Raw genomic sequence first — 525,592 nt, 5'->3', positions numbered from 1 at the left:
ACAGTTAATATGTACCGAGGGCAAATTTTTGTTCCAATTATTCCCAATTACTTTTTCATTGAAGTGATTGAAATCCAAGTGAAATTTAAATGGCATCATAAAAAGAAAACCTCCGGAATGGATGATATTCATTACGTGGTTGGGTGGGGTCAGTATCAGCACAATTACTATATTAAACATTGAATCTTCAGATATCCTGGTTCAAGCTAAAACTAAAGACAAATAATAATCTCCTCACAAATTCCTCTGCAAGTATCTTTGTCACTCCTTTAATATATGCCCCTTCTTTGAACAAGCTCTTAACTGTCGTATCTGAATAAATTTCCATCTGATTACACTCCATGAGGATGTTCATCTACATGTTCAATTAATAAAACAACAAGATAGGGGACATTTCTATTCAACCTGTCAAAATAATTGGAGGGGGGGGGGGGTTTAGAAATAGTCAGTGAGGTAAACAAACATAATAGTTGAGTGGCAAATGACAATAGTGCTACCTTCCCAATATTTAACTGAAGGAAATAATGGGTTATTGGGGCTGTATGTTGTGACAGACAGCCTGACAGCTTGCATGTCATTTTAATATTACACTTATCCCATCCCCCTGGATATTCTGGATTAATAAATTAAGGTTTTGTCAACTAATTACAAATCAGGCTAATTACAAATCAATATCATTAGCCAACTCCGAAACATGAAGCACTGAGCATTGGGATCCAGACATCACGGACAACTGGCCTCAGTTCCCCGCTCACATCTGGCAGTGTTCTCCATCTGAACCAGGGGCCGCGGAGCGTTTTTGAAAGTGGGGAGGCTGAGCGATCACTGATCTCTGGCCTTGGGGGAACCCCGTGAGGGAGTGGAGCAACCGAGTGGGGAGAGGGTGTGGAAGGGGGGATCCCCCCTCCCATGGTAGGGACTTTTTGAAATTTGATGTATTAAAATCACGTTTTAGTGCATTGTAGAAGTATGATTTCAATTTTTTTGTGTGAAATATTTTTAAGAGGTAACTTTTTAAGGGGTAACTTCCGCACAAAGGGTGGTGGATGTATGGAACAAGCTGCCAGAGGAGGTAGTTGAGGCAGGGACCATCCCAACATTTAAGAAACAGTTAGACTGATACATGGATAGGACAGGTTTGGAGGTGTAGACCAAACGCAGGTCGTGTAGCTGGGACATATTGGCAGGTGTGGGCAAGTTGCGCCGAAGGGCCTGTTTTCACACTGTATCACTCTATGACTACATGATACCTCCATCATGTTTGAATGCTTCAAAATCAAGTGATCAAGTTTTGTTGCCATATACTCAAGCATAGAAACATAGAAAATAGGTGCAGGAAAAGGCCATTCAATATGATCATGGCTGTTCATCTAAAATCAGTACCTCTTTCCTGTTTTTTCCCCATACCCCTTGATGTCGTTAGCCCCAAGAACTAAATGTAACTCTTTCTTGAAAACATCCAGTGAATTGGCCTGCACTGCCTTCTGTGGTAGAGAATTCCACAGATTCACAACTCTCTGCGTGAAGAAAGTTTGTCCTCTTCTCAGTGCTAACTGGCCTACCCTTTATTCTTAAACTGTGACCCCTGGTTCTGAACTCCCCCAACAGCGGGAAAATTTTTCCTGCAGTTACAGTAAGTGAAAATCTAGCAGGCAAGCAGGATGCTTTCTCCAGTCACTCCCATCTGAAGTCCACTATCTTCCACCGTTTATACCCAGTGCTTGGTACTTACATCCAGCAGCTACTGGTTGTCCTCCAGGATGTACCGAGTCGCTGCTGATACATGCCGGTCAGCTGGGCGAATTCGGCACAGAGACTATCACGGCAGCGGCGCAACGCTTCCGATGCCTCCGACGGCCCGGGGCTCTTGCACTGAGGCTGCTCCATGGCTGGACCTGCAGTAAGCGACTCGCCAGCCCGGCAAACACTCGCCAGCCCCGTTCCCCGTCCGCATCTGACCGAGCGTGAAAAATTTGTGATCAGCGTGAGAATTTTGGCAAAATGGTTGATTCTAACGCTCAATGCATGAGAGTTGGTAGCCCTGCCTCTCTCTCCCCCTCCTCTCTCTCCCCCCTCTCTCTCTCCCTCTCTCTCTCTCTCTCTCTCTCCCTCTCTCTCTCTCTCTCTATCCCCCCCCTCTGTCTCTCTCTCTGTCCAGGAGAGAGAGAGAGAGAGAGAGAGAGAGAGTGTGTGTATGCGTGTCTCTCTCTCTCTCTAATCTCTCTCCCTTCTCACTCTCCCTCTCTCTCTCTCACCCCCCCCCGTCTCTCTCTCTCCCTCTCTCTCCCGCTCTTCCTCCCCTCACCCTCTCTCTCCCTCCTCTCCTCTCTCCCTCTCCCCCTCTCCCTCCTCGCGACCCTCTCTCCCCCTCTCTCTCCCCTCTCTCTCTCTCCTCTCTCCCCCCCTCTCTCTCTCTCCCCCTCTCTCTTCTCTCTCCCCCCATCCTTCCTGTCTTCCTCTCTCTCTCTCTCCCCATCTCTCTCTCCCTCTCCCCCTCTCTCCCCCCCCCCCCCCCCTCTCCCCCCTCTCCCCCTCTCTCTCCCTCCCCTCTGTCTCTCTCTCTCCCCCCCTTTCTCCCCGAACCTCTCTCTCTCCCCCCCCTCTCTCTCTCTCTCTAGCCCCCTCTCTCTCTCTCCCCCTCCTTCCCTCTCTCCCCCTCTCTCTCTCCGTCTCTCTCTCCCTCTCTCTCTCTCTCCCTCTCTCTCTCCCTCCCTCTCTCCCCCTCTCCCTATCTCCTCTCTCGCCCTCTTTCTCTCCCTCTCTCTCTCTCTCTCTCTCCCCCCTCTCTCTCTCTCCCCCCATCTCTCCCTCCCACCTCACTCTCCCCCTTGCTCTCTCTACCCTTGGTTAGCGTTATGAGCCGCTAAGAGACGTCCCGGTCTCCGACGTACCCTCTATGTACATTCTACGTGCTTTACCACGAGTTTGATTTTTTTTTTAAACTCGGGAGAGCTCTTGAATTACCTCGTACAATGGGAAGGGCCCTTAACTCTTTCCAACAGCTTTCACTGATGAAAACTGGGATGTGGCCTCCAATTGCCATTTCTGAAGTCAACAATTAGTTCCTTGTCTTGTTAAGGGTGAGTGAGTGATTTGTCGTTGCGTCACCACTCAAACGGATGTTTGAACTCTTTGCTGTACTGTGACTCATCACCACCATGATTCGGCAACCACAGTGATGCCACATGGGCGAATCTATAGATGGCATTATGGCTGTACTTAGACAGAGTCTCAGCTGTAAAGAGAGCAGGGGGTTAAGCACTCATCCTTGAGATTCACCTGTGTTGATGGTCAGTGAGGAGGATATTTAACCAGTCACACTATTTTGCTGATTAGCTATTTTGCATTGGCTTGATATTTTAGTGTTGAATCACATTGGATACTAAGGTGTTTTTAAGTTCATCATCATACTTTTCAACCATTCAGAGTGTTTATGTTGATCATATTTCTTTCTGGTACACTTAACATAATTGAATTAGCAAGGCATTCTTAGGTTACATTATCCCAACTAGTTTGGCATTATTTTCCGTTTTGACCACTTTGTATAATTTTTTTAATCCAGGTCATTTTATAAATTGGAAACTGTGCTGGTTCTAGATAATGCAGGTAAACTGACTCTAAAGTGCCAGTGTATTTTCTTTTCATTGCTTTCCAACTTTCAATTTCTGTCTCGTTTCTTCAGAGATGTTTTGACGTTCCTGTGTTTCAACACCCCCCCCCTCCCTCTCCAGCCTCCACCACATTTTTGCCCTTGACATAGCTGGGACGTGTCCAAGATATTCTGAAATGGGAGGGAGAGGAGCCTGAGGTCGTGGTACATATAGGTACCAATGACATAGGTAGAAAAAGAGAAGAGGTCCTGAAAGGAGAATTTAGGAAGTTAGGAAGAGAGTTAAGGAGAAGGACCGCAAAAGTAACAATCTCAGGATTACTGCCTGTGCCACGTGACAGTGAGAGTAGGAATGGAGTGAGGTGGAGGATAAATGCGTGGCTGAGAGACTGGTGCAGAGGGCAGGGTTTCAAGTTTCTGGATCATTGGGACCTCTTTTCGGGAAAGTGTGACCTGTACAAAAAGGACGGGTTGCACTTGAACCCGAGGGATATCAATATCCTGGCGGGGAGATTTGCAAAGGCTACTGGGGAGACTTTAAACTAGAACGGTTGGGGGGAGGGACTCAAATAGAGAAAGCTAGTAGACAGTGTGTGAGGCAGGAGGCAGAGAAGGGAAGCACTCAGACCCAACATGTAGGGGAGAAAGAAGAAAAATATAATAACCAGAGAATATGAGGGGGTGGGTTTCTTAAATGTGTATATTTTAATGCTAGGAGCATTGTAAGATGAGCTTAGAGCCTGGAAGTATGATGTTGTGGCGATTAGTGAAACATGGTTGCAGGATGGCTGTGATTGGAAACTAAATATTTTTTATATTTATATAAGGATTTCGTTGCTTCAGGTGTGATAGAATTGGAGGGGCAAGAGGTGGAGGTGTTGCATTGCTTGTCAGGGAAGATATTACAGCAGTGCTTTGGCAGGATAGATTAGAGGGCTCGTCTAGGGAGGCTATTTGGGACTGAGAAATGGGAAAGGTGAAGCAACACTTATAGGAGTGTATTATAGACCGCTGAATGGGGAGCGAGAATTGGAAGAGCAAATATGTAAGGAGATAGCAGATATAAGTAGTAAGCACAAGGTGGTGATTGTGGGAGATTTCAATTTTCCACACATAGACTGGGAAACACATTCTGTAAAAGGGCTGGATGGTTTGGAGTTTGTAAAATGTGTGCAGGATAGTTTTTTGCAGCAATACATATATATACATAAAGGTACCTACTAGAGAAGTGGCAGTGCTGGACCTCCTGTTAGGAAATGAGACAGGGCAGGTTGCGGAGGTATGCGTTGGGGAGCACTTCGGGTCCAGTGATCACAATAACATTAGTTTCAATATAATTATGGAGAAGGTCAGAACTGGACCTAGAGTTGAGAGTTTTGATTGGAGAAAGGCTAACTTTGAGGAGATGCGAAAAGATATAAAAGGAGTGAATTAGGACATTTTGTTTTATGGGAAGGATGTAGAAGAGAAATGGAGGACATTTAAAGGTGACATTTTAAGAGTACAGAATATTTATGTCCCTGTTCGGTTGAAAGGAAAGAGTAATAATTGGAAAGAGCCATGGTTTTCAAGGGAAATTGGACACTTGGTTCTGAAAAAGAGAAAGATCTGCAATAATTATAGGCAGCATGAAGTAAATGAGGTGCTTGAGGAGTATAAAGAATATAGAAAGAATCTTAAGAAAGAAATTCGAAAAGCTAAAAGAAGATATGAGGTTGCTTTGGCAAGTAAGGTGAAAGTAAATCCAAAGGGTTTCTACAGCTATATTAATAGCAAATGGATAACGAGGGATAAAATTGGTCCATTAGAGTGTCAGAGTGGACAGCTATCTGCAGAGCCAAAAGAGATGGGGGCGATATTGAACAATTTATTTTCTTCGGTATTCACCAAGGAGAAGGATATTGAATTATGTGAGGTAAGGGAAACAAGTAGCTATGGAAACTATGAGGATCAAAGAAGAGGAAGTACTGACACTTTTAAAAAACATAAAAGTGGATAAGTCTCCAGGTCCTGACAGGATATTCCCTAGGACATTGAGGGAAGTTAGTATAGAAATAGCAGGGGCTATGACAGAAATATTTCAAATGGCATTAGAATGGGAATGGTGCCGGAGGATTGGCGTACTGTGCATGTTGTTCCATTGTTTAAAAAAGTTTCTATTAGTAACACTAGCAATTATAGGCCTGTTAGTTTGACGTCAGTGGTGGGCAAATTAATGGAAAAGATACTTAGAGATAATATATATAATCATCTGGATAAACAGGGTCAGATTAGGAACAGTCAACATGGATTTGTGCCTGGAAGGTCATGTTTGACTAATCTTCTTGAATTTTTTGAAGAGATTGCTAGGGAAATTGATGAGGGTAAAGCAGTGGATGGTGTCTATATGGACTTCAGTAAGGCCTTTGACAAGGATCCACATGGAAGGTTAGTTAGGAAGGTTCAATTGTTGGGTATTAATGGTGGAGTAGCAAGATGGATTCAACAGTGGCTGAATGGGAGAGACCAGACCAGGTGGATTGCTGTTTGTCAGGTTGGAGGCTGGTGACTAATGGGGTGCCTCAGGGATCTGTGTTGGGTCCACTGTTGTTTGTCATATACATCAATAATCTGGATGATGGTGTGGTAAATTGGATTAGTAAGTATGCAGATGATACTAAGATAGGTGGTGTTGTGGATAATGAAGTAGATATTCAAAGTCTACAGAGAGATTTAAGCCATTTGGAAGAGTGGGCTGAAAGATGGCAGATGGAGTTTAATGCTGATAAGTGAGAGGTGCTACATCTTGGCAGGACAAATCAAAATAGGACGTACATGGTAAATGGTAGAGAATTGAGGAATGCAGTTGAACAGAGGGATCTAGGAATAACTGTGCATAGTTCCCTGAAGGTAAAATCTCATGTAGATAGGGTGGTAAAGAAAGCTTTTGGTGTGCTGGCCTTTATAAATCAGAGCATTGAGTATAGAAGTTGGGATGTAATGTTAAAATTGTACAAGGCATTGGTGAGGCCAAGTCTGGAGTATGGTGTACAATTTTGGTCGCCAAATTACAGGAAAATAGAGAGAGTACAGAGGAGATTTACTAGAATGTTGCCTGGGTTTCAGCACCTAAGTTACAGAGAAAGGTTGAACAAGTTAGGTCTTTATTCTTTGGAGCGCAGAAGGTTAAGGGGAGACTTGATAGAGGTCTTTAAAATTATGAGAGGGATAGACAGAGTTGATAAGCTTTTTCCATTAAGAGTAGGGAAGATTCAAACTAGAGGACATGATTTGAGATTTAAGGGACAAAAGTTTAGGGGTAACATCAGGGGGAACTTCTTTGCTCAGAGACTGGTAGCTGTGTGGAATGAGCTTCCAGTGGAAGTGGTGGAGGCAGGTTCGATTTTATCATTTAAAAATAAATTGGATAAGTATATGGACGGGAAAGGATTGGAGGGTTATGGTCTGAGTGCAGGTAGATGGGACTAGGTGAGAGTAAGTGTCCAGCACGGACTAGAAGTGCCGAGATGGCCAGTTTCCGTGCTGTAATTGTTATATGATTATATCGTTATATGAATAGGAAACTAATGACTGTGACCCGTACAGCCAAAATTATGTTTCTAAACACGGTCTCTATTGACAATGCTTTTCCCAGCTAGGACACTTATGTTTTTGCAATGGTCTAATATAAGGGTATTCTAAAGAAGTAGAAGTTCTAAGGAAAACAACCTAGGCCATACTGTCTCTCATCATAATTGAAATGCTCCATAACAACATCTCAGAGAATCTGCTTTGCACCATCTCCAGCGCAATCATATCTTTCTTATAATGTGGTAACCAGAACTTCACACAGTATTGCAGCTATGGTCTATTATTTTTGTATAAAGTATACCATAACTTCCCTGTTATTATTCTTTGCTAATTAAGCGTCCTGCTTCAAAACAGCATATGTTCATTTCCCTCCATTGATACAGCCTGACCCGCAGTCTTCCAGCAATTTGTTTTCTTATGCATGAACCATATGATTTTCATGAAGAAAGTGCTCTTTTTACTGCATCAGATTGCAATAATATACATCCTCTGCTATCAGGACTTACTAGGTAATTGGTAATGGAACAATTGAGAGATGTTTCATGTTGCTGCAAACCTAGTGTGGAGGGCACAGACTCTATGCATCATCCCAAATGTCCACATTTATAGATGGTACAGATGTACAACTCCACACCTCCGTTGTGGATTTGTTGACTTTTCTTTACAGAAGAAAACAGGCAAACAAAGTTCCACTGAGGAGCATCCCAGCCCATCTCCCACCGGCTCAGTTCCATGCAACTCAGTTAGATCTGGTTGGCATGAATGGAGTCCCTCGACAATTTCTGAAATCATGCACCAATCAACTGGCCAATCTTCACTGATATCTTTAACCTCTCTCTTCAACAGTCTACTATCCCATCTGTATCCAGGAAACCTCCAGTCCCCAAGAAAAATAAAGTGACTTGTCTTCCACACAGCAACATAGACCATAATAGAGTGCGATTTAAGATCAGTTGTGACCCACATCTGCCCCAGTCTCTTGGACAAACCAGTCCCTAGACAGTTTGAGCACAGGAAAAAATGAGGTCCATGGAGGACACCATCTCCCTTCCACTATGTTCCACTATCTCTAAGTTTCTGGACCAAGGCCTCGGGGCTCCATCTGTGATTAGCTTCTGAACTTCTTGACCGGCAGATCTCAGTCAGGATTAATCATGCAATCTCCTCTATCCTGACCCTCATGATTGCCGCCCCTCAGGGCTCAGCTCCCTGTACACCCGTGACTTTGTGGCAACAACAACAACAACAACAACCCGATCTTTAAGTTTGTTGATGATTCCACTGTCGTCAGCTGGGTCAATAATGATGATGGGACAAAATATAGGAAAGGGATCGAGAATCTGGTTAAGAACAATAACCTAGCCCGTCGCGTCACCAAGATGAAAGATTTACTTGTTGATCTAAGGAAGATGGGGGGGGGGCATGCATCAGTATTTATATTTCTAGGCATCCGAGAAACATTGGCACGTCTGTAGATGGAAAGAAATCGCATGGATTCTGGAATTCACCTTCAAATCAAATTCCATTTATTACAAGTTGGCCAACCTGGAAGACGTTTGTACTTGGGTAGATGCTCTTTGATCCAATGTTTACATTATTGTTATATTATTCTTTATTTACTTTCTCTTATCTCTCCCTCACATGCACTGTGAATACATAGTGAGGTAAGCTTTTTTTGCCACATTGTGCTCTAGTGTTATATGCCACATAAACCATGTGCAGTCTATTTTTGTATGAACAATAATAATCACTTGCCATGGAGCTTGTGCAGGTTGTTAATACCTATCCTTCATAGCAAAAGGATTTGAGTATTGGAGCAGGGAGGTTCTACTGCAGTTGTACAGGGTCTTGGTGAAACCACACCTGGGGTATTGACTACAGTTTTGGTCTCCTAATCTGAGGAAAGACATTCTTGCCATAGAGGGAGTACAGAGAAGGTTCACCAGACTGATTCCAGGGATGTCAGGACAGACTCGGCTTGTACTCGCTAGAAGAATTTAGAAGATTGAGGGGGGATCTTATGGAAAATTACAAAATTCTTAAGGGGTTGGACTGGCTAGATGCAGGAAGATTGTTCCCGATGTTGGGGAAGTCCAGAACAAGGGGTCACAGTTTAAGGATAAGGGGGAAATCTTGTAGGACCGAGATGAGAAAAACATTTTTCACACAGAGAGTGGTGAATCTCTGGAATACTCTGCCACAGAAAGTAGTTGAGGCCAGTTCATTGGCTATATTTAAGAGGGAGTTAAACGTGGCCCTTGTGGCTAAAGGGATCAGGGGGTTTGGAGAGAAGGCAGGTACAGGATACTGAGTTGGATGATCAGCCATTATCATATTGAATGGCGGTGCAGGCTCGAAGGGCCGAATGGCCTACCCCTGCACCTATTTTCTATGTTTCTAGGTTTCTATGTTAAGCAGCATCAAATCATGCATTTATTATAGTTCAATTCCGCTTGCAGCTTGTGCTTGACGGCAATATTAAACTAGTTCCAACTGGTCTTCCAGTAAGCCTGTATTTCCAGCCTCGTAGTCATCCTGCTATTTGTCTTTACAGTTCCATATTTTAGCCAGTAATTTGAATGACCAGTAATTTGTACTACTTCAAGTTGATCAGGTCTTTGGGAGTATCTCAATATCTATCCAATTCTTCCTTAATTTAAAATTTCTCTAGGACGGTTGACATAGTATAAAGTTCATTTATATACCCCTTGTCTCAATTTCCAAGCTTATTTCAAGTATTCTTTACTTATTCTTTATCAACAATTTATTTCAATAATGATTCTGTTCTATTGTACCTATAACTGCACTATCACCAGAATACAGGATATAATTCTAACCCAGGGTGGATGATGTTTAATCCCCCAGTTCAGGCCTCTTCTAGCATGTTTTTTTCTCATATTATATATTCTCCGCTTCCCTTGCACAATCACACATATCTTTCTTCTCCTCTGACCACTCATGGGTTCACATTCTTTACTAGTGATTTCCAGTCAGCTCACTGTGGTGTCTTCATTATGTACCCACAAATTGCTTTAAAATTTGATTGCTGTCACTTCTCCCAACTATGAAGCATTTTCTTCCAGCTATTTTATCTTTGAAACTGTCAGCCTCCAATAAGAGTTGATATGCAAGCCCTTGAATATCAGTTGAGCATCAGCAGGATGGAGATCAGTCCTCCCATCTATTTCAGTCCTCCCATGTATATCACTAGGCAAATACCTAGCATGGGAAAATGCAACACTTGTGAAAAAGGCAATCGTTTTTTACATCCACCACAAGTCGATAGATCACAGTTTGATTCTATTGTGTTAATAACCTTGCTGAACAAGTCCAGTGTTCCCTGTATTGGTGGCACAGGTGATATCTCACCACTTTGGGTTTTTCATTAATCATTATGTTATGGTCTGTGATGTTATACACCATGATCCAAGCCCTTGTTTATGCTGTTTGACGTCATGTACTTGATATCAAAAGAATGTTTGTTTTGGAACTGAGGGATTTACAAGGTTATTCCAATAATGTATTCTCCTTGAGGTCCTTGACAGACGTGGTGTGATAGTGGGGCACAAAGTGAAGATAGCAAGACCAGTTAAATTCAAAATCACGTGTACATGTCGATAATATGGTAGTAGTGTTTGTAGCGGCCAATTTTTATATAGTTCGAGAAATTAACCCTCTAGCCGCTAAATGGACAAGCATGATTAAGGGGAATGTCTTCGAAATGCATGCGAGCTCACCCACAGAGACCTTCAGAGCTTCTTCACGGATAAGTCTTCAAAACACAGTCTTTTGATGAATAAATGCTTTATTGTTGATAGAAAACAGTAAGATACATCCAAATTTCTTCTGACGTTACCACAATCTTCATCGAATTCCAGCTTATTACTTTAAACATTAGAAAATTTCTCGTGTCTCCATTACACTTCGCATGGTCAAAGGATAAACCTTCTTGCTGCTCCTCCAAACTAAAACTAAAAACTAAGCTTCTGCGCAAGATACATAGACCAAAACACGCCCTAAAACACGTCATAAATCCCACCCACAATATAACGGGCAGTCTAAAATTTAAAGACACATGCCATCATCAATGACACACAAAATAAGCCAATCGGCCACTACTTACTGGCAATTACTAATAAACATCAAAAAAAGTAGCCATGAAGGCTTAACATGTATCAAAAAGCAAAAAATCATGGAATAGAACCCCGTGGCTCCTCGTCGGGAAATTGAACTCCTGTCTACTGCATGACAGGCGGGGATACTAAACACTATACTAACGAAGAAAAAATAGCATGCACTATATATCCGCAATCAGAATTCTTCATTAAAAGTCGTCCCGTGTGCACCAAACCCTTAAAATCAGGCATGATACCCAATATATAGTTCAAAACATAAGTCCAAAGCTTTGATAGCATGAAATGTCTTCCTCCATGTCCGATCAATTCATGAATGTGTTGTAACAGCAATGTTGAAGTGTGAAAATCCTACAAAGGAATAACAGGATTTTAGCAATAAAGTTCACCGTTACATTTGATTTAATGTCCGGATCATGAGCAGAGATTTCAAATCCCAGCTCAAGCTTTGGCCATTCTCTGTCTGGCTTACAGTGAGATTTTAGTTCATTGATCCATCTCTTTTCGCTTAAGAAACGGTTCACTGTCAGTTCTCTGGAAACATCATTCACAGAATTTTCTTCTGTGTTAACATACTTCAGTTATGCAACATTAATAACTCCCAATGCTCTTTCCATTGGCAGATCGTCTTTGTCCAAATCCAACTCTTTAGTTTCTTTGGCTCTATCATCTAGTGGAATGCTTACACAATTGTCACTGTTCCACTTGGAAAGTGTGAATCCTCCCTTTTTGCAAAGAGAAGTCAGATGATCTACTGGTAGAATTGCTTCCTGCTCACTAGACATGGATCTTAAGCAATCATCCTTGTAGAAATTATTCTTCAAAGAGATTCTTATTTCATGAAATTTAGTATTCTCGCCAAATATGCGTTTCAAAGTCTGGGTACGTTGCTCTGCCATACGACGATTATTCGGCAGATTAACACTTTCTTGTTTGAAAGGTAAGCACACAATAGTGTCCGTCAGTTTTCACTGAGTAGTTCATAACATCCATGAACTTCAACTCTTCATTTGACATCTCTTCAGATTCCTTGCTGGTACTTTGATTAAAGTCATGTTGATATTGCTTCATCATCGGCTTTTCTAATTTATCAGTAGATATTTTATTAACAGCAATGGTAGGATAGTTCCACTGATTCCTGTTTTCGTTGTTCCTTTTCAAGGAGCCATAGATAACCCATCCAAGTCGGGTTTTCGTAGCATACGGTCCATCACCTTGGCTCCTAACAATCTGTATAGGTTCCAGCGCCTTTAAAACATTTGTTCCAATAAGTAGATCAACACTAGAATTTATCTCAGATATCTTGACATCCTTCAGGTAAGGCCATTGTTTCAAGTCTTCATGTCTCTGTATATTTTGACGACCAACAGGCATAGTTCTATGTGTAAACACTTCAGATATTGGTATAAAATTATCTTCATCCAAACTGGATATCTCCATACTTGTAATGTAATGACTCCTGCTCTCTTTTTCTTTAGTCATGGTACGTAATCAAATCTTAGTCTCTTCTCCTGTGATGTTCAGTCTTCTCGTCAGGTTTTCTGTGCAAAAGGTAGTCGAACGTCCGTGATCCAGAAAAGCATATGTTTGCAACACTGTATTCGTCTTGCTGTTCCTTACCTGTACTGGTAAGATAGAAAAATTACAAGCTTCAACCCCAGCCCCAATATGAGCAGTTACTTGAGGCGAGGTGATAGCGTCACTAGTAATTGGCTTCTCATTCTGTTCTGTTTGCATTTACTGTTTACTTTGAGCTTCAGGAAAAGTAGGAATTTCATTAGACTCTGGTGTATATGATAATAATCTTATCTGATCTGAGATGCATCAAGTGAGCAGTGAACTTCGATTGCATCAACAATCTCTGATCTGAAGAAGTGAATGCAAGGTTAATGTAGTCTTAAACTAGATGCAAAGGAGCCATTATCCACTCAGCATTCAGCTTGGCAATCAGAGAAAATTATGCCCACATGGTTTATGCAAGACATACCAGAATGAATCACATTTGTAAGTGCAATCATCTGCAGAAGCTGCAAGCAGGAAGATCACCTGATGAAAGATTGCAATTGTCTGTGCAACAAAGGTAAGCCACCCACAGATCGTCTTTTGGTTGAACAGACGTAATAAGAAAGAATTGGTAACATCATCAGAAAGGAAAGCAATGTTCCTCTCCAGCCAAGAATGTGATCAGAAGGAATGGAAGATAGTGAAGAGGGGAAAAAAAGTACCTCCAAAAGCAAAATAACTTCCAATAACTCCAGAAAGGATCAAATGTCCCAGACAGACATCAGTATCTGTTCCTTGTCAAATGACATTGGCGTGCAATCCCATTGGCACCACAAACACAAGAAGTGTAAAGTGAAAGGGTTAGAACAAAGGAAAAAGAGAATACCCATTGTAATGGAAGAAAATAATCAAATGAACCTCCAGCCCAGGAGAAATGCAGCATCCAAAGCCTCCCATTTTATGAGGGTCCAGCAGCTATTTGGCATCCAATTCCTCAAACTCCAAAAGTTCAAGAGTAATGCAACCAAGACGACCAGAAGCAGATGGAGCAGACAACTGTGACCAGGAGCCAAGTCAGCAATGCCATCATTTTACCAGAGCAGAGATAACCACTCTTCCACCAACCCACACCCATATCAAATACCTGGAAGAACATGCCTTGTACCTCAACTCTGTACAAATTCAATATTTTATATACCCTATGCATACTTGGACAGAACAACCAATTGTGCTTATGTGACTTTGGACCTTTAATTGAAAAAAACAATGTGTTTACAGACAGCATCAATTAACATGAACAAATCAAAGAAACTCTGCAATATGCTGCAACCTCAGGATACTTAGCCATGTTAAAGCTAAATTGCAGCTTACTGCATTTAAGTAATGATTGTCAACAGTCATGATGCAGTCCCATGGGGCAATTGATGTTCCCGAGATGGCGGAACTGTCATATGCTGTGAGAATGGAGCAGCTGGGCTTGTTTACTCTGGAATTTAGAAGGATGAAAGGGTATCTTATTGAAACATATAAGATTATTAAGGGTTTGGACATGCTAGAGGCAGGTAACATGTTCCTGATGTTGGGGGAGTCCAGAACCAGGGGCCACAGTTTAAGAATAAGGGGTAAGCCATTTAGAACGGAGACGATGAAACACTTTTTCTCACAGAGTTGTGTCTGTGGAATTCTCTGCCTGGGCAGTGGAGGCTGGTTCTCTGGATACTTTCAAGAGAGAGCTAGATAGGGCATTTGAAGATAGTGGAGTCAGGGGATATGGGGAGAAGGCAGGAACGGGGTACTGATTGTGGATGATCAGCCATGATCACATTGAAGGGCGGTGCTGGCTTGAAGGGCTGAATGGCCTACTCATGCACCTATTGAGCGAGGGCTATATGTATATAGTTTGTTTGTTTATACTATTCTTATAACAAATGTAAAGAACTTTGGCCAACGAGAGTTTTAAATGTGCTATATAAATAAATGTGACGACTATTGTCTATTGTAATCAGAAAGTACTTGCCACATCTTTGCCTCAGATGTGGAATAATAATGATGCACAATATTTACAGGCTATATTCGTTGAACTCCGTGTTTATTATCTCACCAGACCATGGCAAAATATGGAATAAATTTTGCACAGTAATTGACCAGTTCTAGGAAGTTCCTTATCTCGGTTGCATTGTGAGGGTCACATGCATCTGCAACAGCTTTCACTTTGGCCTCACCACCACGCCTTGAATCAGACAGCTTCCTTCTGCAGTCATATCTAACCACTTCTTGGAAGCATCAGACTTGTGGTGCCAATTTCGGGCAGCCTGCTTGAGAACAAAAACACCCAGCACATACAATCAACTCAGCAAATTAAAAAAAAAAACGCAAACCGGAAGAGGACAAGATGAGAATTTTAGTTATAGTATAGATAGAAGAAGTATAGAAGATATAGAAAGACAGAGGATAGATAGATAGATATAAATAGATATAGTTAGATGTGATCGATGGTCGGTGTGAGTTGGATGGGCTGGAGGGCCTGTTTACTTGCTCTATTTCTAAACTAAACTAAAAGATATTCTAAAATGTTTAAAAATAGGACAACTGCTGATGTACATTAATAACTTGGAAGTGGAAAGTTTAATGGAAGAATGAAGAAAGATCATTTTAAATGAAACAATTTACAAAGTCTTTAAAATTATTGACTTTTGTAATTGATAGGATTTTATGAGCTGTTACTTTCACATGTGCAATGTACATGTTTGATTTGTCAGTCTGCTCAAAGTCTCTTGAGATGTTGAGATTTGAGTATAGGAGCACGGAGGTTCTACTGCAGTTGTACAGGGTCTTGGCGAGACCACACCTGGAGTATTGCGTACAGTTTTGGTCTCCTAATCTGAGGAAAGACATTCTTGCCATAGAGGGAGTACAGAGAAGGTTCACCAGACTGATTCCAGGGATGTCAGGACTTTCATATGAAGAAAGACTGGATAGACTCGGTTTGTACTCGCTAGAATTTTAGAAGATTGAGGGGGGATCTTAAAGAAACTTACAACATTCTTAAGGGGTTGGACAGGCTAGATGCAGGACGATTGTTCCCGATGTTGGGGAAGTCCAGACCAAGGTGTCACAGTTTAAGGATAAGGGGGAAATCTTTTAGGACCGAGATGAGGGAAACTTTTTTCACACAGAGAGTGGTGAATCTCTGGAATTCTCTGCCGCAGAAGGTAGTTGAGGCCAGTTCATTGGCTATATTTAAGAGGGAGTTAGATGTGGCCCTTGTGGCTAAAGGGATCAGGGGGTATGGAGAGAAGGCAGGTACAGGATACTGAGTTGGATGATCAGCCATGATCATATTGAATGGCAGTGCAGGCTCGAAGGGCCGAATGGCCTACTCCTGCACCTATTTTCTATGTTTCTATGTTATGTGGAAAAAATGATGTGGCTCTCACATATCTTATGTGGCAAGCTGATGTGATTGATTCCATAGTTGATTACTCTTGGCCATATTCACACATAAGGCTAACCAGTAACTGGTAAGGTTAACACAGTGGCATAGAGGCAGAGTTGCTGCCTTACCAGGGTCCAATCCTAACCATGGATGCTGTCTGTACGGAGTTTGTATGTTCTCCCTGTGACTGCATGGGTTTTGTCCGGGTTGCTCCGGTTTCCTCCCAAACTCCAAAGACGCTCAGGTTTGTAGGTTAATTGGCTTTGGTAAAATTGTAAATTGTCTGTACTGAGTAGCATGGCGCTAGTGCATGGGGTGATCGCTGATCAGCACTGATCCGGTGGGCCGAAGGGCCTGTTTCCACGCTATATCTCTAAAGCCTAGTATTTCAGGAGTAAGTTCCAAAATGATCAATAGCCTGTGCAAATTTCTTGAGGGTTGTTAACTTTCTTCAGGATGTCAAAACCAGAGATATCTGCTGTAAGGTCAGTGATGTTTCACTTGTTCCCCACATTAAATGGATTCCACAGTTTATTCCAGCTGGATAATGCATTCTTGTCACAATTGTTTGCTGACTGCTGTTGCCCAGAATGCTGGGCATGTTGTTAAATGCATTTTGTAATCGTTTTGTTAAGGTCTTTGTAAACACGAGTTGTTAGTATAACCCAAATTTTCTAGCTTGTGGAGAATGTCGGGACCAGTGTGAATGACAGGCAGAGTAAGTGTGGGTAAGCACTGATAGCCACTCATTTGGAATGCACTTCAATAATACAGGCGGCGCAGTACTCCAAGTTTTACAAGTAATCCAGAATCCCAAGTTCAAGTCCCCTCACAATGGTCCTTAGTACTGATGATCGTGAAAACTACGAGACCTTTGAAGAAATTTATCTGGTTCACTCATGGAAATCTGCCAACCTTGGGCTTTCCATTCTAGGTCATCCGAGATGTCCTCGTTCTAAGGGTACACATGCTTCACTCATTCCCTCCCACTCAAACCACCCCTTCTCTACTTTCAGCTGCAACTGCAGGAGATGTAACATCTATCCCTATAACTCCCCCTGTAACCTCCTTTCAAGGACCACAGCAGACCACCCAGCTGAGGGAGAGGTTACATGTGCATCTACTCTAACCTCACCCACTGCATCCAGTGTTCGTGATGTGGTCTCCTGTTCATCAGCGAGACCAAGCATAGATTCCATGACCGTTCTGAGCAGAAGAAAGGAAAATATATTTTATTATACCCTTTACCAGTTCATCCGAGTTTACTGTAAACCAATAATATTAATAATTTTGTACATTTTTCTGAACATCCAACCAAGTGGTTCACAAAAATGAGCAAATGGTTTAACTATTTTCTGGAAAGATGACAGACAGCTGTGGGACATCTCATGATGCGAACCAGACTCTTTGTTTACTGTTTCTGAAGAACTATAACTCCTGTATTCCAAGACTTTGTGTGTCCAACTCAAACTGCCTCAGTGCTGATGTGGAAGCCTAACTGATCAGTTTGGCCTTAGAAATGAAATTTTAGGCCATACTTAGTCAGTTCTCCATTTTGTAATATAATGTGGAGCTTCTTCATTTTGAAACGTATACTTAGACAATACTACTTGTCCAACTGAAGCAATGCTGCTTCGGGTTGACTACCTCAAACAAGAGGGAATGTGGGATGGGATGAAAGCAGTGGTTGGATCTTTTTGAACAAAGGGGAAAGGGAATTGGGAATATTAGAAGGAGTGCACATTAGCATATTGCCATCTTCTATTGTTTTACTGTTGCATGTGGGAATGGATTGGAATTCTTTACAGAATTTGCAGATTTTATTTTGTATTTCCAGCATCTGCAGTTGTTTTGATTTTCACTGGATTAAATCATCTGGTCTTGATCAGGTGCATTGCCACTGTTGCTCCAATTAAGACATGTGCTTCCTTTTCTAGGAAGTGATTTGCCCAAAGCATGCTCATCTTTTCCTGTTCTGCAGAGGCTACCAATGATTATCTGCCACTATGGTGCATAACTCACTACCCGCTTCCCAAATCCATCAGGATCGCTGCAGCTTCAACAAGATTTGAGGCTTCACACAATCCAATTCAAAAGTGCTGCATGGTTGAAACAATCAACCGCCATAAACAGTTATTTTCTTCAGTATCAAAATACATAGGTCCTACGAGCAGTAAATAGGCCATTTGGCCCACCAAATTTGCTCCACCATTCAATCATGGCTGATCTATCTTTCCGTCTAAACCCCATTCTCCATAACCTTTGACACCTTTACTAATCAAGAATCTTTGCCTTAAAAATACTCAATGATTTGGATTCCACAAACACCAGTGTCAATGAATTCCACGGATTCACCACCCCCGGAAGAAAGAAATTCCTCCTCATCTCCTTTCAAAAGGCACGTCCTTTTATTCTGAGATTGTGCCCTCTGGTCCTAGACTCTCCCATCAGTGGAAACATCCTCCCCACATCTACTCTATCCAGGCCTTTCATTATTCATTAAGCTTCAATGAGATCCCACCTCATCCTTCTAAACTCAAGGCTGCTGGACAACATTTTATGTAGCAATCAATCCCACAATTAATGGATCAGATCATAATCTGCAGTCGTGCCACAACTTATGGGGAATGGTTATTGACAATTAACCAGCTAACGTGAGAAGGAAGCTTTATATACATTCCCATCTGCAATGATGGTAAGGCCTAGCATGTGAGAGCTAAATACAAGGCTGATGTGATCATATCTATTTTCAGCCAGAAATGTTGAGTGGATGATCCATCTCTGCTTCATTCTGTTATCCAATTTTTGAGTCCCAAAGTATTCTTAGGAACTGGCTGATAGCACAGATACAGTGAAAACTATATTCCTAAGCAACATCCCCCAAAGATGGTGCTCATCATGCTGAGCTCCTCCAGCATTTTGTTATTTTGTACCGGCATCTGCAAACTCTTGTATCTCTAAACAACATCCCAGATAGAGTACTAACAACTTGTGCATATGTACCAGTGATTTATTTTGCTAAGCTATACTATTAGAATATAAGGTCATAAGGGATAAGAGTAGAATTAGGCCATCCGGCCCATCAAGTCTACTCCGTCATTCAATCATGCTGCTCTGTCCCTCCCTCCTAACCCCATTCTCCTGCCTTCTCCCCAGAACCTCTGACACCTGTACTAATCAATCTATCTATCTCTGCCTTAAAAATATCCACTCATGGCGTCCACAGCCTTCTGACTAAAGAAACATTTCCTCATCTCCTTCCTAGAAGAACGTCCTTTAATTCTGAGGCTATGAGCTCTAGTCCTAGACTCTCCCACTAGTGGAAACATCATCTCCACATCCACTCTATCCAAGCCTTTCACTATTCTACATGTTTCAATGAGTTCCCTCCTCATTCTTCTAAACTCCAGCGAGTATAGGCCTAGTGCAAACGGTCATCATAAGTTAACCTATTCATTCCTGGGATCTTTCTTGTAAACCTCCTCCGGACCCTCTCCAGAGACAGCACATCCTTCCTCAGATATGGTGTCCAAAATTGCTCACAATATTCCAAAGCGGCCTTACCAGTGCCTTATGGAGCCTCAGCATTACAACACTGTTTTTGTATACAAGCCCTCTTGAAATAAATGCTAGCATTGAGTTAGCTTTCTTTAGACAATAGACAATAGACAATACGTGCAGGAGTAGGCTGATTAACTTTTTGGGAATCCTGCACCAGCACTCCTAAGTCCTTTGCACCTCAGATTTCTGGATTCTCTCCCCCTTTATTAAATAATCTACGCCTTTATTCCTACTACCAAAATGCATGACTCCACACTTTGCTACACTATATTCCACCTGCCACTTCCCTGCGCACTCTCCCAACCTGTCCAGAGTCCCTGCTTTCTCTAACTGCCCTTCCACCTATTTTCGTATCATCTGCAAACGACCACAAAGCCTTCAATCCCTTCTTCCAAGTCATTAATATACAACGTGAAGAGTAGTGCCGACCCCTGCGGAACTCTGCTAGCCACTGGCAGCCAACCAGAAAAATCCCCCTTTATTGTCACTATTTGTCTTCTGCCATCCAGCCAACCTGCTATCCATGCTAGTGTCTGCCCTTTGATACCGTGGACTGTCATCTTCTTTAGCAGTCTCATGTGTGGCACCGTATAAAATGAAAATCTAAGTAAATAACATCTACTGACTCTGTCTGCCTTGCTATTTACTTCTTCAAACAATTCCAGCAAATTTGGCAAGACCTCCCCTTCACAAAGCCATGCTGACTACGGCATATATTATCGTGAACTTCTAAATACTCTGTAACATCCTTTATAATGGTCTCTATAATCCTACCAACCACCAATATCAGACTAGCAGGCCTATAGTTCCCACTATTCTGCTTTGCTCCCTTCTTGTGCGGTGGGGTAATATTGGCAATTTTTCAATTATCTGGGACCTCTCCTATCTCTAGTGATTATTAAAATATCATTGTCAAGGCCACACAATCTCTAATGCAACCTCATTCAGAACCCTAGGGTTCAGTCCATCTGATCTAGGTTACTTATCCACTTTCAGCCCCGTCAGCTTCCCAAGCACCTTCTCCTAGTAATAACCACTCCACTAACTTTCACCCCCTGACTCTCTTGAATTTCAGGTACATTGCTGGTGTCTTCCACTGTGAAGACTGATACAAAAAAGTTATAAAACTCCTCTGCCATTTCTTTATTCCCATAATCACTTCCCCTGCATTATTCTCCAGTAGCCCAACTTCCACCCTTGCCCCTTTCATAAGGGCCTGTCCCACTTACACGACTTTTCAGCAAACTGTCCGCGACCTTCATGCTCGGGAGCACTCGCCTGAATAACCGCGAGCTGGATCAACCGTCAGCGACACACACACACACACGCACGCACACGACAACGTTTAATAAGCCAGAGATACACAGCTGTGAAGTTCGGCGGGCATTTACCAGTCGGTTTTCCTTGTTTCTGAAAACTTGTGCTCACATTTTTATCCCCCCCAATGAGCCAATTAAAATGCCCGGTCAGCAAAAGAGATTACCTACGGCTACCTTGACTACCTACCATGACATGGCGACCCACTACCACTGCACTACAAGTTCAAAAGTATCGATTTTCTCCATGCTGACCAATTTTTACTCACAGAAAAATATTAGGCTTGTTGAAAATTTTTCCTCGGCCATACTGAGGCCACGAGTAGTAACCACTATGCAGGAACTCCTCTCGACACTTGGTAAACCTTCTGCAGGTCAAACATATCTGATAAATAAAGTCAACTGATCATTATGTGAAATGTCAGGGGTGGGATCCACTGACAAGCTGAAATATCCAGCCTTTTTCAAGTCAGCCAGAATTGCATCCTTTTTTTGCCATGAATCATTTCCTCACATACAGATTTTGACAAATAAGAGGGATTTCCTGATACGGAGTTTCCATACTGATTGATATGAGCCAATAAAAATGGATCATATTTTGCAACTAGCTCTAAAAGACCAAGATAATTGCCCTTATTTGGAGATCCAAATTGTTCATTGCCTCCTCTGAATGGTAAGCCTCGTTCTACAGGAGTGCATATTACAGCAATAATTCTCTCCATGACATGCCGCCAGTACTGTTGTTCTGCTTTTATTTGTCTTCCAGCTTTGGAGTTAACGTTTGCCCTCGCTTTCTTGTTAATCAGCTCAACATGGCATTCATGTGCTTCTCTGCGTTTTCATGAGTTTCGATAAGACCCTTCAGAAGCTAAAGATGTAGCAGAAGATTCAATGTTTGCAAAGAGTGTACAAACAAAGCAATATATCTGGCCTTTTGAGGGAGAATACACAAGCCACTCTCGCCTATATATTTCTCCATTGACTTTTATTGAATAAAAAAGAGCTTTTGTGCAAAATCTAGACTGCTTTTTATACACTAGCTTGGAATTTGAAATTGGTCCACAACGATGCTGAACTTGAGAGGGGCCCCTTTCTACCCAATAGGATACGTCCTCATGTGATAATTCTGTCCACAAACCAACGTCTGTTACAGTAGATCTATGTTTGGCATCATCTATATCCGAGTCTGGAATACCTTGGACTTGGCGTAACTTACCAGGTGCGAGATGAAAATTCTGACTATCCACATTATTTTCTTGTCGCTCTTTAGCCTCTCCCTGTCCATTAAGTGACTCTTGAATTAGTTCTATATTTTCATTTTGAGTTGGCATCATGGCTGCTTTCTCATATTCAGCTCGCTGTTCCACGTCCTGCTTCGCTGTTTCTGTTTCAGGGAGGTTTTCTTCTGGTTGAATGCTAGTAGTTGGCTGGATAGCTCCACCACACTGATTTCCTTGTGTTAGTATCAATGTATCTGCTTCACCGCTAGCACTTGTTGCCTCTGTCAGTGGCTGATCCAAGAAAGCAGTGATTGGTCTTTACTTCTTTACCGTATCATTTTCAAGTCTCTTTCTCTCGAGCTTGCTCGCACCAATTTCAAATCTTTTACACATGCTCAGGATTAGAATCTGAAAATAAAAAGTAAAATTAATCTTCAACAGTTATTAGAAAGGAAAACATGAATGGGCATTCTCACAAAATGGGATCCACTTGAGTGATGACATTTTGTTTCTGTATAATATTTGGGAAATATTTCTTACAAAACGAGTATGCTTTTTCCTATCATTAACAAAGATGCTACAAATAAGCTTAGTTTTATAACTTGACAGTGGCAGACACAGCACTACACAGTAGGTTTCTAGCAACGATTATGAGCTCTACCCCTAGCATTGCTCCTTGCCAACTTCCTAGTTCAAATATCTTTGCACTTTCCTACTTACCCCTGAGCAAGTACTTACCACTTTCCTACTTACCCTTGACTTTTGAAGCCTGCAAGTATCCAAATATGTTCCCTGCACCCGCCATCGCTGCTTACTGGAGCACGTGTGACAGTTTGCCGGACCCCGATGACACCAGATTGACACCGATGTGCAGCCGAGCGTGGCCAACGAGATAAGGGGCTGGAAAGCAGCGCATATTTATTTATTTATTTATTGCCAGTGCTAGTGTCGAGTTGTCGGCTTAAAACTGTATTATTCTGAAATGGAAGGCAAGGAAAATTACTGAAGAGTTGTTTAGAGACTACAGTGCTTTGTGACAGCATATGTAAGAAAGGCCTATGACAGTGTCAAAAATATTATACACCTTGGCCGGCGGCCCCCTAGATTTTGAGGCCGTAGGCTTTAGCATACCAAGCCCACAGGTAAATCCGGCACTGATGCTGTTGACACAGGCGTTGTAGACTGCTATCTTTGACTTCACCATCAGCTTTGGGTTGGTTCTCACTTGAGTTGTGAGGCAAGCGAGAGTTGTGGGTGCCTTGCCAATCCTCTTACCAATCTCTGTGTCCAAGGAGAAGTTGTTGGCGATGGAGGAGACGAGGTACGTGAATTGATGGACAACATCGAGTCCGTAGTTGTCGCTGGTGATGACAGGACGGTGCCTCTGTATCCTGCCCCAGGACGTTCGTCATCTTCAGGCTGATGGTCAGCCGAATGTCAGTGCAAGCCTGATAGAAGCGGTCCATTAGTGACTGTAGTTCCTGCTGGGTGTGGAACATAATTGCTGCATCATTGGCAAACAACATGTCTCTGATGAGAGCTTCACGTACTTTTGTCTTTGCTCTGAGGCGGGTGAGGTTGAAGAGCCTGCCATCTGATCTACTATGCAGGTAGATCCCCTCTGTCACAGTGCCAAAGGCATGTTTCAGGAGCAGAGCAAAGAAAATCCTCAAAAGTGTAGGAGCAAGGTCGCAGCCTAATTTGACACCACTGCGGATTTCGAAGGACTCTGTGAAACTGCCATTGAACTGCACTGACCCCTCCGTGTTGATGTGGAAGGATTCTATCATGCTCTGCAATTTTGGTGGGCAGCCGATCTTTGGCAGAGCCTTAAATAGGCCATCTCTGTTGACGAGGTCGAACGTCTTGGTGAGGCCAATGAAAGCAACATACAGGGTCATCCGCTGTTCTCTGCACTTCTTCTGGAGCTGGCGAATGGAGAAGACCATGTCCATTGTTGACCTTCCAGCTCGGAAACCACACTGTGACTCTGGGTAGACATGTTCTTCCAGCTTCTGCAGGCAGATCAAGATGACCTGAGCAAAGACCTTGCCGACGATGTTGAGGAGGGAGATGCCTCTATAATTGTTGCAGTCCCTTCTCTGGCACTTTTTCTTGTAGAGGGTAATGATCGTGTGTGACATCCCTCATGTCCTGCACTACAGCTCCTTCTTGCCAGCACTGGCAGAGGACTTCATACAAAGGAAGCAGTAAGGTAGTCTTGCAATGCCTGATCAGGTCAGGGGGAATCCCATCGCTGCCTGGGGCCTTGCCGAACTCTTCTACCGTTGGCTCTGTATCTTAAGGGCCTGTCCCACTTACGTGTCCTTGGCACGCAAATTACGCGACCTCATGGTCGCGTTGAGGCGCACGGGCATCGTATGGCCACGCGGGACCGGTCCCACTGAGAAGTGCGGAAGGATATGTAATTGTGCGCGACATCGCGTGGGGCTCCAAAATTTTTGTAGTGAACAAAGTCTTCGCGCGCCAAAGGCCTGTCATGGAACTGACAGCCAAAGTGGGACAGGCCCAAGACCCTGGCGCAACGCAACATCTCACCTCCAACAGCAGCAGAAGCAGGCAAATGATTGCCGAGCTCAGCCTGGGGCTCACGGCCGTTGTGGTCCGGATCCGCCCCCACTTCTACTCCCAGAGCGGGGCCAAGAAAATTGAAGATGGACACAAAATGCAGGAGTAACTCAGCGGGACCAGCAGCATCTCTGGAGAGAAGGAATGGATGACGTTTCGGGTCAAGACCCTTCTTCTGCCAAGGACACGCAAGTGGGACAGGCCCTTAACTCATCTATAGTCGGCAGGCACCCGATTGCATCAAGGGCTGTGGGGGACACAGTGTTCTCTCTCGAGTAGAGGTCGGAGTAGTATTCCACACATCTCTCCATCTGCTGGCATTCATCTGTGATTACTTCCCCAGTGCAGGATTTGAGGGGGGCTGGCTTGCTCTGGACTGGTGCTAGTGCCTTCTTAATGCCATCGTACATTCCCCTGATATTCCCTGTTATGGCGGCTGTCTGGATGTCCTCACTAAGCTGTGTCCAGTAGTCATTGGCGCAACGCCTGGCATTCTGCTGAACCTTGTTCCTGGCAGCCCTGAGGATCTGCAGGTTCTTCTCGTTAGCTGACCGCTTGTACTCGCTAGAGCAGTGCACTTGGCTTTGATGACGGGAGTCATCTCGGTCGGCTTGTCCTCAAACCAGTCGGGTGTCTTCGAGGTCTTCTTCCCAAAGCTAGCCGGTGCATGGTGTCCCGCAGAATTTCCCACTTCTCTGTTGCAGTCACCAGGTCACGAGGTGCCAAGTTCTCTCTCAAAAGCCTCTGCAAACTGTTGCACGAGGTCTGGACAGGGCATCTTGCTGACATTGTTGTGGGGATGGTACGGTAAAACCTCTTTGGTTGTAGCCTGATCTTGCAACACACCAAGGGGTGGTCTGTGTCGCAGTCCGCACTGTGGTAGGAGCGTGTGTGGAGAATGTTCTTGATGGTGGCATGTCTGACTAGGATCAGATCCAGTTGATGGCAATGCTTTGAGCGTGGGTGTCTCCAGGAAACCTTGCCCTAGGGCTTTGTCTGGAAATACGAGTTGGAGATGCACAGGCCAAGCAGTTGCTGTCCGTTCTCATTCATTTTGCCCACACCAAACTGCCCAAGGCACGAAGACCACGATTTGTGGTCTGCACCCACTCTGGTGTTGAAGTCAATAGACAATAGGTGCAGGAGTAGGCCATTCGGCCCTTCGAGCCAGCACCACCATTCAATGTGAACATGGCTGATCAAGTCTCCCAGGAGAACAAGTTCTTCCTTGCTGGAGCTGCTGCTGATGATGGAGGGGAGGTTCTCATAGAACTCGTCCTTTGTGTCTGATGTGGAGGACAGTGTCAGGGCATACACGCTGACAAGAGTGACTGGGCCTGCGGTGGTATTGAGTCGGAGAGTCAGGAGTCGCTCTGAGCCATTGCTGCCTAGTTCCACCGTGTTCAGCAGGCGGTTACACACTGCGAAGCCTATTCCGTGCTCTCTGGGCTTCACAGAGTCTTTTCCCTTCAGTGTGCCCGAGTCTGCCAGCCTTGTTTCCTGAAGGGTGGCTATGACTACGTTGAGTCTCTTGAGCTCGTTGATTATGACCATTTTCCTGGAACCGCTGATGTAGGTTTTCAGAGAGGCCAGTCATCATTGTCCGGACATTCCAAGTTCCCAGTTTTAGAGTTGGTCTCTTTTGATGTGATCTTTTGTTGGTAGGTGCGAAGGTTGCGATCTGCTGTTCGGGTTCCTAATTCCCGTTCACCCAGTGAGGATAGCAGACCGTGGTGGGACAGCACTTTATTGGCTGGGGGCTGCCCAGCTTGAGGCGGGCGGTAGCTGCCCAGTGCGATCCAAAAATCCCTCCCACCGTCGGGAGCAACCCCTGGCACCTCACTTTACGCCAATCTAGAGATGACATAACCGGTAACAGTTGCTCCCCGTGTTGTGTCGACGCCACAGGCGAAGCTGGAGTGTCCTCTCCAGGTTGTAGGTGTAGGTTTGCAGGTGATATGTAGTCGGTTGCAAGCCTGGGCAATGTCATATGGCGGACAGGCTGTTGCCCATGCAGCACATCCCCCCCTCTCCACGTTGCTGACCGATCTAAAGGAATAGCAGGGCCGTTACAGTTTGGCCCCAGCGCCGTCGCAGGAGCTGCCAGAGCGAGGTTGTAGACAACGACGAACTGCCTTCGGGACTCCAATTCCAGCTTTTTCTTGAGGTTTTCTCCTGGAGCCTTCTCCATGACTGGATATGGCCACAAGCCAGTGGAGATTTTGGTACCCGGACATGGCGCCGATGGACGAGAAGCCGAAGCAAAGAAGTCGAAGCCAAAGAACTGAATGGAAACAAGGCCGAAACGGCAATAAACTGAACGAGTACGAAGCCGAAACGCCTACTAACCGAAAGGGTGGGATACCTAAAAGCAAACTAACCGAAAGGGTGGGACACCTAAAAGCAAACTAACCGAAAGGGTGGGACACCTAAAAGCAAACTTACCGAATGGTCGCTCCGTCTAAACGCCACCTACCTGAAAGGCGCCGTCACCTACGAGGCAACAGGCAGACTGCCGCGCAACAGAAAATTCCAATAACGGACATGACGTTGCCGGGGGTCGGGACTTGACAGCGATTGGTCCAGACCCCCGCGTCCATCACATCACTGTGGAGGGATGAACATTGTCCCACACCTCCGCTCCACCAGGCCCGCAGAGGGTGGCCGTGGGAGAGTGGGGGCTGTCCCGAGGGATGCACACCTTCGGCCGCTTTCAACTTGGTGCTTGGGTTCAGATTGCCCAGTCACCTATGGCTTGTGTGGGAAAAGAACCTCCAGGCTCCTGTCTCCCCCTTCTCTCTCCCCCCTCTCTCTCTCTCCCCCTTCTCTCTCTCCAGTCTTCTCTCTTCCCTCTCTCTACCCTCTTTTCTCTCTCTCTCTCTCTCTCCCTTCTCTCTCTCTCTCTCTCTCTCACCCTTCCTTCTCTCTCTCCACCTCTCTCTCTCTCTCTCTCTCTCTCTCTCTCCCTCTCTCTCTCTCTCTCCTCTCTCTCTCTCTCTCTCTCTCCCTCTCTCCCCCCCCTCTCTCTCCCCCCCCCCCTCTCTCTCTCTCCCCCTCTCTCTCCCTCTCCTCCCCCCCCTCTCTCTCTCTCTGTGAGGGAGAGAGAGAGAGAGAGAGAGAGAGAGAGAGAGAGAGAGAGAGAGAGAGAGAGAGAGGGGGGGGGGGGGGGGGGGGAGAGAGGGGGAGGGGGGGAGGGGGGGGGGGAGGGAGAGGGGGGGGAGGAGAGAGGGGGGGAGAGAGGGGGGGAGAGAGAGAGAGAGAGAGAGGAGAGAGAGAGAGAGAGAGAAAGAGGAGAGAGAGAATGAGGGGAGAGAGGATGAGAGAGAGGGAGGGGAGATAGAGAAGGGGGAGAGAGAGAAGGGAGAGAGAGAGAAGAGGGGAGAGAGAAGGGGTCCTTTCCCCACACAAGCCATAGGTGACTGGGCAATCTGAACCCAAGCACCAAGTTGAAAGCGGCCGAAGGTGCGCATCCCTCGGGACAGCCCCCACTCTCCCACGGCCACCCTCCACGGGCTGCGGGCCTGGTGGAACGGAGGTGTGGGACAATGTTCACCCCTTCACAGTGATGTGATGGACGCGGGGGTCTGGACCAATCGCTGACAAGTCCCGCCCCCCCGGCAACATCATGTCCGTTATTGGACTTTTTTGTTGAGTGGCAGTCGGTCCATTGGCCTGTAGGAGGCGCCGCCTTTCGGGTAGGTGGCATTTTGTCAGAGCGGCCATTCAATGAGTTTGCTTTTAGGCAACGCAGCTTTTCGATTCATTGGCTTTTAGGCGTCCCGTCCTTTCTGTTAGTTTGCATTTAGGCATCCCATCCTTTCGGTTAGTAGGCGTTTCGTCTTCGTACTATTTCAGTTTATTGGCGTTTCGGCCTCGTTTCCATTTGGTTCTTCGGCTTTGACTTCTTTGCTTTGGCCTCTCGTCCGTCAGCGCCACGTCCGCACACGGGAGGTTATAAATCAGTTTTCCCGCTCCTAGATGGACTGCTTTCCCAGGCCGACAAGCCCCATCTGCCCGAGACTCGGGGGGTCAGGAGCGTCTACCTTCCCATGCAGGTTTATAGCTGGTGGGACATACCTTTGGTTATTCTGGCTGTAACGGGTATAGCTTGGACCCAATAGCAGCACAGAATCAGGCAGGTATAATTGGTCATGAACTTTATTACGATACTGTAACACAGAGTAGTAACACAGGAATGGGTACACCATACTCACACAGTGGCTCAGGATTGAGCGAGGGTTCCGAAGAGGGGCAGGCAGGAGATGTAGTTGGGGTAGCGGAAGGTCCGGTAACCAGAAGATCCAACACACGATGCAAACAAACCAGCGAGGGACAGACAAGAGGAGAGTCGAAGCCATGCAGGAAGTCGAGGAGCCGTTGCAGGGATACACCAAACAGCCCAGGAGAGAGGCAGACAGAAACCAGGAGGTACGGGACGAAGGCCGTGGTCGGGGACAGAAGGCTGAGGTGATATCCGGGAAGATGACAGGACGGAATGGTCAGGGGCAGGCAGGTTCGAATCCGTGTAGTCAGTCGGGAAATCGCTGGAGAGTCTCGCATGACGCTGAGAACAATCTGGCACTGTGTGAACGGTGAGGAGTGGCTATATACCGGGTTAATTGGTGATCAGAGGCAACTGAGTGCAACAGGTGAGGAGAGTTGGGCTGATGAGAGGGGAGTAGCAGGCAGGCGAGGAGAAGGAGGGACCGGTGGAAAAGTACTGGGAGGTGAAGTGGATGAGAATGAGGAGAGGGCAGACTGTGACACTGGCTGCTTTTCTGAAGCAGTGTGAAGTTTAGATCCAATACAATCCAATCCAACTTTGTTAAACACTTTAAAACAGCCAATGTTGACCAAAGTGCTGTACAGAAGAATAAACAAGACATCATAAACAGACACCATAACAGCTCACATGAGGCGCAAAAATTACATATGAAATACAACAATAAATTAAAAGACATAAAACATGAGTAAAAATAATAGCCACGGAATAAATCAAAAAATAAGAAATTAAATCAAGTAAATAAATAAAGTCGACATCTTACTGGGTATCAAAGGCCACGGAGAAGAGATGGGTTTTAAGAAGTGATTTAAAAACAGACAGAGAAGAGGCCTGTTTAATGTGGAGAGGCAGATCGTTCCATAATTTGGGTGCTGACACAGCAAAGGCACGGTCCCCTCTGAGCTTCAGCTTAGTTTTAGGCCCACTCAGGAGCAGCTGATTATCTGACCTGAGAGAGCGGGCGGGTGTATAAGGGTGTAGAAGCTCAGATAGGTAGGGCGGGGCAAGACCATTCAGGGATTTAAAAGCAAATAAAATAATTTTAAAATGGATCCTAAACTGAATAGGCAACCAGTGGAGTGAGGCTAAAATGTGCAAAATGTGCTCATGTTTACATGTGCCAGTTAAAAGACGTACAGCTGCATTCTGTACCATCTGGAGACGGGCGATGGAGGACCCACTAACCCCCACATACAGTGCATTGCAGTAATCCAGCCGAGTGGTAACAAAGGCGTGGATTACCGTCTCAAAGTGCTGCCTTGACAGAATTGGCTTTATTTTTGGTCAATGGTGGCGAGTCTGGTCTGTGTGATGGACCCAGCGACATCCACAATGAATGATTGAAGGAATGCTTTATTCGATTGTAACAAGTCACAGTGAAATTCTTCGCCTGCATACCCAAGGTAGCGGCGTCCTCACTCCACATGGTCGGGAGGTGTCTGCCGTAGCGTCTGCCACAGCGGCCCTCGGCTATTTTTTATGGTCTTGGGCAGAGGTTGTTCCCAAATCATGCTGCAATGCAACCCAACAATATACTTTGTATAATGCATCTGTGGAAGTTTGTAAGGGTATTTGAAGTCATGCCAAATTTCTTCAGTCGCCTGAGGAAGTAGAGGTGTTGGTGTGTGTCATCTTGGCTGTTGCTTCAATGTGGTTGGTCCATGACAGATCATGGGTAATATTTATGCCAAGGAATTTGAAGCTCTCACCATTTCTACTTTGACACCATTGAGGCTGATTGGAGCATATACTCCACTGCGCTTCCTGAAGACAACAACTAGCTCCTTTGTGTTGCTGACATCGAGGGAGAAGTTGTTGTCCTAGTACCACAATGGCAAATTCTCTATCTCCCTCAGGTACTCTGTCTCACTATTGTTTGTGAGGGAACTTCCATGAACTGGCCTTTAAATGACTCCCACCACAAGACTGTTTTGAATCTTGCTAGCTTGTCTTTTGTTTTGAATCAGTTGAATAGGATTTAATATCCAGTGCTATTGACCACTTTGTGGGCACTATCTTCCAATAACTGAAAAAGGGAGGGGAGGGAACAAACAGGCGGAAGGAGAAAAAAAACAAAAAAAACAAAGGAGGTACAAAATGGGAGCACACTCAAGTGAGTTACAATTACAAGGATAGAGTCAAATGACGATGCTTATTTTCAGCATCATATGTCCAGCAAGAGTTATAAGAGTCAATCCTAAACTTCATTGTTAGTGCATTTCATTGTGGTTAAATGCCATACCACAAAACATTTTGTTAGTAATATAACATTTAAATGCAGAGAATGGAACTGAATGCTATTTGTATCAAAGACAATAAAATTGAAAGATTTCTTTACAAGCAAGAAATTTAATATTTTGAATTTTCTTTTGAGCCAGCTACAATGTTACACAACAATGGGAGTTAACTTCCAACCGAACAACTACATGTTTTATTGAGGACATTCGAAAGGGGTGAACCAAATGAACAATAGTAGAACAAAAGAGTAAAACACATTGTACCAAGTCTTAGTTTGTATTCATAATTTCAACTTTTTGAGGAGGAATTTCATACTATTAAAATCTTTAGGATTTATGAAGTTTCAATGTTAAACTTCCCTGTGAAACCTCCCTTTCAAATAAACACACAAGGATTAACCATGGGTTGTCAATCAACTCTGTTATTTTATATTATGTTTGAATCCTGCAGAATCAAACTCTGAAGTAACATCATCCAAGAATACAAATGTCAAACTGCAGGTCTTAATGTCGAACTGGGTGCTTAAATCCAGTCATTAGAATGACAAATTACATAATTTAATCTGGAAAGGTGCAATTGTTCCTTGATTTTTAGCTGCCGCGGAAACCCCTCCCAATGCTATTCCCACCTAATCTCCTTGCAGCAGTCGCCTAGATTTCTAAATGCTGCTCTTTGTTTTCTGCAATTTCTTCATATTATCCTTCCCTCTAGCCCCACTATAAATTTTAATTAATTCCCCCTCCCTTCACCCCACTCACCATCAACAACACCACAGTCACATCTTTGGAGTCTTTTAAGTCCCTGGGAACCATCATCTCCAAGGACCTTAAGTGGGGGGCTACCATTGACTCCACAGTCAAAAAGACACAACAGAGGATGTACTTCCTACGGCAGCTGAGGAAGCACAACCTGCTACAGGCAATGATGGTCCAATTCTACACAGCTACCGTAGAGCCTGCCTCACCTTCTCCATCATGGTCTGGTTTGGCTCAGCCACCGAGCACGATACCTGGAGGATGCAGCAAATCGTCCGATCAGCTGAGAAGGTTATTGGCTGTAACCTTCCCTGCATTGGTGAACTGTACACTGCAAGGGCCAGGAAGCGAGCGGGCAAGATCATCTCTGACCCCTCTCAACTCTGGCCACAAACTCTTTGAATCACTTCCCTCTGGAAGGTGACTCCAGACATAAAAACAGCTTTTGTCCATGAGCTCTACTCAACAGCCAAAAATCTGTCGCCTCCCTTTGATCTTGTAATTTGTTGGTTCACATACTTGATCAATGGTGTTTTATCATTAATGTTTTATTATTATTAATGTTTAGTGCTTTCTGAGTCATTCGTAACTGTCACTGTATATCACGTTGTTACTTGTGGGCGGAGCACCAAGGCAAATCCCTTGTGTGTGAATACTTGGCCGATAAACTTAAGCCCTTGGCACGCTAGTTACGCAACCTCGTGGTCGCGTTGATGCGCGACTGTCCCGCGAAGGTCACGTGCAACTTCATGCACTCGCCCAGCCGTCTGGAGCTCGTGATGTCATTTGAAGACGGACACAAAATGCTGGAGTAACTCAGCGGGACCGGCAGCATCTCTGGACAGAAGTAATGGATGATGTTTCGGGTTGAGCCTCTTCCCCAGTCTGAAAGAAGGGTCTTGACCCAAAACGTCATCCATTGCTTCTCTCCAGAGATGCTGCCGGTCCCGTTGAGTTACTCCAGCATTTTGTGAATATCTTCAATTTTCTTGGCCCCGCTCTGGGAGTAGAAGTGGGGGCGGATCCGGACCGCAACGGTCGTGAGCTCCAGGCCAAGCCCGGTGATCGTTTGCCTGCTTCTGCTGCTGTTGGAGGTGAGACGTTGTGTCGCACCAGGGTCTTGGGCCAGTCCCACTTTGGTTGTCAGTTACACGACAGGCCGGTGGCGAGCGCTACAGAATTTCGGAGCGCCGCGTGATACCGTGCACAACTCCATACCCATCCGCGCTTCTCAGTGGGACCAGCCTCGCGCGGCCACATGATGCCCGTGAGCCTCAACGCGACGATGAGGTTGCGTAATTTGCATGCCAAGGACACGTAAGTGGGACAGGGCCTTTTCTTACTTCTGTGGCAGAGAATTCCACAGATTCACAACTCTTTGTGTTAAAAAATTTATCCCCCATCTCAGTCCTAAATAACCTCCCTCTTATTTCTAAACTGTGACCCCTGATTCTGGACTCTCCCAACATTGGGAAAAGAATTCCTGCATCTAGCCTGTCCAATCCTTTAAGAATTTAATGTTTCTAGGAGATCTCCGCTCATCCTTCTAAATTCCAGTGAATATAAGCCCAGTCGACCCATTCTTCCATTATTTGTCAGTCCTGCTATCCCGGGAATTAACCTGGTGAACCTATGCAGCACTCCCTCAATAGCAATAATGTCCTTCCTCAAATTAGGAGACCAAAATTGCACACAATAATCCAGGTGTGGTCTCCTAGGGCTCCTTGCTCCTGAACTCAAATCCTCTCGCAATGAAGGCCAACATGTCCTTAGCCTTCTTCAGTGCCTGCTGTACCTGCATGCTTACTTTCAGTAACATGTACAAATACACCCAAGTCATGTGGCACCTCCCCTTTTCTTTATCTGACACCAATCAAATAATGTGTAAGAAGGAACTGCAGAAGCTGGTTTAAACCAAAGATAGACACAAAAAGCTGGAGTAACTTAGCGGGACAGGCAGCATCTCTGGAGAGAAGGAATGGGAGGAACGCCACCCATTCCTTCTCTCCAGAGATGCTGCCTGTCCCGCTGATTTACTCCAGCGTTTTGTGCCTACCATTCAGATAGTAATCTGGCTTCCTGTTCTTGCCACCAAAGTGGACAACCTAACATTTATCCACATTATACTGCATCTGCCATGCATTTGCCCACTCACACAACCTGTCCAAGTGACCCTCACATTTATCCACATCATACTGCATCTGCCATGCATTTACCCACTCGCCCAACCTGTCCAAGTCACCCTGCATCCTCATAGCATCCTCTTCACAGTTCACACTGCCTCCCAGTTTTGTGTCATCTGCAAATTTGCTAATGTTACTTTTACTTCCTTCATCTAAAGCTTAATGTATATTGCAAATAACTGCAGACCCAGCACCGAGCCTTGTGGCACACCACTAGTCACTGCCTCCCATTCTGAAAGGGAGCTGTTAATCTCTACTATTTGTTTCCTGTCTGCCAACCAATTTTCTGTCCATGTCAATACCTTACCCCCAATACCATGTGCTCTAATTTTACCCACTAATCTCCTCTGTGAGACCTTATCTAATGCTTTCTGAACTGGCCATACTGAATTTGTTGGCTATATCTTTATAAACTGTTTGAACAAAGGTGTAACATTTGCAACTCTTCAGTCCCCAGGCACAACTTTCATACCTTCAGATCTTTAATAGATTGTAAACAATATAAATTCCACCCTTAATCCCCACGCCAACAAGAATGCATCTGGGCAAGTCATTTATTCACTATCTACAGCTTCTTAATTACACCCCTTACCAGTTTCAGTCCATCCAAAATCTCGCCTTCCTTGCCAAAGTTCAAGCTAGAACATTATCCTTGGTAAAAACAAATTTAAAGTGCCTTTAGTATCCCAGCAATGTTCTCTGTGCCCATGAGTTGACCACCTTGATCGCTGATTAGCTTCACTTACTGTTTACAAGTCTATAGTTTTTTTTTTCTCTTGGGGTAACACAGTAGTACAGCTTGCAGTGTTGCCACCTCTCAGCTCCAGTTATCTAGGTTTGATCAGCAAGTAGTCCATGAACACAGAGAGTGCTGAATCTGTGGAATTTTCTGCCACAGAAGGTAGTTGAGGCCAGTTCATTGGCTATATTTAAGAGGGAGTTAGATGTGGCCCTTGTGGCTAAAGAGATCAGGGGGTATGGAGAGAAGGCAGGTATGGGATACTGAGTTGGATGATCAGCCATGATCATATTGAATAGCGGTGCAGGCTCGAAGGGCTGAATGGCCTACTCCTGCACCTATTTTCTATGAACTCAGGGGCCTTTCCATGTTTGTCAATGTGACTCAAAGAGAACACAATAGACTGCTGCAGTATAAAGGTATCAAGAGAGTTGCCTCATCATAAACCATTAACCTGCATGATGCATTGTCTGTGCTCACACTCTATGTGAATGTTGAGAAATTCCATTCTGTTCTAAAACAGGCCTGAATTGAAATGCAGTTCCACAAAGCAATATGTATCCAGTCAGTGGCATTCTGCCCCTTGGGATCCTTAATCATTACAAAGATACACCTGCTGATCCACCCCTTGTTACTGTCAAGTATGAAATCTGACTCTCTGAATAGAGATCCCTAGTGATTTCATATACGCGGCCGTACATAGCCAACTGTATGGTGTTAAAGATACCTTAAACTGCAGCCTGGTAGCACCCAGGTGCACAAAAGTATATGCTACCGTCCAAGTGGTCCTTGGATTGCACCAAGGTTGCTATTGTGGCAGTAACAGGTGACATTTCAGTGAGAGCATTCACAGTAAAGTAAATTTCACACTTCCTCATCAAGGATGAGTTAGAAGAATTGTCTGAACAGAAGTGGCCTCCTGATATAAACTTCTTCCTACTGCACCTCTCTCTCTTCCACCGTGAATTAACAGTGCCTGGAAATATGTGGTGTATTCCAAGGGATACGCCTACAAAAGACTCATCAGGGAGAATTTAGTTCCAACAGAAGCCTTAAAAAAGCAGAATCCTTCAACACTTATCATTCCCCTTGTCTCAATTATTCTACATTTTGAAGGAATTCTATAAACCATAAAAATATGATAGAATAATGCTAGATACCCACTAACCTGCAAACATTGTTCTCTTTAAATTGCTGCTTAAAGCCATGCATTTTTAAGAGAGGGTATAGGCTGAAGTGTTTGTTTCTAAAATGAGAGCAAGGGCATTACATTGCAATCCACACTTTAACAGAATGATGTACCTTCCATTTTTACTTCCAGAAATCATTCAACCAGTACCACTATGGATCCGGTACAACTCTCATCTGCAAAAATATTCACACGCTGTGGTTATCATTAAACACATTTTAGTCTCTAATTTTGACCACATCCTGGAGATTTTGTATTTGCACAACGATCTTTGTACCATTTGTCATTGTATTTGTTTTAACTTATATTGTATTTAGTGTTTACTCTGAGTTTCCGGGAATTTCACTGCATCCAGGTGTAAATAATGATAAACTAATCTGAATGAGAGTAACAAAGCCTCTGTCCCACTTAGGAGACCTAAAACAGCAACCTCTGGTGACCTTGCCCGCCACCCAAGGTTTCCATGAGGTCACCAGAGGTTTTGGTCACTCTCCCTAATGGTCGAAAGTGGTTTCCGCGTGGTCGAGGCGTCATCTAGGTTGCTGCTATTTTTTCATCATGATTAAAACCGGCCTCAACTAAAAATAGGTTGCCGTTTTAAAAATGGATAATTTTTTTGTTGCAGATCTAGTCAAAGCCAGTTTTCTTCATAGTCAGGTCACCTCGACCTTGATTTTTTTTTTGGGTGGCGGGCAAGGTCACCAGAGGTTGCTGTTTATGTCTCCTAAGTGGGGCAGGGGCTTTATGCATGAAAGTACTGCCATCGAGATTTAAGGAAGTTCCTCTTTCCATTTCTCTTCTAATATCCTCTGAATGCATGGTTTTGTTTCTCGAACTTTGTCAATTGGCATTTAGAAAGATAGTACAGAAATCAGGGGGTGGATCAGCAGCTATTTTCCCCTTAATGTAGCTCCAGAGTACTCCGGATTATACTTATTAAAATTACTGTGTCGGCATGGTGGCGCAGCGGTAGAGTTGCTGCCAGAGACCCGGGATCGATCATGACTACGGGTGCTGTCTGTACGGAGTCTGTATGTTCTCCTCATGACGGCATGGATTTTCTCAGAGATCTTCCCTCACTCCAAAGACGTACACGTTTGTAGGTTAATTGGCTTTGTATCAATGTAAATTGTCCCTAGTGTGTGAAGGATAGTGTCAGTGTGCGGGGATCGCTGGTCGGTGCGAACTTGGTAGGCTGAAGAACCTGTTTCCGTGCTGTATCTCTAAACTAAATATAGAACAGGACAGGAACAGTTCCTCCAATCCACAACGATCTAGCCAAATATGATGCCAAGTTAAATTAATCTCTTCTGCTGGCACATGATCTATATCCCTCCATTCCCTGCATAGCCATCTGTCTAACCAAAACCCTCTTAAATACCACTGTCCTATCTCTCTTCACCACCAGCCCTGACATTACATTCCAGGCACCCACCACCACTCTTTATGCAGTTATAAAAAAAACTTGCCCTGCACATCATTTTTCAGTTTAAAGATACAGCGTGGAAACAGGCCCTTTCGGCCCACCGGGTCCATGCCGACCAGCGATCCCCACACATTAACACTATCCTATACCCACTAGAGACAATTTATTTTAACATTTACCAAGCCAATTAACCTACATACCTATATGTCTTTGGAGTGTGGGAGGAAAGCGAAGATCTCGGAGAAGACCCATGCACGTCACGGGGAGAACGTACAGACTCCATATAGACAGCACCCATAGTCGGGACCCCCAATACCTCTACTCTGATCAAGAAGGCTCATCAGCGTCTCTTCTTCCTGAGGAGACTGAAGAAGGTCCATCTGTCTCCTCAGATCCTGGTGAACTTCTACCGCTGCACCATCGAGAGCATCCTTACCAACTGCATCACAGTATGGTATGGCAACTGCTCTGTCTCCGACCAGGAGGCATTGCAGAGGGTGGTGAAAATTGCCCAACGCATCACCTCGCTCCTCGCTCCCCTCCATTGAGTCTGTCCAAAGCAAGCACTGTCTGCGGAGGGCGCTCAGCATCGCCAAGGACTGCTCTCACCCCAACCATGGACTGTTTACCCTCCTACCATCCGGGAGGCGCTACAGGTCTCTCCGTTGCCGAACCAGCAGGTCGAGGAACAGCTTCTTTCCGGCGGCTGTCACTCTACACAACAACGTACCTTGGTGACTGCCAATCACCACCACCCCCCCGGACACTTATTATTATTTATTCAAATCGTTTGCTATGTCGCTCTTCCAGGGAGATGCTAAATGCATTTCGTTGTCTCTGTACTGTACACTGACAATGACAATTAAAATTGAATCTGAATCTGAATCTGATTGAACCCGGGTCTCCGGCGCTGCATTCACTGTAAGGCAGCAACTCTACCGTTGCGCCACCATGGCCCCATCTCCTTTAAATATTGCCCTATAATCATTGGCATTTCCATCATGACATGCCTTTCTGCCCACTATTTTCCCATTAGGAATGTCCTGTAGATTCCATTTCTTAAAAAAAGGATTAAAAAAAAAATAACCTAAGTATCCAAATAACAAACTGATCCCATTCACACAAGAATTCACAATATAACATCATCATTAAATATCACTGTCATAAATGTATATGCCAGATGGAAGGAATTTAATATTTAATTCCCATAAATTAATCAAGAAACATCCACTCAATATAATTAAAATTATAATTTTTTCGCACAATACATGGGACTGAAACTTATATGTAGTATAAAAATATTGACTATGGGTAGACAATAACACAAAATATAGACGATTTAGATGCTCTTATGATATGATTGTCCAAAAACCCCCATTAAAATCATCTTGCGAGTGGGTTTTTCTGGAACGCGATCGATTGGAATGCATTTGCGGTGAATTTGAACCCCATATCGGCAGGAAAAACACTGCTGGTTCGTATGGGGCCCAAATCACACTTTTGAAAATTATCACCAATGCATTCACGATTTCTAGAGCCACTTCCTTAAGTACCCTGGGATGCAGACCATCAGGCCCATGGGATTTGTCAGCCTTCAGTCCCATCAGTCAATTCAACACCATTTCCTGCCTAATGTGGATTTCTTTCAGTTCCTCCGTCACCCCAGATCCACTGGCCACTACTATATCAGGAAGATTGTTTGTGTCCTCCTTAATGAAGACAGATCCAAAGTACCTGTTCAACTCATCTGAAATTCCTTGTTCCCCATAATAAATTCACAATTTTCGGTCTTCAAGGGTTCAACTTTGGTCTTAACTAATTCTTTCCTCTTCACATACCTAAAGAAGCTTTTACTATCCTCCTTTATATTATTGGCTAGCTTACCTTCGTACCTCATCTTTTCTGCCTGTATTGTATTTTTAGTTACCTTCTGTTGTTCTTTAAACATTACCCAATTCTCTTGCTTCCCGCTCATCTTTGCTACATTGTTCATCGCTTTAATTTTTATACTGTTGCCCCTTACACCCTTTGGAATCTTTCTTCCACCTAGGAATGAACTGATCCTGCACCTTCTGTATTATTCCTAGAAACACCTGCCATTTTTGTTCCACTGTCATCCCTGCTACGGTATCTTTCCAGTCAAATTTGACAGCTCCTCTCTCATGGCCCCATGGTCCCCTTTATTCAACTGTAACACTGACACCTCCGATCTACTCTTCTCACTCTCCAATTGTTGATGTAACCTGACCATGTATGGTCACTGCCTCCTAATGGCTCATTAAGCTCGAGGTCCTTTATCAAATCCGGTTCATTACATAACACTAAATCCAGAATTGCCTTCTCCCTGGTAGGCTCCAATACAAGCTGTTCAAAGAATCCATCACGAAGGGACTCTACAAAGTCACTTTCTTGAGGTCCAGTACCAACCTGATTTTCCCAATCTACCTGCATGTTGAAATCTCTCATAACAACCACGGCATTACTTTTGCTACATGCCAATTTTAACTCCTGATTCAACTTGCGCCCTATATCCAGGCTACTGTTTGGGAGCCTGTAGATTAGTCCCATTAGGGTATTTTTACTCTTACAATTCCTTAGTTCTATCCATACTGACTCCACATTTCCTGTTTCAATGTCACCCCTTGCAAGGGACTGAATTTCATTCCTCACCAACAGGGCAACCCCACCCCCTCTGCCCACCTGTCTGTCTTTTCGATAGGAGGTATACCCTTGAATATTCAGTTCCCAGCCCTGGCCCTCTTGCAGTCATGTCCAAAGATCTTATAGCGGAGCAAGATAGGCTACTCCTGCTAACTGCAATGGGCTGACGTGTAGTACGCTATGGAGGGGATCCTGGGCATTTTTCCCCGCCCATTTTAGTAACCTGAGCCTACCTGACCCGACCCGACTCGCAGTGTAATCAATGTTGCGGGGCAACAGTTTGTGTGGGTTAGATTCATAAATCTGTCAGTTCAAACTTCTTGTCAAGAATAAAATTTGACTCTGGTAATTGTCTTTTTTAATGTTTTTTAAATCATTTCTTTTTAAATGGCTCACAAGCAGTGTTTGAGTTGATTTTGTAGTAACCGGAACCGACCCGCCTCGCAGGGGGAACTTTTTGTGTGTGATATAGGGTTAGATTCATAATTCTGTTAGTTCATAATTCTGTTAATTCTTGTTAAAGAATAAAATGTTTATAAACACACATACATGAAAATTATATAAATGTATATAATCATATAACACACACAATTATATTTCTTCTGATCCAATAATGAACTTTATTTCAGACTAGACAAGGGACATTAAATAAGAAACATTGTAAATAAGAAACATTGTAAACCTCCCCGCAACTTCACACACACTAGGCCTTATCCCCCCCCCCCCCGGCACTCCCTCGCCTGCCCCCTCACTACAATGTCTCCCCCCCCTCCTATGCCCCTCTCCCCGCTGCCCCGCACTCCCTCTCCCGCTGCCCCCAGACCGCACACTCCCTCTCCCGCTGCCCCGGACCCCACACTCCCTCTCCCGCTGCCCCGGACCCCACACTCCCTCTCCCGCTGCCCCGGACCCCACACTCCCTCTCCTCACCGTCCCCGGACCCCACACTCCCTCTCCTCGCTGCCCCGGACCCCGCACTCCCTCTCCTCGCTGCCCCGGACCCCACACTCCCTCTCCTCACTGCCCCGGACCCCACACTCCCTCTCCCACTGCCCCGGACCCCACACTCCCTCTCCCGCTGCCCCGGGCCGTGCACTCCCTCTCCTCGCTGCCCCGGGCCACGCACTCCCTCTCCCGCTGCCCCGGACCCCACACTCCCTCTCCCCGCTGCCCCAGGCCGCGCACTCCCTCTCCCCACTGCGGATCCAATCTTTGGCCGGAAGCGAGATGGCTGAGCAAGATGGCGGAACAAGATGGCGGGGGCTGGTTGCTAAAATGAGTCATAAAATCACCCATGAATCCGCCCATGAGCGTACTACACTTTTGCGTGAGAGTAACCCATCTTGCTTCGCTATAAGATCTTTGGTCATGTCTCTGTAATTCCTACATAATACTTGCCAATTTCTACCTGAGCCTCAAGCTCGTCCACTTTATTTTTTATACTTCGCGCATTCATATACAGCACTTTGACCTCTGTATTCACTTCCCCCCTCACACCGTTCGCAATTGGCCCTGACCTTACTCTGTTGTCCCCTCTCAAGCTTTCCTTTCCATTAATTCGAGAATCTGCAAGGCCGTTCTGCTGGATTACTGCAAAAGCCTGTTTTACTATATGCTGACATCTTTGTGATGTATATGTAAATGCCAGTGCCCCTTTAATATAAAGGGCTGTGCCTCGTGATCGAGAGCAGGTGACCTTGGAGAAGGGTCCGTGGGTGGCGCAGAATAAATCATACTTTGATGAACAAAAGAACAACAGGCTCACAATGCTGCCTTTTTATAAACCTGCCTCATTACTCCGAAGTATTCGAAATCTGCCCTGTAATTTCCCAGAGTAATTTTGTACAGTGGCTCTGAATAATTCACAAATGGACAAATAAATCAGGCAATCAATTTAAATGGGAGATGGAAGCATGTTATAATTGATATGAGCAGTTGTTTAAAGTTAAATGACCGAGAAAAAAACAGCAAAGAAATACAAATCTTGATTAGGTCTAAAGGATACAGCATATTTGACAGTTCAAAGAGCAATGCACTGGCAATGTATCCAGCATTACCCAATATTCAAAATTAACACTGTTTTACTATAAAATAAACAGTGACCAATTATAAACAAACCAAGTGGCTAAATAAATACAAGTGCCCAAGTTCAAATTGCTGAGTATCAACCCACCCACACAAAAATATTCACAGAATGCAACATCGTTCTCTGATGCTCTTTTTGTTTCAGCTGCTCTTCTTTCCATTTTTATCTTTGTTTTCTGACATTTTCTTTGCTCGGACTTCTCCCATCAGATCAAAAAATACCTTATCTACATTGGCTCGAGTTTTTGCTGAAGTCTCAACATATTGAACTCCCCACTCATCTGCTTTGCTCCTTGCTTCTTCAACAGAGACTTGCCCCCGATCTTCCAAATCGGACTTATTACCCACTAAAAGTAATGGGATTTTATCTTCCTCTGCTTTCACACGGAGAATTTGTTCCCTAAATTCTACAGTGGCAGTAAATGATTCTTGCTCAGTTATCGAGAAGACACAAAGAAAACCCTCCCCACTACGGAAATAGTTATCCCGAATGGCTGAATAATCCTCCTGCCCAGCAGTATCCAAGATGTCTATCTGCAGCTCCTCGCCATCCAGAACAACTTTTTTCCTGTAACTGTCAGCTTTAGTTGGCTCGTAGTCTTCAACAAACTCGTCATACATGAACTGCAATGTTAGTGCAGACTTGCCTACACCACCACTGCCTACCATAATCACTTTATGCAGAGCCAACAAACTCTGATTCTTATTCGTGTTAGCTGCTGGATTGTCAAGTGGATAACTCGTCCTTGATTTGCACGCTCTGGGAGTGGAAGCTATGTGCGGGCAAACCATGAATGCGGCAAGAGCTCTCTTCAGCCGCTCCTTCACTCCGTGGGGCTGCGCCCGCCGTACGACATACGACCTGCGCACGAAGCAGCTGAGCCATGCCCTGGCAACACGCAGCAGACAAGTGCAAACACTCTCCCACAAGGAGGAACCCCTCACCCAGAAGGAGCTAGTCTCCCAAACTCAAGCGAACTATCACAGGCCGCATCACAAGGGTCTGGGGAGGGGGAATCGGCTCAAAGCGAGCCAAGCCACACTCGCACACAACAGAAATATGACACAGAACGAGTTGGAAAGACGACTTGCACGAGAAGTGGGCGATTGTCAAAACCCCAACTCAACTTGTTATGTAAAATTGTTGGGCAATTTTTTTATAGTTTTGTAGTATGACGAGCACTGTGTTATTTGTGGTACTTTATCCACATTAAATTCATTAAGGTTCAATTTATTAATTTTGACCAACGTTGAAGGTAAGGTAATTTAAGGGAAGGGGGAGAATTGTAATTAAAGTAATAAAGCGGGAGATGTGATGTATATGTAAATGCCAGTGCCCCTTTAATATAACAGTCAAAAGCCCATAACTTTCTTAAAATTAAGAGAACTGAAAGAAATTTCAGTTATTGTAGATTGAAGCATTCTGAAACAAATATGAAACAATCTTACTTAGATGACTTGAAATTAAAGCATATAATTAGTTAGTTAGCTAATTGTAGCTAGTTACAAAATTCAATTACTAGATCTAAACATCTATCCATTTCTTAAGAATAGATGAACATTTTTAAATAGCCTAAGTGTCCAAATAACGTTCACACAAGAATTCACAATATAACATAATTTTTAAATCTCATTGTCATGTGTTTATAGGCCAAATGGAAGGAATATTTAATACCTGAAAGTTTAATACCTGTAAATTAATGGCCATTTAAATCAGCTTGCGAGTGGGTTTTTCTGGAATGCGATTAATTGGAATGTTGCGGTTGCGGTGATTTTGTCCCCCATATCGGCAGTAAAAACACTGCCGGTTCATACGGGGGAAAAAATCACCATTTCGCAACTTAAAATGTGAATTAAATGCATCTTAAGAAACACTTTTACACATAAAAATAAACAACTTTCTTTTACCTGTCCCCTACATAAAATCCGTCCCCGTTGTCGGCGTTGACAGCTTCAGAAGCTGATTTTAAAATCACTCCAGTGATTAACTTGTCGGGCAAATGTTTTTTAAAAAGATATAGAACTGCCGTCGGAACGATTCTTCAGCAAAAGCTTGCTCTCCAACAAAATATAATCCAGGACCAGGTCTGGGAAAACTGCGTTTTAACCCCCCCCCCCAAACGCGCTAAAATCACGCACACGGCCAGTGGCAGAATTGCAGCACAGCTGAAGGTAAGTATTGTAACATACCTAATAATTGAGTACTAAAAATGTATGTTTTTGTGTTGTGTTAATGTCCCTACAAGGCTACGACAAATATGAATTTCATTGTTCCAGTTCATATTCGATGCATATGACAAATAATAACACTTGACAGTTTAAAATTTAGCAAAAAGGGTCCAAGAGATTGATTAAAAGAGCAAAAATAGAATGAGTGTATGCTTGAGGACTGTGAATGTTTATGCACCTATGTAAACAGAAAAAGATTAATCAAGATAAATATAACTCCCTTAAAGTCAAAAACAGGAGTATTTACATGGGGAACAAATACAGGATAAAGTAGTTAAACAAATACTTTAGTACTGCCTTCACAGAAGACAGTACATAATAGGTATAATGCAACTACTCTTATTTCTGTATCTATTTACTCTGTTCTTATGTTATTGCACACTTATTTATCTACTCCAAGCAGCTCATGATGAATGTACACTCCATCTGATATTTTCATTGTAACTCGTAAGGCCACTGACTACTGAACCCGGATTTAACCCTAACCTGGACTATTGTTTATGTGTTTTTTGCATGTTCTTCCTGTGATCACATGGGTTTCCTCTGAGTTCTCCAGTATCCTCCCACGTACCAAAGAAGTGTGGGTTGCTAGGTTTTGTGGCCACTGTAAATTCTCTTGATTGTGTAGATGAGTAGTAGGTTCTGGTGGGTTTTCTGGGATGTGGGGAGAATAAAATGGGTTAGAGTAGAATTAATTTAAAAAAGAGTGCAAGTTTACTGGGCGATAAGGCCCTTTTCTGAGCTGTATCTCTCTATAACTCAATAACTTCCAAGAAAGTCTGAAGAAGGGTTTCGACCCGGAACGTTGCCTATTTCCTTCGCTCCCTAGATGCTGCCTCACCCGCTGAGTTTCTCCAGCATTTTTGTCTACCTTCGATTTTCCAGCGTCTGCAGTTTCTTCTTGAACAACTTCCCAGAAATACTAGATTACCGAGAGTTTAATGGGAAAGAGAAATTGAAAATAAATTGCTGTTATGAAAAAAAATGCTGGAGATGTTAATGTGACTGAAAGCCAATAAATCTGCAGGACATGATAATCTGTATCCCAAATAACCTAAAAAGATAGCCATGGAAATAACATATCCATTATTTGAGGGGACCGCACTGATGAGTTTAGAGGATTTTTGGAAAACGATATTGATGATGTATTGCGGAGTCTACTGTAAGTTGTCCAGGTCTCAGAATTAAACAGGAGTACAGGAATCACTAGTGCACAATAGAGCACAACCTCTGTGTTAGGTAGAATCATAGTCAAACAGCATGGAAATAGGTCCTTCGGCACAACCTGCCCATGCTGGCACTGGACCCTCAGATACATATTAAATCTTTACATCCATTCTTAAACTTCTGTCCATTGATTTATGATTCCCCTACTCTGAGTAAAAGACTCTGTGCATCTACTCTATCTATTCCCATTATGATTATATACACCTTAGTAAGATCACCCCTCATCTTCCTACGCTCCAAGGAATAAAGCCCTAGCATGCCCAACCTCTCCCTATAACCCAGGCTCTCAAGTCCTGACAATGATCTTTGTAAATCAGCTGAGATTAAACTGTTTTTCACCATAGACCAATGGATGTACTGGTACACTGAAAGTAGATGCCATTGATATCTGTCTTCTTTGAGAGATGGCTTCTAATAAATTTATGCTGAACCTTTATTATTGGAAGGCACATTGGTGCAGCACGGGCAGGTCAGAGGATAACTTTATCTTGTAAACTTTGTGTGTAAGGCCATGTCTTTTACACTTCCACGAAGGAGTCAATTTGAAGTTTGGCTTCTAAGTGTGTGGTTATGCAAGTGTTGTCCGAATACTTCAACTCTGATAATCTGGATTCCAGCATATAGTTGCCATCAACTGAACAGTTTCCCAATAATTCCAAATATTAATTTTGCTCCTGTGGATATTTATTGAAATTGAGTTACAATATTGCAATAAAATTTAGAAAAGTGCAATTATATAATCTTGTTTGTCCTTAGTCTTCACTGAGATTGGTTGTGCTCTGGATGTTGATTAGTATCATGACTTCTATGCTATTGTGTAGAAAGTGTAAAGTGAAGATGAATTTCAGTGAACAGCTGAAGGCTATTCTTCAGTCTCTTCTGAATCATGAAATCTAAGGCTTTACTGAGGTTGAGAAAGCCCATATATAGTGGCAGGTGACATTCCTTGCCTTGCCTATGCTTCGATGAGGTGGACAGCAAAGAGACCCATAGCTACCACAGTCAAATTGTCTCCTTTGTTGAAGATGGTCATGATTATGGTATCTCCAAGGGTCCCCAAAATGTCTTCTACTTCCCAGAGGTGGCAGTGAGATTGTGGATTCCACATCATTCATTTGCCCAACGCCAAACTTCTGATACAGACACACTCTTCCAAGTTCAGTCATTGGAAAATATTGCCAGCAGGATAAAGGTGAAGATTTGGGGATGTGCTCAAAAACTCTCTGAAGAATTACAATGCCCACACAGCCTTCTGAGAGTCTCTGGTCTGAAAGATTGCTCAAAATGAAATGGATTTTCAAACAGGCCACGATGCAACCAGTCAGTATGCTCTGTAGAAGTTCAAGAGAATCCTCTTTGACATACCGAATATCCATAAATGGATTTTCTGACCTTGTTGATGGGAAGGTTGGCCTGAATATGTGTCATGTGAAAGAATCAAAGGTAGTGACATCAAGGACAGTGTTGTAGTTGAATTAGTGTTCAAACTACTCCTTCCAATGTTCATTAATTGCCTTTTGTCCATGATAAATACACCACTATTCTGGGTTCAGTAGGGTTGTACTTTGAGTGTGTGGCTATTACCACACTGAAGAAAATGTGCATGTCATGGATGTCAGTGAGTTGCTGATATCCATGACATGCGTTTACGTTAGTTTATGTTCTTTCTATCCACTGAATGTTCTTTTGTCATTACAAATTTGCCGAAAGGATAAGCAGACCAATGCCAGTGTCCTCGCACAGGCCATCATTCCAGCATTATGGCCTCAATTACACTTAGTTGGAATCTTGGGCAGACCACATCATTCATGCGTCCCAACACCAGACTCCTGAAACAGACACACTCTTCCAAGTTCTGCCATTTCAAAAGAGTACTACCTGGATAAAGGAAAGGATTCAGGGATGTGCTCAAAAACTTCCTGAATAATGACAATGACCACAATTCCTAGTAAGAATCTGGTCAATGACTGCTCAAGATGGAAAAAGAGCATTTAGCATGGAGAAGTGCATCAACTCACAAATCAACCAACCGTGTCTGGCACATGATCCCACAGTTGTCACATTAGCTAGGTTAGAACTGCAATGCTTGAGTGGAGGCAAGAAATACTCCTAATTTGGGGCAAATGTCATTTAACTCCAGATAGATTCCTATCACTTGATCAGTATTTGGAAGACATCTTGTTTGAGTAATCACAATTAATTAATGCAAAGTACTTGTCTAAATGACACAGATCAACAGGAATAACAACCATTCTGATTATCTGAGTGCCAATGCCTAGTAACACTATGTATGCAAATAACAACATAATAATGATTTTATACAATGATAAGTGAACTAAAAGTCACAAGCAGTTCTCACTATAACAATGAGACAGTTATATCAAACAATGTGGAGCTGGGACTACCTTTGGATCCAATTTAATTCCCAGAATGTAATTTTCCAATGGTTGATAACTAATCTTTCTTTTTTTTTCGCACTGTGGCTGATTGTCAAAGCTTTCCAAGGATTTCAGGTAACAAAAGTGGACTAAGTACTGAGACCAAAGGTCTATCCCAACAGCAATATATTAACTCACTAATATAATTTAGCAACTCTTTTACTATTTCAGTGACTTGCTATGTTATGTTCTATACGTGAGTCTTGATTTATTTCATTTACATCTTAATTTATTCATTTGCTCCCCTTAAGAACATAATGTTTTGAAACAAAGACTGAAGAGAGAGGATAAAAAAATATATATTGCAAATTATTGGAGCACTGGTCAACCACATGAGGCAGAGACCATTGGGTTTTTTTGAAGAAAATTTTGAAGCAGAGAAATATGCATTCATAACAAGATTACCATTAATTTTAGATTTTGTAGAAGTAGCCCAATCCAATGCACAAACCAGCCCTTTACCCAATTTACTCCATCTACACACACTGCCTCAAGAAAGCAGGTAACATAATCAGAGACCATTTATACCATGGGCCGCGGAACTGGGGGGGGATCTGGGGAGGGCTACAGCCCCCCCCCCCCACTTTTTTGACTAGACATGTTTCAGCGCTTTGGCTTTGGACGAGGCGCTGCTGTGCTCAAGCAACCTGGTGGTGGGAGTTGGAGAGCCGGGGCGGAGATGAGTGATGGAAGCAGATGCAGTGGCGGGGACAGATGCGGATGGGGAGCCGAAGCTGGCAAGTGTTTACGGGGCTGGCGAGCTGCTCGCTGTAGCTCCGGCCATAGAGCAGCCTCAGTTCAAGAGTCCCGGGCCGTCAGAGGCAGCCAGGCCTAGGGTCGAAGGCGAGGAGGAAGCTTTGAGCCGCTGCCATGACAGTCTCTGCGCCGAATTCGCCCTGGTGACCGACATGGACCAGGCTGTGGCTTGGTGCATCCTGGAGAACAACCAGCGGCTGCTGGAAGTGGGTATCAACCACTGGGTGGAAGCAGTGGAAGATAGTGGCCTTCAAATGGGGGTGGTTGGAGAAAGCATCCTGCTTCCCTGCTAGATTTTCACTCTTACTGTAACTGCAGGGAAAATGGTCCCGATGTTGGAGGAGTCCAGAACCAGGGTGTTGTGACTTGGCTGTACAAATAACTGGTGCCTTACACCATGATAAAGATCGAAAAACTTTATTAACTACACAGCAAGTACGACTTCACGCTTGCACGTCTCTCTAATTCTATGGGAACCAGGCAAGGAGCCGTTACTGTAAAGCCAGTGGGCGTAACTACAAAAACATGACTCATAATATGAGTGACACTGATCTACACCCTCCCTCTTAAAGAATCAACAACAATACAAACCCATAAACTAAGTAAGGCATGTATAGCAATGGATGACAAACTGGAGGGAAGTCAAACATAGTGCTGATACTTCACAACAGGAACCACAAACACGACCAGCACGTGTACGATAGACACTGTCTCCTTTCTTTTTCCCTGGGGGAGAGAGCAGGTGGTTTCACAGGTGAGGGAGACTGGACCAACGTCCCTGGAGTCGAAGCAGGAGACTGTGGTGCACGCGAATACAGGGCAGGCAGAGGAGCCATTGCAGACATAGATTGGTGTGCTGGCAGAAGTATGCGAGTGCACTAGACAGAGACGGAAGTGAACTTGTATGATCTGGATTATACGGAGGAGGAACAGGCAGGATATGTTGTCCTTTACGCCTGTAGGTGCCGCCATCGGCACTGATGATATTTGAGCATGGCTCCGAAGCAATTCCAGAAATTACTCCAATACGGTCGTGGCCTTTGTCAGTCTGTAAGCAGACCACCTGCCCTTTGGTCAATGGTGGCAGTGACCTGCTTGTCTTGTCAAACCATTGTTTTTGAATGTCACGCTTCTGTTGCAACCTGGATTGAACTTCCTCAGGTGGAATCACTTGTGAGATTAATGCCTGATCTGCTACAGGCACTGTGGCACCGGTCTGACTTGACAATAAACGTTCAGCATGTGAACCCAAGATCCAGGAATACGTCAGATTTAGAACATTTCATGAGCTATTTACCATTTTTGACAGCCCGTTCAGCCAACCTGATAGACTGGGGATATTCAGGACTGCTGGTAACGTGGTGAAAATTCCAGTGTCCAGCGAACTCCTTGAATTGTTGGCTGATGAATTGACTGCCGTTGTCAGTTAGCAGTCTGCCCGGAGATCTGTGCACTGAAAAGTGGCGAGATAACTTCGAAATCACTCCGCTGGAAGTGGGGCTGCTAAGAAAATCGATGTCAAACCATCCTGAATGAGAATCAACGAGCACCAGGTATTGTTTGCCATGCCAATCAAATATGTCAGCTGCGACTGTAGACCACGGGAACGCAGGTACAGGATGTGAAAGAAGTGGTTGCTTTTGTTGGTGAGATGCCAAACTGTTGCACACTGGACAGGATGCCACATTCTCGGTGATGTATTCGACCATGCCAGGACAGTAAAACATGCTTCTTGCCCATGAAACAGTAGCTTCAGCACCTGTGTGCCCTGCATGAACAGCATTAAAATACTGGTGGTGCAGCGAAGCAGGAACGACGGCCTTGTGTCCTTTCAAAATAATGCCATCTTGCAGCACTAGCTCATCTCGGACAGCAAAGAAAGGACGGACGGGCAGCGGAACGTTGTAGTGCTTGACTGGCCAGGCAATGACGGAGGCAAGTGTCCATAGAGTACTGTCAGCAGCAGTGTGGGCAACCAAGTCCTCCATACAGGACAAAGGGATAAAAGACACAGTCATCACAATAAAGTCATCATCCGGCGAGGGCGGATCCTCGCAGGTCTTCCGGGGTGCACGTGAAAGAGTGTCGGCCAGGTACATGTCCTTACCGCGTTTGTGGGTCAGAACTATGTCATGTTTTTGAAGTTGCAGTAACATCCGCCGTAGGCATGCTAGAGAGGTGAGGATAGGTTTGTTGAAAATGCTGATCAGAAGTTGGTGGTCAGTTTTAATTGTGACCATGTGACCAAAGATGAAATCGTTGAATTTCTTGCAGGCAAAAACAACCGCTAACAGCTCTTTTTCAATTTGGGCATATCGTTGTTCTGTTTCAGTCATGGGTACGTGAGGCATAGACAACAGGCTTATTGCCATTGTCATCATTCTGAAGGCATGCTGCGCCTAGCCCGTGCTGTGAGGCGTCACAAGTAAGTGTAATCGGCGGTGGTTTAGGATCAAAGTAAGCCAGAGTAGGAGCACCAGGCATCTGCCATTTAAGAGTGTTGAATGCTGTCTCTTGTTGCTCATGCCAAGTCCAAGCAGAGTCTTTGTGTGTCAGTTGGCGCAATGAGGCTGATATTTCACTGAAATCCGGAATGAATTTTCTCAAATAGTTGGCCATGCCAAGGAATCTCTGCAGATTGAGCACGTCTGTGGGTGCTGGAAGCTCATTGATAGCACTAGTTTTCGCTGGATCGGTTTTTAGGCCGTCTTTGGTAAATATAAGGCCTAAGTATTTTACCTCATTCACTCTAAATTTGCATTTTTGAGAATTTAGCTTGAGATGGATTGTCTCGACACGCTTCAATACCTTTGGCATTGTGCTCTTTGACTGTTTTTCCAGCAATGAGGATATCGTCCACTACGATGGAGCATGGGTAGCCTGCAAACAATTGCTCCATAGCTTGTTGAAATACTTCACTGGCAAAACTTATTGCAAAGGGCATACGAAGAAATTTATAACGTTCGAATGGAGTGCTGAAAGTTGTCAACTTGGAGGAGTTATGTTCCAGTAAAATCTGCCAGAATGAACTCTTGGCATCTAGCACCGTGAAAACAGTTGCTTCAGCCATATGCACAGCAACCCATCCACAGTGCGCATGGGATAACATTGTCGTTTAATTGCTGTGTTTAAGTCCTTGGGGTTGATACAAATCCATATCTCGTCTCTGTTCTTCTTAGTAGCGACAACCATTGTGGAGACCCAGTCCGAGGGGTCAGTTACGGGAGTAATCACACCTAGAGCCACCATTCTGTTAAGTTCACTTTGAACATGATCCCGCATAGCGTGGGGAATCTTATGAGCCGGACGAACAATGGAATTGCCTCAGGGTCAATGGTAATCGTGTACCTGACAGGCAACTTGCCCAGCTTATCGCCAAACAAATCTTTGAATTGTGTTAGGATTTGATGTGTAAAATCACAGTATAATCAGAGGACAGACAGAAGGGCTGAAAGTAATGAAACACACGTCGGCACCCAGTAGAGATGGTACATTCTCACGTACCACGTAAAAATCCAGGATGTGGGTACGTCAGTTGAGACATCAATGTAACTCAACTTGGCCGATAGGGTGCACTCGAGTTCCAGCAAATGAGACACGTGATGCAACTGTTGGAGATATTGTTACTGTGTTTTTCAGCTTCTGGAAAACAGCCAAACAAATTACATTACAACGCACCCCCAAATTCACCTTGAGATAAAGGGTTTTGCCATTAATGAGCAAGGCGACCTTGGGATCTAGTTGTTTGTGCACTGAATCAGATAAAGCATGTATATCAATCTCTGTACGTTCGCCAGCTGTTTGTAGATCCATGTAAACTGGTTGTGAAAACTCAGAGATTAAACTTTCATGGCCAAGCGAATTGACAGATTGTTTCGTTTGAAATCTGTTACTGCGTGATTGACAACACTTAATGAAATGGTTTCTTTTGTTGCAGAATCAACATAGTTTCCCATATGCAGGGCAACGGTCATGAACTGCAGCATGTGAACCCCCACTGTTAAAGCAATTATCGATCAGTCTTAGCTTGGTAACCAGCACTTGAGAAAAACGAGGAGAAGTTTGATCAGACATACTGGCAGCATTAACTTCACGAGCAGCAGAGTGTCCCAGAATTTTAATGTGAGCATCAGTCATTTCAGCTATGTGACAACGGTTTTCAGCAGCCACTAAGGTTAGGTCAACTTCCCGCAGTAATTCATCGCGTAATTTATCAGTCAATATACCATGGATGAGACGGTCGCGAACAAGACTGCCATGTATATCTCTGAAATCGCATCGACTTGCTTAAGATATGTTTAAGTGCACTAATGTATAACTCGACAGATTCTCCCTGTTTTTGACACCGTGAAAAAAACAGATGACGTTCAATGCTCACATTGATTCGTAACTCACATAATTATCAGAATTTACGTCGGAGGCATTCAGACACTGATCTACACAGAGGTCACAGTTCAGGAGTCAAGAGTGTTTTATTGTCATACTAGACCAAGTACAGACCCGTTGGGTTTGCTCCCCCAATGGTGTGATCCCCCAACCCAATATTCCACCATGCACCCGTCTCCTCCAACGGAACTGAACCCGTTCCCAAATGTAAGATTCCAGCACTTCCCTGCCTCCCTCAGCAGTGGATTTAAAAAAAATTCCAATTTCACCTCCCCTGCCTGCTGCAGCAGTTCCAATTGCAATACAAATTGGCCCTCCCCCTCCTGTTGAAGCACTTGCTGTGATATCCCATTGAAGTGAAAAGTTCAGAGTGTTCCTGTCTTGCAACTTTGTTTTGAAGTGTGTTGGAAGCTGATAGGAAGGAGCAGCGAATCAAAAGGCAGAAAAGCAGCCGAACGCCAGGCGGCAGGCGGCAGCCACACAGTTTTAATATATAACTAGACCAAGTGCAGACCCACTGGGTCTGCTCCCCCCAACCCAATATTCCACCATGCACCCGTCTCCTCCAACGGAACTGAAGCCGTTCCAAATGTAAGATTCCAGCACTCCCCTGGGTCTGCTCCCCCAATGGTGTGATCCCCCAACCCAATATTCCACCATGCACCCGTCTCCTCCAACGGAACTGAACCTGTTCCCAAATGTAAGATTCCAGCACTCCCCTGCCTCCCTCAGCAGTGAATTGAAAAAAACCCTCCAATTGCACCTCCCCTGCCTGCTGCAGCAGTTCCAATTGCAATACCAATTGGCCCTCCCCCTCCTGTTGAAGCATTTGCTGTGATATCCCATTGAGGTGAAAAGTTCAGAGTGTTCCTGTCTTGCAACTTTGTTTTGAAGTGTTTTGGAAGCTGATAGGAGGAGCAGCGAATCAAAAGGCAGAAAGGCAGCCGGACGCCAGGCGGCAGGCGGCAGCCACACAGTTTTAATATATAATAGATAGATAGATGTCCCAGATAGAACAATGAAATTCTTACTTGCTGCAGCACAACAGAATATGTAATCATAATAAATAATATAACAAAAAACTCATATAAATGAGACCAAAAAATAACAGTGCAATAATAATAATAATAATAATAATAATAATAGTCTATTATAGTTCATAGCTTATGAGGTTGTAGTGTTTAATAGCCTGGTGGCTGTAGGGGAGAAGATGTTCCTGAACCTGAACGTTACAGTTCTCAGGCTCCTGTATGTACCTTCCTCCTGATGGCAGTGGGGAGATGAGTGTGTCGCCAGGATGGTGTGGGTCTTTGATGGTGTTGGGTGCCTTTTTGAGGTAGCGACTACAATAGATCCCTTCGATGGTGTGGAGGTCAGAGGCAGTGATGGACTGGGCAGTGTTTACAACTTTTTGCAATCTTTTCCCCTCCTGGACGTTCAAGTTGCCGAACCAGGCCACGATGCAACTGATCAGCATGCTCTCTACTGTGCACCTGTAGAAGTTCAAGAGAATCCTCTTTGACATACCGAATCTCCGTAATCTTCTCAGGAAGTAGAGGCGCTGATGTGCTTTCTTTATGATTGCATCAGTGTGCTGGGTCCAGGAAATATAATCGGGAAAATACACGCCCAGGAAATTGAAGTTTTTGACTATCTCCACCATCGGTTGATGGAAACAGGATTCCTCAACCTCACTTTTCCAAAGTCCACAATCAGTTCTTTGCATTTGCTGATATTGAGAGCCAGGTTGTTGTGCTGGCGCCATATGGTGAGTCGGTCGATCTCACTTCTATATTCTGACTCATCACCATCTGCAATTCGTCCCGCAATGGTGGTGTCATCAGCGAACTTGAAAATGGAGTTTGCACTATGTCTGGCTACACAGTCATGAGTATAGAGTGAGTAGAGCAGGGGGCTGACCATGCAGCCTTGAGGTGCTTCCGTACTGATTATCACTGAAGTGTTTCTGCCAACTCGAACAGACTGTGGTCTGTGGATGACGAAGTCGAGGATGCAATTGCAGAGGGATGCGCAGAGACCCAGTTCCGTGAGTTTCGTAACCAGCTTTTTTTATAATCAAAAATATTTATTCAAACATTAAAATAGTATTTACAGCACAATCAAACAAAACAAACCCCACCACCATAGAACAAGACAAAACAAATATACCAAGTAAACTACTAAACAACTACATTACAATCCTTGTCCAGGATACACTGAACCCCCCTCGGTGCCCAACAGTCCCGGAAATCCCCCAGGGTGCCCATGGACAGCGCATAATCCCTCTCCAGTACCACCCGGGCGCGGACGTAACCCCCGGAAAAGGGGCAGGCAGTGGCTCGGGCAGGGCCCTCTTCTGCCTGGCACCATGACTCGCGGATGGACAGCTTGGCCAGGCCCAGGACCAACCCTACCAGTACATCTTCAGCCCTACCCTCTCCCCTACGCACAGGGTGTCCAAAGATGAGGATGGTGGGTGAAAAATGCAGCCAGAGATAAGGAGCAGCCCCTTTAGGTATTGGAACAGAAACTGCAGCCTCACACACTCCATATACACGTGGTACACAGACTCTTCCAGCCCGCAAAAGTGGCAGGCATCGTAACCAGCTTTTTTTTTATTTTTTTATTTTTTTATTACAACAAAATTTATTCAATTATTAAAAATAATATTTACACTACAATAAAACAAGCCAGAACCCACCACCATAATACAATGCAAACATGTATCCATAATAAACTACTATACAACTATGATACAATCGTTATTGAGGATACATTCAACACCCTGCGGAGCCCAGCGGTCCCGGAACTCCCTCAGGGTGCCCGTAGACAGGGCGTATTCCCTTTCTAATCCCACCCGGGCACGGACGTAACCCCGGAAAAGGGGCAGGCAGCTGGCTCGGGTAGAGCCCTCCACCGTCTGGCGCCGTGACTCGCGGATGGCCAGCTTGGCCAGGCCCAGGACCAACCCTATCAGTACATCTTCAGCCCTACCCCCTCCCCTACGCACAGGGTGTCCAAAGATGAGGATGGTCGGTGAAAAATGCAGCCAGAGGTAAGGAGCAGCCCCTTTAGGTATTGGAACAGAAACTGCAGCCTCACACACTCCATATACACGTGGTACACAGACTCTTCCAGCCCACAAAAGTGGCAGGCATCGTAACCAGCTTGGAGGGGATGATGGTATTGAACGCCAAGCTGTAGTCTATAAACAACAGCCTGACATAAGTGTTTTTATTGTCCAAGTGGTTCAGTGCGGAGTGGTAGGCTATTTAGGACTGAGATGAGGACAAACTTTCTTCACCAAGAGAGTTGTGAATCTGAGGAATTCTCTGCCACAGAAGGCAGTGGAGGTCAATTCACTGAATGTTTCCAAGAGAGTTACATTTAGCTGTTGGGGCTAGCAAAATCAAGGGATATGGTGAAAAAGCAGGAACAGGGTACTGATTTTAGATGATTAGCCATGATCATATTGAATGGCATTGCTGGCTCGAAGGGCCGAATGGCCTATTCCTGCACCTATTTTCTATGTTTCTATGTAACTTGCTCACGTTTGAGTATCTGGAAATAAATCTCGACCACTTGATTTTGAAGCATTCATGCATGGTGGAGGTATAATATAGTGACAGAATGATGCAGCATGAAAACAGGCCCAGTGGCCCAACTTGCCCACACCCGCCAACATGTCCCAGCTACACTACCTGCTTTTGGTCCAGATACCTCCAAACCTTTCTTATCCATGTATCAATCTAACTGTTTCTTAAATGTTGGGATAGTCCCTGCCTCAACTTCCTCCGCTGGCAGCTTGTGTGGAAAAAGTTACCTCTCAGATTCCTATGAAATCTTTTCCCCTTCACCTTGAATCTGTCCTCTGGACCTCGATTCACCTACTCTGGGCAAGAGACTCGGTGCATTGAAATGTACATTTCTAATGCATTTTAGAATTATGGAAAGTCTTACTTTTAAAATAGTAACGTTTCCACAAACATATACCTCCTTTATTAATGTCATGGTTTGATGATTCTAAATTCAAATCAAAATGAAATATACGTCAAAAGGAGAACGCATACTCTGATTTTTTTCCCTGAGCAAAACATAATTTGTATGACTTTGCAAAATCAGGAAATGTTATGATTATTTCTTGTCCCTTTTTCCAACTACAAACAAAAAAAAGCACTTGAAATTATAACACATTTAAAAGTTTTTTTTGTCAAATTTTGTAACGCTGAAGGCACTGGCGTCGATCCCGGGGGGAGGGGGAGGGGGATATACCCCGCTCCCCCCCATTTTTTGAGGTGGAGGAGGGCCTGTGTTATTATCCCCCAGTTTTTGGAGGTCGAGCAATAACAAAAATAATAATCACCTGCTCCTATCTCTCATGTAGGCCCTACATTATCTTAAATGTTGGGATAGTCCCTGCCTCAACTTCCTTCGCTGACAGCTTGCCACCACCCTTTGTGTGGAAAAAGTTACCTTTCAGATTCCTATGAAATCTTTTCCCCTTCACCTTGACCATTGGGTCTAGGTTAGGTTTTTTCAGGAGGGGCTGGACCATCGCGTGCTTGAAGCAGGTTAGAACAGTGCCAGTGGCCAGAGAACTGTTGATAGAGAGGATGCTGGGACCGGCTATTGCAATGACCTCCTTCAGTAGGGCAGTGGGGCCAACGTCGAGGAGGCAAGTAGCAGGTTTCATGGTGGAGACCAGCTTTACAAGGGAGGGTAGAGTAACAGGTTGGAAACAGTCTAATTTAGAAGAACAGACCAATGAAACAGCTAGGTCACGGATGGGAGGGGAAATATTCATTCTGATGTTCTTAACTTTGCTGGTGAAAAATGTAGTAAATTCTTCGCACTTAGCAGGGGACCCAGTTAAGCTGGTACTGGGGGCAGGACATATGACAGAGGTAATGGTACGAAATAGGACCTTGGAGTTATGGGGGTTTTTGGAAATAAGGTCGGAAAAATATTGTGTTCTCGCAGACTTTACTGCTTCCTGGTATTTGAGGAGATTGTTTCTCAGAGGTTCAAAGGGCTAGTGAGCCCAAGGCAGTGTCGTGGGAGATGTTCCGAAGATGCATTGCTCATATTCCATCAAGAAAGGCATTTTTTAAAACAACATATTTTATAACAATATGAAACTCCAAACACTGTAGAGCCTGGGAAGTATTCTTGAGATGCACTTGCCGCTGCATGTTATGGCAGTAATTCAGCTCGCAGCCCACTCTCCAGCTCCAGAAACAGTCAATGCAGTTACGGTGGCTCCAGTGATCAGGTGCCCATTGCTGAGGTCCCACGGGCAGGCTGCTCGAGCCAAACCCTGCCAACCCAGTGGCACCTACCACATGGCGCGCTGGATCCCGGACATCTGGTTGTGGTCAGCGAGGTGACGGAACATGATCTGGCTGAGGCGCCATCTGCGCTTGACCCCTCGCGGACGCGAGGTGAGGACGCAGCGATTATGGAGCCGGACGGGACAGCTGTCCCTTGGCAGAGCTGCAATCTCCTGGTCGGCAACCTCCTGCAGTTCCTTTGGTAAGATAGTATTTTTCCGAATTGCATTGAGTCGCCGCCTCTCATCTGCAAAGTCAAAAGCCATCTTCCTCCTTTTCACATCCCTCAGCATTCGCCAATCCACATAGTAATTCCGAACCGGTCCCGTGTTTCCTCCGGAAATCAATGCCAACAACTGGCGCCCGGTGCTGTGGATGAGGCCTAGAGCTCGGCTCCACGCCGCCGCCATGTCCGCGTCCGCTGCGCGTCCCCGCTCCAGAGAGCAGAGAAGCCCGCGTTTCAGCGGTGGCAGCAGGATGGGCGATCGTTACGTAGTGCTGGAAATCGCGTCTAAAGACACCCCACCGATGGGCAATGTCCGAGTCGAAGACAAGCACATCGGGCTTGAGGCAAGAGGTAGCCATGGCACGGGAGATAGAACAAGGGATAGGGAACTGGGTCAAACGTAAATAAAAACCGACAAACAGGAGGCGCGGAGGCACGATTGTGACACCATGTAAAGAGGAGTCATGAACACACTGTGTCTTTACTACTTTTTTATTGATATCACATAACCGTTGCTGCCCTAGCTGTACGTGGTCTGTCACCGGAGCTAGAGAGGGATCAATGGGTGGGGAGGTTGCAATTATACTTCTGATATGGGGAGTGGTTAGTAGTGGTGAGGTCACTATATTAAAGGTACATGCACATGTCATCTACACTTCTGTTCTGATTTTCTGCACTCTCTTCTTAGGGCTCTGGTAGTGTCATTGAGCCAAGGGCAACCTTTAGGCTTAGGCTTTTTCATTTTAAGAGGAGCAACAGAATCCAGGATGGAAGAGCAAGTGTTATTGAATAAAGAAATTAGGTCATCAGTGCTGAGATGGAGGGGAGACACCTCGATGGTGCAGATGTCGGGAGCAGCTATGAGAGCCTCAGAGAACTTAATGGCAGTTGAAAAGTTTATGGAATGGTAGTGAACAGGGAGATGGGATTTTGAGGGAGAGAAAGGGAGAGATGCATCAAATATAATTGCGCTATGATCTGACAGACAAACATCAATAATTTCTATATTACAAATTGGGAGACCAGACGATAGCACCAGGTCGAGTGCATGACCAAGCTTGTGCGTGGGTCCATTGGTAAGTAGAGTCAGATTTAAGGACTCAACTAGGTTCACAAGAGGCTTAGTAGGACAGCAGACATGAATGTTAAAATCACCAAGAATCAGGACCCGGTCAAATTTGGGCAACAAGCTAGCGATAAGATCTGCAAATTGTGTGATAAAGTCCTTATGCATTTTTGGTGGGCAATACACAAGAACAATTAAAAGTGGACAGACTATACCAGCTATAATTAGTTGATGTTCGAAGCTGTTCGAAGGAGAATTAAAGTGTCCAGCAACCGGGAGATCAGGTTGGTTCAGGCAGGCTGAGCGAAGATGTTCTGCAAAACAATCGCCCAGTCTGTGTTTGGTCTCGCCGATGTATAAGAGTCCACATCTTGAACAATGGATATAGTAGATGAAGTTGGAGGAGGTGCAAGTGAACCTCTGCCTAACCTGAAAGGACTGTCGGGGTCCCTGGACAGAGTCTTCTGCATCTTCTGCAGTTGCAGGGAAAGATACCTGGGGAGGGGGCGATTTGGGTGAGAAGGGATGAGTTAACCAGGGAATTGCGGAGGGAACAGTCGCTGCGGAAGGCGGAAAGGGGTGGAAATTGGAAAATGTGGCTGTGGTGGGATCCCGTTGGAGGTGGCAGAAGTTTCGGAGGATTATGTGTTGTATGCGACAGCTGATGGGGAGGAAGGACTAGGGGGTCTATCTCTGTTGCGACTGGGGAGGAGGGGGACCGAGGTGACACGAATGTGGGCCTCATCATTCCCTAAAGAAAGAGGACATCTCGGATGTTCTAGTATGGAACATCTCATCTTGGGCGCAGGTGCGGCGTAGACGGAAGAATTGGGAGTAGGGGATAGAGTCTTTGCAGGAAGCAGGGTGAGAAGAAGTGTAGTCCAGATACTTGTATATGGCTTGATTGTACTCGAGTATAATATGATTTGACATGCAAGCAATTTATTTTGCTGTATCGTGATACATGTGACAATAATATACCAATACTAGACTATGCCAATAATAGATCTGCATAGCTAGGAATGGTGAACAGCTATCTTCTTTACAGCAAAATGAGGTGGTTACCTTTTATAATCTTTTCTCAAAGGTTTTCTACAGAATTTGCCATCTTTGGAAAACCATTCTAGCAGTGCCCCCTACAGGATATCTTCAATCAGTAAAAACAAAGCATGCAAATGGTTAGATTTCTCCTTAATCAGAACCTTAAGATAAAAAAAATTGCAAATGCTCAAAACTTGAATGAAACTGGAAAACAATGAACAAACTTGTTTCCTCACTTTTTGCAATTATAATGAGTTATAAAAAAGATGGATATTTTCATTGTTTTAAAGCCACATTAAAGAACTTGGACAACAGGAACTAATCATCTGTTCAGGGGCCAGCACATTGATGAATCGCAAAGAAACTTTACCAATTCCCCTAGTTCCTCAAAGATTTTTGGAAATTTGGCATGTCACCAAATATTCCATTGAACTTCTACAAGTGCATGATGGAGATGAATCTGACTGGTTGCAGGACAGGCAGGTTTGGTACTAAATGAAGCTGCAGAAAGTTATTGCGTTTGCCACTATTATGATTAATGACTTCTTAATCACTGAAGGGATCAACGGGAAGCACTGCTTTCAAGAAGGCAGCTAATATCAAAAGCTCACACCACCCTGAGCACACTTCTAGCTATCATTGGAAAGAGGATACAGGCGTCTGAGAACCATTATCCCCAGGTTCAAGAATGGCTTCCTCCCATTGATCACCGGGCTCTAGAACTACCCAGAGCAACCTAACCACAACCCTGCCTCAGCACCAAATGAAGATGAACTTTGCACTACCAAGGTTGCATTATGTATTATGGCTTTTGCAGTTTCATGGTCTATGTAGATTGATTATGCATGTTAACCAATCACACATAGTTAGCATCACTAACCACACCCCGCTATAACGTTTATATTAACACTTGCTTCTGGCACTACTCAGTTCAAGCAGCAGTTGGCATGTTCTGACATCTAACCATCCTTCATGCTGTTAAAGTTTAAGTGCTGATTAAAGATGATTTTGGATCACATAGCGTGTCTGGAGTTCGTCTACAGTCTAGTTTACCTAGAATAAGTGCCAAACAGATCTAAGCTATATCTATATAACTAAAAGTCTCATCTTGACCACTTCCTCTCTGTGCTGTATATTGATTTTAGAAAAAACGCTACCATATATCGCTATGAGTTTTGGCCATCTTACTCACAGTACTCCTGCACTGAGGCAGCCCTGAGGATTTTTCCAATTGGTGAAAAATAAAAAGGTTATGAGTGTTTAAAATATCTTGAGATCAGCTGATTGGTCCTCCTCCCTCCCTCCCCCCCCTCCCTCCCTCCCTCCCTCCCTCCCTCCCTCCCCCCTCCCTCCCTCCCTCCCTCCCTCCCTCCCCCCTTCCCTCCCTCCCTCCCTCCCCCTCTCTCTCTCCCTTCCCTCCCTTCCCTCTATCCCTCCCTTCCATCTGCGTGAGAGTTGGCAGCCCTGCTATGCCTTAGGTCCAAAAGAGGATAGAAAGAAAATACTTAATGGTCTTTGTAAGAAGATTTTAATAAGCCCTTCTACATTTAAGGTAAATTGACATATTAGAGGCAAAAAGCATCTTCAATATACAGGTCTCTCCACACAACTGAAAACAATTGCACTTAAGTAATACATCATCCATTCTGCAGGCTTGCAGTTATAATCATTTTTTTCTTATTAGTTAATCCCAAATGATATTTTCTGTAATTTCAGATAACATTAAGAGACATAAAGACGCAGTGAGCATGAACAAGAGACACAATAAGAAATAAATTAATAATTCTCATCTTTGACATTTAAATTGTTCTTATATTTTAAGTCAATCACATTAATAAATCCTTTTTCCACTTTTCATGCCTACGTGTTCTTCATCACAATGGGAGCCTAATGGGAACCTAATGGGCAGGAATGGATGCTCTGAGGGAGAGCCACTAAGAGTGCATGGGGGGAGGTTGTGGGGAGATTGACTGAATGCGTGGGGGGAGGGTAATGGCAAGGAGTAGAGTGGGAGGGTGAAGGGAGCAGGGGTGACTGAGTGAACTGCCAGCATACCAGGCGTGAGTGACTGCACTGCCAGCCCACCAGCGGTCAGTGAATGCACTGCCAGCCCACCAGCCGTCAGTGACTGAACTGCCAGCCCACGGGCTGTGAGTAAGTGAACTGCCAGCCCACCAGCCGTAAGTGACAACTGCCAGCCACCAGCCGTAAGTGACTGAACTGCCAGCCCAATAATCCATCTCCCCCTTCTCTGTCACCTGATTTGAGCAGAATTTCTGGCAGTTTCTCAGCTGCCAGCCTGCCAGGTCTGAGTGACTGTACTGCCAGGTCTGTGACTGTACTGCCAGGCCTCAGTGACTGAGCTGCCTGGACTCAGTGACTGAGCTGCCAGCCCAAGAATCCATTCGACCCACAATGTCAATACTAGCCCTCTGGAAACCAGTCCCTTCGGCCCACAACACCCATACTAGTGCAACAGAAGCCCCCCCCACTGGCAAGCAATATTGGAATTGGTGGAGAGGTGGAATATTGCGTTGGGTGACCAGCCCTCCCGTGTGATGCTGGTACCCAACGGGTCCCACAAGTCTAGTTATTGTATATAAGTTGGAAATGTTGTCCTTTGTTTGAAATACGTTGAATTTGACATAACTTTTATTGATTAGCTGATATGCAAAACACTGCAACCCTGTATATGTCGCGCACAAAATGATGTAAATAAAAAGTGTTTTCCTTGTTTATGAAGTTCAATTTAGAGTTATTTGAAATTGTGGGGGTTGGTGCAAACTACTGCTGACCTACAATTGTGTCGTTATGAGACATTCACATTTTAAAGATCCATGTCTCAAAAAAAGCAAGAAGCTCCCCATGTTATTCGAGCAACTTATTGGCTGAATTTAAATATGTAGGTATGTATGCACTAGTTTTGCTCCTAATTCCCTCTTCCAAATCATTAATATATATGGTAAACAGTTGTGGCCCAACACTGAGCCTAGTGGCAAAAAATTCCAGAAGATTAGTCAAGCATAATTTTCCTTTCATAAATCCATGCTGACTTAGACTAATCCTTTTACTGCTATCCAAATGCCCCATTATTACATCTTTAATAATTGACTCCAGCATCTTTCCCACCACCGAAGTCTCTAATTCCCCGTTTTCTCCCTCGCTCCTTTCTTGAAAAGTGGGATAACATTAGCTATCCTCCAATCCACAGAAATTGATCCTGAATCTATTGAACATTGGAAAATGATCATATGTATATGTATATATATATGTATGTATGTGTACATATGCATGTATATGTATGTGTATATATGTATGTATATATGTTTGTGTGTATACGTATATATATGTGTGTATATATATATCTATATATTACTAAAAGTAAGATCTTGACCGCTTTTGACTTACTGTAATGTGATTTCTGAGAGAACGCTGCCACTTACGACCGTCATTTTTGGCCACCTTGCTCAGAGTCCCCCTCCGAACTGGAGGATCTTTCCTATTTTTGAAAAATCAGAGAGATATTAATGTTTTAAAATAATTGCCATTCTCTCTGCTGCCCCCGCTGGCGGCAGGGGGGAGGGATTATAAAACCCGGATGTGTCGTGGCTCACTCAGTCTCTGCCAGACAGTGGAAGCGAGAGGGTCACGCATCTGGCTATGGTGAGTGTGTTTGTTGGATGTTAATTAAAGCACTTTTTTGCTTCACTACAGGAGGCTTTAAACATTTGTTTTACACACTGTATATTCAACACGTTCTGAAGTTACTTGGTCTTTTAGTATTGTGTGTGTGTGTGTGTGTGTGTGTGTGTGTGTGTGTGTGTGTGTGTGTGTGTGTGTGTGTGTGTGTGTGTGTGTGTGTGTGTGTGTGTGTGTGTGTGTGTGTGTGTGTGAATGAGTCTCTGTGTGTGTGTGTGAATAAGTCTGTGTGTGTGTGTGTTTGTGAATGAGTCTGTGTGTGTGTGTGTGTATGTGAATGAGTCTGTGTGTGTGAATGAGTCTGTGTGTGTGGGTGTGAATGTGTCTGTGTGTTTGTGTGAATGAGACTCTGTGTGTGTCTGTGTGGGTGTGAATGAGTCTGTGTGTGTGTGTCTGTGTGTGTGTGTCTGTGTACAGTGGCTTGCAAAAGTATTCATACCCCTTGAACTTTTCCACATTTTGTCACGTTACAACCACAAACGTAAATGTATTTTATTGGGATTTTATGTGATAGACCAACACAAAGTGGCACATAATTGTGAAGTGGAAGGAAAATGATACATGGTTTTCAAATTATTTTACAAATAAAAAACTGAAAAGTGTGGCGTGTAAAAGTATTCAGCCCCCTTTACTCGGATACCCCTAAATAAAATCCAGTGCAACCAATTGCCTCAGAAGTCACCTAATTAGTAAATAGAGTCCACTTGTGTGTAATCTAATCTCAGTATAAATACAGCTGTTCTGTGAAGACCTCAGAGGTTTGTTAGAGAACATTAGTGAACAAGCAGCATCATGAAGCCCAAGGAACACACCAGACAGGTCAGGGATAAAGTTGTGGAGAAGTTCACAGCAGGGTTAGGTTATAAAAAAATATCCCAAGCTTTGAACATCTCACGGAGCACTGTTCAATCCATCATCTGAAAGAGTATGGCACAACTGCAAACCTACCAAGACATGGCTATCCACCTAAACTGACAGGCCGGGCAAGGAGAGCATTGATCAGAGAAGCAGCCAAGAGGCCCATGGTAACTCTGGAGGAGCTGCAGAGATCCACAGCTCAGGTGGGAGAGTCTGTCCACAGGACAACTATTAGTCGTGCACTCCACAAATCGGGCCTTTATGGAAGAGTGGCAAGAAGAAAGCCATTGTCGAAAAAAAGCCATAAGAAGTCTCGTTTGCAGTTTGCCACAAGCCATGTGGGGGACACAGCAAACATGTGGAGGAAGGTGCTCTGGTCAGATGAGACCAAAATTGAAATTTTTGGCCTAAATGCAAAACGCTATGTGTGGCGGAAAACTAACTGCACATCACCCTGAACACACCATCCCCATTGTGAAACATGGTGGTGACAGCATCATGCTGTGGGGATGCTTTTCTTCAGCAGGGACAAGGAAGCTGGTCAGAGTTGATGGGAAGATGGATGGAGCCAAATACAGGGCAATCTTGGAAGAAAACCTGTTAGACTTGAGACTGGGCGGAGGTTCACCTTCCAGCAGGACAACAACCTTAAACATACAGCCAGAGCTACAATGGAATGGTTTAGATCAAAGCATATTCATGTGTTAGAATGGCCCAGTCAAAGTCCAGACCTAAATCCAATTGCGAATCTCTGGCAAGACTTGAAAATTGCTGTTCACAAATGCTCTCCATCCAATCTGACTGAGCTTGAGCTATTTTGCAAAGAAGAATGGGCAAAAAAATCAGTCTCTAGATGTGCAAAGCTGGTAGAGACATACCCCAAAAGACTTGCAGCTGTAATTGCAGTGAAAGGTGGTTCTACAAAGTATTGACTCAGGGGGGCTGAATACTTTTGCACGCCACACTTTTCAGTTTTTTATTTGTTAAAAAATTTGAAAACCATGTATCATTTTCCTTCCACTTCACAAAAAAATCATGCACCACTTTATGTTGGTCTATCACATAAAATCCCAATAAAATACATTTATGTTTGTGGTTGAAACCTGACAAAATGTGGAAAAGTTCAAGGGGTATGAAAACGTTTGCAAGCCACTGTATGTGTGTGCGTGTGTGTGTGAGTCTGTGTGTAAGTGTCTGTGTAAGGTGGAGGGTTTGTGTGATCAACAAATAACAAATAGTACAAACTAGCGCAACAAAGCCCCCCCCCCCCCCCCCCACTGGCCAGCAATATTGGAATTGGTGGCGAGGTGGAATATTGTGTTGGGTGACTAGCCCTCCTGTGTGACGCTGGGACCCTACGGGTCCCACTTAGTCTATTGTGTGTATCTATATCTATCTATATAATATTAAAACTCTGTGGCTGCTGGCTGGCTGTGTTTCAGCCTGACTTGTGGTTGCCAGCCTGTGGGTTCCAGCCTTTGATTCGTTGCTAGGCCAACACCAGACCCACAAACGCCAAGAATTTTTCCATTTCGGTAGAGATTTCACCTTTCATTCCAAGTATCCACTCCTGATTAAATGTCGTCGTGTTTATGTGCACATTTTTAATAAAATCCTTCTTCCCCACCCCCCCCCACTACCCACACTAATTTTGTCGCCTCCTGCTGGCCAGCGACCATAACGGTTGCTGGCGCCCACATCTCGCCACAAAGACGCCATTTAAAAACAGCCGCACTGCTGAGTGCTTGAATCTTCAGTTGGAGGACCACGTCTCCCGTGGGGGCTACGGGTAGGGAACGGCTGCGTTGGGGGAGTTCCCTACTGCACTTGGTCTAGTATATATATATATATGTGTGTATATATATGTATGTACATGTAGGTATGCATATATATATGTATGTATGTGTATATATGTATGTGTGTATATATGTATATATACATATATATATATGCATATATTTATGTATATAATTATATATATAATTGCCTTTATGGTTTACGTACATCATCTGACATATAAGATAAAGAAAGTAAGTGATGCTTTAAATCAAAGTTGCTTCTGATCCATGAGAATGAACTTTATTTATCTCTAACTTGCCTCTCGCACACAAACACACATTCATATAAATATGTTAAATTTAATTTTGTGCAGTGTGTGTTCAAGCAATAGAAGGGAAACTGCACAATACAATGCAAGGATAAACTAAGCAAAGGAGGGGGCTGGGGAGGGAAATGGGGGAAAACATTTACAATAAAATTAACTAAAGTATGTGATGTGATAGATGAGCTATATCAAACACTGATTACCAAAGACTTAAGATATTTTCTGATTACACCAAAGATGATAGAACGGATTACACAGCGGGAAGCGTACCGGAAGTCGCGTTTTGCATTTACAAATGGCGGCCGTGACGTTCCGTTACGTACTACACGTCAGTCCATTGGTTTTCGGAGGTGTGGCCTAACTTGCTCCTCTAGTATCATTGGGCTAAACAGTGAGGGCGGGAACAACGGACGGGCGCGCGGCTTTAGTATATTTGGGTAGAATGGACGGGCGCGCGCCGCAGCTAGGGCGGGAACAACGGACGGGCTCGCGGCGCAGCGAGGGCGGGAACAACGGACGGGCGCGCGGCGAAGCAAGGGCGGGAACAACGGACGGGCGCGCGCCGCAGCTAGGGCGGGAACAACAGACGGGCGCGCGCCGCAGCTAGGGCGGGAACAACGGACGGGCTCGCGGCGCAGCGAGGGCGGGAACAACGGACGGGCGCGCGGCGAAGCAAGGGCGGGTACAACGGACGGAGCAACGGGAGCGCGGCGGGCGCAGTGTGGAAGACGCACGCTGAGTCAGTCGGCTGGTGCAGCACTGTTGCGGCCGGTGTCTGGGTGAGTGAACTTTGCCGCAGCCATGTCGAGCTGGCCCGGCTTTTTCAGCCTGCGGGCTTCCGCTTCCTACATTGCTTTGTTTGCATCAGCCCATCGCCTTTTTGCCATGAAACACGGCCACCTGGCGCAATCTGCAGAGGAGCCGCGGGATAGTCAAAAACGGTAGCTCAGACTGGATGGACGAAGGGTTGAGGGCAGGACCATGGGTGGACAGGGCAGCAGGCGGAGGGTTAGCAGAGGCCAAGGGGCCACGGTGTAATCTAGAGTTGGGGTAGACTTGGCCTCTGGAATGGTTGTAGATGAAAGCTGGAGGGGCTGGGCGTTTGGAATAAGGTGGTGGCGGAGAGGGATGATTAAAAACTCGGGTGACCTGGTTAGGTTTTGGGGCTCGGGGTGGGAGGGACGATTTTGCGTAGGGTGGTGATATAAATGAATGGTGGTTCTAGATTCGTATTAAATTATTACTATCATCTGCATCGAGGTGCAGAGAAAAAGTCTAAAGAAGAGTCCTGGCCTGAAATAACATGTTCTCCAGAGATGCTGCCTGATCCCCTGAGTTATTCCAGCAAATTGCGCTTTTTTGTAAAGCAAGAAGGAACTGCAGATGCTGGAAAATCGAAGGTACACAAAAAAGCTGGAGAAACTCAGCGGGTGCAGCAGCATCTATGGAGCGAAGGAAATAGGCAACGTTTCGGGCCGAAACCCTTCTTCAGACTTCTTGTAGTATCTTGTCTCTGCAATTAAAACCTTTTGTTTGCGTGTTACTCAATTAAATCAGATCATACTATACAGGAGTACAATCAAACCATACACATGTATAACAGGTAGTGCAAAGAGAAAAATACCAGAGTGCATAATATAGTTTTAGACTATCGTAGTATTACAGTTTGAGCAAAAGTCCAGTGTCCACAATGGAGAGTGGGACTATCCCATAAAATATGGAAATACTGATAACAGAGGGGATGAAGCTGTTCCAGTCGAATGGCATGTGTTTTCAATCTTTTGTGTCTTCTGATTGATGGAAGAGGGCAAAGATTGAATGAATGGGTTGAAAAAAGCTCTTGATAATGTTGAAACAAAGAACTGCAGATGCTGGTTAATATACACAAGGATATAAATGCTGGATTAACTCAACAGGGTTGGCAGCATCTCTGCAGAACATGGATAGATGATGTTTCAGGATGAGACGCTTCAGAATGATGGGGGAGGAGAAGAAAGCTGGAAAATGGGAGAGGCAGCAGAAAGCGTGACATAGGAGTAATCTGCAGCTCCTCAAATCTTTCACCTCTTATCTCTGGCCTTTATTCCAATTATCTGTCTATCAAAACCCTCCTTGTCTCTGTCCACCTATTACCAGAGGCTTTGTCTTGCCTCTCCCCTTTTCCAACTTTCTTCTCTGTTGACCTAAAGATGCTGTCTAACCTGCTGAGTTACTCCAGCATGTTGTGCCCCTTGATTATATCGGTGGCTTTCCCAAGGCAGTGTGAAGTGTGTATGGAGTTGATGTTGAGGAATCTGGTATGTATGCTTATCAGGGCTACAGTCACACTCTTTACAATTTCTTGTGGTCTTTGGCAGAGCTCATCCCAAACCAAGCCTGGATGCAACCTTATAGTATGCTTTCTAGAGAGCATCTGTAGAAATTGCAAAGAGTTGTTGGACACATACTGAACTCCCTGGTCCCTTGAGACAGTAGGCATTGGTGTACCTCAATGTGTCAGCTGGAGCACCAGGACAAGGAGGAGGGGGGGGGGGGGGGGGGGGGGGTAGAAGGTAAGGAGTTTGAGGCATTCATTACCTTGAGGGAGTGTGGTAGGATTGGGAGTCAAATTGAGTTATGCTATATTAATTGATGTTCTGGTACTTAAGAAGGTTTTAATTATCTTGAGGATAGAATGTGAGTTGATTATAAATTATTTGATTCAATCTGAAACCAGGATCTCAATAAAGCAAAGTGAAAGGCGTGAAGCCAGTGGTCACTCCTGCCACGGGAATCATATCTACCCCATCTATGTCCCTCACAAATTTATAACCCTCTTAAGATCTCCTCTCAGACACCTTTCCTCCAGTTTTAGCCAATCTTGGATCCAAATGGTTCCCATGCATTCTAACCTTCCAGACCAGCTTGCCACATAGATAATACCCATTGCCCTGCCTTATCAATTCTCTTGGTCATCACTTCAAAATAATAAAATTTGTGAAATATTTTGTGACCATTCTGGGCTCCATCTTTCCTGAGTCATTGATGCAGGCTCTGCAGTACCTTCCCATCCCTCTAGTTTCACCCTCCTTGACTGTCTGATGAAGGATCTCGTCCCGAAACGTCACCTATTCTTTTTCTCCAGAGACACTGCCTGACCTGCTGAGTTACTCCAGCATTTTGTGTGTATCTTTGGTGTAAACTCGCATTTGCAGTTCCTTTTTACACAATTCCAAGTCAAACAGGTACTTTGGGATCTGTCTTCACTAAGGAGGATACAAACAATCTTCCTGATATAGTAGTGGCCAGAGGATTTGGGGTGACAGAGTAACTGATGAAAATCCACATTAGGCAGGAAATGGTATCGGGTAGACTGATGAGACTGAAGGATGATAAATCCCCAGGGCCTGATGGTCTGCATCCCAAGGTACTTGGCTCTAGAAATCGTTGATGCATTGGTGATAATTTTCCAATGTTCTGTAGACTCGGGGTCAGTTCCTGTGGATTGGAGGGTAGCTAATGTTATCCCACTTTTTAAAAAAAGGCGGGAGAGAGAAAACAGGGAATTATAGGCCAGCAGTAACAGGATCGAGCCAGCATGGATTTACAAAGGGAAATCATGCTTGACTAATCTTCTGGAGTTTTTTGAGGATGTAACTAGGAAAATGGACAAGGGAGAGCCAGTGGATGTAGTGTACCTGGAATTAGGGCACATGGTATTGCGGCTAGAGTGCTGATATGGATAGAAAATTGGTTAGCAGACAGGAAACAAAGAGTAGGGATTAACGGGTCCATTTCAGAATGGCAGGCAGTGACTAGTGGGGTACCGCAAGGCTCGGTGCTGGGACCGCAGCTATTTACAATATCCATCAATGATTTGGATGAAGGGATTCAAAGTAACATTAGCAAATTTGCAGATGACACAAAGCTGGGTGGCAGTATGAACTGTGAGGAGGATGCTATGAGAATGCAGGGTAACTTGGACAGGTTGGGGGTGTGGGCAGATGCATGGCAGATTAAGTTCAATGTGGATAAATGTGAGGTTATCCACTTTGGTATCAAAAACAGGAAGGCAAATTATCTAAATGGCGTCAAGTTGGGAAAAGGGGAAGTACAACGGAATCTGGGGGTCCTTGTTCATCAGTCTATGAAAGTAAGCATGCAGGTACAGCAGGCAGTGAAGAAAGCAAATTGCATGCATGTTGGACTTTATAACAAGAGGAGTTCAATATAGGAGCAAAGAGGACCTTCTGCAGTTGTACAGGGCCCTAGTGAGACCACACCTGGAATATTGTGTGCAGTTTTGGTCCCCTAATTTGAGGAAGGACATTCTTGCTATTGAGGGAGTGTAGCGCAGGTTTACAAGGTTAATTCCCAGGATGGTGGGAATATGCTGAGAGAATGAAGCGGCTGGGCTTGTACACTCTGGAGTTTAGAAGGATGAGAGGGAATCTTATTGAAACATATAAGATTGTTAAGGGTTTGGACACGCTAGAGGCAGGAAACGTGTTCCCGATGTTGGGGGTATCCAGAACCAGGGGCCACAGTTTAAGAATAAGGAGTAAGCGATTTAGAACGGAGACTAGGAAGCACTTTTTCACACAGAGTGGTGAGTCTGAGGAATTCTCTGCCTCAGAGGGCAGTGGAGGCCGGTTCTCTGGATACTTTCAAGAGAGAGCTAGATGGGGCTCTTTAAGATAGCAGAGTCAGGGGATATGGGGAGAAGACGGGAACGGGGTACTGATTGGGGATGATCCGCCATGATCACATTGAATGGCGGTGCTGGCCCGATTGGCCTACTCCTGCACCTATTGTCAATCTAAAATTTCTAAGTATACTGTTTCAATTGCTTGTACTCTCACTTAATCTCAACTGCCAATACTTCACAACTGACTCCTTTCTCTTTACTGGACCCTAAATATCCCTAGTCAACAGGGTTCCCTAATCTTGCCAGTTTTGCTCTTCAATCTAATGGGAATGTGCTGGCTCTGAATTTTACCTTTCTCACTTTTAATAGACCCCTGTACATGCAAAGTGTCTCACAGTCGACTTATTAAGAATCCCTGTCTGATGCCAACTGAATTAACTGTTCCTCAATTTAGGACTGTAACCAGAGGACCAATTCTATCTTTTTTCGTGTTATCTTGAATTATGGTTACTGGCCCCAAAGTGCTCCCCCACTGACATATTGACTACTTGACCAACCTCATTTCAAAAGAGGAAGTTGAGTGTACCCTCTTCACTAGTAAGCACATTGCTTCAAAAAATGTTATTGGAAACAGTTAACAGATTCTGTCTCATTTAGTCCCTTTGTACTAAGGCAATCCCAGTCAATTTAAGGGAAGGTAAATTTGTGAAATTGAGTCTGAAGAAGGGTCTCGACCTGAAACATCACCTATTCCTTCTCCAGAGATGCTGCTGCCCTGCTGAGTTACTCCAGCATTTTGTGTCTACCTTAGGGAAGGTAAAGTCACCTATTCCTGCCTATTCTACATTTATCTGAGGATTCCCTACATGTACACTCTAATGTTCATTAACAAAGTTGGGGGTGGGTGCTTTAGTATAATCCTATCAATGCGATTAGTTTTTTTTCCCACTCCATCCCTTTTAAAATTTCTATGTACGATTCGTTTGGCCTCACTAGATGCTTGGCCCAGGATATCCTCTCTAGGTATTGCCATGTTGTTTTCACCAATCAATAGAGCAACTACCCCATCTCTCTTACCTCTACCTCTGTCACACATGAAGCATTAGCATCCTGCAATATGGAGCTTCCGGGGGCAAGCATCTCTTTCTGTAATATTTATAATAACATAGTCCCGTGTGCTGTTCCATGCTCTGCATTTATCTGCCTTGCCTGTCAGGCTTATTGCATTAATGTAAATGCAATGTAGCTTTTCAGGCTTTCCACGCTCCCTGCCTCTGTACTTGTCAGCAAACTGAATTTGCTTGCTTTAGCCTCTATATTTGCTTCATCTTTCTCATCTGATACACTGCGACTATGTCTTGCCCCCTTGTCAGTCTAGTTTAAATCTAGAGTCTTAAAGCTATACAGAATGGAAACGGGCCTGTCAGTCCAACTCGCTCCTGGTGACTAAGTTGCTTAATTAAGCTATTCCCATTTGGTTGTTCCTGGACCATATCCCTCCAAACCTTTCCTATCCATGTGCATAAGTGTAGGAAGGAACCGCAGATGTTGGTCCACAATGAAGATAGACACAAAATGTTGGAGTAACTCAGCGGGATAAGCAGCATCTCTGAAGAGAAGGAATGGGCAAAGTTTCTGGTTGCGATCCTTCTGGCTGAGGACCTAAATAAATGTCTTTGCATTTAATATGGTTCTGTGTGTAGGCTGCTCGGGAAGGTTAGATTGGATGGTATCTTGGGAGAGCTAGTTGACTGGATAAAGAATTGGCCTCATGGAAAGGAAGCAGAGGGTGAAGGTGGAAGATTGTTTTACAGACTGGGGGCCTGTGACTAGTGATGTTCCTCAGGGATCAGTGCTAGGCCCATTGCTGCTTGTAATTTATATCAGTAATTTGGGTGAGTGTAGAAGGCATGATTAAGTTAGCAAATGACACTAAAGTTTGTGGCATCACAGATAGTGAAGAAGATTATCAAAATTTACAGCAGGATCTTGATCAACTGGGCAAATAGACAGGGGAATGGTTAATGGAGTTTAATGCAGATATGTGCGAGTTATTGCATTTTTGGATGTCAAACAAGGGCAGGACCGTCACAGTGAAAGGAAGGGCCATGGGAGTGTTGTAGAGCAGAGGGATCTAGGAGTGCAGGTACATAGTTCTCCGAAAGTGGCATTACAGGTATGTGGGGTGCTCAAGAAGGCATTCATTGAGGAGAGAATTTGGTATGTTGTGTTACTTTTGTACAAGATGTTGGTGAGGCCACATTTGGAGTATTATGTTCAGTTTTGGCCACCCTGCCATCGGAACAATGTCATTTAGCTGGAAAGAGTGCAGAACAGATTTACGAGGATGTAACCAGGACATGAGGTCCAATACTATAAGGAGAGGTTGGGCAGGCTAAGACTTTATTTCTTGGAGCAATTGAGGCTGACGGGTGATCTTATAAGAGTGTATAAAATCATGAGGGGATAGATGGGGTGAATGCACAGTCTTTTACCCAGACTAGTAAAATCAAGAACAGGAGGATGTGTTTTAAGGTGAGAAGGGAAAGATTTAATAGGAAGCTGAGGCAATTTTCTTCACACAGGATGGTGGGTACATGAAATGAGCTGCCATAGGTGGTAATTGAGGCAGGTGCAATTGGAAGGATTTAAAGGGATATGGGCTAAATGCAGACAGTGTAGATGGGGCATCTTGCTCGATATGGGCGTTGGGCTGAAGGGCCTGTTTCCACGCTGCATGACTTTAAATCTGTCTGTCTCGGCTGCTTAATCTGGCAACTCATTTCATGCATCCTCTGTGGAAGACATTGCCCCTCAGATCCCTTTTAAATCTTACCTGCCTCACCTTAAACCTATGCCTTCTAGACTTCCAAACCCTGTGCAAAATGCTGGGTATTAACCTACTCTATGGCCTTCATGATTTGATAAACCTCTATAAGGTCATTAATCAGCTCCTATACACCAGGGGAAAAAGGAACAGTCTCTCCACTCGCCTTTTTGGCCGAGGTGCCAAAAGGACTCTAGATTTTAACTCTTGTGACCCATGTCTGGCATTTACTTGAAATTTGGCACTGATTTAGATAAAACATCATTGATAAGGAATTGCTAAGCTAATTAGAAAACGTAACAGTGCCCTCTTGTGCTCAATAATATATAGCTGTATATGGGAACATTGAATACGGGACTGCCGCAGAGGTCCTGGGTTTCACTGGCTCCTGAACCTGCCTAATTAATGGGTGAGGGCAGATGTGTTCCCCAGTTTACTGAACCGCACTGACTGCCAGTGTGCAGAGTGGGGGGGGGGTCAAGGCCATAGTGGGACAGGGGCAATGCTAGGCTAGGGGCAGGCTAAGGCATCTTCCACTGAGAGGAAAATCCCTAACCCTAAACTCATCCCCCTTCCAGAGCTGCCCACGGCTGGAGCTGGAACTGCTTTGGGTCCAGCTGCGGGCTCCGTACGTGTGGCCGCTCAGTGTGTGTACTTCGGCCAGCATGTCCTTCTGGATCAGCAGCAGCAGCCCTCCCGATGCCACGATTACACTGAATGCCAACATGGTGGGGAGCAGCACTGCCCTGCACACTGCCCAGGATGCCTGCAGCAGCACCCCCATAGCTCTAGCTCCGTCAGCCTGACCGACCCCCTCACAGCACCCACTGGCTGGCCGACAGCCCGACCGACCCCTCGCAGCACCCATCGGCTGGCAGACAGCCCAACCAACCTCTCACAGCACCCGCCGGCCGATGACCCAACCCAATCTCTTCCCCCCCCCCCCCTGCTGTTCAGCTCGGTCCAGGGCCGGCTTCAGCAACCCCATAGTGCCGACTCTGTCACAGAAGTCTCATAGCAGATGCAGTTTAATGTGGATAAATGTGAGGTTATCCACTTTGGTAGCAAAAACAGGAAGGCAGATTATTATCTAAATGGTGTCAAGTTGGGAAAGGGAGAAGTACAACGGTATCTGGGAGTCCTTGTTCATCAGTCAATGAAAGTAAGCATGCAGGTACAGCAGGCAGTGAAGAAAGCGTGTTGGCCTTCATAACAAGAGGGGTTGAGTAAAGGAGCAAAAAGGTCCTTCTGCATTTGTACAGGGCCCTAGTGAGGCTACACCTGGAATATGTGTGCAGTTTTGGTCTCCAAATTTGAGGAAGGACATTCTTGATATTGAGGGAATTGGTTAATTCCCTGGATGGCAGGACTCGTATGCTGAGAGAATGGAGGAGCTGGGCTTCTATACTCTGGAATTTAGAAGGATGAGAGGGAATCTTAATGAAACATATAAGATTATTAAATGGTTTGGACACGTTAGAGGCAGGAAACATGTTCCCGTTGTTGGGGGAGTCCAGAACCAGGGGCTACAGTTTAAGAATAAGGGGTAAGCCATTTAGAACGGAGATGAGGAACCACTTTTTCACACAGTTGTGAGTCTGTGGAATTATCTGCGGCGGTGGAGGCCGGTTTTCTGGATGCTTTCAAGAGAGCTAGATAGGGCTGTTAAAGATAGCAGAGTCAGGGGATATGGGGAGAAGGCAGGAATGGGGGTACTGATTGTGGATGATCCGCAATGATTATATTGAATGGCGGTGCTGGCTTGAAGGACCGAATGGCCTACACCTGCACCTACTGCCTACCGTTTGAGGTCTGCAGCAGTGCCATCATCAATCTTCTTGGGCAGCTTTCAAAAAAATTCAATCACATTGGTGAGCCACCATTTCCCATGTACTAAGCTGGCTATCCCTCATGATTCCTAACATTGCCTATCAGCAAAGACTGGCAACAAACATAATAAAAGATTGTAGGAACTGTTACAACTTAACTTGAGGTTCTGTATATATGTAAAATAGAATTCAGCTAAAATTGATGGAGCAAAAAACATACTGGGGAATTGGAAAAGGCAGATAAACTAATATAAATCATCTGTCTTCTCAGAAGACATGTTAACCCAGTCATAAAAATAGTGGACTACTGAGCTGGAGTGAATGAGAAACTCGATTATCAAGAATGTTTAATTGTCGTATTCACTGGAACACTACTGTTGTTGTTAGGGTTCTGCAGTGTGGTTCAAGAGCTTGATGGTTGCTGGGAAGAAGCTGTTCTACCTTCCCGATGGTAGCAGCAAGATGAGAGCATAGCCAAGGTGGCATGGTCTTTGATCTTAACTGCCTTTTTGAGGGAGTGCTTCCTCCAATGGTGGGTGGGCAATGCCCAGAATAGGCCAGGCAATATCCATGACTTTCTGCAGCCTCCTTTATTCCTGGGCATTTGAGTTACTGAACCAGACTGATGCAACCAGTTGGGTAACCGGCACCTGCAGAAGTTTGATAATTTGGAGACAGACCGAATCTCTCCAATCTTCCAGGAAAGTAGAGGCATTGATGAGCTTTCTCTATAATTGCATCAACGTGTTGAGCCTAGGACAAATCATCAGAGATATGCCAGGTCAGAAACTTGACCCTTTGCATCGCTCCACTGCCGTCCCATTGATGAAGACGGGTTCATGGATCCTTCAGGATTCCCTTTCTGAAGTCAACAATAGTTACTACACCTACCAAACTGGATTTCAACTCGTTGGGTCATGGAGGAACGGCTACTTTATTATTTTATCTTGTAATCTTTCTTTAATTTTCCTCAGGTGAGAAAGTTGTTTGTTCACAATGGCATCGCGTGCTGGTCCTCGTGCAACAGGAACAGATGGTAGTGACTTCCGCCATAGAGAGAAAGTAGCTTCACACTATCAGATGAGGTGACTTTTTAAAATTCTTCTTTTAAATAGATGTAATATAACAAAATTATTTTTTTGTGAATGCTGGAACTACAAAAACAAATGGAAGTAACAATCATTTATTCAGATTCAATTTTAATTGTCAGTGTACAGTACAGAGACAACGAAATGCATTTAGCATCTCCCTGGAAGAGCGACATAGCAAATGATTTGAATAAATAATAATAAGTGTCCGGGGGGGGGGGGGGGGGGTGGTGATTGGCAGTCACCGAGGTACGTTGTTGAATAGAGTGACAGCCGCCGGGAAGAAGCTGTTCCTCGACCTGCTGGTTCGGCAACGGAGAGACCTGTAGAGCCTCCCGGATGGTAGGAGGGTAAACAGTCCATGGTTGGGGTGAGAGCAGTCCTTGGCGATGCTGAGCGCGCTCCGCAGACAACGCTTGCTTTGGACAGACTCAATGCAAGGGAGCGAGGAACCGGTGATGCGTTGGGCAATTTTCACCACCCTCTGCAATGCCTTCCGGTCGGAGACAGAGCAGTTGCCATACCATACTGTGATGCAGTTGGTAAGGATGCTCTCGATGGTGCAGCGGTAGAAGTTCACCAGGATCTGAGGAGACAGATGGACCTTCTTCAGTCTACTCAGGAAGAAGAGACGTTGGTGAGCCTACTTGATCAGAGTTGAGGTATTGTGGGTCCAAGAGAGGTCATCGGAGATGTTGACTCCCAGGAACCTGAAGCTAGAAACACGTTCCACCTCCGTCCCGTTAATGTGGATGGGGGTGTGCGTGCCGCCTCTGGACTTCCTGAAGTCTAGAATGAGCTCCTTGGTCTTCTTGGAGTTAAGGGCCAGGTTGTTGTCAGCGCACCATGCTGCTAAGTGCTGGACCTCCTCCATGTAGGCCAACTCATCGTTGTTGCTGATGAGGCCAATCACCGTTGTATCATCTGCATACTTGATGATGGTGTTAGTACCATGTACAGGTGTGCAGTCATAGGTGAAGAGGGAGTAGAGGAGGGGGCTCAGCACACAGCCCTGTGGAACGCCGGTGTTCAGGTTGAGGGTTGAAGAGGTGTGCTTGTCTAACCTAACAGACTGGGGTCTGTTGGTTAGAAAGTCCAGTATCCAGTTGCAGAGGGAGGGGTCGATGCCCAGGTTACCGAGTTTGGTGATCAGTTTTGATGGTATATTGGTGTTGAATGCTGAGCTGTAATCGATGAACAGCATTCTTACGCAAGTGTCTCTGTTGTCGAGGTGGGAGAGGGCGGAGTGGAGTGCCGTTGAGATGGCATCCTCCGTACTCCTGTTCTTGCGGTAGGCAAACTGTGGACATGGTGGAAGCATTCATTCTTCCCCAGACAAGGAAAAATGAAGAAGCAAGGAACTACAGATACTGGTTGACAAAAAATGACACAACATGCGGGAGTAACTCAGCAGATCGGGCAGTGATCTCAAGAACATTGGTAGATATCTCCCTCTTACAAAATTCTTAAGGGGTTGGACAGACTAGATGCAGGAAGATTGTTTCCGATGTTGGGGAAGTCCAGAACAAGGGGTCACAGTTTAAGAATAAGGGGGAAATCTTTTAGGACCGAGATGAGGAAACCATTTTTCACACAGTGGTGAATCTCTGGAATTCTCTGCCACAGAAGGTAGTTGAGGCCAGTTCATGGCTATATTTAAGAGGGAGTTAGATGTGGCCCTTTTGGCTAAAGGGATCAGGGGGTATGGAGAGAAGGCAGGTGCAGGATACTGAGTTGGATGATCAGCCATGATCATATTGAATGGCAGTGCAGGCTCGAAGGGCCGAATGGCCTACTCCTGCACCTATTTCCCTTTCCCTCTTCTCTCCCCCTTCCTGTTTACCATCTACACCTTGGACTTCAGATATAACTCCGCCTCCTGCCACCTACAGAGGTTTTCAGATGACTCTGCAATTGTGGGCTGCATCAGTGAGTGGAGGGAAGCTGAATACAGAGGTATAGTCAACGACTTTGTTGAGTGGTGTGGGCTGAATTACCTACAGCTCAACACCGTCAAGAGTAAGGAGTTAATGGTGGACTTTAGGAGGAAAGGAACACCCCTGTCTCCATCAATGGTGTGGATATGCAGTTTACCAGGGAGGATAAATACCTGGGAGTGTACCTGGACAGTAAACTGGACTGGTCCAGGAACGCTGAGGTCCCGTACAAGAAGGGACAGAGCAGCCCGTACTTTTTGAGAAAGCTGCGCTCTTTCAACGTCTGCAATCAGATGTTGCAGATGTTCTACTAATTGGTGGTAGCCAGTGCCATCTTCTTTGTTGCCGTGTGCTGAGGCAGCAGGGCAAAGGCTGTGGACGCCAATAGGATCAACAAACTCATCAGGAAGGCTAGCGCCGTCCTGGGGCGGAGTTGGATTCTTGGTAGGTGGTCTTAGAGGGAAGAGTGCTCCTCAAACTGCGGAGCATCCTGGACAATACAGCTCACCCACTCCATGACCCACTGATCAATCTGAGGAATACCTTCAGCAACAGACTGGTTCCACCAAAATGCAGGACAGAATGCCACAGAAGATCCTTCTTCCCTGTAGCTATCAAACTTTACAACTCTCCCTTCTGTGGTGGGGTAGACCGACACTGACACCCCCCCCCTCCCCCACACCACCACCACCTCAAACTTTGCACATTCCCAACTCACTTTATTTTCACGTTTCATGGCCTTTAATTTCCTTCCTGGGATAAATAAAGTTCTATCGTATGAAGTCCGGGTTGGGACCCTTGTTGAAACTAATTGTGATGTGGTATGAAGAAGGGTTCTGAGCTGAAATGTCGCCTATCAATGTTCTCCCAAGGTGTTGCCTGACTGGTTGATTTACTCCTGCACTCTACCTTATAAGAAAAATGTGATTAGTCTTTCAGTGCAGTTAACATAGAAACATAGAAAATAGGTGCAGTAGTAGGCCATTCGGCCCTTTGAGCCTGCACCGTCATTTGATATGTTCATGGTTGATCATCCAACTCAGTATCCCATCCCTGCCTTCTCTCCATACCCCCTGATCCCTTTAGCCACAAGGGCCACATCTAACTCCCTCTTAAATATAGCCAATGAACTGGCCTCAACTGCCTTCTGTGGCAGAGAATTCCACAGATTCACCACTCTGTGTGTAAAAATTGATTTTCTCATCTTGGTCCTAAAAGACTTCCCTCTTATCCTTAAACTGTGACCCCTAGTTCTGGACTTCCCCAATATCGGGAATAATCTTCCTGCATCTAGCCTGTCCAACCCCTTAAGAATTTCTATAAGATCCCCCTTCAATCTAAATTCTAGCGTGTACATGCCAAGATAATCCAGTCTTTCTTCATATGAAAGTCCTGCCATCCCAGGAATCAGTCTGGTGAACCTTCTCTGTACTCCCTCTATGGCAAGAATGTCTTTCCTCAAATTAGGAGACCAAAACTGTACGCAATACTCCAGGTGTGGTCTCACCAACTGCAGTAGAACCTCCCTGCTCTTATACTCAAATCCTTTTGCTCTGAATGCTAACATACCATTTGCTTTCTTCACTGCCTACTGCACCTGCATTCCTACTTTCAATGACTGGTGTACGTTGCATCTCCCCTTTTCCTAATAGGCCACCATTCAGATAATGGTCTACTTTCCTGTTTTTGCCACCAAAGTGGATAACCTCACATTTATCCACATTATACTGCATCTGCCATGCATTTGCCCACTCACCCAACCTATCCAAGTCACCTTGCAGCCTCCTAGCATCCTCCTCATAGCTAACACTGCCCCCCAGCTTCGTGTCATCCGCAAACTTGGAGATGTTGCATTCAATTCCCTCATCCAGATCATTAATATATATTGTAAATAGCTGGGGTCCCAGCACTGAGCCTTGCGGTACCCCACTAGTCACTGCCTGCCATTCCGAAAAGGACCTGTTTACTCCTACTCTTTGCGTCCTGTGCCAGCCAGTTCTCTATCCACATCAATACTGAACCCCCAATACCATGTGCCTTAAGTTTGTGTACTAATCTCTTATGTGGGACCTTGTCGAAAGCCTTCTGAAAGTCCAGATATAACACATCCACTGGTTCTCCCTTATCCACTGTACTAGTTACATCCTTGAAAAATTCTATAAATCATATGGATTTATGAAAGACATGATTTACCTTTCATAAATCCATGCTGACTTTGTCCAATGATTTCACCACTTTACAAATGTGCTGCTATCCCATCCTTAATAACTGACGCCAGAATTTTCCCCACCACCGATGTTAGACTAACTGGTCTGTAATTCCCAGTTTTCTCTCTCCCTCCCTTTTTAAAAAGTGGGGTTACATTAGCTACCCTCCAATCCTCAGGAACTACTCCAGAATCAAAAGAGTTAAACAAAAATTATTACTAATGCATCCACTATTTCTGCGGCTACTTCCTTAAGTACTCTGGGATGCAACTTATCTGGCCCTGGGGATTTATCGGCCTTTAATCCATTCAATTTACCTAACACCACTTCCCGGCTAACCTGGATTTCACTCAGTTCCTCCATCTCATTTAACCCCAGGTCCCTTGCTATTTCTGGCAGATTATTTATGTCATCCTTAGTGAAGACAGAACCAAAGTAGTTATTCAATTGGTCTGCCATGTCCTTGTTCCCCATGATCAATTCACCTGTTTCTGACTGCAAGGGGCCTACATTTGTTTTAACTAATCTTTTCCTCTTCACATATCTATAAAAACTTTTGCGGTCAGTTTTTATGTTCCCTGCCAGTTTTCTTTCATAATCTATTTTCCCTTTCCTAATTAAGCCTTTTGTCCTCCTCTGCTGGACTCTGAATTTCTCCCAGTCCTCTGGTAGGCTGCTTTTTCTGGCTAATTTGTACGCTTTAAGATAAGCTAATAAAATTGCATATCACTGGATGTCTATTGAAGATATTAAGATGCAATCAAGTACTATAAAATTCATCTTAAAGTAGGTATTTACTTAACTTAAAATACTTTGATTTAGTTTCTGTTGCACATTTTTCTCCATGAGATGGCTGCTTTGAGATTCCATTGAGAAGATGGGGAGGTTGGTGCCAAAACTTTATTTATCATTTCATGGGCAGTATGATACCGTTATATTTTAAATTCCGAAGATATTGTATTCTAATGTATCTTGTTTGCAAATGATATAAAGATATTTGTTTTTAAGTATGAAATGTGTATATGTAACAATGAATATTAATTTAGGTTTTTTTTTTCCTTTACAGTGTAACTCTGAAGTCTGAGATCAAGAAGCTGATAATTGCACATTTAGTAATCTGGACACTACTCGCTCTGCAGGTTATTGTCAGCCATTTGAAGTTGGTGTCACATGACCTGATAGCTATGCCATACCAGTGGGAATACCCATATCTGCTGAGCATTATACCATCCATCTTTGGTTTTGTATCGTTCCCTCGTAACAATATAAGTTACCTTGTGCTTTCTATGATTAGCGCAGGCCTCTTCTCCATTGCCCCGATCATTTATGGTAGCATGGAGATGTTCCCCATGGCACAGCAGCTATACCGGCATGGAAAGGCCTACCGATTCATCTTTGGCTTTTCTGCTGTATCTGTCATGTACTTGGTCTTGGTTATTGCAGTGCAAGTGCATGGCTGGCAGATTTATTACAGCAAAAAACTACTGGACTCTTGGTTTACATCCACACAGGAAAAGAAGAAGAAATAGTCTGCAGAAGCAAAGTACAATTTGAAAACTATTAGAAGATTGAGTTAATTTATGAACTATGGTGAATATAATCAGTCCATTAAATATAATACGGGGGTTACATGAAGATAATCTTGAATAGGGTGTTTTTATTTTATCTTTATACCCAAATGTTTGCTTTTCCAAGTAAAGTTAGAATTCTCCCAATATTTCACATTAGTTATTCAAATATGTGTTTGTTAGTTTGATGATTGATGTAGCTTTGAAAATATCATGGTACTGTCACTCAGTAGTTAGATAATGCAGAATATACCGAACTGATGACTTGTCTATTTTTTTTTTGTCCATCTGTATTTCCTCTTGACATATCAACTTGTGATTTTCAAGACGAAAAGCAAATGGATGATTTTGCATATCATGATATTGCTGCAAGATTATGAATTTCTGCATCAGTCTTCTGCGATGAAACTGGATGTGTGGCATGTGGACTAAAGTATTAGAGCTGGGGATTCTACTACCCAAATTGGATTGAATGGTGTTCAGTTCAGAATTTGTCTTCAGTTCTTGCAGATTAGTTCGACTATGTTTTCTTTAAAGATTCCAAAATTATCTTTTTTTTACTAAAGTTAATCATAAATGGAGTATATTAGTTTTAATTTCTCTCATGACCAATGACTTCTGACAGTTACTTTATATGTACTTTTAAAGTTGCAACTCATGAATCTGCATTTTGGATATACCTGCAGCTCATTTAGCAGTTGATGATTAGCCTGATGTATAATTGTGTAGTTATAGATATGTTCGAGTGCTACTCAAGTGTTGTCACACATACAAATTATGATCATGGTCTTAAAATCTTTTTATTTCCATCTCTTAAAATCGATTTCTTAAGTCTCAATACCAATATTTGATTTCTTTATAATCAGCTCTGGTATCGTAGAGGTTAGGTCAGCTGGACATGAGCATGCTATTTACAGTGAGACAGATCTTGTGGTTTATATATGACATTCTTTAGAGAACTTCAAAGGCATCTTGCATTTCCACACTGGCTTCAGAGAGTCTTTAATTGTTTACATAAGAGTAAGATGGGATCAAATCCATGCGCCAAATTGTTTGATTAAATTCTTGTTTTACAATCAAGGTAACCTTTTGGCAGGAACTTCTTCCTATTTATGAGAATGGCAAGAAATTTGTAATTGCTGCAGGGGTCATTAGTAACCATATTTTACTTACATGAAAAATTATACCAATGAATATGTTAATCTAAATTGAATAGTTGTCATATGTGCAAAAGTTAGTCAAATGGATTTCATTTGTTCTTATTTTTACCATTGCAGATTTTATTTACAGCAATGATTGAATTGTTACACCAGACCTGATTTTGTTTTAGTACTGATATAATGTAATATATATGGCCTCAAAATGTAAACTGAAGCATGGTTGAGCCCTATAAGGTATGTGTTTGTTCTTCATGAATAAAATCGAATTGTCACTACTTTTCAGCTGCTTTATGAATCATCTTAGCAAACATTTAATGGTAGAGATGGTTGCTGTGGTCTGAAGAAGGGTCTTGACCTGAAATGTGAGTCTGAAGAAGGGTCTCGACCCGAAATGTCACCCATTCCTTCTCTCCAGCGATGCTGCCTGTCCCGCAGAGTGGCTCCAGCATTTTGTCTCGACCTTGCTGTGGTATAACTGGTTTGTAGCAAAGCTGCTGCCTGTCTTTGTTTTCCTGTCCTCCTTTGGTTCATTTTCAAACAAGCCTGAGTACTTGGATCTCAACAATTGATAACTATGAATTATTTTGCCATCCCTTCACCTGTGACGCATTTTAATGTGATTATACAAAATAATGCTGTTTCTTGGCTGCATTATCTTCTCTAAGATAAATATAACAGGGCTGTAGTTTATCAATATTAATGAATTGTCCATAGGTAATTTATTTGAGTTTTTGTAGTACATGGATTTGACTATGGTCACCTGATACTCAACAGATTAGAGAGTAAAAGATTGGAAGAGGACAAAGAAGATAGAACAGTACAGCACAGGAACATGCTTTTCGTCCCACAATGCTGTGCTGAACAAAATGCCAAGACAAACTCTTATCTGTCTACGTATAATCCATATCCCTCCAATCGAAATAAATGGCATGTGTAGACATACCCAGTTGCACTTTAGGAGGAAGAACTAAAAAAACATCACATCACATGGAACGAATGATATCAATGAACGTATGCACATCAAGTACCAAAATTGAACATCTGCTTTGCAGTTAAGATTACTGGGATCATAACACAGAGTTTGTACGTTCTCCCTGTGACCGTGTGGGTTTTCTCGAGATGCTCTGGTTTCCTCCCACGCTCCAAAGACGTACAGGTTTGTAGGTTAATTGGCTTCAGTAAAATTGTAAATTGTCCCTAGTACAGTGCATTCAGAAAGTATTCAGACCCATTCACTTTTTCCACATTTTGTTACGTACAGCCTTATTTTAAAATGGATTTTAAAATGTTTTATCAACTACTACACACACTACCCCAGAATGAAGAAGCGAAAATGGTTGTTTAGACATTTTTGCAAAGTAATTAAAAATAAATAACTGAAATATCATGTTTACATAAGTATTCAGACCCTTTGCTATGACACAAAATTGGCCGTAGATCTCCGAGACAGGATTGTGTCGAGACTCAGATTTGGGGAAGGGTATAAAACAATTTCTGCAGCATTGCAGGTCCCGAAGAGCACAGTGGCCTCCGTCATTCTTAAATGGAAGAACTTTGGAACCACCAGGACTCTTCATAGAGCTGGCCGCCTGGCCAAACTGAGCAATCGGGGGAGAAGGTGAAGGCCCTTCTCCCCAAGAACCCGATGGTCACTCGGTGACAGAGCTCCAGGGTATCTCTGGAGATGGGAGAACCTTTCAGGACAACTATATCGGAAGCACAACACTAATCAGGCCTTTATGGTACAGTGGCCAGATGGAAGCCACTCCTCAGTAAACGGCACTTGACAGCCCGCTTAGAGTTTGCCAAAAGGCACCTAAAGGATTCAGATCATGACAAACAAGATTCTCTGGTCTGATGAAAGCAAGATTGAACTCTGGCCTGAATACCAAGCACTACATTTGGAGGAAACCAGGCACCACACATCACCTGGCCAATACCAAGTGAAGCATGGTGGTGGCAGCATCATGCTGTGTGGATGTTTTGCAGCGGCAGGAACTGGGAGACTAGTCAGGATCGAGGGAAAGATGAACGGAGCAAAGTACAGAGAGATCCTTGAAGACCTGCTCCAGAGCGTTCTGGACTCCAGACTGGGGCAGAGGTTCACCTTCCATGACATTTAAGTGGATGCAATAAGTCCATGAGAGTAGCTTTAGCTAGTTGTTTGGCATCCCGTGCATTGATTCAGTCATGACACCAAAGTCCCATGAATATATTTTTAAATGTTTGGTATCAATTTTTATTTGATATACACCTGTGAGGAGACATTTTATTATAATGCCGCTACACGAAGACAAGTTATTGAGTTATTGTTGCATTCAGGTAAGGAAGTGTCGTTTCAAAGTTTGAACATGATGCAAAATGTAAGTAATTGTCAGAATAGCAGATTTCAGAACAGCATAGGTGAAATGGGAGACATGGCATACAAATAATAAAGCTGATCTATAAAATAATTCAGTTTGGAGAAATAACATGTATAGTCAATGTAATTGCATAACTATCTCAATGGGGTTATTGGACCCTGTGAGATCTGGGTTTAAAGTGAAAGAGTCTGACCTGAGAAGACTTTCCACAGATAGTGCCTGACCTGCTGTGTATTTCTTACATTTTCTGCTGTTTCAGTTTTCCAGCATCTACAGTTTTTTGATATTCAGTTTTATAGAAATGGTGCCGATCATAGAAACAAATCTGGAAATAGTTGGGGGTGGCAGAGTGGCATAGTGGTAGAGCTGCTGCCTTACAGCGCCAGAGACCCGGGTTCGACCCTGACTGAGTGCTGTCTGTATGTCCTCCCTATGACTTTGGGGTTTCTCTGCTTTCCTCCCACACTCCAAAGACGTACAGGTTTGTAGGTTACATGGGTTTGGTTAAAATAAAACTAATTTGTCCCTAGTGTGTGGAGTAGTACAAGTGTATCGGATGATCGCTGGTCGGCGTGGACTTGGTAGTCCGAAAGGCCTCTTTCTGCGTTATATCTAAAGTGTGAAGTAAAGTCCAAAAGAAGTAAACCGGATAGAATAGTCATTTAAGCTTTGAACTCTTGTGTAATCTGTAAAATAGTCTTCAAATAAGATGAAGCTATGATATAGCATGACAAAATTCCATGAATTGGCAAAACACAAATATTGTTGCTTTTAACGTCTTCTCAGAGAAACCTTACTTCATTATGAAGCAAGAGCTAGGAAGTCTGATTGAACTGGACAAGTCCTTTTAAGATCGATATTTCCAGATTGTTCACAAATCTTTTAGTGCATTTCTTCCTGTCCAAAGCACTTTGCCTTGTCTACTCCCTTCTGTATCATCAAATCATCCTCTCTTCTACAATAAATTGTTTCCAGCTCGGTCTCCCACTTTCACCATTACAAAGCACCCAGACATTTTCAACTATATTAGACAAGCTGTACAAAAGTAAGCTACTATATTATAGCTTTGGGCAAATTCTTTCATTCAAGGAAGGGAAACCTAAAAGCTATTGAGCATTTTTTGTATGTGTTGTTTCCTTTAGCATTACACACTGCCACATATAAACAACCCTGAAACAGAAGTTGCATGTATTTAAAAAAATTGTACTCGATAGATTGGATTGATTTGTGAACTGATAGCTGACCAGGAGCTTAATGACTAGTAGTTTCTGTTTTATAAAGTTTAGTTCATTATGATAACCACTATTTTCATTTACATGAAGATTTAATGCAGAAAAATGTCGAAACAGAAGCAGGCCAAACAGTTCTTTGGCTCTTTTTACAAGGTCAAACGTGATCTTTAGACAAAAATGCCTAAACAAAAACTCATGGGATTCAAGGGCGAGTGGAACAATTAATTCAAAATCGGCTTTGGCAAGAAGCAATTTATGGATGGGTTTGTGACTGGAAGTCCATTATCTATAGAGTTCCACAGGCTTCAATACCTAGTCTTTTTTTAGTAATATATATTAGTGATTTAGATCCAAGTATAGGGACACAATTAAGAAAATTGGAAAATATATAAAAATTGACCAGATGAGTGATGACAAGGGGAAAAGTTTTAGTTTGCAGGAAGTTGTGCACGATAGGACTAATTGGGAAGAAAAGTGTCAAATTGAATTTAATCCTAAATGTCCGGTATTGTATATGGGGAGGAGTAACATGACAAAGGAATAGACAACAAATGGCCGGATATTGAGGGATAAAGGTACCTCGGGGTGCATAAGCACATCCTTTAGGTGCATAAATGGTGTATGGGTAATTTTCTTAAAAGCTGGAGTTAATGCTAAAAAAAAATTTTAAATTTTTATTTGGATATTGGGGTTATCTTTTTGGAACTGAGGCGAGTGAGAGAAGTCATAATCAAAATACATATGTTTATGAGAGGGGACAAATAGGAAGGGACTATTTCCCTAAGCTGGGGGATCAAAATTCAGGGGAATAGATTTTAAGCAGTTGGTTGAAAAATTAGTTGAGGAACATTTTTTGTTTACTTATGATCATGGTAGTGATTTTAAACTGTCTGAAAAGGTGGTAAAGGCATAACTATTTATCCATTTAAAAGGTATTTATCTGTTTAAAAAGTATTTGTATATGCACCAAGAAATGAGACTTGCAAGAGTAGAATTGTGTGCACAAGTGGAATTACTCTGCAGATGCTGGTTTACACTGAAGATAGACACAAAATGCTGGAGTAACTCGGCGGGACAGGCAGCATCACTGGATAGAAGGAATAGGTGATGTTTCTGGTCAAGGCCCTTCTTTAGACTGAATCTACTTTGTGAGATTTATTTTCAATTGCCACAGGTACAATGGACCTAACAGTCTCATCTTGTATTACACATTTTCTATGATTTTGTGAGCCTTCTCTGCCATTCGTAAGATGGCTAAACCAATACCGCACATCTCTTTCTCAATCACCATTTTCTCTGCTCATTTTAGTGTCCAAAAAACAATAAGAGATCATACTTTGCAGGTGAATATACACAGGCCGCTGAAATGGAGAATTCTGAACACTTCGGATTCTAAAGAAATTTCTCATTGACTCGATCTATAATCCTTGTGCTGAGGTGATGCTCTGGTTCTAGGGTATAGAAACATAAAATTAAGTGCAGGAGTAGGCCATTAGGCCCTTCGAGCCTGCACCGCCATTCAATATGATCATGGCTGATCATCCAACTCAGTATCCCGTACCTGCCCTCTCTCCATACCCCCTGATCCCCTTAGCCACAAGGGCCACATCTAACTCCCTCTTAAATATAGCCAATGAACTGGCCTCAACTACCCTCTGTGGCAGAGAGTTCCAGAGATTCACCACTCTCTGTGTGAAAAAAGTTCTTCTCATCTCGGTTTTAAAGGATTTCCCCTTTATCCTTAAGCTGTGACCCCTTGTCCTGGACTTCCCTAACATCGGGAACAATCTTCCTGCATCTAGCCTGTCCAACCCCTTAAGAATTTTGTAAGTTTCTATAAGATCCCCTCTCTCAATCTTCTAAATTCTAGAGAGTATAAACCAAGTCTATCCAGTCTTTCTTCATAAGACAGTCCTGACATCCCAGGAATCAGTCTGGTGAACCGTCTCTGCACTCCCTCTATGGCAATAATGTCCTTCCTCAGATTTGGAGACCAAAACTGTACGCAATACTCCAGGTGTGGTCTCACCAAGACCCTGTACAACTGCAGTAGAACCTCTCTGCTCCTATACTCAAATCCTTTTGCAATGAAAGCTAACATACCATTCGCTTTCTTTACTGCCTGCTGCACCTGCATGCCTACCTTCAATGACTGGTGTACCATGACACCCAGGTCTCGCTGCATCTCCCCCTTTCCCAATCGGCCACCATTTAGATAATAGTCTGCTTTCCTGTTTTTTGCCACCAAAATGGATACCCTCACATTTAGCCACATTATACTGCATCTGCCAAACATTTGCCCCCTCACCCAGCCTATCCAAGTCACCCTGCAGTCTCCTAGCATCCTCCTCACAGCTAACACTGCCCCCCAGCTTAGTGTCATCTGCAAACTTGGAGATATTGCCTTCAATTCCCTCATCCAGATCATTAATATATATTGTAAATAGCTGGGGTCCCAGTACTGAGCCTTGGGGTACCCCACTAGTCACTGCCTGCCATTGTGAAAAGGACTCGTTTACTCCTACTCTTTCCTTCCTGTTTGCCAGCCAGTTCTCTATCCACATCAATACTGAACCCCCAATGCCTTGTGCTTTAAGTTTGTATACTAATCTCTTTTGTGGGACCTTGTCGAAAGCCTTCTGGAAGTCCAGATACACCACATCCACTGGTTCTCCCCTATCCACGCTACTAGTTACATCCTCGAAAAATTCTATAAGATTCGTCAGACATGATTTACCTTTCGTAAATCCATGCTGACTTTGACCAATGATTTCACCGCTTTCCAAATGTGCTGCTATCCCATCTTTAATAACTGACTCTAGCAGTTTCCCCACTACCGATGTTAGACTAACTGGTCTGTAATTCCCCATTTTCTCTCTCCCTCCCTTCTTAAAAAGTGGGGTTACGTTTGCTACCCGCCAATCTTCAGGAACTACTCCAGAATCTAAAGAGTTTTGAAAGATTATTACTAATGCATCCACTATTTCTGGAGCTACTTCCTTAAGTACTCTGGGATGCAGCCTATCTGGCCCTGGAGATTTATCGGCCTTTAATCCATTCAATTTACCCAACACCACTTCCCGGCTAACCTGGATTTCACTCAATTCCTCCAACTCCTTTGACCCGCAGTCCCCTGCTATTTCCGGCAAATGATTTATGTCTTCCTTAGTGAAGACGGAACCAAAGTAGTTATTCAATTGGTCCGCCATATCCTTGTTCCCCATGATCAACTCACCTGTTTCTGACTGCAAGGGACCTACATTTGTTTTAACTAATCTTTCTTTTCACATATCACATAATATCTTTCACATTAATATATATACTATACATTAATTAAATGAAGTCGGTTTTATAATTCCTATAATAGCTAAGGTTATGTTCATCTGATTAAGCAATGGCTCCGTGCATATCTCATTTTCTAACCTGTAAATTTCACATGTTCTAAGAAAGGTGAATGGAACGAGCTGCCAGAGGAAGTAGTTGAGGCAGGGATTATTACAATTGAAGAAACAATTAGACAAGGAGAGGACACTTTTGGAGGATTGTGGGCCAAACGCAGTCAGGTGGGTGGGACTAGTATAGAGGGGACATGTTGGTCAGTTTGGGCAAGTAGGGGCGAAGGGCTTTTTCCACGCTGTGTGACCGATTTCTTCCCTCCACAGTTGATTTCTGGGTTTGAAACGGGTTCCCGACCCATATTTCCCAGAGATGCTGCCTGGCCCACTGAGTGACTCTGGCACTTTACATGGTCATAGGGGAACCGCAGATACTGGTTTACAAAACAAAAAGGGCACCGAGTACTAGAGCAATCCAGTTACTCCAGCACTTTACATCTTTTATTTTAATCATGACTCATCCTCACTGCAGGGCTGGCAGCCCGGGAGGTGAGAGGTGCGCGCGCAGGCGCACTGGCCGCCGTCTGCCACGTCCAGATGAGGTCTGAGAGGAGGGATTTCCCGTCGCCTTGAGAGAAGTCTGGGGCCGGGCCGGGACTGGACTGGTAGCGCAGCCAAGGCAGGTGCCGAGCTCGCTTACATCCTCCATTCCCGCAGGTCTGTATTGCACTTTCTTTCAAAAGTTCACGTAAGCGAGCCTGTGCATTTGATCTACGAGGGGAGAGGGTAATGGCGAGGATAGAAGCCGGGCCGGGCCTGCTCGGTTCTGGTCCGCCCCGGCCTGTCCCGGCGTCTATTACACAATCATTCCATCCAAGCTCAACCTATTCATTTCTCCTGCATGTCTCACATCTATCTCCCTCCCTACCCTACCCCCCCTCCCTCCAGAAGCCCAAGCTTTGCAACGAATTTGACCCTCTTCTGATTAATTGCAATATACCTTCATTTCTATTACGGATTGATTTTTTGCTGTGGATGGTTCGCATTATTGGCAGGAAATCTCTCCGTCGATGCGCAGGCGTGTTGGTAATGTGAATGGGAGTCCTGGTTTTGGGGGATGGGGAGACTTATTGTTGCAAGGAGAGGCTGGGACCCAGGACACTTGCCACTTGATGAATAGGAGGCTTTGTGTTGAACAACAGAAAACAAATCTCTAGCAAACAACTATTTTAAAGATGAAAATTACTCATCACATTGCAAAATGGCAATTCTGTCAAAACTATTTTGTATCTGATGAAGTCTTTTTTTCAGTCAACTTTGTAAAAGTAATGACTTGTAGCTGTTTTGTTTTCTTCGATAAAATTGGATTTAGAGCCAGCATGCCTTGAAATTATATTCCATATTTGTGGTTCCATTGTTATTGAAATGGCGCAATCAAACATGCATTCAAACTGCTGGACATTCTGCATTTTTTCTTTGTAATCATGACATTTGGGTAGTTGAAGGAAGTATTAGAGTATTTGGTAAATTAACTGTAGTTGATTATTATTCATTCAGCCCATATTTTTTGCAAAATGTAACTCCCAAATGTAAAATCAGTAAATATAAATTCTAAGGGTCTCCTGGCTGAGGAATCCAGAACAAGGTCACAGATACAAAAATAAAGACCAACCCATTTAGGATTGAAATGAAGAGAATTATTTTGTCAGAGAATAGAGAATCCTTAGAATGCTGGACGCCGAAGGGATGTGAAGTTGCGATAGATCAAATGTGAAAGAAGTTAAGGAGGCTGTATGGTTTAGTCCTGTTCCTATTTCTTACAATTTTCTACTAGAAATATTCAGCAAGTCAGATAGCAAATGTGGAGAGAGGAGAGTTGATGCTCAGGTTGATTAACGTAATCAAGACTAGTCAAACCTGAGAAGATGTGTTAAAGAAGGAACTGCAGATGCTGGAAGATCGAAGGTACACAAAAATGCTGGAGAAACTCAGCGGGTGCAGCAGCATCTATGGAGTGAAAGAAATAGGTGACGTTTTGGGCCGAAACCCTTCTTCAGACTGACAACCTGAGAAGATGTTGGCTGAAGAGAGATGACTGCAGAAGAACATTTTGGCAAATGCAAAATTGAAAACAATGAATGTGAACAAAAGGATCTATCATCAGAAAGAGGGTTAAACAGGCTTCAGGGTGGCTTTTTCTGCAAGTTTTCACATTTCACAATTACAGAAGAAAAATAATTCAGAGACTGAATATAAATGGAACTTACATAAATATTTAGTCGGTCAGGTGGTGTCTGAGGAGGGGACAGCAGTGTTAATGTTTCGGGTTTCAAAAAAGAGTATAACTCCTAGAACATAATCCCCATTTCAGTATAAAGAAATTATTCTCTGGTAAGACACACATATAGCAAGATAACATTATTTAGTCATTGCCAATTGGTAACAAACTGGACATAATACAGATTAATTTTGTGCAGCAAATTAAATGTGTGACTTGGACTGGAACCTGAAATGTCGAGGTTCCATGTATCTGATCTCCTTTTCTTTCTTGTTGGTTGCAGTTCTAGATTTAGGAGGTGCCTTTGGAGTTATTGGGGTGAGTAATTGTGGTTCCTCTGGTTCCACACGCTAATTAATGTGCAGTGGTAGTTGAAGGGTACCAATTCAATGGGTTGCTTTGTCCAAGATGGTGCTGAAGTTCTTGAGAATTGTTAGCGCTGCACTTATCCAGAAACGTGGAAAGTATTCCATCGAGCTCTCGACTTATGCTTTGTAGATGGCGGAAAGGACATAGAGTGTCAAGAAATGTGTCACCTGCTGCAGGATACCTGGTCACTGACCTGCTCTTGTCAAAATGGGATATGTATGGTTAGTCCAGTTGAGTCTCGGGTCAGTGGTGACACTTTAGCTATTGATGGTACAGTATTTGACAATGGGTAGATGGTTTGATTTTCTTACGTTGGAGATGCTCATTGCCTGGCACTTTAGTTGTGTGAATGTTGCTTTTGTGAGCATAGGCCTGAAAATTTCAGCGGTTTCGCTAAGGAGTTATGAAGTTAATTGTACATTGTATAAGCATTTGTGAACTCACCATATCTGACTTTATGATGAGAGTTAGGCCATTGATGAATCGGGTGAAGATAATTGGACCTAGGACACCACCAAATAAACTCTTGTAAAGATGTCCCGAGGCAGAGATAATTAACTGACAACCACAACCAAAGGGTCATAGAATGATACTGTGTGGAAACGGGCCCTTCGGCCCAACATGCACACGCTGGCCAACATCCCTCTTCATTTTCACGAGTTATAATTCCAACCACTTCCGCACAAAGATAATGACTTGCTGTAATGATGCCCAGGCTTTTGAGCAATGATACTGCATAAACAAAGACTTTCATAATGCGCAGATATAATTTAAAATCAGAATTCCCAAGGATATTTGAAATGCTAATTGTTGATCTTTTTGATTTTTGGATTTATCCTAAAGAAAGGAAAACTATTAGCTATGCAAAATTCAGACCAGCCAGCAAATGATCACAAATTGAATAGAGCAAAACACAAAGTGCTGAAGGAACTCAGCTGATCAGGCAGCATATGTGGAGGGATGGACAGGTGACTTTTTGAGTCGGGAACCTTCTTCAGCCAAGTAGAATTGAGTTGCCTCAATTTTAAAGATTCGGATCATTAGTAAGGAATGGCATGTTAGGAAAGTCATAGAAAATAGGTGCAGGAGTAGGCCATTCGGCCCTTCGAGCCTGCAATGTACTGCAATGTCAATGTACTTTGCATTCTCACATCTTTTCTTTATGTGATGGGTGAAGTTGTTAAGTTTACGTTTATATGTTTAAGCCAGATGGCAGTGCATGTTGGTTTGATACATCGTTATGTCGCTGATACAAAGGGCAAATAGGACAAAGGACAATTTATTGTCACATACACCAACTAGGGCTCTAGGGGTTGGTGGAATCAAGGGATATGGGGAGAAGGCAGGCACGGGTTATTGATTGGGGATGATCAGCCATGATCACAATGAATGGCGGTGCTGGCTCGAAGGGCCGAATGGCCTCCTCCTGCACCTTTTCTATGTTTCTATGGTGCAGTGAATTTTGAGTTACCATGCAGCACACAAATAAGATAAACACAAACTTTAGAATTTAACAAAAAACATATAAAACATCCCCCCAGAGCGGAATCAACGTTTCCCACTGTGAGGGAAGGCATCAAAGTTCAGTCCTCTTCCTCCGTTCACCCGTGGTCAGGACCTATTGAGGCCTCCGCAGTCGCTGCAACGGGGCCCCAATGTTTTAGGCCCTCGAACGGAAGAACACTCTCAGCGGCCCGGAGCCTCCGAATCGGCCACTTCCTACCGGAGACCGAGGCTTCCGAAGTCCACAGGCCGAGCTGGGTGGAGATTCAACGCTGGCGACCTCGGCGAGAGACCCCAGGCTCTGATGTCAGCGCCACCAGTGGCTGGAAGCTCCCGCCGCCCACGGCTGGTAATTCCACATACCACAGCTCCATGGTGTTCAAATTTGGCAGCAAAGTCCCAGCACTCCGGAGCTCCAACAGTGATTCCCGCTCTGCGATGGTCTCCGGCAGGAAAGGCCACGCCAATCCTGATGGTAGGCCGCGAGGAGGGGGTAAAGATGCGGCTCGGAGAATTGTCGCATCCTCGACCAGGAAGTAACTAAGAAAACAGTTACCCCCTCCCCCCCACATAAAAAATACTAAAAGAGCTCCGAAAACAATCTTAAAAACAGACTAAAAATACCAAGAAAGGAATGAAAGGACAGACAGCTGCAGGCGAGGCAGCCACACTCTATGGCGCCACCACTCGGAGAGTGTATCACAATGTCATGAATCACTGAAGTGTTGTAACTATGAAAGTCTGCAATTTGGAGTTGCAGATTTTCATAGTTACACCACTTCAGTAATTGACGACATTGTGATACGTTGCATTGTTGTTTGGTTGTATAAGTTACTGAAAGCTTATTGAGACTGGAAAGGAGCACATCACTTTTTTTCCTCTGGTTCTTCAGGTGTTTCAAACTGTACTTTTCACAGATGGTAGCAAGAAGGTACAGCAAGGCAAAATATAGAAATTGATGTTGAGTAAAATTCCAATACCCCGGCACCCTCGGAGGTTTGATACCAGAATAGCAGTTGTTCTGAGCTGTAGAAACAAGGAACTGCAAATGCTGATTTACAACAGAAAACACAAAGTACTGGAGTAGCTCAGCTGGTCAGGCAGCATCTCTGGGGAATATGGATATGTGATAATTCGGGCCGGGATGCTTCCTCAGATGGATGGGTGTGGGGGGGGGGGGGAGAAGAAGAAGAAGAAGGAGAGTTGGAAGAGAGGAGGGACAGGTCAAACCCTGGTGGGTAATCAGGGCTCTCACTTAACTTCTTTTCCCTGTTGCCAGCCGAGCAACTTGGGCAGCTTTTTAGGTTGCCACATGACAGTTTAGGTGGTCAATTTAATACGGCTTGCATGACGCGTGCGATAATGTGCTCGAACGAAGTGCGTAGTTACCTGTTGGAATTATGCTCAATGAAGCATTTGCATATTATTTCTGCTTCAAATAAAGTCACAAACTAAACATATTCACCAATCAAGACATGATATATACCACAATGGCATGCAGCAAAGTTACAATATAGTATCTCAACTCGTTTTACACATTGCAATTAATGCAATTTCTATTATTTCTTTCCACTTCCCAACAAAAATGTGGTTGGATTATTCAGCGTATGATCAACCTGTGTCAATAAATCCTGGACCATGGTAACATATATGCTTAACCATGCACACTACAGATTGATGCAAGCATGTTTTCTGTGAAGGTCCGAAAATTATCATGACATGGCCATAGTCGTTATTGCTATTGGTACAGAAACACTCTCGCTTCCCACATAATTTATCCACAACAAAAATAGACAGGTTGCAAGGAAATTTCTAAAGGCATTTTATGATAGCTGTTAAAACTGACTTTACCCATCTGACGGGTTAAACATTACACTAACTGATAATAGATGACCAAAGGACATAAATGCAGCAAATGTTCTTTTGGTAATATGTTTAAAGGTGTAAAAATGCCACATAACTGGACATTCAGATTAAATGTATGTGTTGTGAACAGCAATGAAGATACCCAGTTTGAATGCACCAGATTTTTTTAAAATTATTGATAAATGCTGTTTCCATCATTCCCACTTCAGAATTAACGTTAAAATTTCACCTGAAATATCTCCTGACCAAATTTGTGGTGTATATGACCGACTGTAGAAGTAAAACCTGGCTAAATCCAACGTATGGTTGTGAATGTTGTTCATTAAATAACAGTACTGATACTCCACATTAAGAGCATTGATTTGCCGTTAAAATGAATTCTGTAATAATATGTCAACGGTAGCAGTGACAATCGAACACAGCGGTTTTAATGTTTCCCGTGTTCACAATTTAATTAATCCATCTTAATGGATTAAAACAAATAACATTGGATTTTAAAACGCATTTGATTGTATTCCGTTATCAAACATGGTCAATTTTCGCTCTGAAGACTTTTCCAGCACAGTAGCAGGGCTCGAAATTAGGGGTTGCCCGGGGTGCCAATGACCACCTAAAATGCCGCCGGGCAACCTAAACGCTGAGTCATTTTGTCCAGCTTGGCACTGCAGATGCTGGTTTATACCGAAGATAGCTGTGAATCAGTGCGGGATGGATAGATGGCGGGGGGGGGGTGAGAAGGCAAGGTGCGGGATGAATGGATTAAGGCAGGGGAATTAGTGCGTGTTGGTTGGAATAGGTAAAATTGTCAGGGGAGAGCGCGGGGTATGTCAGTGGGGTTGAATGGGGTGGATCAGTACGGGATTGACGGGGGGCATCAGTACAGGATGAATGAGGGGAGGCAGTGCAAGATGGATGGGAAAGGGGGTGGGGGGGGGGGGGAACGGGGCAGGAGAATCAATGCGAGGTGGATAAGGAGATCAATGCAGGATGAATAGGATAAGGGGGGCGTACAAGAGAGAGTGGGGGGGGTAGGGAGGAAGGAAGGTCAGCGCTCATCGGACGGGGACGATATCAGCTGGGATCTCCTCGCCACCGCCTCCCCCTCCTCCTCCAGCCAACAGGTGCGGGGCCGAGCGGTGCAGCTGCTTCAGACGGCGGAAGGGGGCCCCTCGGCGTGCGGGAGGGTTTGTTTTGAAAGGCTTATTGCTGTTGGCGGATTGTCAAGCAGCGGCCACTATCAGGCGGGCGGGGTGCGGGAAAAGGAGGAGATGGAGTCGCGGCCGCTGCTGCTGCTGCTGTGCGGGGCCCGTCATTCGCTCCGACCCTCCGTCACCCCACACCCCATATCTTTGCTCCGCACTACGGCCATCGCCACCGACATGAAACTTCACGTTCCTTTTCTCCAGAAATGCTGCCTGGCCCACCGAGCTACTACAGTTTATTTTGCAGTCCCAAGCCGGGCAAAATGACTCGGCATTTAGGTTGCCCAGCGGCACTTTGGGTAGTCATTGGCAACTGGGCAACCGCTAATTTCGAGCCCCGGTAATAGATTGATCCAGATGAGGAGGGTTTCTTGATAGATAGATGGTTGGACAAAGGCCAGAGAATACCTGCCAGACTTTGTTCTGTCACTACCACATGCACACGCACATGCACACACACGTAGGCACACCCCCCTAGAGGTGCTGCTTGACCCGCTGATGTTCTGATTATTGCATATGGTGGCATTTGATTAATTTGTATGCTCAGACTTTGTGCTGGACAAGCAGACTATACAAAGTTATTCCTATTAATACCCCAACACACCTATATTTCACCTTTCTTAGATATTATACCGTTTTACAATAAAATCTACAGTGATTGTGGTAAGTTTAAATGGAGCACACGTTCACAGTTAATTTCAAGTGAGTGCATGAACCAGGGATTTTGGAAGGTTTATGGAGAGCAGAGGAACTGAATGGAAGTGGAATGCGGCAAACGTTACCTCATGCGCCAGATTTCTGAATAGTCAGACAGTGGATTACAAGGGTCTCAACCTGAAACGTCACCCATTCCTTCTTTCCAGAGATGCTGCCTGTCCTGCTGCGTTACTCCAGCTTTTTGTGTCTATCTTTGGTTGAAACCTGCATCTGCAGTTCCTTCTTACACAGTGGATTATTGGAGTATTGTTGTATTCCTAATAACAGTCCAACATGCTTTTATTGATGTGAGCCAGTAATATGATATATTTTCCAGTAAACCTTTCATGTTAAAAGAGATTGGAAGAAGCAGAGGCCATTGACATTAAAGGCAGTGTGTGAAATGACTCCAGTGAGTTTAAAGGAACCCTGAGAAATGGGACCCTAGTAAATTTAGAAGGAACATGGGGAATAGGGCCCCAGTGAGCTAGATGATGAACCAACAGGATTTCCAAACAATTGAATACTAGATTAATGGTATTACAGTTGTACAATGTGTTTGCAGTATCATCATGGCTAATCTGCCGCAGGCCATTCCTCTTTTATGTCAGTTCTGAAATACTTCCTCTTTAAATAATTCCAATGACGTGACCTTCACAACCTTTCAGGGTAAATAATTCCTGAGATTCACTATTCTCTGTGAGAAGAAATTCCTTTGCACCTCAGTTGGAATTTGCATATCTGTTTGTTGAATAAGAAGCACAATTATCAGTTTATTGACGGGATGCATTTTAGATTAGATATGTGATCATGTAATTAGAGATATTCCAAAATCTTAGTGTTAGGTGGATATTGTTACATACAAAGTGCAATAACATTTGGTAATAGTAAGTTATGATGATCAGTAAGTATAAATTAATTCATATTTGATCACCTTCTGATTTATTCTTTTACCTTTTCCAGAATTCTTTCTGCTTTACACCATTATAACAACCAATCTAGGGTACTTTTATATCCTGCTATTCAAAATTATACAGCGAAAGATCAGTGGGAAAAAAAAGGCTATTTGGCCCATTCTACTTGTGCCAGCTCTTTGAAAATGAACTGGTGAATCTTATTTTCCTGTTCCTCCAGGGCCCTGAAAACTTTTTTTTTTGTGTATTTATCCAGTGAAAGTATGTTTTAAAATCTGCTTCTAGTTCTAAATGTTAAGGGTGTGTGTCTATTGAACAAATGGTTTTCATTTGCTTTTATTGCAGTTATACAATGTAGTGTGAGTAGAAATTTAGCGATTGCATGCAGTTAAATGTAATCATTAAAATGCCTGAGATAATGTTTAATAAGATCATGGATCATCTGACCTTGGCCTCAGCTCCATTCTCCATTGATTTCCTCTGCTCTTGATTCCTTATTGTCCAAAATCTGCTTATATATGCAGTGACTCAGCCTTCATATCTCGACAGGATAGAGAATTCCTAAGAATCACAACAATCTGAGAGAAGAAATATCCCTTGTGCCTCTGCCTTTAATAAGCTATACATTATTCTGAAATAATTACTCCAATTTTTAAATTTCATGTTCAGATTAGGTTATTGTCATGTACACCAAGATGCAATGAAATTCCTCGTTTGCAAAAAGCTTTTTAGTTTAGTTTGATAGAGTACCTGATAGGGTAAACAGCATACACACAGTAATAATATATACGACAATATAGGACAATCACAAATACAAACAATAGAATGGTGCAAAGATTATAGTGTAAATAAAATATGAATTCATTATCAGGATAATTGAATAAAGTGAAGAGTAAAGCCCCTGTCCCACTTAGGAAACCTGAACGGAAACCTCTGGAGACTTTGTGCCCCACCCAAGGTTTCCGTGCGGTTCCTGGGGGTTTTTGTCAGTCTCCCTACCTGCTTCCACTACCTGCAACCTCCGGCAACCACCTGCAACCTCTGGGAACCACATGGAAACCTTGGGTGGGGCGCAAAGTCTTCAGAGGTTTCCGTTCAGGTTTCCTAAGTGGGACAGGGGCATCAGAATATGTAGCAACACCTCAAAGAGATGTGTGCAAGAGATGCTGGTGTTCAAGAGATGATTGCTTCAGGAGTCTGATATTTGTGGGGAAGAAGCTGTTCACAAGTCTGTACATCTGGCAATCAAGATCATGTTCCTTCTCCCAAAAGTAGAAGAGAGAAAAAGGGATTGAACAGTTGGCAGGTGTCCTTGACAATAATTCCAGCCTGTGTAGGAAATAACTGCAGATGCTGGTATAAAATTAAGATAGACACAAAATGCTGGAGTAACTCAGCGGGACAGGCAGCATATCTGGATAGAAGGAATGGGTGACGTTTCGGGTCGAGACCTACTTCAGGACGTTTCAGGTCGAGACCCTGGAATAATTCCAGCCTTCCTGATGCAACAAACAGTAAGTGATGAGCTTGTGATGGACTGGGCTGTGTTCACCACTCTCTGCAGGTTCATTCGGTTATTAGTTGAAATACATCCTGTCATCTGACTTTTTATAGCACAGGTATTAAAGCCTCTGCTTCCTTAACTCAACAAGCAACTCTTTCGTATTGCTGTTGTTTGGGGCTAGGTTGTTGCTCTTGTATAATTTTTTAAGAATCCCGATATCTTTCCTGTACCCTGTCTCATCATTGTTATTGATGCATCCGACAACAATGGTATAATCGGGTGAACTTTAAAAAGATTGAGTTACCGCTGTCCATGTGTGTACAGTGAGTAGAACAGAGGGCTGATCACAATTCTGAGGAGCACTCATGTTGAGGGTCAGGGTGGAGGAACTATTATGATTAATTCTAAGTGACTGAGATCTGCTGAATGGGAAGTCCAGAAGCCAATAGCAGATGGAGGCCCCAAGGACAAGGCTCGGTAGTTTATTGATGATCTTATGTGCTATTATGATGTAGGAGACTGAGTTGTAGTCAATAAATAGCATCCTGACATGATTGTTCTTATTGTCAAGGTGAAACAAAGCTGAATGTAGCGCAAGGAAGAAAGTTCCACTGTAAACCTTTGTTAATGTTCAATTTGCAAGGGATCAAAATTGTCCAGGAGACTGACAGAGAGTTGGGCCATCAGCAATCTTTCGAAGCATTTCATTATGGTCTTTGTTGGAGCTACTGGGCAATTGTCATTGAGATAGATCACTTTACTTGGCTATTGATGGAGTTCCTTGAAGTAGATGAAGACAGTAGACTTGAAGTAGTCAATGGAAACTCTTGCATGATTTCAGAACCCGTCCAGCGACTCCACCTGGGCCGGCTGCTTTCCTAGAGTTTACAATCATGAAAGCAGATCTGACTTCTGCCACCAAGAGGTTTAGGACAAATCTTTGTGTACTTGCTCAATTTGGGTGTAAAAGGCATTAAACACATCTGGTAGTGTTGCATCATTGTCAGAGATCACTCCCTATTTCAGTTTAAATCTCGTGATAGTATTCAGGCCCTGCCACAGACATCTGGCATCTGCCTGATTGAATTGAGCCGCTTGCTTGTTCTGGTATTCTTCCTTGGTGTCACGTAGCTTTACTTCTTAAGTCACCTGCTTGCATTTTTGCTGCTTAACAGCTGAGCTCCAGGCTACAGTTGACTTGTCCATTGAAGTATGCGAAAGCATTAAGCCCCTGTCCCACTTACGTGCCCTTGGCACGATAATTACGCAACCTCGTGGTCGTGTTGAGGTGCGACGGTCCTGCGAAGGTCGCGCGCGACTTAATGCGTCCACACAGCCGTCTGGAGTGCGTGACGTCATTTGAAGATGGACACAAAATGCAGGAGTAACTCAGCAGGACCGGCATCATCTCTGGAGAGAAGCAATGGGTGATGTTTCGGGTCGAGACCCTTCTTCAGCCTGAAAGAAGGGTCTTGACCCAAAACCTCATCCGTTCAACCTTCTCTCCAGAGATGCTGCCGGTCCTGCTGAGTTATTTCAGCATTTTGTGTCTATCTTCAATTTTCGTGGCCCCGCTCTGGGAATAGAAGTGGGGGCGGATCCGGACCGCAATGGCCGTGAGCCCCAGGCCGAGCTCGGCGATCGTTTGCCTGCTTCTGCTGCTGTTGGAGGTGAGACCTTGCGTCGCGCCAGGGTCTTGGGCCTGTCCCACTTTGGCCGTCATTTACGCGACAGGCCGGTGCCGCGCGAAGATTTCGTTCGCTACAAAATTTTGGAGCGCCGCGCGATACCACGCACAACTCCATACCCCTCCGCGCTTCTCAGTGAGACCGGCCCCGCACGGCCACACGATGCCCATGCGCCTCAACGTGTAATTTGCGTACCAAGGACATGTAAGTGGGACTGGGCCTTTACACTTAACATGTGTAAGATCCTCTACCAACCTTTTGCACTACACAAGATAGACACAAAATGCTGGAGTAACTCAGCTGGGCAAGCAGCATCTCTGGAGAGAAGGAATGGGTGTTTTGGGTCGAGACCCTTCTTCAGACTCAGCCTAGCTAAACCAGCATCTGCAGTTCCTTCCCACACTCTTCCATTACACAACAGTGTCCTCCGACTAACATGCTTCATGACAAAACCCTTAAAAACGTACAATTTCCCATACCTTTGAAGTCACCTCTTGGTAAAAGCAGACATTGATGAATGAAATTCACCTCTACCTATTCTGTGCCACACAAGTTTTTGGTTTCTTGAAGAAAAGGACTTTTCAAGATCGTGACCGTCAGACCTGGCACAAAATTCTCTTGGCAGCCTTGATCCCTGATCTCATATAATTTCTGAGAGTAGGATTACCTGCACCAGACATCTTATGAAACTTAAAAGATACAACCAATGCTGAAATTATACTGAAAGGATAAATCTTGCAATGTCACTGCTCATTACCAGGCTAATATTCCTAATTACACTCGATTAGCTTCATTGGGCAGGCCATATCAATATTGTGCACAGTACCAATAAACAGACAATATTTTTCGAAAACTGTCACAAGAAGATGGTGGAAAAGCTCAAAGCCGCTTTGGAAAAATGCGACATACCTGCTGTCATTTTGTAATCTGGAGCCCATAACTGCACAAAGTGGGGCTGAGCATTCAAGGCAATATTGAGAACTTGGAAAACTTGGTCTATACATCAGGGGTGCAGTGAAGCACTGCAAAAGCAGCAGAATGGACACTGCACATCACAATCTCCCCAGTCATTAGCACCGTCAGCTATTCTCTGCTCCGTAAGGGAATGGTCAGTAGTTCCTAAAGTGGCTTCCTCTGTCAGTTCAGAACCCACGAAACCAGGATGAAAACCAGTCACCCTTGTATCCTGCAAAAGAAGAGGCTACACAATCTTAGTACCAATGGAACAATTAGAAAATATACTTGCTTCATGTTGAGAAAGCATTGTACCTTAGAATAAATTTAGCAGCATTTTTGTGATCTTTATTTATTTATTTATTATTTATTTCGGACAGAATTAAAGAATAAAAAGCAAATGTGAAACAGCATACAAAAAACAAAACAAAAATATTTATAAAGTGTCATCAACAATATCTATAAATAAATGAAATCATATGTGTCCGAAAAGGAGCAGGAAGAAGCCAAAGCTTATTAATTCCCACCCCTTTTTTTTGTTTTGGCGAGTAATTAAGGGACTGCACATTAAGTGTTTCCTTAGTAAATTAGAGAGCAATTAAAAGAGATGTTCCAAAGATTTTATAATAGTGGTAGTTATTATTTCAATGTTTGTCTTTGGCGGTTGGTAGTGTATATTTGGGTGGTCTTATGAAATTTATCTGCAAGAAAGAACTGAAGATGCTGGTTTACACGAAAGATGCTGGAGTAACTTAGCGGGTCAGGCAGCGTATCTGGACTGACAAGTCTGATGAAGGCTCTCGACCGGAAACGCCATCTATTCATTTTCTCCAGAGATGCTGCCTGACCTATTGAGTTACTCCAGCATTTTGGCTCTACTATGAAATTTATCCATCTGTTCTGAAAGTTACTTACAAAATTTAACTTACAGGCCTGGAAATTGGACCACTTTGCACACGTTTGTATGTGAAAATTGTGCATAAAAGCTGTTTAGTGCATGTTAGATCCTGATAGCGATCATTTCTGGGACAATTAGCAACCATCAGGAATTTGGCAGAGAAGCGTCTGGGTGTGATTCACTTCAGTGTGGCTGGCATTAGCTGAGCATATTTTGTGCAGTTAATGACCATATTTTGATGAGCATATTTTGTGCAGTTACTGCACAGTATATTTTTCCTCCACTGACTAGAGTTGGAGCTTTTGAGTAAAACTTATTAATTCATGATTAAAAGGAGAGATATCAGAGATTCAGAATGAAGTGGTAATCAAAGGGTCTGCAATGCCACATTAATATCTTGTATACTTTGTTGCCTAACTTGGCTTTTCAATGACCAGCAGAATTTGACATCATTCACTGGTATCTTCAATGATTCCATGCTTTGACACATTGGAGAGGACTTTACTGCCATTATACTCTGTCTGCTGTGTAAAGTTTTTTTTAAAGTTGCTACTTTTGTCAAAGAGCTCAGTAAACAGCTGCTAACTGTACACATACACAAGTCAGCTCTTGTAGCTTATAAATAGAAGCAAAACACGTTAGGGATTTCTTAAATTATGGATGTCTTAGTTTTGGAATTTTTATTTGTGGTGACCTTGATTTGATATTGACAAAATGCTGCATCCATTTAGCACACCAAAAGTGGGTGAAATCTAATTTATCGAATCATCTTACCATCAGAATCTAAAAATTTATTTCACTTTCCCAACATTAATTATTAGTTTTACCCATTTTTAGGTGTACAGCCTGAGAGGAGGCAACAATGAATGGGCAATTGGATCTCAGTGGGAAGCTCATCATTAAAGCTCAGTTAGGTGATGATATACGCAGAATCCCTATCCACAATGAGGATATCACCTACGATGAACTAGTTCTGATGATGCAACGGGTGTTCCGTGGGAAACTTCAGAGTAATGATGAAGTCACAATCAAGTACAAAGATGAGGGTGAGTACTGAATCTATCTTTCTATTGCTATACCCATAAAAGTCTCATTGTGTGTGTGTGTGTGTGTGTTGTATCTTCCTCAAAACGCTACGTGCTAGCTCTTTTTATTACATATTCTAACATATTTTTCCTGTCCACGCTGTACTCAGGCTCACTTAAGATTTCATCCTATATTTCACAAGTTATCAACGATTCAAGTTTTTAAAAAAAAAGGAAAAAAACGGTTCTCACGCACAGCCTCAGTGCCACAATGACATCACAGTGGGGCATTGCCAACGGCAACCGCAGCTTCTCGCAGACAGACTTTTCTCCAGGAGGTTCCACTGATGATGTCACAATACAACTCACAATGCACCAATTACAATGAGCTCTCAAGCTGCCGAGTGCCACAATGGCATCACAATGTGTAGTTTAATGGTGGTTTTATAGTGGTTTCACCCTGTTTGAAATGGTATGGAACTGCATTTGAATTTGGTGGCCTTGCACCCTGCTTGAAATGGTATGAAACTGCACTTGAATTTGGTGGCGTTGCACCCTGCTTGAAGTGGTATGAAATTGCACTTGAATTTGGTGGCCTTGCACCCTGCTTGAAGTGGTACGAAACTGCACTTGAATTAGGTGGCCTTGCACCCTGCTTGAAATGGCATGAAACTGCACTTGAATTTGATGGCCTTGCACCCTGCTTGAAGTAGCATGAAACTGCACTTGAATTTGGTGGCCTTGCACCCTGCTTGAAATGGAATTTCAAGGAATAGCCGTGAGTCAACTGCAAGCCCACCAGCCGTGAGTGAGCTACCAGCACCATCAGGCTTGAGTGACTGAGCTGCCACCCCAAGAATCCATTTGCCCCACAATGTCCATACTAACCCTCTGAAAACCAGTCCCTTCAGCCCACAACACCCATACTAGTGCTTCAGAAAGCCCCCCCCCACCTGACCACCAATATTGGAATTGGTGGAGAGGTGGAATATTGGGTTGGGGGACCTGCCCTCCCCTGTGAACATGGGACGCAACGGGCTCAAATTTTTCAAAAACAGCTTTATTAGCTCCCCAACGCACACCTTTGGGGGAGCAGCTGCATTTAGTCTAGTACTATTTAAAAAACAGGGCTTTTTTATATTTGTTTAAAATAGGGCCATGAAGCCAGCTGACAAATTTAATTTTTAATGTCATCTGCATTCTTATCTAAATCGTTGATATAAAGGACAAACAGCAATGGACCCAGTACCAATCCCCATGGCACATCACTAGTTACAAGCCTCCGGTCTAAAAAACAACCTTCCATCACCACCCTCTTTTCCTTCCATGAAGCCTTTTCTGTGTCCATCCAAATCATTGATATACATCTTCCCCTCCATTATCGGGCTTTTGAACGATCTATCCATAAGCTAGGTTACTGTTTAATTAACCCATACCACATTGAAGACATTTGACTTTGTTGAAGAAACAGATGTGCTATAATACGGAGAACTACACTTTGTATCTTCCCCTTTGATCTATCTATTGTAGTTTAGTTTGAACTGATTGTATAATGTATGGTATATCTGATCTATTTGGATAGCATGCAGAACACAGCTTTTCGCGGAACTTTGGTACATAAGATCATAAGAGATAGGAACAGAATTAGGCCATTAAGCCCATCAAGTCTACTCTGCCATTCAATCATGGCTGATCTATCTCTCCCTCCTAATCCCATTCTCCCCATTACCTCTGACACCCGTACTAGTCAAGAATCTATCTATCTCTGCCTTAAATATATTATTATTAATGGCTATTATTATTGGTACATGGGGGTGGGAGATTGCAACCTTCATGTGGTCCACCCAGTTTCGACGAATGCAATCAACCTGATGTGCACAATCAAATAAGATCAAATAGAACAAGTTGTACTCCAACTTTAGGCTGTGCACGCCTTAAGCAAGAAGAAGAAGAAGATTGGTACATGCGACAATAATACACCTAAACAAACCACAAACAGCAATGGGCACATCACCAATTCCTCACACCAGTAGTCACAGGTCTCCTGTATGAAAAACAACCTTCACCCATCACACTTTGCTTCCTTCCATGAAACCAATTCTCTATCCAGTTGGCTAACTCTCCCTGGATCCCTTGCAATCAAAACTTCCTGGGTAGACAAAAATGCTGGAGAAACTCAGCGGGTGAAGCAGCATCTATGGAGCGAAGGAAATAGGCAACGTTTCAGGTCGAAACCCTTCTTCAGACAGTGAAGGAAATAGGCAAAGTTTCGGGTCAAAATTCTTCTGAATAGACAATAGGCAATAGGTGCAGTAGGCCATTCAGCCCTACGAGCCAGCACCGTCATTCAATATGATCATGGCCGATTATCCCCAATCAGTGCCCCGTTCCTGCCTTCCCCCCCATATCCCCTGACCGCTATTTTTAAGAGGCCTATCTAGCTCTCTCTTGAAAGCATCCAGAGAAGCTGCCTCCGCCGCCCTCTGAAGCAGAATTCCGCAGACTCACCACTCTCTGTGAGAAAAAGTGTTTCCTCATCTCCGTTCTAATTGGCTTATTCCTTATTCTTAAACTGTGGCCCCTGGTTCTGGACTCCCCCAACATCGGGAACATGTTTCCTGCCTCTAGCGGGTCCAAACCCTTAACAATCCCCTCTCATCCTTCTAAACTACAGAGTGTACAAGCCCAGCCGCTCCATTCTCTCAGCATATGACAGTCCCGCCTTCCTGCTCTCATCCTTCTAAACTCCAGAGTGTACAAGCCCAGCCGCTCCATTCTCTCAGCATATGACAGTCCCGCCTTCCCGGGAATTAATCTTGTAAACCTATGCTGCACTCTCTCAATAGCAAGAATGTCCTTCCTCAAATTTGGGGACTAAAACTGCACACAATACTCCAGGTGTGGTCTCACTAGGGCTCTGTACAACTGCAGAAGGACCTCTTTGCTCCTATATTCGATTCCTTATTCTTATAAAGGCCAACATGTCATTTGCTTTCTTCACTGCCTGCTGTACCTGCATGCTTACTTCCATAGACTGATGAACAAGGACCCCCCCAGATCCTGTTGTAATTCCCCTTTTCCCAACTTGAAGCCATTCAGATAGAAATCTGCCTTCCTGTTTTTGCTACCAAAGGGGATAACCTCACTTTATCCGCATTAAACTTAATCTGCCATGCATCTGCCCACTCCCCCAACCTGTCCAAGTTGCCCTGCATTCTCATAGCATCCTCCTCACAGTTCACACTGCCACCCAGCTTTGTGTCATTTGCAAATTTGCTAATGTTACTTTGAATCCCTTCATCCAAATCATTGATGTATATTGTACATAGCTGCGGTCCCAGCATCGAGCCTTGCGGTACCCCACTAGTCACTGCCTGCCATTCTGAAAGGGACCCGTTAATCCCTACTCTTTGTTTCCTGTCTACCAACCACTTCTCTATCCATATCAGCACTCTAATCCCAATACCATGTGCCCTAATTTTGCCCACTAATCTCCTATGTGGGACCTTATCAAATGCTTTCTGAAGGTCCAGTTACACCACATCCACTGGCTCTCCCTTATCCATTTTCCGAGTTACATCTTCAAAAAATTCCAGAAGATTAGTCAAGTATGATTTCCCCTTCGTAAATCCATGCTGACTCGGACCGATCCTGTTACTGCTATCCAAATGTTTGGCTATTTCATCTTTTATACTTGACTCCAGCAACTTCCCCACCACCGATGTCAGGCTAACTGGTCTGAAGAAGGGTCTCGACCTGAAATGTTCGGCCTATTTCCTTCGCTCCATCGGTGCTGCCTCACCCGCTGAGTTTCTCCAGCATTTTTGTTTACCTTCGATTTTTCCAGCATCTGCAGTTCCTTCTTAAACAATCGAAACTTTCTGAGCGGCGTACCATGCGGAACCTTATTAAAAGCTTTGCTGAAGTTCAAACAGAAAACGGATACGGCCTTGCCCTCGCCAACCATTTTTCTTACTTCGTCAAAAAATTAAATCAGATTCGTAAGACTCGATCTCTCACGTCAAAAATGTCTATCCAAATGTATATATATCTTATTCATAAAAATCCTCTCTAGCAATTTGCCCAACACAGATGCTAGGCTCACTGCTCTATAATTCCCATGCTTTTCCTTATAGCCCTTAGGCAATCACCATAGAAACATAGAAAATAGGTGCAGCAGTAGGCCATTCGGCCCTTTGAGCCAGCTTCGCCATTCAATATGATCATGGCTGATCATCTAAAATCACTACCCCGTTCCGACTTGTTCCCCATATCCCTTGATTCCCTTAGCCCAGGTCCACAACTCTATTCCACAACTCTATTCCTCATCTCAGTCCTAAATGGCCTACCCCTTATTCTTAATCTGTGCTCCTCAAAAAAACTCTAGGGATATAGCTAGGGAAAAAATTACAAGAACTCTGGCTGAGATATATGAATCCCAGTTGACTACACCTTTCCCATGTCCCCTTCTTTTTCCTCACCAGAGCCTCAATTTGTCATCAAAGCTTCCTTACTCCCACCTACTTTGCTCTTCACTCTAACACAAACTAAACTCTTATTATCACATTTTTAAAAGCATCCTACAGGCCCGTACGAAGCTTTTCAAAAAGGGGGTTGGCATGACAGGATTACAAAAAACTTAATGTGAAATAATGTGCGCGCTGCACACATCACGAGCGCGAAGCGTGAAGTCCCTCGATGCCGGGATCCAGGGCCTGCTTAAGGGCCCTGGAAGCTCAGGGGTTTTAGATGCTTTCTGATGCATTCTGAGCCTTGTTTTGGAGCATTTTTGCACCAAATCTATGACCAATATTTCAGAAATTAACAGGAATCTGAGTGGTAGCTTTTTCACACAAAGGGTGCTGGGTGTATGTAACGAGCTGCCAGAGGAGGTAGTTAAGACTGGGACTATCCTAATGTTTAAGAGACATTTGGACGTACACGGATAGGACAGATTTAGATGGATATGGGCCAAACGCGTGTGAGTGGGACTAGTGTAGATGGGACATGTCGGTCGGTGTGGGCAAGTTGGGCTGAAGGGCCTGTTTCCACACTGCATCATTCTATGACTAAAAACTGAAGAAGAAAAATGCATGTAGATAAGTAGAGCAGATTTGAAAGGGGAGTGAAATGTAAAGGCAGAGAGAGGTTTATGGGTGGAAAGGAGGGGGGAGAGTGGGCTTGGGTAGATGGGTGAAGGGAAAATAGACACAAAGTGCTGGAGTAACTCAGCGGGTCAGGCAGCATCTGTGGAGAATATGAATAGGCGACGTTTCACAGAATGCTGGAGTAACTCAGCGAGTCAGGCAGCATCTGTGGAGAACATGGATAGGTGACATGTCACAGAGTGCTGGAGTAAGTCAGTGGGTCAGGCAGCATCTCTGGAGAAAAGGTATAGATTATAGTTTGGGTCAAGACCGTTCTTCAGTAATATTCATGATGTGCCATGCATAGACATTCCTGAATGTTACCCAAACCATCGTGAGCTACTTTGTTACAGTGCTTGCCCTCTCCTATAACGTCTCTGCTGCCTTGGGTGATGCAGGACAGGACACAAGCTTTGGGACATGGTGTGAAGTTGTTGCCGTCTGTCCCAGCCTGGTAAAACCCTGGATGGAGTGGATTTGGAGAGGATGGTTCCACTAGTGGGAGAGTCTAGGACCAGTGGCCACAGCCTCAGAATTAAAAGACATTCCTTTAGGAAGGAGATGAGCAGGAATGTCTTAAGTCAGAGGGTGGTGAACTGTGGAATTCATTGCCACAGACAGCTGTGGAGGTGAAGTCAATGGACATTTTTCAGGAGGAGATTGATAGATTCTTGATTGATAGGGGTGTCAGAGGTAATGGGGAGAAGGCAGGAGAATGGGTTTGAGAGGGAAAGATAGAGTCATAGGGTGATACAGTGTGGAAACAGGCCCTTCGACCCAGCATGTCCCATCTGCACTAGTCCCACCTGCCCATGTTTGATCCATATCCCTCCGAACCTGTCCTATCCATGTACCTGTCTAACTGTTCCTTAAATGTTGCGATAGTCCCTGCCACAACTACCTCCTCTGGCAGCTTGTTCCATACACCTACCACCCTTTGTGTGAAAAACATATCCCTCAGATTTCTATTAAATATTTTGCCCTTCACCTTAAATTTATGTCCTCTGCTCCTCGATTCACTTACTCTGGGCAAAAGACTCAACCATATCTATTCAAATCATGATTTTATACACCTCTATTAGATCATCCCTCAGCCTCCTGTGCTCCATGAAATAGAGTCCCAGCCTACTCAACCTCCCCCTATAGCTCTGGCCCTCTAGTCCTGGCAACATCCTCATAAATCTTCACTGTACCCTTTCCATTTTGATGACATTTTTCCTATAACATGGTGCCCAGAACTGAACACAATACTCTGAATGTGGCCTCACCAACTTCTTATGCAACTGCAACATGACCTCCCAACTTCTATACTCGCCCGACCCACTGAGTTACTCCAGCACTCTGAAACGTCACAGAACAGGGCAAGATTAGCAAGTTTGCTGATGATACAGAAGTGAGTGGTTTTGCAGATAGTGAAAATGGTTGTGAAAGATTGCAGCAGGATCTGGATCAATTAGTCAGGTGGACAGAGGAATGGTTGATGGTTGCATGGTTCCTTGAAGGTCGTGTCGCAGGTATATCAGGTGGTCAAAAAGTATTTTGGCACTTTAGCCTTCATCAGTCAGAGTATTGAGTATAGAAGTTGGGAGGTCATGTTGCAGTTATATAAGACGTTGGTGAGACCGCATTTAGAATATTGTCTTCAGTTCTGGGCACCATGTTATAGGAAAGATGTCAAACTGAAAAGAGTACAGAGATCCCCATCCTGGATCAATCCAATCAGGGTTTTGTCATCCACAAACTTGAGAAGCTTGACAGGGGTGGCTGTGGAGGTGCAGTCATTGGATGTGAAGTGGTGATTGGAGTGTAGTGGAGTGGTGATTGGAGTGGGGTGGGTGTTGAAGGGCCCAGTCTTTGCAGACTGAGGTCAGGCTGTGAATGGATGTGAAGTAATGGGTGTGAAGTGTTGGGTGGGGTGGGAAAGGTTCCACTCTTTTCATACTGGAGTCTTGCCTTAAGTAGGTGTGAAGTGGTGAATGGGAAGGAGAGGGTGCCGGGTCCATTCTTTGCAGACTGGGGTCTGGCTGTGTTTGTTGGGGAGGGGGTTTCAGGGTTACGTTTCTGATTTTCAAGCCCGCAGTAATACTCATTCAGGCTTGAAAATTCAGTAATACTCAATTCTATTACCAAAGAATTCCACAGATTCATCACCCTCTGATTAAAGAAATTTCTCCTCATCTCCTTCCTAAAAGAATGTCTTTTAATTATGAGGCTATGATCTCTAGACCTAGACTCTCCCACTAGTGGAAACATCCTCTCCACATCCACTCTATCCAAGCCATTCGCTATTCTGTATGTTTCAATGAGGTCCCCCCTCATTCTTCCAAACTCCAGCGAGTACAGGCCTAGTGCCGACAAACGGTCATCATAGGTTAACCTACTCATTCCTGGGATCATTTTTGTAAACCTCCTTTGCTGCCTGTCCTGCTGAGTTACTCCAGCACTTTGTGTCTATCTTCAAAATATAATGCTGTTGAGGCATGGAACAGTTAATTTCAATTCTTGCAGCTTCTTTCTTTCAGACCAAAATTTTACCTAATTTGAGCATAGAACTGAATTCTATATGGAATAGTTTTGTACATGGAATTTGTATTTAGTTTAATTTCTTGTATTAATAAAACCTTTTTAGTAGCACACTATTTTAATATTTTAGTGCTTGGAGTGTCTTTGTACTTGGCATTACTTTGTTCAGTTAATGAGGATATTTGTGGATAAAGTATTCCAAATAGAGATAGAGATAGAGAGAGATAGCCTTTATTGTCATTCAGACTGAAGTCTGAAATTGCAGCAGTCATACATATAAAACAACAATAAACACATATTAACATCCACCACAGTGAGTCCACCCCCAGCATCTCCTCACTGTGATGGAGGCAAAATACTCATCAAAAAGCAAAAAAACCCTGCAGATTCCATAAATTGAAATGCAAGCATAAAATGCCGGATGTGCTCAACCAAAGAGGTACCATCCATGGAAAGAGAAACAGTTGAAACTTTTCATCATGACCTTTTTTCTCTCCAGTCTTGTTGCCTGCTTGCTGCTTTTATACCACATCCTTCACAATTTGTTTTCAGATCTCCTTTAATGTTTAGATTCATGTCAAAGTGTAACAGTCTGCAATTTGACCTATATCTCTTGCTAAGTATGTTAGAAGCTTCAGCAATTGCATAGTATTTCTTTGGATTACTTTTGATTATATTTAATAATCCACTTTATTAATTGGCAGCTCTTTTTGATCGTGTTCTTTTCTGGGGCACTTTAAATATTGTGGTGAATATTTTTAATTCTGAACATTTCTGGCTCAAACTCTCCTTCAAAATCTTTAGCATGTAACCAAGGCTAACATTTTAATGTGTGCATTGAATGCATATATGCCTGTGTAAACTTTTGGAAGCAATCTTATGGTACATCTGCTTCTCTGAGAACAAATATCATAACGCCTGTTTTCCTTTGAAAACTTAATATATCTTACAAATTTGAATTCTGAAAGTTTAAAATATTAATAAATCTTTAATTGTACACATTCATCGGTTTACATCAAGTATTTTTTGCACATTCTTGCACAAAATTGAGTGGCTTTATTCCATCTTCAATCATTATTTATTTTGTTTTTACAGATGGAGATCTTATAACCATATTTGATAGCTCAGATCTTTCTTTCGCTACCCAATGTAGTAGGATACTTAAGCTTACTTTGTTTGGTGAGTACTTCTTGTAATATATTGTGCATTTAACTATTAAGATATGCTTTTTAATGTTCTTATTAAAATTAAATACCTGATTTGGTGATCCTTCAGATACCAGTGGCTAAATGTGACTTTAATTACAGACTAGACTGTGGGACCCGTTGGGTTCCTGTCACATGGGAGGTCTGGTCCCCCAACCAACCCGTTCCCCCAACGCCCCCACCACTCTTCATCACCCTCCCTCAAATCCCCCCTCCCCTGTCCCCCCTCTCCCTCTACCCCTCCCATCCCCTCCTCCCCCCCTCTCTCCCTCACCCCCCTCTCCCCTTCTCCTCACCCCTCCCTCCCTTCCCACTTTGTCTCTCTCCCTACCCCCTCCCCCCCCCCCGCCCTTCCCTTCCCTTCCCCGTGCTGTGGGCCGGGCTGCGGCACTCCCTCTCTCCATGTAACGGTGTGGTGCGTTAGGGCTGCTCTCGGTGTCCGCTCCCGCCAGGAGCTACCTTCGGCGCTGCCCATCCCAGGACACGCCCTCTCCCTCTTCCCCTCCTCCCCCCCCATCCCCCACCCATCCCCGGCTCCGGACTCACTAGCTCTCCCGTCCCCCTTCCTGTCCCGCTCACCCCTCTCCTCCCGCCACCTTATCCCTCCTCCCACAGCCCCCCCCTCGGCCCCGTCTGGACGGGCTCATGGCTTGGCCAGCTTCCGGGGCTCTCCATGTAAGCGGTTGCCGTTAGGGCTGCTCCGGTGTCCGCGCCCGACGGGCATGGAGCCACTGAGGCGCTGCCCGATCCCATGACCCGCATTTCTTTAAACCTCAGACTCTTTCCCCCCCCCCCCCCCCCCCCTGATCTGGTTCCATCACCGGCTCTGGACTCACTTAGCTGCTCCCGTGGTAACGCAAGGTCGCGCTCACAGCCTCCTAGTGCGAATATAGCCTCCGTCAGCTTTGTTTTCTGGAAGGGGCTCATGGACACGGCCCAGCTTCCGGGGCTTTATTGTCCAGCGGTTGCCGGAAGGGGCGTTACCTTCGTGATGACTGACAGGCGATAAGACCAATCTGCTGATCTCATGATTTTTTTAAACCTACATAACTTTTATAATCTTCCACTGATCTGAGCAAAACTTGGTTGCTTGGAGCAGAGAAGAATGGTAAGTAAGGTGACGAGTGATCCTAGTGATATAGGGTAATGTTTTTGCGCAAAATTAAATGCAATGCCGACCGGATGAGAGTTTTTGTAATAGCATAGATAGACTACAAAATAACATTCAGAATGTTAGAATTAATATGTACCTTGATCATAACTTTTTGTATCAAAATAAGAATATATCTACATTCTATCTGAAATACCTGGTGAAAGTGCTGCTCATTGTTTTTATAGAATACCCACAGGGCATCATACCGTCCTGTAAATACCGAAAGACAAAGTGATGAAATACTCATATGTTGTGGATAGAATTAATATTTTTTTGGGTGGGTAGTCCGTTTGCACCTTGATCAATGGCAAAATTATAGCTGCTCAGTGTTAGCCATCTAGAATTTTATTTTTGCCACAATTTAAATACATTTTACCAGAATGTGCATGTGTTTTTATAATGTACGTAAAGATAATATAATCCAATATTTTTATTTCACTAATATAAATTACCAATACATTTAATTGGCGCTTCAGCAGGGCTATTTAAATTAACTCTGAACCACAAGCTAATAGATTTTTAGCTAATTGATGTGGAAGTACACGGAATGATTACACAAACCTGTATATTTGAATCTTTTAACTGTTCCTGTAATCCAGCTTCCTGCAATCACTTTTTTTTAGCATTCCTAAGTAGCAGCAGAAAGGAAAGGCTGCATTGTGTGGATAAGTAGAATGGTGTATAGTGGTAGGTAAAAATGAAAAGCACAAAATCCCATGTTATTTAAAAAATGTATTTAAAAGTGTTATTGTAACCTTAATGAAACCTTTTGGATTTTTTGGTGCTCTCCACCACGAAACATATTCAACACATTGCAGGAGCCGAAATCATCTTTTTGGTGGCTACATAATACTCTCTACTTATTCATAACAACTTCAGACAGGATTTACTTACCAGTTCTTTTATATTGTAATGTGGAATTGTTTTCCAATGTTTTCTCTTTTTTCTATTCTGTTTTATTTGTATGTTTTATTTTAATCTTTCTATCGCCCAAATGAGTTTGGCCATGTTAGTCTTATTTGAATTTAAACTTTTATGTTAAGCAGAGGAACTGTAGTACAACACATATAAGTTGTGTTTAGGAGGCTATGGAGTGGGTATATCTGAATGAAACTCCTCATCAGTATCTAATTAAAGTGGCTTGGAAATATAGATTTTTTTCATTTGCACCCGCCATGACATAAAATCACCCAGGAAAATAATTTTTGTTGCCTACAATCCATCTCCAACTTTTCATTTCCTTTCAATTGCTTAAACATAGAATAGCTTACAGAATCCATGTTTGAATCCACTTCAAGTTTCTGTTAATGTGCAGGACTTAGTGGACTGATTTCTACTCCAAATTCATATAATCTATGACTTTAACATGATACCTCACTCCTACTCATCCTCAGCAATCTGCTAGTAGGATGCAAAATGCAAAGCTTAGCAACTGATGTCATGGTCTAATTGATCATAGCAAGTAATAAAATTTCAAAATTATTGCTTATGTTCACTGATTATCAAGCTGGAGGAGGTTTTGACTCATCCCTTTAAAAAAAGAGAAAGGACTGGATTTCTGTAGTACTTAACGTATCAGCAGGATTCTCCAAAATATTTTGCAGCCAGTGAATTCCTTATGAAGATATTTTGAGACAAGCATGGTAGCCAATTTATGAACAGTAGGAACCCACTAAAAACAAATGGGCATAAACCTCCAGATAATCTTGCTTGAGTTAACAAAGGTTAAATGATGACCCAGGTACAAGCAAAATTCACTGCATCTATGTAAAAAGTGCCTTGGGATCTTTAATATCCACCGGAAGACCCAATTCTATATAATATATTGGCTGAAACAGTGTATCAAACAAAGTAGCATTCCTCAGAACTGAAGCAGAGGCTACATGGAGAATGTGTCCAATCTCTAACATTGGGTTGCTACCAAGGGGCTAATTTACTAATTATACAACCATCTCAATCCTGATTAATTATAACATTTATAATATAGCATTGTTTGCCCTCTTTCGATTAAATTCGCTGATAAAGGTCATCTTTCATTATCGAGATATCCACCATTTTTGTGTTCTTTTAATACTGCATTAATGAAGATTCAATTTTTTGTTTTCAGTTTAAGTAAGGATTACTACTCAAGCTTTTATAACCTCAGTTTCATGTTCTTGATCAGGAATGGAACGTATTTGTTCAAGAAGGAAGAAGCCTAGCCCCGTCCATTCCTGTTCTTGGTACAGCAAAGCCTTCTCCCACTTTGAAAGTGACCTATCTGATTCATTCTCCACTGGGGTTTACTGACATTGTTGGATTTTTTGTGTAGTGTGGTAGGAACTTGCTACAATTCTCTTGCACTTGCACAACATGATCTGCATAGTGAATCTGTGCCAGGTTAGACTTGGATAAATATTAGGTGTTTTTTAAATGTGGTTACGTTTGCTTTAATGTTTTAATTGCTTTGTTTTAACTTTTCACCTGGTTTTACAATTCATATTTAAAATGAATTATTTCATTGATTTGTAATCTTTTGAAATGGTACGTAGTTTTGTGCAGCAAAGATTCTAGTGAAATTAAAATAAATTAATATTCTTTAACGAGTGAAATATGCAAGTGTATTTATCCTTCTAACTTTTAAATATTGCAGATAAAAGTGATGGGTTGGTTTAAAACATGTAAATAAGATGTGCGTCGGTGTTGATTACAGATTAAAACATTGAAAATAAGCATGTGTGTTCTGTAACTTTTAGCAATGAGTTAAACAGGGATCTTATGATCCTCCCCGATATCTCTACCCAGATTATCTCTTTCTTGTATTCCTTTTTACATGAATTTGTAACAGAGGTGAAAATCAAGTTTAAATAAAAAAATAAAAACAAAATTAAGTTAGGTTCAAGTCCATGAAAATTATATTCAAACAAAATCCAGTTATGTATTGCAAAAACCTTTGAATAGTAGATGGCCAAATCTGCCACAGTTCATACAATTCCACCAGGTGGCACTCGTGTTGCTTTTAATAGATTAATAATAAGGGAGTAAATAGTAGACCCTTTTTGGTGAAAGGAATACATTAGCTCAGAACAGATGTTTTCTAAACATAGTTGGCTGATCAAGTGTAACGTCCATATAAATAGCACTTAGACGTAGATTAAAATTAATATTTGTACGACTTAATACATCACTCCAAACAGTGATTAAGAAATATGTTTAACATTGTGATTTGTGTGCTGTTACCAGAAGAACTTGACTTTTCCTGTCATTAGCATTAGATTTTGATATCAAACTACCGGCAGATGTTTATATTGTGGCAAGAAAGATGTTCTGCAGAAGGAAATTCTGGTCAATCTTATTTTGTTCAACCTCATCTCCTGACAAAACTCGATCATTCTTGCTGTATAGTAGACTTGCTGCGTTTACTATTTTCTAATGGGGAGATAATCTAGAAATCAGAGGTGCAAAGGGACGGAGTTTTAATCTGCAAGTCGAATCGGAGGTAAAGAAAGCAAACGCAATGCTAATATTTATTTCAAGAGGGCTTGAATATAAAACAGGGATGTAATGCTGAGGTTCTTTAAGGCGCTGGTCAGGTCACATTAGGAATATTGTGAGTAATTTTGGGCACCATATCTGACGAAGGATGTGCTGCCTTTGGAGAGGGTCCAGAGGAGGTTTCCAAGAATCATCCCAGAAATTAGTAGGTTAACATATGATGAGTGTTTGATGACACTGAGCCTATACTTTCTGGAGTTTAGAAAAATGAAGGGGGGACCTCATTGAAACATACAGAATAGCGAAAGGTTTGGATAGAGTGGATGTGGAGAGGATGTTTCCACTAGTGGGAGCATCGAGGTCTAGAAGTTATAGCCTCAGAATTCTTATTTTTCTTCTTGCGTATGGCGTGCACAGCCTAAAGTTGTAGGTCAACTGGTTCTTTTTGATCTTTTGTTTGTGCAAGTTGGGTTGATTGCATTAGTCGAAACAGGGTGGACCACGTGAAGTTTGCAATCTCCCACCCCACCCTCAGAATTCAAGGACGTTCTTTTAGGAAGGAAATGAGGAAGAATTTTTTTAGTCAGAGGGTGGTGAATCTGTGGAATTCTTTGCCACAGAAGGCTGTGGAGGCCATCAGTGGATATTTTTAAGGCAGAGATAGATAGATTCTTAATTAGTACAGGTATCAGAGGTTATGGGGAAAAGGTAGGAGAATAGTGTTTGGAGGGAAAGATAGATCAGCCATGATTGAATGGCGGAGTAGACTTGATGGGTCGAATGGCCTAATTCTGCTCCTATCACTTATGGTCTTATGATAGTTTAGTAATATGGCAACTTTATACAAAGTTTTATACTGCTTTGTGCAATAGACCATATTATGTAGATGCAACAAAAGGTATAGTTCTCGCATTAAGATTAGAGAGAGAAAGTGGGAGTTTCGAAAATAAAGCATGGCTTCTTGCAGTTTATGCTGTTTGTTAAATATTTTTCTGCAAATTTCATCTTGAGAATTTTTGATCACAATTTACTGAAAGTGTGAATTGATAAAAACAGTTTGATCTAGGTATATGGAACCAAAATGTATGGTGGGTACAACAATGAGGCTTTTGATCTGATACAGAGGGATGCTAGAGGAAGAGGAAATATAAGTCAGATCAACTATAAAAATGGGAAAGAAAAATTCGCTTAAGAAAAAAAATAAAAAAATTTAAGCCTTGAAGTTAAAATAGAAAGAAAACTTCTGACACCTTGCATGTGCACAAATTGCAGTTAGCAAGGCATTGTGTGAATATTTTGTGGCAATTCCAGCAGGAATCCTGCCATTGGGAAGTTGGCTGATTAATTTTTGTTGCAAGTCAACCATTTCCCTTTGGTCATCAGAATTCATGATGCATGCTTTAGCTCAAAGTAGATCAAAGATCCCAACCTATGACTCAATTTTAATTGCAACAAAACAATGAGCAAACCACACAGAAAATCTGGAACTGTATGCGATTTAAAAGAGACCCACAATAAAACTGATTTTTATTATCATGGTATTTCCATTTAGATTTCTATGCATTGCTGTTTTAAAGTTGGGTAATACTGATGAAGGTTAAAGTATCTGTTTACTTCAGTGGAAGATGTTGTGAGCAGATGATTACAATTGCTTGATTGTACCATGTGGGCCAATTGGGCCATTTATAACATGGGGGACTCCAAATAGACCCAGTAGGACTTTTAACTAATTTCCCCTTGCTTTTCCCCTTTTTTCAAATTTCCAAGGAACCATGGGTTGGAAAGGTGAAGATCTGGTTGGATAGGAAAGGTTTACAGGGATATGGGACATATGCAGGCAGGTAGAACCAGCATAGATAGGGCATTTTAGTCGATATGAACTAGTTGGGCCATAGGGGCTGTGCTGTATGACTATGACTGTAGCCTATTCTCTGATTTCCTCCCCTTTTGATGCTCCCTCTGGTAAAATAGTCCCAAATAATACTGTTATAGTGCTGTTATTCTTGTGCGAGTATAGGATCTGTCTAAATTGGCTGGAGGCAGAGCCAATTTGGAGGATTGTATCAGATGAAGCAGTCAGGATAGAGGGGAATTAGTTTTGTGGTCTGAGAGGTTGTGCGGTTAAAGACCCAGGTAACCGTAAGTTAGAATGGATGTGGGATTCCAAGGCATTGTGGCCTGCCAGGCATGCTCCAAAGATCATATTATCACCAAATTTATATTTGTGAAGCCATTGTTAAAATGTTGTTAAGATAATGCATTGAAGTATGATCATATTAATTATGCACGTTATTGATGATTCACCTGTTATTTAGTATCGTTGTCAATGATACTTGAAAAGTGATTACACAATCCATTGCACTGTTTCATTATAATAATTTGATGAAGAGATCAATTAAGATTTGCATGTTGTTATATATACGTATTTATATAATTTCATTATAATCAATTTTGTGTATTCTTATTTTTTCATAAACTTATTCATATTCATTATATTTATTTTCATCTTTTTCATTTGTTATTATTTTAGACATAATTTCACTGGTGATCATTTTGGCTAACATTGTTAGGCATTGCTGCATAGATGAGCCATAAATTGGAGTAAATTGGTGTTCATTTTCTTAACCTAGTTTCATGACTTTGTCATTTGATAAAGGCTTACAAAACAGTATGATGCACGGCAAAAAGTGAATGCAGAGTTTGCCCAGTGAGCATTTTTCAAAATTGTATCTGATATTATTAGACCTGCAGCAGTTAATATCTTGCAATATTGTATTACATCCAGAGATTGACGGTGATAAAAGCACCAAAATTAGCTGGAGGTTATGACACATTGAAACTGAAAATTGTATACATTTTTCATTCGCAATATGTTCATCACCTGTAATGAATGAAATGTCACCTGGTTTTGGATGTGCATGTTTTGCTTCAAGTCAAATAATTTTGATTAGGTGAAACATTTTCAAATCTGTTGAATAGGACTTCATTGAAAAATCAAATTTAAATTACATTTTAACTGGGATTAATAAAGTATGTTGTATGCACATATAGAACTAATATCAACTATGTAAATGTCTACATCAAATTAATGTATTAAGGTATTTTGGCAGTGCTCATTTATGTTTGACTCTTTTCATTTAAAAAGTATGTTGTTATTGAATATTTGTTGCATTCTTATGGTGATCTTGCACAGTCACTACTGAAGACATTTTGTATGCAAAAAAAATACTTCAACATCAACGAACAACCAGAATCTATTTGTCTACCTTGGCTAATAAATGTTGTAGATCTTGAGCTGTGACATTCATTGGACTTTTACAGAGCAGAGGTGCATGGTAAAAACAGATTATATCTTTCCACACAAACTTAATAATGTGATATCATGCAAAGTCATTTTTATAAGAAATTGGTGTTGATCAAGAAGACAAAATTAGATATATTTGGGAACCGTACGATTTTATTGGAGCACTTAATATGGAAGTTTGTTGGTGGGGGTTGGTGACACATCAGCTATATCGTCACTGGAGGGCAGTATAGTGCAATTAAACTGATTTTAAATGTATAATAATGTGAAGAAAATGAGTGTACCAGTAAATTCTAAGTGGAGATTTTGCTAAAGTAGACGAGACTACCAATATGGAAGGTGAAGTCAACAGACCTTCAATCCTAGAAAATCCAAAGATCTGAACAATAGGTTCTAATAGAGATGTCTATTGTGAATTGTAATTATTCCATATCTTCCATGTTTGCTGCACTGTTTATATTAACCATGAACCAGATAGCTTGACCTGCCCCCACCCTATACGCATCCCATGCTATTACTGCCGAAGCATAATTTTTTAGCTCCATAGGTCAAATTGTCCTGAAGGCCTTGCTACCATGGCAACCCTGCAAGCTAAAGGGGGCATGCATGACAATATAGATAATTCTCAGTGGAACGAAAAGCCATTCCCCACTCAGACCACTCAAATGGCTTATGTCAATGTACTGTTTTTAAATATCTCTGATCAGAGTATGCAAAGCGAAAATGTTTGAATAGTTTAAAAATATTAAAATTACAGTAATTTTACTTTAAACTTGAATATTCATTTTTGTTAAGTGTTTTTAAACTAATTAAAACATGAGATATAATTGAGAATTTATAAATATACCACCAAGTTTTTAATTCAGGTTCCCATTAAAATCAATGGGTGCGTGACCATGCAAGTGAAATGCAATTGGCCCTTCAGTTGAAAAGGTATGTGCAGAGTCCAGTGATTTCAAGCTCATCTTTGACTTCTGTGGTACAATGCACTGAAAATTGGAGGGGACCTAATCTCCAAGGAGAATTGCACTGGTGGTACTGGATAGAACAATTGACAAAGAGTATGTTAGTGTTAGGTGATATTTGAAGTCACATCTCAAACAAAAAGATGGTAAGATTGTTGGAGATCACTCATTTACAGCTCCAGGATACCTAGGGTAGTATCCTTGACCAAATCCTTCAGCTGTTTCATCAGCAACCCCCTTTCCTTCAAAACTGCAGAACTGGAGATATTTGTGGATGATTATCCAATGCTCAGTCCCATTCATAGCTCCTGAAGAAATGAAACCGTTTGTACAGTGCTCTTCTCTGTGCTCCACAATTTGAGATTTGTAACAGAAAAAAATCCCATGTGGTTAAAGTGCACATTGTCAGATTTTAATAAAGGCCATTTTTATACATTTTGGTTTCACCATGTAGTAATTACAGCAGTGTTTATACATAGTCCCCCCCCCATTTCAGGGCATCAATGTTTGGGACACATGGCTTCACGGGTGTTTGTACTTGCTCAGGTGTGTTTAATTGACTGCTTAATGCAGGTATAAGCGAGCTCTCGGCACCTAGTCTTTCCTCCAGTCTTTCCATCACCTTTCGAAACTTTTATTGCTGTTTATCAACAGGAGGACCAAAGTTGTGCCAATGAAAGTCAAATAAGCCATTATAAGACTGAGAAACAAGAATAAAACATCTGCCAAACCTTAGGCTTAGTTTGGAACATCATTAAGAAAAAAGAGAGCACTGGTGAGCTTACAAGATGCTGGAGTCAATTATAAAAGATGAAATAGCGGCACATTTGTTTAGCAGTAACAGAATTGATCCAATTCAGCGTGGATTTACAAAGGGGAAATCATGCTTGACTAATCTGGAATTTTTTGAGGATGTAACTAGTTAAATGGACAAGGGAGAGGCAGTGGATGTAGTGTATCTGGACTTTCAGAAAGCCTTTGATAAGGTCTAACATAGGAGATTAGTGGGCACAATTAGAGCACATTGTGTTAGGGGTAGGGTGCTGACATGGATAGAAAATTGGTTGGCAGACAGGAAACAAAGAGTAGGGATTAACGGGTCCCTTTCAGGCAGTGACCAGTGGGGTACCACAAGGCTCAGTGCTGGGATTGCAGCTATTTACAATATACATTACTGATTTAGATGAATGGAATAAAAGTAACATTAGCAAATTTGCAAATAACACAAAGCTGGTTGGCAGTGTGTACTGTGAGGAGGATGCTATGAGGATGCAGGGTGACTTGGACAGGTTGGGTGAGTGGGCAGATGCAGTTTAATGTGGATAAATGTGAGGTTATCCACTTTGGTGGCAAGAACAGGAAGGCAGATTATTATCTGAATGGTGTCAAGTTAGGAAAAGGGGAAGTACAACGAGATCTGGGTGTCCTTGTTCATCAGTCGCTGAAAGTAGCATGCAGGTACAGTAGGCAGTGAAGAAAGCTAACGGCCTTCATGACAAGAGGAGTTAAGTATAGGAACAAAGAGGTCCTGCAGTTGTACAGGGCCCTAGCGGGACGGCACATGGAGTATTTTGTGCTGTTTTGGTCTCCAAATTTGAGGAAGGACATTCTTGATATTGAGGGAGTGCAGCGTAGGTTCACAAGGTTAATTCCCAAGATGGCGGGACTGTCATATGTTGAAAGAATGGAGCGACTGGGTTTGTATACACTGGAATTTTGAAGGATGAGGGGATCTTATTGAAACGTATAAGATTATTAAGGGATTGGACATGCTAGCGGCATGAAACATGTTGCCGATGTTGGGGGAAGTCCAAAACCAGGGGCCACAATTTAAGAATAAGGGGTAAGCCATTTAGAATGGAGATGAGGAAAAACCTTTTCACACAGAGGTTTGTGAATCTGTGAAATTCTCTGCCTCAGAAAGCATTGGAGGCCAATTCTCTGGATGCTTTCAAGAGAGAGTTAGATAGAGCTCTAAAAGATAACAGAGTTGGGATATGGGGTGAAGGCAGGAACGGGGTACTGATTGTGGATGATCAGCCATGATCACAGTGAATGGTGGTGCTGGCTCGAAGGGCCGAGTGGCATACCTCTGCACTTATTGTCTATTTACCCTTGATGTTTGATAGCATTGCCATGACTGATTATTCCCCCCCCCACAATGTCTTGAGGCATCACCATTGAGAAGAACATAAAGTACTGGTGTAACTCAGTGGGTCAGGCAGCATCTGTAGGACATGCGAGACAATGTTTCAGGTGGGGCCTAGGTCCCAAGCCTTTTTGTTCTACGCAAGATTCCTGCCTCCACAGATTCCCGTGTCACCATTCACAAGAAGCTCAACTGGAAAAGGTGCAGAAAAACCATAGTTGTCAGAGGTTGGGTGTCCTATATAAAATGATAACTGATAGTTTCTCCTCAAAGCCTTTCTACCAACCACAAGGTATGTTTTTCGAGTCCCACTTACCTGAATGAGTGCAGCTCCAAACTAAATAAATGTGTTATCACATAATATAGCCTCATTGACTGGAACCCCATCGAGCAGAGTACGCATTCATTCCCTCTATGGTGAGGCATCATGACAGCATAGTGTACCACCTACAAAATGTTGTACAGTTTGTCACCTAGCTTATCTGACTTCCCATGTCTATGACCTCTACCATCAATAAGGATCAGAGCAGCACTTTCTGACTTGAAAATTAGTAATCGTGCCCTCTTTGTTGCTGGATCTAAGTATTGGAACTTTGCCTAACAATGCTATGGAAATATCTTCACCAGAAGAACTGCAGTGTTTTAAAGACAGTGACTCATTACAGCTGTAGAACACAAAGTGCTGAAGTAACTCAGTGGGTCACGCAGCATGACTGGAGGTCATGAATAGGCTATGCTTCAGGTCTGGATTTCTTTTTCACATTGATTCACTGTCGTACTCCTGTCGATGTGTTTTGCTGTACCCTCAAAGAAAACCTATAAATTAGATTGGCAGCAGCTCTACTTCATGTAGCCGTTAAAAATTCTGAAACCATGCTCCGTTATCTTAACCATAAAATAATGGTTTGAACTATATGCACAAAGGTGTATATGTGGGTACCTTTCTTGTACAGTTTATTTTTTGAAAAGAGAAACTTCTGCCTTTTTCCAGCATCCATTGGTCAGTGATTTCTGGAAAATTTGTTCTAGTTTTTTCTTATGTACTCCTATTCCAGAAGCATTTTAATCAAGTCCTGAAATGGCTTTACTGTACAAGCCGCCAATTGAGTATGTTGTTGGTAGTAGTGCGAATTGTTTCACAACTTACTTCAACATCCAACATGATAAAATTCCAATAATCCACTGACCCATTATTCAGAAATCCTGAGTGTTTGGCATCTGGTTCATTATGACCCACTCCCAGACTTGATTTAAATTCACTCAAACTCCAAACATACTCCCTTTAGATCCCATGTTCCTTTATATTCACCTGGTTCACTAGAACATATATTATTCTACCATGTAACATCTTAAATGGGGACGTAAAAGAGTGTTGGTGCAATATCCAATATTCAGAGAAATCTACCAGTTCAGTAATTTGGAATTAAAATTCCAAGGGTACCAGATTATTGGAGTTGTAAAAATCTTTCCATTTCGATGTTGCCTATTTCTTCTTTATTGAAAACCAAAAAATAGTCAGATCTGTTTTGAGGAGTGTGTAATATCAGGGGTTATGTTCTCACCAGACATGTCTTGCTCTGTCACTTGTTTGGTTTTACTCTGACAGAAATGTTTATGGCTATCCCTGTTTTGCATTCCAAATTTAATTTGAATTTTTATTTCCCATATTGGCTTTCTATTCAAATAATCCTCTCATTCCCTCGGGGATTGAAACCATTTTAATTCTGTTCCATTTCTCCTTTTAATATTCTTTATGGCGATTGAGAACATACCAGAACAATGCAAAGTGAAGGTGCCAAACTTAACGGAATTCCTGCTGTGTTGAATGGCAAAGCAAGGGATTCAAAATCACCGTAATTCCTCCACTTCTCCATAAAACTTGCCAGGAACACTCTGACAAGATTCATCAAATGCATAAAATTTATCCTCTTTAATTTAGCTGGATTATTTGGTTTGTGTAACCTCTCGAGTCCTTGTTTTGACAAATGTTATGGTGTTGGAAAACTAACACATGAAATCTCAACCATATTTGTGTTGGACATTTAATTGTTCCTATTACTCATAATCCAAGTTTATGATGTTTTCTTCCTTTGTTGGCTGTTCATATAGGCTGAGTTATGAAACTCCAGAAATCCTTTCCTTTCAAGTTTGAGCTATTATTGTCCTAGTTAGTTTTGGCAAAAGTTAAAATCTTCCATTATTATAGTGATTGCTTTCTTTATTTCATCCTTCAATTCTAGATTAAGGTTAATGTCTGGGTATGCACCACATTTCAAGTAACGATTTACGTCCTATATCAGCTACTTTTACTTATTGACTGTGTGCCTGCTTCTTTATATGCTTCCAATATTGGATTTTATATATTCTACCTGATATTCTCCAGATGTACGGGGACACATGCGACTGCATATGCTAGTTTACAAAACAACCAAACTGCTGAAGCAACTCAGCAGGTCAGGGAGCATCTCTGGGGAATGTGGATAGGCCCCAACCTGATACATCGCCTATCCATGTCCTCTAGAGATGCTGACAGATCCACTGATTAATTCTAGCACTGTATTTTTTCCCCAGATATATATTCTTTTAAATTTATTTCTTCAAAAATAAACCATTACTTAGAATTATTTCATTGTGTCTGTCACATGCTAATGTTGTCAAATCTATTGTAGACACAAAATGCTGGAGTAACTCAGCGGGACAGGCAGCATCTCTGGAGAGAAGGAATGGGCGATGCCTCGGGTCGAGACCCCTCCTCAGACCTATCGATTCATCTATGTCAAATCTATTAATCGCAATAGTAATGAGATCTAGCACTACACTCTAAATAATGTGAGAACAGCCTACCTACTTGCATGAATAGATAAAGAAAGGTCTCGACCCGAAACATCACCCATTCCTTCTCTCCAGAGATGCTGCTTGTCCCGCTGAGTTACTCCAGCATTTTTTGTCTACCTTCGATTTAAATCAGCATCTGCAGTTCTTTCCTACACATGCATGCATTATTTTATTTGATGGATATTTACACAACAAAATATTATGCTTTAATGGAGTGAAGTGGAATTTTATGTTGTGCACGGTACACCATTTCTAATTGTGTTAATATTTATGAATAAACAGATGCAGCATTTTGCATGAGGTATTCTTACTTTGCTGAAGTATTGAGTACTCGGGGTTTGGTTTTGTAGGCTCTAAAATTCTATTTATTGACTGTTGGTATCGCAGCATATTCCATCTATCTTCACATGCATGCCCTCCCTGCAGATACAGCATAACAATGCACAGTTTCAGAAACTGCTAAATTTCATATTTCTAACCTGGAACTACGCAGACCAATTAACCTGGAGCTACAGAGACCAAAATGAAACTTGTTGCAGGCAAAGGATTGAATGTGAATCTTTATTGAACTCCATGACCTACTTATTATTTGTATAATCTTGCTGAACTTTGGGATTGGGACTCCAATGTACATCTCTTAAGCACAATACTGTTAGAAAACCTGGAAATGAATTATCACTGGCCTGAACTCTAGCTATACTGTTTTGATTGATATTTCCAGAATCATGCCTCATTAGTGGAAAAGGAATTTGCAATTCTTGTTTAACACATCATCGCTCTTGTCTGCACATGAGATTTTCTTGGCTAAATGTGTCACCACTATACCTTTTCATTAATTGTATTAAATTCCCTTTCATTTCAATCTGTCCATTTAAAAAAAAAAAAACTCTATCCATTCTAAGTTAATACTGAAGAAGGGTCTTGCCCTGAAACATTGCCTATCCATGTTCTCCAGAGCTATTGTCTGACTCGCTGAATTACTCTAGCACTTTGTGTCCTTTTTTTGGCTGAATGCATGACTGTTTCTGTTTGATCGTGCCAAATGAGATCTAGTTCAGTTTGTAAATGTAATGCTTAATTTGCTACGAAAAGCAGTATATTGTGTGTTGGTAACATATTTGACAATGATGAATTTAGGTAAGGGAGTCACTGGGGACCATTTTAAGATAAATCAGTGGGAACTATGTGAACCCAGATGGATCATATCTTGGAATATTGGAATCAGCTATTAATTTGTTTTGTGATTCCTGGACTTTTAGCCGAACATGTAAAGACCAGTTGTAGGGACCCACTCTAGTTGGGATTATGCTGAAACATTTAATCTGATCCTTTTCCAGAACAAACCTGACATTGAATCTGAGATCAACCAGAATTCCAGACATTCAGATTGGAAAACTAAGTGGAATATAAATATTTTTAAAATACATGTAGGAAAGAACTGCAGATGCTGGTTTAAATTGAAGGTAGAGAGAAAATGCTGGAGTAAAGTGGGGCAAGCAGCATCTCTGGAGAGAAGGAATGGGTGACAGGTAGAGGCCCTTCTTCAGACTGAAAAAAACATTTTACTTTGGCTCAGTTTCATTTACTTTTAAGTGCATTTGTTTTTTTTATTAACTTTAGATGCTTTTAAAAATAGTTCAATGTTGGCATTTTTTTAGATGTCTGAATGTTTGAGATAATTAAATATTCATAAAAAATAGTTTACAGCTTTTCACAGAAAGCTTTTGGGGCATCCTGGTGGCGCAACGATGAAATTGCTTCCTTACAGTGCCAGAGACCCGGGTTCAATCCTGACTACGGGTGCTATCTGTACGAAGTTTGTACGTTCTTCCCGTGACCTGCGTGGGTTTTCTCCAGGTGCTCCCACATTCCAAAGACGCACAGGTTTGTAGGATAATTGGCTTGGTAAAATTGTAAATTGTCCCTAGTTTGTGCGGCATGTTTTGCCCAAGATGGTGTGGATAGATTGTGGGCCTGGCTGCTGAGTGACCTTTTTCAGTTAGTTTCTTGGGAATGGACATAATGTGGTCAGCATGTGAATACTGAAGTCCATCTGATTCTTATTAAAATATAATTGCTAGTGATCTGATTTACAAGCTATGTAATTGACAACAATTAAGTTAATGGTAATTTTCTCAGCCAATTGTACAGTGCCCCCATGATGTTAAGGACAAAGACCCATCATTTATTTATTTGCCTCTGTACTCCATTTTGCGGGGTGACGCCTATATGGTCGTGAGTAGTGGTCCAAAGAGTCGTACCTTTTTCTGGTGGCTGCTGGTTTTTCAACATTTTGAAAATTTTCACCGACCTGCTACAACTATGACGGGTGCCAGCAAGTCGCCGAAAAAATCGCATAAGTGGGACAGGCCCTGAAGGCTTACCAAAATCAACTGTTTGGAACATCATTAAGAAGAAAGAGAGAACTGGTAAACTTACTAATCGCAAAGAGACTGGCAGGTCAAGGAAGATCTGCGCAGCTGATGACAGAAGAATTCTCTCTATAATAAAGAACAATCCCCAAACACCTGTCCGACACCACTCTTCAGGTGTGGATTTGTCAATGAACACTGTCCGCAGAAGATTTCATGAACCGAAATAGAGAGGCTATACTGCAAGATGCAAACCACTAGTTAGCGTGCAAAAATAGGATGGCCAGGTTACAGCTTGCCAAGAAGTACTTAAAAGAGCAACCACAGTTCTGGAAAAAGGTGGTGGGCAGATGAGACAAAGATTAACATATCAGAGTGATGGCAAGAGCAAAGTATGGAGGAGAGAAGGAACTGCTCAAGATCCAAAGCATACTACCTCATCTGTGAAACACAGTGGTGGGGGATGTTATGGCCTGGGCATGTATGGCTGCGGAAGATACCGGTTTACTTATCTTCATTGATGATACAACTGCTGATGGTAGTAGCATAATGAATTCTGAAGTGTAGACACTTCCTATCTGCTCAATTTCAAACAAATACTTAAAAACTCAATGGCCGGTGGTTCATTCTACAGCAAGACAATGATCCCAAACATACTGCTAAAGCAACAAAGCTAAAAAAAGGTCAATTCTTGAGTGGCCAAGTCAATCACCTGTCCTGAACCCAATTGAGCATGCCTTTTAAATGCTGAAGAGAAAACTGAAGGGGACTTGGCCCCATAAGCTAAAGATGGCTGCAATACAGGCTTGGCAGAACATCACCAGAGAAGACACCCAGCAACTGGGGATGTCCATGAACCAAAGTGGTGAATCTCTGGAATTCTCTGCCACATAATGTAGTTGAGGCCAGTTCATTGGCTATATTTAAGAGGGAGTTAGATGTGGCCCTTGTGGCTAAAGGGATCAAGGGGTACAGAGAGAAAGCAGGTACAGGATACTGAGTTGGATGATCAGCCATGATCATATTGAATGGCGGTGCAGGCTCAAAGTGCTGAATGGCCTATTCCTGCACCTATTTTCTATGTTTACTTATACTTACCGTTACTGTGCCAGCCGTCTTTTACCTTCCTGTTCATAGCGGGATGTGAATTTCTGACAGCACTCCCCCGCTTTCCCTGGCCCCCGCCTTTGCGATATGTGTGTGTATGTGTGCAGACGGTCGATTCAGCTCGCGGTTTCATCGCTGGCGGTTGATCCAGCTCGAGGTTCGCTGTTAAGTCGCTGAAAAGTCGCGTTAGTGGGACAGGCCCTTCAGTGTACTTTATCTGTGTTATCTCCACTGTAAGCATAACCGCATTTAAACATGGAGATGAAAAATGTAGGCAGTACTTCAAGTGCTGTGCCTGTAAGGTTGCATCAAAACTTCTATATTTTAATACTTCAAGCTATTTGTAATAAAGGTCAAGATTGTGCTTATTACTTGTCAACAATATGTGTTTCATGCACTAGGATCTCCAATTTCTTTATACTTTTAACATTTTGTAGTCCCCATTTAATTTTGTTTTATTCTTCCAGTTATATTCTATCTGACAACTTATTTCCCAATCACTTAAACTATCTATGTCCAATTGCAGTGACTCTGTGTCCCCCTCCCAACTTGGTAAGCTATCTATCTTTGTATCATCAGCAGATTTGGCTGAAGTACACTCTGTACCTTCATATGAGTCTTCAGTAATTATCTTCAGATTATAAATATTTGAGACACAAACACTACCTATTGTTGGTCTATCTGAAAATAGTCCATTTATTTAACTGTTTTCTATGTTATCGAAGCTCCTTATCTATGCCAATGTATTTTTCCCAACCCTGTGTACTGTTGTCTTACGCAGTAGACTTATCAGATGCCTTCTGAAAATTCAAGTACACTACATTTAGTGGTTCTTCTTTATCCTATTCATTGCATTCTCAAAGAACTTCTTCAAATATGTCAATGTGGCTGTTTCATAAAAACCATTTTGATTGTCTTATGATTTTCTAATTGCTCTATTGTTATCTCTTTACTAACACATTTCAATAGATTCCCAATGAAGGACAGGCCAATAGCTTCCTGTTGTGTGGTCTTTGTCTCCCTTCTTTCTTGTTATTGGGGTCACCTTCATACCTCTTTCTCCAGCCAGTATTTGTTGGTGATGGCTACATGTGGAAGGTATACTTTTACATAAAGTTTCGGTTGAATGACAGTGGAGAGGCAAGTTAAGCACATGGACAGGGCCTAGAGAAGTTGAAGTGAGGATTTATGCTATACGGCAGAGTTAAGTTGATAGAGTGAGAGGCCCTTAAGGATTAACTTTGATAAAGGATTTCATTAGGTTTGGAAGGGCGCAGTAAAGATTCACCAGGATGTTATTTGGACATGCAGGTTTGAGTTAGAGAGAGAAACTCTATTTGGTGGAACTTTTCCTTTGGAGCTTAGGTAGCTGAGGTGTGACTTTTTTTAGGTGTACAAGTACACGAGGGGCATGGATATAGTCAACACTTAGTCTTTTTCCCAGAGTAGAGGATTCTAAAACTAGAGGGCACAGGGTTAAGGTGAGAGGGAAAGATTTAAGATGAACCTCGGGGGCAACTTTTTCACCATGGGTAGTATGTATCTGGAAGAATCTGGTATAGAAGTGGATACATTTATGACTTTCAAAAGGTCAAGTATATGGATGAGACGGATTTAGAAAAATATGGGCCATATATAGGCAAATGGGACAATTCAAAACGGCAACTTGGACAGCATGGAAAAGGAGGGACAAAGGGCCTGTTTATGGTGTGTAGTTTAAAGACTCCATGACTAACTTATATTGTAAAATTATTATAGTTTGCCTCTAAATCCAATAGACATGCCAGTGTAAAATCAATTTAGATGGATGGAAAATGAAGGCTGATAGTTCTTGTAATTAATTAAGAGACATTTTCCACAATTAAATTATGATTATCTGTTTGTCTCTCCAAACGCGTATAGAAATCTACATAATGTGGCATGTAAGCCAGTTTTCTATATTGCTATGCATGGTACAAATTGTTTGGTATTTCATTTTTTTGTCAGTCGTTAAGTAGTCCAAGATAATTCCCATTTTTCATTCTGTCATCTCTGCATAGTTTGATAATTTAGCTCGATTCTTTTCCATAGGAAAATCCCTTGACCTACATTAATTCTGTAAAGCACTTTTTTTTTAAAAAGTTTTAAGACATTGCTATCAATTCTTTCCAAGAATGTCAACTGAGGAATGTTTCGATCTCAATGCAACTTCTATACATGCAGTAAATGGTTATTTCTGTTCATAAGTAACCTTTGTAATCCAGAAAACCCACCCTCTTGAAGACCAAAGTAGAAAAGCTTAAATTTTAATTCAGATATTTTTCTCTATTAGCTGTGGTATATTACCTCAATCATTTTAAATATTATACATTCTTTGCTTCTTAGGATTTCATAGAGCCACTCCATATTGGAGTATTAAATTTACTACTAAAAATTAAAAATGCTTAGTTGTTTAAAAAAAAAAAAAAGATGTGCTGCTTGATATATAGGAGGTTCTTCAATATGCTTGCATATATATCCTTCAAGAACATCAATTTTCAAACGAGAATAATACATCCCATATTTGTTCTTTGGGAATCTTAACAGTGAAATGTTAAGAGGAAAGATGCATTGAAAAGCATGTGCAATTTCAGATTTCCAGGGAGAGAAATAAGACAAATTATTTAACTTTTTCTTCACAAGCTCTTAACAATGCCCAAAATGAGCAAAGTAATCAAGGTTGTGTTCTGAGCCCCAAACTATACTCCTTATACACTCAGGATTGTGTGGCCAAATTCTGCTTTAACTCCTACAGACACTCCCCGACTTACGGAATGGTCATAGTTGACAGACCAATTTCCCTCCGGGGATGAATAAAGTTTTATCCTATCGTATGTTCCGTAAACCCTTACAGTTTCTGTCATCAGATTCATCATGGGATCTTTCCTAGGTTAAGGATGTAGCACCGATCTCCTAATTTCGCTCATTACAGCCCTTGCACTTTTTATCTAGCACTTTCTCTGTAGTTGTAACACTATATCCTGTATGCCGTTTTCTTTCTCTTTTCGCTCAACCGGTCGGTGTACTGGTGTAAGGTTTGATTATACTTGTGTGTGATATTGTAATAGTGTGATTTGCCTGACCAACACTCAAAACAGTTTTTTGTCTCGTCGTTGTACATGTTAATAATGAACCAATACCAATGCCAGTCTAGCCCAGTAGCCGTTGTTATTTTCCGAGTGGGAATGGGCATGATGCCACTTCAGTATGTCACTCGACCCTTGCATTGTAAACAACCATGACAGGTGCATCTGCTTGGATTGTGCAGGGAGTTGTCAGAAGGTCAGGAGAATGGTGACCACTGCATGCTACTACCAAGGCACCCACCTTCCAACAAGAAAAGCATCTTTGACCTGATAGCTCTGTTTCTCGTCCCACAGCAGCTGCCTGATCCGCTGAGCGTTTCCTGCATTTTCTTTCTCATTTCAGATATTCAAGATCTTCAATTTTTTTAACCAATATTTTACTTAATCATATACCCACTGTTTAGCTTTAATAATGTATGTGGATATTTATAAAATGGTCTTCTGAAGATTCTCAAATTCATTAGTATATGATGCAATGTATTCTCATGTTGAATAGCAAAAGATAATGCTATGCATGGGTATAATGTATGTATTAGAAATGGCTTTCTTTTATTATCATAATGCACAATACCTCTGATAATTAAATGAGTAATCTTTGTTTATTTTTTAAATAGTAAATGGACAGCCGCGGCCATTGGAGTCAAATCAAGTTAAATATCTTCGCCAGGAACTCATAGAACTTCGGAATAAAGTGAACCGACTGCTAGATTGCCTGGAACCACCTAGCGATCCAAGTATTTGTGCCAACATCCCTGAAAATGGTACGTTTGATTATTAAAATGACTTTCCTCCTTCTAAACATTGTTGTGTCATTAGGTCATAGGAGCAGAATTAGGCCATTCGGCCCATCAAGTCAACTCCGCCATTCAATCCTGGCTGATCTAACTCTCCCTCCTAACCCCATTTTCCTGCCTTCTCCCCATAACCCCTGACACCCGTACTAATCAAGAATCTATCTCTGCTTTAAAAATATCCATTGACTTGGCCTCCACAGCCTTCTGTGGCAAAGAGTTCCACAGATTCACTGCCCTCTGACTAAAGAAATTCATCCTCATCTCCTTCCTAGAGGACCATCCTTTATTACTGAGGCTATGACCTCTGGTCCTAGACTCTCCCAGTAGTGGAAACATCCTCTCCACATCCATTCTATCTAAGTCTTTCACAATTCGGTAAAGGGCCTGTCCCACTTGGGCGTCATTTGCGCGTCATTTACGCAACATAATTTACGCGTCACGACGCACACATGGTGTTGGCAGACGCGCGGTCGCGCGTGGCGCCCCAGGATTTTGGGATTCACAAAATCTTTGCGTGCCACCTGCGTGACGCGCAAATGACGCCCAAGTGGGACAGGCCCTAAAGTTTCAATGAGATGCCCCATCATCCTTCTTAACTCGTGTGTCAGTGAGTGTCACTGTCTGTGGATATAAATCAACATATTTCACGAACTCAATCATTTATGGAGTACATTAACACATACTATATGGAAATGTTAAGTATTTTGTGGTTTCACTGCACATTTGCACACTGAATCCCAGATGTACAATTGGTACATGTGTGGTTTTAACATCTTTCTTAATGTAACAGTTTAAGGAAGTATCCTGTTTATGAAAATAATTTTCTATTTCACTTTATTCCAATTTAGTCATATCTGCTAAGTCAAAACTTTAAAACAAAAAATTTACATCTAAAAGTCCTCTAGTGTAATGCTTGTAATTTTACACCTGATAACCTGTGTATTCAAAGTATGTTGAAATTAGATAGATAGATATAGATATGCCATTTATTGTCACTATACATGTACAGTGAAACTGAAAGCTGCTCGTACTCAGTGCATACATACAATTTTACACAAAAAACAAGAAACAGAAAAACAAAACAGAAGGGAGATGGGGGGGGGGGAATAGGTGCACAAATTCTACGGCGCTACATACATATATACAGATGGAAGTCCTGTTGGGCGGTGTAGTCAGTGCATGTGTGGATTTGAATTTTAGCCTCAGCATATCATGCAAATCACAGTTGCCAGTATTGTTACTGTTACCAACCTTTCTAAATCTTGAATCAAAAGCAGTTTTAGACAACACATTGGTATAGCATTTAAAAAGCTACTTGAAATAGTCAGGATTATACTGAAGAAGTAGATTTTTTTTGCTGCAGCTGGGAAATAGTGGGAATTTTAGAACAATGCTCCTCTACCAAAGCAATTTATTTTCAGCAGTTTTCACTGAAAATGTTAGGGTTACCTGATCTGTGATTTTTGTTTCTTAAAAGCACAGACGATAAAATGTATGTAACTAAATTTTACCAGCTTGATTAACTTACTGCAAATGAGGAAGGTGCAGCATGTACAGTTCAACGCTTATCTAAGCTATAATTTTATTACTTTTTTCTCACTTTGTCTTTTTCACTTGCACATTATTGAGGTTATAAAATTGTCCAAGAAAGCTGGTATTGCAGCCTTTGAAGAAAAGGAAGTGTAAAATTTTGGGTAAAAATAGTGTGGTGCATTTGAGTTTCCAAAAGCATTTGCGTAAGAATTTCAAATTCAACAAATGGTTAAAGGACACAATGCACATAATGGGAACAATATTTAATTTTCAGTTTGATTTGCATAGTAGCTGAAGTAACACATTTCAAATCTATTGCCTCACTGTTTTACAAATGTAGAAAGTATTCATGGTTAGGTCAATTCAATATTTAGTTTTGTTAACAAAAACTGAAAAACAGACTGTTTTCATTTGTTATATCTACATCCCCCCATTAGAATAAAGGGTGGTAATGTAATGTTGTGGTTAGTTCTTCTGCCTCCCAGCTTCACGGAGCTGGATTTTAATCTGACATCAGATGCTGTGCTTCCCATGACACACGTGTTTCCTATGGATGTTCTAGTTTATTTCCACTTGCTAAAGTACCGGTAGGTGAATTGCCTGTTGTGAATTACTTAGTAGTGTAGGTTAATGCAAAAAAATAATCTTGGGGAATTGATGGGAAATGTACGAGGGAATGTTTGGGAAAGATGTGGAGGGGATTGGGCATGTATGAGAAATAATCCGTACAGAGAGAAAAGGAGAGGAGGGATGGAAACAAATTGGATTGTCCATCAGGGACCTGCATGAATCTGATGGACTACCAAGTGGAACGCTTTACTGTCATAAGTAGAAGAAAAGAACCTGAAATTTAAATTTGCACAAATGTTCTTGAAATTGAAATTTGAAATTGGATGATTTCTGAGTAATATATGAACATAATGGAACTATTCGTATTCATATGGTAATTGGCGGATTCACTTAATTGCCCTGTTAGTAATGTTACAGGTTACTATGTTGATCACATGTTATTGATGTGTGCAAACAACTGACATGATAGAATAGCAGGAGTACAAAATGACATTTGCTTTAAATTCATACATTAAATATTAACCCTGTCATCCTCTTTCTATTATGTGGGCTAGAAAAAGTGGTAATCGGAAACTGACAAAGTTCCAGGTTCTGCAATTAGCTCCCTAATTCCCTCCACATTTTCCCCATAACCCAGCTGTTCAGCGAAAATTTTGTTTCCACATGTTTTCTTCTCCGTCATCCATTTTGTCTGCTTATATTCCTGTGAAGTCCTTGACTGTGGTATATAAATGGGACGAGTTAAATAACCATTTTACATATGCAAATACTAGAAATGCATATTTATGGATACATAAATTAGAAATACTTCAGCTTTTTACTGACAATAACACAAAGGAGTTATCCAAAAATAATAATACCTTGACTATCCACAGCTTACTAATAAGATTTCAGCATAAAACTGGAATTTGGTGCACAAGGTACTGGTCAAAAATATATGAATTAAGCAAATTGTAATTTTAAGTCTATATAGAGTTATAAAGTGTCATAGTCATAAAGTGTGGAAACAGGCTCTTCGGCCCGACTGGTGCACATTGACCAACATGCCGCATCTACACCAGTCCCACCTGGCAGCATTTGGCCCATATCCCTCTTAACCCATCCTATCCCTGTACCTACCCTAGCTTGCTCAACCTCTCCCTGTAGCTCAGGCCCTCGAGCCCTGACAACATCCTTGTAAATCTTCTCTGCATCCTTTCCAGCTTAACAACATCCTTCCTATAAAAGGGTGACCAAAACTAAACACGACACTCTAAATGTAGCCTCACCAATATCTTGTAGAACTGTATTATAACTTCCCACCATCTATGTCTTGAAATGCTTGGTAAATCACTATTGAGAATTTTCACAGATTTTTAACATTGGTGGGTATCTCCTGTATGTAAATTTGCCTTCCTGAAAGGCAATGTATGGGTGTCTGTGGGAGCAAGATTTGGGGGTTTAATTGCATGGTGCATTTCCAAGGACATCCCACATGATGCCTATATCAACCTTAATTTGTACACCAATATTTTTGTTCTTTCAGGCTAATAAAAACGAATGACTATATGTTTACATTAACTGTACCGTATCTCCATATGGTTAAACCATTTCTTGAAAATGTGCAATGTAGCTGCTTCTTGTAAATTCTTGTAAAAACTATTTTGAACACTGAGTGAAAATCAAGTCAATGAAAAGCAAAACGTTGGCATTTGCTGGAAGTCTGAAATAAAAACAAAAAATGCTGGAGACATTTTGCAGGTCAGGCAGCATCTGAGGAAAGAATACCAGTTAGCATTTCTGGATGAAGATAATTTTAAGTTGTCGGGTTGATCTATGACATGAAAAGTTAACTCAATTTCTCTTTCCACTCATGCTGCCCGCCCTATGAGTGTTTCCAGCATCATCTTATTTTATCTATGATTTCCAGCATCCCCAGTGGATTGATTTTTTCTTACTGCAGCTCTGGTCCTGACAAGATTTATGTCCACATAATTTGCCTCTTTTATTCCAACGGCAATCCTGGCCTTACTATGTGAACAATACCTTCTTTGTCCTGTGCATTCTTCCCCTCCGCTCTGCAACTTCAGACAAGCTTGTTTTATGTCTTTGCCAGTTCTGATGAACGGTCTTCCAACTAAAATGTTATGGAAAACAAATAAGACCTCAGATGCTAGATACTGACCCTAGATATGATCTGCTGACCCGAACATTGACTAGTTTCTCTTTTCCCAAATGCTGCTTGACTGGCTGGGTTCCCTCAACATTTCTGTAACCTAAAAAGTTAACTGTGTTTCTCTTGTTCCCAACATTTTTTAATGAAAATTAATCATGTCGATTAATAATTGTGGATTACTTGGTATTGTACTAAGAAAATTCCAAATTGTGATTAAAATTAATCAAATTAATTTTCTTTGTTTTCCTCAATCATTTTCTTTGTTTTCCTTGAAGCCTTTTGTGGGGGTTGATCATATAAGACAGTTTTAAAGAAATAATGTAAGAAACATTTAGAGCTAGAGAATGAGACGAATGTGGAGTTGAGGCAAATCGTTGCAAGTATGTATTAAATGGCATTGTACAATAATTGTCAGGATCCTTGGGACATTGATGTAAATAAGGATCTAGGTTGCCAGTCCATAGCTCCCTGAAAGTGGTAACACAAGTGGAAGGGTAATTAAGGAGGCATACTTTCTTTAGGTATGTTTGTCTTCATCGGCAAGGTAAAGGTCAGGTAGTCATGTTGCAGTTACAGTGCCCTCCATAATGTTATGGACACAGACCCATCATTTATTTATTTGCCTCTACTCCACAATTTGAGATTTGTAATAGAAAAAATCACATGTGGTTCAATGTGCACATTGTCAGATATTAATAAAGGCCATTTTAACACATTTTGGTTTCATCATGCAGAAATTACAGCAGTGTTTATACAGAGTTCACCCCATTTCAGGGCACCATAATGTTTGGGACACAGCAATGTCACGTAGATGAAAGTAGTCATGCTTAGTATATCATGGTTGCTGGGTGTCTTCTCTGGTGACGCTCGGCCAGGCCTGTGTTGCAGCCATCTTTAGTTTATGCTTGTTTTGGGGGTTTGTCCCCTTCAGTTTTCTTTTCAGCATATAAAAGTGATGATCAATTGGTTTCAGATCGGGTAATTGACTTGGCCACCCAGAATTGACCATTTTTTACCTTTGAAAAACTTCTTTGTTGCTTTAGCAGTATGTTTGGGATCATTGTCTGATCAATGAACTGCCGGCCAATGAGTTTTGAGGCATTTGTTTGAACTTGACCAGATAGGATGTGTCCATACACTTCAGAATTCACTATGCTACAACCATCAGCAGTTGTATCATCAATGAAGATAAGTGAGCCAGTACCTTCAGCGGCGATACATGCCCAGGCCATAACACCCCCACAACCGTGTTTCACAGGTGAGGTGGTATGCTTTGGATCATGAGCAGTTCCTTCTCTCCTCCATACTTTGCTCTTGTCATCACTCTGATATAAGTTAATCTTCGTCTCATCTGTCCACAAGACCTTTTTTCAGAACAGTGGTTGTTCTTTTAATTACTTCTTGGCAAACTGTAACCCCGCCATCCTATTTTTGTGGCTAACCAATGGTTTGCATCTTGCAGTATAGCCTCTGTATTTCTGTTCTTGAAGTCTTCTGCGGACAGTGGTCATTGACAAATCCACACCTGACTCCTGAAGAGAGTTTCTGATCTGTCGGACAGATGTTTGGGGATTTTTCTTTATTATAAGAGAGAATTCTTCTGCCATCAGCTGTGGAGGTCTTCCTTGGCCTACGAGTCCATTTACGATTAGTAAGCTCACCAGTGCTCTCTTTCTTCTTAACGATGTTCCAAATAGTTGATTTTGGTAAGCTGATGTCCCTAATAGTTTTTTTTTCTCAGTCTAATAATAGGTTCTTTGACTTTCATTTGCACCACTTTGCTCCTCATGTTGATAAGCAGGAATAACAGTTTCCAAAGGTGATGGAAAGACTGGAAGAAAGACTAGGTGCTGAGAGCTCTTATACCTGCAATTAAACACACCTGAACAATTACAAACTCCAGTGAAGCAATGTGATCCAAATGGGGGACTATGTATAAACACAGCTGTAATTTCTACATGGTGAAACCAAAATGTATAAGAATGGCCTTTAACAAAATCGGACAATGTGCACTTTAACCACATGAGATATTTTCTATCACAAATCTCAAATTGTGGAATAATTGAGGAATACAGAGGCAAATAAATAAAAGACAGGTCTCTGTCCCAAATATTGTGGAGGGCACTGTATATAATCTGGTTAGGCCCCATTTGGAATATTGTGTACGGTTCCGATTAAGACATCTCCAGAAGGACGTGGAGGCTTTGGAGTGAATGCAGAAGAGGTAGAAGTATATAAAATGATGAGAGACACAGACAGGGTAGATATTCTTCTCAGGGTGGAAATCTAAAATACTAGAAGGTGGAGCTTTAATACGAGAAGGGGAAAATTTAAAGGAGATTTATGACTCGTTTTCTTTTACAGAGCGATAGTTGTCTGGAACATACTGCAAGGAGGAGTGGTAGAAACAGATATGATATGAGTGTTTAAGAGGAATTTAAACAGGCACATGAACAAGTAGGGAATGGAGGGATGCAAATCATGTCCTGGCATATATACAGTTAAATCAACATCATCTTAAGCACAGATTTTGTTAGTCAAAATGCCTTTCCTATGCTGTGCGGTACTGTTCTGTAGCAAAAAAACAAACTGCTGAAAAACTCAGTGGGACGGACGTCACCTGTGGAGGGAAATGGACAGGCGACGTTTCAGGTTGAGATGATTTTTCAGACTGATAAAGGGTACCGACCTGAAATGGTGCTTGTCCATTTCCCCCACAGATACTGCCTAACCCGCTGAGATTTCCAGCAATTTGGTTTATTATTCAAGATTCCAACATCTGCAGTACCTTGTGTCGCCACTATACCGTTCCATGTTCTATATTTAAGGAGAAGCTAGATGGATAAATGAAGGAGTGGTTGAATAAGAGATTATACTAATTGAGTTAGATGAGGAAAAATGAAACGAGGCTTGAGTAAAATATAATTGCTGCTAAGAATAGCCTCTTTGTGTGCTGTATGCTCCGCTTAATTCTATAAAATAGTATTCATTTAATCTTTTAAAAAATGTTTGCACATTGTTGCCTCAGGAACTTGGCGAAGATTTACCTTGGCAAGAACGGATGTGCCTGTCAGTCTTGATGTAACTTTCGGGCTCTGGAACGCTAATTGCATGCTTATAAAACTAGATTTGAATCATGTTTTGTTGTTATAGACTGTTTTAGAAAGCATAGTACAGCCTTGTACTTTTAGTAAAAGATTTGTTTGATGGCTGCATGTACTGTAAAGAAAATAATAGAGTTATTCCATGGAAAGAGATGGTTATGTGTTATTGCCATGTTTTTTTTTAAGGATTGCAATTTAGTCAGTTGGATAAATGTATCCAATAGCATACAGTGACCTCCATAATGTTTGGGACAAAGACTCACCATTTATTTATTTGCCTCAGTACTCCACAATTTGAGATTTGTAATACATCACATGTGGTTAAACTACACAGTATCAGACTTTAATAAAGGGGATTTGTTATACTTTTTGGCTTCACCATGTGGGAATTACAGCAGTGTTTATACATAGTCCCTCACCCCCATTTCAGGGCACCATCATGTTTGGGACACATGGCTTCACAAGTTTTTATAATTGCTCAGGTGTGTTTAAATGCCGCCTTAATGCAGGTATAAGAGAGCTCTCAGCACCTAGTTTTTCCTCTTCCTCTCAATCTTTCCATCACATTTGGAAACTTTTATTGCTGTTTATCAACATGAGGACCAAAGTTGTGCCAATGAAAGTTAAAACAGCCGTTATTTGACTGAGAAACAAGAATCATTGTTAGAGACATCAGCCAAACCTTAGGCTTACAAAAATCAACTGTTTGGAACATCATTAAGAAGAAAGAGAGCACTGGTGAGCTTACTAATCACAAAGGGACTGGCATGCAAAGGAAGATCCCCACAGCTAATGACAGAAGAATTCTCTCTATAATAAAGAAAAATCCCCAAACACCTGTCCGACAGATCAGAAACATTCTTCAGCAGTCGGGTGTGGATTTGTCAATGAACACTGTCCGCAGAAGACTTTATGAACAGAAATACAGAGGTTACACTGCAAGATGCGAACCACTGGTTAGCCGCAAAAATAGGATGGCCAGGTTACAGTTTGTCAAAAAGTACTTAAAAGAGCAACCACAGTTCTGGAAAAAAAGGTCTTGTGGACAGATGAGACGAGGAGGAGAGAAGCTAAAGATGACTGCAATACAGGCCTGGCAGAGCAGCACCAGAAAAGACTCCCAGCAACTGGTGATGTCTATGAATCGCAGACTTCAAGCAGCCATTGCATGCAAAGGATGTGCAACAAAATACTAAACATATCCACTTTAATTTACATGCCATTACTGTGTCCCAAACATTATGGTGCCCTAAAATGGGGGATTATGTATAAACACTGCTGTAAATTCTACATGGTGTAACCAAAATGTATAATAAAGGCCTTTATTAAAATATGACAATGTGCACTCTAACCACATGTAATTTATTTCTATTACAAATTTCAAATTGTGGAGTACAGAGGCAAATATATAAATGATGGGTCTTTGTCCTAACATTATGGAGGGCACTGTATGTTTTAGTCGGGGTCACTTTAGTGCACATGGATTATATCCATGCGCAAGCTGCTAAATTCTTGAAGTAATTTAATTATTTTATGGCCTCAAAATTGGTTATCTTGTGAGATTGAGACATGTTGCATATATAGGTGGATCCTTGGTCTCCTGACAAACAAATATTACCGGCAAATAAGTTGGTTGGGGTTAGTGCATAAAGTTGAAGTACAGCACTCTGAGCAATCTAATCCGGAAAATGTTTAGTTCACCGTGGTTATTTTTGTCCACTCTCTGAAGGAAGGCAGAGCTTACTTGGTCAAAACAAGGAACTGCAGATAGTGATTTAAAGAAAAGGACACCAGGGTCTCTGGAGAACATGGATAGGTGATGTTTTTGGTCAGGACCCTTCTTCAGAGCTTACCTTGATTACTTGTATTTTAGTTTGCACAAGCTAGACTGACACTGTTTGCTTTGTTTCCAATTTTACAATAAAGTGACTTTGACATTGGGATCATATTTCTGTATAAGTCATCAGAATTGCAAAATGTGTGGATCCAGGGAATTCTGTTATCTAATTCTTCATAGCACGCCTGTGTGCCCAACAAAAGGTAGACAGATGCAATAGTGCAGATCTTTTATTTGGAATTGAGAAGAATGAGCGGTGACCTTATTCAAACACACAAATACTGGAGTAGGACACAAGAAACTACAGATGCTGGAATCTTGAGTAACTAAGTTGTTCAGGCAACATCTGTAGTCAAAATTTCAGTCGGGATCCTTCTTTAATCTGTTAGTCTGAAGAAAGGTGCAGACACGAAACATTGCTTAATACTTCCTTCCTCAGATGCTGCTTGACCTGCTATGTTACTTCAGCTCTTCACGTTTTACTCAAGATCTGAAGGGGGCTTGACAGGGTCGAGGTTGGGATGTTTTCACAAGTGGTAGAATCTCAAATAAGGGGCATAACTATAAGGTAAGGGGCCAGTTATTTATATCTGAGGCATGTCGAAATTTATGTTAGAAATTGCAGCTACAATCGTATTAAATGGCAGGGTAGGCTTGAATGGCCTGATCTTCTGGGCTTGTATAACAGGTCACTGGATGATTTCCATTGTTTCTCCAAATAGAATCTTACCTGTTGATAATAATGTAGACATAGCATATCAATACAACTACATGTCTAGTTTAAGATTGGGATTTGGCATCCAACAGTGTACAGATGTACCCAACTGAAGTTGAATGTGTAGCTACATACCCACAACTTTTAAGCAATCTCTTTTCCTTTTCCCACCAAATCATTACTGATTATGTTTGGTTTGTAAAAGGTTGCAGTTATTAACAAAAGCTGCAAAAGAAGCTGGCCATGGTCCTGATATATTTAGATATCTGTACTTTAATAAATAGCCAAGACATGTTTTTAGTTTTGTCCTTTATTACAGATGCTGTTGATGGAAGGGATGGAAAGCCTGTGGCACCAGACTCCACAATTAAGCAGCCTGTTCCTGTTAGTGCTGCCAGTATGTCTGCCTTTGATCCCTTAAAAAATCAAGATGAAATCAACAAGAATGTATTGTCATCATTTGGCCTGACTGAAGACCAGGTTTCTGGTAGGTTACTTGAATCAGACTTATGACAGTGATGAAAAAGAAACGTTTAAATTAAAGAGTTTCTGCAGTTGTAGTTCTGATAATGCCCAAAGCCAGCGAATGCAAATAGTTCGAATCACACAAAAACTATTCCCAAAATTAAGTTTAAAGAGATTGGAGAATATAACAGCAAAACACTGCAGATGCTGAAAACCTGAAATAATAGAACTTGCTGGAAATACAGATCAGCCAACATCCATTTAGAGAGAGAGAGAGTTAATGTTTCGGTCAATGACTTTCACCATTTGATAAGAGGTTTTAAAATGCAGAGAAATAGAAGGAGAGAACAAAATGGATATGTGTGATAGGGTTAGAATGCAGGAAAAGTTGAATTATAAAATAGTGATGGAAATTTGTTAAGAGTAATGGGGCAAGTGAAGAAACAAATTGTTAAAAATGAGGTGTAAAATTGAAAAATAGTATCATTGCTCAAAATGAGAAGTAAAATGATAGAAATCGGAAATCCTCAATTTCTGAAACTTGAATGCATTATTCAGGCTCGAAAAACGTATTATGTCTTGTTTGAAGGTGTGTTGCTCATCTCCAAGCCAAGATTGAATTTTATTGAAATAGTTTTGGGGTCTGAAGGTAGAGCTCAGAGTATGCAGATGTAGAGATAGAACATAGAACAGTCGGACACAGGAACGGTCACTTTGGCTCATAGTTTTTGTGGCGACGATGATGCCAAGTTAAACTGCTTCTGCTTATCTTATGTGCCTATAAAAGCTTTTAAAATGCCACTATCAGATCTACTTCCACCACTAATCCTGGCATCATGTTCTAGACTGACAAGTTTGTCCAATGTAGACGCAAGGACCTGCTAATGCTTGAATCTTGCCTAGAACATAATGCTCGAGTTACCCAGCTGGTCAGGCAGCATATTTGGAGCTCATGGATAGGCGATGTTTCAAGGAGTCTGAAGAAAGGTCCCAATTCTAAACCTCGTTTATCAGTATCGTCCAGAGATGTTGCATGACCAGCTGTGTTATTCCAGCACTTTGTGTTCTACACAAGTTTGTCCAATCACTTCTCTGAGCTAAAATCCTCTAATCCGGGCAGCACTCTTGTAAACCTATTCTGCATCCTCTCCAAACCCTCCACTTCATTCCTGTGCAGGGACACCCAGCACATAATACTCCAAATGTGCCTAACCAATGTTTTAGAAAGCTGCAATATGACTTCCTGACTCTTATACTCAATTTCCAGACCAATGAATGCAAGAATAAGTAAGTAAGTACGTAAGTAAGCTTATTGGCCAAGTATTCGTATACAAGGAATTTTCCTTGGTGCTCTGCCCACAAGTAACAACATGACATACAGTGACAGTTGCGAATGACTCAGAAAACACTAAACATTAATAATAATAAAACATTAATGATAAAACACCATTGATCAAGCATGTGAACCAACAAAATAACAGATCAAAGGGAGGCTACAGATTTTGGGCCGTTGAGTAGAGCAACTACTCGCGGATAAAAACTGTTTTTATGTATGGCTATGGCAGCTTTGACAATCCGGAGTTGCCTTCCAGAGGGAAGTGATTTAAAGAATTTGTGGCCAGGGTCAGAGATTATCTTGCCCGCTCGCTTCCTGGCCCTTGCAGTGTGCAGTTCATCAATGGAGGGAAGGTTGCAGCCAATATCCATAGGCATTCTTTACTATTGTATCTACTTTCTTTGCCACTATCAGGTAGATATGGACTTGGAGCGCAAGATCTCTGTGTACACGGGGATGGATGTAGCAGGAGTACAATAGGGATTTAAAATTACAGACATCTGGAAACTTTGGATCATTTGTTCAGCTTGTGGTCTCCCTGTGTAGAGGAGATTGCATTGCGAAACGTGAATGCAGTATACAAATTTTAAAATAGCGCGGGCAAACTTAGTACATCCGTAAAAAGTACTTTGATAAATGTTGTGGTAGAAAGACAAGTAGTAAAAGACTAGGCATTCCATCATAGGAAGGAAATATCCATGCAGGAATAGATGTTCATTGTGATGGTTGGGTGAATCATTGTGTCAGGAAATAGTCACTTGGGAATGCTGAAAAATGGAGAGCAAGAGAAGATGTGGTGGTTTCATGTTGGACATGTCATAGGGAGATCTGTTGATCATAGAGACTGCTGCGATGATGGTAAAGATAAGGGATCACCGTTGTGGTTCTGGAAGAAAGGAGATGGTGTGCACATACAGTGCCTTCCATAATGTTTGGGACATAGACCCATAATTTATTTATTTGCCTCTTTCCTCCACAATTTGAGATTTGTAATAGAAAAAAATCACATGTGATTAAAGTACCCATTGTCAGATTTTAACAAAGGCCATTTTTATACATTTTGGTTTCACCATGTAAATATTAAAGCAGTGTTTATACATAGTCCCTTCATTTCAGGGCATCATAATGTTTGGGACACAGCAATGTCATGAAAATGAAAGTAGTCATGTTTAGTATTTTGTTGCATATCCTTTGCATGCAATGACTGAAGTCTGATTCATGGACATCACCAGTTGCTGGGTGTCTTCTCTGATGATGCTCTGCCAGGTCTGTATTGCAGCCACCTTTAGCTTATGCTTATTTTGGGGACTAGTCCCCTTCAGTTTTTTCTTCAGCATATGAAAGACATGCTCAATTGGGTTCAGATCGGGTGATTGACTTGGCCACTCAAGAATTGAACATTTTTTAGCTTTGAGAAACTCCTTTGTTTCTTTAGCAGTATGTTTGAGATCATTATCTTGCTGTAGAATGAACCGCCGGCCAATTAGTTTTGAGGCATTTGTTTGAACTTGAGCAGTGAGGATGTGTCTATACACTTCAGAATTCTTTATGCTACTACCATCAACAGTTGTATCATCAATGAAGATAAGTGAGCTAGTTCATTCAGCAGCCATACATGCCCAGGCCATAACACCCCTGCCACCGTGTTTCACAGATGAGGTGGTATGCTTTGGATCATGAACAGTTCCTTCTCTCCTCCATACTTTGCTCTTGTCATTACTCTGATATAAGTTCATCTACATCACATATGTTCACAAGACCTTTTTTCCAGAACTGTGATTGCTCTTTTAAGTACTTCTTGGCAAACTGTAACTTGTCCATCCTATTTTTGCGGCTAACCAGTGATTTGCATCTTGCAGTGTAGCCTCTGTATTTCTGTTCATAAAGTCTTCTGCAGACAGTGGTCATTGACAAATCCACACCTGACTCCTGAATAGTGTTTCTGATATATCGGACAGGTGTTTGGGGATTTCTCTTTATTATAGAGAGAATTCTTCTGTCATCAGCTGTGGAGGTCTTCCTTGGCCTGCCAGTCCCTTTGTGATTAGTAAGCTCGCCAGTGCTCTCTTTTTTCTTAATGAGGTTCCAAACATTTGATTTTGGTAAGCCTAAGGTTTGGCTGATGTCTCTAACAGTTTTATTCTTGTTTCTCAGTCTCATTATGGCTTCTTTGACTTTCATTGGCACAACTTTTGTCCTCATGTTGATAAACAGCAGTAAAAGTTTCCAAAGGTGATGGAAAGACTGGAGGGAAGACCAGGTGCTGAGAGCTCTCTTATACCTGCATTAAAGAGGCAATTCAAGATTCGAGATTCAAGAGAGTTTATTGTCATGTGTCCCAGATAGGACAATGAAACACCTGAGCAATTACAAACACCCGTGAAGCAATGTGTCCAAAACATTATGGTGCCCTGAAATGGGGGGACTTTGTATAATTTCTACATGGTGAAACCAATATGTACAAAAATGACTTTTATTAAAATCTGACAATGTGCACTTTAACCACGCGTGATTTGTTTCTATTACAAATCTCAAATTGTGGAATACAGACGCAAATAAATCAATTCTGGGTCTTTGGCACAAACATTATGGAGGGCACTGTAAATGGTATATGAAATGGAAGTGGTTGCACCCTTGCCAAATGGAAGATATAAAGACATATCAGAAGAACATTAGTAGAGGGTGGTATCGTCAGAACAAATGTGAAGAAGACTAAATATTGGAGAATGGAATTGGGTCCTTCAACAAACAGGGGGAATATGTAATCGAGGTAGTGGGAATAATGAGGGATATTGTGAATTTTGGTTGATAGTCACATGCATACAAAAGAATTAGGCATTCTACCAATGCTATTTAGTCCCTTTTTAAGTTGTTTTTTAAATATCAATCTAACTCGGAATTCAGTTATGTTTTTTCGGATATCATCCAGAGACGACTAGCACTCATGGCCCTAAGTGAAATGTATCACATAAGTAACTGAAAATGTTGCATGTGTTAGTTATGATGCTTAAATTAAACAAACAATTGAAATTGTCTTGTAATGGCAAATTTTTGTGATGGAAAGAAAACTATGAACAGTTTTATTGACTGAACATATGTGAGATTCTGCTGGAGAGGTGAGCCAGATTGACAATTGGGTTGAGCCAGATTTTTAGACTTTGATGCATTATGATTTTACTTTGCTAAAGATTTGCTGAACTTTTTCCAGTGAACCCAATAAGTTTAAAGAGGATGGGTGAGTGTAAAGTGAGTATCAGAAACAGGGCCCCAGTGAATTTAATAGGAGCGTGGGGAAACATTACCCAATGTGTCAGATGCTTATCGATTGGGATAGTAAATTTTCTGAATTTTACCGTACATTAACAATTGATAGCTTGGAGGAGTTAGAACAGGTGGTTGCACTTCCATGGGTAAGTTACCAAGACTGGGTGGGTGTATCATTAGATTTTCTTGCACAGAAGGAAATGGCAGGGGGACTGACCATAACCTTTCACAGCTCTTCGGATTTGGGATAGATGACTGGAAATTAATATACATTTTTCTGTTGTTGGAAAAAGGGAATAATGAGAATCACAGAAACGACAAGCCTTGTGCTGCCTTTGGCATGCCTTTAATATTCCTCTGTAGATGAAATATAGAGGTGGTTACTGTAGAAATGGGCAAGGAAAATAACACATAACTATTATAGTTGAGAAATTAGGTTTGGACAAGATAAATTACGTTAAAGATTGATGTAATCCTGACATATTTGACATGAACTTGGTCTTTGCACAAATAATCATCATATTTTATGTATAGCATAATTAGTAAAATTGTTATGCAATTTCTTGGCACACTAATGACGATTAGCCTTGACTTGCAAACGCTCCCTGCCGCCACCCTTTGCTCTAAAATAGAGGATGTGATCAACATTTTACGAACAAGCTTGCAAATGAACATATGGCATTTAAGGAGAAGCATTGGAAATCTACTAAAATTGTGATTCACTGGAATCCAATTCCATAAAAAACAAAGAGGGGGATCTGGAGAAGAGAACGAATAATTCACTATGTCAGTTTTTTGCCGAAAAATGTAACATCCTTTGGTATGACATCTCTTGACGTGAAGTTATTGTCCGCAGTGGCTCAAGGGACCTGATATGATGTCAGTTGAGTAATTATGTCTGAACAACAGAACTTCAGCTGTGTATGAACAAAAGCAAAAAACGCAGATGCTGGGAATGCAAAAGAATAACAGAATATTCTGGAAATAGCAGCACAAGTAGCACCTGTGCAGAGAACATTTGGATTCAGCTTACACACAAAACATTTAATTCCTCTTTTTTCTTCACAGATGTTGTTCAGTGAGGGTTTCCAACAATTCCTATCTTTGCTTCAGCAGTGCATGTTGTATTGCGCTATATTGCAATGTATTATTTGCAACAGTTTTCTTTTCTTGGGGTGATGATGTTTGCATTTTTGGCTATTTATTAATTCAGCAGGGTGAAAATATTATTGCTGGAGTATTAGCTGGTGACTTAATGCAAAGGAAATTTGAATGGACTTTTATACTTTCAACATGTAGCTATCTGAATGCTGTGAATAAGATTAAACTTCTGAACAGAATAAGCAGTGCTTATTTTGCTAACTATATTGTCCTGGCTTACTAGCTAATCACCAGAATAGAGGTTGAATATTTGACCTTGTGCTGGTTCAGTGATGTAATAAACAAGTTTGGTATTCTGAAACACACAAGGGATCATGGGATTTGTCAAAGGTCATTCACCATAAAGAAAAAGCGAACAAAGCACTGTCTGAAGAAACTGTAGAAATTCTTATCTTTATTCATAATTTATGTGTAAAAATATATTTAATCTGAGGAACGGGGATGCGTGTGATCACATTATAGGAACATTTAGATTGGAACACAATGATAGTTTCTGAGTCGAATTTCACTATTCTGCTAATTTCAAGGCAATGGAATTCTTCAGCCTCATCTATGAATACAAATGAGTAATGAAATTCTCGATTCCATAGAGACTCCCAACATGGTCAACTTCAGATTCAATTTAATTGTCATTGTCAGTGTACAGTACAGAGACAACGAAATGCATTTAAAATGAAACAAGTACATTTGGAAAATGAACTTCCGCCTCCTCTGAACTCCTCATCCCCCCCTCCCCCCAAAGGAATAGGAACAGAGACAGGAACAGAGAGCGGGGTGTAACAGCGAGAGAGAGGGGGCAGATGCGAGTGGAAGACGGGAGTGCGCGCCTCATCCACAGCCAGGATCGAACCCGGGTCCCCAGCGCCGCGAGCGCTGCCGAACTGCCACTGGACTGCTCGCCCCCCCCCCCCCCCCCCCCCCCCAAGTGTCCCATCCCTGCCTAGGGGGGCGGCCGGAGATGTCCAGGGTGACCCCGCGGGGACTGACGATACCAAATACCCCAGAAGAAGAAGCGCCAACCACAGCTCAAATTCAGCTGTCCCGCCAGAGAAGCTCCAACCCCAGCTCAACCGACAGCCCCGGACCGACAACACCAGCGGCCCCAGGCCCACAGCCAGCGCAGAGAAGCTCCAACCCCAGCTCAATTCTGCCTGTCCCGCCGGGCCAACCGACAGCCCTGGACCGACGACACCAGCGGCCCCAGGCCCACAACCAGTGCGGAGAAGAAGCGCCAACTCCAGCCCAACCCCACTGCAACTCCTGATGAACCCGCTCCCCGATGGGCCGTGGACCGATAGCGGCCGCCAGCCAATCCCTCGGTGCCGGCGAAAGCCGAGCTCCAGCCATGAAGGGGGATACACACAAGCGCTGCAGCAACTCATCTGCCTTCTCTGTGCGCCAGCTGCAAGCCCGGCCCGAAACCTCCGGCCGCCCCTGGCTGTCCCCGGACAGGGACAGGACACCCAGGAGGGGAAAGGGACAGCCCAGCAGCAACTCAACAGCGCCCGCAGCACCGGAGACTCATGCCCGACCTCGACCACGGACGAGCACGATCTCGCTCACTCACCAAAGCATAAAGCAAACTTAGCTTTTAACATAGGAACAATAAATACAACTAATTCATAGTTTGAAAGCAGTATTTTCTTACCTAGCAGAATCAAAGCTGGAAAAAACAGAAGAAATGAAGGTGTATATGTACACAGCTCCACTGCTTTCCAGCAATGTTCATGTATAGTGACCTTTGACCTGGGCATGTGCAGTCGGAATACCGAACTCGCTTATTATCCACGGGAAATCTAATGAAAAAATGGCTAGATTTAGAAAAGTTTGATGGTGTGTAAAATGAAATGGTGTGTGATGTTGTTGAAAATATTCCAAATTGAACAGGATACATTAAAATTTTGAATATATAGCTGTAGCAAGAAATTCCAGATTTTTAAGAAAGATGTCATGCATTTGCTGGAGTGAGGAGAGATGAATCCAGTAACATTTAAAATGATATTCAGAATTATTCATATATTATATATATATATATATATATCCCAAGGGTTTGGCTCTTGTTTCTGAGAAATAAAGAATCTATTAACTATTTACAATATGGAGAAATTATGGCCTCAATTTCAATTTATTTAAAATTAATTAGTGATGCTACATCATAGATAAACTCTATTTCAGAAAAAAATGTATGGAAATAATCTGTTAAAAACTTGAAACAAATCACAATCACTTGTTTTTTCTAAGGGAAGATAAATTTTAAATGTTAAATAATATTAAGGTTTCCATTCTGACGTACCTTGAAATAATACAGAATTTTATTTTAAGAAAAGAATGAACTAATTATACTAATTTATATTAATTCTTCAAAGGTTTTGAAGCTGTGAATTTTCCTGAAGGTTTAATGATTATTTTGTGCAAAGATATGCCCTTAATCGTGGGATTTCTTTTGTGCATTTATCATGATTCATCGTCAGATTTAGCAAATAAAGAATGAAGATCGTTAGAGGGAATTTGAGCTGGGTGACATCAGCATATCTATTAAATCTGGCATTTTTGAGATGATATTATCAAGTGATAGCATGTAGATTAAATATAGGGGAAAACTAATGGGCATCAGTTAATGGCACAGATAGGAGATGAGATGCCATTGCAGATGATTCTATGGTTAAGATCAAATGGGTAAATTATTACCAGTAGAGCATGATCCAGGTGGTCAATGGTGAGATATTTATGAGGTTGGCATTATCAGCAGTGGCAAAGCAGCAAATTGTAACTTCAATGTTTGGTAGAATTAATGCTATAAAAATGATCTTTCTTCCGCAATTACTGCATCTCTTTCAATCAATCCCGATATATATCCCCCCAAATTATTTTTTTTAAGTTGATTCTATTGTCACAAGTTTTATTTGGGATTATAAAAATCATAGAATAAGTTAAAAAAAATTATGTAAAACCAAGACGAATGGAGGATTAGCTTTACCAATTTTTTGTTTTACTTCTGGGCAGTTAATATTAAAAATATGAACTTCTGGTTGGAAGATATGGATCAGCAACCAGACTGGTTAAAGATGGAAAAGGAAGACTGTTTGCCTTTTGAAATTGGCTCGATTCTGTTAGCTCCCACAAAACAGAATTAAAAAACCTATAGTGAAAACCCTATAATATATAGTGGTATTTGAATTTGGAAACAATTAAAAAATACTTTAAAATTGGATAATTCATCACTCTTTCTTCCCATTGTAAATAACCCTTCATTTAAACCTTCTGGGTTGGATAAAGGTTTTATACAATGGAAAAATTATGGAATTAAAAAGGTGGGACATCTTTATAGGAAAGGTTTTTTTCTTTCATTTCAGGAGTTACAACAGAATTATGGACTACACTCAAATAACTTTTTTAGATATCTACAACTTTGAGATTATGTTAAATCACATACACAAGAATACAGAACTAGAGAGCCAGAGACTCTTGATGAATGTTTGAATAAACATCCTAATACAGATAAATTAATATCTCACATTTGTAATACTCTTTTAGATAGTGAGGTCCCGTCGACGGAATTATATAGACAAGCATGGGAAAATGAATTAGACCAACCTATAATGAAAGATATTTGGGACGAAAGTCTACAACATATACATCAATGGTCGTTAAATGCCAGATGCTCTTTAATACAAATTAAAGTACTACATAGGCTGCATTACTCTAAAACAAAATTAAATATAATTTTCCCACACATCTCCCCTATCTGTGATAAATGTCAATACTCAGAGGCTAACTCATACTTTTGTAAATTGTACAAAAATCAAAAATCTCTGCCCGAATATTTTTAGAATCATTTCTGAAGTTGTTAATACCCAATTGGATCCCGACTCAAAACTAATAATATTAGGAATATCAGAACAAAGCCTAAACCTTACAACAAGCCAAATAAACTTCCTTGATTATAGTATAATTGGGAAAAAGATTAATATTAAAATTTTGGAAAAATCCAACAACCCCCACAATTAAAATGTGGATTATGGAGATGTCGGAGACCTTGCATTTGGAAAGAACTAGAGTTGGCTTAATTAACAAACAAGAATTATTTGCTAGAATATGGTCTCCATTTATTGATTTTTTGAAAGGGTAAATTGGCCCGGCACGGAGGCCTGACTGAAGCTTGAACTCGGGATTAGATGAATAGTTATGTTTTATAATCTACGGACCTATCTCCAAAGTTGTATTACTGGTAATTGATTCTATTTTTTATCGTTTTTTTTTCATCCTTTCTTCCTATCTATAAAAAAAAATAAACAAATAGAAACAGTGTTAATATGCAATTGATAAATGAGGACCCCCTACTACTTTGATAGCTGGAATCCCATCTATTAACAATATGTAATTGATAAACAAAATGTGTTTTGATTATGATATATATATGCTTCTAATAAAAATATTATTAAACAAAAAAAAAAAAATTGTAACCATGCAGTGATAGGTTTTTTTTTGACATAGACATAGGGTTTGATTTGACCAAATGCATTTATTTGTACTGGGCCTCAGATTGAAACCCGATTGGAGTGATAATATCAGAAGAGAGTGAATAACAAAATCACCAACCATGAAGCATAACTATTGTTGGCATGCTATTTAGTGGCATAAGGCCTGGAATTAACATAAGTTGAACTTTGTGGGTGCAGTTAGATATGTAAAAGTGGATATATAAAATGTTCATGTAGTATTCACTGATTAATTGCAAATTCTATTGAAACGTGATTTTTTTTTCTGGGACGGGCAAAACCATCAAACCCAAGTACAGTTGTTTAGAGGAATGTGGAGGAATAGAATTGACATAATGAATCAAAGTGATAGCAAAAGTAAGGTGTCTGTAAGATCAAAACTTATTACCTGAGATATAACTTTTTCTGTTGCATGCCAACTAATATACTACAAGGCATGTTCTACAGTGTATTGACTAATATTCTAAATAAGCCCAGAACGGCACAATGCTTTTCTCAAGGCATTCATTCTCATTTCTTCAAACATTGAATGTATCATTATGATTGAGCAGGCAGAAATTGGACAAGAGATATGGAAATGTAGGTAAATATGATCAGATTTATTTATCTGTACAAAGGGCATTTAGTTAAGGAGATGCAAGGAAGTGCAGATGCTGGTTTACAAAACGAGACACAGTGCTGGAATAACTCAGAGGATTAGGCAGCATCTCTGAAGTATATGAATAGGTGATGATTCAGGTTGGGACCCTTCAGACTAATTGCAGTGAGGGGGTAAGGAGACAGCTGGAAGAGGGGAGGGGCAGCGCAAAGCCTGATAAATGATAGGGGGTACAGGTAAGGGAGGTTTTGTAGGCAGATAGTTTAGCCCAGTTTCCAAGTTGTATGTGTAGTGTATTTATTTTGTATGTATTTTTAAAATACATTGATAGGTGCATTTGTGTTTTAAATGCTGCCTGAATTGCTGATTACTGTACTGGTAATGAATATATTTTATCCAATGTATTTCAGGTCCTCCAACTGCACCGATTGATGAAAGATCAGGAACACCAGACAGTATTGCCTCTTCTTCATCTGCTGCTCATCAGCCTGGAGCTCCACAGCAGTCCTATACAGCAGTTCAACCTCAGGCTGGCCAGATGGAAGGTAAATTGTCCAATCTCTTTCCAACAAAATCTCGATTGCTACAAAATGACTCCACAAAGCCTTGAACATTTTCAAATTATTTGACCTGTGCATTCAAATTTGAATTTCATAAACAAAATGCTTTTATATATGAGAAAGCAGATAAGAAAACACCATCAAGCCATGGTAGAAGAATTAATCCTAAGAATTTCTGCCTTTTCAGCCATGCTTAGAATTTATTCATCCAGCTTTCATTTTTTTGAGGTAAACGGGGCAAAAGCACAAGATGATAAAACTTCAATTGACATGACCTTATTTAATATGACCTAGATCAGGGGTCCACAACCTACGGCCCACGGGCCGGATCTGGCCCGTAACCCGAAATCATCTGGCCCAGAGGCGTTTTTTTTTTGTCCTGATAACTTCCGTATTCTGTATGCGACACAGCGGCTGATGACACTACGGCTCGAGTTGCTAACCCAGGCTGTGATGCAGCTGGTCAGTGCACTCTTTACCATATACCCACAGCATATCCACAGTATCTCCCGTAATCGTTGAGATATTGATTCTCCTCAATCTCCTTTGGAAGTAGACATGTTGATGCACTTGCTGTATGATACATCAATGAGCTGGTTCCAAGACAGATCTTCAGAAATATGCATACCCAGGAACTTGTAACTGTTGACTCTCTCCACTACTATCTTGTTGATGAAGGCAGGTTCATGGATCCTCAGTGTTTCCCTTTCTGAATCAACAATCAACTCTTTGGATAGACGCAAAATGCTGGAGTAACTGGAGTCAGGCAGCATCTCGAGAGAAAATGGAAAGCTGACATTCTGGGTTGGGACCCTCTGTAGACTGATTGTTGGAAAAAGAAGTATTGAAAGCGAGAAAAGAACTGAGACAAATCAGGGCTGGCAACAGATGAACTCAGGCAAGGAGTTCCCTGATAGACTGATTGTTCACTAGAGATGGTGTGTCAAAGGGTGATACATTGTTGTGAACTGTGGAACTGGATAACGGACTTCTGGTGGAGATGGGGGGGATGTTTGTAGAAATTAACAACAATTGCTAAATTCAACGTTCATACCACTGGGTTGTAAGATACCCAAGTGAAATATGAGGTACTGTTCCTCACTCTGGCCATGGATGTGGCCCGGGACAGAAAGGTAAGTATGGGAATGGGAATGGTAGTTCAAGTGGTTAGCAACCAGGAGATCCAGTAGGCCTTGGCAGACCAAGCATGAGTATTCAACAAAACAGTTGCCAAAGTTTGGTCTACAGTTCTATAAATTACTACCAGTAACTCTTCCATTTGTTGACTTAAAAATTTGCAATGAGTGCCAGAAACTCACTTGATCACAAACTCTCTCCTTTGCCTTGGATCCCTTTCTCAAATCTTGACTAGTTGAGGACATAGGCTTCAAGCTTCGTTTGGCAAGGTTTTCCAATGTTCCAAACTAATAATAGCGGTGATAACAATGATCAGTCCCAGTTTCAAGCTTTGATTGTTTCACTCCTGTGGTAAAGTTGTTAATGTGAATAAAGCTTCACATGTGGAGTTCCAAACAAATAAAACATGGATTTGGGGAATATACAACATGCTCCAGAACTGGGGAGAGGATTACGAGAATTGTGAATTTGTTTTTTTGGGGAGAGATTACTTTTTTTGCAATTTTAAATGGTGGTATCTGAGAAAAGGATGAGATTTACACAGCAGGTGGCATGTGTCAAGGGCAAGAAAATTGCATGATCAAGAGTCAAGAGTGTTTTATTGTCATATGTCTCTGATAGAACAAATACATTCTTGATGATCTATGATTCAGAATGAAAGGGTCCACCAGGAAAACATAAATATGGCATCTGGCATTGGAAGTTTGTCAAAGCATAGGGGTTGGTGAAATGGTGCAATACCAAACCTTTAATAGACTTATTGGAAAAGAACCTGCTATAAAAGGTCATCAGGAGCATATACATTGTTGGCCATCTGGTATAAACAAGCAAATATACAATTGGAATACTGGCATTATAATTAGTTGGTATTATAGAAAAGGTTTGTAAACTTTTATCCTATGAATTAAATTGGGAGACTAATATTTTGATAAAGATCTTTATATTCATTTTTCATAGCAGATTTTAAAAATAATCTTAATGAGTTAAAATGTAAACCAAAGCAGAACAATAAAAGTATTTAATTTGCAATGCATCGGTGTAGTTTTTCATAGATGAGACAGCTTGGTAAACACATTTATATATTTGGCATTTAACAAAAATCCACCCACTAAAATTTGTAGTTTGTGGCATTCTTGGACCAATAGAGAATAGACAATGACAGGCGAATAGGATTTATTTCCACACAAAAGTTTACAACACACGTCTATTTTAAACATGTTTTGGTTTTAATTACTTTAGTTCCATCTTGTAAAATTAATTATGTTCTATCTGGAGGGGGATCAATATCCTTGCAGGGAGGTTTGCTAGTACCACTGGGAGGATTTAAACTGGAGATGGAGAGAGGTGGGGGAACCAGTGTAGTAGGTCAGAAATTGGAAGGAGTGATGGGAAGGTAGAGGTTAGGACCAGTAAGTCTCAAAGAAAGGACAGGCTGGGAGAGGCGAAGGAAAATGGTGATTTTGATGGGTTGAAATGTGTTTATTTCAATGCAAGGATTATTGTGGAGAAATCAGATGTACGTAGAGCCTGGGTCAGTGCCTGAGACTGTGATGTTGTGGCCATTGCAGAGAGGTTACATAGAGGACCACGACTGGCAACTCAATGTTCCAGGGTTTTGATGTTCCAGACATGATCGAGAGGGAGACAAAAGAGATGGAGGAGTTGCTCTTCTAATCAGGGAGATGTTGGCACTCGGAGAGGACATATTGGAGGGTTCATCCACTAAGGCAATATTGGGTAGAGCTTATTGCAAGTGGGAGATAGAGGAATAAATACATAGGCAGATTACTGAAAGATGCCAAAGCAACAATGTTGTTTTAGTGCGTGATTTTAACGTCCCCAATATTGACTGTGACCTGTTCAATGCAAAAATATTCAGATGAGGCAGAATTTGAGAGGTTTATGCAAGAGGATTGCTTGAAACAATATGTGGATAGTCCAACCTGAGAAGAGAACATACTGGACCTTGCGTTGGGAAATGAGCCTGGCCAGGTAACTGGTGTTTCAGTGGAAGAGCATGTTAGAGATAATGATCGCAACATCATAAATTTTAAGATTGTTTTGAATAGAGAGAAGGCTGGAAATTGCTGGAAGCTATTACATTGGTGTAAGGCAAACTACATTGTTATTAGGCAGCAGCTTAGGATGGCAAAGTCAGGGAACTTTTGGATGACCAAAAGGTTGTAAATTTAGATGATCATCGTGAAAAATACTAATATGCAAGGGCAGTTTGAGATAAGGAAGGAGGTGGTGTTGGGGCACTTGAGCCTTATGGAGGATAAATACCCAGGACCTGACGGGATTTTTCCTGGTTATTGAGAGAGGCAAGAGAGGAGATTGCAGGAGCATTAACCAGGATCTTTACGTCTTCTCCAGCCACAGATGAAATACTGGAGAGTGGCTAATGTTCCTTCGTTAAGGTCATGTCATGTGATAGGAGTAGAATTAGGCCATTCGGCCCTTCAAGTCTACTCCACCATTCAATCATGGCTGATCTATCTCTCCCTCCTAACCCCATTCTCCTGTCTTCTCCCCATAACCTATAACACCTGTACTAATCACACAAATTAAGAAGGGAAGTAGAGAGAATCCAGGGAATTATAGACCAGTGAGCCTCATGTCAGTGGTAGAGAAGCTATTGTAGTGGATTCTTCAGGAACGGATTTACTCCCTTTGGAAGATAATGGGTTAATTACTGACAGTCAGCATTGCTTTGTACACAGCAGGTCTTGCTAACTTGATTGCATTTTTTGAGGTGACGAAGTAGATTGATGAGGGTAGGGCGATGGATGTTTTCTACATGGATGATAAGACATTTGCTAAACCCCTCATGGTTGACTGATCTAGAAGAGTAAAATGGATGGGATTAACAGTGACTTGGCTATATGGATTCAGAACTGTCTCACTGATAGAAGACAGGGGTTGTGATTTGAAGGACACTATTCAATCTGGAAGTCTGTGACCAGTGGAGTTCCGCAGGGATCTCTGGAACTTCTGATTGTGATTTATATAAATGAATTGGACATAAACGTAAACGGGTTGGTTAGTAAATTTGTAGAGATAGAGAGGGGGGGGCAGGGGGGTGGAGAGGGAGGTAGGGTAGAGAGGGAGGAGGGTAGAGGGGGGGGGGGGTGGAGAGGGTGGGTGTGAAGGTAGATAGGTATGAGGCATCACTCTCATCTGCCCCTCCCCATCTCCCTCCACACACAGCCCCCCCATCTCCCTCTACCACCCACCTCCCCACCCGATCTCCCATCTCCTCATTTTCCTCATCCTTCTCCCCTCCCATTCCCTGCCCCAGAACCAACCCAGGTCATAGAGCAGCGCCAGGCCTGGAACTCTGCCTGGTTCTCGTACTCGGCCTGGCCCTGGTTGTAGATTCCAGCCATCAGCTCGCCCGCTGCCTGGCTCCACTACAGGCCCCGACTTCATCTCCGGGCTCGTCCCTTACCCCGGACCCAGGCTCGTCCTTGGTTCCAGCGGCAGCTTCTTTCTCGGCCCCGGTTACAGCCCCATCCCAATCCACGGGCTCGGCTCTCACTCCAGCTCGAGCACCAGGCTCGGCTCCAGCCAGGGTCCGTGGCACCACCCTCGCCACAAAGTGTCGGGCGCCGGCAACCACTGCACGAGCGCTGGAATGCCCCTCCCTCCCGGAATGTCCAGTCCTGCCTTGCGAGTGCATTGCAATGTAACTCGGGTGTTTTTCCCGAAATGGATGAGTTTTTGGGGCTGTTTTTTAAATTTAAAGGATTAATATCATCGGAAATTTAGGTGGGTATGTGACGGGAAGATGTTTATCACAACGACGAGAAAAATGTGAGTAGGAAATGTGAAAATGGGAAGGTTGTGACCTAACGTTTGGAAGAAGATAGGGAAAACAGATTGACACATCCTCGGCACAAACATAAACAGTAAGAAGAGTTTTAGTATTATAGAGATCGCTTTAGTGAGAGCTTTAGAGGGAACTTTCTCCTCGCAGCCTGCGCAGCGAGTGAAGTCACGCTCCTCCCACACCCCCTCCCTCCCGCTGCAAACCACTCCTATACTGCTCCTCCCCCCCTGCCTCTCTCCCCCTCTCTCCCTCTCCCCCTCTCTCCCTTCCTCCTCCTCTCTCCCTTCCTCTCCCCCTCTCTCTCTCCATTCCTCTCCCCCTCTCACTCTCGCACTTCCTCTCCCCCTCTTTCTCTCCCTTCCTGAGTCCGGGGTTCGGCCGCGGGCCAGCGGCTGCGTCTGCAGGACTGCTGGGCGGCAGCTTCAACCACCCCGGGCCGCGGTGTTTGAGCCGCGGGACTGTTCTTAACATCGCCCGGGGGGGGGGGGGGGGGGGGGTATCGCCCCAGCGCAGAGGGAGAAGAGGAGGGAAGAGACTGCAGACCAAAGACTTTTGCCTCCATCACAGTGAGGAGATGCTGGGTGGACTCACTGGTGGATGTTAATATGTGTTTATTGTTGTTTTATTGTATGGTATTATATGTATGACTGCTGCAATTTCGTTCAGACTTCGGTCTGAATGACAATAAAAGGCTATCTATCTATCTATCCTCTCCCCCTCTCTCTCTCTCTCTCTCTCCCTTCCTCTCCCCCTCCTCCTCTCTCTCTTCCTCTCCCCCCCCCTCCCACCTCCCTCTCCCTCCCCACACACCCCTCCCTCCCCCTGTGTGTGGGGGGTGGTTAGTGTGTGTGTGACGACGCCCCCCCCCCCCCCCCCCCCCCCCCTCGCAACCGCGCTTTGTGGGGACGGGACCCAACGGGTTCCCCTCGATCTAGTTTATTATGAAGTTCTAAAGTATCTTCTCAAACAACAGTATGATACCACATTAACAGCTTGGTACATTGAACCAATCTTTTAAAGTGTATCCAATCTCCCTGAATTTGTCAGAAATCCCATTATAGAAGTTCGCTTTCCAGCTTTTCTAAATAAGTTTCAGACAATGCTAAATGAAAAATAAATCGGAGGAAAGTCTTGGAACTAATTTTATTTCCTTTTAAGAAATAATTACACACCAAATGTGTGCAAACGTGTTGTCCATTTGGGAAGTTTGGAAATTTGAATGGAACTATTGAACACTTGACAACAGATGGGCGACTGTTTCTTGTTACAAATAATTTTGGATACTTTGGAAGCAATTTTGTCCTGATAGTGTTTGAGATGTTTCCTGCATCCCATTGCCTAGCTGCTGTAGTCTGACGTTCTGGCAATGTTGCCCAATGGAAACAGTTGACGAGGCACAGATGTGTGCAGCAATATTGTTTCAACCATAGATAATGTTTTTTTTTAGAAAAAGTAATATTTACATTTCTATAAATTAATAATCACTGACATTCCGATGTACTTTAGATTTATATGTTTCTGGAGTTTACTATAGGATATGATACACGCAATTTGCATGCAGTAAACTCACATGAAGGAAAATAGCCTTGTTTGCGTTCACATAGTACAGATAAATACACTAGATATCTGCTACCTTCTGGTAATATAAAACATTGTGATGGGCGAAGGGATTATGAAAGGTGGGATTAAATAACAATGGGACATCTTAAAACAATGAAAGATGAGATTTAATGTGGCTAAAAACTAAGTAAGACGCATTGGTAAAGAAACATGACTCAGTAAATAAGATTCACATTAATCTAAAATGGAAGAGGATTGGCTAAAATTGTAGCAAAATGGAATGTTCTGTCTTATTGCATTTAATTCTGGGTCCACTTTTGTTGTTTTTATTCATATGGCTGTATGGTAACTCAAGTCTCACTGTACCACTTGGTGCATGTGACAATAAATGTAACTTGAACTGTGTATAACAGTGGTTAAAATGCATTCCAAACTAGGTATAAGTAAACATAGAAACATAGAAAATAGGTGCAGGAGTAGGCCATTCAGCCCTTCAAGCCTGCACCGCCATTCAATATGATCATGGCTGATCATCCAACAGTATCCTGTACCTGCCTTCTCTCCGTACCCCCTGATGCCTTTAGCTACAAGGGCCACATCTAACTCCCTCTTAAATATAGCCAATCAACTGGCCTCAACTACCTTCTGTGGCAGAGAATTCCACAGATTCTTTACAAGTAACATTATAAGTAACATTACAAATTTCTAATGTACCTATATAGAAGGATCCCGGCTCAAAATGTTAATTCCTCTGCAGTTGTTGTCTGACCCGCTGAGTTTCTCCAGCACATTGTTTTTTTGCTAGAGGGTGTAGTTTGCGAGACCATATGGATAGAGAACTGAGCTAAAAATAAAAATCAATATTTATTGGTGCAGTTTCCAGAAGGATGAAATAACAGCAGCACGGAAGAGAGCCTGGTGAAATGGAAGAGCAGGATATATAGATTGAAATACAGATTTTCAGTTTGTTAATTATACCACCTTGTGTTGAAAAATATGGATAATGGGTAGTTGCATTACTCTGTGCAGTATTATGCTCAAACAAAGAATCTGAGAAAGTAGATAAAATATCGCCTCCAGCATTTAAGAAATCAAGAGACCAGTGATAAAGAAGGTAGTGTAAATAAAATAGGATAGTGATGTAATATGATTTACCTGTGTAAATTGACAATATAAATCGTTGAGATTAGATTGTACAAGAGATTCAAGAGAATTGAATTGAAAGGATATAAGGTAAGGCACAATGTGATTAGGACTGCTTGTGTCAAGGGAAGACACTGGTCTTTCAGCAGTTTATCACTTTGTACAGACTCTTGGCATCCTAAATCACATTTTGTAATTTTAAATTGTTTTATGAAATTATTGTTAATATTAAAATTGGAAGCTCATCATGTTTACATGTCATTTGATTATTGTGTATATTCCAGGAAGGGGGAATATAAAAGATTTGTAATATGCAAATATCTACAAATTCAGCATCAGATATTTAACGTTGCATTTGGATTAAAAAAATTATTTACTCCATGGTAGAGATAACTGATTGTGGTTAAGACTAGGGACTGCTAAAACGAGGAAGATGAAGTCCCAAGAACATCCCCTTCCTCAGTGATGGCAGAGCCTAGCATGTGAGTACTAAAGACCAGGCTGAAGCATTCACAGCCATGTTTAGCCAGAAGTACAGCGTAGATGATTCATCATCTGATTCATCTTCCTTCTGAGATTCCCCACTCTCGCAGAAACTAGTACTGAGTCAATTCTAATTACAGCACATGATATCGAGAAGCAGCTGAATACACTGGATAACATCGATACTACACAGCATCCCAGCTGCAGATCTGAGGTCTGGCTGCTACAAAACAAATTCCGTTTCCAGCCAAGTTATTCCAGTGTGATTGCAATAGTACCAGCCATCTGATGATGTGGAATATTGTTGAGGTATAACGTGTTTGCAAAAAGCAGGATAATTCCAATTTGGCTAATTACCACCCAGTCAGTCTGCTTTCAATTATGAGCAGTGTTATATTGCGTGTCTTTGATTATCCTGTCAAGTAGCACAATCACCAATTAATTATAGGGTTATTAAGGCAGAGCTGCAGGCGTTATACATACAGATTTCAGCAAGACATTTGACAAGTTTCCACATGGTAGGCTGCTCCGGAAGGTTAGATCATATGAGATCTATGTGGAGCTGGCTGTCTGGATAGAAAATAAGCTTCATGGAAGGAGGCAGAGGGTGATGGTGGAAAGTTGTTTTTCGGACTGGAGACATGTGACTAGTGGTGTGCATCAGGGTTCGATGCTGGGCCATTGCTGTTTGTCGACTATATCAATGTTTAAGAATTTAAAAGGTATCATTAGTAAGTTGGCAGAGTAGATGGTATTGTAGATAGAAGATGGTTGTCAGAACTTGCAACAGGATGTTGATTGGTTGGGCAGGCAGGAAGAGGAATAGTTGATTGTTTGATAATGCAAGATGTTGCTTTTCGGCAAGCCTAACCAGAGCAGGATCTTCACAGTGAAGGGCAGTGTTCTGGGGAGTGTTGTAAAGCAGATGAATCTCGGAGTACAGATACATATTTCCTTGATAGTGATAGATAACGTGGTCAAGAAAGCTATTGGCACATTAGCCTTCATCGGTCAGAGTATTGAGTATAGATATTAGAAGGTTATGTTATAGTTATACAAGACATTGGTGAAGCAACATTAGAGTATTGTGTTCAGTTTTTGGTTACCCTGTTATTAGAAATATCTTGGCTGGAAAGGGTGTGGAGAAGATTTATGAGGATGTTGTCAGGACTCAAGGACCTGTGTTTAGGGAGACTGAACAAACTAAGACATTATTCCTTGGAGTGCTGGATGATGATCTTATAGAGATGTATAAGATTATGCGAGGAATAGTTAGGGTAAATGCATGGTGTTTTATCCAGAGTAGCAGAATTGAAGGATGGAGATTTAAAGTGAAGGGGGAAAGTTTTAATAGGAATTTGAAGGACAATTTTTTTTACACGTAGTGGACGGTATGAAGAGCTGTCAGAGGAGTTAGTTGAGACAGGTGCTCCATCCTTTCCTCATAAGACAACTTGCTAATTCTAGTTATTAGACCAGTAAACACTCTTTGAATAGCTTCCAATACCTTAATATCCCAAGGAGACCAATTTGCTCTTGATGTGTCTTATAGTTAAAATAAATGATAGCATTCTCTTAGTTTTCCTGATATATGCACCTGCACACATCTTTTAAGGATCACTGACATCCTGAGCCCTGCTGGAGCTCTGCCATCTGCCTGATGTAAATAATGTGATTTTATGTCTCCGGGCTAAATAGACAGTTTACCATTTTCTCACTTTTTACTCCTATATAATTTATCTATCCGTTCTTTAGTTTAGAGATACAGTGCGGAAACAGACCCTTTGGACCACCGTGTCCACGTTGACCAGTGATCCCTGCATACTATACTATCCTACACACACTAGGGACAATTTACAATTATACCAGGCCAGTTAACCTACAAACCTGTACGTCTTTGGAATGTGGGAGGAAACCAGAGATCCCAGAGAAAAGCCCTGGCGGGTAAATGGGGGGGAAACATACAAACGCCGTACAGACAAGCACCCGTAGTCAGGATCGAACGCTGTCTGGCACTGTAAGGCAGCAACTCTACTACTGTGTCATGGTGCCATCTTGTGAATTTTGTAATCTCCTTGGGTCTTTGTCATTTGATTTACTACCTATCTTTAAAATAACAGCAAATTTAGTCCACGTCTTTGGTGCCATCATCAAGTAATTTATATAAATTGTGAAAAAGTTGTGTTGTAATAGGACTTGCACCGCAGTGTTTAAAGCTGGTGGAAAAACAGAAATTATGCCAACGCTAAACCTCTAACACAGATGTACCAAAAGCTGGAAAAGATCACATTTGGCTGTACTACATTTCACTGGTGTTTTAATTTAACGAACGAGAACATTTCACAATGGGGATTTCAAGACTTGGTGAAACTTCTGGCCTTTGCCTTTTAAATAGTGATTGTATTTTCTGTACAGGACTTATCTTTGAATCAATTAGTCTAACTTGGGAGTCATTTTACTTTGTAAATCATTAACATGGGTGACAAGAAAATGCCACTTGATTTTCTGAGCTGAATCTCTTTGACATTCCATCTAAAATGTAAAATTGCTTGAATAAGATGCGTAATGGACATAGTTTCTTCCATCATCATTCTGTATTTATATATAATTTTATAATGTTGATACATGACTGAAGTCATTGCTTATTTTTGAATAGGTCAAATGTATCCACAGTACCAGCAACCAGGATATACACCTCAGCCACAGCAACCACAGGCTCAGCCACACTATGGAGCACCATACCCAGGTGAGTGGAGCACAATACAAGGATGAAGTCTTCAGCACTGCATTGAATTCTGGACCTTTTTACAGAAGTACTGTCTGATATTTTTGGTAATTTTTGTTGAACATGGAAAGGAAATGGGGTGGATATCCAGTTCTTTTTTAAGCAACTAACTAACATTAAAATAGGATAAATAATGTGCAAAAACATTAATGGTTCCAGGTGATAATCCCATAAAATATTGATATGTGGAAAGAACAGTAGTATTGGCAGTATTGTCACAAATGTCACCTTTAAAAATACAGCAATAGAGAACCCAAATGTTTTTCCCAGATAGGGTGTGTACCTGCATCTGTACCGTTGTGGGTTTGCACCTTTTCCTTCGGTAGTGATTCCAGTGGCTCAATTATATTAAGCAGCGCTGCTTCCAAAATAAAACTGAAAGTCTGATTTTAAGAAGTGGAGATTTCCTATGATAGTTCCAGAGATGAGGGACTTTAATTACCTGGATAGAATAGAGGCGCAAGGTTTATTCTTCTCGGAACACGTTTAATATGGGTCTGATTGAATTATTTAAACCTATGAAGAGTTTTGACAAAGAACATAGCTCAGTACAGCACAGGAACCGGCTCACAATGTGCTGAAAATGATGCCCAGCTGAACTTATTTCACCTGCCTGCACATGATCCATATCCCTCCATATCCTGCACTTCCATGTGCCTATCTAAAGACCTCTTGAATGCCACTTTCATCCACCATCACCCTTTGACAATGCGTTCCAGCACACCCTATGTAAAAGAAAAACTTGCCCCACACTTCTCCATTAAACCTTCCCTTTCTTACCATATGGCTATGACCTCTAGTGTTGGACATTTCCACCCAGGGAAAAATGTTCTAACTACCCTATCTATGCCTCTCGTAATTTTATATACCTCAATCAACTCTCCCCTCAACCTCAATTTTTCCAGAGAAACAATCCAAGTCTATCTAACCTTTTCCTGTAGCTGAAACCCTCTAATTAAAACAGCATTCTGGTAAATCTCCTCTGCACCCTCTCAAGTTTCCATATCTTTCCTGTAATAGGGCAAAAAGAATTGTATGCAGTACTCCAAATGCGACCTAATCAAAGTCCCATAGAGCTTCATTATGACTTCCTGACTCTTCTATTCAATGCCCCTAGCAATAAAGGCAAGCATACCATATTCCAGCTGCTACGGTCAGGCAAACGCCTCCGTTGCCATGCGGTGAGAACGGAGAGGTTGAGAAGGAGTTTCTTCCCAGAGGCCATTCGGACTGTAAACACCTATCTCACCAGGGACTAACTCTACTGAACGTTTTCACTTCCATTATTTATTATGTAAAAGAATATGTGTGTTATGATTGTGTTTATAATTTGTTTGGTTGTTTGTCTTTTGCACAAAAGTCCGCGAGCATTGCCACTTTCATTTCACTGCACATCTCGTATGTGTATGTGACAAATAAACTTGACTTGACTTGACTTGCCTTATGTAAGAAGGAACTGCAGATACTGGTTGACACCGAAGATAAACACAAATTGCTGGAGTAACTCAGTGGGGCAGGCAGCATCTCTGGTTAGAAGGAACGGGTGACGTTTCGAGTTGAGCCCTCTTTGCCATCCTATCTTTGTGTGGCCACCTTTAGTGAGCTATGAACTTGCACTCCAAGATTCCTCTGCATATCAATGCTGTTTAGGATTTTGGCATTAACTGTATGCTCTCTCCTTACATTCAACCTCCAAATGTGCGACACCTCGCACTTGCTCGGGTTAAATTCCGTCTATCGTTTTTCCACCCATTTCTGCTGCTCATCTATATCCCACTGTATCTTATGTCAGACTTCCTCACTGTCTGCAACTTCTTTAATTTTTTTGTCATCAGCAAACTTGCTCACCAACCCATCTAGCTTTATGTCTAGTTCGTTTATATATATCACAAACCTTTTCCTTGATAATAGAGGACGTAGAATGGAGATACCAGGCAAAAGAATGCAAAGTAACGAGAGGAGAAACATTTTTCTGCAGAAAGTGGTTAGAATCTGGTGGGTTGTCAGAAGCTATCATAATGTTTAGTTAAGGCATATTAAATTATGCCTTTCAAGAGCAAACTCGATAAACTTCAACTTGTTGAGATTCTGGTTATATATAGGAAATTGCACCCAAAACTGGGGGAAGCAGCCAACATAATCAAGGACTTTTTTCAACCCCAGTCAATCCTTCTTCTCCTCTCCTGTAGGGAAAAGCACACTAAAGCTTGAAAGCACATATCACATATTCACGGACAGCTTTTCCCCTGCTATTATCAGACTACTGAATGGTTCTCTCGTGAACTAGGGTGTAGTCCTGATCTTATAACCTATCTCATTTTGGCCCTTGCACTTCTTTTAATCTGCACTTTTTCTGTAACTGTAACTCTATAATACAGTCAAGCTATATTCTGCACTCTGGTATTTTTCTCTTTGTACATTCGTTATCCTTGTGTATATTCTTCAACTGAATAGCACGCACAGAGTTTTTCACTGTGGGTCGATACATGCGATAATATTAACCCAATATCAAATGCGGTTGAATTGTTGGTTGAATAGCTGAGGTTACTGCTAAACTAAACTTTGGTATAATCAAAACCATAGGAGGGTAAGGCAGATGAATTTGGCCCATGGATTGTATAGAAAAATGGCTGAGAGAGGATCAGGACTGGCAATTTAATGTTCTTTATGTAGACTAAGTTGAGAGTTGAGATCATTCAGTGAGGTTTATGAGAAACAATCCAGGACATCATCAGAGCAGTGAACATCCAGGAACTTGAAGCAGTTTATTTTGTCCACTTCCATCCCACCGATGAAATCAGCCTTCATTGTTAAATACGCTCTTCCTAATGTTACAAACAAATGTTGGACTGTTTATTCCTGTGTGGATTTTATTGGGTATATTATTGAAAACTGTTGAGAAATCTAACACTTTGCATTTTCTACACTAAGAAAATATCTACTTCTCTGTATTTGATGTCACCTCTAAAATATTTAACTGCACCTCTATTGTAGAGTTTGAATAGCTTTCAGGAAAACAAAATGAAAACAAATTTTAATGAGTGAATTTTTGTCATCCACTTTAGTCAGGAGGCAGACAACATCTGTGGAGGGAATGCATAGGTGACGTTTTGGGTCGGGACTCGTCTTCAGACTGATTGTTGTCGGTCAGGACCTCAAAGGTAGTAATCTCTGGATTACTTCCCGTGCTAGTGAGAGCAGAAATAGAAGGATAAGCCAAATTAATGCCTGGCTGAGGAGCTGGTGCAGGGGATAAGGATTCAGGCTCAATGTTCCAGGGGACAGATAATACAGTAGTTAAACTGGAAGCAGTGCAAAGAAGATTTAGGAGTATTGGCCAGGCGCAGGCAAGTGGGACTCATTTGGTTAGGCAACTTGGTCGGCATGGATGGTTTGAGCCAAAGCCAGTTGATTCACATGGTCTATATGGGCTTTCCTTTTAATTGCACTCACAAAGAGCAGAATATGACATTGGTGCTCTATGTTGCAGTATTTATTTCCTTATTCAAATATTGCTGTGGGTATTTAACGCAGTTGGCTCTTTCAATTTGAATATGTTGCAGGCTTCATGGGATAGAGTGAGGCCCAGTCACTGCAGATGGCTGCACTCTTGTAAAGAACTAATGAATGTGCTAATTGAAATAAATCAATGTTTGTTATTAATCTGCCTTTGAGGAGCAAGGAGTGAATAGGCATCTTGAATTTTATGTTTGAACATGACAATCACCATGGTAAATACTTTACCCTTTAATGTTTTCATTATTACATACAATTTATCATGGCTTTGCTTGTATTTGCATTGTTCTTTTGCTGATAATCATGGTTTTTATGCGTCATTTACAGCAGATGAGGGGATGCATGGCAGATGCAGTATAATGTGGATAAATGTGAGGTTATCCACTTTGGTGGCAAAAACAGGAAAGTAGACTATTATCTGAATGGTGGCCGATTAGGAAAAGGGGAGATGCAGCGAGATCTGGGTGTCATGGTACACCAGTCATTGAAAGTAGGCATGCAGGTGCAGCAGGCAGTGAAGAAAGCGAATGCTATGCTAGCATTCATAGCAAAAGGATTTGAGCATAGGAGCAGGGAGATTCTACTGCAGTTGTACAGGGTCTTGGTGAGACCACACCTGGAGTATTGCGTACAGTTTTGGTCTCCTAATCTGAGGAAAGACATTCTTGCCTTAGAGGGAGTACAGAGAAGATTCACCAGACTGATTCCTGGGATGTCAGTACTTTCATATGAAGAAAGAATGGTGAGACTCGGCTTGTACTTGCTAGAATTTAGAAGATTGAGGGGGGATCTTATAGAAACCTACAAAATTCTTAAGGGGTTGGACAGGCTAGATACAGGAAGATTGTTCCCGATGTTAGGGAAGTCCAGAACAAGGGGTCACAGTTTGAGGATGAGGGGGAAGCCTTTTAGGACCGAGATGAGAAAAACATTTTTCACACAGAGAGTGGTGAATCTCTGGAATTCTCTACCACAGAAGGTAGTTGAGGCCAGTTCATTGGCTATATTTAAGAGGGAGTTAGATGTGGCTAAGGGGATCAGGGGGTATGGAGAGAAGGCAGGTACGGGATACTGAGTTGAATGATCAGCCATGATCATATTGAATGGCGGTGCAGGCTCGAAGGGCCTACTCCTGCACCTATTTTCTATGTTTCTATAAGGCTGATTGAAATTGCACAAACATCACACAAAACTGAAAGCTTTCTAATCTGCTTTCCGGCAATATAAATATCTCAATATAAAGAAAGAGAGTATATGGCCATAGTATTGGAATGTTAAACATGAATTCCTGATTAAATTCAAATCTTTACACATTGTACATCTTGATCACTAAAGTCATTGTAAGCAGGAATTCCTGATGTGCAGTAGAAGTGCACATGAGACATTGTTTTAATAAGTGTTTCATTTTAAATGTTATATAAGTGTTCTTTCTCTATCATTGATTTGAAGCCTCAAAACCTTAAATCGAATGATGAGCCAGCAAAGTGCTGTTTTCAGAGTGCTATCCCAGTGATAGGACTGCACATCTCAAGGCAGTGGCTGAAGAATATTTTTGTGTGAAAATCTCAGCTTCATTACTTTGTGATTGTACTAAATAATACTGAATGCTATCAGCTTTGGAATTAAAGTTCAATGAGTTTGTGCATAGACCTGAACATTCAACAATAGATCTCAATTGAGGAACTCGAACCTTTTGGACATTATGTTACGTACCTAATTTGCGGATTTACTGGTTGATCACTTTATGTTTGGCATGTTGAAGCCATACCATGGAATCTATTTTCCTGTTGTTAAGCTTGCTCATTTTTCTATTTCTGCCTTTACAGCTTACAGCCAACAAGCATCATCCCAGCAACCGGCTCCACAATTTCAAGCTTTCAATCAGCAAGCATCCCAAGCTCCTGCCCCTGGATTCTCCACTCAAGCCCAGCAAGTGCCATCACAGCCTCCCCAGCAGTTCCAAGCAGGTTCCTTCACACCACAGAATTATACAACGCAAGCTTCTCAGCCAGCTAATTACACCATGCCTCCAGGCTCCCAGCCTGGTATAGCTCCAAATCAACCAGGGAGTTACCAGCCAAGGCCAGGATTCACATCTTCCCCAGGTAGCAACGTGACTCCACCACCATCGGGATCAAATCCGTATGCACGTAATCGTCCCGCATTTGCTCAAGGGTACACCCAGCCGGGGCCAGGGTATCGATAAACTGCTGCAGTTGTTCAGAAAGCTGCAAGCAAACCTATTGTCTGAGGTAATCATTTCCATCCATCGCACACCAGGTGCAAACCATTTATTGATTTGGAAACAATTTATAATCTAAAGCTGTGCAAGCCTTCTAGTAACTTCTGAATAATGGATTTTGTTTGCTGAGGAAAGAGACCAAATAGATTTGTTTTCTTATTTTCTGCTTTCAAATTTATCAGCATCATAGCGTAAAATTCTTTTCTTGAGACACTACTTAAACGTGTTGTGATTTTGATCTTGTAGATTGCCTTGGCAAAAGAACAGTAAGTAATAAAATGATAGTTTGTAAGTAGGCCACAAATGCGATTCATTTTTATTGTTAAATGATTAACAAATGTACTAATTGAAGTAAAATTCAAAGTAATATGTACAAAATTAATATTCTCTTGCAAAACTAAATAAAATGATTTAAATCAATAATTGGTTATATTGCAGTCTATTTCTTGTCTGGTCTATAACTTTCCTGTAGTTTGGTTTTAACGTACATTGGATAATTTGTTCATTTTCTTAATTCAAGGCAGAGATAATCATGAGGTTTAGTAACACATATTCGTGCATCTAACTATCTGCACTGCTGCTGGGCTATTCATAAATCTTAGTGCTGAAGCATTGTCCCACTTAAGAGATAAACCAGACGCACTGCATCTGTCCTCAGCTTTATGGCAGGTTAAGCTGGAGTAATAATTCTGACTCTAGATTAATGATGACTGTGTTGCTTCTTTGTAATAAATAGATGAGATTGTTACCAATGTATTGGCAGATCAGCAATATAGGCATTTATTTTGTGCCTGGCCATATCTCTCCATATACATATAAGATGCTTCACGGATGTTTGACTGAAGTCAAACAAGAAGATACCCATACTGACATCCAGTACAATATTGATAAGTGATCTAGTCCTGGCAGTGCCACTGAATGGATGAGACGGTAAACTATGGATCTGTTTGATACATGCAGGGAAGGTAAAAGATACTACGGTACAATTTTGGAGAATTGTTTGTTGCACTGTACTGGCTAATATGTATTCTTAAATTCACGCAACAACTAGATAATCTGTTTTAATAATCATGCTGCCGATTATGGGAGCTTTCGATGTACAAATTGGCTGCTATGCTTCCAGCAACAAAGACTACAATTCAGGAGTTTCCAAACGACTTTTTAAGTTACGAAAAGCATCCTAATAAAGAAGGAATCAGTATTTTTCAAAGATAAAGCAATTATAGTGCAGTGTCTATAAAATTGTGAACTTTTTCATTAATTTCACATATTTGCTAAAGTTGCCTTTTGAATTAGATTCCAGCAAGAATGGATTATATGTGTGCATGTTTATTCAGTCATAACACTATCAGGTAATAAGTTTCACGTTAAATTTTACATTTCAATTATATTTTATTCTCAAGAGTATGACAGCATTAATGACTGCTGCAAGCAGCCTTGCAAAATTTATCAAAAACTCTGCATATGTAAGGCTGCTGACAATCTAAATACAAACTGCAGCCATCATTTCACAAATAAATTTGTTACTAACAATGTCACATGGGGGAAAAAAAACTATATATTAGTATGCATTACTTAACCTATAGTATTCATTTGTGATTGGAATATGAGGCAAAACCCACCACAAATCTTGAATAAATTGCAAGGCCAACAAAGCTAAATGTCTGAGCATTTGTTAATGTTTGGCACCTGAACACCAGTTATGTGGAGAGTTGGTTACAAATTTGTCTGTGCTTTTAGCAATTTGGAGCAGAGGTTGACAATGAACCTTTTTATATGGATTCTTAGAAATGGTGCTTGAGTTTTTTTTTAAGTTGTGGTAATTGAGTATTTTGAAGATTATGTTTGTCTGCTAGTTTGCAATAATGGGGATTCTGTTGGGACCTGGATAAATGCTTTACAACTCTGTTCTACAAAAGCTTGATTAGATACCTCTTAGACGGGCTGGTCGGACAATCTAAAGCTGGCAATTTTAGACTTTTGGTGCTAGATCTTTCCCCCAGTCTACCACAATGAACAGCCATTTGTTATTAACTTTTAAACAGGCATATAGATTTTATGTAGTCTGGTGTTTCCATTAAGTTCTTAGAATACTTGCTACACTGTTTAAAAAATAATGAAACACTTTTGTGATGTGCATGAACAGATGAGCAAACATCTCTTTAAGGAAAGGAGATAAATGTTGATAATTAAGGATTTGGATTTGGATGCATCCAAACATCTGGCAGCTAAGCATCACTGCATGTGCTGAGACATTTGATTGGCGATGTCAACTCACCAGTATGAGCATACTCAGATGTTTGGTGCTGAGCATCTTTGTGAGCTATGCGGGTAATTCAGCCTTAAGCATGTAAAAAATGTGCTCGAGCAAAGCTGCTTACAATGTAAATGCTAATTGCAGACATCTTTAAAAAAAAACTATAGCAATGCCCCTCTCCATTTGTCATAAGAATACAAGGGAATAAAGTATCTGAAACTACTGAAAGAAAACCCGCAAGAGAAACAGTAGTAAGCATCATTAAGTGGATGTGTGTATGTTTGTTAGCCTACAATTTCTGCGAGCACTATTGTAATTGGATGGTTCCAGGGGGTTATTTGTGGATGTACATTCTGGTATGCTCACCATAATGTGGATATATATATACATGCATTACCAAAAAAAAATTACAAATTGGATGTGCAAAACATATCCTGGTTGTAAATGTTTTGTTCAGTACTGAATAGAATAAGGTGGTAATCAGCTTAACGAGCAGAAACAAGGCATGTTCCCACACGTGCCTGCTTTCAATACATCTTTTGAACAATGCAACACATCAACTACATAATTATTTGGGTACATTTGGTACAGGAATCGTCTGCTCTTCAGGGTACACAATGAGAGTAATTTTTCCATTCCATTCCTGAAGCTCACTTGTTACAATACATCTAAATTAAAAAAAACTTCTCCAACAATTTGTGAATAGAACTTACAATTTATGTTCTGTTTTTAAATACATTCCTGATAAATAACATTTAAACAATTATATTCAGAACTGATGGTATAGGGAGCCAGCTTCCCGATATCAAAGATTGTGTTTTCAAAGAAATATTAGGGGGTTTGTTCTGATAAATAAAGCAAACTGAAGGACGTATTGACTAAGTAGCCTGTTAGTTTAAGATTCCAAAATCCTGGGCAGTGCTACAGTTTATTTACAGCACTATGTGCCAATAGTGAGCACTGATTTATTTTAATATATTTAGAAGTTTGTATCACTTTTCCAATGGCCACAACTACTTTGAAAGTAGCACATATTTATATCATCTGGCCTTTTTTAATAAGTGAAAGCTGGTTAGAAAATTGCTTCAATATCTTGTTGATGTCCCTCTTTACTGCCCATCTGTGTGGTTATTTACTTGAAAGGCATTTTGGTGTGGAATAACTTCAATTATGTGCCTTGGAATGGGTACAGTTCACTTTGTACCACATTATTTAAGCGTTTTAATGCGGCTTAAAAATAACACTCCATAAATCACATGGTCTATTTGAATCTTACATTGAATACAAGGAACCATATCAATACAATATAACAACTCAGTTCCTTTGGTCTTTCCTTTTTCTTGATTGCTTGTGTAGCAGTTGATTCACCATTGCCCAGGTATGGCTATGCCACATTCATACCAATGGACGTAGTGGATGTGTGTTTGCCCACCTATTGTGCCAAACATAACTGGCTCCTGGCGAACACTTCGATAAAAACCTAAGGATTGAAAGATTAACAAGTGCCTCAGTAACACGAGTTTAAATGGCAATGAACATTAGGACTGATATTTCCTTCTCAATGTAGCAACGTAGCATGCAACACATAGCCTGTTGCATACCATTCGCAGCAGAATGTATTGTGAAACAACATGTATTCAGGGCGTAATTTTACACAGAAGGTTAAATATAGTATTGATCTGGGGCTCCTTAAATACAGTTTCTGTATCCAGTTGGTGAGTGCTGCAAATTGGAAAATATATTGAAGCATTTCCAAATTCATTTTTCCTAAATGATACAGAACACAGAAACCCCAGAAGAAAAATAAACATGCAAAGCATTAATTATAACACTCAATCCTTCTATAAGAATTTGCCAAAAAATATTAAGCTAATATTGTGTTTCTAGTCAAACTACCCTGTCCAGGTCCTGGATGTTGTGCAGACATGCTGGCAGTTTTGCATGCAACTGCTAGCATTTCATCACAGACATGGGAAGTTTATGATTGTCACCCTTGATCTGCAAATGTGACTGTTCAAAACTAGCAAACAGCAGTTCCCCTGCACGTTCCCAACTGCACCTCAATGTTGGACTCCTCAATTCGCATTAGGCAGGAAATGGTGTTGAGTAGACTGATGGGACTGAAGGCTGATGAATCCCCAGGGCCTGATGGCCTACATCCCAGGGTACTTAAGGAAGTGACTCTAGAAATTGTGGATGCATTGGTGATCATTTTCCAATGTTCTATAGATTCAGGATCAGTTCCTGTGGATTGGAGGGTAGCTAATGTTATCTCACTTTTTAAGAAAGGCAGGAGAGAAAAAAAACGGAATTATAGACCAGTTAGCCTGATATCGGTGGTGGGGAAGATGCTGGAGTCAATTATAAAAGATGAAGAGTAGGGATAAACGAGACCCTTTCAGAATGGCAGGATGTGACTAGTGGGGTACCGTAAGGCTCAGTGCTGGGACCGCAGCTATTTACAATATACATTAATGATTTAGACGACGGGATTTAAAGTAACATTAGCGAATTTGCAGATGACACAAAGCTGGGTAGCAGCGTGAACTGTGAAGGGGATGATATGAGAATGTAGGGTGACTTGGACAGGTTGGGTGAGTGGAAAAATGCATGGCAGATGCAGTTTAATGTGGTTAAATGTGAGGTTATCCACTTTGGTGGCAAAAATAGGAAGGCAAATTATTATCTGAATTGTGTAGTTGGGATAAGGAGAAGTACAACGAGATCTGGGGGTCCTTGTTCATCAGTCACTGAAAATAAGCATGCAGGTACAGCAGGAAATGAAGAAAGCAAATGGCATGTTGGTCTTCATAACAAGAAGAGTTGAGTATAGGAGCAAAGAGGTCCTTCTGCAGTTGTACAGGGTCCTAGTGAGACCACACCTGGAGTGTGGTGTGCAGTTTTTTTCTCCAAATTTGAGGAAGAATATTTTTGCTATTGAGGGAGTGCAGCGTAGGTTCGCGAGGTTAATTCCTGGGATGATAGGACTCATATGTTGATAGAATGGTGTGGCTGGGCTTGTATACTCAAATTTAGAATGATGAGAGGGGATCTTGTTGAAACATATAAGATTAAGGGTTTGAAAAGGCTAGAGGCAGGAAACATGTTTATGATATTGGGGGAGTCCAGAACCAGGGGCCACAGCTTAATTATAAGGGGTATGCCATTTAGAACGGAGATGAGGAAAAACCTTTTCACACAGAGGGTTGTGAATCTGGAATTCTCTGCCTCAGAAGTCAGTAGAGGCCAATTTTCTGGATGCTTTCAAGAGAGAGTTAGATAGAGCTCTTAAAGATGGTGGAGTCAGGGGATATAGCGAGAATACAGGAACAGGGCACTGATTGTGGCTGATCAGCCATGATCATTTTGAATGGCGATGCTGGCTGAAAGGGCCGAATGGCCTACTACTGCACCTATTGTCTATTGAATCTACCATCCAACCTCTAAACTGCAGCAATTCCTTAGCATTTATGAGCGTCAACCGACTTAAAATGCCTGGACCATTGATTTCAATATATGAAAATGGCTGCACGGGATAAAGTAACTTTTTGATATTTTAAATTATTTCTTGTTAATTTGAATGTTTTTGAAAAAGTTTTTGTTATTCACATTATAAAACATAGAAAATAGATGCAAGAGTAGGCCATTCGACCCTTCGAGCCTGCACCGCCATTCAATATGATCATGGCTGATCATCCAACTCAGAAACACATGCATCCACATATACCTACCGAATTGGGTACAAAGACATAGATCTACCTCTTGCAAAGCTCATCTCTGGCTTTGTGCCACACAAAGTCAATGTGTTCAGGCACCCTTCCCTCCCTGCCACAAGCTCAGTCAGCCAGGACTTACGAAAGGAATATCTGACAGCACAGTTTCCAATCTGGCAGCATTTACAAAGCCAAAAAATAGGGAGAGAGTATTCATAAAACAACCTATCATTTTTCCCCAAGGAATATTTTAATTTTGAATATAGTAATGTTGGATGCTGCAGTAGTGGGTGTATATATAGGTTTGAAGTCTCTTCTCTTCCCTTTGAGTAGAACAGTAGCATCTCTTGCAGAGTTCATATCAAATGAAGGGTATATGCACTGCTTCAGCCTGACTAATACTGAAAGTGGTCATTGCCATAACAGCGTTTTCCTTTCTGTTAGATGGTCATGGAGCACAATTTTGAACAAGAGCATAACATTAGGTGACTATAATTACAAAGAATAAGCTCACCTTGTCTGATTGGCAGCTGTTCAGGTTGGAGATGTTCTCCTGTTCTACCATCCAAGAAAGAGTCCACAAACTGACAATGATCTTCCCCATGTCCTGATAGATCTCCTATGTTATAGAAAGTGCCTATTTTTTTTTAAGAAGAAAGAATAGTATTTGATTAAATATTACAGCTGTGTTTTTTGCATCATTAAACTCAACATGAAGCTGTATAATGTATCTATTTCGGTGCAGAATTGGGAAAACACAAATTAAAAAAATTGGAATCACCTCCCCTCAATCTGATGTAAATTGGACATATGGTTCACATTGATCATTATGTGAATTCCACTCAAGTACATTTAGTTTTCATAACATTAAAAACCTAGAAACAATAAACTCTACTGGAAAACAGTTCCATAAATAATGTGATCTGATTTATAACGTGGAAAGTTTGTACCATGTGCAAACACAGTTCTCCATTGCTGTGGTCTCACACACAGTATGCTTCCCAAATGGTCATTATGCTCAGCTATTCAGCTGGATGATGGAACTGGAATAATAAGAAACTGATTACACTTTCGGGTGAGGAAATTGACTAACATTTAGCCAAACAAGCCTAACTAGCCAAACAATGAGTGCACGAGATTTTCTGTTTCATTTACCAAACCATCAGCAGAAGAAATGTTATTTCCATGAATAGTAGCTCTGAGTTTATAGCATTGCATGTGGCATCCAGCCATTGAGCCTTGTTTCCTATTCATCCAATCCCAAATTACTCGTAAAGTGCAGGTGGATCTTTGCACAATATCTTCTGGACGCGTTTTCGTATTGGACACAGTTATACCTTGTGATATTACCAAAATCTCCTTGAACTGTTCAACAGACTTAATGTGGAGATTATTGTCGACTTCAGGCAGACCAGAGGAGGCAGTCATACCGCCATCCATATCAACGGGACTGAGGTGGAGCGCGTCTCCAGCTATAAATTCCTCGGAGTGCATATCTCGGAGGACTTGTCCTGGTCCCTCAACACCTCCAAGCTGATCAAAAAGGCACAGCAGCGCCTTTACTTCCTTAGGAGGCTCAAGAAAGCCCACCTGTCCCCCCAGATCCTGACCAACTTTTACCGCTGTACCATAGAGAGTATCCTGACCACCTGCTTCACGGTATGGTACAGCAGCTGCACTGCTGCGGACAGGAAAGCACTACAACGGGTGGTGAAAACCGCGCAGCACATCATCGGTGCCCCGCTCCCTGCCATGGATGCCCTCCACCGAAAACGGTGTCTGAGACGGGCTGGGAAGATCATCAAAGACCCCTCACACCCCAACCATGGACTGTTTGCCCTCCTCCCATCAGGGAGGCGGTACAGGAGCCTCAGGTCACGTACCAGCAGGATGAGGAAAAGCTTCTATAACAACACAATCACACTGCTGAACTCGGAGTCCCGACGATAGACTTCTCTGGTCCCTCCGTCCCCCTTTGTTTAATCATTCTGTATTTCCTGATTATTCTGTATCTTCTCTCTTTCTATTTTTTTTCTTGTTTTTTCTCTTTATGTACAACTACTACGGTCTGACGCAAAACTGCATTTCGTTGTACTGATACTTGTATTTGTGCGATGACATTAAAGTTGATTGAATTGACTTATCTGAGAATGGTTGTTAAAAGAAGATAAAGCATCGATACATAGAATTCATAACGGTGGCTTAAAACACTTGCTCTGGCAAAGTTACACTTTTTCTTAGAGTATGTCTGTTAACTTGACCTGAAAATAGTTGTCACTCTTGTGATTGTTAAGGATCAATAGCATAAATGACTGAGTAAGTGGAATCTGTAGGCCAGGCTTTGGTGCTTGTAAATTTTGTTGATGGTGACACCATCTATCTACTTTCAAATGCAAAACTTGACCAGTGATTTTGGTAGCTCCAGTTTGGTCGCCCAACTTCCTGGTACTCAGCATGAACCTTGAAACCACCAAAAATGGTGACAATGGTGAATCATATCCATGTGCTGAAATGAAGATTTCAATATGTCTGTCAGCCACACCCTTTTATTCTCTCCTACATATTTTAATGTGCGGACTGACGGTTGAGATGCTTCATTATGGTTTGTTGTTCCTATGACATTCATTACAGGGCAGCTGGTAGTGTTGCTGCCTCACAGCGCCAGAGATCCAAGTTCGATCATGACCTCGGGTACTGTCTGTGCGGAGTTTCCACCTTCTCCTTGTGACCTCATGGGTTTCCTCCGAGTGTTCCTGTTTCCTCCCACATCCAAAAGGCGTGCAGGTTTGCAGGTTGATTGGGCTCTGTAAATTGCCTCTATTGCGAAAGGAATAAGGAAGTGGGATAACATAGACCTAGTGTGAACAGGTGATCGATGGTTGGTGTGGACTCAATGGGTTTCCATGCTGTATCTCTGAGCAATAATCTAAAATATGGAACAGCATTGATAGCTGTCTGGTGCTGTCCCTCAGAATGCCGATTTGTTATGTCGCTCTTGGTTCTACCTTCTGAACACTCATAAATATGCACACGTTTGCGCTTTTAAAAAATGGACACTTTCTCAAGTCTCACACAATTGTGTTGCTTGCTGATCTGTGGGAGGGCTGGGTGAATGGTAGGATGTGGGGCTTAGGAGCTTCGGTCATTTTCACTAAATATCGTTTTTGTTCTGCTCTTTATGCCTCAAAGTATTAAATTCCAATTTACCTTGCCATGACGGTATCCTAAATTGAAATTAATTTCTTGCCAGCAAATAAATAGATTTTAGGCAAATAACGTTTTCTAGGTGTGTATTTTCATTTTCACAGCTGAAATGCTAGTACATGAAATACAGAAATAAAATTGCACCTTGGCAAAGGGGTAGAACCATCATGGCCAATTTCATCTGAAACTGCTGAATGAACATGCCAATGTTACAGATTTATTCTTGGTTCCAACATAGTAACTTTTTCCAACCAGTAATCCAATAACTGATTACATTGCTGCTAGGAGGTATTGGGTATATATTTTTAGTTTAAAAAAAAAAAGAACATACCTGAGAGGGAGTTACTGAGGTAAATCTTGTATCTCAAAGAATTACACAGAACAATGCCAACAAATTTCCTGTAACGTGTCCGTTTAACAAATCGCTTCCCTTGACATTCTGAATATGAATCGAATTTGAATTTGTACTGAGTCCAGATCGCATCTTTCCCTATTAAATAAAGCAAAAACCATCAGAATAAAAATTGTGCTGTATTCTTTAAATAGTTCAACATGTGGAATTATTAATCACTTGCTATGGTCTGCGGTCTATTTGCACAACCGATTATAAGGAATGCTCCAGCTCAAAATCTTCAGCAATAAACTCAGTTATAATACTTTTCTCCCACATAACTAATGACCATCCCTAAATAATCTACCTGTAGGTTGCTAAGACATTCCTACAGCCTCTATCAAATGTTACTTCTTGTGCAGGTGCTAGGATGCATAATTGTAGAGAAATTTTAATTTCACAGTTTTTCTCTTTCTGGGCTCCCCTTTCCCACATTATGTAAAAAGTTGTTAAATGCAGCTGTCAAAACTTAAACCAGCTGTGGACTCTGAAAACACATTAAGCTGATGTTTTAAGAATCATAAAAAAAAATTTTTTTAACTCGTCTCTAAACCCAGACCAATAATAATCATTATTATACATTTTTGCCCCAAACAACAACTTTATTAAGATGGTCCTTTAACATTAGTTTCTAATGTTAAAAAAATTGCGACAGACATAAATGTAAGTGAACGTTAATATTATGTTCACCAAAAGTATGAGGTTTAAGCTACAATTTATGTAGACACACAGGTTGGAGGGTTCAAAATGGTGGCTCATGGCTCATTAAATGGTTGCCTTGCGAAAATTTACTACTCTCAATTGTCCCATGTTACTTCCTTTTTAAAAAACCCCATCAGTTTAGTACAATCTGGCCTTTCCATTACAAATCCTAAATCAACCTTGTTAATGACGATCATTGCTGCCCACAGAATGTTTCCAATAATTTCCCACCACCCATGTCATACAACCATGTTAGACCTATAATTACTTGGCCTGTCCATTATTTAAACAAAAATACCATATGTGTAATCTTCCAGTTGTCCTGGACTGTGCCTGTAGCCAGATGGTTGGAAAATGATAGTCAGGGCATGCACTGTTTCTTCATTTGCTTTCAACAAGAACAAATGGCTCATTTTATCCAAGCTCTGGCAATTCATCACTTTTAAAGTAACCACATTATATTCTCTAATCCTTTTAAACATTTGTCGTAGTTCACACTCTTCCCACTTATGTAATTGTCTGTATTATCCCTATCTTCTGTGATGACAGAATCAAAGCATTCTTTTTGAGCTCTGTATATGACTTTTGACATCATGTTCTCCCCATGGATATTCTCAAGGGGAGGGAGAGAAACCAGAAGTTGTTGCGCATGTTGGTGCTAATGACATATGGAGGAAAATGGATGAGGTTCTACGAAGTGAATACAGAGAGTTAGACAAAAGATTAAAAAGCAAGACCTCCAGGGAAGTGATCTCCGGATTACTCATGGTGCCATGCGGTGGTGAGGGGGGGGGGGGGGGGGGGGGGGGGGTTTCCATGCGGTGGTGAGGGGGGGGGGGGGGGGGGGGGGTGGGGGTTGGGGGTGTGGGGGGGGGGGGGGGGGGGGGGGGGGGGGGGGGGGGGGTGGTGGGGGGGGGGGGGGGGGGGGGGGGGGGGGGTTCCAATGCAGGAATGAGGCAGGTGAGAGGCTGTAAATCGCTATGAGGAGTGATGAATGCAAGTTCAGTGGACAGGATAAGCAAGAGCAGAGCAGGGAGCAAGGAAGGACTGTTGAATTGAATTGCATTTATTTCAATGCGATTGGGATATTGTAATTCTTACTGCAACCTGGCTTAGAGAGGGTCTGGCCGCTTAATGTTCCAGACTACACGTGTTACAGGCAAGATTGTGGCGGTGAAAAAGAGTTGGGGGCGTTGCTTCATTGATTTAATTCAGTGGTAATCTGAAATGATGTTATTGATGGATTGTCCAGATTGTATGGGTGTGGCTGAAAAATAAAAAAGGGCTGACCACCTTGTTGGGAGTATATTACAGGCCCCCCACATGGTCAAAGAGCATTAGAAGTACAAATATGCTAGGAGATTACAGGCAGCTGAGTGACTATTAGGGCTATTTTAACTTTCCCAATATGAACTGGGACTATCAATAGTGCCAAGAGCTTAAACAGGATGGAATATGTCAAATGTGTTCAGGAATGTTTTTTCAGGTAATATGTAGAGGGCTCTATAAGGGAGAGGGCAAAGCTTTATCTACTCTTAGAAAATTGGGAAGGACAATTGACTGTCATTTATGTCAAGTATCATTTATCCATGATTGTTGTGCTGCCAATCCTGCCTACCTTTGAGCCATGTTACTGTAGAGGCCACAATAGACCATTGCTTTTTATTTTCCATAGGAGCACTGCTGAACACCACCCCCCCCCCCCCCCCCCCCCCCCCCCCCCCCCCCCCCCCCCCCCCCCCCCATTATCGTGGTTGTCTCCTCTGCTTGCAGACCCTTTACTTAACCTCTGCTTTTTGCAGCCTGTTAACTATCTCAAGCAATTCCTTTTTGCTCCTTTGCCCCAAATTTCAAACTGAGCTGTATGAGATCATTGTTACCAAAAAAACCGTACATTATGGGCAAGCCTGGACTTCTGATCCTAGATTGTTGAACCAAAACTGCATGGAACAACATTTTAGAAACTCTGTAATTAGGGAAATATTTACTTTAGTCATTATTGTAATCCTGCCTTTATGGCTGTGGCTGACATCATCACAATGAAATGCCGAGGAACAAAAAAACATAACAATTTATAGAGACCGAGGAAAAGGCGAATTAAAAATAAACAGTCACATTTTCATTTAGACAAAATCTCTTTAAAATCCTTGAATCATCTCAATTATACCAAGGAAGACGATATAAATGATTACGTTTGAGCTACAGCTGTCAATAACCAAGAGATAGGAGTAACTTGATTTTGTATAACCTATCACTGCACTGAATAAAACAAATATTGGATTGTTAATGTTTATGTGTTAATGTTCACCTGCCCCTGTGAACTCTCTAAGCTAACTAAGCTAACTACATCTAACCGAACTATAATATTACATGCTGTATACACGCTTGGTTCCACTTTTTTTACTGAACTCAACATAAACATATAACAATGTCATTTATGTTCATCTTCCCCTCTTTCATCAGAGAAACACACTACAAAGGGAACTGGTGTAATTACCTGGTATGTATTCACTTACGCTGGGGTCCGCTAAGAGGCGAGGGGAAAGGAATTAAAAAAAATGTTAGCAAATGAAATTACTACACCTAGGCATTTTAAACAGTGTAAAACAATTTCAATTTTGAAAGTATTAGAATAGCGCCTTTAAATTGCCCAAGTAATATAAAGTGCTGAAGTACTGTAGTAATACCAATTTATATATCAATATTTGATAATAATGATATAGAAATTTGTATTACTACCTATGTGCAGTTAGTGTCATGGTTTTTTTTAATTAAAAATAAAATTGTTGACTTTTCATTTAGTGTTTTTCCCTTCAAATTTACCCTTCCTTGGTAAGGTTTGAGCCAAAATATCACTCTAATGATCTATCCACTCTGGTACTCCAGCTCCCCTACCTCATTTTCATTGCCAATATATATTTTGGTGGGATATTATAGTCTTAATTATTTTTTTAACATCATGTGCACTGGCGGTCAGAGAAATCCAAAGAGTGACTACAGGGATCAGAAGATTGCTTGCAGGATAACTGCACAATGGGCACAATGAAGTTTAGTCTCTGACTTTTAACATGGCGCTATTACACATTTTCTAATTAATTAGCAACTGTTACATTCTTAACAATTTTCTCTAACATTTCTGAGTTCTAGCCAGATTTGGATATTACTAAACTTCAATTGTTAATGGATATTATGTCAAACCAGGGCTGGACTTGCACAGTAAATGACAGAGACCTGGAGAGTATTGTAGAAATGAGAGATGTGGGAGTACAGATGCATGGTTCCCTAAAAGTAGTGAGTCGGCGGACAGTGTGGTGAAGAAGGCATTTGGCAAGCATACCTTGATTGGGAAAGGTATTGTACAAAGATTGAGACATTATGATGGAGTTGCACAAGTTGCTGGCAATACCACACTTGGATTACTGTGTGGAGTTCTGGTCGCCCAGCTATAGGAAGGATGTTGTTAAGTTGGAAAGCAGAAGAGATTCACCGGGATATTGTTACCCGAGTTTGCAGGCTTGAGTTACTGAAAGTGGGTGGATAGACTGGAACTTTTTTCTTTGGAGCGCAGGAGGCTGAGTGGTGGCCTTATTGAGGTTTACAAGATCTTGACAGGGCAAGGATGTGAGCTCTCACAGACTTTTTCTTAGGGTAGCAGAGTCAAAAACTAGGGCATAGGCTAGTGAGAGGGGAGAGATTTAAGAGGGGCAACTTCTTCACTCAGAGGGTAATTTGTGTATGGAATCACCCGCCAGAGGAAGCTATGGAAATGGCCACAATTAAGACATTTAATGGACATTTGGAAGTATATATGGATAGGAATTAGAGGGATGTGGACCAAATGCAGGCTAATGGGTCTAACCCAATATGGTTAGCATCGACAAGGTGAGTTGAAGGGGCCTGTTTTCATGCAGTACAACTCTGAAAATAAATATGAATTGTGCTGTATAACAAATAAAAAGGAGGAGTTATTTAAGAGGGAGTTAGATGTGGCCCTTGTGGCTAAGGGGATCAGGGGGTATGGAGAGAAGGCAGGTACGGGATACTGAGTTGGATGATCAGCCATGATCATATTGAATGGCCTACTCCTGCACCTAATTTCTATGTTTCTATGTTTCTATGAGAACATAAATAGGTAAAAGCACCAATCCTAAGGTGTGGGGACAAGGTTTAAAAGAGATTTGCAAGGCAATTTTATTTTTACACAGAGGGTCGAGAGCGTCTCTAATGCGCTTGCGGGGACAGTGGTGGAGACAGATATATAGGTGGCATTTAAGAGACTTGAATAAGCACATGGATATGCAGGGAATGGAGAGAAATGGATTATGTACAGGCAGATAAGACAGCATGTTTGGCCAAATTTACATGTTGTGCTTTATTGTATGTTCTATAGAATAATCTCTGCAAAAAAAATCAACTGATATAATGTGCCTTTGGCATTATATTATTATTTTTTTAATTATTAACTATCTTTGATTTTCTTCTGGAAATTGCATACTTTCCAAGTACATACCAGAATGAAAGCTAGGAACTAACGTTTTTCATTACAATGTACTTTAAAATCTGTGATGGCATATTTTGCAGAGAATAAACATTGTGTACATTTAGGCTCATATTTAAGATTGATACTATTAAGTCAGCTACTAAAATGGGGTAGAAAGCTTTCTCTTAATCCTATTACCTGTATTTCAAATTGATTTTGCTGCAAAAGGCAGCAAGACAGGATTTAAATATGCAAACTTTGTTCAAATGATTTCACTGGACCTCATTTGATACAGGTTAACAGTGAAGCCATCATGGACATCTTTCCAACAAATACTGGAGGAGCTCAGCGAGTTGAGCAGCACCTGTGGGTGGAAAGGACTGGTCGATGTTTCAGGTGAAAAATCACACCTATGAATGGTCGACCCAAAACATCAACCTTTCCTTCCCACCCACCGATGTTGCTCAGCCCGACGAGTTCCTCCAGCCAGTTGTTTGTTGCTACAGATTCTACCATCTGCAGTTCCAGCTCAATCTGATGTAACATGCATGCTTCTTAATACTCCTGTTTGACCAAGTATTTAGTCTTATCCTCACATGTCCTTTGAATCATGGCTAGCTAGTTTTTTCTTTGAGTGCGCTCGTATGATTTTACTGTGTTAAAGGTGCAAAATAAATATTGATTTAGTTGCTGTTTGTACACTTTGCTAAAGATCACTTGGATGAAGTATTGAAGGGTTGCCAGCAGACATAGAATCAGAAACAATTCAGAAATGGTGCAGACAGAATTAAAAATAAGCGCAGCCCACGTTGAAATATTATCTGTGGTACTTCATAACTCTCACAGTGCAAAGCATTCAGAAATGTTGGAGCAAAAAATCTTTGGTTAAGGATGGTCCTTTTTTATTTCCCACCAATGTTCCATTGTTTAGCTAATAATATCAAAATAAATTCCATGCTGGAAATACTTATGGTTGAAAACGTTTATTGTGGAAGGAAACTATAACAGCATTACAGATGGTTTTAGTTTGGCTGCACTTTATCCAAGTTCCTCAAGATAGATTCCCCCTTCCACTTCCACCATGTCTCCTCTTGTCATTCCCAAAGGCACATTGTCCCCGTGTCTATATACCACTTGCTACATTATTGTAATACAATTAACTATGCAGCATAGATATCATTAAAATTCAGTGGTAAGAAAATAACTTCAATAGGCAAAGGAATATTGATCTGTATCGCAGTAGGACTGGAATGAGTTATAACAATTTATAGCTCTGATCACAACCCATCTGGAATTGCATTCAGTTCTACACAATGCGCATCAATTAGGATACATTGATCTGGGGTGGGGATGTGGGAGAAAGTGGACTGCATCATAGATTTAGAAACATAGAAACATAGAAAATAGGTGCAGGAGTAGGCCATTCGGCCCTTCGAGCCCGCACAACCATTCAATATGATTATTTGCCAGCATCTGATCTAAATTAAATGGATTAATTGTAAGAGGACATTTTAGGATCCAGATTTCTATTTGCTCCATAATAATAAATTAAGTGGTGATAAAATTGACATTGATTATAGAAAGGGGGAAGTCTTTTAGGACCGAGATGAGAAAAACATTTTTCACACAGAGAGTGGTGAATCTCTGGAATTCTCTGCCACAGAAGGTAGTTGAGGCCAATTCATTGGCTATATTTAAGAGGGAGTTAGATGTGGCCCTTGTGGCTAAGGGGATCAGGGGGTATGGAGAGAAGGCAGGTTGGATGATCAGCCATGATCATATTGAATGGCGGTTGCAGGCTCGAAAGGGCGAATGGCCTACTCCTGCACCTATGTTTCTATGTTTCTAAATGATCGTGTCGACAGACAGATGTTATTTCCCATGATGGGTAACTAGAACAAAGGGATCTTAAAATTAGAGCGAAGCCTTTCAAGGGTGCTGCAAAAAATATTTCTTCCCAGGATGAATATAGTAGTCATCTCTCATTCTGCTCCTCCACTGCCCATCCCTGCAACCCAAATCTATCAATTATAGATTTCAGAATCAAAATACATATTTTTCATGAGGGCTGCTAAATAAAAGGTTAAGGAATCAAGAGTTAAGAGACAGATCAGCCATGATCTAACTCAATGATGAACTTGTTCAAGGCATTAAGTGGTCTCTTCAAGCTTCCGAAATATTCACTTACCGGATTCTGTAACAAAAGGAATTGGGTCACTGGGTGGGCCTCTGCCATGCACATTTGTGGGCGTCACGGAAAATGTATAACTGTTAAATATAGTAAGGTCAGCACATAAATTAGCAGGTTTAACAAATAATTAGTTTGTTCTTATTTAAGAGCAACTCTCACTCGACTCAACCTTTCAGAACAACAAAAGTGCATATGGATTTGCCTTCGTTGTATTTTTCAGGCAATTCAGACAGAAAGTTTACATCATAACTCAAATCCAATGCAAAGACAGATAGTCTGTACAAAACTCGAAAACTTGCTTGAAAACATTTCAGCCACATGAGATGATTGTCCACAGGTCAGGCAATTAAACAAAAACCAATGCAATCAAATTTGCTTCAATCTGGCCTGGGTTTGCTGTAAACCGATATTTCTGAAATCAAACAGGTGCCATTGGATTGCTTGAATCATGAAGGATATTTGATTCTACAGCAAACTTATTCAGAAATGGGCTTCTAATTCTATAACTTCCAGCAGAAGCATGCAAGCTGTTGATGTTAAAAGATGCATTGATTTTAATGAGCAAAATACAAGTAACATCTTGAGAACTGGCCTGTTGGTACTGCATTATGAGGTATTCTGGAAAAGACTCGTAGATTCAGTCAGAGCTTTTCATTTGTACCCTATGTTTTTTTTGTATTTTTAAAAACATTTTTAGTGTGTGCTAAAAGTCTGTGTAAATGTTCTCTGGTTTGTTTTATGTGGGTGGAGGGGGATGGGTCGGGGGATTTTTTTTCAGTTTCTTACCTTGCCGGAGATGCGATTAATGTTTGGATCGCATTCTCCGGTTGCTCTGCGGAATACCATCGATGGAGTTGGAGGCCTTCTCGGTCTGACCTTCGGCCCCACCATAGGGCATGGATTTACATTGGAGTTAATCCCTTGCCTGGATTTGCTCCAACCACGGCCCGACTTGGCAAATGAAATTCCTCGTATGTTGTAAAACATACTTGGCTAATAAAATTTATTGTGATTGTGATGACCTAAATCCCATCATTTTAAGATGGAGATTGACAGATTCATGTTTAGTAAGGGCTAGAAGGCAGGATGATGGGGTTGAGAGGGAGCCATGATTGAATGGCAGAGTAGACTTGATGGGCCAAATGGAATTCTGCTCCTTGAATTATTTACAACAATCATTCTTTAATTCTAATATGTAATGCCCATGAGGAAACAAAATAATCACTAGGTTAGTAGAACTGCATTTTGTCTGATTTGTAGAGCTTCCTGTTTAAGAATATTAATTTTCTTGATGCACAATTATGTTCAGACATGGGTACAGCTGGCACCCAGGAAAAACAGAATTCTACCCGCTCAACAATGTTAATCCACTTATTTACCAGCTGTAGGAGCCATTCATGCTTAGACTAGTTACTGTTAACATATTTTATCTGGATATTTCTTGCAGAATTATTTTGAACGCTTGGAGGTGGGCTTTTGATACGTCGATGAACGTTACATATAGCGAAACTACAGGGAGTGGTCAAATCACTGGAGTGGGCACGGGAGAAAGAGTACAGTTTTTTGATCAGATCAGATAGTAACAATGGAAAGCTAAAATTTGTATATGAATAAAGAGTATCTGGTTTGTTCACTGGAAAGAACGCCTAGAGGATTCGTTTTTGTCATCATCTGCGAAAGGTCCTCCCTGCCTGTGTAGTAGCGGCATTGAAAAGTTTGAAATTGCTATTACAGCAGCTGTAAGGCCCAATATTTCCTTGTTTATTAATAATTGTTTTACGTGAAATCTGACATTGAAATATGAAAAATAGTGAGCAATTTAAATCAGCGATCACATAAAAGTTGGGAAGATTTCTTTTTGTAGTTTGCTTAGTAGAGCAAAACTATAAATATATTCTTTTGAACCAAGAAATGACACAGTGCCAAAAGAGCACATTTAACCTACCAAGCTGATTTTTGAAAGAGCTTTCCAATTGAACATACTTCCCTGTGCTTTATAATCCTGTGGATTTATTCAATGAAAGTTATTCAATTCCTCTTTAAATCTTTTGTAATCTACTTCCAGACCATAACTCACTTTTTAAGAAGTCATTCATGTCATCTGCAATTCTTCTATCAAGTAACATAAATCCATTTTCTTTAGTTACTAAACCTTTCACAATGATGTACTTCCCTCGTATTTCGCTTGGATAGCTTACAGCCCAATGGTAGGAACATTGAATTCTCCAATTTCAAGTTATAACCCCCAACCCGCCTCTCTTTCTTTTCTTCCCCCCCCACCCCCCCCACCCCTCCCCCCGTTGGTGGACACTCATTTCTCTCACACACCCCAATCTCCCCATCCCCTGCTCCTTTCCCCCTCCTCTGTACACTCAACTCCCATTCCGAGTCAATTTTCCTTTCACCTTAAGCCTTTGTCACTTGCTCTGCCTGACCCACTGAATTCCTCCAACACTGTGGTTTACTCAAGTACTTCCCTCTGATTGTACTATTAAAATACTTTGTGATTCTGAATAAATTTATCAACATTCCCTAACTTTTCAAAATATAAAATCAAGACCATATAACCATATAACAATTACAGCACGAAAACAGGCCATCTCGGCCCTACAAGTCCGTGCCGAACAACTTTTTTTCCCCTTAGTCCCACCTGCCTGCACTCATACCATAACCCTCCATTCCCTTCTCATCCATATGCCTATACAATTTATTTTTAAATGATACCAATGAACCTGCCTCCACCACTTCCACTGGAAGCTCATTCCACACCGCTACCACTCTCTGAGTAAAGAAGTTCCCCCTCATATATACCCCTAAACTTCTGTCCCTTAATTCTGAAGTCATGTCCTCTTGTTTGAATCTTCCCTATTCTCAAAGGGAAAAAGCTTGTCCACATCAACTCTGTCTATCCCTCTCATCATTTTAAAGACCTCTATCAGGTCCCCCCTTAACCTACTACTGGACAAACTACTGTCACCTTTTCTGCAAGGAACACAAAAGGTACCTTGTTCTGACAAGTGATTTATGAAGTGTGTGCTTCCATTGATAAAGAGCTGTGAAATATATTTGCAATAGACAAAGATTGGATTAATACATGTTAAAACGGTAGAGAAATGGTTTAAGGAACCATCTGCTCCTATGCTATTCTTGGAATGTGTATTTACTAACAGGCCAGTACAGACATGTACACCTGTATTGGTTTAACCTTTTTTCCATAAGGATAGCACACCTTACCTATGTAGCGTCCTGATTTCAAACATTGTCTCATTTTCACAGACTAACCCAACAATCAGAGACTAGTTGATGGGGCAAAAAATGTGTTTACAACTCCAAAAATAATGCTGAGTGTTTAAAGTTACTTTAAAATTAAGTATAGCATTACTGTCTACATTTCTGTGTGTCTCGAACCTATCAGGACATTTCTCTCCTCATGTTTTCAGCAGGAAACCTCTCCCAAGCACTTTATTACAGTCAATTATTATTATTTATTAATTATTGCCAGCAACTAAATGTTAATAGAACACTCCACATGAAATGTAGGAAGCTAAGCCCATAGAATAATATTTACTGCATGTGTAATTATTTCTAATAACTTATTTAATACACCCACAATTACATCAATATACAAAATTTGTGTTGCCATTAAACCTCATCCTCCTTGCTCTGACAAACCAAAACTATTTATGCTATTTAAAGGTCAACACTTAAAAACTGCATTCCCACTAACATATATTTCTCCCAAGGTTGCAAATAGAAGATGAGGTTAGGATGATGGACCTTAACAGTTCCTGGACTCAATTCCATTTCAGGATCTCTGCCACTTTCAGAGTTTGCTGCTTTCTGTCACATTAGGGGTGGTCACCTCAATTCCATTCTCAATTGCTTTTTCTTCAGTCTACAGAAACACAATATATTCCCCTACAAAATAGGTAATCCAATGTGCAGGCATTCAGAGAGCTCGCTGGCAATATTCTATCAGGGAGAAGCTAGCTCTGACCTGGTGTGAATCTGTTGTTTGAAAAATGCCTCCTGAATGGGACTATTCTCCAGCTTGTCCAGAAACCATGACACTTTGTGAAGTACTATTCCACCCCCTTCCCATCATTTCAGCATCCATCCATTCAAAATCATAACTCCGCTTTGCCTGAAGAGTGTTCTAGTACGGTGGAGTGTCCCAAAGACAATTGGCTGCAAAGGAAAACTCCTGATATACTACAGCCTGACAAATATGAAATCTTGCGACACATCAGTTTCAACACAGTGAATAGTGCTGTCCTGTAAATCTTACAAATTAAGTTCTTGCTTTTCATCTGACTTTGGGGCAGTTTGGGCCAGTCTTTAGTTGGTGTGGGCAAGTTGGGCTGATGGGCCTGTTTCTACACTGTATGACATTTTCACAAACAGTGTTAGAAATTATCTGCAACACTGTTTTAATATCAAAAAAGGATGTGGAGCAGATTCTAGGTTAGTATCTCTCTGGAGTTAGATTAGTAGTCTAAATTTACCGATTTTGATTAGTTAATTCTCAGATTTTGTTATATTAGCATCATCGAAGGTGTGCTAACAAGTTCTACAGTGTTTGATCAGCCATGAAGGGCCTGGCTCGAAGGGCCAATTGGCCAACTGCACCTATTGTCTATTGTTTCCAAAACAAAGCGGAAATATGTAAGTGGCTGAGAGATAAAACAAACCCAAATTGTTTAATTATTCTTGAATCCATTTGTGCTTGAATTATATTTGGGTAAAGATAAATGTACTTGTTCACTGATTTATAAAGATTTGCATGCAAAACAAAAATATCCTAAACAATCCTTTAGTTGACAAATGTCAGCACTTTAGATTAAATCTCATGTAAATGACAGATGGCTTGTTTGCATAAATGTTGGAAGAACAAGTCAGCTGCTGAACTACATTGGTAACCAGAATGGTGTGTGGCACATACAGTAAATATTACTCTCAGGACACAGTTTCCTACATGTCATGTGGAATGTGCTATTAATGTCCATAAATTCCTGTTCCTTCTGACACACTCATCAGCAATTTTGTCAAAAATCTATTAGCTACTTATGCTTCCTGTGAAGTTGTAGTCACCTGAAATAAAACATGCCACTGATTGCATATAGGGAATTCAGTGAGGATGTGACAAAATAATAACCCCAATATTTTGCAATAGAACAGCAAATACACCTTAAAAACAAATATTGGCTGTGAAGTACTTTGGGGCTCGCTAAGTGTCTGCTCTGCTCTAATGTAAGATTATTGTCTAATGCCTGTTTCTTTCACCATCGTTACGTTTTTGCATATCATTCATTTGTCTATATTTCTCTATATCATTGTCTATATCTCTCATTTCCCTTTCCCCTGACTAGTCTGAAGAATGGTCTCGATCTAAAACATCACCCATTCCTTCTCTTCAGAGATGCTGCTTGTCCCGCTGAGTTACTCCAGCATTTTGTGTCTGTCTTCAGTTTGAAGCAGCATCTGCAGTTCCTTCCGACACATGATTGTATAATGTTTGATAACAAATACTGTTGAACGTGAATCATGGGGATAATCATCAAATTCGGATGAGTATATTACACTTTCAAATTAAATGGCTGTTTTGTTTTACTTGACATCTAATGCAATGTGAAATTCAACTGGGTTAAATGTGCTTACATTGTGGAAACATTAAAACGTTTAAAACGTTACGGCAGTGAAACATTTGGACTAATGATCCACTGGCTCAAACCTTTTGATTAAATCGTCCGACTGTGAATGGCTGCAGTCGACCCACTACTAATTTAAGTAGTTCCCTTTTTTAGACAATTTTATGTCTAAAATACTTTCACTTTGGCATTGTGCATAACAGCGACCATTTCTACTTGCTCCCAGCAGACCACAATGGGTGGCAAAGCTACTTGAAAAATAAATAAACGGACTTTCTTTCTGAGGCACATAAACTCAGAAACAAACTGCTGTCCTTTTATGGCCACGTTCTTTATTAGCATATAATCAAGGGAGAACTCAGTCTACACCCTAGTCTAGAAAGAGTAATAGCAATTTTGACCCATCAGCAGGTTTTCCTGTTCTCCCTGCAAAAAAGCCAGATAAAGCTAGTTTGGAACCAGTAATGGCAACTATAAAGACTTTGTGGTTGGCCTACTTTTGATTGCTTTCATCACAGACTACATCTGGTAAGACTGGTCCCAATTACTCGTCCATAGGAAAAACCAAATCCAGCGACTGTGTCAATGGAAATGTTGTTCATATGACTGTTTAAATATCGTGTCATCACAAAGGTTCTATTTAATTTTTCCAAAGTGCTGCCAGGATAAAATTATCCTAATCTGAAAAGGATGCAAGTCATTACGAGTTCAAAGGGCAACTGAAGTGTTACCGTGAGGAACCTCATCCAGGAAACGGCCTCAGTGTTGGAAGCCTTCATCGTAACTACCACTGACAGTGATTGGTTTATAAGTCTGTGAGGCCTTCGCATGCTGCGACAGAACGCTGCAAATATTCTATTAAAGAGCAGATATTTTTATCCGGGGTAGATGATTCTGCCAAATGGTTTAGATATACATCTTTTGCAGATTTCTAAGCCAAATCTGCACAGGCAATCCACTAAAGCCACCAAGAAACCATTTTTTTTTTTCAAATCGACTTTATGGCTTGCTCTAAGTCTTTTCTCTTCATATGAAATCTTATGTTTTCAATTGTATCCATATTTTGGGATTCCCTTGCGCTGGAGAAAAATATGAATAACACATTTATTGCAATGGAACATTGGCATTAGAAGAGGGTTTTTTTAACAAGCACAATATGCGTTAACTTATACAGTCAGGTAGTACTTTTGGAACAAACTTAGGTTTAAATCTCAAGTGTACTAAATTTCAATCTTTAATTGATGGTCACTTTTTCATTAATATGGTATTGATGACAGTTGGGATTATTTGTAAGTTTTTTTCTCCAAGTGTGCCTGTCTGAATTACTATTTTGATGGAAACTAGATATCAAGAATTATTTGTTATAAAATTATTAAATACCTGTCCATTTGGCATAAATGAAGTTCATATCAGCAACTTTCTGATATCTGGAGTTTGAAACATTGCAGAGAATTAGCACACCATGAGTAACATTTATATTAAATTTATTTACGTTTACTGAATTAATCATGGATATCACTATCCGGGGCAGCAAATTGAAATATACCTAAATTATGTGTGGTGTGAAAATCATCAAATGATTGTCCGTGATATATTTATATAAAAGGCAAAGGTCAGCAGCAACTAATTTAATGAGCTGAATCTTGCTTACTATTGGAGAAAGTCACTAATGTTCAACTTTATTCATCTAACTCTGAGATGTTGGTAACTTTACTATCAAATGCCTAAGTATGTAAAATTACAAAGGTATTCATAAGACCATATCCATCAGTTTGTTTCACTGCTGAACTTCACAGTCCAGTGGCAGAGGCTAGTTTCGCAGATTCGCTGGGAAGTTCTACAATCCTTTACCAGACCAAAACTGGTGGAGGACTTGAGGCTGCACTGATTTCAATAAGAAGCAAAGGGCAATGATTTAGGAAGCAAGGGAGAAGTTATGTTACTTTTGAATGGCTTAATGTTTATAACATATAATGTTCACAACATTTCTTAAATTACTGACTTCAGTTAAATTGCTTTGTGGCTGGATGGATGAGAAATATATAAATAATTAAAAAAAACAATTACATTTACAGAAGGTAAAGCTCCTCGTCAGCTTTTCCAGCTGACAAGAGTTGTGGAGCAGTTCAGGAGTGAAGCTCTTCACTACATTGTCGATTGATCAGTTACCTCCAACATCATGCCACTGGATTTCAGGATGTGGAGTTTTGGCACTTTGCAACCAAACAAAACAAGTGTGGGCATTGGTCAGTGAATAGGGTGGTAAACCAAGCCAATGAGCCCTGGACCTCTAAAGGTTTTGAATGGAGTTATTACACACGCTTAAAACAGGGTGGACTGATAAAACAAGTCCTTCACTTGTTCAAAGGAAAGCATTTCATTTCATTCTTCACATTTAAATTATAATGTTTTATTCTTTGTTGTTTACTGTATATCGTGTTGGTACTTGCAAGCAAAGCACCAAAGCAAATTCCTTGTATGTATACATACTTGGCTAATGAAATTTATTAAATTCAATAAAATCACTGGTATTTTGGCTCAAACAATGTTTTGGTGTCCAATTACATTTTAGTAACCTTCCTCTCAGCTGTGATCTGCTTTCTATCCAAGAGCTTCTTCCAAATCCATACTTCAACTGATCACCAGGAATGCAATGAAATAATCCATTGATTTGTTTTTCATAGTTGTTGAAAAGCATTTTGCTTCAACTAGGCATACTAACATAGAACATAAAACAGAATAGCACCGCAATATGTCCTTCGACCCACAATGTCTGTGCCAAAATGATGTCAGTTAAACCAAACCTTCTGCCTGCTCATAATCCACATCTTTTCATTCCTTGCTTATCCAAGTGCCAATCTAAAATCCTCTTAAATTACACTGTTATATCTGTCTCCACCATCACCCCTGGCACTCACCATTCTGTGTATAAAACCTGTTTTTAAATGTTGTTCCTGTATGCCCTCTATTCTTTGACATTTCTGCACTTGGAAAATTATTCTGACAGTCTACCCTACCTATGCCTCTCATATAGTTCTATCAGGTCTCCCCTCAACTTCTGAAGTTCCAAAGAAAACAATCCATGTTTGTTCAATCTCTTCTTATAGCCAATACCCTCTTATGCAGGCAGCCAGGGCCGGCCGTAGGAGTTGCGGGGCCCTATTGGGAACAATTTTGGTGAGCCCAGTTTCCCAGCCTAGGTCTGTAGATTCATAGAAATATAATTAAAGTCTATTATAGACTTTATATCTCTAGGTCACATTTGCGCTTAAAAAGTGCCTGCGAGTTAATGGACCAAATAGATCTAATCTTCATTTTAATATAAAATTGCATACATGTAATCCTACAAGTAACAAACAAAATATGTAGATCACCTCTGAAAAGTACATAGTTACAATGCCACTTGTTTTAGTGATAGTGAAATGAAAAAAAAAGTAATTTAATTAAATAGATCCTGGAGAACCAATAACCATTGGTGAAAAACCAGACCAGACTGAGAGGACTCAGAAAAATCTTTCAGGGAAAAATAATAATTTGCATAGCAGTCTGTGACAGCACAACCCTCTTTATCTTAAAGCTGAGCCCGGAAGTTTAATCTTCAACTCTTGTAGATGCCAATTGGGGTCAGAAAGTTGACATAATGAAGTCAGTCAGCCTGATCACCATTTTAGCACAAAACTGCATCATAACCATTTTCAAACTCTATTCTAACAAAATCTATTCTAACAAGATCATCAAAATCTTCAGGAATTTAATGCTGACTAAACCAGCCAACTTAACATTATTTTATATATTTTCCGATCAGCCTAATTTTGCAAAGATCCACTTGCAGCATTGAACATCTGTAACTGTGGAATATGCAGGTTAGAGACAAAGACAATATCTGACACCCAAGCTCTTGTACTCGCTAGAATTTAGAAGATTGAGCGGGGATCTTACATAGAAACATAGAAATTAGGTGCAGGAGTAGGCCATTCGGCCCTTCGAGCCTGCACCGCCATTCAATATGATCATGGCTGATCATCCAACTCAGTATCCCATACCTGCCTTCTCTCCACACCCCCTGATCCCCTTAGCCACAAGGGCCACATCTAACTCCCTCTTAAATATAGCCAATGAACTGGCCTCGACAACCCTCTGCGGCAGAGAGTTCCAGAGATTCACCACTCTCTGTGTAAAAAAAAGTTCTTCTCATCTCGGTTTTAAAGGATTTCCCCCTTATCCTTAAGCTGTGACCCCTTGTCCTGGACTTCCCCAACATCGGGAGCAATCTTCCTGCATCTAGCCTGTCCAACCCCTTAAGAATTTTGTAAGTTTCTATAAGATCCCCTCTCAATCTCCTAAATTCTAGAGAGTATAAACCAAGTCTATCCAGTCTTTCTTCATAAGACAGTCCTGACATCCCAGGAATCAGTCTGGTGAACCTTCTCTGCACTCCCTCTATGGCAATAATGTCCTTCCTCAGATTTGGAGACCAAAACTGTACACAATACTCCAGGTGTGGTCTCACCAAGACCCTGTACAACTGCAGTAGAACCTCCCTGCTCCTATACTCAAATCCTTTTGCTATGAAAGCTAAAATACCGTTATCTTATAAAAAACTTACAAAATTCTTAAGGGGTTGGACAGGCTAGATGCAGGAAGATTATTCCCGATGTTGGGGAAGTCCAGAACAAGGGGTCACAGTTTAAGGATAACGGGGAAATCTTTTAGGACCGAGATGAGAAAATCATTTTTTACACACAGAGTGGTGAATCTGTGGAATTCTCTGCCACAGAAGGTAGTTGAGGACAGTTCATTGGCTATATTTAAGAGGGAGTTAGATGTGGTCCTTGTGGCTAAAGGGATCAGGGGGTATGGAGAGAAGGCAGGTACAGGATACTGAGTTGGATGATCAGCCATGATCATATTTAATGGCGGTGCAGGCTCGAAGGGACGAATGGCCTACTCCTGCACCTATTTTCTATGTTTCTATGAATAGGCCATACCTCACAAAAATACTTCTTAATGGCAAACACAGATCACTATGAAGTCATGCATTATTATTTTTTGCCAGAAGCCTTCATCAGGCTGCATATGCTTCTCACATTAGACAATAGACCATAGGTGCAGGAGTCGGGCCTTCGAGCCAGCACTGCCATTCTCTGTGATCATGGCTGATTATCCACAATCAGTATCCCATTCCATATAACCATATAACAATTTGGTTATATGGAATGGGATACTGATGGGATTCCTGCCTTCTCCCCATATTCCCATGACTCTGCTATCTTTAAGAGCTCTATCTAACTCTCTCTTGAAAGCATACAGAGAATTGGCCTCCACTGCCTTCTGAGGTCGTGAATTCCACAGGTTCACAACCCTCTGTGTGAAAAGATTTTTCCTCATCTCCGTTCTAAATGGCTTACCCTTTATTCTTAAAATGTGGCCCCTGGTACTGGGCTCCCCCAACATCGGGAACATGTTTCCTGCCTCTAACGTGTCCAAACCCTTAATAATCTCATATGTTTCAACAAGATCCCCTCTCATCATTCTAAATTCCAGAGTATACAAGCCCAGCCACTCCATTCTATCAACATATGATAGTCCTGTCATCCCTGGAATTAACCTTGTGAACCTACGCTGCACTCCCTCAATAGCAAGAATGTCCTTCCTCAAATTTGGAGACCAAAACTGCACACAATACTCCAGGTGTGGTCTCACCAGGGCCCTGTACAACTGCAGAAGGACCTGTTTGCTCCTATATTCAACTCCTCTTGTTATGAAGGCCAACATGCCATTCGCTTTCTTCATTGCCTGCTGTACCTGCATGCTTACTTTCAGTGGCTCATGAACAAGGAGCCCCAGATCTCGTTGTAATTCATCTTTTCCCAACGATACCATTCAGATAATAATCTGCCTTCATGCTTTTGCCACCAAAGTGGATAACCTCACATTTATCCACATTATACTGCATCTGCCATGCATCTGCCCACTCACCCAGCTGCATCTTCATAGCATCCCCCTCACAGTTCACACTGCCACCCAGCTTTGTGTCATCTGCAAATTTACTAATGTTACTTTTAATCCCATCATCTAAATCATTAATGTATATTGTAAATAGCTGCGGTCCCAGCACCGAGCTTTGTGTTGCCCCACTAGTCACTGCCTGCCATTCTGAAAGGGACCTGGTAATCCCTACTCTTTGTTTTCTGTCTCCCAATCAATTTTCTATCCATGTCAGCACTCTACCCCAATACCATGTGCTCTAATTTTGCCCACTAATCTCCTATGTGGTACCTTATCAAATGCTTTCTGAAAGTCCAGGTACACTACATCCACTGGCTCTCCTTTATCCATTTTCAAAGTTACATCCTCAAAAATTTCCAGATTGCAATCATTTTTGGTGACTAGATCAATGTGTAGATGAGCTAGATTCCATTTTCATGATGTTGCAAGGTCGGGCAAAGTCATATAACCATGCCACTTCAGTATTAGGTGCACATTAGTTACCATAATGAGGGGAAAATAAACTTAATCTAAAAAATGACCTGTGTAACCTTTCCCCCATATTTAGGGAATCTCAGCTCTGAAGTTCAGATAAGAACAGATCAATGGCTCAGCACATAACATTTTTTTGTGGTAATTCCATCCGTTAAAACATATGTATGTTTACATCTGCTCATGATATTACATTCATTTCTTGATATATATTCTACAACGGGTTGCCAAGTAGGATTCTAAATATTTCTGTACCTTTTGCTTATTATACAGTGCTGCCAGATTTTTGTCAATTTTATGCGCTAAGTGTAAGTGCAATAGGTTCAGATGAACAATGAAACAAGTCAGGGCAGACAATCCTAACCCTCGCCAAATAAATCATAAGTACTATGAGTATGATCATTAGCTTACACTCATGGAGTGGAACAGCAAGGTTTAGTTTAGTTTGGTTTAGTTTAGAGATACAGCGCGGAAACCCCCCCCCCCCCCCCCCCCCCCCCCCCCCCCCCCCCCCCCCCCCCCCCCCCCCCCGAGTCTGCGCCGACCAGCGATCCCTGCACATTAACACTATCCTACACACATTAGGGACAATTTACACTGATACCAAGCCAATTAACCTACAAACATGTACGTCATTGGAGTGTGAGAGGAAATCAAAGATCTCGACGAACAAACAAACTCTGTACAGACAGCACCCGTAGAATTTAGGAGATTGAGGGGGGATCTTATAGAAACTTACAAAATTCTTAAGGGGTTGGACAGGCTAAATGCAGGAAGATTGTTCCCGATGTTGGGGATGTCCAGGACAAGGGGTCACAGCTTAAGGATAGAGGGGAAATCCTTTAAGACCGAGATGAGAAAAACATTTTCTACACAGAGAGTGGTGAATCTCTGGAATTCTCTGCCACAGAATGTAGGTGAGGCCAGTTCATTGGCTATATTTAAGAGGGAGTTAGATGTGGCCCCTGAGGCTAAAGGGATCAGGGGGGATGGAGAGAAGGCAGGTACGGAATACTGAGTTGGATGATCAGCCATGATCATATTGAATGGCGGTGCAGGCTCGAAGGGCCGAATGGCCTACTCCTGCACCTATTTTCTAGGTTTCTATGATTGTGAGGGTAGAGTGGGATGGAGAAGCAAATGACAATGACTGGAAGTTCAGAGTTACACTGGCCAGCCAGTCAAAGAAGTTCTGCAAAATAGACTGGGTGAACAAAGCCATCGATCAGCCTAAAATGTCAACTCTCGCCCTCTTTCTCCTTCTCTCTGCAACTTGCTGAGTATTTGCAGCATTCACTGTTCCCACTCAAGACTCCAAAATAGATATTTTGTGGCTTTACCTTATTCTTCAAGCATGTACTTCTTACAGTAAGTTACATTCGACGAACATTTCTACTTCCATTGAATACGGATCATTCGTGAAAATGTAGGTTTTCACCCTTATTACCTACCAACATTAATAATATCGATAACTGCTGCTGCTTAAAAGAATCTATCCCTGGTCAAAGATGACCAAATATTATATTTGCAGGTCCATTACATGCTGCATTTTGGGGGGAAATGAAATGCAATGTTTTCCCAACTGGCTGTAATATACATAGAATTCTTTGATGCAAAAATGCAGACGGTGGAGAATAAGTTAACAATGCATTACTTGGTACTGTGCAGAATAAAAATATAGTTTTCACCTAGTGTTTGGTTTGAGATTTTCCACCGCAGCGTGGGTTTGATTGGTAACAGTAACAAGTTTCTCTGTTTTGTTGTCTGGACCTTGCATTTGTGATGTAACCTCATACTCTGGAAGATGAAAATGCAAAGACATTTCAGAAGGGGAAAAACAATATAATTATTTTATGTCAAGAGTGAGGAAAATTGAAGATAAAGTTGGTTACAATTAGATTGCCAAAAGATAAGCAAATAAAATACAACATATGATTTTCCCTGAAGATATCTTTCAGTTGAGGTAGTAAAATAATTCAGGATAAGAAATTTTCATGACACCATTGAAGAGCATGCCAATTTCCAATGGGCTATTCTTAACAGGTTCTAAAACTCCATTCAATTCATTCTACTAGGATTGTGTGGCAGCTAAAGAATTTTGGACAACATCCAATTCTCTTTGCAATCTATATTAGACTTCTTTTTGCTTTCCGATCTACGATGGATGAATGGTGGCCTATCCTATGAGATAGATCATGCTATATTATTCATCAAGAACAGCAAAGGAGGGCAGTGATTGTCCAGTGTCAGGGTAGAAAAAGTTAATGACAAATAATCTCCTATTAGTATGTTCCTTTTATATCTGAGATTTATTCCCAGCAAAGTACATTTCTTATTGTGGAATAACTTATCTGCCATCAGTTCCAATTTGACAAAGCTTAGATAGTAACAGAAAAAGTCATAATTGATCAAAACAGTCACATATATCCAGAGAGAGAAAAGCAGAAGTGGAAAGAATATTATAAGTGGATCTCTTACCTGCAGTGTCATTTTCATTGTTCATCCAGTCAACTATGAGAAAGGTAGGACACCCTTCAACGGTCACAAGTGTAACATTTGAAGGTGGATATCGTGGAACATTTAAGAATTTTGCATTTGTATTGTTTTCTTCTGGAAAATGCTTCAGTGATTCAGTAATGGAGCAGGGCATGTTTACCTTTCTCATATATTTCACATGAGTGCCTTTGGAAGAGAGCAGCAGGATAATAACTAGTCAGTAATCTCTATCCAATGGAACATTCTCCACAATTGCCACAACTATATGCCATAAATAGTTAACCACCAAGAGGAACTGTATTTCAAGAATTAGTAACACAAGGTGCTCTGAATAACACATATTTTCCCAACATTCTTCACGATGCAACAGAAAAAATGTCACCAACTTTTTGTAAATGTGGTTTCAGAATATGGAATCCATAAGCATATTTTTGCATATTTCTTATCTAGCCAGAAAGTGATCTGTTTTAATAAAGAAAACAGATGACGTAACATGAGAAAATCATTCATCTCTTCAAATGTATTTTCAATAGACCTCATCTTCAACCCAGCCCAAGCTCATCCAATCTGTTCAAGATGATGGAAGAATTTAAAAATTTAGTAACCCAATCTAATCTGAAATATTTTTCTGCTTCCAAAAGCAATTGTTTATAGCCATAATACCTACCTAACAAAACCTACCACAATAAGTTGATCAAAGTTTTAACAATGCTTCTGTGAACTGTACAAATTAGGGCATTGATCACAATGCACATTGTTTCTGTTTCATCAGAACTTATAGCATTCCAAGAGCTTGTGTATTTGTTAGATGAGCCTTTAAAAATTTCAATCAAATACACTTACTTACCTTTGATTCCTGGTGAAATTGAACGTCATCAATAAAATCATGTTCATTCCCCATTTAATATAGTCAGAAAATCCAAACAGAATTCTAAATTTCTCTCTAACTTTTAAATGTTTGGTTACAGGAGGGCAGGACAAATCTGGTGGAAGCCTTGCCCTGTAAGTATGTGCATTAGGACAACACCATGTCTGCAAACCATTAAATTAACAGACAGAATTCCTTCAATGTCCTGCCTTAATTTTGAGCCCACACAGGCCACTCCCGAATTCCAATTTATGCCATTTCCTTTGAAACCATTACTTATAGCAGGCTAAAAGCCCGACAAATTGTTTCACCACTCATGATTTATCCAGTGCTTAATCCTAGCCACCCGACCCTAAAGGTCTTGATCCTGCAAGTGTTTAAAAATCAATGAATTAAACCCATTAATATACCACCCTCTGAATAAAGACATTTCCTATCTCAGTCCAAAGCTGCCAATCCCTTCTTCTGAGACTATGTCTCCAGTTCTGGATTCTCCATCTTGAAGACAACAACATTTTGACAAACTATTAATCCGACTCAATGCATTGCACTTATCCTGAACCTCTTCAAATATAGGCCAATTCTCACTTTGATAGAAAAGAAAGAAAAACAAAATAATTTAAATTCAGCAATCTCATTCAGAATTAAGACCACCATATCATTTGGCTTCCTAATTGCTTGTTGTACTAGCATGGATATTTTCTGTATGAAGACACAAACAATCTCCCAGAAAAAAATAGGTAATCGAGAATCTAGTGGGAGGGAGGAACTGAAGGGAATCCACATTAGTCGGGAAATGGTGTTAGGTAAACTGTTGGGACTGAAGGCAGATACTGTAAATCCCCAGGGCCTGATGGTCTGCATCCCAGAGTACTCAAGGAGGTGGCCCTACAAATCGTGGATGCATTGGTGATCATTTTTCAATGTTCTCTCGACTCTGGGTCAGTTCCTGTGGACTGGACGGTAGCCAATGTAACTCCACTTTTTAAGAAAGGAGGGAGAGAGAAAACGGGGAATTAGAGACGAGTTAGCCTTACATCGGAAGTGGGGAAGATGCTTGAGTCGATTGTTAAAGATGTTATAGAAGCGCATTTGGAAAGCAATGACAGGATCGGTCAAAGTCAGCATGGATTTATGAAGGGGAAATCATGCTTGACTAATCTTCTGGAATTTTTTGAGGATGTAACATGTAGAATGGATAAGGGTGAGCCAGTGGATGTGGTATCTGGATTTTCAAAAAAAGCCTTTGACAAGGTCCCACACAAGAGATTAGTGTGCAAAATTAGAGCACAGTATTGGGGGTAGGGTATTGACATGGATAGAGAACTGGTTGGCAAACAGAAGCAAAGAGCAGGAATTAACGGGTCCTTTTCAGAATGGCAGGCAGGGACTAGTGGAGTGCCGCAATGCTCTGTGCTGGGACCCCAGTTATTTACAATATATATTAGGATTTAGACGAGGGAATTAAACATGACATCTGCATGTTTGTGGATGATACAAAGCTGGGTGGCAGTGTGAGTTGTGATGAGGATGCTATGAAGCTACAGGGTGACTTGGATAGGTTGGGTGAGTGGGTAGAAGCATGGCAGATGCAGTATAATGTGGATAAATGTGAGGTTATCCACTTTGGTGGCATGAACAGGAAGATAGATTATTATCTGAATGGTGTCAGATTAAGAAAAAGGGCGGTGCAACGAGACCTGGTGTGCTTGTACATGTACAAGATTGTACATGTAAAAAGTAAGCATGCAGGTACAGCAGGCTGTGAAGAAAGCTAATGACATATTGACCTTCATTGTGAGAGGATTTGAGTTTAGGAGCAAGGAAGTCCTACTGCAGTTGTACAGGGCTCTGGTGTAGTGTGTGCAATTTGGTCTCCTAATTTGAGGAAGGACGCTATTGCGTAGGTTCACCAGTTTAATTCCCAGGATGGCGGGACTGACATATGATGAAAGAATAGGTCGACTGGGTTTGTATTCACTGCCATTTAGAAGGATGAGAGGAGATCTCATAGAAACATATAACATTCTTAAAGGATTGGACAAGCCAGATGCAAGAAAAATGTTCCTGATGTTGGGAGAGTCCAGAACCAGGGGTCACAGTTTAAGGATAAGGGGTAGGCCATTTAGGACTGAGATGAGGAAAGACCTTTTCACCCAGAGAGTTGTGAATCTGTGGAATTCTCTGCCACAGAAGGCCAATTCACTGGATATTTTCAAGAGTTAGTTAGATTTAGCTCTCAGGGCTAAAGGAATCAAGGGATATGGGGGGGAAAAAAAGCAGAAATGGGGTACTGATTTTGGATGATTAGCCATGATCATTTTGAATAGCACTGCTGCCTTGAAGGGCCAAAAGGCCTACTGCTGCACCTATTTTTCTATGTTTCTATTTTATGACACCACATGCCAAATTCCCTTTGTACATGAATATTTCAAGTGTTGCACCATTTAAAAATTATTGCTTTTTTTCCTTCCTAACGAAATACACGCACCATATTTACCAGTGGTTAAATAGGCCTTTGGTACATTGGCCTTCATCAGTCAGGGTATCCTGTATAGAAGTTGGGATGTTATGTTAGTTGTACAGGAGGTTGTTAAGGCTGCATTTGGAGTATTGTATTCAGTTTTGATCAGCCTGCTATTGGAAGCTGAAAAGAATGCAGAAAAGATTTACCAGAATCTTGCCAGAGCTCGAGGGTTTGATGTAAAGGGAGAGATTGGGCAAGCTAGGACTTTATTCATTACAGCGCAGGAGGCTAAGGGGTGATCTTATGAAGATGTATACAATCACGAGGGGAATTGTTAGGGTGAATGCATGGAGTATTTTACATGATGCAGGGGAATCAAGAACCAGAGGCCATTGGTTTAAGGTAAGATGGAAAGATTTAATAGGAACCCGAGGGGCAGCTTTTTCACTCAGAGGGTGGTGAGTAAATGGGATGAGCTGCCAGTTGAGGCAGATATAATAACAACATTTCAAAGGCACTTGGGCAGGTGCTTGGATAAGAAAGTTTCAAAGAGATATGGCCCAAATGGTTGCAAATGGGGCTAGCTTAGATGAGGCATCTTGGTTGGCATGGAAGAGTTGGGCTGAAGGGCCTGTTTCCATGCTGTGTGGCTTGATGAATCTCTGACACTGTATAACCTCATACTTTCCCATAAAACTAATGGCTCAATCAAGTTTTAACTATGCTAATGTTACTTGCATCTTTGTGGACTTTATTTTACGGAACAACCTATGGGTGCTCTCTCTTCAAAATCTTTTCAAACATCCAGACATATCACACTCACTGATTCTCTCTGGTCTCCTTAAAGAGAAGGACATCCAAAGCTCAGTCCAGTGGATTCAGTTTGCAAGACGGTTTTTAATCCAGCTGTCTAATTAACCAATAACTGTGAATCTTAAATTACTTGGAACAAATTTTCTCTGAATTCCAGTAAATTTACCCACTGTGTCCTTTTATTTCCAAACTAGTTGTCATTAAATGTACACTAGCGACATTTTATAATATACACGCCCAAAGTACGTTTTCAATTATTCCTGTTTTGAATACTCCATCGGGAAAGCATTCATTACAGGCCAGTCCAGGTACAGCTCTTCAATTTATGTAACTCTCAAAAATATTAACAAGAGTCTCGTCTATTTCCTGGCTGATTTCTTGATGAGTCTGGGGTATATCTTATCCAATGCAAGTGTTCTTCAGTTAATTCTCTGAGTTTCTTTGTAATATATACTTTATTGATCTTTACATGTGTTACAGATTCTAAGCCAAATAACTGCATCTGGATTTTGTTCATGGTTTTCACTTCTGAACACTGATGTGAAAAATACATTTAACATCTGCCATTTCCTGATCCTCTATAATATTTCTATCCAATGTATCCCTCAAAGGAACTACCTGGCCTTTAATACTCAACTTTTTACATAATTCAAACAAATTCCTTGGATACCTTTTGCTTCTGTCGACAATCTGTTTTCCTACTTCACCCTTACTTCTAATATTCATTTTTGGATATATTCAGTTTAGGTTAAAAATGCTGCCAATTAGCTTTCAGTTTAAGGTTACTGCTAGTGATATTAGGAGGCATGTCATGGATTCTAATACTCTTAATTGGAAAGAAAAAAAGAAAAAACAGATGTTGAACACGTCAATACACCAGCCACACATTCTGAAAATTGGGCTCTGCTGAGGTTTCATATTTCTCAAAAGAATTTTTCTAAACAGATTTCTTAGGTCTCACATTATATAGTGTGGATTACCTTAAAATAAATACACGGCTCTTGGAAAATGAATGATTTTTTTTGTTGATCGTCTCAATTATTTTCTATCATAATCTGTCGTCAAGCCACAATAGTGGACAAAGAAGGATGTTTGGACAAAGATAACAATGACACATCATTATTAAAAAAAAAATAGTATGGTTGTCAGGTGGCAAAGGTTGCAGGCTCATATCGAAGGGTGAAAAAGTCCAGAAATTGTAGAGTAAAATGAGGCAATTCTAAAAACACTTTTCACAGAATGATCCACATAAGCTTACTTTTATTGAGCACTTTTAAAGTGTATATACTGTTGTAATATAGCACATGAGTTAACTGTGATTGTGAGGTTATGGGCATAGGAGAAATTCATTTTAAACTGCCTTTGTTAAAGATGTAATGGAATATACTCTGAGCAGTGTACTCTGCTTCCAAACTCAATGAATTTGATTTAACAGGCATATATACACTACCACATGAGAAGACATGTGCTAGCAATTGGAAAAATACGTTTTCTTAAGTTCAAAGTGCAAAACGGAGAATATGAGTTGCTCAATGACAATTAGCAACTGTAAATTTATGCTTCCGTTCAACCAATTTAATTTGTTTTTCTTAATAATTTGCAGTGGATAATTGAAATCAAGCCAGGAATAACAGATTCTTCGTTTGAAGAGATTAAAAAGAAAATGAAGTACATTTACTTTAGGAAAGGGAGAAGGTCCAAGGGATTTTCAAAAGTCAGAGTTTGAGAAAAAAAAAAACGGTGAAAGGTTGTTTCAGATGACTGTTGACTCAATAATATTGAGTCCAGGTTAATGTAACCAAGGTTTTCATTGTAACTGTACCTCACCATACTTGTGCACATGGCAATAATAGACAATAGACAATAGGTGCAGGAGTAGGCCATTTGGCCCTTTGAGCCAGCACCGCCATTCAATGTGATCATGGCTGATCATCCCCAATCAGTACCCCGTTCCTGCCTTCACCCTATATCCCCTGACTCCACTATTTTTAAGAGCCCTATCTAGCTCTCTTAAAAGCATCCAGAGAACCTGCAACCACCGCCCTCTGAGGCAGAGAATAACACAGACTCACCATTCTCTGTGAGAAAAAGTGTTTCCTCGTCTCCATTCTGAATGGCTTATTCTTAAACTGTGGCCCCTGGTTCTGGACTCCCCCAACATCGGGAACACGTTTCCTGCCTCTAGTGAGTCCAAGCCCTTAACAATGATATATGTTTCAAGGAGATACCCTCTCATCCTTCTAAACTCCAGAGTGTACAAGCGCAGCTGCTCTATTCTTTCAGCATATGACAGTCCCGCTATACCGGGAATTAACCTTGTAAACCTACGATGCACTCCATCAATAGCAAGAATGTCCTTCCTCAAATTAGGGGACCAAAACTGCACACAATACTCCAGGTGTGGTCTCACTTGGGCTCTGTACAACTGCAGAAGGGCCTCTGTGCTCCTGTATTCGATTCCTCTTGTTATAAAGGCCAACATGCCATCCACTTTCTTCACTGCCTGTTGTACCTGCATTTTTACTTTCATAGACTGATATACAAGGACCCCCAGATCCCGTTGGACTTCCCCTTTTCCCAACTTGACGCCATTTGAACTCACATTTATCCGCTTTCTCAAACTCTGACTTTTGAAAATCCCTTGGACCTTCTCCCTTTCCTAAAGTAAAATCATCAATAACTTGATGATTTTCACTGAAAGAATGGAGGGTTGAATTAAAAGATTTTTCATATATCACAGATGGTTAGAATAAGGATAATTTAAGGATGAGCTCACACCTGTTCTTTTAGAAATGTTTCAAGAATCTTTGGAAAAAGGTTCATTACCCCCCCCACTTTCACAGGCTTCTATTTCACTTCTTCTTAAAAAAGACAAGGATCCGACTCAATGTGGATCATACCGCCCCATCTCACTTTTGAATGTAGATGTAAAAATTTTGGCGAAGGCGCTGGCTTGCCGTTTAGAATGCCAACTTCACAAAATAATCTCAGAAGATCAAACAGGTTTCATTAAAAATCGTCATTCCTTTTCTAATATCCGCCGATTGGCCAGTGTGGTCTATTCGCCCAGTGCTTCTCCGCGCCCAGAGGCTGTTATCTCTTTGGACGCGGAGAAGGCATTCGATCGAGTGGAGTGGCCATATTTGTTCAGAGTCTTGGAGAGATTTGGATTTGTCAAAATATTTGTAGCCTGGGTTAAGCTATTATATCATTCACCCTTAGAATGTGTACAGACAAATTATTTGCAATCTGATTATTTTCAATTAACCCGTGGCACTCGTCAAGGCTGCCCATTGTCTCCGCTTCTTTTTGCGATTGCAATTGAGCCCCTCTCGATTACACTTAAGTCAACTACATTATTCCAGGACATTAGGAGAGGTAACAGGGAACATCGTGTGTCTCTATATGCCGACGACCTTCTTCTTTATGTGAGTGACCCTACAGCCAGTGGCCCTGCAATTGTGTCCTTGTTGGATCAGTTTGGGACTTTTTCCGGCTATAAACTAAACCTTCAAAAAAGCAAATGCTTTCCCATCAACCTAGCCCTACAGATCCAACAGGAAACCCTGCCCTTTCCCATATCTCAAGAAGGTTTTGTATATTTAGGAATACACATCACCCGCTTTTTCACATCCCTGTTTGCAGCTAACTACATGCCTCAAGTTAGCCAAATGAAGGCTGACTTTGAGAGATGGCGTAGTCTGCCACTCACTATGGCTGGGAGAGTGCAGTCAGTGAAGATGACTGTACTTCCCAGATTTCTTTACTTGTTCCAATGTTTGCTGGTTTTCCTACCCAAGTAATTTTTTAACTCAATTAACCAATCTATAACCTCCTTTATATGGGGTAACAAGGTTCCAAGGGTCAATAAGTGCAGTCTCCAAAGAGATTGTGAAGTAGTTGGACTGGGCCTTCCTAGCTTTATTAATTATTACTGGGCATCCAATATCCAAAAGATATTATTCTGGCTCCACCAACCAGATACAGACAGGTGTCTGCTTGAATCACAATCCTGTTACTCCTCGTCTCTCCCAGCTTTAGTATATTCCTCCCTGCCATTGAAACCCTCTAGATTTACATCCAACCCTGTCGTACTATCCACCATCAACATTTTTAACCAATTTCGTTGCCATTATAAGCTTACATCAGCTTCAGTTCTGGGTCCCATTCATAGTAACCATTTATTCCCCCCCCCCTATACACTTGACTCAACCTTTCGACAGTGGGGTTTGAATGGTCTTATGTGCATTAAGGATTTATACGCTAACAACATATTTGATAGTTTCGACTACCTACACAAAAAACATGGCCTCCCACATAATCATTTCTTTAAATATCTTCAGGTTCGCCACTTTGTCATGAAAAAATGTCCTTCTTTTCCTGATCTCCCTCCTGTCACAGTGTTGGATAAACTCACTCTTACCTTTGCAAATAAAGGACTGATCTCTGCAGTATATTCTCAATTGATGTATTTAGGAAATCAAAACCTGAACAAAGTTAAAGATAGGTGGGAGGATGACCTTGGTATGGGTCTGTCTGAGGAATGCTGGACAGAAGCGCTGAAAAAAGTCCACTCCTCGTCATCATGTGCTAGATTGGGGCTCATACAATTTAAAGTTTTACACAGGGTTCATTTAAGCAAAGCCAGGCTTGCTAACATATATCCAGGGACGGACGCTGGCTGTGACAGGTGCTTGTTCTCTCCAGCCAATCTAGCTCATGCATTCTGGTCTTGCCCCAAACTTGTTAACTACTGGGCAGTGGTTTTTAAAACCATCAGTGAAGTCCTTGGGATGACAGTGAGACCTTGCCCGCTTGTAGCTGTATTTGGTGTAACAGATAAAACCTTGGGTTTAAATACAACCCAGTCTGATATCATTACATTTACATCACTTTTGGCCCGTAGGAGAATCTTGCTGGTCTGGAAATCTACCACTCCTCCATCTGCCGCTGCTTGGCTGGAAGACGTCATGTTTTTTTTAAGGTTAGAAAAGATTAAATTCACATTGAGGGGGTCTGTGAAAAAGTTTTATTTGACATGGGAACCCTTTTTTATCATACTTTGAGGGTATAAAGGAACTACCTATTGACTGAGGGCACTTGACAGTAAGTGGGGATCCGCCTTTATTCTGTTTTGTTACTTTATTATTGTTAAAAAGTGCATTTGATTTTGTGATATATTTGGATTGTGAAAAAAATAAGCTGCCAAGGGGTGTTTAGGGAGGGTGGGTTAGGGTTATTTTGTTTATATTATTATTATTATTATTTATAAAAAACAAAATGGAGGAAAATGTAATGCCATACATCAGATGTACTGTGAATTTTTTTTTTTTTCCCTCCAATAAAAAAACTATTAATTGAAAAGAATAAGGATAATCACTAAGGGAAAACCTGTAACATAATTTTAAGTGGACTTGAAAAGGAAGATTATAACGAGATTGAAAATGAGCAGGGAAATGAGAAGAGCCAGCTCTGGCAAAGCTACAAGGGTCCATGTGTCTCTTTCTATATACAGTATTTTTATGATCTATTTTCTTCCATGAACTGATTTTATGGATTCAAATCAAATGAGAAAAGTTATAAATCTTTTACTTTATGCATACTGTTTTGAAAACATGATGATTTTTGGGCATCAGAATTGCTTTCAGTGGCCCACATATATGAAAATGTTCAATGTTGTCATTGCTTTTGGATCAAATGTTACTTGCTATTTAAAATTTAAATCATTGTAATTTGTCCACTCAAAATAATGTTACAGACTAATTTATATATTTTTAATGGTTTTAATATTATTTCTGTAGTCATCAAAGTAAAGGCTCTTAATCTGTTGATCATACAACAGTGAGATACCCTGCCTCAACTCCTGAACAGACCATCACGATTTTTTCTATTGTACACACCAATCGTACTTATGGTTTATTTAATAAAGTTGTCTATAAAGCAATATAGACAGATTATGAAAAAGCTCTGCATCTCATTAGATCCTGGAACTCAGATTGTTTTACATGATGGAAAAAACATTTTATTGAAACAGTTTACTGGCAGAAATGATATTATTCCATCCTATCCAAGAAATTATCCAGTTTAGGAAATTGCTTTAAATAAATATCTATCAACCATACATTCATACTTTCCAATATGAAACTGAAGATAGAATTAACATGAAATATCACATCTCAATATACCTTATCACATTTCTCAAACATTCTTAAGTACTTCAAACGCAACAGATTAAATTCACTGTTGCTGCATAGGCTTACGCAGACAGACAAAGCTGGCATTTTGCACACATGGTCCCACAAAACAGCGCTGTCGGGAAAGACCAGTCAGTTTGGTTTTATTGAGGGAGGAATGTTGATTAAGACACCGGGAGAACTCCCTGCTCTTCAAGTGTAGTACCATGCTGCTTTTAATATCTACCCAAACCACTGTTGGCAACAGACTGGGCAGCAATTTAATAGTGAATTTGAAGGACTGCATCTCTGATAATGTAACATTCCCTCAACACTGCACTAAAGTGTCAGCATAGATTATGTTCTCAAGTCCTTGGGGTGGGGCTTGAACCCACAACCTTCCGACTCAGAGGCAAGGATGCTCCCATCTGAGCCAAGCTGACAGGAATACTGTACCTCTAAATCTTTCTTGCCCCTGGCCATCAATATTAGATACTGGGGTTGATCTGAAGACAGGCGGTTTGTCTGTAATAAATTTAAAAGAAAGCAATTTTATGGTAACTTTCTGGCTTTGTGTACACAAAACCTAAAAGGAAACATTGAAACTATTGTAAAAATAGTTTGGCCTCATGCAGCAGGTACGTCAAAGACTCAAGTTCACTTGTTTCATCAGAAATTAAAACCAAAAGACAACCACTGAAAGTGTACGAGTAAAGAAATACAAAATCAGTTAAATCACAAAACTAAAAAAAAATAACGAGCATAAGTTCCACAAACTTGCTGAGTATTCATGTGGATTATGTTTACAAAGCTTGGAATGGGACCTTTACATAATATTTTTCCTTAAAACTTATAACCTCTGCTTTTTATTTTAGTTTCAGTTTTTCATTTCTATTTATTCCAATCTTATTAACAGAGTAACTTATCTTTAGGTCTTCAGCTCTGATGAAACATATAGAACAAAAACATTTGCATATACTTTCTCTTTGTGAATGTTGATTTTACTGCTGCACATTTCCAACATTTCCTGTTTTTGCTTCAAATGTTCCTCAGTTTTCTTTGTGATAAATGATCTCAACAAATCATAGCTAACAAATCTTTAATATTCTGTTTCATTGAAATTACTTATAAATCCATTTGGTTTAATTGGACACCTGGCCAGTTGAGGTGCTTCCATAATCTCAGTCCAATGTTTATAACACGCTTGATTCTGTTGTAATTGAAGGAATGAGAATTTTGATGCATTTATTATAAGCCCACCTTAATATTACGCCATTAATAATGCATGCCAGTAAGAGTCCTATCATTTTGCCATTATTTAGAGCCATGGAACTATATCCAGAAAAACTAGGGTTATTCTGTAGCGTTAGTACCAATATTAGCATTGTTCAAGACTAATTCAAATAAGATATTTTGAAATTAAAAAAAGAAAAATACGAATTAAAGGTATAATCCTCGATTAAAATTTGGGCAAAATGCAGCTTTATTGACAATACAATAACATATTATTAGCACATGCTGCACAAGCACTAAATTAGACACTTTTTAATTGCATAACACAAATAATCCATTCACTCCAATTAAACTTAATAAATTACTCAATTGCCATGAATACATGAATAACACTTGCAGAGAATTATGCACGCTTTGAAAGGCAGAATCAATAACACAGTTACACAAGCCCCCACAGCACATGACGGCCGAGTGATCTTGGTCTCTGAGGCCGACGATAAAGAGGGTGAATCAGCGCATCTTTCAGCCCAAATGGCGAACCTCAACGTACCTCAACGTACCTCAACGAGTGCTAAAGCCAAACTGGCTAGAGTAGTCAAGGACATCCTCAACCCCTTGCTCCTCCGACCCGAGATTTCCACCAGCTTCAAAAGGGCAACTATTTGTCTAGGTACCCATGAAGAGTATGGTGAGCCCTCTAAATAACTACTGTCTGGTAATTAAGAGCTTAGAGAGGATGGTTATGGCACGAATATATTTATGCCTCAGAACTGGGTCCACTTAAATATGGCTATGGCCACAACAGCTCAATAGTAGATGCTATCTATTGACTGGTTCTTTTCTCTGCTCTGGACCATCTGGATAGCAGGAATACATACGTCAGCTGGTGTTCATGAACTAAGCTCAGCATTCAATGCCATCTTCCCCTCCAAACTTATCGCCAAGCTCCAAAACCAGGACCTCTATACCACCCTTTGTAACCAGATTCTGTATGTCCTTATCAGCAAACCTCAATCAGTGCAGATTGGCAACAACATCTCCTCCTCACTTAATATTAACATGGGTGCACCTCAAGGCTGTATGATTAGCTCCTGCTCTACTCCATAAGCACAGTTCTAATGCCATGTAAAAAAAATGCCGATGACACCACTGGTGTTGGCAGAATCATGGATGGTAATGGCTCAGAGTAAAGGAAAGAGATAGAACACCTGGTCAACTGGAGGCACAACAACCACTTATCACTCAATGTCAATAAAACCAAAAAACTAATCTATGCCTTCAGAAAGGAAAAGGTGGGAGATTACATGCCAGTTTTCATTGATGGGTCAGCGATGAAGGGAGTTAGTAACTCAAATTACTGGGAATTAATATCTAGGATGACCTGTGCATAGATGGAATCATGGAGAACTACTTCTTAGAAGTTTAAAGAGATTCGGTATTTCACCAAATACTCAAATAAAATTCTACAGGTGCACTTTGGCAAGTTTCTGACCCATTGCATTGTGGCCTGGAGGCTGGGGAAAGTGGTGGACTAAGTCCAGTCCATCACAGGTACAGCCATCCTCACCGTCAATAGCATCTACATGAGATGCTGTCTCAAGAAGGCAGCATCTATCACCAAGGACCCCCACTTCCATCCATGCACACTTCTCCTTGCCACCATTGGGTGAGAAATAAAAAAAGCTTGAAGCCTCACACCACCAGGTTCAGCAACAGCTATTTTCTTACAACTATCAGATTTGTGAATCGATATGCACAACCCTAATTCTACTTTGGCAATGGAGCAGTATGACTGACTCTTGCACTATATTGCAATTGTTCTGTAATTGTGTATTTTTGTACATGTTTTTTTTCCCCACAGTCTTTTGCTTTTCATTGTTTTTAGAATTTCTGTGTAATTTATCTATAATTAATGCTTTTGTGTGTTGTCTGAGTTGATGTGCCTAGGATGCTGCTGCAAGTAATATTTCATTATACCTATACCCCAAGTATTTGTGCATATACCAATACACTGGACTTGACTTGAGAATATTGTTATAATGTTTGCTTTTCAAGTATTGACTACTATAAGAATATAAGAACGGTTTTCTCTGCTGCCAATAAACTTGCCAAAACTGTAAATCACATTAAACCCTCACATTTATTTTTCATTTTAGGGGTAAACAGCACACATTCCAACAGTTGCTACTGAGGATTAATTTCTAATGTTATAATTTACATTTTATGAGCAATCAGTTGCACTAGCAGACATAATTGTCAGGTGCAATGCCCGCACTCACTATTTGAGATAAAAACTCCGTATATACCTAAAATTTGACTATTTGCCTATATCACATGGTACTCGCATTCATTTCCTCATTCATATAAACAACGGCTGGAAAATATATTTAGAATGATCATACATCAGACCCATGAGATTAAAATGCATGCAAGTTGATGCAGATTCCAGGCAACCCCAGTAGATTTCAAAAAATATTCATTGATTTTCGGCCACATTATGTTTTTCGCATTCCATAGGATATCAGACCTGTATTAGTGATAGGAGAAAGTCAGCTTTCTTCCCATAACTTGCACCATGCATAACTCCCTTCAGCCGAAGTTAAATAGAATTGATAGTAGTTAACGTAGTTAGTTTCCCAGCAAAGAGCAATACATTTGAATGGTACACAATATGAAAACACTGAAAGAAATGATGTAACAACGTGGATGTGAAAGTCAGACGTTTGATTAGTATATCTGTCAATGACCACTAAAGTTGATGGTGTTGTGGATAGCGAGTAAGGTTGACTAAGACTGTAGATCGGATGGAAAATTGGGTGTTGGCAGGTAGAATTAAATCCTGATAGTTTAGTTTAGTTTAGAGATACAGCGCGGAACCAGGCCCTTCGGTCCACCGAGTCTGCACCGACCAGTGATCCCCGCACACTTACACTATCCTACAAGGGACAATTTACAATTATACCAAGCCAATTAACCTACAAACCTGTATGTCTTTGAAGTGTGGGAGGAAACCGAAGATCCCGGAGAAAACCAACGCAGGTCACAGAGAGAACTTATGAACTCTGTACAGACAGTACCCATAGTCGGGATCGAACCCGGGTCTCTGGCGCAACTCTACCGCTGCACCACCGTACTGCGCAGGGTGTGAGGTAATGCATTTAGGGAAGTTAAATAAGGGTAGGACATATGCAGCAAATGGTAGGACACTAAGGAATGTTGATGAACAGAGGAACCTTGGGATTCAAGTCCATAGTTCCCTAAAAGTTCCTCCACAGGTAGGTAGTGCAGTAGCATATGGCTTGCCTTCATATTTTTGAGTTTAAACGTTTTTGTGTAGTGTTGCAAATTTCTAAAATGCTGATTAGACAGCCCTTCGATAGTTATGTGCCATTCCGGTTGCCACATTACAGAGAATGCAGAGGATATTCACCAGAGTATCAAAAACAAAAGGGCATTGGTAAGGTGAGAGGAACCAACTTAAAAGGAAAGTTGAGAGGCAAGTCCGTTTTTTTTACACTCAGAGAGTGGTGATTTCTGAAATTCGTTGCCCAAGGAAGTAGTGGTGGTCAGATATAATCACTACATCAAAGTGAGTTACAGGTACGTAAACAGGCTAGGCAAGGAAATATATAGACCTAATGAAGACAGATATGATTAGTGTAGATGGGTAAAAATACTGGTATGGACATGGTGGCCCAAAGGTAGTTTAGTTGCTGCACAGTTAGACTCCATGTATTCAGATTAATGCATTCATTATTTTGAATTTAACATTCAGGCCAAACCCAGCACATTATTTTTGTTTTGTCTAATATAGACTTAAAAGCAAGATTAGATAACAATTTTATACAAGGGCAGCAAAGTAATTTGCATTGCCATCGTAAATAATCATTAATTTGATTTTTTTTTATTGACTTGGCAAATTCACACATTTTGTAGCTCAGGCTGCAAAAACAAAACTCCATAATTACTAAGGATTAGTCAATAACAAAAAACATATGAAGCTTGGACCAAAATGTTAAATGATATTTTCCATATGTATTAATTTGAATTATTTTGTAATTATTATCAGCAGCATGTGTGTGAGTCTAAATTCGTCTCAGTACACATGTTGGATAAGAATCCATTATATACAAGACATTAATTTAGTAGACATCCGTCAATCCCGCCATTGTAAAATTCAAAAGTGAGAAACATAGCCTTTGACAATTGAATACAGCATTCAAAAATAACTAGAATATTTGGATTGAATGCAACAGATATTATACATAACTTGACAGATATCAAGTGGGACAAAACTTTTCAAATCTGCCACCACTTATATAATTTTCCAGTGATCCCAGTAAAGGGCCTGTCTCACTTAAGCAAATTTTTAGGTGACTATAGGCGCCCTTAAAGAGTTACTTTTTTGAAAAAAACGTTATTAGTTCTGTAAATCATTACTTACCTTGCGTTGTGCCAGAATTACTGGAGGACGACTGAATACCAGTTGATGTTGTCTGAGCTCCTGCAGAGGTCAGCAAAATAAAATGAAAAATGATGAAGAGGTTGGACCAGTAGCAGTAAAGCCACATTATGTTTTAATAATCTTACGTCTACTTGACCATCTGTTGTTGCATTTTTATACAATCACGAAAAAGCAATTGGAATCTTAAAATATTGGCGAGAAAAAAATATCTGCATTTGAAATGTCAGACTGTTATATAAAATTTCACATTGTTTTGTTCAACCTAAAGGGGCTGTCCCACTGTGGCGACCTAATTGGCGAGTTTTGAAGAGTTTAGGAGAGTTTGAAAAAGTGGCATTTTGAAGACCTCCTTCGACTATGTAGAAGACCTCCTTTGACCATGTTGAAGACTAGCTTTGACTAGCTTCGGGAAAATTTGCCACCGAATAGTAGTGGAGATCTTTCGATCCCCTTCGACTAGGTTGAAGACTATCTATGACTACCTTCAGTTACTTTCGACTACCCTCGATTACCTATGAATAACATGCCGACCTACTACGACCTACTTCGACTAAACCTACGAGTTTTAAAAAAAATCGTTTTTTTCCACGGCAACCTTTTTTTTACTCGCGGGCAATTTTCAGCAAAAATACGTGGCGACCTAGCTGAGGCCTCGAGTACGCGGGGACTACTCTCGAGCATGAAGAAGAGTTACAAAGACCTCCTAGGACCTCGTGGCGACCATGCTGCGAGTATGTGTCGAGGGCAAACCCTTCTAAATTTGCCAATTAGGTCGCCGCAGTAGGGCAGCCCCTTACAGCTGTCTGAAGATTGCATAGCACTATCACTAAGGGGTAGCACCAAAGAATCCTTAAAAAAGCTCAGACATAAACTATTTTGGAAAATTGGAAAAGATGATGCACTAGATTCAAATAAGCAAGGTACCAAATTTATTTTACCTTCAATTGAACTATTCATTTATTAACTTTTTTTCAAAGCTTGTGAACATAACAAATAGGGATAGATGTAGACCATTTGGCAGCTCATGCCTGCTATTGTTCAATAATAATATAGCTGACCTTTTTACCTGCATTAACTTTATTCCTTGGTACTCCTAATATCTAAAAATCAGTAGCTGTCTTGAGTACACTCAGCATCTGAACTCCACAGTTCTCTAGGCAGAGAATATTGAAGACTCGCTACCCTTTGGTTGTTCTTCTCCCTTCTGTCCTGCGTGGCAAACCCTTTGTTTTGAGATAAAAATCCCTGACTCCAGTGAGCCCAGCCAGGGTAAACATCTAACCTGCCAAATCCGTAAGAATTTTATGCTTCATTGAGATAATCTCTCATTCTACTAAATTCTGGCGAACACAGGCATTCTCTACTTGATCGCTCCAGATATAACAATCCTCGTATCCCAGAAATCAATCAGGTGAACATTTGCTGTACTTCCATTATCACGGAATATCTTTACTTGGCAAGGGAGATCAGACTTGCACACAATTTTCCAAATATAACCTCACTAAAGTTTCATACAACTGATGTGAAGCACATTACTCTGGTACTTACATTTTCTTGCAGTGAAGGCCAACAACCCATTTGCTTTCCTAATTGATGCACACTTTCAAACTTTCATAATTTCAAAAGTACTCTAACATTCTATTTTGTTCAGTATCTGATCTCCCATTTTACACATTATGTTTATCTGCTGAATTACCATGAAGATTAGTTGACTACTAGATTGGTAAAAGCAACAAACAGGATTACATTACATTGAACCTTCCTTCAAATAATTGACAAATTGTGAACACCTTGTGATCCCTGCCATATCGCAGTCTCCTTTTAATCTTATTCTGTTTTCTGTTCTCACCAGAATATTACTTCAAATTTGATCAATAATCTCTTGCTTAGCACCTTATCAAAGGCCTTCTGAAAGACCAAATATACTACATTAATTACGTCACTCTATTCTCTTCTGCTCATTGGTCTATAGCTCCCAGTTTTCTCTCTCCCTCTATTTTAAAATTGTAAGATTAAATATGATGTCTTCCAATTCAGAACCATTACAGAACCAATGCATTCACCATCTTCATGACTACCTCTTCTAAACCATCTTCTAAAACCCCAGGATGCAGATCGTCAACCACCGAGGATTTATTGGTTTTCAGGTCCATTCATTTATGTATCTTGCTAATTTTTGCTCCAAATCTTATACTATTTTATGGATGTTTTCAATGTTTATGAAAGCAGGCCCAAAATAATGGTTTGATTTCATTATTCTACAACATAATTTCTCCTGCCTCTACATAACAGGTCCACATTAACATTTGCTAATCTTTTTCATTTTACACATCTATAATAGCTCTTACAATCTGTTTCTACTTTCCACATAAGCATTGCCTGCTCTCCTTTATCAATGTCTTGCTCTTCTTTTTTTGCATTCTTATATTTTTCACAATCCTCAGGTTTTTTTGGCAATGTTATAAACCTTTTTTTCCCCCGATTTAATAATATCTTTGAATTGTCTTGCTAGCCACAGCTGGGGCATTTTCCCTTTTTTTGGCATTAGAAGAATATATATTACATAAATGATGTATTAATTCTTTAAAATTTAGCCACTGCTGGCGTACGGTCACATCTTTTAATGTTGCTTTCCAATTTACAATGGCCAACTTATGTGTCATGCTTTTCTAGTTTGCTTTATCCTGATTTAAGAGCCTGGTTTCCAATTAAACTAAATCACTTTCAATCTTCTACCACAGTATGATTACTCTTCCCTAAAGCCCCTTTAACTACAAGATTTTCAATTAACACTCTCTTATTAAATCTCAATCATTTTCCAAGCAATTTATAGTGGATTTCTGTGGATCCTACACAAGTACAAAAGAGTTTCAGATTAAGGCAGATAGCTACAATGTATTTATAACTGGAATATATTTTAGAAAATGCAAGCAATCCCCATTAATGATGCGTGTTTTAATTTTAAAAATGCATAGCGGCGTCATCAGGTACCTGGCCTTAATGAATGGAGGAAACTATCTCACCATGCGTGCCTTCTTACCAATACCATTTTGGAACTTAGAAATAAAGAACAGAGAAGGAGAGTAAATAAGAAAGGGGGAATTGAGTAACTTCAAGCAAAGGAACAGAAAAATCAAAGTGACCAAAGTAGATTATGAGAGAAAGAGAGAAATCAAATACAAAGGAGAACAACAGGAAATACAGTTCATAATATAAGATTTATAAAACTTCAAAACAATGGACAGAGAGATGAATTGAACAGATCAATTAGTTAAATTTCTGAGATGACAGGTTGGCATAATCATATTATCACATTAGTAAATTAAGTTTTCAATTACCAGTTTTACCTCTTTTGTGGTAAATGCAGTACATTCTTAAAAATAATGGTGAAGAAATAGGTGAAAAGTTGCAAAGTTAAATGCAACATGAAGTAAATTAACCGATTTTCTGGGGATTCACAATTCTGCCACACTTCATAAACCAAGAGTTTATAACAGTTTTACTCCTGTCAGGAGCACAGGTAAAAACAAACACCTGGGTTCCTTCATATCATCTCACCTCCCTTCAAGCTTGACAGATATTTACCGTGCCAGATTGGAAAATTACACTAAAGTCAACTTTATGCTTTGACTGTTCCGTGTTAACTTGATACAAAAATCCTTTAGTCTTCATCTCTCGGGCCCAATTCCTTTAAGATTCCTATCTCTCAAGGTGAAGGTCTCTTACTCTGCGTTTGCAACATTTAGTGCTTGTAATTGGTTTCCAGCACATTAAGCCTAGACTAATCCATTTTTGCCACCTCCAATGGAGGTGAATTACACAATTTTCTTGGCAATGGGATATCAATTGTTGATAACCCCCGCTGATTCACCACATCTGAGAATAAGCGCTGAGAGTTAATTGCAAAGAGAATGAGTGTCCTGCAACCGTTATATTATTCTTCCCAGTGGTGTAAACTAATGAAGGAACAATCCAGAAGGTCACTGGACCCAGTGACTACTGGGAGGCCATTGATTTTTCTCTAAGGCGTAGGTTTACAAGGTTAATTCCCAGGATGGCGGGACAGTCATATGCTAGGAAAAATGGAGCAGCTGGGCTTGTACACTCTGGAATTTAGAAGGATGAGGGGGAATCTTATTGAAACATATAAAATTATTAAGGGTTTGGACACGGTAGATGCAGGATAGTTGTTCCCGATGTTGGGGGAGTCCAGAACCAGGGGCCACAGTTTAAGAATAAGGGGTAAGCCATTTAGAACGGAGATGAGGAAACACTTTTTCACACAGAGTGTTGTGAGTGGAATTATCTGCCTCAGAGGGTGGTGGAGGCCAGTTCTCTGGATACTTTCAAGAGAGAGCTAGGTAGAGCTCTTAAAGTTAGTGAAGTCAGGGGATATGGGGCGAGGGCAGGAATGGGGTACTGATTGGGGATGATCCGCCATGATCGCATTGAATGGTGGTGCTGGCTCGAAGGGCCAAATGGCCTACTCCTGCACCTAGTGTCTATTGTCTATTGTTACACATTTCTACCTCTTCATCACTATTTGGTGCTCCCTCATATTACCCTCTTAAGCAGTCATGCTAAATGTAATTATTGTTCAGTTCAAAATTTCTGATACACTCCTTGTTAACTCTTGAGCATTATCCTGCATAAAATGCAACTCACTTAAAAATCCACTGTTCACACTTTTTCTCAACGTCATTCTCACCCTGTCCTCAGTGGTCTCTATTTCCCAAAATTTAATTAGTTCAAAATGTTAATATTTACCTTTCGTCAAATGTATCCTACTTTCCCTTTCCCACTACCATTCCTGCAGAGTAGCGTGCATTATTTTGATGCCTTTACTTACTGGCCGTCTTGGAAACCCTTGTAACTTTCTTCAGATTTAGTGGCAGAGCTCTTACCACTGTGGGAATGTTGCAGGAATTCAGTTTATTAAATGTTCAGTGATGTCTGTAAATTAGATATCATTCAATTGCCCTTTAAATATTACCATGAAGCTAATATATCTCCTTTAACCAGAAGCCAACTGCTCTGCTATTTTTAAGAAAATACCAGAAATTATCTGCTCAATAAATAAAGTAAGATCTATCAAAACATTTAGAATTTGTCCATTTTACATCCATCTATTAAATTTACATCGCATATTCTTTCGACATGTTCTTTCGACATGTTCATGCTTGCATATAATGAAGACCAGAGAGCTTGGGGGAAGAAAGAAATCTGAGCAAACTTAAAGACACATGGGAAGTCTGAATACATCAGGCACTCATTTCTGCAATGCATACCTTCAGTACATTTAATACAAACAATTTGATGTTGGCAAGATGATTATTTTACAGTATATTTGCATCTACCAAATGTTGTTTTGTAATTTTTCAATTTGCAATTTTTGCAAATGATTGGAAACCAAAAACCTAAGCAGCAGTCTGAACTGAGTCCTACTATGACATAACCAATAGCCATAGGAATTTGTATGGTTTGGCTTTTGGTGTGATGAAGTAATGGAAGGAGTGGCAGGTTTTCAGCAAGTAATGGAAACAGCTAGCTGGCTCTATGTTAGATTTATTTGACTCTATGTTATTCAAACCAACTAAATCTGATTTTCAGCAACAGTAAAATTAATACTTTATTATGTCAAACATAAAGTTCAATAAATCTATGCAAGAAGCAACACTAACCCTAATGATTTTTTCCTTCTCATTGATTATATATAGAACTAGAAATAGAATAATTTGGCACGGATATGGGTAATATTTCATAATAGTTCAGTATAAATCAAAAAAAGAAACAGATTTTCATCTACAACTATTTCATACCCCGAGTAATTTTTGTTCACCTCTCAGAAATGGACGTCTGCCACCTTTAGCAACAGATTTGTATTAAGCATTCCGGATTTGGATTAAATGCAGACTAAAGTTCTGTCCATATAGCCTTAATAACTAGAAGAACAATCCACAACATTTTTAAAATTGTGTGTTTCTTATACGTGTCAAATTTATAGCCTCCCAAACTAGAGATTGTTTTGTGCAGTAGACCCTTGCCTAACTGATGCAATTGTACAGTTCAAACTGAATGCAGTCACTGTCCCATTTGTGAGATTAAGGATGTCAGAGAGTAATATTCCCATATCAAAAAACAAAATGTTGATGGAACCCACTGGGCCATAAAACATCTATGGAGAGAATGAACAGATGATGTTTTGGGTCGAGACACTCTCTTCTTTTCTAGATACCCATTGATTCTTTTGTCTTTTAAATAATTTGAATAGTATTTTTATAAATTAAACTTTAAAAGTCTCTCCCTGCCTGATATTCCAATTACCCAACCCTAATTGCTATTGAACATCCCATAAGAACACATGCTGGAAAAGTTCTTTGTTGTACAGAAGCAATTAAAATACAAATAACGAGCCAAAGTAAATTAAAATTCACCAGCCAATTTCAACAAATGACAGCTTAGCCCATATCTGGGTGGGAATTTCAGGCATTATCACCAATGTACAAGCCTGAGAAAGATCAGAGCCGGAGTCAAGCAATACAGCTGAGAATGGAGCACAAGTGCAGCCAAGCTGGAAAGTGACAAGGGAGAGATCCACACCAACAGAAAGGAAGGTGGCCGAGAGATTGGCTATATGCCTGGAGGTTACATCGCATTACCTCCTCCAACCAAAAGCCCCCACTCCATGTCTTCCCAAAGGAAACAAAAATGGATGTCAGTTCATATCCTGATTGATAGACACAGTTTATCCAATCAACCATTTATCTGCAATTTTTAATTCTTCCCCCCACCAAAAATATATATTTTGACAATACTACAGGAATATTCTGGGGGGGGGGGGGGGGGGGAGATAACAAGCTAATAAAAACTATACAATGTGTACTGAAGAATTATTTTGTAAAATTCTAATTTACAGCATTAATATAATATTCCCATGAGTAGATAAAATATTTTGTTCAGGCCAGCTTCAGTACATTTTTCAATTTCTTGATGCAGAATAGTTTCAGTATATAGAAGATATCATATATCAATGTAATAATTGAATAAATGTTTTAACATCTTTGTTGCATTCAAAATGTATAAATAGTAATGACTGGATTACAGTGCAAAGTAACTGTTAGTTATGCTGATGTAGATCCAAGTGGACAAGTAATATTGCAAAAAAATGCACGTGAAGTAGTAATGTGGAAGTTGTGCTTCTTGATTTGAAACTTGCACAGGGATAACAGTATGAGGTAGAACCAACAGTATGTGCCAGACCTCCAGGAAGAGGGTTTGAAAGAGGTAATTAGTTCAGGAATGTGATAGCTATGGGGAAGCTGTTCTTAAGACTGGAAGTCTGAGCTTTCAAGCTCTTGTAAATTCTCCCAGAAGGTAGAAGAAAGAAAAGAGATTAGCCAAGGTGGCAGGTATCCCTAATGATACTTCCAGCCTCTTTGATGGACTGGATGGAAGGAAATGATGAGCCTGTGATGGGTTCACACTCTTTGTGGGTTCAGGCGGCCAAGAACAGAGCAGTTACAATACCAGGCTGACATGCATCCCATCAGAATACTGTCAATAGCACATCTGTGAAAGTTTTAGAGAATCCTCATGGACATGCTTTTTCAGAGCCCTAGAAAGTAAATATGCTGGTGCACTTTCCTGGTCACTCCATCAACGTGAAAGGATCAGGTTAGGTTTGTGATGATATGGATGCCTAGGAACTTGAAGCTGATGGCTTTTTCTGAGCAGCTCCATTGATGAAGACTGGGTTTCGTCACCTCACCCCTACACCACCTCTTTTCCAATCCCCAGGTCAACAACTAATTCCTGTCTTACTGACGTTAGTGCTATGCTGTTGGCCAGATGCCATGGCACAAGGTTTCTTGATCTCTTTCCTGTATTCAATACAATACAATACAATATTTATTCATTGTCATTTGAACCTCAAACCGATACTATCTTGTTGTTGCTATGATTTTCCTTAGGAATGACTGGAAGTATTGAACTGTAGGGCTGCATCTGAAATGCTTGGTCATTTCAATTTAAATGAGTTCATATCATAACTTAAAGCAATTTTAATGTATATTCTTGATTTTCTCACAAACAAAATCCAAAGATTAGATGTGAAGTCCAGGATTATTAATTCATTTATTTTGAAGTATGTTAAAGAAGTTGTCAATAAAACAACTGCACGTTGGAACACGTTCATTTAATTCAGCTGGGCATCTACTTTTAGATTCACTCCATTACAGTAGAAAATTATATTCAAATTTTTCAGTTGCATATGCAAATGTGCAAAATCTGAGTATATAATATTTCACACATCAACTTGTTTGCTCTTAGTCATTGGAGAGTAAAAACTGAAAGCAGATACCTTGCATAATCCAAGTAATAGTCTCTGCCTGTCACCTCTGACTTCTAATTCTTAATTGGTTCATTGGCTTTTGGATAAAATGGACTGGCTTGATGGAGGTGGTGTCCATTCTGATAGCAGTGAGCAGGTTTGAGTGCTCATTGCGAAAACAATTTAGAGGCATTACTCCTGCCCGTAGCTTAGAAAACGATTCCTCAACTGAGCTTGTTTGGCTTAGTGACTCACACCAAAGTGTAACAAGATATGTCTTGGCAAATAAAAAAAACCTTTCAAGCTGAAATTACTATTTGATTAATAATTCTTCTGTGAAAAATTGCTGTATTTAATTAATGCGTAACAAAGCAAAAAAAAATTCTGCTTTATATTAAAATTGTTGTCATCTGCATTGCACAGAGAATATATAGTTTACCTCTCTCTAAAATGTGGTCAAATTAATACTTCCATCTATAACGTCCATCTATGATAAATCAGGTACATTGTTTTATAAAGATAGGAACACGATACCACTTAACAATTTGGGATATGGATCATATGCAGACAGAGATTAATTTAATCTGGCATCATGTTTGGCTCAGACACTGTGGGCTGAAGGGCATGCTCCTGGGCTGTACGCTTCTGTGTTCTAACACACTTCATTGTAATTCTTCTCATCAAGTAATAATGTGATAACAATGTGCAGTTCATGGGAAAACTGTCAAACCTGGCCTTTCACGTGATCACGGGAGTGTTTTTGCAGGCTGTTGTATAGCATTCATTCACGCTCCACCCTGTTAGAAGGAGCTTCGTATTTTTGGCTGTTGTAAACGCGTTTGAGTAAATCGCTTTATTGTCATTCAAGATAAAGAATCTTACTTTACTCAATCGACTCGACTCACCAAAGTGGTGACCCCAACAGTCCGATCATTTATTCGGACTTCGATCATGCAAGCCGCCGCTAACTGCGACGCCCAGCTTCCCCAGTAAAATGCCGTCGGCCTGAAACTGCCCGTTTTCTGGGCGGAGCAGCCTCAAGTGTGGATCACCCACATTGAGGCCCAATTCCACCTCAGAAATATCGTCCCGATATTTTAACGTGGTTGGGGCGCTTAGCCAAGGGACGGCCACCCGGTTACTGCCCGACCTGCAGGATCCAGCAATCTGCAAGTACGAGGGCCTCAAGGTCCGCCTGCTCCACACTTTTGGGTTCAGCCGCCGCGATCACGCCGCCCGCCTGCTCCATATGGACGACCTCGGTGATCAGAAGCCATCCGCGTTCATGAGCGAGATGTTCGCTCTGATGGACGGCCACCGACCCTGCCTGCTGTTGGAGCAGGCCTTCCTGGAGCAGATGCCCAGTGACATCCGCCTGCTCCTCACTGGGTCGGATTTCGCCGACCCCCTGCAGCTTGTCGAATGGTCCGACGAACTATGGCTCGCCAAGCAGCAGGACGGCGGGTCCATCAATCGGGTGTCCGCACCCGTGCACCAGCAGCCTCGCAGAGACGTCCAACCCTCCGTAACTGTCGCCGCGCTGCAGCCGGCCGCCAGAGATCGGGGTTAGCGCCAGTGGTGCTACTACCACCAATGCTGGGGTGCATAGGCCCGACGATACAGCGCCCCCCTGCTCGTTTGCGGGAAATGCCTCGGCCCATCATCAGTAGAGGCTATCGCGATCGGCCAGAATTACCGCCTCTAGGTTCGGGACCGCCGTTCCAGACTTCATTTCCACGTGGACTCCGGGCTTTCGTGAGAATCCACCCCCCGACTGGACTGGACACACGTGCCGATAAGCGAGACCCCGTCCTGACCGCCGTCAACAGTAGCACCATCCGCACGTATGGCACGCGAACACTTTCCCTCATCTGTGACTCCCGCCCATATTCCTGGACTTCCTCTGGGCCTTTTCGCTACTGGTGGACGTGCGGGGCAGGCACCTCGTTCCACTGGTGTGCCCCAGGCCAGTGGCCCGCGGAACCTCCCAGCCCGCTGAGCGCGGTAGCCGATGGAGATGGCCCATATGCCGCCCTGCTTGCCGAGTTCCCGGGGCTTCGCACCCCCTCCCCCCGTGACTGTCCTTAAGCATATGTCCTCCCTGGAGGACAAGGGAATCGTGCGGCGCTTTGATAGCCCGTGGGCATCCCCATTGCACATGGTCCCTAAAGCATCTGGGGGGTGGAGACCATGCGGGGATTATCAGCGCCTGAACGCCGTTATGACCGCGGACCGCTACCCGGTCCCACATATCCAGGATTTCACGGCCCATATGGAGGGCGCCACATTTTTTCCAAGGTGGATCTGGCACGGGGCTACCACCAGATTCCCGGTCACCCTGACGACGTGCCTAAGACCACCACCATCACCCCGTTTAGCCTTTTCGAGTGGCTGTGTATGCCGTTCATGGCTTTCACTGACCACAAGCCCCTGACGTTCGCCTTGGCCAAGGTGTTCGACCGCTGGTCTGTCCGGTAGCAGCGGCATCTGGCGTTCGTGTATGAATTCACCACGGACGTTCAGCATGTGGCCGGTAAGCTCGACCTGATTGCCGGTGCTCTGTCCCGCCGTGGCGGGCGTCGATGCGTGGATTATGCGGGGCTAGCTGAGGCACAGTGCATGGGTTATGAGATGGACAGTTACAGGACGGCCACTTTCGGGTTGCGGTTGGCCGACGTCCCTTTCGGCTCAACAGGAGTGTTGGTCCTTTGTGATGTGTTCACTGGGAGACCACGCCCGATTGTCCCTGTGGGTTGGCGATGCCAGGTATTCAAAGCCATCCATGGCCTGGCCCACCCTTCCATCTGGGCGACTTCTGCGCAGGTGTCGGACAAATTCATCTGGCAGGGCCTCCGTAAGCAGGTCGCGGCTTGGGCCAGAGTCTGCATCCCCGGCCAGACGTCGAAGGTCCAGCGTCATGTGCGTGCACCGGTACAAGATTTTGTAGTTCCCTCTGGCCGTTTCCAGATCATCCACGTGGATTTGGTATGTCCACTGCTGCCGTCTCGCGGTGCCACGTATCTACTCACCGTCGTGGATCATTTTACGAGGTAGCCTGAGGCTATTCCGTTGAATGACACCTCCTCTGCGTCTTGTTCTCGGGCTCTCGTAGCACATTGGATTGCTCGTTTTGGGGTGCCCGCGGACATTTCCACCGACCGGGAGCCCAGTTCACTTCCGCTTTGTGGGCGGCTCTGGCGCAGCTGTACGGGGCGCAGTTGCACCACACCACCGTCCATCACGCTCAGGCCAACGGGTTAGTGGAACGTTTCCTCCGGCATCTGTAATCCGCGCTGAAGGCGTGGCTCACTGGTCTGGACTGGGCCGACCTGTTGTCGTGGCTGTTGTTGGGCATCCGTACGGCCCCAAAAATGGACCTGGACACGTCATCCGCTGAGCTGGTGTGTCCCAGGGATTTGCTTCCTGAGGTTCGGGGGCAACTGGAGCCTGCCTTGGCCATTTTGGTGAATCTTCAGGAGCGGCCTGGCTCCTCGCGGCACAGGACATCCGCAGTGTATGTGCCGCCGGACCTTAAGAACTGCCTGTTTGTTTTCCTCCGCAGGGACTCGCACCGGTCACCGCTGCAGTGGATTTATGAGGGTCCTTTACAGGTGTTGCGCCCCGAAATCGCTTCTTTCCTGTTGGATGTTGGGGGCAAGGAGGAGATCGGCTCGGTCGCTCGCCTCAAGCCCCCCCCCCACTTGGATGTTGATAGCCCGGTGGTGGTGGCGGCTCAACCCTGGCTTAGGAGCCGTCCGTTGGCCGTTTCGGTGTTTGGCCTGTTTCCTCTGCACCGTTACCATTTCCTGGCTCTGTTTCACCAGTCCCACTCGGCACCAAATCCCCCCACAACCCCCCCCTCTCCCATATCAACTCCTGTTTGTCAGCTATAAAAACCTGGATGCAACATAACTTCCTCAAACTCAACAGCGATAAGACAGAATTCCTCCTCATAGGCTCCAAAGCCACACTCAGCAAAATCAATAACCCCACTCTCACCATCGACGGCACCACTGTCTCCCCATCTCCCCAGGCCCCCAACCTTGGCGTGATCTTTGATTCCACCCTCTCCCTTGAGCCTCACATCCGCCATGTCATTAAAACCTCCTTCGTTCATCTCCGCAACCCCGCCAAACTCAGACAGACTCATCGATGCCTTCATCTCCTCCCGACTGGACTATTGCAACTCAATTCTCCTTGGCATCAGCTCCACCTACATCAACCGACTCCAACTGGTCCAGAACGCAGCCGCCCGACTCATCACCCACACCAAATCCTGGCATCACATCACTCCAGTCCTCAAACAACTTCACTGGCTTCCCATCTCCCACCGGATCACCTACAAAATCCGGGTCCTCACCTACAAAGCCCTCCGCCATCTGTCCCCCCCCCGCCCCGCCCCCCCATATGCCACTGACCTCCTCTCCCCCTACCAACCCTCACGGTCCCTCAGATCCACATCAGCCGGTCTCCTCTCCATCCACAAGTCCAACCTCTGCAGTTTTGGGGACAGAGCCTTCTCCAGGGCAGCTCCCAGGTTCTGGAACTCCCTCCCCCAACTGATCCGCAATTCCGTGTCCCTCACCATCTTCCAGTCCCGCCTCAAGACCCATCTCTTCACCTCTGCCTATCCTTAGCCCCACGTCCCCCTCCCTTTTCATCTGTGCATTAATTGCCTCATATTGTGTTTTGAATTGAATTCTGTCTTTACTTTGTGTACTAGTCATGTCTCTACTATTTATTTAATTCCCCTTACATGTTTTTCCTCTACCTGCTAAATTTTTGTAAGGTGTCCTTGAGACTCTTGAAAGGCGCCCATAAATAAAATGTATTATTATTATTATTACTTGTATCGCCCATGCCGTCCCTTGTTTCCACTTGGTCCGGTCGCCTTGTCCGACCTCCCGCTCGATTCCGTACCTCGGGTTCTGGGGGGGAGGGGCGCGGTGGGGTCCTGCAGCAGCACCTAGTGGTGGCCTGGGGAATCACAAACCCTCGCTATTGGCTGGCGCGGTTTGTTTTTGGAGTGTTTTGTGCGGGCTTTGAATAGCATTCATTCCAGCTCCAACCTATTAGAAGGAGCTTCGTATTTTTGGCTGTTCTGAACGCGTTTGAGTAAATCTCTTTATTGTCGTTCAAAATAAAGAATCTTACCTTACTCATTCGACTCGACTCGCCAAACTACAAGTGAGTAATAGTTAATGGGTTAGTATTAAAATGCATATATGCTAAACTGCAGAAATACTATTGGGGTTAGTATAGTCCTTGTACTATAATGTCTACATTATCCATATGCTTGAGTGCCAAAACAATCAGGATAATATAGTGGCCAGAAATTACATCACTGATTATTATTCAAAGAGAATGGGACTTTTGGAATGCACTCTGCACCTAGCTGCCCAGATGTCTTCAACTTTACTTATACTGCATAAATGCATACTTTCAAACCAAAAATATAAAGTTGAAATATCAATGCATAAGGCATAGTAAAGAATGATGAGAAAAGTTATTCTTTTTAACGTGGTCCTGTGATTTGTCGCCAATTATGACATTTGGAAATCCAGAATGGCTCATTTCAGATGATGAATGTTAAGTTCAGAACAGCAGGGAGATAGAATTGATTTTTGTGCTATTTGAAATTTTATTTCCATGACTGAAAAGAATAAAGTAACCCAGAAGCAGTCCGGCAGACACAGACACCGCCTGAATTAATGGGCTTCCAAGCATAATTCTCCTTTTTAATCATTGAACCTGGATTTTTGGCACAATTGTTAAGCAAGAGGGAATAAGACTTCTTCCAATTCACTTAATTCAGTAACTACATATTTTAGTGTCACCTTGAATATTCTGTACAGGTTTCTGAGTATGTCAATAGCTCTGGGTCAGCACCTAATAAATGTGAAGGCAGGACGTAGTGTGCTGTCATAGGATTTAGGTCTCTGCTGCAATTTAGTTCCACCAACTTCAATTAAATTAAATTTTAAATTGCACATGTTAGTATGCTGTGAATTTAGCACATGTCAATGAATATCTAACCTTCAAAAATACTCTCATTATGATTGAGTGAGTAGGATGGAACCACGACAGGGAAGTTTCTGGTTGCCAGACAAATGAGTTTGGTTTGGTTAATAATCAAAATTAAATGATATTGCCCTATATACATCTTGATTATGTCATATTAATTATCTGGCTTGTGTAAAAAGCCCTATTGCAAAGAAAGAGTAGATCATTAATGGCATCGAAGATGGAGGAAGATGAATGTTTCAACAGGTTGCCAGCTGTGGCATTACTGCAGACAATCTTGGTCTGAATGCAAAAGAATTGGGAAGATGGGGTGTGTTTTTCCAGATGTGGGTGTAGATTGGGAACTGTTGAAAGGGAGAGGCCAGTTGTATAGTAGAATGAAGAGAAATACTGTCTCAACAATCAAGACCATAGGAATGACAGTCAAATGACAGAAGAGGCGCTGTTGAAGACATTTGGATACATCTTATAGAGAAAACAACACAGCAGACTCAATATACGTGGGATATATTTTGGTTAACTGCTGAATGAGGTAATGATCAAGAGGACTATTTTGTCTTGTTATCTGAGGCTCCCTGTTGTTTATATACTTATACTCATCCAGGCAAACACTGAAGTATTTAATAGTCCCACACAGGATAAGGTCACGCAGGGTCTTTAGCAGAGCAACTAGTTCCACACTTGGCCCTGTCTCCATGGCTTTGCAATTTTTTCCTTGCTGTACATTTATACAATTCCCTATTGAAGGCACACGACAAAAGCTATCCTCAGCACATCTGCAGGTAATTCATTCCAGATTCCAATGCTGCATGAAAAAAAATTTCCACCAGAACACTCATAATTCTCTTCCCCTTTATTTTAAACCTGTGGCCCCTCCTCTTTAACTCATCTACTAAAGGAACCAGGCTTCTACAATCTATACTGTTCATTGTCCTCATTATTTTAAATGTTTCTATCAATGCTCTCAATCTTTGCTTCTGGACAGAACATGGTCCCAGCCCCTCTAATTTATAACTATAGTCTCTCATCTCAGGAACTATGCTCATAATTTTTTTTCTGAATCCTCTCTAAATTTCCAATCACATACTGACCAAAATTGAATGCTATGCTCCAGCTGATGCTAGACCAGTGTTTTATAAAGATTCGACTTGCTTTTCCTGCTTTTCAAGTCTACTAGACCAAGTGGGACCCATTGGGTCCCGTCCCCTCAACGCACGGTTGCGAAGGGAGAGGGCGGCCTGCTGCGTCACACACACTAACCAACCTATCACACACACACATTAACCACCCCTCACACACACACACACTAACCACCCCCATTGATATTATATTAATATTATTCATTCACTCCTTTTACCCCATGCCCCGCCCTATCCACTCACAAATAGCCCCCAACTCACAGGCATGGAGGGGGAGACGGAGGCACAGAGAGGGAGACGGAGACACAGAGGGACACAGGGAGGGTCGCAGGGAGGGTCGTAACTCATGGAAAACAGCAGATGCTTTAATCCAGAGGCAGCGGGGGGGGGGGGGGGGGGGGGGGGGGGGGGGGGGTGGGCAGGAGGCTGGTGGGCCTCGGGCAAGGGCATTGTGACGTCATACAGCTGGGCAGTGGTTTGATTTGAAACAAAGGTCAGATTGGTCAACAATTTCAATAAAAAGTCAGGAAAATAATATACCAAATGTACAGAGGAATGGATTTCTAAATTCACAAGGAAAATCTCTACTGAAATATGTAAAAATTTCCCCTTTCGGCATCTGGTTTTCGAAGAGATACATTTCAAATGCAAAATGACACCCCCCCCCCCTCCCCCACACACACACACACACCCCACACCCCACACACACACCCCACACAGTAGTAATAGATATGTGATATGATATGATGCCTCTATTGATAAAACCTAAAATTATGTCTGTCCAATTAATTGCTTTTGCAGCCTATAATTACCATTTTCAATATAAGACACAAGTGCTGCAATACCTCAGCAGGTCAGATAGCATTTCTGGAAAACATGGATAAGTGACATTTCAAGTTGGGACTCTTCTTCAGTCTGAAGACCTCTTCTTGAATATGAAGAAGGATCCCAACCCGAAACGTTACATATCTATTTCTCCAAAAATTCTGTCTAAGTCATTGAGTTACTCCAGCACTTTGTGTCTTTTTCATAAATCAGCATCTGCAGTTCCTTTCTTCTGCCATTTTCAATGATACATAACACACTTAATTCCAGGACTCCAATATTTTTTATTCTGTTTTAATTCTCCTCATTTTTCCTATCAAAATACATTACCTCACATTTCTCCGAATTGAACTTCATCTGTTTGTTCTACCAGCCGGTCTATATCCTGCTACAGTCTACTAATATCCTCATCAAAACTCATTATACGGCCAAATTTTGCATCATCTACAATCTTACAATTATGGTTTGTATCCTGAAGTCTAGGTCATTAATATATATATATTTTTAATGGCTCGGATGCAGATCCCTGGGGAAGGATACTATTTACCTTCCTCCTGTCTGAATATCAACCATTCACACAACCCTCTCTTGTCTGTTATTTAGCCAATTTCAAATTCCATGCTATTCATATTTCAATGTCAGATGGTTTAACTCCATTCATTCAAAAAATATACTAAATTGGTTAAACAATGCATACTGGCATCCCTTAATTAATCATTTTTCCTCAGGGTGAATATGAATCCTATCTGGGATCTATGTCTCCAAAGATTTTCCCACCATCAAGTTTAAATTGACTGGCTAATAACAGCTGGCTTGCTCCCTTTTTTAAACAGGGGAGAAAGATTTATTCCCCTCTAACCCTCTGGCCTCATTCCATAATCAAAGAACATTGAAATAGTATGATTGGTGCCCCAGCAATCTCTTCATGTATTTCCCTCAAAATTCAATCCAAAGTGCTGTAACATATTTTAGCACATATGTTTGGGAGAAATTATACGCTGGGAAAAGTTTCACTAATCATCATATTCACTCTCTCCAGAGTCAGCATTATAGTCCCTGGCGCATTTGTTGAGCATCCTTCAAGGACACCTGTGCTCTCCACCACCTGAATCACATATTGTAGGAAGGTACTGCAGATGCTGGTTTATACCGAAAGGGTACACAAAGACAAGTAACAGTACATGGATGACAAGCTACAAGGGCAATTATCCCGAGGGGCAAGTTTTTCCACACAGAGGGTGGTAGTTATATGGAACGGTAGTTAAATGGAACTGGCGGAGGAAATGGTAGAGACATATACAATTGCAGGTATTTAGATAAGAAAGGAGTAGAGGAACAAATAGAAGTAAGTGGGATTTGCCGATAGGTATCACTGTTTGCATAAGCAAGTTTGGCCGAAGGTCCCATTTCCTTACTGTGCAACTCAATTACTCTCCATAATTAGTAGCTATTTGTATGTAGTATTGCATGTTTTCATTTACAATCTAGATTTTGAATGTTTATAGGATCATGACTTTTACTTCTACATTGAGACACAGTTTTCAATTGTACGAGACAAAGGAACATAACAAGTGGACGTGTTAAATAGAGAACAGGGTTGCAAATACAGGAATTAATTTCTACATGGATGACTAAGGTAGAAAGAGCTTTTTTATGTTGTATAAGATTGAAATGAATCAAAGCTGCCATGGAATCCAGCAATGCAGCTCAAGAATATCTCTTTTCTGGTGTGGTACCTTTTGCAGTACTCACAAAATAATGAACTGCAACCATGGCATTCCACGTCATGAAGAAGGTAGTAGCTCTTTTTTCCTGCTCATTTCATGCAGGAGTGAATGAAAGGTAGTCCTTTCGCCCAGTCTAGAAAGCTGCCCATGTTAACCTCCCTCTGCATCAGTAGATGGCAAATTGTGAGATGGTGTGAATATCTACAGATACAATCAGCAGAAGTTAATGATTCTATTTTTTTCAGCATGTCTGGCAATGCAATCCTTACCCTTCTCTGAAGTTGCATTGATGGCTATTGCAGATGGCATATTTTAGTGAGGATAAAGGTACAGAGGTCCTTTGGTAAGATAATTGCTCCTTGAACATCTGCTAAATTATGACAACCCTGCTGAGAGCCAGCCTCCCCATTTCTATTAATGTTTCCTGCCTAATTTTTCTCTGGTTAATTACTCAATAATGCCATATTGCAATTATTATTAAAACACAAAGTACCTGCTATAAAACCAGTATGTGCTCAATCAAGAAAACCCAACCCCAAAGCCAAAGCTGTATCGCTTATACACAATTATGCTAAGGACAACAACTCCATTTGCAATAATAAGCTGTCTACATGTTAACAAGTACATAAAAACTAATTGTGTGGATGCAAATATATCATTGGAGTTATCAAGTGGACACCTCCCTTCACTGGCGTTTCGTTGAGTTAGGCCCATGAGACCTCGGGAAGGCTCAATAGCTAATTCTGGCATCCCAGAACAACCCCCCTCAATACCTGCTCTCACCACCTATGCGAACAGTATCTACTAAATAAAGGAAACTACAGACGATTAATTAATTCAAACAAATGATACACACACATACATCCTATCGTACACTTATCCTACCCATCATTAAATAGTCGTAGCTCCTCAAAAAATCTACCCGATATAAAACCGGGATACACTTACACACTTACAAAGAAATACACATACCATGCATTATAAATTTCCTTTCTGCCCCCAGGACTGTTGGGGCACTGTTTATCCCCACCAAATCCACCTACTGCCTTGCTCTGCTGCCTCTGACATCTCCTTTACGGCCTGACGCAAACTCTGCAAATTTCTAGTTCTCCAAATAGCGATGTGGTCGATCACGCTATATAACTTCTACAACCCACCTCAACCGGACGTACTCCTGCTTTCCATCCTCACTGCTCAACTTCTGCTGCCAAATCTACATATCAAAGCTTTTTCCTTTCATAAGCCTCATCCACTAACTTCTCCCAAGGCACTGTCAGTTCTATAACATACATTATCCACTGACTAACTGACCATAACACTATATCTGGCCTCAAACTAGTATTAATTACTTTCTATGGAACAAGCTTTCCTCCAAAATCTTCTTGCCTCTCCCAATCATTGGCTCCCCTTAGTTGGCCTAACTCATACCAGTCTGAAAACTTCCTTCCATTACCTTTCACTCTTTCACGGACAAAATGAATCACTATACTCTCAGTCCAGATGCCTACTGAATTCACCTGTGCTCCAATTCCTGCAGCTATACACTTCAAGACCTGGTTTTGCCGCCAAGTATACCTGACTTGGTATATGCCAAATATGCTACATCCTGACAAAATATGCCTCAACGTTGCCACTTCTGAACACAGCGTGTCCCCACCTACCCATTGTTTCAGGTTCTGCGGTGATATAGGGAAACTTATAAAGACCCACCTCCATGCACCACAGGTCCCTCCAACTAAACTTCATTTTATCTACACTTCACTAATTCATCCACTGTCTGTTAACCTGAGCCACTGTACCTGCTCCACAACCAATTACCTCCTCTCTGTTGGTCCTGCCTTACTCTGGTATCCCTGTGCTAAGCCCGAGGCCTCCTTTCCCTTGCTACACCCTACCAACAATATCCGTATGCCTCAGAGCTGCTTGTGCTTCTTGTACTGCCTGTTTCAAGTTCCACATCTTCCCCCTAGTTACATTTGGCACCAGATTGCTATCCAAGGTTTCTTTGCTCCCAAATAATTGCAACTCGAACTCACCTTAGCACACCTAAACTCCTCTGTTAGGCTAGACAATGGTAAATGAAGAATACTTTCCCCATATAAAGCCACATTACTAAGACACCCTGGAAATCCTAACCGTTTCCTAATACACGGCACGGCACGGACTAGAAGGGTCGAGATGGCCTGTTTCCGTGCTGTAATTGTTATATGGTTATATGAATTAACCAATCTTTCAACCTTTCCCATTCGAAATTGGCACCTCATAACTGTTAATGGCCACATCAATCGAGGGAATAGCCCAAACTACAAAGACCACAACTTCAATTTGCCTGGAAGCCATGTCTTATCTTATCCTTTCTAACCTATCAAAAACATATGTTTCTAAGTAGCTGAACCTGTTCAGTTTCATCCAACTTCCTGATATGCCACCTACTGAAACTATGAACTGGATGCTCCATTATAGACAGAATTTCCTCCTCATTTACATAGAACCTTTTCTCTACTTTCTAGCCAAAGAAATACTTTGTGATTTATTAGGCTTAATCTTCAATCTAGCTCAATTAAGATGTTATTAATGTACCCACTTCTGATAGCAGCTGTTTTTTTTTTTCAGTACTTCCTTTACCCCAGCATTTCTTTACCCTGAAACATCCTCATCCTCCTCGACCTGAGCGCAGCCTTCGATACAGTGAACCATAACATCCTGCTCACCAGACTCAAAGACCTCGGCATTGAAGGCTCTGCACTCAGCTGGCTCCGTTCCTACCTTTCCAACAGATCCCACTTCATCTCTCTCCACAACCACACCTCTGCTACAGCCACAGTCACTCAAGGCGTTCCCCAAGGCTCCGTACTCGGCCCCCCTCCTCTTCATCATCTACATCCTCCCCCTTCGTCAGATACTTCAATCTGGACTTCCACTGTTACGCTGATGACACCCAGATCTACCTTGGCACCAATCCCCCCCCCACCCCCCCCCCCCCCCCCTCTCTCCCATATCAACTCCTGTTTGTCAGCTATAAAAACCTGGATGCAACATAATTTCCTCAAACTCAACAGCGATAAGACAGAATTCCTCCTCATAGACTCCAAAGCCACACTCAAAAAAATCAATAACCCCACTCTCACCATCGACGGCACCACTGTCTCCCCATCTCCCCAGGCCCGCAACCTTGGCGTGATCTTTGATTCTACCCTCTCCCTTGAACCTCACATCCGCCATGTCATTAAAACCTCCTTCTTTCATCTCCGCAACATCGCCAAACTCAGACCCTCTCTCACACCGCCCGCTGCTGAAAGACTCATCCATGCCTTCATCTCCTCCCGACTGGGCTATTGCAACTCACTTCTCCTTGGCATCAGCTCCACCTACATCAACCGACTCCAACTGGTCCAGAACGCAGCCGCCCGACTCATCACCCATACCAAATCCTGGCATCACATCACTCCAGTCCTCAAACAACTTCACTGGCTTCCCATCTCCTACCGGATCACCTACAAAATCCTGATCCTCACCTACAAAGCCCTCCACCATCTGCCCCCCCCCCCATATCTCACTGACCTCCTCTCCCCCTACCAACCCTCACGGTCCCTCAGATCCACATCAGCTGGTCTCCTCTCCATCCACAAGTCCAACCTCCGCAGTTTTGGGGACAGAGCCTTCTCCAGGGCAGCTCCCAGGCTCTGGAACTCCCTCCCCCAACTGATCCGCAATTCCGTGTCCCTCACCATCTTCCAGTCCTGCCCCAAGACCCATCTCTTCACCTCTGCCTATCCTTAGCCCCACGTGCCGTCCCTTTTCATCTGTGCATTAATTGCCTCATACTGTGTTTTGTATTGAATTCTGTATTTACTTTGTGTACTAGTCATGTCTCTACTATTTATTTCATTCCCCTTACATGTTTTTCCTCTACCTGCTAAATTTTTGTAAGGTGTCCTTGAGACTCTTGAAAGGCGCCCATAAATAAAATGTATTATTATTATTATTATGTATTCCATAATCCCCACTGCTAGTAGTAATGTAACTGACCATTACCTGTACGGTCCACTTTGGCATTAGTTTTATGCACTGGAATGGAGGTGATGATGGACGGACTATCCTTTGGAGGATCAGATACTGCAAGAGGTAACAAATAAAAAGAAACAAAATCCGGCAATTAGAAATTCACATCATGAGACCATATAATTTTATCATGGTTCCAGATGGACCTGGTTCAAGTTAAGAGCAAGTTCCAATATGGAAACCCTTTGATTGTTTACGTGCATCAGCAAAGCATTAGGAAATTGCAATGTATTTAATTACCAAGGAAGTTTGTACATCATTTCTGATTATATACAAGGCAATGTACAAAGTATTGAATTAATAATGCATTTCATATCAACACTGATGTGAACATCATTTAGATATTCACTTGAAAAAACTATTATTGCACAAAACATGCAAACCACTATCGATACGTTCAGACTGGCAAAGTGCATGAAATGCAATAAATTATAACATAATTATTTCATATAATTTAAAAGCAAATTGTGAATTTCAAGCAAAGCAGACAGATAAATGGCTAAAGCTCATCTTACACAAATGCAAAGCAAAGTACTGTGCTACGTGTAACAATAAATGGGGCCTAACAGCACAGTATTTATATCTGTCAGCGGTTAGTATAATTTCAGCCAATATCTAATATTTTTGGAAGATCGATTTGAGTGCCATATAAAAATGTCCGATTATAAGCTAAACATTAAATTTAATGCATTTTCTCAGTATAAAATTAAATACAATGCAAAAAAAGTCATCCAAAACCTTAATTATCCTCAAAACATCTTCTACTACTCCATCAGACATTCTGCAATTGTAATTTCTATCTGAACAACAGTGGTTTTCGCCAGAAATTCAGGAAGTAAAGGATAAATGCATAGTAAGTGACGTACAAATTATGAAAACACTAATGCAAAGACTGTTGAGCAACAATGGATGATTAAGAGGTGATTATGAATTTTTTACATAATGTTAAACAGCAATGTTCAAATCCATGCTTTTTTAAAAAATACCTGAGTGATCTTTTTTCCCAGTGCTACGCATTTGAGATACTGGGGTTGGTCTGAACACATTGGGAGTGTCAGAAGAGGAAAACTTATAGTCTGTCAAGGACAAAAGATACTAAATGCAAGCTTCTTCCATCTCTCACCAAATGGCACCAGTACAGTATATCTGAGTTATAGGTTGGTATCATAAAAATATACCAAATACAGGCTTCATTCATTTATTATGTGCTGATTATGCTAATGCATCTCCGTGGTAGAACTTATTTATATCTAATAATAACAATCATAACTGTTGGCAAGACTAAGATCTGAATTGTTAGTTCAGTACCATTCAACGCCTTCCATTCCAGAATTATTGAAATATGAAAAGACATATTCAGTCAAAAACAATATTTAAAAAACAGGTGCACAACCTATTATCCGAAAGCCTTGGGACCAGACACTTGTCGGATTTCGGACATTTTCGGATTTCAGAATGGAAGATTTTTAGCGTAGATTAGGTAGGTAGTGCGGGCGGCTTGAAAAATCTGGAGCAGCTGCCTCCTCCCCGGAGACCGGGAGAATCATTGCATAAATGTTAGTCAGTTAGTTTGGAGGGATTTTATGTGGTGGTGGTGGTGGAGTAGGGGTGAAGGGGGAAACTTTAATTCTTAGTCCCCTACCTGGTCGGCGACTCCCAAACTCGCGGAGCCGGGGGCTCCGTCCGGCCGCGGGCGGCGCCGGTTGTAGCTCCGACCCCGGCAACTCTTCCCCTGGCTGCGAGGCGCTCCAAATCCAGCGCGGCCCGCGGCCGGACGTCCCAGCTCCGGGAATGTCGGGAGTCGGCGGCGTCGCAGCGCTGGGATACCAGCGGGGAGCGGGCAATGCCTTACCGGGTCGCCGTGCGGCAAGCTCCGGAGCGCTGTGGCCGCCTTCTTCCAACATTCGCGGAGCGTCGCTGGATTTGGAGCCGCGGAGCTGGGGGCTCCGTCCGGCCGCGGGCGGCGCCGGTTGGAGCTCCGACCCCGGCAACTCTACCCCTGGCTGCGCGGCTCCAAATCCAGCGACGCTCCGCGATGTTGTGTGTCGGTGGCCACAGCGCTCCGGAGCTTGCCGCACGGCGACCCGGTAAGGCATTGCCCGCTCCCCGCTGGTATCCCAGCGCTGCGATGCCGCCGACCCCCGACATTCGCGGAGCTGGGGCGTCCGGCCGCGGGCCGCGCTGGATTTGGAGCGCCTCGCAGCCAGGGGTAGAGTTGCCGGGTCAGAGCTACAACCGGCGCCGCCCGCTGCCCCACCGGCCACAGCGCTGCAGAGCTTACTGCACGGCGACCCGGCAAGGCATTGACCGCTCCCCGCCTCTCCGACCAGGTAGGGGACTAAGAATTAAAGTTTACCCCTTCACCCCCCCCTTCACATAAAAGCCCTCCAAACTAACTGACTAACATTTAAGCAATGATTTACAGATGTTTAAGCGTCTCCCGGTCTCCAGGGAGGAGGCAGCCGCTACAGTAGTACAGACCTGGGTTGACCGTGGGTCGTTTTGGGTCAAGTTTGGCGCCAAACGCGATCTTTGGTGCGCAGACGACCTCTGGAAAAAATGGCAGGTTTTCGGAGCTTTTCGGTTTCTGGAACTCCGGATAAAAGGTTGTGCACCTGTACTACGAAAGCCTCAATATAGGCCAGATCCATTCCACGACAAGAAGAACACAAAGTTCAGGGATAAACTTATTAAACAAATAGAATAATGCATGCAAATGTTAAAATCTGCAAGATGCCTTGGCAGTTTCTAGATAACTTGTTTCATGCAAAAACATCATATGGATTCCAGGCAAGAGATGGTGGCATTCCACCGTTACTCACTATGCATGAGTGCAACATATAGAATAATACGTGAAGACAATGTGCCATAGATTTTATGAAAGAAGTCGCATTCATTGACATCACAATTTTTAGCAACATGCTTCGAATGCACAATATTGATCAGGCAATCTATTTTACATGCCCATAAAGTTCATGTGATACAGTACAAGTAAAGCCCTTTAAAGGTATGGAATACAAGACAAACTGATCACATCATATATTAAAAACAACAGCAATGAATGGAATCCATGCAAGACATGGTGCACTGATTGCCAACTACATTTTGAATCTGTATCGATTTCTACAGTTAACGTGATATGCTGTAATGAGTTACGCAAAACATGCAAACCATTGTGCATGATACAATTCAGCACTGTTTACAAGATAACAGCTGCAGAGCTTGCAATCACAAGCTATAGTAGTTCTTAAAATTTCCCATACTAAGTATTTTTACAGTTATTCTCTGGCTTAGCAACATTCTTGATGCAAACTTTTCTTTAGGGCAAACTGCGTTCTACATTGCTCTTCCATATTTATTTATGTATAAATGTAAATTCAATAAATCTAATACTGTCGTTTTTTAAAACCACTTAATTTAACAAAGTAGTGGATAGAGTTTCTTAAAACATTTTACTACACCATCAAGAACGCATGCCAGGGATATTACTGCAATTACCTGCCAAATCCTTGTTCTCTATGCTATCAAGTGCAGATTCTTGTTCTTGATTGAATATATTTGGTGGATTGCCAGAATGTAGCTGTGTATAATCTATAAGGGATTTAAAAAAAAAAAATGCACACCTGTATTTTTTCACTCAAGTAATACTAACAATAACTACCTGGACATTTGTGAATTTCCTCCAGCGTTTCGGTTTCCTCCTACATCCCAAAGATGCAAGGGTTTGTAGGTTAATTGGCCTCTGCAAAATTGCCCCTAATGTGTAATGAATGGATTTGAAAGTGGAATAATTTAGGACTAGTGTAAACTGGTGAGCAATGGGCTGGAGGGCCTGTTTCCTTGCTCTATCTCTCAACTAAACTAAACATGGTACTGGGGAAGTGGTATGCCAGTATATGAGAAGTGATTGTGTTTGCTGGACAATTCTCATTGGAATAAAAATTAAGTGGACACTAAAGTTGAGAACTCAAAGTCATGAAGAATTTTGATAAACAGAAGGAAGAGTTTCAACCTCAGCCAAAAGAAACAAATTTAGGATTTTAATCAGGATAACATTGATAACTTTATTGCTATTGTTTAAAATAGTGCTATACGATCTTTTATAGCAACCTAGAAGGTAGATAGGGCTTCCATTTAACATTTCATATGACCGACAGCATCTCCTGTACATTGGTTTTCAGTAGTAGAGCATGGTTGTCATCAGAGCTTGGCATTCGTGCACATGGAAGAAGTTTGGAGCAATGGAAGAAATAGAACAATACACCATAGACCGAGAGTCATGCTTGGATCACTGATGGTGATTTGGAATGGGATTGGAGAGGGGGGGAAATACAGCCATTGGTGCCACTGTGGCTTAACAACAAAAGGTAGGGAAAGGGATAAATAGCAAGGAACGGTATGAAAAGTGTTTGTTGGCACTGAATGAATTGTGGGGGGAGAACATTCAAGGGTGCGGGTGGATGGAGGACAAACGTCCAGTCCAGGACTGATGTGCAACAACCATGTTGCCCTAGCGGTTCCCAACAATGGCTGTTTCCCAGCATCAAGTCCCAGTTTTTCTCCAGTCCACCAAAAAGAGTACTGGATGGGAAATTGCATCCTTCAGCACACTCAATGTAGAGTTAAAGTTAGGGACATAAAGAAAACTCATGCTCAGAAATGCCTGTTCAAAATTTCAGAAATAAATGAAACGATGTTGCAATGGCCATTACAATATTTTGTTCTGGGGAAAATAAAAGCAATTTCGCATTGTACAGCAATAAGAAAAGTGAGTTGTTTAACTGAATTCCCAAACATACAATTTTATAATTGAGACAGGCAGACTGCCTTTTAAGTTGCTGTCATAAATTCATTTATGTCTCAGAGGAAAAAATATATAGCTAACTTTGGAAAATTACCTAATTAATAGCAGGGCAGTAGGGAGGCCCAGAATTTCACCTGTCACACTTCTGACACTTTTACCTCCAGAGAGGAAAAGCTTGGAGATGTCTTAATTGATTATGCATTTCATCAAAATTAAGCTTAACAAACACCAATCAGTCTGAAGAAGGGTTTCAGCCCAAAACGTCGCCTATTTTCTTCGCTCCATAGATGCTGCTGCACCCGCTGAGTTTCTCCAGCAATTTTGTGTACCTTCGATCTTCCAGCATCTGCAGTTCCTTCTTGAACACCAATCTGATCATGTAATGTTTTACTGAGGTATAAGCAAGAAAAGGTGCAAATTCCAAGAAAATATACCTTTGTTATACATGAGCAATATGCAATAGTCTCAAATTCACTGCTCATGCTATATGACCCAGCACAGTTTATGCAAACATTGAAATTTGAATTTTATTACAAATTAATTAAATTCCACAATGATATATGAAAATGGCTCCATGCAGGGCAAAAATCGCACCTCAGCTTTTCGTTCATCAAAATTTATGAAACTGGAGGAACCTATCCAAGACAAAATACTTTCACTCTGTCATTGAATGAAACAAATAATATTTTTGAATCATCATCTACTGCAAACAATCTTTAGTCTAGCTACATTTGGTTTGTTCTAAATATTTAAAACCAAAATAAAATCTTTGCATATCTTGCGTATAATAGAAGTGAATTATTCTGTTTTAGCAACAACCTCAACCTCAAGCATGAAACCAAGCATATGTTACTTTTCTTTATGCAAGATGTGGCAAATGAAATTAGTGTATTTTTCAGAACAAGACATGCGAGCAGTGACTCATATTACAAGCAACCAATTACCTGCGATCTCCTTGTCTTCTTTTTTACCAAGTTCAGGAGTTGAACTGAACGAGTGAGAAGTTTCAGAATTTGTTGGTATAGGGGCTAGAAGAAACAAAGAAAATCCTTTGTATCTTTACTATTTTGTTAACTTACCTTCTCTGTAATGTGATGTTACTCTTTTGTGAAATAAATAAATTAATGGCTCAAAACTGACAAATTTATTCACACAATAATGTATTGGCAATTGCATGCTTTATAATCTTGCAGTTCACAAATAATTGACTAAATGGTCTGAAATCTAATGATTTCCTATTTCCTTAAGACGTAAGAAACCACTCAGCCCATTGAGTCCACGCCAGTTCCAGAATAATCTCATCAGTGACTTCCCACACATTTTCCAGTAAGGTCCTACCCACCTTACGAATGCCAGACATATGTACAGCTGCCACGTATGAACAAGCATATGGGAGGATAGCGATATGGATTTGATAGCTGCTGCGAAGTTGCAGGTATCCTCCAGGTGAGAGAACTCAAGTTTGTGGCCCTTTTTCCGACGTGAACTGTTTGGGTTTCGAGTGTTCTCAGGGATGGAACCCCGAGGATGACCTGTGTACCCTTTCACATACCCATGAACTCTCTTGATTCTCCTGCCACCCAACTACATTGGGGGTAGTTTACAGTGGTCAAATAAATACCAACCAACGTGTCCTTAGGATTAGGATGTTGGAATAATGCAATGCTTTGCTGGCATCCCTGACCTAAAAGTAGCTGAAAAGGACATACACCAACTAGAAAACAAATTGTTCTCAGACATTGGCTGAATCCCAGCAGAGGTTCTAAATTCAGCAGAAAGAGATCTCATTCACAACTTCATCTCCCATATCTGGCGAGAGATCTCAGAGCACCGCAAATGTGCCAATCTTCAATTAAACAGACAAATCGTATTTCAGCAAACACACAGGATTTTCTCTAATGTCTGCCACAGGGAAAGTCCTCGCCAGGGCCTTCCCCAACTGCCTTGCCCCTATGACAATAGAGCAACCATCCAAAATCACAAAGTGAATTCCATCTGCCTAAATACACTACAGACATAACCTTCACCTTCAAAGCAAATGAAGGGAGACGCGTCAATAACTATATGTGTAAATACAAGGAACTGCAGATGCTGGAATCTTGCATAGAACACAAAGTGCTGGAGTGACTCAGCGTTCAAGGTAACATCATTAGTGTACATGGATAGGTGACGTTTCGGGTAAGGGCCCTGTTTTTATAACCTCGCAAAATTATTCGGACTGTCAACTGACACGCACTGAACATCATTTTATTCAAATTTGCTTAACCAGAAATTAATCTCCATCTTATTCTTCTTGTTCTTCTTCACGATAGCATGTAAGCCATGATCCTGATCAGCAGGTCACAACAGACATAATCCCTGGAAGATGACATCGAGAAAGATTGTATAATTGGCCCAACATTTTTGCTCAATCTTCCTCACTGCAGTGCTGCCCTTCGCTCCCAACAAGCTCTTGCTGTCGTGGTTCTAATTTGTAAGCCAAATGAAACAATTCAAATATATTGCCTCTGTTCTAGAAACAACATTGCCCCAGCTGGACCTCTCAATCGACGCTTGCAAATACATATATTAAGAGGTCCAAATCATTGTTGCCTTATCCTCTGTAGCATATTGTTAATATCTGCAAAGCAAACGTTCTCTAACAATCTTCTCCATGGTGTAACATAGACTCTTGTATCCTTCAGAGGGCCATGTCAAGGCCCTGAAAAGGACAGACCACTTACTGTACCTTGAGAACCATTCTCAATGAAGGCAGACATCAATTATGCCTTAATTTCACCAGGACAACCTTGGGCCACCCGAGTAAAAGTATGTTTGAAGATAAAGAAGTCAAAACTAGCACAAAGTGCATTGCCACCAGACAACAGGTGTAAGAGCCAACTACAGTATCTCCTATCAACTATCGATGGCAGAGTCAACAGCTCCCACCCACACTGGCCTCTGTAGCCACCCCAGACCTACAGAAATCTACAGGACATCCTCAATCCTGAAGAACTGTACAAGAGGAAAGAGAACAGTTATTAGCCAAACCATCATTCAGTTCTGTATCATGTATATTCTTGTGTTCATATTTTTGACAATTGGCACTACATCACAGTTTAACGCAAATACCTTTCAATTCCTGGTCTTCTGTGTTACCACGTTCAGATATAGGGGATTGATCTAATACACGAGTAATGCCAGAGTTTGTCAGGTTACGGTCTGCAAGGGACAACAAAGAAACCAAATACAAACATCACATTTTTCATGAGAATTTGCCCTTTCTGGACATTTGCTATACACCTAGATGAGTACAGAATCAAAGTCTCCCAAATCAAGAACTACAGATGTTATTCTATATGATCCGAAAATACGTGGAAAGGCATCTTATGATGAGGACATTATGATTCCACAATGGGTTATAGAAGATAGATTGGGCAAAAGTGTAGTTTAACATGGGTCAGTGTGAAGACATGCACTTCAGTACGAGGATTCAAAACATCAATTATTATCTAAATGGCGAGGGACACGGGAAATTGGTGGTTCAGAGGATTTTAGGCATTCTTGTGCATGAATCACAAAAATATAAAAGGCAGTTAAGAACGTAATTGGCATTTAGAATCTTGTGCAAGAGAGTTGAACTTTAAGAATAGGAAGGTTTTGTAAAGGTTGTGTTGATGGAGCCACACCTGGAATACTATGCAGAATTTTGGTTCCCTTACTTAAAAAAAGGATTTAGTGGCATTAGAAGCAGTTGAATAGAGATTCATCTGGCTAATCCTGGAATGAAAGAGTTGTCCTATCATGAGCTTGATAGTTTGGTCTGTATTCCTTAGATGGTTGAGGGTGACATTATTTCAGTAAGATACTAAAAGGGCTTTAACAGGGTAGATGCTGAAATATTTTTTCTAGTGGGAGAGTGATGAACAAGGGGACATGGTTACAAATGGAGCTGGTCACCTAAGTCCAAGGTGCACAGAAATGTATTTTCCCTGAGGGTAAATAATCTCTGCAATTCTAAATCCAGAGGTTGGTAGATCATTCGGTGTATTTATAGCGGAAATTGACGAATATTTGAAAGATTGAGTATTTAAAGGTTATGGGGAATTTACAGAAGTGGACGAGGCTACCATAGATGAGTCATCATCATAATGAGTGGCCAGCCAGGCTTGAGGGCCCTGGAGGCCCACGCATGCTCCTAATTTCTTGTGTTCTTGTACATAATATAATTTAGACATGCAAAGTTTTTAAAAGCAATGAGGTGCATGATATCTTGCCCAGGGTTTCATGCAAAACATAATATCATGCTAGCTGAGTGTACATTACACCAACATGCAGCAGGACAAACAATTGCTCAGCAACATTTCTGAATCAAGAACAAATGACTAAAACACATGTTGCTTTAGTTGAGAGTTTAAATTGATCACATAAACAACTTCTGATGAAGTGTCTCTCCACAGAGGTTGCATGATGACTAAATAATCTTCACAATACATTTCTATTTCAGATTTCCATAATCGGCAAATTTTTGGTTTCCAATTGACTTAAGTTAATTTATTTGTTTGGTTGATTGTGTATTATCTCTGGTGACAACATATTTATTAAATTTATTCATAAAACAAACAAAATCTTTGTATTTAAAAAATGCCGTGGTAACTCAGCGGGTCAGGCAGCATCTCTGGAGAACGTGGAAATGTGGCATTTCAGGTCAGGACCCTTCTTCAGATTTTGTATCATCTATTCCATTTATGTGAAACCCTGTTACTCATTAAATTGCTTTAACTGGACTCCTACTAAAGTTATATAACAATAATTTGTGTATGGAACAAAAGGAGGCTAATTTAAATATGGCCCACTCTTGCACATGACTACAATGTACGCAATACCCAAGAATTATATTAAAGCATTCGTAATGCCTCGCAGAGCAGCTGGGAATAATCCAATGCCAGTTGACTAGGTCAATCAGTTCTTGGGAAGGAGAAAGTAAGTGGGATTGAGCACGGTCAGCGGTAACCCATCGTAAAGTTGCAGAGTTGAGAAGAATAGTATTTTTCCAATTACGTGACTATAACCAATATTGACATTAGCACAGGCAACGTTCCCTAATTTTATGACAAGGAATCAACTAATGCAGTCAGATTATCCAGAATGAGTGTCATGTGTCAGACAGGTTCAGAAGTGAGAAAGCTATTATTTAAAGTTGAGAAATTATTGTCAAAATATGATATAAACTTTTGTATTTCTACAGCTGTAGGATAAGCTGACCAGCTACTCTCCATAACCTGGAAAGAAGGTCCAATAACAGGTTGTGCAGATGTTTGCTTCCTGGAAAAGACAATAATATTACTCACCTCTTGGTAAGTCCTTCAGATGTCCACCATTCACTATCAATGTACTCGTCTGGTAATGACCAAAATATCTACCTATGCTAATCCCATTTTCATTCAGCCTGTACCCTTGTATGGCACAGTGTTTCAAGAATTATTCCAAATATCTGTTAAAGATTGTGAGATTGCCTGCTTCCACCATCTTAGTGCATTCTCAATCGCATAGAAAATAGTTGCAGGAGTAGGCCATTCGGCCCTTCGAGCCTGCACCGCCATTCAATATGATCACGACTGATCATCCAACTCAGTATCCTGTACCTGCCTTCTCTCCATACCCCCTGCTCCCTTTAGCCACAAGGGCCACATCTAACTACCTCTTAAATATAGCCAATGAACTGGCCTCAACTACTTTCTGTGGCAGAGAATTCCACAGATTCACCACTTTTTTTGTGAAAAAAAATTCTCATCTCGGTCCAAAAAGACTTCCCCCTTATCCTTAAACTGTGACCCCTTGTTCTGGACTTCCCCAACGTCGGGAACAATCTTCCTGCATCTAGCCTGTCAAACCCCTTAAGAATTTTGTAAGTTTCTATAAAATCCCCCCTCAATCTTCTAAATTCTAGCGAGTACAAGCCAAGTCTATCCAGTCGTTTTTCATATGAAAGCCCTGCCATCCCAGGAATCAGTCTGGTGAACCTTCTCTGTACTCCCTCTATGGGAAGAATGTCTTTCCTCAGATTACGAGACCAAAACTGTACGCAATACTCCAGGTGTGGTCTCACCAACGCCCTGTACAACTGCAGTAGAGCCTCCCTGCTCCTATACTCAAATCCTTTTGCAATGAATGCTAACATACCATTAGCTTTCTTCACTGCCTGCTGCACCTCCATGCCTACTTTCAATGACTGGTGTACCATGACACCCAGGTTTCGTTGTATCTCCCCTTTACCTAAGCGGCCACCATTCAGATAATAGTCCACTTTCCTGCTCTTGCCACCAAAGTGGATAACCTCACGTTTATCCACATTATACTGCATCTGCCATGCATTTGCCCACTCACCCAACCTATCCAAGTCACCTTGCAGCCTCCTAGCATCCTCCTCACTGCCCCCCAGCTTAGTGTCATCCGCAAACGTGGAGATGTTGCATTAAATTCCCTCATCCAATCATTAATATATATATTGTAAATAGCTGGGGTCCCAGCACTGAGCCTTGCGGTACCCCACTAGTCATTGCCTGCCATTCTGAAAAGGACCCGTTTACTCCTACTCTTTGCTTCCTGTCTGCCAGTCAGTTCTCTATCCACATCAATACTGAACCCCCAATACCGTGTGCTTTAAGTTTGTGTACTAATCTCTTATGTGAGACCTTGTCGAAAGCCTTCTGAAAGTCCAGATATAACACATCCACTGGTTCTCCCTTATCTACTCTACTAGTTACATCCTCGAAAAATTCTATAAGAATCATCAGACATGATTTACCTTTCGTAAATCCATGCTGACTTTGTCCAATGATTTCACCACTTTCCAAATATGCTGCTATCCCATCTTTAATAACCGACTCTAGCATTTTCCCCACTACCGATGTGTGACTAACTGTTCTGTAATTCCCCGTTTTCTCTCTCCCTCCCTTTTTAAAGCTACCTTCCAATCCTCAGGAACTACTCCAGAATCTAAAGAGTTTTGAAAAATTATCACTAGTGCATCCACTATTTCTGGGGGTACTTCCTTAAGCACTCTGGGATGCAGCCTATCTGGCCCTGGGGATTTATCAGCCTTTAATCCATTAATACCTAACACCACTTCTCGACTAACCTGGATTTCACTCAGTTCCTCCATATCATTTGACCCCCGGACCTCTGTTATTTCCGGCAGATTATTTATGTATTCCTTATTGAAGACAGAACCTAAGTAGTTATTCAATTGGTCTGCCATGTCCTTGTTCCCCATGATCAATTCACCCGTTTCTGACTGCAAGGGACCTACATTTGTTTTAACTAATCTTTTTCTCTTCACATATCTATAAAGCTTTTGCAGTCAATTTTTATGTTCCCTGCCAGTTTTCTTTCATAATCTATTTTCCCTTTCCTAATTAAGCCCTTTGACCTCCTCTGCTGGACTCTGAATTTCTCCCAGTCCTCTGGTAGGCTGCTTTTTCTGGCTAATTTGTATGCATCATCTTTTGTTTTGATACTATCTCTGATTCCCCTTGTTATCCACGGATGCACTACCTTCCCTGATTTATTCTTTTGCCAAACTGGGATGAACAATTGTTGTAGTTCATCCATGTAGTCTTTAAATGCCTTCCATTGCATATCCACCGTCAACCCTTTAAGAATCAATTGCCAGTCTATCTTGGCCAATTCACGTCTCATACCCTCAAAGTTATCTTTCTTTAAGTTCAGAACCCTTGTTTCTGAATTAACTATGTCACTCTCCATCCTAATGAAGAACTCAAACATATTATGGTCACTCTTTCCCAAGGGGCCACGCACAACACAACTGCTAACTAACCCTTCCTCATTACTCAATACCCAGTCTAGAATCACATGTCACAGTTTTGGCAAACTTACCCATCTGTCAATAATGAGGAGACCTTGTTACAGTAATGGAATTACTGAAACCCCAATTAAATATACAATCATGCTCTTGAGTTTTGAAGACATGAATAGATTGTCATCATGGCCCCTGTTATAAGAGGATGAGCTCGAGATGATTCTGGAACATATATACAGATGAAAGCCTCTTTCGTGCAGCCACGGAATCCTTTGAATTAACCATTCTATGTTATGAGGTCTTGCTTCCATTCACCCGTATCTGCAACAATTTTCAAAAGCTGAATCCCAAAGATCAGATACTTACTTTCATTTGATGTGGATGAAGATGATCTCACTGACTAGGCAACTACTTTCTACTTTCCATATGTATTATTATAGTGTACTAATGTGATATTACTATACAAGTGCTCAAAGACGAGGTATTGGCAGTTTTAAAGCAAATGGAGATGGATAAATCTCCAGGGTCTGACCAAGTACATCCTGGGACCTTGTGGGAAGCTAGTGAGGAAATTGCAAAGGCTCTTGCAGAGATATTTGTATCATCATTACCACAGCTAAAATTCTGGTAGACTGAAGAGTAAATAATGTTGTAGCACTATTTAAGAAGGGCAGCAAAGCCAAGCCAGTGAACTACAGGCCAGTGAACCTGCGTTAGTGGAGGCATGTTGTTGGAAGGGATTCTTAGGGACAGGGTCTACCAGCATTTGGATAGGAGTGGAATGATTAGGAATAGTTAGCATGGCTTTGTGTATAAGAAATCATATCTTACAAATCTGAAAGAGATTTTTTGAAGAGACCATCAAAAAGATTGATGAGGGCAGGGCAGTGGACGTTGTCTATATGGAGTTTAGCAAGGTCTTTGATAAGCTTCCACATGGTAGGCTGACTGGAAGATTGTATTGAATGGAATTCAAGGTGAGCTGGCCAATTGGATTCAAAACTGGCTTGTAGGAAGGAGTCGAAGGCTGGTCGCAGAGGGTTGTTTATCTGATCGGTTCCCTGTTTATCTGATTGGAGGCCTGTGACTATTAATGTGCCGCAGGGGTCAGTGCTAGGTCCCTGGTTGTTTGTTATATACTTTAAAGATTTAGATGACAATGTCATTAATATTGTTAGTAAATTTGCAGATGACACCAAAATTAGTGATACAGTAGACAGTAAGGATGGATATCTAAGTTTACAACAAGAACTAGATCTGTTGGTTAGGTGGACCATGGAATGACAAATGGAATTTAACTGACAAAAGTATGGGGTGTTGCCCTTTGGTATGTTAAACCATGGCAGGACTTAGATAGTAAATGGGAGAGCCCTGGAGGGTGTTGCAAAACAGAGGGATTTGGGGGTTTGGTGCATGGTTCCATAAAATTCGCAAGTCAGGTGGTCTGTGTGGTGAAGAAGTCATTTGGCATGCTTGCCTCCATTGGGAAGGGAATTGAGCAGCAAAGTTGGGACATCATGATGCAGCTCAAAAAGACGTTGGTGAAACCCCACTTGTAGTAGTGTGTGCAGTTCTAGTCACATAACTATATGAATACAGCCTGTGGCTTTCAATGTCAGGTGCTCAGGTACAGTTTTCTTATATACTTCACTGGGAAGACATAAGTTTGTAACGTGGGGTGATCATGGACAGGATGAAATTTGGAAAATATGAAATACAATGTTGTGGTCATCCATAGAGACCAACTTAAAATATGTACACAAAGGAACACAAAGGAATGCTAATATTAATTAGAACAATACACATGTACAGTATTTATTGCAATTGTAGGTACAGGATATTTCTAATGCTGAATACTACAGCCATGTCTCAACTAGTGATTTTTACAGAAATGATTTAATTTGTGCTGGAGATGCCCCTACACAAAGCTGGTGAACATGGAAGGGAAATAATCCAAACCTGCGCATGCTGGTGGATCCAGGTGCAATCCATTTACTTCATGTGAGTTACTGACTTACCCACACGGCAAAGATGTGCAACGAAGCATTTAGCAGCTTTATTTTCCTCCTTAATCCAATTCATTGCAACAGTACTTGCCTTCACCCAACTGACTCACTTTTGACCCCACTGAAGGTATCACCTTATTTTAGTTTTAACTGACTCCTGGTGAGATTCCTGTCATTAAGTTTGCTCCTGATGAATATAACTGAGAAATTGTTCTAAACTTTCCACCTAGTCTAGCTTTGCTAGACACCAATGATGTAATGCTATTCCTAGCATCAGCTTTATTTGGGAAAAGTTGATGGAAAATTTGACTTAAGACATTGCTCCAAAATTAATACAGTTACCCCAAGTATCAGCAGGTCTTTATTTCTAATGCAGCCATCTTTTAGTTCACTTGCTGCCTCCTCTATTACCGTCAACTCAAAAGCTGTGGTCAAGGAAACTATTTTCTCTGCAACCTCCTGCTGATATTTCATAATTTCCTGGCATAGTTGGTATCTGGATATCACAAAATGGATAAAGGTATTTGGTTTCATTGGTCAGCTGTTTGTCTGTTCAGCAGCAATAACACACTCTAAAAGTCAATTCCACCTTAAAGAGCCCAAGCTTAATTTCCAACTATTTTCTGGTATAAAGCCCCTGAAAACAGATTTAATATGCATTATTATTCAAGCATTGGACATTTTTAAAAACCTGTCTTCCATGAGATGTCAGCAAGTAGAAAGATCTGTAAAACCCTCCAATTTGTAACTGGAAATGAAATTGGGCTCAAACTCTCTGCAAGTGGTGAGTCAGCAGGGATTCAGCAGTGCAAGGAAAAAAAAGTCAAAACTTACCTCATATGTATTCGCTGTCACTTTACTATTAATTGCCAGCTCAATCCTCAACAATGAGGCCTGAATGATAACAAGGCCTAATGAGCCATGTGGGGAGGCAGAATTTGTTTTCAATAAAACATTGAGAAAATTGTTCAATAGCAAGCCAAACATGATCAAAACTGTGAGGGGTTTTGAATAACCAGCCTGGTACTTCTGATCCAGTGTCAATTCTAATACTGAGTGATGAGATCACAACTTCCAGCACTGGCATGTGCCCAAGTCAGCAGTGATATCTGCTGCCCTCCTGCTGTTGACTGCTCTTATGCTGCATAGGTGAACTCATGGAGTCCAACAGGGAAGTCTGACTGCTGAGCCTGCATTAAGTTAAATGTGGTAGATGTTAAATGAAGAGTAGAGGTCAGTTTCTGGGGACAGGTTTAGTAGTTATTTATTTATTTGTTATTTGGTAATGTCAATGTTTTTAGTATGTAAATATGACGAGAATAAGAATTAAATTGTGGTGGGTGCAGGATTAAGTGTAAAATAAGTTCTCAGTGGTGTATGCAGACGTGGTGGGACGTAGAGCTGTAGGACATGTTTCCCCGCTGTATGTCTCTGATTCTATGACGCTTGCGTTTGAATGTTAAATTTAAACTGGTCCCAAATGTTAGTGAACATTTGCAAATATCAAAGCCATTTTCTGAGTCCAAATGGGTATCTGCCAAAACTCCCCCTCTGCTCCCCTCAGCCATGTTGTAGAGCCGGGATCCGGGCTTGCAGAGGAAGACTGTATCTAGCGACTTACCAGAACAAATGGCGTAGCTCAGCGGCAAAGAGCCATTAATTGTGAGACAGCAGAAAACCTGCCCCGTTACAAATTCAAAATTACAAATTAACATCAGTTAAGAACATTTCAGAAGAAACTATTAAAAATGTTCAACCAAACATTTAATTTTGAAAAGTGTAAATTATAAGATACTAACCTTGTTCCCTCTCAGCTGTTTGTCGCAATACAAATGAATGGAATTGTTCAGATATCAGATTCCCCAGAGTATGTGATGTGAAACTACACAACCATGTCATTTTCTGTTTGACTCCATGATCATTTCCGGAAGTGGCGGTGCTGGTGAACGGCTGCAGCTCGCCTGCAGTCCGTTTGTCTTTACTTTTTTGTGTTGTTTTTTTTTTTTTTTCTGTTTTGTCTAGTTAAGTTTTTGGTTTTTAGGTTGTGTTTATGTGGGGGGTGGGGGGTTGAAACGGGGCTTGCTGTCTCTCCCTTCGGGGGAATGCGACTTTTTTGTCGTATCCCCCTTCTCTGCCTATGTCTGCGCTGAGGCCTAATGGCGGAGCTGGTGACCTCGAGACTCCGGAGGCAGCCAGTCAGGACTCACCCTGGGCTCGCTCCCATGAGGGTGGCCCAGCTCGGGGCTGGAACGGCGCTCCCGTGAGGGGCTGTGACGTTCCCGTGAGGGCGGCGTGGCGAGGGGTTGAGACACTCCCGTGAGGGGCTGTGACGCTCCCGTGAGGGCAGTCTGGCGAGGGGTTGAAACACTCCCGTGAGGGGCTGTGGTGCTCCCGTCAGAGTGGCCCAGCTCGAGGGTGGAACGCAGAGGGAGAAGAGGAGGGAAGAGACTGCAGCCCTAAGATTTTTGCCTCCACCACAGTGAGGAGGTGCTTGGAGGATACACTGTGGTGGATGTTAATTTGTGTTTAGTGTTGTTTATTATTGTATGATTGTATGTATGACTGCAGGCACGAAATTTCGTTCAGACTGTAAGGTCTGAATGACAATAAAGGAATTCAATTCAATTCAATGAGGTATCCAATATTGGAGCACAATGGAGTCAGAAGGGCAAGTCAATCAAGCTAGGATCCAAAACTAAGTAATACTAAAGCAGGGAAATGCCCAGTATTAATCAGCATTTCCCTAAACATTCTGGTCCATTTTCTAGTTAGTAAGAATAGCAAAACTAATTATTAAATCTGAGAAGCACAGCAGATTAATTTCCTGACAAAATCTACACAGCATAGCCATGATAATGAAAGAAACAATGAGTGGATGCAACAACAAAATCCAGCATTGTGAGACACACACTTGCTGTTGATGCAATTATCTAACCATTCTTTCCATAGTTCCTAAACACAAACATAGCCAAACACTACCTTTATAATCCATGCAATGTATGACAGTGCCCAGCAAGTATATTTTACAGATGAGCAATCAAAAGAACTCCATGCACTATACACTTACACTACATACCCAGTATAATTTTCAAATAAATAAACTTGAGGTCATTGTGGTGTAGCATAACTTTAAAATGGACATTCAGTCTCAATATCAAATGAGTATCACTTTAGCCATGCATTAAAATGCAAATATAAATAGATGATCGCTGATTTTGCAGCATAAATACTTATTAAACTAAATGTCAATTCACTAGCTGTTATTTTTTTAATGTACAATGTTGCATCTTAGGTTTCTTTAAAGTGAATATACCTTAAGGATACAACACAAATTGTAAATCACCAAAATAACAGAATTCTAGAATGGGTTACATAAAATATTATCAAACCTATCAATTCTGCATAACATTATGTAGCATCATTACTATTCACACCACAATTTACCACAAGTACCTGTGAATGTCTTGTCTTCTATGTGGTCAATCTCAGAAACAGGGGTTGGAATAAACACATGTGAAGTGTCAGAGATTGGCAGTTTATGTTCTGTAAAGGATGACAAAGAAACCAAATACAAATCTTGTGTCTTTACCCAGAAGAGTAATAACCTGCCTATTTGGCATCTGAAACATTTGTGTCTGTTTTTGTATTGGACCAATATGTTTATTTCAATCTAGCCAATGAATTGATAAGAAATCTGAATGTTTTATCTCCAACACTAGCTGTGGACCCCCGATGATATTCCTGGTACATATTATTATAGACAGTTATTCCATCTGATTTCTTGCACTAGTTTTGAACATAAACCAAACTGGTCTTTTATATTTCATACGTTATTCACCCTAAAGACCACTTGTTAATGATTCCATAGTATCTCATGCACATCAGCTTTGCCATAGTTAAAATACTCTGCTGCAGCTGTTTAATTTAATATGGTCAAATATAAATAATTACCAAGCACACTTCAAGCAAATTGCTGTAGATAATTCCACTAAATTAATTGTATAAATGTATTTAAATTGTCAGACACAACAGCTAATAGAAAAAAAATCATGCAAAATGCAAAAGGTGAATGTGCATAAAATGTCTTCCATGGTCAGTATTTATAGCACTATTATTTAGAGCCTGATAGCTTTTTGAATACCTGTCTGTTTTTTCTCTCCTGCATTATAAACATGGGTTGGATTAGACAATTTTGCAGTCTTAGATGTTGAGAGTTCATGGTCTGTAACAAATAACAAATATACCAAATGAAATAAACCAAGTGAAAAGCATGCAAGGGTGGTTGTGTGCACTTTCATAAATGTAGTGGCTATTCCAAAAGAATAAAGAAGCTTCCATGTAAAATTCTCCCAGTCCTTTCAGAGGAGAGATTTTATTCCAATCCAAATAACAAAATAACTTAGAAATACAGTTTTTGTTAAAAATAAAAATTGAGGTAATGGAATCATAGTGTTCTACAGCATAGCGACAACCAAAATGCCTACCATTTACCTCCATTAGACCCATAGCCCTCTACTCCTTTTCTATCCCAGTAACTGTCCATAAGCCTTTTAAATGTTGTAAAGATAGCGGAGTCAGGGGATATGGGGTACATATTGGGGATGATCAGCCATGATCACATTGAATGGTGGTGCTGGCTCAAATGGCCTACTCCTGCACATATTGTCTATTGACTTGTAGTTCTGTTTGCCTCCACCACTTATCCTGGCGGTTGGTTCATTATGCAAAAAACCTGCCCTTCAGATCACCATTGCTTCTGGAACGTCATTCGAGGCTAGCAAAGATACATAACTCTCCTTGGAGCCCCAGCAAACACCACTGTTTTGAATATAATCTAAGAATAGAATCAGGCCCGGGGCATTTAACTGTCTTAATATGTTCCAAAATTCCCTTCCACATATGAACATGTTGTAAAATAGCAACATATTCCTCCTCTAACTCCTCTCTCTCTCCATCCTCTACATCTTGCTCAAGGTGAATACCGATGAGAAATATTCATTTAGGAACCCACTCATATCCTCTGGCTCCCCATGTAGATTTCTCAGAGAGGTCACATTCTTTCCCGGATTACCCCTTTACTTTGAACGGTAAAGGTTTGAGGATTCACCATAGTCCTGCTTGCTAAGGCCATTTCATGTCTCCTTTTTGACCTCCTAATTTTTTTTTTTAATTTAAGATATATCATTGAGTGTTACATCAGAAATGAAGGGACCTTGTGTATGAATGACATACAATTCACATCCTGAAGTGTGAGTATCAACTTCCCCATCCAACCCTCAACTGGCCCGGTGGTATTACTAGAGCTGTACAAAATTACTAGAAAATGGCCATTTTTGTCTCTTACAGGGGAAAAAATAATTTTTCAGTTGCACCATGTTGAAAACACTCAGCAGCTTATGAATTAATTTCTTCTCTTTGTTATAGGACATTAATGTATCACCATTGCTGAATTGGCCCTACAACGACATTCTAAGGACAAGCAATTAATTCAAATGTAACCATGCATAAAACATTCAAAATTATCTTTCAAATAATATCAAATCACAATAATGTTGTGGACGACTGTACTGGTTGCAGGTTGAATACAACTTCTAACAACATTAATACCAGTAATTTCAAGATAATCGGCCGCGCGCTGTTAAATACAACCATTAACTAATATTTTTGCAGACAATCAATAACAGCAACAAAAGTTAAACTTTCTCCTTGATGTTCAGGACAATTACATTAGAAATATTCAAAGCAAAAGTGTACATGATTTAAATGGCAATAGACAATCCATGCATTAAAATGTTGTATTACCATCCAGCACACTACGACAAATCAGACACAACAATTTGACAAACACTTTATAGCCAAGCACAGCATCTAAATTTCTCCAAAGATGTGCTGCACAAATAGTCCAACAGAAATAAGCAGAATCACTAAATCCCATGAAATGAAGAGCAGTGTCATCATTTCATATCGTTTTTGTTACAAGTTGCAAGCAAGACAGTGCACTGACTTGTCAAATACATTCAGACACAAGTGAATTATACCACCATTCAATTATAAAGTCAAATGGCATTTTAGAATGTGTCCTAAATTCCTGTTGCATAAGGGCATATTGCCATATATAGTTACTAGGTACTGATTTCCTAGATTCACAAAGGCACGAATATTGCCAGAATGTCAGTAAATCTTAGCAAATTCAGATTAGGAGATTCCAATCATCATCTCAGGAATGTCGATGACATTGGCGAGGTTCAACTGGGCTGGTTCAAGGGGTTAAGATGGAATCCAGATACAAAATCCTCATGGTATTTTGATGAACATAGCAGTAGTACCAGGTATCATCACTGTATCAATATACTGCATTTGTTTTCATAATTTTAATATTGAAGCTAACCATGAATTACACAACTAATAATAGTTTTGATATACTAAACTACGTTCAATAGAAAGTGGTGACCAATTAATCCGGTATTATTCGAGAAGAATCATGTACGAGAACAATAATGAAAAGTATGTGCTATATAATTTCCATTGCATGAAATCCAATCATTATTCGATAAACTTCTCAACAAAATAGTTCTGATCAGCGGACAGCACATTTACATCTAAGCCATGTATAAACTCAATGAAATATGCACAATAACCCAACAAAAAAAGCAAAATACATAAAACAAAGACATAGAATTACAACGCATTGCTTATGTCACATGGGCCGTGATACAACATTGTAAGCTGCAAGCAATATAGTGCATTGACAATCATAACGCACGTAACTGTAAAAGCGTGTGGTAGCACTTGCTGCATGTGCCCTAAATTTCCATCACTATAACACAAGCTTAAGTCATAAATATTGTTAAAGGTACCTGTACCTTCAGTATCACTTATCTGAGCATGCTCAGGTTCTGGGATTGGATTGATCACATTAGCAATATCAGTGACTGGCAGCCCACCGTCAGGCATTAAAGTGAACACGCTAGTAGTAGCTTCTGAGACTTTCACCTCATGGTCTGAAGAGATAAGAAGGAAGCTGGATACAAAATACTGGTTTTCTCACGTTTATAACTAGTTATTCTCATGATTAATATTGAATTATAGGACTATTATGTACCAATTTCGCAAAATTATTCTTATTCATTTCACATAATTAATTTGTATGGATAGCGTGAAACCATGAACTAACCAGTGTATAATACACTGTGTACAAATTCAATATTAACCAGCAATAGTATAACAGCACAAAATAATGTTACTATCCATAAACATTATAGTCATGAGCAGTTGATTTACAATTTTGTCCAAATAATACGAAAAAGATTTTAAAAATTGCTTCATTCCAAGACGCATTTAGTGAATTTCACAGTTAATTTAAACTGTGGCACGACTATCAAATGCACTTCACAAACCTGTAACCTAAATACCAATAAAACGGCATGGCCTAACTTTCTGCTACAGGTACATATGTACAAACCTCAGTTTGTGTATATCAATTATTCCATTGCACAGTCCACGCTCAAGGCACAAATAGGGGCAGCCACACCTGGAACCTTAGCATCCCAAAGTTAGAATGTTCAGGACTCAATATGGAATTGCACACATTAGTAATGTTAATAGCATTTTTCAATCTGGGATGTTACATATATTAGGCGTGTCAGAGGTTGTCACCTTGTGAGTTGAAGGGATAAGGAAGAAAATAGTGTTTTGGACAAAAAATCATTTTACTGGGCATCGTCAAATTGTGACAATGTTTTACAATTTATCTTATTGTGTATTCAAGTGGAACTATGAATAATATAAAAGTATCAAATTAACATGTTCACCAATTAAATTTAATGGTAATAAAAACATTACAGTGATATTGCCACTTCATGCCAATCATTGTTTCCCCAAATCAGTACTAATTTAATGGCAAATAATCTTCGCAAATTCATGGCCATGATTGGCTGACAATGTGCTGCCCAGCTAGAGTACAATGAGAATAAAATAATCACAATGCATGAAATTCCAGGAAACATCAATACTCAAAGCACAAATGCTCATTATCTGTTATCTGAGCACAATCAGGTTCTAAACCTAATTATATTAGATGTATCAGTGTCGAAGAACTCATGGTCTGGCTCTAAAATAACCAAATTTGGAGTGTCAGATGTTGGCATTTCAGTCTGATAGGATGCAAAGGAAGCATGAAATACAGGAAATTAAATTATCCTGAAGGATCTAACCCTGAAAATTACTTCGCATCTTATGCACCATTTGGATTTGTTTTAAAATGATACAAAAATGATAAAACACAGCATGCACCGATGGATTGACAAATATCGTTCAATGAGCAGAGATGAGCACATTTTTGCCCCATATCTCGCTCATCTATGTATCCATGTACGTTCACACGCACCTCTTCTAACCTCATCTACTGCATTTTGGTGTTCCTGTTGTGGCATCCTGTACATCGACGAGACTAAGTGTATACTTGACAACCATTTCGCTGACCACTTGCACTCAGTCCGCCATGGACTACTGGATGTCCCGGTTGCAAACTATTTTAACTCCCCTTCCCATTCCCACACTGACCTCTTTGTCTTGGGCCTCCTCTATTGCCAGAGTGAGGCCACACACAAACTGGAGGAACAGCATCCAATATTCCCATTTGGGTAGTTTACAATCCAACAGTATGAACATTGAATTCTCCAATTTATGGTAACCTCTAACTAACTTACACCAAACATCCCCCACTGCTCCACCCCTTCCCACCCCTGTGCCCCACCTGGACTCCCACCTATTTGTATCCTCCCCCCTCCACCTACGTTTCTCCCTCTGGCTTCACATTGCACAACTCTTCAAACCAGTCTCAGATCTGTTCTTATCTCTGGCCTTTGTTCTAACTCCCTATTGCTTATGTCGCCCTATTGCCTCTCCCCTTTTCCAGCCACTTTCTCCCCCTCAACAATCAGTCTGAAGAGCCCTGAAACAAAACGTCGGGTAACCATGTTTTCCAGTGATGCTGCCTGACCTGCTGAGTTACTCCAACACTTTGTGTCCTTTTGTGTATTAACCAGCATCTGCAGTTCTTTGTTGCTCGTATGTGTATGTGACAAATAAACTTGACTTGACCTGACTCCAAGTGTCTTTCAAACACTGTTATAGTACATGCCTCAACTACCTCCTCTGGCAGCTCGTTCCATATACCCACCACCCTCTCAGAGTGGAAAACGTCACCCCTCAGTTTCCTATTAAATTTTGTCCCTCTCCCCCTGAACCTTTATCCTATGGTTCTTGATTCCCTTAACCAGGCTAAAAGATTGTGCATCCACACTTTCCATTCCCCTCATAATTTTATACGCCTCATCCCTCATCCTCCTACACTCCAATGAATAAAGTCCCAGTCTGTCCAACCTTTCCCTATTTTCAGGTCCTCAAGACCTGGCAATATCTTTGTAAATCTGCTTTGCATTTTTTCCAGCTTAATGACATCTTTCCTATCGCATGTCACTAAAGCTGAACACAGTACTCCAATGGAGCGTCACCAACGTCTCCAATTACTCATCAATTTCTTGGTTTGACAACTGCTTAGCCCAAGACCGCAGGAAGTAGCAGAGAGTTGTGGATGCAGCCCAGTCTATCATGCAAACAAAACCTCCCTTCCCATCACCACCATTGCCTCCATCTACTGCACGCTGCCTCAGGAAAGCAGCCAATATAATTAATGTCCACCCAGGCCCACTTCATTCTCTCTTCTTCCCTCTCCTGTTGGGAAGATGAAACAAAAGATTCTAGAACAGCACTATCCCTGTTATTATCACTTCCTTGAAGAGACCTTGAAAAAACGAAGCGTGCGTTGCTGATCTCCCCATCTATCTCATGGTGGCTCTTGCACTTTTTATTATTACCACTTTCTCTGTAGCTGCAACAATATGTTTTGCACTATGTTTCCTTTATCTATTAGCATTACATACACATTTATGACTTGATTGTACTTTTGTATAGTATAATTTGACTGGTTAGCATGCAAAACAAAGTTTTTTTACTATATCTCTGCACATGTGATAATACACATGATTTCAAGAGTGAGAAGCTCTATGTTGCTCATTTCATACTGTTTGTGACATTGAATAAGTCGCATGCATGTTAATTACTTTACTATCAAAAACACTTTGCACCCATTGAACAAGGAAGGCAGCAATTCTACAAGTAAGGTAATTTCTTGTCACCTTATAACAAACCTCAACATGAAAAGCACACACATGAAGGCAGAAGTACCTTTAACTTCAGTATCTTTTACATTAGCACGTTCAGGTTCTGGGATTGGATTGATCATATTAGGAGTATCAGTGAGTGGCAGCACATAGTTCGGCATTAATGTGACCACAAACGGAATATCTGAGCTTGGCACCTCATCATCTAAAGAGATAAGAAGGAAGGCAGAGAGAAAATGTGTAGTCTCACAAGGAAATTATACTTGTTGTTTAAAGTAATAGTTTTGAATTCCTGCATAAAAGGAATACAATTTAATTAATAATGTTACTTTGCACACAATTATCAAATAGATACAGTGCCCTCCATATTATTTGGGAAAAAGACCCATCATTTATTTATTTGCCACTGTACTCCACATTTTGGGATTTGCAATAGAAAATATCACAATGTGGTTAAAGTGCACATTGTCAGATTTTATTTAAGGCAATTTTTATACATTTTGGTTTCACCATGCAGTGTTTATACATAGTCCCCCCATTTCAGGGCACCATATTGTTTGGGACACATGAGTTACAGGCATTTGTATTTGCTCAAGTGTGTTTAACTGCCTCCTTAATGCAGGTATAAGAGAGCTCTCAGCATCTAGTCTTTCCTCCAGTCTTTCCATCACCTTTGGAAACTTTTATTGTTGTTTATCAACATGAGGACCAGAGTTGTGCCAATGAAAGTCAAATAAACCATTATGAGACTGAGAAACAAGAATAAAACTGTTAGAGACATCAGCCAAACCTTAGGCTTACCAAAATCAACTGTTTGGAACATCATTAAGAAGAAAGAGTGCACTGGTGAGCTTACTACTCGCAAAGGAACTGGCAGGCCAAGGAAGAACTCCACAACTGTTCCTCTCTATAATAAAGAAACATCCCCAAACACATGCCCAACAGATCAAAAACAGTCTTCAGGAGTTAGATGTGGATATATCAATGACCACTGTCGGCAGAAGACTTCATGAACAGAAATACAGAGGCAACATTGCAAGATACAAACCACAGGTTAGCCGCACAAATAGGATGGCCAGGTAAATGTTTGCCAAGAAGTACTTAAAAGAGCAACCACAGTTCTGAAAAAAGGTCTTGTGGACAGATGAGATGAAGATTAACTTATATCAGAATGATGGCAAGAACAAAGTGTGGAGGAACTGCCCAAGATCCAAAGCATACCACCTCATCTGTGAAACCCAGTGCTGGGGGTGTTATGGCCTGGGCATGTATGGCTGCTGAAGGCACTGGCTCACTTATCTTCATTGATGATACATCTGCTGATGATAGTAGCATAATTAATTCTGAAGTGTATATACACATCCCACCTGCTCAAGTTCAAACAAATCCCTCAAAACCCATTGGCCGGCGGTTCATTCTACAACAAGACAATGATCCCAAACATACTGTTAAAGCAACAAAGGAGTTTTTCAAAGCTGGAAAAGGTCAATTCTTGAGTGGCCGTCAATCACCCGATCTGAACCCAATTCAGCATGCCTTCTATATACTGAAGAGAAAACTGAAGGGGACTAGCCCCCAAAACAAGCATAAGCTAAAGATGGATGCAATACAGGCCTGGCTGAGAATCATCAGAGAAGACACCCAGCAACTGGTGATGTCCATGAATCGCAGACTTCAAGCATGCAAAGTCTATGCAACAAAATACTAAACATGACTACTTTCATTTACATGACATTGCTGTGTCTCAAATATTATGGTGCCCTGAAATGGGGGGGGGACTATGTATAAACACTGCTTTAATTTCAACATGGTGAAACCAAAATGTATAAAACTGGCCTTTAGTAAAATCTGATAATGTGCACTTTATCCACATGTGATTTTTTTTCTATTACAAATCTCAAATTGTGGAGTACAGAGACAAATAAATAAATGATGGGTCTTTGTCCCAAACATTATAGAGGGCACTATATTCATTTGATATTATTCACAAAGCATAATCTAGTACCAGGAAATCCATGAAGCAGGGTTGCTGCCATTTGAGAAACGCAATGTTTCCATCCAGTCGCAATGACAGGTTAGCACAAAACAAAGCCTCTATTTCCAGCTATGTAAGAATGTTGCCCAAATGATAGAGGCATCCAACACAAAAACAGGCCTACCAGGTCAAAACCAACCGTCAAATACTTAACCATACCAATCCCATTTATCAACACTTAGTCTCCAACCTTCTATTCTGCCTGGAAACATCAAATTGCAGCCATCCATTGGATGGATCCACCTCCCTCCTTCTCCCCCCCCCCCCCGATATACTCACCAACCCTCTTACTCCCCCACATTAAACTATTATTATTAAATCCCATCTATTAGCGACAGACCCAATTTACCAGTTAATCAAACTCGTTCTGTTAACTAAGACTATTCTCCTTACTATCAACAAACTTCTTTACTCTCATTAGTATTGCTTTTCTTAACTGTCTTTTTTATCACACGCCTAAGATTCCAACATCAACATCTGATGAAGATATGCAAAAGATTTGTCAATTTGGCTCAACATTAAACAGGTTATATACATGAATACTTGCAACTTTAACACAGATTTAACTGTAAAAGCTTGTACAGCATGTGGCCTTAGTTTCTGGCACTCTTATAGAAACCTCAGCGTGAATTTATTATTATTTTATCTATTTCTCATTACACACTCAACGCACAAATGTTATCAAAGGTACCTGCAACTTTAATATCTCCTATGTCTTCAGACTTGGTTATGGGATTGAGGATATTAGGAATGTCAGTAGCTGGTGGATCAGAGTCTGGGATTAAACTGAACATGTTAGAAGTTGGCACCTCATGGTCTGAGGGAATAAGAAGAAGCCAGGTACAAATTTTAATCTTGCCTGAAAATGTTTTTATATCGTTTTGATGTACACAATTGTATTCCTGTACATTATTACACTGCAACAATGTAGAATAATTAATCTAACTACTAAATTACTAAATGTATTCATGTCAAGTGATGAACTACACTAATTGGTAATACATTTTTACAGTACCAAACTAATCGAATGTTATGCCTAATTAATCCAAGTTACTCAAAATGATTTAAACAAATGGTATGACAATAGATAAACCATGCAGTAATATTTTTCCACTATGAATAATACTTTTTAGCACCACAATATTCACAAAGAGTAATAAAACAACAGACACTCCATGCAGCAGCAATGTTCCTACTACAGAAAAGTGATTTAGCATTTAATAAACATTACAACAGAATAGCCGAGAGCTGGTTGAATTCCATGCAGGTAGTGTATGGATAATCACAGACACTTTGCAGACAAGTAATCCAAACAAACATTTAACAGTGTACACATGGAATAGCAGCTTCAGAACTTTGCTTAACAATCTGGTACTTTGGCACAATCCTCTCCCTGTACATGGTTATTTATTCTTAAACTCACTTTCATGACAAAAATATTGCGATTAGTATGATTTCGATTTAGGGATTGGATGAATTACAATAGGAATGTTACTAAATACTAGATCAGAGCCCGAGTTTAAACTAAACAGGGTAGGAGGTGCAATGGTTGCCTCTATTGACTTTTCATGGACTCCAATGGTGTAGCATAAACCTCTATACATTTTCTAACCATTTGATACATGGATAGGAAAGACTATTGGATGGAAAGAGGGACACAGGCAAATTTGTGTCTAGCTTAGCTGGGTCTTAAATTCATTTTTAGAGGGTCAATGTATTTTGGATCTTAAATGTAATATAATTATTTTGCAAATGTATATTGACTTTTTTTTTTAAACAAGTTCAAAGTGTTACTAACAATTTGCAAATGCCCAACACATTCAGTCAACAACAGCTGACACATTGACATTAAATAAGCTGTCAAAGACATCTTGTGTGTGCAATGAGCAGTCTATGCACAGACTCAGTTGGTAGTTATGCCAAGGCACTGGGAGCTGAGACTTTGTGAACACTGGGTCATGGACCATACTGGAACTGTGTAACCCCGGGGCATGTAGCCAGTGATTTCAGCGCAATAAAAAATGTGCCCCAATTATTGATTAATTCATTCAATAATACGCCAATAATACACCAACTGCACCCCCTCCACACACACCTGGATCTCCTGCCATCAGGCAAGAGATATCGTAGCATCAAAGCCCGGACTACCAGACTGCTAAACAGCTTCCTGCCACAGGCTGTGAGGCTGCTAAACAGTCACCCCACCTGATTCTGCGGCTTTGCACTGACATTTTAATAACTCTGGCACTGGCCACTCAAATCAGCTGCCCTGGACATTTTAATGACTGTTTTTACTGCATTTTAATGTTGCTGTTTTACCTGCTTTTATCTATTTATACTGTTTCATCAGGGACTGGATTGTTTTTACTGTTATTATGTGTGAAATGTTTTAAGTTTCATGGGCGATGCTCCGGTATTCCCAGGGAAACGTCTTCCCATTTTGCACTGTACAACTGTTGTTTTGCAAGATGACAATAAAGGTTGATTGATTGATTGATTGATTGATTGACAATAAAATCTGATATATATGGTATGATGAGAAAGTTCATGAGCAACATTCTTTCCACTATGTCACAGCTAATTATTACTTAATACACTTTTCAACAATATTGTCATTGGTGAATGAACAAACACTTTACAGCTAAGCAATCCCTAAACTCAGTAAAACGAGGACATTGACAAACTAACCTAACAAAGGTAAGCATAAAATACAAATTTTAAGAAATATGAAGTGGATTTCCCCTAAACTGTGCCACAACATTGAATGAACGGCATGCAAGACAGCATGTTGATATATTTTACACACATGCAATGTGAACACTGATTACACGGGGATTGTGTGGCATAGCATTAAAAGCATGCACGCTAAACTTCTATTGCTTTAGCACACACCTAAACAACCAAGGAACAAATATTGGCAGAAATACCTGTAACGTCAAATTCTTTTATCTTAGTGCGCTCAGTTTCTGGGATTGGATTGATCACATTAGGAGTATCAGAAACCAGAGGATTTAGGCCTGTTATTAAAGTAAGCACTTTAGGAGTGCGAGAAGTTGAAACCAAGTGGTCTAAAGGGATAAAAAACAGAATTCTTATTTTCTGAATCTATGTTGTTTCTGTGAATAATATTGAAAATGCTAGACATCGTAGTTATGTATTGATGCAGCACATCTGTTCTTACAGTGCAATAAAACTAAATATGCAAAACTAATGTAAACATGAATAATACTTTTCATAAAGTGCAAAATCAAATGAACATGAAGCATTGCCTCATGAACTCAACATTACTCAAATGATCAGATATAAGAACAGATGCTCCATGCCACAAAATATGCCCAAGAGAAGTTGATAGACTTTGCTGGTCTCTAAATGTCATGAAATAAGAAGCATGGCCAAATAATTTAACAAAGATATTTAAATGCTCTCTTACAGGAAAAATGCAACAGTGTTCATTTCCAATATTTGCAATGAAAATGAACAGTTGCCTGTAGACAGATTATTGTCAAAAACTTGTTATACACTGGAAACTTGAACATAGTTTTAGTGGCAGTGCACCTACAGCACATGTTCTTTGTCTTTTTAGCTCAAACCCTACAATCCATCACTAATTATATCCTCAATCAGAAGTGCCTGTAACTTTGATATAGCCTGTCTTAATAACTTCAGATTTAGGATTTGGAGTGAACACAATAGGAATGTTTGTGACTGGAAACTCAAAGACTGGAATTAAATTTAATGCATTAGAGTGTCAGAGATCATCACATCATGACCCGAGGGGATAAAATGGAACTAAATGTCTAATTTAATTACTATCTAACAAAAATAATAAAACATTGTTTTGATAGACATCATTATGGGGAGTATAACTGAACCTTTCTTCATTCTGAGAATATTAAGTGAATTTCATTGCAACCATGAATTGTGACTCTGGTACTATTGTCGTTGCAGCATTGCACAATTAAATCAATATTTCTCAAAGTTATTCATATAAAAATGTTACAACAACATGCAGTTACAAAGTTTTCACCTTTCAAATGGAACTACCGTTTAAGTAATTTTCCCAACAACACAGCAATGATATGCTCTGGACTCAAAACTCCATGAAATAAGTTTGTTGTCTAAATAACCTCAAACCAAATGCATAAATTTCAGGAGGAGATATGCGGTGGGCTGCTATGATAGATGCTTTGGCATATTACTGAATAATTGTATGCAAGATAATGTATCCGGCAATAAAATTACTTCACATACAAGTAACTTGAACATGAATTTAACAGAAACATTATGGCATAGAATTTATAGCATGTGTCAAAAAATTCTGCCACTCCAGCAATCAGTTAAATTCCCAAGTGAAAGTATTGTCAGAAGTACCTGCAACTTCTGTATCTCTCATCCTAGTTGGTTGAGATTCTAGGATTGGATCGATCACATCAGTAACCGGCAGCTCATGGTTTAACATTAAAGTAAATACGTTACTAGTGTCCGAGGTTGGCACCACCTGGTCTGCTCGGGATAAGGAAGAAGCCAGGTACAAAATTCTTAATCTTGCATGATGATGCATGAACTTTCATAAATTAATTATATTCCATTATAGAGCATTGTCATTATTACATAGCAAACTTGCATGGTTCCCACTGTCTCACCACAACCTCCTTATCCCTACAATCTTTACACCAGATCTATTTATTATTTCCTAACGGTTCCTGTTGAAATGTGATATCTGAATTTTCTGAACTATGCAACATAATAATTAATCAAGTACAAGTACAAGTAAATTCCCAGGCAATATGGAAGATTAGTCGTTTCCTGTTATGTCATGCAAGCTGTTATATTGACTATTAAATATTTTACACAGGAGCAACACAAATAATGTGAGACAGATCTATAACATAAAAAATAATTTCCTGTTATTTTAACAGGCATCTCAACATGCAAATTATTTTTGCTCTGGCTGCAGTTTACAGTAAGACACAAACATTATCAGAAATACCTGTTATTTCTGTATCTTCTATTTTAGTAGTGTCAGACGCGTGGAGTGCATTTGGAACATTTGAAATGTCAGTGACAGGTACGTTAATGTCTGAGATTAAACAGAAGATGTTAGGTATGTTAGAGGTCGGCAACACGGTCTGCTGTACTGGAAGTAAGCTGGATATTAAATGTTCAAATCAAATTATTGTTGAAAATTGAACTTATTACAATTACATTAGATGGTTTCCAATGCGGCAATAATTGCCACAGCTAAAACAGATTTTATGTAACACAAAACTATCACGACAATATAATTGATTAAGTTCACTGATTCAATATAGTTCAAAATAATTGAATGCACGACATTACATGAGACTCTCCACACTGCAACATTACATCCATTATTTAGAGGCTATTCATAATTCAATAAATCAGAAGAAACAGAGACTGAATAGGTTAACACATCACTTCTCAAACAAACTCAAAGTTTTATGAAATATGCTCATTTATTCTAGCATGGATGAGCAAAATGCTTAACTCCAGGTGATATGCCGTGCTTTTCCCAATTCCCAATATCGGTACCAGAGCACAGAACAGATTGCATGTATTTTAGGATAGGTTTGCTAAAATCAAGGTCATGCATGGTGGAATGGGAAAAATGGGAATGTGGAAAATGATAGTGGGGCTCTGGGTTTGGCCAACAACGAAAAGCAAATTAAGGAAATATATCTATGTGTGGAGTATGCTTGTTTTCCAGGCTCTTCCATACTTTACACACAACCAATACAAATTTTCACAAAAATATTCATGTAAAAGCATAACATGGCATCTGTGGCACATGTCCAGACTTTCTTCCTTAATTGCGATAAACATAAGCATGCACTTTTAATTATTTGCTCCATTGCTTACTTCAAACATAAAATACACAGATTGTTAGAACTACCTGTAACATCTGCCTCTCCTATCTCAGTAGGATTGGGTTCTGGGATTGGATTAATCACACTGGGAATGTCTGTGGCTTGCCATTCATAGCCAGATGTAAAAGAGAACACTTTAGTTGTATGAGCAGTTGATAATTCATGGTCTTCTAAGGATAAAAAGGAAGCCAAATTACAAAATTCTAAATATTCTTTGATAATACACCTGCACTAAGTAGTTTCCTATGTATATTAGCACTTTGAACACTATAATTATTTAATTATTTATAAAGTATAGAACAACGTCCTCCAGCCCATGGGAATTATACGAGAACCTCATAGAGCAATCCCATCAGTCCAATACCGCCTGTTTTTTCCTTGCAGCAATCATTCACATTGTTGCCAACAATAATGAACCAAGTTAAGGACTACATCTAAGGGCACAGTATGTTAGTGGTTTCCAGGCTCTTCCATGCCTTACACACAACCAATACAAATATTCACATAAATATTCATGTAAAAGCATAACATGGCATCTGTGGCATGTGTCCAGACATTTTTCCTGAATTGTGATAAACATAAGCATGCACTTTTAATTATTTGCTCCATTGCTTTTTGTAAACATAGAATACACATATTGTTAGGACTACCTGTAAATTCTGCCTCTCCTATCTTAGCAGGATCAGGTTCTGGGATTGGATTAATCACACTGGGAATGTCTGTGGCTTGCCGTTCATAGCCAGATATTAAAGAGAACACTGTAGTTGTGTGAGAAGTTGACAATTCATGGTCTTCTAAGGATAAAAAGTAAGCCAAATTATAAAATTCCAAACATCTTCTGAATGTACACCTGCATTGAGTAGTTTCCTTTGTATATTAGCACATTTAACATTATCATTAGTTAATTATTTAATACAGTATGGAACAAAATCATCCAGCTCATTGGAATTATATGAGATGGGAACCTAACAGAGCAATCCCATCAGTCTCATACCGCCTCTTATTTCCTGGCAACACTCTCTCACATTGTTTCCAACAACGAAGAAGCAAATTAAGGAAAGATATCTATGTGTCGAGTATGTTTGTGTTTTCCAGGGTCTTCCATAACTTACACACAACCATTACAAATATTCATATAAATAGTCATGTAAAAGCATACCGTGGCAACTGTGGCACGTGTCCAGACTCTTCTCCTTAATTATGATAAACATAAGCATGCATTTTTAATTATTTGCTTCATTGATAAATTCAAACATAAAATACACAGATTGTTAGAACTACCTGTAACATCTGTCTCCACTATATTAGTAGGATCGGGTTCTGGGATTGGATTGATCACACTGGGAATGTCTGTGGCTTGCCGTTCATAGCCAGATATTAAAGTGAACACTTTAGTTGTGTGAGAAGTTGATAATTCATGGTTTTCTAAGGATAAAAAGGAAGCCAAATTACAAAATTCTAAATATCTTCTGAACATACACCTGCGCTAAGTAGTTTCTTATGTACATTAGCACATTGAACACGACCATTACTTGATTATTTAATACAGTACGAACAAAGTCATCCAGTCCATTGGAATGATACGAGAACCTCATAGAGCGATCCCATCAGTCCCATACCCCCTCCTGTTTCCTTGCAACATTCACTCACATTGTCGCCAACAATGACGAAGCAAGTTAAGGAAAGACCATAAGTGTACAGTATGAGTTCCTTTCATGCATACCATGTAAAAGCATACCATGGCACTGTGGCACGTGTCGAGACTTTTTTCCATAAAAGTGATAAACCTAAGCATGCACTTTTGATTATTTGCTCCATTGCTTATTTCAAACATAGAATATACATATTGTTAGGACTACCTGTAAATTCTGCCTCTCCTATCTTAGCAGGATCAAGTTCTGGGATTGGATTGATCACACTGGGAATGTCTGTGGCTTGCTGTTCATAGCCAGATATTAAAGAGAACACTGTAGTTGTGTGAGAAGTTGACAATTCATGGTCTTCTATGGATAAAAAGGAAGCCAAGTTACAAAATTCTAACCATCTTCTGAATGTACACCTGCACTGAGTAGTTTCCCATGAATATTAGCTCATTGAAAATAATCATTACTTAATTATTTAATACAGTAAGGAACAAAGTTATCCAGCTTATTAGAATTATATGAGAACCAAACAGTGCAACCCCATCACTCATACTGCCTCTTATTTCCTTCCAACTCTCCCTCACATTGTTGCCAACAATGATGAAGCAAGTTAAGGAAAGACAGCTAAGTGTACAGTATGCTGTGTTTTGCATGCTCTGCCATGGCTTACACATAACCAAAACAAATATTAACATAAAGGCCTGGCATGGCATCTGTGGCACCTGTCCAGAAATTTCTCCTTAATTGTGATAAACCTAAGCATGCACTTTTAATTATTTACTCCATTGCTTATTTCAAACATGGAATACATAATATTGTTAGGACTACCTGTAACATCTGCCTCTCCTATCTCAGTAGGATCGGGTTCTGGGATTGGATTAATCACACTGGGAATGTCTGTGGCTTGCCGTTCATAACCAGATATTAAAGAGAACACTGTAGTTGTGTGAGAAGTTGACAATTCATGGTCTTCTAAGGATAAAAAGGAAGCCAAATTACAAAATTCTAAATATTCTCTGATCATACACCTGCACTAAGTAGTTTCTTATGTATATTAGCACTTTGAACACTATAATTATTTAATTATTTATAAAGTATAGAACAACGTCCTCCAGCCCATGGGAATTATACGAGAACCTCATAGAGCAATCCCATCAGTCCAATACCGCCTGTTTTTTACTTGCAGCAATCATTCAGATTGTTGCCAACATTAATGAACCAAGTTAAGGACTACATTTAAGGGCACAGTATGTTAGTGGTTTCCAGGCTCTTCCATGCCTTACACACAACCAATACATATTTTTACATAAATATTCATGTAAAAGCATAACATGGCATCTGTGGCATGTGTCCAGACGTTTTTCCTGAATTGTGATAAACCTAAGCATGCACTTTTAATTATTTGCTCCATTGCTTTTTATAAACATAGAATACACATATTGTTAGGACTACCTGTAAATTCTGCCTCTCCTATCCTAGCAGGATCAGGTTCTGGGATTGGATTAATCACACTGGGAATGTCTGTGGCTTGCCGTTCATTGCCAGATATTAAAGAGAACACTGTAGTTGTGTGAGAAGTTGACAATTCATGGTCTTCTAAGGATAAAAAGTAAGCCAAATTATAAAATTCCAAACATCTTCTGAATGTACACCTGCATTGAGTAGTTTCCTTTGTATATTAGCAGATTTAACATTATCATTAGTTAATTATTTAATACAGTATGGAACAAAATCATCTAGCTCATTGGAATTATATGAGATGGGAACCTAACAGAGCAATCCCATCAGTCTCATACCGCCTCTTATTTCCTGGCAACACTCTCTCACATTGTTTCCAACAACGAAGAAGCAAATTAAGGAAAGATATCTATGTGTCGAGTATGTTTGTGTTTTCCAGGGTCTTCCATAACTTACACACAACCATTACAAATATTCATATAAATAGTCATGTAAAAGCATACCGTGGCAACTGTGGCATGTGTCCAGACTCTTCTCCTTAATTGTGATAAACATAAGCATGCATTTTTAATTATTTGCTTCATTGATAACTTCAAACATAAAATACACAGATTGTTAGAACTACCTGTAACATCTGTCTCCACTATATTAGTAGGATCGGGTTCTGGGATTGGATTGATCACACTGGGAATGTCTGTGGCTTGCCGTTCATAGCCAGATATTAAAGTGAACACTTTAGTTGTGTGAGAAGTTGATAATTCATGGTTTTCTAAGGATAAAAAGGAAGCCAAATTACAAAATTCTAAATATCTTCTGAACATACACCTGCGCTAAGTAGTTTCTTATGCACATTAGCACATTGAACACGACCATTACTTGATTATTTAATACAGTACGAGCAAAGTCATCCAGTCCATTGGAATGATACGAGAACCTCATAGAGCGATCCCATCAGTCCCATACCCCCTCCTATTTCCTTGCAACATTCACTCACATTGTCACCAACAATGACAAAGCAAGTTAAGGAAAGACCATAAGTGTATAATATGAGTTCCTTTCATGCATACCATGGCAACTGTGGCACGTGTCGAGACCTTTTTCCATAAAAGTGATAAACCTAAGCATGCACTTTTGATTATTTGCTCCATTGCTTATTTCAAACATAGAATATACATATTGTTAGGACTACCTGTAAATTCTGCCTCTCCTATCTTAGCAGGATCAAGTTCTGGGATTGGATTGATCACACTGGGAATGTCTGTGGCTTGCTGTTCATAGCCAGACATTAAAGAGAACACTGTAGTTGTGTGAGAAGTTGACAATTCATGGTCTTCTATGGATAAAAAGGAAGCCAAGTTACAAAAATCTAACCATCTTCTGAATGTACACCTGCACTGAGTAGTTTCCTATGAATATTAGCTCATTGAAAATAATCATTACTTAATTATTTAATACAGTAAGGAACAAAGTCATCCAGCTTATTAGAATTATATGAGAACCAAACAGAGCAATCCCATCACTCATACCGCCTCTTATTTCCTTCCAACTCTCCCTCACATTGTTGCCAACAATGATGAAGCAAGTTAAGGAAAGACAGCTAAGTGTACAGTATGCTGTGTTTTGCATGCTCTTCATTTACTCCATTGCTTATTTCAAACATGGAATACATAATATTGTTAGGACTACCTGTAACATCTGCCTCTCCTATCTCAGTAGGATCGGGTTCTGGGATTTGATTGATCACACTGGGAATGTCTGTGGCTTGCCGTTCATAACCAGATATTAAAGAGAACACTGTAGTTGTGTGAGAAGTTGACAATTCATGGTCTTCTAAGGATAAAAAGGAAGCCAATTTCAAAATTCTAAATATTCTCTGATCATACACCTGCACTAAGTAGATTCTTATGTATATTAGCACATTGAACACTATAATTATTTAATTATTTATAAAGTATAGAACAACGTCCTCCAGCCCATGGGAATTATACGAGAACCTCATAGAGCAATCCCATCAGTCCAATACCGTCTGTTTTTTCCTTGCAGCAATCATTCACATTGTTGCCAACAATAATGAACAAAGTTAACATCTAAGGGCACAGTATGTTAGTGGTTTCCAGGCTCTTCCATGCCTTACACACAACCAATACATATTTTCACATAAATATTCATGTAAAAGCATAACATGGCATCTGTGGCATGTGTTCAGACGTTTTTCCTGAATTGTGATAAACCTAAGCATGCACTTTTAATTATTTGCTCCATTGCTTTTTATAAACATAGAATACACATATTGTTAGGACTACCTGTAAATTCTGCCTCTCCTATCTTAGCAGGATCAAGTTCTGGGATTGGATTAATCACACTGGGAATGTCTGTGGCTTGCCGTTCATTGCCAGATATTAAAGAGAACACTGTAGTTGTGTGAGAAGTTGACAATTCATGGTCTTCTAAGGATAAAAAGTAAGCCAAATTATAAAATTCCAAACATCTTCTGAATGTACACCTGCATTGAGTAGTTTTCTTTGTATATTAGCACATTTAACATTATCATTAGTTAATTATTTAATACAGTATGGAACAAAATCATCCAGCTCATTGGAATTATATGAGATGCGAACCTAACAGAGCAATCCCATCAGTCTCATACCGCCTCTTATTTCCTGGCAACACTCTCTCACATTGTTTCCAACAACGAAGAAGCAAATTAAGGAAAGATATCTATGTGTCGAGTATGTTTGTGTTTTCCAGGGTCTTCCATAACTTACACACATCCATTACAAATATTCATATAAATAGTCATGTAAAAGCACACCGTGGCAACTGTGGCACGTGTCCAGACTCTTCTCCTTAATTATGATAAACATAAGCATGCATTTTTAATTATTTGCTTCATTGATAACTTCAAACATAAAATACACAGATTGTTAGAACTACCTGTAACATCTGTCTCCACTATATTAGTAGGATCGGGTTCTGGGATTGGATTGATCACACTGGGAATGTCTGTGGCTTGCCGTTCATAGCCAGATATTAAAGTGAACACTTTAGTTGTGTGAGAAGTTGATAATTCATGGTTTTCTAAGGATAAAAAGGAAGCCAAATTACAAAATTCTAAATATCTTCTGAACATACACCTGCGCTAAGTAGTTTCTTATGTACATTAGCACATTGAACACGACCATTACTTGATTATTTAATACAGTACGAACAAAGTCATCCAGCCCATTGGAATGATACGAGAAAGTCATAGAGCGATCCCATCAGTCCCATACCCCCTCCTATTTCCTTGCAACACTCACTCACATTGTCGCCAACAATGACGAAGCAAGTTAAGGAAAGACCATAAGTGTACAGTATGTTTGCGTTTTCCAGGCTCTTCCATGGCTTACACACAACCAATCCAAATATTCACATAAATATTCATGTAAAAGCATAACATGGCATCTGTGGCACATGTCCAGACTTTTTTCCTAAATTGTGATAAACCTAAGAATGCGCTTTTAATTATTTGCTCCATTGCTTACTTCAAACATAGAATACACAGATTGTTGGAACTACCAACAAAGAAGAGTAGAACGGGGGTCTCAGTGTTGCAGTTGAATAAAGGGGACTATGGGGCCATAAGGAGGGAGCTGGCCAAAGTTGACTGGAAAGATACACTAGCAGGGATGACAGTGGAACAAATATGTCAGGTGTTTCTAAGAACGATAGAGAAGGTGCAGGATCAGTTCATTCCTAGGAGGAAGAAAGATTCCAAGGGGAGAAAGGGACGACCATGGCTGACAAGGGACGTCAGGGACAGTATAAAAATAAAAGCGAGCGGGAAGCAAGTGAGCGGGAAGCAAGGGGATTGGGTAATGTTTAAAGAACAACAGAAGATAACCAAAAAGACAATACGGGTAGAAAAGATGAGGTATGAAGGTAAGCTAGCCAAGAATATAAAGCAGGTCCCACACAGGAGATTAGTAGTCAAAATTAGGGCACATGGTATTGGGGGTAGAGTGCTGACATGGATAGAGAAATAAAGCTTCTTTAGGTATGTGAAGAGGAAAAAATTAGTTAAGACCAAAGTTGGACCCTTGAAGACCGAAAAGGTGAATTTATTATGGGGAACAAGGAAATGGCAGATGAGTTGAACAGGTACTTTGGATCTGTCTTCATTAAGGAGGACACAAACAATCTTCCTGATATAGTAGTGGCCAGAGGATCTGGGGTGACAGAGGAACTGAAGGAAATCCACATTTGGCAGGAAATGGTGTTGGATAGTCTGATGGGACTGAAGGCTGATTTATTCCCAGGGCCTGGTGGTCTGCATCCCAGGGTACTTAAGCAAGTGGCTCTAGAAATCGTGGATGCATTGGTGATAATTTTCCAATGTTCTATTGACTCAGGATCAGTTCCTGTGGATTGGAGGGTAGCTAATGTTATCCCACTGTTTAAGAAAGGCGGGAGAGAGAAAACAGGGAATTATAGACCAGTTAGCCTGACATCGGTGGTGGGGAAGATGCTGGAGTCAATTATAAAAAATGAGATAGCTGAACATTTGGATAGCAGTAACAGGATCGGTCCGAGTCAGCATGGATTTACGAACGGGAAATCATGCTTGACTAATCTTCTGGAATTTTTTGAAGATGTAACTAGGAAAACGGACAAGGGAGAGCCAGTGGATGTAGTGCACCTGGACTTTCTGAAAGCATTTGATAAGGTTCCACATAGGAGATTAGTGGGCAAAATTAGGGCACATGGTATTGGGGGTAGAGTGCTGACATGGATAGAGAAGTGGTTGGCCGACAGTAAACAAAGAGTAGGGATTAACAGGTCCCTTTCAGATTGGCAGGCAGTGACTAGTGGGGTACCACAAGGCTCGGTACTGGGACCGCAGCTATTTACAATATACATCAATGATTGGGATGAAGGCATTGAAAGTAACATTAGCAAATTTGCAGATGACACAAAACTGGGTGGCAGTGTGAACTGTGAGGAGGATTCCATGAGAATGCAGGGTGACTTTGACAGGTTGGGGGAGTGGGCAGATGCATGGCAGATGCAGTTTAATGCGGATAAATGTGAGGTTATCCACTTTGGTAGCAAAAACAGGAAGGCAGATTACTATATAAATGGCATCAAGTTGGGAAAAGGGAAAGTACAAATGGGATCTGGGGGTTCTTGTACATCAGTCTATGAAAGTAAGCATGCAGGTACAGCTGGAAGTAAAGAAAGCAAATGGCATATTGGCCTTTATAACAAGAGGAATCGAATATAGGAGCAAAGAAGTCCTTCTGCAGTTGTGCAGAGCCCTAGTGAGACCACACCTGGAGTATTGTGTACAGTTTTAGTCCCCTAATTTGAGGAAGGACATTCTTGCTATTGAGGGAGTGCAGAGTAGGTTTACAAGGTTAATTCCCGGCATGGCGGGACTGTCATATGGAGAGAGAATCGAGCAGCTGGCCTTGTACACTCTGGAGTTTAGAAAGATGAGAGGGTTTGGACATGCTAGAGACAGGAAACATGTTCCCGATGTTGGGGGAGTCCAGAACCAGGGGCCACAGTTTAAGAAAAAGGAGTAGGCCATTTAGAGCGGAGATGAGGAAACACTTTCTCACACAGAGAGTGGTGAATCTGTGGAATTCTTTGCCTCAGAGGGCGGTGGAGGCGGGTTCTCTGGATGCTTTCAAAGGAGAGCAAGATAGGGCTCTTAAAAATAGCGGAGTCAGGGGATATGGGGAGAAGGCAGGATCGGGGCACTGATTGGGGATGATCAGCCATGATCACATTGAATGGTTGTGCTGGCTCAAAGGGCTAAATGGCCTACTCCTGCATCTATTGTCTATACCTGAAAATTCTGCCTGTCTTATCTTAGCAGGATCAGGTTCGGGGATTGGATTGATCAAACTGGGAATGCTGGTGAACACTTTAATTGTGTGAGAAGTTGACAATTCATGGTCCTCTAAGAATAAAAAGGAAGCCAAGTTACAAAATTCTAAACATCTTCTAAATGTGCATCTGCACCATGTAGTTTCCTATGAATATTAGCACATTGTAAATAATCATTACTTAATTTTTTAATACAGTAAGGAACAAAGTCATCCAGCTCATTAGAATTATATGAGAACCAAACAGAGCAATCTCATCAGTTTCATACCGCCTCTTATTTTCTTCCAACGCTCTCTCACATTGTTGCCAACAATGATGAAGCAAGTTAAGGAAAGACAGCTAAGTGTACAGTATGCTGTGCTTTGCATGCTCTTCCATGCCTTACACATAACCAAAACAAATATTCACATAAAGGCCTAGTATGGCAACTGTGGCACCTGTCCAGGCGTTTTTCCTTAATTGTGATGAACCCAAGCATGCACTTTCAATTATTTACTCCATTGCTTATTTTAAATATAGAATACACATATTGTTAGAACTACCTGTAAATTCTGCCTCTCCTGCGTTAGTAGGATCGGGTTCTGGGATTGGATTAGTCACACTGGGAATGTCTGTGGCTTGCCGTTCATAGCCAGATATAAAAGAGAACACTTTAGTTGTGTGAGAAGTTGACAATTCATGGTCTTCTAAGGATAAAAAGGAAGCCAAATTACAAAATTCTAAACATCTTCTGAATGTACACCTGCATTAAGTAGTTTCCTATGTATATTGGCACGTTGAACATTATCATTACTTTATTATTTAATACAATAGACCAATAGGTGCAGGAGTAGGCCATTCGGCCCTTCGAGCCAGCACCGCCATTCAATGTGATCATGGCTGATCATCCCCAATCAGTACCCCGTTCCTGCCTTCTCTCCATATCCCTTGACTCCGCTATTTTCAAGAGCCCTATCTAGCTCTCTCTTGAAAGCATCCAGAGAACCGGCCTCCACCACCCTCTGAGGCAGAGAATTCCATAGACTCACAACTCTCTGTGTGAAAAGGTATTTCCTCATCTCCATTCTAAATGGCTTAGCCCCTATCCTTAAAATGTGGCCCCAGTTTCTGGACTCCCCCAACATCGGGAACATGTTTCCTGCCTCTAGCATGTCCAAACCCTTAATAATCTTATATGTTTCAACAAGATCCCCTCTCGTCATTCTAAATTCCAGAGTATACAAGCCCAGCCATTCCATTCTATCAACATATGAAAGTCCTGTCATCCCAGGAATTAACCTTGTGAACCATTGCACTCCCTCAATAGCAAAAATGTCCTTCCTCAAATTTGGAGACCAAAATTGCACATAATACTCCAGGTGTGGTCTCACTAGGGCCCTGTACAACTGCAGAAGGACCTCTTTGCTCCAATGTTCAACTCCTCTTGTTATGAAGGCCAACATGTAATTCGCTTTCTTCACTGCCTGCTGTACCTGCATGCTTACTTTCAGTGACTGATGAACAAGCACTCCCCAGATCCCACTGTACTTCCCCTTTTTCCAACTCGTCACAATTTATATAGTAATCTGCCTTCCTGTTTTTGCCACCGATGTGGATAATCTCACATTTATCCACATTAAACTGCATCTGCCATGCATCTGCCCACTCACCCAAATTGTCCAAGTCACCCTGCATCCTCATAGCATCCTCCTCACCGTTCACACTGCCACCCAGCTTTGTGTCATCTGCAAATTTGCTAATGTTACTTTCAATCCCTTCATCAAATCATTAATATACATTGTAAATAGCTGCGGTCCCAGGACCGAGCCTTACGGTACACCATTAGTCACCATTCTGAAAGGGACCCGTCAATCCCTACTCTTTGTTTCCTGCCTGCTAACCAATTTTCTATCCATGTCAGCACTCTACCCTTATACCATGTGATCTAATTTTGCCCTCTAATCTCCTATGTGGGACCTTATCAAATGCTTTCTGAAAGTCCAGGTACACTACATCCACTGGCTCTCCCTTGTCCATTTTCCCAGCTACATCCTCAAAAATTTCCAGAAGATTAGTCAAGCATGATTTCCCCTTTGTAATTCCATGCTGACTTGGACCTATTCTGATACCGCTATTCAAATGTGCCCCTATTTCATCTTTTATAATTGACACCAGCATCTTCCCCACCACCGATGACAGGCTAACTAGCCTATAATTCCCTGTTTTCTCTTTCCCTCCTTTCTTAAAAAGTGGGATAACATTAGCTACCCTCCAACCCACAGGAACTGATCCTGAATCTTTCGAACATTGGAAAATGATCACCAAAGCGTCCATGATTTCTAGAGCCACTTCGTTAGGTACCCTGGGATGCAGAGCATCAGGCCTTGGGGATTTATCAACTTCCGTCCCATCAGTCTACCCAACACCATTTTCTGCCTAATGTGAATTTCCTTCAGTTCCTCCGTCACCCTAGATCCTCTGGCCACTAGTACATCAGGAAGATTGTTTGTGTCCTCCTGAGTAAAGGCGGATCCAATCCAAAGTACCTGTTCATTGCAACACTCTCTCACATCGTCGCCAACAACGAAGAAGCAAATTAAGGAAAGATATTTGTGTGATGAGTATGTTTGTGTTTTCCAGGCTCTTCCATAACTTACACACAACCATTACAAATATTCACATAAATATGCATGTAAAAGCATACCTGGCATCTGTGGCACATGTCCAGACTGTTTTCCTTAATTGTGATAAACCTAAGCATGCATTTGTAATTATTTGCTTCATTGTTTACTTCAAACATAAAATACACAGATTGTTAGAACTACCTGTAATATCTGTATCTCCCATATTAGTAGGATCAGGTTCTGGGAGTGGATTGATCACACTGGGAATGTCTGTGGCTTGTCGTTCATAGCCAGATATTAAAGTGAACACTTTAGTTGTGTGAGAAGTTGATAATTCATGGTCTTCTAAGGATAAAAAAGCCAAATTACCAATGTCTAAATATCTTCTGAACATACACTTGTGCCAAGTAGTTTCCTATGTATATTAGCACATTGAACACTACCATTACATAATTATTTAATACAGTACGGAACAAAATCATTCAGCTCATTTGAATGATACGAGAACATAATAGAGCGATCCCATCAGTCCCATACCCCCTCTTATTTCCTTGCAACACTCAGTCACATTGTCGCCAACAATGACGAAGCAAGTTAAGGAAAGACCATAATTGCAGTTTGTTTGTGTTTTCCAGGCTCTTCCATGGGCTTACACACAACCAATACAAATCTTCATATAAATATTCATGTAAAAGCATATCATGGCAACTGTGGCACATGTCCAGACTTTTTTCCTTAATTGTGATAAACATAAGCATGCACTTTTAATTATTTGCTCCATGCTTACGTCAAACATAAAATACACAGATTGTTAGAACTACCTGTAACATCTGCCTCGACTATCTTAGTACGATCGGATTCGGGGATTGGATTGATCACACTGGGAATGTCTGTGGCTTGCCGTTCATAGCCAGATATTAAAGTGAACAGTTTAGTTGTGTGAGAAGTTGACAATTCATGGTCTTCTAAGGATAAAAAGGAAGCCGAGTTACAAAATTCTAAATATCTTGTAAACGTACACCTGATGCTTAGTAGTTTCCTATGTACATTAGCACATTGAACACTACCATTGGTTAATTATTTAATACAGTACGGAACAAAGCCATCCAGCCCATTGGAATTATATGGGAACCTAAGAGCGAACCCATCAATTCCATACCGTCTCTTATTTCCCTGCTACACTCACTCACATTTTGTCGCCAGCAAAGAAGAAGCAAATCAAGGACAGACATCTAAGTGTACAGTATGTTTGAGTTTTCCAGCTTCTTCCATGCCTTACACACAACCAATACAAATTTTCACGTAAAAGCCTAGTATGGCATCTGTGGCACGTGTGCAGACTATTTCCCTTAATTGTGATTAACCTAAACATGCATTTTTAATTATTTGCTCCATTGCTTAATTCAAACATAAAATACACAGATTGTTAGAACTACCTGTAACATCTGCCTCTCCTATCTTAGCAGGATCAGGTTCTGGGATTGGATTGATCACACTGGGAATGTCTGTAGCTTGCCGTTCATAGCCAGATATTAATGTGAACACTTTAGTTGTGTGAGAAGTTGACAATTCATGGTCTTCTAAGGATAAAAAGGAAGTCAAATTACAAAATTCTAAATATCTTCTAAACGTGCACCTGACACTGAGTAGTTTCCTATGTTTATTAGCACATTGAACACTACCATTAGTTAATTATTTATAGAGTATGGAACAACTCCACTAGCCCATGGGAATTATATGAGAACCTAACAGAGGGATCCCATCAGTCCAATACCGCCTGTTTTTTCCTTGCAGCAATCACTCACATTGTTGCCAACAATGATGAAGCAAGTTAAGGACAGACATCTAAGGGCACAGCATGTTTGTGTTTCCAGGCTCTTCCATGCCTTATACACAACCAATTCAAATATTAACATATATATTATTTTAAAATCATAACATGGCATCTGTGGCACGTGTCCAGATTTTTTTCCTTAATTGTGATAAACCTAAGCATACACTTTTAATTATTTACTCTATTGTTTACTTCAAACATGGAATACAGAGATTGTTAGGACTACCTGTAAATTCTGCCTCTCCTATCTTAGCAGGATCAGGCTCTGGGATTGGATTGATCACACTGGGAATGTCTGTGGCTTGCCGCTCATGGCCAGATATTAAAGTGAACACTTTAGTTGTGTGAGAAGTTGACAATTCATGGTCTTCTAAGGATAAAAAGGAAGTCAAATTACAAAATTCTAAATATCTTGTAAATGTACACCTGACGCTTAGTAGTTTCCTATGTACATTAGCACATTGAACACTACCATTACTTAATGATTTAATACAGTACGGAACAAAGTCATCCAGTCCATTGGAATTATAGGGGAACCTAACAGAGCAATCTCGTCAGTTCCATACTGCCTCTTATTTCCTTGCAACACTCACTCACATACCAACAGGTCGCCGCTCTTCTTGTGCCACACAGTTCTTACATTAGAGTTATTGATTGCAGTTATTAAGAAACAAGAGACTGTATATGCTGAAATCTTGGGAAAGAAACAGCTGAAGGAATTCAAGGGGTCAGGTAGCAACCATTGAGGGAAATGGACAGAGAATGTTTTGGGCCGGGACCCTTCCTTGGACTGGGGTGAAGGGGAGATTGCTGCTAGAAAGAGGTGATGGGTTACAGTGGTGATTGCCCTCTTCTCCACCAGTCTGAAGACATGCCTCAATCTGAAATGCCATCTGTCCGTTTCCCTTCACAGATACTGTCTGACCCGCTGAGTTCAACCAACAGTTTGTGTTTAGCACATTTTGACTTGGGCTAATAAACTGCAGCATCTAGAGAAAATGCATAGTCACATGAAGAATGTTAACTCCACAAATAGAGCAATTTTGGGTGCCATATCGGAGAAAGGATGTACTGGCTCTAGAGAGGGTCCAGAGGAGATTTACAAGAATGATCCCAGGAATGAATAGGTTAACATAAGAGGGCGGCACTGAGCCAATATTCGCTGGAGTTTAGAAAAATGAGGGGGGACCTCCTTGAAATGTACAGAGTAATGAAAGGCTTGAATAGAGGGAATGCGGAGAGGATGTTTCCACAGTGGGAGAGTCTAGGACGAGACGTCATAACCTCAGAATGAAAGGACATTCTTTAAGGAAGGAGATGAGGAGAAATTTATTTAGTCAGAGAGTGGTGAATCCATGGAATCCTTTGCCACAGAAGGCTGTGGAGGCAAAGTCAATGGATAATTTAAGGCAGAGCTAGATTGATTCTTGATTAGTACGGGTATCAGAGGTTATGGGGAGTAGGCAGGGAAATGGGGTTTGGAGGGAGAGATAGATCAGCCATGATTGAATGGCAAAGTAGACTTGATGGGCCGAATGGCCTAATTCTACTCCTATCACATGATCCTGTGATCTGAAATGAGGCTCAAAACCAGTTTGCTGAAGCTGTGTGGTAGCAGCATTCACTGGTTGTCCTTGCAGCAGACTTAAATGAACAGTCTTATTTTTCTGTTATCATATAATAATATTCAATGGATTCAAATATAACAATTAGTGCAACATTTTATGTGCAATATAAAATGAAAAGTTATTTAATTGTTATTCAAAAATGTTATGTGATATTAGACTCTCCATTAGATAATATTCAAAGACAATATTCATTCAATAAGCTTCACAACATTTCAACAGCAGGTTGACACGTTATCTCATCAGGAATATTCAAATTATAGCATTGGAGGAGGCCTTTTGACTATTGCAGGTCATTGTGAGATGCACACAATTATTCCTTGACTGTTCCTTTTATCTTTCATGTATTTATCCAAATTACTACTGGAAGGTACCTTTAAAACGGCATTCAACAAACCTTCCAACATTGTGTTTTAAGTTGTATAGCTGCCTACAATAAAACAATCTGATTCATATGGAAATTATATTCTTTGATTATTAATTCCTATCAGTGAATCCTTTCATTTAAAAAATGTCCACATGCCACCTCTATTATTTATTTTGTGCAAACACACTGACACATTAATTGTATTCATCCAAGGGATGTGGAATTTACAGGCTGAATTGATTGTCCATTGCTCTTGAGAAGATGGGAGTGAGATGCCTTCTTGAACCACTACAGACCTTGAGCTGTAGGTATATCCACACAGGAAGAGAGGAAGTGACAGGATTTTGCCCATCAAATTTGAAGCAATGGTGATATATATCGACGTCAAGATGATGTGTGGCTGGGAGGGCAACTTCGAGGTGGTGATCTCCCCATGTTTTCCTGCCTTAGTCATTCTAGCTGGAAGTGATTGTGGGTTTGGAAGCTGCTGTCTATGGAATTGTGGCGAGTTGCTGCACACATCCTGTCGACAGTATAAACTCCTGCTACAACGCATTAGTGGTGAAGTCAGTGATGGGTTTGGATTAGGCTCCCTATCAGGTGGGCTACTACGTCCTGTATAATAGCCTGCTTGTTTCTTGAATGCGGTTGAAGCTGCACTCATCCAGGCAAGTGGAGAGTATTCCATCACGCTCCTGATCTATTCCCCATTACCTCATTATCCTTCTCAATTGCAAAGCACAAATTTCATGAAAGAAGCACATTGATTAAATAATCCAGCAGGTACATGGAAATCCATTAATTCCACAAGGAGTGCATTGGACGGCTTATTTCCTATAATCGGTGCCAAGGCTTTGCATTAGTTGAATGCAAAACAGTGAAGCAACAAATGCCCCCTATGCATAATCATTAAGATATAGGCTTCACACAAGTGACCTGAACACATAATTTTTATAGTACAGCATTCTGGAGCTCACACCCAAGACACAAGTAATGTCAAAAGTACCTGTGACTTCACTAAATCTTATTTTAGCTGGTTCAGATTTTATGGCTGGATTCAACACATGTGGAGGAGAGTCAGACACTGGCTGCTTATGACCTGGCAATAAGGTGACCACATTAGGAGTTTGAGAAGATGATACTGTATGGTCTGAGGAAATAAAAAGGTAGCAGGATTTTTAAAAAACATCTCCCATGTAAACCTCCCCAAGGTACCACGGAATTCCAACACAAACACAAATTGACAATATAATTTTCATAAAACAATCCATACATATTAACAAATTAATTATTTACAGAAAATGTTGCATTTGAGTGAGATGACAACAGACAGTCCATGCATAACATTGCTTCCACAACCCAAAAGCCAATGATAATCTAAAAAGCTTTGGTGTAAAGTAGATTTAATAAACTGAATGACAAATTATAGCCAAGCGCAATCTATAAACTAGATGAGGAAGGGACATTGACAAGTAATGCATCAGAAAAAAGCAAAGGTGGTTCAAGTCTTTGTGAATTGCAGTGGATTGTTCATTCCATATAAATTGTGCAACTGGAATGAATGGATTCCATGCAAGGCAGTGACTTAACATATACATCTCACACGCAGACTGACTGAACACTAAACTAGAAAGGAGTGGCATGGCAACTGCAGCGTGTGTCTCCACTTTCAGACACTTAAGCACAAATTTCAACATGCAACTATGATTTACCTCACACCCAAGTTCAGACACAAATATTGTCAGAAGTACCTGTAACTTCAGTAACTCGTATTTTAGTTGGTACAGATTCAGGGATCGAAGTGAACACAGGAGTATCAATGATTTGTGATTTAGTCCCTGAACTTGTTCTGAACATGTTAGGAGCATCAGCGGTTGGCTCCATGTAGCCTGGGGAATAAGAAAGAAGCCAGACACAAAAATTCTTAACCTCTCATTAAAATAAATCATTTATTATTTTGCTGATATTGTTTGATTCGCCGATGCCATTAGAATATAAAATAAACCAAAAGGTAATTTGTTCATTATAAAAACATACATATTCAATTGCAACCATTTATTTTGAAAAGTATTTTTCTTTTCTTTTGCTGCTAAACAATGTATAACACAATGAGTAATGAATTGCATGCATCTCATAATGCATCAAATACGAGTGATTTAACAACAAATAATCCATGCAATAGTGTTTTACTACATCAAAGCTAATTATCATTCAATAAATCTCACAACAATAAAGTCATAATCCGTTCACAAACACTGAACAGACAGACAAACTCCAAAGTCAATAAGTAAGCACATTGACAAACTAAACCAACAAAGATAGGCAAGATGGGTAAATACAGATATGCAGTGGATTGCTCCCTTAATATATGGTATGAATTGACACTGAATGAATTGCAACAAAGATTCACACAAACTAACAAATGCACCATAAGCACAGCATTTAAATGAAAATTTCTGACAAAGGTCTACAAATTTAATCACTTTGGATTTGACATTGTAAAACGGCTGATGAGTAACAAAATCAGTACACAAGGAGGCACAAACTGTCTTGTGTGGCTGCGAGGCCCATGAACTGTTATAGAACATAGAACAGTGAAGCACAAGAACAGGCCCTTCAGCCAAACATGATGCTAGACAATCTCTTATCTACCTACACATAATACATAACCCTCCATTTCTTGCATATCCATATGCTGATTCAAAAGTCTCTTAAATGCCACTATCATATTTGTCTCAAGCACCACCCCCCCGGCTTCGTATTCCAGGCATTCACCACCCTTTGCGTAAACCTGCCCCGCACATCTCCTTTAAACTTTTCCCCTCTCACCTGAAAGGCTAGGTCCTCTAGTATTTGATTTTTCCATCCTACCTATGCCATTCATAATTTTAAGCTGCATCATGACCTCCGGACTCTTACACTCAATGCCCCGACATACCATATAACCATATAACCCATATAACAATTACAGCACGGAAACAGGCCATCTCGACTCTTCTAGTCCGTGCCGAACACATAATCTCCCCTAGTCCTATATACCTGCGCTCAGACCATAACCCTCCATTCCCTTCCCATCCATATAACTATCCAATTTATTTTTAAATGATAAAAACGAACCTGCCTCCACCACCTTCACTGGAAGCTCATTCCACACAGCTACCACTCTCTGAGTAAAGAAGTTCCCCCTCATGTTACCCCTAAACTTCAGTCCCTTAATTCTCATGTCATGTCCCCTTGTTTGAATCTTCCCTACTCTCAGTGGGAAAAGCTTTTCCACGTCAACTCTGTCTATCCCTCTCATCATTTTAAAAACCTCTATCAAGTCCCCCCTTAACCTTCTGCGCTCCAAAGAATAAAGCCCTAACTTGTTCAACAATACGACAGCAATCATCTTGCAGGATGCTTGAGTGAAAGCAAAAAGACGGGTGTGGCAGTGTGGATGTTGGCTGTTTGGAGAAGTCGATGGTTGACTGGGGTCTGGGAGAAGTGTCTCAAGGGATAGAAAATGGACAGGCAGAGACAGGAATATAGAAATTGAGCAGGGAGAGGGATAGGGGGTTGCTGCAGGGATGTGTCCAGGGCTAATTGAGTTGTAGAGAGTGTAGGAATCTGATTGGGATACATGGATAGAATGATATTTGAACACCCCTTCATGGCCTTGGGAGTGCATGATTGAGAATCCAATTAAGTCATGGCTGCGTTGGTATTCAGTGGTGAGGTGAAGTGGCTATGAAGCAATGGTGTGGCGTTAGCTAAAGGTCATCATTTGGTTGAGGAGTAGGGGCTGGGGGTCTGTTGGTTGAGTGAGATGGGTGGGTTGGCAGAGCATGATGAGAGCTAGTACTAACTAAATTAATATGCCCCTGCTCAAATTGGGCTCCTAGTGTTGGGAGGGTCCAATTTAAGAGAGCCTTCTTTAAATCAAGCTACTAAAGAAATAGCAGAATTGTAAAAAACTGGTTGTTCCTAGTGTGCCCAAGGTTAGCTCGTGCCGGTCAAAGCTTTAAAGGGGCATCGCACCAGAATGATAATGGAAACAGCATCAAATCACTAGTGGAAATGACTGGTCATATTTGTCCCTGAAATGGTCACAAGTGTGTTGCACTCAAGACACAATCAATTTTCATGCAACCGAATTTCTAAGCTGAAGTTTAAACTTTTAATTTAGCACAAATACGAACAATCAACATACAAACATGGTCGATAATACTTGTAACATCAGCATCTCTTGTTATAGCTTTTACTGATTTGGGGTTTGGATTGAACACATATGCAGAGTCAAAGACCAAGAGGTTATGGCCTGACCATAATGGTTTCATTCAACCATTGAGCCATTGATAGCAATATATGTCTGTTTTTAGAATGCAAAAGTATGTAGAGTAAAACACCCTTTATCATTAGAGTAAATTTAAGTGGATGCGATGGAATACCAAAATTATGTAGTTAATTATTTTCATACATGACTAAAGAATTCATTACTTAATTTTCAGCCAAATAAATGTATTATTCTGAAGATTTCTGATGAAAGTGCTAATAAGGAGACAGCCCATGCTGCATCACAATATAAATACCAATTATTATTCAACAATTAGAACAAATTAAGTATCAAATTGAAAGTTTACAGTCAAGCACACTCTTTAAACTTCAAGAAAAACACTGGTCAAATAATCTAACAGAAAAAAGTATCACATTTAAAATTCCTACATTAACTGTGCAAGGTGTGACTGAGTGGGGTATAGCATTTACAACATATGTCTTTGCTCTGTTATTTTACACAATTCTCAACAGGCAACTACTCCAACCCTGGGTTCACAGAAAAATACATGAATATCCTCAAAATACCTACAACATCAATAACTGGACTGTTGGCTCGTTCTGATGCAGGAATTCTATTGAATAAATTAGGTGGCTTGGTGGGTTTTAGTTTACAGCTAGAGAGTGATTTGAAGAAATTAGTATTAGATGGTGGCATTGTATGTATTGAAGGGGTAAGAAAAAAAGGCAGAGACAAAATTCTTAATTTCTCATTAAAATAGTCACTTGTTTTGATGAATATATTTCTTTACCGTTATGATTAGTTGTATTACATCACATCATTCTTTACCAATGTACCACCAATTTGGTCCCATCCATAAACTTACTAACAATGCAACTATATTCTCATCCCAATTGTTAATGTAGGTAACAAATAACAATGGACCCAGTACCAACCTTACAGACCTTCAACCTGAAAAACAACCCTCCACCTATCACCCTCTGACATGTACCACCACCAATTATTCAACACATTTCTTTTATATCATTACAATGCCATACCTTTGCAGAATAAATCTCATTTATTCATCATACCGTTGAATAGCTCCCTATTCTTTCATAATTCTGTGTTCAATGAGTCAGATTACAAAGAATGCAATGCCTATTTCCAGGGAATAGGCAATGTACTGTTCATTTTTAAAAATTATGTCAATATATTTAACTTGCTGCTATCAAACGTGTCTCACAAAAGTATCAAACATTCATTAACTGTGAATAGAAGATAGAGCTTTTGCAACAGGTTTCCTAATTTCCTCTGTTGGTAAGTTCACTACATCAATGACTGTCAGCAATGTGGGATAACGGGCTGCAGGGTACTGGTATTGGAACTGTTAGAGATCTGCAAAGGGTGAAAAGATGCTAGATCCCTAAGGTAGTACTTTCTAACTTCTTTACAATATCACTGATCCAATGTCATTGTGCTGAATGGTTTTCTTTAACGTTGTTAAAAATATGAGGTATTAAGTGTCCATCCAGGGATATAGCAGGGCACAGAACCTCAGAGACACGTCTAGCTTAATCGTCTGCAAGAATGGAGACAACAATCATAGTAAATAGAGTGTTACACAGAAAAGCTGGAGAAACTCAGCGGGTGCAGCAGCATCTATGGAGCGAAGGAAATAGGCAACGTTTCACGCCGAAACCCCTCTTAAACATAGTAAATAGAGTGTCTTCCTGTTATATACTAAAGAGAAAATCACGGGTCCTCCCAGGTACAGTGTAAAGATACTACCAACATCTGTATTAGGCCTTTTTATACTCACAAGGGCATATGATTGAAGATTATGGAGAATCCTTCACAAATCTAGCTGTCCTACGAAATTCAACACTATTCAAAGCATGTGAAACAAAGAGATGCATGTTGTGATGGTAACCAACGGGTCCATCTCAAGCACAATCTATGTACTCCAGGGACAAACAAGCTGTGCTATCCAGTGCCCTCTCTGTATTCTTCACTTCAATACCAATCGATTTTGAACAGCAATGTGTTTAATTTATAGAAGATCCAACCTTCATTGTCTTCACTACTAGCAGATTCTCCCTCAGTTTCCTTCATCAATTTAATTTGCTAACAGAACTTACGAAAGTGGCTACTGAAATCTCCAAGTTACTGTTGGCTCTTTTACAGGAGCAAATACAAGGATGGAACATGCACTAAACATCGGTAAGGCCCTTTACATATCTACCTCACTAAGAACCATGGTTTATAGATGGAGCTTGGAAAGCATGGACCACTTCCACATCTTAGCAGCCATATCACATCAAAAGCAGAAATAATTGATGAAAGATACCACAGCTTCCTGTACAGCCGGTAAATTATCTTTGATGACCAATATCTCAAACCAGTATCAAGCTCATGGTTAACTGAGCAGCAGCAATTCTCAACTTCCTATAATGTTCAAGAGTTATGGATAGCCATCAGTAGGCTGCTCAATGCACTGAATACCACCACTGCTGCATCCACAACACTCCAATTGGCAGGTAAGAAATACTATGCCAACATTCTCTCCTGGGCAAATGTCACACTCAACCAACCACCTAGATGATCAAAATCCACATGCCAAACAAAAGATTCTTGAAAAGCATCACTAGGAACTAGTTGGGGGAAAACGTTTTCTGAGGGGATGGACAAAGTTATTCCAAGAACTTCTAAAAATCTATAGGAAATATTGTGACATCCTCACCAACCCATGGGAATCCTTGGTCCATGATGAGAGGACATGAAGGTCATTCATAAACAGCATAAGGAATGCACAAAATTCCACACTACAATGTCACCTGGCCCATAAGGTTCCACCTGACTCAGCTGACATAGTCTGTGACTTACGCCAAAGAATTTTCAGCCACCTTAAAATCCAAAGAACTGAAGTAGAAGCATATCACCATGGATCCTGAGGAACTGCCCAAGAAGGAATTGAAGTCAGTTTCACAGAGTCATAGAGTCATAAAGTGATACATTGTGAGAAACAAGCCATTCGGTCCAACTTGCCCATACCGGCCAACATGTCCCAGCTATGCCAGTCCCACCTGCCAGCATTTGGTCCACATCCCTCCAAACCTGTCCTATCCATGTTTCTGGGTAAGAGCAAGTAGAATGCTGCTTGGAGAACTGTGAGATCAGGGAAAATGAACTCTGAGCTGTATCGATACCGATATTTGCCCAACTCGACTTCATTGGAAAATAGAACTGTTTTGGAATTGATCTCATTCTCTGATTTCAAAATTGGAACAATTCCCAAGTTAGAACTACTCTATTTGGTCATGTCATAAAATCATGAACTATGCCTAGTCATTATGGTAATTAATTAAATATTACTTAAAATAACCAGTACAAAAGCAATAGGAAAACAAATGGAAAACCAAACAATGTCAAATATTTTTCATTCAAGCCATAACTGGCTGTTAGACATTTTAGACCCAAGCACAGTCACCAAGCTTCATGAAGTGAATTGTTTGATCACAGAATTCAACACACATCATTTAAATGCTGAAATATGATGAATGATGCAGCAAATTGCTATTTTCCCCCAAAATTATTTTGTGTAGTGACAAATGACAATCATGCAAGACGGTGAAGTGCCAACAAATATAAATTATGCAAAGTACAATGAACATTAAATGAACACTAAGAAGGTGCAGCATAGCATCTATGTGGCATACTATTTGATACCATGCAAACCTGAACATATCCTGTTGATTATTTAGTACATTCCTGACTATATGCCAGGAATGGAACTCCCATATTATTTCCAAATATAGTGATTGAAGTGAACACATTAAGAATGCCATAGTTTGGTCCCTCATAGTCTGCAGCTGACGATAAGGAAGCCAAATAAAAAGTCTTAAATTCTCAGTAAAATAAATGTTCCACTGGGCATCATTATAACGTAACCAGATTCTTTCACGATAAAACATTCACTATACTGTATACAGGATGTTTGTGTTACATTTTTATTGTGGCTGTGTGTTCTTTATTATTGTCCTGCTGCTGACAACCCAAATTCCACCGACCCTGGTTGTGTGGCAATAAATTCTATCTATCTAAATTCTATCTATCTATTCAGATGTGCACCATGTGGCCTCTTACAATATTAAATTATAGATAATATTTCACTCATTAATTCAAATTCTTCAAAATAATTCATGCTGGCAACAATTTTTTCACTACAGAAAAACTAATTTCGACCCAATAAACTTCACAATGCAACCTCGATGAAATGACAACTAATTTACAGCCAAACGGCAATTAATGAATTGTTGACCAAATATTCCAACAAAACTAAGCACATTTGCTTGCGGTGGTGGATTGCTCCATCATTCAAAATTTCCACTAAAATGTTAGCAGTTATGAGTGGAACTGCAGAACCAGGAAATTCAGAACTACTGTACATGCTTGCATGCATGTAGAAATCCAGATCATAGAGTCACAGTGTTATCGAGAGATACAGCACTAAATGTATCCTTCTGCCCATTAAGTCTTTGCCAACTATCCACTACTCATTTACACTATTTTACCTTGATCCCATTTATTATTTTCCCCTCATGCCTATCAAGTCACCCCTGATTTTAATGCTCTGCTACACGCGGCCAATAAATCTACCAACCAGCACATCTATGGGATATTGTAGGAAATCAGAACACCACAAGCTTATTTGTGCATAATTCTAAGTTCAGGTTAAAAGGACATCGACCTTAAAACATTAATTCCACTTCTCCTTCCAAAGACACTAAACTGCCTACTAAGTGTACAGCTAAAATCTATTTTTGTTACTGTAAGCTAAAAATACTAAAGCTGTTTGTTACTTTGTTTAAAAGAGTTAAGTGTCGATCACAGCAATTGCTTGTCAATTGCAACAACCTCTGCAGTGTAACTGTGGGGACGCTCCATCTGCTCGAACCAAATTCCGTTATAAATGCTTCCGCAACCTATCCTCTCTAGAGGGTAGACTTTGTATCACTTTGAAAGTTTCTTATGTTTTAAATGGTTTATTATATTACATTTTAAAATTGTGAATATTTAATCTTAAATTATTTTTTTAAGCTTTTTTGCAAACACATGACTACATTAGAGCATGGCTTCCATGAATGCAGTTCAGGACCTTGTCCATCTTCTCAGAGCCAATGTCTTAGTGGAAGTGAGAGGCCTTCACAGATTAAGACTAGATTGAGTGCATTGGTGACCAAGCAAAAGCAACCTCATGGAAACCGTGACATTGAATGATTTCATGCAAAACATGTAAAAGCTACTTTGCAAAAGGTATGGTATTGTGTGTACAGCACATGACCATGTTTTTGACAACTCAGCAAAGGTGTTAACACACACGTATATGTACTCATTCCTCAGCCTTACATACAAAGCACACATATTGTCAGAAGTACCTGTTGGTTCAGTATCTGTGGTCTGTGTGATTGGATTGAACACATGTGAAGAGTCGGAGGCCACCAACTCATTGTCTGACTTTAAAGTGAACACTTCAGAAGTGTCAAAGGCTGGCACTAAGAGGAAAAGAAGGAAATCAAGTACAAAATTCTTAATCAATGATGAAAGAGTTCTACCAGTAAATATATTTGAATTAGAATATCTTTTGCGATTCTGTGGCTGCACAGAAATACGTGCAATTTTAAAACTTATTGAGAAATGGTACATCAACTGACTCAGCTATTAAATTTAAATATTCTTTGTACATTAAAAGTATTTGATTGATGATTCTTCAACCAAAATTAATGTGAATGTTCTATTAGCTGCAAAATAAATCTTTTGAAACATAAGAGACTGCAGATGCTGGAATCTTGAGCAAAAAACAAATTGTTCAGTTTATACTTTCAGTTTTAATTCAGGGTTCTTGACCTACAATGTCATATATCTCTTTGCCTCCACAGATACTGCTTGGCCCGCTGAGTTACTCCAGTAGTTTACATATTTTGTACCAAATCTTTTGAAATGCCCAATTTATAAGCAAAGTAACACATCACGGGCAATATAATGAAAACCACGATGTATAAGTCACCCCATTTCTTGTTACATATTCTAGAAATAAAATTATAACATAATTAATTAGAAAAAAACAAATGCCCGATAAGTAAATAAAATTAGAAAATTAGAAAATTAGAAAGTGTCACAGTAGCTCCAAACTTACATTAAAATAGAAAATCTACCGGAGCAGTCACGTGTGCCAAATGTCTGATACGCTAATGGACGAGTTGGAAGGTACTTTACGATATGATAGAACTTTATTTATCCCAGGAGAGTAATTAATTTGTCAACAGTCATAAAAAATACAAAATACATGAAACATGAAAATAAAGTGACGAGCGGTAAGGCTTTGGGGATGCCATCAGATTTCATCAAACAGTAATAAGCTCACCTTGTCCATCATCCCAGGTTATTTGGGATGCAAAAATAGGTTGAGTCTCCTGCTAAGTTCGCTGACTCCACTTCCTTGCCATTGTCCCACAATCCCACCACATATCCTGTCATTCCAGTCAAATACTACACGTTTCCCCATCAGTTCATGCTTTAACACAAATATTCTGTCTCATGTGAATTCCCAAGTGTTTCCAAGGAATCAGGAAAAATTATGCAGGAGACTTAACAAAAACTCTTCAAACTATTATGGGTGTGGAATGAATATTAACATAATTTGCTCCATTGTAAACATGAATAAAGATTACTGAATAACGTGAGAAAGAGATCCAACTGTTTCGTATAAATATTCTTCTGTATAACTGTACAAGCTAAAATATGTAACCCAGAGTTAAGTATTGCTGGGAATACCTGTGGATTCTTTCTCTTCAGGGTTATTAACTTCATACACAGTAATCGGAGTGTCAGAATCTAGTAGTGCATAATCTAGATAACAAAAATATTAAATGCAATTTTCCATTTATGCAGCATTGCAGCACTGTTACTGATAAAAGTGCATTTTTGTTTAGTTCAGAGATACACCATGGAAACAGGCCCTTCACCACATGTATATCCATATTCGACCATTAAGTAGTCATTTTTATACTAATCCTACTCTAATCCATTTCCCTTTCACAATATTTCGATCAATGTTCCTCATTTGCACGCAAGGGGTAATTTACAATGGCCAATCCACCTACCAATCCATGCGCTTTCAGTATGTGGGAGGAAACAAAACCATCTGGTGGAAACTCATACTGTCAAATAAAGGGCGTGTAAACTCCACAGAAAGCACCAGAGATCAGGATTGCACCAGGAATGCTGGATATTCGAGGTAACAGCTCTGCTAGCTGCACCATGGTATCGCTAGTATCTAGAATGAAGATAAGTTAAAGGAAACAATCAACCATAAAGATATAAGGAAAATCTTGAAACATTGGAGTTTTAGCATCAAGGTGCCTAAGTTGGTGACGCAGTCGTTGGGGCCTAGCACTGTGGAGCGACCTCCAACCGAAATCAACCTGGAGCCCCAGTCGCAGAGCCTGCGGACACACCATCGCGGAGCTGGCCAGCTTTGGAGCGTGGAGAGCAGTGGTGGCGCACGGCTGTTACCCGACTTCAGAGCTTTGGAGGCTCCAGCGACAGGTCTGGCGGACGGTAACATCGGGAGCTCGCAAGTCCCTGGTGCGAGACCACTTTTCGGAGCTGCCGCAACGGCAACTTCTCCCGCCCGAATCGCGGGGTTAAAAATGATCCGGAGCGGGGACTTGCATCGCCCGGCACGGCTTTAACGGCCGCGGGACTTACCATCGCCCGCCGGGGGCTTTAACATCGGGAAAGAATAAAGTACTGTGAAGAGACAAGACTTTGCCTTCCATCACAGTGAGGAGGTGTTTGGAGATTCACTGTGATGGATGTCCGTGTAAATTGTGTTAATTGTGTGTCTTGGGTTTTTTTTCTTGTTCGTATGACTGCAGAAACGAAATGTTGTTTGAACTTAGGTTCAAATGGCAATAAACGGTATTGTATGGTATTGTATTGTGTATTACTGTGTTAAAATTAAGTGGGAGGCCACATTTTGGACTTCTGACCCTATCTGAATATTACGTGCACTGCAGTTTGTTGGTCAAGACAAACTGTTTTGTCAACAACATTTCCATTGTGGGAGAAGAGTCAATGTTTCAGCTTAATAACCTTTAGTCATACAGCTCAGATGCAAGTCCTTGAGCCCTACTTATCCATGCTGACCAAGATACCTGTACTCATCAAAGTTAGGCCCGTTTGCCTATGTTTGACCCATATCGCCAAACTGCTCTGACTAAAGGTCAATGACTTGAAAAGTTAACCTGCCTCGCTCTCTCTACAGATGCCAACTGATCTGTTAGATTTTCCCAACATTTTCTGCTTTATTTCCGATTTCCAGAACCAGCAGTTTTTTTTGTTTCTCGGTCAAGCTTGTCCTAACGCATCCAAAATTCAAATCAGTGCCCGTGCATCAGTTTTTCACAGAAACAATGACATCAATAGCTTACATCTGCTGTTATATTTTTGTGTACTAATGACAGGTTTAAACACATCACATGCAATCAGCTTCAGTTAATAAAGAACTGCCAGTTCTTGCCCTGTACTCTAAAGGGAAGAAAACAGATATTGCTGTCCATAATACGCTGCATCTCTGTGTAGTGTCTGAACTTCATGTTACTGGTTCATAATAATTTTGTGGTTGGCCATTCAACAGATTCAAAACAGATGCAAGATCTTCCATGAAGTATCAACAAAGAATTCATTCAGAGAATTCATGAGCGAAATAAATCACTAGGCATGTTTTAGGGCTGGTCTGGAAATAAAATAATTTACTCTATGTTTACACTGCCACCTCCTTATCCCATTGCAGTCCTGCTGGTTAAAGTACTCTCCTATAAAAACACAGATTGCTGTTGAAAGTACCACCTATGCTGTTGAGTAGAGAAGGCAAGGAATTAGCTCCAGGGAAGCGAAGGAACAAAGGTTTATTTTCATATCAGGATCAAGTAAGATTTATGGGAAATTTCCAGAAGGTGGTGTATCCATGCATTTAATACTTGTGTCCTTCTTGATTATAGAGATCATGAGTTTGATACTGATATCAGAGTAGGCCAGGTGAGAAAAAAATCAAGCATTTTCTAGATGGCGAACACTTCAGCCACAGGTGCACCAGTTGAAGAGGGAATGCATGTTTAGTGTGGGAGATGGGCTACTGATCAATACGCTGCTTTGCCCTTGATGGTGTTAAGCTTCTTGAGGGCAGGTGGAGAGTATTCCACTGTTCGCCTGACTTGTGCCTTATTGATGGTGGAATGGCTTCTGGCTGTCACTTGCCCAAAGATACTCAGTTTCTATCTTGCTCTTGTATCTGCATAATTATGTGGCAGGTGCAGTTGAGTTTCTGATCAATGATGATCCCCCAGGCTGTTGATGATCTGGGGCTCAATGATGGTAATACATTTGAATGTTAGACAATCTCTTGCTGCCAATGGTCTATGATTTAGGTGTGATATTCGTTTCCCACTTCCAGCCTCTGCCTAAATATCGTCCAGGTCTTTCTGCAAGGATCATTCCATTTGCTGAAGAGTTGCGAATGGAAGTAACATTATGCAATTATCAATGAACAATGCCACTCATGATTTTATAATTGGTTGTTGATGAAGGAATTGAAAATAGTTTGGCCAGGACACTGCGCTGAGGAATCATAATGAACAGGAGATGCGATAATTGATCGCTATCAACCGCAACCACCTTCTTTTGTGCAGGATATGACTCCAAATCCTTACATATTTTTCCTTTGATGCCCCCTGACCATCTTCACCAGAGTTCCTTGTGCCATTTTCAATCAGTCAATTGGATCTTTGATGTGGTGTGGTCAAACACGTGCAATTCCTGAAAGTTAACTTAATTACACTGTCAAAGGTGAGTTCTGGAGCTGAGCAGTCTCGGCAAAATCCAAACTGGGCAACGTTGAGCAGGTTAGTGGTGAGTGCGTGCCTCCAGATAGTACTGTCAATGATATATTCCAACTTTGAAAGATTTCATGAACTTTTCATGAACCAGACGTAATTTTCGGGTAAATACCAATACTATAAATGTACTGGGACAACTTGGATGGAGCACAGTTGGTACTTGAGTGAAAATCTTACTACAGCCAGGATGTTTGGTCTCATAGCTTTTGCTATATCCAGTGCTCTCAATTGTGCATTGATATTACATAGAGTGAACCAAATTGGCTGAAGACTGGCGTGCAATGATTGGGCTCTTAGGAGGAGGCCAACTAAAAGCATTTGGTGCTTTAGGTTGACCTTAACTTTGCGACTCACTTAATGGACTCTGCTATTCTTGCAGGTAACCCAAAAACATCCTATCAGCTATTTAACTGCCTACCGTCATTCATAATCAGATGTTGTGAAGCTGCAGGTTTGTTTAGCCTTTTTGGTCATGGGATCCCTTGGCTCGATATAACGTATGTTGTGGGTTGTTTTTCTATTTAGAATGGATGAAGCACTGTTTTTCAGATTCACAAATTTGGCACTTGATTATAGTGACCATGCCCTTCCAACTGAAGCAGGGTTGATCCCCTATCTTGCTAAAATGTCAGAGTGAAAGATATGCCAGCTAATAAGTTACAGATTGTGTTGGAACACAAATCTCACTGATTGTGGTCCACAGGGTCTCATTGATGCCTGGTATTGAGCTGCCACATCCATTCTGACTCATTGATGTTCTCTGGCTTCAAACGTAACTCTCCTTTATGATCTCCAATTGGCCACGTCTCTTTTTACCACCATTTAATTGTTTAGAAAGATATTGCCAAGACATTTTGATTGCCAGAATTCCGCATGCTACTTTATCGGTCTTTTTCTTTCCATATTCCCTCTGATTACAAGAACATAACACAGAGGCAGAGGTTTTTAATTCTGCATATCATAATTTTGTTAGATGACAGCTGACCTTTTCCATCAACACCAGTTTCTCATATTGACTCCTTGTCTCTTGAATCCCTTAATGTCTAAATATCTTTTAATCTCTGCCATGAATATACTCAACAACTAAACTTGCACAATTTTCTTTGTTAGAAATTTCTAAAGACTGACTACCACCTGGGTAAAGCTATTTCTTGTTATCGCTGTCCTGAATGACTGATCCCGTGGTTTGATGATGTGATATCTGGGAACCTAGCTTGGGAAAACATCACCTCTGAATCTACACTGTCACGTAGGCAAGAATTTTATATATTTCAATGAGGTCACTTCTCATTCTTCTGAATTAAAGAGGACACATGCCTATTCCGTTTAATGCTTTCTCAAATAACAAACATCATCCCAGGAATTAATCTGATAAATCTTCACAGCACTCCCTCTGACACAACTTTTTCTAGAAAGGGAAACCAGACTTGTCGAGAACATTTCAGATGTGGTCTCATTAGCTATCTATATCGAGATTGTTACTATGGTACAGGTAGTTCTGCTATGATGCTATAGCTGCATATCTAAGAAACCTCACGTTATAGAAAATCATGTTAAGAAAACAAATGTGTTAATAGGGAATAGAGGATTTAGGCCCAGAAAATTTCAGACCCGTAATAACAAAATTATTTTCCTGCAGGATTTTCAGAAACTAAAGGTCTTTTTGAATAACTACACGTGATAACCTATTCAGCCCACATAATACAAATAGTCTTCCCCAATTTCTCAAACACATTATATCCATTTAGCACAATGGAAACTCGTGCATTTTAGGCAGAACTACATGTTCTCAAATATTTGACCCCAATTTGACAAGTCTGTTTTTAAAATTATTTAAAATTGGGTGTCCTCCGAATAAGTAAGCTGGCAAGCTCCTTGTCCTTTCCTGTGCCAATCTAAACTTTGAGTATCATGTTTACTACATATTATAAATTTGGAAAGATAACCAGCAAAGGAAGAGATAAGTTGAATGGTTTGTGTTTTCCCAATGTTAAGAGATGCCAACAATTTATCTTTAAACAAAAGTTAGGTATTTTTTGCTGCGTTTAAAATTAAAATTACCTGCAAATGGCTGTTGAACTTTGTTGTCTGCATCAGTAATTGGATTTGAAGTGATGAAGGCTTTACTTGTGGTGAATGATGATTCTAGCATGTGCATTGGAAAAAATATAAAATTCTTGGATTCAGAAAATGAATTAACATTTTTCCAAAAGGAACCCACACCTTGTCGTATGGCCAACAGTGTTTATCAATCAAAAAAGGTCTGAAGGAAAAAGATAAGCATTTATGTTTTGTTGTTGACAGCAAAAATAAAGAGGAACTTGAACCATCTTGGACTTGGGAATTTATTTTGTCCAAGTTAGCAGTGAAAATTCCTCTGGCTCACAAACATTTCTTCTAACACGTCTTTTTAATCTAACTGCCACGGTTATGAAGGAAACCTTAAATATATTACCATATGATCTAATAATTACTACACTTCCCCAACAAAACATCTTCATTGACAAGACAAGTGCCCTTCACTCGGGATATATTTTCTCTTTAAATTCACCAGGTTCTATAGCAGATCATCTCTTACAGATAGTTCAGTTATAATTTCAGAAATACTTTGCACATTTGAATAGATTTGCTCAAGCTTACATTCAAGGATGATTTCACTTTCCATTGATAGATGTTCTGGCAGTCCCAGATGAACATTAAATTTTCCTATCAACAGTGACATTTTCTCCCAGCACATTAGTGTGGCACATGGTTGTTCCACCATTCTTTCCAGACATGTCGCGGGGTGACGCCTGTATGGTCATGAGTAATTGCCCAAATAGTCGTACCTTTTTCTGGTCGCCACTGGATTTTCAACACATTGAAAATTTTCAGCGACCTGCTGCGACAATGACGGGTGCCGGCAGTCGGCGAAAAAATTGCGTAAATAGGACAGGCCCTTTACACAACCTAATTTCCTGGTGGCGGTGAGCAGTCTTCCTGAACTGCTGCATACCTTCTAGTGAAGCTACTCCCACAATGCTGTGAGTGTTCTAGAACAAGGTTTCCCAACCTGGGGTAAATTTACCCCCAGGGGGTAAATGTTTCCTACCCAGGGGGTAAATTTGTTGATTCTCGATTTGTACATATATTTTCTCATTGACTGACTGTGTTTGGTTCTGGTATACCGGTATCTGTTCATCATTAGTTGTTCATAAATAAGTGAAATAACATTGTTATGTGCTATTAAAGTTGCCAGGTGTAAACGGGACAAAAAATGTTGGGAACCCCTGTTCTAGAACTTAAGAATACAAGGAAAAGAAGCAGGTTGGCCATTTGATACCTTATGTCAGGGATATGGAGGGATATGGATTATGAGCAGGCAGATAAGATTAGTTTAACTTGACATCATGTTTGGCACAATATGCAAAATTCTCACATGACGTGACAAGATAGATGGGGAGATGATCACATCTGGGTTGCTAAGTCTATGTACTGCTAATGTAGAATAGCAGTACATAGGCAGAGGCAGAACATGTAGCTTTCCAGTCTGGGGATTTCCACTTGTTGGAGTTTGAGCTAGGCGGGTTGAGGAGGTTCTCATACTTGTACACTAAAAACAGGAGTTGATAGAGGTTTATATATAAAGCATATAAAAGTGGTGCTAAAATGAAGATCAGCCATGATCTTTTGAATGGCTGAGTGCATGTGAAGGTCCAATTACCCTAACCTGTTTTTAGTTCTTTTGTTCTTATGTTTTACCAAATACTGATTTTCAGCACAAACATGCAGTCAACGGTAAAAGAAAGCAGCGACTCAAGACCTTAAGTCAACAAAACACATTTTGGTGAAAGCCGGCATTAGAAGAGTAGCAAAGAAACAAGTCAATCAATGAACTAAAGTGGTAAGCAAGAAATAATAATCACAACTAATGATAAGGCCATTTGTGTATTTTGTTCTTTTCATGCTTTTGTACACTATTATTTTCATTTCTAAAGGTTTTTTTTTTCTCATAATCCAAATCATGTTCAGCTATTTCCAATACACTCCATCATTACTGCACTCAGAAGTCAAAATGGTTCTGAATGCCGACTAAATATAATGTTTAAAAATGTACATCGATACAGAGCACTTCACCAAACAGTGCTTTCAGGTAACAAGCAAACATATGAGAACATAGGATACGAAAAGATCAGCTCATCGATTCTGCACTTTATCTGCAAATCATGACTCCATCTCAAAAGTCATCTCCAACAAGAGGGAGATAAGGGAGATGAATACTTAAACCAATTTCGTGATATACATCTCAGAAATTCTTTCCAACCAAAATAATCCAAATGATCCTAGGTATATTTAACAATGTTCTACCACCAAAGGTGTAGAATGAATCCTCAGAATAATGCGCTATTTAGGAGCAACAAAGTACACATGTTTAAGTACCTGTGAGCTATAGTTTCATGAGCTACTGATTAGGAATCTACTTTATGCAAATACTCTAACTGACTGCTGGTCAATCACATTTTCTACGTTTAAGGATGCAAATTTCTCACTGGTCATTCGGACCTTCTGATTTTTCATTTCAGGTGAGAAAATGAAACTGACAATAACAACAACATTTATATATGTGAATAAAATGATGGAATTAACACATTTAAAAAAATCAAGGCTAATTCAAGTTTCTCGTTGAGAATACCTGTGGATTGTTTTGGTTCCACTGCATCATTTTTAGATGATTCTAAAGAGTTGACAGGCGAACTGCTCAAGAATGGTTTCCCAAATTCTGGAACTTATTCAGAGAATACAAATAAAGCATGTATTTTACCAACTGGACTGTTTTGCATGGTATCAATTAAGATGTGAACATTTATAGCATTCCAAATTCAAAACCATATAAATATATGCAGAGCAGTGGCCAAGAATGATGGAATACATTGATCAAGCTAAGCAGTACTCTGAAGTAATCTGATGCATTTAAATTACACCTCCATGCAAATTGTTCACTTAATAATTTGATTCATGCAAATTGTCATTGATACATTGATACCTGACTAAAGCTAGATTCTAAAGCTAAAATATGTAGATTTGCTTACCAAACTATTTCTAATGTATTGCACTGCGTGATTGTATATTGGCTTATTGATGTATTTTGCCACTTTCCATCTTTCAAGAGCAAGAAAGCACATAGATAATGTGTTTGCATTCCAGTGGTGAACAGGACAAGGAAGTGTGCATCCATGCCATAACTTATCTACATACTACCTGAAATCTGCTCCCGTTGTGGAGAATCAAATTCATAAATTGTATTTGAGGTGGTGAAAAATGAATTGGCGGTGGGCTCAACCACACGTTCTGCAATTTGGTCAAAACAAAGAGCAAACTCCGTGATATGAACATAAGAAAATAGGTGCAGAAGTATACCTTGCAACCCCTCATGCCTGCAAACCACAGACACCAAGAATGTAGCTGAACTATTCCATTTATTCAACTTTCCTATGTCATTTAGATATTTTGTTTTTTCATAGTGCGCAAAACTCTATTCTATTCAATCTTTAATACATTTGTAATTATGCATCAACAGACCACAGAATTATTAATGCTGAAGAGGAAACAGATGTATGGTTTTAAAAATAGATCTGACTGTGTGAAAGTGGTTATACTTTAATTAATGCACATTCTTAACAGAATTCTTTGATGTGCCTTTCAAAAACATCAGAATAAAATGACTAAGTGATGGACTTTCTCTAAATGTCTATAAAATGTTATCAGGGTAAGATGATTCGGGAAAGAATGTAAATTAATTTTAGAAATACTATTTATTTACAATATTTTCTCATTTGAAGTATTTGGTCCAATGCAGTGCATTTCAGGCAAACCCGAGTGTTTTACAGTGATGTACTTTAAAATTTGTGAAAATATCACATTTGATACAAATAGTGGACATGTACAGCTTTCACTACAATATTCATTCCAAAGTAAAATTAATTATCACAACTATTTGTAAGACACAGGTCATAGTTTCATAACTTGAGGAAATGGGAATTTAAAGGAAATTAATGTCACACAAAGAATGGTCAATTTTAGTTCCCAATCACAAGCAAGATATCTCTGATTAACCAATATAAAGGCCACTGATGTTTGAAGATTTTGTTTCATACACTCTTGCGAAGTACCTGAGATATTTACCATACCAACTGGCTGAACAAATGCAATATTGAAGCTGTTCACTCAGTCAAAATGAATCAAATAAATATCTAAAATGATAAATTAAAATAATGTATGCTTTGTTATAGCTTATTTATATTGCTGGACACCAATGTTATACTTGCCATTATTAACTTCATCAAACACAATGCCAAACAACAGACACAGGGATTTACAACTCCTGATCTTCCAACTGTTAAGTCAATGATCTGACAGGAATAAAATACCTAAGCAAATTACTTTTTTAAATTCGTAATTAACTACTTTAATGACATTCAATGTCCATAGAAACATAGAAACATAGAAAATAGGTGCAGGAGTAGGCTATTTGGCCCTTCGAGCCTGCACCGCCATTCAGTATGATCATGGCTGATCATCCAACTCAGTATCCTGTACCTGCCTTCTATCCATACCGCCTGATCCCTTTAGCCACAAGGACTACATCTAACTCCCTCTGAAATATAGCTAATAAACTGGCCTCAACTACCTGTGGCAGAGAATTCCAGAGATTCACCACTCTCTGAGTGAAAAATGTTTTTCTCATCTCAGTCCCAAAAAATGTCCCCCTTATCCTTAAGCTGTGACCCCTTGTTCTGGACTTCCCCAACATCGGGAACAATCTTCCTGCATCCAGCCTGTCCAACCCCTTAAGAATTTTGTAAGTTTCTATAAGATCCCCCCTCAATCTTCTAAATTCTAGCGAGTACAAGCCGAGTCTATCCAGTCTTTCTTCATATGTAAATCCTGACATCCCAGGAATCAGTCTGGTGAACCTTCTCTGTACTCCCTCTACGGCAAGACTGTCTTTCCTCAGATTAGGAGACAAAAACTGCACTGCAAGACTCCATCAAGTTTCCCTCTACAGACATTTTCTCCTTAGAATGGCTGATGCAAAAACTTCTACAACATTTGGTTTGGAACTTTAGCTAAGGATGTCCCACAACAGATGTTTCTGTTATTTCCAACAATTAATATGATTCTTTTACTCAATCCTTGCAGCATTCTCTCGTAAATATTGAATAGCTTTCAACAGGATGACAATGACTTTGCCGACTCATTTTTCATTCCATCTTTCCACCATTCAGTCTCGTCTTCGGCATTTATGTGTTGGGCCTGGCCAATCCAATCCGGAGGATATAAATGTTTTTGGAGCCTCCTCCTGCTCTTACCTGCTGAATTGACCACCACCAATCATGACCGGATATGTCTGGACAGCAGAGTTGTAATCTGATGTACTGGTTGGTTCAGACTGTTGCATGTTATGTTTAGCATACATGTTGTCTTCTGCTGCAGCTTCATAAGTTTTCCATCTCACTTTTTTGGGCAACAAATGCCGCTCTCCGCCTGCACCCCTAATTTAACTAGGGTTGATCCTCAGCTTGATTGCAACAGTAGAATGAAAGTTAAGCTAACCGTAACTGGCAGGTAAATGTGGTAATGTACATATCTGCTGCCGCTAACAGTCTACCTCACCTCATGATACTGAATTGCCAGACCGATTCAGAGTCAGTATTATTTAGCAACATTGGAGAACAACGTAACATGATGGTAATGCACTCAGTATCAAGCCAAGACTTAGGCTACACAAGAACTGCACATTGGTCACTTGTACCAGTGCTGTCATCAACCGATGCATTTACAATAGGTACACTGGTAAGGATGTGATTGTACAGACTTATCCCTTGTATTGGTTCAATTGCTGCTTACTGGCTATCCAGTCCAGAGCTCTGAACTTCAGGATTCTGCCATCTCAGTCTATGGTGATAATACCGTGCTGCTACTGATGATGGTCATTGAAGTCTCCCACATGTAACTATAGTACATATTGTTGATATTGAGCAACACATTATTGTTATTGATAATAGATATATCTATCTCATATGCACTAACTATCTGTGAATTGTTTCACATTATCAGGTGCTGAGGTTGTGGGTGAATAGATGTAAAATGCACCACTGGAGGATGGTTCCTCATACTTTGTTTTTTACCAAATGGAAGAAAACACCTTTTTAACAGATTTGATTTTTTTTTTCCTTCATCATCCTCAAAGTCCACTGAAATGCTTCAAACACCAAAGAGCACAATTCATGCAAATTGTATACAGACTAAATGTTAGATTAGAAACCATATAGCAACTATACCAATAAAGTACAATGCATGAAATCCATGCTGCATATAAAATCATTTACACTAGTTCTGTGATTAAAGCAGAAGGCACAAAAATTAAAAAAATACACAAAATAATCTGCGAAGTGGAAGTAACCAGCCGGACAAGACACAACGTAGACAAAAACGTGGACTTTCCAAGCAATGATTCACTTTGATTTTAAATAATGTGTCGTGCCCAAGCAAGGTAGATTTTACATATAATTGAATTATGTTGCTTATCAGTGCTCATTTGCATGCTGTTTGCTGACTTGCGCACTTTGCAAAAGCAAACCAATTCTTGACTACATTGAGAAAAAGCCATCAACCAGACAACATAACTTTTGCTGGAACATGCTCACATGACATGGATGACTACTGGTGACTAATACAATATTGTACTCATCACTTATGTATTTAAATATATGAGGTGCACAATGGATATGCTGAATTCAGCACATACAGCAACACAGCGCAACATGCTCTAGTCAATAATCTACCTGTGAACCACTCTGTGTGCACGACATCAGGTTTGGAAACCATATCTGAACTGGACGAAAATGAACTAGTACTGGATGGAAGCTCTGTAATATCATTCATAGAAACAAAGAAAAATGCCTGTAATTTCAAATATTATAAGATGCCACAGTAGTTTCAATGGAAGAATATCCAAGCACATAAATAATTATATCTAAAAGACCCTCAAACTTATTCAGTTTGTCCTATGTAAAATATATTCCAGATAAAGTTTAATGCCCATATTGTTTGATCAAAGACAATAATTGACTTGCAGGCATAAGTTATCATTCATCATGAAAAACAGGTCTAGCAAATATAATATTAACTTTGATGCAAGATGAATAATTCTTTATGGATGCTAGATCACAAAATATGCTTTGCAACACTATCTTCACTTACTTTGCATATTACAACATATTGACATTAAAGCATTCCAAGGTAAAGTGCACTTCTTTTTATAGAAATGCAGCCTATTCTTTCAAAAAGGCAGTTATATAACAGCCATTGTCAAACTACCTGTGAATATCTCCGTGTCCATAGTAACTGATTCAGGAACTGGATTGAGAGAGGAGGTGCTGGAGTATCGTATTTTAGGCTCTGTAATGCATTTCAGAGAAACCAAATAAAACTGACAATTTGTAAACAAAGGTAAAAATCAAATGCATTGTTTTAAAGAAGACATAGATACACAGCACATATCAATCCCACAGACTGAAATCCACACAAACTGCACAAAAGGAGTGACAGGAAGAGTTCTGAAGCCAACAACTGTTCTGCAAAGTAGGTCTGAGTTCAGCAAAATGAGTAGGAAGTTGACAAATTTTCCTTCTCTAATAAGGAAATTAAACATAAATGTATAACACGAGACATGCGTGCACTTTGCACTGTCAAACAAGTTAACTAAACTAATAAAAGTGACAACATGCAGAATAACGTTAAGATGGAATAGTTGCATTCATGCAGTGCTTGCCACGGTTCTTATAGCTATTGGAAAATCTCGAATAGACATGGTAATAGGCTACATTCATGGATATATTTTTGTCCTGTGCTCAATTCATGGTGATCCTTTCCCTTTTCAATTCGAACTGGCATCTTTATCCTCTGACATATCAGTTCAAACATGCACAGCCTTTCCTCCCTTACATCGTGTTGCTCCTTCCCCTCCAAATTATTCTGTATTCTCCTTCCTCTATCCTCGCTTCTTGTTGGTTGGTCCTCATCTATCCTCACTGACACTAAGGTTTTTTTGGGACAAGGAAGCCCAATAGATCCTGATTCCACAATAATTCTTCTAACAGTCTGCACAAGGAGGATACAGGAATGGCACGGATGATGAAAGTGAAAACAACGACACAGTTTGGCTCCAAAACAATGGAAGTAATTGAATGACCATCAGAATAGTAAGAAATAATGCTTATATTGCAATGCAAAAGCAAGGACATGGCTTATGCTCGAAACCTGAAATAAAAGCAGTAGAATGCTGGACATTACATATCAGGCAGCATTTATATAGAAACAGTCAGTCAATGGTTGAGGTAAAAAAAAAATCCTTCATAGGACTAGGGCTACAGTTAAAAAAGTTTTAAAATGCAGAGTCAAGGGGAGGAAGGAACAAAAAGCAAGACAGTGATAGGATGAAAGGCAGGAGAAATTGTATGACAAAAGGGGTGATAAATGATAGCAAAAGCTTGAAGGATGTAGAAATTTAGAATAATGATGTGGAATGAATATGAAATCAGCGAAAATGTTGGAAATCAGAGTACATATGCAGGAGGAGTGATTATCTGAAATTGTCGAACTCAGTGTTGAGTCTGGAAGACAGCAATAGACCTTCACAGAAGTTGATATATGTAAATGCTGTTCCTCACACTCATTTAAACAAAATATTTATTTTATTTTACTCTCCATACCTACTAAATATGTCTTGGCATTTTCTGGATTTATCTTGTGTTTTACTTTCTTCAAAAGCCCAAATGCCAGAACAAAGGATTGTAGATTAACTAGTAAACAATGTCTTGAGGAAAGCGAAAGAAGAAATACTCTGCTTTAGGAGGATACTTTAGGAGGATTTCAATGATATTCTTGAAATACATATTGGAGTATCATTGATATCCTCCTAAAGCTTAAAAGCAAAGCGTACACTAGTAAAAGAATACATTACTTAATTCAATTTACTTACCTTACTAACTTATTTCCTCTTGTGCAGCTTTCATGCAATAGCAAGTAGATTATGAGAAATTACATATTTTTTATGGTTAAAGGACTACAAACTAGATGCTGAAGAAGTCGCATTTGGACCATTACTGAGCTTTAACGACAAACTGTGTTGAGTCCTTGTTCAAAAGCTCCAAATGTTTGAAATTATTATGATAGAAATGAAACTTACACATCCTTAAGGGCCTGTCCCACTTACGTGTCCTTGGCATGCAAATTACGCGACCTTGTGGTCGCGTTGAGCCGCGACGGTCCCACGAAGGTCGCGTGCGATTTCATGCGTACGCACAGCCATCTGGAGCATGTGGCGTCATTTGAAGATGGACACAAAGCTGGAGTAACTCAGCGGGACCGGCAGCATCTCTGGAGAGAAGCAATGGGTGATGTTTCGTGTCGAGACTCTTCTTCAGTCTGAAAAGAAGGGTCTTGACCCAAAAAGTCACCCATTGCATCTCTTCAGAGATGCTGCCAGTCCCGCTGAGTTACTCCTGCATTTTGTGTCCATCTTCAATATTCTTGGCCCCGCTCTGAGTGTAGAAGTGGGGGCGGATCCGGACCGCAATGGCCGTCAGCCCCAGGCCGAGTTTGGCGATCGTTTGCCTGCTTCTGCTGCTGTTGGAGGCGAGACATTGCGTTGCGCCAGGGTCTTGGGCCAGTCCCACTTTGGCCGTCAGTTACGCGTCAGGCCGTTGGCGCGTGAAGATTTTGCTTTCGTTCACTATAAAAATTTCGGAGCCCCGCGCGATGTCACACACAACTATATACCCATCCGCGCTTCTCAGTGGGACCGGCCCCGCGCGGCCATACGATGCCCGTGCGCCTCAACACGATGACGGGGTTGCGTCATTTGCATGCCAAGGACACGTAAGTGCGACAGGCCCTATACTTGAAAAGGATATCTGAAACAGAACTCTGAATGCAGTGAACTTCACCTCAGGTTCTACTATTTGTGATGGGCAAGATGATAAATAGCTTCGAATACAACACATTAGTGCATCAATATACAAGCAACAAAAGCATAGTCCACAATTTTTTCAAGCAGTGCAATTCTGAGTTAAACATATGAGTGGCGTAAAATGAGAAAATGAAAATCAGCCAAGTTTCCTTCTGTGTCTTCCAAAGAACTGTTCAAAAGAACTTGCATGAAAATGAATATGAACTTATCGACAATTTTCAAAAGTAATGCAGGTGAGAATTGGGAGTAGGATAGAAAGGGAGGATTTATACAGATTGTTAAAAAAAGATTGTAAATATGGTTTGTGCAATTTATAGTTTTTGGAATGAATTAAATGTGGAAAAAAACCATCATGAAATGTAGCAATAAATCAGTACATTTCAGTCCAGTTTGTGGACCAATAATTTTTTTTGAGAAAAGTACAAATACCTATCATGCAAACAGCCCCAAATCCGACTAAGTAACTGGAAAAAACCCCAACATGCTCTCATTGAAAACTATTATGTATACAAATGCAAATGTAGATGACAAAAATGATGCTGTTGAAAGGTGAAATATAATGCATGCAGTATATTGTAAAAGACATCACAATTTTTTTATGCATCACTGAGCTACCTGTGAATGTTTGTGTATCCATGTCATCAGGTTCAGATGTTGGATCGAAAAGTTTACTGCTTGTAGGTGGCATCTCAGGTTCTGTAATTTATTTCAGAGAAAACAAACACTGTGATCATCCACATTAACTGATGTAGGACAACTATGGTAGACGCAGCTTGGCAATGCAGTGGGCTGGTACAGATTAATAGGTGTGAAATCAGAAAGGTAATCATTTTCTCTGTGGTTACATAACATGGTATTTGAAATGAGAATTCAAGTAAAAATAATTGAAGTGGAATAAAATAATTATTATTTCTGCAAAAGACGTAGGAACGCTTTTCGGAATGACTTCTCCCGGTTAAATAGAATGCATTTAGAAAGTCAAAAGTCTTGTTCTAGATATGGAGTCACTACATAATATCAGTGAATAATATCGGTATTAATATATGGCATATAAGCATATATATTCATATATTAATACATAGAATATATAAATGAATATATAAAACTGAATGTTTTGGTGGTATACCATAAACCAAATGGCTGATAATTCATGTTTTTCTTGTTTACATTTGGGATCCAAACAATTTTTTGCAATCATTTTTTGAATGAGATGACCTAACAAGTCTATTAAATTACATAGCATACCTATTGTTAGAATGCTGCAATTTAACAAACACTAAGGGACGTGGACGTAAACTCTGCGCAAACAGGAATAGACTGGATGTTATGCAATTCTTCTTTTCCTAGTTTCTGGAAGCTAATGGTCATTAATGTAGTAGGCACTGACTCACTTCAGCTCTGTTGAAAAAGCAGAATTGTATCCTGTAGAAGAGCCCTTTAATGTCATGATCTGTGAAACTGGAATATTGCTTTCTGGCAGAAAGCAGAGTAATTGTTCTACTATTGGCCATTTTTTCTCTATTTGTATTGTAGAAGATATAAAGCAGTGGAAGTGAAAGAGGATGCCACAAATCCAAGATTCCAGCCATCATGAGTTTAGGCCATGCTGATGGTTTGGCAGCTCTTTTCTAATTTTGTATGTGCAGACGTAGACTCATTATCATATCCTTTTCAATGGTTTAAATTCACAGTGGAAATGGAAGCTAATCAATTTTCTGAAAGGGAAGAGTGGCTTAATAGGAGGTCGTTTTTGTGCCTTTTGGAGATGCATCAAACACCTCTGGTTCAGACCTAGATACATATTCCCTGTCCACCAAATGGTGAAATAATCTCTTGATATGGAAAGAGTTAAAAAGCAAACTAGAGGCACAAATTTATATCTCTGAAATGGATCAAGCAGTATAGTTCTCGTATTGTCCAATACATTTCTTAAAATATTCCATCAAATTTGTTGCGTCTGTATTTCTCATTTCCATGCCAGGTTTTATTGACCATGTACTGCACATCATGCAGGTGAACTGTTTAAACGTTAGACAACCAAACTGTTATTTATCAATTCCAAACATTCCATTAGATTACTTTTAAACACAATCAGAGTATTTTTGCATTGGTCATGCAATGTATCAGGTGTCAAAACACTCAAGACCATGAAATCATGAACTTGTATATTAAAGCTAAGAAAGCATTAGAATGACACGCCACGTCTCATAAACAATTACATGCAACTTGCTGCAGCTGTCCAAGAAAAATCTCATATCCATGTAACTACCTGTGAACTGCTTTGTTCCCATGGAATCTAATGCAGATGGAGTGTCTGGAGGGTTTAAAAATGAATTGCTGGAGGATGGCAACTCAATTTCTGGATGATATGTGGAAAAGAACAAATATTTTGAATATTTAAATAAAATATCACTGCAAAAATAAATCATATCCAACATCATAATAAAAATAAAGTTGACTCAAATAACAACATTTATGATGGGACAACTAACATCCCCTAATAAAGTGGTTAGTTGTGAAATCAATTATTTTGAGAACGTGTAGTAATTCAAAATGAAGTATCAAAAATGCATCAATGCATTTCAACGTATTCTTCTTTCAACATTCTTCACATATAAATGCTAAATAGTGGCTTACTCAATATTTAAAAAAGTGCTGACATCGACCTCTGCGAAAGGCAGGTGTATGCTTGAACATAATTTCATTAGCTGTCAGCTTCTGGATTGAATTGTCAACATATGATGTGTATCAAATTACTTGATATTTCAAAAATTGTTACGAGATACATATCAAACTAGGTAGAGAATACTAATATCCCAATGATGATTGGTTAAAACTATTCCATCAAATGCCCTATTCTGGAAAACAATAATAATTACTGCTCTTACAATACTCAAGTAGGCCCTTTGCGATTTTATTAATGAGAGGAGATTAATTTGCAGGTTGAGTCAGTAATAAGGAAGGCAAATGCAATGTTAGCATTCATTTTGAGAGAACTAGAATATTAAAGTAAGGATATAATGCTAAAGCTTTTTAAAGCAGACCACATTTGGGATATTGTGAACAGTTTTGGGTCCCATATCCGAGGAAGAATATGCTGGTGTTGGAGAGGCTTCAGAGGATGTTTATTTGAATGATCCTAGGGTTGATTGAGCTAACATATGAGGAGCATTTGATGACTCTGGGCATATACTTGGGGAAATTAGAATGATGAGGGGGGAATATGATAATAACCAGAATTGTTCCCAATAATAGCAGTCCAGATAATTATTATCAAGGCTATGAGGAGAATTAACCCTATTCTTCATGAAATCTGTTCCTACTGGATCTTTTACATCCAATGGACAGGGCAAACCAAATGTCAATTTATTATATCATCCACAAAATTACAACTACAGCTTCCTTGATATTTTAATAGTATCATATAATCTAATATTTGATATGGGTGTTATACAAATAAGCTCTGCGATGAAAGAGCTACACATTTAGTAATGGCTGTGTTTGGGAACAGAATCTGTGATATGAAGAAAGCATCAATTCAGGGAATTATAAAATTACAATTACAGTACAATTTGAATATATATGGGCATGATTCTAAGCAAAAAGTGACATTGGAGACACAAGGAACTGCAGATGCCGGAATCTTGGGCAAAACACAAATGCTGGAGTAACTCAGTGTTCAGGCAGCTCTTGTGGAGGGTCTGGATAGGCAATGTTTTGGGTCAGGGCCCTTTTTCAGTCTCAGTCTGAACAATGTTGCTTATCCATTCCCTCCATAGATGCTGCCTGACCCAATGAGTTACTCCAACTTTGTGTTAAGCTTGAAAAAGTGACAATTTCTATTTCTGGTTTCCTTTGCTCCATAGATGCTGCCTCACCCGCTGAGTTTCTCCAGCATTTTTGTCTACCTTTGATTTTTCAGCATCTGCAGTTCCTTCTTAAACATTTCTATTTCTGATTCATTTCGCATCATTACAGAAACGTTGCAGTTCTCACTGTGAGACATCAAGGCAACTGCTGTAGAACAATGTGAGAACATATAACACATTGTTCCTGGAGCGAGTTTTTGGTTCCTTCCACCACAGTTGGACTCTGTACAGGAACACCACCAAAGAAAGGTCCTTTACCCACCACCTATCAACATTCCTAGTCAGCCAGGGAGCCAATTACCCAATTAACCTATGTCACTACTTTCCACTCCTTGACTGCCAACCCACTGAATACCCAAAAAAATGACACCATACCCATTGTACCTAAGGCTCCCATCTTCCAATAATCGAAGCCCATGTCCTGATCCATCAATAGACAAAGCCACCGACCCCCAGATGCCAACTTTCAATGTCTAATACATGTTATGCCATCCAGCACATTATTTGTTACTGATTAATTGGCTTTGAAAACCATCCCTAATTACCATTATACATTGTGGTAGACACAGCAGGTTTTATATTTCAAACGATTCTTATCATGACCATTGACATGAAACATATGAATCATTAGAAATTCTCATACTGATAAGCTGTATATGTTACATTATGTTTGTTTCCTTTCATGCAAATAGAACCCCTACACATAGAAACTACCTGGAAGATCCTGATTGCCCACATCAGTATGGTCTGAAGTTGTTCTTAATATATTGAATGGCATTTTAGTAGAAGATGGCATCTCAGGTTCTGCAACGCATTTTAGAAAATTAAGTTGAAATATTTTCCTGATCAAGTTACGAAAATTTTTTATCAAAATGGGATAAAGAATACATTTTACTTCCTAATTGGCATCTTGAGAAACACATTGACACCATGTACTATTAATAGTTTTCTGGGAAAACTTACAACATTCTGATGTTGTCTATTCAGTTTCCAGCTTGCTAATCAGACCATATGCTTAACCAAAATATGTTGAACATTACTGGAAGTTGTAGCACACCATGTAATTGATAGAACATCACATGCACAATTGAGGATTTAAAGATGCAAATATTTTAAACCACCAACTTGCAAGCTAATGAGATAGTAAAATGCAGATTCAAACATTACTGCACATTACAGACTTTCTCATTCTAGTTAGGTTCCTATGGAAATAATTAATGTAGTCCAGTAATCTGTCCACACAGTAAATTAATACTGGTGATAATGAATTTGCTCACATCTCTGCAATTAATCCATAAAATCATTTTAGTAATCACTGTTAGAAATTACCCATCCATCCTCTCAGCTAAAGGCTATAGCAATGGTCCACAAAAATGTGGAAAAATAAAACATGAACAGAATACAGCCTCACACAGATTGAAAAATATTGCATATAGTTTCAGTTATTGGATATAGTTTCCTGAAGAAGAAAAAATGTAATTTGGGTAAAGAATCCTGACTTGGTTCACGTTGAAATACGTAATCGACGAAGAATTTTACATTTCCAAGTTTGGTAAATTAGATCTTAATGCCTAGAAAAATTAAGACTGTTTACACTAATAAAATTAATTTCCTGACATAATTCACAATTTATAATGTGAATTATCTAATCAGATAATACACTCCTTGTTATTCCGATGAACAGGGCTACCTGTGAATTCATCCATGGTATCATGTTCAGAAGCTGCGCTTGGAGTGAGGAAAACTGGGAACTGAATTTCTGTAATTTTTGCAGAAAAAAACGTAAAGTTATTGAAGATAACAATTCCTTGTAATGTCAATACTTTCCAATGAAACAAAGTTTGAGCATAATGCATGCACAATCACCTTGGTCGGCCATAACAATGAGAACAAAACCTTTAGTTATTAAAGGAATCATAGCAATCCAATCGCAAAATACAATGATGAGTTCTGTTACATGGCATTGCATAAACACGACGTTACTATACCATGCCATGCAGCAATACATGATGACGTATATATCTCTGCAAGGTGCCATTCCATATCCCTTTGATAGAATGCAACCGGCAACCAAACTATATTAATGTTAAAAGTTTGTTGGCATTATGGTAAAACATGAAAACGTGCGACAACCAAAATGTGAGCCTCAAGCAAATATCACTACAAAGCCAAATATAAAATATGGTTCCAAAATGCACTACGAAGCACACTGAAAAATAAGATTGCAGAAGGAACACAGAGAAATATTTTCTTTTGTTAGCCATTTGTGATGTCAGTCTAAGTACAAGGATGATGAACAGTTACAACTTCACAGCTATTAAGAAACAGATTATTCAGCCAGACGTTACAGGGTGTTGTCTAAAATTTTTCACTTCATGCAAGTATCAAATTACCATGCTAAAACAACGGAGCAAAATTATTTTTGCTTCAAACATTCACAGACAATGAGAACGAGGCACTCAATTAATACAATTAAGTCTTGTGCTCTGGCAAATTAATAACTTCACAGTGATTAATTTCTTTCTGCAAGATCCAGACAGGATTGCAGTTATATTCATGAAATACATGCTACACAGCCAAAGGTTAACGACCTCAAAGGCACTGCATTGCACATATTAATAAGTTCAAATAAATTGGATCATGTCACTTGAGAACTATTGGAACAATGTAAATGAGGAAAAGCAGATAATATCTTCATTTCAGTGCTATGCATTTCTTTATTTGTGCCTTTGTGCATGTAGTGGAAGTTTCTTTAATCACGAGTTCATAGTCTGAAGACATAGTAGACAAGTTACTTCAAACTAAAATGTCCATATAAATGATTTGGAATTATTCTCAATATTCAGAGATGTTTGTTTTACTTCTGTCTGGATATATATATATATATATATATATATATATATATATATATATATATATATATATAATAGAAGAACATACTATTTAACCAATAATCTTCATAGAATATATATATATAGGAATCTGTATATATATAGGAATCTGAAAAATATTGATGGCTTACCTGTTCTGTCAGAATTAAGCATAGGTTTTGATGGGAAGGATGGAGTGGCTGAGGATGACAGCTTGGATTCTGTAATTCAAAATGGAACATATGACTGTAAAGACAGCTATTATTTAATTCCCATTTAAAAAAAACGGACTTTATAAGCCTGTGGGAGCTTGCCCTTATGTCCTATCATTATTCAGACAGACAAACTAAACCATCCTCTCTCCATGCCAAAACAATGACAGAAACTTGGCATCTACGTTTCCTTTGGCCCTCAGGCTGTGTTACAATAAAAGTTTGGAACAGCATCACTAAAGTTCCGGAGCGTAACACAAAAGATTTATAAGAACATTATACCTTAATATCAAAAACAAATGTTATTCCAATGTGGACAAGGCCATCCCAAGAACTGTATAAGGGGAATTAAGTTCCAAATGCAATCTGTTGGCTAGATAACATCAGTTTTTGTAGGCACAATTTCCATTTGTGAGAACTTAAGTTGCATTTGTCTCTGCTTATACCTACTTATTTTGCACTTCAAGAACAATGTGCTTATATAATGCTTTATCATAATCAATTTACGTTAATCAAGTTACATGGGCGGCACGGTGGCGCTGAGAAAGTGTTTCTGCCTGACAGCGCCAGAGCCCCAGGTCCAGGGTTCGATCCTGACTATGGGTGCTGCCTATATGGAGTTTGTACATTCTCCCCGTAACCTGCGAGAGTTTTCTCCAAGATCTTCGGTGTCCTCACACACTCCAAAGACGTACAGGTTTGCAGGTTAATTGGCTTGGTATAACATGTAAAATATTGTCCCTAGTGTGTGTAGGATAGTGTTAATGTGCGGGGATCGCTGGTTGGTGTGGATTCAGTGGGCAGAAGGGCCTGTTTCTGCGCTGTATCTCTAAACTAAACTAAAAGTGTCCCAAGGCACGTTGCAAGAAAGTTATCACACAAAATTGGGCATTGAGCTCAATGATACACTAAAGGATATTAGAGCACTCTGCTGATAGGTGAAGGTTTTTTTGGTGCAAGTTAGGACATGGGCTGCTGAGTTTAGAGAAGAAGAAGCAAGCCATAGCCAGCTCAAGAGGTAATATGGCATGGATGAAAGTTTTGGGGCTAGGCTGTGGGGAAATACTGACCACGAAAAATGGGATGAAGGATATGGTCAAACATGAGACATAGTTATGAACAGCAAGGTTTAGTTGCTGATCAATGCCAATGAAAAGGATGGAGTCACAGGATTATGTACTAACTTAGTGACTGAGATTAAAGGCAGTGGCTTTGGTCTTTCCAATGTTTAGTCACAGGAAAATAAAGGAGGAAATATCAGGCAGGTAATATTACAACTATGAGATGGTAGGGGAGTCAAAAGAGTTGGTGCAGTTAGAGATCAGCATTCACGTGAACATGGGATTCATATTTGCAGTCCATGGTAATTCTGCTTTGCAAATGAGTGTAGGGCTTTGTGCTGTCTCTCTTTTTGAATTCTAGTAGATCTAGCAGCGACTGGATAAGCCAGTTGGGAGCAATATTCACACAAATCAACAATCTAGACTCCAGAAAGTGGAGATGAGGCTATAATGGAAAGTAGCCAAGGTAAATTATTTTAATGGGGTCTCGGCTATTTAAGGTGGAGACTAGTTTTGGTTTAGTAGACTAGTTCCATATGAATGTCAGATATTCCACAGTTGAAATTTTGAAACTGTAAGTGAAAAAATTGAAGAGTTTTTCTTCATGATACCGAAAGAAAATAAGTCAGGGTAGTGATGATGGAGGAAATGGGTGAATGAAACAATCTCACTGGCTCACATAAATTATTGTAATAAAAGGAATGGCGAACCATGTGATAGACTGACAGGGGGGGGGGGAGGTGATTGCAAATAGTTTAGTGAATTTATACTGAGGGAGAGCTTAAGGAAAGATGGCAGGTTCAGAAGATGGGTGGGAGGAGTGGCAATGGGGGAAGTGGAGTATGATGATTTTCACTAGAGGACTTTAGGATGTACATTCAATGGTGTGATTGGTTGCCTCATGTTGTAGATCTGTATGAGAGAGCCTAGGGAATGATTTGAAAAGTAAAAAATGACCAGTTGTTACCCAGACATCCTTTTTCACCCAGTCCAATACCCAGGCCATTACCTTTAGTTGTCAAGGGCTTCATTGCTGGTTTGTCATTTTCTTTTCTTGTTTTGCTCCTTTTCAGTGCTGATTTAGAGACAGTGTTTGTAGTCTCTGCACACATAAGATGATATGTTATAAAAACAACAAGATAATTTATAAACCCCAACTCAAGTTTCTTTAGAGTTACTTTAACACCCTTTATCAGCAAATGACATGAAATCACAGTTTCATAAGATTTGTTATTATGATAAAGTCATTAGGTTCCAGTTCTATGGGCTAACTTAATTTGCGAATTGTCTTTGTTCTAAGATTTGAAATAAAATAACAGCAATGTGTTAACTATCAATATAACAATTAATTATTTTATCATTTGGTAATTTGTGTTACTACCCCTTTCTTAACTTAGAATGAAATTTATTTTTTCCTGCAGTGGTATTCATGAAGGTGAAAGATGAACTGCAGAATGGAACATTTCTACTTTGCACATCATGACAACATTAAGTGCTTCCTGACAATGTATTTATAGTGTTGGTCAGATGAAATGCTAATCTTTTCCTTGGCAATGTGGCTAACTCCCAGTCTCAGAACTATACTTTTCCTTTGCCAAGGAGTATATATTTTTCCATTTCTGAAACTGACTATACTCATTAGCTTTGTGAAAATGTCAGATTAATGGAAAATTCAATTCTAAGTTATCTCAGAAGAGATGCTTATTGGAAAATTGGCCATTCTTCCACTGATAGCATTTGGTCCATTTATAATAATTAATATATGGGATACATGGCCAAATTCACAAGATGTGTTCCTGGCAAACAAAAGTCATAAATTTACTGCTTAAATATCTGGTTTGGCTGTTATTTCCAGAGGCAAGTATACAGCATTGCCACCTCTTAATTTTTTATTCATCCTACCTTCTTTTATGACTTCCTTGTCATGCAACCGATCACGAGTGTGCTCTGTGTCAAATAGAACAAAAGCAATGTATTCATTTTTGAAAGATACTAAAAAATAAAAATATTAAAAATCAGAATTAATTATTGATCCTATTATTTTGGAGAGGCAAGGAAGTAGCAGCAATAGGGAATCCTGAAAAGGTGGATCATATATAAATGCCCTCGCATTTTTTTTCCCTGCAGAACAAAAATGTATCTGTTCCTAGCCAGCTGTCAGTCAGTGCGACAGCTTGTCTTGTTGTTGTCTGGGAAAACCTATGGTAGTAGGTCGTATGCTGAGAGCAAAGAGGCTGGAGGGAGACATTGTAGTTGCAAGGTCAACAGTGAGACCAGATGAGCTATACTGCATCGTTGATAAGACCAGGGATGCAAAATACTACAGTTGAAGTCATAGTCTGAAAGGAAACTGGGAGCCATTAGATCACAGTGTGAAGTTGCAGGGGAACAGTTGATGGTCGGCCAGTTGTTTAGATTGTGGGGACAAAAGTTGGGTTATAAGACTGCAGTATAATACTGACATATATCCTGTTATGAGCAGCAGGGTGCTCATTTGGTGCTGGGGCAATGAAAAGTAAGTTATGCTTTGGGGAAATTATTTTAGTGGTGGAGTAATAATGTACTTGTGCCCCTGCTGGTTCACAAGCAGTGCTGGAAAAGCATTCATTTGCCTTCCCTTCTGCTTCTGAGTATCCTGAGACTTGACTAGAGAATTATCAATCAAGAGAATCCTGAGTGTTTATTTATCTCTGCATTGGATAGTAAATGGAACAATGAGTCTTACTTGCTGCGACAACCAACAACAGTAAATAAACAATAAATTGTCCATTATTCTAAGTAAACCAGGCCAAAACCAAAGCAGCTAGAGCAACCACAGTATTTCAAAGTCTATAGTGGTTCGGTGCTGAGGTAAGGGTTGTGGCTAGGGATGTGTTGGATGGTTAAAGAACCTCATGGTTGATGGGAAGAAATTATTCTTGAACCTGGAGGGAATTCTTAGATTCATGTATCTTCATCTTGATGATAGCAGTGCTGGAATAGCATGGCTTAAGTGGTGTGGGTTTTTGATGATATTAGCTTCCTTCTTCAGGCAGCACATCTTATAGATCCTGCCAATGGTGGAAATACGAGGCACATGCCCTTATTAAAATGTTGTAATTACATATCTGTTTCTGGCAAATGGCTGATTTTTCCAGCCACCAACTTATTATAACGACAAATGGCTATGATGGAGATGAGTTTGTGTGGATTTCTGATTTTTGCAATTGTAACAGTCATTCTGTCCCTTGAATTCCTGCTCATTGATTGGGAGTTAAACTGATTTATCTAAAATGGAACACCTTTCCAATAATTAATGCAGGCACTAAAATGTTGGAGCCCATTAAGGCACAGACAGCAGGAATACTTTCCTCGTTTAATTTGTCTGGAAGAATCAGTTGGCAAGTAAATATTCTTTCAGTATTTCCTTTATATCTTCCCATAAGATAGACTTTGCTTCATGGTTATAGAAAATAGAGAATAGGTGCAGGAATAGATAATTCGGCCCTTCGAGCCGTTCATTGTAATCATGCCTGATCATTCACAATCAGTACCCCGTTCTTGCCTTCTCCCCATATCCCTGAACTCTGCTATCTTTAGGAGCTCCATCTAACTCTCTCTTGAAACATCCAGAGGATTGGCCTCTACTGTCTTCTGAGGCAAAGAATTCCACAGATTCACAACTCTCTGGGTGAAAACGTTTTTCCTTATCTCCATTCTAAATGGCCTACCCCTTATTCTTAAACTGTGGACTCCCCCAACATTGGGAACATGCTTCCTGCCTCTAGCATTTCCAATCCCATAATAATCTCATATGTTTCAATAAGATATCCTCTCATCCTTCTAAATTCCAGTGTATACAAGCCCAATCACTCTGTTCTATCAACATATGACAGTCCCGGGAATTAACTTTGTGAATCTACGTTGCACTCCCTCAATAGCAAGAATGTCTTTCCTCAAATTTGGAGACCAAAACTGCTCCAAATTTGGAGGCCAATACTCTAGGTGTGGTCTCACTAAGGCCCTGTACAACTGCAGAAGGACCTCTTTGCTCTTATACTCTACTCCTTCAGACTGACCTCTGTATGGTAAATTGGATAGCATGCAAAACAAAGCTGTTCTCATGCACTGTATCTCAGTACATGTGACAATAATAACTGTAAATCTATCACTGTACCTGGTTTACTTGTAATAACAGGTTTTGGTGATGAACTTTTCCCAGGATGGACGTCTGCACTGTTTGAAGTTGACTGGCCACCTGAAAACAATTATTGATAATCTTATCAGGAATTGTAGTTCATTTTGTAGGCACACCATTAAAGATGGGTCGAGCTACACAGCCATGGTATGCACACTGATTCTAAGTTTATTAAGAATCGCTCAGCTCCAGATTTCTTCATATCCTTGTATAGATAAAAGAGCTTAGTTTGACATTAAGGGTGCATTTTTACCATGTGTGGCACCAAACAGTCTGAGTAAAATTGTCTAATGAATAGAATCATCCCAAGCACAAAGTGAGATGCTTGTGGTTGATGTAATCAATCATCTCAGCCTCAAAACACTATGACAGAAATTCCCCAAATCAGGCTCCACATTCCTCAGATGCTTCATCAGTTACCTTCCATTCAATAGATGTCAGAAGTGGGAAAATTCATTGCTGACTGCACAATGTTCAGTAGCATTCACAACTGTCTAGGTTGCAAGAAACAAAACCTCAAATCTGCAATCACACTATGACAATCTCCAGTAAAAGAGAGAGTCTATTTACCTTTCCACGACAATCAATGGCATTAGTGTTTCAGATACCTAACAAACCGTCCCATGGGCTCAGTGTTTACTAGAAACATGATTGGAGAAGTCTCAAATATGTGCAAGAGAATTATTCTCCACTTTCCTGGACAAGTAAACGCAAAAAAGCATTTGACCCGTCCAAATAAAACAAGCCCACTTGATTGGCATTCCAATCATCAAGCTAGTATTTGCTCAATCCAGCAATGCCACAACATGGATGCTAGGTGCTCCATTTAGAAAATGGACTGCTTCACCTCCCAAGCCCACCAATCCACAAGCTGGAAGAAGAAGTGCACCATCATTCACAAATTGCCTTCCAAATGAAACATCAATTAGACATGGATATACCATCCTTGCCAGCAAATCAAGCTCTGACATTAAACGATAGCACTAAGGACCTATCCTAATATCAGAGAGATTATTAGCATGAGGTACACTTTTCAAAGGGATGCTGAATGCTAACCTTGACATTGATGCTCCATAGTGGTACACATACCCCCGGTATGCATTGATGGCACCAAAGTAGAGATAGTTGTAAGTTTCAAATTGCTAGTAGAAAATATCACCAGCAGCTTGTGCTGGACCACCCATATCAAAGCAATGGGCAAGAAAGTACACCAACACCTCTACTCCCTGAGAATGTTTAAGAATGTTTGGTATGTCCCAACAACTCTCATCAACATCTACTGATGCACTGTAGAAAGCATTTTATCGGGATGCATCACAGCCAGGTTTGGGAACAGCTCCATGCAAAACCCGCAAGAAAATGCAGAGAATTTTAGTCGCAGCTCAGACAATCACACAAACTAACCTCCCATCCATGTATTCCATTTACACTTCACACTGCCTTGGTAAGGCCATCAGCATAATCAAGGATGAAACTCACCCCGGTCACTGCCTCTTCTTCCCTCACCCATCAAACCAGAGGTATAGAAGTGGGAAAATGGGCGCCTCAAGATTCAGATGGTTTCTCCCCAGTTGCTGTCAGGTAACTGAACCATTCTATCAACAGCCAGAGAGCGGGTCCATGCTGTTATCTGCCACATTGGAGACCCTTAACCATCTTTAATCGGACTTAACTGGATTTTATCATGCACTAAATGTTATTTCCTTTATCATGTTTCTGTATTGGCTCGATTGTAATCATGTATTGTCTTTCCGCTGACTGGTTAGCACGCAACATAAGTTTTTCACTGTATCTCACTACATGTGACAATAAACTAAACTAAACTCAATATGCCGTTTGCTATATAAATAAAATATATCATCCATGTGTCGCCATTTATCAACCTCTCTACACTGACCTGCAATTTTAGCACTTATCTTGATGCAAGGACATTTTAATGGAATATGAACAGTGAATCCAGCCTGCAGTAATAATGGAGCATGGGCAGGATATCCTTTCTTAATATCATGGTTGGTATAATGGTGGTAATGATGGAGTAACAAAACGGAAGGGAGACATATCAATGATAATTTCATGACTCATCTCTATCTATAAAAGGCGTTGATTTAAAAGGTGAGGTTTATTTCCATTTGATTAGAATACATAAAACATAACAATCTTGGTCATGAAGCACCAGAGAAAAACACTGCATAAAAATCCCATTTGTAATTATGTCCAAGTAAATCATTATTTATTTATACCTTTTTTAAGGAAGATATTAGCCAGCAGAGGAAATTAAACCCTGACTTGGAAGAACAATGTTATTTTATAAACTAAGATATAGTACTTAAGGCAAACTGAAAACTGATAGAGAATTTGTAAAGTACAAGTTTGTAAAAGTTAAAAAAAAATCACAACTACAAATCTTACAGTAAATATAGAAAATGTGGTATTCATGACAATGTTGATGCATTTTCAACTTCCCCTTTAAAAAGTTGAATATTGTATGCGTTACATATATCTGTGATGACTCAATGATATAAATAACTTTGACTCTGACATCGGGGGGGGGAGAGTGCAGTGGAGAGATAATTTTTTTGGCCTTCCATCACAGCTATGTGATGGATGTTTATGTTAAATGTAATTATGTTGTGTCTGGGGTCTATTTGTGTGTAATGTATGGCTGCAGAAACGGCATTTCGTTTGGACCTTCAGGGGTCCAAATGACAATTAAATTGACTCTTGACTCTTGACTCTTGACTCTTGATAAAGGGCCTATTAGGTATGTAATTCTCAACATGAACTTCTGAATTGTTTACCTGAACATTAATAATGAAATTAATAATTACAATACCTAAATATTCAGCCCATGAGCGCAGAGAGTAAACTCACCTAATACCTGTATGACAATATACAAAGAATACAAGGAGATTGTTATTTTGAATTATAACGTACCTATGACTGCTTTTGTATTAAGATTAGGCTTTTCGGGTAAATGTAGTGTCCAGTTTGTTCTGTTGTTTGCTAGAAATGGAATAAAATGTCTGAGAAATACATCACAACTTCATATAAATATATTAAAGTACATATTAACAGTGCATAGCTTTTGGCTTAGTGACTAGCTTTGGAAGTTATCAATATAAGCATGTAACAATCCAATACAAAGAAAAACATTTATTCCCGCTGCTACTCTGATATTTTTATGTCCTGTTGTATATGTCTATGGCTTGATTGTACTCATGTATGGTAGGATTTGAATGGATATCTCAGTACATTTGACCATAATAAGCTAATACCAGTAAGAAACGAGATGAAACAATTTTGTTTTACTATCAAAAATATTTATATTTCTGATGACATGGTACGCCGCAGTATATTAATTGGAATGCAATTGATTATCAGAACTTAAAACACAAATATTAATCTGAGGGATATTTTTTTCAGTAGAAAGACTTACCTGAACTAGGTGCACCCAATCCCTTTACTTTTCTCATTCCATTATTATTATTATTAGTTATCTCTGTTAGCTGAAAGAAATACAAATTACCATGAATTGCCTTTCTCAGTTTTCAGGTTCTACAAGCAACTTGATACATTTGATTCTCTTCCTGATTCCCTTTCAAAATTCCACTTTATTTAATATGATATACTTAATTGTTTTTCAGGGGAATGCCAAATGTAAGTAAAATAATTTAAAAGTTAAAGACAAACATAGACTGATCTGAACTGAAGATGAATTAAGATTAAAAGGGACAGTAATAGAGAAACGCAGGAAAGTAGGAATAAAAGGAGCAACAAACAATCTGCCTGGAACTCAGCATGTAGAGGAACATCTATGATGGAGATGGAACACCTGTGTTGGAGATGAATGGTTGACATTTCAGCTCAAAACCCTGCAATCTGAATAAAAGGCTCTGCTGGAAGTAGTTGCAGATTGCTTCATTTTCCGAGGAGCTGGACATGGAATTGAACAATGTACAATTATCATCTATTAGCTTCATTACTGACACATGATGGAGGAAGGTCAATGATTATGCTCTCTGAAGGAAGTTACTTTTTTGAGATGGAACTATAATTAGTGGGATGGTACAAAACTTGTTTGCTTTATGTTTTATTTTCTTCGTACTCTCTATTGTTCTGTATTCTCATTCTAATAAAAGATTATGTTCATTATTATTAGCTGGTCTAGACTGGATTTTCAATTGTGTCAATGTGAAATGAACAGGAAAATGTCCATGTTTGCTTAGTTCTCTGACTAGCAAAATGCCAAGGATCCATGTTATGAATCAAGAAATAATTTTGAAACCATTTAAATGCAGAATTAGATTAATTCCTGCACACCATTTTTTTTTGCACAAGATTCCCGAATGACAACCTTTTGGCTTTATAAAGAAGGAGATCGTGCTGTAAATGTGATACAGTTAATGAGAATTGAAGGTAGAAGAAAGATGGACAACCTTAATGCTGCCCAATCCCTTTGTTTGGGAACGAAGATCACCTCTCCACTTTTTATAATACCAACAGCCAAAAAGTAATTGGTCCAGTGAAAATCTAAAGCAGCAATTGCTGCCGGAGACATATAAAAACAATCCAAGTTGATGGAGCTATTTCACAGCTGCTGATAATCAAACAGTTGCAGGTGGCAAGTTGACAACGCAGCATATTCCAACGTGCAATCTGATCTGTTATTCTATCTGTATAAGTGTATCAGTTTGATTAAGTCAGTTTTCAGCTTGATTCTAGATTAAATAGAATACATAGCTAGGGACCCGATTTGAAAAACACAACATGCAGAATTAATGCGTATAACTATGTAATCAACAACGAAACATTGAGGACTTAAATTAGAAATAAAAATGATCCAGATACTTGTTAGCTCACTTGCTGTCACTGGTAGAAGAATTAAAAATAGATGTGCACTTCAGTTTATGAATAACAAAATTCAGATTTCATTATTCTTGACTTCAATTTCTAACTGTGGTACATGAAAGAGTACAGCTTTATTGGATTCTAATATTATTAGTAAATTGTGTGCCGCTACCTGCAGCCTTCAATGATGTAGATAATCTAACTATTATATCTGTTCAATGACAGTGCAGATTAAAAATATAGGTAGAGCACAAACCTAGCAAACAAATCCAATCCAAGTTGTACCAAAAGCTCATAGCCATCAAAATAGCCATAGCAGATCAATCTACTTCCATGTTCCTTCACAAACAATGATCTACTACATTACTTCCGTTCTGCTTCACTCCACGAAATATCCAAGCTGGTTTCCACTTTCTACTGACCATTTCGAGGTTCAAGATCAACTCTTGATTTCCCACACATCGCTAAAGGGCTAAACAAACAGAAACATCTTCCAACTGCACAGAAGAGACATTACTGTTCAAGTGTAGTTGTCCATTCATTGTGCATTAGTGGACAGAGGAGATGGTGCTGGTCCCACAGTCAGATATTCAGCTGGGGACAGGGGCTGTATCATGTTCTACAAACAAGCCATCGTTTACTACCTTCACGAGAACAACAACCAGTAGCTATACATTCCTTTAATTCTAGAACTTCCAACAATTGAATTTCAAAACCTATCACCACCTTCAACTACCCCACAGTCTCCATGCCAACATATTTGCTGCATATAAAATTCAAGACAGGGTGATTAATTGTCACCAAATCTAATGAAATATTACTGTTTTGTAGTCAATTACTTTGTGAGATGAACCAGATTTGGTGTACCTCTGCCAGTCAGTCACTTATGACCAGCCACCACTAATCCATAAAATATGCATAGAAATATCAATTTCCCTTCCCCATGAGGACATGATATGCCAGGAAGAAGAAGAATGGAATAGCATCCAAAACGAATGGAGTATCAGCAGAGATCTACAGATGTACATGCAATGTTCATAATTTCTAGAAGATTCAGTCAATTTGGCCATTCAATCACAGCAGATCTATCTTTCCCTCTCATCCCTATTCTCCCCCTGACACCCTTACTAATCAAGAGTTGACCTCCATAGCAGTCTGTGGCAATGAATTCCACTGATTCACCATCCTCTGACTAAAGAAATTCCTTCTCATCTCCTTTCTAAAGGATGTCCTTTTATTCTGAGGCTATTGCCCCGATCCTAGACTCTCCCACTAGTGGAAACATCCTCTCCACATCCACTCTATCCAGGTGCCTTTCACTATTCGATAAGTTTCAATGACGTTCCCACTCTTCCTTCCAAACTCCAGCAAGTGCAAGCTCAGTGCCTTCAAATACTCATAATATGTTAACCCAGTTATTCCTGGGATCATTCTTGTAAACCTCCTCTGGACCCTCTCTGATGCCAGCACATCCTTCCTCAGATAGGCTACTGGGGAGACTTTAAACTAGAACGGTTGGGGTAGGGACTCAAATAGGGAAAGCTAGCAGTCAGTGTGTGAGGCAGGAGGCAGAGAAGGGTAGCACTCGGACCCAAAATGTAGGAGAGAAAGAAGAAAAAGACAATAAACAGAGAATAAGAGGGGGTGGGTTTCTTAAATGTGTATATTTTAATGCTAGGAGCATTGTAAGAAAGGTGGATGAGCTTAGAGCCTGGATTGACACCTGGAAGTATGATGTTGTGGCAATCAGTGAAACATGGTTGCAGGAGGACTGTGATTGGAAACTAAATATTCCAGGTGTTTCGTTGCTTCAGGTGTGATAGAATTGGAGGGGCAAGAGGTGGAGGTGTTGCATTGCTTGTCAGGGAAGATATTACAGCAGTGCTTTGGCAGGATAGATTAGAGGGCTCGTCTAGGGAGGCTATTTGGGTGGAACTGAGAAATGGGAAAGGGGTAGCAACACTTATAGGGGTGTATTATAGACCGCCAAATGGGGAGCGAGAATTGGAAGAGCAAATATGTAAGGAGATTGCAGATATTAGTAGTAAGCACAAGGTAGTGATTGTGGGAGATTTCAATTTTCCACACATAGACTGTGAAACACATTCTGTAAATGGGCTGGATGGTTTGGAATTTTTAAAATGTGTGCAGGATAGTTTTTAGCAGTAATACATTGAGGTACCTACTAGAGAAGGGGCGATGCTGGACCTCCTGTTAGGAAATGAGACAGGTCAGGTGGCAGAGGTATGTGTTGGGGAACAGTTCGGGTCCAGTGATCACAATACCATTAGTTTCAATATAATTATGGAGAGGGTCAGAACTGGACCTAGGGTTGAGATTTTTGATTGGAGAAAGGCTAACTTTGAGGAGATGCGAAAGGATTTAAAAGGAGTGTATTGCGACATTTTGTTTTATGGGAAAGATGTGGAAGAGAAATGGAGGACATTTAAAGGTGAAATTTTAAGAGTACAGAATCTTTATGTCCCTGTTCGGTTGAAAGGAAATAGTAAAAATTGGAAAGAGCCATGGTTTTCAAGGGAAATTGGACATTTCGTTCGGAAAAGAGAGAGATCTACAATAATTATAGGCAGCATAGAGTAAATGAGATGCTTGAGGAGTATAAGGAATGTAAAAAGAATCTTAAGAAATAAATTAGAAAAGCTAAAAGAAGGTATGAGGTTGCTTTGGTAAGGTGAAAGTAAATCCAAAGGGTTTCTACAGCTATATTAATAGCAAAAGGATAACGAGGGATAAAATTGATCCATTAAAGAGTCAGAGTGGACAGCTATCTGCAGAGCCAAAAGAGATGGGGGAAGATATTGAACAATTTATTTTCTTCGGTATTCACCAAGGAAAAGGAATATTGAATTATGTGAGGTAAGGGAAACAAGTAGAGTAGCTATGGAAACTATGAGATTCAAAGAAGAGGAAGTACTGACACTTTTGAAAAATATAAAAGTGGATAAGTGTCCAGGTCCGGACAGGATATTCCCTAGGAATTGAGGGAAGTTAGTGTAGAAATAGCAGGGGCTATGACAGAAATATTTCAAATGTCATTAGAAACGGGAATAGTGCCGGAGGATTGGCGACTGCGCATGTTGTTCCATTGTTTAAAAAGTGTTCTAAGAGTAAACCTAGCAATTATAGACCTGTTAGTTTGACGTCAGTGGTGGGCAAATTAATGGAAAGGATACTTGGAGATAATATATATATAAGCATCTGGATAAACAGGGTCAGATTAGGAACAGTCAACATGGATTTGTGCCTGGAAGGTCATGTTTGACTAATCTTCTTGAATTTTTTGAAGAGGTTACTTGGGAAATTGATGAGGGTAAAGCAGTGGATGTTGTATATATGGACTCCAGTAAGGCCTTTGACAAGGTTCCTCATGGAAGGTTGGTTAAGAAGGTTCAATTGTTGGGTATTAATGGTGGAGTAGCAAGATGGATTCAACAGTGGCTGAATGGGAGATGCCAGAGAGTAATGGTGGATGGTTGTTTGTCAGGTTGGAGGCCAGTGACTAGTGGGTTGCCACAGGGATCTGTGTTGGGTCCACTGTTGTTTGTCATGTACATCAATGATCTGGATGATGGTGTGGTAAATTGGATTAGTAAGTATGCAGATGATACTAAAATAGGTGGTATTGTGGATAATGAAGTAGATTTTCAAAATCTACAGAGAGATTTAGGCCAGTTGGAAGAGGGGGCTGAAAGGTGGCAGATGGAGTTTAATGCTGATAAGTGTGAGGTGCTACATCTTTGCAGGACAAATCAAAATAGGATGTACTTGGTAAATGGTAGTGAATTGAGGAATGCAGTTGAACAGAGGGATCTAGGAATAACTGTGCACAGTTCCCTGAAGGTGGAATCTCATGTAGATAGGGTGGTAAAGAAAGCTTTTGGTGTGCTGGCCTTTATAAATCAGAGCATTGAGTATAGAAGTTGGGATGTAATGTTAAAATTGTACAAGGCATTGGTGAGGCCAATTCTGGAGTATGGTGTACAATTTTGGTCGCCTAATTATAGGAAGGATGTCAACAAAATAGAGAGAGTACAGAGGAGATTTACTAGAATGTTGCCTGGGTTTTAGCAACTAAATTACAGAGAAAGGTTGAATAAGTTAGGTCTTTATTCTTTGGAGCGCAGAAGGTTAAGGGAGGACTTGATAGAGGTCTTTAAAATGATGAGAGGGATAGACAGAGTTGACATGGATAAGCTTTTCCCACTGACTAGGGAAGATTCAAACAAGAGGACATGACTTGAGAATTAAGGGACAGAAGTTTAGGGGTAGCATGAGGGGGAACTTCTTTATTCAGAGAGTGGTAGCTGTGTGGAATGAGCTTCCAGTGGAGGTGGTGGAGGCAGGTTTGATTTTATCATTTAAAAATAAATTGGATAGTTGTATGGACGGGAAAGGAATGGAGGGTTATGGTCTGAGTGCAGGTAGATGGGACTAGGGGATAATACGTGTTTGGCACGGACTAGAAGGGCCGAGATGCCCTGTTTCCGTGCTGTAATTGTTATATGGTTATATGGGACCCAAGACTGCTCACAATACTCCAAATGTGGTCTGTCCAGTGCCTTGTAAAGCCTCAGCTGTCCTGTCACCCAAAACAAATATTAGCATTGCATTCGCCTTCCTTACTACCTTCTACTTGCAAATTAACTTTTTAGGAATCCTGCACTAGCACTACCAAGTCCCTTTGCATCTCCAATTTCTGAATTCTCTCCCCATTTAGAAAATAGTTTATGGCTATATTCCTACTACCAAGATGCATGACTCCGCAATTTGCTACGTTGTATTCCATCTGCCACCGCTCAGCCCACTCTCCCAACCTGTTCAAGTCCTTCTGCAGAGTCCCTGCTTTCTCAACACTATCTGCCCCTCCACCTATCTATGTATCATCTGCAAACTTGGCCGCAAAGCCTTCAATTCCCTCATCCAAATCATTTATATACACTGTAAAGAGTAGCGGCCCCAATACCTACTCTTGCGGACCACCGCTAGTTACTGGCAGCCAAACAGAAAAAGCCCCCTTTATTGCCCATCTCTGTCTTCTACCATTCAGCCAACCTGCTATCAACGCACCAACTATGAGCGTTTATTAGTGCAGATCCTAGTTATTTCAGAGAAGAAAAAAATCCAAATATAAATAAATCTTAACGCATTTCTTTCTTGTCAGGAAAGCTTTGGCATAGGAGCTGTTCAGCTGCCTCCTCTGCAATATAAGACAGTGGAGGAGATTACGAGGCCTCCTGTCCAACGGAAACAGCTGTAAAATAAATAACTAGAAAATCTGTTGTAATGATCCTGGTTTGCATAAATGTTGGCCAGGATATTGTGACAACTCCAAAGCACATTTTTGAAAAGTGAATTCCCATCTGTCTAAGTTGTCCTCATTTTTGCTTCTCATCTAAAAGATAGCTTGTCTTTAAATTAAATACTCACTCCATGTTGCACTGAAGCATCAGAGCGGACGACACATTCGCATCTCAGAAAACCATCACTGGGCCAAGGTTAACAACAGTCATGAGTGATGTCAGAAAACATGTAACCCCAGTCACACATGCAACTTTACACAAATTTCTCAAATTGAGTAAACTTTGCACCTTACTCAAGATTTATGGAGAATCAATTCACAAATTGTTGTGCTGATGACTCTGCATTTGGTACGCAAACCCAACAGCATCCACAAAACACCCTGGACAGATTGGCAGGAGGACTAAGAACCTGTTGAGAGGCAGTCAATTTCTTTGAGATGGTTCTATTATGGGTCTCAGGATGTTACACAGTATTAATGGCAGAATATAGAGGTAAACTGCTGCTGTTGCATCAGTCCAAAATTGTCAGGTATCCTCAATCAATGCACAATTCATACGATGTCATATCCTTTCATATTGTCCACGATCAGTTCGCCGGCTCAGCATCATCAAGGACTGCTCTCAACCCAACCACAGACTGTTTACCCTCTTACCATCCGGGAGGCGCTACAGGTCTCTCCGTTGCCATCCAGCAGGTCCAGGAACAGCTTCTTCCCTGCGGCTGTTACATTACTCAACACTGTGCCTCGGTGATTGCCAATCACCTCCCCCCTCCCCCCGGACACTCCTTCCACCAGGAAAAAAATAATGCACTATTATGACTGCACGTAAATATATTTATTTATTGCTCATATTCTATGTCGCTCTTCTAGGGAGATGCTAACTGCATTTCGTTGTCTCTGTACTGTACACTGCACAATGACAATAAAGTTTGAATCTGAATCTGAATCTGAACAGCAACACCTGGTGTCCCAGATGAGCTCCCCTCCATTTTACCCCCCATGCTGGTCATTTTGCAGCCCAGTTGGAGTCCTTCCTCTTCTGCCACAGCCAGTTGCTGCTTCGCTCGGCAGTCTCTGACAGTGACCTGACGGCTTGCCGGAAGGCCTGTCCTCGAAATCCCATTCCCTTCAGGAGTCTGGTTGTTGACATGGCTACAAACCCTCTACAACCAACCTCTACAGGGAACACCTGGGTACGCCAACCGCAATGTTCTGCCTCGGCTGCTAAGTCTGAATGCTTCAGACATTTGCGTTGATGCGCTTCACTAACTGCAGCCTCCCAAGGCACAGTTAACTCCGCGATGTACAGGGACTTCTGTGAGGTTGACCACAAGATCGGGTCCACATGATGGATCTTCTCCAAACCACTGGTTTAGGTTCTTGGGTGTGGGAAGAACATCATAGGTGGCCCTGATGATGAAGCTAGGATGGCTTCCTTCTATCTCCCACAGATCCTTCCAGGTAAGCTTATGATGCTCCATGTTTTCCCCATAGTCCACTGGCCCTGTTTGGACTGTGAGACTGCCTTTGCGCATCTCTCTGCCTCCTCTTGCTGACGGACCTCAGCAACTACCAGCTTTCTTCTCTGGGTGAATGTTGCCTTGTGCCATGTGGGTCGACTTGGCCCGAGTCCAATCCCACCTCTTCCCTGCTGCACCTGTCCTACCATATCTCCATCTCCATGCCTGAGAGCAGATTTTGCTTGCTGTACAGCCTCTGATGGGGTCAACTTCCTCCCAGTTGCCAGTCTGGGAGCAGCCGCTCGTACCGCATCATCTTGAGACTCGGTCAGGGTCATGTCTAGCCTCACTTTGGTGCATTTGTATTCTTCTGTGAAGCTAGAGACAGGCAGTTCTAGAGCGCTGTGTCCATACAAGCCGATATTGCTGAGGCAACGCGGGAGTCCAAGCCACTTCTTGATGTACGAACTGACTGTCCTCTCCAGCTTCTCGACTTTGGTGATGGGGACCTCGTAGACCGTCAGAGGCCACATCAGACGGGAGAACAATCCAAACTGCAGGCACCACAGTTTCAGCTTACCAGGAAGCGGGGTCTTGTCTATGCTAGCAAGGCCTTCGATGGTTTTTTCCCTCAGTTGGTCACACTGGTCTGAGTCTTTGGGGCTTGCATTGTACAACCGTTCTAAACTCTTGACTAGCAGCTCTGACACCATCGGAATGGGTGTTTCATCAATGTGGAATCGCTTGTCTATGATTTTTCCTCTGATGATGGATATGCTCCCGGATTTGCTAGGTTTCAACTTCATCCAGGCCCATGTTATGTTCACATGAAGCTTTTCCAGCAGGTGCTTGATATATGCAATGGTTGAGGTCAGTGTGGTCATGTCATCCATGTAGACGCGAATGGGAGGTAGCCGCTGCCCAGACTGCAGCCGCTCTCCTCCTATGGTCCACTTGGCAGCTCGGATGATCACTTCCATCGCCATGGTGAAGGTTAGCGGGGAGCTGCCGCAACCTGCCATTATTCCCACTTCCAGTGATTGCCATGATATTGTGTATCCTGTTGTTGTAATACAGAATTGCAAATCTTGGAAATAGTTTCTGACCAGGTCTTTGGCACATGGAAGAACTCGAAGGCTGTCCAGAGGAGAGAATCAGGAACAGATCCAAAAGCATTGGCTACGTCCAGGAATAAGGCATGCAGATCTCTTCCTTCCCTTTTTGCAGACTGGATTTGATGCCATATCATGCTTGTGTATTCTAAGCTGCCAGAGAAGCCTGGTATACTAGCTTTCTGTACCGACATATCAATCAGGTTGTTCTGTTTCAGGTAGGTTATCATTCTCAGAACAATGCTAAAGAAGAGCTTCCCTTCAACATTCAAGAGTTTGATTTTCCGGAATTGGTCTATGTTTAAGGCATCTTTTTCCTTGGAGATCACCACTCCCCCTGCTCTTCACCATGCTTTTGGGATGGTATCTTCATTTGCCTCCATAAGAACCGTAGAACATTTGGATATTTTTGTACAGCCAGTATGGAACTCCGTTTGGTCCTGGAGCTATAGCTGCCCTTGCCTTCCTTGTGGCTTTTTCGACTTCGCTCCAACTTGGGAGGCTGTTGTCCAACTGATGTTCTGGTTGTGGAATGGGTGGCATGTCTGGAGGTATCCCCCTCTGCTCAAATCTTTGGTTGCCTGTGTATGTTGATTTCAGGTGGACCTCCAATTCCCTCTTTGACACCTTAAGTGACTGTTCTTTTCCTTTGTGAAGAGTCCTTTCACAAATCAGAAGAGATCCTTGTAGAAGGATGTTCTTGCCCTCTCTTTCTTCTTGCGTCAAGTTCTGAGGGTTTCTGCTCTCCGCAGTCTTCCCAGGCGTTCCTTTAGATTTACTTGCAGAAGGTTGATGCCCACTCTTTCCTCCAGTGAGGATTTCCTCCACCGTTTCCTCAGGTCCCTTCTCTCTTTGATTAGGCGCTCGATTTCTCGCTGCCTTCTGAGTTTGGTAAGGGTTGTTCTTTCCTCCTTGTTGGTTCCGAACCTTTCTGCCCAGTAGGAATAGATCATATCACTCATTTTCTCCAGTTTGATCTCCACTGTTCCTTGAAGTCCATCTAGGATCTTAATCTGGTCTGCGTCGATTGTTGCCACTCTTTCTTGCTGCACCACTTCACATGACGTCTGTGGCCTTGCACCTTCTTCTCCAAAGCAGGCTGCGTTTGGCTGGATTCCGGGTTCTCAGATGTTGTGCTTGGATTACTCTCCTTAGCCACTGGGGTATTGATGCTCGTTGGACTGTGGGTTGTATCCTGCCGCTGAGCTTCACTCGACTGATTTGATCTTTATCTCAGGAAATACAACTAGACTATAGAATCTTCCCCCCAAAAGGTCAAAGATTAGAGGGCATAACTTTAAGGTCAGAGGGGGAAGTTCAAAGGAGATGTGCGAGGGAAGATTTGTTTTACGCAGTGAGTGAAGGATACCTGGAATGCATCGCCAGGGGGAGGCAAATGCAATAGTGGCATTTAAGAGGTTTTTAGATACAGTATGCACATGAATACACAGGGAATGGAGGGATATGGATCACATGCAGGCAGAGATTAGTTTACTTTAGCATCATGTTCGGCATGGAATCGTGAGCTCATGGGCCTGTTCCTGTGTTGTACCGTTCTATTGTAGGAAAGAACTGCAGATGCTGGTTTAAACTGATGATATATACAAAATGCAGGTTTGCCTTGTAGTGATCTTTTCCTAGTTAACAATGATGCTTGATTTGACTACATTTTCCTTGAGCTTCATCCATTTGGACTCGTTTTCACCTTACACTTCCTTATCTCTGTATCTCTCTCTCCCCTGATTCAGTCTGAAGAAGGGCCTTGACCCGAAACATCACCCATTCCTTCTATCCAGAGATGCTGCCGGTCCCATTGAGTTGCTCCAGCATTTTGTACCATTTCGTGTTCTATTTATAATGCTTATAAACACACTGGTAGGCCAGGATAGGATTACTGCATCCAATTTCAGTCACTACAGAGGAAGAATGTGAAGTTCCTAGACAGGATGCAGTAAAGATTTACTATCAGGGTTCCAGAGATGAAAGATTTCATGATGAGAAAAATTTGCATTATTCTCGGGGTTGAGAGAAGATTTGAATGATATGTACTGGTTTAGATAAATAGAAATAAAGGGACCCTTTCCCATGAGCAGATGATGCATGGACCAGGCAATATTTTGGCAAGGGAGTTGGAAGGAAAAATAATGTTACACAGACTGTGATTAGAATTTCTAAGAATCAATATGTGCCCTTCAAAGGGGAATTAGACAAGCGCTTGACAAAGAGTAATCTGTCGAGCGACAGGGAAATACCAGGGGAATGGAACTGTTGGAGTTGCTCTACTGGGAGCCAGCATTGATCTTCTTTTCTGCCATATAATTGTATGATCTGTGGACCCATTGAAAAATTAGCCAGTTTATTTGCAATCTGAAACACTGCACTGCTTCAAATCAGAGCTGTACTTTTTTGCGATGATAAGAAGCAAGTATAAATCATAGACAGAGTAACTTCTTAGACTAGTTTTGGTGGGGGGTTGAAGGGGGCTGTCTGTTTTTCACCCACATGATTTTTAACTTTATAAAGTGTATCGTACTGATATTAATAACTTAATTTTAATAAATGATGAGAAAATTGAGCAAAGGCTATAATTCATAGGTTACATTGTAGAGTAACTCAAAATTATCTGAAAATTCTTTCCTTCTAATGCCAAAGTATTATAAAATTGTCAACATGTAAATTCAATGCGAGTTACATCTATAAGTGGTGGAAAAGACATTTACCATGCTAATTATATTATGTTAATGTTATGAAGGAAAACAATATAGTGTAGTAATATTTATCAATAAGCATATTTTCCGACATACTGATTATGTGGTAACTGTTTTAGAACCTTTTACTCCCTGCAATTTTTATCAAGTTTGCGGTTTCATCAAGATGTTTTACCTTCTAAAAAGTTATATTCCAAAAAACATTGATGAAGTATCTCAAGTCTGAAACATTAACTCTGTTTTTCTGTCCATAGACACTGCCTGACCTAAACTAGTAAACTGAATTGAGGAATCATTATGAAATCTGACTGAAAAATAATCAATTTGTGAATAAAATAAAATAAAAAAATACAGGTCAAGATCAGCAGGCCAAGGCATCTTGTATAGAGAGAAAAGCAGAATAATGATTCACGTCAATGCCTTTCTCTCTCCTGACATGTTGCTCAACCTGTTGAGTACTTGCAGAAATGTTTTTTGCTTTTGATAATCAGATTTTTTGCAGTTACAGGTAGCAGAATCCAAATAAACCCCCTGAATATAACCAAATGAATTGAACAAATGAGGAACTATTATATGCCATTGTCAAAGTATTTTTTTCTAAAAGAGCTAGGAGAATCTAAGTCTAAATCACCTGAATTTATAAATCTTAAAGATTTTCTGAGATCTAGTCCAAACTGAACTCATTTGAACCGTCAGATTCAGAAGTCTGTTCTAAAGATCATAAAACTGTCCTGGATATAACCACATAACAAAGCATTTGATTTTTTTTTAAATGAAGAACAAACAGATCCTCATAAAACATTAATTAAATACAATTAAAATAGTATATCTAGTACTGGAAGCCAATAATTTAGAGGGATCACAGAAAAGATATCTCAAAATGAGTTCAGGTAAATGGATACACCAGAGAAGCTGTTCTCCTTGGAACAGATCAGACTGTGAGAGATCAGCTGAAAGTACTTAAAATCATAAGAGGTATAGTCAAGGGAGAGAGAAGGAAATTCTTTATACTGGTGTAAAAGAATAAAGGTAATTGGCAAAAAAAAAAGTGAATTGAGGAAAAATATTTTTACACAGCAAATGACTGTTGTCAGGAATGTACTGCCAGATGTAGCAGTGGAACAGAATTCAACTGTAGCATTTGAAGGAGAACAGGATAAGCATAGGAAATTGTTTTCAGAATTTTCAGCAAGTAGAGAAGTAGGACTAGCTGGATTAGATCTTTGAGTAGGACTAGCTGGATTACTCAGATATGCGACAGAGTCATGATTGGTTCCTGACGCACCCCTCTCGCTGACCTCTTTAGATTGGCTATCTTCCCTTGCTCTCAGCCCTGACGCAAACCATCAACCATTCTTTTGCCTCCACAGATGCTGCTTAACCCACTGAGTTCCTCTGGCAGTTTGTTTTTTGCTCCAGATTTCAGCATCTGAAATCTGTACTTTATATAAACAGGAACTTATGAGCCTTATTCAGTTGATGTTCCAGATAAAACTAATAAAGAAATGAATTATTATCCGAGGCATTATGCTTTGCAAGTAATGTTAAATCAAAATATTATTTGCCAACTTTATGCATCTGTTGGTTGCCTGAACTTGCCATGCCATTTGCTATTAGCCTGGTCATTATTTTGACTGTAAATATTAGCCTAGTTATTTTTGGTTATATCACTAATCATTTGTGTACTAATCCCAAAAATGCAACAAGTAAAAAGATTTCTCCAAACCCTTAACAACTCCATGCAGGCTCATAAAAATATTGCTGCTGGGAATTGTATGACAACAGGTTGTTCACATCATCCTTTTTTCAAGCCAACAAAGATATTTAAATGTTTTCAAGATGTGTTAGGCAGATGTCTTACAATGCAGAGGTTATAATGTTGAAATCAGGCCTGTGGCACATTAGATAACGTGAGTAAGAAAGAAGTGCAGATGCTGATTTAAATCAAAGGTAGACACAAAATGCTAGAGTAACTCAGCAGGAGAGGCAGCATCTTATATAACTTATATAGCACATCTTATATCGCACAACTTGTATAGCACAACTTATATAACGCATCTTATATAGCTCATTATATAACTCTATTGACTACTATGAATGATAAGTTAACTTCTGACAAGTACAATTTTACACAAAACAATTAATTCATGACAAATCAATTATCGATCACGATATTCCAAATTGTTCACTTTCATCCTAATCTTCTACATAAAAACGCTCTCTTGAAATTGTTTTTGTTAAACATTTTTTTCAAACTTCCTTTATATTTTCCTGCCCAATATTTTATTCCATTGAAGGTCTTCTGATCTATTCTAACTACAAAGTTTTGCATTCATTCAGCTTTCTTCCATAAATCTTTACTTTCAGACCAAGTTTAACATCTGATCAGATATTCTCGCTAGTCTTTTGAGCTAGACTTTGTTTCCATTATGGCAACTACAATTTTTCTCAAAATGAGTATTGAATAAATGTGTCAGGAATTTCCACATACACATGCCAACATGTGAATTTGTCCAATAATTTTCAGCGAACTGGAAAATTACAGGCTGGTGAATATAGAAGCAAAACGTTCTTCATGTGTTTTAGTTTGTCATGCTGCCCTTGAAATTCATCTGAACTTATTTGACGTTGGTTGGACTGGAAACTTCTGTGGAACTGAGTTCATGTGACCATTAGGGGAGATGTGGCCCCAATGTTTACAGTCCCAGGCACCTCCAGCGACGAGTTACCTTGAGTCCTCACTCTCTCTAACATCATCCTTTTGACCCATCTATCCTTCCCCTCCCCTCTGTAATTTGAAACTCTTTTTTCAAGGTCTGGTAAAAAGATTTAAATTTGTAACTTTAATTCTGTTTCTCTTTCTGCAAAAGTTGCCTAACCTGCTGAATTTATCAATATTTTCTATTTTTATTAAAAATATACTGTGTGTCGAACATTGGATGCAAATCAGCCCTGAAAATATGCCATCAGTGTTAAAAGGCAACATTGTTCAGAAGCCAGTTACTGCAACTCCAAAACATTATGATAGAAGTTCCTCTGAAATCTCTTCTCAGCTCAGTCATTTTGAGCTGTCCAATTAGTGAGCTACTTTTCTTCCATAATAAAAGTTGTACAGCTTCTCTTAGGACTATTTTAACAAATAGCATTAATATACTATACATGGTACATGGTAATGATTAACCTCAGCAGGAGAAGGATCAGATCTCCACTGAATCATTAGTATCGCTGCCATTACTAAATCGACCCCCTTTAACACCGCAAGAAGCTCTGTTAACCAGAAGCTGAACTGCAAGTACAATATCAATGTGGCCATGAAGAGCATGGCAGATACTAATTATTCACCTCAAAACCATATAAATGTCAAATCTTATCAGCATCACAATAAAACATTGACTACCTGCATGGATGAGTGCAGCTGTGCATTAATTCAGCATTATCCAGGACAATGCTGTTACATCATTGATGTTTATTTCACCCAACTCATTATCCTTTCACAGCAACAATGCATATGGTGATTGTAACATCAAAATGTCTTCAACTCTGTTTTTCCCATGATCTCCATGGCCTTAACGGGGAAGAGCCTGTCAAAGAACATTATTCTGATGTCTGCATTCAAACATTGCTGGGTTGATAATCCTGGAATTCGCTATCATCAACCACTGCAACAGTTTGTGGTACAGATTATCACCATTGCCAACTATAGTGACAACCATTTCCTTTTTCACCCTGGTTATTCCTTCTCTCTGCTACCATCAGACAAAAGTGCTGGCTCGAAGGGCCGAAGGGCCTACTTCTGCACATTGTCTATTGTCTTAGATAAAAAAAACATGAAAACATGTATCACCAGCCTCAGGAACAATATTTCCCTCTCTGTTATCAGATTTCTGAACAGTCCTTCCATAAACTAGGGCACAGTCCTGATTTTTCAACCTATCTTATTGAGTCCATTCAACTTTTTTTCTGGATTTTTTACACTATTTTCTGTACTATATTCTGCACTGGTCTTTTTTCTTGTCACTCTACCCATTGTACATGTGTATGGCTTGATTTTATTCATGTATAATATTATCCAATTTGATTGGATAGCATGCAAACAAAAGTTTTTCATTGTACCTCAGTACAAATGATAATAATAAACTAATCCCATTACCTAAGATAGTAAATTGTGTCACCAGCAGTGGGCAAATCCTGACAAAATTAAAAACATGGAAGCAATAAAATTGTATGCTCGCTGCACCAAAAAAGTGAATGGATTGACATATGGTCCGGTGGGCGGCGCGACTCTGGTCAGCAGCGGCCTCTGCAGTCTGTCCGCGTTTTATTATTTTCTGTCTGTGTTTTAATGTAGTTTTTGTTATTTTTTTGTTGGGGTGTGTGTGTATGGGGGGGTGGGGGTGGGGTGGGGGAAACTTTTTAAATCTCTCCCTGCACTGGAGACCCAACCATTTTCTCGTCGGGTTTCCGTTGTCGTTGGGGCCGCAACGAGGAGCGGCCTCCAACAGGAAGAAGCCGGGGACTCTGGTGCTACAACTCACCCGTCGCCGTCGCGGGGCTGGCCGAGTCCGGAGCGGGTGGAGCGGTGGAGGAGAGCTGCTGCTGCTGCTGCTGCTGCTGCTGCTGCGGCCCGACCGGAGAGTCGGAGGCTCCAACGGCAGGTCTGTGGACGGCGGCACCGGGAGCTCGCGGCTCCCTGGAGGGAGACCGCTTTTCAGGGCTCTCGCAACGGCGACTTCCCCCGTTGCGGGGTTGAAGAGCTCCTGGAGCAGGGCCTACATCACTGCCCCGCGCGGCTTGAAATGGCCGCGGGACTCTGCAAGCGCACGCCGGGGGCTCCAACAGCAAGACCCGGTGTGCGACCTCGCACCACCCGGCGTGGCTTTAATGGCCGCGGGACAATCGCCATCGCCAGCCGGGGGCTTTGACTTTGACTCTGACATGGGGGGGGGAGAGTGCAGTGGAGAGATAAGTTTATTTGGCCTTCCATCACAGCGATGTGATGGATGTTTATGTAAATTATGTTGTGTCTTGGGTCTATGTGTTTGTAATGTATGGCTGCAGAAACGGCATTTCGTTTGGACCTCAAGAGGTCCAAATGACAATTAAATGTATCTTGTAATGTATCTTGTATGTATGTTGATACTGAAGTGAATGTTACTTAAGTAAATGTACACAAAATTCTACATTGCCCAGGGAAATCAGAATAGGAATTCATAGGTAGACACAAAATGCTGGAGTAACTCAGCGGGACAGGCAGCATCTCTGGAGAGACGGAAGGGGGGATGTTTCGGGTTGAGACCCTTCTTCAGACTGATGTCAGGGGAGTGGGTGGGACAGAACTAGAATGTAGTCAGAGACAGTAAGACTGGTGGGAGAACTGGGAGGTGAGAGGGGATGGAGAGAGAGGGAAAGTAAGGGCTATCTGAAGTTAGAGAAGTCAATGTCCATAGTACTGATTTGGAAGGAGAATGGACATTCAAAACAATGTCTCACCTAATATAATACCAATCGTATTCATTGGAATATTTGCTGCAAAATAGCTTGTCTTTCCCATTCAAGGGCAGTTTTACTGTACCAAATCACAGAATCCAATCTGATTAGCGGTGGGTTACCAATAATCTTTTTCTCATCAGCATTGTTATTAAACTTCCGCTAAAACTGTTTATTGATGACATTTAAAACATTAAATTGTTGCACTAAAGTCTGACAGGCTAAAATGAACTTGGTCATGATATGACTTAATTTATTGTTCTGCAAGATACTGTAGATGTTATAATGATTGGACTTGATTTCTGGTGAGCCCCTGTGTATTATTTTATGAGAAGTCACAAATGATTTATGCAGGAATTTTTAATAAATAGCTTTTTTACTGAATAATGAATAGGACTATTTATGACCTAGTGCAAAATATATTGTTGCCAACATTTTCTTCTTGTCATGCAAAATGTACTTTGTACATAATAACCCTCTCCCCTTTTCTTTCTGCTCCACTGAACCTTTCCAAAATTACAAAACATTGAAATTATGAAACAATGGCAAAGGTAGCCAAAGTAATAACGAGCAAACAAAATAGGTTCTATAATGCACTACAAAAAAATATACTTTCACATAGTTTTAATGATTTCCCACCATTTAAAATACCATCTGGAACAGCTTAATTACCATGTAATTTTATGTAATCCAAATTTTATGTCTTCAAGTGACTGTTATTACTTTTCATTTTTCAGAATTCTCAAGTGAGGTTGATAATGGCTTGGTTTGGTTGATATGACATAAATTATTCTCTCATATAGGTTCATCAAGCTGGCTGTATTGACAGAGAAATCTACCAATATGGACACCACAAAATGATAAAACTATCATTTGGTTCTGAATTTGGTTCCATTGCAAAGTTCTAATTTGTAGATATAGTACTTTATATTTTAACGATAAAATCATTCTTGAATTACAGATCCTCCACAGGTTATAAGAAGATTCCATTCCAGCGAATTGATCGTAACCCAAATAGTTCCAAGTCGAAAATTGGACTGCCTAGCATTATATTAAAATTACATTGGCTAACCAAGGGCAATGTGTTGCTAAACTATAGCTTCAGATACTGCTGTGAGCCAAGTTAACACATGTCTAAGATACCTACACACCTGCAGCAGCTGGAAAATCCACCCTGCCGGTCTCCCAGAGTGTCAGTTCCTTTCTATATATGGGCTGTCCATAAGTAAACAATCCTAACTGTGAGAGGACCTACTTACCTAAATGGCTGTTTAATGAAATTAAATATATTTTAATACGGTGTTCCACATAGAGTGGTAGATGCCAGGAGGCAAAGCAACCTACCCCAGGTTTCCTTGTATGCTTGGTATTCCCACTGTTAAAGTTCACTTCAAGTTTATTTGATTTCTTTTTACTTTGGCCATTTGTGGTGCTTCTCGGTTGAGCTAAACAAAACAATAATCATATTACAAATACATTAAGCACATTCAGTCATTTGTCAATTAAACTACATTTATTAAATTTAATTAAAAAAATGTAATTAAAAACAAAAATAAATAATATAACATACAGTATTCCATTTCCCCAGACTACATTAATAATAGTTAATGAAGATGTGTGGCTCAGAAGGACCCCATTCAGCCCGTTGGTTTTCTGTAGAACAATCCTATCAGTCACATTTGCTCACTCAGTTCCTATTGCTCTCCATATATTTTTGCAATCTCGGTTGTCGCTCAATGTTATTAGATGTAACTATTCATATCGATCTAGATGTTCATTTGTTCCTTCTAAATACAGTTTCATGTGGTTTTGTCATGATTTCTTATCTCATACTGAATCAACATGAACTATTTTTAATATCAAAGTTACATTTTGTTCTTGCAACGTGATATAATTAGTCACTCAACATGATCAATATACATAATATGACCCAATTGATTCTTTCTTTCGACAAAATATTGCCATATGCATCTTAGTTGCACTGGCTCTATAATAAACAACAAACCTAATGGCCTTCCAAGATTAATAAACAATTCAATGTATGGGTAGCAATTTCAAACATCTTGTCATATTTGATGGAGCCACAAGAAACTGCAGATGCTGGAATCTTTAGCAAAAAACAAAGGGCTGCAGGAACTCAGTAGGTCAGACAACATCTGTGGAGGAAATGGACAGGCGATGTTCTGAGTCAGAACTCTTCTTCAGAGAAAGTGTGGGTGATCCAAAATCTGGCAAGTGATAGATCAATAAAGGTGAAGGGTAGGAGGTGGGATTGATTGACAGATGGGTGGAATCTGTGACTAGAGGTGAAAAGGAGACAAAAGGATGTCAGATAAGAAAAGATGGGTTAAAATGTAAAGCTTCTCTTGGACTGAATCAACATTCATTATTTTTAATATCAAAGTTAAATTTTGGTCTTGCACCAAAAATAATCTATAGGGACAAAACGTTTATTACCCAATTGAATATTTCTTCAGATAAAATATTGCCATATACACCATAGTTGTACTGGTTCTATGATAAGCAACCAACCTAATGGCTTTCCAAGATTGATGAACTACTCAATGTATGGAAGAGTTATGAGTGGAAAAGGACATAGGCAGAGAAAAGAGTTGCGGGGTTCGGGGATAAAATGGAAATATGGACGGGGATGGGAATGAGTGAAGGGTGGGGGGGGGGAGGTGCAATGGAGTAGGGTGATTGGGATGGCTGGAGAAGGTGGAAGAAATGTATGCTTGCTGGGGTGGGGTCAGAGGAAATAAAGGTGACCTGCTAGATCTCCTGGTTGCTGACCATTTTATCTCCTCTTTCCCTTTCTATACTGAACTTTTTGTTCTTATGCCGCTGTCCCACTTAGGAAACCTCAACGGAAACCTCTGGAGACTTTGCGCCCCACCCAAGGTTTCCGTGCGATTCCCGGAGGTTTTTTGTCAGTCTCCCTACCTGCTTCCACTACCTGCAACCTCTGGCAACCACCTGCAACCTCTGGGAACCGCACGGAAACCTTGGGTGGGGTACAAAGTCTCCAGAGGTTTCCATTCAGGTTTCCTAAGTGGGACAGGGGCATTAGCCTCCTTCATTGCCATAGTGAGGCCACACGCAAACTCATATTCCACTTACACTCTAATTGCGCCCCTCACTCTGACCCCACCCTGGTGTGCACATCTTTCTGCTACCATCTCCAACCACCCTGCTCCTTTGTATAATTAAAGTCAAAATACTATATTAGTGCTGTCATATATCACACAAAAGATCTTACGAGTCACGGTAGTGGTGTAGGTCTTGGGCTTGCTCCAAATGCCATCCTCTTTTGCTTTTGTTATTCGTATCCCAAATTCATAAACAGTGTTTGGTTTTAAATTGTCTATTGTTGTTTCACTTGTTGGGCATAACTGATATTTCCATTTCTTGTCTCGCTCCTTTTCTCTGTACCGGACAGTGAATTGCCTAAAAGGAAATTTAAAAGTATTACAAGGGGACATAACAAATTCATATACTGACCATGATACGATGCATCCTGATAACAATCCAAACATTAAGGTCTTATAGAATTCCCTAACAGCAAACAACACAATGGGAATTCCTGTACTGAATGGACAGTAGTGGTTTAAGGCAGCAGCTCACCGCTGTCTGCTTCCAGCTCACCAGTGTTTTTCCAGCTCTTTCACTTCAGATTTTCAAAACCTGCAATGTTTTCCTTACGAAAAAAGCTTCTTTTAAATGAAATGTGACAGTTGTTTCTCCCAGAGGAAACAGATAAATACTTCTCATTGTCGTACTTTAGATTTTGCTCAAACAAAATGAAGCAGCAAAAATGACATTCTTGCTGAATTGCTCAGAATAGGCTGAGTGACAGGAAAAGGAGGTGGTGGCTGAAATTTGGCCCCCTATTGTATGAATCAAATCTTTGCTAGATTTTAATCTCTGTATTCTAATGTCATATACTTTGTATGTGACAAGAAATCTACTATGCTTCCATTTCAATTATTCTTATACTGCAATATTCGAACTTTGAAATTGTTTGGCTTCCCTGGAATAAAAAAGGCCTGCAAAATCACCTTCAATTTCATATCTGCAATTGCCACAAAATTGTAAAAAGTTCTAAATTGAATTAACAAATATTTTTGCTCATCTGGGATTAAGCAGTGCCAACATTTTAATGAATGGTATCCACCACTGTGATGCAAGTTATTACCAAATATTATTTCAAAATGAGCCCAAGTAATCTATTGAATTTGGCAAGATTCAAACGTCAAAAAATTCACGAATGGAACATCAATGTCATTTTTTCCTGGAAATTTACTATTGTATGCATCGTTCAGATAAACATATACCATGAGCCAATAAAATCTTATAAAAGCAAATTACTGAATTTAATACAGCAGAAGAATATAAAACTAAATGAAAAGAACAGTATTTGTTACAATCACCCGAAACAAAATAATCCAAAATGATTTAGTTTGTTCATGACCAGAATGTTCATGTCTCGTTAAGCAATTTGACATGAGCTTTTAAGTAATATACAGTACATGGGTAAATAGGACTAGCTTAGATGGGCATGTTTGCTGGCATGGACGAGTTGGGCAGAAGGGCTTGTTTCCATGCTGTGTGACTCTGTTCTATATACAAGACTGGCTCTCATCCTTTTTCTAAAAAGCTACTGGCCTTTCCAGCTCACTAAATATTTCACAGTTAAATGATTTTAAAATACTTTCAAAGGTCTTCTCTTGTAACCCTCTAAAATGAGAATGCCGCATTTTAAAGAGAACACTGTTTACTGCAGGACTGAATTAACTTTTGACTTCACAGAGCAAATGAGGGACAGAAATGTCCTTGCAAAAAATTATTGCCTGGCATGTTTTGCACAGCAGTCCATATCCAGTTCACATACAAAATGTTAACAAGTTAGTGCCACAGTGGCAACAGTAAATTTATTACAAACATTGTATTATTTATTACATGCTCGGCACTTTTCAATTTTATTATCCTATTTTGGGGATAGTTTTTATGCTTATACATAGTTAAAATACCCTAAAGTGATTCAGTTAAAATAAGATTAAGAATTAGTATTTTTAAGTAATTATGTTGCTTTTATCTATCTTATATTAAATATCTCAGTTTTGTAACTCTACACTGGCAACAATCTTCCTTTTACTTTTGCCCTTAGCATCAGAAAATGTATATTTGTTGGAAAAGCCAATGTGTCTGCCACATTTGGTTTTAACAGCATCAAAGCATATTAAATAAAAATAAGTACCAAAGCTGATATACAGCCAACTCAATATATAATGTCAAGTTAGTTTTACCTTAAGTAAAAAAACAGCCTGTTGGGGCTATTGTGATTGCGGGCAATATTGAGTTTAGATATATAGCAAGTACATGTGATGGATTGGAATTCCCTGATGTCCTCGTGATGTGGTCAGTAATCACACTCTTTCAAATGGATTACTTAATTTGAATCAATAAACTGTCAACATTAAATCGTGGAAAGTTCACTTTTGGAGTTCTGGAATTAAGCAGAGTAATCACTATTGAACGGCTCTTTGTAAGACCCAACCCATACACCAGGCTACATGACATCCTCCTGCATTGCAAACTTCCATGATTCTATGAACCCATGAAGAAGGAGTTGCACTTTTCAGAAGTGATTGGTAGAAAGTGAGATTCTGAAACAGAAGCAGCTTTAATCTGTCCAGGCTCTTAAATGCAACTTTGCAAGAAATGAACAAATGTGGTCCTTGTATCCTTTAATCAAAGATTTGTGCACAGGTAAATTAATCAGTAGCAATGGAGCATCCTCTAAAGATGTCAATGAAATTAGCATTGTTCCCAGGTGTGGACTGTAGGCAGAAAATAATTCCACGGCCTCACCAGGACTGGCAAGTTAAAAACAATCATTCTCCTCTTTCTTATTTCCCACAGAATTATGTATCGTTCTATTTTGTTATGAAAACTATCAATATGTTTCCTTTGTGGTTCCTTGCATCTCTTTCCCAGTCATAATTATGTCACTCCAGGACTTTCTTCTGGTACCCTCACATTTTCTCCCCAACACTCTCACATTTACTAGTATGAAACAAGCAATGCTGTGCTGCCTTTGGCTGGCGCTGTTACAAGGGGTGACACAACTCAGAAAGTGTTCCTGGAAAAACATAACTTCCTTCTCAGTTTTACTCAGAAGGCTTGCTAGATTAACTGGGTGTATACAATCTGAAATTGTCCAACTGCAATGTCTTTCTCCATTGCCAGCAGCTGGTCTCAGTCCATTTTGCCAGAATTGTCACTTCTTATTTATTCGCATTAATCACCAGAATCAAAAATATTGTATTTCTATTCAGAACTAATTTAGTTAAGAGCCCACTAATTTGACTGAAGTTTTCCCACTACTACTCAGGTTTAAAGTTTTTTATTTGTAATCTGGTGATAAATGTAGAGTGAAGACGTTAGAGTCAGGTCAAAGGGGCATCATTGGAATCTCACTGAAAGCGAAGCCAGACTGACTGTACTCTCTTCCATTAATGAAATTGAAGGGAGAGTTGAACAGGAGAAAATGCAAAAGAAGAGCATATTAGAGATACGTAGAAAAAATAAAGATTAATTACTAATTACTTCACAAATGAAAACTACGAATAGTGGAAATCAGGCAATATCTTTGAACCACAATTGAGTTAAAATCTCAAGTTAATGACCTTGAATCAAAACTGATTAAAGTCAGCCCAGGACATAAACACCTTTCCTCTCTCTCCATGAAGACTGTTTATGTACATTTCCAGTATGTTTCATCTTTTATTTTACAATATTTAACAACTAGAAAGAAACATTGGATTAAGATTAAGAGTGAAAAATAATAAGTAAGTTTAAATGGAGGCATGACCTCCACACAGTTTAAATTGTTTCCTACCTGGGTTGGGCAGGTTGATTGGCATTGCAAGGATGAACCCCCCCCCCCCACAATGTTTGGGACAAAGACCCATCATTTATTTATTTGCCTCTATACTCCACAATGTGAGATTTGTAATAGAAAAAAAAATCACGTAGTTAAAGTGCACATTGTCAGATTTTAATAAAGGCAATTTTTATACATTTTGGTTTCACCATGTAGAAATTACAGCAGTGTTTATACATAGTCCTCCTGTTTCAGGGCACCATAATGTTTGGAATACATTGGTTGCTGGGTGTCTTTTTCCAGGCCTGTATTGCAGCCATTTTTAGCTTATGCTTGTTTTGGGGGCGAGTCCCCTTCAGTTTTCCCTTCAGCATATAAAAGGCATGCTCAATTGGGTTCATATCGGGTGATTAACTTGGCCACTCAAGAATTGACCATTTTTTAAGCTTTGAAAAACTCCTTTGTTGCTTTAGCAGTATTTTGGGGATCATTTCTTGCAGTAGAATGAACTGTCAGCCAATGAGTTTTGAGGCATTTGTTTCAACTTGAGTAGATAGGATGTGTCTATACGCTTCAAAATTCATTATACTAATACCATCAGCAGTTGTATCATCAATAAAGATAAGAGAGCCAGTACCTTCAGCAAACAGACATGCCCAGGCCATAACACCCCCACCACCGTGTTTCACAGATGAGGTGGTATGCTTTGGATCTTGGGCAGTTCCTTCTCTCCTCCATACTTTGCTCTTGCCATCACTCTGATATAAGTTAATCTTCGTCTCATCTGTCCACAAGACCTTTTTCCAGAAATGTGGTTGCTCTTTTAAGTACTTCTTGGCAAACTGTAACCTGGTCATCCTATTCTTGCGGCTAACCAGTGGTTTGCATCTTGCATTATAGCCTCTGTATTTCTGTTCATGAAGTCTTCTGCAGACACTGGTCATTGTGCAGACACTCTATCTCATATGGTTTCTTTGAATTTCATTAGCACATATTTGGTCCTCATGTTGATAAACAGCAATAAAAGTTTCCAAAGGTGATGGAAAGACTGGAGGAAAGACTAGGTGCTGAGAGCTCTCTTATACCTGCATTAAGGAGGCAATGAAACACACCTGAGCATTTCCAAATGTCTGTGAAGCCATGTGTCCCAAACATTATGCTGCCCTGAAATGGGGGGGGGCAATTCATAAAATCTGACAATGTACACTTTAACCACATGTAATTTCTTCTATTACAATTTGTGGATTACAGAGGCAAATAAATAAATGATGGGTCTTTATCCCAAACATAATGAAGGGCACTGTAATTGTTTCTTCTGCTGTTTAGTACCAAGCCTAATATTTAAAATTAGGTTTACTGATATATTAATAAGCAATTGCAGCAACTTCATGAAAGTAAGATTAAGGCTGTGCTGTTATTTCTGCAAATATATGCACCATGTATGGTTATTTGCAATTTGTTATCACACCACTAGTGGTTGGATAATTGATGTATTACAAGCGCACCCATTATGGGGAGATACGATCCTAGAAAATTATCCATATTGCAATTTTCCATAACATAGTCTTGTGTTCTGCATTCATGTCAAGAAACATAATTAAAAAAAAAATTATATTGTGTTTATTTATCTACTTTTTCCCCCCCACACATTCCATAGGTGTGAATTTTGTCCCAATCTCAAATTTTTTGGTAGTGATTTGTGAAATATATAAGGGCAAATTTCTGTCACCCAAGTGGCTGTAGCACTGGGAGGTTGCCTATAACTAAAATTTGCTGTATTTTTTGCTTAGGATTGTCAGGGTTTTCCTGTGTGCTAGCCAGTGAAAAGGCCATAACAGCAAGCATGGCAGAGAGACCAAGGATGGAAAATATCACCATTTTAAAATCTTCATCAATTTTAAGATCTTCCATTGCCTTTCTCCTCCTGTACAAGTCACACTGCCCAACAAGCCTTCTTTAAATCTGCATTCCTTCAATTCAGAATATGTTTCTAATCCCCAACTTTAATTTTTTTTATATTACTTCTGTTGATTACCCTGATATGTATCATTATGTTAATTGCATTATTAACAGACATAAGATCGCAAAATCACATTGGATCATAAGCTCCAATTGACTTCAGGAAGCAAAGCAGTACACACACCCCAAAGTAGAGATGGTGGAAAGCTTCAAGCTCCTCGGAATAAATATCACAAGCAATTTGTCCTGGATCAGCCACATTGGACAAGAAAGCACACCAACACCTCTATATCCTTAGAAAATTTAGGAAGTTCGACATATCCCCAAAGACCCTCACCAACTTCTACAGATAAGCCCTAGAAAGCATTTTATCGGGATGTGTCACAGCATGGTTTAGGAACAGTTCCATCCAAGACTGCAAGAAATAGCAGTGAATTGTGAACGTAACCCAGACCATCGTGCAAATCAACCTACTTTTCATTGCCTCCATCTACACTTCACACTACCTCGGCAAGGCCACTAGCATAATCAAGGACTAGTCTCAACCCCTCCCTTCCCGGTCACTCCTCTTTTTCCCTCTCCTATCAGGCAAGAGATACTAACGTTTTAAAAGCCTCCAAATTCAGGGACAGTCTATTCCCAGCTGTTATCAGGCAACTGAACTGTCCTCACACCTGCTGAAGCGTGGTCTTGACCTCCCATCTACCTCATTGGAAACCTTATAACTATCTTTAATTGGATTTTATCTTGCAGTGAATGTAATACCCTTTACCCTGTATTTGTAAGATGTGGATGGCTTATCTGCAATTATGTATAGTAATTTCAATGACTGGATAGCACGCACCTAAAATAAATTTCACAGTACCTCGGTACACACGACATTAATAAACTAAAATAAACTCTGCCACACCCTGGTCATCCAACAGCAGACTCTGTGCAAGGTGCTTGAACTATGAATCAGCAATCAGATATCCCCCACTATTTCTTGGGCCACTTTACTCAAATTGCCCACCTTTGTGTTCATGGCTAAAGATTCAGCAACTTATATGAGAAAACTCAACCTTGAGAAAATTTGATATCTTACACCGATCAAATATATATATATATATATCTATACACACACACACACATATATATATATCAAAATTAAAAAGCATTATTCAACTGATTACGCCTGTATAAATGGTTTCTGAATTCAATGCATACATTTTCAGAAATATTACCTTTCAATTTCACATTCCTTTCCAACCTTATAACCTTTATCTTTAAAACTGTGCGGCGTCCATGTCAGAAACACCGAGGTAGGGGTTCGAGGATCTATTGTTAACTGCGGTGGCTTGTGAAGATCAAGATGACCTAAAATGGCATGACAGTTTGCATGTCAATACATTCTCCATACTTAAGCCATTCATTCTGGAATGAAAATAATTGTTTAGGTTTCAGCTTTCAGTACAAATAAATTCGAAAGCTGATCATACCATTTGAGTAAACAGTCTGTAATTTCATCCTTTCTCTTATTAGGTAGTCCTTGAGGACCAAACAATTACCCATCCTCAATGACTTGGCACATATCCTGTTCTACCATCAAGCAAGGTTCTAATTCTTGTTTAATGACGAACAGCAAAAAGCATGCCAGGAGCAGCAACGGGTATCGATGAACATTTTAAAACAATGTGATGAGGCTACGGCATAGGAGTCAGTGCATACCAAAATGCAGAACAACAATTTCCATTCATACAAAATCTTTACCAAAAAATGTAAAAAAAAAAATTACTGATACTGGAAACCTGAAAACAATTCCCTTCCAATGAAGGATTACAGACTAGAAATGCCAACCGTTTCTCTCTCCAGAGATGGGACTCGACCTGCACAAAATTTCCAACACTTATGTCTATGTTCCAAAATTTTTTTACAGGAGTTTTATTAAACAGCAATTGTTGCCAAGCTTGTTAAGGAGATATTAGAGCAGATAGCCAACCAAAGGGGCAGATTTTAAGGAGTATTTTAAAAGGCAGAAAGAGTTAGTGAGGTTTGGGGGGGGGAATCCCAGAGTTTAGGCTCTTCACAGCCGACGGCATATCTGCCAATGGTTGAATGTACAAATGTAAAGAATCACCAGAAGCCCAAATTAGAACAGTGCGCACATTTCAAAGGATTACGCCATTGAAGGGTTTGTAGAGAATTGGAAGGTTAAAGGATCTGTAAACAAGGATAAGGAATTTAAAATTGTGACATCGACAGTCAGTTCATGCAAGAGAGATAAGTAAACCCAGTTGGACCATTAGGAGCAGAACAGCAAGTTCTGGATGATGTTAAGAACCAAGAACAAAACAATGTCATGGCTGAAGATTTCAGATATTAATAATGCCTCAAAATTGTAGCTTTGGCTGAGCTTCAGATTGATACAAATCAGATGATTGAGTTAGTTGATTGAGAACAAAACCTAATTAGTAGCTTTAATTTTCTCACTATTGTTGGAGGAGCTTTCAGTTCTGCTAGTCCTGGATACAGGTGGGGGTTTATGGGCAGATGGCTGGACAAAGGCCACAGAGGAAAAGACATAAGTTGTAAAACAAAATGATTGAATTGTTGTGAATTGTGAAGCTTGAAGAAGGAATGCAGGTGGAAGGCAAGAGAGAGGAGTGAGATAGGTGAGAGTCCACGTGAGGCACAGAGGAGAGAGGGGCAAAAGGGATGGGGGAAGAAGGGAGGGGGGTTTATAGTTAGAGAAATTGGAGAGCTCAATGGACATACCATTGGCTTGTAACCTACCAAAGCGGAATATGAGGTGCTGTTCCTTCAGTTTGCATATGGCTTCAGTCTGGCAATGGAGGAGGCCCAGGACAGAAAGGTCAGTATGGGAATGAGAAGAGCAAAAATGATTAGCAATCGGAAGATCTAATAGGCCTCGGCGGGTTGAGTCAAAGTGTTCGGTGAAATGGTCACCAAATAAGTTACAGGGGAGTCCTTGTTTGAATGTCATGCAAGTTTATGGTGGTTGAGATTAGTTTTGTCAATTTGCAGATGGAGCTTCAGGAAGTTTTTTGGAGAAAGTTAGCAGGGAACAGAATATGTATGAGAAATAGAATGGAGCCAAGGAAGATTTGAGAAACATCTGAAGTTAATTGAGACACAAAAAGAGTAACCAATAATGGTGATTCAGTTGATTTTGTAAGTTATGTATGGAATTGTTCCATCTGGCTAGATAATGGCAGAGAGCTATTGGAATATCATTATGTGACTCACCATGACAAAAGGATATCTGTCAAGGCGAGTACAACTAGATTAGCTTTTGTATAATCATGTGCGATTTTGTGTGACCAGAGCATTTAATAATGTAGATGGAGCAGAAACCTGATCAGACAGTTTCAAATAAGGAGTTCTCTGTAAAATTGACAAGGGCTTTCAAGGATAGAAGATTGGATATTTCACAATGGCTATAAAAATGGAAGATCGGTGCTGTGGAAGGTTTTTTATTAAAGATGGTGAATAGCTAAACCTGATGTGCACCTCTATTGCAGTTTGGCTTTCTTGTTCAAAGAATGGATGGCTTGGCCTATGGAAGTAGTTAAGGATTCCAAAAATATATGCTTTAATGGAAACAAGGTCAAAAAAGCTTGATACAAAGATTCTGTTGAACTGATTGGTTGCCGATCAGTTCAAAGTTCTAAAGGCATGCCAAAACCGGTTCTGATAGGCAGAAGATAGACACAAAAAGCTGGAGTAACTCAGTGGGACAGGCAGCATCTCTGGAGAGAAGGGAGGGGTTCTTACACATATCGTCTCCAGCTTTTTGTGTCTATCTTCGGTTTAAACCAGCATCTGCAGTTCCTTCTTCCACATTTTAACTGATTAGCAGATATTTAAATAATCAATTGGAGAAAACCTTTCTGGGGACCCAACTATTGTGGATCCCAGTCAACAACTAGTTCTATTCACTCCTTGTAATGCAAAGCATAGGAATGAATGTTTCCTATGTTGGTTAATTTTGTAGTTAAGTGTTCACTTTGTAAATAATTGGCTCACCCATCTGAGATCAAGGTGAGGTGAAATTTTATCTCTCAAAGGATCTCGTCGAGATGGAAAGACATTCTTGCCATAGAGGGAGTACAGAGAAGGTTCACCAGACTGATTCCTGGGATGGCAGGACTTTCATCTGAAGAAAGACTGGATAGACTCGGTTTGAACTCGCTAGATTTTAGAAGATTGAGGGGGGATCTTATAGAAACTTACAAAATTCTTAAGGGGTTGGACAGGTTAGATGCAGGAAGATTGTTCCCGATGTTGGGGAAGTCCAGAACAAGGGGTCACAGTTTAAGGATAAGGGGGAAATCTTTTAGGACCGAGATGAGGAAAACTTTTTTCACACAGAGAGTGGTGAACCTCTGGAATTCTCTCCCGCAGAAGGTAGTTGAGGCCAGTTCATTGGCTATATTTAAGAGGGAGTTAGATGTGGCCCTTGTGGCTAAAGGGATCAGGGGGTATGGAGAGAAGGCAGGTACAGGATACTGAGTTGGATGATCAGCCATGATCATATTGAATGGTGGCGCCGGCTCAAAGGGCCGAATGGCCTACTCCTGCACCTATTTTCTATGTTTCTATAAGTCTTTGGAACTCCCTTCCTCAAAAGCCCCAGTGAATTTTAAAATGTTTTTTGATTGATTAAAAGAAACAACCCTTTGGTCTTCCAAGTCCACACTGACCAATTCACACTAGAGCTATGTTATTCCATATTCTCATCCACTCCTTAGACACTAGGGGCAATTTACAGAAGCCAATCAACCTACAAATGTGGGAGGAAACTGGAGCACTCGAAGGAAACCCATATGCTCACAGGGAGAATGTGTGAACTCCACACAGACAGCATCCGAGGTCAGGATCAAACCTGCGCCACTGTGCTGCCCCTACTACTGTGCCATCTTTTCAGGCAGATGTATATATTTCCTTGATAAGCAACGTACGAAAGCTTGAGAGTTGACAGGAAATCAGAGTGAGGTTACAGTCAGATCAGTAATGATCTTATTAAATGCCAGAATAAAATTGGGTGTTCCTCATTTGTACGTAAATATCAAATTGCAATTAGTTTCTCTTGGGAATCCACTTTTGTCGGCAAAAAATTTATGATCAACATTATTGGAAATATTATGTCGAATGCTACAGGTTTAATGTTGGGACTAATGGATGTAACAATGTATTTTTGAACTGTGACATTACATTTAATCAAGTTATTATCAAGAGAAAAATTAACAAATACAGCCTGGAAATAGCCATCAATGATGTTGCCATACAAATATGCAACATCTTAATTGCTCTCCAGCTGCATGACATCTTCGCAAAGCCAATAACAACTCTGATCATGGTGTGCAGCACTGTGCGATCCAAGAAGAATGATGTTCGGCAACAGAAAGAACCATGATTTCTATCGTGCAGTCAAAGAATTAAAAAGCTTTTTTATTGATACCCAGGATTCCTAGCACAACACATGCCCTCATAAATTAGAAGCAAAAGCATTAGGGGTGAGTAATATGAGTCTAGACAGATTGTATTATAAATTCAAAAGACCATAAGTACAAAGATTAGTGATTAGTAAAGACTTCAAAGGTTACGGAGAAAAGGCAGGAGAATGGGATTGAGAGGGAAGATTAGATCAGTCTGGATCGAATGGCAGAGCAGACTTGATGGGTCAAATGGCCTGATTCTGCTCATATGTCTTATGAACATGATGGAAGGAAAGGAAAATCTTCCATGTTACATACAGGCACTTGAGTGAAACTGTTAAATGAACAATGCATAAGACAAGCCAAAAAAAAAATAAAGTTCTGTCTGAAATAAATGCAATTTAATATGAAGAGCTTTACTTGCTGCTTCATTTCTACATTGCTCATAAGGTTTTGCGATTTTGGCTGTGAATAAACTTGATGTGATATCAGAGCACATGGATTTCACATGGATTATTCAAATTGAACCAAACTAGAATTTTTAAAAGCTGACATGTGTTTTCTTCTGATTTTCTATTAGCCTCAAGCAACTGCAGTTTCTGGCATACTCTTGTGTACATGCAGGCTTGAACAGATCGGGCAAAGAAAGAGGGCAGTGTACAAAATGTATAGAATGTGGTAGAATTTCAACTTTAATCATACTCAGTCAGAAATAAAATTCCGAACCTTTACATTTCTTCCCTAAGGCAGCGTTGTTCTGCTCAGCCACTGGATGAACTGCAACAAGATACTTGGGATTGAACTCTAAAACAAACACAAATTAAGGCAATTGAATATATATATATATATTTTTTAAATCACAACAGTTATTTCACAAATCAAATGTGTTCTTAATCAAAGATATTACATTTGAATTGGGTAAGGAACCCTTTAAAAATTCAAGATTATTTTAATTATCCAAACACTAAAGAATCCTGTGGTGAGGGTCACCATAAGAAGCTGGAGTGCATACATGAGCATTGGCAATGCTTGCTATTTCTTTGGTTCATATTGACTCACAAGGGAGCAATCCCATTAGTTGCATTCCACTTCTCCTATCTCTCTGCATCCTGCAACATAGTCTTTCACGTGTTATCATCAACTTTCCTTTGATTCATTAGGCCATTTACCTACACCAGGGGATAAATTAAAGTAGCCAATTTATCTATCAGTGTGTTTTTGAAGATGAGAGCAAATCAGAGCATCTGGAGCAAATTCACACAATCACAGACAAAATATGAAAACTCTGCATTGACAGTAGCCAAGTTCAGGATCAAATCCACCTCTCTGAAACTGTGACACTTTGCTACTAACTACAGTGCTGTTATGCCCTGCACATGACATCGAAGAGCACTCAACACTAATCTGACAGCAATTTAGAGCACAATACTCAAGGATATTCAAGGATAATCTTCCTTCTCCACTTTGAGCATCTGTGTATCAGATTCTATGGAACCATTACGGGTGATGCATATCTTCATGAAGGCTTCCCATGAGAAAGTTGTAAATGGAGACCTTGCTTTGGGGTCTAGTGTTTGGCATAGTAGTGACATGACTTATCCAATGAAGCTAACTAACTGTAACAAGGCCTCAAAGGTAAGGATGTTGTCCTGAGTGATGTCAATAACAATGGTTTTCTCATCAATCAAGTGAATTTGAGGATTTTGTGGAGACAGCAGTGATGGCATTTTTCCAGTGCCTAAAGATAATCCAGGTCTTATAAGCAAATAGAAAAGGCAGGCATCATTGTTGCCTGGTAGGCAGTAAAGCTTGCACCAGATCCAAGGTTTTGATAGTCCAATACCCTTTTCATTAAGTGATCTAGAAAATCATTGAATTAATAATTTAATTAATTAATAATTCTATCTTGATCAGTGACGATTCTTTACATTTAATTATTAATTCATACTTTTCAAAGTGGCACATATATTGAGCAAAAATATAAATTCTCTCTGAGACTGTATAATTTGGATTAAAAATTAGATCAAACAGTTGGCATTTTCTTTTTAACAAAGGTGTTTTAATTGGAATCAAAATACCAAAGTATAAAGCATAAATATAAGGATTTTCATCTTGCAATTTTATTCTTATGCCATTGACATGCCCCAAAATGAAATGGTTGCCAGAGATTTGTTATTCGCCATGTATTTCCCATACACACGTCCCTATGTGACCTTGCACATTCACACATCCCCAAGTTCCAACATTGGAAAAAGAGAATAATTTCACAAATGTTTCATCTGTCAATATATCAGCTACTACAAACAAAACAATAAAAATAATACTTTGAAAATGGTGATATTATGCATTGGACAATGCAGAATCAACTGAGAAACAATCAACAGTCTTAATGCATTAGTAATAGCTGTAGAACATGTTTATTTATTTCATAAATTATATTTTCCTCTTGAGAATTGATTGGCTGAAAGCCTGTTGGCACTGTGAATATGAATACATTGTATGTTCAACACATCGCCAGGTCTGAATCAGTATTCTTAGGTTCATATTAAAAATAAAAACATCCAGATGCATTTATTGTTGCTTCCTTTTACTACCCACTTCAATAAGACTGCATAACTCATATTATCTTCATTCCAAGGAATCATTTGATGTTATTATCCTGTGTAAGAAATTACAGAATTTTGTTTGTACATATTTAATACAATCTAGCCATTCTTGTAAACTGTTTGCAGATATTTGGTTCTTCAAACAAAATTTCTGACTCCAAGTTGGAAGATCAAAACCTGCAGCTGTGAATGATTAACTATTTTGTTTATGTACATATTCCATACAGAAGGGTCTTTGATTATCCTGCTGTTAATTTGAATTATTTTTTTCTTTTTTAAATAGTTACTGCTTAAAGCACCAACTTTTACCAAAACTTATTGAAACTATCACTTACATTCCCAATGCAAACTTAATTTTTTTACTCATTTTCCTCCACTGTTTACTAATTATCTGTTGATACTAATTCAAGAGAATGAGCAATAATACTGTTCAATGATAATCTTTGGCAATCAAAAAAACTGCAGATGCTGAAATCTAAAATAAAATACTCGAAACACTCAGTGAGTCAGTCTACATCTATGGGAAGAGAGTTATTTTTCATTTTGGAATGTTATCTGTATGAATAATTATTTCACCTCTCCACAGTATTGTTACTGAAAGGATGCAAGGCACTGATAAGGTATAAGCTATGTTTTTTTTTACCTCAATACTCAACTACCTTAAAACAGCCTGATTAAAATTCTGGTAATTTGTCAATAGGGAAAACTCATGAACACTTCGGAAGAGGCTAAATACTCCGGTGAAGTAAATCAACTATTTTGCACATTAATTACTATTTACCAATAGTTTCACAATTGTTAACATAAATAACTTAAATAAGATTTACGTCATCACAATCTGTCCCCAGTTGTTTGCTAATACTGCTCCAAAACTCTGTGAATGGGGGAAAATAAGAGAAACAACAGTCTTTGATATTCTTCTTCACTTTAGAAGGACACGTTACATATCTCTCCAATGTAGCAATATCTGGAACTTTCTTTGCGTTCACTAAATGTGTTCAACACGGCAATGCCCCTATTAAACTGCCCCTATTGACCTGACAGTATTTTATCTGTGATTAGATATGTTTATTTAATCATTGATACATATTTGTTTTTGTGACAAGGGAAAGGTATTTTACTTGAGGATTCAGGTCAATTGTCCTTACTCTTTTCAATAAAGACTGAAAATATTGCTCACTAATTATGTAGGTTAAAGGCCTTCCAAAATGCTTATCATTTAATTTCTTCGCTTTCTTCAAGATGAGCCAGTACATGTTGAGTCATCGTATATAATCAGAAAATCATATCCTCCAGCTTTATAGGTATAGCTTTAGGACTTCAGGAATAGTCAACATTTTAATTGACAATATTTGCCTTCCAAATTACAATTAAAAAGAATTTTGAAGTCCTTCAAACAAATAATTCAGGACTTCTTCATCGTGGTTTAATTTTTGGTTCATGTAAAGTAAAATGCAGTAAAATACATTTTTTTTGAACATCTGGTTTATTCAAAACATTAGGCCTTAATTTGCTGTCAAAATAGACTAATAGTGCACATCATTATTTATGTAACATTGTTACAGCAGCTCCAAGACCAAATCTGGAAATCCATTTTTTTCAAGTGGCATAGATCGAGCCATTAGCTGCACGAAAATGGCCATTATGTAATTTAATCTCACCAATGAATAAAATTAAAGAGTGTGAAGATTCTGTGGTTGAATATTGGAGTTAGTCTGAAGTGATGCGAACTTTTGTTATGGGGCTTTTTTTGTTAAATCTGGATCTTATTAGGTCTTAGATTATTTTAACAATATGCTAAAGTTTAATTGCTATCAATGAACCTACCATGTACAGAAAGTTAATGGTTAAAAATGTGACCTTGTTTCTGTTACTGCATGTTTATCAATTTGTACATCCATAACCATGCATGGAAAAAATCATCAACTGCAAACCAATCCTCAATCTAACTGCAGATGCCATTCATTAGCTTGCTAGGGTCAATTGGCTTCCATTCTATCTCCCAGCGCCCCAAAACAGATGGTGCCTGAGGAGTAAACAATCAAGTGTAAAACACATTAAAATATCCTGTTTATAAAACATTCACCCAGGAATATGAAGTATTCTCTTTACATGGGGCTCCCTTTAGGATGAAATATCTTATGGCAAGTTGTGCCTCAGTATGTAAGTGTTTTTGTGAAAACATTCAGAGAAATACATTAAAACTAAATTAAAATTGTGGGTTCTTCTCAGTGGAGAATAATTGATCAAAATAAACAAAAAAATTGAGTCAAACTTCAATTCACTTCTAAGCAGATTTGTACATAAGGTCATCCCAAAACATAAAACAGAAACCATTTGTCACTTTATGAGCGATCAAGTGATATTTTCCTCAGGTATCAAGTGACAAGTTCTCATAATGTTTTAACATGTCAGTATAGTGCCAAAAGGGAAATAGGGAGAGTTGACGAGCACGCATATCTTTTGTACAATGTCATTGCACTGGTGCACAAATGGTTTTAATTGCCCAGACTTTAAGCAAAAACACATGAATTAGAGTTCTTACCAACATCAACTTCGATTGGATCTCCATTGACAGGGAGCGTGATATTCTGCCTGGAGAATCGACCACCGAGTCCAAGAACATAGCCTTGAAGCTTGATGACGGGGCTGGTGCTAAGATATTGCAGAACAATACTGTCATCCTTTGCAGTAATCCTCACTTTTAAGCTTTGTCTTTTAACTGGGGACAAACAAAAGGAAATAGGTAAAGTAAATTTGCATGTGGAGGGGGAGTACAAAACCCACTGGGCAGAACGGAGAGATAAATTCAAGTAAGAGGAATACATAAATAACTTGGAAGTTTCTGGACATATCTGTTCATTTTATCTAGGGGAAGTTCAAAAGATATAGGAGTAGAAATAGGACATTCGGCCCATCAAACTTGCCTAATCCTTGCTATTAACGATATAAATTAACATAGCAACCCAAGCCTCTACTAAACAGGAGTCTGCAAATTAGCCGAGGGACAGGAAATACAAAATGACTCTTTAAAGGGGATCCTTCTTGATGTGTCATGATGCTCGAGCTTCGCGAGTCTCTCGTTACTTGCATCTGTTGAAAAAGAAAAGTGCAGGTAGCCGACAAAATTCGCACACTACAACTGCATCGGCCAACATGGTTCTTCGACTTGAAAAGGGAAATGCTCAAGTAGTCGAGCGGCGTCTGCGGAGAGAGAGAGAGAGAAGGGATGTTTATGCATGAGATCGATACCCTTCAGTCAGAATTGAAGCTTTAACTCTTAGTCTTTCCGCAGACGTCGCCTGCTCGGCTGAGCATTTCCACTCGGAGATTCCCCGTCACGATGCAGCGTCTGTTTGCGATCTCGGAAGGCTGCATGTTAGCTGACATCAACTTGCAGCTGGAAGTCTAAAACTATAATGGAAAAGCAAAGACAGGGCAAAAGCAAATATTGGCATGGGGTAGTAAAGAATGGCAAACGGATTTTATAAGTATGTAAAAAAATGGCTAACTGGGTTCCATCAAGATGGACTTAAGACATGGACACAAGACATAAGTCATGATTGAAAAAATTCTCTTTACTTGACTGAAGGAATGCTGTTTCATCAATAAGAACATTTACTCTGTCCAGAATAAAAGCACATCTTTGGTTTTTCCCCTATTCATCATCATGGCTCCTGCATTATTAACAAAATGCATTGCAACAAACAACCTCGGCTTCTGAATTAACACCTTCCAACTCTAGAGTAAAGCAAATATTCTATAATTTATTTCCCACTTAATACTAACACAATTGTCAAATTAAGAGTGCAGTAATAAACATTTTCTCTCTTTTATGATCTGCATTGCAAAAGTTGTGCGTACGAAGGATATGCAGATGCTGGTTTACACCAAAGATAGATACAAAATGCTGGAGTCACTCAGTGGGACACGCAGCTATTCTGGAGAGAAGGAATGGATGATGCTTCGGGTCACATTACAATAACAAATGGTATTTGCATAAAAATGTCTTAAGAAAACAAAGTAACTAAAGAGTTACAACATCTTCATATTATTTAAACTTTTGAGTATTTATTTAATTCACAGACTCCTAAAAAGGATGTACTTTGTCATTGCCATCTGCATTGATGTATGATATATGATATGTATGATATATCGAAGAGATTTTGATTTCCAAACCCTTCCTACTTTTACTTATTATTTTTCATCTCAGAAATTCTTAAGAGCAACTATTTAACGATATTATTTTAATAATAGAAACATAGAAACATAGAAATTAGGTGCAGGAGTAGGCCATTCGGCCCTTCGAGCCTGCACCGCCATTCAATATGATCATGGCTGATCATCCAACTCAGTATCCCATACCTGCCTTCTCTCCATACCCCCTGATCCCCTTAGCCACAAGGGCCACATCTAACTCCTTCTTAAATATAGCCAATGAACTGGCCTCAACTACCCTCTGTGGCAGAGAGTTCCAGAGATTCACCACTCTCTGTGTGAAAAAAGTTCTTCTCATCTCGATTTTTAAAGGATTTCCCCCCTTATCCTTAAGCTGTGACCCCCTTGTCCTGGACTTCCCCAACATCGGGCACAATCTTCCTGAATCTAGTCTATCCAACCCCTTAAGAATTTTGTAAGGTTCTATAAGATCCCCTCTCAATCTCCTAAATTCTAGAGAGTATAAACCAAGTCTATCCAGTCTTTCTTCATAAGACAGTCCGTACATCCCAGGAATTAGTCTGGCGAACCTTCTCTGCACTCCCTCCATGGCAATAATGTCCTTCCTCAGATTTGGAGACCAAAACTGTACGCAATACTCCAGGTGTGGTCTCACCAAGACCCTGTACAACTGCAGTAGAACCTCCCTGCTCCTTTACTCAAATCCTTTTACAATGAAAGGTAACATACCATTCGCTTTCTTTACTGCCTGCTGCACCTACATGCCTACCTTCAATGACTGGTGTACCATGACACCCAGGTCTCGCTGCATCTCCCCCTTTCCCAATCGGCCACCATTTAGATAATAGTCTGCTTTCCCGTTTTTGCCACCAAAATGGATAACCTCACATTTATCCACATTATACTGCATCTGCCAAGCATTTGCCCACTCACCCAGCCTATCCAAGTCACCTTGCAGTCTCCTAGCATCCTCCTCACAGCTAACACTGCCCCCCAGCTTAGTGTCATCCGCAAACTTGGAGATATTGCCTTCAATTCCATCATCCAGATCATTAATAGGAATGAAAATCCATATTTGCTAGAAATGTTCAACAATTACCCAAAACGCAATAATTTGTTTTAGCTTATGGAGTCAGGTTCACCCCATGGATGGCAATCCGCCATTGGAACACCTCCTTGCTTTCAAATATTAAAGTAGTAGGTTAATCATTCAAAAGCAATCCCAGTAAATGATCATTGCAATGCTTTCAAATCTTCAAGGTGTCACATTTTATAGATTCTGTGCAGCAAAGTAGTTGCAGACTTAATAAAATAATAATTAAAGCTTTGTGTTTTACCATTGTCATCACATTGGCTTTATTAGTGCTAATACAGAGCTGTTAATGACTGTTTAATATCACGTATAATTCCACAGGGGCCAAATTAAAGGGGAAAGGTAAGAACACAGGAAATGTAAATGGAAGTAAATCACATTATCTCGCAAGGTTGTTCTGCCTTTCAATAAGATCAAAGCTGGTCCAGTGCCTTATTGCCATTCACTCCTAATTTCCACATCTGTTTTCCTTCATGTCCAAAACTTCATCTATGCCAGCCAAAAACGGAGGTACCACAGCCTCTGAGACAAAGAATTCCAAAAATTTAAAGATACTTATCAGCCCCAATAGCAAACCACTTGTCTTCGGATCATGTCCTCTAACCTCTCCATACTTTTGTTCTTTCAGTCTCTCTCAGAATCTTGCATTTCTCATTTGTCTAAACTCAAGGGAGTGTAAGAAATTATTATTCCATCTTTCTTCATAGGATAACACCTTCATCAAAAGAATCGATAGAGTTGGCGAATAATGTGAAATAGGAAATGATTGAAAATACATACTGGTAACACAGAGAACGCTAATCATGCACAGTGAGTCAGGCAGCAATCATGAAGAGAGACAAAAAGCTATCATTTCAGGTCGATATTCCTTCACCATAATATCCTGATGTAAGATTATTGCCCTGAAGCATACTCGATCCACAAATGCTGCCAATCTTGCTGAGCATATCCGCCAATTGCGGTTTTGTTTTTGTCTCTTTAGTACTGTTGTTTTCCATCTTTAGTACTGTATGCAGCATACAAATGAGAAAATAATTGCCTATTTTTTTTCTCTTATGTGGCTATCCGCATAGTTGAATATTTAAAAGTTGAAAAACATTTTGGTTTTAGGAGGAATGCAATTCAAATCAGATTAATTATTTTTTAAGACAAACCGAATAACAGAGCAAACTGTAAGGCACATGACATGTACATGCTTTTTTTTTTGCTGGAACAATACTTTTTGGGGGTATATGGAGTAGAAATGAGACCTAACCACTTTATCAGTTCTGGTATTGAGAGCACAGAATCTGCATATTTCTGCTATGCAACGGCTGCATTAGTTTAAAGCTACGAATGTGAAATGCCAGCTCAAGCAACTTTTGAAAGTATCCTTCCTGTATCCATTTGAAACAGCAAACAGGAAGAAAAAATGACATTATCTACCTAATGCCACTTTATTACATTTGTTACACCATTCCATTGATCATTCACAAGTCAAAAATGGACGACAGATGGCGCAATGGGCTAAGTGTTCGGCTGGCGACCGGAAGGTAGCCGGTTCGAATCCAGCTTGGAGTGCATACTGTCGTTGTGTCCTTGGGCAAGACACTTCACCCACCTTTGCCTGCGTGTGAATGTGTGTGAATGTGTGTGAATGACTGGTGGTGGTCGGAGGGGCCTTAGGCGCAGATAAGCAGTCACGCTTCCGTCAGTCTGCCCCAGGGCAGCTGTGGCTACAGAAGTAGCTCACCACCACCGAGTGTGACTGAGGAGTGAATGAATAATGCGATGTAAAGCGCCTTGAGTATCTAGAAAGGCGCTATATAAATCCCATCCATTATTATTATTAAAAATGAAGTCTTCTCTATTCCTTAATTGTATATTATAGAGAAATAATTGACAACACCAATGCAAGTGAGAGATCATAGTGGCCTAGAATTTCCACAGTGTCTGCTGACTGCCTTTAAAATATTGCCTTGTGTGCTTATGATACTTTTGGTTAAGGGCCTGTCGCATGGAAATTTAATAGAGCCTAAATGCCCCCGTCCCATTTAGGAAACCTGAACGGAAACCTCTGGAGACTTTGGGCCCCACCCAAGGTTTACGTGCGGTTCTCGGAGGTTTTTGTCAGTATGGTGAATAGGTTAGAGTTGGGGAAATTGTAGAATTCTAGAATGTAGAGTTTTAGAGTTAGAATGCAGGAATTAGGTCATAAGTGATTCAGGCACAGAAATCTTAGAAATTTTAAGCATTGACAGGATAGGAAATAATGGGAGCCAGCGGGTTCCTGGTGGGAGACCGCTTTGCGGGGCACCGGCAATGGCGACTTCTCCCGCCCGAATTGCGGGGTTGAAAGAGGGGTTGGAGCAGGGCCTTACATCGCCCGGCGCGGCTTTAAATGGCCGCGGACTTGCTAGCGCCCGCCGGGGGCTTTGACTTTGACACCGGGAGTAGAATGGAGAGCAGGGGAGAGACAAGACTTTGCCTTCCATCACAGTGAGGAGGAGATTCACTGTGATGGATGTTTGTGTAAATTGTGTTGGTGTGTGTCTTGGTTATTTTCTTGTATGACTGCAGAAACCAAATTTCGTTTGAACCTCATGTGAGGTTCAAATGACAAATAAATGGTATTGTATTGTACAGATGATAGGTGAGTATGACTTCATGAATCATGAAATAAACAACAAAAGCTTATATAGATTAGAGTTTGTGAAAAGTGGAACATAAGCAAAAAAGAGAGCACATGAGTAATCGTCTGTAAGTCTGCTGACATGAACACAGCAAAGTACAGTACAGGAACAAGCTCTTAAGCTCATAATGTCTGTCAGGACCATGATGCCAATTGAAGCTGCACATCTGCCTGCATGTGGTCTGTATCCCTTGTACCTTGTAACTTGTGGTCATCACTTCCAAAGAGTCCACCAGGGACTATACTGGAAGTTGGACAATTTATACTGGACAATTTTTACATTTATCAAGTCAATTAAACTACAAACCTGTACGACTTTGTAATGTGGGAAGAAACTGAAGATCTCGGAGAAAACGCAGGTCACGGGGAGAACGTACAAACTTTGTACAGACAGCGCCTGTTGTAGGGATCGAACCCGGGTCTCCGGCGCTGCATTTTTGCTGTAAGGCAGCAACTCTACCATCCCTGCACTCTGTCTGTTCATGTTTCTATCTAAATGCCTCTTAAACATTGTTATCATGTCTGCTCCCTCCAGCACCCCTGGCAGCATATTCCAGGCACCTGCCATTCTCTTTGTAAAAATAAAACTCCTTTAACCTTCCCCCCCTTGCCTTAAATCTATGCTCCCTATTATTTAGTTAACACTCTCTTATCTAGGCAAGATTCTGGTGAACCTCTTCTGCAACCTCTCCAAAGCTTCCACGTCTTTCTGGCTAATGCTTAAAATTATGAAAGCAAGAATGGACTGGTTTGGAGGGTTATGGAGCAAATGCAGGTAAGTGGGACTAGTGTAGCTGGGGCATTGTTGACCAGTATGGGTGAGTTGGGCCGAAGGGCCTGTTTCCACGCTTTAGATTCCAGAGATACTGCAGTTGTATTTCAGTGGGCGGTGCGACTCTCGTCAGCAGCGGCCTCTGCAGTCCGTCTGTCTTTTTGTTATTTTTTGTCCCGTTTTAATGTAGTTTTTTTTTTTTTTGATGATGGTATGTGTGTGTGTGTGGGGTGGGGGGGGGAAACTTTAAAAAATCTATCCCCTGCGCGGAGAACCCGACCTTTCCCTGTTGGGTCTCCGTTGTCGTTGGGGCTGCACCGTTCTTAAGATAAGAACGTCCTGGGGCTCCAGTCACGGAGCTGCGGAGCTACTCACCATCACGGAGCTGGCCGAGTCCGGAGCAGGAGGAGCGGTGGTGGCGCGCTGCTGCAACCCGACCCTCGGAGATTCGGAGGCTTACCGCAGGTCTGGTGGACAGTGACACCGGGAGCCCGCGGGTCCCTGCTGGGAGACTGCTTTTCGGGGCTTCCGCAACGGCGACTTCTCCCGCCCGAGTAGCGGGGTCGAGGATGACCTGGAGCGAGGCCTTACATCATCGCCCGGCGCGGCTTCAACGGCTGCGGGACTTTGCCAGCGCCCGCCCGGGGCTCCAACAACAAGACCCGGAGCGCGGCCTTGCATCACCCGGCGCGGCGTTAATGGCCGCGGGACAATTGTTATCGCCCGCCGGTTGGCTCTGACTTTGACTCTGACATCGGGGGGAGAGGAAAGTGCAGGGGAGAGATACTTTTTTTTGCCTTCCATCACAGCGAGGTGGAGATGCGCTGTGATGGATGTCTGTGTAAATTGTGTTGTGTCTTGGGTCTTTTTTTTCTTGTATGTATGACTGCAGAAACAACATTTCAACATTACAAATAAATTGTATTGTATTGTATTGTATTGTATCTATGACTATATGACTCTAAGCCCATAAAACCATTCTTTAAGCCAAACTATCTACTTGTATTGCTGTTACAGGGAGCTTTGTACTTGTACCCTTAGATCGCACTGTATATCAATGCTCGCACCTAAGCATACTGACATGTACTGTATATTTTTTATATTTCACCCTCACAATTTCCCCACCCTCACCTCACATTTCTTCAGGTCTTTTAACTCCTCTCTCTTTCTCAAAATTAAACGTGTAGCCACGGTGACTCACTTCGGGCCCCAGCTGCAGTATGCTGCCTTTTTGCTGTTTAAGTTGACCAGTCCTTGGTCCAAACATACTCTGACACCAGCCCCCAACTCTTTCACCACAACATTCATGACTGCTTCAGACCCGTCTCCTGCACCTGTGCAGCTCATTGACTTTTAATTAACTTTACCACTAACTTCCGCCTCGCCTGCAGATTCACTTGGACTATCTCTGATACCTCTCACCCTTTTGTTCAAATCACTGTCTCCATCACAAGGAACAGACAATAATTGACTGACGTTTACAACATGCCCACTAATTTCCCATTAGCTGGACTACACCTCCACCCACCTTGACCCTATTCTCAATTTCACTGACTCCACCACATCTGTTCCCAAGATAAGGCTTTCCATTGTAGGACTTTACATTGTAGGAATTTACTTTCTTAAGTAAATGTGGATCCCACAACCACATCTCCTCTGTCCTGTGGTTCTGCTCTTGCTCCCCCCTCCCAACAGATAGAAGGCTAGAGTTCCCCTGGTCATTACATTTCAACCCACCAGCCTCAGCATCCAACATATCATTCTCCAACATTTCTACCATCTTCAAAGGTTTCCCACCACCAATCACATCTTCCCACCCCACTTTTCTCTGTCTTTCACAGAGACCGTTCCCTCCACAACTCCGTGGTACAGCCATCCCTTCCCACCTAAACCACCTTCTCCTAAGGCACTTTCCCCTGCAGTCGCAGGAGATGCAACACCTGCCCCTATACCTTCTCCAAAGTACCATAGCAGTCCACCCAGGTGAGATAGCGGTTTATGTGCACATTTTCTCACCTAAATGTCAATAATCAATTTCATTATCAGGAACTATGTCAGTCATATGGCACACAAATATCTTGGCTGCTTTCAAAGGAAAGGTATAAAAACACCAGCGGCATAACCAAATTAGAGTTAAGCTTTGTTTGCAAGTATTGAACAGCAATATTAACCTGGAATCAATTTATAAAAGAAATAATCTTAAATTATTTAACTCTTTGAGGTAGTAGCAGAACATTTGACTTGAAATTAAACCAGGAATGCTTCGATTCTTATGAAACTAAAATTATAGAGGTGACAAAAATAACTGCTGAATATAAGAAGTCTTAAAAGATTCTTGATAAGTAACTCTACTTATTCTCATTGCATATTAGTATTGTTTCTAAAAATGAAATGTTTTGGATAAAGTGTTGAAGCCAAAAAGGATAAATAATTATTTGTGAGAGTTAATTTAATTGCACAAAGGGATTGTTGTTATCATAGACCACAGAAGAGTTGGATCCCTTTCAGTGAGTGATATAAAGTGCTGAAGTAATTCAGCGAGTCGGGCAGTATCTCTGGAGACCATGGATAGATGACATTTCGGCTGAGTCTGAAGAAGGGACCCAGCCCAATACATCTCCAGAGATGCTGCCTGACCTGCTGAGTTACTTCCACAGTGATTCTCGGCAAAGGATCGCCCGCTCCGTGATGGTAAATCTGTGCCGTGCTTGCGGCTTGAAGCTCCGGGTCAGTCTCCAGGAAAAGACGCACCAATCCAGTTGTTAGGCCGCGGGGGGGGGGGGGGGGGGGGGGGGGGGGGGGGGGGGGGTGGAGAAAGATCACATCTCCGTCAAGGTAAGTGACTGAAAAAGGTTTCCTCCTATTCCCCCTACCCCCCCCATAAGACATACCGAAAAAACATTAAAACATACATTTCAGACATACTAAAAATAACAAAAATTCGAAATAACATACAGGCTGATGGCGAGGCTGCCATCGGTGCCACCCGATGGAATATTCATATTCGTATAGAATATTGTATTCAAATTTGTCATAAAAAGTTTGGTTTTAGTATTTTGTCATGAACATTATGAATAAAGCAATGAGGAATCTGTGATTGATAACAAATAAATAAATCTAGATCATAACTGTGGCTGTTTATTCTTCTTGAAAAATTTGTCAGCTAAAATTGCATCAAAATCAGACATCACCCAAATTACAAACTCATGTGTGAACATTTACCCTGGAATCACATCAAAGTAACAGTCCTTAATTGTAAGTAGTTTTCTTCATTCTGTGTTTATCCACAAATAGTTGAATTCAGCTATTAAATTCACTGTTTAAAAAATGTGGAGCGTGCTGATGGAAAGGCAATATGACTTGAAAGCTAGTCAGCATTCTATTTCTAAATGGAATGGTGAGAACTTGTAGGATATTTCCAGTAGGAGATAGATAGAGGCCGTGCAAACCGGGTGGCGCCGTACGATGGCAGCCTCACCAACAGTATGTCTGTCCTTTCTCTTCTTTTGTTGCTTTTAGTCTGTTGTTAAATATATTTTAAGTGTATCTTTAGTTTTGTATGGGGAGGGATGAGGGAAACCTTTTTTAATCTATTTCCTCGACTGTATCGTATCTCAGTCTGCACTGTGGCCTAACATCGAGGAGCTGGTGGCCTCTTGCTGGGGATTGACTTCGGGAGCTCCAACCGCAGGAGCCTGTGGACTTCACATCGTGGAGCTCACAGTCCCTTAGTTAGGGAACGACTTTGGGAGCTCCAAGCCGCAGGAGCTTCGACCGCCCCGATCGCGGGAGCGTCGATTGCCCTGACTGTGGATGGTTTGACTGCCCCGTCCGTGGGAGAATAAGGAGGAAAGAAGATAAGACTTTATTGCCTTCCATCGCTGTGAGGTATGTGGGGGAGCCGATGTGGTGGATGTTTATGTTAACTTTTATGTAGTTGCTTTTTTGGTATGACTCTATGGCAAATCAAATTCCCGGAGCTGGGGGCAGCGGAGAGACCCGGAGCTTGGAGCCAGGCAACAGGCGGTGGAGCTTGGGGCCGGGCAACAGGCAGCGGGGAGCGGGTGCATCGGCCACGGGCAGCTGGCAGGTGAAGATGATGGGCATTGCTCCTAGTCTTAGCCGGTCTAGAGTAAAGCCTGAGATCTACAAGTCTATTGACGGTAAGGTTATTGTTGAGGACGAGGATTTTCTTGCTGCAAAAGTTAAGATATTAAACCAGGATGAGATCGTACTTTTGGCTGCGAACACTTTTGATCCTGAGTGGATAGAGTCCACAAAAAAGTTCAGTTTGAACTCTGCCCCACTACACAGTGGAACATTTCCCATAAAGGGGCACAGAAAAATGTCAACAAAGAGTTGCCTTAGAGTAATGAATGAGTGTGGGGGAACACTCCCAGATTTGTCTCTCATTACTTGGATAAACTGCCGCCAGTGACATTTTCTAACATGGATGTCTCAATCCTACTTGGAATGGAGCAGCTGAGGTCTGTTTTATGAAGCATGTCATGCAGCTACAGGCTGATGTAAGCGAAGATTTTCGTGCCATCACAGCGCAGGGGATAAAGCTTGCCGCTCAGTTGTTGATAAGTGATACACTAAGATTCTATATGTATTTTATGGTGTTTTTATATGCAATGTATTTCTATGTAATGTTGTCCCTTGTCTGGACCTTCAGTCCGAAATAAAGTTTATTATTATTATTACATACTTGGCTAATAAATGAATTACAATACAATTACAATTACAATACAAAGATTTTCCTGAAGGAACAAGAAATCAAGGTTTTGGAATTTAGAAAAGACTTGTGAGGTCGAGATGACAGTGTGGATCAATTTTTATGAAACTTAATTAAAATATGTTGGATTTAGATATCGTTTGAGAAATCTAAAACCATATTCCAGTGCAACATGAAAGAATAGTTTAATAAAGCTCTATTTGCCCTCACAGATGGTTGCTAAAGACCCAACAAAATTATTTGGAGGAAGAGCAAGAGAGTTATCCCCGACTTCCAGAGCAGTGAATTATTCTCTGATCAGTGTTTCTAAAACAGACCACGTGGTCATTGTTGCATTGCTGTTGGTGTGTGTGTTTTTATTTGATCACTCACAAGATATGGACATCACTGGCAAGCTTTTACTTGATAACACTAATTATCTCTGAACTTAAGACTCAACTACATTGGTGGGTCTGGAATCACAATGGAAAAGAATGGTATTGTCAATGGTATGGTAAGAATGGTATTGTAAGGTATTGGCAAAGAATGGTATTGTAAGACAAATTCTCACACATTTCTATCGCCTTCACAAAGAAAGACAAAAATGGTGACTAATGTAAGTGATTTTGCCAGGACAAAAAAGTTGCTGCAGATTAATACTTCAACAAAAATATCCAGGTCATGACCTGTAACATTTGACATACTCTGTGCAATGTTAATAGGCCAATTGGTTGCAGAATACCTCTATCATGGTCGCGGACAAAAGACCATCAGATACCTAATGTTAATTCACCCAATAAGATACCTAAAACAAGCTAATTCGGAAAATCATTTGGGAAACTAGACTCCAGTGGAACAATAGAACAATAGATAATAGGTGCAGGAGTAGGCTTTCGGCCCTTTGAGCCAGCACCGCCATTCAATGTGATCATGGCTGATCATCCACAATCAGTACTCCGTTCCTGCCTTCTCCCCATATTCCCTAATTCCGCTATCTTTAAGAGCCCTATCTAGCTCTCTCTTGAAAGTATCCAGAGAACCGGCCTCCACTGCTTCTGAGGCAGAGAATTCCAGAGACACAACTCTCTGTGTGAAAAAGTGTTTCCTCATCTCTGTTCAAAATGGCTTACCCCTTATTCTTAAACTGTGGCCCCTGGCTCTGGACTCCCCCAACATCGGGAACATATTTCCTGCTCTAGCTTGCCCAATCCCTTAACAATCTCAAAGCTATCAAATAAAATTTCACTCGACTTATTCTCCATGATACTTGATAATTTCTGCCAATTATAAACTTTCTCTCCATTTTTGGAAATGTCCTCCCCAGCCAGGATGATTCTGAGTTTCCTTGTTAAAGAACAATTACAAGTTCATATTCACTACAGGTATCAGTAATCAGTTCTACAGAGCAATATTCTCCTCATATCTAGCCAAAGTATTTTATGATGATTTCTCACATCACATAGCCTAAATAACTGACCTATGATAACTGACCTATCCCTTTGTCTTTAATTTTCTTAAACAACCAACAAGATATGATTCTGCAAACTAAACATCTTCACCTCTTTCAATCTATCCGTATAATTAACCACTATTAAGATCTGACTATCTTTTACTGAACTAGTTTTAGAATTCTGTCAATCACAGTGTGATCTTCAGATCTACATGAACCAAGTGGTGGTTTAACCTTGTTATGTTATATTTGTTGTTGCAACACCATGCAAGAGGCAAAGCAAGACTACACACTGTGGATCAGAAGAAACAGTATAACTGAAACTTTAGCAATGCTTTTGATGATAGATGCTGATCATTCTGCTGAGCATTTACAATATTGACTGTTTTTTATCTAGAATTGAACCCAGTCCTATTTGCCTGCAAAAAGCCTGTATCCCTCTATGCCTTTCCTATCAAAGTACTTGTCCAAATGCCCTTTAAACACAACTGTATCTGCTTCTGCCACACATCTAGCATCCCATTCCTGGTGGGGTGGAGATTAACTAAATAACCCGTCCAATTAGTGTGAAAAACATACTTATTCGATCTTCTTTAAAATTTATTTCCTCCCACCTTAGACCTTTGTCCTCTAGCTCTGAAAAATCTTACTCTAGGAAAACCTTCTCTATCCTTTCCCTGCCTCTCATAACTTTATAAATCTCTGTAAGGTTCTCCCACAGCTTCCACGGCCCAGTGAGAATAAACTCAGCCTAATCAATCGCTCTTTGTAACTACAGTCCCACATTCCAAGCAAAATCTCTTTTGCACCTTCTCTATTGCCACCACATCCTTCCTGTTGTGCAACAACCATTAAGGTTGATATCCGTCTAATGACATCAATTTTGTTAGCCCTTCCATACAGGTTTAAACTTCTAATTTATCAACTCTGATATAATATTGTTCATGGTACACTTTCATTCAAATACTTTTTTCATTGACTATTACACAATAGTTGACGTTACCTTGATAAAATCTTAATAAGCGAAAGGACTGCAGAGTATTAGAGGACATGCCATGACCCGTTGAGCAAATATGTCAGCTAAGTTATTCAAAATAATACATTTTCATTCATTCAATTTGCATTACTTTTGGATAGGTGTTTTTCCTTGTCATGTGCAACTTGTCATTTATTTATATGCTGATAATGAGAGCTAATTATGTTTAAATTGCCTATCTCTGGGCATTTTGAGACATGTAGCACAGCTTCAGGCTACTACAAATGAAAGCAAATCTAATTTGGAGTCCCAGTTACAGGATTATCTTAATAAATGCTTTCAGAACGTTCTGCAAGAAACTTCATGTGAAATTATAATTTAAACTATTTTATTAAAAAAGGAAATCTTCAAAATATGCTGTTAACAAGCCAAAACATTGTGTATAAACTGATCAATTCAACTTGCAATAGCACGTTTTGGATTCCAAACAGTAATATTGGAACAGAGAGTGTTGAGGGAAGATATACAGTATACAAATGTAAGAGAGAGAGGTGACACAGGGGCTGGTAGGTGAAAGGTAGAAACAGAGGAGGAAGAGGAGATGATGGGCAGGTTGAAGGCAGGTGAGATAGGGGGAGGGGGGCGTGTTGAGGCAGAGGTTGGTAGATGACACATAGAAAGGGTGGGGTGGAGATTAACTAAATAGAACTGGGTTGGAGAGGAGAATGGACGGATAGAGACTTGGGTTGGTAGGTGATAGGTGGAACCAGACAAGGGAGTGATGTTGAGCACATGGAACCAGGTGGAGGAGAGGGCAAGGATAAGAAAGGTGAACCAAAGGAGAAGAAAACCATCTAGATAGTTCTGTTAATGATGGAACCAGATGGGAATGGGAAACGACGGTAAGCCCAAATGCAAACTCAAAGAACAACAACGGTCACGATGGCACAGCGGTAGAGTTGCTGCCTTACAGCAAATGCAGCGCCAGAGACCCAGGTTCAACCCCAACTACGGAAATTGTCAGTACGGAGTTTGTACGTTCTCCCCGTGTAGGTTTTCTCTGAGATCTTCGGTTTCCTCCCACACTCCAAAGACGTACAGGTTTGTAGGTTAATTGTCCCTAGTGGGTGTAGGATAGTGTTAATGTGCGGGGATCACTGGTCGGTGCAGACCCAGTGGGCTGAGGGCTTGTTTCCGCATTGTATCGCTAAACTAAACTTAACTAAACCTTATATTCTGCCTAGGTAGCCCATAATCCAATGGCATAACACTAAATTTTAAAATTTCAGTGACCCACACCCTCCATTTATTTTCCCCACACCCAATCCATCTCGGTTCTGTCTCCACCTTTTCTATCTCTACTCCCCTTGATACTTAGGCTTGTTACCATTTGTATGTGAAAACATTTTACATTTTCCACAACATTTTTTATTGCTTTTCTCTTTGTAAATCATATCTGAATTTACTTGCTAAATATTCACAAATTTATACATGCATTGGTATGATTACATCTCACAATGTATTCACGATTGTCAACTTGGTCATTATAGACAATAGACAAAAGACAATAGGTGCAAGAGTAGGCCATCGGCCCTTCGAGCCAGCACCGCCATTCAATGTGATCATGGCTGATCATCCCCAATCAGTACCCCATTCCTGCCTTCTCCCTATATCCCCTGACTCTGTTATTTTTAAGAGCCCTATCTAGCTCTCTCTTGAAAGCATCCAGAGAACCTGCCTCCACCGCCTTCTGAGGCAGAGAATTCCACAGACTCACCACTCTCTGTGAGAAAAAGTGTTTCGGCGTCTCCGTTCTAAATGGCTCCTTATTCTCATTGCTAGGAAGTAACTAACAGGTTGTGCAGCCAACAACTTATTAATTTGGAAGGTAGAAACAAAAAGCTGGAGTAACTCAGCAGGTGAGGCAGCATCTTTAGAGAGAAGAAATGGTCGACGTTGCAGGTCGAGACCCTTCTTCAGACTGATGTCAGGGGAGGGGGCGGGACTAAGATAGAATGTAGGCGGATACAATGTGTCCGCCTACATTCTATCTTTGTCCTGCCCCCTCCCCTGACATCAATCTGAAGTAGGGTCTCGACCCGAAACGTCACCCATTCCTTCTCTCCAGAGATGCTGCCTCACCTGCTGAGTTACTCCAGCATTTTGTGTCTACCTTCAATTTAATCCAGCATCTGCAGTTCTTTCTTATACATTACTTATTTGGAAATTGTACAATGCATTTTTAAAGTCTGACTAGTTTTATTGTCAGAATTTTCATTTACAGAAAATGTTTCTATATTCCTTTCAAATTGGGAAAATACTGTTTATAGACTGTACAATTTGTTATGTGCATCGAGGTAAAGTATAGATTTGAATAGGTCATCATTTTCTCTAACAATAGCACAATATTTTAATAACGTACAATTGGCTCATTAAACATTCAATATGTACCAAACCAATGTTCCAAACCAATGAACAATTTATGTATCATTGGTGGGACATTCACCAACATATAATAACTAAGTTGTCATACATTATTAAACAACATTGCATTAGATTCCCTTAATTCACCAAAGGGAATTACGTTAGTTGAGTCACATAGTAAAAGAGACCAATGTAGGGGAGTGGTGGTGGCATAGGTAGGCAAGGATCAAAGCTCAAAGAGTGGTCATTGAAACAGGATCATAATGGTAGGGGTCAGATGGGAATTGGAAGTATAGGGTTGGAGTTGAATATGAAAGGATTGTAAAGAGGAGGATCAGCTGCCAAAGATTACAGAGAAACACATGTCATTAAGGAGTGATGGAACTGGGGAATCAGCTATGTAGATTACTGATCAAAAATCTGCAGATCAGTAGCCTGGGGAGAGAGGGAGAGAGGGAGAGAGAGGGAGAGAGGGGGAGAGGGGGAGAGGGAGAGAGGGGGAGGGAGAGAGAGAGAGAGGGGGAGAGGGGGAGAGAGGGAGAGAGGGAGAGGGGGAGAGGGGGAGAGGGAGAGAGGGGGAGAGGGGGAGAGGGAGAGAGCAGGAGAGGGGGGGGAGGGGGGAGGAGGGGGGGGGGGAGGGGGAGAGGGGGAGAGGGGGGGAGAGGGGGAGAGGGGGAGAGGGGGAGAGAGAGGGGGAGAGAGATCATCAACCCAGTGCCACACTTAAAGTGAGAATACAAGAAATTGCATATCTCCTTGAATCAGACATTTTGGAGACTGCAAATTGCAAGATGTCACCAGAATGTCAACGAGATTCTATTAATCTAACATATGGTATGATTTGACTGGATAGCATGCAAAAATAGCTTTTCACTGTATCTCTGTACACATGATAATCATAAACTAAGCCAAGCATGCATGAAAGAGGGTTTCATTGCCAGAATTCAGTCTGAGACCTACTCAGGAAAGTTTTATCTCTTTGCGGTACTGCTAGAGCAAGCCTAAAAGGCAGTGTGAAGTTTAAGCTCAGCTACATGTAACACCTAGCAGGAAATCACTGCTTTCTGATTAGTTTAATTTTTCACAGAAATAGAATTGTATTGTGCATAAACGCATGTTACTTCATAGTCCAATTTCTGGACAAAATTGCAACAAATTTTGTGCCAGTATCATAAAAACTCCACCTGCTGGATAAATCATTATTACACAGAAATTATTCAACAATGAGAAACTAGTAGGGCTATAAGAACAGAGAAATAGGCCTAGTTGGATACTTATTTCAAAGAGTTGGCAGACAAGATAATTAAATGGCCTATATCTCAGAGAATGAGGCTATAAATCATTTTTTGTCAACCAAAAAACAAATGTTTTCCAACAGTTTACAAAAAAGGCTGACACAGTCTCTGAGGTGATGAGAAACCTGCAATTATAAGTATAATATATGAGTAAACAAATACTTACATGGATTATGAAACTAAAGTGGTGGGTATGTCAAACATTCCATCATATATATTAGCAAACTAAATGACATATTATACAAAGATCAAAACAATATATCTAATGTTGAAAGAGAAAAGATTTACCAGGGCTTTGCCCAGAGACCCAGTCTAGATTTTTTTAAATGCCAAGCAATTTTAAATGTAGGGGAACACATGTTGATATTTTTCTCTTAAAATCAAAAAGTAAACAATCAGTTCTACGAATTGGCTTAACTGGAGATTTTACATGAATATTTCTCATCTGTATTAACTGTGAAAAGATCATGGCAGCTGAGGAATTAGGGAAAATAAATAGTAATGTTTTAAAACATATCAACATTACAAAAAAGGAGGTGCTGACGATGTTAAAGTATATTAAGGTGGATTAATCCCCAGAGCATGATCAATAACATATTGGGAAGCTAGGGAAGAAATTACAGTGGCCCTGGCAGAGATTTTGCATCATCTTTTGCCACAGGGGAGATAGCTGAAGGCTGGAGGGTTGCTAATGTTATGCCTTTATTGAAGAATTAGCCAGGGACTTACAGCTGTAAGGATTATCCAGGGAACTACATGTTGGTGAGCCCAACATCACTTGTGGAAAAGTTGCTGGAGGTTATTCCAAGCGATAGGATCTATCAGTATTTTCAAAGGCAAGAACTGCTTAAGAATAGTCTACATGGCTTTGTGTGTGGTAAATCGTGTCTCACAAATTTGATCACGCTCTTTGAAGAGGTAACAAAGAGGATTGATAAGGGCAGGGCGCTAAACATTGCCTACATTGACTTTAATAAGGTGTTTCACAAGATCGTCGTGGTAGGCCAGTCTGGAGGGATAAGCTGGCTAAATGGATATCAAATTGTCTTAGTGATAGGTGCCGATGTATGGTAGTGGAGGGGTGTTATTCACTAACAAACTGTGTCCTGCTCAAATGCTTCCTGCTCCTAGATAACATGAACAAGAGCACAGTGTGAATACATACCTACTCACCAGGTCCATTTCTATTTATGCTACGAAAGTGCTTGTTCCTCTCAAATATTTGCCATGTGGACTGGCTAGACAAGATGGTGATTGCTTTACATGCAACATTATCTACTCATACCTGATGATTATTTGTAAATATGCTGGTATGTAGCCTGCAAAGGGCTGCATCCTGTTCTTTTTCCTACTTTCCGATTTCTTATTTCATTTTTGATTAATTGTGCTGTTTGAGAATGTAATGTTAGAGAAAGTCAACTTTATATTCTATCATTCTATTGTTAGGACCATGAATAAATGTCTCCCCAACAGTACACCTCAACCTCTATCTCAGAAGATATTCTTTTCTTGCATATATCTAATCAAAAAGTGCAGGAGGAACTATCGGTCAGGTAGCATCTGGGGAGGGAAATGACAGGTAATGCTTCAGGTCTGAAGAATCTGAAGAAGGTTCCAAATCCAAAACATTGCCTATCCATTCTCTCCCCAGATGCTGCCACATGTATTGCTATAGACCATCAGTTTAGGGCTGGATAAGAAGGAATATCTGCTCTATGGGAAGAGAGGCAACCTATTGTAACTGCTTTGATTCTTGTCATCTTGTTATCATGCGATATGTACAAGTTATATATAGCTTTAAATGAAGTTTTAGAAGAAAGTACAAAGCAAAAAGCTTGCATTTGTAAAAAGAGTTGTCTGCACAACTTTGGGTGGAAAAAGTGGCTTAATACTTCCTGGAATCAAATTTAAATTGCTTTCTCACTGGAACATATCAAATTAATTTGATGTTACAAGGCTAATGATCTCATATTAATGTTCTTAAAAGTCTTCACTATGACAGTTTCCCTGGAGGCACATCTGTTGGAAAATAACGATGAAAGAATGGTTAGAATGTAAAGGGCCTGTCCCACTAATGCGACTTTTCAGCGACTGTCTTCGACCTTCAATCTCTGCCCCCTAATCCCATTTTGCTGCCTTCTCCCCATAACCCTTGACACCCGTTCAAACCAAGAATTTGTCTATCTCTGCCTTAAAAATAACAAATGACCTGGCCTTCACAGCCCTCTGTGGCAATAAATTCCACAGATTAACTACCCTATGACTAAAGAAGTTCCTCCTCACCTCCTTTCTAAAAGAGCTCCCTTTAATACTGAGGCTATGACCTCTGGTCCTAGACGCTCCCACCAGTGGAAACATTCTTTCCACATCCACTCGATCAATGCCTTTCATTATTCTGTAAGTTTCAATGAGGTCCCCCCTCAACCTTCTAAACTCCATCAAGTAGAGGCACAGTGCTGTCAAACGCTCATCATATGCTAACCCAATTCCTGGTATCATTCTTGTAAAAGTCCTCTGGACCCTCTCCAGAGCCAGCACATCCTTCCTCAGATATTGGGTACAACACAGCTAAAGTTAATTAAAATATAGGATTGAATAAAACAACTTATTAAGCCAGGTTGATATCTTTCCAGATCACCAACCTGTTCATCCACCCATTGCAGAATTTAGTGTTTCTTAAATGAAGTCAGTGTCCTAGTAAACCCAACTGGATATTAACCATCTTCTATGTAAAGAAAGCTCTAAATGGTCCCATCTCAGCCTTCAAAGTAATCCTTCTGCCTCGCTCTATTTGGTGTTTGCATTTATATTTTCTATATCCCTTTAAGGAATATTTTTCCTCCATGTCTGGACTAATCAATTTATTGCTCATAGCTTTCTTTTCTGACCACAAATATCACTACTGCACCATCACCAATGATTTAGTCTTGTGACCACAACATATTCAGAGTCCATCGTCAGGAATGTTCGACATATTCAGCATTGGTCTTGGAGATTTAACTCCACTGATTAAGAATATAATAAATTCTTCTAAATTTGGCATGAGCTATAGTCAATCCAAATAATCCCAATAGTGGATTTTATTTTGTAAACTGAAGACTCTTTGTGACAGGTGGTCCCAAGGAGATATGTTAAACAAGTGGAAAGCTCGTGAAATAATCAATTATATAATTTGGAGCCAATGATTTATTTTGTCCAAAGATTACGTTCAGTATTTTTCCGTGATTTTGTTCTGTAAAGGAAAGCAATGGCCCAATTTGGGAGGTTTATTTTCCAGGCAGATAATCATTTTCCTGACGAATATCCTGTGCTTTGAGAGGTCTGTGAAAGCAAGTTTCTGTTCTAAGGCTCATGGTGATATTGCCAGATGACTACTCTCAGCTGACAACAATTAACTAACAACACCAAAAAAATGCCTCTAGTGTCTTAACAGTCACACATGGTTTTTAATCCACTGTTAAAATGAGTGTACAAGGAGGTTTATGTCTCCACGCCCTCAGCCACAGAGAATAATACCACATTCACATGATGGTTCTATCACAACTTACAGTAAATACGACCAACACTGGTTAGTCTGGCATGGTCAGAGTAATAAAAAGCTACAAAAGGAGCCAAGCCACACTGCACTTTGAACAGAGATGATACTATCTAGCACTTGACGTTAACAGATTATTCAAACTTGCTTTACATTTAGGAATTTACATTGATAAAAAATATATTGTCATTTAACATGTGGGTTACTTTAACTTGTTGGGCCCTAGGGTTCTGCTGAAGGTGGGGTTTGAGGAGGGAGAGGAATTCCACACCCTCTCAACACTTGACCCTTCCCCTACATTCATCAATTTCCTTCATCAACCCATCTACTTACGCTTCTCTCGGATTCTGGGCTTCTTTCTCTTTCCCTGAGAAGTAGTAGACATATTTCAGTTCACGCTGATTTTTACAGATATCGAAAAGGAGGCTTTTTTCATACTATTCCTCCGAATAAGGCATGGCCCATTTACAAATCAACCATGATTGTGCAACATGTAAAGATAATAAACAGTATATTTCCATACCTATCTCTATCGGTGACTGCCAATCACGACCCCCCCCCCCCCCCCCCCCCCCCCCCCCGGACACTTATTATTATTTATTCAAATCGTTTGCTATGTCGCTCTTCAAGGGAGATGCTAAATGCATTTCGTTGTCTCTGTACTGTACACTGACAATGACAATTAAATTGAATCTGAATCTGAATCTGATCTGATGAAGCAACTAAGTAAGCAAGTGGATTCTGAATGACTTCAAATTCATGTCTCTTATTGCCTAAACTCAGTTCCATAACAGATTCATTGTGGCATCCACCATATTGTTAAAAGTGGATTTGTGGGTATTTGCCTAACACAAGCACATGTTGCCTTGCCTGTGGGAATGATGGGCCTCACTAACCAATGGATTTTGCCTGTTCTGCTCTCTTCAGGATCCTTGTCCTTTTACTTGATGCTCCTGTGGAGCATGAGTGCACCATGTATCCATGGTATCCTGAATATACCCACCCCATGATAATGTTCATGCCTCTCACAAAATGTACCATCAAACTGTAGCTGTTAAGTTGAGTGATCCATAGTACAAACACAGTAAATACTGTAGAAGCAGGATCATAGCTATTCTTCTATCTCTACGCCATATTTCTGGTCACTTTCTTCGATGTATTTTAAAACAGATGAAAATCTATCCATCTGTTGATAAATATATTGAGGGAATTGCCCATCACCTTGCGATAGAGAATTACGCAGGTTCACCATCCTCTGAAGGAAGAAATGTTTTCTCACCTTGATATAAAAGAGTCATATAGTTGCACAGCACAGAAACAGACCCTTCTACCCCACATGTCTATTCCAATTAGATGCCCATTTAAGCTTGTCCCATTTGCCAGTGTTTGACCCACACCCTCTAAACCTTTCCTATCCGTATACCTGTGCAAATGTCTTTTAAATGTTGTAATTGTACCTGCCTCAACCACTTGTTTCATATGCATACCACCCTCTGTGTAAAAACATGTGCTGCTTTGGTTCCTAATAAATCTTTCCCCTCACTCCTTAAATCTATACCCTCTGCTTCTTGATTCTCTCCCCTGGGAAGAAGACTGTGGCATTCATGCCCCTCATGATTTTATACAACCTCTACGTGTTTACCCCTTCAGTCTCCAATGCTGTATAGAATAAAATCCTAACCTCTCCCTTTAACTCAATCTCACAAGTCTTGGCAACTTCCTTGTAATTTTTTTCGAAACTCTTTCCACATTAACAATATATTTCCTATAGCCAGTGACCAAACCAAATATAACTACACGTGCAGCCTCACCAACTTAATCTTAATCCATATCCTGATACTGTGAGCTCATCTTCTACAGACCTCAGTAAGGAGTAACATTCTCATGGTATTCAGTCAGATTTTCATATTATTTCCAATAAACTGCCCGTGGAAACATAGAAACATAGAAATTAGGTGCAGGAGTAGGCCATTCGGCCCTTTGAGCCTGCACCGCCATTCAATATGATCATGGCTGATCATCCAACTCAGTATCCCGTACCTGCCTTCTCTCCATACCCTCCGATCCCCTTAGCCACAAGGGCCACATCTAACTCCCTTTTAAATATAGCCAATGAACTGGCCTCAACTACCCTCTGTGGAAGAGAGTTCCAGAGATTCACCATTCTCTGTGTGAAAAAAGTTCTTCTCATCTCGGTTTTAAAGGATTTCCCCCTTATCCTTAAGCTGTGACCCCTTGTCCTGGACTTCCCCAACATCGGGAACAATCTTCCTGCATCTAGCCTGTCCAACCCCTTAAGAATTTTGTAAGTTTCTATATGATCCCCTCTCAATCTCCTACATTCTAGAGAGTATAAACCAAGTCTATCTAATCTTTCTTCATAAGACAGTCCTTACATCCCAGGAATCAGTCTGGTGAATCGTCTCTGCACTCCCTCTATGGCAATAATGTCCTTCCTCAGATTTGGAGACCAAAACTGTACGCAATACTCCAGGTGTGGTCTCACCAAGACCCTGTACAACTGCAGTAGAACCTCTCTGCTCCTATACTCAAATTCTTTTGCTATGAAAGCTAACATACCATTTGCTTTCTTCACTGCCTGCTGCACCTGCATGCCTACTTTCAATGACTGGTGTACCATGACACCCAGGTCTCGCTGCATCTCCCCTTTTCCTAGTCAGCCACCATTTAGATAATAGTCTGCTTTCCTGTTTTTGCCACCAAAATGGAGTGGAGTTGTGACAGTCACCAGTAATTTGCCCAATTCAAATTAATACTGATGATACCAAAGGCCTAACTTTGGGTTGGAGTATGGTTTTCAGGATGGGTGGCACTCTGTGTCTGGATCCATTTCAGACATCTAAACAAGCCTAAAAGAATTTCAAGGCTCATAAATTTAATCAGGAATTAAATCCCCCTGTATCGCTTTACTCCAGTAACAACAGTCTGCAAATTAGTAAATGTTTTTATGGAAATAAACAGTGCCAGACTGAATACCTGCCAGAATAAAAGTTTTAGTTTGGTGATCTTCCCACTCAAGTCCTTTTAAGAAAATAAATTATACCCATGTGTGAAATGTTGGATACGTTATAGTTAGGTTCCCTCCAAAAATAGGAAAGAGGGATGTTTATTGCTTTCTAATCACTTTCATCAGCTCAATAGTGAATCCACAGCATCAGAAATAAAGCTTCTATTATCTAATGACCTGTAGCTAACAATCATTTGTCACATGTATAAAGAGAAAAGTATAGAAATACAGAAAAAGGAAGCAAAAGTTCCAAAACAATAAAAGGGTTAATACTAACATCTTTGCTCTTCTGAGGGCCAAGAATCTGATGGAATTTTTTTGAAGAAGTAACCATAGAATTTGATGAGGAAAAAGCCGCAGATATTGTTTATACAGACTTCAGCAAGGTATTTGATAAAGTTCCACATGGTAGGGTGCTCTGGAAGGTTAGGTCGCCAACTGGATAGAAAATTGTTTTTGAGGAAGAAAGCAGCAAGTGATGGTGCAAGGTTATGTTTTGGATTGGTGTTGGGCCCATTGCTGTTTACGGTTTATATCAACGATTTCGATGAGATGAGACATGATTAGTGAGTTTGCAGATGACACTAAAGTGGATGATATCATAGATAGCAAGAGATATCAAAAATTGCAACAGGGTCTTGATCAGTTGTACGAGTGGGATGAGGAATGATTAATGAAATTTAATGCAGATAAGTTGACAGAGTTGACGTGGATAAGCTTTTCCCACTGAGAGTAGGGAAGATTCAAACAAGGGGACATGACTGGAGAATTAAGGGACAGAAGTTTAGGGGTAACATGAGGGGGAACTTCTTTACTCAGAGAGTGGTGGTTGTGTGGAATGAGCTTCCAGTGAAGGTGGTGGAGGCTGGTTCGTTTTTATCATTTAAAAATAAATTGGATAGTTATATGGACGGGAAAGGTATGGAGGGTTATGGTCTGAATGCAGGTGTATGGGACTAGGGGAGACTACGTGTTCGGCACGGACTAGAAGGGTTGAGATGACCTGTTTCCGTGCTGTAATTGTTATATGGTTATATGTTATATGGTTATAAGTGTGAGGTGTTGCATTTTGGGAAGTTACACAAGCGTAGGGCTTTCTCAGGGAATGGCAGAATCGTGGGGACTGTTGCAGAGTAGAAGGTTCTAGGTGTGCAGGTCATTGAAGTGGTGTCACAAATAGATAGGGTGGTCAACAAGGCTTTTCGTATATTGGCCTTCTTCAGTTAAGGTATTGAGTATAGAAGTTGAGATGTCATGTCACAGTTGTACAAGATGTTGCTGAGGCCGCATTGGGGTAATGTGTTCTGTTCTGGTCATCCTGCTGTAGGAAGGATGTTTTTAAACTGGAAAGAGTGCAGAGAAGATTTACAAGGATGTTGTCAGGAGTTGAGGGCCTGAACTATAGGGAGAGGGTGGCCAGTCTTGGACTTTATTCCTTAGAGCACAGGAGGCTGAGGGATGATTTTAAAGAGGTGTATATCTCTACAAAGAAAACAAGAGTGATTCACTTTTTTACAGTTAATATCAATTTTACAGTGATCACTGGGATGCTGTAGCCAATCGCTGAATTGAATCTGTAATAAGTTATGTAAGAATATGTAAAGCAATAATTTTTTATAGTACGTAAGTATCTGCATAAATCACTGTTTGAGACACCGGATCATTCACAACATTGAAACAAAACCTATATATTAATGCAGCTACCTACATGCAATTTGCTTTATATTATCATTTCAGTTAATGCTTACAACATATATTTGAGTACATGCTTGACAACATATATATGTGTCTTATAAAAGTGTTTATGGAGATAAAATATGATCATATTTTGATTTGTTTTATAAAGTAATAGTGGAGAAATGTATGTTTGATCACTGACATTATTGACTTAAGGTGATAGCTACTGGCCATATTCATCTCTCACTCATTCACTTCTATTAAGGTTTTGATCACAAATCTCAGGGAAGAAGAATAATAAAAATGATACCAACCATCAGCCTTAGGGACCAAAGTTGCAGGTGACAAGCACAAGATAAACATACCTATACAAAGTAAATGCCTTGGTGAAGCAGACAAGTAGGTTTTTGTATAAACTAAACGACTGAGTGACTGACTTGTATTCATTCATAGCCTGCGGTCAGTCCACGACCAATACATAAAAAATGGTCACAGAAAACAGAATTTAGTTAACAAGGCATTGCCAAGGTAGAACTGGGTCTGAGTGAGTCAGAGGTCTATCTGTGCCAAAACCGAAGCCAAGACAAATTGAAAATATGAAACTTGATATAAAGTGAGAATCAAGTGCTTAAAATTTGATTGCAACTTCATTAAGATCTAGAACCACTAACATTAATATTAAACATCAGTAAATGTGTTAAAGGCCATGTGTTTCCATTGGATACCTAATTCTGATGTAATTTACTTCCTAAAAATAAGCAATATTCCACCATCTATATTGTATCATGATAATCACTTTATCATATACCCTACAGTGCTGTATTTCCAAAATATGCACCGAACATGAACTAAAGGAAAGTCAGCAAATGCCAGAACTTGTCTACTTTTCTTTCTCTGTGATTCAAGGCCAAGCCACATAGAGAGTTGGCTTGAATAGATCTTAGTTTTGCCTGGCTCGATTACTGCTAATATAAAAGAAAAGGGAGGTAAAGGGAGATAGGTTAGTCATTCTAATTATACTACAATAGTAACTTCAGATTAGAATTATCTCTACATGAGATAATTAATTGATTTTACCAGTCACTCATATTCATGCTAACTGCTAGTTTCAGTGTACAGAATTTTAACGAACCTGGTCTACAAACCTTTATCCAATAATGTAATCTGGCTCACACAATAGCTATTATAATAAAATACCATTGAACACATGTTCTGTTTGGCAAATACGAAGTATCTATTCAATTAATATCCAGGAGAATCTATTCTCATGCAGAGCAGACTAGATTTAGAGTCTTAATGTAATACAGTATGGAAACATGCCCTCGGGCTCACTCGTCCATGCTGGTTTTGACACGTAACCCTCCAAATCTTTCCTATCCACACAGTATATCTGTCCAAATGTCCTTTAAATGTTGTGCTAGCACTGCCTCAACCATTCTTCTGGCGGCTCATTCCATACAGGTACCGCATACTGTGGAAAAAGTTGCCCATCAGGTTCCTATTAAATATTTCCACTCCTTCAACCTTTGCCCTCCAGTTATTGACTCCCCATCCTAGTGAACAAGGCTGTGTGCATTTCACGCTATCTATTCCCCTCATGATTTTATCCACTTATAAAGACCACTGCTTAGTTTCCTACTTCAATGAATAAAGTCTTAGCCTGCCCAACCTCTTCCGATAACACAGTCATTCAAATCATGAAAGTATCCTCATATCTTTTCTGCATTCTTTCCAGCTTAATGGCCTTTCCCATAGCAAGATGACCAAAACTCAAGATACTACCCAAGTGCACCCTCACCAACATCTTGTACAACTGCAACGTAACATCTCAACTTCTTTACAGTCCCCTGACTGATGAAGGCCAGCATGCCAAAGTCTTCTTCATCACTCTCTCTATCTGTGACACCACTTACAAGGAACTATGTATTTGTACTCCCAGGTCATCCTGTTCTACAACATTCCCCAGGGCCCTACCATTCACTGTGAAAGTCCTACCCTGAGTTGGCCGCCAAAATACAACAGCTCACACATATCTGATTTAAATTCTATTTGCAATTCCTTGGTCCACTTTCCCAGATGATTAAAATACCACTGTAATTCTTGATAACCTTCTTCACGGTTTACTATTCCTCCTATTTTAGTGTCAACTGCAAAATTAATAACCATACTTTTTACATTATTTTACAAATCCTTGATAGACAGCAAATGCCTCCCCCCCCCCCCCCCCCCCCCCCCCCCCCCCACCCCCCCCCCCCCCAACCTGAGGTACACCATCATCACACACTCATGGCATCACCCTCTGCTTCTTATCATGAAGGCTATTCTTTATTTGGTCAGTGAGCTTTCCCTGGATCCCATGCGATTTAATTTTCCAGAGTAGCCTACCATGCAGAACCTTATCAAAGGCCTTTCCATATAGACTGTAACATAAATTCCACTCAGCAGGTCAGGCAGCATCTTGGCCTCCAGAGATGTTGCCTGACCAACTGAGTTATTTCACAAGTTTGTGTTCTTTGCATAATTCTAGCATCTGCAGTTCCTTGCGTTTCCATGTAGACTATATGCTATCTCAATCCCACTTTTGCCCTCCAGATTTCCTTCTTAAGCATTATCTTGCATCCCCTCTACTCCTTCAGTGATTCACTCGACACCTGCTGTGTGTACCTGACCCTCCTTGTTTCTAATCAGAGTTTCAATATCTAGAAAAGAGAGGTGGGAGTGGAGACAAAGCTTGGCAAGTAATGGCTGGATACAGATGAGGCAGTGGGTAATCAGCAGATGGGTGGAGTAAGTAACAAAGGCAAGAGGTGAAAAGAAAGATAAAAGGATGTCAGATAAGGAAAGAAGAGGAGGAATGAAATCTAAAGCCCGATGGACGGATATGGGTGAAAGGGGGGGAAGAGAATAAGAGACAAGAGGAAAACGTTTACAGGAAAACTCAACATTGGAGATAACCATACAGTGGAGGAGAAAGGTGCAGGTCAAGTGGGGTACTGGGAGATGATATGGGGCAGTGTGTATGCTCCAGCAGGCCTTGGCAGACAAATTGCAAGTGTTTGGTAAGAAGACCATCACATCATTCCTGATTCCAAAGTTCAACCCACATGCTTGTGATCAGGCGGATTTACAGGTACAATTAAGCATAGAATCTAATGGCTGGATAGCCCTGTATATATGCAATATTTGGCAGAGGAGTTCTTGAGATTAATTATATTCTGTTGCATGCTGCACAACCATAGGATCATGAGGATCAGCCCTACCTTTATCTGAACAGTGTGAAGGAGGCAGCCACATGCATAGCCTCGATGGACTCTTTATCTATGACCAACTAATCTTGCTATATTACCCATGAAGATAATTCTTCATTCCCCATTCTTCACAATCCAACAACAATACCTTCCCTCTATCCTGAGCACCTGCTAAAAAAAAAATGACAACACATAATTAAACATTCCATACCAAAGCAAAAATGATACCAACTATTAGCACCAATAACTATCACCCTTGTCCAGTCTTCACAGACCCTTTTGCCTGACTGCTATCTCAGAAGCTTCAAATTTCAGGAGGCTGCAAATGTCCCCAAAGAACGAACTCGCGTAGTTCTGAGTGGCCTGGCTCTAATTTGGAATGACTGGTTTACAGGCAGAAATTAGGATATTGGCACTGCAGCAGTGGTGGGATGTACAATTATGTCACCTTCAGAGAAGACTACAAGTTTATGCCCCATTAAGCCACTGTCACTGACTTGTTTTAGTAATCCTTGTAATCAAATGGAGGACAGATTGCTGGACCGCTGAAACATCCCACAAAACTGCTTAAGTGCTGGAACGAGAGCCATAATGGCAGCAATCCAAGCCAATGGAAACCTAACTTTGACATATGCTTTACTTTAAAAATGCAGTTTCTGCATTTTTACTGCCATCCTACACCACCTTAATGCAGGAAAAGGTGTGTTACAAGCTCAGTGCAAACCCCTGTTGCACAATTGATTGCAAACTACTTGACATTCACATAGGCTTTCTGATAGGCCCGTCAATACAACAACCATTGCATGATCATCTGCAATAAGTTACATCTGTGGGCTGCCTCATCTAAACGTTAATGTACATCCTTGTGCAATACCTGCCTTCAAGGAAGTATAGAAACATAGAAACATAGAAAATAGGTGCAGGAGTAGGCCATTCGGCCCTTCGAGCCTGCACCGCCATTCAATATGATCATGGCTGATCATCCAACTCAGTATCTTGTACCTGCCTTCTCTCCATACCCCCTGATCCCTTTAGCCACAAGGGTCACATCTAACTCCCTCTTAAATATAGCCAATGAACTGGCCTCAACTACATTCTGTGGCAGAGAATTCCAGAGATTCACCACTCTGTGTGAAAAATGTTTTTCTCGACTTGTGTTTCTGCCTTGGCTTCAGTCCAGTCGTGTTTAATGACTAATCCTGTCTTTATGTTAACATCTAAGAAATAAAGTGGCGTGGTGGTTATGCAATGCCGGTACCTGAACTAATGATCATAAAGCTGCTGGGAAAATAAATGTCAGTAAATTAAATCATCAAAGGGCATGCATCAATTATGGTGATGAAGAACCTGGTAGATTATTGTTAGAATGTCTCCATACATAATTTGGTCTGATTGCATTCCAAATAAATAATAACGTATTAACTTCTCACCCAAACTAGCCCCACAAAGCACTGAATTCAAGGGATGTGAAATAAATAGTCCACCTCTGTGAATTAATTAAAAGTAGAACCAGAACATGTTTGATGAAGTGTTTATCTGAGGATTTCAAGTATTAAGTTAGATGTCAGAATATCTTCATCTTCTTCTTCTGGCATTTGCCTCATTTCCTGGCCACTTGTTTTCTGAGAAGAGAAAGACAGAAGGTTAGGCTACGGCGAGGGTAGCAGAGGCAAAGGGTATATGCTTACTCCATCTGCAGTTTGTAATTCAACATAGGTTGTAGGATAGGGGTGGAGCAAGATGTGTTGCAAGAAGCAATATGATGAAAATATTTGATCATTTTATTCCTGTTGCTGTTCACCACGTCTCTATTTATATGTGTTTCAAATCCTTCATGGAGATGAAGTCATGTAGCTACACATGTAATCCACCAGTCAGATGCCGGAGGCAACATATGACACATTATCCTGCAAGAGATTTAATGAGTGCCGCACAATATGTATTGGGTGAAGTGGAGACAAAAGAAACTACAGATGATGGAATCTTGAGCAAAAGTGAGGGAGGGTCGCATCTGTGGAGTGAATGGAGTAGCGATGTTTCAGTCCCTTCTTCATGTTGATTGGAGTAGGTAGTTGAAAGCTGGAAAAGGGAGATGGTTGGTGTGACAAAGCTTGGCAAGTGAAAAGTGGAAATAGGTGAAGGGGGTGTTATTTGATAGATGGGTGGAGTAAGTGACAAAGGGTAGATGTGAAAAGACAAAGAGGTGTCAGATAAGGAAAGAAGAGAAGTGAAATGTAAAGAGAGAGGGGGGGATGTAGGTGGAAGGGGGTAGGGGAGGGGAAAAAGGGGGAATACATGGAAATGTTGGGCTCAGGGATGAGCATGTAGAGGATGAGAAAGGAGCATGGTGACTGGGATGGTTGGAGATGTTTAGGGAAATGTGCACAGGAGTGCTGTGGCAGGGTAAAGGCAGGGTAAAGGGAGGGGCTTGCTTAATTCAAATCGGAGAATTCAATGTTCATACCATTGGACTGTAATCAACCCAAGTGCTCTTCTAGTTTGTATGTGGCCTCACTCTGGCAATGAGGAGGCCAAGGTCAAAAATGTACGGGCTGGAATGAGAAGTGGAGTTAAAATGGCTTGCACAAGTGTTTGTCAAATTGGGCCCATGCAAGTATCCCAGTGCTCCAGTTATGGCCTCTTTTACATCAGCAAGTTGAAACACAGACGAGGCGACATTTCACTGTACACTTGCACTCTGTCCGCCAAGACTTGTTGGAGCTTCTAGCTGCTAACCATTTTAATGCCCTTTCCCATACTGACCTTTCTGTCCTTGGCCTCCTCCATTGCCAAAGTGAGGCAACACACAAACTGGAAGAACAGCACATCATACTTCACTTGGGTACCCTGCAGCTCAACAGTATGAATATTGAATTCTCCAATATCCTAATCGTCTTTCCTCTGCTCCTCCCACTCTAGTGCACACACATTTCTCCCATCATCTCCAACCACTTCAGTCATCTTATTTATTTTCCCTTCTCTGTATGTTCCCATCACCGAATACCATATTTCTCTTTTATCATTCCTCTTTCCACTTCCCCATCCCCTTTCACCCACCTCTCTCCCTCAAGCTTTACGTTTCACTCAGCTGATGCTTTTCTGTCTCTTTTTCTCCTCCAGTCTTTGTCACATTCCATTAATCTGCCAATTGCCCCTCCTCACCAGTAAGCACCTAAGGCCTTGCCAGGCCTTATTATTCCACCTCCCCTTTCCAGCTTTCTCCCCCCCTACTCCAATCAGTCTGAAGTTGGGTCACAATCCAAAACATTGTCCGTCTATTCTCTTCACAATTACTGCCTGACAACTGAGTTCCTCAAAGGTTTGTTTTGTGTTTGGGCGATGTGCAAGTCATGATTGAATAGCTGGCAGTTATGCAGTTTGTGTAATGCGGGAACTTGTGAGGCAACTCGTAGCACTAAATGGGTAAAGTGTTAGCTATGAGTCCTTATTGACATATTGTTGATAAGTTAGTGATGGAGCTGCATTAAGTAGTGTGTATAAATGGATATAACATCTGCATATGTATGTGGTGAACCTGACAATGCATAGAAAGCCTTTCCGAGATCCAGGTACCAGTGTTTGATTCTTGCCATTCATCTCCTGAGTTATCTGAGCTGTTATCTTATTTGCCTGGAGGACCTGCTGGCGTCTCATGGGTAGAATACCTCTCTCTTTTTCACTTTCTCTATTAAGTTCTGTTTGGAGACAATGACCTCCTATGTCATAGATAGACACAAAATGCTGGAGTAACTCAGCAGGACAGGCAGCATCTCTGGAGAGAAAGAATGGGTGATTTTTTGGGCCGAGACCCTTCTTCAGATTCTTGGAACTTCAAGACTTCAAGACTTCAATCTGAAGAAGGGTCTCAACCTGAAACGTCACCCATTTCTTCTCTCCAGGGATGCTGCCTGTCCCACTGAGATACTCCAGCATTTTGTGTCAACCTTCGCTTTAAACCAGCATCTGCTGTTCTTTTCTACCCTCTAATGTCATGCCTGTTTCATCCTGTTATATTCAGCTCTACACTCACACCCATCAGTTCCTAAAGGCAAAATACACTCCCATTAAAGAGATGCATGCGGACCTTATATAGGACAAGCTAGTTTGACCAGTGCTTGTGGAATTAATCCTGTGCAGTTAATTCACTGATCGATGCAATGAGTATTGGCTGATGGTACAATCATTCTGATGGACTGGTAGCATGATGTTTGTGCACTATTTGCATTGCATCAAAGGGGCATAAATTGAATAATTGCTATGCATTGCAACCCCCACATCCATTTTCCAGCACCATGGAATTTATCCCTACTACATAATTTAGTCAAATGCATTATGTTGCATCACATGCATCATAATGACCCAAATTTTGCAGCAAGAGTGCTGATAAGCTTCAGGCCTCCTGTGCAAATGCGTAAATCCAAACCAGCTGCCTGATCTGCACAGTTGATGTCATGGCTTTGCTCCATTGTTGGATTTGAAATTGAGTTCAAGGATAGAGATGTAGATTACTCAAGATTCCCATTGAATAAGTGAGCTCATAGATAAATAATAACTGTACAACATTTAGTAAACTTTCAAAACATTTTATGCTTCAAGTTAACATTTTATGCTTTGTTAACCTTTTTGATATATTTATTTCACTTATTAATAGTCTTATTTTCTTATGAATATCCAAGTCATAAGAACAAATGGCTTACTCTAACCATTTAGTCCTTCTACCACTGACACAGGTGGTTAGTGTGTATTATTTATTTGCCTAGACCTGTCTGGCAACACCCTCAACCTCTACCACCAAGGAGCACATGCTTCAATTGCATGGAAACATCATCGCCTGCATGTTCCTTTCTAATCATACAACACGCCAAGAGTCAAAGGTGTCAACTATCATATCTACCAACAACGGAACAATAAACATTTTACTTGCAACAGCATAACAGGCCTATAAACACATTATCCACAGGATTTATAATAGGCACATAATAAACCACATAAAATTAAAGAAATTTATAACAAACCACATAAAATCCAAGAAATAATATGTGCTAAAATCCCATACTCCAACCAAAGGTGGTTCATAGACATTTATAAATTGAGATTACTATTGTGTAGTGTTCAGGAGCCTGATGGTTAGTGGGAAGAAGTTATTCTTGAACCTGGTGGTCATGTTATTCAGACTCCTATACCTTCTTCCCAATGTTAGGAGTGAAATAAGGGCATGGCCAGGGTGATTACAGTGGTTGCCTTTTTGAAGCAATGTCTCCTGTCGATTATTTCGATGGTGGGGAGGTAAGTACCCATGATGGACCGGGCAGTGTCATGGAAATATATTGCCAATTCTTTATTGTTACTAAGTATAAATACTGAACCAATGTGATAACACTACCAAAAGAAAGACTGCAGCAATTCAAGAAGATAACTCATCACCTCCCCTGCAAGGGCGATTAGGGCAGACAAGTAAAGTTGATTTTGCCAGTGTTGACAAGGGGCCCCAAACATTATAAAATAAATTGATAAACAGCAATGCTGGTGGTGGGAGTTTGTCACCTGATAAAATGGAATTGCATGGAGGGGTTTAGTTCCAGTCCAGCCCTATCAACTACATTAAATTGTTTGAGGCTCTGCTACCACCCATAACCTTTCTGGTTGGCTCCAGGGCCATATGGACAAACGAGAACAACATCTTAGGTTCACAGAAGGTAAGTTTGGGTGAAAAGAAAATTCAGTGATAGGTGTGGGCAATGGGTCCATTCGGTAAAATCCAGGACATTAAAATGTTAAACTAAAGTTCACTCTATCCTTTTAGGTTGGTGTGAAACATTTTTGAGAAACAATTATGTGCAAATATAACAATTTCCTTAATAATGAGTTGTTATATGACTATATAGACCCAGAACACCATATGGCCTTCTCAGTGCATGATCAAATTTTAAGGAACAAATGTGGGACTTTCAATTTCTACAAAAAGTAACTAAATCCTGGTAGAAATTAAACAACAACAACATTAATTCTTCAACTCTGCCAATTGGTACCCACAATTCCAATAACCTAATGAAATTAGTTTATATGCATTGTGCAAAAACAATTTAGGTTGACAGGTAGGGAAGTATTTTTTTACTGCTCTGATGTGATTCCCCTTTGCCACTGTTGATAGCAGATATCAGTAGTAAATAACTTATTGATTAAATTATATTTCCCTTCTCCCTTCTTCTAAATCATTAATGTATATTGTAAATAGCTGCAGTCCCAGCACCGGGCCTTGCAGTACCCCACTAGTCACTGCCTGCCATTCTGAAAGGGACCCGTTAATCCCTACTCTTTGTTTCCTGTCTGCCAACCAATTTTCTATCCATGTCAGTATCCTGCCCCCAATTCCATGTGCTCTAAATTTTGCCCATTAATCTCCTATGTGGGACCTTATCAAAGGCTTTCTGAAAGTCCAGGTACACTATATCCACTGCCTCTCCCTTGTCCATTTAATATTATTAAATGGACAAGGTTATTAATAACCCATTTTCTGTTATTTGCACTTTATCAGTTTATTTATTCATGTGTGTATATATTTATATTATGGTATATGGACACACTTATCTGTTTTGTAGTAAATGCCTACTATGTTCTGTGTGCTGAAGCAAAGCAAGAATTTCATTGTCCTATACAGGGACACATGACAATAAACTCACTTGACTTGACTCCATTTACCTAGTTACATCCTCAAAAAATTCCAGAAGATTAGTCAAGCATGATTTCCCCTTCGTAAATCCATGCTGACTCGGACCAATCCTGTTACTGCTATCCAAATGTGCCGCTATTTCATCTTTTATAATTGACTCCAGCATCTTCCCCACCACCGATGTCAGGCTAACTGGTCTGTAATTCCCTGTTTTCTCTTTCCCTCCTTTCTTAAAAAGTGGGATAACATTAGCTACCCTCGAATCCACAGGAACTGATCCTGAATCTATAGAACATTGGAAAATGATCACCAATGCATCCAATTTCTAGAGCCACTTCCTTAAGTACCCTGGAATACAGACCATCAGGCCCTGGGGATTTATCAGCCTTCAGTCCCATCAGTCTACTCAACACCATTTCCTGCCTAATGTGAATTTCCTTCAGTTCCTCCATCACCCTAGGTCCTCTGGCTACTGGTACATCGGGTAGATTGTTTGTGTCTTCCTTAGTGAAGATCCAAATAACCTGTCCAACTCGTCTGCCATTTACTTGTTACCCATAATAAATTCACCTGTTTCTGGCTTCAAGATTCCAAATTTGGTCTTAACTACCGTTTTCCTCTTCACATACCTAAAGAAGCTTTCACTATCCTCCTTTATATTCTTGGCTAGCTTACCATCGTACCTCATCATTTCTCTCCGTATTGTCTTTTTAGTTATCTTCTGTAGCTCTTTAAAAGTTTCCCAACCCTCTGGCTTCCCGCTTATCTTCGCTATGTTATACATCTTCTCTTTTATTTTTATACAGTCCATGACTTCCCTTGTCAGCCACAGTCGAGTCTTACTCCCCTTAGAATCTTTCTTCCCCTTTGGAATGAACTGATCCTGCACCTTCTGTATTATTCCCAGAAAAACCTCCCATTGTTGTTCCACTGTCATCCCTGCTAGGGTATCTTTCCAGTCAACTTTGGTCATCTCCTCCCTCATGGCTCCATAGTGCCCTTTGCTCAACTGTAATACTGACACTTCCGATTTACCCTTCTCCCTCTCAAATTGTAGATCAAAACTTATCATATTATGGTCACTACCTCCTAATGGCCTCTTTACCTCGAGTTCCCTTAACACTAAATCCAGAATTGCCTTCTCCCTGGTAGGCTGCAATACAAGCTGCTCTAAGAATCCATCTCGGAGGTACTCCACAAACTCCCTTTTTGAATTTATTTTATTTTATTACAAGTTAGTACAATACAAAACAATACAGTGGGACCTAATTTTAGGTGCCAACTATGTCATAACGTAATTATACATTCTATGTACAACCTCTAGTTTTATGTTTTTGAAAAGAAAATAAGAAAGACAAGAAGAAGGGGGAAAAAAAAAATTGGAGAAAGAGAAAAAGAGGAAAAATAGATAGTAGAAAATAGAAAAACGTGAAGTGTGTGTATAAGAAAAGAAAATGTGGAAAGTAGAAATAGGAGCAAAAGGCCCTTAAAAGATAAATTTTCAAATCTTTATTCGGGGATGTAAATCTATCCACGACCTGACCTAAAATCAGTAATCTTTACGATACCGCTGCATCACATGATTCCAAAAAGTCGATAAAAGGGGAACAACTCCTTAAGAATTGGTCATATTTATCTATTAGTCGGAGTCTCATTTCTTCAAGGCGTGCTATGTCCGTCATATTCCCAATCCACATTTTAACTGTTGGAATAGCTGTATTTTTCCAAAATTTAATTATCAATTTCTTTCCAATTATTAACCCATAATTTTAAAAAAACGTTTTGGTCCTTATTTAAATTGATATCTTCTACTATTATTCCAAATATAATCCATTCTGTATTAGGTTCTATTCGTGACTTGAAAAGCTTTGTAAATATATCAAATATATCGCTCCAAAATTTATTCAACTTTATACATCTTACAAATAAATGTGTTATTTTAGCATTTTGAAACAAACATTTATCGCATCTGGGAGAGACGTTTGGGTAAAATTTATTCAACCCCGTTTTTGAATAATATAGCCTATGTAATAATTTAAATTGAATTAAATTATGTCTTTCATTAATGGAACAATTATGTGTGTTCATCAGATACTTTTCCCATCTATCCTTCTGGATCTTTCTCATTAGTTCATGTTCCCAATCTTCCCTTAGTGCCTCTGTTGAGGGTAATTCTCTATTTAATATATTATTATAAAAGTATGATATTAGTTTTTGTGTATCAGCCTTAATATTCATTGCTTCTTCTAGAAGAAGCACAAACTCCCTTTCTTGAGGTCCAGAACCAACCTGATTTTCCCAATCTACCTGCATGTTGATATCTCCCATAACCACCGTTGTATTACCTTTGCAACATGCCAATTTTATTTCTTGATTCAACTTGCACCCTATATCCAGGCTACTGTTTGGGGGCCTGTAGATAACTCCCATGAGGGTTTTTTTCCCCCATATAATTCCTCAGTTCTATCCATACTGACTCTACATCTCCAATTCTATGTCACCCTTTGCAAGGGACTGAATTTCATTCCTCACCAACAGAGCCATCCCACCCCCTCTGCTCACATGTCTGTCTTTTTGATGGGACATATACCCCTGAATATTCAGTTTCCAGCCCTGGTCCTCATGCAGTCATGTCTCTGTAATTCCCACAACATCATACTTGCCAATTTCTAACTGAGCCTCAAGCTCACCCACTTTATTTCTAATACTTTGTGCATTCATATATAATACTTTTAATCCATTACTCACCTCACCTTTCACATCGATTCCTATTTCACTTGTCCATACTATCCTATCCCTTGTTGAGCTTTCTGTCCCGTTAATTCTGGTGTATTTCTTAACTTTGCCTATACTCTCTTTCCCTTTAACTCCATCCTTATCTTTCCATCTTCAACTTACTAACCAACCCATCTACATCTTTCTCCAATATAACATACAACAGAGATCTCAGTAATGATTCCCGTAGAAGATCAGTAATCATTGATCTCCAGCCAGAATAACACCCTTCCCATTGTAACGTTCGTTATGTGTAAGCCATTTCTGGAATCCAAGTACCAAGTCAGCACTGTGGATCCCATTGCATCTTTGTCGCACGCATCTTCTGTTTGAATCAGTACACAAAACACCCACCCTACTTCTTCGGGACCCATACCGATTGTCAAACTAATGCCTTACTAAATAACGCTACCCCACCTCCTTTTCCTTTCTGTCAATGTTGAATATATCTGGATCAGCCGCCTTGGTCACCCTCCATGTCTCCCCAAATCAGTTACCATCTGTTCTACGAATGCTCCTTGCATGACACAAACCTTCCGTTTTTACAACTACCCTTCAATTATGTTGAAAAGTGGCTTTTATTTTTCTTGCCCACTTTTATCTGCAAACCAGCATTTTATTGCTTGCTCATCTGACCCTGTCCCTTTGATTCGGCAATATTCATGCATATTTATGGCAAATCTGCAGACTCTTGCCTACAGTCTTTGATTCGGCAATCTGAGTGGCAAATGTGCTGAAAACAAAACACATATTCAAAATTCAGTCAGTAAACAGAAAAACTAAATATTTTTAAAGTGAGCAACTTTTTCCATGAAACTACAATGACGACAATATAAATACAAGGTTAATAGATATGTAGATAAATGTACAATTATGACATGAAAGCTATTATGTTTAGTTCCAAGAAATTGAATTGGCAACAGGACATACATGTCTTTGCATTAAATTGCAACAGGTCTCTGAACTAAATGAAGCTTACTCACACCACAGCACTACTAGAGGTGGAAAGACAAAAGAACAATCTTTTTAATGTTACCTATTATATGTAATAGAACCAAGAACCACAGTTACAAATGTAGGTATGACTATCAATTTAGTGTTATCATTATCACAGAGGTGTTCCGATATCATGACAAAAGAAGTGGGAATGAAGCCAAAAGGGTATTTTATATATGGCATTGCAGGCTTTATAATTTGAAGTTAACTAATCCACGAGGATTTAGCAAAGAATGTATGAGCATAATGCTTTCATTTTTAAATCTAGCCCAGAATAATTGGTATAAATATTTAATATCTCTGTTGCCTGCATGGCTTGTTTGAAGCCAAACTGACAATCCAAAGCTAATCGCCTACATCCGTGACTCAACATGAATTGGCACTAAATTTTCACTCAAAGTCTGAAGGATTTAAAATAGAAACATAAAAACATAGAAAATAGTTGCAGGAGGAGGCCATTCGGGCCTTCGAGCCAGCACCACCATTCATTGTGATCATGGCTGATCGTCCCCAATCAATAACCCGTGCCTGCCTTCTCCCCATATCCCTTGATTCCACTAGCCCCTAGAGCTCTATCTTAAATCCATCCAGTGACTTAGCCTCCACTGCCCTCTGTGGCAGGCAATTCCACAAATTCACAACTCTCTGGGTGAAAAAGTTTTTTCTCACCTCGGAATTGGTGAGAAATGGCTTCCCCTTTATTCTAAGACTGTGGCCCCTGGTTCTGGACTCGCCCAACATTGGGAACATTTTTCCTACATCTAGCTTGTCCAGTCCTTTTATAATTGTATATGTTTTTATAAGATCCCCCTCATCTTTCTAAACTCCAGTGAATACAAGCCTAGTCTTTTCAATCCTTCCTCATATGACAGTCCCGCCATCCCAGGGATCAATCTCGTGAACCTACGCTGCACTGCCTCAATCACAAGGATGTCCTTCCTCAAATTAGGAGACCAAAACTGTACACAATACTCCAGATGTGTTCTCACCAGAGCCCTATACAATTGCAGAAGAACCTCTTTACTCCTTTTTCTGAAATCCTCTTATTATGAAGGCCAACATTCCATTAGCTTTCTTCACTGCCTGCTGTACCTCCACGCCAACTTTCAGTGACTGGTGTACAAGGACGCCCAGGTCTCACTGCATCTCCCCCTTACCTAACCTAACCCCATTGAGATAATAAACTGCCCCCTTGTTTTTGCCGCCAAAGTGGATAACCTCACATTTATTTATATTATACTGCATCTGCCACACATCATCCCACTCACTCAATCTGTCCAGGTCACCCTGCAACCTCCTAACATCCTCTTCACAGTTCACACTGCCACCGAGCTTTGTGTCATCCGCAAACTTGCTAGTGTTGCTCTCAATTCCCTCTTCCAAATCATTAATATATATGGTAAACAGTTGTGGCCCCAACACCAAGCCTTGCGACACTCCACTCGCCACTGCCTGCCATTCTGAAAAGGACCCGTTCTTTTTTGCTTCCTGTCTGCCAACCAATTTTCTATCCATGTCAACACCCTACCCCCAATACCATGTGCTCTAATTTTAATCACCAGTCTCCCGTGCGGGACCTGATTCAGAAGTTTGAGTTTATCTGTACATCTGCCATGTTGCACCTGAATATGGAGGCACAAGAGACTGCAGATGCTGTAATCTGGAGCAAAAGAACGGCTGGAGAAACTCAGCAGGTTGAACACCAACATTGTGCACTCAAACATCATTTGAGTCCTGATGTGGATTCTCCATCGGAAAAGCTGTGAATTCCTTTCCTCACACAGATACTGTTCGACCTGCTGAGTTCCTCCAGCAGTTTGGCTGTTACACCGAAAGATGGTATGTATGCCAAGTAAGAGCTTCCTGACTACAATTTTGATACTGCATTTCCTGCAGTTGTGATCACATTTCAAAAGTAGCCTACTGGCTATAGAAACATAGAAACATAGAAAATAGGTGCAGGAGTAGGCCATTCGGCCCTTCGAGCCTCCACCGCCATTCAATATTATCATGGCTGATCATCCAACTCATAGAGGCTTTGAGATATCACTGTATGTCCAGATCTTTCATTTTTTATGCCATTGTTCACATCATTAAGCAGGTAAATTCCATTGTTAATTCACAATACCCTTTTTAAATGAAAGGTGCATCTTTGAAAATATCTGCCAGCATAGCTGTAGATTAACTATATTAGCATACCTTTACTACATCTATCACCACACATATTATACATGCTGCACATTCCATATGTACTCCAGTCCGGATCTTCATCCCTACCCTGGACTATTGATAATTGTACTTCACCATCTCACGGTCAGACGATGCTGACGCCAGAGACATGTAATGTTTCCTCCGCTTGTGTTTGAATAAGGGCTATGAGTTGTTACTCCTGTGTATGGGTCACACTACATGACATGGTGTCAGAAGTGGGATTCGAACCCATGCCTCCCGTTGAAGACCAGGTAAAGGAAGGAAATGCAGGACTGTACCATACACGTGCAGGTCGCATCTGCAAGCCTAACCCAAAGTGCCAGGATTATGTTTGAACTTCCTTTGGTGCTATTCCCTTCAGTTTACTTATACCTACCACATGTAATCAGTGTCACATATATTTTGCATGTTGTGGTGGATTCTTAACATTTGATTATCACATCTATTTTTATTATGGGTTAATTCCTTAAGAGGAATGAAGAAGATTAACTATATTAGCCTACCTTTACTATATCTATCACCACACATATTATGCATGCTGCACATTCCAAATATAGTCCAGTCCAGATCTTCATCCCTACCCTGGACTATTGATAACGGCACTTCACCATCTCACTGTCAGACTTGATGCTGACTACGGAGACGATAGCAAGTAATGTTTCCTCCTCTTGTGTTACAATAAAGGACTATGAGTTTACTCCTGTGTGTGGGTCACATTACACAATAGCCAATTAGATTGTCATAGTTGTTCATAATTTGACAGCAATTTTAATATCGTCCAGAATTCAAATAGATCAGATCATGTAACATATTTGCATATTACTGCCACTATACACATGTTTTCAAGATCCAAGCATTCCCAATTTCCACAAGTGTATGAAAAGTAATTGGGAGCACAACATTAAAGGTTTGTAAATTGTAACTATCATGGTATCTATGCTACTCATAATTTGAAAGATACAGATATGAAATAAAACACAGATATCACAGCTTATCTGAAAAGGCTCAGTTCTGAATTATTGTTGAAATAATTGACTCTAATTTGTAAAAGCACAAGTTTGCAACCTAGTTTAAAAAGAGGTTAAAATAACATTATATGCAGGATGGAACTGAAGATGCCGGTTTAAACCGAAGATAGACACTAAATGTTGGAGTAACTCAGCGGGACAGGCAGGATCTCTGGAGAGAAGGTATAGGTGACATTTCGGGTCGAGACCCTTCTTCAAAGGGTAAAGAATATTACATCGTTAATGATTATTCAAGAACAAACTGATAATCATGGTCAGTACTTTATATATATATATTCAGTACTTACATATATATATATATGTATATGTAAGTACTGAATATAAGAATATATATATATATATATATATATATATATATATATATTGTCCCCCAATATGTCTGGAAATATTTGGTTAACCCATCAGCCAAGCAAGATCCCAGGTCAGTTCAGTTCCCGTTCAATTGGTTGATCCAACTGTAACAGCTGGAGGGGAACTGGAATTGGTCCAGTCATAGGGGTGTAAATTCACGGGTCCTGTCCTTGATTTCATAGCTCTCCAAGATGCGATTGTTTGCACTTGTGCGGGTAAGGAGGTCCAGTCAACGCTGGGTCTGGCTCACCAGACTCTAATAACAAGCCAATGACCACTATCAAAGTCCACATGTAAATAATGGAATTATTACCCCCACCAAGCACAGAAAAGAAGTGAGGATAGCGAGGAGATTAATAAAAACAAGATCGTTAAATATTGGCAGTGATATAACATTGTTTGTTTTTAGTAATTTAATGTTGCACCATGGCAATGGAATAGTTTCTTCGCTTACCTCTTGGCAAAATCCTTGCATTATCCACCAAACTTAGAACAATCCCGCCGAGAACAACGAAAATAAATTTGACAGACATTTTGCGGAGGAGCAGGCTTGAGAGAAGCTCTCTCTTGCAGACCTGGATCAGCAGTGAGCCTGAAGCTTAAAGTAAAGCACCATCAAGTACTAGTGGGAGGAGACCCCGCGCCGTCAGACGCCACACATATAAAACTGAGGAAGAAATTGGCAACCTCTGTGAAGTCGTATAAGTAAGTTCTGCTTGCGAACACGCTGCTGCAATGGACTTTGCTAACTCTTGCTAAATGAGGAAAAATAACTCCCTTTGCACCGAAGAGAGTTTACATCTAAAACTTATGCGGAACTCGCGCCCCTGTCGAAATAACATTCCCCCTCGCGGTTCCACTTTGCAAAGGGATCTCGCAAACCAGGCAACCAAAATGTTTCAGTTTTAATTATATTTGATATTTGTTGCGCGAATCATGTCACCATTTTTGAGCTCCTAATGGACATTTGCCATTTATGGAAATGAAGGTTGGAAATACAACTGCTGCACCCTGAAGGCAGCTTGTAAGGTGGTGATAATAGATATGCACCTTATTGTGTACCCTATCGTTGAGCTGAAGTTTTGATAGTTACCTCATTAATCAACAGAAGAGCTCGGCATATATGTTATCGTAATCTTTTGATAAACGGTGTTATTAAAGGTGCATTTAAAATTACTGGCAGAAAAAGACATTGTGTTGCCAATTAGAATCAGGATATTCCAAGATATCCTTCACTCTGCATTTCGCTTCACCTGCTGCATTACAGCCGAATAAAAATTGCTCATTCATTCAGCATATGTTATAGGTACAGGCATTAAGACGCGTCCAATAAAAGGCACAGCAAGGCATTAGCTGTTCACTTGTTATTAAAGCAAATAGTACTGAGCATCTTTGTTACAATGGCAGACACAAAATGCTGGAGTAACTCAGCAGGACAGGCAGCATCTCTGGAGAGAAGGAATAGGTGATGTTTCGGGTCGAGACCCTTCTTGTTACAATGGCATTTTTTCCAGAGTAGCTTTATTGTTTTGTTGTGTATCACGCTCAATGCAGAGGTGCAATATGTGGCGTTGATCTCTCCCTATGGCTCAGCACTTGATCTACATCGATGAGACCAAGCGTAGGCTTGGCGATCGTTTCGCCGAACACCTCCGCTCGGTCCGCATTAACTAAATTGATCTCCCTGTGGCTCAGCACTTTAACTCCCCCTCCCATTCCGAATCCGACCTTTCTGTCCTGGGCCTCCTTCATGGCCAGAGTGAGCACCACCGGAAATTGGAGGTGCAGCACCTCATATTCCGCTTGGGCAGTGTGCACCCTAGCGGAATGAACATTGACTTCTTCAATTTCCGGTAGCCCTTGCTGTCTTCTCTCCTTCTCAGCTCTCCCTCAGCCCTCTGGCTCCTCCTCTTCCTTTCTTCTTTCTTCTTCTCCCTCCCCCCCTCCAACCTTACATAAGTCTGAAGAAGGGTTTCAGCCCGAAACTTTGACTATCTCCTTTGCTCCATAGATGCTGCCACACCCGCTGAGTTTCTCCAGCACTTTTGTCCACCTGTCTGCCATATTGAGCACCTCTTTGGCATTACCCAAGCTGTCTATATGTAACAAGTTCCCCGTGGACATAATAAGCGAGTTCGGTATTCCAACTGCGCATGCGCAGGTCATAGGTCACTGGGGATAAACATTCCGGCAGCTAAGCTGCTGCATGTATACAGACTGGCGTTTCATCCGTAGTCATGATCGAACCTGGGTCTCTGGCGCTACAGGCGCTGTTGAATTGCTACTCGACTGTTCCCGTCCCCTGCCGAGTGTCCCATCCCTGTCCGGGAGCGGACGGAGATATCCGGGGTGACCCTGGACTGACGGGAAACCGGCCTGGAGCAGTGGCGGCCCCACGCTTACAGCCAGCGCGGAGAAGAAGCGCTAACTCCAGCTCAAATCTGCTCCAACACCCGAGGAACCCCCTTCTCCGACAGGCCGGGGACTGTCAGCTGCACCGCTGTCGGTTAACCCCCCCAGTGCTGGCGAAAGCTGAGCACCAGTCATCAATGCGGATGCACACAAAATGCTGCAGTAACTCAGCGGGTCAGGCAACATCTCTGGAGAAGGATCTCGATCTGAAACATCACCTATTCCTTTTCTCCAAAGGTGCTGGTTTGTTGGGTTAAAGTTTTCTCCTTTTCCTCCCTCCACCAACAACAGCTCATCTGAAGCTCAACTTTACCAATATATCGTACAACTAATTCTGCTGAATGGTCATGATCATTTTGAAGACACAAGGAACTTCAGATGCTTTTTTACCCAAAATAAAACCAAAAAATGACTCGGGGTCAGACAGCATCTCTGGAGTATATGGATAGGCAGCGTTTTGAGTCGGGACCCTTCTTCAGACAGATATAGGGAGAAGAAAGATGGAAAAGAGAGGTGGGGCAGGACAAAGATTGGCAAGTAATAGGTGGATACAGGTGATGTGAATTTGATGTGATGTGGAGATGAAAAGGAGACATGTGGATTGATGTTGAGATGAAAAGGAGATAAAAGATAAAGACAATTTTCCATTGTGTTCAAATCTCTTCAATCTCACGCTTTCAATCTGTGTATCCACATTTACCCCTACAGTCCGCAGAGTATCTCCAACTGTTTTTTTTTGTTCATCTCTCACCTTCTTTACTCCACTGTTATTCCAGTTTCATACATATGAACAGTAATCTCCAGAATTTTCTCCATAACTGTCCTTTTTTTTTTAATCATTCTTTAAAACCTTTTTAAAACTATCTCCTTGACTGAATCATTGGTTGATCTTTCTAATTTTTTTCTGCATCTTGGTGCTATTTAACTTTTTTTAAAATCGTCTTATTACATTCCTGCAAACCCCAAAGTGACATTTCGCTATATTACAGGTACTTTATCAATTGTCATTGTAATGGAGCAATATGTTCCTGTTACATCCATTCAGCCAAAGTAGTTTGATTGCACTATGGATATATACGAGTCAAAGTGTAGTCAGTTTCCTATTTATATCAAGCACCATTCAATGAAGACTTTAATTAGCTTTCTTTTCACATGGATTACTTTTGATATCATGCCCATTGCTGAAAGTTTTATTTAAATTTGTCATGTGATAGAAGTAGAATTAGGCTATTTGGCCCATCAAGTCTACACTGCCATTTAATCATGGCTGATCTATCTCTCCCACCTAACCCCATTCTCCTGCCTTCTCACTATAACCATTGACACTCATACTAATCAAGAATCTATCTATCTTTGCCTTAAAATATATACATTGGCCTCCAGGGCCTTCTGTGGCAAAGAATTCCACAGATTCACCACCCACCGACTAAAGAGATTCCTCCTCATATCCTCCCTAAAGGCATGTCCTTTAATTCTGAGGTTATGACCTCTGGTCCTAGACTCTCCCACTAGTGGAAACATTCTCTCCACATCCACTCTATCCAAGCCTTTCACTATTTGGTACCTTTCAATGAGGTTTTGCGTGTGCGTGTGTCTTCTGCTTCCCGATATCCCAAAGTCTACAAGCCACAATCCAGATTTACAAGGAAGACTTTGCACTTGCCTGGATGTGTGCAGCTCCGACCAAACCCAAACAGCTCAACAGCATCCAGAACAAAGAAGATTGATTGGCACCCCATCAATCACCCTAAACCACCTCTAATCTTCCAGGACTGGAGTACAGCGATGTAACATTCACAAAATACACCATAGTTACTCTCCTGGGGCACTCCAACAGCAACACCCAACTCTCCAAACTTTATAACCAAGAAGGTGTGGACTCAGTGAGATGAAGGGCCCATTTCCGCACTGTTTCTCTAAACTAAAATCTTTAAAATAAGGACATAGGCAACAAGCAAATGAAAACGGCAGCAGGTGCAAGGTCTCCTCCAGGTGTCCCACCGACCTGTTTTTGGAAACATAATCAATCCTTCATTATAGCTGGGTTTATACCCTGGATGTCCCTACCCAATAAAGTTATGGGAGTGCCATCGTCAGAGAGGCTGCATCATTTCAAGAAGGCATTACATTACTACTTTCACAAGAACATCTAGGAGTGGACAATAATAGTATATCCTTAATCCTGAAATTGAATAAATGAAACATTTGTTTGCTAGCCTTAAAATGATTATAAGATTAGAGATAATTTACGGGTTTTATTCCATTAGTTATTTATGAGAATCCCCAATAACCTGACTGGCTGCTTAACCGACTTGTTGACTTTACAAATCCTCAATAGTCTGTGCCAGGTTGAGAATTGTTTAGGAAGAGAGGAGAATCAGTATTTTAAACATGGTAATCTTCATGGTCTATGACAAATGTTATGTTCTTGCTGCTGACTCACAAAACGGTTCCTGTGGGAGCATAATTCCATGGCAGGGAAAATGATAGAAATGATCTTGCATGTTTGCCATTAAACTGTTTGGGGTTGCTTTGCTTTCCTAAATCCCTTAACAATATTATGTTAGCTATGACAATTAATTACACACACCAAAAGTACTTTTTGAATGTTTAAATTCCTTCATCCATCTTAATTTTATTAGATGCCAGCGGAATATTACGCCCTTGTCTCTCAAATTGACTGATGCACTTCACGGTTTGTATTTGGAAAACTTTTCAGCCAATATTGGATATAACTGAAGTTTTGTTAAATACTAGTCCTGTATTATGTTTCCTCTCATCTTGGACGTGGGTCATCGATGTTGTCAGATATTTGGCAGGAGATGCAGGAGATCACCATATTTGTGAGCAGATACGTTATTATCCAGTCACAGCAATTTGTTTTTTTAGTGAAGTATTCTGTGATTGCTACAAGATGTTATAGTATTCTTTGAATAGCTCTCCACTACAATATATGCCAAGATTAAGTTGGTATTTAGGTGATTGGTTATGGTCCCATTTTTGCTTCGGCAAGGCAGTGATACCTGGCAACCTGAAAAAGAAATGTATCTATTTGTACCAAAAAAAAAGCTTTTAACCCATGATGATTCCAGTCAACTTTAACATTTATTCCGAGTTTACAGTTTACTAATTTGTTCAGTTCCCAACATCTGCCAAACTTCCCCAGGAATGTAGGGCCATAACCATTCTCAAAGATAAAAGCTTCTGATGTGAATTCCTTTTAAGAATCAATGTTACGAAGATTTAACAGTTTTTCCTCAATTCATGTTTTTTTTAACAACTGTGCGAATAATTTTATTTAAACTTTTGTGGCGACAATGCCATCAGAGTTTTGATTCAATGATTATGTGCAATTACTGAGTAAGCAAGGCAGCTAATTTCATAGTGAATTGGAATATTGTGTTATTGCTGCACCTACCAATTATTTTGTTCTGTTCCTTTACTCATTCCTCCATTTCCTGGTATGATTAGTACTTACTGTTTTATTTGATGGTGGGATTAAGAAGAGTTAATGTTAGATTTTTCTTTCACTTTCATTCTTTATCAGAATGAAGATTTCTAAATTCCCTGCAATAGCTAGTTTCCCAAAACTGCAGTCATTTCTCAAAACTAATATGATTTAAGTTGCAGGTGGTTTTCCATTGTTTATTTTCTGCTTGTTTCACCCTCTCCCTATCTTTGTTAATCATTTTGCTCTTTTAACTCTGTATTTATCATCCTAGGCAACACATAGTCATGTCCCAGTAAGTGGAATAGTTGGAATGAGGAGTGCAGGAATGTCCACTGATACTCTCCTCCGCCTAGCGGAGTTGGTCCTTACCCTCAATAACTTCTCGTTTGACTCCTCCCCTTTCTTCCAAATACGAGGCGTAGCTATGGGCACGCGCATGGGCCCCAGCTATGCCTGCCTCTTTGTCGGGTACGTTGAACAATCTTTGTTCGAGGCGTAACAGGGCCCTATCCCCGACCTCAACCTCCGCTACATCGATGATTGCTTTGGTGCCACCTCCTGCATCCACACACAACTGACTGACTTCATCCGCTTCACCACTAACTTCCATCTGGCACTCAAATACACCTGGACCATTTCCGACACTTCCCTACCATTTCTTGACCTCACTATCCCCATCACAGGTGATAGACTACTGACCGACCTCCACTATAAATCCACTGACTCCAATGGCTATCTAGACTACTATTATTCCCACCCTGCTTCCTGTAAGGACTCCATCGGAAATGTCCTCATTCTTCAGGGAATGGGGGTTCCCCTCCCCTACTATAGATGAGGCTCTCACCAGGGTATCTTCCATACCCCATAACACTCTCTCTCCCCATCCCCCCCACTCGTAACAAGGACAGAGTCCCCCTAGTCCTCACCTTTCATCCCACTAGCCGTCACATACAACAAATAGTCCTCCGTCAGTTTCGCCACCTCCAACATGACCCCACTACTCGCCACATCTTCCCATCTCCCCCCGTGTCTGCTTTCCGCAAAGACTGCTCCCTCCGTAACTCCCTGGTCAAATCTTCCCTTCCCTCCTGCACCACCCGAAGTCCACAGGCTGAGCAGGGCGTACATTCACGCGGCCCTCGGCAAAAGGATCCCAGGGCTCTGCGATGTTGAAATCAATGCAGCCCGAGGCTGGGAGCTCCGCAAACCACAGCTCCATGATGTTGAAGCAGCTAGCCCAACACTCCAGAGCTTCAAACAGCAATCCAGGTAAAGCATCGCCTGCTCCGCGGTGAATCCAATATGTATTTTAAAACCAACTCTTTAATGACAACATACAGTAGGATCTAAAAGTGTCACGCTATCACTGTCAGGTAGTCATTGTCCTCTAGTCATGGGGGTGGGGGATTGGGAGGGGGAGGGGGCTCACAAGTGAAACAGTACCCCGTTCCTGCCTTCTCCCCATATCCCCTGACTCCGCTATTTTTAAGAGCCCTATCTAGCTCTCTCATAAAAGCATCCAGAGAACCCTCCATTTCTCTGCCTCCACCACCCTCTGAGGCAGAGAATTCCACAGACTCGCCCACTCTCTGTGAGAAAAAGTGTTTCCTCGTCTCCATTCTAAATGGCTTACTCCTTATTCTTAAACTGTGGCCCCTGGTTCTGGATTCCCCCAACATCGGGAACATGTTTCCTGCCTCTAGCGTGTCCAAACCCTTAACAATCTTAAATGTTTCAATGAGATAGCCTCTCATCCAGGTTCAGACCTGCTGTAGATTTGGGAGGAACAACAGCAGCAACAGATTAGCAAGAGATACGACTGATTGGCTCTAGCCCAAGTGGGAGGAGAGGGGTGGAAACAGTTGAAAACTGAGGAATTTGCTCTGTAAATTGGTAAATCAGGCAATTTATCAGTCAATTTAAGCAGGACAGCTCTTTGCGAGCGGCAGTGAGTGAGCGAAGTGTGCGGAGCCCTGTGAGAAAAGTGTGAGTCTTTGGCTCGAGAGTCAGTGCCCTGTGAGAAAAGTGTGAGTCTTTGGCTCGAGAGTCTTCGGAGAGGAGACCACGCAATACGCTTGAGAGGGAGACGAAAGAAGGAGATGTCAGGCAAGCTGATTCAGTGCGATGCTTGCAGTATGTGGGAGGTCAAGGACACCGCTGGTGCCTCTGGCTGCTACAAATGCGAGAAGTGCATCCAGGTAGAGCTCCTGAAGGGCCGTGTTGGGGAACTGGAGAAGCAAGTGGATGACCTCCGGTTCGTACGAGAAACGGAGTCGTTCCTCGACAAGTCCTACAGTACGATTGTTACACCTAAGGTACTGGAAGAGAGAAGGTGGGAGACAGTGAGAAAGGGAGGAAAGCATGGAATGCCAACGTCCCCGGGTGATGTACCTCTTGTAAACAGGTTAATCCACTTAGAAGCTGTTGGGACAGAAGACGTGAGCGGCGGACTGGCCTGTGATGCGAATAGGGCTGTTGAGCCAAAACCAAAAAGGCCTAAGGCAGGCAAGGCCATTGTAGTGGGAGACTCCATCGTGAGAGGTACGGACAGGGGTTTCTGCGGCAACAGACGGGATGCGAGGATGGTGTGCTGCCTTCCCGGTGCCAGGATCCAGGATGTCACGGACAGAGTGCAGAAAATCCTCAAGGGCGAAGGTGAACATCCGGAAGTGGTAGTGCATGTCGGCACAAACGATGTCGGAAAGAAGGGGATGAATATTCTGCAGCGTGACTTTAGAGAGCTCGGAAAAATGTTGAAAAGCAGGACCTCCAGGGTTGTTATCTCCGGTTTGCTTCCAGTTCCCCGTGCTGGCGAGAGCAGGAACAGGGAGATACGGGACCTGAACGTGTGGCTGAGGAACTGGTGCACGGGGCAGGGATTTAGATTCTTAGATCACTGGGATCTGTTCTGGGGTAAGGGGGAACTGTACAGAAGGGACGGATTGCATCTTAACAGGTGTGGGACCAGCATTCTGGCAGGCAGGTTTGCCACTGCTACACGGGTGGCTTTAAACTGAATAAGGGGGGTGGGGTGTTGAATGGGACAGTGGAGGATGGAGTTAAAGGGAAAGGGTTTCTTAAATGTGTGAGCGTAGAGACCGAAGGGTGTAAAATGAGGGTAGAAGAAATAGGTAGCAAGGTGAAAAGTAAAAGTGGCAGGCAGACAAAACCAGGGCAAAAATCAAAAAGGGCCACTTTTCAACATAATTGTGTAAGGGGTAAGAGTGTTGTAAAAACAAGCCTGAATGCTTTGTGTCTCAATGCAAGGAGCATTCGTAATAAGGTGGATGAGTTGAATGTGCAGATAGCTATTAATGACTATGATATAGTTGGGATCACGGAGACATGGCTCCAGGGTGACCAAGGCTGGGAGCTGAACATCCAGGGATATTCAATATTCAGGAGGGATAGACAGAAAGGAAAAGGAGGTGGGGTAGCGTTACTGATTAGAGAGGGGATTAATGCAATGGAAAGGAAGGACATTAGTTTGGAGGATGTGGAATCGGTATGGGTAGAGCTGCGAAACACTAAGGGGCAGAAAACGCTGGTGGGTGTTGTGTACACGCCACCTAACAGTAGTAGTGAAGTTGGAGATGGTATCAAACAGGAAATTAGAAATGCGTGCGACAAAGGCAAAACGGTTATAATGGGTGACTTCAATCTACATATAGATTGGGTGAATCAAATTGGCAGGGGTGCTGAGGAAGAGGATTTCTTGGAATGTATGCGGGATAGTTATCTAAATCAACATGTAGAGGAACCAACGAGAGAGCAGGCTATTTTAGACTGGGTATGGAGGAGAATGATGGAGACACCTGAGGAGGGTTAGTTAGCAATCTGTTGTACGTGTGCCCTTGGGCAAACGTGCCCCCTTGGCAAGAGTGACATAATATGGTTGAGTTCTTCATTAGGATGGAGAGTGACATTGTTAATTCAGAAACAATGGTTCTGAACTTAAAGAAAGGTAACTTTGAGGGTATGAGACGTGAATTGGCCAAGATTGACTGGCAATTAATTCTAAAAGGGTTGACGGTGGATATGCAATGGAAGACATTTAAAGACTGCATGGATGAACTACAAAAATTGTTCATCCCAGTTTGGCAAAAGAATAAATCAGGGAAGGTAGTACATCCATGGATAACAAGGGAAATCAGGGATAGTATCAAAGCGAAGGATGATGCGTACAAATTAGCCAGAAAAAGCAGCATACCGGAGGACTGGGAGAAATTCAAAGACCAGCAGAGGAGGACAAAGGGCTTAATTAGGAAAGGAAAAATAGAATATGAAAGAAAACTGGCAGGGAACATAAAAACTGACTGCAAAAGTTTTTATAGATATGTGAAAAGAAAGAGATTAGTTAAAACAAATGTAGGTCCCTTGCAGTCAGAAACAGGGGAGTTGATCATGGGGAACAAGGATATGGCGGACCAATTGAATAACTACTTTGGTTCCGTCTTCACTAAGGAAGACATAAATAAATTGCTGGAAATAGTAGGGGACCGCGGGTCAAAGGAGTTGGAGGAATTGAGTGAAATCCAGGTTAGCCGGGAAGTGGTGTTGGGTAAATTGAATGGATTAAAGGCCGATAAATCCCCAGGGCCAGATAGGCTGCATCCCAGAGTACTTAAGGAAGTAGCTCCAGAAATAGTGGATGCATTAGTAATAATCTTTCAAAACTCTTTAGATTCTGGAGTAGTTCCTGAAGATTGGCGGGTAGCAAACGTAACCCCACTTTTTAAGAAGGGAGGGAGAGAGAAAATGGGGAATTACAGACCAGTTAGTCTAACATCGGTAGTGGGGAAACTGCTAGAGTCAGTTATTAAAGATGGGATAGCAGCACATTTGGAAAGTGGTGAAATCATTGGACAAAGTCAGCATGGATTTACGAAAGGTAAATCATGTCTGACAAATCTTATAGAATTTTTCGAGGATGTAACTAGTAGCGTGGATAGGGGAGAACCAGTGGATGTGGTGTATCTGGACTTCCAGAAGGCTTTCGACAAGGTCCCACATAAGAAATTAGTATACAAACTTAAAGCACAAGGCATTGGGGGTTCAGTATTGATGTGGATAGAGAACTGGCTGGCAAACAGGAAGCAAAGAGTAGGAGTAAACGGGTCCTTTTCACAATGGCAGGCAGTGACTAGTGGGGTACCCCAAGGCTCAGTACTGGGACCCCAGCTATTTACAATATATATTAATGATCTGGATGAGGGAATTGAAGGCAATATCTCCAAGTTTGCGGATGACACTAAGCTGGGGGGCAGTGTTAGCTGTGAGGAGGATGCTAGGAGACTGCAGGGTGACTTGGATAGGCTGGGTGAGTGGGCAAATGTTTGGCAGATGCAGTATAATGTGGATAAATGTGAGGTTATCCATTTTGGTGGCAAAAATAGGAAAGCAGACTATTATCTAAATGGTGGCCGATTGGGAAAGGGGGAGATGCAGCGAGACCTGGGTGTCATGGTACACCAGTCATTGAAGGTAGGCATGCAGATGCAGCAGGCAGTAAAGAAAGCGAATGGTATGTTAGCTTTCATTGCAAAAGGATTTGAGTATAGGAGCAGAGAGGTTCTACTGCAGTTGTACAAGGTCTTGGTGAGACCACACCTGGAGTATTGCGTACAGTTTTGGTCTCCAAATCTGAGGAAGGACATTATTGCCATAGAGGGAGTGCAGAGAAGGTTCACCAGACTGATTCCTGGAATGTCAGGACTGTCTTATGAAGAAAGACTGGATAGACTTGGTTTATACTCTCTAGAATTTAGAAGATTGAGAGGGGATCTTATAGAAACTTACAAAATTCTTAAGGGGTTGGACAGGCTAGATGCAGGAAGATTGTTCCCGATGTTAGGGAAGTCCAGGACAAGGGGTCACAGCTTAAGGATAAAGGGGAAATCCTTTAAAACCGAGATGAGAAGAACTTTTTTCACACAGAGAGTGGTGAATCTCTGGAACTCTCTGCCACAGAGGGTAGTCGAGGCCAGTTCATTGGCTATATTTAAGAGGGAGTTAGATGTGGCCCTTGTGGCTAAGGGGATCAGGGGGTATGGAGAGAAGGCAGGTACGGGATACTGAGTTGGATGATCAGCCTTGATCATATTGAATGGCGGTGCAGGCTCGAAGGGCCGAATGGCCTACTCCTGCACCTAATTTCTATGTTTCTATCCTTCTAAACTCCAGAGTGTACAAGCCCAGCTGCTCCATTATCTCAGCATATGACAGTCCCGGCATCCCGGGAATTAACCTTGTAAACCTACGCTGCACTCCCTCAATAGCAAGAATGTCCTTCCTCAAATTAGGGGACCAAAACTGCACACAATACTCCAGGTGTGGTCTGACTAAAGCTCTGTACAACTGCAGAAGGACCTCTTTGCTCCTATATTCGATTCCTCTTCTTATGAAGGCCAACATGCCATTTGCTTTCTTCGCTGCCTGCTGTACATGCATGCTTACTTTCATAGACTGATGTACAAGGACCCCCAGATCCCGTTGTACTTCCCCTTTTCCCAACTATGCCATTTTCCCCTTTTCCCAACTTGACACCATTTAAATAGTAATCTGCCTTCCTGTTTTTGCTACCAAAGTGGATAACCTCACATTTATCCGCATTAAACTTCATCTGTCATGCATTTGCCCACTCCCCCAACCTGTCCAAGTCACCCTGCATTCTCATAGCAGTCTCATTTCATTTAATGAAAACAGTTCAAAGGAGAATGTGCAAACCTGGAAAATAACGTGGAGGAGAAAGCACCTGAGGTCAGAATCAAATCTGGGATTCTGGTGCTGTGAGGCATCAGCTCTACTAGCTGTGCCACTGTGCTGCCCTTAAGTATTAGTTGGCTACAAGTAATTTTCCAAATTTCCAATTCTGTTATTTTGGCAGTATAATTTATAGCAAAGTTGTCATTCAGTCATTACAAAACTTGTCATTAAGTCATGATGAAAAGTTATTACCCTCTACTGCCACATCAGGAAGGGCAGTACTTTTGCAGCAACAAGAATTTTGTTTTATAGCACCTTTAACACAGTGAAATGTGTCAAGGGATGCATTAGTCTGTTTTCAATTTATATCACCTTTGCAGGGACTATAGCACTTAATATTAGAAATAATATGTGTCCTGCTTGATGTTTGTGGCCCGGCGTAAGCATCGGGCCCTGTATATGTCAATCAGGGAGGGCAGTTGAGCGTTTGTGATGCTCTGTGCAGTTTTAATAACTCTCTGCAGCGCCCTCCTCTCAGCCACAGTGCAGCTAGCAAACCACACCAGGATGCCATAGGATTCATTGTCCATTTGAGGTCCTAGCAGATGTATATTCCCAGGAACTTAAAGTCAGTGACTCTCTCCACCATGTCTCCTTTGATGTAGGGCGGATCAGGTTCCTCTCTCCTCCTCCTGAAGTCAATAACCAGTTTTTTTGTTTTTGTTGTGTTGTGTACCAGGTTATTTTTAGTGCACCAGACAGTCAGTTTTTGGACTTCATCTCTGTAGGCAGACTCGTCGTTGTTGTTTATCAGTCCCACCACAGTCGTGTCATCCGCAAACTTGATGATCTGGTTTGTGCGGTGTATTGGTGTGCAGTCATGGGTATATATTGTGTATAAGATGGAACTCAGCACACTACCTTGTGGCGCTCCTGTGCTGAGCGTCAGGACTGGGGAGTGATTGGACCCCATCCTGACAGTCTGTGGATGGCCTGTTAAAAAGTCCTTGATCCATCTGCATGTGTTGGCATTAACACCCAGGTCAGACAGTTTGCCACCATTCTGCTGGGGATTATGGTATTAAATGCAGAACTAAAATCTACAAACAACATCCTCACATACGAGCCGGGGCACTCCAGCTGAGACAGTGCAGAATGTAGAGCTATATTGATGGCGTCCTCTGTTGACCTATTAGCTCTATATGCAAACTGATGCTGATCCAGGATGGGTGGGAGTGAGGATTTAATGTGGGCCAGGACCAGCCTCTCAAAGCACTTCATCACAGTTGAACACAGTATAGTTTGTACATTCTCCCTGTGACTACATGGTTTTTCTCCGGGTGTTCTGGTTTCCTCCCACACTCCAAAGAAGTACAGGTTCGTAGGTTAATTTACTTTGGTAAAATTATAAATTGTCCCTAGTGTGCAGAATAGTGTTTGTGCACATGGTGATCACTGGTCGGCGCGGACTCGGTGTGCCAAAGGGCCTGTTTCCGCGTTGTATCTCTAAAGTCTAAAGAATGCCCTAGCTTACCCAGTTTCATTTTGTCAGATGATCCTTCATTCAGCGCACTGCCTATGTATCAGCAACAGTGCCCCCCTGCCTCAGTAATCCGTTTCAGATACAGAGTGTTGGTCCTCTGGGTACAGATCCTTGACACCCAGCAATCATTCCAATGAGCAGCATAAGACATCAGTGTTAAAATAGGCTTAAATAATAAACAATAACTTCTACCCATCTTGCCACATAAAAAGCGTAAACTATTGGTTTGCAACGTCATTAGATAGATTAATCATCTATTTGCTTGGGGTGAAAGATTGCAACCTTCACGTGGTCCGCCCTGTTTCGACGAATGCAATCAACCCGGTGTGCACTATCAAATAAGATCAAATAGAACCAGTTGGCCTACAACTTTAGGCTGTGCTCGCCATACGCAAGAAGAAGAAGAAGCTCTCTTTGCTTTCAAATCTTTTATGGTCAACATAGAGCTTATCTTGTGGGGAACCATCTGGAATAAATGAATGATAGAAATCAGTGATCATTTTTCTCCTCCACATAAATTTCCAGGTTTATCTATCAACTGGCATTGTTATCTTCTGAGATACTGCCAACTCTAGAAATGTGAGGAAGGCACCATCTACAAACGGATATATACAGCTTAACCGAGGTGGTAAAAAGGTAGCAGGTAGAGTACAATTGCCCAGAAACCCGATTAACGTGTGTTATTTTAATTTTCACAGCCTAAGTGATCTAAGATCGATTTTGTAAACTGCATTAGTAATCATTTTCAGGTGAAACTGTGCCAGATGCAAAATTGGATCGGGCACTTGACCTGATCCACATCTGCACATCGGTAATGCCCCTAAATGTACAATTCATGGCATGGACGTTAGTTTCAACCCACGCTAATACAAATTTGACTTGGAACTCAGCACAATGATTGTCAGGAAATAGTCTCAGGGGAATTTGGAAAAAATACCCTCTCTTCTCGTTTCATGAGATTTAAAGGGATTTTCCTCTGAAATCAGGAGATCTGCCAGAGCAATTTCAGAATGTGCTCAAATACTTCCCAGATGACAAATAATTTCCTATGGCTAACAATAAGATGTTTGTGCATCATTTAGTCACTGAACTATGTTAGCCCCAAGAAAAAGGTTCTAAATGTCTACCATATCTATGCCTCTCATGATGTTAAATACATCTACTTGGTCTCCCATCAACCTCTGAAGTTCCAGTGAAAACAACTCAAATTTGTCCAACCCTGCCTTAAAATGCCCTCTGATCCAGGCAGCATTCTGTTAATCCTCTTCTGCACCTTCTCCAAAGCCTCCGCATTTTTTCTGTAATGAGGTGACCAGAACTACACACAATACTCGTAATATGGCCAAACCAAAGTTGTATAAAGCAAAGCTGCATCGTGACCTCCCGACACATATTCATTGCCCTACCTGATGAAGGGCAGAATAATGTACATTTCCTTTACCACTATCTACTTATGTTGCCATTTTCAGAGGGTTATGGACTTGGGCCCAAGACCCCTTTGTACTGAAACACTGTTAAATATTTTATCACCAACTGTCTCCTCTCCTCTTACATTTCACCTCCCAAAGTTTTTTGTGTCATCTGCAAACTTGCTAATCATATCTCCTAGTTTCATCCATGTCATTCATATATATTGAAATTAGATGTCCCAGTACTAATCATTCTGGAGCATTCTCTGATCATTCTCCTTGTCTTCTATGACCAAAACAAATTTGAATCCAACCGATCAACTCACCCTGGATTCCACATGACTTGATCTTCTGGATCAACCTACCACGAGGGATCTGTCAAATGCTTCACTTAAGTCCATGTAGACAACATCCACAGCACTATCCTCTCAATCATCTTTGCCACTTCCTCAAAAAACTCAACCAAGTTTGTAAGACATAGTCTCCTCTGCACAAAGCCTTGCAGACTATGCCTACTAGGTCTGTACCTTTACAAATGCAAGTAAATTCCTAAAGGGCCTGTCCCACATAGGCGACTTTTTAGGCGAGTGCAGGAGACACTGTGCTCGCCCCATGATCATCACATGGTCTCCACATGTTCGCTGGTGATCTCTGGTGAGTGTCCTTCATGGTCGTGATGAGTTCCCGCATTCTGGGAACTAGTCGAGTCCTCAGTATGGTCGCCACAAACTTTTCAACATGTTGAAACATTTTCTGCGACTAAAAATTGGTCGCCATGGAGGAAATCGATGATCCTGTAGTCGTAGGTGCAGTTGTAGTGGGTCGCCATGTAGTTATGGGTAATAGAGGTAGTCGTAGATAGTTTTATTTTATCGCCTTTGCTGACCAGGCGTTTTCATTGGCTCATTGGGGGAAAAAAACGTAAGCACGAGTTTTCAGAACCAAGGATGCCCGACTGGTAATGTTAAATGCCCGTTTCTAAATGTTCTAAATGCCCGCATCTAAAATGCCACTTTCATTTCACTGCACATCTCGTATGTGTATGTGACAAATAAACTTGACTTGACTTTTTTGTGTGTGTGTGTGTGTGTGTGTGTGTGTGTGTGTGTGTGTGTGTGTGTGTGTGTGTGTGTGTGTGTGTGTGTGTGTGTGTGTGTGTGTGTGTGTGTGTGTGTGTGTGTGTGTGTGTGTGTGTGTGTGTGTGTGTGTGTGTGTGTGTGTGTGTGTGTGTGTGTGTGTGTGTGTGTGTGTGTGTGTGTGTGTGTGTGTGTGTGTGTGTGTGTGTGTGTGTGTGTGTGTGTGTGTGTGTGTGTGTGTGTGTGTGTGTGTGTGTGTGTGTGTGTCATCCAAGGTTCCTGAATCTTACCATCCCTACCTTCACAGGAACAGGCTGGGGTGGGAGATTGCAACCTTCCGCCCTGTTTCGATGAATGTCATCAACCTGGGATCACAATCAAATAGAACAAGTTGTCCTGCAACTTTAGGCTGTGCATGCCATACACAAGAAGAAGGAACAGGCTAGATGTGAATTATCATCAGTGAGGCGTTTTGATTGTAGATAATCCAGTCTACAATCGACTTAGTTTGGATAAATCGCATCTACAATGGGTAGGTGGATTCACCAAATGAGAGGTATTCCCAATTTACTCTCCGTAATATTATTATAATTAGCCCTCTCATAATTTAGCGCTGGACCCCTAGGTCCAGCCTTATGTTTTTCCATAAGAAACTTAGAGTTGTGGCAATTGAAACCAAAATGTTCTCCCACTGAATTTCTGATCACTTGGTCAGGCTCATTTGTCAATACAAGGTCTAGGACAGAGGTGGGGAACCTGTGGCCTTAAGGCCGTATCTCGTCCATTAAGTGCGGCCTATTGACTGAATCCAAATTTTGTAGTCAAATCCTTTTATTTTAATTTTATTAATATGTTTTTGTTCGTCTTTTATTATTTTAATTTTAATTTTGAAATGAACGTATTTAAAATACCAAAGAGTAAAAGAAGATTCAACTAAATAATCCTCCCCGACTGACGGCAACAATGAAAACATTAGTAAGTCATGAGGGCTATTTTAACACCTGTTATGCTCATGATTTAGTTCTAATGCAACACTAAAATGTATGTTAACCTCCCACAAAAAGCAGTCACAACAAAGTCATTAAAAGGTTAGTTAACTTTAGAATTTCGCTACACCAATTGGTGTATGTGACAATAAATGTCCTTTGTCCTTTGTCCTTTGAATTAACAACATTTTTTCATTTTCTTGAAGTTAGTTCACAGTAGTTAGATTTTTATAAAATAATGTACATTTTGAAGTATATCTAATTTAAGTTTCTTGAATGCGACCTTATTACATTACAGCTAACTTAATGCGGCATTCCAACATGAAAAAGTTCCCCACCCCTGGTCTAGGCCAACTCCATCCCCAGCTGGACCATCTACACATCTGTTGCAAGAAGCCCTCCTAGATGCACCTAACAAATTCTGTCCATCTAAGTATCTGGCACTAAGGGAGTCCCTGTCCATACTAGGGAAATTAAAATCTCACATTTCAACAAGTCAGTTGTTTTTATATCTTCCCTGCCTGCCTAGCTGTGCATCCATCTGCCGCTGGCTATTGGGATAACCTTGTCATAGTGATTGTACCTATCCTATTCCTGAGCTCTACCCATATGGCCTTACTGGGGAAAAGAGTGCTGGAGTAACTCAGGCAGCATCTCTGAAGAATATGACGAGATGTCGTTTCAGGTCCGGGACCCTCTTCAGACTGACTGGGTGAGCCCTCCAGGATGTTCTCTCTAAGAGCAGCTGCAATATTGTCTCTAACAAGTGAATAATAGTTCTCAATTTTCTGCTCAACGTAACATCAGAGGCTACTATGACTCACGACTTGTAAAAAAAAAAAAGCTTTTTTCTTGCTGTGATTTCAGAGTGGAGAGCGTGGCATTTCAGGCAGTGCAATTCTCCAGCATTGATGGTTTACCATGAATGCTTACCATTGACAGGACTCAAGTGCCCCTTGGGCTTTGAATAATAACCCAGAAACTATTCATGAACATAAAACAATTCTTCTTCCTAAATTCCCAGCAGGTCACAAGAATTTTATATGGCGAATGTGATGTTTCCTGTGACTCCAACGATTCTTTATCTTGAGGAAGTTTACTCTGCCAGATATTTGCATCGGTCAGCATTATTCTGGAGGATTTATTCTAAAGCCATTGACTTTGGTTGCTTCTCACACTAATTTGCACTTCAACACATCAACTGAGCAGAAATGCAGTGTAATGCCCCTGTCCCACTTAGGAAACCTGAACGGAAACCTCTGGAGACTTTGCGCCCCACACAAGGTTTCCGTGCGGTTCCCGGAGGTTTTTGTCAGTCTCCCTACCTGCTTCCACTACCTGCAACCTCCGGAAACCGCACGGAAACCTTGGGTGGGGCGCAAAGTCTCCAGAGGTTTCCATTAATGTTTCCTAAGTGGGACAGGGGCAAGAGCCACCTAAATATCACAGCAATTAATGCCATTGGACTCCACTGCCTTCATCGGTCTATGGGAGGTGTAGAGGGGGTGGGATGGGTGCTGCAGAACACATCCATCAGGTTCAGACACTGTGTGGCATTGCACTGTGTGCAGTATGATCCAGCAAACCAAAGGTAGAAGCCTGTGCTGGAGGAAGGGCTGCATGCGAGAAGGTCCAAAACCTGAGTCTTGAGGCAGGCATTGAAGATGATCGGGTGGAGGAATATGATAAGGAGTGTCTCTACCCAGCATCAGCAGCTTCATCGGCAATGTGTTTGATATTATGCTAAGTAGAATTGCAATTATATCTGCAATGGTATCAGATTAAATCAGATATTCCTGTGGTACATTATATTGTGTTCATAAGTACAGAAGTTCATAAGTTATAGAAGCAGAATTGGGCCATTAGGCCATTCGGCCCATCAGGTCTACTCTGCCATTTAATCATGGCTGATCTATCGTTTGCTCTCAACCTCCCATTATCCTGCCTTCTCCCCATAACCCCTGACGCACATAATAATCAAGAATGTGTCAATCTCTGCCTTAAAAATATCAATTGACAGCCTTCTGGCGCAATGAATTCCAAAATTTACCACCCTCTGACTAAATAAATTCCTCCTCATTTCCTTTCTAAAGGAAAGGAACCAGGGGGTTGCTGAGGTAAGGCTTAACCCGCCTCGCAGTCGCTTGGTCAAGCGTGCTGACCACGTGAAAGTATTTTGTTTCGTCAACAGTTACCCCTCACAGAGCAAACTGTGCCTCTGCCTGCTGGAACCAGATGTCAGGCTCTTTGGTCCACAGAGTAGAGAGTTTAACTGAAACCGCATTGTTATCCATCACGACGTGTGATGAACGACGGGGTCACCAGTTGTAGCGGCCTGGACGAGGTCAGGAAAAGGCCAGACGTCGGGCAGGTTCAACAGTAGTTTAATGTAGCAGCTAGAACACACACGCCCACGAGAAGGGCCTCAGGTAACCCCATGGCAGACCAACGCCCCTGTCCCTCAATAGCCAAGGGGGATGACCCAAGGAATGGCCTAACCTCCAGGGACGTCCTTTTATTCTGAGGCTAGGCCTCTGGTCCTAGACTCTCCCACTAGTGGAAACGTCTTCTCTACATCCAGGCTATCCAGGCTTTTCTCTATGTGGTAAGTTTCAATGAGGTCCTCCCTTCTAAACTCCAGCGTTTACAGGCCCAGTGCCATCAAATGCTCATCATATGTTAACCCAATCATTCCTGGGATCATTCTCATAAACCTCCCTGGGCCCTCTCCAATGCCAGCACATCCTTCTTCAGATATGGGGCCCAAAACTGCTCACAATAATCCAAATACGGTCTGACCAGTGCCTAATAAAGCCTCAGCATTACATCCCTTTATTTAAATATTCTAGTCCTCTCAAAATAAATGTCTGCATTGTATTTGCCTTCCTTACTACCGATTCGATTTGCAAATGAACTTTTTTGGAATCCTGTCCCAGCACTCCCAAGTCCCTTTGTACCTCTCTGAATTCTCTCCCCATTTAGAAAATACACTACGGCTTTATTCCTACTTCCACAATGCATGACTCCTCACATTGGTATGCTGTATTCTATTTAACCACTTCTTTGCCCCAACCTGTCCAAGTCCTTCTGCAGTGTCCCTGCTTTCTCTACACTACCTGCCACTCCACCTATCTTCGTATCATCTGCAAACTTGGCCACAAAGCTTTCAATTCCCTCATCCCTATCAATGAAATACAACAAGTAGTAATTGTATTAAGAGCATCCTGTTAATTAAAAATCCTTCTCATATTTTCTTTTCCAGGACCAATCATCTTGTTAGGTTCTGCTATTCTTAACATCTGAAAATGTTTCAATTATTTATTTGCAATGAAAGAATATTATTGTCCAATGAAACTGTGATGGTCGAGACTGGATTTTAATTTTAATTCATATATATTTTATAGTAAAAGTATTATGGTAATTATTTTCGAAAAGCCAACTGAACCAGTGTTGAGCTTACCTACAGATTTCTGGATCAGTCGAACCATGTACAGTATATTCAAATGTACAATTCAACTTGCAAACTTGAACAAAATACTTAGACTTAAGATGGTGGCGCGTCCAGATGCAGCGGCTTTGTGCTCTCCAAATCGATGCTATTAATGCTATTTACTTATTTTCATTATCTTAATGCCAAGGTTAGTTGACAGTGCAAATCGCTCATGTCATGGAACTGCTCAATATTGGACGCGGCGCCGTGAGAGAAAGCAAAAGTGTGGATGGCGTGTGGGGGTGCAGGCCAAGCTACGAAGGGCTCCACACAGACCATCTTTACCAAGCGTTTTCCTCGCAAATGTCCGGTCACTCATTAACAAGTTGGATGAAGTAAGGCTATAGCTCAGTACACAGAGATCCCTGAAAGATTGCTGCGTGCTGAATTTAACAGAGACGTGGCTCAATGTGCTGGTTCCCGACAGGGCTGTGGAGCTAATGAGCTGGACATTGCACCGTGCAGACAGAACAAAGGACTCCGGTGAGAGCAGGAGTGGTGGGCTCTGTATCTTCATCAATAATGACTGGTGCACCAACCATACTGCAATAGAGAGCTACTGTTCCCCAGATCTGGAATATCTGCTTAAATGTAGGCTGTTTTATCTGCCTCGGGAGTTTTCCGTTGTTATTATTTTGGCTGTATACATTTCTCCACATGTTAAGGTTAATTTGAAATAACTATGGGGAATAATTTAATCCAGCCAAATCCTGTCCCCGCCTTCATAGAAACATAGAAAATAGATGCAGGAGGCCATTCGACCCTTTGAGCCAGCACCGCCATTCATTGTGATCATGGCTGATCGTCCCCAATCAATATCTCGTGCCTGCCTTCTCCTCATTATCCTTGATTCCACTAGCCCCTAGAGCTCTATCTAACTCTCTCTTAAATCCATTCAGTGATTTGGCCTCCACTGCCCTCTGCGGCAGGGAATTCCATAAATTCACAACTCTCTGGGTGCAAAAGTTTTTTCTCACCTCAGTCTTAAATGACCTCCCCTTTATTCTAAGACTGTGGCCCCTGGTTCTGGACTCGCCCAACATTGGGAACATTTTTCCTGCATCTAGCTTGTCCAGTCCTTTTATAATTGTATATGTTTCTATAAGATTCCCCCTCATCCTTCTAAACTCTAGTTAATACAAGCCTAGTCTTTTCAATCTTTCCTCATGACAGTCCCGCCATCCCAGGGATCAATCTCACAAGGATGTCCTTCCTCAAATTAGGAGACCAAAAATGTATACAATACTCCAGATGTGGTCTCACCAGAGCCCTATACAACTGCAGAAGTACCTCTTTACTCCTATACTGAAATCCTCTCGTTATGAAGGCCAACATTCCATTAGCTTTCTTCACTGCCTGTTGCACCTGCATGCAAACTTTCAGTGACCGGTGTACAAGGACACCCAGGTCTCGCTGTACCTCCTCCCCCTTACCTAACCTAACCCCATTGAGATAATAATTTGCCCCCTTGTTTTTGCCACCAAAGTGGATAACCTTACATTTATCTATATTATACTGCATCTGCCATGCATCTGCCCATGCACTCAACCTGTCCAGGTCACCCTGCAACCTCCTAACATCCTCTTCACAGTTTACACTGCCACCCAGCTTTGTGTTATCTGCAAACTTGTTAGTGTTGCTCCTAATTCCCTCTTCTAAATCATTAATATATGTGGTAAACAGTTGCGGCCCCAACACCGAGCCTTGCAGCACTCCACTCGCCACTGCCTGCCATTCTGAAAAGGACCCGTTCACTCTTACTCTTTGCTTCTGGTCTGCCAACCAATTTTCTATCCATGTCAACACCCTACCCCCAATACCATGTGCTTTAATTTTAGTCACCAGTCTCCCGTGCGGGACCTTATCAAAGGCTTTCTGAAAGTCTAGATACACTATATCCACTGACACCCCTTCATCCATTTTACTTGTCACATCCTCAAAAAATTCCAGAACATTAATCAAGCATGATTTCCCTTTCATAAATCCATGTTGACTTGGACTAATCCTTTTACTGCTATCCAAATGCCCCATTATTACCTCTTTAATAATTGACTCCAGCATCTTTCCCACCACGAAGTCAGGTTAACTGGTCTGTAATTCCCCGTTTTCTCTCTCGCTCCTTTCTTGAAAAGTGGGATAACATTAGCTATCCTCCAATCCACAGGAATGATCTTGAATCTATTGAACATTGGAAAATGATCACCAATGCATCCACTATTTCTAGAGCCACCTCCCTGAGGACCCTGGGATGCAGACCATCAGGCCCAGGGGATTTATCATCCTTCAGTACCACTAGCCTACCCAATACTATTTCTCATCGAATGAAAATTTCTTTCAACTTCCTCTACCCCCTCAGATCCTCTGTCCTCCAGTACATCTGGGAGATTGTTTGTGTCTTCCTTAGTGAAGACAGGTCCGAAGTAGCTATTCAACTCTTCTGCCATTTCCTTGTTGCCCATAATAATTTCACCCGTGTCTGCCTTCAAGGGACCCACATTTGACTTTGCTACTCTTTTTCCCTTAACATATCGAAATAAGCTTTTACTGTCTCCTACTCCCCTTAGAATCTTTCTTCCTTTTTGGAATGAAATGATCCTGCGTCTTCCGGATTATGCCCAGAAATTCCTGCCATTGCTGTTCCACCCTTTCCAGTCTACTTTGGCCAGCTCCCCTCTCATGCCTTCATAGTTTTCTTTGTTCAACTGCATCACTGCCACTTCCGATTTAACCTTCTCCTTCTCAAATTGCAGATTAAAACTAATCATATTATGATCACTACCTCCAAGCGGTTCCTTTACCTCGAGTTCTCTTATCATATCTGGTTCATTGGACAACACTAAATCCAGAATTGCCTTTTCTCTGGTCGGCTCCATTACAAGCTGCTCTAAGAATCCATCTCGGAGGCACTCTACAAACTCTCTTACTTGGGGTCCTGAACCAACCTGATTTTCCCAGTCTACCTGCATATTGAAATCCCCCATCACCACAGTGGCATTACCTTTGTTACATGCTAGTTTTAACTCCTGCTGCAACTTACACCCTACATCCGGGTTACTATTTGGGGGTCTGTAAATAACACCAATTAGTGTCCTCTTGCCTTTACAATTCCTCAACTCAATCCACAGGGACTCTATCTCGTCAGTCCCTATGTCTTCCCTTGCAAGAGACTGAATTCCCTCCCTCACCAGCAGAGCTACCCCCCCCTCCCCTGCTCACCTGTCTGTCCTTTCTATAGGATGTATAACCCTGAATATTAAGTTCCCAGGCCCGATCCTCTTGCAGCCACGTCTCAGTAATCCCCACGATGTCATGTCTACCAACCTCTAACTGAGCCTCGAGCTCATCAACTTTACTTCTTATACTTCGCGCATTCATATACAATACTTTTAATTCCTTCCACATCGATCCCTATTACACTTGGCCATGCTCTCCTATCCCTTTGTGAGCTTCCTTTCCCATTAATTCTGGGGTCATTAACTATCCCTTAACTCCATCCTCGCCTATCCCATTTGACACCCCACCCCCCTTATTCAGTTTAAAACCACCCGTGTAGCAGTGGCAAACCTGCCTGCCAGAATGCTGGTCCCCCACCTGTTAAGATGCAATCCGTCCCTTTTGTACAGTTCCCCCTTACCCCAAAACAGATCCCAGTGATCTAAGAATCTAAATCCCTGCCCCCTGCACCAGTTCCTCAGCCACACATTCAGGTCCCGTATCTCCCTGTTCCTGCTATCGCCAGCATGAGGAACTTGAAGCAAACCGGAGATAACAACCCTGGAGGTCCTGCTTTTCAGCATTTTTTCGAGCTCTCTAAAGTCGCGCTGCAGAATATTCATCCCCTTCTTTCCGACATCATTTGTGCCGACATGCACTACCACTTCCGGCTGTTCACCTTCGCCCTTGAGGATTTTCTGCACTCTGTCCATGACATCCTGGACCCTGGCACCAGGAAGGCAGTACACCATCCTCAAATCCCATCTATTGCCGCAGAAACCCCTGCCTTGGATGCCACCAATAGAGTGTCCCCTACTGCTCTTACACCACAATGGGTTGCATAGTGCATGCACTCTATAACCCATACTACTAATGAATCTGTCATGGAAGCCTCCCCCCCTGCAGTGGTCCATAGTCCAGTCATACAATCCAGTAAACACCCAAGTTGTCGCCATCGTTCTTGGATGATTGGCATCAGTCTCTCCGAGGGGGACTTGTTAGTTAATCTTTTAGTCTGCCTCATCATTTTGGGCACCACCATCTTGCGTTCCCGTGATACTTCCTTTGCTACTAAATCCGAATTACAATTCCCGATATCTACTGGAGTCTGTCCTTTAGTGTGGGTGCTACATTTCATAACAGAAATTGGCTGGGTAGCATTAAGGACTCAATAAATCTGTTACCAATTGTTTATTTGAAATTTGGGTTCCTGCAGAAGTTAGAAATCCCCTGTTTTTCCATAATTGGCCAAAATCAAGCACCACTCCAAATGCATACCGAGAATCATTGTAAATATTTACTTTTACATTTTCCTCAATAATACAAGCCCGAATTAAAGCATACAATTCCACCTGCTGTGCTGAATAGGGCGACTCAAAAGCAGCTACTTCTACAATCTCTGCATTCTGGTTAACAATTGCAAACCCAGACAATCTCTCACCCCATGGTCCAATGCACTCCCGTCCACATATAATGTTATGTCAGAGTCCTCTATAGATGCTTCCCTCAATGTCCTCTCTTACATATGTTTCCTCCTCTTTGACAAATAGACGTCATGTCCCGCTTCTGATTGCTCTTCTGGGGGTGAGACAAGAAAAGATACCAGGTTAATCTATATACTGTGCCCAAATCAAAAAATTTCAACAATCTTTGAAATTGATCCCATGAAATCTTGATAGGCCATTATTAAGTGTTAGATTTTAAAGTCATTTCAATGATTTCCTGATAGAGGGTAGTTAAATTTGGGTGGAGAGTGGGTGTCCCCGGACCACAGAGCAATGTCAATGCTCGTGTTTCTGTTTTTAATTTAAGATTGCCCATACAGCTAAAGGAGTAACCATATAACCATATAACAATTACAGCACGGAAACAGGCCATCTTGGCCCTACAAGTCCGTGCCGAACAATTTTTTTTTTCCCCTTAGTCCCACCTGCCTGCACTCATACCATAACCCTCCATTCCCTTCTCATCCATATGCCTATCCAATTTATTTTTAAATGATACCAATGAACCTACCTCCACCACTTCCACTGGAAGCTCATTCCACACCGCTACCACCCTCTGAGTAAAGATGTTCCCCCTCATATTACCCCTAAACTTCTGTCCCTTAATTCTGAAGTCATGTCCTCTTGTTTGAATCTTCCCTATTCTCAAAGGGAAAAGCTTGTCCACATCAACTCTGTCTCTCCCTCTCATCATTTTAAAGACCTCTATCAGGTCCCCCCTTAACCTTCTGCGCTCCAGAGAATAAAGACCTAACTTATTCAACCTATCTCTGTAACTTAGTTGTTGAAACCCAGGCAACATTCTAGTAAATCTCCTCGGTACTCTCTCTATTTTTTTGACATCCTTCCTATAATTGGGCGACCAAAATTGTACACCATACTCCAGATTTGGTCTCACCAATGCCTTGTACAATTTTAACATTACATCCCAGCTTCTATACTCAATGCTCTGATTTATAAAGGCTAGCATACCAAAAGCTTTCTTTACTACCCTATCTATATGAGATTCCACCTTCAAGGAACTATGCACGGTTATACCCAGATCCCTCTGTTCAACTGTATTCTTCAATTCCCTACCATTTACCATGTACGTCCTATTTTGATTTGTCCTGCCAAGGTGTAGCACCTCACATTTATCAGCATTAAACTCCATCTGCCATCTTTCAGTCCATTTTTCCAAATGGCCTAAGTACAGTAAAGTACAGTAAAATGGTCTCTTTAAGTTGGAGCTTGCCTCAATGATCTTTGAAGGCTTCTTGTACTTTCTTAGTTCTAGGAGACTTAGTTCATCTTCTTCACTGGTATGAAGTGTTGGGTTCTTAATTTTCCTAAATTCTGATGTTTGCAGGATTTGGCACTAGTGTATGTGTGGAGCAGCTCTACCATCAAGTTAATTGTTATTGAATTTCATATTAGTATATTGGCCTTCTTCGTCTTCTTAATTTTGGATCTGCAAGAGTAGGAATGCCACTGTAAGGAGCAACCTTTATTGTATTCTGGCATTTCCCAAATCGTTAATGTTGTTGGTGGCCCTAATCTTCTTGGCCATTGGAGGAACAGTGTTACCCTTCTCTGGGGAGCTACTTGGATGGTATTGATGGTTACACATCCTACCCGAGCTGTGGCTTCTGCCCGTTCTTGAGGGTTCACATGCTCGTATACCTCACTCCTCAGATGATGGCGTAGGCAGGCAACACTGTCCTAAAGACATAATGAACTCAACAACAGCTTAATTAAATACGTTTGACTTTGTTTGGGCCTACCGTAATGATTTCCCCTTTTCATTATTACTCCTACATCTCTTGCACTCGCTGATGTCTCAGTGTAGTTTATAGCTCCCTCCTCTTCCTCAACTAGTGCCAAAACTTTTACTTCCCAGTCCTGTCCTTCATGTGGTTTAAAGAAGGCTTCCAGATTCAGATTCAATTTTAATTTTAATTGTCATTGTCAGTGTACAGTACACAGACAACAAAATGCATTTAGCATCTCCCTGGAAGAGCGACATAGCAAACGATTTGAATAAATAATAATAAATATCCGGGGGGGGGTGGTGATTGGCAGTCACCGAGGTACGTTGTTGAGTAGAGTGACAGCCACCGGAAAGAAGCTGTTCCTCGACCTGCTGGTTCGGCAACGGAGAGACCTGTAGCGCCTCCCGGATGGTAGGAGGGTAAACAGTCCATGGTTAGGGTGAGAGCAGTCCTTGGCGATGCTGAGCGCCCTCCGCAGACAGCGCTTGCTTTGGACAGACTCAATGGAGGGGAGCGAGGAACCGGTGATGCGTTGGGCAATTTTCACCACCCTCTGCAATGCCTTCCGGTCGGAGACAGAGCAGTTGCCATACCATACTGTGATGCAGTTGGTAAGGATGCTCTCGATGGTGCAGCGGTAGAAGTTCACCAGGATCTGAGGAGACAGATGGACCTTCTTCAGTCTCCTCAGGAAGAAGAGACGCTGATGAGCCTTCTTGATCAGAGTAGAGGTATTGTGGGTCCAAGAGAGGTCATCGGAGATGTTGACTCCCAGGAACCTGAAGCTAGAAACACGTTCCACCTCCGTCCCGTTAATGTGGATGGGGGTGTGCGTGCCGCCTCTGGACTTCCTGAAGTCTACAATGAGCTCCTTGGTCTTCTTGGAGTTAAGGGCCAGGTTGTTGTCAGCACACCATGCTGCTAAGTGCTGGACCTCCTCCCTGTAGGCCAGCTCATCGTTGTTGCTGATGAGGCCAATCACCGTTGTATCATCTGCATACTTGCTGCATACTTCCAGCTCTTTATTCTTCCCATTCCTGTCATAAGCCAGTGTAATATGGAGTGCGGGTTCTTTGTCCAGATCTGAGGACCACCATTGAGGGGTCACTATGGAGTAACATTGCCTTAAGGGAGTCCAGGGGTCACTACTATTTTTTTCTGTGACTCCCTCTTTTGTTCCTTTCTCTAGTTGTGCACTCCCTTCTCTAGTGACCTATTCCCCCACACGTATAACACTGGCCTAATCCTGATGTTCGGTATCTTCTTAAACTTGGTATTCAGTCACATTAGTGGGAAGGCAATTCAGTCATTGGGCTTCCATGGTGTATAGACTTTTATTGTGCGGTGATTATTTACACCAACTGCACTGGCCGAATCAAAGGATTAGGCATTTCCCTGATGGGGAACTGCCGATTAGTTATCTGTTTTGTGTTTATACTTTCTGCCATATCGGGATCCATCTCAGTTTCTTCAATTATTGTCTCACTCCCAGATATATCTTCCTCTTCCTTTGGCGGTTCACGGTACCTTCTAAATTACTCCCTTTCCTCTCTCGCTACTCGTCCAACTCGTCTAGTTTAGACTCGCAAGAATACTCTGGTTGCTGTACCCTTCCCCTACATTCCTTGTCCTTAACTACTTGAGTTGTCTTTATTGTTTTGCTTCTGGTACCGTGAAATCCCAGACTATCTATTATTAATGGAGCAGTCGGGGTTAAGGAATCCTGTGCTGCAGAATCTGATTGTCCATTCCATTCACAAGCTACACAATGTGTATCTAAAATGCGGGCAACGCAAGAGGAATAAGGTGATGGCCATGAATTTCTAATTTTAACACTTTCTCAATCTTCTAAGTACTCATCGTCTTCCCCCTCAAAACTAATGCCAACCATCGGGTCCTCAAACTCGAGACATACCGGTGCCAGTTTCCCTTTGGAAGATTTCCTTTTCCCTTGCTCTCCACTACATCCATGCTCCTCTTTCAAGATGCCTGGAGGTCAGTACGCTTCAGTATACTCGAATTCTATTCCACGCTACACAGTTGCCTCCTTCCATCTATAACACATGCTGCCTCAGAGAAGCCGTCAGCATCTGTAAGGACTCCACATACCCATGCCACCGCCTGTTTGAACTTCTACCATCTGGCATTATAAGGCCTTTTACGCCTGCACCTCCAGACTGAGAAGTAGCTTTTTGCCTAAAGCTACAACTGCACTGAATCAGTCTGCTAAGCATCCCCCATAATCTGTCTTTGCCCCCATAATCAAATGGCACAACTGACTTATCTCAACACAGTGACAGCTGCTGTAATTTTTAACCTCGTGTACATGGACCTATTTGTACTTTTACCTTATTTATTCATTTTATAGCATCGATACGGTTGCAATCTTAATCTTGTTGACTTGTACAATGACAATAAAGATATATTATTATTATTATTATTATTATTATTATTATTATTATTATTAAATGTTTCAATTTTTACCTTGCATGCCTTCATGAAAACTCAACACCCACACAGTGAAATGGCACCCAACAGGAGCTTGGTTTATGTTCACCACTTTTACAACATTCATGTTGGTTGTGTTTTTATTTATAGTGTCTTTGTGCATTGTACAAAAAGCATATATGACCTTCCTAATAGATATAGAATAGAATCGTAACAGGATTCAAAATAAGGTATTAAAGAGGCTTTTAGGCAAATGGATATGACAGAGAATGGAATCATGTGCAGTCCTAACAGATTAGTTTATCTTGGCTTTATATGCGGCACACCCATTATGGACCGAAGGGCTTGTTCCTGCTCTGTACTTTTCTATGTTCTCGATAAAGCACATACAAGTATACTTTTGTAAATACATAAATGGAACTGTTCAAAAGAGCAATGAGGTGTGGAATGATGACCACATTGTGCTGAAAACCTGGCCCACCATATGCAATCACCACCTAAGCCTGCACATGTCCACACTTACCTGGGCCAGATATGGAACCTTGTTTTTGTTGACCCTGGGCACCCTTGAATCAGGCAGCGAGCCTTGAAAAGCAATTAGGCTTGAGACGGTATAATACAAAAGCCCCACTCCTAGAACACCCAGCAGGCGTTGGCAGAAGATGTCTGCTATCAAAGCTGTCACTGAGTTTGATATTAACATTAAATATATAATTATAAAAATATGAAAAGGATTTTAAAAAACCTGCAAAATAAAATGAAAATCTTAATTAAAACCATACAAACAAAATAATTCAACACATACAACAAAAATAAAATGATTAAACAAACATCTTGCCTTTCATTCTGCCTTCTAAACCACAGCACTAAAATCTCCAGTGAAATCTATGGAGTGTCAGAACTGACTTAAGTTCCAACTGGAAATTCCCCCATAACAATTCTGCACGATACATTCTCCACAGGCAACTAAAGAAGACTCAATATTGAGAGGTCAAGTGATACTTAAAGGCACCCTGCTCTTCTTAAGGGGAAGGTACATTATGGTTGCAAGTAGTGGTGGAATTCTTTGTAAAGTGATTTTGAGCTTTAAATCCTATATTATTGAATTGAATTGAATACATTTTATTTGCCAAGTATGTATACATAGAAGGACTTTGCCTTGGTGCTTTACTCGCAAGGATAGAAACATAATATACAGTAGACAATTAAAAATAAAACATTATAATTTAAACATATGAAATAAAATACCAGAGCAAAAAGAGGCTACAGACTTTTGGCTGTTGAGTAGAGCCTGTTTTTATGTCTGGCTGTGGCGGCTTTGATAGTCCGGAATCACCTCCCAGAGAGTAGTACTTCAATAGGTTGCGGCCAGGGTGAGAGTGGTGGGAGATGATCTTGCCCACTCGCTTCCTGGCAGCTTGCAGTCCTTGAGTGTTGCAGCCAACAACCTTCTCGGCTGATCGAACGATGCACTGCAGCTTCCGGATGTCATGCTTGGTGACTGAACCAAACCAGACCATGGAGATGGTGAGGACAGACTATATGATGGTAGTGTAAAATTGGACCATCATTGACTGTGGCAGGTTGTGTTTTCTCAGCTGCTGCAGCAGGGCTTTTTTGTCTGTGGAGTCGATGGTGGCCACCCATTTGAGGTCCCTGGAGTTGATGGTTCCAAGGAACTTAAATGACTCCAGTTGTGACTGTAGTGTTGTGGATGGTGAGTGGGGTGGGGGGGAGCTCTCCTAAAGTCTACAATCAATTCCACTGTCTTAAGAGCATTGAGCTCCAGGTTCTTGCAATGGCACCAGGAAGCCAGCTGTGTAACTTCCTGTCAGCAGATTCCTCCCCATCCTGGATCAGTCCAATCAGGGTTGTGTCATCTTGAGAAGCTTGACAGAGCATGCTGTGGAGGTGCAGTCATTAGTGTATAGACAGTAAAGAAGAAGGGAGAGTACGCAGCCTTGCGGTGCTCCAATGCTGAGGGTCAGCGGGTCCAAGATGTATTTTCCCAGCCTCACATGCTGCTTCCTGTCTGTCTGGAGATTGGTGATCCACTGGCAGAAGGGTTCAGGCACAGTAAGCTGGGAGAGTTTAGAGTGTAATAGCTCTGGCACAATGGCGTTGAATGCAGAGCTAAAATCCACAAGCATACAGCATATTTGCTGTATTTGCAAGGGAGCATGCAGTTTGTCTGGCAATGCACTTGAAGTTTTGATGTAAGATATTGAGAGAAGGAGAGACATGCAGTGTCTGTGGGGAGGGGGTGTTCTAGTGTTTAGAAGCTCCTCCAGACATGTGCTCAGGAGACACTGGTATTTGCCAGGAATGTAGTTCCAATGCATCGTGAAGAGGCTTAACAATATTTCATAAGTTGCCAAGGTGAGCGAGTTCAGGCTACACATGTCAAATCCTACCCAACTACACCACTGGCCTTAACCACTGCTTAATTAACTACACTCCCACCATTCCCTTGTCAACAGTCTTTAACACCCAGCATTCAGATTTTCATGTCAAATATTTAACCTCATAAATTTAGCACTATTGAAAGCCACATTCCCACAATGTGAAGCTTGCACATACGGTCAACTATTAGCTGTTTCTCGAGTCACCCGAGCATATTGCAAAGTAGTCATGGACTCCCTTTACATTTTTTTTAAACGGGGAAGGATGTAGCATTACATAAACTGCAGTAACATTCTGGAGAAGGGCAGGTGCATCTTCAGCTTTTAACCCATATAGAGACAAGCCAGTAGAATTCCATGTAAGCTTGTTGCACCATGTTTTAAAACGGTTGTCTGGGATTTTGTGTGAGTTAGAACACAAAGCAGCAGAATTTTAGGTGAATTCAAAACTATGGCAGCTGGGAGGCATGAGGATACAAATGTCCTTGAAATAGTTGAGACTGAATGTCACATGAGCCTAAATAAAGTTTTCAGCAGCAGATAACTGAGGTAGGGGTACAGCGATGCATGACTTTGAAGGTGGAGGTAATGGTCTGGGTGTAAGCAAATTTCTAGGGCCATTTTTTTAATGTCAATTTGAATATCTGCAGCTGAAATAAGAATTTAATTTTCTGCTGAGCAGAATGCTGTAAATAAAGGATTTTGGCTCCAACAATGCATTGCATGCTGAAGTGAACTGGGATATATGAATTGCACAGAATCAAAATCCTCAGACATATCCAGAAGCCAAATCATTTCCAACTGAGCTAATAGATACCATATCCACGGCAAAAAAAATTGACTTTTCTTTTGGCATGTGTGCTTTCAGTGCTGTTATTTCACTAACAACTATAGCCATGTTATTTCCATTAGAGATTTATAGTCCAGAAAGCCAAAGTGGTCTAGTATTGAGAGTTCACAGTCTAAATTATGCACAGCTATACATTCCTTTCAATCCATGGAGGTGAAAATTGTTGTCTCACTGCTTGCTGGCACTCAGTAGATCCATGGAGGATACCCCATTGCTTCCAACTTGTTAAAGGTTCTATTCTGGATATGCTCAAGTTGCTTCTCAGTTAACTTATATAAAAGACTTTAAGGAGCATACAAATATAACTTTGATTCAGATCTAAGCTCACATGTCAAGGAAGTTTGTACCTGCCATTGTTAACTTCATCGTATGTTTTTATAATCAGACGTTCCTTTGCTTCTTTGCCGTCTCTAGACTTAACTCTTCATCAAATGTATGAAACAGATTTAAAGTGGCTACTAACTGCTTGCAGGTACCAGCTTCTTGCAAACCTACAGTATGTTAGGATATGTATGAGAAAGGGCTTCCTTAACCTTCCTTATCTGGTTTTGTAAAGGGCCGCCAATGATTTAACATCTCTTTTTATCTGAATGAAAGTATATTTACTGTGTATTTTTCCAGTACTGCTTGTTTTAACTTAAGATTTATACTACCCACACATTTATTTCTATTTTTATTTGCTTAAATCACCCAGACCTGATAATCTAGTGTTCTTTCACACGAACAATTGATGACTCATTAATCAGGTCAAATGCCTACTCCTACTCCCATTTCTTATGTTGTTATGAAATCTGTCAGATTTATTTTAAACAGTTCATTTCCCTCATCTTTAATGTATTTGTGAGATCAGTGTCAAAGGTCTCCAGCATTTTGCTCTTGTCACTACATTAAGTAGATCACTCAAATCTTTCTGTCAAACTAACAGTGAACATAATATGCTTCTTGTGATATATGATTCAAGCTGAAAACAACCTAAGAGTTAGATTGGTGAGTCAACTAAAAAATACAAAAGGCATGAATTGATCTGGCCAGGGAATTATGAACTCTAACCATTTTACTCATGAGCACTTCCAACAGTTTATTATAAGTCTGGCATTGAAAAATAATTACCCCCAAGTGTGGAGAGTCATTCCTCCTGATCACGTAATAGTAGAATTAGGCCATTTGGCCCATCAAGTCTACTCCGGCATTCAATCATGGCTGATCTATCTCTCCTAACCCCATTCTTCTGCCCTCCCCATAACTTCTGACACCCGTACTAATCAAGAATCTATCTATCTCTCCCTTAAATATGTCCACTGACTTGGCCTCCACAGCCTTCTGTGGCAAAGAATTCCACAGATTCACCACCCTCTGACTAAAGAAATTCCTCCTCATCTCCTTCCTAAAAGAACGTCCTTTAATTCTGAGGCTATGAACTCTAGTCCCAGACTCTCCCACTAGTGGAAACAACCTATCCACATCCACTCTATCCAAGCCTTTCACTGCTCTGCACGTTTCAAAGTCCCCCATCATCCTTCTAAACTCCAGTGAATATTGGCCCAGTGGTGTCAAAAGCTCATCATATGTTAACCTACTCATTCCTGGGATCATTCTTGTAAACCTTCTCTGGATTCTCTCCAAAGCCAGTACATCCTGATTTCTGATGATTGATAGACACAGATATTTAAAAATAACACATTTCTATTTTTAAGCTCTCTTTTTTCCTGTAAACTTGTCTTCCTTTTCATCTATGTATACTTTCTACCCCCATGTCAATGTAACATACATAAGAAACAGCTGGAAGTTCAATAAACTTCTATACAATAAAAAGTTCAATAAACAGCAACTTGCCCTATTCTCCAAGAGACCCAAACACCCTGCTTCCCTCACTACTTCTTTTCAGTATGCACTTCCGGTACCTTGGCCTGGTAATGGAATCAAAATACCCAAGCCGGCACAGACACTCAGCCATGAAATACTCAGGCCTACTATCTCTTTGAGCATGCCACTGCATTTTGTGTGACCATTGTTGTATGGAAATTGGCTGCTGTAGTTCTTTACATTCATTTAAAAAGATAACTGATTTGATGTTGTGATTTGTGAGCCCATGGAAGCTCTCGGCCAATGCATTATAAATGCAAGTGTTCTTTCCCATTTTTATTGGTACTTGCATCACACCATCCTCTCTTGCAGATGTTGTCCTGTTGTACATTGGCTTGTGATAAGCATCCTTGGTCGAAGGAAGTGGAAAGTTAGAATTAGAACCATTTCAGCTAACTGCATGTAATTAGGATATAAATCGTTTCTGAGTCATATGGGAAGAATATACAAACAACTTTGACATCTGCATCTAATATAATTAAAGTTTATGTTGGAAAGGATTATTTTTTTTATATACAGTTGTGCATTTTTTTAAATAAAATTGTAGAAGTTCCAACATGGAAGTAGGCAATTTGAGTTGGTCATGCCATGCCAGTATTTACTCAATACTTGAACAAGCAGTTCTACCTGTTCCCCTTTCTCTTTGCTCACCTGTTCAATCGGATCTTGGGATCTGTCAACAGCCTGGATTCTAAGGAGGCATCATCAGCAAAACTCTTCATTGCCACAAGTAACTGACAGTAATTTCCACACAGCCAGCATAAAAATGCAAAATTGCTGTCAACAGCAGCTGATTGCAGTCCAATCCTGTGCCAAATTGGAGGAGGCACAGGCAGTGCTTCCCCGTTGATTTTAATGTAGGAAACAGCTGCAATAAACTTTGGTAAATAGAAGTTAATTTAGATTTTTTTTGAAGAATTAGCGTGCTTTAAAATGTTGTACTTGTTTTCCAAATTGCATAGAAGCGTTTGTTTTGTGAATTTGCTTTTGAAAGTTTCTGAAGCATTCTGATTAACCAAAAAGACATGGCTCAGATAACAATCAAAGGTTTTCCTGTTCATTTGATTTCATTTTCCTGCTTGCTTTGGCCATCCCATGTAATGATTTGTTTTTGTGTCCCCAGGCCTTGATGCGAAGGATAAGATCATCCTTTCCCTACAAGTCCCCACAAGGAGTATCATGTCAGGTAGGTCCATTTTATTTGCTAACTGCAAATTGTGCTGCACCATTCCTTTCTCTGGCATGAACCATGCAAGAAAATAGTGCAGCCTTACTATTCACAATGGGAAAAGATTAGTTGCTGTCTGTTATGAATCTACTGCAATCGGTCTTTGTTCCATAGAGCCATCTTCTAGATTCATTGCCCACTGGAGACAATTATATCTGCAATGGCATAGGAACAATCTTTTTCATGCAGTGATTTGTGAAATCATTACCTGAAAGAAAGTTGAAAGCAGATTCAAACAGAACATTGCAAGTGATTGAATAGATACTTGAGAGATGATATATTGTAAATATAGGGAGTGGAACTGATTTGCACTGTGAAAGGCCTCCTTTGATTCTGTAGCAATTCTAACATAGTATTTCTCTTGTCCTAAAATGTCATTACTTGAAACATTTTATTATATTAGCCCATAATCTTTGCTTTGCTTCTGAAAAAAAATCCATCTTGTTTCATTAATATACCTTCAGTCCATCTGGCAGGGTGGGAGATTGCAACTTTCACGTGGTCCACCCTGTTTCGAATAATGCAATCAACCCGACGTGCACAAACAATTAGATCAAATAAAACAAGTCGACCAACAACTTTAGGCTGTGCACGCCATATGCAAGACGTAGAAGTCCATCTGGTATCTAAATAATCGTGTGTTTGACCCTATCTAAAATCTCAATAATTGTTCTATTTTGGACTACGATACTGTATACTTGACTCTAACTGAGCTTTTTTTCATTTTAGATAGACTTTATTGTATTCTCTTGGGTCTTATTTTCTATATCACACAGTAATCCCTAAAATCCCGATGGATTTAGTTTAGTTTAATTTAGTTTCATTTAGAGATATAGCACAGAATAGACCCTTCGACCCTCTGAATCGAAACCGGCCATCAATCTTTACCCGTTCACACTATTTCTATGTTATCCTACCTTTTCATCCACTGCTCATACAGTACGGGAAATTTCTAGATCCCAATTAACCTACAAACTGGAAGTGCCATGTGTTTGTAAAGTGGGAAGAAACTGGAGTACCTGGTGGAAACCCATGCGGTCACAGGGAAAATGTACAAACTACCCACAGACAGCACCCAAGGTCATGATTGAACCTGGGTCTCTGGCACTGTGAGGCAGCAGCTCTATCAGCTGCGTCACTATACCACCTTTCCTTTATGGTCTTATCGAACTAAAATACTGTTCTTAAAATTAAAATAAACCTACACCCAAAATCTCTCTGACCTTCCATAGTACTGAAATAAACACCATTTATTTTACTAAAATAATCCAGTTTACACTCAGTAATTGGAATGTATTGGTTCATACCTTCAACATACCACCAGTTCTTTACAGGTATATTTGATCTTCCATAGAATGAATTCCATATAATTAACCTGTTGGGTTGAGTTGTATTTGGGAGGGCAGATGGATTGGTATTACTAAAATAGCAAGTTCACTGGAAGTGCCATTGATCCCATTATTCCAGTAGAGACTTCAAACCCAACATCCATCAGTCTTTCCAACAGCAGTACATCCTGAAAATGCAGCAGCTATTCCAGTTTTATGTAAATGGGATCTGTAGTTTAGTTCTAACGGCATTAAGTCGAGATAGATGTAAAATTTCAAATTGAGAAATGAAAGGGCTTGTGCTGAATTGTGGTGCACAACATACAGTATAATTTGGGCAAACAACTTTACAAATTAATTAGCATTTAATAAAATCATCATTAAATTCAGTTTCTCAACAATTATACCACCAGTCTTGCTACATTCCCTAACCCACCAAATCAATCAGTGCTCTTTTGGTGACGGTACATACTGATATTACATACTGACACCACTAAAAAGTTAAACAACTAGCTAGAATTTTAATTTTAATATGTGTTTAATTATGCTTTTTAATAATTATTTTATTAAATTAGTTGAATGGTCAGAAAATCAACACAAAAGCAGGTGATAATATTGATGTAAAGATTGGTGATAAATGTAGCCTGATTTTGAATTGTTATGTGTACCAGCAAATCACATTTGAGATCACAAATCAATTGCAGGCATTGAACACCTTTGGTGTTGACAGAATGTTACCTCTGATAATAAAGTTCGTGGAAAAGACGTTGGGAAACAAACCTCCTCTCATACTTCACAGCCACTGTCAACAAAGTCAGGCGTCAATGGTGAAATTCACCGTTGACTTCAGCCTTCGCATGATTGAGGAAACGAGTGTTTGAAGATCAAAACCTCAGACCTGGCACGAAAGCGCAAGGTCTACTGGCAGCATTTAATTGATTCCATTTATTCCAGCATACTAGTTCATTTAATTAGTGCAAGTGGGAGATGGGTGTGCTTCCTGCTACAGTGCATCAGGTTTCCTATGTATAATAATGCATTGCCTTAGCTGGAATGGTGCAGCCTAGATTGACAGGGCTGGCAAATGTTATCAGAGAATTTACATTACCATTTGATTAGTATGCAACGCCAAACAATCTTATGTGTTCAGCGACATAATTCACATCAAATATGTGATTGTGAATAAAACTTGAAATGTACAGTATCTGCACCATGCACTGAAACGGATATTGGTCGGTAGTCCATTTTCACAACCAAGGTTCTGTTAATCACGTTTGATTGCAACAAAGTAGAAGAATGATGTGGCTATTCTGTATTTGGCAAAAAGAGGAATGCAGATTATTATTCTGCATTCCACTTTCCTAAGGAAAGTGAGCGGTGCAACAGGAATTGGCTGCCCTTGCGCACCAATCATTCAAGGTAAGCAAGCGGGTGTAATGAGGTATTTAAGAATGGTATTTTGGCCATCATAGTGAGAGTAATTGAGTATATGACAGGGAAGTCTTAATGCAATTGTATAGAGGCTTGATGAGATCACAACATTAATATCATGTGCAGAATTCGATTCTGCAGAAAAAGTGCAGGGCATCGAGAGCATCCTCACCAACTGTATCACAGTATGGTATGGCAACTGCTCTGTCTCCGACCGGAAAGCACTGCAGAGAGTGGTGAAAATTGCCCAACGCATCACCGGTTCGTCACTCCCTCCATTGAGTCTGTCCAGAGCAAGCGATGTCTGCGAAGAGCGCGCAGCATCGTCAAGGACTGCTCTCACCCCAGCCACAGACACAGACTGTTTACTCTGCCTCCTCCCCCTCCCAGGACAGACGCTACAGGTCTCTTGCACCATGCTACTGTATGTACCATATATAGGTTACATTATTCATGTTCTTCTTCCCTGTGGCTGTACACTGCACAATGACAATAAAGATTGAATCTGATAAAGATTGAATCTGAATCTGAATCTGAATTGAGTTTATAAACGCAGCGCGGAACAGGTCCTTCGGCCCACTGAGTCCACTGCACCCAGGATCGAACCCAGGTCTCTGGCACTGCAAAGCTGCAACTGTCACGTGCTTCCCAAAGGTTCTTTGGAACGATCTCTGAGAGGGCACAGCTGACATGATAGATTTTACTGTTCCATTTTATTCTATGTTCGCTCTACTGGGTGAGATGCTAACTGCATTTCGGTGTCTCTGTACTGTACACTGCACAATGACAATAAAGATTGAATCTGATAAAGATTGAATCTGAATCTGAATCTGAATTGAGAAAACTTTTATAAACTCCCAGCGCGGAACGGGGGCCCACTGCACTGCGCCCAGGATCGAATCCAGTTGTCTCTGGCACTGCACCGGCTGCGGTGGGGAACTGTGCCCGTGCTTCTGGTCCGAAGGTTCTTTGGAACGATCTCTCTGCACTGGAGAGACCTTTTTCTCGTCGGGTTCCGTTGTTTGAGGCCGCAACGAGGGGGGCAACAGCTCACCGTTGACATGTGATGGAAGATTGTCTTGCATGCCCTCTGCGGAGCGGCGCCGGGAGCCCGCGGCTCCCTGGAGAGAGAGACCGCTTTTGGAGGCAACGGAGAATTCTCCCGCCCGGTTCTCTGGATATTTTCAGCGCACAGAGAGCCGTGGGACAATCGCCATAGCCGGGGGCTTTCTTAAACTCTGATAGCGGGGGGGGGGGGGGGGGGAGATGGCAGTGGAGAGATAATGTTTTTTTTTTGGCCTTCCATCACAGCTATGGGATGGATGTTTATGTAAAATTGTAATTATGTTGTGTCTGGGTCTATTTGTGTGTAATGTATGGCTGCAGAAACGGCATTTCGTTTGGACCTCTAGGGGTCCAAATGACAATTAAATTGACTCTTGACTCTTGACTCTTGCTGGCTCGAAGGACCAAATGGCCTACTCCTGCACCTATTGGCTATTGTCTATTCAGTTGATTGGACATAGAATTTGGAAAGAAGACCTCATTGAAACTAATAAATGCTAATAAGGTCAGGCTAGTGCAGTTGTCATTGATGGGAAATCATTTCCAAATGGGAAATCCAGAACCAGGGGTCACAGCCTTAGGGGGCAAGGTAGGCTATTTGGGATTAAGATATGGATACATTTCTTCACCCAAAGAACTGTGAATGTGTGGAGTTTGCTTTGCCATAAGGCAATTGAGGTCATAATATTAAATATATTCAGGAAGGAAATTGATGTAGTACCATGAGCCAACAGATTAAGATATGTGAGAAGATAGCAGGAACAAAATACAGTGGCACAGCAGTAAAGTTGCTGCCTTACAGTACCAGAAACTTGGGTTTGATCCTGACTATGTGATGTGTACTCCTAAATCTCTCTATATTACTCTCCAGGGCCTGCCATCACTGTGAAGATCCTACCCTGGTTGGACTTCCCAAAATGCACCTCACACTTATCGAACTTAAATTCCATTAGCTATTCCTCGACCCACTTTCCCAGCTGATCAAGATCCCATTGTAGATCATGGAACTGGGGGCCTCCTCGGGACTGACTGAGCCCCACTGCGGGGCATGGACTTACCATCGGGGCTGACCTCTTGCCTGGGATCACTCCAACCGCGGCTTGTGGATTTTCACCATCAAGGGCTCGCTGTCTCAGGTGAGACCGAGTCGAGAAGCTCCAACAACGCAGAGGTTCGACCAGCCCCGACCCGGGAGCTGTGATTCCCCCCCAATGCAGGAAGCTGATCGCCCCAATGCGGAGGGTAAGACCGCTGGCTACGGGAGTCAAGGTCGTCCCGTCAACAGAAGCCTCGAGGCCCCTGACCGCGGGAGAACAAAGAAGGGAAGAGATTGAACTTTTATTTTGCCTTCCATCACATTGAGGAGTCAACTGTGATGGATGTTTATGTTAAAATGTAATTTGTGTGTCCTGATGCTTTTTATTGGTATGACTGACTTGGCAAATGAAGTTCCTCATATGTTGCAAAACATACTTGGCTAATAAAGTATTTTTGTATTGATAAACATCCTCATTGTTTATAATACCACCTATTCTAGTGTTGGCTGTAAACTTGTTAATCATGCCTTGTACATTCTCATCCATATTATTGATATGGATGACAAATAGCAATAGGTCCAGCATGGATACCTGAGGCACACCAGTAGTCACAAGCCTCCAGTCTGAAAAATAACCTTCCACCATCAGTCTCTGCCTCCTACCAAGAAGCCAATTCTATATCCTTTAGATCCTTTAGCTAGCTCTCCCTGGATCCCATGTGGTCAAACCTTCCTGAGCAGCCTACCGTGCAGAACCTTATCAAAGGTCAAGTATGCTCATAGTCAAGAGCGGAACTCGCTATCAAAATATGGAGGGGACGGGGGGGACACAATTTTTTGGCGGCCATGCGCGCATGCGCACACTCACACACACGCGCGAGGCTTCGGAGGCTCAATCCAGCGCTAAAAGCGGAGATTTTAAAATCGGGATCACAAAAACTTGGGGGGGGGATGTCCCCACCTCTTAAAACATGGGGGGGGATGTGTCCCCTCTGGCCCCCCCGGAATTTCCGCCCATACTCATAGTGAAAGAGACTGCATCATATGCAATAAATTCAATATACCAGATTGAAGAGTAAACACAAATTGCTGTTTCACCCAGAAGATTTTTTTTGAGTCTCTGGTGAATTGATTAGTGGTGCACATAGGTTGCTACAGATGTGTGGTGCTCTACGTGCCTCAATCACCATCAAAGGTGCCTAGATATTGATGCCACCAACCATTTATCCTGGGCTAACCTACAGCCAAGAAAGCAAACCAACATGTCTCACGAACTTCTACAGATGCACCATAGAAAGCATCCTATTGTCGTGCATCGCAGCTTGGTTGGCAACAGCTCTGCCGTAGATCACAAGGAATTGCAGAGTACTGGAGGTTGTCCAGTCCCGCACACACCAGTGATATACACCACAGGAAACAGCCAACATAATCAAGGAACATTTTCACCTTGGTCATTCCCTCTTCTCCCCTCTCCCGTCAGATAGAAGATGCAAAAGCTTGAAAGCATGCACCACAAGATTAAGGAACAGCTTCTTCCCTACTGTTATCAAACTATTTCTCCCAACCTACCCTATTATAGCCCTTACACTTCTTTTTATCTGCATTTTCTTTATAGCTGTAACATGATAACCCTGTATTCTGCACTCTGATATTTTTCTCTTTAGCATTTTCTGTTGTACTTGTGTATGGTTGATCATATTCAACTGGATAACACAATAACAAAGTTTATCACTATATCTTAAGTTACCTGATACAAAAACAATCCAATACCAATACTAATATCTGACGAATACGGTTCAAATACACTCTCGTTGATATCGGGAGTTCCTAAATATATGTGCTAACAATTTAATGGAGAGTAATAACTAGAATATGAATGTATGGCAACATTTTTACAGGCTCAAATGGACCCTCAGAACACAGAACAAACTATAGGAAGAGATTTTAAACTGCTGAGTTACAGACATATGTGATGAAAAACAGGAGGGGGTTACAAAAATGACTATCTTAAAACATCCAGATCTCTCAAATCGAAAAAGGTTGATGTCAGACTAAGTACAAGTGATTTTATGCATCAGTCCTCTATCAGTACTAAGAGCCAGGCATGATTCTGGCCTGTGCAAATCACCATTGGGAGGAAATGATTCAAGTAAAAGAAAATATTTTGAAAGTAGCAACAAGCTGGGTCAGGCAGATGAAATGCTGGAGATGGTGGATGGTGGAGCTGTTCGTTATGGGAGAAGAAGAGGAAAAGAGGTATGAGATTAAAGTAAATGTAATTGTTATCCATAGCATTGTTAAAGTGTCACATCTGAGGCACTCTTACAAGGCTGTTTTCATTGACGAATAATGGACATGGAGTTATTAGTATCCTTTGTTGAAGACAGTAAGCTCAGAACTCAATAAAAGAGCATCGGCGTGCAACAAGATATATGAGTGTGACGCATGTATGTGAATAAAACAGTTCCACAGGTATCTAACACTGGAAAGCAGTGGAATCATGTTTGTAGGTTTGCAATTGGCTTTGGTAAAATTGTAAATGGTCCATAGTGTGTAGGATAGTGTTAGTGTACGGTGTGATTGCTATTCGGTGCGGACTCGTTGCGGCCAAAGTACTGTTTCCTTACTGTACCTCTAAGGTGTAAAGTAAGGTAAATTCTAAATCCCAAAGGTGCGTAGGTTTGTATGTTAATTGATTTCCATAAATTGTTGTTAGTGTGTAGGATAGAAATAGTGTATGGGTGATTGCTGCTCAGTGCGGACTCAATGGGCCAATGAGCCTGTTTCCACGTTGTATCTCCAAACTAAACTAAACTAAAAAAAAACTAAACCAAATTAGCAACCAATATCCTGTACAAGCCCACAGCTATCTTGACTGCATGACTTCACACCCTGCTTCCTGTAAGGACTCCACTCTATTCTCCGTATCTCTTGCTCAGTTTTATCTGTACTAATGAATTTTTCCACCCAAGTGCCTCTGAGATTATTTTTATAATCATGGTTCTCAATGTCAATTCCTGCACTTCTGCTCACAAAGTCTCTCCACCCATTCAGAGACAGAATAGGGATTTTGTATGTCTGAAGAATGGTCTCGATCCGAAACGTCACCCATTCCTTCTCTCCAGAGATGCGGCCTGTCCCGCTGAGTTACTCCTGCTTTTTGTGTCTATATTCTGTTGTCCTTGCCTTCACACCATCAGCCTCCACATTCAATGGAATATATTCAGAAATGTCTGCACACCCTCAGAGATGCCATTAGTGGACACACCTGGTCTTCCACTCCCCTTTAATGGTTCAGAAAGGACCATACCCATGGTGACTTTCTGGATACCTCTTCCATATCCACCAATTTCCACTCCTCATCCCATGGCACCTTCCAATGCAATTGCAGGGGTGACAAACCTTCCCTTTATGTAATTCGCTACACTATTCAGGGACACAAACAGGGACACTTTCAAGGTGAAGTAGCAGTTCCCTTGCATTCCGTCCAATTTAGTGAACAGCATATTGTGCTTAATGTTGTTCCTCTACATTGTAGAAATTGAGCCAGCATTTTGCAAAGCATCTATATGCAGCCCACAAGGTTATCCCAGAGCATCCAGTTGCCTATCACTTTAACCCCTCTCCCATTCTGATCTTTGTTGCTGGCCTTTCTAACAAAGCCCAACATAAGATGGTTAAGCTACAGCTCATGTACCATCTTGGGGACCAAGATTGTTTTAGAATTGCCTGGTTCTGATGTGAGATAATCAACCTGTAACATTAACTTAGTTTTACCATCTGCACAGACTCTGCCTGACCTGCTGTTTAGTTCCAACATCTTCCTTGATTTCACATTTCCAGTTATTGTTGTGTTCTGCATATTACATGCCCAATATTGTTTTTTTCGACTGTTCTTCTCTGTCATCTTCCTTCCTCTACAATTCTTCCAGACATATTACCTGCAATTTAAGGAACCATGACCGTCCTCTCTTAGCTGACAACAGCATCTACTCATTCAGTTTCTCTTGGTCTCCACCCTATCTTCCATTTCCCCATTTTTTTCCCCACCCATTGCCCTTCACTGCAATTTGCTTTGTACCTTTTCCTAGTTGTGATGAGAAGTCACTGACCTGAAATATTAACTCTGTTTCTCTCTCCACGGGTACTGCTTGGCCTGTTGAATACTCAGTGATTTGTATTGTCATTTCAGCTTTTCAGCACATGCAGTTGTTTGCTTTTCAACTTGAGTATCCATTTCTCCTTATGGCAAGTGTATCAAAAAGAAGTAATGTTTCCAAATCATGCATTTACCTATTGGCACACATGTTAAACCACTGAGACATAAATTCCCCAAAGTATATAACAGGCATTATAACAAGGAAAAGATGAGGTTGAAAAATGGCACTGTCCTTTGACATCCAGATCTCATAAGTCAAAAGCAACGAGTATTGGCCAGGAAACTAATGTGTGTCTGCAAAACACATTACCGAGAAGCCAAGAATATACAAGATGGGATTTTTTTTTCAATGGACCATCAATACTTAAACGAGGCTCTTGATAGCTCAAGCAATCTTTAAGTATATGAAACACTGATTTATCTTTTATGTCCTATTTGTAGCTTTTAGGCATCAAATCCAGGATGATCTTGAAGAAACAGAAGAAATTGACAGAAGGTATGATATTACATTATTTATTGCCAGAGCATAATCGTATCTCAAAGAAAAATAAACCTCCAAAGCAGCCTCCACCCATGTGGAATAAAAATTTAACTCATAGCCAAAACAAACCCCGGAGCCAGATCTCATAATTCACTGGCACCTGAAGCCCAGCACTACCCAGTGGCTTATTTTATAGTGAGTCACAAAGACTCTATTGTACATCCTCTGAATAATATATTTAATTACATAACCACCTTACTTGAGGGGAGATTGGTGCAGAAGAAAGTTTCCTACAGCTTCAATTGCCACCCAACTTTACTTAATAATTCTTTAAATCAAAAAATTTGCAACGTATCATTTACCTATTTAGTTCTAATGTTAAAAGTCCCTGTCAATTAATATTATTTATATTCCAAATCAAATTTTGCATTCACTATGTAAGCACACATGATGCCTAAAGTGAGTCTTAAAATTGCATAGCTGTCCACTTGTTGCCACCTGTCATGGCCTGAGGATTATATTTTCTGTAAAATCTGAAAATCTCTAATTTCCAGTTAGTTATTATGGGTGACTGATGTGTTAAATGCTTTTGATTCATGACCTCCACTTGCCTGCACTGTAACAGCGTCTCTGTGTATGATAAACTATGGAATGGCATAAATAAGCTGGGAAGTATTCCATTTGCATCATCATGCAAAATATTTGATGTCCAGATGTACCACATCTCATGTGGTCTCTTGTTTATTTTGTATTTATCTTTTCATGAGTTACTGATCCTCCAAATAACTACGAAACCTCTAATCTATTGTTTTCCATGGACTATTCTATATTTAATTATTTTCATTCAGACAAAAAATACTGCACACATTGATACAATTTGCAGTTAACCATACACAGACTGAACCATAGCCAAGAAGATGACTGCACACCCAACTTTAGAATTTGAAGAAAGAACATTGGAATTCACGAGGAAAAATTACAAACACCTCAAATAAACTAACAGTTAGAAATCAAACCTTACTTTCAGGTAATGTTCAAAAGTCATTGCCACTCGATATCATTGGAATGTCCTTAGTGGATTACAACATTGTAACAGCCTCTCAAGTATCTATCTCTTTCATTTGGAACTTGCACATCGACCGCAATGCTTGTTAATATCATGTATAGATATTCCGTTTCATTTTCATTAAAGCTTCTTTCCTTTCTTTTCTAAGCATTGAACATAAGCTATAATGCCTCCACTGTAAAATAGTATAAATGTATGCATGCAAAAATGCCATAAAACAATTAGCAAATCCAGGTGGCTTTGATATAATTATATTTGCTAAAATATCTCTATAGGTTTGAAAATTCCAGTATAAGGTTATCTTCCCAGGACAGCAATTCTGACCTATCAAATGCAATCAAACTAACAGGGCTTTGTCTACGGGCACTAAATTCTAGAAAGGAGGATAAAAAGCACTACCTACGGAGGCAGCGAGTCTCAGATTTCTTTCACCATAATATTGCATAAATGGTTATTTTTAAATAGAGGTATTTCATTGTTTTCATATTTTAAATGTTCTTAATGCACAGAAGGAGTTCAATCAGCCCATCAAATGTATACTGGGTCTTCAGATCTATTACTCCACTTGTTTTCCTGTAACCTGTTCTCTCTCAAATGGCCACTGCTATTGATCAGGTACTGCCAGGATGGCACAGATACTCATTCTTATCCTGACCCTAAAATCCAGCTCTTCTGTCCACCTTATAGACTGATGTTAATCAGTATCCGTACTGTCACAAGAAAGAACCCACAATTTCAAATGCAACCCTGAAGAATGAGGTGCAACAATTGACACCATGTGAAGATCCTCTGTTCCACTCAGAGCTCGAAATTAATACCGGATCAGCCGTAGTTCATGTTCATAAGTTATAGGAGCAGAATTTAGCTAATTGGCCCATCAAGTGTACTCTGCCATTCAATCATGACTGATCCACCTTCCCCTCTCAACCCCATTATCCTACCTTCTCCCCATAACCCGTGACACATGCTAATCTGTGATGGCCTGGAAAAATCTTGCAGTTGCACAAGAATGGATTCCAAGCTAATGTAACAAGGTAACAAAGTTCTTGCTGATTGTTCCCATGTCCTATTGTAGATCAGCAACCACCGCTAACCTCACAGCAAGCACAGGTAATGTCACTGCTACAGGGATTCCCCCAGGAAACCTCAGCATTCTTGCCCTTGACCCCTCCTCATGGATATCAACATGATACGTTCCTGCCCCATATCACCTTCTCATTCTGCTCGTGGCTCATTCACCGTAACATTTCAGTATGTCCCAAAACAAATCCCATGCCTTCGTCTGTAAAATAAGTGGCACTCAGTGCCAAGGAACACACTTGGGCATCCAATCTAGGAGGAAGCCTTAGCTATTCAGGGTTCAGATATCAAAGATGGAGAATGAGAGCTATTAGTTAGGATGGTTGTAAATTAGACCTGTTTCAGGAAGCTGTACAAATATCTGCTTCAGCTTTCCCATGTGTTTGAAACTCTCCAAAGGGCCTGTCCCACTTGGGCAACCTAATCCGCGAGTTCTGGCGAGTTTGCCCTCGACTCATACTCTCAGCATGGTCTACACGAGGTCATAGGAGGTCTTCGTAACTCTCCTTCATGCTCGAGATTGGTCTCCGCTTACTCGAGCCTTCAGCTAGGTCGCGGCGTTTTATTCAATATGTTAAAAAATGCCTGCGAGTAAAAAAAGGTTTCATTGTCCCTGCCCCTTGGCCCCAATCCCTCAACCACGACCAGACACAGCCATATGTCCCACATGCATTTTCCAGTAATTCTCTTAATTTTCCACTTATTTGTGATCAAAGCTCTCACTTTGACCTAACCACCCCACCCTCTTCTGAAAGAATTCAGACTCGGTTTGGAGTATTATAAATTTAAATAATCCAAATTTAAATCAGAATGCTGGTATAATTGGAGCGCTTGTCTTTTTTACTTGCTTCATATCGCCATGTTAAGGTGTCACTGCTGCTGTTGAGAAACAAATTCAACAATTAGTTTGATGCAAAGTTGTAGCAATTCGCATGACTCTAACTATCCCTGACTTTCGGTGAGATACGTGGACCTGTGTTCAAATTCTAGAGGGAATAGCTTTAATGTGAGAGGCACAAAGTTTATATGGACATGTGCAGAGCAAGTTTTTTTACACAGAGGGTTGTAGGTGCCTGGTGCACACTGTCAGGGGAGACAGTGGAGGCAGATACAAGAGTGGCATTTAATATAATTTTGGATGGGCACATTGATATGTGGGGATTGGAGGGATATAGATAATGTGCAGTTTAATAAGAGTTGGTTTTGGCATCGTGTTTGGTACAGACATTGTGGGCCAAAAGGCCTGTTCATGTGCTGTATTGTTCGATGTTCTTATTTCAGTCCTACTCCAGCTGCCTTCAGAACATTGACAACTGCATTGGTGCCGATTCCTACATTGCGTGGAACTCAAACATTTCATTGCTTCTTCTGCAGATTTCCACCCTTCTCCCCAACATGGTCCACCTTTAACAATTTATTTCTCCCTCTCCCTCTCCAATCCAGGAAACAAACACAAAATTGCAGAATATGACCTATCTTGGCCATGCTTCCTCCCACCTCACCTCATTTTTACGGGCTCTTTCCATTCTCCCAGTTGCTGCTTTTCCACGGCTTCTGCTAGAATGACAAGACTTTTCACATATGTCCCTCTGAGATGTTGTTTTTTTTTCCCTTAACAGTGACTTCTGTCTTTCACAGTGGGCAGAATCCTCCACTATGTCTCATGCATTTCCTGCACCTCTGGTTTCACTTGGTCTTCTCCCCAATGCTGGATTTCACTTTCACCGATCTTCAGTTTCCATTCCACCAGCGTCCCCATTCAATGTCAGATTCAGATTTGTTTTATTGCCAAATACACCAGTATTCACCGAAATTCCTTGTGTCCATGAAGCTCACAAACAAAAGAAATACACCTACAGTAATGCAAATACAACAATAAATAACAACGATTGCAGAATAACGGAATGATGCAAAGATTGTAGTGCAGTGCAAAAAAGAATACTTAAGTACAGCAACAGAATAACCGAATAAGGTGGAGGTAAGAATTCATCACAGCACTGTGAAGAGGGTGTGATAAAGGTGATTGGTTAAGGAGTCGAACAACAATGGGGAGAAAGCTGTTTTGAAGTTTGGCCATCTGGGCTTTCAAGTTCATGTACCTTTTCCCAGAAGTAGGAGAGAAAAGAGAATGGCCAGGGTGGCAAGCGGCCTTGATGGTACTTCCAGCCTTCCTGTTGCAATGCACCATCAAGATGGATTAAATTGAAGGAAGTACCAAAGCCGTGATAGACTGGACTGTGCTTGCCGTTCTCTGTACATTCAAGCAGTCAAGAGCAGGGCAGTTGCCATAATAGGCTGAGAATGTGACACTAGCTAGGCATGTGATTACTTCATACAATGCATCTGCAGATGTTTGAGAGAATCCTCGTGGACATGCTGAATCGTTTCAGACACTTATAAATGTAAATACACCAATGTGCTTTCTTGATCACCACATCAGAGTGGGAAGCAATGATGCTTGGAGAGAACTTGGAGATGTTGACTATCTTTATAGCAACTCCGTTCATGAGGACAGGACAGTTGGCAAGAACACTTCAGGCTCGATCACGCTGAGCACCGGCTCCCCTCAAGGCTGTGTGCTCAGCCCGCTGTTGTTCACACTGCTCACACATGACTGTGCTGCCAGATTCAGGGACAATAAAATCATAAAGTTCGCGGACGACACTACAGTGGTGGGACTCATCAGTGGAGATGACGAAACAAGGTACAGGGAGGAAGTAGAACAACTGGTGGACTGGTGCGGCAAAAATAACCTGGAATTGAATGTCGAAAAAACTAAGGAGATGGTTGTCGACTTCAGGAGGGCGCAGCCAGAGCATACACCGCTCAACATTAGTGGCACTGCAGTGGAGAGAGTGGAGAGCATAAAGTTCCTCGGTGTGCAGATAACAGACAACCTCACCTGGTCCAGGAACACCACTGGGACCGTCAAACGGGCCCATCAGCGACTGCACTTCCTGAGGAAACTAAAACAGGCCTCACTCCCCACCAACATCCTCAGGACTTTCTACAGGGGCACGGTGGAGTCTGTACTCACGTACTGCATCAATACGTGGTACTGCACCTGCAACTGCTCGGACAGGAAGGCTCTGCAGAGGGTAGTGAGGGGAGCAGAGAGGATTATTGGCGTCTCCCTACCCTCGGTACAAGAACTGTTCCAGAGCCGCTGTCTGAAGAAAGCACAGAGAATTGCCAAGGACAAACTGCACCCCCTCCACACACACCTGGATCTCTTGCCATCAGGCAAGAGATATCGAAGCATCAAAGCCCGGACTACGAGGCTGCTAAACAGCTTCCTACCACAGGCTGTGAGGCTGCTAAACAGTCACTCTGCACTCACAGTCACTTGACTTGACTCTGCGGCTGGCACGGACACTTTAATAACTGGCACTGGCCACTTAAATCAGCGGCCCCGGACATTTTTTTTATGATTGGTTTACTGTATTTTAACATTGTGTTTTTTACCTGATTTTAACTATTTATTCTGTTCCATCAGGGACTGGATTGTTTTTTTTAGTGTTATTATGTGAGAAGTGTTTTAAATTTCATGTGCGAGGCTCCGCTATTCACTGGGAAACGTCTTTTCATTTTGCACTGTACTTGTTGCTTGCAAGATGACAATAAAGGTTGATTGATTGATTGATTGATTGTGTTCACCCCCTCGCTTTCTTAGGTCAATAACTAACGTTTTTGTCTTGCTGACATTAAGATTGTCGTTACAACATCATGACGCAAGTTTCTCTATCACTTTTTTGTTTTCTATCTCATCATTAGTTTTGATTCATCTGACAACAGTGAATTTAAAGATCAAGTTGGCGCTGTGCTTGGCCATGCGGGGAATGGAACAAAGGACTGCGCACATAACACTGAGGGGCATCAGTGTTGAGAGTGGAGGAAACATTACGACTATTTCTAATCATCTGATGTCTGCAAGTCATGTAGTTTAGATGCCAGCTATAGGCCAAGATTCAGGAGTTTGGAGATTAGCTTATTTGGTATCATGGTGTTGAATGCTGAGCTGCAGTCAACAAATAGCATCTGACATAACTGTTCATATTGTCAGGGTGACATGCCACATTCAACATAATTCCACGACTAAACTTATCTTTCCTCTACCCTTTCAGCTTTTCAATGAACCCTATAACTCAGCAATCACTGTTGTTCTGTCGTCCGAGACATTATTATTAATATTTGCAATTTATGGCAGTAAACTTTGTACTTGAATGATCTTGTGGAATGGTTTTGGCTTGTCTGATATTACACTGTGAGTTTGAAGTTTTGGAAAAACTCAGCATGCTTTGACCTTTGAAAGTAATGTGTTATTAACATCATCTGCCAGTCACCGAAAGTGTTTTCAGCAGAATGAAACTTCCTTCTGTTTGGAAGGGAAAAATATAAAAAAAGGGACTTTGCTATATATTTAAAGTGCTTATTTATTCTAATTTTTAGAGGTTTGGGGGCTCAAGGGCATATATTGCCTGAACCTCAATAGCTCCCCAAAGCTATCTATTATTTATGTATTCAGCATGTGTGGTAATGATGACATGGAAACCTGGCTTGTTATTTTGACTCTGCTATAGTCATTCAAGCACAGCACCAAGTGCACTCAAACAGTGGCACTATTATGATATCATACCTGGTCCCTGCCAGTACTAGTCACACAGTTAACGTTAAAAACAACATATTTTTCCTGGACTTTTTGTTACCTGTGTTTTCTATTCAATTTTTGATGTGATTATTGCTAGTGATTTTATTTTTTACCAAACTCTACGATGCCCATTATTTTTAAACAGATTTTATCTCACAGTCCAGAGTCCAAGGAACAGTAGTAAAATAAATGTGATATTAGGAAGCATCTGTAAGAAAAATCATTAAAATTACCATGCAAAATCTTTCATAGCCGCATATTAAGAGTCAAAAGTCAAAGTGCTTTATTGTCCTTGAAATTCTTACTTGCTGCAGCACCACAAATATGTAAAGAAAAAACTCCGTAAACACCACAATAAACAACAAAAGAGAAGTTATAAAAGTTTAAAGTTATATCAAAAAGCAAGAAAACAATAATAGTGCATAGACAAAAACAATCAAGTCTATGCAGTTCGGAACTTAGTTGGAGGTGTTAGTGTTTACTAGCCTAACGGTTGTTGGGATGAAACTGCTCCTGAAACTGGACATTACAGTTGTAAGACTATAAATTTGATAAGTATGTTGTAATATACTGACAAGCACATTAATAAAGAAATACAAACCAGGTTCACTTGTATATAAAAAGTTGGGTAAAAAAATTGGTGTTGGGAATTGTTGAAAAAAAGAGATTCAAATGCAAGTCAGAAGATAACTTTTCAGAGTGGAGGCAGCCACAGAAGCATTAGATTTCTAGTTCAATTTCATGTTACATTTATTATCACATGCACCAATTGGTACAGTGAGATTTGAGTTTGCATACAACCATACGAATAAAAAGAACACGTGATAAAATTTAACATGAACATCTCCACAGAGCAGAATCAACGTTTCCCACTGTGAGGGAAGGCAATAAAGTTCAGTCATCTTCCTCTTTGTTCACCCATGGTCAGGGCCTTTGAGCCCTCCGCAGTCGCCGCTACGGACGGCCCGATGTTCAGGCCCTCTCGCCAGATGATCGGAACTCCAAAGCCGGAACGGATAACACTCTCCGCGGCTTGGAGCTTCCGAATCAGCCGTTTCCTACCGGAGACCGCGGCTCCCAAAGTCCACAGGCCGAACTGGGCGGAGATTCAACGCTGGCGACCCTCGGTAAAAGATCCCAGGATTCCGTGATATTAAAGTCAGCGCCGCCCGCGGCTAGAAGCTCCGCAATCACAGCTCCATGGTGTTAAAGCAGCAGGTCCAACACTCCGGAGCTCCAACACAGGCGATGCCCGGTAAGGCATCGCCCACTCCACGATGGAATTCAGTGCTGCGCCGCTGCTGAAGTTCTGGCCGGTCTCCGGCAGGAAAGGCCGTACCAATCCAGTTGGTAGGAGGGGGGGGGGGGGGGGGGGGGGGGGGGGGGGGGGGGGGGGGGGGGGGCGAAGATGTGACTCGGAGAAAAGACAATCCTCGACCAGGAAGTGACTGGGGAAACAGTTTCCCATATTCCCCCCCCCCCTCCAAAACCATACTTTTGACACACTGAAAATAACAAAAAGGGTGAAATGACAGACAAACTGCTGGCGAGGCTGGTGCGCACGGCGCCACTCGATGACCCGGAGACAGAATCAGAGGAACATTGGATTTCAAAATCCTGTCAAAGATTACAAGGATAGTGATAAGAGTAAGATTGGATTCACAAAAAGGAGAGGCAGTGTAGGCTAATGAGGATAAGGTCCAGGCATCAAATAAACAGTCAGGTGGGCTTAATGTCACGTATACACTGCACTTGAGTGGATGGGAGCCATCAGGAACTTATGCCATCAGTACCATCAAGTTTATTTAATTACATAATTTTAAATCACCCTCCTCCCAGCCCACCTTTATTATGGTAAGATATAAACTTGCATCTCTTGATCAATTGTGCAGGCCTTGCCATGCGAGCCTAGTAGCAGCCATTTTAACATTGCACTAAGATAAGTGGTAGAGAAACAGATCTGGATATTCTTGGAGTTTGTGGAAAACTTTTTGTTGTGATAACGTTGTTGGTGTTGGCAGCATGTAGATCAGGAAGTTGAATGGGCTACAACAGGTCCTTGTGGGACTTTGTGCTAACAATACAGGGAATTCAAAGTAAAGATGTTGTTGAAGCTGGTGCATTTAAAGAACCAGATATAAAACCATCTTTGGTCAGCTCCATTAAGGTGGACTCAGGGAGGATAAGCATTAGAGGAGAATAACAGTCATAACAACAATGTGAAAATGGGTGGAAAGGTTGAGAAGGCTGCACCATGGTGACACAGAGGCTATCACTTATTACATTAGATGGAGCTAATTTTTTGATGTGTGTAACGCTGAATTTGAATTGCAGTGAGTTTTGTGGGAAGGTAATACCATCAAGAGAAAACAAAGTTTGAAAAAGAAGAGCAGTTCTTAAGGGGAACCCATTGGTGCAGTCAGATTTGAAGAAAAGAAGGAGTGAATACATGAACTAGCCATGCATGATGACAGCTGAAGATAAGGAATATAATACCTGTTTTATCAAGTAACTAGACTAAGTGGGACCCGTTGGATCCCATGGTCACACGGGAGGGCACCCCAATGCAATATTCCACCTCTCCACCAATTCCAATATTGGTGGTCAGTGGGGATGGTGGGGGGGGGGGGGGCTTTCTGGAGCACTAGTATGGGTGTTGTGGGCTGAAAGGACTGGTTTCCAGAGAGCTAGTATGGACATTGTGGGCAAAATGGATTCTTGGGGTGGCAGCTCAGTCACTCAAGCCTGATGTGCTGGCAGCTCTCTCATGGCTGGTGGGCTGGCAGTTGACTCACGGCTATTTCTTGAATTCCATTTCAAGCAGGGTGCAAGGCCACCAAATTCAAGTGCAGTTTTGTACCACTTCAAGCAGGGTGCAAGGCCACCAAATTCAAGTGCAGTTTCCTGCCACTTCCAGAAGGGTGCAAGGCCACCGAATTCAAGTGCAGTTTCTGCCCACTTCAGGCAGGGTGCAAGACCACCAAATTCAAGTGCAGTTTCATAACATTTCATACAGGGTGCAAGGCCACCACATTCAAATGCAGTTTCATACCATTTCATGCAGGGTGAAATCACCATAAAACCACACAATACACCACAAAACACCACACTCACAGTTCAGTAGACATTCAGTGTGTTCAGTTGATTCACAGCTCAGGCCTCTCCCTCCCCCATGTTGAAGAGACTGGGCCACACCCACACTTGATCCCTGCCCCCTTCCACAGGAAGGGTCATGGCCTTCATGGCGTGATTGACAGGAGAGAGATTCTCAACATTTTTTAAACACTGATAACACTTTTATTTTTCATTGATGGGAAGAATCCTCTGCACCTAATGAGCAGAGGGGAACCGAGTACGATGGCCAAAAATCACAGCCGTAAGTGGTAGTGTTTTATCTATAATCAATATACAGTGCAAAAGGAAGTTGTCAAGCTTAGCCTTTTAATCATTTGCCATTTCAAACCAACCACCACCAATCATTTGCTGTGCTTTAATTCAAACCAACCACCACCAACCATTTGCTGTGCTTTATTTCAAACCAACCACCACTAACCATTTGCTGTGCTTTATTTCAAACCAACCACCACCAACCATTTGCTGTGCTTTATTTCAAACCAACCACATTTTCATTTTCAAACCACATTAAGGGCACTCAAGGTCACTAAAACCACACTCACAGTTTAGTAGACATGTGTTCAGTGTTATTCACAGCTCAGACTGAGATGTGACCCTCTTGCTCCCCCATCTTACAGAGACTGACTGATGCACTCAACACTTCCGGGTTTTATAGTCCCTCCGGAAGGGGCATGGCCTTGAGGAGAGAGAATCTCAACATTTTTTAAACACTAATAACTCTTTTATTTTTCATTGATGGGGAAAATCCTCTTGTCCTGCACAGCGGAGGGGGGCTCCGAGTAAGATGGCCAAAAATCACAGCCGTAAGCGGCAGCGTTTTTTCTAAAATCAATATACAGAACAACAGGAAGTGGTCAAGATCAGACTTTTAGTAATATAGATTTGTGTTGGTTGTGATTTTTCTCCAGAGATCATTGGGTTGATTTGTGTCTGTCTTGCCTGCAGTTTGTGCTCAGTCACCCAACCCTTGCCACCACTGTCACTACATCCCAATGTGGTCTCCACTTGTCTCTTTTGGTCCTCCAAGTCCAACAGAGCTGGCAGCCTTGCTGCTGTTGCTATCTGGCCAAGCAGAACAGCCCACCAGCTGTTACTGAGCCTTGGGTGGCAGAGATTGAGACCACCAGGCCTTACCAACTGTTTCTCTGTGATCATCAGGAACTGTAAAAAAAATAGCTGAAACACATGAAAACTATAAAACCCTACTTCTAGAAATATATCTTGTGCAAAATAACATATTTATGTAAAATTGAACATAAATTAATTAAAGACATTTAGACTAATTAAAATTAAAGAAAACAAACCACCTACTTCCACTGACCTTAAATCTGAGGGTCCCTAGTTAATCAGGATTGTTCCATCCCCTATGTGTCCCCAGCAAATCAGCACTGGTCTGTCCCCGAATGTCCCCAGCTAATCAGGACTGGTCCATCCCTGAGGAATCCCTGAGGGGGACTGGACCATCCCTGAGGGGTCCCCAGTTAATCAGGACTGTCCAATGCCTGAGGAGGTCCGCAGCTAAGCAGAAGTTCCGTCCTTGATTAGTCCCCAAATAAACAGGAATGTTACATCCCTGTGGGACCCCAGCAGGTCAGGACTGTTCTGTCCCTGGGCTCAGTCCAGTGACAGAGTGGAAAAGGAGAAGGAGGGAGAGGTGACAGAGAGAAAATGGGATCAGCAGCTTCAAGGGGAGTAAGATTTTTTCCCCAAGGGAATGCTGATGCCGACCCAAATGTTGAGTCAATTAAATGGCTCCAGGAAGCGCTGACTGCCCCTCCCCCTTTGGGATGGATTGATTGGCTCAAGGGAGCGCCAATGCCGACCCAAAAGTCGAGTCCATTCATTGGGTCCAGGAAGTGCCGAGTAGAGATTTTTTCCATGGAGTCCGAAATCGCCTTATCTGATAAGTCCATGCTTTATTTCTCAAGTTATTACTGAAATTGTTCAAACATCGGACAACACTTTGCAATAAAAACGACTGTCTTTCACTGATGATGTCACAATGGATCTGCGTGCCTGCCATCTTGCTCGTGCTGTAAGTGATGTCACCCCCCCCCCCCCCCCCCCCCCCCCCCCCCACTATTCTACCTCCTACCATTATTCAAAAGATGCAGCCGGGCCTCTCCCCCCCCTCCCCCCCCTTCCCCCCTTCCCCCCCTCCCTCCCCTTCCCCCCCCCCCCCCCCTCCCCCCCCCCCCCCTTCCCCCCCCTCCCCCTTCCCCCCCCCCCCCTCCCCCCCCCCCCTCCCTCCCCCCTCCCCCCCCCCCCCCCCTTCCCCCCCCCCCCCCTCCCTCCCCTGTTCCCTCCCCCCCCCTCCCCCCTTCCCCCCTCCCCTCTTCCCCCCCCTCCCCCTTTTCCCCCTCTTCCCCCCCTCCCCCTCCCCCCCCCTAAGGTTTAAAAATCTTTAAAACCACAAATGTGCAGATTGGTCTCTTCTGTCATTCAGCACCACGCAGATTGGTCTCCTCTCCTGTCAGTCAACACCACGGCCGGGACGGCAATGCCCCTTCCTGCACCATCGCACCTTTGCCGCACTGATTGGCCGCATCCGCTGTCAGTCGGCTGGAGGGCGCCTCTGTGAAGTAGCGGCAGCACCCGACATGCTGCTATGGCCACAGGCCGAGCCCGGGGACTGGGCTCAGGCTGGAGCCGAGCCTGGGCTGGGCTGGTGCTGCAGTGAGGGCCGAGCCCGGGGCTTGGGATGGGGCCGTGACTGGGGCCAAGAAAGAAGCCGCGGCCTGGGCTGGAACCAATAACGAGCCTGGGTTCAGGGTCAGGGACGAACCCAGAGATGAAGTCAGGGCCTGGACTGGAGCCCAGGCAGCGGCCGAGCAGAGGGCTGGAGTCGTGCCCAAGCTCGGTGCCTGAGTCAGGGCCGCGACCGAGCCTGGGGCTGGAGTCGGGGCAAAGCCTGGAGTTGGAGCCCAGGCCGCAGCCAAGCTGGGCTCTGGAGTTATGCCCGAGCCCGAGCCCTGGCCCCTCGTCCATGACTTTGTGACGGACCAGATAGGGAGTGACTGAGGAGAGGGGAAAGAAGAGGGAGGGTGAAGAGGAGGGGGTGGGAGTGCTGGGGGATGAGGGGAAATGAGCCGTGCCTGCATAGTTGGTGGCTATGGGTGAGTGGTGAAATATTGTGTTGGGGGAGCAGACCCAACGGGTCTGCACTTAGTCTAGTGCATTATATATTTCTGCACCATACAGGTACTGAAGTCAAGACCATGCTTTGTATGTTCGTCCATGATTTATTCTGCAAACTAGTGGCTGCCGAGAAGCATGATCCACGATCCATTTCCGATTAATTATCTGATTTGTCATAACAGGCTTTCAGTGCACACCATAATTAAATACATGTGGATTCAAGTACATTTTCAGGAACATGGTGTACATTATGCCCTGTCCAACCACAAGCTTTGGCACACTGGTCCTTGCCGTGAGACTCAGAATGCAGGCATATAAACATGTCAAGAGTTCCGAAACGAAACAATGAAATTCTTACTCGCAGCAGCACAACAGATATCTAAACATAGTACGCTGTAAACACTGTAGCAAACAACAAAAATGTCTGTATATAAATAAAACAAACAAAGAATAATAGTACAAAGACAAATAACAATGCCCCCAAGTCTATGGAGTTCAGTAATTAGTTAGAAGTTCTGGTGTTTAATAGCCTGATGGTTGTAGGGATGAAGCTGCTTCTGAACCTGGACATTACAGTTTAGTTTAGTTTAGAGATGTAGCACGGAAACAGGCTGTTCGGCCCACCGAGTCCGCACCGACCAGCGATCCGATCGCACATTAACACCATCTTGGGACAATTTGCACATACACCATGATCGTACATCTTTGGAGTGTGGAAGGAAACCGAAGATCTCGGAGAAAGCCAAGCGGTCGCGGGGAGAACGTACAAACTCTGTACAGACAGCACCCTTAGTCGGGATTGAACCCGGATCTCCGGCACTGCAAGCGCTGTACCGTTGCACCACTGTAACTTCTTCCCGATGGCTGAAGTGAAATGTGAGCGTGACCAGGGTGATGTGGGTCCCTGATGATACCGGTTGCCGTTTTAAGGCAGTAGCTCCTCTGGATCTCTTCGATGGTGGGGAGGTAAGTACCTATGATGGACTGGGTAGTGTACACCACTTTTTGAAATCTTCTTCATTCCTGGGTGTTCGAGTTGCTGAACCAGGCCGTGATGCACCCAGTCAATATGCTCTCTACTGTACACCTGTAGAAGTTCAAGAAAGTATTAATTGACATACCGAATCTCCTCAATCTTCTAAGGAAGTAAATGCGTTGATGGGCTTTCTTTAATGATCGCCTCAGTTTGCTGCTTTTACAATGCCTACCAACTGAGTTTACACTAAGCACATCGGAAAAACAGAGCTTGACAATTCCAATGTAACTGGTATGCATTAAGCATTCATTGAGTCTGAAATTATAGGTTTGAGAAATAACCATCAGATTTGAAATAATGTTTGAAATTTATCAACATTCAAAAATAACTTTTTCTCTTTGCCTTTTTAATCCATCTTTTCTTCACTTTATCTTACCAGTAAATCATTTTACATTGAAGTAATTGTCTCAATATACACTTCAAGATTGAGATGGTGTGCTCCACAGTAAGAATTAGTTGAATGTGATTTGTTGAAGGGATATGGAGTTACTTATTTGGATCACACACATCATTGATTCCCTGTAGATGGCAGTGTGTAGCATTAGAGTCCCATTGACAACAGATTGCAATACAAAATCTCATGAAATGTGTGGCCACAAACTGGAGAAGTGACAAAACAAGTGTGTTTTAACTTACGGAGCAGACAAGGGGAAGATGGATAGGACAAATTAATGTCTCTGAGTGGGTGAGAGCTTTATGGAGCACCTCATTCAGTCTGCAGAGCTTCTGTTGTCGATCACTGTTGTTGATACTCCCACTCTAGATCTCTCCATCAGTGGCACCCTGCACTGTCCCACTGACACTCGATGTAAACAACTTGTGCCCTGTCTGGGCACGTTGAAGCCTTCTAGACTTAGTATTAAATTCAACAATTTCAGGCAATTTGCTTTTTCTGTTTGAATCAGAATTAATTTCTGTTACAAAGTTATCAACTCAGTTCTTCTCTCCTACTATCTCTGCCTGGTGTGCATTTCCAACATGAGAATGGTTCCTGATCCTTTTATTTTGTTTATCTAATCCCCCCCCCCCCCCCCCCCCCCCCTCCCTCAGTCTCTCTATCACTAACTTATTAGTCTAATGACAAGGTGGCTTCACAAAAGGTATAATCTATATATTACTAAAACTCTCATCTTGTCAGTGAGTGCATGTGTGTGATTCATGGCCTGAATTATGCCAAAACGGTACACGATAGCACTACAATTTTTGGACCGCCTTACTCACCATTGTCCTGTGAGTGCATGTGTGTGATTCATGGCCTGAATTATGCCAAAACGGTACACGATAGCACTACAATTTTTGGTCCGCCTTACTCACCATTGTCCTGTGGTGTATTGTATCAGGTTTCATTCAGATTGATGGTATATTTTACAAGTTATTCACATTTAAACCTTTAAGAATTTGACTTTTCACTTAACCTCTAAGTGTCAAAAATCCAAATCCTTGCTGGCTCTGCCCGCAACAATGTTGCAATCACAGAACACTGAGTCCTGGCAGCAAGGGGAGTGAGTGCTGGGGCATAAGGGGAAATGAGTCGACCCTACGCAGTTGGGGGCTATGGGTGAGAGGTGAAATATTGCGTTGGGGGAACGGGTTGCTTTCGGGGAACAGGTGAGTGGAGGAATATTGCGTTGGAGAAACGGTTTGCGTTGGGGAACCAGTCCTCCCATGTGACAGAGACCCAACGGGTCCCACTTGGTCAAGTTTCAGTTAAAGGACACAAAGTGCTGGAGTAACTGAGTGGGTCAGGCAGCATCTCTGGAGAACATGGATAGGTGACATTTTGGGTCGAACCCTTCTTCAGACTTGACCCAAAACGTCACCCTATCCATGTTCTCCAGAGATGATTCCTGACCTACTAAAGTAGACTTTGTGACCTTTTGAGCATTAACCAGCATCTGTAGTTCTTTGTTTCTATCATCTTAGCAACCCTGGCCTCACCCCCACAAAGACATTCCCTTTGTCCTGTCCTTCCAGCCCACAGTCTCTGCCAATTAAAACTAGCGTGCTTTCTGAATATTCAATTTCTGTTGAAAGATATTCAATCTTAACATCAAAGATGTTATCTCTGTTTTGTCTTGTATAGATGTTTCCTGACTAGCTGTGTTTTCAGCATTTGTAGTGTTTTATTTAATGTTTAATGTTGATGACCTTTTACAGAATTAGGGACATTCAATCATACTTATTTCTTACTCTGCGTGGTTTTGAGTTTCAGAGAAATACTAAAAATGTATAAAAAATACATAAGATTCAGGCCAAGTTTCCTCTCCAGTGTTTAATTCCCAGTTCGGTCACAAAAATAGTTGATCCACTCATTATCATACAGCTGTTTGTGGGAGTTTGTGTGAAAATAGCCTGTCTTGTTTCCAACAGTGTCTATATGTCAAACGTTTTTCATTAGCTGTAAGTGCTCTGGGATATCCCAAGGTTATTAAAGGTGCACTAGGAATGCAAGTCTTTTTATTGTTTTTGTTCCCTCTTTTCTTCATTCTCTGTTACTGATTTTTTTTCTTGACACTCTGAACTCTGATGACGTACAACCTATTGTGAGAATCACAGGAGTACTGTAAGTTGCTTGGTTGCCTTCTCTATTTTCAAAAGAGCCCACCTTATTTTCCTTAGTTAAAGGCAATCTTTTTTTCTCTGCTTTATTTACCGATGAAATATGACGTCACACAGTGCTTGAAGCTAACCATCTCTAATTGTCCTTGAACTGAGTGGCTTGTTGGCCCATTTCAGAGGGTACTCCAGTCATGAACATTGGTGAGCCTGAAGTCAAATACTGTATAAACAAGTCTTGGTAAGGATGGTGGATTTCCTTTGCTAAGGTGAAGCTGGTGTATTTCTGCAGCAATCCAACATGGAAACATAGAAAGTAGGTGCAGCAGTAGGACATTTGGCTCTTTGAGTCAGCACCGCCAGTCAATATGATCATGGCTGATCATCCAGAATCAGTACCCTGTTCCTACTTTTTCCCCATACCACTTGATTCCTTTAGCCCTAAGAGCTATACCTAACTGTCTCTTGAATACATCCAGTGAATTGGCCTCCACTGCCTTCTGTGGTAGAGAATTCCACAGTTTGATGTTCTGTACTGAAATTAGCACTTTACTTCAAATACGTGAAATACCTTACAGAGGAGGTTTACGAGGATTATACCGGGGATGATTGGCTTAAATTATGATGAGTATTTGACAGTACTGAGCCTGTACTTGCTAGAATTTAGAATGATGAGGGGGACCTCATTGAAACTTACCGAATAGTAAAAGGCCTGGATAGTGGATGCGGAGAGGATGTTTCCACTGTGGGTGAGCCTAGGGCCAGAGGGCACAGCTGCAGAATAAAAGGATGCACCTTTAGAAAGGAGATGAGGAGGAATGTACAGCATGGAATCAGACCCTTAGGCCCACCAAATCATTGCCAACCATCTATTACATGGTCTCAATAGTTCTTTGTTATCCCACTTTCGCATCCACGCTCTATAACTTTGGGCAATTTTAAAGAGGCGATTTAACCTACAAACCTGCATGTCTTTGGAACGTGGGAGGAAGCCCACACAGTCACAGAATGAACATGCACACTCCACACGGACAGCACCCAAGGTCAGAATCGAACCCAGGTCACTGGCGCAACTCTACCAGGTCCAACACAGTGCTGCCCCCAAGGCATATGCATGGAAGTTCAAATAAATCTGTAATGAAAAATGCAAAATGTACACTGGCGAGACAAACAGTAAACCAGTTCCCGATATTGGGGGAATCCAGAACCAGGGGTCACAGTTTAAGAATAAGGGGTAGGCCATTTGGGACTGAGATGTGGAAAAACATTTTCACCCAGAGAGTTGTGATCTGGAATTCTCTGCCACAGAAGGCAGTGGAGGCCAATTCACTGGATGTTTTCAAGAGAGAATTATATATAGCTCTTAGAGTTAATGGAATCAAGGGATTATGGGGAGAAAGCAGGAACAGGGTACTGATTTTAGATGATCAGCCATGATCATATTAAATGGCTTGAAGGGCTGAATGGCCTACTCCTGCACATATTTTCTATGTTTCTAAACATGGCAACAATTTCGCTGAACGCTTATTCTCAGTCCGCCAAGGCCTACTGGATCTCCTGGCTGCTAACCTTTTCTACTACCCTTCCCATTCCCACATTGACCTTTCTGTACTGAACCTTCTCCTTTGCCAAAATGAGGCCACATTCAAATTGGAGGAACAGCACCTCGTATTTTACTTGAGTAGCTTACCAGTGGTATGAACACTGAATACTCTAATTTTAGGTAACTTATACTGACACTCTCCTCCACTCCCCCCCCCCCCCCCCCCCCCCCCCTCCCTCCTGCTCCATTTAAAGTTAGTTATCCAGTTCCACAGTTCATAACGATGTATTCCTCTTCGGATCACACCGTCCCTAGCCAACAATCGGCCTATGAGGGAACCTCGCTGCCTGAGGTCATCTGATTTGTCCTTGTCTTTTCTTGCTTCCAATCCTCCAACCCTCCCCTCCAATCAGTCTGAAGAAGGATCCTGACCCGAAACATCGCCTATCCATTTTCTCCAGAGATGTCTGACCTGCTGAGTGGCCCCATAGCAGAAGCGTCCATGTCGCGGGGCTGGAAACTGGAAGTATCCTGAGGTAGTTCTGCTACCACCATCTTCTACTGCGACAAGTGATGGCTTCCACTGATTGTCGCCGAATGCATACGACCTTTTCAGGATGGACGATGACAGCGAGGCCAACATTTGTAACAAGATGGGCACGAAAAGAAGTAACCTGCTGAGTTACTCCAACTCTTGCAATTTTAAATACTGTGTTCATGTTTTATTTCATACGTCATAATGCCTTGTTAATGCATAATTATCATTGCACTAGAACACAGAAAAAAGGCTACAGTAAATTATTGGAATTATTGTCATTCAGTAGGATCTTCACTGATATTTTACCTCAGTGCCACTTTTCTGATTTAAACCCTTAGCAGATTGCAGATTAGTTCATTGCCATAAACCAGAGCGCAATGGAATTCCTTATTCACATGGAGCTCACAGAGTAAACAGTATACATATAATAATGATAAGTACAACAATAAACATAATGATGAGTCCAAAAACAGCAATGTAATGCAAGATTGCAGTGCAAAATCCAAGGGGTGCAGACTAATATTAAACTACAATAACAAATACCTAATCAGGTAGTTAAGAGTAAGAGTATGGAACTATTACAAGCATAAGGTGCAATAGTAATTTAAAATATAAATGGTACCAGGATTAAAATAAATTTTTAAAAGTATATATATACGGTTGGTATATCCTTTTTTGCAGCGTTTTGAGTTACAATAGAGCGATTGTTTTTCCTTTTTTTTCTTTTCTTTCTATGGTCTTATTTCCTTTCTTTACTTCCTTCTCTAACTTCTTCCCTAAGAGGATTTCTTTCCCCAACACTTTCCTGCACCTTCACGATTCTTGCACACTTTCCTTACTTCTTTTATTTCTATCTTTTTAAAAGCTCGAAAAACGAAGTGGTACAACAAATGTAATAAGATATATCTGATGTGTATTATTGTAATTTACTGTACTTCTAATAAAAATAAAATTAAAAAAAAATAAAAAAAATAGTAAGAGTATTGGCAGCACCTCTGTGATTGGGGTGTGAAAGAAGTGATTGATTCAGGGGTCTGATAGCTGTGGGGAAGAACAATTTCTTCAGTCAGGATGTCAAAGTTTTCATGCTCCTTTATCCTTTCTCAGAAGGTAGAGTAGTGAAAAGGAAAAGGCTAGGATGGCAGGCATGCTGGACTATACTTACCAGTGCAATGCACCATCAAGATGAATTGGATGGAAGGTTGTGATGAACCTCTGAACCCATTATTATCCAAACATCTGCTAACCTGGGCCTCAAATATACTCAGCCGATCCATCACCGAAGCCTTTCCGATTCACTTATGCAAGATTTCAATTAATATAAAATTGAGAAATGTGCTGGCAATCTGTATGCCACCCTTCATGTATTTCTCAATCTCAAAACCATGCAGGACTCAAAAGGTTTGAGTGCTTCTGAATTAACCATTCCAAACCACAAGCACCCCCTGGTGGTATGGAGGGCACATACTGTATGAAGCGAGGTTTGTGGAGAATGCCCTGAAAATGAAATTCATTGGCTATAATTCTTCTTAATATCACCAACAACACCCAATTTACATAATTAAATTTAAATGTACCCCTTATAAATTTGGCAGTTGATTTTTTTTAAATGAATAAATGTCAACAAATAATTATTGTAAATGGAAAAACTAAGAAATTAAATGTATAAAAATAATTCTACAATAATCTTCCCCCTACACTGAAGATGTCCAATGACATTTTACCGACAAGACTTTTTGTCACAAAGACTTTTTTTAAAAGGTGAACCTTTGTCCCTCTTCTGGGGTGATACAAGACCATAAGACATAGGAAGAGAATGAGGCCATTCAGCCAATCAAGTTTGCTCCACCATTCAATCATGGCTGATCTATTTTTCCCTCTCGACCCCATTCTTCTTCACTTAATTGAAAGCCAGTTAAAATTCCCATTTGGGCACTGGTTGCATCTTTGCCCTCTATTCAGAAGAGTAAAATGGACAATAGTACATGAATAAGTTAAGTAATTTGGTAGAATGTTACTGGCAGCTCACCAGGTTTCTGCAAGGAGGGTAAGGCTGAACAAGTCTCTTCCGTCTGCTACAAGCACTTTGAAATCAAAGCCAGTCATGGAGTGAAACTGTGACTGGAAAAGCAACATATCGTACCCCAAAGTCTGAATGGCATTCGAGAGTCATAGTCATAGTGATGCAGCGTGGAAACAGGCCCTTTGGCCCAACTTGCCCACACCGGCCAACAAGTTTGAGCTGCACTAGTTCCACCTACCCGTATTTAGTCCATATGCTCGTGTTTAGTCCATAAAAACTGGTGTGGACACATCTATTTCAGATTCTCAGTTCCTACTCTATTTACAGGCCCCAGAAGTCAATGTTTATGCCGCTAGGGTGCAAACTGCCCGAGCAGAATATGAGGTGCTGCTCCTCCAATTTCCAGTGGTGCTCACTCTGGCCATGGAGGAGGCCCAGGAGTGAGAGGTCGGATTCGAAATGGGAGGGGGAGTTGAAGTGCTGAACCACAGGGAGATCAGGTTGGTTAATGTGGACCGAGCGGAGGTGTTCGGCCGGGACCGGACAGCGGAACCGGCCATCACCTCAGCGCCTTCTGCCGGCCCACCCGCCAGCTAGCCACTGTATCCTTCGTCACAGGCGCATCTGGTGGAGGTGGTGGTTGGTGGGTATCTACTGGGCGGAAGGCTGACTGCTCCGTCCCGGGCTCTCTCTCCCCTCCTATATGATCTCCCTGTGCCAGGAAGTCCCCGACCCTCAGACCCGAACCACACGGCGCATTGTGGGACAGGTGAAGATGGAGGTCCACATTGCCTCCTTGAAGAAGTTTCACATCTTCCCGCTACATTGGGGAACGGGTTGAGTTGGGGGACCACACCTCCAATGGGGGCTATGGGTTAATGGTGGAATATTGCATTGGGGTACCAAGCCTCCCATGTGCAGTTGGTCTAGGATATTTGTTTATTATTATATGTCTGTGTGCGTGCGCATAATGAGTGTGATCCTCCGACTATGCCAAAACAGTACGTGAGAGCGCTACAATTTTTGGCCACCTTACTCACCCTACTCACTAACTGCCCATCAGCAGTGTTCCACCCCACAATGACACCACAATGGGATCTCATTTAAATTATAAAACACTCAGCAGCGTTCCACCATTACATCACAATGGCATCTCATTTACATTTTTTTTAAACCGTTTTAAAAACACAGCATCTTCCACCTCACAATGACGTCAAGAGGCATAGGAAAGGGAGAGGGGTTATGGAGGGAGGGAGTGAGTGACTAAGTGTGGGGGAAAAGAGAGGGAGGCAGAGGTGAGGGAGGGAGTGGGGCAGGAGAGGAGGAGAGGGGAAAGAAAAGGGAGAATGAAGAGGAGGGGGCAGAAGTGCTGGGGATGAGGGGGAATGGAGGAGGATAGGGGTAGGAAGAGGGATGGCGAGGCGCAGTTGAGGGAGGGCTGGTTGCCGTGACTCGCATCTCATCAGGGATCTCTGGCGTCACAATGGGAACCCGTCAGCCGCGCCTGCGCAGTTGGGGGCTGTGGATGAATGGTGTGTGTGTGGGGTGTGGGGGAGGGGTGTGTGTGTGTGTGTGTGTGTGTGTGTGTGTGTGTGTGTGTGTGTGTGTGTGTGTGTGTGTGTGTGTGTGTGTGTGTGTGTGTGTGTTGCAAGGCCACCACATTCAAATGCAGTTTCATACCACATTTCAAGCAGTGTGAAACCACCATAAAACCACCCATAAACACCACACTCACAGTTCAGTAGACATTCAGTGTGTCAGTTGATTCACAGCTCAGACAGTCATGACCTCTCCCCCATCTTGCAGAGACTGGGCCACACCCACACTTCTGGGTTATATAATCCCTCCCCCTCCCACCGTAATGGGCGTGGCCTTCATCGAGTGATTGACAAGAGAGAGATTCTCAACATTAATAACACTTTTATTTTTCATTGATGGGAAGAATCCTCTGCACCCGATGAGCAGAAGGGGACTTAGTATGATAGCCAAAAATCACAGCCATAAGTGGTAGCGTTTTATCTAAAATCAATATACAATACAAAAGGAAGTTGTCAAGTTGAGACTTTTAATCATTTGCCATTTCAAACCATCCACCACCAACCATTTGCTGTGCTTTATTTCAAACCAACCACCACCAACCATTTGTTGTACTTTATTTCAAACCAACCACCACCAACCATTTGCTGTGCTTTATTTCAAACCAACCACATTTTCATTTTCAAACCACATTAAGAGCACTCAAGGTCATAAAACCACGCTCACAGTTTAGTATACATGTGCGCAATGGCTCCACGGGTAAGTTTTGTTCTATTTTACAAACCACTCCACGGGTCCTCTATTCACTTTATTAACTTTAACTTAATTTCTGCTGTCAACAGCACAACTTTGAATGCGGCAGTTGCACCTGCGCAGTTGGCCCGCCACCATCTTGAAATCACTATTTTGACTCACGTCACAACGGCGATCTCTGGCATCACAATGGGGACCCGTCGGCCATGCCTGTGCAGTTGGGTGAGGATTGCCGGGCCGGGATCGCCATTTTAACATCCAGCGTCATGTATAGGGTGATTTCACCAAATGTCAAATGAGCGTAGATCCCCCCTCACGTGACCGAAAATTTTAACTGGAGGACATATGTCACTTCGGTACATGTTAGTGAATGGGGAAACACGCACTTTCACACCCGTTAAAAACATGGAAAACGGACAATTTTTGAGCTGAACGTTTCTGTGCTAGTCGGGGTGACCGTGAAGCACAGCGACCTAAATTTTCAGGCAAAATAAAAGATAGAAAGTAAGGTAATTACAAGAGGGAACTGAAGGTGGAAAACAGTGGAAGTGAACAGCCGACATTTGCCGTGGAGATTTAAAGATCCAAAATATCGGGAATTATCGCGTTTGCTCGCTGAATTTCATCAAAAGTAAGTTAATAATGCCTTACTTTTGATGAAATTCAGCGAGCAATCGCGATAATTCCCGATATTTTGGATCTTTAAATCTCCACGGCAAATGTCGGCTGTTCACTTCCGCTGTTTTCCACCTTCAGTTCCCTCTTGTAATTACCTTACTTTCTATCTTTTTTTTTGCCTGACAATTTAAGTCGCTGTGCTTCACGGTCACCCCGACTAGCACAGAAACTTTCAGCTCAAAAATCGGCCGTTTTCCATGTTTTTAACGGGTGTGAAAGTGCGTGTTTCCCCATTCACTAACATGTACCGAAGTGACATATGTCCTCCAGTTAAAATTTTCGGTCACGTGAGGGGGGATCTACGCTCATTTGACATTTGGTAAAATCACCCTATAGGTGAGTGCTACTGGGAGAATATTGCGTTGGGGGAGGGGAATCTTTAATAAACTTTACAGTCGTGCTCCCACTTGCCAGCCGTTCCTGCGCAGTTGTGGGAGGGTTGCCATGACTTGCGTCACAATGGGGATCACTCGCGTCGCAACGGGACAGCAGCCCCACTGCCGGCCACGCCTGCGCAGTTGGAGGAGGCCCATCAGCTGCGTCACAATCGCAAAATGACGCTGTCTACCTGCGCGTGTGCAGTGGGCCCAGTATACGCGCATGCACAGTTGGGGCGTTTGCCGATTTTCAAATCACCATTTTGTTTCCTGTGTACTTGCCTGGCCTCACAACGGGGACCCAACGGCTCCACGGGTAAGTTTTGTTCTATTTTACAAACAGCACAGTTCCTCTATTCACTTAATTTCTGTCGTCAACGGCACAACTTTGAACGCAGTAGTCGCGCCTGCGCATTGCGGGCCCTTCCGCCGCGCATGCGCAGTTTGGCTGAATATTGCGTTTGTCTAATAACTAATAAAATTGACATAAAAATTAAATGTAAAAGACACAGGCCCAATAGTAACACATTTAAAAGTAACATACTTCATTACCTCAACCTTCATTAAAAAAGCATTAACATTTACAGGACAAAAGGATGCCATTCAAGCCACAAAAATTAATGAAAACTCAAAGACATCATCATCAATCTAATAGAATGAAGGCACTAGAGACTGCAGATGCTAGAATGCTAAGTGAAAAACAAAATGCTGGAGATACTCAGCTGGTCAGGCAGCATCTATGAAGGAAAATTGACAGGGTCTGGACCCTTCGTCAGACTGATCAAGGCTCATAGACCTCAAAACCCTTTCTATCCTTCTTTGTCCAAATGTCTGTTAGAAGTCGATGTTGTATCTGCTTCTATAGCATTCTCTGGCAGCTCATTACAGATACAAGAACAACCCTCTGAGTGAAAAATTGCCACTGAGGTTCCTCTTAAATCTCTGCGCTCTAACCTTAAGCATATGCATTCTCACTTTTTAATCACTCTATCATGCGTTCACTTTGTCCATGCCCCTCATGATCTTGTACATCTCAATAAGGTCACCCCTCAGCCTCATATGCTCCAAACAAAAAAGGTCCCAGTCTTTCCAACATCTCCCAAAAACTCAAAGCAGCAAGCCCAGGTAACATTCTGGTGAATCTCTTCTGCACCCTTTCTAACTTAATAACATTCTTCATGTAGTTGGGTAACCAGAAGTACACACCGTACTCCAAGTGTGGTCTCACCAACGACTTGTACAGCTGCATCATGATGGCCCAATGCAACTGGGTGATTGGTATAATTCAAACAGGATGAGTTTTTTTTATTTTTCGTCAGGCAGCTCTACTATTGAGATCTAAAAGTAAATGTACCCCATTATATTAAATTGATAGCATTGAAACAGGCATTTCAATCTATTTGGACTGCTGGTGTTTATAAATGAAACAAAATCTATTCACTTGCCAGACCTGTGTCACTGTTATTTGAAAAGGCTAAACAAGGCAATCACATATCTGGTCCTGATGGTAAGCATACGCAAACATGCAGGCCAAATCAGGCCTTCTCAATCATTTCATGGGGCTTTTGATGCTCGTTCCAGTTACTAAGGAAAAGACTGTCCCAACGCCAAGATACAGATTGTAAGTTCTACCAGATGTAACTCGCAGTGTACTGACGTGGCAATTGCTCACTGTCAGAATACTGCTTATGGTACCACGTTTCGGAAATTACTGCTTACTGCATGAAATGTTTCTCCCTTGATATTAACCAAGTATAAACCAATCCAGTACAGCAAGGTTTCAGCACTTTAGAGGGTGAGTTTTACAGTAATTTGTTAGGTAAGTGAAGAAATGACAGAATATTTGGCTGGGCTGGAAAAATGCTAATCTTCTGCTTAGCTACAGACTTCAGTTGATCCACCAAGAAAAGGCAGCAACTGTTTTTTTGAAAAGCACCACTCCAGTTTCCAGAAGAACAAAGTACATTCTATTTTAAAAACAGCAAAAATGCACACAAGTACTTTTAAATTGCATTAATTCGATGTATTTAGTTCTTGCATCATCTCTCACAGTCTTTTCACTAAACATAGTTTTAATGATCAAATAAATCCACAAAAAGTAAAACTTCAATTGTGCGACAGAAGATAGACACAAAATGCTGGAGTAACTGCGGGACAGGCAGCATTTCTGGAGAGAAGGAATGTGTGACGTTTCAGGTCAAGTCCCTTCTTCAGAGGTGATTCTTCAGTAAATGTCTACTTTTAAGTTTCTGGAAACCCGAAAATAAAACTTGCATTTTTACAACCTTGAATGATGTTTCACATAGATGAACGTCTCTACTATGGGAAAAATATGTTTGGCGCAATCTTGTAGAGAATATAATTTATTTTTCCCTCTTCTTTTTCCAGGTTACCCATTGCATTCAGTCATATCCTTCGCATTTATGTGATGAACAACACTGTAAAGTATAACTGATTTAAGAATATAAAATCAAATTTTTGTCACAGTCTTTCAAATTATAGAGTATATTCCTTAAATAAACCATGAAAAAAAAAATGTTTTCAGTCTAACGCATTGATTTTAAACCTTCGTAACAGTTTACTGCCGATAAAAGTGGTGATTTTCAGCAAGAATGGTAACCGTCACATAACATTTCACCAACTTCCTCTAAAACAATATTAACTTCAGATGAATAGACAGATGCATAGTGTTCATTTATCAATTACAATTGATAATTATGGTAATTGTCGTATTATTTTACACATTACGTGCATAAAATACTCTGTGGCGGATATGACTCGGCGTGATGGAGATGATCAAGTTCAGGTGTGCCACTTGACGGAGATGACTAAAACTATGGTTAGGGCTAGGGCTAGGGTTAGGGCTAGTGTTAGGGTTAGGACTAGGACTAGGGTTAGGGCTGGGGTTAGGGCTGGGGTTAGGGCTGGGGTTAGGGCTGGGGTTAAGGCTAGGGTTCGGGCTAGGGTTAGGGCTAGGGCTAGGGTTATTCACGTCATCTGCAAACTATGTCATGGACAGGAGTCCCGGCAATTATCCCATGGATCAACTAATGGAACTAACAGGCCTGGACACTCCCGGTGATCAAGGACACTCCTGGTGATCAGGAACACTCCCGTAAACTGGGAATGGGAGAGGTGGTAGGGGGAGAAGCAGATGGAGGCAAATGCTGCACAAGGGCCCGGTGAGAAGACCTGGGGACCTTATCCTCCATGCCATCGAGGCCGACTGTGGGAGGTATTAATCCGCCATATCCGTCACGGCCATCTCTTGCACTTATCCGCGATCACCCGGACTCCAGCTCCAGCTCCAGGCGGACACAAAGGCCTGTTATAGCCGTCACCTTTTCCCATGACCCGATGTCCCTCTCCACGCCCGGCCCTCTTCAGCCCTGTTCCTCCTCCTTAGGGGAACAAGGGGTGAATTCCGCGGTCTTTTGAAGGTGGAAGTGCTCGTCTATGCCATTTAAATCCATGAGGGATTGCTCAACACAGGTGAGTGACAATAAATGACTCCATTTGGCGGGACAAGAAATTTTTGAAAAAAAGGTAAGATTTATAATTTTATCAAGAATAGAGGACTATTTTTAAGGGTGATAAATATTTTAATTATTAATACCTACCATTTAAAAGTATTTTGTCATTTCAGATAGATCCGCCATTAAATAAATATGCCGACTTGAATTTTTACAAGGAACCATTGGGACATGCGTTTTTCGGGGGGGGCATCGAATATCGGATTTTTAAAAAAAAACACTTTATTCATAGAAACATAGAAAATAGGTGCAGGAGGAGGCCATTCGGCCCTTCGAGCCAGCACCGCCATTCATTGTGATCATGGCTGATCGTCCCCAATCAATAACCCGTGCCTGCCTTCTCCCCATATCCCTTGATTCCACTAGCCCCTCAAGCTCTATCTAACTTCATTTAGGGTTTGGTCTTTATTTATGAGGATTATGTTTATTAACAATATAGAGAAAGGAAAAATGGGATAGAATTACGGATTTTCCTTATATACAGTATCAATATAGAGGGACACCAAAGTAGACACTTACTGAAAATTCACCCTCAGACTGATGTCAGGGGAGAGGGAGATACATAGATAAGGAAGTGTGAGGTGTGAAACCAGGACAAAGGGGATGCGGTTCAAGAAAAATGTAGAATAGATCATTGTTAGCTGGCGGGAAGGTAACAACTAAGCAAACAGAGATAGAATGTAGTTGGAGACAGTCAGATTGGTCGGAGAACTGGGAGGGGAGGGGGGTTGGAAAGTGGGGGAAAGCAAGGGTTACTTGAAGTTAGAGAAGCCAATGTTCATACCACTGGGGTGTAAGCTGCCCAAATGCTTATGCGGCACCCTTTGACCATTGGTAATACCAGACTAACAGATTCTCTGAACTATTTGTCATTGATCTATTGATACCTAAACAGACTTGCATACTGTTTTTTTTACTCAACTGCATAGTAGTGTAATAGATTTTCCAGGGAACCCGATGGGTTTAAAGGGAGCATTAAATATATAATGCTCCAACCACAGACCTGCTCACGTTCTTGACCCCTGGTGTTTTCGACCACAACGCCGCCTCCAGTCCTACACCCACCCCACAGCCGGGACAGGCCCTGGCCATACCCTGGATCCTGGCCACACCTCGCACTGGACCCACAACTCGCATTCCAGAACAATGAGTGAGCTATGAATAATCTGACGCATACATCAAAACAAATGGACGCACAACCAACTTGCACATATATAGTTGCACAGTCAAAGAGTCAGAGTCACACAGCATGGAAACAGGCCAATTGGCCCAACTTGCCCAATACCGACCAACATGTCCAATCTACACTAGTCGTACTTGTCGGCTTTTGGCTCATTTCTCTCTCTAAACATTTCTCCTGCCTAAATATTTCTTAAATGTTACAATACTACCTGCATCAACTACCTCCTCTGGCAGTTCGTTCCATACACCCACTACCTTCATATGATAACCATACCCCTCAGGTTCCTATTAAATCTTTCTCCACACACCTTAAACCTATGTCCTCTGGTTCTCGATTCCTCTTCTCTGGGCAAGCCACTCTGGGTCTACCCAATCTATTTCTCTCATTACACCACTAAACGGGTGCTCAACAGGAGCATAATCGAACATAAACAACACAGTGGCAAAAGAGGACATATTTGGGCAGGCAACCAAAAGCTTGGTCAAAGTGTTATCCTTTGAGAATAGATGGCTGCGGATATTAACAGTAAAATAATGTAAGATGAGGTGGTGAGGCAGGGAGGAGGAGGGAAAGAAAAAGAGAGAGAAAGTGTAGAAAAGGAGGCTGGATTTTGATGATTGTACAATTCTTATATAGTATTAGAGCAGGAGAGCTACGTACTTATGAGAATATCACACAAGTATTTGAATGGAAGATTAATAAGTTTAAAAAACAGAGTCTTGGTCAATTAGGAACATCTGCCTGTATGAATAGGGTGTGCAACTTCCTTGTGATGTTCATCACAGAGTTTGGTAGATTAATGGCCACTGCAAGTTGTCCCTTGTGTGCAGGTGGATGATAGAATCTGGGGGGAGTTGATGAAAATGTGGGGTGAATTTTATGAAGTGGCGGGCGCAGTGGTAGAGTTGCTGCCTTACAGCGAATGCAGTGCCAGAGACCCGGGTTTGATCCCGACTACGGGTGCTTGTCTGTACGGAGTTTGTACGTTCTCCCCGTAACCTACGTGGGTTTTCTCTGAGATCTTCGGTTTCCTCCCACACTCCAAAGACGTACAGATTTGTAGGTTAATTGGCTTGGTAAAAGTAAAAATTGTCCCTAGGATAGTGTTAATATTTGCAGGGATCGCTGGTCGACGCGGACTCGGTGGGCCGAAGGGCCTCTTTCCACACTGTAACTCTAAACTATACTAAACTAAAAGTGGGAAAAATTGAGGGAGGTTGTTGATTTCAGGATAGCAATGTTTAAAGAGATGATTTGTAGTGACGGGGAATAAGATGCACTTAGCTTTGCATTCTCTGAGTACTTTGGAATAGGTAGTAATTTTGGCAGAGAGGATATATACCAGCCAGGTCCTAAATGCCATTAATGTGCAAATCTGCATCTGCATTTCTTGAGCACCAATGCAGGCTGAACCAAAGGGAGTAACCATAATTAGAGAAATAAATGATTTTATTCAAAAGTATAGCACACTTAGATATTATGCATATGTAAACTATTTGCAATCTATGGTCTCGAATCAGTTCATCTACTCTTTTCCAACAGTTCACTTGGAACTTTAACATGTTTCTTGTCAAGTTTTAAAGGCAATTTCTTACCAAACATCTTAATAATTATATATCAATTTGACCACAACATGACCTATCATACATGACTAAATGCTGCCACTTAAAATTATTAGCTGCTCGAGGACTGAATTTGGGAATTAAGAGAAAATTAAGAGGTAATATTCAGGGGTATATATAAATTTGGGTTAATCCCATTTTAGAACACTGCATTCCCATTATTGTATGTCAATCTGTGCTGCATTTAAGCACGCCCTACACAATGGAAGTATTAGCTGTTAAGTTTTTATTCTTACACAATGCAACATCTGTGTAAAATCTTGATCTTCTTGAAACGTAACCATTTTACTCTGATGGTCACACCAACAATCCTCACCAGATTAGGCATGATAATAGTGGGAAAGCAAACAAGGGATCTGAGTGGCCAGCAGATTGTAGTAAACCATAGTAGGTTGAGTAAAAACTATAATGACCTGGACAAGAGGGCACATCTAATGCTATTAAAAATCATATGAAAGCGTAACACAGCAGGTTTGAATGGGTTTGGCACGTCAAATCACCTTTTCATATTCTGCTTATTATGTTCATTAGACCATTCATGCAAGCATTTCCTTCCCCTAAAAACTATCAATGAAAGGAAATGCGTTCAGACAAGTCCAACTCAGTGTTGATTAAATTCAGGTCCACAGCATGAGATAAACCTTAAATGGGCATTATTTGTACTATTTCCTCCAATCTCAACAACTGAATGAAGCTGACAAGCAAATGTTACACTGGGGAAAACAGTGGATCTTTTCTGCAACAAACATCAAGGCTCGTTTTTAAGGCATTTTAGAGAAGCTCTAATCATTAAGACACTGGGAACAAATTGATTCCGACAATTAATGCAAGAGAGAAAAATTCTGCACCACAGATTGTTCACATACTTACATTGGTAGATGCAAATATTTACCAAGTACAGCTGAAGAAGAAATGAACGCAAAAAGAAAAGCAAGATAGACAGAAAAAGCTGGAGTAACTCAGCGGGACAGGCACCATCTCTGGAGAGAAGGAATGGGTAACGTTTTGGGTCGAGACCCTCCTTCTTCCTACACATTTTGTAAAAAGAAAAGGATTAGGTTCTTATCAGTTTTTTTTCATAATAATAAATGTTGTCAAAATAACATTTATTTCAATGTTGCTGGTTAATTAGAGTCTTGGATGATGATTGGCAATATGCCATTTAGTTATGGAAGTTTAAATGACATCTGTCAATGCCGTAAGACTCTTTCCGATTAAACAAACAAGACTTTTACCGCATCTGAGCCTCTAGATGGAGTATCCGACAATGGTGGCATTTAACATAATCGTATTATGCCTCCTGTGCCTTCACTGATTAGAATTGACAGTGGTTGAACTGTGTGACTTAACACAATAGCTTATCTTCCCGAGAATAGGTCTTGTGTTGACAAATATCTGCTGCCAAGACCATCAGAGGTCATTTTAGTTTTAGCAAGGTGAATTCAGAATGTAAAAATTAAAACAACTAAGTAATCCTTAAATCTTTATTATTTGATCTTATTAATTTAAAGATACATCCTCTTTTCCTTTTGATCAGGTCAGGTCCTTCGGCCCACCGAGTTTAGTGTCGATCATCTATCACTTGTTCACACGAGTTCTATGTTATCCCACTTTTGCTATGTTAACATGACTTTGAGATGTGGGACAGAACGGAAGAATCCGGGAAATCAAAGGGTGGAGGAGTTTGCTTCATGACCAACAATAACTGCTGCAACCCGAGCAATATTAAGACGCTTTCTCGTTGCTGCTCGCCGGACGTGGAGCATCTGACGATCTCATGCCGTCCATTCTACCTTCCTCAGGAGTTCAGCTCAGTGATCATCACAGCCGTCTACATACCACCGCATGCAGACACCGACGTGGCACTATCGGCCCTACACGATGTACCTTACAGATGGGGTCAACAGTTAAAAGTCCAGTACCCGGATGTGGCTAGGGGTGGTGCCCTGGACCGATTTTAATAAGGCAAATGGAAAAATGGGTGAATGCCTAACTGTAATCTATGTACAACATTCATCACGTAAGTGTCTCTGTTGTCGAGGTGGGAGGGGGAGTGAAGAACATTGAGACCATCCTCCGACACTGCCGTTCAAAGGAAGGGATCCAGTGTGGGGGGTAGGCAGCTTTTGATTTCACCAGCCCTCGAAGCACTTTTGTGATGATGGGACCACGTGCAACATTTTTCATTGCTGCCCGTATGGAGTGTTTTAGCACGGGACGATGGCAGTGACGAGGGATGGGAAACGGTTGGGCAAGTTCAGAGGCCATCCAGACGTCTGCAAGATGCGCAGCACAGGCCCTGAGCGATGTCGACTGGAATATGTTCCAAGCAAGTTCCAGAGACATCAGTGCACAGCCTCGTGGATTGTCCCTGTCGAAGCGGCCATAGAAGTGATTAACGGACGTCATTGCAACGTGATGGCCTGGATGCCTTGCCACATGCGTCGATAACATGTAGAAGTGCTCCTCAATCCCCATGGCAGTGCTTAAGATGCCCCTCTTCAGGTTAGCCCTTTCCTAGGCTCAAATCGCCTGACCTGGAGCGGTGTCCATTTGCTTTCAGCTTGTAGCCTGACTCGCACCTGTGCATCCAACTCCTGATTCGGGTATATGGTCACCTGTTTGAGGGAGGTGACACTATTGATTGACCTACAGACTACGAAGGGTGGTGAAGGGCGCAAAAAGGAGGTGCAGGGACAGGATGAAGTCTCAGATGGAACAGTGGGTCACCAGATGCCTTTGGCTGGGGCTACGGACTATAACTAACAACCAGAGCAGACCCCCTCAACCAGCAGTGCTGGCACCTCCCTAGCTGATGACCTGAACCCTTTTATGCCCGATTCGAGACGGGCAACATCACCCCTAGCTCGCCGGCTAACAACAACACCGTCAGCGCGCTGGTTAGAGAGGCTAGAGGGAGGCCCACCGCTGGGGATGTGCACTCTGATGCGTGTGAACACAAGGAAAGCGGTAGGCCCAGATGGTATATCTGGGCGAGTACTAAAGTCTTGTGCTACTCAGCTTGCTCCAGTGCTCTCCCTGGCCAAGTCCGTGGTCCCTCGGCCGAACGCACTATGGGAACTACACTCACCCCCCTGCATGACCTATACACCAGGAGGTGCAGATCCAGAGCCAGCATCATAATGAGGGATCCCTACCACCCCAGCAACGGACTGTTCTAGCTGCTACGGTCAGGCAAACGCCTCCGCTGTCACGCTGTGAAAACAGAGAGGATGAGACGGAGTTTCTTCCCACAGGCCACCAGGACTGTAAACTCTTATCTCACCAGGGACTAATTTACTGTTGTGTTGTGTCTTTTTTTATTTATTTATTCTAAAATGTAAATACTGGTTCTGTTCTGTTCTATTCTGTTGTGTTTTCACAATCCACAGGCATTGCCACATTCATTTCACTGCACATCTTGTATGTGTGTGTGACAAATAAACTTGACTTGACTTTCTCTTTTTCTGGTGAACGATGAACGTCACTAGTTTTAACCTCCAAGGCTTTACACCACAAATATAATGTGTGAATAATTCATTGTGGAGGAGCTAACAACTAACAACTAACAATTTACCCTGCACAAAATCTCGTCTGATATTATAACAGCTTGAGTCACCCACCAGGGATTTACTAGAAAATCTGGATGAAATAAGACCGTGGAAAGATTTTGTGGAAGAATCAGGAACTATCATTTTATGTATGATTTTACCGTAGATGAAGCCCTCAACATTATCGGTGTTACCAGTTGCTTTTAATTAGCACTTATTAAAACATAGCGCAGGGTATATTTGACCTTCTATTGCCATCTGACTTCAGATGTGACTTTACTGAAAAAAATGCTGCATGTACTCTTGGCAAAAACTGGAGGGGAAATTCAATGGCAACTAGTTTAATATGTTGCTAAAATTCTGCTTAAATAGTGGTTAACGTTGGGAAATAAATATTTATTGTCTCATTCCAGCATCTTCTTTTGTTTCTGGAAAGCCCCTCATTTTGCATCATTTGGCTTGATAACAACATACACAGTTCTCCCATGAGCAGAGGTCCCAAGAATTTGAATCTGGTGATTGCTGGTAGCACGGAAAGATCGAAATGGCCAAAAGATTTCCCATTCTCTTGGTGCCTGCATGCTTCAGAAATATTGCTCTTTGTAACCCTTCACAATCTGAATCTTTTCACATTAAATCAACAGCCCTCCCATCTCCATCACACTCCCATAGTAATCAACGGTAACACACTCTAATATGTCTAAAATATAATCACTGATACACAGGCAAAGATGGTAGTAAAAGTTCACACAGCAAAGTCACAAAAGCAATTGGGGCGGCATGGTGGTGTAGCGGTAGAGCTGCTGCCTTACAGCACCAGAGACCCGGGTTCAATCCTGAGTAAGGATGCTGTCTGTACAGACTTTGTACGTTCTCCCCGTGAGCTCCAGTTTCCTCCCACATTCCAACCATGCACAGGTTTCTAGGTTAATTGGCTTTGGTAAGAACTGTAAATTGTTCCAGTGTGTAGGATAATGCTGCTGTACGGGGTTCGCTGGTTGGCACGGGCTCAGTGGGCCGATAGGGCCTGTTTCCGTGCTGTATCTATAAATAAAAACTAAACTAAAAAATAAGTAAGATGAACAATCATTTATTCAAAAATTTTAATAAAACACTGCTGGAAACATTCAACAGGTTAGGCAGGAACTTGTAGATGTTAGGAACATTGGGTGTTGGCATTGGCACAGAAGCAGGCTCTTTGTCCCATCACGTGCCCCATATATCAATCATCCATTTATTCTAATCCTACATTCAACTCATTTTTAATTCTCCTTACATTTCCATTACTTCCCCTGAATTTTATCTCTTTCCTGCACACTAGGGACAATTTACAGTAACCAAATTAACCTACCAACCCAACGTCTTTGGGAAGAAATCAGAGTACCAGGAGAAAACCCACACAGTTGCAGGGAGAATGAACAAACTCACAGAGAGCACCTAAAGTCAGGTTTGAACCCAGGTCTCTGGCACTATGAGGCAGTTAATGCTGTACCACTAACGGGCGGCTCATTTGCCCAATGGTAGAGTCATTGCCTTACAGCGCGAGAGACCCAGGTTCGATCCTGACTACGGGTGCTGTCTGTACAGAGTTTGTACACTCCCCCTGTGACCGCCTGGGTTTTCTCCAGGGTGTGCAGGATAGCGTTAGTGTATGGGGTGACCATTGGTTGTCACAGACTCGGTGGGCCACAGGGCCTGTTCTGCGCTGTCTCTCTATAGTCTAAAGTAAAGTAAAGACTATGGGTAGAGGAACAGTTAATGCTTCATTAAAAGATCCTTTGTCAGAACTGATAAAGAGATTAAAAACTGTTGTTTCAACTTGCAGAGAAGTGGCAGGGTGATTGGATAAGACAACAGGAGGGTGAGGCCAGAGTTGCATGAGGATGATTACATTTCTTTGTCTGAGTTACATGGTACTAATAGCAGAGCCTTGGGACTTGCCCGCAGGTCAGGATAGACAAATGGAGAGAGAGAAAATGAGCCAATATCACAGATGGATGACTTCCACCAAAAGCGGCCAGTGAGATAGAAAAAAACAGCAGCTGCCTAACCAGCTGTGTGTTTCCAGCATTATTTTTGTTCTGGAATTACTCTGGAATTCCAGCATCTGTTGTTTTTTTTATATGATTTCTAACCATTCTTTTTATTTGATACTGTTGATTAAGGTAGTAATAATGAATAGGAGAATTGAAATGAATCTAAGCTTTTCGTCAAGAACCACATAAACCTTGGTATGTAACAAAACAGGCAGACTGTCCCAGGTAACATCTCATCTGAATGATATCATCTCCAACAGTGTACTAACTCCCTTGGATATGGCACTTATCATAAATGGGTGATTTAGTTTAGTTTAGAGATACAGCATGAAAATAAGCCCTTTGGCCGTACAAGTTCACGCCGACCTTCTATCACCCCTTCACACTAATTCTATGATACCCCACTACCTAAACTTGAGGTGCAATTTTACAGATGCCAATTAACCAACAAACCCACGTGTTTGCTCTACCAAAATACGGAGTTATCAGGAATGACCAGATGGATGCTGCCTTTTTTTGTAAACCAGCATCTGCTGCTCCTTGCTTCTCTAACTTGCGAGCATGCCATAGAGATGTGGAAGGAACCAGAGCGTATCGAGGAAATCCTTACTTAAACATGGAAAATGTGCAAACTCCTCACTGCCAGCATCCAAGGATAAAACCTGCATTTCTGAAGCGAAAAAGGCTTTGGCTTTGTTAATGTATTACTGTTAATATTAACTAAAGCAGCAGCTATTGGTAAAGAGGAAAAGAAAGACGAAGAACTTAAAAGACACAGATCTGGTGAGATCAGGAGGAGTCATTGGGGCGAGTGAGCACAAATTTCAAAAGCAAATTTTGTTTTAATTCTTATGTGATAAATTAACAAATATTAGCTTGTTAACATAATAGGATAAGCTGAAAGTGTATGGAGCACAAAAGCGGCTTTGGAAATTAAAATGATTACTGTTCAGGCTGGATGGAGTTATACTGTGCAGGTATATAGCGCAGCTCCCCGCATTCAGTATTTGTACCACTGCTGGTTTTGATTTAAAGTACTTGGATTTAGTACAAGGTATAATTCCCAATTTTGCAAATGGCACAACACTTTAAAGTATAGCCATCAATGATGACGAAGGTAACAGGCTTCAAGGGGGCAGAGTCAGGCTCTGCAGGATATGTGCCAGATACAATTCAACATTGGAAAGTGCGAGGATATAAATCTTGGTAGGAAGAATGAGTACAGGAAGCACACGCTGAATGGAAAAATTTTATGTGTGTACCAAAGCAATCTGGGGTGTTTATGCACAGCTACCAGGGTGGTTAGCGAAGCAGGGAGGGTCCTTGGCTCTTTGCAAACTAGAGTTGAAAGCCAAGAGGTTCAATTTAAAGCACCCGTTCTACCCATAGGATAGGGTAAACAATAAGAACCGTATTTCCAGGATGGAAACGTCAAAGACTAGCAGGCAAAGATTTATGATCAGAGGAGGAAAGTTTAAAAGAGATGTGCAGGGACGTTTTTTTATACAGGTAGTGGTGGGTGCCTGGAATGAGTTGCCAGAGGTGGTGATGGAAGCAGACACAACAGATATGTTGAAGAGGCTATGTGCAGGCAGAGGAGATTAACTTGGCATCATGCTTGCCATGGATATTGTGGGATGAGATGTTGGTCTTGTGCTGTACTGTTCAATGTACCCAGGCTGGAGCAACTTGCAGTTCCCAGCCCAACACTGTGTGGGGGGAATGTGAAGAGGAAAGGTCAGAGATGAGGAATTATTGAAATATACAAAGACTTTAAATCCTTGGTTAATCTCCTTTGAACAGAGATGTCTAAGAGGAAGTCATAGAATCATACAGCATGGAATCAGGCCCTTCAGCCCAACTTGCCAACACCGGCCAACGTGTCCCAGCTACACTAATCCCACCTGCCCGCGTTTGGCCCATATCTCTCCAAACCTGTCCTATCCATGTTCCAACTGTTATACATGTCTTCTATTGATGCTGTAGGTCTGCTATAGATGTCTCATCACCATGAACAGGTTGCCTTGAGTAAATGGAAACTGTTTGCAGTGGCCACCAGATATTTTAATTGATTAGAAAAAGTGGGGTTTGGAATGGGCATTTGAAAGTTACAGTGATAGCAGATTCAATTCCCTTTCAAATGAGGAATTGGATAAATGCTTGCAGGAGAAAACCTGCAGTGCTGTGACAATAAGGAATCAGGAGTGGGGGAAAACTCGATTTATTTTCTTTCAGCACGTCATCGCAAATTCATTGGGCTGAGTGGACAACTTCCTTGTGACATTCTTCTACAATTGTATGTCGGCAACTGTGACTGAACATGGAGAAGGTGTTGGCAAAGGTTCACGGTGAGAATGACACAGTGAAAGTAGGATGAAAGCTAATACTGGAGACTGGATGGTCCACCAGATAATCAGATGAATAAACTCATTTGAACCATTGTCTTGTTAATCTGCCAATTAAAACCACATCCAATAGCACTAAGGACCTAACTATGACTTCTCTCCGCATTGCGTGTTAGGTGACAATTTGTTCCTGTTTGCTTGGGTTACCTGTGAATATTTCTGCAATCTCTCTTGCTACTGCTGAATCATCTGTTGCACATTCTCGTCAGCATTCAACACATACCACTGCCAGCGAAGTGCCATCACAGTTCACAAATCTTTTAAAAATCAGCTGTCAGATTATAAAGGAGCAGCATATGCCAGGATATCATGGTAACCTAAAGTAATGCAACATGTCAGAGAGGGAAATGAGAAACAGGGCTGAAAATCACTGATGATACCCAATTTTATTTAATATGAAGTAGAATTGCCAAAATTCATTAAAAATATTTTTGAAACTGGAAGGCCAAATATTTGTTATAAATGTACAAATAATATGTTAAATGTATATGTTCTAAATGTTTAAACTTAAGCTCTCATATCTGAGCTGAAATATGAAGTGTTTCCAACCTTATTCCAGTTTTTAGCTACATAATAACCCCGCCCAGTCTGAAGAAGCGTCCTGACCTGAAACGTCATCTGACCATTTCCTCTACAGATGCTGCCTGACCTGCTGAGCTCCTTGATCGCTTAGTGTTTTGCTCAATATTCCAGCACCTGCTGTTCCATGTGTCTCCAACTGCAAGAGTGTCAGGATTATTACGTTCCCTTGGGACTTTCCATTGTAAGGGCACTCAATGAAGATAGCTCGGTAAAATAATTGAAATATGCTTTCAGTGCATCTGAAAATGAAATTTTGAGTGCAGTTTTGAATTGGAATTAGTGAAGAGCCCTGAAGAGGCAAGCTTGCAACTTCGCATAAGCTTACTTTTAGCTGTTTGAAAATTAAACAGTCTGACCTTCCTTTGGAAGAAGTGAGGCAAAGAGAGAGGGCAACCATATTGGGGCTGAAGGAGGTCCACTTCCTGTCCAAGACAGGAAGTCTACAAAAAGCGAGGCAGCATGATAAATCACAGGAATAGATAACAAGAATGTTCTCTAATCTAATGGTTTCACATCCAAAAGTGGATGATCTGATTGTTGCCTACACTGAAATCTATTTTGCCCACTTTCTTAATCTATCAAATCTCTATATAATTTTACAAATCCATCCACATGTTACTTATCTTAATCTAAACTAGAAACGCAGCATGGAATTCCATGAGTGTTGGGCCTCTGGGATTTGATAGAGCAGCTTCCCATTCTATCCTGAGAGCCTTTTGCTAGCATTCTACTGGAGATCTGACAAAACTTTGCAAAATATTTCCCCTGATGATTTCTGTTCCTCCTTTTACTGGAAGTTATGGTGAGGACTGTGCGAAATTTCATAGCTGAGAAAGAGTTGAGAGGCAGGCGATTCAGAATTTACGACTTTAACTATAGGGCTACAATAGTGCTGGCCAAAACTGTACTCCAAACAGTAAAGAATCATGGACTCTGTGAGCATTGCCCAAACATTTACTTCCACAACATTTGCAATCTCTTTGCCTGTCTTAATGTATGTGGCTGCAACTTAAAACACACTTCCAAATATCACACAACTTTTGCCAATCTATTTTGTGGCACAGAGCGAGGTGATAGCTCTCGCACTGATAGTGAGGAAGAGAGAAGAGAGGGAAGATAAAGAAAATCGAAGAATGTTGGATTATTTACTGGATCCTTTCTATAGCAGTCACTTTTATTTTTGGTGAAATCAATACAAGATGAAAACCTAAGCATATGATTGCATTAAATGTTTTTCAGTCCATTTGGCCTAGTTGCTCAACATCAGCTTTTAAGCTCCACAAAGGCCCCTCTCACGCCACTTTAAATGGGTCTCAGTGGTAACTTATTGTCACATTAACTTATGGTACAATGTTATTCCTTTTTTGCACACAGTTCAATAAAAATCTTATTGTATTATAAGTATCCTATTGTATATAGGGACATTGTATATTGTACGTACAGGAATATAAGAATAGTAAGAGTACTCGAGAGTAGTCACATTTTCGGTGCCATTTGTACCCTTCAATTTCAAAGTTGTTGAAAATGTAGAATCTTAACTTGGCCATATAAAGCACCATTGTTCTATGCGGACACACTGGGTTGGAGTTGTAGAGGTTGGCCTGGCCAACCTCTACAACTCGATGTCCTCCTCTCTGCTCCACCGCTCCGTGCCACTGTTGGCAGCGTCCTATCAGTGTGATCAGTTTCTTGGACTGGTGCCTGGATGACCCGATGGAGCAGACATCATTGGAGGAGAAAGATACTTTAAAAAAAAACTTTATGTTCCTTTTGTGCTCAAAGAGTTAAACAGAAAATACTCCAGATTCTTTACAACAGAGAATTTGATGATTTCTCCATATGTTCGGCTACGAATACTTCTAAATCTTGCCATAATTTACAAAATCTGCAGTTTAAGACTGTCAGTCTACTGTACTTCATTTCAAATGAATAAGAACGTAAAAATTCCTACATATAACTAGCACACCTTGCACATACTCTGGTCAACCTAAAGCACTTAAAACCACCGAGATATTTCAGAAGTGAAGAAAGCAAATAATCTATTTAATATTTTAATTTGATCACCAAGGTTATTTTTGGTTCTTAATTTTGTGAAATGGCCACTAAACTCAGTATAAATTGTATTTAAGTAATTGTGGCCTGATGTTGCAAATTGTGTCCTTACTGTGAGGAAAAAATTGGAGGGAAGAGTAGCAATCATCTGGGGAGATATTGTGATGAAGCTCTGCCAGTTTTCCATTACAATGGAAGCAGTGGGGGAGAGAGGGAAGTTGCTCCCTTATCTCCCTGTGGTCCAACACTTACACAATTCCTTGCTGCAAATTTCCTGGTTAGATCTAGAAATGCACAGTAAGCAATATGGCTAGATGCATAAAATTTGAAAAGATTTGATATATGAAATAGTGGCAAATGGATTTCAACGCAGATCCACGTTGGATCTAGATCGGTGAACTTTGGGGGAAATAACGTGGAGATCCAAAGTCCATATATACACAGATAATTAAGATTATCTCAGTATAAAAGGGCACATCTTTAGAAAGGGGATGAGGAGGAATCTCTTTAGTCAGAGGGTGGTGAATCTATGAAATTCATTGCCACAGATGGCTGTAGAGGCTTTGGGTATTTTAAAAGCAGACATTGAGAGGTACTTGATTAGTAGAGGTCAAAGATTACTGGGAGAAGGCAGGAGAATGGGGTTGAGAGGGAAAGATAGATCAGCCATGATTGAATGGTGGAGTAGACTTGATGGGCCGAATGGACTACTTCTCCTTTGATTTATGAACATGAAAATTTCAGGTTGTGACATAAAATATCCATGGCATTAAAGCTGAGGCTTATATACAAGACAAACTAAATGTCAAAGGTTGAAATCAATTGGCAAATATGTAAAGGTTTATTTAAACAATACCTGGAGCATCATGGGGTTTCAGGGAACCTGATCACACCTCGAGAAAATATATCATGGTCTCGGAAGGAGACCAGGGTAGATTTGCCAGAATGCTACTGGGTTATATAGAAATTCCACAGGCTGCTTTGTAGTCCTTGTAATTTTATAGATGAATTGGGTTAAATCAAACTGAAATTACCTCCATTGGCGTTGGAAGTGCTGTAGGGTTGGCAGTGGGACTAGTTTCATGGTGTCTAAGCCATGAAACACCATATTCTTTCTCAATCAGAGAGGAAAATCCCAGCCACAGGATTTATTCAAATAGGTAAATATCAAGACTCAGATATTGACAGTTTATTGACATTTCACGCTAACTTATTGCAAATAATCAATTTGTTTTAATTAAACAACTTCGGCATCTAAATTCAAAATACAGATTAAAATTGTTTTCACTTTGAAAATGTTGATAATTATTGACTTACTGACAATCTCAAACCACAATTATTAACGTTCATATGGTGTCCTCTTTCTATGGCTAGGCCTTCTAATGAAATATAAGCAAGAAACAAGGAATGATGCTGGACTGTCTGCTTATCATTTTATCAGTTTCAACTCAGTGAACCTCACATCAATTCTTGGCCAAGTCGCTCAATTGAGACTGGCATCAAATCAAGTTACACCTTTGATGTAGAAGAGGCCACATAATAAAATGGATAAAGGAAAATCCTGATATTATATTTAATGCCTGGCTGTTGATGTAGCGTTTGGCAATCTGGAGATGTATATTTACCTAATTAGACCATTAGAATAGATTCAAAGATACACAAGGTAGAATGGTTATTTTCTGTTAGCTAATATTGTATTTTTGCTGTAATTTGGATTTCTGAACTATTAATGTTCATTATATAGGCATAAAAAGCTGGAGTAACTCAGACTGAGTCTGAAGAAGGGTCTCGACCTGAAACGTCACCTATTCCTTTTCTCCAGAGATGCTCCTGCCCCACTGAGTTACTCCAGCTTTTTGTGTCTATCTTCGGTTTAAACCAGCATCTGCAGCTCCTTCTTATACATAAGTATAATCAGCTTGTCATCTTTTCCGAAGAGTCTTCGTTTGGTAATGCATCCCCCTCTGTTTGTCCTTTGCGATCATTTGTCACTAATTGGCAACATATCTCCTTTGTGGGTTTATGGAAATAATTTTTTCATCAAGATAAATGTTAATGTTCCCTTTGAGACAAGATCAGATTTTCTAAATGTATCCAAGATCTGATTTTCTACATGTATACAAAGTATTACAATTTGCATCTGAATTAGATTTCTCTATTACAAGCTAAAATCTTTTAGATCTTTGCTATGACAGGATGATGAATGAAATATACTATAAAATAGTGGTGAAGGGTGGAATGTGGGTATCATTTTTTTCAAGCCTACAACCTGCATGGGATAAAATCATAGATAACAGATTGCTCCATGAGCTGGCATAGACTTGCTGGACCAAATGGTCTTTTATGTCATAAGACCCCATTAGGAAACAAACATCGCATCTGCTATTTTTGAAAGTGTTTAAAATAAACTGATTAAGACTACTAATATAGCAGAGGGAAGACAGGTGCTGGTATTTAACTGCACAATTTACAGCTGAACATACTTCTAATGCCACATTTGTACTTAATGCTTTTAAGCATTTTAACTATAAACAACTAGCAATAACAGTAATAAATCTGCTCTTGATATCGGAGAACCTTTTCAGTATGATCTTAATTTTTAAACGGGAAATTTATAACTAGACACAAGTCTCTGAATGTATTATCGTCATTAGTACTAATTAATGCAAATCTCACTTGAAGGGCAAAATAAAATCCCATTGCTAATCTACTTTACCTAATCACCATTTTGCTGTTCACACATTTCCAATATTGCATAGCTGCTGAAAGCTCATGGATAACATTTAAATTGTCCCTTGAAATAAAAATCTTCCATTCCAATCATTCCAAAAGAACATTACAATAAGACCATAAGACGTTGGAGTAGAATTAGGCCATTCGGCCCATCGAATCTATTCTGACATTTAATCGTGGTTGATTTATTTTTCTCTCTCAACCCCATTCTCCTGCCTTCTCTCCGTAACCTTTGACACACTTACTATTTAGCACATTTTTTTCATATTCCTTTGAGGATAACTCAAAGTGCATGCACAGCAAGTAGTTAGGACAGCTAATGAAATGTTTGTGTTTGTGATGATGTGAAGAGAGTATAAAAGAAGGAAGGTTTTGATGCAGGTTTTGAGGACGATTGTGAGATGGTACATAGTGAGCTGTGCACAGCTCATTAACATGTTCACGGAGTGATATACTCACAATAGAAGCAGTGCAGAGAAGGTTCACTGAGAATTCTTGGGGTGAAGGGTTGACAAAAAGAAAGTTTGAGCAGTTGGGTTAATACTCATTGAAATTTAGATGAATGTGAGGTGATCTTCCTGAGACCACAGTAAGGGATGGACAGGGTGGACGTCGAGAGGATGTTTTCATGAGTTTAATATCTAAACTAAAGGACATCATTCCAGAAAAAAAAGATTGCCTGTTTCAGATAGAACTGAAGAGGAATTCCTTGTCTCATACAGTTGTGACTCTTTGGAATTCTCTAGCTCGGGGAAGTGTGGATATATTTAAGGATGAAACATGAGGTTATTGGGAGAGAATGGGAAAGCGATGTTTAAGCCAATGGTGGATCAGCCAGCATATTATTGAATGGCGGAGCAGATTCAAGGGATCAATTAGCCTTCTCGTAATACTTATGTTCCAATGTTTGTTTTGAATCGCAGCCACTGTTGTGATGTAGGAAACATTGCACTCGATTTTTGCACAGCAATCTCACGCAAAATGCGATGTAATAATAGCCAGATGTTTTAGATGTGTGCCAACATTAGCCAGTAAATCTCTGAGCTGAATCGTCTTCCTGATGCCTCCTCACAGTGCCCAAAGTGAACCTTCCCCTTACTGCTCACACCTCTAGCTCACTGTGCCTGTCTTTAGCTGGAATCCTGGCTATTCAGAGGGAAAGGACAATTAGGACCATAACAGTCGGTCATCATACAGACTGCTTCTAAATCAGTGTATGCCTTTTCTTCCTCTGCACCACTATCTTTAACTACTGGATTTAAACTAACTGAGACTTACATCAGACAGTATAAATAGCTTAACATAAATCTCCTGTCATACTCTGCAGCAAGCAAAGAAAAGTGCGTGCATCAAAGGCCAATAGATTAATATCACTGAGCACATTAACTAAATAGAAGTGTAATGTAAACATGCAGTAATAGCTCATGTTGTGCCAATCTTTCTGTTCTGAATCTTGAACCAAATATAATCTAATAATGAAAACAAGACTTAAGAATCTCAGGTTAGGCTGCTTCACCAAAAGCCTGACCCTAGCAGACAGACGGCTCCCTCCCTGTCCTAATAATTCTTCTTAGTGGAGTGCCGCAGGGATCAGCACTGCGGCCCCAACTGTTTACGATTTGTATTAATTACTTAGATTAAGGGGTTCACACAGCAAAATTTGCTCATCGATAGTTGGGAAAGTAGATGCGACGAAGAGATAAAAGAGTGGATAGAATTTCTTGGCAAATAATCTAATGTGAGGTTAAGTGAGTGGTTAAATTCCTGGCAGAAGACGTATAATGATGGTATTCATTTTTTTCGGAAGGATTGAAAATCTGACCACCATTTGAATGGAAAGTGTGTGTAGAAAGTTGCGAAAGAAAGATTTGAGTGTCTTTGAACATGAAACAGAAGATAAAATGCAGATACAGCTGAATTAATGGAATATAAATCAAAAATAGTGGAAACACTCAGCAGGTCAGGCAGCATCTGTGTGAGAGAAATAGTGTTGAGGACCCTTTGTCAGATCAGCCTTTGACTTAAAATGTTAACTCTTTTTCACAGCCCACAGTTGCTGCCTGACGTGCCGAATGTGTACAGCATTTTTTATTTTTCTGATTTTTTTTTTTTTCGGGCTAGTGGAATATTGTCTTTATTGCAAGGAGGATTGAGTAAGAAAGTCAGGTCAAGTTGAGGCCAGATGGTAACTATACCAAGTGATTTGGAGAGGCAAGAGAGGAGATTGCAGGGGCCTTGACAACAATCTTTGTATCCTCTTTAGCCATAGGCGAGATCCCAGAGGACTGGAGAATAGCCAATGTTGTTCCTTTGTTTAAGAGGGGAAGTAGTGATAATCCAGGTGAGTCTCTCATCAGCGGTAGGGAAGCTAATGGAAAGGATTCTTCAGGAAAGGATTTACTCGCATTTGGAAGAGAATGGGTTAATTAGGGACAGTCAGCATAGCTTTGTCCATGGCAGGTCATGTTTCACTAGGTTTTTTTGGGGAGGTGCCAACAATGATTAATGAGGGTAGAGCAATGGATGTGGTCTAAATGGATTTTAGTAAGGTATTTAATAAAGTCCCTCATGGTAGGGTGATCCAGAAGATTAGTTTAGTTTAGTTTAGTTTAGTTTAGAGATACAGCATGGAAACAAGCCCTTTGTACCATTGAGTCCACGCTGACCAGCAATCCCAGTACACTAACATTATCCTACACACTAGGGACAATTTACAATCTTTACTCAAGCCAATTAACTGACATAGCTATATGTATTTGGAGTGTGGGAGGAAACCGGAACACCCAGGGAAAACCCATGTGGTCACAGGCAGAATGTACAAACTCTGTACAGACAGCACCCATAGTCAGGATCGAACCCGGGTCTCTGGTGCTGTAAGGCAGCAGCTCTATCACTGTATCACGGTTCCACCCATTCTTAAGATACGTAGAATTTGGTAGTTTGGTTTCAGAATGAGCTTACTCATTGAAGTCAGAGGGTAGTAGTGGAAGGATGTTGTTCTGGCTGAAGGTCCATGACAAGTGGTGTTCTGCAGACATCTGTGCTGGGACCTCTACTGGTTGTGATACATGTATAAACAACTTAGACATATATGTAGGTGGATTGGTTTGTAAGTTTGCATACGACACAATCATTGGTGGAGTAGCAGACACTGAGGAAGGCTGTCAAAGGATACAATGGGAATTTGATCAGTGAGAGATATGGATACAGAAATGCCAAATGGAGTTTAATCTGAGCAACTGTGAAATGTTTCACTTTAGGAGGTTGAATGTACAAGGAAAATATACGGTTCATGGCAAGAACCTTAACAGCATTGATGTATAGAAAGATCGTGGAGTCAAGTACATACTCTCTGAAAGTGGCAATGCGAGTAGATAGTGGTAAAGATGGCTTATGGTGTACTTGCCTTCATCGGTCAGGGTATTTTCAGTGACAACGGCTCCCTCACCTATGGGTGTGTTGAACAACGTACTGACAAATGTCAATGGTACACCGCTTATCCCAAGCAATGCCTTCTTGGCTCTACTAGATCCAATTGCAGTGGCATAATAAAAGGCTCCAAACATAGGTTTGCATTCCCCTTTGTTTATGACCGATGCCTTGCCAAAACTTGCTTTAATTTGAACATATATTTTACATGTATCGCATTAACACATTATAAATGTGGCACCCAATAATTCCAGAATTTGCATTTGATGTTATGCAGAATGAATTTTCTGTTGAGAAGCTCTAGAACAGTGTTGTTAAAGGCAACTTGACAGTGAATGTTAGAACCAACAGAATTGTCGGCCAGCATCTTAGGTTCCCAGCAGGGTGCTTAGGTCTTAGGTTCCCAGCAGGGTACTTTGACTAATTCCCAATATCTTTGCACTGCATCGTGGTGAACATAAAACATAAAAACTGCAAACTGTAATCTTAAGCAAAACACAATGCACTGATGTAACTCAATGGATCAGGCAGCATCTGTGGAGAGAGACACAAAATGCTGGAGAGAGAATGGATAGGCAACGTTTCAGGTCCGGACTCAAGGGTACTGTAGTAAACCGTTCAATAAGATGGCTGCATCAACTTCCCATTCTGATTTTATACTGCTTGAAACTGCCAACAAATATTTGATCTCAGTCACAGCCACAGGTTATGTGGCAAATAATTACTTTGATACACAATTTTCAAGGTGAAGAAACTTTTCATCCCAGTATATGATAGTCAATCCCTTATCCTAAGACTGATACGCAGGAAATCTTGGACAAATTTGTCCATTACCTGTGGCAGCTTTGGCCTTACAATGAGCAAAAATAAAACAGAAACTATGCACTAACCTGCACTAATCACCCCACACACAGAACCAAACATCCTCGTAGATGTTCAAAGGCTTTCAGTAGTTGACATGTTCACAATCCTCAGCAGCCCTCTCTCAAGATCAGTCAACATTGATAACCAAGTCAACGACAGCATGTGTCTGTATTCTGTGGATGGCTTGATTGTAATCATGTATTGTCTTTCCGCTGACTGGTTAGCACGCAACAAAAGCTTTTCACTGTACCTTGTACATGAGTAAATAACAATAAACTAATCTAAACTAAACAACATAACTGCAAAAACCAGCTCTGTATTTGGAAGACTGAGAAGTAAAGTGTTGGTATGAAGAAGAATCAACCAAATGAGCAACCCAAATGTGTTTTGTGCTGTTGTCATACACACCTTACTCTACACTTGCAAAACACGGACAGTGGACAGTACCAAGACAGTTTAATCACTTCCACATGTTGTCTGTGCAGAATACATCACAGCAAGTAGCAAGACAAGATTCCAGACACATCTTCTGTTCCAGACAATCAACCCAGCATTTACACATTGCTGAAAGGATCACAGATTAGAAGGGCAGCAGATATCAGAAGAACAGATATCAGAATGACTGAATACCAAAGGTTCTACTTTATGGAGAGCTGACCGAGGGCAAACAATCATGTGGTAGAATGAGATTCAAATACACCACTTAGAACATCCCTGAAGAGTTTCAATATCGACATATACCAGTGGGAACAACCACACATTGGATTGTGAATAAAGACACAGTGCTGGAGTTACTCAACGGGCCAGGCAGCATCCACATCATGTGGATCGGCAAGATGTTGGATCGAGTGCCTTCTTGATAAGCATTGAATTGGTCTTTTTGGCAAACCATATATGTAAAAAGTGGTACTTGTTCATATGAGGAAGCAAAGAGGGAAACAGAATCTTGAGAATCAAGTACCAGTGATTCTACAGCATCCCTACACCTCTATCACCTGTGAGAAAGAAGCTCGGTCTAATCAGCCATCTCAGAACACAACACAATACTATAGACTTGATGTCTTACTCCAGATTGCACAACAACAATATATTATGCACATCGATCCAAACTGCTGTGATCCCTGCCAGACTCTGCAGCCCATATCTCACAGTGATGTGGTGCAGTTTATGGTATGAGATTTGATCAGGCAGGCGATTGTCTGGAAATGCATGCAACACACACTCTGGAGATACCTCCTTCCCCCTGGTTATACCTCACCACATGGCCACCCTCAGTTGGTCTGTGGAAAGGCATTCACTGAGTCTGACCACTCTGTCGTTGTTCACTGAGATGATGAGACTGCCTTTGCGATCCATTCATGCGGCTGACGCCAACATCAACACGGATAAAGTCTTAACTCAAGGTTATTGCTTAAAACAACTTGAACAATTTTATTTTACTGCTTTCATTTTCCAGTTTCCAGATGGTCACCCATTTATAGAGCACCTGAGCAAGAAAGCTCTGTCTTTCCCTCCAAGTAAGAGTAAAAAACAGAACCCCAAGCACCAATCCACTTGTTACATCTGGCCTTCGTAAAATGTAATTACCAGTGCAATAATAACGCCTACTATGTTAAAATAATCTGTTCCATACTGAGAGGAAAATGAGATGACTGTATTTAAGTTTCTAACTTCCAGTAGACACTTCAGTCTAGACTTTCCAATCAGTCTTACTGTAAATCTAGGATTACAGCCAGTATTAAAATTACACCAGTCGGAACATCCGGCTTTACACGCTACAAATAAACTGAACTGGCCGTGCTGCAGGTCCATACAAGGAACTAGATACGATCACATCAAGGCCACTCGATTCATCAGATGAGAGATTGCATCGGTTCACCTGTAATTTGGAGCAGTTCAATTTTGTGTCGTTGCCAATCTCAAGAAAGTTCCTCCTGAACTAACAACGTTTTCAAACTTCCTCCGCCATCTGATGAATTAAATTCAGTACTTCTTCCCACGGGGTAGCATACGGAAGCCACCTAAAATTCATTTTATACAAGAGACTCACAGCAGCAGGAAAGGGAGACTTTGAGCCACATTACTGATCTTAAATAAAACCAAAATGGGTCTCATATAGCTAACCTGCTCAGTAGGAAATCAACCGGGTATCAGATCAGCTGTCTCCGTTTATACTGTTTGGTTTTACTTTCCACTGAAGTCAACGGAAAGAAAAATCTAGCGGAATGTGGGAAGCATTCCCAACGTAATCCCATAGGTTCTCCGGTAAGCAGGTTAGAATGCAATTAACCATTTCTTTGGAATGGAAGCACAGAGCAAAATCTCATCAGATTGCAACATTTCAAAATAGACAGAAAATTACATCCAACAGAAAGATTGAAGACTCACTGATTCTGTGGGCCACTCAGAGGTACAGGAAGAACTTTGCAGATGTATTGTAGGTGAATCGTCTTCTTAGGCCACCTTCGGTCATGGCTGACCATGGGTGTCTCCATGGTTGGAGGGCGCCAGTGTGTGACTTTGTTTAACGTGGGGAGACTGGTGCACAGACAACCACCACATGGTTCATGACAGATTTGGGTCAGGATCCATGGCATGGAGTCCAAGACGACCGGAGACTCTTTTCTGCTGCAGCCTTCATCTGCCTTCCCAGCCATTGTGACACTCCACTAAGGTCAACCATCATCCTCTGCCTGTTCCACCGTTGAGGTCTTGGTTGGATTGCTCTTTGTCAGAGTCCTCCCCCTCAACCTTACCGCCATGTGTGGCCCTACCAGGAGCATAGCTCCAGACGGCATCGCCTTCAGGATCTCAGGACTACACAAGCTTCTGCACCACGACAAGGTGGCAATCCACGGAGAATCACAAGTGTGATAAATCTACAAATTTAGAACCCAACCCAAAGTATTAATCAATCTTTCTCTTTTCAAATGCTAACTAATTTGTGGTATATTTGAAACATTTCCTAGCTATACCATTAAAAAATACCAATCCTCGCTCACTGTATTTTAAAATAGCTTCAGAGATTTCTGTAAAGATGCATGTAGTTTGTGCACAATTTATGCAGCGAACACAGCTTAGTAAGTTGCGGGCCACAGGGCAGCACGGTGGCACAGAGGTAAAGTTGCTGCAGAACGCTGACAGCGTTGGAGACTCAGGTTCGATCCCGACTACGAGTGCTGTTTGGATGAAGTTTGTACATTCTCCCCGTGACCACGTGGGTTTTCACCGAGATCTTAGGTTTCCGCCCACACTCCAAATATGTACAGCTTTATAGGTTAATTGGCTTGATTATAATTGTAAATTGTCGCTAGTGTGTGGAGGATAGTATTAATGTGCGGGGATTGCTGGTCGGCATGGATGTTGTATCTCTAAACTACACTAAACTAAAAAGTATGTTTCATCTGCATCTTGGATAGATTTCGGAGAAATGTTGGTATGGATTGGCTAATCACATTCTGATATCTGGGAATATGCATCTGGTGATCAGAGGCCAACAGAAAATAAACACCTTGTCAGGGAGTCACAGTTCTCAGAAACCATTTGTCAGTATAGGCTATCAGACATCTGGGGGAAACTGGTGGACTCGCGGGACAGTGAAGATATAAATCAGTTACAGCTCTAGGCAGAGAAATGGCGGATAGAGTTTAATCCGAGAAAGTGTGAGGTGTTACACTTTGGGAGGTTGAACGTAAGGGGAAAGTATACAATTAACAGCATATATACCCTTAAAAGCATTGATGTACAAAGGAATTTGCTCCGTGAAAGTGACAACACAAGTAGATAGGGAAAGCATAGGTTTGCCTTCATCAGTCTGGGCATTGAGTACAAGAATCAGGAAGCCATGTTGCAACTGCATAAAATTTTGGTTAGGCCACATTTGGAATAATGTGAAAAGGACACAAAGTGCTGAACTAATTCAGTGGGTTAGGCAGCATCTCTGAAGAACATATTGTGCGCAATATTACAGGAAGGAGGTGGAGTCTTTATTAACTACCTGAACACTGCCTGGATTAGAAGGTATTAGCTACAGTAAGAGTCATATAATCATACAGTATGGAAACAGGTCCTTCGGCCCAACTCGTCCGTGCTGACTAAAATATATCATTAACTTTTGTTTGGCCCATATCTGTAAACCTTTCCTATCCATGTAACTGTCCAAATGTCTTTTGAATGCTTTATTGGTGCCTGCCTCAACTATGTCCTCTGGCAACTCCTTATATATACCCACCACCATTTGAATGATAAAGTTACCACTCAGGCTCCTATTAAATCTTGCCCCTCTCACCTCAAACTTATGCCCTCTGATTTTGATTCCCTACCCTAGGTAAATAACTTTTACCTGGCTGAAGGGTCTATTCAAAGGTTCAAAGGTTATTTATTGGTGTAGTGAAATGCTTGTTGCCAATGCAGCAGGAGCAATGTTCTATAAAATGCTGTAGGAGCAACGTTCTATAAAACAAGCATCCGAATTCAACTCAAGGATTTAAAAAAGGACTTCTATATATTGTTAAGTGTCCTGTACTTCAAACATAGATTATGCTGAAGATTTGTTAGTAGTTAAAATACTGAAAAAATTCAACATGACAAATATGCAACAGTAATACTGATTAGCTGAACCAGGAGACAGACAATGCTGAACGACAATATTGATGGAAAGAAAATAAGACTTCTCTAAGTTGTTGTGAAACTTAATGCAGCAAACATTTGTGCTCATGGGGGAATACATAAATTCCTGAATCTCTGAATCCCTCCAGCCACACCCTGGGTGGCTTCAAGGAATCCATGGCTTGAATGATAATCATAACTGTAGAATTTTGAGCCAAAAACACTAAGTGCTGGAGATACTCAGAGGTCAGGCAATATCTGTCTTTTGATCAAGATTCCAACATCTGCAGTTCCTCGTGTCTGGTTAAGGCATTTGTTGAACCTGCAAACTCCCTTTAATCATCTGTTTATTGTCACTCCTGGGCCATTGTAGGGCACAAAACTCATTGCCATGGTTCTTGACAATACAGTACATGTACTATTAGAAAAAAATCAAAATTGATTCATCTGAAAAGTAGTTTGGATGTCCTAAGATCACAATGTCCTTTAAATACAGTTTTTTTTTGTGCTTAAAGTCTATATTTTTAACTTTATCACATCTCCTAATTGTTCTGCATAGTTCTTGCACAGTAAAATTGACAGTCATTTTCAGGTTACACAGTTTATATTATCCTTTCTCCTGCTTTACCCATGTTTCAAGGTGCAGACAGGTAGTACAGGTAGTTTGGATGATATCATGACAAACTGTTCAAATAGAACAAATCAAAACATAATAAAAATGAGCTGAAATAGATTGAGTTTGGAATAGCTTACCCATTGAATTTGAAGAGGCAAATAGCTTGAATCTGCTCCAGACCAAATTACATGTAATCTCAGGAGGAAAACACAATTGGTTACAATTCACAGGACCATGAGAAACTAGACCAGCCTTGCTCAAGCTATTTACCTTTTTGCAGATGGAGGTCAAAGAAATTGCTGTCAGATCATCACTGCTTTTACATTCCTTCTATTTCCCAGTGAAAGGAGCAGGTAATGTATAATAGATTCACAATTACATTGGCAGGCACAGGATGCACATTTCAGCCAAGTGCAGGAGGTGGAATCTTTCAAAGTGTGGGAATTAAGAATTAGCTCAGCAAGTTTAATGATTTTACTGTTAAAGTTTTAAGTAACTTGAGCGTTCGCTTCCAATTTAATTTGCAGTGTTCTTCTCCATAGGCCGTCTTTCGGGTACAAAGCTGACTTGATTCTAGTCCAATTCAGTGAGTTCTGAAGTGACTGATGGGCTGAATGCATCACCCCCGGATTGTGCCACAACCGGACTGGAGGGCAGTGAGTAGTTTAGAAGACAGTGATATACTGTACATTTTTTAAAGGAGGCATTAAGAAACATATTCATCCTTGGATTCTGGTGTTGAGCATGTAGGTGTCATGGTTTGCCCACTGGAGCTGATGAAATATAGTTAGAGGCACAATGCTGAAGATAGTAGCTTGAGTGAGGACATTGATATTAATTACTTATCTTGCCAATTGATTTGGAATATTTTGCCGAGAGTTGGTGATATTTCTCCTGCACCTTGAGGTGCTTGCTACAGGAGTCCACGTTTCAACGGTGGGCGTTGATTAGTGTTGCACCGTTGACCATGAACTTCAAACACATTCACTGAGATGGCCAAAGGCTGTGTTAGTCACAGAATGCGATGGGTACATTCATCGACAATGTTGAGGTATGAGTCACAGCTATAGATTGTGCCAGTGGATGGGAACATGAGGGTACATACAACAAGAATGAGGAAGGTATGAAAACCCAAAACCCAGAAAGATCCAGATATTTTAATCCAGTTGCATTAAAGGACCTTTAGTGCTTACACTTGTTTAACAGGTGTGAGATTCTTGCAGTCTGTGAAGTCAAAAAAAGGGACTACAGAGAGGATGAGATAAATTACCATGGAAGTTTAATACTGTAGTACAGAGGGGATATTAAAGATGGGGAGTGGAAATGAATATAACAGTTGTACTGTAGAGTACAGCTAAGTGGCAGACACTAATCCTTGCAGCCACAAGCCATATGTCCCAAATATTATCTGCTTGGACCCAGGGTAAAGGACTTTCACTGCCTGCTGATGGGGAACTTGGGATGGGAGGGGAATGATCCAGTTGTTGTGGTTATATAAGGCTCTGCTGAGGAAGTTTAGAGTCTAAATTCAAAGGCAGAATCTTAAAGATTGTAAGGGAAGGGAATGAATGGCTCAAGGATTGATATGGAAAAAATGTCTCAATTCACAGGGCAATAGCACCAGCATTGTAGAAAGAAGGAAATGTTCTGTCAGGCTGTGACTGTCAATTTGTAACAGTCTTCAACTCTTTCTCTTTCCACAGATGCTGACTGACCTGCTGAGTGTTTCCAGCATTTTCTATTTTGATCTCTAATAGATTCAAAGGGTGACAAACCCCCTCAATGCAATGGCCTGCATCTGGGGGTTTGGAAAATTGCTCTTAAGATAGTGGATGCTTGAGTTGTAATCTTTCAAAATTCCCTATATTTTGGAAAGATTCCAGTGGATTGGAGAACCATAAATAGAACACGCCATTCAAAGGAGGGAGAGAGAAAACAGAGACCCGAGAACATTTAAACGGTGAAAGGGGCTGGAGTGAGCCAGAGGGCTCCTTGAACCTGCTCAGCCAGTTAATAAGATGATGGTAAGACATAAAATCCTGGAGTAACTCAGCAGGTCAGGGAGCATCCCTGGAGAACATGGATAGGTGACATTTCGGGTTTCAACCCGAAACGTCACCGATCCATATTCTTTAGGGATGATGTCTGAACTGCTGAATTACTCCAACATTTTGTGTGTTTCCTTGCTAAACGAGTATCTGCAGTCCCTTGTTTCTACGATAAGATCATGGTTATCTAAATTAATTCTCAATTCCATTTTCCCATCTACTCGTGGTAACATTTCACCTTCTTACTTTAGAATATCTCTCAACCTCTGCCTTAGTCAAATAGTCTGCTTCCACTGCCTTCTTGATGAAGTGAGATTGCAAGCATCAGCATGTTCTGAGAAAGACTTCGCATTAAATGGGCAATACATTAATTTTAAACAGTCGCCAAAGATTCTGCATTCATCCATGAGGAAACATCCTCTCCACAGCCACCCTGTCAAGATCCCCTCAGGAGTTTATGTTGCACCTATTCTAACATCTGTCATTGTAAAAAGTCTGGACTCCATCATTATGGAAGCAATAAAAGTACTTAGAAAATTATACTACAACTAGGCATTTAACATTGTTTTATGAAGGGGAAATTGTGTTTATTAGATTTCTTTGAAGATGTAGAAAGTAGAGAGAAGGATGTGGAACCTGTTAATATTGGATTTACCAGAAGCATCTGATATGATGTCATGTAGAAGGTTACTACACGACACTGCATAGAGTTGGGGATGGGAAGAGGATTGGCGAACTCAAAATATGGAGCTGAGATTTCAGGTTGACAAACTGGATCATGTTGATCATTTGCTGGCAGCAATGTCTAACAGACCATAGTAAAGTGTAGATGAAGGATTCAAGCCTAATGCACCTAAATTTGCTGATGACACCAAAACAGATGGAAAAGTGATTTGTGGGGACACAAGCATCTGCAATGGATTACAGATATGAAGGGAAAAGATTTAGTAGATAAAATATGATGGAGGAAAATGTGAAATTCTCCATATTGGGAGACAGAACGGAAAAGCAGGATAATAGTTAAATGGAAATAAATTGCAGAGTGCTGCAGCACAGAGGATCTGGATGTCTTCATACCTAAAACACAAAGTTAGCATGCAAGGAGTTTGTAAATAGGAAAGCAAATGGGATGTTTAACTCTAGCTAAGATCGATAACACACAAAAGAAAAGTATGCCATATTCGAGGAGGAATCGACTTACAGTATAATTGTAGTTAATTCTGGAAAGATTGACAAAACTGATTCCTCGATAAAGGATGTTTCTTTTAAGGAATGGTTGACCCAGGTTTGGTTTATACTTAAGATAGACACAACGTTCTGGAGTTACTCAGTAGATTGGGCAACATCTCTGGAGAAAAAGGATAGGTGATGTTCTGGGTCCGGACCCTTCTAAGATGCCTCCGCATCCAACACATCATCCTCCAACATTTCCGTCACCTCATATGTGATCCCACAAATATATTTATTGCCCTTCAAAGAGCTGATCTCATTAAAACACATCAAATGCTGAGGGAGCTTCACAAGATAGACCCTGAGGAACTTTTCCCTCATGGGGGAAATCTAAAGCAAAAGAGCATGGCTTCCGATTAAAGGAGTTGCCTACTCTGATGAGAAAGAACCTCTTGTAAATGACACGTGGATAGTTTCGCTTGGGTATTTTACACCCCAGCGGTATGAACATTGAATTCCTCCAATTTCAGGTAGTCCTTGCTTTCTCCCTCTTTCCACTGTCTCCGCCTCTTCCTTACTTCTTCCCGCCCCACATTAGTCTGAAGAAGGGTCTTGACCCGAAACGTCACCTAATCCTTCGCTCCATAGATGCTGCCTCACCCGCTGAGTTTATCCAGCATTTTTATATACCTTTGATTTTTCCAGCATCTGCAGCTCCTTCTTAAACATCTTGTAAATGGCAGGAATCTTTGAAAATTGAATGCATTGAAGACCACAGTGGATTTTATAGATGAGGATAAGGGGAAGGCATGTATATTGAATTGATGCCAAATAAGTGATCAGTCATAATCATATTGAATGGTGAAGCAGGCATGCGAGTGATTCCTAGATCATATGGTTTATAATAAATCTGTACACATAGCATCCAAATTAAATACCCTGTCTTTTAGCCTGCAGCGTAGTGGCTGCAACTTACTGGTCCTCAATATTATTGGGAGGTGCAGAGGGATCTTGGGATCCAAGTTCATAACTCCCTGAAAGTGGCAACACATGTAGATAGAGTGGTAATTGAAAGCTTACGGCATATTTGCTTTCATAGGTCAGGGCATTGAGCATAAGAATGAGGAAGTCATGATGCAGAGTTAGATTGGGCTCTTAGGGTTAAGGGAATCAAGGGATATGGTGAACGGGGTACTGATCTTGGATGATCAGCCTTGAAGGGCAAAATGGCTTACTCTTGCACCTATTTTCTATGTTTATATGTTTCAATGCAGCTTTATGGGACATTGGTTAGGCTGCTTTCAGAATATTGCATGGCCGTCCCATTTACAAGAAGGATTTGGATGCTTTAGAAAGGATGTAGAGGAGGTTTACCAGTGTGATGCATGGATTACGGGATATCAGACATTGGGAGAGGTTGTGTAGATTTGGATTCTTTCTCTGGAATGCCAGAGGTTACAGGGAGACCTGATAGAAGTATATACAATTATGGAAAGCATAGATAGGGTAGACAATCAGAAACTTTGTACCAGGGTGCAAATGTCAAAGACCAGAATGCACGGCAAGTTGTTTTCTTTTTACTCAGCGGGTGACAAGTGCCTGGAATGTTCTGCCAGAGGTAATGGTTGAGGCAGATATGATAGTGGCATTTAAGAGACTTTTGCTCAAGAGTTTGGACATGCACAGAATGGAGAGATATGGATTATGAGCAGGCATGTTTGGCACGGACAATGTGGGCCAAATGGCCTGTTCTTGTGCTGCACTGATTTAGACAATAGACAATAGGTGCAGGAGTAAGCCATTCGGCCCTTTGAGCCAGCACCGCTATTCGATGTGATCATGGCTGATCATCCCCAATCAATACCCCATTCCTGCCTCCTCCCCATATCCTCTGACTCCACTATATTTAAGAGCCCTATCTAGCTCTCTCTTGAAAGTATCCAGAGAACCGGCCACCACTGCCCTCTGAGGAAGAGAATTCCACAGACTCACAACTCTCTGTGAGAAAAAGTGTTTCCTCGTCGCCGTTCTAAATGGCTTAACCCTTATTCTTAAACTGTGGTGTGTGGCCCCTGGTTCTGGACTCCCCCAACATCAGGAACATGTTTCCTGCCTCTAGCATGTCCAAACCCTTAATAATCTTACATGTTTCAATACGATCCCCTCTTATCCTTCTAAACTCCAGAGTATACAAGCCCAGCCACTCCATTCTCTCAGCATGTGACAGTCCCGCCATCCCGGTAATTAACCTTGTAAATCTACGCTGCACTCCCTCAATAGCAAGAATGTCCTTCCTCAAATTCGGGGACAAAAACTGCACACAATACTCCAGGTGTGGTCTCCCTAGGGCCCTATACAACTGCAGAAGGACCTCTTTGCTCCAATACTCAACTTCTCGTTATAAAGGCCAACATGCCATTTGCTTACTTCACTGCCTGCTGTACCTGCATGTTTACTTTCATTGACTGATGAACAAGGACCCCCAGATCCCGTTGTACTTCTCCTTTTCCCAACTTGACACCATTTAGATAGTAATCTGCCTCCCTGTTTTTGCTACCAAAGCGGATAACCTCACATTTATCCACATTAAACTGCATCGGCCATGCATCTGCCCATTCATCCAACCTGTCCAAGTCACCCTGCATTATCATAGCATTCTCCTCACAGTTCACACTGCCACCCAGCTTTGTGTCATCTACAATTTTGCTAATGTTACTTTGAATCCCTTCATCTAAATCATTGATGTATATTGTAAATAGCTGCAGTCCTAGCACCGAGCCTTGCGGTACCCCACTAGTCACTGCCTGCCATTCAGAAAGGGACCCGTTAATCCCTACTCTTTGTTTCCTGTCTGCCAACCAATTTTCTATCCATGTCAGCACTCTACCCCCAATACCATGTGCCCTAATTTTGCCCACTAATCTCCTATGTGGGACCTTATCAAATGCTTTCTGAAAGTCCAGGTACACAACATCCACTGGCTCTCCCTTGTCCATTTTCCTAGTTACACCCTCAAAAGATTCCAGAAGATTAGTCAAGCACGATTTCCCCTTTGTAAATCCATGCTGACTTGGGCCGATCCTGTTACTGCTATCCAAATGTGCCGCTATTTCATCTTTTATAATTGACTCCAGCATCTATGTTCTATCATCTTTTATAATTGACTCCAGCATCTATGTTCTATTATGTTTATATAATGATTTATGTTCTATATTCCATGTTCTATCAGAGGAGACTTTCAAAAAACCTTTTGTTTCGCAGATTTGCTTTCTAATCTTCAATGGTGTATCCAGAGAGATATTGTAGCCAAACTCTGCTGTGCCTCCCTACTTACGAAAATTGGCCTGAAGGTTAGTGTCCCAGGTGAGATATGACCCTGCCACAAGCTGAGGTCCTGAAACAAAAAGTGCAGAGTATGATTTCTTTCAGCCTTGAGATTTTACTTGATTTTCTGGGACTCACAGCCTGCAGAGAACTCCCAAGCCTATCTTGAAAACCTTGATATTAATAATATTTGATTGAAGACTAGAAATAATGTGCATTCAATTAGTAATGTAAACACCAAAGCATTGAAGTGATGAAACACAAAGCAGGTATTAAGAACGTTCTAATTTAATTTTAAAAAAGGTGTGCATCAAATGTACAAAAGGAATGAATTTTACACAGCTTATTTCAATAAAAGTGGTCATTTAAATATAGAAATGGCTCATTCTGCATTATTCAGGTCAGACCCATTGCATTTTTCTGTTTTTAAATGTCAATATGTTTCAAGTTAAGTGTCCACAACAGAGTGGAATGATCACATTCTGAAAATTATACTGATTGAGTTATATCTTAAATCTATTTTTCTATTGCGCACAATTCTAAAATAAAAGAATGAAACTACGGTTGCTACAAACACAAATACAAAGCCCCCAAAGCTTTGGTATCCTTCAGCGGGGTAACGAACAATTCTTACAGTAAGATTATTTTTAAAAAGTGCTGCAGGTATGTGTGCAGGGAGCTGAGACTGATTTCCCGAAAAATAGCTTAAAATAGAAGCTGGTTTTGAGAGCAATCACAATAAAAATGTGAAAAGAACAGAAAAAATATACATCAAGATAAAAGTTGTATTTATATTTATATAAATTTTCAAAATATCACAAAACATTTTCAGAAAATTAATTACTCAAAGTGCAGTGATTACATTTTTAGAAATTAATAAATGTGGTGGATTTATTGTATTCAGTAAACATCCAAATTAAATCATATTTGCTAGGGTTGGTAGTTTATGTAAATGGTGCTTACATTTAATCCAATTAATTGAATTTATTCAGAATGACAGTCAGTACATTCACTTGATACATCTTAATTATCGACTGAAACACAATGCAGGATTTCCAAAAAACTAGTGATGATTTATGATTGGATAAAATAAATCCCAGAATATTAACGTTTACCACTAAATTATTATCATTTTTCCATCATTTTCTTTTCTACATCATTTTCCTATGCATGTTCATTTTGTGTTAAAATTCTTGTTAAAAACCTGTTATGCTATACTTATGACATGTTTACAAGTCGTAACAGTTTAGAAGACAATTTCACTGCACGGTCGATTTTCATGAAGGGAAGGGGCAAAGTGCACATGCAGATGAGCTCAACAGTCACCACTCGGTCTCTCCTCTTGCTCAGGTGATTTATTCAGCCACTTAAATTTATCTCAAGTTAGCAATAAAATACAAACAGGATATGGTGGAGATACTCAGCATGTCAGTTATTTTCCAATTCTGATGGAAGGACCTGAAAACATAACTTACAAAACATCTCCAGCATATCCCACTTTCATTTCAGGGTTTCAGCAATTGTACTTTCTTGTTTTAAGCATGCTAATAAATTGCATTGATTGGGTTTAAGCATTCAGTGCAAACCTGACCATATCAAAACTATTTTTTTAAATTAAAAAATACAAGCATGTTACATAATTTAATTGGCTATGGAATGGATTATGAACGTGGCATGATGCAAATATTTAATTCGCGCTCAACAATCATATATATTGATATTCATTATGAAGATGCATAAATCAAGCTGCATTGATGCAGCATAATAAAATCAGAGCAGTTTTAAACTGTAGGAGTGTAAGAAAAAAAGTACAGAATGTTGTGAAGCATAACAAGTCACCTAGATGTGGAAGGTACACAAAAATGCTGGAGAAACTCAGCGGGCGCAGCAGCATCTATGGAGCGAAGGAAATAGGCAATGTTTCGGGCCAAAACCCTTCTTCAGACTGGAGAACCCTTCTTCAGTCTGAAGAAGGGTTTCGGCCCAAAATGTTGCCTATTTCCTTCACTCCATAGATGCTGCTGCACCCGCTGAGTTTCTCCAGCATTTTTGTGTACCTTCAATTTTCCAAAATCTGCAGTTCCTTCTTAAACACCTAGATGTGGAATACTGGCCATCCTTGGGTTTTGAACCCCTAACTTAGGGACACCTGTACCTAGCAGCTTCCATAACATTTTGAATTTCAAAAGACCGAGTTATGAACTACTCTCTGACTCACTTTGTCCAATTTCAGTATTTTTTCTTTCTTATCAGTCTTAGGTGGTTTTGATGTTATTTATTACAAGACTGTGGAGATTTGTTTACTATATTGAGTGATGTTTGGATATTTGCTGACTTTGGGACATAATTGATTGACGAACTGTATAAATGAAATCAGTTCATTTCCAGAGGATGTTCTGTACAAATCATAGAAATGTGTCCAGTATATTTTAATTGCTGTTCATTGAAGGGTCTTGTTTTCAATGAAACCAATGAACTGGATCTTTAACAGTTACAATGCCAGAAAGTACTTTATTTCATTCTACATTTAAGAAAGAACTGCAGATGCTGGTTCTGAAGAAGGGTCTCGACCCGAAACGTCACCTATTCCTTCGCTCCATAGATGCTGCCTCACCCGCTGAGTTTCTCCAGCTTTTTTGTCTACCTTATTTCATTCTACGTTTGGCCCAAATCTAAATCAGGTTGCAGGCCTGACCTTGGGTAAAGTGGCTAAATGTAGCTAAAATTAGTGTCAGCCCTATGGGCTCTGGAGAGGAAATTTGGCTAGTTTTTCAATTCTGGTCCCTATCCACCCGAGTAAAATAACAGCTATCATTTTACAGTCCTGTTTAAGCATTCAGAATTCTTCTTTAGACCTACTCATTTACTAATAACGTTCTGCTATTATGATCCCTCAATTCTGCAAGAATTTTTACTCAACTCTACATAGAATTTCATTGTATTTAAATACTAATACTAACATTATTTCCTTTCTTCTTAAGCTTCTACATAGCAAACTTGATAAAATTCTAATACAGCAATACTGTAACTTCAGAAATTAATAAAATGATGGAACCACATAACAACCATATTCGAAGTTACCAATGTGTTTCTGTTACTATAGTAACAATGATTTTGTGAGCACCTGAACAGTCATATTCATTTCTTGCCTTTTCCATCATTGGTCGATAGAAGATTGAACAATCTGTACAGAGACAAAGGATTCATTTATCAGCAACATGATGTAATTTAAGCTCCTCCAAGGGGGTGTAAGCAGGAGTTCCACACCCAGCATGTAGTCAATATTCTGGCCTGATTATTAAAACTGGTCCTCTCTTGATTCGACCTGATGAAAATTGAAAATGGATTCTCCTAATAAAGGCACAGTGGCTTAGGTAGTAGAGCCACTGCCCCACAGCTCCAGAGATCCTGGTTCAATCGTTCACCTTGGGTGCTGTGCTGGCTGTGTGGAGTTTGCACGTTCTTCCTCATGCTCCCACATCCCAAAGATGTGCAGGTTTTCAGGTTAATTGGCCTCTGTAAATTATCCCTGGTGTGTAAGGAAAGGACGCGAAAGTAGAACAGCATAATGTGAATGGGTGATCGATGGTTGCCGTGGTTTCGGTGGGCCGAAAGGCCTGTTTCCACGCGGTATCTCTAAACTAAACTAGCTCCAGTGATCAGACAATGTCCTCTCCTTCATTCTGGAGTATCCAAAATATAAATAGATATTATTTTGCTAAATGGTGAGAAAAAAAATTAATTCGTTTATCTCATCTGACCCAATCAGTTTTTCCATCAATTCCTTTTGCTCTACTATTTTCACTTAGCTTCCTCTTAAGTACACACATGCTACTTTCCTCTTGTACAGCAAGCTCCTAATTTACTGTATACTACTCTCTTGGCCCCCACGTAGTCTCAATTGCAAGTGGAAATATCTACTGCTCTGTCAAGTCATTTCATAATCTGTAACATCAATCTAAAGGTCACCTTTGTTTTTGGTCACCTTTCAGTCTGACTAAATGAGTGTAGTTCTAGAATCATTCTAGCACATCATTATTGCTTTTTTCTTGTAAAATTTTCTTTATTCCTTTTACTAAACACAGAGTGGAACTGTTTCCAATTATCGAGATGGTTCATCCCAGATTTAATGTGTTGATGTAAGTTCTTTAGTTTTCCATTTTTTTCTACTCAAGAACACACTTTCTTTTTATGGCTTATAGATCCATCGTTGGCGATATACACTCCCCCCCTCCCCCATTCTCCGTTCTCCGTTGCAGTATGTAAGTGTGGGAATCTGACTTTGATGTCTGGTGCTATCATTGGCTGCTTGTTGCAACCTCACCCCGATTTGCAATCCCGTTGAAATCAATATCAGGAGGGAAGGATATAAGGATCACTGTCACCCCTTCCCACTGAGACTTTTTAGTGCTTGGAAACAAAGTTGATTTTCTATTTTTTTAAATAATATTTTACATTAATAAGGTATTTTAATAAAATATTAAACTCAGAATTGTTACCCATTTATATTTTCTCCTTCTGAGTGACTAGCTTGGAGGATTTTTTGGGTTATTAGCCATGGCTCTATGGGAGAAAAAGAAAAGATATGTCAATTAGAAGTAGCATAAATATACCATGCTATTGTTTAGCTGGGCTAGTCAGATGTATCTAGGACCATTTAACAATAAATACTCTTAATCTTAACTTAAAAAATATGGGATTATTTTGATTAAAGTTCCATAATGAGTCACTTTGTCAATCATCTGGATACAAAATTCGTGCGAATAAACTTAAACTGGAAATGCATGATGCACAGCAAATCCGAAACCTATATTCAGATGTGGTGCACAAAATTCCATAATCTGAAGAAGGGTCCCAACCTGAAGCACCACCTATCCATGTTTAATAAGCACACAATAATCATATATATTGATATTCATTATTTAGACACATAAATCAAGCTGCATTGATACAGCATAATAAAATCAGAGCAGTTTTAAACAGTAGGAGTGGAAGAAAAATATGATGTTTTCTACCTGACCTACTGAGTTACTCCAGCATTTTGTGTCTTTCCTTGCTAAACCAGCATCTGCAGTTCCTAGTGTCTACATTCTTCCATGGTATCATTCCAGTATGTTGCATTAAGCTAGGCTGCATTAATTTTAAAATAAGTTTCAGGAGCAATTGAAATTATTTGCCTTGTGAGTTATTCAATGT

At 41.0% G+C, this 525,592-nt stretch overlaps 5 protein-coding genes and 1 long non-coding RNA gene across 13 annotated transcripts; 3 read left to right on the top strand and 3 right to left on the bottom strand.

The window, feature by feature from the left end:
* Positions 1 to 42,157: 42,157 nt before the first annotated feature.
* Positions 42,158 to 43,303, bottom strand: LOC129702906 (ras-related protein O-RAL-like). Its single transcript, XM_055644992.1, has one exon. The coding sequence runs from the start codon at positions 43,286 to 43,288 to the stop codon at positions 42,638 to 42,640; it is 651 nt and encodes a 216-aa protein (XP_055500967.1). The 5' UTR covers positions 43,289 to 43,303; the 3' UTR covers positions 42,158 to 42,637.
* Positions 43,304 to 58,584: 15,281 nt separating this feature from the next.
* Positions 58,585 to 59,328, bottom strand: LOC129702907 (28S ribosomal protein S14, mitochondrial-like). Its single transcript, XM_055644993.1, has one exon. The coding sequence runs from the start codon at positions 59,270 to 59,272 to the stop codon at positions 58,868 to 58,870; it is 405 nt and encodes a 134-aa protein (XP_055500968.1). The 5' UTR covers positions 59,273 to 59,328; the 3' UTR covers positions 58,585 to 58,867.
* Positions 59,329 to 68,473: 9,145 nt separating this feature from the next.
* On the top strand, positions 68,474 to 85,374 carry jagn1a (jagunal homolog 1a). Its single transcript, XM_055644991.1, has 3 exons — positions 68,474 to 68,635; positions 78,114 to 78,224; positions 83,438 to 85,374. The coding sequence occupies exons 2-3, from the start codon at positions 78,136 to 78,138 to the stop codon at positions 83,898 to 83,900; spliced, it is 552 nt and encodes a 183-aa protein (XP_055500966.1). The 5' UTR covers positions 68,474 to 68,635; positions 78,114 to 78,135; the 3' UTR covers positions 83,901 to 85,374.
* Positions 85,375 to 92,587: 7,213 nt separating this feature from the next.
* Positions 92,588 to 175,976, top strand: tfg (trafficking from ER to golgi regulator). 3 transcript variants are annotated; one of them, XM_055644989.1, is made up of 9 exons: positions 92,625 to 92,746; positions 94,591 to 94,625; positions 106,739 to 106,947; positions 115,692 to 115,775; positions 136,879 to 137,025; positions 147,292 to 147,459; positions 158,706 to 158,840; positions 169,667 to 169,756; positions 175,138 to 175,976. In XM_055644989.1, exons 3-9 carry the CDS (start codon positions 106,764 to 106,766, stop codon positions 175,515 to 175,517), a joined length of 1,188 nt encoding a protein of 395 aa, XP_055500964.1. In that variant the 5' UTR covers positions 92,625 to 92,746; positions 94,591 to 94,625; positions 106,739 to 106,763; the 3' UTR covers positions 175,518 to 175,976. The 3 variants fall into 3 exon arrangements, with proteins under 3 accessions (XP_055500965.1, XP_055500963.1, XP_055500964.1); XM_055644988.1 differs by lacking the exon at positions 94,591 to 94,625 and having other exon boundaries at positions 92,589 to 92,746; XM_055644990.1 differs by lacking the exons at positions 94,591 to 94,625; positions 147,292 to 147,459 and having other exon boundaries at positions 92,588 to 92,746.
* An 890-nt stretch (positions 175,977 to 176,866) lies between these two features.
* Positions 176,867 to 416,271, bottom strand: LOC129702901 (mucin-2). 6 transcript variants are annotated; one of them, XM_055644980.1, is made up of 63 exons: positions 415,156 to 416,270; positions 372,151 to 372,327; positions 367,726 to 367,803; positions 362,785 to 362,917; positions 355,976 to 356,163; positions 354,061 to 354,161; positions 335,215 to 335,284; positions 334,713 to 334,781; positions 331,758 to 331,838; positions 329,504 to 329,548; positions 328,611 to 328,703; positions 326,481 to 326,549; positions 325,149 to 325,217; positions 324,173 to 324,262; positions 321,859 to 321,948; positions 320,205 to 320,285; positions 316,937 to 317,017; positions 316,402 to 316,485; positions 312,815 to 312,904; positions 312,249 to 312,341; positions 309,638 to 309,721; positions 304,452 to 304,526; positions 303,056 to 303,172; positions 295,114 to 295,251; positions 294,369 to 294,512; positions 291,597 to 291,740; positions 290,973 to 291,116; positions 290,358 to 290,501; positions 289,738 to 289,881; positions 287,476 to 287,619; positions 283,994 to 284,137; positions 283,363 to 283,506; positions 282,746 to 282,889; positions 282,249 to 282,392; positions 281,685 to 281,828; positions 281,054 to 281,197; positions 280,430 to 280,573; positions 279,818 to 279,961; positions 279,240 to 279,383; positions 278,609 to 278,752; positions 277,985 to 278,128; positions 277,061 to 277,150; positions 276,442 to 276,573; positions 274,998 to 275,138; positions 272,762 to 272,887; positions 270,100 to 270,240; positions 266,715 to 266,852; positions 263,993 to 264,073; positions 263,305 to 263,394; positions 253,156 to 253,245; positions 250,989 to 251,072; positions 248,739 to 248,831; positions 246,227 to 246,316; positions 245,214 to 245,294; positions 223,114 to 223,173; positions 217,893 to 217,961; positions 207,098 to 207,301; positions 206,308 to 206,416; positions 192,489 to 192,568; positions 188,318 to 188,347; positions 185,059 to 185,217; positions 182,038 to 182,160; positions 176,867 to 179,290 (listed from the first exon to the last, which is right to left on the bottom strand). In XM_055644980.1, the coding sequence occupies exons 1-63, from the start codon at positions 415,232 to 415,234 to the stop codon at positions 179,175 to 179,177; spliced, it is 7,050 nt and encodes a 2,349-aa protein (XP_055500955.1). In that variant the 5' UTR covers positions 415,235 to 416,270; the 3' UTR covers positions 176,867 to 179,174. The 6 variants fall into 6 exon arrangements, with proteins under 6 accessions (XP_055500955.1, XP_055500958.1, XP_055500956.1 ...); XM_055644983.1 differs by lacking the exon at positions 263,305 to 263,394 and having other exon boundaries at positions 415,156 to 416,271; XM_055644981.1 differs by lacking the exon at positions 217,893 to 217,961.
* Positions 416,272 to 450,469: 34,198 nt separating this feature from the next.
* LOC129702904 (uncharacterized) lies at positions 450,470 to 467,825 on the top strand. Its single transcript, XR_008724471.1, has 4 exons — positions 450,470 to 450,688; positions 450,929 to 450,991; positions 460,494 to 460,548; positions 466,454 to 467,825. It is a non-coding gene; the product is annotated as an uncharacterized LOC129702904 (long non-coding RNA).
* The last annotated feature ends 57,767 nt before the right edge of the window (positions 467,826 to 525,592 follow it).

Source organism: Leucoraja erinacea, chromosome 13 (assembly GCF_028641065.1).
Source record: "Leucoraja erinacea ecotype New England chromosome 13, Leri_hhj_1, whole genome shotgun sequence".
NCBI classification, from domain to species: domain Eukaryota; kingdom Metazoa; phylum Chordata; class Chondrichthyes; order Rajiformes; family Rajidae; genus Leucoraja; species Leucoraja erinaceus.
This window is presented reverse-complemented; position numbering and strand designations above follow the sequence as displayed.

Excerpts from the sequence above, each read along its gene's own strand:
- LOC129702906 (XM_055644992.1), bottom strand. The coding sequence starts at position 43,288 with ATGGTTTGCCCGCACATAGCTTCCACTCCCAGAGCGTGCAAATCAAGG.
- LOC129702907 (XM_055644993.1), bottom strand. The coding sequence starts at position 59,272 with ATGGCGGCGGCGTGGAGCCGAGCTCTAGGCCTCATCCACAGCACCGGG.
- jagn1a (XM_055644991.1), top strand. The coding sequence starts at position 78,136 with ATGGCATCGCGTGCTGGTCCTCGTGCAACAGGAACAGATGGTAGTGAC. Across the intron at positions 78,225-83,437 it reads GCTTCACACTATCAGATGAG|TGTAACTCTGAAGTCTGAGA; the intron begins GTGACTTTTTAA and ends TTTCCTTTACAG.
- tfg (XM_055644988.1), top strand. The coding sequence starts at position 106,764 with ATGAATGGGCAATTGGATCTCAGTGGGAAGCTCATCATTAAAGCTCAG. Across the intron at positions 158,841-169,666 it reads TCAGGCTGGCCAGATGGAAG|GTCAAATGTATCCACAGTAC; the intron begins GTAAATTGTCCA and ends ATTTTTGAATAG. Across the intron at positions 169,757-175,137 it reads CTATGGAGCACCATACCCAG|CTTACAGCCAACAAGCATCA; the intron begins GTGAGTGGAGCA and ends CTGCCTTTACAG.
- LOC129702901 (XM_055644980.1), bottom strand. The coding sequence starts at position 415,234 with ATGTCTGTCAAATTTATTTTCGTTGTTCTCGGCGGGATTGTTCTAAGT. Across the intron at positions 362,918-367,725 it reads CTTAGGGAAGAAATGTAAAG|GTCATCTTGATCTTCACAAG; the intron begins GTTCGGAATTTT and ends ATGCCATTTTAG. Across the intron at positions 283,507-283,993 it reads AGTGGAGACAGATGTTACAG|AAGACCATGAATTGTCAACT; the intron begins GTAGTTCTAACA and ends TTTTATCCTTAG.